The 505,553-nt window shown below is 62.3% G+C and overlaps 6 protein-coding genes across 12 annotated transcripts; 2 read left to right on the top strand and 4 right to left on the bottom strand.

The window, feature by feature from the left end:
* Positions 1–16,358: 16,358 nt before the first annotated feature.
* WRAP73 (WD repeat containing, antisense to TP73) lies at positions 16,359–34,899 on the top strand. 4 transcript variants are annotated; one of them, XM_081145632.1, is made up of 13 exons: positions 16,359–16,501; positions 19,947–20,099; positions 21,104–21,220; positions 25,609–25,681; positions 27,092–27,195; positions 27,874–27,960; positions 28,128–28,262; positions 28,347–28,424; positions 29,363–29,447; positions 30,395–30,520; positions 31,225–31,416; positions 31,580–31,750; positions 34,399–34,899. In XM_081145632.1, exons 1-12 carry the CDS (start codon positions 16,433–16,435, stop codon positions 31,717–31,719), a joined length of 1,359 nt encoding a protein of 452 aa, XP_081001758.1. In that variant the 5' UTR covers positions 16,359–16,432; the 3' UTR covers positions 31,720–31,750; positions 34,399–34,899. The 4 variants fall into 4 exon arrangements, with proteins under 4 accessions (XP_081001758.1, XP_081001757.1, XP_081001756.1 ...); XM_081145631.1 differs by lacking the exon at positions 34,399–34,899 and having other exon boundaries at positions 31,580–31,918; XM_081145630.1 differs by lacking the exon at positions 34,399–34,899 and having other exon boundaries at positions 16,361–16,501; positions 28,128–28,424; positions 31,580–31,918.
* On the bottom strand, positions 33,317–36,446 carry TPRG1L (tumor protein p63 regulated 1 like). Its single transcript, XM_081145634.1, has 5 exons — positions 36,158–36,446; positions 35,977–36,068; positions 35,717–35,893; positions 34,506–34,659; positions 33,317–33,839 (listed from the first exon to the last, which is right to left on the bottom strand). Exons 1-5 carry the CDS (start codon positions 36,338–36,340, stop codon positions 33,645–33,647), a joined length of 801 nt encoding a protein of 266 aa, XP_081001760.1. The 5' UTR covers positions 36,341–36,446; the 3' UTR covers positions 33,317–33,644.
* Positions 36,447–43,857: 7,411 nt separating this feature from the next.
* MEGF6 (multiple EGF like domains 6) lies at positions 43,858–116,577 on the top strand. 2 transcript variants are annotated; one of them, XM_081145611.1, is made up of 39 exons: positions 43,858–44,233; positions 49,632–49,766; positions 52,669–52,778; positions 62,597–62,701; positions 79,708–79,830; positions 93,086–93,208; positions 98,535–98,660; positions 99,376–99,498; positions 100,536–100,658; positions 100,936–101,073; positions 101,462–101,581; positions 101,890–102,012; positions 102,523–102,687; positions 103,052–103,183; positions 103,869–103,997; positions 104,507–104,635; positions 105,302–105,436; positions 105,514–105,648; positions 107,074–107,199; positions 107,726–107,857; positions 107,940–108,068; positions 108,220–108,351; positions 109,187–109,315; positions 109,416–109,544; positions 109,794–109,922; positions 110,265–110,393; positions 110,660–110,788; positions 110,922–111,050; positions 111,138–111,266; positions 111,454–111,585; positions 111,732–111,860; positions 112,379–112,507; positions 113,500–113,628; positions 113,776–113,904; positions 114,078–114,206; positions 114,298–114,426; positions 114,946–115,074; positions 115,738–115,785; positions 115,997–116,577. In XM_081145611.1, exons 1-39 carry the CDS (start codon positions 44,118–44,120, stop codon positions 116,059–116,061), a joined length of 4,860 nt encoding a protein of 1,619 aa, XP_081001737.1. In that variant the 5' UTR covers positions 43,858–44,117; the 3' UTR covers positions 116,062–116,577. The 2 variants fall into 2 exon arrangements, with proteins under 2 accessions (XP_081001737.1, XP_081001738.1); XM_081145612.1 differs by lacking the exons at positions 43,858–44,233; positions 49,632–49,766; positions 52,669–52,778; positions 62,597–62,701; positions 79,708–79,830 and adding an exon at positions 89,153–89,453.
* Positions 116,578–123,843: 7,266 nt separating this feature from the next.
* On the bottom strand, positions 123,844–143,585 carry ARHGEF16 (Rho guanine nucleotide exchange factor 16). The gene is made up of 15 exons (XM_081144639.1): positions 143,470–143,585; positions 136,781–137,384; positions 134,965–135,010; positions 133,717–133,886; positions 132,062–132,118; positions 131,420–131,580; positions 129,023–129,175; positions 128,749–128,878; positions 127,890–127,964; positions 127,556–127,648; positions 127,032–127,180; positions 126,401–126,589; positions 125,401–125,474; positions 124,770–124,871; positions 123,844–124,482 (listed from the first exon to the last, which is right to left on the bottom strand). Exons 2-15 carry the CDS (start codon positions 137,363–137,365, stop codon positions 124,343–124,345), a joined length of 2,124 nt encoding a protein of 707 aa, XP_081000765.1. The 5' UTR covers positions 137,366–137,384; positions 143,470–143,585; the 3' UTR covers positions 123,844–124,342.
* An 11,188-nt stretch (positions 143,586–154,773) lies between these two features.
* PRDM16 (PR/SET domain 16) lies at positions 154,774–421,297 on the bottom strand. Of its 3 annotated transcripts, none has more exons than XM_081145608.1 (17): positions 421,076–421,297; positions 334,035–334,384; positions 290,079–290,129; positions 196,042–196,176; positions 187,433–187,535; positions 180,944–181,157; positions 179,062–179,209; positions 178,520–178,673; positions 173,825–175,232; positions 171,426–171,513; positions 168,538–168,707; positions 167,833–167,910; positions 163,688–163,857; positions 162,732–162,906; positions 160,135–160,362; positions 158,822–158,999; positions 154,774–157,690 (listed from the first exon to the last, which is right to left on the bottom strand). In XM_081145608.1, the coding sequence occupies exons 1-17, from the start codon at positions 421,110–421,112 to the stop codon at positions 157,556–157,558; spliced, it is 3,822 nt and encodes a 1,273-aa protein (XP_081001734.1). In that variant the 5' UTR covers positions 421,113–421,297; the 3' UTR covers positions 154,774–157,555. The 3 variants fall into 3 exon arrangements, with proteins under 3 accessions (XP_081001734.1, XP_081001735.1, XP_081001736.1); XM_081145609.1 differs by having other exon boundaries at positions 171,426–171,510; XM_081145610.1 differs by lacking the exon at positions 158,822–158,999.
* A 33,019-nt stretch (positions 421,298–454,316) lies between these two features.
* ACTRT2 (actin related protein T2) lies at positions 454,317–455,668 on the bottom strand (the record flags this gene model as incomplete). The annotated part of the gene is made up of 1 exon (XM_081144572.1): positions 454,317–455,668. The coding sequence occupies exon 1, from the start codon at positions 455,448–455,450 to the stop codon at positions 454,317–454,319; it is 1,134 nt and encodes a 377-aa protein (XP_081000698.1). The 5' UTR covers positions 455,451–455,668.
* Positions 455,669–505,553: the final 49,885 nt, after the last annotated feature.

The raw sequence follows: 505,553 nt of genomic DNA, 5'->3' as shown, positions 1-505,553 counted from the left end.
CCCAGCCTCTTACCCCAGACCCCAGCCTCCCACCCTGGTACCCTGGGCTCCAGCCTCTCACCCCAGACTCCAGCTTCTTACCCCAGACCCCAGCCTCCCACCCTGGTACCCTGGGCTCCAGCCTCTCACCTCAGCCACAAGTCTCTTACCCCAGGCCCCAGCCTCTTACCCCAGACTCCAGCCTCAGACCCCAGACTCTAGCCTCTTGCCCCGGCCGCCGGTCTCTTACCCCTGGACTAGAGTCTTTTACCCCGACTCCTGCCTCCACGAGGCAAATGGCTTCCTCCTGCAGCCAGGCCAGGGTGGGCGGTTCCCCGCAGCACCTGGGTGGACCCCGCTAGAGGGCCCCGAGTTGCCATGTAGTTTCTGTTTTGGGGTAACAGTTGGCTAAGCGCCCCTGTGAGCGTCATGCCCTTCTAGAGAGAAACAGTGGTGAGCAAGCCTTCAGGGGCCACGGGGCCTCCGAGGGCCTTGCTGGGACAGGTGCTTGGCTGCGTGGAGTCCTGGGGGCCCACTGGAGACTGCCCGCTGCCCCATAGAACTGGCTGCCGCAGCCCAGCTCCCTGGCAGAGGAATGCACGTGAAACCAAGGCCCGCCACGGCATCGCCAACCAAGGCCCACCACGGCATCGCCAACCAAGGCCTGCCACGGCATCGCCAACCAAGGCCTGCCACAGCATCGCCGACCAAGGCCTGCCACGGCATCGCCGACCAAGGCCCGCCACGGCATCGCCAACCAAGGCCCGCCACGGCATCGCCAACCAAGGCCCGCCACGGCATCGCCAACCAAGGCCCGCCACGGCATCGCCAACCAAGGCCTGCCACAGCATCGCCGACCCCAGGTGGCCGGTGGCCCCATCCCAGCAGGTGAGCTGGAGGCGGGGAAGGGGGGTCAGAGGCACACAGCACCCGACGGAGGTAAACGTCCTCTAAGAAGGGAACGGTGGGGGTGCGCGGGGGCCTTGATTCTGGTTGGGGAGGGGTCTTAGGTCTAGGAAGGGAACAGGGCAGGGGTGGGTCAAGGGTGGGTGCCCAGTGCCCTGAGCCAAGCTGCACCTCTGTGGGGGCTTCCATGGCAGCCCTGAGCCACTGTTGGAGCAGAGGCTGGGGGCCCCAACCGGAGGGACGGTAGCAGCCGCGTGTGTGGGGGTGAGGGAGGTTCGGACCAGCATGGGGGCTGGGAGGAGGGCCGGGACCAGGGGCCTGTACGGAGCAGGGAGCGCGTGAGGCTGGAGATGAAGGGAAGCCGGTGGTCAGCGCGGCTGTTTGTGTTTGAGCTTCCCGCCCTGGCACATCCCTGGGGAGGGCCGGGGAGGGCCAAGGGTGGCCTGGAGTGTGGCAGAGGAGTGGACAGCAGCTGGCACTCCCTAGACTCCTCGGCCTCCCTGCCTTCATGCAACCCTACCCCCCACATAGCTTCCCCCCACAGGACCTCCCCAGGCCCAGCCCCTTACCCCCTCCCATGACTGCCCAGCCTCTTGGCCGACCTCCCTGCTTCCGCCTCACCTGATGTCCCCAGCACAGTGCCAGACTTGGCAGGATCGTGTCCCTAACCCTGGGGACCCTCTGGCTCTGATCCCAGCCAGCGTTGTATCGGGAAGTGTTTTCCTGACCCATGAAGCCCCCAGGGCCTGCCTCCCGCTCCCCCACACTGCTGGCTGTGGCTCTGCACTTGGATGCCCACTGGCTGGATGGGACCCAGCACACCGTGGCAAGAGAAATCCCCAGGGAGCCCTTGTCAGCCCTGGACAGACCCCTGCTTCCTGTCGTCTCCCTCCACTGAACATCAGCTCCCTGAGGGCTCGGTCACTGCCACATCCCCAGGGCCCAAGAGTAGCCAGCACATGGCAGGAGGGCAGGCGATGCCTGTGGGTGCAGGTAATGGGCACAGGCCCCTTGGGGAAAACAGTGGCCTCTCCTGGAAGAGTCTTGGGGACCACCTGGGAGGGATCCTGACCAGACACTACCTGCCTGCCAGGCACCCCTGCCCTCTCCTTCAGTCTCCTCCAATCCCCCGCCCGGGCCCTCTTTCTGTCCCAAGAGGTCACACTTCTACATGCCAGCGGCCACTATTGGAGCGCCTGGCTGCCTCTGGAACTGTCTGGTCCCCAGGTGTGCATGTGTGCTCCTCCGCCAAGCCCTGGATGGCCGCTCCTCAAACCTCTGTTCCAACCTGGCCGCCCTCCTGGGGACCCCTCACATCCCTGGGGACCCCTCGCATCCTCAGATGCGTCCCCACCCTGCACAGGCCCCTCAGCTCCCACACTCTGGCTCCTCGCCTTGGAGCCCAGGACTCACCGATTTCCTGAACTCCCCACTCCTCCCCACTCGCCCCTCCGTCCCCGCGCAGGCCCTGGAGGCCCCGACTGATCCAGCGCTCAGGCCAACTCCTGATTCACGATTCTTTCTCACTCTGGAGTCAGCTGACATCCGACATGTCTTTGTCCAGGCTGCCAGGACCTTGTCCATGTGACCCTCACTGGAGCATCCTTCAGTGGTCCAGAGAGCAGCCCCACCCTCTCCCTGGACCCTGCCACCAAGGGGACCAGCTCTGCCCCAGCCCGGGGATGGTCTTCCCGATAATGTCCCCCAGAATCTGCTGCCCCTTCTCTGTGACAGCCCCAGCCCAGCCCCTCTGAATTTATACATGTCAACCCTCCGAGGTGCCCGGGCAGGACTGCGCCCTACTCTCCAGACGTCCCTACTGAAGCACCAACACCCCTCAGCTGAGGGGGCAGCAGGGAGAGCGAGGGAGGCTGAGGAGGGGCCGGGGGCCGCCAAGGACTCAGCCAAGGTAGGGCTCTGAATCTGGGGCCACGGGGAGCCGGTCCGGAGGCTCAGCTCCCTGGGAGGTGCAGGGGGATTTCCGTGGAAGTCACCCTGGCGGGCACATCGTGGGCCTGGGGAGCCCAGAGTGAGGCCGGCCTCGGTGGGTCCAGGTGAGACAGGAACATGGGCCCAGGGGACGGGGCTGGGGATGCGGAGGGGTCAGGGGTGAGGGCGCGCGTCCTGTCCCAGGACCCCTAGCAGGCTGATTCACGTTGGGTGGCGCACGTTTGAGTTAAGGCCTCCAACCGGCCACGGCCTGGGCGCCGTCAGCCACCCTCCAGCCGGGCGCAGGCTGGGGCTCTTTCCTCTTGTCTATGAGTGAGGAAGGATAGCGACCGCACGGGACTGGCCTAGGCCAAAGCGCCCACAGCGTTGCTGGGCACCCCGGTGGCACAAAGCCTGGCTGCCCATGTGTCCACGGGGCCCGTGTGCGCATCTGCGGTCTAGTCACCTCTCGTCCATCCCTCACGCTCCATTCTCCTTGCGCGGGGTCAGCAGGAGCGCGTGCCGGGCACTCAACTTCCCCTCCGCCCCTCTCCCTGCAGTCCACGTGCGCGCACACGCATGCACACACGCACACCCCTCCGCCCTCACGTCAGGCCCCAGGCCAGCTCCGCCCCTTGGGAGCCCAGCCACGTCAGCGGGAAGGACAGCCACGGTGGGCGGGCCAAGCACAGGGCACGGACTCCTGATGTCCAGACCCAGGGGTGCCCTGCAGGCGGCCGGGGCAGCCTCCGGGGCCCCATGCCGGGGAGGGAGTCTGGGCAAGCAGGCTGGGTTGGCCCCGTGAGCCAGGAGTAGCCCCCCACCGGGCAAGCCCCAGGACCTGGGCAGGAAGTAGAGTTCCCAGTGGGCCCAAGGGTTGGAGACGATGGCATCAGAGCCTGCTCTGCCCCTGCCCGGTTGGCACCTGGCCCAGGACCCTGCAGGTTGCCCTTCAGCCCGTCTGGGGCAGATGATTCCCCAGAGTGCCATGAAGCAGGGGTTGGTCTTCCTCACCAAAGTCCCATCAGGGGGCTCACGGCACAGCCTCCCCACACTGGCCTGGTCACAAGTCTGCCACCCTGGCTCAGGGCACCCTCTAACAGGTACCAGGCGGCAGGCAGTGTGGAGCGGGCTCTGCACCCTGGGTGGCCCAGAGGAGGGCGGCCACAGGACCTCGAGCTTGCGCCTGAAAGAGGAGGGTCAGGCCGGACCCGAGCCTACCTTGGTGGAGCCGGGGCGGGAGGGTCTGTGCAGGGGGATGGTGGCCAGGAGGCCCGGTGGCCAGGAGGCCCGGCACCACTCACTGCGGAGGCAGGCAGGCAGCGTCCCGGTCACCTAGGTGATGACATTGGAGCCGTGTGGCCAGCCTGGAGTCTGGGGCAGGCCGGGGCGGAGCATGGCCCGGAGCCCTGGGCTGGCGGCTGACCGCGCTTGGCGCTCCCCTAAGCCGTGGCCCCCACATGGCGCGGCCCTGCCTGGGGAGCCCGAGCTGGGGGCAGGGGAGCTGGGACTGGAGCTGCCGCCCCCCCCCCCCCCCCCCCCCGTGTCTGCGCGCTTTTCTCCGGCCCTTCGCTCTAGAGATTTCCAAACACACAGGAACGAGAGAAGGGTACAGTGAACCTGTCCCAGGAACCTGTTCCCGGCCCCCACTCGTCTGTCGTCAGCCAAGTGCATCCTACAGGTTGTATCTGTTGTTCCACCCGTCAGGCGGCAGGAGGGCTTCTCACAAATGAGGCTCCGCCTGTTCAGCCGGGAAACTGCTGATATGCAACTGTTTTTGTCTTACCAACATGCACGCATGTACTCGAACATGCACACACATGCACACACGTGCACACACGCACTTGCACAGGCACATGCTTGCACACACATGTGCACATGCACACGCTTCTGGGCTCTGCTGGCAGATGCCCGGTGCTTTCATCCTCATGCCCTGGGGCAGCCAGGGGAGGTCAGCTTGTGGGGGTCACTGGGGAAAGTGGCTCTCACTCCGGGGCTTCTCCTGTGACAATGTCAGGTGGCAGCTGTGGGTGCCACGCAGACACGTCTGTGCAGAGGGGCTGTGTGCCTGCCTGGAAGGAGGCTGCACCGGGGGGGGGGACTGGCGACTCTAAAAAGGGCCCCCGCTGCCCATTCCAAGCTGAAGGGACGCACCCTGTGGGGGTGACCTCCGGGCGCGCTCCTCCCCGACCCTTCCCGCAGAGAGAGGGGGGCCGAGCGTGCAGAGGGCCTGGTGGTTGGCCCCGCGGCTGGGAGGGCAGAGGTGCAGCCCAAACACTCGGGGCTGACATTACTCCGCTCTCCTTCCGTACAGCTGCTGACTGGTGATCGCAGCTGCACCTCTGGCCAAAGAGCAGCCGACGCAAAGTGACAACAGCCACCACTCTGGGCCGGGCACCCGGCGGGAGGTCGAGTACCTTTCCACACCTCTCCCCACAGAACAGGGGCTGGAACGCTCCCCCAGACCCCCTTGCTCGAGGCCGGGACCCGAGGCGCAGCTGGGAGGTCCCAGCATGGCCTTCAGGTAAGACCTTGCTTATCTGAGGGGGTGAGAGCTGAAGGGGTGCCAGGCAGACACACACGTCGTCTAAGTCTCCTATTGCGATGGTAACCAATGACGGCATGGTCACCGGCTTCAAGACACACATTTATTCTCTGACATCTCTGGAAGTCAGAAGTCCAGAGTGAGTCTTCCAGGACTAAAATCAAGGTGTGGGCTACGGGACACCTATTTCCCTGCCTTTTCCAGCATCCCCCTGAATCCTTGGCTCCTGGACCCTTCTTCCGCCTTCCAAGTGTGTCCCTCCGCCCTCTGCTTCCGTTGTCCCAGCCCAGGCCCTGCCTCCCCTTTGACCTTCCTCTTATAAGAACCTCTGTGAAGACGCTGGGCCCCCAGACGCTCTCGGATCACCACCCATCTCAAGATCCTTGACTTCATCACAGTCCCTTTCTCCAGGTGAAACAGCATAGTCATGGATCCTGGTCATAGATTAGGACATGGATGTCTTCGGGGAGCCGTTATTCTGGGCCACCAGTGTCCTTCATTCAAAGACACGCCTTACGAGCCACCTGTTCAGGGTCGACCACAGATCCCTGGGCCTCTCAGCAGAGCCTCTGCCTCACGGTGGCCTGCAGACCGTGTGACGCTGCTGTGAGGCCCGGGGACGAGATTTACTGAGAGGCTGAAGGGCTCCTGAGCGGCCCCAGTCATGCCTTGGTGACCAGGTCTCGCCTCTCTGAGGTCAGAAGTCTTCCTGGCTCACAGCCAAGGAAAGTGAGGTGGGCAGGAGAGGTGGGGGGGCCATCCCACCCTCACTGTTACATCCCCCCGTCCTCTGCTCCCTCCACTCCTCAGTGTTTACCAGCAGCGTCCCCCCATTAACGACGAGTCCCTGACAACGTGCTTGCAAGTCAAACAGCAGACGTGTCTCCATGGACATGGTAAATGATTCATACACACCCCCCGCCCAACATACTGCTTATTGCCTGCCGGGCACTATTTTTAGCACTTTACATACACTAATCACGCAGCCATCACATCCACCCCACGAGAAAACTCTTGCCCCCATTTCACAGATGAGAAAGTTGAGGCATAGACACTAAGTTTCCCATCGCATGTGGTTACTAAACAGTGCAGCTGGGACTAAAAATCATGACCAAATGCCTCGCTAAACTGCCCACCGTAGGGCTATCAGGGCAATGCCAGCTGCCTTGCATCTCATGAGCACCAATCCGGCAAACGGTTTCGGTTTCCATTTTGCCCTCCCAGTTCCCCATGGCCCTGTCTTAGGCCCAAGCCCTGCCCATTCTGCTTGGTGGTTGTGACCCGGCCCCACCCCAGCCCTGAACAAAATATGCTGTTGGTGACCACTGCTCCCAGCCCTAGGAGGGGGGATTCATCCTCCGGCCGGCCCTGACCGCGGCCTCCAAGGTCTGGCCTCCCACTCGGGCTGCCTGGCCCTGAGGCAGCTACAGGCCAAGGATGACAGCCTCTGGCCCCCAGAACAGGGCCTAGGAGCTCCAGGTGCTCAGTAAGGAATGGTAAGTGGTCAAACCAAGTCCTAAGCGAAATACTCCCTAGCGCAGCGCCGCATCCGTCTTTGGAAATTTGAAATCCAAAAAGCTCAGGATGCCAAAAGCATTTCCTCACTCAAGGCTCCTTAGGGTCCTGTGGCCCGTTTCACGTTAAGATCCGGGTGCGGGGCCGCAGGCACACGGGCGAGCTGATTGTGGGGTGTTTCTATCAGCCCCCGTGGCAGTATTATAAAATACAGGGTTCGAAGCTATGTTATTTTTTAAAACTAAGTGTTTAAAATCTGAATTCCGAACCGCCAAGGCATGAGACAAGGTGAGTTTAGACCAGGAGGTGGGACAGGGCGCCCCAGTTCCAAAGGCCCCATCAACGCCCCAGGAGCCCTAAGAGAGCTGCAAGGCCCGGCTACGAGGCGCCCAGAGGATGCCTTGGGTGGCTGGGTGGCACTCCCTGGGACCGCACGTGCCTGGCTCTCCGCTGTCCTTCTACTTTCATCTGGGGAAGACACTTCCCCCTTATCTTTCAGAAGCCACGCTTCGCAAGGCCCCACGAATAAGTGGCAGGTGCAGGGTGGATTTGCGCCCACCTCTGGCTGGTTCTACAGTCGGCCACGCTCCCCACGACTCCTGTCTCCTCTCAGCGCCGTGGATTTGTGTCAATGGAATGTCACTGGCCTGCACACGTTTCAAAAGGTACAGAAGGTTCAGACAGAGCAAAGCAGGTGTCACCCCACCTGTTGTCCCCAGACCCCGGCTTCCTCCCCAGAGGGCCCCACTGTCCTCAAGTCCACCGAGGGCGGGTTTGTCAGGAGAGAAACACAATGGATGTTTTAACCACAACAGAAAGGGGGTTGGGGGCTCCGGGGTCTGTGGCTCCCTCCCAGCGACCTCAGGAGAATGTCCTGAACTCGGGGGAAGCAGCCGGTCAGGCCCTGGACAGTACACACACACGCACACACGCACACACACATGCACGTGCACACATACGTGCACACGCGTACACACACGCACGCACACGCACACACATGCACGCACACGTGCACACACACACCCGGCCTGCCCCCCAGCTTCCTATGCCCCTCCTGCTAGCGGGCCCGGCTCTTCCTCTGCCTCAGGCTTCAGAACCGCACGCTGGCCTCAGCCTCCCAGCCGCCCTCCCTCGCGCGGTTTTCACCAGGACTCATTATTTTCCCGTTAATCCAATTAGCGCCCGGTTTACCGATACCGGTTCTTTAATTTACAGCTTCTCCTCCGAGCTCGGGGACGCTTCACAACGGGGCTTCGCCTCCCTCATTACTGCCAAGTAATTAGACAGGGAGCGTCCCCGATCAAAAATTAAGAACCCGGGAGCAAGTTGGAACCTGCCTCCCTCAGAGGGGGCGGGGGGGGGGATAACAGAAGACTCCTAATTGCGGGTTTTGTTGGTCATCACTGACTGACCGGGGAGCGAAGCGGGGATGTGAAGGCCGCAGCCTCCTAATAACAGCCGCGGGTCCCGTCAGGGCGCCTTGGAGACCCCGGCGGTCCCCCTGCCATTTACATCTCCCTGAGCCCTGGGGAACGTGCACTGTAACCGCGTCAGTGTGACTTGTTTATTTAATGGGTGTCCTGCCTGGCACAGACCTGTCCCTCCTGGAGCCCCGAGGGCAGCTGGGGGGCTGCCGTAGTCTCTACAGAAGCGAGACCCCACCCTGTGGCCGCAGAGACCCCTGGGCACCCACTCCCACATCGCCGCAAGGAGGGCGGCCCGAGGGGCCGGCTGGAGCAGCCTGTCTGGCAGGTGGGCACCGCGCAGGTGGGCCCTGAGGCCAGGGGTCTACAAAAGAGAAACCCCCAGGTATTTCTCAGGTGTTTCAGCCCCACAGAGGCGGCCCAGGGTATCACCTCTCAAGCCCCAGGAAATGGGTGGAAGCCATGAGGGGCGCCTTCTCTTCCCACTCTGAAGGACACGGTGCACCCACGTGGCCCTGTCCCCAGGAGAAGCCACCTGTTCAATTAGCCAGAGGCTTCCCGAGATACCTACCCTCCACCCCCAGGGCCTGGCACCTCAGAGCAGCAGGTGAGCAATTAGCGCCCCAGCCCCCTCCCAGCCCCAGCCCCCAGTCTCTGGGGTGATTCACCAGCTGGCCCTGGGTGGGGACCTCAGGGCAGGTCCCTCCCATGAGCAGGGTCACAGTAGGGAGCATCTCAGGCTGCACGGTGCACCCGGCCCCGCCCGGTCAAGCCCTGCACCTTGGCCGGTGGGAGGGTGGTATTGGCAATGCCCACGCCCTTGGTTGCTGCCTGGAGGGAAAGGGGGGCTAGACCAGCGTTTCCTTGGCACCTTGGGTCTGCCTTCAGGTGTGTTCCCAAGGGCGATTCACAGAAGGGGAGGGCTGGGGCCTCCCCAGAGAAAGGCAGCAGGGGCTCCTACAACACAGGGAGGCAGGTCCAGGACCCCCACCCCCACCTACAGAGAAGGAGCCTGGGGACTCGACCATGGCCCTGGTGGAGTCAGGGTCTGGCCCACCAGCCCAGAGCCCCCGAGAGCTGCGTGCTCTGCCCCAGGTGTCGCAGGCAGGGGCGGCCTGACTGACACCTGCACCTGACCTTGGTCACATCATCGGCGTCCCTCTGTGAGTGGGAGTGAACTCCCAGACACACGGATCTACAACAGGTGCACCAGAGGAGGCAGGCATGAAAGCCTCTTGTCACTGCTGGGCCCGGCACCCCAAACGCGGAGGGCAGACGGCACTGGTGGGCAGGGCTGGGGGTGCCTCGCCCCCTCCCAGGCCTGTCCCGGGCAGATCCGCCTGCCTCCATCCCAGGCTCCGTCTTGGGGAAATCTGATTCCATCTCCAAGGGCCACGGGGTCTCCGACCGCTGACCCTGCAGTGACCACCCGCAACGTCCCCTCCACGGCCTGAGACCCGCCTTTGCTGTCTCCATCCATCTCTTCTCTCCTCTCTGTCCCTTCCTGCTACCTGGCCTCGCCCCAGTGCTGTCCTCTCTCTGTCCCACTCTCAGCCTCTCCTTCTATGGTCATTTGTCAGGGCAGCCCCAGGAAACTAACAGTCACCATAACATTGAAAAAGTGAATCTGTGCCCTGGCCCATGTGCTCAGTGGTTGGAGCGCTGGCCCGCACACCAAAGGGTCTCAGGTTCGATTCCTGGCCCAGGGCACATACCTGGGTGGCCGGCTCCATCCCCAGCCCGGTTGGATGTGTCTCACAAGGATGTTTCTCTCTCTCTTTCTCTCTCCCTCTCCCCTCCCTCCCTTCCACTCTCTAAAAATCATTGGGGGGGGGGAGTGAATTTGTGAGGTAGCACCCGCTTCTTGACTCACTCATCCAGCGAGAGGCCCCGCAGCAGGTCTAATGACTCACAGTTTCAGGTTGGCGACAGGCACAGATGAAGTTCTGAGGTCTCTGCAGCACCCGTCCCCCACCGTGAGTGCCCGAGATTCCTGCCGGAAGGGAAATCCCGGGGACTGCAGGCGCTACGGTGGTCTGTGGCCTACATTCATAACCGGAGGAAATGCCGAAATGTACTTCGACGTTAACACAAATAAAGATGGCATTTCCCCCCATTCACGTTCACAGCACCCCTGAATCCCATGCGTCTGGCTTAGAGGGTCTCGGAGGGGCCCGGGACTGCGTCTGGTGCTCACACAAGGCCCAGGGGTGGAGGTGGGGCGCCCAGCGGCTCCGAGCCCGGGCTGTGCCCCTTGCCCAGGTGTGTAAACTTGGACAAGGCGTATCGCCCGCTGAAGCCTCCGTCCTCAGTCTCCCCCTCTGTAAGTGGGTGCACTTGCAGTCTACCATAGGGGCCGCTGTGAGGACTGGGGTGGGGAAGGAGGCCTATTCCGCCGAGTAGCCGCTCAGAGCCACCACTGACCGTGACTGACCGTCGCAGCAGGTGCTCAATAAACAATCGTTTGGCTGACTCTTTCTCTCTTTGGGTCTCTGGTTTGGGGGAGCGTATCCAGGAAAAGAAACCTTGTCTTTTTGTTGGGTGACTCCTCACTCGAGGATATTTTTCCATTGATTTTTAGAGAGAGTGGGAGGGAGGGAAGGGGAGAGAGAGAGAGAGAAGCATCCACGTGAGAGAGACACATCCATGGGTTGCCTCCCGCACTCCTCGGGGCCGGGGATCGAACCTGCAACCGAGGTACGTGCCCTCGACCGGGAATCGAACCCGAGACCGTCCGGTGCAAGGGCCCAACACTGTAACCACTGAGCCACACCGGCCAGGGCGGAAGCAAGCACTTTAATGAGGAGACGTCTGCAGTGGAACACCGGCAGAGGGGGGGACAGACGGGCGGTTCATGACCACCCATGTCTCGGAGCTGGCTCCTGGGGTGCACTGTCCTTGGCTCGAACCTCAGGGAGCCCAGGGAGCTTTTCTATAAACCAGAATCTGTTTCCCTCTGCGTCACCCGCAAAGAAAGGGTTTCCCAGGTGCCCCAGGCGACCTACTCCAGAAGACAAACCACAGAAAAAGGCACCGTGCGTCTTGGTCGCACTCAGCTCGGCGCTGCTAGCTACGGGGGGGGTGTTCTGGGCAAACCCAACCCAGCCCAGCCCAGCCCAGCCCAGCCCAGCAGCAGCCTGCGGCAGGGAAGCTGCCCTCCCGTGTCCGGGATGGAACCGGGGCGCAGTAATAAGGTTTGTCTCATCCATATAGAGGCACCGTTAGGGGGACACGGGAGCGAGGCGTTACCGAGCCGCTCATCTCGGTTTATTTTTTCTTTTTTGCCGTATGAAGCGAAATCATCAGAAAATGGCTTTTCTTAAAATATTGACCTGGCTCTCGGGCAGAAACGCCCCAATTGGAAGAAAAGGCGTGCCGTCCCGGTTCGCGGGGGCTGGTTAGCAGAAACGTGCCTTTGGGGAACGTTTCTGGGGTTTTTCCGTTAACCCAAGTTCACGGTGTCCACCACGCCTTTCACAGAGGTACGTGGGTGGCGAATTCCCCTTGAACGTGGTGAGCAGGAGCCGCCCCCATCGAGGTGAACACGCGCTTCCTGGGCCCTCCAGGGAACCCTCCCTCTTGGGCGCTGGCAGCTCCATCTCCGGTGAATGCCACTCTCGCTGCGGGCAGGGCCTCCGCCGGGTTCTGGCGTGCTCCTCTCTCCCCCTAAGTCCTCGGTCTCTCTCTCTCTCTCTTTTTTTAAAGAGAGAACATGTGTTGGCTCTCTTTTTTTTTTTTTTAAATATGTTTTTATTGATTTCAGAGAGAGGAAGGGGGAGTGAGAGAGAGAGAAACGTCGATGTGAGAGAAACATCAACTGGTTGCTGCCCACACGCCCCAACTGGGGATCGAACTCGCAGCCTTTAGGTGTAGGAGACGGCGCTCCCACCAGCCGAGCCACCGCCCAGGGCCCCGGCCTACCTTTTAGTCACCTCCGGCAGCCCCCCCCCCCACGAGCAAATGAACAGGCGTCCTTACAGCTCCTGCTTCCCGACTTTTATCTTATTTTAAAAACGGTGCCCACCACCCATAAATCCATATGCTGCGAAATTTCAAGCACGCGGTCCTTTGTTCTCGATGCGGTGCTTTTTTATCTTTTATTGATTAAATCAAACGATGGGCGGCTGGACTTCTACAAACATCAAAGGGGCAGTGGGCTTTATTTAGGCTCACAGCCCGCATCTCCCCCCAAGGCTAATTATTAAGGCTAAACCCATCAACACCAGCGATGCCAGCAAACCCAACCCAACACAGCCCAACCCAGCCCAACCCAGCCCAACCCAACCCAACCCAGCCCAGCCCAACCGAACCCAGACCAGCCCAGCCCAACCCAGCCCAGCCCAACCCAACCCAACCCAGCCCAGCCCAGCCCAGCCCAGCCCAGCCCAGCCCAACCCAGCCCAGCCCAACCGAACCCAGACCAGCCCAGCCCAACCCAGCCCAGCCCAGCCCAACCCAACCCAGCCCAGCCCAGCCCAGCCCAGCCCAACCCAACCCAGCCCAACCCAACCCAACCGTTGTGTTGATGGTCTCCAAGCAGCCGGGTATTGCTCTGGCCAGTGTGGCTCAGTGGTTAGAGCGTCAGCATTGATGGGGTCTCGGTTCAAGCTCTGGTCAAGGGCAGGTGCTTGGGTTGCAGGTTCGGTCCCCAGCCCCAATCAGAGATTGTGCAGGAGGTAACTCATCAATGTGTCTCTTGCTCACATCAATGCTTCTCTCTCTCTCCCCCCCTTCACTCTCTCTAAAAATCAATGGAAAATTACCCTTGGGTGAGGGGTAATGAAAAAACAAAACAAATCTCCAGGTATTTAATAAACAGACCCTAGCACATGTGGACCCAGTGGCCTCCGCTCAGGTGATAACCCCGCACTGTTTCCCCCGCCCCTTGCTGGGCGACCATGGGCCGGCTACCTGTCGCCCATCTATTTCTGCAGACATGTGAACACTTTCTGCATTTCAGCTCTGGGACCAGATGAAAATACAGGCTGAGTAAGAAGGTAATAGTAGCCCCCCTGGGCATTAAGGCCAAGAGGACAATGGCTTGGGGGGGGCAGGAGGGCAGGGAGAGAAAGGAGCCAGGAACAAGGGGTGTCTGTCCCCTGCCAGGCGGCCTGGCCTGTCCTTTCTCCACCTGGAACAGACTCAGGACAGGCCGGGGTCCCCAGGCCAATTTAGAGCCGCTGGGAGATGCGCCTCCGGAACCCAGCTCTTTAGTAACAGACTCGAGGGCTCGGCTCAGCCGCCAGGCCCCCTCTCCTGGTCTGGGGAGCACTTGGGTCTCCTGAGCTTGGGGGGCGAGGGACCAAAGCCTCCCATTCATACATCCCTCAAGGAGGCAGAGGGAGTGGGCGCGGGCAGGGTGGAGCTTGTCAGCAACTGGCGCGCTCTCAACCCGCGCGGGGACCCAAGCGCCTCTCCCCGGAACACATTCCTGGGGTGACCGGGGGTTAGCAGGAGGAAGGCCCTCCGGGAACCCCCAAGAGGCCCCCGCACTGCGGGCAGCACCCCGCCTCTCCTCTCCGAGTCCACTCCAGCCCGCTCCCTGCCCCTGAGCCAAGTCCCGGGAGCCTGTCGGAGCCCTAGGGAGACCCCATGCCAGTCACCCTCTCTCCCAGCTCGTGCGCCCAGCTCCTGAGCCGCAGGCCCGCTGCCCGCGCTCCAGCCCCGCAGGCGGAGCCCAGCCTCGCCCGGTGCCTCCGGCGTCGGGCCCCCGCGCGGCCTACCTGGTGCCGTCGGAGCCCCGCGCACGGATTCCCGAGCCGGCCCCGCTTCGCCGCGAGACTCCTTCCTGGGCCCACCGGTCGCGGGCCGCGGGCCAGTCGAGGCGGGTTATATGCAGGCGCGAGGGGCGGGCGTTAGCACCTTCCTGGGCCCGCGGGGAAGCGCGGAGCGGCTGGACCAGGCCGGGGCCAAGGCTGCGCCGGGCGCTCCGCTCCCCGCCCCCCCAGCTGGCCGAGTCCGAGTCCGGGACCCGCGGCGCGCTCCGCCCCGCTTCCTTCCCGCCGCCTTTTGGCGCGTGTCACTCCCGCAGAGCCCGGGACTCCTGGCTAGACGGCGGTCGGGCGCGGGGTCCTCCTGCTGGAGAGACTGGACCGCGGCCCTCCGTCGGCTTGGGGGCGCGGGCAAGGGCGCGGGAGCCGGGGAGGAGGGGGTGCGGGGGCAGGTTTGCAGACTCCGCGTCCCGACGCCTTTCTTTCCCCAGACGCCGCATCTTCCCCGACACCCTGGTCTCTCCTGTCCACCCCCACGGGCGCTGGGCTCCTCCGCGCTCGGGGCGCTAGGAATCCACGGCGCGTAGGGTGGGGGGACACCGCCGCGATCAGCGGAGTATCCACACTGGCTGTGGCCTGCTGGGTACATGGGTGAGGGTCTGGGACCCAATGCTGGGGGTCGGATGGAGCCGTTTTCGTCCGGGTGGCTCCAGCGGGGCTCCTCCCCCAAGGAGGGCGCGCCACCCACTTCGCTCACCGAGTCCAGGTCACGACCGCGCCCCGGCCCCGCGCGGCTTTGGGGATCCGCCGGGACCCTCTGGGCGTGACTCTCTCCTCCCCAGCCCGCGCTCCTCCAGGGCGGAGGTTGGGTTCCATGGCACCTACGGCGCAACTCCGGACGCAAACGCTCCCGCGTCTGGTCCTGCACCCTGCTCCCTCCCGGGCCACCGCCTCCAGGCCTGGGGCGGCCGATTCTGTTGTGTTGACTCAGGTGCGCGCAGGTGTCCACGGCAACACGTGCGTCGTGCGCCGGGAATTGCTCGCTGCGCCCAGAGCCTGCCTCAGGCCACGGTTTCCCTGGGGCCTGCGACGCCCGCGGCTTCAAGTAGGACGAGTTTCGAGCGGCTTTCTGGTGCTCCTGCGACCGGTTATCTCCCTTTGAACCGATGCCCCCAGGCTAGGGTGACCCTCGCGTCAGTGTCGTCCGTGGAACTGCGCGCGAGCGGGGCTGGCGAAGACCGCGTTCCCTGGCCGCACGGGTCTGCACCTCACCTGGCGCTCGGCTAACTTCCACGCGCCTTTATTGTCCACCTACTGTTTGCGAGGCGGTGGGGAAACGGAGGAATCCCGCACAGGGGTTGATATGGCCGGGGACAGTAAAGGCCGGCACCAGGGAGCGGGGCGCGTGCAAGTACCCGTTACCCGTTCTTTCTGGGAAGGTGGGGGTGGGGGGCGTCCTCAGGGAGCAGCCCCTGGGCTGGGCGCGCGAGGTGCCAGGAGGACTCCGGCGGTCCAAGTTCTCAGGACGCAAGGTTGGGCGCGGGGGCAGGGTGCGCGCGATCTGGAGGGCTTCGGAGGTGCCGGGGGGGGGGGGGGGGCTGGAGGGGGTCGCCCTCGGCGGCGGAGTGGGGGAGATGGGGGGCTAGGAGTCCCGAGTGGCCGAGAGGACAAGGCGCGCGCGCCCAGGGGTGGGTAGCAAAGTCGGCAAAGCCAGCGCGCACCCAGGTGCTCGCTCCGTCGTCCCAGCGCACAGGTGTGCGTTCCATGGTTGGCCCGTGAGCGCGGTCCGCGCGCTCCCCCGGCAGAGTAAACGTCAGATTCGTTCACCCCGGATCCGAGCAGCCCCCGAGAGCGAGTGGGGAACTCGCTGCAGACCGGTAGCCGATTTCGCAAAACAAACAAACAAAACTACAAAGACAATCGAATGTTTATACACCATGTACAAAATATGTGTACATACGCTATTATATATTTACATGTTTGTATGTAAGTATATTTACGCATAAACGTATTTACGCATAAGTATAAATACCTAAATATAAATACGCAGCACATAGAACTCCCAGTTAAATTTAAATTTCAGATAAACGGGTAATATTTTAGTAGAAGTATGTCCCAGGCAGTGTTCGGGAACATACTTATACTAAAAAGGATTCGTTATTTATCTGGAATTCAAATGTAAGTGCGGGTCCTGCAGTGTATTTGGCAACCCTGGCTGGAGGGAGGCCCGGCGAAAATCCCGGATCGCAAGAAGCGTGGCGGCGCCTCGAGAGCGAACTACAAGCCCCACAATGCCACGCGGGGCGCCCGGGCCCTGATAGGCTGCGGCGCGCTTCCCGCCCTGCGTCACTTCCGGGCGCGGGACGGCGGTTGCGGCTGATGCCACGGGCTCCGCGGCGGGCCGGCGCTGCGGAGGGGCCGCTATGAACTTCTCCGAGGTGTTCAAGCTCTCGGGCCAGCTCTGCAAGTTCTCCCCGGACGGCAAGTACCTGGTGAGCGGCCGCGGGGCCTGGGCGAGGGCGCGCGCCCCGCGGGGGCCCGGAGAGGGGGGCGGGGGCGGCCGCGGGGCCGGGGTGGAGGCAGCTGGGGGCCCGCGGGGGCGGGGCGCGGGCCGGGGGCCGGAACAGGTGACCTGGGCACAGCACCTGGGCAGGGGCAGCAGACAGGTGACCTGGGCACAGCACCTGGGCAGGTGCCGCAGACTGGTGACCTGGGCACAGCACCTGGGCAGGTGCAGCAGACGGGGTACCTGGGCAGGGGCAGCAGACAGGTGACCTGGGCACAGCACCTGGGCAGGTGCCGCAGACAGGTGACCTGGGCACAGCACCTGGGCAGGTGCAGCAGACAGGTGACTTGGGCACAGCACCTGGGCAGGTGCAGCAGATGGGGTACCTGGGCACAGTACCTGGGCAGGTGCCGCAGACAGGTGACCTGGGCACAGCACCTGGGCAGGTGCCCCAGACGGGGTACCTGGGCAGGGGCAGCAGACAGGTGACCTGGGCACGGCATCTGGGCATCCACCCGTCGAAGGCAGATAAAAGCAGTGCTTTCTTTACACATTGGAGGACACAGGAGACAGCAGCTCGTTGTTGTTGTTTTGCCACAAAAAGGCAAATACACAATTTTGTCGGCTGTAAGGGGGCAGTGGGGCAGCCAGTTTTTGATGTCTTTTCCAGCCCTCTTTCCTGGCTCTACCACATGCCAAATACATGATTTAACCAACTGGCATCTGTGTCCAGATAAGGATAGTTGTCTGCGCCGCTGGGGTTCAAGCTTTTCATTCCAGGGGTAGCAGAATGGTGCCGAGGTCACAGAGCTGTCCCGTACACGAAACCTATGTTTCGAAAAATATACTAACGAGACCAGTGTATGTCCTCAGAATTGTGGGGTGGGGGTCGGGTGGTGGGTGGGAGGTAATTGTCACTGGAAAACCATTAAGAAAAAAAGAATCACACCTTATACAAAGTGTTCTTAGTTTCATTTATCCTCTGTTGACTAACACTTCATGGTTCTGTTTCCGTTTGAGCCGTTACCAACATTCCTTTTATTCTTGTCTAGGTCTTTGAAAACATGACATGATTGCCTTCTTTATGGAGGTATTATTCAAAGCCATATGAAATAGCATTCAGCTACAAAATGTAAAACGTTCTTTAGCTTAGATGGCACTCCAAAAACCTCAGTACATTTTTCAAAGTGACCCCCTCCCATAGATTAGTTTTTGAAAAACCATTTATGAAAATTCCAGCAAGTGATAAAAGACGAAAATTACATTTCTGCTTACTTTTGCTATTTCTTTGATTTTTACACTCTGTTGATCAACTTGATGGTCATGTTAGTGGAATCCTGTTTTTCAAAACTCTTATGTTAGCCCTGGCCAGTGTGGCTCAGTTGGTTGGGCATCTTCCCGTGCACCTAAAGGTTGCTGGTTCGATTCCCAGTCGGCACATGCTCTGGTTAAGGCCTGATCCCTGGTAAGGGGCGTGCAGGCTGCAGGTGATTGATATTCCGATCTCCCATCCATGTTTCTCTCTCTCCCTCTTCCTTCCTCTCTCTCTAAAAATCAACAAAAAGTCTTCAAACAAACAAACAAACAAACCAAAAAAATCCAACCCTCTGTCTTAAATACTGGAGAAGATAGGTCCATGTTGCCATTTTTAATATCTTGCAACAGATTTGATACTTTTTTCCCAAGAGTTGGTACAAATGTTCCATCTCATAGGCAATTCATTGTAACTGACACAGTATTCAAAGCTACAATGTGAAAAAATAAACATCCTGATACGTATTTGCTCTAAACGGCAACAGCCCTCCTTCCCTCGCTCCCTCTTTTATGGAAAACTCAGGTGGCTTTTTTTCTTAATGGAAGTTCATAAAACGCAAACCCATTACCTAGTTTGACGTTGGTAAGTACAAAAATGAAGTAATTAACGTTCAGAAACGGGCTCTTGACTTCTACACTGCCGTGTAATCTACAGTCAGCAGAGGAGTATTCTCAGACCGAAGTTACTTGCTTGGATACGGATACTAACATGGACATAGAGAAACTGTATCTTTCAGAAAACAGTATCGACACAAGCATTTTTATAGTCAGTACTGGAAATAAGTCAAGGTGTGTAAGAAAAACCTCGTATGCCCCCACCTCCTTGCCGTCACACGACTACCCACAGCACTTCTGGTCACCAAATGTGTGGGGGTCCCCCCCCCGACCAAGCAGTTCTGTGGCACCAGCCGGCTGTCCTACCTCTTCACTCAGTTCTGACACTGTCTACCTGGAGAGCATCCGATCCCACAGGTGAAGGGCTCAGTCCCACACGACTGCCCCCAGTCAGATGCCAGTTGCAAGTCCGACTCTGCTACACATGGGAGGTTCCCATGACCCCTTCCTCTGGTTCGATGTAATTCGCTAAAGCAGCTCGTAGGACTCGGAACCGCTAACTTGTGTCACCAGTTTATTAACGGATGTGATGAAGGATCCGTCCTTCATCTGGATGAACAGCCAGATGAAGAAAGACGTAGGGTGGGGTCGGGAGCGTCCCGAGTGCAGGAACTTCTGTCCCCCCGAAGTTGGGGTGGTCACCCTCCCTGTGTGGATGTGTCCCCCACCTGGAGGCTCTCTGAACCCTGTATTCCTGGGTTTTTTATGGTTTCTCACATTGGCACCATCCATCATTCACTCCACTTTCAGCCCTTTTCCCTTCCCAAGGGAATGAGGGATGCTGAAGTTCCAGACTTCTAGTGACCTGGTCTTTCTGGTGACCGGCCCCCATCCAGGAGCCACCCAGAGTCCCCTCGTTAGAACAAAAGATGCCCCGTCACCCAGGAGGTTACAAGGGTCTCAGGAGCACTGTGCTAGGACCTGGGGCAGAGGCCATATATATTTTCTTTTATCTCACAGAAGGCAAACGAGCACTTATGATGCGTCCTTACATTTGCAGGATTTGAAACACATGCATTGACTTTCTGTTGGTTTGGCTCAAGAGTTGGGCTTGTACAAAAGGGAGCTATCGTTTCTGTGGTCACTCGCCAACAGCCGTGAGGCCGTGACCCTGTGACCCTGTGACCCTGCGCCCTGCAGACTGTGTGCCGGTGACAAAGAGGAGAGGATTCAGCTCACAGCCGATTCTCCCGGAGCTTGTCCTGCTTACATTCAGCTTTGTCCTGTCAGTAAGGACGGAGCAGAAAATTACTTAAGTGGAGAGTTTTAAAATAGTACTTTATGCTGAAGTATAACAGTTTCAGCCCCTGGTTTGCATTTTTCAACTGTCTCTTTATTAACCCATTTTCCGAATGGGCTGCGTAATTGACGGTGGACATGGAACCATCTGGATAGAAGCCAGGTCAGACTGGAGAGGAGGAAGCGGGATTCCTGGCGCAGGGCGAGCCTCTTCCCAAAGCTCCTCTTGGGCTCCTCAGGGCTGCTTTTCTCTGTTTCTTTAGGCCTCCTGCGTCCAGTACCGCCTGGTGGTCCGGGAGGTGCGCAGCCTTCAGGTCCTCCACCTGTACACGTGCCTGGACCAGATCCAGCACGTCGAGTGGTCGGCTGACTCCCTCTTCATCCTGTGCGCCATGTACAAGCGGGGGCTGGTGCAGGTACGCCTGGGGGGGGTGCAGGTATGCTGGGGGGGGCTGGTGCAGATATGTGGGAGGGCTGGTGCAGGTATGCGGGGGGGCTGGTGCAGATATGTGGGAGGGCTGGTGCAGGTATGCGGGGGGGCTGGTGCAGGTATGTGGGGGGGCTGGTGCAGGTATGCGGGGGGGCTGGTGCAGGTATGGGGGGGCTGGTGCAGGTATGTGGGGGGGCTGGTGCAGGTATGCCTGGGGGGGGTGAAGGTATGCGGGGGGGGCTGGTGCAGATATGTGGGGGGGGCTGGTGCAGGTATGCAGGGGGGCTGGTGCAGGTATGCAGGGGGGCTGGTGCAGGTATGCGGGAGGGCTGGTGCAGGTATGCGGGGGGGCTGGTGCAGATATGCGGGAGGGCTGGTGCAGGTATGCGGGGGGGCTGGTGCAGGTATGCGGGGGGGCTGGTGCAGGTATGTGGGGGGGGGCTAGTGCAGGTATGCCTGGGGGCTGAGGGGCTGGTGCAGGTACGCTGAGGGGTGGGGGGTGCCGGCCCAGAGGCCATCCCCAGGAGTGAGTCGGACGGGATGACTGTTCCCTACCCTTCTGGTTTGGAAAGTTTAGGGCAGTGACCCTCAAAGCCAGCTGGGGTTTGAAAATTGTAGTAGTTCTGTAGTTCGAGTACTTTCAGAATGAGAAAACACTTAACTGTTCTGCATCTGTCACCAAATGTAATTCAGCGACAGGAAGGGCTTGCAGACCAAGCCCGGCGTCCTGGACACGGTGCATTTGGGAAGCTCTAAGGCACGGTGTTCCGTCTCAGGGCCTAACTAGGTGAGGCTTAGGGAGGTGAAGGAAGACACCTTTAAAACCACAGCAAAATGAACCCCCGAGAAGCGTGGTGACTTGGGGTGCGGCCTGGCACTGCCCAGCGTAGTGAGAGATGGGTAACACTGTCCTGTTTGACTCTGCCGTTGTTTTAAGCCGTGTTGCTGCCCTGGCTCACCTGGGCCTGTGTGTCTCTCTCGTGAGCCCAGGTGTGGTCGCTGGAGCAGCCCGAGTGGCACTGCAGGATCGACGAGGGCTCCGCGGGGCTGGTGGCTTCCTGCTGGAGCCCCGATGGGCGCCACATCCTCAACACCACCGAGTTCCACGTGAGTGGCCCCTGCCCCCGCCCCCTGCACAAGGACGCGACTCCTGCCCCTGACCCCGGAGGCGGGCTGGGCGCCTGAGCGCGGGCGACCTGCGGAGAGGGACTTATTTACATTCAGGTTGCCAGAGCCCCTGAGTGGTGTTATGTCATCTTTCTATCGGTTTTAAAGAGAAATGGACAGATTTTTTAAAATAAACCTTAAATTACATTTTAAGGATTTAAATGGCTCCTGTAAGTTAGCCCTAGAGGTGCTTTAGTGTGAACTGACTCACGTCTTCCGTGGGCGTCTGGCCTGGGGTGTCTGTAAGCGGGTTGTTGGTTTGTCCCTCCAACACCTTCTCTGCTCTGCGGGGCCCGGCCGGGGCTCTGAGCGGGGGGCGGATGTGCGAGGTCCCACAGCAAACCCTCGGAGCTCGGGCGGTGCGTCCCTCTCACAACGTACCAAGTGAGGGACCGGCGTGTGCGAGGTGCTTGGTGTCTGCAGCATGTTTTTGAAACACGGAAACATGCGCGAAGCTCCTGTGCTATTTCGAGGCGGCACTCGGGCCCCCGGCATTGGGCCCTAAACCCAGATTGCCGTTGGCTGTCTCGGGCTGCTGGCTGCGTGGACGCCCCTGACTCTAGGCTCTGCTGGGCACAGGCTCGCACGTGGGTGGGGCCACATTAATTCCCAGAGTGACCTCGGGGTCACTCGGCTTTTCAGGGGGCACCCCCTGGGGTAAGTTCTCTGTCCAGCTGGGAGGGGTCAGCTGGGTGAACCGCCTCAGGCAGCTGTGTGGCTTCTTGTATTTTGTTTCATTTTTCAGACTCCTGAAATCTAGTGCCTGCTGATGTGTTGTCGGTGAAATTGGGGCGTCCCCTTCCCTACTGGGCACTGGGGATGGGGCCCTTATGATATCTCAAGAAAAAGAATTTTCTGAGACTCTCACAGGAGGATGAGTGGTTTTTATTTGTGTGGAATTATATGCCTGGTTTCCAAAGTCCCATTCTAGTCCTAGAGGTGTATCTGGGGCTTCAGTAGAGCTGGAAGCAAAGCCAGTGTCCAGAGTTTCTGTTCCTCGTTGCAGCCAGGTCCCGTTTCCTGGAAAGCTGCCCAGGTGACATTCCTATGGTATTGGGCCTTCCCTTCGCTCCTCTCCAGTTATTACTAACTAGGTTAGTGACGGCAGTGCCACTGATCCGGGCGGTCGGAGGCTGAGGCAGCAAGCGAAGGGCTCCTGGCCTCTGCCCCGGCCACGCCGACGTGTTAAAGGTGCTCCCGACGCGGGTTCTCAGAGACGCCTGGAGCTTTCCCTGGAGCCCCGTGGAACAGTCCCGGTACCCAGGATTCGCGGGCCACAGTCCCGCCTCGAGCTGGCACGCGGCGTGGGCCTCTGCCTCCTACAGGGCAGCGTGAGGGGAACTGTGCCCGGGGACAACGTGAGGGAGAAATGTTGTGGTCGTTGGACAAGGCTCAGTGAGCCAAGACAGGAAGCGCGTGGGCGCAGTCGGCGGGGAACAGGAAGCCCAGGCCCCAGGCCTCGGCCCCTCCTGCAGCCAGTGTCCCCAGGGCCTGCGTGCGGCCGCATTTCGTGTCAGCGCCCAGGGTGCTGAGGATACACTGTGTCTCCTACAACCCGCGGGGGGCGTCCTCTCCGGATGTGACCTGGGGCTTTGCCTGGCGTTGGGGTGGTTCGGAGCGATCGCCAGCCCAGGGCAGCCGCGGTGGGGCTGCATTGGGTTTAGTTTTCATTTCTCTGCTGGTCACGAGGAGAGCTTTCCTGCCTTGTTTACACATGTGCGCACACGCACACACAGCTTACACGTGTGCCTCAGGATCACACGGTTACAGCGGTGGGTTTTTTTTATGGTTTGTGTAGTTTGTGTCTAAAGAAACCCCCGGCCAGCCTGTGTTCTCCTGCGAGTCGTGGTCTGGCTCCTTAGCGTCGCTGTGAGGCCGGCGTGGGATCATATCCATCCCCGCCCCGCGCCTGGCTGTGCGGGTCTGTGTTGGATCCTGTCTTGTCCCTCCGTCTGTCTGTCTGTCTCTGTGCCAGCACCACGCTCTCCTGACCACTCGGCTCTGTCGTAAGTCTGGAATCCGGAGCCGGTGGGAGTGTCCCAGTTTCGTCTTTTCTGAGTCGTTTCGGCCGTGCCAGGTCCTTTGTGTTTCCATGTCTGTCTGAGAAGGAATTTGTCAGTCTCTGTGAAAACACCGCCAGGGTTCCCGGCTGAGGTCGCACTGACCCAGAGACCACTTTGGGGGACTGCAGTCTGGGCAGTACTGAGTCTCGGGCCCACAAGCGTGGGTCCCTTCCCGCTGCAGTCTCCGCCTTCTTCCGAAACCATGTTTTCAGGCGTAGATCTTGCACGTGTCTTATAAAGCTCGGGGCTGTCTGCCTGTGGAAAGCCCGCTCAGCATCTGACCTCAGCGTGTCCACTTGCAGCAAAACGGAGAATCGAGAATCACGTTTCCCACTGAGGGGCCCCAGCTGCTCTCGGGGCCGTGTTGGCATCAGCTTTCCAGACACTGCCTTAAAGTGGGAAACGTCACTTTGAGTATTTTGCTTAAGTCCTGGAGTTTTCCCATTTTCCAGCAGCCACAATGAGGTAATCGAGACAAACTTTTTACGGCAGAAAACTTGAGAGTATTATGGAAAAAGGGGTGAGGAAATTAACTTTTTTAAAAGCTGAAGTTGTCTCTCAATAAAATGTGGAGATGCTCAAAAGTGCGCGGGCCCAGGAGCCTGTGGTGCAGTCCCTGGGCCGGGTCGGAATCGGGGCCGGGAGGCTGTGGCCACCTTCACGCTCCGTGAGCAGCGCAGCCTGTTTTGCATCCTGTCCCCCTTTGAGTCAGGGCTGTGGGAGGGCCCCGAGGCCCTGCGGCGAGTGCGGTGGGAGCCCCGCTACGTCCCAGTCGTATCTGGTGTGTAGCGAGCCCGCCTTTGTGGGAACTGCTTCTCCTCTTGTGTTGCCGGAGTTCATAGAACTTATGCCTCTTTCACGTTAGATTTGTTAAAGTTACAGTCGTCTTTTTAAACTTTTTTGATGGGGGTGGGAGGGTAGAAATCAGGCTGGCAGTGTGTGTGCCAGCTCAGTCAGGGGTGCTCTGTGGCAACGCCCGAGTCCCGCTGCTGAGAGCCCCGTGTCTCGGGAAGTGAGTTTTCTAGGCATTCTGCCCGCCCTGGGGTGCAGGAGGGGGTCAGCTTCCAGGTGGCGCTGGGCCTGGGTGTCACAGGTGGATCCTTAGTGCCCGACCTGTCCCCTCGCCTCAGCTGCACCTGGCAGCCTCCGTGAGCCCCGCTCCTGGTGGGTCTGCTCTCGGCAGCAGTGTTTCCAGACCTTCCCTCCTGGTGCCAGGTGAGCCCGCAGAGGCAGTGAGGACACCAGGGACCCTTCCAAGAAGGAAGATGGAATCAGCTCCTCCCGCCTCCCACACGGGAACCAGGGCGCCGCAGTGCCCTGCACGTCACTTTTTAGGAGGTCCTGCGTTTTCTTAGCTACACTCATCTGACCAAAAGCGGCTCTTGGGCCCATTCCTCGCTCACTGCAGGCCTGTGACACAGACGTCACTGTTCACCACGGTGCTGTCCGGGGCGTCCTGCGGGGCAGCTGTGGGCGTCTCAGCTCTCACCAGGCGGAAGGGCACGGAGAGAGTTTCCAGAAACAGAAGTTCAGGTCAAGGGTGATCGTGTGCGTTCAGGCTCCACGGGGAGACTGGGGGAGAGGGGCTAGGAGGCCCTTAATCTCAGTGTGGAAGTAGCAGGCGTTTTGAGTTAAAGGGCAATAGTTAAAGGCCACGACTCACGCCCCCACTTCAGGTGCGTCTTCCTAAGCACGGGGTCCACCCCACCGACAGGCTTGCTCCGTCCCCTTGACCTGCCTGCGGCGGGGAGGGGGCGGGAAGACGGACGTGTGCCCACAGCGGTGCCTCCCGAGATCCTTGGAGGGAGTGGCGGTCGGCATCCCTCAGTGGTTTCGGGGTGCACCTCTTGCCTTGGGTGGGGCCACCGCTCACGGCCTCCCAGGGGCACGGAGCCAGGCAGGCTCCACAGCGAGAGGAGACAGTGCCCCACGTGCTCCCGGCTGACGATGTTCCTCAGAACAGGGACCACGTCCGTCTGTCACTGTGTGCCAGCCGATCGCTCAGAAACTGAGCTAAACGGCATCTACATTGTAACTCTGTGTATTGATTTAACTTTGTGTCACTCAAATGATATTGTTACAAAGTGACAGCAACACGGAGGGCGCTGAGCCGACCGTGAGGACAGTGAGGGGTGAGCCCGGTGCCCTCGAGGGAGAGCCCCTGGCACCGGCGACCCCGTTTCCTCTGCGGCTGGGCTGGGCTCTGTCCGCTTCCCCTTGGAAAGTGTAACCGTGCCCGTCGCCTCTCTCCCCTTCTCCCCACAGCTGCGGATCACCGTCTGGTCCTTGTGCACGAAATCCGTCTCTTACATCAAGTACCCGAAGGCCTGCCAGCAGGGTGAGCCCCGCAGAGAACTCGAGCCCGGCCCCTGGTGCTCGGTTCAGGCTCTTTGATCTTCTATCGGGGGGATTTCAGGCGCGGCCGCAGGGGCCTCAGCAGCCGTGCGTCAGCTCACGGCGTCTTCCTCCTCTGTGCCCCTGAACCCCGGGTTATTTTATCTCCTTCCTCGACCCCCCCAGATTACTTTATATCTCCCTCAAACCCCCGGATTATTTCATCTCCCCTGAACCCCCGGATTATTTTATCTCCCCCCTGGATTATTTTATCTCCCCTGAACCCTCAGATTATTTTATCTCCCCCGAGCCCCAGGATTATTTTATCTCCCCTGAACCCCTGTATTATTTTATCTCCCCTGAACCCCTGTATTATTTTATCTCCCCTGGATTATTTTAAAGCATGTCCCCGACCTCCTAGTGCCCCTCTGTAAATATTCCCACGTGTCTCTGGAAGACGAGACCCCCTTTAAAACAGGCCACAGGGATTGGAGAGGGACATGAGGGACGGGGTTGACGTGTGATTCCCTTTCCGTCACAGGGCTGAGTTCAGGCCCCGCCAGCTCCTGTCTGTCAGGGGGCCCCCCTCACGCCTCGAATGCTGAACCTGAAATCTCCCCATCTCCTGTTGACTGATCTGATCTCTGTCGAGGGAGGTGGTGGCCTGTCCCGTCTGGACATCCCAGAGGGGGGCAAGTGGCAGGTGTCCTCTGAGCCGTCGGGGGGATGGGCAGCTCCGACGCAGCTGGTCCCCGGGGTGCTGCTGGACCACCGAGGGCTCGTCATGACACTGCATCAAGTGTCTTGGTTTAGGAAACGGAAGCGTCACGTGGCTTCAACGGCTTCGCTTTTCCTCTGCTGCCGTCAGCAGCGTCGAGCCTGCGTCTGGCTGAGGGGCTGTGTGCATTTGTCGTCTGCTCCTGGGGTTCGAGGGCGGGTCTCTCCGGGCGGCGGGGGCGTTTCCGTGTGGGGACCTCAGGTGTCCTTCCCGCGCGGGGGGGGTGCCCCTGGGCTCTGCCAGCTGAGACCTGGGAAATACAGTGTAACATCTCCAGGCTCTTATCCTAAGTCCTCTCCTTCCAAATAGTTAGATTGAGACGTAAAAATAGAAATGTAGCAACCGGCTGGCTTCCAGCTAGCCCAGCGCCCGGTGATTTGTCCTCTAAAAACGGGACAGCCGACGGGGGCTGCGCCTTGCGGTGACGTGTGGGTCATCGGGCAGGTCACTGCGTCTCGCAGGTTCCGGCGGCTGTGGGCCCGTGGGAGCTCGGCCACGCTGCCGGGGTGACGCCGGGCCGCCGCCCTCTCCCCCGGGCCGCTGTGCCCGCCTGGGCTGCCCACCTTCTTCCTTGGAAACAGCCCCGGCCTGTCTCCGGTTCGGCTCCCCGGCTCCAGGCCCTCCTCTTCCCCGCAGGAATCGCCTTCTCACGGGATGGCCGCTACCTGGCCGTGGCCGAGCGGCGGGACTGCAAGGACTACGTCAGCATCTTCGTCTGCAGCAACTGGCAGCTGCTGCGGGTGAGCCGCACCCCCGCCGGGGACTGTCCTGCGCCCAGCGGTCAGGGAGCCGGCCTGTCCTTCGGGGTCGTGTGGGAAACGTGACCTCGGGTCTCTGAGGGCGGCGAGCCACCGGTGACCCTGGGTGACACCCGCTGGCGAAGCGTCTGCGGGACGTGGTGGGGATGGTGGGGCCTGGGTGTGTTCAGGGTTAATGGGCCAGCACACGGGGCCCTTTTGTTCTGCGTTAGTTTGATGGCACGTGCGGCTTTGCCAGGAAGAGCCGTGGACTTGACTCTGACACGGAGCTTCCACGTGGTGAGGCTCCTCCGGGGGCTGAGGACCCGGGGCTCTGAGCCCTGCTCGCAGGTGCTCACGCTGCAGGCAGGGCCGCGGCAGGGAGACCCCGGGAGCGATGTCAGGGCACAGGGAGGCCTCACGGCTGTGCCCAGGGGAGGAGAGTCCAGGGCAGCGGTGGGCGGGCAGGAGCCCCACCACAGGCAGGCAGCGCCCCCGGCCGGCCCTGGCACCCCCGGCACTGCGGTGCGTATCGGCCAGGAAGGGCACCGTGGCCTTTCCTGCCCATTTCTGGAAAAGGAAGTTGTGTCTGGACGAGTTAAAAACATCAACTACGCAGTAACCGTGCGTCTGTGCCGGACAGAACTTCCGACCTAACCGGCTCTCCCTCTTCCGCGGCAGCACTTTGACACGGACACGCAGGACCTCGCCGGCATCGAGTGGGCGCCCAACGGCTGCGTGCTGGCCGCGTGGGACACCTGTCTGGAGGTACGCGAGGCGCTCCTCCCGTGCTCGCCCGCCGCCTTCTCGGTGCTTCGGCGCCATCACCACCGATCGCCCCGTCCCCGAGACACGGAGGGCGGTGCCCGCAGGCTTCCCCCGCCGCAGCTGTCTGCCAGGCCGCATTCACCAGCGGCCGCCCGTCTCGCCTGCAGTATAAGGTCCTGCTCTACTCCCTGGATGGCCGGCTGCTGGCCGCGTACTGTGCTTACGAGTGGTCCCTGGGCATCAAGTCGGTGGCCTGGAGCCCCAGCAGTCAGTTCCTGGCCGTCGGGAGCTACGACGGGAAGGTGGGAAAGGGCACCCGGTGCGGTCAACCCCAGGACAGGGCAGGCGTCCCCACGCGGTGTGTCTCATGCGCAGTCCTCCCCCAGGTGCGCATCCTCAATCACGTGACCTGGAAGATGCTCACGGAGTTCGGGCACCCTGCAGCCGTCGGCGACCCCAGAGTGGTACGTGGGCGCCCGTCTGTGTGAGCAGCACCGGGGAGGGGGGGCGAGCGCTTCTCACCTGACGCCGTGGGTGGTGAGGCAGGCGCTTCCGTCACTGAGGCCAGAGTGAGCGGAGGGCCTCCCAGCGTACGTGCGGCCAGTGCCCTGCTGCTCCTGCCTGCATTCCCACTGGACACCAAGCGGTGTCCTTGCCCTGTCGCCACCCCGGACGGCTCGTCTCAGATCTGCTCCTGCACAGTCCTGGGCCTCCTGCCCCCCAGCGCTGAGCAGTCTGCAGACAGCGCCCTGCCCTGCGGAGCAAGGGCTGGGGGAGCTGGTATCTCCGCAGGGCGGGCAGGGTGCTGCCTGCCGGGGACGGACAGGGCAGACACCGGAGGACTGTGCAGTGGGGGGAGCGTGTCAGGCAGCGGGGACAGGAGGTGCAAAGGTCCTGAGGTGAGGGTGTGCGTCTGCTCATTCAGCACGTGCTGGGGGGACGGCTGGGGACACAGATAGAAGCCCTGGCCTTGGGCGTTTGCCCACCGATGGGAGACCTGAGAGAGACAGGGCAGCTGTGGTGAGCAGGAAATGAGCCCGTGGGGCTGCAGGGACAGTGTGAGGCCGGGTGGCCCGGGAGCCCAGGCAGTTCAGTGGAGAGGGAGGAGGGAGCAGGGGCTGTGGTGGCACCTTGAGGCACCTACAGGCCCCAGGGACGTGAGCCTGGGTGCGGCCCTTGGCCTGTCAGTTTCAGGTCCCAGGTTCCCCTCGTTCCCTGAGCCTCTCTCCCCACTGAGGTGCCTGTTTGCTCACCGGCCGACTGAACATGCAGCGGCCACCATCACCACCTCCGTTCTTAGTGGGCTTGCGGGGAGCCCACCCTGAGAACCCACGAGGGAGTGATGTCCCGTGTCCCCGTGTCCCGTGCCGGCAGTGGCAACGCCTGCCCCCCTGTCTTCCAGGTGGTGTATAAGGAAGCCGAGAAGAGCCCAAGGGGGTTGCTGGGCCGCCCCACCTGCCCGCCACCCAGGGCTGCCGAGAGCAAGTGTGAGCCCCTTTCCTGTTCTGTGAAAAAGAAGCCTCTGTCCGCGCACGTTTCAGAGGTCCTCTCTCCTTTCCCAGGACACCTCATGCCAGCGTCGCCACAGGGACCCCGTCGGCACCTGGGCATGGCGTTTGTTGTCAGCTCTGGAAATCCAAACTTGACAGCTGGCACTCTGAGGGCTTAGTTTAAGAACAATCCCCTCGGGTGAGCCAGACAGTCGGCAGGCAACAGCAGTGCAGGGCTGGCCAGCCCCTCGTGCGTGGGTCTCACCTGTGACGTGGGGTCAGACACGCTTTAAGTGGAGGCCCAGAGCATGGGCACAGCCCCAGCAGTGAGCGCCCATGGGGGGTTAGGGAGGGGACGGGGCGGCCGGAGGCAGTGAGTTCACACATCGGGCCATGATGTCTGCGGCCTCTTCTGGTTTCCTGATGCTGTTTCTCTCTGGGCAGCCTTTTCAGAAAGCTTTCGGTTTACATCAAAACAGGGTGGCACAGATTCTCCTGCCCCCACATGCACGGCTACCTCGCAGGGGGCATTTGTCACAGTGGGTGAACCTGTATTGACATGAAAAATAGCAGAGTACAGTCACTTCCCTAAAAGTTCTCTAACACGCTTTTTCTGCGTCTGAATGGTCCAGGCCCGAATGTTAGGGCGAGAAGCAGCCTGCTGTAAACAGATGCTGGGGGTGGGACCATGACAGGAAACACCGAGGCGTTGCAGCTGCGGAGATGGGGGGCAGAGGTGCTTCCCCGGTGGCCTCCTGACACCACAGCCAGCTCCCCGCCAGGCCCCTATGTCCCTGATGCTTTCAAGGTCACGTAACCTCTTCCTGCACCTGGACCTAGCAGACGGGGTCGGTCAGAGGCTCTGCCCCCATCAGGGTCAGGACCGCAGGCCACACAGTGTCTCAGGTGTGTGCGGCTGTGCTGAGATGCAATGTGTGTTCCAGATGAGATCGCCGCGGTGCCAGCGACCCTGCAGACTCTGAAACCCGCTGCCGACAGAGCAAACCCGAAGATCGGCATAGGTGCGCTGGCCTTCAGCCCCGACAGCTACTTCCTGGCCACGAGGAACGGTGAGTGTGCGGACACGCTGTGTCCTGTCCACGCAGCGTTCCCTTTGGTGCCCAGGACACTGACAGTTTGAAAAGAACATCAGCCGACAGGCTCCCTGCCCCCCTTTCTGCTGAAACGGCCCACGTTCCTCTACAGAAGCTTCCGGGGAGCCGGCTTTTGGGCCACTCTGCCCAGTGCCCGCTTCCTCTCCACTCATTCCGCCCTCCTGGTGAAGGACGGGTCCAGGCCCTGCTACAGCCGTGGCCTCTCTATGTGAGGATTGTCAGGCCTGACCAGTGTGCTCAGTGGTTAGAACATCGGCCCACAGGCCTAAGGGTCACAGGTTCAATCCCTGTCGAGGGCAGGTCCCTGAGCTGCAGGAGGCAGCTAGTCGATGTGTCTCTCACATTGGTGCTTCTCTCTTGCCCCCCCCCCCCTTCCACTTTCTCTGAAAAGCAAGGGAAAAACATCCTCAGGTGAGAATTAACAACAAAAGGTTTTTACATTTTTAAAAGTTTTAAAAAACAAACAAACATGCCCATGTGGCCAGTAAGCCTGAGGGAGTGACTATGGGCCCCGGTGCAGACTTGGGAGCACGAGTCGGCCCAGGGCCCCGCGTCCACTGCCACCGCCACGAGTTCGTGTTGCCGTAAGGTGTGTCAGAGCCTGGCAGGGCTGAGGCAGGAGCTCGGGGTGACGGCTGTGGCCTGTCCCCTGTCCTCAGACAACGTCCCGAACGCTGTGTGGGTCTGGGACATACAGAAGCTGCGGCTGTTCGTGGTGCTCGAGCAGCTGTTCCCCGTGCGCTCCTTCCAGTGGGACCCACAGCAGCCCCGGCTGGCCATCTGCTCAGGAGGCAGCAAGGTGTACCTGTGGTCGCCGGCGGGCTGCGTGTCCGTGCAGGTGCCTGGGGAAGGTGAGCCTGGGCCTCGGTGGGCGGGGAGAGGCCCGCGAGTGGAGGCGGTTTGGGGCTCTAGCTGGGTCACCCCGCCCTGTCCCTGCACCCACAGGACCTGGGCTGTGCTCACGCTGGGACCCTGGCCTCCCACCCTAACCCTCCTGCCGCCCGCCCTCCCCAGGTGACTTCCAGGTGCTCTCTCTCTGCTGGCATTTACGTGGGGACTCGCTGGCCCTCCTCGGCAAGGACCACTTCTGCCTGTGCTTCCTGGAGACGGAGGATGGGGACACCGCCCGTGGGAAGCTGGGCAGCCACACATAGGACTGCGCACGGGCGGCCACGGGAAGTGGAGGCAGGTGCAGGCGTGCCGGCCGTGGGAAAGGAGCTTCTCCGGGGCAGCTCCAACCACGGTGGTCCACGTGAGACAATTTGCTATTCCTTTTCTATAGCAAGACGTTCTTGTAAATATGTATGGTATAAAACTGTAATTTTTGTTATTTAAATATTCACTAATTCATAGAAAGGCTGGTGCTGGTTTTCTTGGAGGGCTGGGTCACAAGGAGTTTTCTAGGTCAGCTTTAAGATTTTGCTTCACTGTGTTAGGGGGAAGAACTGAACCCCAAGCAGCCTGTCCCCGAGACAGACGCCCTGTTTTGGCTTTGAGCTGCCATCCTGTCCCTGCAGGTTTGGGGACAGCGTGTGCTGGAATGCGGGGAGGGAGCCCATGCACCGAGGGTGTGCCACAAAGCGGGGCTGGTCAAGGCCAGTCCCCACCTGCGGAGTGGATTCCGCAGGGAGTCTGCACCCCGCTGTGGACCCAAACCCACCCGCCAGCTCCGATTCAGGTGCGTCTGACAGGCCACCAGGGGGAGGGAGGAGCACGACAGGTGCGTTAGGGTTCCAACCAGGAGTCCTTGTCTGGTAGAGGTGACTGCACAGGCTGTCGTGTCCTGTAGAGTGGCCAGGCGAGGATCCCCGAGAACCCTCGTCACTACCTGACAGCAGGTGGCAGGCTCGCAAAGCGGGGACAGACACGGTCAAGCTTCAAAATGCAGTCCTGGGAGGGGTGACTTTCTTGGTGGTTGCGCTTCTTATAATAAGAACTTCGAAAGACGACCAACACCCAGTGGTTCTAAGTGTATTTACTACAAGACTGAAAGCAGGGCTCAGGGCCAGCGAGCGCACAGGCCGCCTTCCGAGCGCACAGGTGGCTACGCTGGGTCCTGTCCACCCCATACGGCCACCCCGGGGCTGGACACGAGGAAACTGGGGAGCCAGCACTCTTTCAACAGGTGTATCAGCAAACACTCCAGTCGCAGCAGCAAGCAGGGGCGGCGGGCAGCGGTCCCCACGGTGACAGGCTCCCTGGTGCAAGGCCCAGGCGTGGGTGAGACAAGCCCCCCGAGGAAGCCTGTGTCTGTGTAGGAGCGGCTTTGTGAGAACCTGGTTCCTTTGTTTTTAAAGTGCTTTCTTTAAAAGCAAAGGAAGCGATTTCCTGTTTAACCACCACTGACTGTAACAATACAAACTCTGAATATAGCAGCTGTCAAAACTGGGGGCAAAGAACTATTCAGGTGACTTTCTCAAATCAATGACTTTTCTGCAAATGACTTTCAGCAGTTTCTAGGCCTGAGAAAGACACCATAGATAGTAATACAGATCAACTTTAAGAGAAAGTGTCACTTTTGACCAGACACCTGTTTACACCAGAGCAGCTGTCTGTGTGGGAGCTGACAGGCACTGCCCCCTGCTGGCCTCACTAGGCTGCTGCTGCTTCAGTATTTAGCATTAAAAACGGATTCCATTTCCAAATACACTCTTGGACACCAGATGTAGACTTATTTGTGACTAGGGGCACTGCTGTGAGGTGCCTCCAGGTGACGACCCACACAGCTAAGGGCCAGTGGGGACACTCTAGTCAATCACAGGACGTTTATTAATAGGCCCAAGGGTGGTGGGAGGACGGGAGAAGCCCAGGGGAGACTCCAGGAGAAGCGCAGAAACAAATTCCTGGAGGTAAAGAGCAGCCCGCACAGTGACAGCTGCATGCCGCCTGCATCAGTCTGCAGCTCGTGCCCACATGTCCATACCCACCTAAAGTATACAAGTCATGTGACTATATTCTAATTGTGCTCAGACCCCTAGAGAGAAGCGGCCTGACCTTGGCAGCGGTGGCAGCGGGCCCAAGGCCTGCCACCTGAGCCCCTCGTCCACCTGGCTCTCCAGAGGCTCCCCATGTGCGGCCTCTAGAAGCCGATCTTGCCCCTAGTCATGGAATAGCCCAACTTCGCCTCGTTGTTAATGAAGGACATCAGCCCCACGTAGGTCTCGATGAGGAGAGGCTGCTCCAAGACCAGCACGCTGTTGGCCTGTCCCGGCAAAGGACTCTCTTTTTGGGCTTTTTTGACAGCCTGGATCAGCAGAGATTTGAAGCTTTCCAGCTTTCGAGAGAGAGAAAACAGAACTGATCAGAGTGAACCACAAAAGGAAAGACCCTTCCCAGGCCGCGGGGTCTGTGCCAGGCCCCCCATCCTGCTTTCCAGCCACATCCTGGTGGCCCTCGGCTTACCACCTCAGTGGGGCTCTGGAAGCATCAGGTCTCACCCCTATGCCGACCTGTGCTGGACGACAGCCAGTGCTCTCGGAACCCTGCTCCCTGCAGGTCTGAGAGGTTTTGCCAGAGAACTGCCCAATCCTTACACAGCCAGGCAGGAAGCAGGCCAGGCGCCCAGTGGGCCGGTGGGGGGCCTGCGCCGGGCTAGACTCTGCCCTCAGCACTGGCCCAGGCCTCCTCTCCCAGGGAGCACACAAACTGCGTGGCTCCAGCCCAGGCTGGGCCAGTGTCCTGCCCCAAAGCCCTCCCGGCCCTTCTCCAAATCACGGCTACAAGGGCCACATTATGAAGCTATGCTGACCAGTGGCCACTAGCCACATGAAGCCATTTAAACATAAGTCAACTAAGATTATTAAAAACTAAGAGTGTATTTCCTGTTTTACTAGCCACTCGCCAAGTGCCTGGCAGTGCCACGCTGCCACTGTACCGGGCAGTGCAGGCCTAGGACCCCTCCATCACCACTGGGCGGCGCTGCGACCACGGGCTGTCTTACTTGGCACAGAGAGGCTGTCTTCTCGTCTGCACCGGCCATTGGATGTTCGATGAATGTGGTGTAGGGCACGGTGGTGGACCAGGGGTTCCACCTGTGTATGAAGGACGGGCGGCTCTGCTTGTCCCACTGAATCCGAATCCCCAAGCCTTCTCGCCTGTGGGGTTAGAAAAAAAACGAATCGGACTTCACTCAGCAGGCCCCGGCCCCCCACAGCAGCCTGCTCAGTGACAGGGCGTGGGATTAAAAAGCTGGTCTGGCAGGGCCTGCGTGGCTCCGTGGCTGAGCATCAACCCATGAACCAAGAGGTCCCTGGTTCGATTCACTAAGGGGCGTGCAGGTGGCAGCCGATCCATGTCTTTCTCATTGACGTTTCTATTTCCCTCTCTCCCTCTCTAAAATCAATAAAAACATATTAAAAAAAAAAAAAAAAAAAGCTTGTCCATGGTGAAAGACAAGACCTATGATGTCTCACAACAGAAAAGGACCCGTGGGCTCGGGGAGCAACAGCAGTCTCTAGTAGGAAGACTATTTTAGGTACTTTTAAATACGAGAGACTGGCTGTGTTGTTTTGGTTAAGGTAAACTTAACCTTTACACAATTCCTAACGTTCAGTAGGCAATGGGACCGCAGAGAGGGGCTTCCCGAACGAACGACACTCAGACACGTCAAGTCCTTCTTCCCGGACGCCTCATTACTGGCTCATGTCCGCTCCCCGAGCTCCCTCTCCAAATCTCCACATCTCAACTCTGACGGACACTGTTCCATTCAATGGACTACACTAGCGTCCAGGCTGCTCACGTTTTAGGAAAACCCTGTAGCATGAGGGTCAGCTCTTGGACGTAGGTCACTAACCGTTTCCAAATGTACCTAACCCTCCGTAGCATCTAAGTTAAAGGGTGTACAGCTGTTGTCTTCTAAAAGTTGGGCGGGGCAGGCTGGACAATAGGCTCCTGGCCCGAGGTCAAATGCTGCTGGTCCACTTCCCCGCAGGCCTGGGAGCGGTTTCCAGCCAGACTTCCCCTAATGCGCCAGCTGCCCAGAAGCCACAGCTCCTCCGGGAAACTATTGATTCTGGAGCTGAGGCTTCTGCGTTTCCACAGAGCGGCAGACACAAGACCGCGGGGGGTGGGGGGGGCGCTGGCTTGCGGGGCGCCGGCTGCAGGGCCCCAAGGCCCCGGCGCTGGGCACCGGGCCGGCCGCGCAGCACTTACTTGTTGAGCGACATGGGCGGGAACTGGAACTGCCCGCAGGAGACGGTGTCCACGGCGCGCAGGGCCACGCGCACCACCTGCTGGCACTGCAGGCTGATGAAGTCGTACTTGCAGATGAGCAGCGACTGGTCGGTGACCAGCACCAGCCGCTCCTTCTCCTTGTTCCAGTGGTCGACCCTGCGCCACGGGACGGGTCACCTCGGCGCGCGGGCGCCGCCGGCGGGGTCTCCCCCCCCCGCCCCCGGGCGCGCCCCGCTTACTCGGTCAGCAGCCACACGCCCTGGATGTCGCCGTCCTCCACGGGCCGGACCACCACGCGGATCTCGTCCACCGCCTGCTCGATGGTGCCGGGCTGCGCGGGCACAGGGGGGCTCAGCCTGGGCGCCCGGGGGCCCCCCGCGCCCGCCCCCCGGCCCGGCCCCGCCCCCGCCCCGGCCTCACCCGGAACACGAAGTACTCCTTGACGCGGGCGCGGCGCGTGGGGTCGTGGACTCGGAGCGGCCACAGCGTCTGCCGCAGCGGCGTCTCCGGCCGCCCCCCGCCCGCGCCCGCGCCCGCGCCCTCCTCGCCGGCCGCCAGCACCGCCGTGGGGCTCGTGTCCACCGAGTCCCGCAGCTGCAGCATCGCCTCGCCCGCCGCCCGCCCGGACCCGGGCCCGCTCAGGACGCCGTCGCCGCCGCCCGTCTGCCCGTCCGCCCGGCCCCGGCCCCGGCCCGGGCCCGCGCCTGCCCCACCCAGCCCCGCCCAGCCCCGCCGGCCGCCGCGATTGGCTGCGCCTCGCCCGCCCCGCCTCGGACTCCGCCCACGCGCGCCCTCGCGATTGGCTCTCCGCCAGCCGTCTTCCGCGATTGGCTCGGCCCGCCGCTGTTCACAATCGCTCCCGCCTCCTCGCGCGCCGGAAGCGCACGCCAACTTCCTGTTGACGGACGGGGAGGGGCGGGTCGAGGCCGGCTGCCGGGGGGACTGGGAGCGGGCGCCGGGACCCCGACCTCCCGCGGCCCCCGCCTTCCAGGGCCCGGCCGCGGCCTCCGTGCGAGGAGCGGCGCCTGCGCGCGGCCGCGGTCCTGCGTCCGGGGCCCGACGGGGCTGCGTTCTGGGCGGGGTGGGCGGGGAGACACTGGAGTCGCCAGTGGGGTCCCGGGAGCGAGGGGCGCCCGGGCGCCCGCCGTCCCCGCCGGGGCCTCGCCCTCGCCGTCTGGGGCGCCCCCCCGTGGCTGCGCGAGGGGCCGCTCCCCGCCCCGCCCGCCTGCGCGCCCGCGACCCGCCCGCGGCTGGCCCCTGTGCACGTCTGTCGCCTCTGCGCGGCCCCCTGTCCCGCCCCCATCGCCACCGCGTCCGTCCGGCAGCACCGGGTGTCAGGCCCCGGTCCCCAGGGCACGTCGCGGTTCACCCCGAGCCACTGCTTTGTTCTTTGCTCTTTCGTATAATAACCTGCGCCCCGCGCGGGGTCGCTGCTGCCGTGCGCGCGCCTCGCGCGCTCGGTTAGGAAAGTCGGTGGAACTGTTTCCTCGCGTGGGGGCGGCGCCGCGGGGCTCCTCCCACGGCCACAGTTCTCTAAATCTCACAGCAGCCGGGGGTGTGAGCGCGCACCGTGTACCTGCTGCAGCCGACGGGGCAGGTTTGGGTGGTTCTGGTGACACGCCCGAGCCCGCGCGGCTGGCACAGCTGCGGGTCCCGCCTGTTTGTGCGGACTCGGGTGCCACCAGGGTCCGAGCCGCAGGCAAGGGCTGTGCCTCCCACGCCGCAGGCCCTGGGCAGCCACAGCCCCCTCTACCCGGACGTCAGCATTGACCAGCGGGGAAGGGGAGATGGCTGTGACCGTCTCTCGTGGGGTCCCCTGAGCCGGGCCCCTGCCTTTTCCTTTTTTTTAAAAAAAAGAATAGTCTATTGATTTTTAGAGAGAGAGAGGGGAAAGGAGAAGAGAGAAACATTGCCGAGAGCGCAGCACCCACGGGCCGCCTTCCCGCACACCTCCCGCAGGCTTCGCACCGGGATGGAGCCCGCAACCCGCGCGTGCGCGCCGTCGGGGAGCCAGACCAGCCACCTCTCCGCGCGCAGGACGACGCCCCCCAGCTGAGCCTCAGCGGGCTGGGCGGCGCGGGCCCTCTAGGCGCTTCTCTCGTGGGGCTTTTGAAAGGCGGTTCCCACTCCAGTCGGCAGGTGGCAGAGTCGTCCGCACGGGGCGGGGGTGGACATCAGTGTGAGATGAGGTCACTGTCATCACCTCTTCCCGAGGGAGGCGGAGTCTCAGCGGGAAGTGAGCCTTTTACAAAACCGGTGGGTCCCACCTTTGGCACCTGTCTCTGATGGAAATGGGGTGGGGTGGGGTCGGGGGGGCACAGCGGGGCCAGGCACGAGCCAAACAGGAGCCCCAGGGTGGGACCTCAGAGCTGCTGGGGGCCTGGGTGCTGGGGAGCTCTGGGTGCCTGCAGCTCCCAGGTGGGAGGCTAACGGGCAGCCTGGAGATTATTCCCGTGGGCAGGGCCTGCGGGCGGAGCTCACTTTGCAGAGAAGCTGCATCCCAGACGAGGCCTCTCCCTCCTCGAAGGAACCAGGCGGCCCCAGGGCTGCGTCTGAGGCTGGACAGTGCCTTGCGCATCCAGAGGTTTTCCTCGGCTGTGACTCAGCCAGAAAGATGCTGGCTTTGCGGTCACCTCCTGTGGGGCCCGTCTGTGGAAGTTGGCGGCGGCTCCCCGATATCTGGACAGAACAGAGCCCCGGGGATGCTCTGCATTCAGAGGCCTCGGGTCTGCGGACCTGAAAACGTCTCGTTAATTAACTCTCCTGCTCTGGGGTCAGGAGGGTGTTTGTGAAAATCCAGACAGGACTAGGTTTGGATTGTCCATGGTGTCAGTTCAGGGAGATTTCGGGGGCTGTGCCGACCTCGCCGTGGGACCCTCTGCAGCTCTCCAGGGTTAGAGCAGGACCCCGGGGCGGAGCAGCTGCCTCGGCTCTGGAAAAGCGGAGGCTTTGGAAAGGAGCAGCCACTCTAGTGGTTCCTCCACCCCACCTGAGTTTTCCCCGGGCCAAGGCTACTTTTATTATTTCCAGCAGGGGATGAGACAACATTGAAAAGCAGTCTTTCAAAAATGCTTTTCACGGCACGCTAGAGTGGCGGTTGGCCAGATGCGAAAGGGGACCGTGTTCTCTCCCCACACCTGCCCGAGTGAGGCTCCAAACCAAGCCTGACTCTGTGTGCGATCCGTCAGTGGCCACCTGGGTGCCACCAGCGGGCTAGTGAGCTAATGAGCGTCCCTCCTGGCCCAGGGCAGGCTTTGGACTTGGTGGGACAAAGGGGGAGGCCGAGGGAGCTGAGTGGTGGCACCCGGCCAGGCCACTGTCAACTTCTGGCTTCCACGTGTGGTGTCTGCTGCTCAGGGCTCTCTTCCTGGCCTGAGTGGGGTGAGCGTAATGTTGACGGTAAAAATAAAACAGCCAGTTATTTTTATCAGCTCAAATGGGCTTATTCGGGAATAGCAGAGAATCGCAACCGGGGACAAGCAAGCTGTGGCAAAAACTGTAGGCAAGTGCAGCAAACAGAAGGGAGGAACGTCACTTTACAGAGAGTCGGGAGGGGTGCTGTGGGGGGAAGCCCTTTGCAGGAACGTGAGAGGTCGGGGTGCTATCGCTTCTCAGTCCTGAGTGGTGACAGTTCTCATTGGCTGGGCTTGTTGCTGGGCAAGGAGAAAATCTGCCTCCTGCTGGGGTAGGAAAGGCACGTCCTGTAAGGAATGCAAGTCACGGCTCTCTTCCCTCGGGGTGCGTAGTTGGCACAGCGGGGTGGTGGGTGAGGACTCTTCTTCTGGCCTCTCGCCTCCACCTTAAATGAGGTGTCTGTGACTCAGCTGCACCCTTCTCCGTGGTGTCCCACACCCCACAAACACTCGGGGTCGTGATAACCAAGCCTCCTCTGTACCTTGTAAGTCGCGTCAACGAATCCCCAGGTGGAATGGGCATTCTTGCCACAGTCTGGCCGAAGGCTTCCAGGACGGGGATTTGCGCAGGGACCTGAGACCTGAGGTGGGCCAGCACCCCGTCCCGAGCTCCAGCTTTGACTTCACGGGCGCCGGAAGCCTTGGATCTGTGGAAGGCCCTGGGAGCAGCGCGGGGCCTGCAGGCTTCCAGTCCACCATCCTACACCAGGGGCAGTGCCCACGGCGCGGGCGCCCCCTCCGAGCGCAGCTTCCCCCACGATCCGGACCTTCCCAAAGCTGGATTAGTGCGCAGAGGCTAGTTCTTCAGGAATTAATGAATTTTAATGCAGTTCCATTAACAAGTCCAGTGTGCCCGGCAGCATGGCTCAGAGGCTGAGCATCGACCCGTGAACCAGGAGGTAAGGGTTGGATGCTGGGGTTTCGGGCTCCATCCCCAGTGGGGGGCATGCGGGAGGCAGGCGATCAATGACGCTCTCTCATCATTGATGTTTCTCTCTCTCCCTCTCGCTTCCTCTCTCTGAAATTAATAAAAACATTAAAAAAAAAAAGTCCAATTCAACTTTGAAGGAACTGGATAAAGCGACTCCAAAGTCCACTTGGGAGCATGGTGGGCGAGACTGACCCGTGTGGTTTGTAGGGGAAACGAGAGTAAGGAGAGGTGCCCCCTGTTGGCCCAAGTCTGCCATCGGTAAGCTCCCCGAGAGAGGGCGCGGCGCCCCTCTGCCCCCTTCAGGCAGCGTGGGGCGCGGCAAAGCCAAGTGGGCTCGGAGCAGGAATCCGCAGAAACACCCACAGCCGGAGCCTGCGGTTCCTCCAGGTTGAAGAGGTGAATCACGGCGGGCTGCCAGCAGGCGGCCCTGGAACCACCGGCCCGTTAGCGTCTCCCGCTCCAGCACACGGCAGGGTGGATCCCGCTTGAAGCCCTGGCCGGTCTGCCGAGTGGTTAGAGCGGCTGAAGGGGCCCCGGTTCAATTCCGGCCGAGGGCACGGACCTGGGTTGTAGGCTCGACCCCCGTCGGGGCCGTGCGGGAGGCGACCAGTCGACGTCTCTCTCTCTCACACTGATGTCTCTCTGAAAAGCAATGGGGAAGATATCCTTGAGTGAGGATTTAAATAAGTAAATAAATGATGCAAAAAAGGCAATAAAGGGAGAAAACGCATTCGCCATTCCCCCAGCCAGCGCTCCTTTCTAAGCAAGGCAGGGAAGAAAATGAGAATCTCGCGTGGCCCAGAAGCACTGTCAGCGCCTCACCCCTGACACGGGCCCAGGGGCGCGTGTGCGACGTCCCAAAGAGAATGGGCACAGGTCGGTGACCCCAGGGACTCGGTCCCGTTCTCTGCGCGGGTGGGGTGCTGTGAATGAAAGCTTGTCTGCGTTCAGTCTGTCCCCGAAGGTGCTGACCCCCTCGCGTGCCCCCGATCACTCATTTCAAATACAGAGGCAGGGCGCCCGCCTGGCGGCACGTGGGCGTCTGTGCGGGAAGGCGCGGCGAGCATTTCCATGGGTCCAGGCGGGGCGGAGGAGACCGTGCGGGTGTCCGGCGGGCACCGGGGATGCCGGGCAGCCTTTGGAGCTCTGCGCTAGGGGCTCATTCTCAGACCTGTGCTCTGCCTGGGCGGCCGGAAGGCCACAGACCTACCGAGTGAGGGAGCGCGGGGTGGGCGGGTGTCCCAGCCACAGGGCCCTGCAGCGGGAGCTACTGCCCTCTGCCTGCCCACCTGGCACCTGGCGGCTGAACCTGGTGCCCAGGACAGCGGGGTGGGTAGAGGTGGGTTACTGTGATGCCAATACAGCTTATGCTTCAGGGGGCTTCCAACTTGGGGGCGGGAGGGGGGCTGGAAAGTGTACACAGGTCTTGTATTTTTATAAATTAGCAAAGTAACTGATTTTTTGCATTACTTTTCTTAAAGAGGGTCCCCCAATTTTATATGTTCCGGGCCCCACCAACCCTGGATCCCCCTGCTCAGTGGACTCCATTTTAACCCCAGGTTCACCCAAATTCTTCCCTGGAGAAGCTGGCGAATTTTCGGAGCGGATGAGTCGCCCCCACCCCGGGGCTGGCGGGGCTGGCGGGGCTGGCGGGATGGGGTTCAGTGGAGAAGCTGGTGACCATTTGAACGGTGTCCGCTCATTCATTCAACACACGCCTCTCGAGCAGCAGGCGGGGCTCTGGCAGAGGAGGCGGGGCTCACACGTGCCCGCTCGCACCCAGTCCTGGCCGGCTCTAACGTGGGGCACTCGGAGGCTTCCTCAGAGCAGGTTCTCGGAAGATGGAGCCCCAGGGAGCCCACGAGCGTGCGAGCCTGGAACCCGCCGTGCCAGCCCTGCTGCTGTGATCCCAGCCAGGGGCCAAGGAGCCAGACAGAGCAGGAGAGTCGCACAAGCTCATGCTGGGCATCAGCAAGTAAGGGCGCTGACCTGTACCTGGGGCTTCAGAAGACAGTGACACCACCTGCTGTGGACTGAACTGTGTCTCCCCAAAGCCATATGTTGAGGCCCTAACTCCCAATGCGACTGTATTTGGAGACTGGGCCTTTAAGGAGGTGATTTAGGTTACATGAGGTCGTAAGGGTGGGGCCCTGATCCTACAGGGCTGGTGCCCAGTAAGAGGGGGAAGAGACACCAGGCTGCGTCTGTCTGTCTCTGCCTCTCTGTCTCCATCACGCGAGCACACAGCAAGAAGGCAGCCGTCTGGCCCTCGCCAGTGTGGCTCAATGGTTAGTGTTGGCCTGCAGACCGAAGGGTCCCGAGTTCGATTCCAGCCAAGGGCACATACCTTGGTTGCAGGTTCGATCCCTGGCCCTGGTCGGGGTGCGTGCCAGAGGCAACCAATTGATGTGTCCCTCTCACATAATTATTTCTCTCTCTCTCTCCCTCCCACTCTCTCTGGGAAGCAATGGGGAAAATATCCTCAGGTGAGGATTAAAATAACAACAACAACAATAAAGAAGGCAGTTCTCAGGAAGAGAGCCCTCACCTGGAGGGACCCACATTGGCCTGCACCTGACCTGGGACTTCGGGCCTCGGGGAAGGTGAGACAGCTGCCTGCGGTGGCATTTTGTGGCATTTAGTCCGGCAGCCTGAGCTGCCCACGACCCAGCCCCGACCCGGGCGGTCAGACTTGCTGGACGTCTGTCTGCTGCTCACACCTTCCTGATTTTCTTATATTTAAAGGCAGCAGAGTAGGGGTTTTAGGGAAGGTCCAGGGGTCCAGACCCCTGTGTTCAGTTCCCAGATCTGCAGTTTACTAGCTGGGCAACTTGGGGGTGTTGTCCCCCCGGCCCCCTGTCCTGACCTGAGGTTCCAGTCTGTACAGCAGGGTGACAGCAGCCCCCTGACAGCCCCCCCTTTAAGGTGACCCTAACCCTCCCTCAGTCTGATAGTGGGGGGCCCTGCTATCTCCTCTGCTTCTGGACAGCTGGAGGTCCTCACCCCCCAGCCTGGCCGGCCAGGGGCTCCAGGCTGTGAGGGTGGGGGTTCCGGTCACGGGGCCCCCTGAAGCGCTGGGGGAGCGGAGCCCGGCCCGCTGGGCAGCCGGGCTGCCCGTCGCGGGTTCTGCGCCTGGGCCCGGGGGGCTCGCGCTCCTCTAGGGGCGTGTGACTCGGGTGCCCGCCTCCCGGCCACCTGCCTGGCCCCACGCAGACTGCGTCTCCCTCTGCCCTTCAAAAGCCTTCCGAGGGGACCGTCCCGCCCGGGGGGCCGGAATCCCAAAGAACCGGGGCGCAGGGAGAAACCTGGGGAGCAGGGCGCCCGCGGCCCCAGACTGCAGGCGACGGGGGGGGGGGGGGGGGGGGCGCGGTGCCAGCGGGGACGGTGCACGGAGCCGTCGGGGAAGGCGAGCCAAGGCCGGTTCCTCCTGGGGCGTAAGAGGCAGGGAGGGCTGAGCTGCCCGAGGACGGGGCCCGGGCCCGGGGCGGGGGGGTGCCCCCTGGCGCCCCGCCCACCGGGTCGGCCACAGCGATCGCGGGGGACCTGGGGCTCAGAGCCCGAGAGCCGGGGGCGGGAAGGGCCCGGGCTGGCCCCGCCGGGGGTCGGGGATGGGCACGGAGCGCGCAGGGGGCGGGCGGGGCGGCATAGAGGGGCCTGGGCGTGTCCGTGGGCGTGTCCGTGGGCGTGGCGGGGCTGGAAGGGGTCTGTCCGGACGGGCTGTGGGCGGGGTCGGGTCTGGGGTCCAGCCGAGCGGGCGGGGCGGAGGCGGGTGGGCCTGCGGCGCGCGGGGCTGGGCGCGCACTGGCCTCACCGCGTCCGCCGGACCCAGGCGCGCAGGTCTCCGCTGAAGCCGGACGCTCCGCACCTGCGGCGGCCTCGGGCTCCGAGGATCCGGCGCGGGCACCTGCGGCTGCGCCCCTTGTCCCCGGGCCCCGCTGGGCCATGGCGCACGTGGAGGCGGTGGCTCCGAGGGCGCGCCGGGGTCGCCTGTGAGCTGGGGACCGAAGGAGGGACCCGGCGCGGGGCCGCGGGCACGATGCCTGCTTTTCCGGAGGCGAAGGAGGCGAGAGGCGCTGTGGCCCTGGCCCTGGCCCTGGCGCTGCTGCTGCCCGCCGTGCCAGCCGGCGCCCAGCTCCGCCTGCAGCCCGGCATGTGAGTAGCGGGGAGCGGGAGCGCTGGGCGCGACGTCGGGGGACCCGGGCCCCTGGGAGGCTGTCCCGGGGCGCTGAGGACAGGGGGCTCTTTGCCATAACTGGGGTGGGGGAGGTTGAGACCAGGTTCCGGGGCTGGGGGCCCCCGCGCGGCCTCTCCCCTTCCCCTCGCTCGCCCCCCTCCTCTGTGCAAAGGGGGGTGCGCGCCAGGCGGATGCTGCGCTCCAGGCCCGAGGTGAGGGAATCTGGGTCCCCGCCAGGCAGGGTCCGCCCAGGGAGCCCGGCTTGGAGACGGCAGAAAGGAAGCAGCCAGTGTTCACTTCCTTCCAAAGCCTGTCTCCCGGGGCCGGGGGCCTGCGCAGGGGCGGGCTTTGCCCAGACGGGGGCCACGCAGGATCGGTTTATGTGTTCAACACGTGCGCTCCGGGGCTGAGAGACAGGGGGAGGAATTCAGCCGGAATGGGCAGGAAGAGAGGGTCAGGGAGCCCACTGAGCGGGACTCAGGTCTGAAAGCCGACTCCGGCCGGCGGGGTGGCGGTCTCTCTGAAAGGCAAGGCGATCCTCCCCTTGGCCTCCGAGGGAAGCTGGTGCCAGACCCCGTCCGCGTGGAGGAGGCCGGGGGAGCCAGCCGAAGCCCCCACCCCGCGCTCCCCCAGGGTGCGGGGCCTGCGAGCTCGGAGAGGGTGCCCAGGGGCTGCAGAGGGGTGGGTGAGTGGCCCAGGCCTCCTGTCCAGCCCTCCCCGGCCGGCCTGGTGCACCTGGTCATGCAGGACGGACTGGACAGGCTTCCAGGCGGAGCAGGGGCTGGGCAAGTTCACGCTCCCCCAGGACCCCCTCCCCTGGGCCGGAGGCGGAAGATTCCTGTGGCCTTTCAAAGCACCGTCTCTGGGTTGGGGGCCTTTGCAACCAGAAATGTGAGCAGCCTGAGTCCCCTCGCTGCACGTGGCTTCTGCCGGACACCTCTCTTTCCTGTGACCCCAGGGAATTTAGTCTGTCAGAGGGAAGCTGCGGCCTCAGAGGGATTATCACGGTGGCACTGGCCGCTCAGCCGGCCGGCTCTGTGTGGCTGGCCGGGGACTTCCAGTGACCTAGCTCCTGGGAATCCCAGGGTGTGGGGAGGGGTGGGCAGGCTCAGAGGGCTCCGTTCTCCCCAGGGCACATGTGGGGACTGCTAGTCGCCCTTCCTGCGCCCCTTTTCCTGAGCCCCAGGGGATGTTTTGTGAGGTCACCTGCTCACCTAGGGCCCTGGGAAGCCTCGGGCATCTGGGAAAGCCTGTGCCGCCAGGGCTGACGGACTGCGGGAGGCACCGGTGTCTTTTTGCTTTACACTTTCCCCAGGACCTCTCCCCCACTCTCTCCTGTGCTTTAAATCCCGGGCTCCTGCTCCTTGGGGGGCCTTCCACCGGCCAGGCAGTGGTGCCCACCACCCCCTGCTCTGGAGCATGGCCACTCGGGGCTTCTGTGCTCAGATCGCCGCGCGCATGTTGAGTTCTGTGATACTTTCGGGCACACCTGCCGTGGCCCTTCTGTCTCCTGAACACCTGACTTGTCTGACCTGCAGCGGGCTGGGGGGGACCTGCAATGGGGCCTCGGTGGGCGTGGCTGGTGGCTGTAGGAGGAGAGTGTCCTTCTGCCCCACCCCAGGGAGGTCTCCATGCTGAGAGCTGTTCTGCTGAGCAGAAGGTTGGTGGGAGCGGATGGGCTCCTGGAGGTGCCCAGAGGGGCAGGGGAGGGGACTGCAAGGGTCCCAGAAAGTGCTTTGTCCTAGGAGGTCCATGCCCGCCCTGCCACCCTGACCAGCACAGGCAGCCCTGCCTCCTCTGGCCAGCTTCCTGACCCTCCGTGGTGGCCTTTGCGGGGAGGCCAAGTGGGGAGGGTGCTGTGGGGGGGGCATGTGGGACTGTGGGAGGGATGTGTCTGGTACTTTGGCTCCTGCTGTCCAGGCGGTGGGAGCAGGGATGAAGTCCCCACGCACCGGACCTCTGACCAGCCGTGGTCTGAGGCTGCAGGGTTCAGAGGAGGCTCTACATCGCCTCTGGCAGCCGTGCTGGGAAAGTGGCCAATCAGCTGGTTATTGACCTCGCCTGACCAGGGCGAGACGGGCCCTCCAGGCTCAAGTCCGGTCTTGCAAGTAGCTCTGGCCGTGACCCTCTCGGAGCCTCCCAGCCCCAGGGCTAGACCTGGGCCCGCCCAACCCCAGAGGGACAGGCATTGTGCCCACCCTTACCCCTGACTCTGGGCGAAGGCCACCAGCCTCCAGGAGCCCCATGCTGCCTGGAGGAACCCCTTCCCACGGAGCTGGGCTTACTGTGGGCTTTGGGACAGCCTCCCCTGCCCCAGGTGGGAAGCAGGACCCACCTGCCAGGCCTGTGCTCTTACCGACCAGACACCAGATGTCTACCAGGGGCCCCTCCCACCTGACCTGTTCTCTCCGCCCTGCCTCCACCCACTTCCTCCATCCCCCCAAATGGGAAAGCCACTAACTTGTGCTTCTGAGGTGCCAGGAACTTCCTGGAGGAGAGAGTAACCCCAGGGCTCACCTCTCCTCCCTTTAAAGGGATCGGGACCCACCCAGGCCTGGGGCTCCCCGTTTTCAGGGACATGGAGAGATGCAGCCTCCCTGCATGTAGAGGAGCTGGCTAGGTCCTTCAAGCCCGGGGAGGAGCCAGGCAGGTGCCTCAGGGGGGCGGGGACAGGGGGGCAGGGGATGGAGAGTGACCAGGGTGGATGTGCCGGAAGGGCGGCTGTGCGGCCGTTGGCTCACCATCTCGCTGACTGGTAGCTGCCCACTGGCTGGGGTTTGAGGAGGGCCGGGAAGGAAGGGAGGGAGGCCCTGCAGAGGGCAGCACCCAGCTCCCCCGGATTCCTGCCCCACCCCTATGGGGCATTTCCCCTCCGGGTGGCCCACTAGCCAGACCACTGCCCCAGCTCCTCCTGCACCCCCCCCACTCCCCCCCCAGCCGAAAACCTGTGCTCTGTGGTGTCACCTCCCCGAGGCCTCGATGCTGGCATCCTGTGTGCTGAGCTGGGGTCCGCATGAGGGAACGGTGGTGACATCCCAGGGGATGTGGGGCCCTGGGACCCAGACACACAGGCCTTTCTCTGAGCAGGGCCTGGGCCGGGCCTCATTTGAGGCCCTCAGGAGGGTCAGCGACTCAGGCTATGTGGCAGCCCCAGGCCTGGGCTGTCGGTTCCGAGCCCCCCGCTCGTAACCACCCTCCTCACGCCATCCTGTCCTCAGAGGATGCTGGAGCCCCTCACAGGTGTCCACAGCGCGGGGCCCTTCTGGGTCAGGGCTGGGCTGCAGCAGGAAGCTGGGGGGGGCTAAGCCCCACCCCTGTGGTCCTCTCCCCCCTCCTGCTGTTCCCCAGGGAAGCTGGGAGTTGGTACCTGTTGCCAGGCACAGGTGTGGGCACAGGCATTTGGAGCAGAAACGATGCCACACCTGCAGTGGCTCATTCGGGTGATTGTAGTTGTACAGGTGGCTCTGTGGTGCCCGGGCCCCTCCCGCTGTGGGTGCCCAGCCTGACAGTGCCACCAGCTGCACCCACAGCACTGCCCGGAGCCGTCTCTGTGCTGGCTTGTTTCTCCCTCACAGCCCGGGCACGGCCAGGGCTGGGTCCTCGCCCTCCCGGCGGCGGCGGGGCCAGGCACAGGGAAGGTCGGTGCCTGTGGGAATGGGGGCTGAGACCCAAACACAGGCCTCGGGGCACTGGGCCAGCGCTTCTCAAACATGAGTCTACATCTGCGTCCCCCGAATGCCCAGCTTCTGGTTCTGCGGGTCTGGTTGGGGCCCAAGATTTGCATTTCTGACCAGTTCCCAGGAGAGGCTGCTGGTGTTGTCCGGGCACAGGGCAGGGTGAGGGGCACCACCCGGTATGCCAACCATGGGGGAGGCAATTCTACCCCTGGGGTGAAGGGCACAGAGGGCCTGTTACCTGGAACCTAGAGAGAGCCACAGCTGGAGGCAGGTGCCCAAGGGTGCTGGGGCCCGAGGTGAGGGTCACAGCCCCCCCAAACTGCCCAGCAGGAAGGGATGAGGAAAGACAAGTACCCCACTGTTTTTCTTCCCTGCGATCCCCCCTTGCCCTTTAGGATCCTGCTGGTCCTCCCCTTGGCCAAACCTACTTGGAGCCAGAGGGCAAGGATGTGAGGGCCCATGCATGTGTGTGCACGTGTGCTTGTGCTTGTGAATGCATGTGTATTTATGTGTGTGTGTGTGAGCGTGCAAGGCTGGCCTTGGGTCAGGACAGCTGGACAGGGTGGGCCAGAGTCTCCAAGGGTGGCCCCCGGGAGGGCAGGGCAGCCAGCAGACAGGCTGTGGGGTGGGAGGGTGGTGATGTGGCCAGGTGGCTGTAGGTCAGGAGGGCGGGGGACTCAGGTGGGAGCTGGCAGGGGCGCTGTGCCTGGTTGCTGGCCTGTGGTTCCCCAGTTTGGATCGCAGCCTCCTCCTGGGGTGAGCCCAGAGCTTGGCTGTACGCAGGAGGAGGCGTCTTCCTCGGAGGCCCCTGGAGCCCACTGGCTTTGCGAGCTTCAAGGAGCAGCGCGGACTTGCGGTCTCTCCCCAAATCTGCCCCGGTGGGGACCATGCCTGTCTCTGAGTCAGGGCACCCTGCTTGGCCCCTCTCCGGGACCCGGTCCCATCCCCTTTGGAGCAGGCGGGTGTCCCCATCTCAGTCACCCCCACCTCCGTCCTGAGCAGGCGCCTTCGTTGTCCTAACAGTCAGGGGTTCTGGGAAGCCACCAACTGCAGGAGACCGTGGTCGCTGGAAGCTGGCCGCACCCCTGCCCTGGGAGCCCTCACGCCCTGCTCCCTGCTGCTCTGCTCTTGCCCATGCCGCGCGTGCTCAGCCGCCTGCCCGGTGTGACCGGCTCTGGGGACAGGATGGCTGGGCTGGAGGGAACCTAAGGTTGAGTCAGACGGACTCAAAGTCAACATTGTCGCTGTTCCTGCTGACCCCAGTTCGGGAGACCAGTGATGTCCATGTTTTGAGGCCTTGGCAGGATTGGGGCGATGTGGACAGTGTAGCCTGGGGGTGGGGGTGCTCAGACAGGGCCCTGCGGTCATTGTTCCTTTCCCCTCAAGCTGGACACCTGTGTGGGGCCTGGGTGGGCACAGAGCTGGACATCTGTGTGGGGCCTGGGTGGGCACAGAGCTGGGCACCTGTGTGGGGCCTGGGTGGGCACAGAGCTGGGCACCTGTGTGGGGCCTGGGTGGGCACAGAGCTGGGCACCTGTGTGGGGCCTGGGTGGGCACAGAGCTGGGCACCTGTGTGGGGCCGGGCCTGGGGTCTGGAGCCCGCTGTGTCTGGCTGGGCGCCCGAGGGTGGGTATGCAGCAGGGTCGGTGCCCGCCAGCTGTGGGTGGCCAGGGCGCTGACCGACTGTCCTCTGTCACAGGCCCCATGTGTGTGCCGAGCAGGAGCTGACCCTGGTGGGCCGCCACCAGCCCTGTGTGCGGGCCTTCAGCCGGACGGTGCCCGTGTGGAAGCCAGGCTGCGGGCACCAGGCGTGGTGCGTAAGCCATGAGCGCAGGTACGCGGGTCCCGTGCAGGGGTGGGGGCCGTGCTCACACCGAGAACAGCACCGGCCACCCAGGAGCAGGGAGCCCAGGCCGGGGGACCATCCTGGTGTCAGGGCCACCTGTACCCCTGGCTCAAAGCCCCTAGTCTGACTGAGGTCAGGGTCCCTCACACCCCCTGGGGTGAGGCTGCCACTGAGGTTCCAACAGCAGCCGTCCTGCGTGGCTGTCCCTGGTGGGGATGGAGAGGAGGGGACCCTGTGGGGAGACCCCTGGGGAGGCAGGGACCCTATGGGGGAGGGCTGCTGGCCCAGGAGAGGGTGAGCATAGGGCGCCCAGCCTGCACGTTCCTGGCTGGAGCTGGCCGCTGCCTGACCCCTGGGCTCGTGCCCAAGCCCGTGTGAAACCTTTTATTGCTCAAGATTTTATTTCAAAACCAAGCGTGGGGAGCGCCTGTGCACTTCTCTTCCACCCACGTCCTGGAACGGCCGGTTGCAAGGCTGGGGCGGGGGTGGGGGGTCCCCACTTGGGCAACTCCCTGGCCTGGAAGCTGGCGGCTGCCCCGGGCCAGGTGGAGGGAAGGTGGTTCTGAGTCCTGGGGGGGGGGGGGTGCCCAGCTTCTCAGCGAGGTTTGGGGGAGCTGCCTGCCTGGTGCGAACCTGCCGTGCCTGCTCCGGGGGCTCCCGGCGCCCACCTTCAGCCCTCGGGAGGTGCAGCTCTTATTTTACATGTTGGTCTGCTGTACGGTTGTGTGTTCAGAGGAGAGTGAAGCTCCACAGTGGTCCTCAGCAGGGGGAGCCACTGCCCCTCACAGCACCCACTCCGGGTGAACGAGAGTCATCTGGCCACCGCTGTGCCCCCCACCATCGGGTGTCCTGTGGGGTTTCCTCGTACCAGCGCCATGTGTTTTTCGGGGCCCAGCCTCGCCCCCCTTTTGGAGGCTCCTGGCGTGTTAGTGTGTCAGGTCCCCTCCCACGACTCCTGTGGCTGAGGTCACTGTGCCCACGTGGGAGGTTTCCCCACGCGATGTCCCTCCTGCAGCCTCGAGGCTGTGGCCGGCCCCGGGAGGCCTCTGTGGCTGGCTCACCCCATCCATCCTTCAGGACCCCACAGGGACTCTGGGTTCCTGGGAAGCTCGCCTGAGTCCCCTGCTTCCTGTCACCCCATCAGCCCCGACTAGGTCCAGGCCTCCTGTCCAGGCCTCCTGTCCAGGCCCCCTTCTCCATGTCACTTCTAGTGCATCAGGAGTGTTTCCTGACGAACCTGCCAGCCAACACAGGCCGCCCAGGCTCGGGGAGCCCCCCAGGCTGAGGAAAGGCCCCCCCTCTGTAGGGGTGCAGGAAGGAAGGAAAGAAAAGAAAAGAGGGAAGGAAGGGAGGGAGGGAGGGAGGGAGGGAGGGAGGGAGGGAGGGAGGGAGGGAGGGAGGGAGGGAAAGGGAGTGCTTGGAGCTCAGAGCCCACGTGTGCCAGCCACCAGGCCTTTCCCCAGATCCTGCTGCGCTGTGGCCAGGGCTCCCCGGTGGCTGCAGATAGAGGCCTGGGCACCCACCTGGCAGTCACGCCTTCCTGTGACAGTGGCCCTGCTATGAACCAGCACCCAGCTGGTGGCTGGAGCCCCTTGGAGGTGTCCAGTGTGAGCTGCAGGGGAGTGAGGGGTCTGCTCTTGGGGCCCCTGGGGGCTGCAGGCTGATCGGCTGTCTCCAAGGATCTCCTACTTTTGGGGACCTAGGAGAGGGTGGCAGATGGGCCAGGTCACCCGGGCTTCCCAGTGACCGCGAGGACCTGCACGTAGCCCCGGGAGAGAGATAAATATTTACGGTGGAAGGGCCCAAATACTCCGCTCTGCCAAATATTGTCCCGCTGTGGCTGGGGCGGTCGCTCTGCGGGAGGCGGTTTCATGTCCTGCCAGGGCCGTGTTTGCAGAGCCCCGACCGCCGTGGGCCGCGCACGCACCGCGTTTCCCAGACGCGGCCCTGATTGTTTGTGGGGTCCGGGTCCCCAGGGCAGCCACCAGCTCTCAGGCTCTCCCAGGCTCCTGAGGCCGAGCCCAGCACCCCTGGAGGGGGTTTTGTTTCCTGGAGACAGACGGCAGTTCAGGCTCTCCAGCCGCTCTCCAGGGCTCAAGGGCCCTTGACCCCGTGGCTGTTGGCTGGGCCTGGGCCTGGGTCTGGGTCACTGATGGCGTTGGGTGCCAGAAAGGTGTCCCTGTGCCTGAGGCTGCAGGGTGGCCGGCCAGTCCCCTTCCTCCCCGGTTACTCCACCATCTTGTCCTTCCTTCGCCCCTCCAGTCCCTCCTGCCCCCCACATCCACATGCCAGTCTTGTCACCATAAACATAGGACCTCACAGCCAGGGGACCCAGGGCATGTGCTGAGCCCTGAGTCCTGTATTAGTTTATTTTTATTTTATTATTTTAAAAATATATCTTTATTGATTTCAGAGAGAGGAAGGGAGAGGGAGAGAGAGAAACATCAATGATGAGAGTCATTGATGGGCTGCCTCCTGCACCCCCCCCCCCCACTGGGGATCGAGCCCGCAACCCGGGCATGTGCCCTGACCGGGAATCGAACCTCGATCTCCTGGATCCCAGGCCGATGCTCAACTGCTGAGCCACGCTGCCCGGGCCCTGCTCACGTCTGTGCCCAGCTGGGGCTGCCGTGGGGGAGGAGGGGGTGGGGTACTGCGATCCCGGGCCGAGCGAGCTGCAGGAAGCCTGTTGCTGGGTCCAGGGCACGTGCACCCCGGGCCAGCCTCTGGACACAGGCCTTCCACCCACCTCCGAGCCTCACCCACTCAGCTGTGAGGTGGGGACATTCAGAGGATCAGCTTGGGGGACAGCCTGGGGGAGGGGGTGCGGCCAGAGTCAACCGCAGGGGGTGAGATGCCACCGGCCCTTCCCTTCTCCTTCCTTTTCCAGAACCGTCTACTACACAGGCTACCGGCAAGTGTACACCATGGAGGCCCAGACCGTGCTCAGGTGCTGCCCCGGGTGGAGCCAGCAGCCTGGTGACCAGGGCTGCCTCTCAGGTGAGTGGCCCACCCACCTGTGCCACCTACAGATGCTAGATCTGCCTCTGAAGGGACCCTGTCTCCTGGGGACTGTCCCTCCCAGCTGCCAAGGGTGAGATGCAGCCCCGCCCCATTGTCTGCACTTGGCAAGACTGTCGCAGTCAGTGAGAGACGTCCAGGGCCACTCCTTCAGCCAGTGCGCTCACCAAAGGCTTTTATAACTAAGTATGAGAGGAGGAGCCGCGACAACCCCTGTGCCGATGCTGGCCCTGGAGACAGGGCTGGGCGGGCGGAGGCCGTCTGCAGGCCCCAGTGCCTGGCACCATCGGGAGGGGCTCTCGGGCACCCCTGAGCCTGGTTTGGGGTCAGTGTCACAGAGGCTGACCCCTTGCCCACCTGTCCCGCCATGCCCACGTCCTGGTCTCCGGGCCCTCTTTGTCCCAGAAGGGCCGGCCTGGGCACTGGGACCCGGCCTCGGTGGGCTTTCAGGGGAACCGCTCCCATCCTGCCTCCCACCGCTGCCCCCTGCGCCTCAGCCCCCCCTTCTCTGCTGAATGGAGTCGCTGCCCCCCTCTGAGAGCAAGTCCTGGTGGACGCAGCAGGGAGGGGAGCCCCGCATCCAGGTGCCGACAGACATGGAGATGGAGGCTCCGGGAAGCGTGGCTGGGCTGGAATCGGGGTGTCAGGGCCCAGCGGGTGGCTGGGGAGCCTCTGCTTCGTGGAAGGGTGGGGCTCAGTGCTGCCGTGTGGGCAGGTGAGGCTGCCTGGCCCAGAGGAGCCAGCGTCCCTCCCCTGGACAGGTCGGCCCAGAGGTCTTGTGTCCCCTGAAACAGTGACGTGGCGTCCGGTGCTGTGAGGGGGGACTGGGGTCCCCGCTTCCCACGTCCAGGGGTTGGCGGTGGGTGGCTGGGACAGGAACCTGACGCAGGGGTCCTGTCATAGCCTGTCTTTGGGGCCCCTGGGCCCCTCCTCACGCAGAAAACGTGGGGGCTGAAGACTGCCTCACGTGAACTCTGGGGGCAAAGGGGACAGGAGAGGATGCTGCGATGTTTCCTTGGGAGAGGAAATGAATAATTCTCTCCGGAAGGGAGTGGAGGGTAGAGAAGGAAGCCGCTCAGGGGGCCGCGGGCAGGAGGGACGGTGGGGGGGGCGTGGATGCCGGCCAGCTGCCCGTGGGGGGGGCGTCCGCCCCTGCAGCCGCCCTCGGTCCCTGATCTGCGTCTGCAGCTCTCTGGGCTGGCGGCTCTGGGCTGGCGTCGGGAACAAAGGGGTCTGTTGAGTGGGTGCAGGGTGGACATCAAAGCCAGGCCCCCGTTTCCGCTCCGCTGGGGGCTCCTCAGCCTGCCAAAGGTGGCTCTAGCAACCCTGACACAGTAACGGGGGCTGGGGAGGAAGCGGGCCAGGCCTGTGTCCCTGAGTTGAGTGGGGGAGGCAGGGCCTGTCCACCCAGGAAGGGACGTGGGTGCAGGACGTGTGGCTGGGCTCCTGGGCTGGGGGAGGGGAGTGGCCGCAGGTCCCGGCTTGTCCAGCAGCAGCGGACCCAGGATGTGTCTGCTCTGCACCCCTGAGCTGGGCCTCCCAGGCCCTTGGTTTCTCCCGGGTCTTAGAGTGACCAGCCCAGGGTTGGGCGGAAGGAGCAGCTGGGCCAGGGGCCGGCCAGACCCCAGAAGGCCAGGCGGGCCTCTCCCCCTGTGCAGATGAGCCCCCGAGTGCTGGGTTTTCAGGGACTCGAGGCCAAGGTTGGGACGATCTGTAGGGTCAGGGGCTGTGACGGTCCCTCCTCCCCAGTCTGGCTGAACCCGAGCTCTAGCTGTGCTGGGTGCTGTGGCTCTGTCTGCCTGGGAGGACAAGGCGGCAGGAGTGGGGATGCAGGAGTGGGGTGCAGGACTGGGGGTGCAGGAGTGGGGATGCAGGAGAGGGGATGCAGGAGTGGGGTGCAGGACTGGGGGTGCAGGAGTGGGGATGCAGGAGAGGGGATGCAGGAGTGGGGTGCAGGAGTGGGGGTATAGGAGTGGGGTGCAGGAGTGGGGATGTAGAAGTGGGGTACAGGAATTGGAGTGCAGGAGTGGGAATGCGGTATGTGGGGTCCGAACCCACCCAGGGCAGCAGAACCCGAGGAGTTCCCTAGCACAAGGTGAGTCTCAGCCGGCACCCTCCCCAGGGGAGCCTGGGCCTTACAGAGGTGAAGGAGCTGGGCTGGGGGCAGGGCTGGGTGGTGGAGAGATGGGGAGTGTCTCAGTCACTGGGCCTGGCCTTGGGGGCCCAGGTTGTCACATCTTCCAGGAGACACGGGACAGGGTCCCCATGGGACAGGATCTCCATGGGACAGGGTCAGAACGTGTATCCGGAACTTGAAGCTTTGCCTTTCTTGGTTGTTTGTTTTCGAAAATTCTTTTTTTAGGGCAGGATTTGCTTATTTATGTATTTGGCTTTCATGTGTTCGTCTCAGGGATCCGGGAACAGCCCGTGGCTGGCCTTTCGGGACACTCATGTCCTCCGTGTCTGGGGAGGGAGTGGGGGCCCCAGTGGGGGGCTGGGTGCTGGGAGCTGGGTGCTGGGTGCTGGGTGCTGGGAGCTGGGTGCTGGGAGCTGGGTGCTGGGGACTGGGTGCTGGGTGCTGGGGACTGGGAGCTGGAGGCTGGGAGCTGGGTGCTGGGAGCTGGGTGCTGGGGACTGGGAGCTGGAGGCTGGGAGCTGGGGGCTGGGAGCTGGGTGCTGGGAGCTGGAGGCTGGGAGCTGGGTGCTGGGGACTGGGAGCTGGAGGCTGGGAGCTGGGGGCTGGGAGCTGGGTGCTGGGAGCTGGAGGCTGGGAGCTGGGTGCTGGGGACTGGGAGCTGGAGGCTGGGAGCTGGGGGCTGGGAGCTGGGTGCTGGGAGCTGGAGGCTGGAGGCTGGGAGCTGGAGGCTGGAGGCTGGAGGCTGGGGGCGATGCCAGTGCACCCTCAGCTCGCCATCTCGGATGGACGGCGTAATGACAACGACGAGAATGTTTCAAGAATAAAGAAGGTAGAGGACGCTGTGAGATTCTCGGTGAACAGCTGGTTTACCGGAGCGGAGGCGAGGAAGAGCCGGCTCCTCCCACTTTCACTGGAGGGCGGTTCAGGCTCGTCGGGATAATCGCCCAATGAGCCGGCTCCCTGAGCGACAGCTACGCCGGCCAATGAACCGGCGCCCTGAGAGAGAGCTACGCCGGCGGCGCTCTGAGCGACAGCTACGCCGGCCAATGAACCGGCGCCCTGAGTGACAGCTATGACAGCCAACGAACCGGCGCCCTGAGTGACAGCTACGCCGGCCAATGAGACGGCGCCCGAGCGGCAGCCGAGCCCGGCCACCTGCGCCTCAGGTGGACCTAGTTGAGGTTCCCTAGAAGGACGGCTGGGGGCCCGGCGCCGCGGGCGGGCTCTTCGGTTCTGTAACTCGCCAGGAGAGGGTGAGGCGCCGCCGCCGCGTGGGTCACTCCGCGTCCTCCGTGGGACGAGCTTCAGACGCCGAGCCCCCCCCCCCCATCCCCAGGGACACGACGGGACTCGGGCAGCAAGCCCACGCGGGGGCACCTGTCTGCGCCCGCGCTGCTGAGAGGGGGTGCGGGTCGGCGGGAGGAACCCCTTCTCCTATTCGGGGTTTGGAGGCCCGCCCTGCCGCGCGGCCTCTAGGACCGTCCCCACGGACACGTGCGTGGGTGACATCGACGGCGGAGGCCGCCTTGGCTTCTAGACGGAGATGCGCCGACGGCTGATTCTTTCACCGTCTTGCTGGGAGCAGCTCAGTTCCCCCGAGCATCTGTTCGCTCGTTCGTTCACTCACTAATTCATTTCGTCAGTTTTTAAGAAATATGTTTTTTATTGATTTCAGAGAGAGGAAGGGAGAGGGAGAGAGAAACATCAATGATGAGAGTCATTGATCAGCTGCCTCCTGCAGGCCCCCTGCTGGGGGTGGAGCCCACAACCCGGGCATGTGCCCGATGGGGAATCGAACTGCAACCTCCTGGATCCTAGGTCGATGCTCAGCTGCTGAGCCACGCTGGCCGGGCTCATTCGGTCAGTTTTTGCTCCACTGCCACCAAGCACTGGGCACTCAGAGGGACCTGGTGGGGTAGCCACGGCCGTGCGGAGCTCAGGTCCCGTGGGGAGGCTGGCTGCTAACAGACACTGAGGTTGTGACCAGAAGCCTAGGGCTACCTGGGGCGTCTGTGTGAGGATGGCCCGGGAGGCCAGGAGCGGGGACCTGGAGAGTTCAGGGAGCAGACCGGAGCCCGGGGCAGGAGGAACTGGGGGCGGAGCGGTCGGTGCTTGATGCTGGCCAGCTGGCTGGAGAAGGTGGGCAGCACACGGGGCCTCTCTCAAGCTGCCCCTCTGCTTGGAGTGGGCTTCTCCCTGGGAGCCAGCCCTCTGCCTCCCTCCCTCCAGCTCAAATCCCCCCCGTCCCTAGTGAGCAGGTGTGGGAGCCCCTGGCTACTGGGAACCCCTGCCTCTGTGGGCCAGGTGAGTCTGGGGTGGCTGCCTTGGTCCCCTCCCGGCTGGTGTGACCACAGGCGTCAGTGCTGCAGGCTGGGTCTGGGTCCTCCGAGCCCCCGAGCCTGGCAGAGAGGACACAGGTGGGGGCCCCCACATGGGAAAGGCACTGCCACCTGCCGAGGGGCCCCTGGGTCAGGTTCGCTGGCTCTGCCTCCACCCTCCCCAGTTCTTACCCTCCGCCCCTCCAGTCATTTCTCCACTGTCCCTCCAGCCCTCCCAGGGCCTTCTCTCTACCCCAGACCCAGCTGTCTGCAGTGGTCAGGCTGGGGCAGGGCAGGGGTGGGCCACAAGCAGCCGACACCGCCGCCCCATCCCATGGCACCTGCTGTGGCGGAGCTTCTGCTTCGTGGTGACCTGGAGACATGGGCGAGTGCAGGACAGTGTCAGAGCCTGTGGTTTTTGTGTAGGAACAAGGAGAAGGCGTCGTGCCGGTGGAGAGAATGGCAGGAAGCTTCTAATGGTGTTGGGATTCCTCCGAGACCGCTTAGCAGCGTGGTGACCGGGAGGTGACCCCAGAGGAAGAGTGCTGGCCGGGAGGGGCAGTGGTACCTAGTGACCAGGGCTTCCCCCGTCCATGTGGCCTCACCGCCCACATACGCTGGGAGGCGGCTGGGCTCCAACCCTTTGCTGCTGGGGTGCAAGTTTTTCTGCTGAGTGGATCTCTGAATTCCACCTCTATCCCAGTTGGGTGACAGATTTTGCCTGGACCCTCACGATGTTTCAGCCACAGTAGCCCTGGGCCCCGGCTTCCCCTCATGGAAGGATAAGGTGCCTGGTCTGGAGCAGCTGTAACCCCCAGGTCCCCGTATGCAGACCCTGGGATTGACACAGCGAGGAAAAATGCCTGCCTTACCTCTCCACGTGGGCTGGGCTCAGTCCATCTGAGGAGGCCACAGGGTGGAGAGGCAGAGCCTGAGGAGGTGCCAGGAGCCAGCCCCGTGGGGTGTGAAGAGGTCCGGGAAAGGGGTTCTGCAGTCCAGGAAGCTCTGCCTACAGCACAGTGAAGCAGGTTCCCTTTGCAGGACTTCTCAGAGCCTTTATTTTGCTAATGAGCACTGTGGATTCCCGAGACAGACTATGTAGTGTTTTCCAAACGAATTCTTTAAAAAGAAAGGAGGAAAAGTAACAGCAAAGTCAAAACAATAAAACAGTGACCCTAAAGCATGTGCCGAGAAATACTGCCCCAGGTGATACATTGTACAAATGTTCAGCGAGGGCCTGCGTGCCATCTGTGCCCGGGTGCTGCGCTCAGGCCAGGGAGGCGTCAGGGAGCAGAGGCTGGTACCAGCCCTATCCTCATGGAGCTCATGTCCTACAGTGGGGGGTGGGGGGAGAGGAGGGGAGGGAGGGATAAATGATGTTAGTCAGTGGGAAATGCTACAGAGAAAAATGAGTGACGAGGCACAGGTGGTGCTGGCTTCGATGGGGCTCGGGGAAGGCCTCTCTCTCTGTCCAGGGCATGGGTGGCCTGTGCGACATGGCCTGAGCAGTGGGCCTTGCACGTGCCTGGGGAAGGTGTGAGGCCACAGGAACCTGGAAAGGGCTGTGCCAGAGCCCCACCCATAGGAGCCCCTGGACGCAGCCCACCCTCTGGGCCTGCTACCCCAGCACCTGCGGTCAGGGCTGCGGTGAGCTCCGGGCTGCGCGCCCCTGCGTCCGGCTCTGGTTCTCCAGGCAGGCGGACCCGCAGGCGCAGGTCTCTTCCCTGCTCTGGCCTGGCTGCCCTGGGTCCCGTGGCTCTGGCCTGGCTGCCCTGGGTCCCGTGGCTCTGGCCTGGCTGCCCTGGGTCCCGTGGCTCTGGCCTGGCTGCCCTGGGTCCTGTGGCTCTGGCCTGGCTGCCCTGGGTCCCGTGGCTCTGGCCTGGCTGCCCGGGCCTGATGGAAGGAGCTGCTGGGAGGCCGCCCTCTGCTTTCCTGCCTCTGCGCCTCACTTTCCCTTTCCGTTCTGGACTCGGTTGGCCCTGCGCCCAGTGTGAGAATATGCAGAACTAGCACCCACACGCATGTGCTCACACTCACGCTAGCAGCCCCCTGCCCTTACACCTGGCCCAGTGCCCCTCCCCTGTGTCCCACACCCCTGGCACTGGACTGCCTGGAGGCACAGGGAGCTGGAGCACAAGCCTGGAGTGCTCAGGACGCCTGGGGCTGGGCCAGGGAGGTGGCTCACAGCCTGCCCAGTGCGCCCCAGGGCTGAGACCTGCACGGGGGTCTGTGTCCTGGGACTTACTCTGTGATCTTAGCAGCAGGTGAGAGGCTCATTCATAGATTCCACCAGGAGGTACTGAGGTCAGCTGGGTTCAGGTCCCTGGGTGGCCCCTGGTGATCTGTGGTGATAGGACCCCAGTCCAGAGCCATCCAGGTACCAGGTGGGGCTCAGTCCAGGACCAGCCCTTCTGTAAGGTTCCAGGTGCATGGCCTGTGCCCTACCGACCAGCTTTGGGGAGGTGGGTGTGGTGCAGCGGCGGGGGGGGGAGGGGGGGCCAGGCAGGGACCTACTGCTCTGCTCAGATCTGCATTCTGGGGCTCAGTCTCGGGGGTTGGATGCCAGGGCCTGGAAGGGCGGAGGGTTTAGTCACTGGGGTCTGTGGCCTCGACCTCTCACCTCTCCCACTGACAGGATGGCCTCTCAAACTTGGTGTGGCCACCTGTGTGGTGGGCAGTGGTCTAGGCGCGGAGCCTGGAGAGTCAGCCTGGGGGCTTGGTTCTTCCTCGGGAGCTTGGAGCCTCATGCCCAGCGTGGCGCTGGGCTCCCTCCCTGCAGCAAGGGTCTCGGCAGGGGAGAGGGTTGGAGTGGGGCACGCGATCCAGGCCCCTAGTCTCCAGCCAGCGTTGGTGGAAGGCCAGGTTTGAGTGGCAGATACAGGGACAGAGGGACAAAGCAAAGGGGCTCAGGGCCTGCTCTGTCCCTGGGCTCCCAGGGAGGTGGCCTCCCTTAGCTACTGCCAGGCACTGGGAAGTGGGCACTGCAGTTCCCACGCCTCCCACTCACAGCTCTAATCAGCTGCTTGGGCGAGGTTTGGGAAATGCCACCCAAACCTCGGCTAATAGGATGGGAGCCCAATAATCGCATCGTGGGCCGTGAGGCTGGCAGGGTCCCGGACGCAGTGTCATCCTCACCATCACCCCCTCTGTCTGTGCTTTCTGACGCCCAGTGTTGCTGAACCCTAAACGCTTCCCACGGTGGTGCACATGGTGCTCCTCACCAGGTGGAGGGAGGTGCCACCGTTGTTTGCTGGCTTGGGTGACAGTGGAAAGGCTCTGCTGCAGAGTGTCCCTGACCACTGCCCCGCCCTCCTGATCCAGGGGCCGGTGGACCCACCCGGTGTCTGGGTGGTGGACCCCCCCTCTGCACCGGGTGCCTGTCCTGCCACACGTGGAGCCTGCCCAGTGTCACTCCATGCCAGCCAAGCTTCCCTCTGTCCCAGGCTCTGTGGTCCCCCATGTTCCCAGCATCCCACCAGCCTCAGGGCCTCCAGGAGCCCCTCCCTGGTTCGGGACATAGCGCTGTGCGTCTGTTTGCCTTTTCCTTGGTCTCTGTGGGCCCACTGCCCTGAGGGAGCGTCCTCTGTGGGGCTCCTGCCCTCCCCGAGGCTTCCTGACAAATCACTGTCACCTGCAGCTTTGCCTGCTGTTTAGTTGTTCACTCACTCGCTCACCCACCCACTCACTCACTCATTCACTCATTCACTCTTCACTCATTCATTCATTCTTCATTCACTCACTCATTCACTCATTCACTCTTCACTCATTCATTCATTCTTCATTCACTCACTCATTCACTCATTCACTCATTCATTCACTCACTCATTCATTCACTCACTCACCCACTCACTCCTTCACTCACTCACTCCTTCACTCACTTACTCACTCATTCATTCACTCACTCATTCATTCACTCACTTACTCACTCATTCATTCACTCACTCATTCATTCACTCACTTACTCCTTCACTCACTCATTCATTCATTCTTCATTCACTCACTCATTCACTCATTCACTCTTCACTCATTCATTCATTCTTCATTCACTCACTCATTCACTCATTCACTCTTCACTCATTCATTCATTCTTCATTCACTCACTCATTCACTCATTCACTCATTCATTCACTCACTCATTCATTCACTCACTCACCCACTCACTCCTTCACTCACTCATTCATTCACTCACTTACTCACTCATTCATTCACTCACTCATTCATTCACTCACTTACTCCTTCACTCACTCATTCATTCACTCACTCATTCATTCACTCACTCACCCACTCACTCCTTCACTCACTCATTCATTCACTCACTTACTCATTCATTCACTCACTCATTCATTCACTCACTTACTCACTCCTTCACTCACTCATTCATTCACTCACTTACTCACTCACCCACTCACTCACTCATTCATTCATTCACTCACTCACTCATTCACTCATTCACTCACCCACTCACTCACTCACTCACTCCTTCACTCACTCACTCATTCATTCACTCACTCATTCATTCATTCACTCACTCACCCACTCACTCACTCACTCATTCACTCACCCACTCACTCCTTCACTCCTCACTCACTCATTCACTCATTCATTCATTCACTCATTCATTCATTCACTCACTCACCCACTCACTCACTCCTTCACTCCTCACTCACTCATTCACTCATTCACTCACTCACTCATTCATTCATTCACTCACTCACTCATTCACTCACCCACTCACTCACTCCTTCACTCCTCACTCACTCATTCACTCATTCATTCATTCACTCATTCATTCACTCACTCATTCAACAAAATTTATCCCACACCTTCTCTGTGTCCCTGAGGAACGTGATGGTGGGGTAGGTGGCTGCTCTCAGAGAGCCTGTGGCTTGTGGGGGGAGATGAGCTGCCACCCCCATAAGTGCCTAGGTTGGTCGAGAGGTGCTATGCTGGGAAATAGCAAGGTGCTGTGCGTTGGGGTTTTTTCCCCACCCAGAGGGGTTCCGCTAGACCACATGTGGCCATGGGGGGTGGCAGTGTGTGACCCAGGACAGCAAAGCTGGGGCCAGTGACCTGACAGCAGGGCTAGGCTGCCTGCCTGGGAGACTCTCCCAGGTCCCAGGTTCCGGGGCTCAGCTCCCAGGTGTGGTCCAGGCTGTGGTGCGGGGAGGACTTTCCTTTCCATGGGGAGGGTCTGGGTCTTGTCCAGGCCCGAGGCCTCTCTTTATGGGTCAACTTCGTGGTGGGGAGGGTCCCCCGCAGGGACTCTGTGTCCTGGCAGGTGGGCTGGGGGCTGCCCCCAGGCTCCTGCCCCTGCTCACGGGCCTTCTCTCCTCTCTCCACAGCCGAATGCAGCGCTGGCCTCTGTTTTAACGGCGGCAGCTGCGTTCCCGGCTCAGCCCAGCTGTGCCACTGTCCCCAAGGCTTCCAGGGTCCCCGCTGTCAGTACGGTGAGTAGAGCCCCCGTCAGGCACCGAGGCTCTGACCGTGGGCAGGGGGCACAGTGTTCAAGGGAGACCCTGGACGGCTGTCCCTCTCCAATACCCTCACCCTGTGCCCTGCAGCCCAGCTGAGGTTGTGGGAGGAGGGGGTGACTCTGAGGCTCCTTCCTCAATGGGTGCCTCTGTACCCCATAATCTTGGAGCCCCCCCATTCAACCATGCCCTCTGTGGATGGGAATGCAGGTGCAGAGACGGGCGTGGACTGGTGGGGTTGCTGGGCAGCGCAGGAAGTGGCTTGTCCCAGGCGTCTCCGAGCTGCCTGCCCGCCAGCTGGAGTCTCCCATGTCCTTAATGTTGGAAGGTGGGGGACACCCAGGGGTCCTACCTGCGGTGGTCGGTTGAGAAAATGGTGGCACACTGGGCACTGAAGCCTGACACCCCATGGGGCACTGTCCCTGGGGGAAATGTTGGCGGGGTGCTCAGGGCGAGGATGGCTAGCGTGTGGGGGCGATAGGACTTTTGTCAGGTGCACACACGTGCGTGAACATGGTCAGAAGTATGCCCCGAAAGTCTCTGATTGGTGGGAGGCAGGAGGCGCCTCTGGTTCCCGCTCCCCGCGGCGCGTGGGCTGGCCCGCGGGGTCCTGCTGGGACAGGGCGCAGAGCCACGCCGGCCGCCCGCACAGGCCAAACGCTCCCAGCGGCTTCCCGGGCTTTGAACTCGCCTCCGCTGAGCGGCTGGGGCTCCTTCCGGTGGACACCAGGGCAGACATCCTGAGATGCCCCCCCAAGGTCCAGACGCCCAGCAGGCGACCGGAGGGAGAGCAGGAAATTGTGGGGAGTGGGAGGCCCCCTGCTTGCAGAGGGGAGCCCTCCCTGTCACTGTTCCCTGTGTGTGCACATGTGGTGCCCACTCCTAGTGCCTGGCTGAGGGCCGGGGGCCCAGGGAGGGGTGCTGCTGGCCATTGGAGAGGCTGGCTGGTCGAGGGCCCCCTGCTCGCCGAAGGCTGTGTGCTGGGCTCTGGGTATCTGGGGCGGGGGCTGCTGCCTCGCACAGGTGGGAGAAGGGCCCCTCCAGGTGCCAAGGGTCCTCGCTTTGTGCCCGCACCAACCAGGCTCCTCCAAGCCTCCGCCAGGCCTCCCGCTGGGTCAGGCTTCTTCCCCTCTGTGGGCTGGCCAGGGGCGACCCAGCCCACCCCGATGCAGGCAGGGGTCCAGGCCAGGAATGGGGGGCCCCTCTCCTCCTCTCGGGGTCTGTAATTAGGGTGATAGGTGGTGTGGAGAAAAGCTCTGAGGACCTTGGGGCTCATTCCTGCTGCTTGACTTGGATTTCTCTGGGAAATACCAGGGCCTTGGGTGGGGGGCTTGGGGGGCAGGGGGAGGGCTGTGGTGGGACAGTCAGCAACACGAACGCTGCTGTGGTCCCCGTGCGGGAGAAGGGCGGGGAGGAGGTGACTCTGGAGGGTGGCCTGTCCTTAGTCATGTCCTCTGAGAAGCGGCAGTGACACAGGGCCAGACCTTTACCTGTCCCCTCCTCCCCACCTGCCTGTCCAGGAGCCCAGCCCTGAGCCCCCAGGGCCAGAGTGCCGTCTGAGTCTGAGCCTCCTGTCCCCTATGAGTCCCCCGAACTTGGCCTCCTGGGCACCAGAGGGACTGAGGGCTGGGGTGAGGGCTGGGGTGGGGACTGGGGTGGAGCTGGGGTGGGGGCTGGGGTGAGGGCTGGGGTGAGGGTTGGGGTGAGGGTTGGGGTGAGGGCTGGGGTGAAGGCTGGGGTGGGGACTGGGATGAGGGCTGGGGTGGGGACTGGGGTGGAGCTGGGGTGGGGGCTGGGGTGAAGGCTGGGGTGGGGGCTGGGGTGGGGGCTGGGATGAGGGCTGGGGTGAAGGCTGGGGTGGGGGCTGGGATGAGGGCTGGGGTGAGGGCTGGGGTGGGGGCTGGGATGAGGGCTGGGGTGAAGGCTGGGGTGGGGGCTGGGGTGGGGGCTGGGATGAGGGCTGGGGTGAAGGCTGGGGTGGGGGCTGGGGTGAAGGCTGGGGTGGGGGCTGGGGTGAAGGCTGGGGTGGGGGCTGGGATGAGGGCTGGGGTGAGGGCTGGGGTGAAGGCTGGGGTGGGGGCTGGGATGAGGGCTGGGGTGAGGGCTGGGGTGGGGGCTGGGATGAGGGCTGGGGTGAAGGCTGGGGTGGGGGCTGGGGTGAAGGCTGGGGTGGGGGCTGGGATGAGGGCTGGGGTGAGGGCTGGGGTGAAGGCTGGGGTGGGGGCTGGGGTGAAGGCTGGGGTGGGGGCTGGGATGAGGGCTGGGGTGAGGGCTGGGGTGAAGGCTGGGGTGGGGGCTGGGATGAGGGCTGGGGTGAGGGCTGGGGTGGGGGCTGGGATGAGGGCTGGGGTGAAGGCTGGGGTGGGGGCTGGGGTGAAGGCTGGGGTGAAGGCTGGGGTGAAGGCTGGGGTGAGGGCTGGGGTGAGGGCTGGGGTGGGGGCTGGGATGAGGGCTGGGGTGAAGGCTGGGGTGGGGGCTGGGGTGAAGGCTGGGGTGGGGGCTGGGATGAGGGCTGGGGTGAGGGCTGGGGTGAAGGCTGGGGTGGGGACTGGGATGAGGGCTGGGGTGAGGGCTGGGGTGGGGCTGGGGTGGGGCTGGGGTGGGGTCATGCCTTGGCAGGGCAGCCCCTTCCTCTCCTCAGTGCCCTGGCCCACACCCCCAGCAGTGCCTCCCGGCCCCTCCTCTGTGCAGGCTCGCAGACCTGCTCTCCAGAACTAACCCCCAATTATAATTGATTCCAGTTTTGAAAATAAAAACCATATTTCTTCTTGTTCCCCCAATTCTTTCATTTGAACAAAAGAGAGGGGGAGGGGGAGAGGGACTCTGCTGGCCGAGGGTGGTGAGCAGAGGCGGGAGCCCAGGAAGAGCCGGCCGGCGCCCCCCCTCCCCGCCTGCCCGCTGGGGCTCCGGGCTCAGGGCTTCGTTCCACCTCCCAGCGGAAGGCTTCCTGCAGGAGCACAAAGGGGCCTGTGTGGGCGGCTTGAGGGCGGAGGTGCCCTGGGTGAGCCCACTGCCCAGCCCTGCACCCCACCCAGCCCGGTGCCAGCCAGGCGCAGGCAGCTCTGGTCCAGGGTGGGCTTCGGGTCTTCCAGATGCGCCTGTGGGGCCCAGGGTGACGGCTGCACCCCTGTTGCCCGTTAGGTGGGGTGACATAGCGGTTTTGTGCAGGTTCCAGGCGTCTGGCGGGGGAGGGGGGCCTGCTTTCCCCAAGGACCTGGGCTGGGTATGGACTGTCAGGAGGGATGGTGGCTGGCGACCTGCCTTTGTTCTGGGGTAACCGCGGGCACAGCCTGCCTGAGCCTCCGCCCGTGCAGCTCCCATGTGGCCTCTCCCTCGGGTGGCCGGGGCCTGGACACCCAGGACTGCTGGCCTCTCTGCCCTGGGGGTCGGCGGAGGAGGGAGGTGGACCCCGGGGACCCTGTCCTGTGGTGGCTCTAGGGTCTTGTTGGAGCATATGTTTCATCAGACCGATGAGGAAAGGTTTCCACAGGCCGAAAACGTGGCTTCATCCTACGGGTGCGCTAGGTCACCTGCGTGCTGCGCGAGGGAGCTTGGCAGGTGCCCCCCCGACCCCCCCAATCTGCTGGGGCGAGTGCTCTTCCTGGCCGAGGGCGGAGGCTTTAAGGAAAAAACAGGCACAGAAAGCTTATGCTTGGGAGCACATAGGCTCTCTCCTGTGCGATGAATCCTGGCACAGCTGCCCCTGGCCATCTCTCGTGACTTGGCCTGGCCTGACCTCGTGGGGCAAGGGCAGACAGAACTGAGGCCTGGGTTGCCTCTGGGTACCTTCTTGGTCTGGGAAGCTTTGGTTCTGGCTCCCCTCTGGGCCTCAGTTTCCTCACCCATGACATGGGCAGGTTGGGTGGGTCTCTGAGGCAGTTCCGGGACTCTGGCTCCCGGGACCAGTGAGTGATCAGGGCCAACAGTCTGGAGGGCTTCCTGGAGGAGGTGTGCTTGTGGGCTGGGGCAGGTTTGGGGAGAGGCTGGTGGGTTGGAGGAGGTGTGCTTGTGGGCTGGGGCAGGTTTGGGGAGAGGCTGGTGGGTTGGAGGAGGTGTGCTTGTGGGCTGGGGCAGGTTTGGGGAGAGGCTGGTGGGTTGGAGGAGGTGTGCTTGTGGGCTGGGGCAGGTTTGGGGAGAGGCTGGTGGGTTGGAGTGGCGTTCCAGATGGGAGACAGGGGATCGAGGAGCCGAGAGGAGTGGGGGAGCCAGGTTGGCCCTGGGGGCGAGGCGGGGAGGCAGAAGGTTCAGCTGGAATCCCAGGACCTTTAGCCTCCTCTCAGAGGGTCGAAAAGACCTGGACGCAGGAGGGCTGCTCTGGGGCTGGCCTGGCAGGTGCCCTTGGGGACCGGGTGTGGCCTGCCCCCCAGGCCCGCCCCACACTGGCAAGGAGAGGCGTGGGTGATCCTACCCGGAGCCTAAACACCGAGGCCACTTGCGCCCTGGTGGGTCCTGCCTTTTGAAGGAGCCTCGGTTCCCCACCTGAGCAGGAAGCCGGTGGGTGGGGGTCCCTGGGAGTGGGAGCAGTGAAGGCAGGAGGTGGCCAGGCCTGGCCGGAGCCCCCGGCCTCGGCTCAAGGGTGACTGTTTCTAAAGGGGAATATTGATTAGCGGAGAGGAAGCAGTGGCCCAGGCCCTCCTCGCTGCCCGCGCCCCTGAGGGTGGGAGCCTGACCCGGGCTGGAGGAGGGCTGCTCTTGGCCACTCTCCAGGGCAGGCCTGGTGACTGCTGCTTGCCTGGGGCCTGGTTCTCCCCTCCCCGGGGGGAGCCTCGCCAGGCCCTTGATCCACTCTGCTCTGTTCCCCGCCCAAGTGGACTGAGTGGCCATGGGCTCCTGCACACACCCCATTAGCTGCACTAGATCCCTCCTTTGAGGATGGCCCCCAAATCTCCAGAGAACCAGCCTCTGGGTGGATCTGGCCTGGTGGGTTGAATGGAGGGAGTGGGTGGCTTTGACTATAATGACAGATGCCCTACTATCAGGACAGGACCCCACTGACCCTCTGACCTTGGTTCCCACTGGCCATGACAGGTCTGGGACACCGAGGCTGCTCCGGGCCAGGTTCCTGCGGGGCGGAGGGCAGGGTGGGAGGGGCGTTGGTAGGGATGAGTGTGGGTTGCAGACCCGTCTGCTCCCCGAACTGCCCAGGGATGGCCCCAGCGGAGGCCCAGCTGCCTTTCTAGCGGCTGGCTCAGGGAGGGGCATTCATATTCCTTCAGTGAGTCCTTTAATTACCAGGTCTGTCCCCCCTCCCACCATAAAGGCTCCTCTGTCCTCTAAGATGACTTGTCCCCAGGCCTGGGCCTGGTCTGAGCACAGTGGGGCCATGGCCTCTCTCCAGGCTTAAGAGTCTTGGTCTTTTAATGACATAATTACAGCCGGAGACACTGAGGGGCAGACCCTCCTGGCGTGGAGGTCTGTGGGCTCACCCTACCTGCCCCCGTGCCACCCCGCTGGGCTTTTGGTGAGTGGGTATCTCTGGTGCCCCCTGCCCACTCCTGCTTGCTGTCCAGGCAGGACTGAGGCTGGGGTTCAGAGGACAAGGCCCTCTGCCTTCCCCGGCTGCCCTGGGCTAGAGGCCCCACCCTCCTGGGTGGTTTCCTGAGATGATCTGGTGACCCTGCCCCTTGGCCACACTGTCCTGTCCTGTCCCCCCCTTCCCAAGAAACCATCCCAGACTCTGGGTGAAGGCCCTTCTCTGCACTGCACCAGCTCTCCTGGGTGGTCCAGGAGCTTGTTCCGTTTTACATATGGGGATCCTGAGCTGCTGAGTCACAGGGGTCAGCGATGGCTCAGTGTAGGCAGGCAGCCCCCTGGCCCCCCCCAGGGCAGAGCTGGGTGCTCTGTGATGCCTCCGCTGGGGTGGGGGAGCCTGGATGGTGTCTGGGGGATCCATGCTGCTCAGGTTCCCTGTGTGGGTCCTCAGACTGTCGCCACCACGGGGGTGGATGGATGGACAGGCACTCACGCATGTCCTCCGGGCCTGAGGGGCTGTGCCCGGGCCCCTGGCAGACCTTTTCCTGGCAGCCCGCTGGGCTGAGTGGAGCCAGGCAGCTGCCCACTTGCCAAGAGGCTGCGGTGCCCAAATCCACAGCCCGCGCCGACCACGGTCGATGGCTTGGAGGCTTCTATTCTGGGCAGAGGAAAGGCTGGGCCAAGCCGAGTGGGACAGGCTGCCTGGCCTGTGGCCGGACCTCACACTGCACCGGGCGCCCTCCTCGCCCCCCCGCCCCCCTCGCCCCCCTCACTCCTTGTCCTCTATCTGTACCCTCGCCTGCCCAGGCTTTCGCTGCCCGGGGAGGGGGCAGAGGGCAAAGCCCCCTCCCGGAGGCCTCCCTGTGTCAGACCCTGTGTCAGTACTCCAGGAATCCGTGCCCCCTCCCTGTGGGACCCTCTGTGCCTGGTGCACCCCTTGCCCCCGCCGGGGCAGCAGGAGTGTTCATGATTTAGTGTAGCAGCCAGGGCGGAGCTGTGGGGAGGCTGCCCTCTGAATTCCTGGGGAATTCCTGCCTGGGGCGACCCTGTGCCCAGGAGCCAGTTCTGGGGGGGTCTGCCTCCACAGCCGGTTCTGGGGGGGGTCTGCCTCCACAGCAGTCGGCCCCTCCTGTCCCCGCCCTGTCTGCTGTGCCCACCTGCCCGAGCCTGGCCACCCAGAGCCTTCGCTGCTCTGGAGCAGATTCCAGGAAATGTGCTGATTGCCTGTTTTTAGGGTTCCTGGGGCTGAGCCTGTCTCCCCTCCCAGCAGGGTAATTAAGGAGGGTCTGTGGGGAGGGAGCTGCTGGCCCTGGCCCTGGCCCTCGGGGCGGGCATTCCAGAGCAGGGGCCCTCCCGGGCCAGGCGGGTCTGGGCAGCCTCAGGAGCCCGGCCAGCTGATAACAGGGCAGCCCCGCCCTCCCGGGAGGAGGGTCAGCGAGGGTGTGACTGGGGCGGAGGGCGGGAGGGGGCTGGGGATCCGGGCTGGCTCTGGGCTGGGTCCAGGGCAGACCACCTCCTAGGGCGGGTGGGCTGAGCCAGAGGTGACTGAGCTGCTCACCCCTGTGGGGGCATCTCTGGGTGCTCCTGGGTGACTAGGGCCACGGGAGGCTGGGAGGTTGTCCTGGAGGGAGGTGGCACAGACGAAGCACATTGATGCCAATGCTCCAGACCCATCTGAGGGCCTTTCTCTCCAGCCCCTGCTGGGGGAGGTCATCACAAGTGGCTGGTGCTTCAGGAGCTTACACAGCTGGTCCCTGCTGGGAGCTGTGCGCCTGGTCCCTGCCCCGTGAGAGCTATGGGGCTGGGGGGCCTTGGGGCACGTAGTGCTCTGCTGGGCACTCCCACTCCCCTGTGAGTCCTCCAACACCTTCGTGAAGGGGACACAGGTTTTTGAGGGTCCCTGTTCAGGGCTGAGTGGCCATCCTATCCCCTGCAAGGTCAGGTCAGGGCGCTGGTGTCCCCTGGTGGTGGTGAGAAGCCAGAGCAGGTGCAGGGGACTGCCTGGGATTTAATGCCAACTGTGACCTCCAGGGACAGAGTGCCAGGCTCCCTGCATCTCCTCACCCACCCCTGACACCAGCCCAGCAGGTGTGATGCCTGGTGTCACAGCCGAGGCCTGAGGGACACAGGTGGGAACAAGGTGAGAACCTGATAGGGTCCCAGGGCAAGAATGGGGAAGCGGTGGCCTGGGTGCGCACTGTGCTCGCTCCCTCGCTCATTCAGCGGCCCATCACGGAGCCCTCACTGTGGGCCATGGAGGGGGGACGTGGAACCTGGGCCTGGCCTGGTCCGAGCTGGGGCAGCCACTCCATGCGGTCGCTCTGTGCACCCCCACATTCACCCAAATCTGTCCATGAAGCTGCATCTCCAAGATGCCTTCATGGACCTGCCCTTGTGGCTTTAAGTGATTGAGAGAGAGACAGAGAGAGAGAGACAGAGAGAGAGAGACAGAGAGAGAGAGAGAGAGGTGTGGATGAGCGTTTGGGCAGGCGGGACAGGCCTGGGGAGGTGCAGGGAAAGTTTGTGTTTGCCAAGGCTTGCTGTGCACTGCGCAGGGGCCCTGGCTGGGCCCTCTTCCCAGCTGGGCAGGGAGCTGAGCTGGTCAGCAGAGCGGAAGGCCTCTGGGAAGTGACCTTTGGGTGGGCTAAGAAGGGGTGTAGGTGAGCGCCAGACCAGAGAAGGGCAGAAGTCCTGGGTGGGCATCGGGATGTTTCTTTGGAGAGAGCTAGTCACCTCCTGGGAGCTCTTGGGGAAAACATGCCGCTCACCCCTGGGCAAGTCCTGGAGGGGACAGCTCCTCTCCTCGCCTGTGACCTTGCCCACTCAGGAGCCAGCCCAGGGGAGCCTGCTGCCCTGGCCTCATGTCCTAGGCAGGGCAAGTCTGGCCAAGGGGCTCCTGGCAGGTCAGAGGCTTAGCTGGCCAGAGGGACCAGTGTGTCCAGTCCTGGGTTTCCTACCAGTGAGGTGTGAGGACCAGCAGGGCACTGAGCAAGGTGTTGGAACTCAGCCGAGAGCTCTCACTCTAGGGCACAGACAGATGCAGACTTGAACATACACACATGCATGTACGTATACACACACACTTGCACACAATGCACACATGCATACAGATGTGTACATTCTTGTGCACATGCACTCATGCACACATATGCTCATGTACTTATGTGCACAATGCATGCACACACACTCATGTGCACACATGCACAATACACTCATGCACATAGTGTACATGCATACACACATACACTTGTGTGCACACATGCACAATGCACTCACACACACACGTGTGCACACAGGCACATAAACACACCAACATATGCATACACTTGTACACACATGCACATACACATGCATGTACACGGTGCTCATGCGCACACATGCGCACACACATACACTTGAGCACACTCATGCACACATATGCACATGTATACATTTGCATGCACACATACACACCTATGCAGGCACACACACATATGCATACATACACATGCACACGCAGAGGAGATGGGCTCAGTGTCTAAGCCCTTCTGTAGCTTCACCCCCGGGGTGGGGCACTCAGAAGTGGGGCGCTAGCTCCCAGCTGCAGCCCGTCTGCTGAGCCAGAGAGCTGAAATGTCCCAGGAACTTGGCCTCGGAGGGGGAGTGGAGACCTGGACATTTGGGGAACCAAGGAATGTTCTTGGCTCCCTTCTGGGCCTTTTACATTTTGTCTTGTTTTCTGGGAAACACATGGAAAAAAGCGCCCCATTTCCACATTTTTGGAGGCTGATTTGTATAAACAGACCGAACCTGATAACTTGCAGAGTAAACAGAAACTCCGTCCGAAGGCAGGAAAGCGTCAGCCTTGGCATGGCGGAGACGCACTTGCCCGGTGTCTCCCTCGCTCCCTCGATTTCCTCCTGCCGCGCCCACTTTCCGAGGAGGCTGTTCCGCGGGTGCACACTTGGCATAGGGCAGCCACAGTGCGTTTTCATGGGATCTGGCTCCCATGGGCTGCTGGCCTTGGACACGCCCCCAGGGTCTCTGGGCCCAGGGCCTTCCTCTCTAAATGGGCAGTGGGTCACCTGGTGGCAGTCAGGCGTCTGTCTGAAGGCCTTGAGTCCTTGGTACTCAGTAGATTTTAGCCCTGAGGGTGGCTGTCACGTGACAAGGGACTGGGGGCCTTGATCCTAGGCTGATGGCAGAGGTGACGGGGCTCTTCTGGGCCTGCCCTGGGCGGTTCCACTTCCTTAAACCCTCTAATGATACCTTCATGCCCACTGCCTGCTGGGGTTCCGCTCAGGAACCTGCAGGGCCCCTCATCTCCAACCTGCCTGAACGTCCCATGATGCCAGGTCCCCCATGGCCCTGGGCTTTGGCAGCGCAGGCGGCACCCCCACCCCAGTCCCCAGAGCCCTGCTCAAGGCCCGACTCTCTGCCTTTCTCCGGCCACAGCCCTGGCAGCCTCTGCCCGTGGATGTGAACACATCTTCTGAAGGCTGTCTCTTGCTGGGGCCTTTTCTTCATGGCCCCCTCCTGCTGGCCAGAGACAAGGGGGATTTGGCAGGTGCTTCCTGAAAACCTGAAACTTCACTTGACCCCCTGCCACCTCCGTGCCTGTCCCTGGGGAGCAGAGGGGCCGTGACCTGCCCCCTGCCCCTGGAGTCCCTGGATGTTGGCCTGCCCCGTGACCTTATCCTGGAGGGGAGAGCCTGGTGACCTTGGAAATTCAGAGTGGGTGAGGCCTGTCTGACCATTTCTAGGCGACTCACTCTTGGTTTCCATGGTTGCCCTGGAAACCAGAGATGGGGAGGGGGTGCTGGGGCACAGCCTCTCCTGGCCTGGGAAGGAACCTGGGAAAAGCATGGGAACGCTTGGCCCCCTTAAATGCATGCTGTTGAGTGAAAGAAGCCCGTTCGTAAAGGCTGCGTGTGGCGTGACTCCTACTACAGAACTTTCTGGAAAAGGCAGAACCCTGGGGGCGGTAGAGAGATGGGTGGTGGCCCAGGGGCTGGGCGGGGGGATGCACAGGCGGGGCACAGAGGGTTGTGAGGGCAGTGACATTATTCGATATGATGCCACAGCGGTGGAGATGGTCACTGTCCATGTTTGGGTCTCCCAGGAGGTCCACCGCCCAGGGACGCTGGGCTGCGGTGGAAACCACGTGTCAGTGCTGCCTGTCGGGGTGACCACGCAGCCCATGTGGCGCGTGTGGGGAGGGGGTTACGTGGGACTCCGCACTTTCTGTTCAGTTTTCCATAAACCCGAAACTGCTCTAAGAAATAAAATGTATGGATTCCAAACAAGACAAAATAAGACTTAGCCTTGTGGCCTTCGGGCTGGCGCGGCCTGACCTCGTCCTGAGGGCGCCTCCCTGACCCGCGTCAGGCGCGGCCTCCCTGCTCTCTTGCGTTTTCTTGGCGCGTGGCTCACGGTGCTTTCAGCCTCGTTTTCTTTGCCTCCCAAGGACGGCTCCGTGGTCTCCGTCTCTCTGCCTCTCACCCTCACGCCCCCAGATCTCCACGTGGTTTCTAACTGTCCATTACAAACGTCTGGAAGTTGATGTTGAATGGTCAGGCCGCGAGGTTCCCGGGGTGGTCCTGGCAAAGCCCCTGAGTGTGTGGCCCGAGGGCTCCCTTCTGTGGCAAAGGCACTAACTGTACCCGACTAGGAGAACCACCGCCTGGGGGTGCGGCCTCTGAAGGTGATTCTCCAGGCCGGGGTCCAGGGGGCTCCGGCAGCTGCCTTCCTTCACCTCCGCGGGGTCCCAGGCAGCCACCCAGCCGGTTCCTGGAGCTGCCACCAGGGGGTGACATTGGACCAGCACAGCCCGGTGCCGTCCAGGTGCAGATGGACAGGAAGGCGTGTCCCTGACAGCTCTGAGGGGCCCAACGAGAAGGGCTCCCTTTAGAAGCTGGACGGCAAACCCTGAGCGTCTGGAGCCAGTGCCCACGGGCACACTGCAAAGGGCCCACGGGCTCCTGCAGACGGCCAGCCGTGGGGGCGCTCAGCACGGCTGGGCCCTCAGAGCAGTGGGGGGCAGGGCCGGTGCAGTCTGCACCCCTGCCGGGGCCGCACCCCTGGGGAGACAGAGGGTGTCCTCCGAGCCTGTCTGAGCAGACTCAGCCCCTCGATGCTTCTTCCAGGAGGCCTCCCTGATGCACCTTCTGTGCGTCTTTCCTTGACCGCCCACCTCCGCTTGGGCTTCTCAGGCTCCCTCTCCCCCACCCCATGGGGCTTCCCCTCCTTGTCTGACGCCTGGGGCCCTCGCGGGTGCTTGTTGGGGGCGTGAGAGATGGGGGGGCCTTCATCCAGCTCCCTCCTCCGGCGCTGGGGTGGGGCGGGGTCCGGCGGGGATTGCACTGGAATGTGCCGGCTGCCGGGGCGGAGGGACTGCTGAGCTGCAGAGGAGATAACCACCCGAGGGGAGCCTGGGCCTGGCAGCCCAGCTCGCTCAGAGTGGCTCCCCTCCATGCGGGGCCCCTCCTGGGCCTGGAGGCCAGGGACGCGGGGCAGCCAGGAGGAGTGAGAACTGTTCTCGAAAGAAGTGTGTTTTTCTTTCCAGTTTTTTTTTTTTTTAAATAAATCTTTCAGCCAATGGATTACAACATTGAAGTTTTCATTGATCTTTTTTTTTAAAAAATATGTTTTTATTTTTTAACATGTCTTTATTGATTTCAGAGAGAGGGAGAGGGAGAGATAGAAACGTCAGTGATGAGAGAGAGCCATTGATCGGCTGCCCCCGGGGATCGAGCCTGTGACCTGGGCAAGTGCCCTGACGGGGAATAGAACTGTGACCTCCTGGTTCATGACACTCAACCACTGGGCCACACCGACCGGCTTTTCTTTCCAGTGTTTAAGGTACTGCATACCTAGTAACTGCATTCATTTTCCTCTGCTGCCAGGAGAAATCGCCACCAGCTTAGCGCCTTCAAGCAGCGTACATTTATCCCTTCGTGGTTCTGGAGGTCCCGCATCCAACACGGGTCTCCCGGGGCTAAAGTGCAGCTTCAGGCGGGACCGGTTCCTTCTGGAGGCCCCCAGGGAGCATCCGGTTCCTTCCGGGGCCCAGAGGCGCCCGCCTCCCTTGGCTCGTGGCCCCATCCTCATGTTCAAAGCCTGCCTCGTGGCATCTCTGACCCCGCTCTGCGGGTCGTCGCTTCTATTTCTTGGGCTTCGCCTCTCCCGCTTCCGGTGCCCTCCTGTGATTACACCTGGCCCACCCGCTCCGCCCAGGACGCTCTCCCTCCGGCGAGCTCAGCCGGTCTGCAAACACTTGGCCCTGGAGTGACAGTCACAGGGTCCGGGGGTTAGGCTGGGGGCATCTCCGGGGCCACTGTTCTGCCTGCCACAGTAACTAAATATGGGGAAGCAGGAAAAAGGCCTGCAGCCTTGCCCCCAAGCCCAGCAGGACGGCAGGCCGCCCCTGACCCGCCCCGCTGCACAGGGAGCTGTGGGGGCCCAGGGCGCGAGCCCCGACCGAGGCAGCGGGCGCCTCCTTTGTGGGGCCCTCTCCCACCCCTGCTCGCTCGGGCCCCTGCAGGAGGTAACCGCACATTTAATCCCATCCGGCAAACAGCCTCGGACCTGCCAGTTGCCATGGCAACCTCCTAAAAGGCCCTTGACGTTTTCTACCCTAAGGAGCTCCCGGTGGTCTCTTTGGGCCACGGTCGAGGAGTCCAGTCTGGGAGCCGGTCAGCTGGCTTCACACGCGGCTCCCAGGTGGCGTGGTCCCGCGGCCCCACTGCCTGTCCTGGGTACTGCGGGTGTGGAGGGCCACGCACGGCCCTGCGGGATGTCCCATTGGCACAGGGGAGATCATGTAGCGCCCGGGGCGGGGCAGGCTGAGCCCACTGGGAAGAGGGGCTCCGCGGGCCCCAGAGCCTGCTCAGCAGGATTGGGGAACCTGGGATCCCGTCATCTGTAGGCGAGTAAAGCGGAGACGAGGCCGTTTCAGTGGGTCCCACGGGGCCCGGGCCGCCCCCAGCCGCGCCCCCCCCCCGGGCGATGGTGGGACAGCTTTTTAGCGGGGGGGCTGTTTCAGGCGCTTTCCCTTTGAAGGCTGCTCAGAGGCAGATCCTCCTTGAGCCCTGTGTCCCCAGCCAGGGGCAGGGCCGGGTCCCTGGCTGCCAGCCTGGTCCCTGCCCCACCTGGCAGGCGCTCCCCCGGTAGCTGGGAAGCTCCGCGTTGGCCTGAGAGCCGGGAGGCTTCTGGGACAAGCCGAGGCGGGTGCCCGGCCTGGCAGCATCGTGAAGGAGAGCGGGGTGAATGCAGGGAGGACTCTGTGCCCTGGCGTCCCAGCGGTTCCCTGAGAGGAGCAGGGCCTCGGTTCTGGTGTCGAGGGCCTGAGGCCCAGCTGCGAGTTTTCATTTCTGCCCCGAGTGGGATTAGGTGCCGATGGGCGCAGTGCTCGCCTCTGAGCCCCGCGGGCCCGGCGGTCCTCGTGGCTGCGTTCCTCTCGGTCTCAGAGATGGGGAAACCGAGGCCCAACAGCCCAGGGGCTGAGCAGCTGGGCCCGTGCCAGCTTTCGGGTGCTGCCTCGCCTGGTGGGGCAGAGTGGAGGTGCCGGGGGGCCTCCGAACCCCGGCTCTGGCGGGACCTGCCCCAGCAGCAGCAGGAGTTCGTGCTGGGACCTCCCTCCTGCCCCGCCGGCCAGGCCTGGGCGTAGGGCTGGCTCCACGTGGCCGTGACCCAGGAACACTGGCCCCTGGAGGAGGCAGGGGAAGTGCTCCTGGAGCTCAGGACCAGCGGCCCTGCCCGCACCTGGGCTTAGCCTGGGGCCACGGATTTTGAATTCTGGCCTCCAGAACTGTGAGAGGGTACAATTCTGTTGTTTAAGCCCCAGGCCTGAGGTGCTTTGTCACAGCAGCCCTGGGACACTGTACTGTCACCTCTCGCTGTGGCCAGGTCACCCTGGGGCCCCCGCCTGACTCCAGGTGAATTTCTGACTCTCCTGGGTCAAAGCCAAGGTTGTCTGCACCTCTGCCCCGACCTGGCCAGGAGCCCGGGGACCTCCCCCGTGCTGGGACCGCCCCTGCCAGGCCTTCCCAATGCCCCCACCTTTGCAGCCTGGTCACCTTGGAGCCACCTTCCCTCCCATGGCTGACTCTCAGTGCCCCCAGCCCAGCATCTCTTGTGTTTCTCTGTCTGACCCCTAGGGCGTCTGTCCCCCAAGGCTGGCTCGGAGCCCCCACAAGGGCCTGGTGTTACCTGTCAGGACTGGAACCCCTGCCCATGACGTGCAGCAGGGTGTGTGGGAAGGGGGTGACTCAGGTGGGGCCTGGCAGGCTCAGAAGCAGGCCCCGACCTGCTCTGGCTGGGATGCCGAGCGGGCACGTCGGCCTGCGGAGCTCGCTCACACGGGCCCCCGTGTCCCGCTGCCCCCGAGGGGAGGAGGGGAGGCAGGCTTCTGGGGTGGAACATTCTTGGGGAGATATACAGGCATCCCCCCACTTCCTGCCCAGGGAAGGGGTTCCCCACACCGGTGCCCTTTGATGTGTGGCTCATGGGATGCTTCCAGCACTGCTCTTCCCAGATCTTGGCCCTCCTGCCCTTCAGCTGGGCACAGCGGGATGTGGGGCTGTCCCCTTCTTTGGGGAGACCCCTTTCAGGCCCCTGAAAACTCAGGGCCTTTTGTGAAGCCCTTACATGAGGTCTGCCCCTCCACACCTGCAGCTCCCACATGTCCGTCTACAGAGGCCCGTGTGGGACTCCAGCCAGCTGGCCCACAGCCCTCTGCTGGGACTTGGTGCAGCCCTGCCTGTCTAGGTGACACCTGGCTGCAGGAGGAGAATTCCTGGCTTCCTCACAGGCAGGGCCTTATAAATCCGGGCTCCTGACAGGTGGCCCGCAGCCTGGGAGGGTGGCAGGGATGGGGTGACTGTCTCCACAGGCCTGGTGAGCCAAGGCCCAGCCATCCCCCTGCCCACCAGGCTTGGCGACCTCCCTGGGTGGTTGCAGCCTCCATTCCGCAGGTGGGCCTTCCCCACCCTCATGGGCTCTTCCTCACTGACAGGTGGGGGACCCCTGGCCATGCCCTGTGCCCCCCCATGCTCTACCTACAGACTCCCAGGCGGTGACGTGATGTGGTTGGGGACACAGGAGAGATGGCCTGAGTTGTGGGCTCTCAGAGGGCTGGTCACCTGCCTCCACTGCTTCTCTCCTGATGTTTGTTCAGACCAGTGGGCCGAGTACCCACCCCAAACTGGCACAGCCCAGCTGCGGGGGGACATAGGTGTTGGTGGCTCGCCCAGTGCAGATCCAGCAGGGCTCAGCCTAGCAGGGCGTGGAGGGGCTGTTGGGGGTGCCGTGGCCGTCTCCACCCTGGTGTTGGGGGTCAGGGCGAGGTGCTGTGTTATATGGTTGGCAGCCTCCATGCCCGGGCAGCTGTGGGAGCTCACGGGGTCTGAAGGCTCGCCCACCAGGCAGCCTGCCCTCCTGGCTGCCCAGCAGAGGGGCCCGAACAGGAGGCAGCTTCTGGGTGCAGCTCGCACCCAGCCACACCCAGTCACGCCTTGTTAGGGGCCTGGCCTCTGCGCCATCTCCCCAGCTGGGCCTCGAAGGGAACCCCTGGGCCCTGATCCTGGACTCTGACCCCTGTGCTGGGCCGACCTCCGTCTGGCCCTATGTAACTAGCTAGGAATTCCCGGAAAATTCCCGAAGTTCGCCTTGGCAGGCCCGGATGAAGTTTGCATTCCAGCGGTCCCGAGGGGATTCCGGCCACGGCCGTTCCCGTGGGACCGTGGCCCCCTGCACCCTGAGCCTGCCTTGGGGTCTTCTAGAGACCCTCCCAAAGAGCCACAGAGATGAGTGCCGGAGCCCTTGGGGGCCTTGGAGGCTGAGAGGGCGGGAGACAGCCCCTCCCGGACCTGGGGTGGGCGGCCGGGCCCGGGCTGGAGGCGGGGGCGCTTGGTCGCCCCACAGGCGCAGGCGGCCACCTAGGAAGCAAGCAGCAGCCTGCCTGCCTGTGGGCAGCCTCAGTCTCAGGCCCCGGCATAGGGGCAGCTGTGGGGGGCGCGACGCACCCAGCCCCGGGAAGCCCTTCAACCCCGTCTGGCCAGATGCCCAGCCCCAGGGGCCACACCTACGTTCCTGCGCCCATAGGGCAGGACGCAGGAAGGGGAGCTGTTTGGGGTCTCCGTCCTGCTTGACCCTCCATGCCAGCCCACGGTGGGGCAGCTGCGAGGGTGACGGTGGGCCTTGTCCTGCCTCAGCACTGGGCGAAGCCTGGCGTCCCTGCAGACCGACAGCTGGACTCACACAGGGCCACTCCTGTGCTAACAAGGGGCACTCGAATGCCGTGGGGTGGCCGCTTGTCCTGGGTGCGTGAGGGGCCTGGGGACAGCATGGCTCTGCTGCCGCCAGGTTTGCGCATGATTGTCCCCCTCGTGGGGCCTGTCTGGAGGGACGGGGCTTGCCTGTCTCTGCCAGGCGATGTCCTCTTGTGGCGGGGGGGCGGGGGTGTCCGAGGCCTCGAGTGGCCGTGGCTGCGAGGTCCCCTTAGGGTGGCTCACGGCTTCTCCTCCTTGCAGATGTGGATGAGTGCGCCACGGGCAACGGGGGCTGCGAGGGCCAGTGCTGCAACAGCGTGGGGGGCTTCCACTGCCGCTGCCCCCCCGGCCGCCAGCTGCAGGGAGACGGCAGGACCTGCAGAGGTAGGTCTTGGGCCCGGCCACCACCCTGCCTACCACAGCCACTGCCCACAGCCTCTGCCCACAGCCTCTGCCCATAGCCTCTGCCCACAGCCTCTGCCCACAGCCTCTGCCCATAGCCTCTGCCCACAGCCTCTGCCCACACCCACTGCCCACAGCCACTGCCCACAGCCTCTGCCCACAGCCTCTGCCCACACCCACTGCCCACACCCACTGCCCACAGCCACTGCCCACAGCCTCTGCCCACAGCCTCTGCCCACAGCCACTGCCCACAGCCTCTGCCCACAGCCTCTGCCCACAGCCACTGCCCACAGCCACCACCTTGCCTGGTTGGTCCTGCAGGCCACCTCTTCGCCCCCACCCTGGGTTCCTCTGAGGGGGACCACTCAGGGTCCTGGGTCATGCTCAGTCCTCGGGGTCCTCGCTGCCTGACCCACGCCCCACACTCGTAGGGGTCTACGTGTCTCTCCTGAAATGAGGTTGGGAAACTCAGAAACCTGATGTGGGTGGGAGCACCCTGGGGGCTGTGCAGGGGTGGGTGGCTGCTCTGTCCCTGGGGAGATGCAGGTGGAGAAGGTGGGTGGGCGGCCAGCTGGCCAAGCGCAGGCCCTGTGAGGGAGGGAGGGTGGCTGTGTGCCGGGCGTGCATGAGGGCACCGGTGGGCACCGTGCCCCGGTGAGGGCTCACTGAGGCCCTGGCAGGGGTCTGGAAGCGTTCACCAGCTCCAGGCACACCCTGTACCCAGCTCTGCACCCAGCCCTGCCATCTCTGGTGGGCTGTCAGCAAATCAAGAACAGACAGAAAGAGAGGGAGGGGGAGAGAGGTTAAGGCTGAGGTGGGAAGAGGGTGGGGTGGCGAGGTGGGGAGGTGGGGTCTCCCACGCACCCCCCTTCACCTGCTCCAGCCCCTGCCTGGCCTGACCACCGGAGGGCTGGGTTCCGTCCTGCGGGCATCTGCTTTCCCTCAGACAGGCTCTGTCATCCCCTCTCCCAGCGCTTCCTTTCCCGAAAAAGCACTGTCTCCAGCTGCCGGCACCAGCTGTGAGCCGTCTGTCTGAGGTCGGGCAGGGGAGAGCCTGCAGGAACTGGTCTGGGGTCCCGGAGGGCAGCCTGCTCTACAGGGCCTGGGGTCTGAGGGGCAGCCTGCTGGATTGGGGCTGGGGCTGGGGGCTGCCCACTGGCTGGGGTCCGGGGCTGGGGGGCTGCCTGCTGGACGGGGTTTGGGTTCTGGGAGACAGCCTGCTGGACCGTCCAGGGACCTGGGGGCTCCCTGTCCAAGCTGCTCCGCAAACACTGTTCGCAGGCTCGAGGTCTCAGTGGCAACAGGAGGTGTGGGGGGTGGGGACAGCAGAGAGGCCCCCGTGACCCCTTGTTTATGCCCAGGACCTGGGGACCCTGTGCCGCTGGGGGGGGGGGGTGCAGGAGCCAGGGCTCCGTGAGAAGGGAGATGCCTCCACATCACCCACTGAGTTAGGCTTTCGCTTGATCTCCCTTCTGTGAACCAAGCCCATTGGGATGGCAGAGCCCGCTGAGGCCCGTACCCAACCCCAGGGCACTAGCACAGGGGAGGTGGGCGGAGGGGAGGAGTGCCTCCCTCTAGATCCCTGGTAAGGAGGGGCTTCCAGCGGCCAGCCCTCCCTCCCGGTCTCCTGCCAGTGCCTCTGAAGTAAGGTGACCTCTCTGGAGTAAGGAATGACCCAAGGGGCCTAGGATGTGCCAGGCCCGGGGCAGGCTCCCCGTGAGTGTGAGGCCCCCTCACCCTGGCCCAGGGTGCCCACAGGTGAGACAGGACAGCCCATGACACAGCTTCTCCCTCCGAGGTTCTCCTGGGCTCCGGCACCCCTGAGGTGCCCTAGGAGGATTCTGGCTGCACCCCGCCTTCCTCAGGCACACTGCCCAAGCTCAGGGGCCTGGCCTCTGCAGGCCTTTACTTCTGCATCTGGATTCCTGCCAGGGGCTCCCCCGCCCAGGGGTCTCCCAGCTTGGGACTGGGCCTCGGGCTTCCCATCCCCTCACCCTTTTGTTCTTCAGCCCCCAGAGCCTGCTCAGAACCTGTGGGGTACGCACCCCACCCGTTGTTGGTGTCTGGGACCCCTGCTCTCCCATGAGGGCTTGTGCCAGGCTCTGGGGGTGTGCTAGGCTGCCTTACAGGGGTCTTCTGATGTGTGCCTGGGTTCCCAGTGCTGGCTGAGCCCAGCGCCAGGCAGAGCCGGCAGCGTGTCTGCAGGTCCCGAACTCGGCCCCTGGCACAGGTGGGCAGCTGGCCTAGACTGTGTCCTTAGCAGGCGTTGGAGCCCCTTAACCCAGGAGGTCCCTGAGACAGGCAGGCCAGGCTGTCGCCACCCAGCAGAGCTGGCTGAAGGTGGGATGGGGTTGAGATGACCCCGGGGGCAGGGGGAACCAGACGGGAGGGAAGGCCTCAGGCCTGCATCCCGCTGCGAGCCTGGCCCGTCCCAGCCCCGGCCCCTGGGAGCTGGCTGACCCCGGCCCTGCATGTTTGGAATGGCTGGGGCTCTAGTCACCGCGTGGCCTGCAGGGCCCTGCTGAGAGCCAAGCGCCTGCAGTGTTTTCTGTCTCCCTGCAAGGCTGGCCTCCCCCGAAACCGAGCAGAGCTCGCAGGGCGGCTGCTGGCCATGTGCGAGCAGAGCCAAAAGGAAATCAAGATGTTACCTCGGGGAAGAAGGTGCTGCTGGCTGGCGGTGGGAGGGCGGTGCGCCGAGTTGATGGCGGGGTGAGCCCAGAACCCGCACGGACCTACGCGTCGGCTCTGTAAACCCTGCGCTGGCAGGGGGCCTGGCCAAGGGCGCCGGGCCTGCGCTCCGGGAGCGTCGCCAGGCCGGTGTGTGTGACATGTTCTGGGAGACCGTCCTGGAGCAGGAGCCGTGTGCTCACTCGCTCGCTCTGCCGGGCAGCAGAGGCCGGAGCGACAGTGTCTCCCAGGCCAGGCTGCTGCTCCCCACCAGGGCGTGGCTCAGCCGGGTGCCAGCTGCCCCCAGGCCAGAGACAGGTTCAGTCTTGTGGGTCACAGAAGGGGGATCCTGGGGAGAAAAGTCAGGTCCACTGCAAAGCTCGTCCTGGCCTCCCAGCTTTCCACGTTGGCCCCTCTGGGGAAGCCGCTCTAGGGCCAGACTCTGGGTCAGTGAGCCCCTTGGATGAGACTCCGAACCTCAGTCTCTTCTTCTGGAAAGTGGAACTAATAACGTTCTTGCCTCAGGGCCCTTAGGGGACTCAAGGGAAAGCCCGAGGCCCACGGCCCAGCGCCTGTAGCAGGCTCCCAGCCCTGGGCCAGCACAGGATGCAGGGAGGGGCTGCATCCTGAGGGGGACCCACTCCCCGCCTGGGCCTTGGGGTACTGCTCTCACCTCCACCCTCACTGTATTCTCTTGACCGAGGTCCACAGGGACCAGGCCCAGGGGCTGGGGGCTACGTCCAGGCCTGAGGGTGAGGGGGACACTAGGACCCTAATCAGGCCCAGGAAGGGAGACCTACATCCAGCCCACAAGGGGGAACGGGGCCTCCATCAGGCTAGGGGACCCTGACAGGTTCTGGTACCTCCCCAAGGTCCCCTGTCCCCTCCCCTCACTTCCCCAGTCTGCAATGGGACCCTCTGTCCTGTGAAAGCCCGTCTGTGAGATGGGCCTGTCCTCACACCGACTGGGTGGTTTGGCCTGCGGACAACGCTGCCATTGGAGTGGGCGGGGGATGGATTTCCAGTCCCCTCCGAGGGAGAAACGCTGTCGTCTGGAGAAAGTCAGGGGCCTCTCTCCATGCGGGAGGCTCAGGCTTGGGGGGGGACTCCCTGTCCAGGCCTGCCTTCCCACACCAGGGGTGGGATTCTGCGAGACCCTGCTGACCACCTCCTTCTGGGAGATAAGCGGGGGCTAGAGGAAGCTGGCGGCTGGACTGGGGGGGGCATCCCCCAGCGAAGGCCTTCTCAGCCCAGCTCGAGGGGGCTCGGGGCCTTGAGGCAGCAGTGGTGTCCCCGGACCCCAGCCCACGGCCCGGCTTTGACAACTGCTCTGAGCCTCTGGGCGCACTGCCCCTGTCCTGGGACCTCCGTTTCCAGAGTGAGAGACCCTGTCTGAGGTGTGTGAGCTCAGGGTCGCAGGAGCAGGCGGCCTCTCGCTGCCGCCGGCCTGCCCCGCCTGCCTCCACTGACGTGGCCCCCGTCTCCCCAGTCCTGTCCCCCTCCGGGAAAGCAGCCCAGCCGGGAGGGAGACTGACAGGGCTCCTCTCACACCCCCTCTGCCTGGCCGCGAGGAGGGAGCCGCCGGGGTCTCACCGTCCCCAGGGGGAAGCAAGAATGTGGGAAGTGATAGGTCCTGATAAGGACGCCTCAGGGCTCCCCTGGGTCAGGAGGGCCGAGGGCTGACCCCGGCCAGCTGTGCTGTCCTGCAACGCGGGGCTGGGGCTGGCGGGAGGGGCCGGGGAGCTGCTAGGAGCCGCCTCCGACGGAGGCTGGAGGGCTGGCAGGGCAGGCTGGTCAAGGGCCCGTGGAGCCCAGCGTGAACTCGGGCCTCTCGGGGGCAAACCCCGCCTTGTTCCTAAGAGGGTCAGACTCTGGGCCTCCCCAGGCCAGATCCCCTGGCTGGCTGTCCCCCACAGTCCGTGCAGGCAGGACAGCGACTTTTCCGACGCTGCGTCTGCGGCAAGGGCCCCCCATCGGAGGCGCTGAGCGGAGAGCCTCCGTTTCCTGCCTCAGGCGGAGCCGTCCCTCTGGTGAGCGGGTCCTGGCAGGTGCGTCCTTGGTTACGGCCAAGGCAGCAGCAGTAGTAGCCTTCGAGGTCCGTGCTCAGAGCCAGCGGTGACAGGACAAGGGGCCTGCCCACAGCCTGCCCCGACCCCTCAGACCCAGCCAGCCTGCAGGCGTCTAAATTCCGGGCGCCCGTGGCCGGTTGCCGAACCCCGAGCTTCAGGCGAAGGTGTGGGCGGAGCAGCCAGACGCGGGCGTCAGCGCGGGCGGCCCCCACCCCTGAGCCCGACCTGGCGCCTTCCCCCGGGCGCCCGGCCTCCTCGCTGGACTCTCCTGCTGCCGTCTCTTGGCTGCATCTTATCTCTGTCCCTCCCATCCTGAATGACGGCCACACCTTCCCCGCCACGCCCGTGACCCCGAGAAGTGGGTCTGGGCTGGGCCTCGGCTTCCACCCTCTCACCCCTTCCCTGCCCCTGACCATGCCGGGCGCTGGGCTGCTGATCCCACCCGGCTCGGCCAAACCCCAGGACTTTGTTGTCAGATCCTCATTGCTCCCCGCTTCCCAAGGTCTGGCCAGAGCAGCTCTGGGGAGGGGTGGGGTGGGGTGAAGGTGGGGTGGGGCACGGAGTTGCAGAAGGAAGAGCGGGAGGAAAGGAGATGCCTGTGATAGTAAGGCCACGGGGCCCAGTGCATCTTGGGTTCCGGGGAGGGCTGGACACTTGGCAGGGACCTGGCTGAGTTGGGTTAGAGCCGGGAGGTCCTGTGGTCTTAGATATTGCCTCTCTGCATTTTACGTGGATGGCAGCTGTCCCTGAGCTCAGTCTGTGCAGTGGGTGGCATGGATGGCCAGCCCTGCTGGCTCCAGGCTTGGGCACCGTGGACGCAGCGTAAGTGCTGGCTGGCCCTGGGTCCGGCTGACGCCAGTTACCTCCCCTGTGACCAGTTTCCTGTGATCAGGTCCGGCCTCCAGGTTGGAAGGGGGCAGGAGGGTGGTCAAGGACTCCAGCAGGCCCTGTGGGTTGCAGGGAGCAGCCTGGTTGTGTGCCTGGGGTTTGATTTACTAGTTCCTTCTGTCGGGTTGGGTGCCTGCCGTGGGCCAGGGCCAGGGCCAGGGCCAGGGCCAGGGCCAGGCACATGGTGTCGTCCAGACGCCCCACCTGGCATTCAGTCCTCACTGGCCTTTCCTGCCTCTGCATGAGCAACCCCACACTGGCCCCAAATGTCCTCTGACAAGCCAGTCCTTGCTTCCTTCTACTCATCCAAAGGCCAGCTCAGGCCCACCTCCTCCAGGAAGTCTGCCATCGCTCAGCTTTCACCCTCTCCTCTTCTCTGAGTGCAGCGTGAGCCCCGGGGCTGGGGGTGAGCCCCTTCTGTGGTCACTGCTGCCCGGCAGCTCAGATGTCCCCAGTGAGAGCCAGGTCTTGGCGGCTGTGTCTGTGGCCGTGTCCATGGTGGGACCGTGTCAGTGTTCCAGGGCTTGGGCTCTCTAAGCTGGACCCAGCCTCCCCCAGCCTTTTCATGGCTACAAGAGGCTGGGCGACAGAGAGCCATGGAGGGGGCCTTGTCACGTGCTTACACATGTGCACACATGTTCGGAGGCCTCCAGCCAGGCTCTGGGTCTGGCTCGGGACAGTGCCTCCCCAGGCAGACCAGGCCGTGGGCTTTCTGGCGCGGGGCTGGCTCTGGTGCCCCAAGCCGTCTTCTCCAGGGAAGAGAGTGTCACGGAGACTGCCCCCTTTGTCCCTCCCAGGGGGGCCGTGTGTGTAAGAGGGGGGCTCCCCTGTTTCCGCCCGGCCCAGCCAGGGCAGCGGCAGGCAGGAGTGGCAGCTGGGCTCTCGGAAACGGCGTGGTTTTAATTTTCCTTCCTTGACTTGGTGAGGAGCTGAGGCGGGTAATGGGTTTACCATGAGGCTGACTCGGAACAGCGGGAGGCCGGGCCCCCGCGCGCTGCTCCTGAAATGCGTCCGAGGCGGCGGCCCCGGGCGAGGCGCTGGGGAGACACTCTGCAGGCTGGTCTTCTTGGTCTCCGTGGAGGCAGGGTAGGCCACATGTGACCCCAGACCAAAAACTGACCCCTGCTCTGGGCTGGACTCTGGGCATCAAGGGTGAAAACTGCCAGGCAGGGTGTTTGTCACCTGGGGACCAGAGGTGGCAAGGAGGGCTTTGGGCTGAGAGGCCTTGGGGCCCCGAGAGCAGCCTGGAGAGAAGCCTGGTAGACTGACACTTCCTTCCAGCACTTCCAGGCCCCTCTCCTGCCACTGGGCAGCCTGTCCTGCTTACAGCCCTGCCCCTGAAGCTCCCAGATGGCACCCGCACTGCTTTCTCCTCCTTCAAGGCCCACCAACCTGCCCCAAACAAGCCATGTGACCCACCCAACTTCAATGGGAGGGGGAGGAGGGAGACATCCCTGCACCTGCATGGAGGAGGTGTCTGTGAGCACCAAGGGCAGAAGCCATGGTGTGGGGGGGAGGTGGCACGTCTCTGCCAAGTTCCTCTTCCTGGCCCCAGTTGGCCCCTGGACATGGCAGCTCTACCCCAGAGCTCCAGTCAGGGGCCTGTGGTGGGATGGAGGCCTGGCATTTGGGGGCAACATGGGCCCTCTCCCAGCCCGGGTCCTGGCAGCAGAGCCTGTGGCCCCCCAGCTGGAAGAGGAAGGCGGGGCCGCCCGGCGGGCAAGGGAACAGCCCTGCTGCTGACACAGACATTCCCTGTGTGTCCGCATCCGGAAGGCATTTCCCAAACTGCTTCCAGACCTCCAGCCGCGGCCAATGCGCTCGCCATCAAGGGGCGCCGTGGGCACCGTCTGGGCTGCCGTGGCATTCCGTACTCTGTGGGCTCCTGCCCCTCACGGCCATGCTGGAGTCCCCACACCCTTCCTAATGGGGACGGGGGCCCAGAGCCGCCCGCACCTCCGGTCCTGAACGTAGCCCTCAACTAGGTGGGGAGACATCACCTGTCCAGCCCGGTGTGGACACACTTGGTCACTGCTGAATGAAAGGCTTGAATGAGTGAATGAGTGGGTCAGTGTAGAGGGATGGGCCAGGTGTGGGGGAGCAGAGGCGGCCCCAGCTGGGTCAGGGGGTGAGCGGCTGGGGGTGTTTCGCAGAGACCGTGAACTCTGAGTGGCCACCCCGGTGCATAGGAAGATGGGCATCTCGGCCACAGTGGAAGCTGGGGCTCCTGAGGGCCAGGCCACCCAGAGGAGGGAAGAGCCAAGATTTGAAGCCAGAACCTCCTAGGACCCTTTGCCCAGGTCCAGCTATGGCACCAAGGGCCCTTTGGTGGCCAGGCCTGATGAGTCCCAGCACTGGGTTCTGGCCCACAGTCCGGGGATGCCTTGGCCGGGGACAGTGGGTGAGCGGGAGGAACTGTGTCCTACACAGCACCCCTCCTCCTGCAGGTCCTCTGCCCCCACCCACTCGGAGCCGGCCGGGTGCCTGCCCACAGGGAGACACCAGGTACTCAAGAAGCCTAAAGGAGGTGGTCCAGTGAGGAAGGGTGTGGGTGAGTCAGGCCTGGCCCCCTCGGCTGCCCCCTTGGCCTGGGTGACCTGGGGAAGGTCATTTCTCCTCCGGAAAAGGACCACCAGAGAACGTCCTGGGTCCCTATGTGCGAAGTGCGGGTCCAGGGCACCCTACTTCTGGGTTCCCTTCTGGGCAGAATGAGGGTTGATTATGGGCCTGTCTGTGAGGGGCAGAGAGGGGGGTGGGGTGCAGGGCAGGAAGGAAGGAGGGAGGCCTGAGGGGCCAGGCGAGCAGGCGATGGACAGCCTGGGGCCCTGGAGGTGCTGGGTGCTGAGGGTGGCACAGGGGTGGGACATCACGTGGACTCGGGGCTCTTGAGGACTTCCAGGGCAGAAAAGATGGGATCCCCTGCCCAGACTTGTTAGAGAGCCTCGCTGTGCTCCAGGAGCCAGCCCTGCGCACGCACTCGGATCACTTCTTTCATTGGCGGGTTTCTTCCTCCCTGGACCCAGTAGGCACGGGGGCAGGGGACACACTTGATCCTGTTTCTCTTTTTCAAGTCATGGCTTCAGGCTGTGGGCCCCTTAGCTGGTCTAACCTGGCCCCCTGCCCACTGTGCCTTTGAGGAAGCTGAGGCCCATCTCCCCCAGCCCTGCCCTGAGCTGGGTGCTGGGGACAGAGGCCCCCAGCAGCCCCCCCCCCCCCCCCCCCCCCCCCCCCCCCCCGGCCCTGGGAAGCCTGGGAAGGCGGTGGGACTGAATGACCCCTGCTCAGGCCGGGCTTTGCTAGGGTGGCCTCGTGCCTGCGTCGGGAGCGCGCGCCTGTGCGATGGGCCTGGAGGTGCCCGTCGGGGGGGTTCTGTGCGCGTCTCCTGCGCACGTTTGCACACGCGGGGGCTGTGTTTGCGCGCGCGTCTGAGTTGTGCGCGGGGCTGCCTCCGGGTGCGGGAGGCTCAGCGGAGGAATGCGCGGGGCGCGGGGCGCGCTGCGCGCGGGGGGTGGGACCAGCGCGGCTGCGGGGGGCGGCGGGGCGGGGCGGGGCGGGGCGGGGCGGGGCGAGGGCGGGAAGGGGCGGGTCCCCCAGCTCCCGGGATTTGGCTTTTACCTGCGGGGGGCGGAGGGAAAGCTGAGAACTTAAAGGCGAGGGGCGGGGAGGCCGGGCGCGAGCGGCGGCTGCTTGCGCGCCTGGTGCCTGCGGGAGCGGGAGCCGGAGCCGGAGCCGGAGCCGAGCCGCACGGACCGGGAGCCGGACCGGGAGCCGGAACCGGAGCCGGGTCGGCTGAGCGTAGCGGCCCATCCGCCATGGGGGTGCCCCGGGGCCTCGGCCGTCTGGCTGCGCTCTGGTGCCTCGGGCTGCTGGGGGGCCTGGCGCGCGTGGCGGGCACGCACTACCGCTACCTCTGGAGGGGCTGTTACCCGTGCCACCTGGGCCAGGTCGGCTACCCCCTGAGCGCCGCTGAGCCGAGACCAGGTGGGTGCGGGTTGGGCGCTGCGCGGGGCGGTGGACCCGGTGCCCCCGGGGGCCCTGAACCGCCTGCGTGCCCTTTGTTTCCTCTTTTTAAAGTTTGCGCGGGGTGCTGACAGCCCGAACGGGGCGGGCAGACATTCCTGCCCCCTCCTGGGCTGGTTGCCGGGGCTGCTGACAGCAGGGTGGTCGCCCGGCCAGAGGGAAGGAAAGCATCCTCCGGCCTCTGCCCATGGGCCCGGCATTGGTAGCCCTGGGGCTCAAGAGAGAGGCCCTGGGTCCCAGAGCAGGGTGTCCCCTTCCAGGGTCCTCAGAGCCTAGGCCCCTTGGGCGTCGTGTGTGGGTGTGGCAGGTGCCCTTCTTTATCCCTTCCACCACCCCAAGCCTTGGGTGCGGTCAGCCCAGGGGGCTGCAGGGTCAGCTGAGCGGACTCCAGCTGCCTATGGGAAGTGGGTGCACCCTGCCCTCTCCCTGCAGTTCAGATCTGGTACCCACGCCGGGCCAGCCGCCCTGCAGGAGGCTCCCGGGAGCTTGGAGCCAGGAATTGGAGTCAGGTGTGGTGCTGGGCTCCCAGAGTCTTCACCTGGATCCCTGGGGCAGCAGGCCCGCCAGGTCCCTCGTGTAGCTCTGTGCAGTGCACCTGGTCTCTTTAGAGACATCGGCCCTGCTCAGCTGTCCCCTGGACCAGTCCCTGCCACTCTCCAAACCGGAAGGCACACAGTGTCTCTGAGCTGCAGGCCCTCAGCTGTGGCAAACTTCTGCCTCTCCAGGCTTTGTCCCTCAGCCAGCTGGGGGACAGGGTTGGTTCCCACGAGGTCCCCAAGGCAAGGCCAGTGCTGTCACAACCCCATGGGTGGCACTGAGTGCCACGAGACTGTGTAGCATCCAAATTCTGGGGTGGGGCAGGCTGGGCTTAGGGAGCCAGGAGGCCCTGCTTTGGGGCCTGCTTGGGCTTGTGGAGGGAAAAGGGGATGGGCCCTGGATAGTGGGGTGCACTCTCTGGGGGTGAGAACTTGTGGCATATTTAGGGGGGGTGGCAGGACTTGATGACCACTGGGTGGAGCTCTGGCAGGATCCCAGAGGCCTCCGTTTTCCTGTAAGTACAGGAGGCTTTGGAACGGGCTTCATTTTGGGTGGTTCCTGTCGGGGCAGCTGACTTGACCCTGGCTGTGTGTTCCTGGCCCAAGAGCTGGTGTGACTAGGTGACGGTTGGGAGAGACCCCATGGGCCCCCAGCAGCCTCGTGACGGGCTCCCCGAGGCACCACGGTTCCCCAGCTCAGCAGACACTGTAGGGCCAGACGGGATCCCCGGGGACCAGCCCAGTGCCACACAGTGATGTCACCCTGCTCCAGTGTGCAGAGCGTGTCTGGGGGCTGCCAAAGTCCCCAGTCATGCCTGTCAGCCAAGGGCAGCAAGGGGACAGAGGGGACTTTCCCGCAGAGCTCTGGCCCAGCTGTTCCTTAAAATCACCTAGCTCAGGACTCCCAGCTGCTGCCAGCTCCATGGCTGCCGCCCAGGTGCCATCCCAGGTTTCAGGAGCAGGGGTGTGGCGGTGGGCGTGAAGGTGGGCCCGCGGCTGGAGGGCAGAGCGGCCTTGCCCGGGGCCTACCTGGGCCAACCCTGGCCGGGGTGGGATTTCTGACAGGCCGGGTGTGAGGGTGGGCTACTAGAGCCTAAACTTGCCTCTAAGCAGCTGGAGCGCTGGGAGAGCTGTCCCTGGGCAGTAGGTGTGAGCACAGAGGGAGGCCGGCTCCTAGGGACTGAAGGGCTGTCCCCTGTCCCCGCATCTCCCACCTGCTTCTTCCCAGACTGTTGTTTGGTGTCCTTGCAGCCTGTGGGGCTGCTGGGCTGGCCCGACGGGCAGCTGCTCCTCCTGGGCTCCCTGTGCCTCCTGGACGGGCCGTGCAGACCTGCCCTGGAGCTGCTTGCAGACACGGCCCCCAGGGCAGGCTCAGCCCCCCAGGCGTCCTCAGGGCACAGGAGGGTCTCCGTTCCGGGACAAGTGTAATGCCACCCAGGTCAGCCTCTCGTTGGCTGAGTGTCTGGAGTGAGCTCAGGGTGAACATGAAGTCGCCACCTTCCCACCAGCCTAATGGCTCTGTGCCTGCCTCTGGGGTCACATCTGGGGCACATCGGTGCCCTCTCCCCGATCCACCTGCCTGTCCACCCTTCAGATGACATCAAGGCTCCTCTTTCCCCAAAGCTTCCTGAGCACCCCCTGTGCGCCCAGTGCTACCCCTGCCCTGCCCTGCCCTGCCCTGCCCTGCCCAGCGGCTATGGGTCAGCCCTTCTGCCCGCTGCTCCCAGCTGACTTTCCCACAGAGAGCCCTGGGCCCTGAGGCCGCCTGCCATGCTCTGGCTTCTTGTCCCCCGAGCCTCTCTAGGGCTCTTTTGGGGGCTGTTAACATTTTGCCTTCCTGCTCCTTCCTCTGAACATCCTGGCTTTGTCCCGAGGACATCTGCAGGTCCCTTGGTGCAGGCGGAGCGGCTGCGGGCCTCACCTGCCTCTCCTCTGAGGCGGTCTCCCCAGGGTGGACATGGTTTGTGCATGGAGAGGGTCCTGGAGGTCCCAGCAGAGTCACTGGGGGAGCCCCAGGCATGTTCTCAGAGCGCGGGCCGGGGGCAGGCTTTCCTCGTGGGAGGCGCGGCCTGGCGGGAGGCTTGGGGACGGGATCCCCGGGCAGCATTTCCTGGGGCGGTAATGGAGGGCGGATGGCTTGGACCCGGGGGTCATGGGGCAGAATTAGGGGGAACCTCAGCTCTGCAGCCTCTGGGAGCGAGTTGTCCATCAGCCCGGGTTTCCACACAGCTGAGCACTTGCCCCCGAAGTCAGTGCTTCTCCCGGTGGAGCCACGCAGCTGACGTGGCTTCCCTGTGAGTCTTGGTCCGTGGTCGGGGCCTCTGCTGTCCCACCGGGGTGCCCAGGCTGGTCACCTGATTGCCCCAGACTCTTGGTCAGTAGACCCTCACGAGTGAGGAGCATCCGTGTGCCTGTCCCCCTGCGACGGTGCCCCCTGGCAGCCCTCCCGCTCTGGTGCCTGGGGAGCAGGTGGCCCTCACTCCAGGGCCTCTGAGCAGAGGCCTCGCTCCTCCCTCTCTCCGTGTCTCCCTGGCAGGAGGGTCCCTCCAGGGTTCAGCCTCACCCCCGGTGCCTGGGCAGCCTGGTGCCTCCCCCCTTCCTTCTGCCTCTGTTGCTGCCTGGCCTCCCCTGGGGCCCAGCTTGGCAGGAGTGGGCTTGGAGGGAGGGTGAGGCGAGGCCAGTGGAACCTTCTCCACACCTCTGCATTCCTGCAGAAAGGGGACAGGTGCGGCCCCTGGGCCCCCAGCCCTGGGGAGGGTCTTTCCACCCCCGCTGCTCCCCTCTACAGCCACCTTCTGGCTGACCCCACAGGTTGGGGTCCTGCTCTTCCTGCCAGGCGCGGGGCTCGGGCCCCACCCTCCCTCCTCCTTGCCTGGCAAGTGCGGGCTCGTGGCTCGTTGCACAGAAGGAGGGTTTCGGGATCGGGTCCTGGCACCTGGGCCTGATGCGGTGTCCTCAGTGAGGGGGCCTGGTCTGGGGACCCCAGGGCCAGTGCAGCGTGGGTGGGCAGCCTGGTGGGTACTGGCTGTTAACCCTGGACCCCATGTCCCCACTCAGATGTGGACGAGTGCCAGCTGCGCAACGGCGGCTGCCATCACAGGTGTGTGAACACGCCGGGCTCCTACCTGTGCGAGTGCAGACCCGGCTTCCGGCTCCACGTGGATGGCAGGACCTGCCTGGGTAAGCGCCTCCTGGGCCTGGGCCACCTCTCTGCCCGGGCCCCTGGCCTTGGCTGTCCCCCACACCCTTGGGTATGCCCAGGTCTGGGACAGGGCCAGAGTCCCCGCGCTCCTGGGCTGAGAGGCCCAACGGGGCCAGGCTCAGCGACGTGCTGTTACAATGGCCCGTCCAGCCGCGTGTGGGAGGCCGCGGGGCCCCTGGCCGGGCTGTCATAGGCCTTCCAGCCCCACTCCCAGGAGAGAGCTGAGGCTCAGGCAGGTGAAAGAACAGGTCTGAGGGCCCAGCTCCCCCATGCCCAGGCTGTACTCTGTGACCCTGCACACCCCCCCCCCCCCCGTTCCCTATCTGTAGCCATACCTGAGTCGGGTTGGGATGCCCAGGTAATCTCCCATGGATGGGGGCATGGCTCTCGTGACGTGGGGAGGAGCCCTGGGCTGCCGTCCTATGCAGAGTCGTCTGCAGTGAAAGCCACAGTCGCCAGTCAGCGGGGATCAAGGCTGACTATGCTCCCCCCAAACTCGAGGGAGACTCAGATGCCCTCTGGGCAGTGGGAAGGCTGGCCTGGGGCAGGGCAGTGTGAGGTCACTCTGGGTCTGCAGAGCTGGGCTGCCTGGGCCCCCAGGAGCCTGGGGGATGGGAGATGGCAGGGGGAGACGACTGAGCAGTGGGATCCTGACCCTCGGTTCCTCTGCTGGCTCTTTGTGCCACGGGCAACGGGCCCGATGGAGGTGCTGTGCCTCAGACTGTGGCCCCTGGTGGTTCGGGAGGGTTATAAGGGAGAGAAGGGGTGAAAAGGGGAGAGAGAGCACCAGGCACCCTCGGAGGTAGGGGGTGGAGGGGCTGGAGGCCAGGAGCAGTCAGGGCCCATCCCCCCCTCCCTCTCCCCGCTGGCTCTGGACATAAGTGCTGTGGCACAGGGCTGACCCCTCCCTGCTGGCTACTGCCTTCGAGGCCCCATGGGGGTCATTCTCTGGGGGGCTGGGGGCGGGATGCCCCTTCTTTCCACCTGGGAGACCCGGAGTGCTGCGGCGGGCTCCGAGGGCCTCCTTCCTGCAGGCCTGGCTGCTATGTGGCAGGCAGCCTGCCAGCCCTGGGGGGCCCCCCCAGCACACACTCACATGTCCAGGCTGCTGCTGGGGGAGCGAGGCAGCTGCCCCATAAAGTTTCTCTGGGTCGGAAAGTGGAAACAGATGCAGGAATGCTGTGGTGTGCTTCAGACAAAATGACAGGGCGGGGGGGGGGGGTGCGGCCCCAGCTGCTGCCCACTGGGGCGGGAAGGGGCTTCGGGGAGCCCACCACCACGGGCTCTGTCCTCGGGGCCCCAGGTCTCCCACACCCTTCCTCGGGGCAGGCTCTCCTTGGAGCAGGGCATCCACGGGGGCTGGGCCTGGTGGACACCCACAGGCCCCTCCCTCCCGTGGCTGCCCGGCGAGGGGCCTGGGGCTGGGATACACCCTCCGGTCTCCCTCTTCTCCCCATCTGCGCTGACGGTGGCCTTCCTGGAGACACTGACAGGGCGTGATGAGTAGGCGTCATGAAAAGGGAGAGTGCCATTTGGAACTTTGGAGGGACCCGTTGTGGCCTCTCTGAGTGCCTCGTGCTGCTGGCTTCGGGAAGGGTGGCCCTCGGCCTTGTGGCCTCCAAAGGGCCTGCCTCTGGTGCTGTCTCTCAGGGACCGAGGAGCAGGGCCCGTTGGCAGCGTGCAGTCTGTGATGTTGGGGCTGGTGCCACCCACGCTCATGTCCCTGGAATGTGGCACGGTGGACGTGTGCACGGCTACAAGTGAATTATGTCCCCGTGTAATGCCGAGGCCCCATCCAGTGGTGGGGGACAGGGCAGGACACACAAGGCTGAGCATGAGGTGACACCTGAGCTGCCCGGGGTGAAAGAGGGGTGGGCAGAGACCAGGTTGATTTTTCTCTTCCTGGCCGAGCCGGCAGGCCGCCCCTTCCTGTCCTGCTGTCCAGCCCTGGCCCCAGAGAGGGCTTCCTAGAGGGAAGGGCTATGGATAGCCGCTGACCACATGGGGGGTGAGGCTCTTGGGATTAGAAACCAAGCCAGTCTGAGGTCAGGAATTACAGAACCTATGAAGCCAGCCCTGAACCTGCCAGCTGGTGGGAGCCTGGAGTGGAAGGCTGGACCCGCAGTTGACAGGCCTGTCCCCCACCCTCCAGCCTGCCACAGCACAGCCCCTTAGCTGACCAGCTCGGGCTGGCCCATGTGCCAGGCCTGGGGGCCAGGGCCTTGCCAGCGGAGCCGCACCCACAGCCCCCACCTGCCATTTCTTCCATGCCACTCAAGTGCACCTGACCCTGGGCTTCAGCCTGAATCTGTGTTCAGGCCTCAGGTGCTGCCACTAGCACCTCCAAACACGGAGAACCGCTGGCAGAGGCAGAGTGAGCCCCCCACTTTATAGGACACTTGTCTTCTAGATGTCCAGTTCTTGCTCAGGTGAGGTCCTGTTCCCTTGCTGATCTCCCGGCCTCCTACCTGAGGCTCCTGAGTAGGGCGGCCCCTGCTGGCAGGAGGCAGAGTTGCTGCCCAGCTCTATTAGACCCTGCAATCCCCTGGCCCAAGCCCCGTGTCCTGGAATTTGCAAACTAGGGAATGAGGGTGTATCAGTCAGCTCAGGAGGCTGTAACAAATACCACAGACTGGGGGTCTTAAACAACAGACGTTAATTTTCTCACCATTCTGGAGGCTGGAAGTTCCAATTCAGTCCTAGTGAGAGCTGGCTTCCTGGCTGCCTCCTTGCTGTGTCCTCATATGGCAGAGAGAGGAAGACAGAGAGAGATCCCATCTCCTCTTATAAGGACACAAATCCTGTTGGATCAGGGCCCTGCCGTTATGACCTCATTTAACCTTAATTACCTCCATGAAAAGCCTACCTCCAAATACAGTCACATTGGGGGTTGAATTTTAGGGGGATATAAGCATTCAGCCTATTAGGGGTGGTGGAGCCCCCTCACCTCCCATCTTCTTTTTAAAAATATATATATTTTTGTTGATTTTAGAGAGAGAAAAAGAGGGGGAGAGAGGAACATTGATGTGAGAGAGAAACAGTGATTGGTTGCATCCCATACACAACCCTGACCGGGACTTAACCTGCAACCTGGGCATGTGTCCTGACCGGGAATTGAACCGGTGACCTTTCAGTGCACTGAACAATGCTCATCCAACTGAGCCACACCGGCCAGGGCACCTCCCGCCTTCCAATGGGCTCTCAGCTTTGCTTCAGGTCTGAGTGTGGTCTTAATTGGCAGGAATGTCCAGGCAGGGGTCACTGGGACATGGGTGACTCAAAGGGCTTGGAAATGTCACCTCCAGCTCTGGACACTGGTCACATAGGGGCTGGCCCTTCCCTGAGCTGTGCAGCCCAGCGCCTGAGAAAAACATCCCTGGCTCAGCTTCCTGGGCTCCCGGCACAGGCCGTACAAGTGGCACTAGGCTGGGCTGCCTCCTGCGCGCAGCCTGGGAGTCTCTGGAATGTCAGAATGGGGAGCAGGATGGGGACAGGCAGGCCCAAGAGGCTGCGCGGGGAGCCTGGACCCCGCCACCTGCACCCACCTGCCTGTTATTCCTCCCCTGCTGGGCTCAGTGCCCGCTGCTTCTGGGCTCCTCCCGGGGCACTGTCCGTCTGCGGGGGCTCCTCTCCAGCCCTGCCACCGCTGGCCCCTTGCCCTAGGCTCCCGGCGCCCGTCTCCGTGAGCCTGCCTGCCCTGCCAGGGACGAGCTCTGGTTCCTATTACGAGTCCTGAGCGGGGCTGGTGCTGTGAACACAGACAGAGTCCCAGGAGTGGGGCTGGCTCAGGCCACACTCAGAAGCCTCCGGGGTGAGGGAGGGGCTTAAGCAGAGCTGGCTCAGGTGAGGCAGTTGGGTCTTGAGGGGTCAGGGCAGAGTTGGGGGGTAAGTGGGTGGAAAGGAGGCTCAGGGGTGACAGGAACGTGAGGTGGTGGCTGCCCTGCTTGCCTTGCTCTGCCCAGGCCTCGAGTCTCCGCTGCTGCTCCCCCCACATGTGCCAGGCCAGGTATGGGCAGGAGGTACCCCTGGGTGCCCTCCTCTCCCCCCGGGGCTGGCTTGGCCCCAGGAGGGGAGCCTCAGTGCAGGCTCCCCACCCACACACCCCACGTGGAGAAACGGCAGGATCCTGAGTGTTGTGTTTGGCTTTTTTCAAACACGCTAGCTTTGAAGGAAGCTTTGCTTCTGGCCGACAGCGTGGCTGCCGCCTCCTCCAAGCCCCGAGGCCACTCACGTGCTCCGCGGGTGCAGAGCACACCGCACGGCACCCAGCTCCCCTGGCCGCAGAGCTCCGCCCCCCAGGGTGCCAGGTGCGTGCTCCTGGCTCCCAGACTCACAGGGGGCACCTCGGGGTTCGGCCCTGCCTCCCATGGCCCCCAGGTTTCAGTGACAGGACTCAGGTCTGCTTCAGGTCCCGCCTGCTGGGACACAATAGCGCATTCTTGTGGTTTTGCTCGCGTTCTGGGCCAACGCCCTCCCTAACCACGAGGCCACTGCCAGAGCCTTGACCGAGCTGCCAGAGGCTCGGTGCCCACCCTGGGCACCCAGCCTCACCCAGCACCTCCTCCCAGGCACAGCCCAGCCCGGCCACCTAGTATACAGGCTCTGCTCGGCCATCTGACCCGGTGGAGCCATACCCTGTAGGAACCCGAGAGTGAAGGCCTGACCGCTGTGGTCCCGGGGCTGGGACTTGGGTCCCTGGCTCTGTGGCCTTACCTAGTGCTGTCCCCACAGCCGCTGGAGGAGTGGAGGCTGTGTGAGCTCAGGTTTTGTGTGGGGCCCAGTCTGGATGGGCAGAGGTGTGCAGGGATCAGGCACCAGGGGCTAGGCCTGTGGCCACAGCAGCTGTCCACGGCAACCCATACCTGCCTCTTTGTCCTGACCTGACGACCAAGATAGTGGAATGTCTGGGCCTCCACCACCTCTTGCTGGCCTGCCACCTCCTCCAGGGAGCCTCCCAGCCTGCTTTGCCTCTGAGCCCTGGACACCCTGGCTCTCAGTGGGGTGCTGGGTGGCACTGGGCTTCTCCTGAGAGGCTGTCTGCCCTGCAGTGTCTCTACGCCCAGGGCTTGGGCAGGCTGGGGTCAGAGGACCCAGAGTCAGACTACAGTCCTGCGTCCCCTGTGTGGGGGCCGAGAAGCAGGGCCAGACGGGCCCGGGGCCAGATAGGAGCAGTGTTGCCCTCCTGAAGCCCCTACTCTGGGGTGGAGGAGGGGCTCCTGAGCTAGCGTGTCGCCACCTGCTCCACGGGGCCCCTCAGTCTTGCTGTCCTCCTGGGCTGATCTGGGCCCCTCTCTGTGTCCCCAGCCATCAACTCCTGCTCCGTGGGCAACGGTGGCTGCCAGCACGACTGTGTCCAGCTCACGGTGACCCAGCACCGCTGCCGGTGCCGGCCCGAGTTCCAGCTCCAGGAGGACGGCAAGCGCTGTGTCCGTGAGTGCACCAGCCCAGGGGAGGGCAGGGCACAGCCGGAACCCCCGCAGACCCCTGTCCCACATGCACCCACAGACCCGCCCAGGAGCCCTGCGGTCTGAGCCCAGGCAGAAGCAGCAAACACCTCCCTGCTGGGCTTCTGGGCTGGACAGGCCATTGCCCAGCTCCCATGCGCTCTGGGATCAAATGTCTGTGGGGGCAGGAAGCTTAGGATGGGGGCATCTTGTGTGGCGCTTGGTTCTGGACCCACCCAGGGCTCAGCAAGGCATGTGGGTCCCAGGCCCCACCTTTGGGGTGGAGGAGACAGGCCACACCCCATCTGGCACCTAGTCCTGGGGTCTCGGGCTGCCTGTCAAGGAAACAGGGGGCTTCCCTGATGGAGAAGGTGGAGTGGGCTCAGGGGTGCCTCTGAGATGTGGAAATGGGAGGCAGGCTGGAGCAGGTGCTGAGACAGTGCCCCTTGGGTCCCGGGCCAGGAGTGAGGGTGGGTGGGCCCGAGGTCCAAGCCAGCAGTGGGTGCAGAGTGGCAGGGTCACGGGACTGGGGAGCTGCTGGGCACGCTGGTTTTAACAAAGAGAGGAGGCACGCTGTCTTCTCGGGGGTGTCTAGGGGGCCCCCCACATCGATGTGGGAGGAGGGACACCCACTGGCCTAACCCACACCTCCCATCCTAATCCTTTCCTTTTGCCCCTGTTCCTCCTGGCGGTGACCACAGGCAGAAACCCGTGTGCAAATCGGAACGGCGGCTGCATGCACACGTGCCAGGTGCTCCGGGGCCTTGCCCACTGCGAGTGCCACACGGGGTACCGCCTGGCAGCGGACCGCAAGGCCTGTGAAGGTGAGACGCCCTCCCCGGGGGGCGGCCCCGCCCGAGGTCCCATTGGGCCTGTCCCCCTGCAGCCGGCCTGGGGGCAGGACAGGCCTGGGGTGATAGGCGGGCTCCTCTCGGCTGCCGAGAGTGTGGGGGGGGCAGGGGGGGCAGGAACACACCCAAGGGGCTGCTTCCGACCTGGGCCTCATTTGGGCAGCAATTGTCCGACCTCAGGCTGTGTTTTGTGTGTAAACATTTCTGGTGTCACCAAGCGAGACCTGCTCCTTAGAGAGTTAGAAGAGGAAGGGAAAAGGGGAAGCCCCGGCCTGAACCCGGGTGGCGGCTCACCCGCTGGTCTCCTGCGGTCTTGGTTTCACTGGGTGCCCCTCTCTAGAACGCGCCCCACCCCAGGCTGCAGGGGCCCCCGGGGGTGCTGCACTTTGTTGGTCAGTTAGTTGCCCCTCCCTGGACTTTCGGGTGTCCCCCCTCCTTCCTGTGACACGCGCCTGCAGGGCAGCCTTGGGGAGGGGCAGCAGGTGGAGCCCTGGGAAGGAGGGTTCAGGCGTCTGTCAATGTCGCGGGCTCAGTGGGAGACAGGGATGAGTGTCACCTTCATCCTGAGGAATTATGGGGCGTGACCAAGGCAGTGGCTGGGGACCCTGGGGCTCTGGTCCTGATGGGCAGTCAGCAGGTGGGCGTTTTCTCCTGCTGGCCCCAGAGGCGGGAGTGTGCAGGCCCCTCCCGGGCCGGACCCTGGCTTGGTGAGAGTGGGGAGGGCACAGCTGAGAGACTGACCCCATGCAGCTGGCAGGGCCTGAGCTCGGCGGTGGGGCCCCGGGGTGCAGACTTTCAACCACACCCTCCCTGCCCCGGGAGAGGCTGAGGGGCCAGCCTGGCCTGGGGCCACGGAATGGGAAGGCGGGAAAGGGCATGGGGTGGCACCCTCCTGGCACAAGGACCCTGAGCCCTACCCGTGGCAGGTGTCCTCCACGTGAAGGCACCACCCCTGGGGGTATGTCTCCCAGGCCAGCACCCAGAGCCCCCCACCCATCTCTCTCATCCAGACGTGGATGAATGTGCCGCGGGGCTGGCCCAGTGCTCCCACGGATGCCTCAACACTCGAGGGTCCTTTAAGTGTGTGTGCCACGCAGGCTACGAGCTGGGGGCCGATGGTCGGCAGTGCTACCGTGAGTGGGCACCGCGGAGTGCTTTGGCCAAGCCTCCTTGTCAGTCAAGGACAGTGCTGGGTGTGGGGGATGTGGGTGGGCCCTGGGGGGCAGGGGGAGGGTGGGGCGGGGGGGTCCAGAGCCCAACCTGCCCAGGGGCTCCATGCGGCCTGTTTCCCAGCAGAGCGGACCCGGGGGTCCCCGGCTGGCTGCTTGGTCAGGGCAGACCGGGATCGGTGGTGGGGGTGGGGTGTCACCCAGACCCCGTCCCAGGTCCCCGGGGTGGGTGTCCTCTCAGGAATCGACATGGAGATCGTGAACAGCTGCGAGGCCAACAACGGCGGCTGCTCCCACGGCTGCAGCCACAGCAGCGCGGGGCCCCTGTGCACCTGCCCCCGCGGCTACGAGCTGGACAAGGACCAGAAGACCTGCATCGGTGCGAACCGGGCCCCCGGATGCCCGCGCCCCAAACTGACATGGAAGTCCCCTCCCGTCACACCCGAAGCTCGCTCGGCCCCAGGCCTGTGGGCCAGGCCACGGGTGGGCTCCTCCAGTCCCTGGGAGTAGCACCCAAAACGCTGCAGCGTGTGAGGGTCCCCTCCCCCCTGGGAGACCCTGCCCCCGAGAGGGACTCCCCACCCACCCACCCACCCACCCAGCCCACCGTCTGGCCCCCGCAACAGGGGGTGGCCCGGTGGCTGTGATGTCTGTCCTGTGGGTGTCTGTGGGTGCAGGACAGGAACGCCCATGGGGTGCCTGCAGGCGTGGGAAGGGTGTGCCCGCTGGGGGCCTGGGTGCCAGCGGGCTCCCATGTGTCCCCGCAGATGTCGACGACTGCGCCCACTCCCCATGCTGCCAGCAGGTCTGCACCAACAGCCCAGGCGGCTACGAGTGCAGCTGCTACGCCGGCTACCAGCTCAGCCCCGACGGCTGTGGGTGCGAGGGTGAGCGGGGCGGGCCCTGGAGTAAGAGCGTGGGGTGGGCCTGCGCTCTGCTTCAGGGCTGCAGGGGGCAGCCTGCGGGGTCCCGGCTGGTGGTCACTGGTCCCTCACATGAGGCAGGGCCAGCCCCCTGCCCCGGGGCAGGGCTTCCACAGTCATTCCGAGCCTGGGGAGGGGTGGGTGAGGCTGTGGCTGGGCATCACCCAGCAGGCATAACCTCTGGCCTCAGGCCAGCGGGCAGGGTGGGGCAGTGGGTGCCTCCTGAGACGCAGCCCCCGGAGGACAGCCCCGGCAGCCTGGTTTGCCCGCAGATGTGGACGAGTGCTCGTCTGGCCACGGTGGCTGTGAGCACCACTGCACCAACCTGGCCGGCTCCTTCCAGTGCTCCTGCGAGGCCGGCTTCCGGCTGGACGACGACCGCAGGGGCTGCACCCGTGAGTCCGAGCCTGTCACACGGACACCCCCCTTCCCGGAGCACCGTGCACCCTGGAGGGCAGGCCAGGGGCAGTGGCGGGAGGGGGCTGCTCAGAAAGGCGTCCACCGGGCGGGAGGCACTTAGGGCTCGGGTGGACCCGCCTCTGCTCTGCCAAGGAGACAGAAGGGACATGGTCCCCTGGACTGAGGGCGGCGTCCAGAGGGGCAGAGAGCTGCTCCCGCCCCACCCCTGCCTCCATGCTCAGGGTCCCTACATCCAGGGGGGAGCTGGGCCAGAGCTGGGGTCAGGTCCTCAGGGCCCAGGGCCTTGTCTGTCCTGAGAAGTAGGGTTAGGAGAGCAGCTGGGACCCGCAGTCCCCAGGACCAAGGTGAAGAGGGGTGTGGGGGCTGTGGGTAGGGGCCCTGGGGCGGGGCTCAGGCCCTGAGCTAGCTCTGGGCACCGAGGGGCAGGGAAGTGGTTCCAAGGACAGGCGGGCACAGGGGCTCAAGGGCCATTGTGTCCCCTGCAGCCCTGGAGCTGCCCGTGGTGGACCTGGATGGCCGGCTGCCCTTCGCGCGGCCCCTGCCCCACGTCTCGTTGCTGGAGGACACGCTGCCCCACCTCTTCCAGGACGACTCCGTGGGGGCCGAGGAGGCGGAGGCCCGGGGCGAGCACACACTAGAGGAAAAGTTCGGTGAATAGTGGGCCCTGCCCTGCCCTGCCCTGGGCTTCTGATCACTGGGAGGCAGCCAGTGCCCCTCAGCCACCCTGCGGTCCTGGGTGTGAGGAAGGCCCCTGCGATGGCCTCATTTGACCACTGCCGAGGGGTCCAGCCACCTGCTCAGCTTGCTCAGTGAGTCTGGAGCCGAGCCTGGGCTAGATGGGCCCTGCACTCCCGGGTCAGGGCCCTCCCAGGCCCCTGCATCTGCTCGCATATCCCACCTTGCCCATGGGGGGCTATCCTGGGCATGGACATCCCTGTGCCCTCTTCTCTGGCCCCTGTGCACTGGCGCTGGGCAGGATCTGAGGCCCCTCTGCCCTCTGCCCTCTGCCCCCAGTCTGCCTGGACGACGCCTTCGGCCCGGACTGCAGCCTGACCTGTGAGGACTGCAGGAATGGAGGGACCTGCCTCCCGGGCCTGCCTGGCTGCGACTGTCCTGCGGGCTGGACTGGGCTCATCTGCAATGAGAGTGAGGCTGCTGTCGGGGGCGAGGGGGCGGGGTGGTGGCAGCGGGCCTGTGAGCCCAGGACCTGCGGGCAGCCCATTCCGTTTGCTCTGTCCTGCTAGCCCTGGGTAGAGGTCCACGTCAGTCCACCCACTTCCATTCACTCACTCACTCATTCATTCAGTGTCTGCTGACCGCCCGCTCTGTGCCAGGCGTCTGCCCCTGGCAGACGTCGCAGTGGACAGGGGGTCCAGGATGCTGGAGGCTGTCTGCTGAAGGGGAGCTGGGGGGGCAGGCCTGCGGAATCCCGGTGGGAGCAGCAGCTTCCCCAGGCCACGCAGCCCGTTGGTGGCTGGAGCTCTTCCTCCTCTGTCCAGAGCCTGTGCCACTCCCCTGCCAACAACCCCAGACCAGGGACAGCCTGGAGGTTCGGTCTTGGGGCCTCAGTGACTTCCCGAGGGTCTGCCTGCTGAGAGTGCTGGCGGGGCAGGTGGATGTGCTGGTGTTCCAAGGGACGGCACGTGGCCGTCGATCAGTGGCCTCTGCTCTGCGTGGGGCGTCACGGGCACGAGCATCACACTTGTTGCTCTGGGCCGTTGCTTCTGAACCGGGTGGCTCAAGCCCCAGGAGGGTCTCTCAGTGTCTCTGGAGGGGCTGCTGGGCCGAGTCCTTTTGGGGCCTGTGACCCTGGCTTCCCTGCCCCCTGCAGCGTGTCCTCCAGACACCTTTGGGAAGAATTGCAGCTCCCCCTGCAGCTGTCAGAATGGCGGGACCTGCGACCCCGTGGCTGGGGCCTGCCGCTGCCCCCCGGGTGTCAGTGGAGCCCACTGTGAGGACGGTGGGTGCAGCCCCTCTGCGTCTGGGATTGTCCCTGGGTGCACAGGAGGGGAAGGCACCACCTCTCAGCCCTTTGAGGTCTAGAGGTCGGGCTGGGTGACCACTGAGGGAGAGGTCAGGTCACTGTAGATGTGGGTCGGACATGGGGGACCGGGATGTGGCCTTAGTCCACGTGCGTGCTGAGCCACGTGCCTAGTCTCCCACTCTGGCCACTGTCAAGGCCACAGATCCCGGGGCCGGGGGGAAAGGCCAGCCAGGGCAGGCAGCCACACCCTTGGGGTTCGTCTTGCGCCTGCCTTGCCCTCCTGGTGCCCTCACTCATTCTCCAGGCCCCTCGCTGTCTGGGATGCAGGGTCATCGGGCTGCTGGTGGCCCCAAAGCCCTCCGGCTGTGCCCCAGTGGCCCAGGCCACTCCTGGCTCTTGTGCTGGGGGCCCAGGGCCCTTGGAGCATCTCGTCGGCCACCGTGGGGCCCATTTCAAGTGGGCGCTCACAGGCCCGCCTCCCGCAGGCTGCCCCAAGGGTTTCTACGGCAAGCATTGCCGCAAGAAGTGCCACTGCGCCAACCGGGGCCGCTGCCACCGCCTCTATGGGGCCTGCCTCTGCGACCCAGGGCTCTACGGCCGCTTCTGCCACCTGGGTGAGTCCCCCTGCCCCCAGTCCCCGTGTCCGAGGGGGCAGTGCCACTGTGCCCTGCCGCCCACCATCGGGCCTGGGTTTGACTTCACCGTTTGCAGATTATGATGTGGGAACTCAGCAGGGTCCCCCAGCTGGGGTGTGGGGTCCGCCCCAGTCAGTGGACTGTAAGCCACAGGACTGCCTCCCTCCAGGGCGTCCGGGTGGGCAGTCCCGGCTCAGGTCTGGGGGTGCAGGCAGGCCTCCCTCGGAAGCTTCCGGGATACAGGGCTCCTCTTGGCTTGTAGAATTTGCTGGGGGTGAGAGGGAGGCCTAGGCCCCAGTGGGGTCCACAGACACCCCGAGGGGGGGCGAGGAACAGTGGGCTGGTGGAGAAAAGGCATGTGGCGATGAGCGGCTTAGTCCCGGCAGCTCCATACGGTGCTTTGTAAAAGGACAGTTCAGAAGGAACAACACCGGCACCCCAAGAGTTTCCCAGCTGGGAAGTGGGGTGACCCAGGGCAGGTTCCTGAACTTCACGGAGCCCCTGGGACACCAGAGGCTGGGGAGGACCCTGCTGGCTCTGCGCCAGGTCCCAGGGACACAGCCCAGCGAAGCGGGGTGGAGACCCGGGACCCGGGAGGGGCGGGTGCAGGCAGGCGGCAGGCCCCTCATGGTGCTGTGGGCACAGCCTGCCCGCCGTGGGCCTTCGGGCCGGGCTGCTCCGAGGAGTGCCAGTGCGAGCAGCGGAACACCCAGGCCTGCGACCGGCGGGACGGCAGCTGCTCCTGCAAGGCGGGCTTCTGGGGTGCACAGTGCCAGCACGGTGAGTGCGAGGCGTGGGGGGCGCTCCCCGGGCTGACTGGCTGAACCTGCAGGCCCCCTCTCTCCTCACCCCTGCAGAGTGCGAGCCCGGCTTCTTTGGGCCAGGGTGCCGGCAGGCATGTGCCTGTCCTCCGGGCATGGCCTGTGACTCTGTCAGTGGCCAGTGTGGGAAGCAGTGTCCTGCCGGCTACCGCGGGGAGGACTGTGACCAAGGTGAGCGGCTGGTCCCCGGAACCTAGGGTCTGGGTGGGGTGCGGGTCAGTTGGTCCACCAGCGCTGGGCACGGGAACGGTAGTGAGCTGGCCTGAGGCCCCGCAGCTGTACCCACTCTGTACCTTCCTCACCGTGTGCTCTGCCTGCCCCTGGGCCCCTGCGAGGCTGCTTGGGCAGGAGCTGGGGTGTGCCCAGGGCCTGGCCCAGAGGGGTGGATGCCTATCCAGAACCCCTCCTCTCCCTCCCCAAGTGTGTTTGTGCTGAAGCTGGGGTGCAGGAGCAACTCCCTGGTGGCCTGAACCAGACAGGCAGGCAGCTGCTCCTGGGGTGGTGGCTCGGAGCCGAGTCTGGGCCAGCGAAGCCTGCGTGGGCGTGGGCGGTGATGGACGGCCCTCCTGTGGATGCTGAGACCTGGGGCCCAGGGAATGGGCACAGAGCGGTGGGCGAGGCTGGAGGCCTAGACCCCTTTACCTGTCATGGGCAGGTGATGAAAGAGCCCTCAGTGTGAGTGGCATGACCATGGCCAGGGGGAAGCTGGCTTGAGTTTGCCCCAGCCACAGGCCTGTCCTCTCAATCAGAGCTGCCACCCAGCTTCCCATCTCTCTGGGGAGTAAGGATGGGCCTGGGGGCTCTGCCTGGCCTGAGACGAGGGGTCCATATCCCATCTTCACCCAGGCCAGGTCTCTCCTGTGTGGTGGTCCCAGGACCCCGTGATGACCCTGCCAAGGGCTCTTGGCCCCATTGGTACAGGAAGGGCATGTGGGAATCCAGGCAGAACCCCCTCCCAAGCCCAACCTTTCTCCGAGGAGCTCTGTGGTCTGTTTGGGCTGCCCCGAGCCTGCTTCCCTGAACCCACAGGCGGACACTCATCTCCTCCTGACCCCTCTCTGCCCCCCCCCATGCATGAGCAGGGCACACACTTGCAGCTCCCCGCCCCCCCCCCCCGCGCCCTCGCTCCAGCCCATCACCCCCAACGGCCTGTATGCTGAGACCGGGAGGCCTCGCCCAGCTCTCCCTGCTGGTTGTCTGACTCTTTCCCTTTTTTCTTTAAAAGCCCTCCGTGTCCCAAGGATGAGGCACCGGAAATGACACACATATTTTTATAGACACGATGCCCCCCACCCCCCACCTCCTGCCGTTGTTAGGTCTGGAAAGTATTACTGAGCCAAACACGCGTCTGCCCCCAATTAGTGGAGAGGAGATCCCAGGCCTGGCAGGACCACTTCAGACGGCTCCCCTGGGCCTCCCTGTCCATGGTCCACAGCGTGGTACCCGCGTGTGTGTGTGTGTGTGTGCACCCTGGTCACTCAGGGTACCCCGGCTACGTCCAGCAGCCCTGCTGGGCCAGGAGGCAGGTGCCAGGGGTGAGGGCCCCTGAGGGGAGGAGGGCAGATTCGCCTGAGGCCCTGCCTGTCTCCCCCACAGAGTGCCCAGAGGGGACGTTTGGCGTGAACTGCTCAGGCTCCTGCTCCTGTCGGGGGGCCCCCTGCGACAGGGTCACGGGGCAGTGCCTGTGCCCACCTGGGCGGACGGGGGATGACTGTGGGGCAGGTGAGTGGCAGGCATGTCCTGGGTCCTCTCACCTCCCTGTGCTGCACCACTCTGGGTGGGGCCCCAGCCCCAGGCCCTGTTTGCAGACCCCAGCCCTGGGCTGCGTGTGGGGAGCCCTGACCCCAGGCCCGTCCACAGGAGCTGCGGGTCCCCATGCTGGACCACCCTGGGGCCTGGGAGTGGGGTCTGTGCTCACAGAGGGGCCCTAGGAACCCTTGTCCTCCGGGAAGGTTGGCCAGCAGAGCCCAGCCCCCTCAGAGGGACCTGAGGTTTCCCCTCAAGGCTGCTTGTTCACTGCATGGGAGTGGCCTGACCTCTCTGATGGGCCCCTCGTGCCTGCTGAGCCATCCCGGGGCAGGGGCTCCTCTTGGGGCTATTGCATCCTGCAGCTTGCACCCCGAGGAGGGGCCAGGAGCTCCCCTGACCAGTTCTGCCCCTCCCCCTCCTGTGCACGGGATTCAGGGCTGTGCCAGATGCCCAGCAGCGCCCCAGGGAGACTGACTGCCATGGGTGGGGGGGAGACTAGATTGTCCCGAGGGCCACTGGGGGCTTGGCTGCCAGGAGATCTGCCCGGCGTGTGAGCATGGTGCCATCTGTGAGCCCGAGACTGGAGCCTGCCGGTGCCGCCCCGGCTACACGGGCATCCGCTGCCAGGATGGTGAGTGCCACACCGCCTGCCTCAGGCCCTGCCTGTGATCAGAGCTTCCCCACCCACTCACCCTCCCCCTTCCTCCCCCCAGTGTGCCCAGCAGGCTGGTTTGGGCCCGGCTGCCACTCGCGGTGCTCCTGTGCCAATGATGGGCACTGCCACCATGTGACCGGACATTGCAGCTGTGCCCCTGGGTGGACCGGCCTCAGCTGCCAGAGAGGTAGGTGCCTTTGCCCAGCATCCCTCCCCCTGGACAAGCCTCCACCCAGGACCTGGGGGTCTGGGGACCAGCAGGAAGCCCATCCCCCTGACCTGCTGTAGTGCCCGTGGGCTCTGCTGGGCCTGCGCAGGGTGACAGGGCTCTGTTGCAGCCTGTGACAGCGGGCACTGGGGACCCGACTGCAGCCACGCCTGCAACTGCAGCGCCGGTCACGGGAGCTGTGATGCCGTCACCGGCCTGTGTCTGTGCGAGGCCGGCTACGTGGGCCCCCGATGTGAGCAGCGTGAGTTGTGGCCCGACCCGCAGCCATGCTCTCTGTGTGCACACGCAGGGGCGCATGTACACACACACAGGTACACACGCAAACATGCACACACATATACACATGTATACCCACAATATACATACGCACACATGTGCACGTGTAATGCACACACATGTACACGCATACACGCATGTGCACATACACAGGTACACACGCGAACATGCACACACATATACACAGGTATACCCACAATATACATGAGCACACACGTGCATGGGCAATGCACACACCTGTACATGCACACACGCACATGTGCACATACACATGCACACACATACACACACTTGCAAGTGTTGGGGGCCCTAGCCCTGCCCTCTTGTCCCCAGACAAGCAGGGGTTCTACTCACCTGAACTCACCCAACTTCCCTCCCCAGCCTGGCCTCACCCTTCCACCTGCCTGGGCCCAACGTCAGGCTCACCTGGAGCAGCAGGCAGGGAGAGGAGGGGCCTGTCACACCCCTCAGGGCACCAGGAGGAGGGGGAAAGTGGCTGCTGAGAGCCCAGGGCCAGGCCTTCCAGTGCTGCGGCTTAAGCTGGCGGGTGGGAGCCATGCCTGGGGCAGGTCTTCCTACAAGTGGCCCGAAAGGTCACACCTGGGGCTCCTGCCTTTCCTGGGGCTCAGGTCCTACCTGGGCAGGGGAGGGGGGCAGAGGAACGTGAGCCCAGCACCCCTGGGGCAGGAGGGGCTTCTCCATGAACCCCTAAGTCCCTGCGGGGGTGGTGGAGTCCCAGGCAGGACTGGGTGGGCTCACTGTCCCCCCAGCTGATTGCTGGCCGGGGCTGTGTGTCTCAGGGTGTCCCCAGGGCCACTTTGGACCAGGCTGTGGGCGGCAGTGCCAGTGTGAGCATGGTGGGGCCTGTGACCATGTCAGTGGGGCCTGCACCTGCCCAGCCGGCTGGAGGGGAACCTTCTGTGAACGAGGTGAGCTGGGGCTGCGCTGGGGTCAGAGCTTGGATGGCCAGGAGTATGGGCAGGGTCTGGTGACCCCGGCCGTCTCCCCATCCCTGTCCCTCTCCTGCAGCCTGCCCGGCTGGCTTTTTTGGAGTGGACTGCCGTGAGGCCTGCAACTGCACCGCCGGGGCCACCTGCGACGCTGTGAGCGGCACCTGCCTCTGCCCTGCTGGCCAGCAGGGTCCCCGCTGCGCCCAGAGTGAGTGAGCCCTGCCAGCCGGGTGCTGCAGATGGGGGGGCGGGTTGCTGTGCCAGACTCGCTCCTGGAGCCCAGCTGTCCGGAGCTGCCTGGTGGCCACCTTGGAAATCCCTCTTTGCCCATAAAGGCCAGTGTGTTGTCCCTATTTGTGGTCACCCTGAGCGATGCCCAGGCCAGAGAGAAGAGTCTGCCCACCTGCCCCTCCCAGGGTCTGTCTCCCTGGACCCCTGACCACCCTCTCCCCTGCAGCCTGCCCAGCCCTCACCTATGGGCACAACTGTAGCCAGGCCTGCTCCTGCTTCAACGGGGCCTCCTGTGACCCGGTCCATGGGCAGTGCCGCTGTGGCCCTGGCTGGATGGGCCCCAGCTGCCTGCAGGGTAAGCCCTGTCCCAAAGTCTGGGGCCGGGGTTGTGCTCACCTGTCTCAGGTGGGTGTGAGGCTCACCTGGAGTGGTGGGCAGGGATGGCTGGGGCCCCTGGCACCTGGGGGAAGGAAGAAGGGTGGCTGCTTAGGACCCAGGGCCACACCCTTGGGTGCTGAGCTCCCCACAGCTGGTTGGTGAGCATGGGTGGCCTGGGGCAGGTTGTACTAGGGACAGTGGCGGGCAGGTCCCCACCCCTGATCTGAGGTTGGGCTGTGGGCCGGGCCTCCGGGGGAAGGAGGCCGGGGCCCCTGCGACCTGGCTGGCAGGTGCCGCACGTTGCTCCCTCTGCTTCCAGCCTGCCCCTCGGGCCTGTACGGCGAGAACTGCCAGCAGGCCTGCCTGTGCCGGAATGGAGGCACCTGTGACCCCGTCTCCGGCCACTGCGCCTGCATGGAGGGCTGGGCTGGCCCTGCCTGTGAGCAGGGTGAGCTCTGGGCGGGCAGAGGAAGGACGGGGGTTCCTGGGGCCCTGCGGGAGCCAGGGCTGGCACCCCATGGACCCCGGTGCAGCCCCCTTCCTCTGAGGCCAAAGCCAGCTTCCTGCTCAGGGCAAGGACAGCTTCCTGGGTGTAGCCTCAGGCCTGCGGGGCGACCAGCCCCCACCGCTCCTTCCCGGAGACGCAGAGGCATGGGGGTCCTCGGGTCAGAGCCCCGCCCCAGGAGGTGACCTCGCCCCATTCCCGCGCTGCAGAGTGCCTCCCAGGGCGCCTGGGAGCCCGGTGCCCGCGCAGCTGTGGGTGTCGCCACGGTGGCCGATGTGACCCGCAGACGGGCAGCTGCCTCTGCCCCGCCGGCTGGACTGGGGACGAGTGTCAGAGCTGTGAGTGGGATGGGCTGGGGGCCGGCGCGTGGAGGCCCTGGGGTCCTCAGCAAGGCGGGGTCCCCGTGAGAGGGTCTCGGCCCGGGAAGCGGGGCTGGAGGGGCGGCCCCAGCCCTTCCCGTCTGTCCTGTAGCCTGTGCCGAGGGCAGGTTCGGGGCTGACTGCGAGGAGCGCTGTGCCTGCCGGCGGGGAGCCACCTGCCACCACATCACTGGGGCCTGCCTCTGCCCCCCAGGATGGAGGGGCTCTCGGTGTGCCAGTGGTGAGCCCCCAGCCCTCCGGCACCCAGGGGGGAGCCCTCCAGGCCGGCGCCGGCCCCAGGCTCACCCCAGCCCGTGCCTTCCCGCAGCCTGCCCGCCTGGCTGGTTTGGAGAGGCCTGTGCCCTGCGCTGCCAGTGCCCGCCTGATGCTGCCTGCCACCACATCACCGGGGAGTGTCGCTGTCCCCCAGGCGTGACCGGGCCTGGCTGTGAGCAGGGTAAGTGACCAAGCTGGGTGGGCCTGGGCTGATGGGTGGCTCAGCCCCTCCTTATGTGACCTGAAGCTCGGTCCACATGTCCCCTGGGCTGTGCCTCAAAAATCTCATGCCAAGGGGAGGACGCGGGGTGGCCGGGAGGATGCCTGTCGCGGGGATGGGCCGGGACTAACCTTCCACCTGCACCCAGCCTGCCCACCTGGCACCTTTGGGGAGAACTGTGGGCAGCAATGCCAGTGTCCCGGCAAGAACCAGGCCTGCCACCCTGCCTCGGGGGCCTGCGTGTGCGCCGCTGGCTACCACGGCCCCGGCTGCCGGCAACGTGAGTGCTGCCTGGGCCGCCGCCGGGCCGGCCTCGGGAGGGCCCCCATTTCGGGTGGAGGGTAGGGACGCCAGGGGCTCTGTGTGGGGGGTGGGGGTGGGCAGCCCCAGCCCCTCGGCCCCTGGCCACTGGCCCCTCCCCTGCAGGGTGCCCTCCTGGGCGCTTTGGGTCCGGCTGTGAGCAGCTGTGTGGATGTCTCAATGGGGGCTCGTGTGACGCAGCCACGGGCGCCTGCCACTGCCCCGTGGGCTTCCTCGGGACCGACTGCGGCCTCAGTGAGTGGTGGGTGAGGATGGGGGGATCCTTCCTGTGCCTCAGTGGGTGGGGGCCCACACCCCAGTCTTCCGGGAGGACAGCCCCCCGGCCACCCACCCCCCTGGCTCTCCGGTGGGCCCCAGGCTGGGTGGAGCTAGGGGTGTCCCAGCAGGCTGTGCTGTGCCCCAGGCTGTGCTGTGCCCCAGGCTGTGCTGTGCCCTCCAGGGGTTGTGTGCCGCCTGCAGAGGCCAGCGGGCATCCTGCCGAGAGCAGGGCCTTTCCCTAAGTCACATGGGGACTTTCCACCGTCTGAGATGCTGGCGGGCAGGGGAGTGAGTCACTATAGCTGCAGAGCCAGCTGGGCCCCAGCAGGACCCTCGCGGGATGGGAGATGCCAGAACGGCAGGGGGCAGGGGAGTGGCAGTCTCGGCTCTGTTTGGGCCAGACACGGGAGATTCCTCCCTGCCGCCCTGTCCCCAAGCGGCACAGAGAAGGGGGTCCAGCCAGGGGCAGCCACCCTCCCACTTCCTCCCGGCAGCCTGTCCACAGGGCCGCTTTGGCCCTGGCTGTGCCCACGTATGCAGGTGTGGGCAGGGGGCAACCTGCGACCCTGTGACTGGCAGCTGCACCTGTCCCCCGGGGAGGACCGGCATCTACTGTGAGCATGGTGAGTGCCGCTTGCCTGCTGCCTGGGGCGCGTCCGGGTGTCACTCGGTCAGCCACGGGACGGAGCAGCAGGGCCCCGTGATATGTTCTGTAGACTCACTCCCCTGCCTGCCAAGTGCCCCAAGGGATAAGTGAGCTCCTTCTTGTGTTAACAGCAGTGTCCCACTCGGTCACTGGGCCACCCAGCACCACTCTACACCTTCCTTTGACCTTGGCCCCTGACCCAGGCCATCGAGTGACCTGTTCAGTCCACCGGGGGGGCTGAATAGGGTCCCTTTAGCCCCATAGCAGGAGGGGCCAGGTGGCTGTTTAGCCTGAGGATGGAGCCAGCCTCCTGGCTGATATCTCCTTGGAATGGGGACCTCCTGGCACTTTCTGCTGGGCCAGGGGCTGGGACCCCAGTAGAGGGAGGCCTGGAGCACGGGCCTTGGTGGAGAAATGGAATGGCCCAGGAACAGTCCTGGAGCTAATGCTCACTATGGCAAGCAGGTCCCCACGGCCACCCCACAGCCCGAGGGCCTGACCCCTTGGTAGGTCTGAAACCCTGCCACCCTCTGGTCCTCATAGAGGCGCTGGTGACACCCCCTGGTTCTCAGCCGGTGGCAGTGGGGGGTCAGAAGCCCAGAACCTGGCTCTAGCCAGTCCATGTCCTCACCCCCAGAGGATGGCAGCTGTGAGTCAATCAGATGTTGAGCAGAGTGCCGCCACCTTCAGGAAGGCTTCCCTGACCTCCTCCCATCAGCTGGGCAGGCGCTTGCAGCCCCTGGAGGGACCTGGCCCTTTTCTCCTGAATTACCCTCAGCCCTGGGTCAGGCCTGGCCTTTGCTGACTGAAAGGATGGATGAATGGGCAGGGCATGGCTGGTGCTACTCCCTGGCACACGTGTGCCCAGGGTGCAGAGACTGGCCCCCAGAGGTCCTGGGAAACATTTGTTGAATGAGTGTTGGACTCAGTGGGGATGTGTCCCAGAGAGTGTCCGGCTTCTGTCTCTAGACTGTCCCCCAAACCGGTTCGGAGCGAGCTGCGAGCACAAGTGCTCCTGCAGGAATGGGGGCCGATGCCACCTCGCCAACGGCAGCTGCTCCTGTGGCCTGGGCTGGATGGGTCCGCACTGTGAGCTGGGTGAGTGTCCAGGCCAGTTGCGCAGCTGAGTCCTGTGTGGCTGGAGGGATGGCTCCCTGGTCACCTGAATCAAGCTAGTGCCCAAGGGGCCGGCCCTGTGCTCCCCCCCACTCCCAAGGCAGGAGGCCGACCTGCCGCTCTCTCCAGCCTGCCCCCCTGGGTACTACGGTGCCGCCTGCCACCTGGAGTGCTCCTGCCTCAACAACGCCACCTGTGAGCCAGCCACAGGCACCTGCCGCTGCGGCCCTGGCTTCTACGGCCAGGCCTGTGAGCATCGTGAGTCGTGGGGGGACCCTGGCCCGACATCCACACCGCCTGCCCACGTGGGGGATCTGGGCTGACCTGGGCTCGTGGGGACCTATGAGACTGGGTCTGACCCCGGAGCTCTGAACTCAGTCATCTGCTCACTGGGGTAAACTGAGGCAAGAACTCTAACCGCTCTCCCTCAGCATGTCCCCCTGGCTTCCACGGGACTGGCTGCCAGGGTGTGTGTGAATGTCAGCACGGAGCCCCCTGCCACCCTGTCAGCGGCCAGTGTCTCTGCCCTGCTGGCTTCCACGGCCAGTTCTGCGAGAAGGGTGAGTGCTCCCAACCCAGCCCCCACCCTGGCCCTGCCCGGTCGGGGTATGGGACAGGAGGAGGTGCTGAGCCCACTGCCCCCCCCCCCAGGGTGTGAGCCAGGCTTATTCGGAGAGGGCTGCCGTCAGCGGTGTGACTGTGGGAGCGGGGTGATCTGCGACCCTGTCACCGGCCACTGCCTTTGCCCCCCAGGGCGCATGGGGGCCACCTGTGACCTCGGTGAGTCTGTGGTCCCACTGGTGGGGGCACAGGTGTGGGTTTCTGTCAGGGGTACCCATTGGTCCCGCCCTACCTGTGCCATTGCTGGTCTGGGCTCGGTGCCCTCCTGTTCCCAGCCTCCTGCAGGGGTCAGCTGCTCAGAGCTCTGCCTCTGGTTGTCAGGGCCACTCCTGGTCCTCAGGCCACCCACAGAGTTCCCTGGGTGACCTCTGCCCAGGGAGGTGGAAGGAGCCCTTTCTGATCTGCCATCAGGGGCGGGGATGGGGGGCCATCCTGCATGTGGTTTTGCTGTGGGGGCACATCCTTGACCATCAGGCCCCCGTTGCTGCCCGGGCTGGGCAGGACCTGGGGCTGTGATTCTGGGCAGGTGCCTGGTGCCGGGTGCTTTCCACGGGAGAGCTCACCCCGGGCAGGGAAACAGCTTGGGGTTTCCCCCTGCACCACCCTACCCAGAGGGCGGCCTGGCCGGGCGGTCAGGGGTGGCTCTCAGGCTCACCCCTCCTGCCTCCTCCCCTGCAGGCTGCAGAGGGGGCTTCTTCGGGCCCGGCTGCGCCCTGCGCTGTGACTGCGGGGGTGGGGCCGACTGCGACCCTGTGAGCGGCCAGTGTCACTGTGTGGATGGCTACGCAGGGCCCACGTGCCGACAAGGTGAGTCAGGCTCTTGGGGAGAGAGGACCCGGACACTGTGCCCCAGCCCCGCCACTGCCCAGACCGTCCCCCGCCCCACACCCAGAGCTGACCGTCCTGGTATGTTCCCGTGGCTTCTGATGGGCAAAGTGTAACCTTGCGGCCACTGGGCCTTGGAGCAGAGCGTGGCGGGCTGTCAGTCGGCGGCAGCCCCAAGGTCTCCAGCCCCAGGCCTCCCCAGGGCGGGCTCCCCCCACATAGGGCGGGCGGGGAGGGGGTGCCAACCTTGCCCGCTGGTGCCCAGGACTTAATGTTGGCTGTGGCGGCACCTGGTGGTCAGGTGTGGTACTGCACCACGGGCCCGCAGCCTTGGGCAGCCTTGCATTTGGGGGGGGCTGCTGCCTGCCTGAGGCCCCCCTGGGAAGGCAGGGCCTCACTGCCCTCTGCTTTGGAGCAGGCCTGGCTAGGTCAGTAGTGAGGTCCCCTCTCCCCCCACATCCAGCCCAAAGTCTTGCCTCCCAACCCTCCAAGCTGCCTGGACCGGGCAGGGCTGGGAGAGCTCATTTGGGGAAGGGAGGAGTCCCCACTTTTGCATAGGAGGGGGTCCCTGCAGGCGTGGGTTTCCGATCACCACTGTCCACCCGGGAGTGGGGCACTAACATGAGTGCTGTCTTCTGCCTCCAGGTGGGCCCTCCCAACACCCTGGGATCCTGTCCCCAGCCCTGAGCCCAGGTAAGGGGATTGGGTGGCATTAGGTGGTGTGACTGGCATGTCATCAGCAGATGAAGGGCAGGGGAGGGACGAGGTTTGGGCACTTAGGTAGAATCTGGCCCTCGGAGGATAGCCGGGGTGAAAGCTGGGAGGACAGGCCGGAGCTGGAGAGCAGGGGGCAGGGCGCGGTGTCCCCCGCTGGCGCCGACCCTCCTTCCTCCTGTATCCGCAGCGCCCTCACACGCAGCCCCTCGCAGACCGGCGCCCGGGCTCCGCGGCAGGACGGAGGGGCGCTAGCTCAGGGGCAGCGCGGCCCGGGGCTTCGGTGGCCTCTCAGGAAGGACGCGGCGGGCCTGGCCTGCGGCCGCTCTTGTTTGCGAGGGCCGTGGACAGCCGTGCAGCCTCTCCGCAAGGACCGCCTGGCCTCCAGGGGGGAGGCTGCGCCTGGCCGGCTCCTGGGGCCCGGCAGTGGCCCGGCCTGGCCGGGGAGGCCCCCCCGCCGCCCTGGGGCGGGACTGCGGGCCGGTGCGGTGCGGGTGCGGGTGCAGGCCTGGGGCCCCTGCCCTCCAAGCGGGCTCTTTGGTGCTAGGCCCTGGGACTGGTGCGCTCGGCCTGTCACCGGGAAGGGTCACCGCCATATTTATGTGATGGTATTTATGGGCAGGGACACGCCCGCTGCGCCCCTGGGGCTGGAAGGCTGCCTGCTTCCTGCGCCCGGGAGGCCTGACTCAGGACTGCGGGGCTCTGAGGGGCTTGGGGCGGCGGGCTCGGTACCTTGTGAAACCCAGTAAGTTAAGAAAGGAGCAGCCGCTACTGGAGGCCTGTGCGTGTGCGTGTGTGTGCGTGTGTGTGCGCACACGCGGCTCTGTGCGGGCCCCACGGGGCACCCCCCTGGGAGCACCTGCATGATTGTCCTCGGACAGGGGCCTCCCTTGACCAGGATACTCGATGGGTACCTGGCTCACTCGGCCCCTGCTCGTCCCTGGGGGTGCCAACTAGTAAAGCTGGGGTTCACCCTGGTTCTCAGGAGCTGCTCAGGCGGAGGGGAATGGACCTGCAAGGGGAGCTCACAGCCAGGGCGCCCGAGACCCAGGGGGCAGCTGGTCCCGGAGCCTGTGGGCTGAGGGGAGGGGCTGCCCTAGGGCGGGGGTGGCGTGGAGCAGCGTGGGGGCCCCCCACCCCTACTCCTGCCCCTCCTAACCTCCAGCCGGAAACAGTGTTGAGGAGAGAACGTCACAGGGTGGGGTGGCCAGTGGAGAGGGTTGGACCCAGATTGTCCCACCAGACACGGGGTCTGAGCTGTAGCCCCTGTCCCCTCCCCTCCAACAACCAGCCCAAGGGCAGAGGACCTCATGGGGCAAAGCACAGAAGGTTCTAGGAGGCCTGGCCCCCTAAACAGACGAGCAGTGAGCAAGGGACAGCAGAGGAGGCCCAGTGAATGAGCCACATGTTACGACTCGAGTAGGTGCAGTAAGTTTCGGGGGGGAAGTCAAGGAGGAACCGTCCTGGAGGCTGAGTCGGGGGCGGGCGCACAGGCCTGGCTGCCGCGGGTGTCCCGGCCCAGGACTGGCTCCCGGAGGCGGCAGGGAGGCCGAGAGAGGGAAATAGGAGAGAGGCTAATAGGAACGGGGGGGGGGAAGGGTTGACGGCCGTCTGATGGAAAGAAGGGAGAAAACCGTCCGCGGGCCGCCCGGTGAGCCGAGGGAGGCTGGCCTCAGACGGCAAGGGCCCAGCGTGCGACAGAACAAGTGAAACGGCCACGGCCCGAGGAGCGTGAGGGACGGCGGTGGCCAGAGATCCCAAATGCCCGGGAAAGAGGACCGTGGGTCAGCAGCACCTCCGGCCGAAGGGACACGGACGTGCTGTGTTCAGGGTTCGAGAGAAACATCTGAAACTGGGACTTGACGTCCCACCGGCCATGTTGTTCTTGGCCGGTCCCCACCTGGAAGCCGGCCCCGTGTGTACTCGGAGGGGCTCTCGGCAGGGAGGGGAAGCTGAGTGTGTGTGTGTCTGTGTGTGTTTGTGTCTCTGTGTTTGTGCGTATCTATATGTGTGTCTGTGTGTGTGTCTATGTATGTCTGTGTATCCGTGTGTCTGTGTCTTTGTGTGTCTGTGTGTGTCTGTGTATTTGTGTGTTTTTGTGTGTGTCTGTGTATCTGTGTGTATCTGTGTCTGTGTGCGTGCCTGTGAGCCTGTGTGTATATCTGTGTCTCTGTGTGTCTGTGTGTTTGTGTGTGTTTGTGTGTGTGTATCTGTGTGTGTGTGTGTCTGTGTGTGTCTGTGCATGTCTGTGTTTGTGTCTGTGAGTATCTGTGTGTGTGTCTAGGTATCTGTGTGTGTCTGTGTGTATCTGTTTGTGTGTGTGTCTGTATGTGTCTGTGTGTCTGTGTGTGTATCTGTGCCTGTGTTTGTGTGTATCTGTGTGTGTCTGTGTCTATGTGTGTCTGTGTGTGTGTGTTTGTGTGTCTATGTGTGTCTGTGTGTGTGTGTCCGTGTGTGTCTCTGTGTGTCTGTGTGTCTGTGTGTGTCCGTGTGTGTCTCTGTGTGTGTCTCTGTGTGTCTGTGTGTCCGTGTGTGTCTGTGTGTCCGTGTGTGTCTGTGTGTCCGTGTGTCTGTGTGTCTGTGTGTCCGTGTGTGTCTCTGTGTGTGTCTGTGTGTGTCTATGTCTGTCTGTGTGTGTGTCTGTGTGTCCGTGTGTGTCTCTGTGTGTCTGTGTGTCCGTGTGTGTCTGTGTGTCCGTGTGTGTCTGTGTGTGTCTGTGTGTCTGTGTGTCTGTGTCTGTGTGTCTATGTGTGTCCGTCTGTGTGTCTGTGTGTGTCTGTGTGTCCGTGTGTGTCTGTGTGTCCGTGTGTGTCCGTGTGTGTCTGTGTGTCCGTGTGTCTGTGTGTCTGTGTGTCCGTGTGTGTCTCTGTGTGTGTCTGTCTGTCTGTGTGTGTGTCTGTGTTTGTGTGTCTGTGTGTGTGTGTCTATGTGTGTCCGTCTGTGTGTCTGTGTGTGTCTGTGTGTCCGTGTGTGTCTGTGTGTCCGTGTGTGTCTGTGTCTGTGTGTCCGTGTGTGTCTCTGTGGGCACCAGGAGGGACCACACTGCCCACACACCCTGGTGAGTAAGAGAATCCAGGGTCACGCTCACCGACAGCTGGACTCCCGACAGTGCCCGGGAGGCCGTGGGCTCTGCTCCTCCAGCCGGGGGGCGTCGATGACAAATGCACGGGGTGTGGACAGGCCGCCGAGAGGCGCGGCGCCGGGAGCCCGGAGGACGCGGAACTTTCAAACCACCTGCAGGGAGTGTGTCCCCTCGGCCGGCCGCGGGAAGGCGGGAGGGGAAATGAAGCCAAGACGACGACGGACGGACAAAGCTAACGAGGAGGTTACAAGCGATCGGGGACAGATGCCTGGCCCAGCGAGCAGCGCCCGACAGCTGTCACTGCGGGGGCGCGAGGCCCACGGTGCAGACGCGGGCGCCGGGCGCCGGAGGGCGGGCCGCGGGCGCAGCAGCTCACGCCTGGAGCCCCGCAAGCGACGCACAGACACACGCGCTCGTGTGCGCGTCGCGGCCCCGGCTCGGGTTCGGCGGCAAGGACGGTGTAGCAGGTGGAAACAAGCGTGGCTGGCGGTTTTCCTTGTGAAAGCCGGGTGGTTAAGCAGAACGACACAGGCGGCGGTGAGGTCTGAATAAGCGTTGGCACGAGCTGTACTCACGCCCACGGTCACGTTCCGTTCGCGTGTGTACACTGTGCACACGCGTGTGCGTGTAACTACGCTCAGCCAGAGGAGAGCCATGAGACGCGTAACAGGACCAAGGTTTATTTGGAGACTAACGAGAAAAAAACTCGAGCAAGATTGATTTTTTAAAAACATAAAGCACGTAAAAAATGCAGGAAGAAAATGAATGGCAGGCATGGGAGAGTATGGTAATAAATAATATTATGGGACAACTGTGTGCCGATAGCGTGGGAAACAGGAAAATGGACACGTTTCGGGGAAAATACAAAATGCCAGGATCGGTGCAGGTAGAAAGAAAACACCGGACTAAACTGAGAACTTAAGAAAATGCCAACAGTGATCCAAGCTCCCCCCGCTCCCTGCACCCCCTGGTAAGGCGGGGACGCTGCTGGTGCAGGCGGTTGGCTCAGACTTTCAGGAGCGACACCGCGGACGCGTTTAATATGAAAATTCCAGAAGCATTCGAGGAAAACAGCCCAACTCACTTCGCTGGGCCGGTGTCCACTCGGCACCCAAGCCAGGCGTCGTGGGCAAGGCAGGGAAAGAGAGGCACAGGCTCCTCCTGTGTCCGCAAAACCCCCGATAAAATAGCTCCTCGCGCAAGAATTTGTCAAACGTTGAGCCAACCGGGACTGGCTCCACTCAAACGCCAGGGCGGCTTAGCCTCAGAGAGCGTGTCCGCGCCTCGGGGGAGAGGAGACGTCGGAGGCTTGTCGGGAAAGAAGTGGAAAGCGTGAGACAGCTTGGTGTCCACGTGGGATGGAAATCCTCGGAGAACAGGACAGAGGGGCTGCGACCGTGGTGACGCGTCAGGAGTCCCATTCGAGTTGGAGAACCCAGCGGGCTCGTCTCTTCTTGCGGCGCTTCCAGGGCCTTCCCTGCCCACCTCCCGCTCTGCGCCCTCCAGGGCCTTCCTTGCGCCCTCCAGGGCCTTCCCTGCCCGCCCCCCGCCCTGCCCCATCCAGGGACTTCCCTGCGGCTTCCAGGGCCTCCCTGCAGCATCCAGGGCCTTCCCTGTGGCCTCCAGGGCCTCCCTGCGCCCTCCAGGGCCTTCCTGCCCGCCTCCCGCCCTGCAGCTTCCAGGGCCTTCCTGCCTGCCTCCCGCTCTGTGGCCTCCAGGGCCTTCCTGCCTGCCTCCCGCTCTGTGGCCTCCAGGGCCTCCCTGCGCCCTCCAGGGCCTTCCTGCCCGCCTCCCGCCCTGCAGCTTCCAGGGCCTCCCTGCCTGCCTCCTGCTCTGTGGCCTCCAGGGCCTTCCCTGCCTGCCTCCCGCTCTGTGGCCTCCAGGGCCTCCCTGCCTGCCTCCTGCTCTGTGGCCTCCAGGGCCTTCCCTGCCTGCCTCCCGCTCTGTGGCCTCCAGGGCCTCCCTGCCCACCTTCTGCCCTGTGGTTCCCAGGGCCTTCCCTGCGGCTTCCAGGGCTTTCCCTGCCCGCCTCCCGCTCTGCACCCTCCAGGGCCTTCCCTGCAGCTTCCAGGGCCTCCCTGCCCGCCTCCCGCTCTGCACCCTCCAGGGCCTTCCCTGCAGCTTCCAGGGCCTCCCTGCCCGCCTCCCGCTCTGTGCCCTCCAGGGCCTTCCCTGCAGCTTCCAGGGCCTCCCTGCCCGCCTCCCGCTCTGTGCCCTCCAGGGCCTCCCTGCCCGCCTCCCGCTCTGTGCCCTCCAGGGCCTCCCTGCCCGCCTCTTGGATTCTCGCAGTTGCTCCGTGGCCCTGACTTGACCTCTGACCTCGCTAAGGGGCAGCACCCGGGAGGCGGGGGCTCTGTTTGCCTGCTGCGGGACCACGCAGACAGGGCCTGGCGAGGGCCCAGGAAACACTGTGGAACAGATGAACCGATTCCCTTCACAATCAAGAATCGACGTCCCTGTCGCTCCCCCTCCCCCCGCCCCAGCAGAGCTGGGGGGCCGGAAACAGGAGGGCTGAGGACCTGGGGGCGGAGGGATGGACACAGGCCTCCCTGGTTCTCGGGGATGGGCTGCTGCTGTATGAAAGTGCCAGCAGGCCAATCTGCAGGACCAGCGGGCACTCCGCAGAGGGGTCATCGCGTCCCACAGGTACAGAAAATGCATCCAGCCCACACAAACCAACCGTTCCTAACGCCGGCCGTACCGGCTAGAAAACAAAACAAGCCGCCGTTCCAGGTGGCAACAAAACCGCAAACATCGAGGCATTCCTCTGGCAAAGGGGCTGATGAAGCTTTCACCACGTCCAGGCGACCGCGAGGGGCCTGAACGTGCGGACGCCCCTCTCTCCAGCCAGCGTCCGTGTCGGGTGGATCCCAGGCTGTTCCGAGACCGAGCGACGGGCTAGACGGGTGACAGCTGGGGCAGTGACCTGGGATGTCCGACGTGGTCGAGGGTCTGCTATCGGGAATGGTGACAAATAGCACAGTGACGGGGGGTGAGGGGGATTCATGGAAACCCCACAGCCAACTAGGGTATGGAAGGAGGAGCGGACACCAGCAATCCAAGCTTTATTGGGTTTATTGGGAGCCGGAGGACTGTCACCCAGGGGTGGGGAGTGGGGACTCACAGGCACTGGTCCCACCGTGGACACCAGGGGGCTTCCATGCCCTGAACCCCGAGGGCTGGACTCAGTGTCCCTGCCAACCACCAGGGAGCAGTAGAGGGAGGTGGCCCCCTACCCCCAGCCTCCCCAAAAATGACAAGCCAGGGAGATGGAGGCCCTGATCCCAAGGGCTTGGTGGGCACAGAGGGGCACATAGGTCCTAAAACCGTGTTGGGACACGCAGCAAGGAGGTTACTGGAGCACACGGCCTCTAAGTAAGTCAGGCGTCCCCTGCCCTCAAGAGGACACGTGTTTACAAGGACAAGGGAAGGGGCTCAGCCACAGGCCCCAGTACCAGCTTCCGCTCCCCACTGCTCCGCAGACGCATCTCCGGGTGCCCCAGGCCGAGGCCCCAGCGGGTGGGCTGGGACACCTCGCCGGGTGCCCGAGGAAGCCGCAATGTCTCCCAGCAAACCCACCAACCCTGGCGGTGGGCAAAGGGTCTTCGGGCCTCAGTTTCCTCACCTGCAGCAGGAGGGCCGGTGAAGCTGGCTGGGCCTGGTTCCACCTGGAAGGGTTCTGTGTCCTGAGCCGGCCTGGTCTGGCCCTCCCCGGATGGACCCAGCTGCCCCCAACAGCCTCTGGGGGCCGCCCCTCCCCACGTCTTGGAACATCCCTCCTCTGGGCTAAGCAGCCCGACTCCTCCTTGCTTATGAGGCACAGGGGGGCTTTGACCACTTTCAAGACCCGACCCAGGTCACGGAAGTGAGGATGTGGCCTTGGGGCTTTCCAAAGCCACTCTGCTCCATTAACCGAAACTGTACTGGGTAGAGGAAGGGGAGCGGGCTGGCTGCCCTCCCGGGGTCAGCAGGGAACAAGCAGGTGGGCTACGGGCAGCTGGGCTCATACAGGATGCTGCCCACTAGCTCCTGTGTGGCACACACACCCCTGCGCCTGCACCCGCACCCACCCACTGGCACCCACGCAGCTGTGCACACACTGGCCCCAGCTTCCCTCACAGCATTCCAGGAAAAGCAGGGCGTTAACCCAGCTCACAGGCGGGAAAATCAAGGCCCCAAATTTCCACCTGCCCAGAAAGAGAGGGCGTGATCGCTGGTGACCCAGCCCCCCAGACCATGCTTCTCCCTGAGCCCTGGCTTTGCCCATCTCTCATCCCCCAACCCTGGGAAGCTCCTGCCCAGGATGGCGCTTTGACGTAGGCCTTCTGCCTTGGGCCGAGGCCATGGAGGTCACCTCAGTGGGGAGGAGTGGCCCCATCCTCCCGGGGTGAACCCCCTCCACCACCTGGTACGGGGGATGGGTAGGACCCCATGGCTGAGGGGCAGCGGTGGGCTCCCCAGCCACACACTCTGGGAGGAGGGGATCAGTCACAATCCTGGCTTTTACACAGAAGCTGGCGCCCAGTGGGATGCGGCACTCAACCTAAGGACAGTAGTGCCAGCTGAGAGCACAGGGTGGGCATCGGGAGGGCTGGCAGGGGCTTCTGGGAGAGTGGACTGGTCTTTGAGCCTGGTTAGGCGGCCAACAACCCCCTACCCCCTGGAAAAACCATTGTCCCCCGCCCAGCCCAGTGCCTCTCCCACTGCACGTCCCTCTAGGGTGTCTCCCCCAGGATCTGCTGTCTCCGAGCCCCCAGACCCACTGGCCTTGCCCATGACTCCAGCTGGAAAGACAGGCGAGGCCAAGAATGAGCCTGGAGTGACCACGAATGGGCACCCAGACAAGTGACTAACCCGGTGACCACACCCAGGGGCCAGTCCCCCTGGCCCATGGTACCCTGGTAATTTCTTGGGGACTTGCGTGGCCTTGGCGGGGCTCACATACGCTGTGGAATCCAGGGGCTATACGAGCACTTTAATGTCTCTGGGAACCTCCGTCACAAGTATAGTGCTGGGATCACGGGGTCACCTCCCTCTGGGCGGCCCGCCTCTCGGACGGCAGGGCAGCCTGGGGCTCAGGGCCCACCCTGTCCACGCGGGGCAGGAGCAGTGTAGGAGGTAGACAGCCCCATGCCAGTCCCACGGCTCCCGGGGCCATCCTCCATCATGCCACCCATGGCATAGTTGTGGGTGCTCGGGGCAGGGCGGGCGGTCAGGAGCTGGTATGGGGCCAGTGACCACAGCTGGCTGGGCTCCTCTCAGGAACTTGGCCAGGGGTCAGGGCTGGCACGGCCCCCTCGAGCTTGTCTGGAGCCATCACTGCAGCCACAGGTCCTTGGGGAGGCCCAGGATGGCTCGGCTCCCGGGACAAGCCCACAAGGCCCCCTGCGGGCTGCCACAGCCACCTGCTGGAGTTTGGACTGAAGCTGCCTGGCGAGGTGCCCACGGAGCGGGCTACACGTCAGTCTCCACCCGCAGCCGCTCCATCCTGCGCACGTTGCCCTCCACGGCCACACGGTTGGTGATGCACCGCGCAAAGTCCTCGGGGAACCAACCGGTCTCTCCGTCCCGCAGCCTCTCGCCATAGAGCCAGCCTGAACCCAGATACGGGCAGGTGAGGGCAGGGTGCTGGGCACCAGGGAGGGGCCCAGCCTTGGCACTCCCGGCCCTCTGAGCTGCTGTTTCGGAAGACGCTGGGGCCAGGCTTCCCACGGAGCTCACCACCATTGCCTCCCACCAAGGGGGTCTTGCTCAAGGTCACGTGGCTACAGTCAGCTCTGCCTACCCTGTGCCGGCACCCGCTGGGACCCCAGGAGCCAGCCTGCCCGGGCTCCTCCCACCCCACACGCCCCCCCATGCCCTCCCCGCCCTGAGCGCTCACCGTCCTCCTGCTGCAGGATCAGCACCACGTCCGCCTGCTGCAGTGAGATCTCATCCGCCTGCTTGGCGAAGTAGGCCTTGGTGACCTCCACCTGGGGAAGGTCTGGGGACAGAGGCAGGCGTCAGGGGCGGGACTGTCCTTCCAGCCCCGAGTCGAAGGGCTCCACCTCCTGACACAGCCCCCGCGCCGTTCCCGTGTCCCAGCACGTGGCCGTGGCCGCTTTCCTCTGGCTGAATCAGCCCCTCCGCAGGCAGCAGGATGGGCCTGCTTCTGGGTCAGTGCCCGGTGCGGGCAGAGGGTGCTCCCAGCTCCCAGCTCCCGGGGGCTGAGGGCCGGGGGCAGGGCTGGAGCTGGGAGAACAGATCTGTGGGCCACGCGCTCCAGCTCTCTAGTCTCAGTTTCCACCAGCCAGTGGGCACAGGGCAGCACTGTCTCCCCACCTCGCGGAGGGGAGGCCCCGAGACAGCTGGGTCTGCGTGGCGAGTGCCCCTCACCTGGGCAGGCCCACCCCAGGGTCAGGCTGCAGGACGGACAGAAATACGGAGGATACCTCCCCTTCCTGGCCAACACCCTCCCCGACCAGGGCCGGAGAAGGGGCTACGAGCCCTGCTCCTGTGGGGCGGGCGCTCACCTCCCTTGTTGGTGGTTCCCAGCCACTGCTGCTCCTTGTACGTGAGGGCGGTGATCCACCGGGCCCGGTCGCTCCTGGGGACAGAGCGTGAGCATGGCCCGAGGCCGCCCCTGCCAGTCCGGTGACTTTGGCATCAAGCACCCCACCCCCAGTGTGGCACAGTGAGAGGATGGGGGTCACGCGGGCTCCCACGGTGTCTCTGAGAGTCGCCCCACAGCCCTCGGGGTGGGACAGGCAGTGGTGACGCAGGCTCAGGTGCCAGGGCGCCCTTTCACGAGCCTGGCCGCGGACCGGAAGTTGTAAGCAGGCTTCCCCTCTGGGCCTCCCCAGCCCCGTCCTGGGGGCCGAGGCGTGAGAAGTCACAAAGCCTGAGAAGGACCAGCGCGCAGGCTGAGCCTGAGCCACACGTGCCTGGGGTCAGGGTCAGGTGGCAGCAGCACGCCCGGGACGCAGGCTGCCCCACTTCCTGGCACTGGCTCTGAGCCCCCTGCCTCTGGTCAGTTTGCTGTCTGCCATACAAGGCCTCAGTTTCCCACTCAGAAAGGGGGCCGTGCTGGAGGGAGTGCAAAGGCCATCTGCTGAGCTCCCTCAGGGCCTGCACCTTTCTGTGTGCTGAGCCCCTGGCCACCCGGGTCCCAGCCCCGCTGTCCTCTAGCTGCTCCGTGCCAGGTGCCTCCTGCCCCAGGGCCTTTGCTCGGCTGTGCCTCCTCTGGGGCCCTGCTCCTCACGCAGCCCCACAGATGAGGCTTCCTCCCCGGCCCTCACCCTGTGCTCCCTTTCCTGCCTGCTTTCCTCCTTGGTCCCTGCCCCTCAGACACACGGGAAGCTTCAGCTGCTGATTTTGTAGCTGGGGTGTCCCCCTCCCAGGAATGTGAACTTGGTGAGGACAACGTTGTCCCTAGCGCCTGGTACAGTGCTGGCACAGAGCAGTTGGTGATGGAAATTCTGTCCTCACAGTGCACACAGAGCCGCCCTCTCCGGGGAGCCCTCCCGGACTTACGCGGAGTCAGAGGACAGCAGGATCTTCTCCTGGCGGCCCTCACTGTTGTGCAGCAGGGTCACCTGGAAGGGGTGTGGCACGGACGAGCTACGGTTGCCGCCCCCTGGCAGAGAGAGCTCTGTGGCCTCCACCTTCTGGACCTGGATATGGTCCACGTGGGCGTAGTCCTGGACCACGAAGCTGTCCTCACTGCGGGAGACGGGAGGCAGGTCTGATGTGCAGCCGGGTCCCCCTCGGCCCTGTCCACCCAGGTCCCCAAAGCGGCGGGGGGCCAGGCAGCCAGAAGGATGCTCTAGAGTTGCTCTCCCATCCTCCCACCCGGGATAATAGAGGCCGCAAGCTTCCAGGTCCCGGTGGCTGGGCGGGCACGCCCAGGTCTGCAAGCGGGAGCCAGAGCCGCACAGCCAGAGACACGGCCGCCCTGGGTCCTGCGGGGGGTGGAAGCTGCCATGGGCAGACCAGGCTGGGTGGGGGCCCTGTTGTGCACCCCCCACCCTGAGGCCAGAGGAGGCGCAGGTCGGCTCCCCGGCGCCCTCCTGGCCTCCAGCCCTCATCCTGGCCCCAAGGCCGCTGCTGTCGCCCACTGCACAAGGCAGGGCCACTCAGACTGGCACCCACGGGTGGGGCTCACCTCTTCTTCTTGGTGACGACCAGGACGTCATTGAACAGGAAGAGGTAGCAGGTGGGCCGGCTGGCAAGCTTCCGGAAGAGCCCGGCCTCCACCACGAAGAGCTCGCCGCGCTTCAGCAGCCAGCGGGAGGCGGAGATCAGAGGGAGGGACTGGGGGACAGACAGACGGTCAAGCTCCGGGGGGGGTCAGGACATGCAGCTGCCGGTGGGGACGGATTCCTGTCTTTGAGGACTGGGGACTGACCATCCCCAGGGCCGCACAGGGTGTGAGGCGTCCCGATCTCCACAAGAGGCCATTCAGTCAGCCAAGTGCTCGGTGTGGCAGCTCTGAGCCAGGCAGGGCCCAGATCCCACCCAGGGACCGGGGCCAGGCTGCCCCGCTTCCACCAGGCCCAGGAGCTGGCTGTCCACCTACTGAGCGCTCCCACGGGAAGCCCGAAGAGCAGAGGTGCTAAGGGTGGTCTAAGAGCCTGGGACGGCCAGGGAGGGTGGGGTAGGACACGGCGGTGCTGACGGACCCCCTACCTTGACCTTGCCGAAGTCCAGCTGTGTGTGCAGTGTGTACATCTGCTCTGTGCGCTCCATCTTGTGGGCTCCCTCATTGCACTGCCTCACCAGCTGCAGAATGGGCACCGGACGTGGGCTAGGCTGAGGGCCCCACCTGCCCAGCCGGCCCGGACGCCTGCCCTCGCAGCCGTCCTAGTCCCCGCGTTGCCATGGGCTCACGGGTTGTGTGCAAACTGCACTCGCTCTAAGCCTGTTTCCCCACTGGTACCATGGAAAGCTTGGGATGGACAGTTTGGAAACTCTCGGCGGGGTGGGGGGTTCAGGGGCAGCGGGGGACTAGGTCCCAGCTCACCTTGCTGATGGCCTTCAGCGCACGGCTGGCGGCCTTGTACCTCTCGGGGTGCCCCTGGGTCTTGAGGCAGAGCGTCTGCAGGGAAGACACCAGACGTGAGAAGGCACCAGGTACCTGCCTGAACCTCAGGCTGAGAGGCCTGCATGGGGCGGAGACCCAGGTGGGGGCTACAGGGAGGTCCAGGGCCCCTGCCAGGCCCCAGTGGAGAACGCAGCCCCCAAACAGCTCTGCCAGGTCAGGCTGGTTGGGTGGGAACCTGAAGTGAGCATTCCCAGGACCTGGCCCCTCCCCGCCCTGGCATCACCGTCCAGCCAGGGGAGGCCCCCCCACCATGGCCTCTACTTCTACTCTTCCCAGAAGGCCCAGGAGTGGCCAACGTCCCATCTGGCTTGGATAGCTGACCTGCCTGGCACAGGGCCACACGCTGCCTCCGGGAGCTTAGCTGGGCTCCTGCCACGTGTATGTTCGTGTGTGCATGTGTGGACACTTGTGCCTTTCACCCTCTGCCCCGTGAGCCAGCACCTCAGAGACACAAGCTACTCCAGGGAGCCCTCTGAGCTGCTCTCCCCACGCCTGGGACAAGGGTGCTAGGAGGCAGCGGCCCAGGACCAACGCTCGGCAGGGGCCTGGGTGACGTGGGTTAAGACACATCCACATGGCCATCGAGTAGGTGAAGGACCATAAAGTGCAGGGCCAGGTCCCGGCAGAGGGAGTTCTATGAGCAGCGGGGACGATGCTGGGACCACGTCACCACGGCGATTAAACCATCTTATCACGGTCCTCGTAATTATCATATAACAGGCAAAGGGTGGATGAAGATCTGAGGGTGGGGTCTGAGGGTGGGACCGGGTGCGCTCACGTCGGTCAGGAGGGGCAGCCGGGTCACCCTCTGCATGGGTAGGATCAGGAAGGAGATCATGGGGAGGCCGCCGCACGCCGGCCGCTTCTCGATCTCCCTGAGCACGTCTCGGAAGGCGGTGTTGCTGCTTCTGCAGGAGAACGGGGCGGAGGTGGGGTGGCCGCGCAGAAATCAGGCAGGACCCCCGAAGCCAGGCCGAGAGCAGGGACGCGCTCCCGGCCGAGGTGCAGGACCGTCCCCAGCCCGGCCCTCCAGGCGCCACAGCCCCGCTCACGTCAGCTTCTGCAGGGCCCGCTGCTGGTAGACCTCGTTGGAGCAGTAGGCCACGTAGGGGTGGAAGTGGCTCTCGGCGTGCTCCTCCAGGATGTCGCTGATGTCCTCCACGCACACCTGCGCCTTGTGCCGCCGCTCCAGGTCCTCGAAGAACCTGCGGGGGGAGGACGGCGGCCTGAGTGCCCACTGCTGGGCGTGTGAGCACATGGACACACACGTGCACACACACACATGCCCAGCTCAGCTCCCAGGGCGGCACATAGCATGCATGTGTGAATACACACACGCACATACACACGCGCACACACGCACGAGCACACACAGCTCAGCTCTCGGGCAGCACACAGCATGTACATGTGAGCACACACACACACACACACATGTTCACACACCCAGCTCAGCTCCAGGGCAGCACAAAGCACACACACACGCCCGCCCACATATGCATGCACGCACACACATGCACACACGCTCGCCCACAAACGCCCAGCTCAGCTCCAGGGGCCGCACACAGCACGCACGCGGCAGGACTGGGCCAGCACTCCTGTGAGCCACAGCCCCCTCCAGGAAAGCCCCAGGACAGATCAGCTCCTGGGATCTGAAATAACTGGCACAGACCCATGGCCACATCCAAGGCCACTTCCCTCGAGGTTCTGGCAAGACTGGTGGGCATCATGGGACGCTGATGGTAGGACAGAACTTGTCCCTCTGACTCGATTCCCTGGGACTCAGGCGAGAGGTGCCAGGACCTGCCTTGAGCCCCGGCACCCTTCCCCCGCTCAGCTGAGTGGGGCCTCTGGGCAGGCTCCCTGGAGGTGACCGCCAGAGCCCCGATTCCTGGGGGTCCCCTTCTGAGGCTCAGCGTACCCAGGCCTGGGCCGGGAGATGACGGTGAAGTGAGCCAACCTTCGGCTGGTGCTGGCCCAGGGCTCTGCTCCCACGGGCAGCTGCTGCTGCTGCGGCCGGGTGAGTGGGCCCACGTGGGGCCACGTGGTGTACACGGCTCTGGCTGCGGCCTCCAGCACATCCTAATAGCTGGAAAGTGCCGGATCCCAAGGCCCCATCACCTCTCCAGGCCCTGGCCAAGGCAGTGGGAGGTCCTCCTACCCCAAGGGCTCTGTCCCCAAGAAGTCCCTCCCCAGTGCTGGGCTCTTGGCTACGCCCATGCCAGCATCTCTTTCAAAGTCCTGCTGAGCTGGGCTCCTGGACAGCCTGGGACAGCCCTACCTGGAGATAAGATGCTGGCTGACTCCCGAGGACAGAGGGCAGAGTCCCAGAGCACATACCCGCCCCGCAGGGGGAACTCCGGTGGCCCACACCCTCATCAAGGAGTGACCAGCTGAGGGCTGCCAGCCCTTGCCACTCACCCACCCGGGTGGAAGCCGGTAGAGAGACAGCGAGAAGGGGGCGAGTCAGCCCCACCCAGGACTTGTGGCCAGGGCACTACCTGGGAGGAAAGTAGGCCACCCACCTATCTGTGGGACCGCCTGGAAGATGGGCGCTTCACTCTGGTTATCCTGGCGAGACCAGTGAGGGTGGCAGGGAGGGGAAATGAGGCCTCCACCCGGAGGTGGGCAGGGGTCCCTCAGGCTTCTGCTCATAGGCCCCCTGCCTGATCTTTTGCCCACAGGGGACCAGGATTCCTTTAAGTGGGGACATTCTTACAGCCACGGCTGATGGGCAGCCTGGACAAATGGGGACAGTGTGTCAGGGACAGATGAGGACCCCACCCCCATCCCCAGGAGGGTGCGGGAGGCCCTGGCTGCCCAGATGCAGGGCCACAGGCACGTGCACACACACCCCTACTGTCCCACATATGTGCACACACACAATGTGCATTCACACGCATGCATGCAAACACCTGCTGCCCTACATGTGTTATCATATATGTACACGTGCACACACACGGCCCCATGCAGACCTGCAGCTGCATGTCCAGCCCCTCCTCCACCTCCCGCCTTGCAACCAGAGCCCTGCGCCTGGCACCAGACACCTCTGGGAGGAACATGACCCAGGTGCAACTAGAGGCCACCTCCCACCCGCTCTGCCTGCGGGTACCTCAGGCCTTGCCATTCAGCCCTCTGGGCCTGGGTTCCTGGTGGGAATGTGCCTGTGGGCAGGGCCATGTCCCAGGGGAGGTGATCCACCTTTCAAATGTCAGGGGACAGGGTGCAGGAGGTACCAGGCATCCACTGTCCCGGTGCTCAGCTCTCCCCCGGCTACTCCCGGAGGCCTCAGGGCCTGGGGAGGCCCTCACACTCCCTCCCAGCAAACCGCTGCTCCACACCTCCCACCAGCAGACTTAGACCAGGGGGCTCCCAGAGTCTGCCTTTCAGCCATCCTGTGCCAGTGGGCGAGGCAGCCTCCTGGGCACGCGGAGGGCGGGCACGGGCCTCACCGCTGGCTGGCACTCTGGACGTCCAGGATGTTGGAGAAGAGATGGTGGTGCTCCGTCTGGGTCATGGTCGCCCGCAGCTCCCTGGACTGCAGGAACTCGGCCACCAGGATGCCCAGGCTGTGCTGGTAGGAGAACTCGGACGTGAGGATCTCGAAGATGGCCTGGGCGAGAGGAGAGCGGTGCTGGGGGCCCCCGCACATACCGGGGCCCCACGCACACTGGGACTCCACGTGCCGGGAAGGTGGTCTGGACGATTCGTCGCCGCACAGGGGCCTGGCACAGGGCGTGTTTGTGATGAGTGCTCAGTGGGGATACGAGCCGGGTGAGGGGACAGGTGGGGATTCGAGCCCCCTGGATATGCCCTGGGTAGGACGAGAGGGCAGCCATGGGGATGTGAGCCTGACTCCTGGGTTCGCTCGGCCAATTATGAGCTGTGACACTGAGCAAGGACACCCACCCTCGTTCGAGAAGTAACAGTGGCCACCCCCGCCCCACCGGACCAAGGATGTCGGCCATCACCCTTGTGTCTGCCCTGGGAGGTGGCCCGTGGGTGGGCGGGCAGGTGGGCAGCATCACTGTGGCCACTGTCCCCCCGCAGGACAAGGCTGGGACGCAGGGCTGCCGCCCCCCCCCCCCCCTTACCTCCTGCCTCTTGCGCTCCTCAGCCGGCAGTGTGTCCAGGATGCCAGACTCCACCACCTGCAGGGGCACAGGCCTGGGAGTCAGGGGTCGTGTGTCCTGGGAGCCCTCCCTGCTGGGCCAGGGCCAACGTGGATGGCAGAGAAGCCTGGAGGGGGCAGAAGCCAGGCTGGCTGGGGGCAGCCCCACCCTTCCCATGGCTCAGTGCAGTGGGACGGCTGAGCTGGCCCGTCACCCACATCCCTCCTCTCCACGGAAACATCCCCTGGGTGGGCGCATCCCTGGCAAGGAGCCCTGGGGCAGCTGGGGAAGAGAGTGGGGGTCCAGAGGGGAAGGCCCGGAGGCACCAGAGCAGGGGAGGGGGTGGAGAGGGCAGGGCTGCCTGGGAAAGCTGAGGGGGTGCCTGGGTCAGGTGAGTCAGCGTCCTGCCCAGGAGGCTCGGGGTGACACTGTTCCAGCAGGGTGCCCTGCCCCAGCTCCCCGCCCTATCAGGGCTGTGGCCTCCAGGCTGCCCTGGGTGGAGCGTGGCTCTCAGCCACTGCATGCCTGCCGTGTCCCTACAGAGCCTGCCAGGACAGGCTGGCTGTTCCCCTGCCTGGGGGCACCCCCTCTGTAGGACCCAGGGCCACCCCATTCTTGCCCCCTTCCTCAGCTGGCTGGGCAGAGGCCACGTCCAGCGCCTACGCCGGGGAGGCCAAACCCCATGCCTCTTCCTCCAGCCCAGGCTGGGCCAACACCCCCCCAGTGCAGGGGGCTGGGGTCAGAAACTCTGGCAGTGTGCGGAGGGTGCAGAGTCCTGAACCCCTCCCTGACCCAGGGGGTCATGCACACCCAGCTCCTGGCATGCATCTGGGACCTGGCCGGGGGGAATACATTTCCTGACCCCAACCTGGGGTCCCACAGCCTAGAGCAACACAGCCACTCAGCCCCTCAGCTCCTCACCCCCCAGGGTGCAAACAAGGAGCCCGCTGTGCTGCAGACAGAGGAAAACCCAGTGCCCACCCTCCCCGACCGCCCACCAAGCCCACAGCCAACAGCCCAGCTTGTCCCTGGGCTCTCAGGGGGTGGGGTCAGGAGTCTGCCACGTGGCTGACCATGCCCTCCTGGGGTGGTGACATCTGCTTTTCCTGCACTTGCTCAGAGCCCCAGGGACTCATTCCCTGCTCTCTATCAAGTCCCCCACATCCCTGTAGGGCGGGACCAGCCCCATTTCCAGGTGTGGAGAGTGAGGGTGGCTTGGCAGTGGCACAGAGCTGTGTGGAAGCCCAGGCCCGGCCCAGCCTCCCCCTCCTGCCTCCTCCTGAGGACTCTCCTGCACTTTCCTGGGTGCGGGGCCCTGGGAGGGTCCTCTGTGTCCAGGGCTACCCGCAGGCCAGTCTAAGCAGGACGCAGGGAGCTCTGAGTTCACCTGTGGGACGCCCATCACTGGAGCAAATGGCACCTGCCTCTATCTGACACCCGTCCCCCCGCCAGGGACCACCAACAGGTGCCAAGCAGGGCAGGGCCGCTCTGAGGGCACCAGGAGGCAGCCCTCTGCTGTAGCTGGGGCAGCTGGGGGCCTGGAGGGTGCTCCCCCCCCCGGGAGGACCTGGGACAGCTGCTCTGGGCTGACCACCCGCAGCCTAGGGGAAGGACCTCACCCAGCAGCCTGGCCCTACCTCCGGGAGCTGGCTCCAGGTGACCTGGGGGGGCCGGAAGTTCTTGACTACGATGGGAGTGCCCCCCTTCCGTGTCCCCTCGGGGCTGCAGGGCTCGTCAAGCAGGTCGTCATCGGACTCCTGGCTGGTGTTCAGGCCCCGCTCCCGAATCTCTTGATAGAACCGGGGGTCTGGGAAGAGGGGCCGCATCACCTGGGGGCCTGGGGGCTTGGAGAGGGCCTGGCGTCCCCAGACCCCACAGGCCGAGGCCTCCCAAGGAGGAGTCCCTGAGAGCATCAGCGTCGCCAGAGCAGGCTCCCCGTGGGCCGGCTGGCCACTGGCCGCTCAGGATGGGCCCAGGACAAGGTGGCACCCCAGTGCAGAATGTGGCACCTTCAGACCAGCTGAACGGACCAATCAGAGCACATGGAGGCCCACAGGGGCTTGGGGTGGGGACTGTCCCCAGGCTGGACCTCAAGCACTGAGACTAGAGGCTCAGTCTCCTGCTCCCACACTGCAGGCCACCTGGACGGGCTGGTCCACGGCTCAGGGCACCTCTGAGCCCTCACAGCAACCTCTCCACACCTCACACCGAGACCTGGGCAGGAGACCTGGGTCCTGAGGCCTCCCAGCTCCAGCCTGTGGCTGTCCACAGAGGTCCGGGCTGGCAGGGAGGGAGGGCCCACCCCAGCTGGGGTCCCTGTGTCCTCAGAAGCCCAGGCCTCGCCCAAGCCCGATCCCTCATGCCCAGTGGGTGCTCCATCCTGGCAGGGCAGGCACCCCCCCCATCGGGTCCTGTTGGCACCCCAGCTCTCAGCAGGCTGACTGCGCTGCTCTGGGCAGCCAAGGCCCAGGGCCACCCATGCTCTCCGGAGCCCCATTCCCACGGGCTCCCTGTGAATGAGACAATCCCAGGAGGAGGCTGCAATCAGGCAGGACTGTGCCTGTGGGGCCTTGTTCCCCGGCATGGCCACCACAGGCCCCGCACACACACGAGGTGCTTGACAACTGACGCCTGGGCGTGAGTGTGGGGGCCCTGTCTCCTGCCCCCCAGGATAGCACAGAAGAGAAACTTCTAGACCTTCCTAGGCCCATCAGAGCTCCATGGCCAGATGACTAACAGGACCTCGGGTCCCCAGAGGAATCCCCTTCAGTACATGCTCTGTGCCACCGCACCCAGGCCCTCCCCTCCCCCTCCTCCAGGAGACCAGCCTCCCCGAGGCCTGGCCCAGCCCGCAGCCACCTCCCGAGGCCACGCTCCACACTCACCATCCTTGAAGGAGCCCTTGTGCGCACGTTTCCGCCCCAGCGTCTTCTGTGCAAACGAGACAAACAGTGGTCAGCAGGGAGGGGTGTGGGTGTGGGTCTAGAGCTGTTTTTCTACCCAGGGGCTCAGAGACCAAACAGCCCTGTGTGTGACACTGTGCCCAGAAGTAGGCTCTGCTGAGCACACAGAAGGCGCTCAATAAATGCTGGCTCCCCGAGGAAGGCAGGGCCACCAAGGGAGGCCAGGGCAAGGTGGGATGCCCCCAGAGGAGCCAAGGCAGGTGGCTGATGGCTGGGCAGATCCAGGAGGGCTGCCTGAAGGAAGAGGCAGGACTGCACTAGTTAAGAGGGGCTGCTCAGGAAAGCGGGGTGTTCCCACTTGAGGAGGCCCAAGGCAGAACAGGTGTGGTTAGGAGAGAGCCAAGAAGGGACACTGGGGTGGGAGTTGGGGCTGCACGCAGGACCCCACGGAAGGGGTGCCCCGAGGCAGCAAGGAGAGGGTGAGTGTCCAGCCCCACAGAGGTCTGGAGGCCTGGCAGCTGATGGCAGGGCTGCGGAGGTGAGTGGGGGCCCACACCCTGGCGCACCAGGTGCCTGCTCAGAGCCTGCCTTCTTGGCTGGGACACACCATTGTCCCTGAAATCACAGGTGCCCGGTTCCAGGAAAGTGGGAGCTGTTTTCTCTTAACGAGTTGGGGCCTGAAAACTCCCCATGCTGGTCTGGACCGTGTGTGCTGCCAGCTGCACCTGGCCCTGCCGCCCCCCCCAGTGCCCTCACCCCTCCCACCCCCAGGTCTGGGCGCAGGCTGCTGCCTCGGCCCCTCCTCCACCTGGCACCAGCCCTTTGTCCCTGCCTCTGCTTTAACTCTCCCCTCTGGGACCCCCAGGCCCTGTGCACCTGGGGAGCCCTTCCTCTGTGCTTTCCCAGTTCCCTGAGCACCCCAGGCATCGCCCTCCGCACCCCCAATGCCTGGGAGCTCTCCTGGGGCCTGGCCACTGGGACCACCCCCACACCCCAGCACCGAGCGCTCAGGAGACTCTGAATCGGCAGAAGGAAGGACCAGACCCCGCAGGTCTGGCCCTGGCTGGGTGGGGGGAGCACTGGGGTCCTGAGGCAGTTTCTGGGGTCCGGGCATCTCAGGTAGGCATCACAGTGAGCACTGCCCACCTCTCAGGCGTCTTTAAACTCGGGACAGTGGCTGTGGTCCTCCCCACCCTGGCCCATCTGCACACTGGGTGCAGCTTTCCCACGGGTCCAGGCAGGAGCCCTAAGCAGAGGGGGCCGTCGGGATGGCAACCATGGGCACAGAGGGTCCTGGGTGAGGCGCCCATCTTGCCGGCCCTGTGCCTGTTGCATTCTCTCTAAAACATAGAGGCAGGGAAGGGGCTGTACGTGCAGAGGGCGCCAGATTGCCCCTGAGCTACAGGCAGCCAGAGCTGCCACCGCCCCTCCTGAGCCCCTGGCAGGAGCCCCTGCAAAGCCATCACTGAAACCTGTCCTGAGATGGGCCAACCCCCCTCAGGGCTGGTCCCTCCCCAGGCTGTGTCTGAGAGTAAGACTCACAGTACGGGGTCCTGGGTAAAACCTTGGACCTTTCTGGCCTCTGCTGCCTCATCTATAAAATGGGGACATTCACAGTCGGCTCACAGCCTGGCTGATGGGTCTAATGGAATAACTGTCAGGAGCCTGCACACAGTAGGTGCTCACTGAACAACAGCTGTGGGATGGTGATGTGATGGTCACGCCCCTCTCTGCTTACCCACTCCCAGGGCCCCTGAGGCATACCCCCTCCTGTAGTCCAGGTGCATGGGCGCCCTACCTTATTTTTGGCCACATGCCGACCAGGAGGCTGGGTGGACTCCTCGGCCAGAGCGTGGAGCTTCGGGCTCAGAGGGATGGGGGGCACCTCGCCACCCAGTGCCCCCAGGCCCTTCATGGCTGCGCGGTAAGACTGGCTGCGCAGGTTCCGCGCCAGTGTCCCTCCGGGGCCCATGTCCATGTCCATGTCATCCAGGGAGAAGCTGGGGGCTGCGAGGAGCCGGGGGTCCCTCCGGGCGGCCTCCTTGCTGAGTATGGCTGCCCCAAAGCTCTGGTGGCGGGCTGGGGTCTTGGCCTTGCTGGACACGGCCAGGCTCCGAGGGATCAGCTGCTCGGTGCCCATCTTGAGGGCCACAGGGCTCTGCGTGCTCAAGATGACAGTCCGTGGCTCCTTGTTTGCAGGGGGCGAAAGCGGAGGTCCCACGGGGTCCTGCTGGACGATGGCATTGCTCCTACCCTGCAGGGGGCTCCGGACCAGCGGGAGTCTGGACTCGGGGTTACCCTGGGCATCCAGCCGCAGCTCCGCGTGGAAGCGACCTTCCAGCAGCTTTTCTTCCAGGGAGCTGTCCGAGCGCCGCTGGGCCATGCTGGGCGGCCGGGGAGTCCTGTGGGGACAGGGCATGGGGGAGGGCCTGGAGCAGAGTTGCCGGGCACATGGCCATGGTCATCGGGGCTGCCTAGGGAGGTCAGAGGCAGCCAGCTGGGTGTGCAGGGAGGGGCCCTACAGTCTCGGGCCTGCAGGACCCGGCAGACGACAGGGGGCTGGTTTTCTAAGCTCAACGACCCAGGTGGGAGCAGCCTGCAGTCCAGGCTGCCCTGCGAGGCCACCAGGCTCCCTCTGCTGGGCTGCACATGCTGAGGGCAGATTCCTGAGCTGAGGGTGTCAGTGTGGGCGGTGAGGGGTTCCTGGGCCCCTGGCCCCACAGGCCTGGGATGGAATCAGCCACTCTGCCTGTTGGCAGCATTTCCACCAGTGGGTCCCAGCCTGAGCCCATCTCACACACTTCCTGCCCAGGATGGGTCTGGGGGCTCCCCTGGGATGTTCTCTGCTTTCTCCCAGGAATCTTCCCTGAGGGGAGGCAGGGCAGAGCCAGCCACACGGGGTCAGGAATCAGCCACACGGGACTAAAACCGGCCACAAGGGGCAGAACAGGTTGCACGGGACAGAGCTGTCCACACAGGGCAGAACCAGCCACAGGGCACAGAGCCGGCCACACGGGGCTGGCCTAACCCACAGCACAGCCAGACTGCCTGTGGGCACCGGGAGCCTGGTTCTCTGTCCTGCTCAGCACACAGGTTCTCCACTAAATCACCCAGGAAGAAGGCAGGGCTGTGCCTCCCAGGCCCCAGGAAGCCCTGGCCACCCCCACGCTGGGAGGCCCACCCACACATTCCTGGGGACATTCTGAGTCAGCCAGCAGGGATGGCAGCTGCCACACTGGGCCTCCTCCAGGCCAGGCAGATGGGCACCTCCCGGATCCCCATCCCATGTCAACTCGTCTGTCTTTACCCAGGCCTGGGGTAAAGTGGGGTTCAGACTTCAACCTGGAAGCATGCCCCTCGGGCAAAATGCACCCGGGTGGGCAGCCAGGGCCTCTGACGCGTGAGTCCTCTCATTCTAACCGTGACACGTCGGCATTGTTACCAAGAGCAGGCACTGAGGCTGTGCCCCCCGAGTGCCCACACAGAGCCCGGTCGGCCCCGTCCCCTCCTCCCCCCTCCCGTCTTCCTGTCTCCTGCAAGGGCCTGACTCTGCCAGACTCCTTCCCCGAGGCCAGACCTCACGGCCTCTCCCAGGAGAGGGCAAAGTCTGCTCCGGAGGAAGTGCCCGGATGGAACCAGTCCCGCGAGCCACTGCAGGGCGTGACCTGGGTGCCCAGCAAGGCGGCCCCACCCACAGGCCTGGGCGCCTCCAGTGGGAGCCTGGACCCAGGGTCTGCAGGAGCTCCAGGCGTGGGCTGCAGCCACCACAGGCATCAGTGCCTCCTTTCTACTGCCTGGTTTACCCCAGAACCACCTGGGCACCGGTTTAAAAGTCAGATACACAGCAGCAAAAGGCTCATCCTCACAGACAGGCGCCCCTTCCTCCACCACGCTGTCCCCCGCAGGCCACCACCCCGCAGGCGCAGCCCTAGGTGGGCACCCTCCGGATCCCCACCCCCATGTTAACTTGTCTGTCTTTACCCAGGCCTGGCCGGGAAGCGGGGTTCAGACGTGCATTCACTGGAGGGGTCGCCCGCCCTCTCCCAGCCCCGAGGGCGGGGCCGGCCTCCCACGGCGACCCCCAGGGGGTCTGTGGCCGTGAGCAACTGAGCAGCACAGCAGCACTTGGGCTTCGCCTCCGTCGGTTAATCATTCCCTCTAGTTTTACGAGCGAGCGGCTTTCCTCCTAATTTCCCCCCAGGCCTTCCAGCGCCCCTGCGTGTGCTGGATCTTACACGGTCGGGGCAGCTGCCCCGGGGTCCCCCGAGACCCTGTCCTCTCCCGGCCTCCGTCGGCTTCCAGGGCTGGAGCTTGCGGGTCTGATTCGCCTCCCTCCAGCCGCCCTCGGGCACTGTGTCCCCCGGTCCCGCTCCACCAGAGGCAGCATCCCCCGGAGTCCCATCGGAGGCTCCCTTCCCAAGTGGAGAACCCCATTTCGCCTCCTTGGATTAGGACCCGAGTGGGGCTCTAACCGCCAACTTTACCCCGGGCTCCGAGGCTCACGGGGACACGCTCCACGGACGAAGCCACGTTCCCTCCCGAGCCGCGTGCCTGTGAGTCCTGGGGCCGTCCCCGTGGCCAGCCGCCTTCCAGGGCTCTTTCTTTCTCTGCATGTTCTCTGGTCTCCGTGTCTGGAAAAGCCCGCTGACGGGCAGGGACCTCCGAGGTTATCTCTGAAGTCAGAGCTCTTTCTCCTCTGTCTCCCTCTGTGGGGACTCCCTCAGTGTCACCTCCCGCCACACGCGCGGGCGTTCTCAAGTCCCGCTCGCGCCCTCTCCCCTCCAGCTCTGCACCCTCCCACCCTGCTCTCGTTCCGTGGACCCCCGTCTCCTGCTCACGTCGGACTCATCTCCTTCTGCCCGCAGCCCGACCCCTCTCAGCTCAGCCAGCCCCGCTCCCGGGCACCAGGCTTCCCGCAGCCTGCTGGTCCTGGTTGGCTGGCTGCTTCTTTTTAGGCGACGGGCGTTGCGCTGGTGGGAGGCCCACGTGCCCACGCACACACATGTGAGTATGCGCACACATGTGACTACATGCTTTCACCCGGCAGGCTCTTTGGGACCCTCTGCTCCCAGGGTGTTCCCACCTGGGAGCCTTCCCTTGGCAGGTGAGACCTACAGACTGTCCCCTCAGTGTCCCACTGGATGCCCGCCCTGACCTGGTGTCCAGGAGCCAGCACAGCGCAGGGGCTGAAGACAATCTTTCAGCTGCCCTCAGGGCAAATGCCAGCCACGCTGTCTGGGCAGCAGCTGCTGAGAGGCCGGAGCCCTGCAGCAACCACTGGGGCCACCGTGGCGGGTCCTGTCCTGCGAAGGCGGCCCCCGAGAGCTCCTCCAGGGGCCACAGCAGCAAGGACTGAGCTGTGTCCCCGACAAGTCCATGGGTCCTTCGGGAGCAGGGACAACTTCCTGTTCACGTCCCACAGTCGGACTCAATGACCAAACCGAGTGCACACAGGTCCCACGGACCCTTGCTGTGTTCTGGTCCCTCACCTGGGGTCCGTGCCCTCCCTGAGGCCCTTGGTGCCCACGCAGAGAACTAGCCCACCGGGCCGGGCACCTGGCTTCAAGCAGCGGCTAAGGTCACCTGTGCCCCCTTGTGGGTGACTTTTGGGTGACTTCCTGTTTCTGCTTAGGGTGGGCAGGAGAGGGTCCCCAATAATTGAGCCCCCAGAACCCACAACACTTGGTTTTCCCTTTGCCACTCACCAGCCTGCCGTGCACCGCCCCCCCACATTCAGGCCAGGGTAAGGGACAGTAGGGGCTTGGGAGGGAGGAGCTGGGGGTTGCTGGGGGCAGCAGGTGGAGTCGGGGAGGTCCCTGGGCAGCCTACCCTCAGCCTCAGGGCCCCTCCTTAGCCTGGCCAAGCCTAAGCTGTACTGGCCCCTCCCTGGCCTGGTGGGCCCCTGGCTCCCTGTCCCTGAAGATGGGCCTCCCAGGACCCCAGAAGCCACAGCCGTACCCTCTCACTCTCCTGAGAAGCACAATATTCCTGGCCTGGGCCTGGGGCTCGGCTCACAGCTGCTCTCACAGCCACCAGGACCCATGTCACACCGAGGTTGGCACCTGCTACCCCTTGGATCAGTACACCACATGACTTCCATCCTTGTGACACCTCCATCCCCTCTGCCCCGACCCCCAGGTCCTGGTGGGGCTTGGCCTCTCCGGCACCGTCTGTCCGACCCAGGTCTGTGCTCAGGCAGACTCGGCCACAATGATGGCCTTGTGTCGGGTAATTCTGCCTGGCCAAGCTCGAGACTAGGAGTCACACGGAATTTGGGGGCAGGATTTGGCTCTGTAAACCACGAAGCTCGTAGCAAACAGTTCCACTTGCAAGGTGGCCAGGGGTGGCTTGGAAGCTCAATAGTGGGACAGCTTTGCTCCCCAGGGGACATTCCTGGTGGTGACAACCAGGGACCAGCTACTGGGCTCATGGAGATGGGGGCTGGGGACACTGCTGAATGGTCTGCAGTGCACAGGACGCCCAACATCAGGAATTGTTTGGAGCAAATGTCCACAGTGCTGAGGTGGGGAGACCAGAGCTTAGCGGACTGGAGTCACCCTTCATGGTGGGGGTTAGGGGAGCCCCACCTGGCCACGCCCAGCCTCGGACATCACCTGGCAGCTCCTCCCACCTCAAGCACAAGCCTCTTGCTGCCTCCTTCCTGGGACACCTGCAGGCCAGCAATGGTCACAGACACTGCTGACCGTCCTGGCTCCCGGCTCCCATCTCTGAGTCCAGACATCCCATAAACCTGGCTCCTGTCCTGGGCCCGGCTGGCACACACTGTTTCTCCAAAGGAGCCACAGGCAGGAAAGCAGAGCCTGACTCTGGCAGGAGCCTGGACAGGTGACCAGCAGGTGTCCTCCAAGTGCCTTCTCGCTCACTTTTCTTCAGCCCCCCACCAACCTTCCGGAAGGTGGGTCCTGTCCCGCTCTGACGGGTGAGAGGACCGGGTGCAGGGAAAACGTGGCCCGTGTGGGTCAAGGTGCCGGTCCGCAGAGCTGCGAGGAGGAGGCCTGTGCCGGCTGCCCTGACAGGCGCGTGGGGAGACGAGCAGCTGACAGCCATGTGGAAACGCAAACCAAAATCCTGGGACCCAGGCCCACGGTGAGCATCCGTGCCCATCGGACCCTGCACACAGACTGCTGTCCTCGGGGCAGGGACTGTGGGGATCCACCCCAGCAAGGCCCCGTCACCTCCGTGCCTCAGTTTCCCCATGGGTAGGTGAAGGGCACTTCCCATATGGGGTCAGAGATGACCCCGGGAACCAGGGATGTTGGGGTGGGGGGGTCACTCCACCTTAGTTTCCAGGTGACCTTTGTCCAAGCGACTTAGGACCTTACTTCTTCCAGGAAGCCCCCAAGCCCCCCTCCTCCCAACACTCCCTCCCTCAGGACTCAGGGGAAGCCCTGCCTTCGGCCTCTGGCCCGTGCCCGGGCAGTGCCCACGGCCCACCTCTCACAGGTGGGCCTCGTCTTCTCGGGGCCATGGGCATCGGAAGGGCAGCGAGCAGACACAGCTCAGCCAATACCTGAGCGGGCACGCCTGCGATTCCCGTTACAGGTAAGGAAACCGAGGCCCAGGGGGCTTAAGTAACCTGCCTCCGTTCACAGGGAGCCAGGATTTGAACTCGGGGTCCCCACTGAGCACTAGGCCACCGGGGTGTCAGGGTAGCCAGGTGTGTGGGGTCTCAGCCAGGGCCGCAGGTGCCATGAACTGCAGGGCCTTGGGTGAGCCCCCTGCTCTGTGGATTCAGGCTGTTCACCCCAGGACAGGGGACAGATTCAGGCCCTGCCCAGCTCTGGGGCTCTGGGCCGGATGCCGAGGTTGACACACACTCCCACCTGCCACTCACTCAGTCATCACCGGCCCACCCGCGCCCAGGCGCTGGGCTGAGGTCCACTCCAATCTCAGGAAGACCCTGCAGACCCGAGGCTGGCTATGTCTGAGGCCACCGCCCCCAGCCACGCCTGGTCCAGTCTCAGCCGCAGGGCAGGACCCCTCCCTGTGCCAGGTCTGCCCGCCAGTTGCCCCAGGGAGGGGAGGGGAGGGGAGGGGAGGGGAGGGGAGGGGTCGTCATTCCGGGGGCTGCTAACTCCTGGGGCCGAGCGGGGCTGGGCAGCAGATTCTCAGAATTGTTGAGAAGGTCGTTCCGTCCCCGCTCCGGCCACCGTTCAAAGGCCCTGGGGCCTCCTTCCTGAGACTACGGGCTCTGCGGTCCGCCTGGCTCCGGCCGCGGGAGCGCTCCCGCCCGGGGCTCCAGGGGCCAGGCAGCCGGCCGCCCGGGCCCGGGCTCCGCCTCCTCCCGCAGCCCCGCCGGCCCCAGCCCGCGGGGGGCGCAGAGCTCCGCGCACCCGACCCGGCTCGCGGGGACCGCGACGGGGAGGAAAGGCGCCCCAGGGGGACTGCCTCCCCCTCCCGAGGCTCACTCCCCGCCCCTTCCAGGCTCGCCTGTCCCCCCAGGCCCACCTGTCCCCCCAGGCTCACCTGCGCCACGGGGCGGGGGCAGGAGCGGGGACCGCGGGCGGCGGAGGCGGGGCCGGTCCGGCCGGCAGGCTCCGCGCCCGGGCCGGGCAGCTGCTCCAGTTCCAGCCGCTCCTCGGGCGCTCGGGCCCCTCCCCGTCCCCGCCCCCCCACTTCCTGGGCGGCCCCGGGAGGCGGGGGCGCGCTCGGCGCCGCGGGGTGGGCGGCAGGTGGGCGGCAGGTGGGCGCGCGGCGGGCGGGGCGGGGCGGGCGGGGCGCACCTGGCCGCGCCGCCGCGTCACCTCCGCACCTGGCGGCCGGCGTCACGTGACCGCGGCCGGGCGGGCTCGGGCCTCGGAGTTCGGGCGCCTCTGGATTAGGGCCGGAGTCCGCCACCGGCGCCAGAGGCCCGCGCGCCCTGGGACCGTCCACCCCGCCCTCCGGCTCCGGCCCGCCCCTCGCGGGACCGGGCGCCAGGCTTCCCTCCCTGCAACCTGGAACCGCTCCCTTCTCCGGATAGGCCCGCCTGCTGCCCCCTCCTCCAGGAAGCCCCCCGGGAGCCAACCCGCCCCGCCCGAATCTGACCTTTGCCAGATCTCCGCGCTGCAGAAATGGCTCCACCTGCTGGGTTCTCTGAAGAGTGGCCGCCGCAGGGCGGCCAGAGGGCAGCCCAGGCCACCAGCCCTCTCATGCCTCAGGGCTGCTGTCAACTTACCGTCACCCCTGTTTTACGCTGAGGATCCTGAGGCCTGGACAGGAAGGCGCCAGCCTGCTCAGGGCCCAGCCTGACTCGGGCCTGGCCTTTCAGGGACTTATCCCGGGAGGTCCCCTGCACAGAGGCTCCGACAGCCCGCAGCTGGGGGTTCAGGAATCGGGCTCCCCTGGAGCTGCAGGAGCGGCTGGGGCCTGGGTCAGGTTGGCTCCACCTGAGCTTGGGCCCACCTGCCAGTGCACCAGGCGGGGGCCCTCTCACCAGCCTCCCTGCCCTGTGTCGCCCACCCCACCCAAGTCCCAGCCCCACACCTGCCCAGGTGGCAGCAGGGGAGTGTGCTCACAGCAGAGTGTGCCTCTGCTCAGGAGGGGCCCACGGCTCCCAGTGGCCTCCTCCGTCAAGGGCAGAGGCCTCAACTTCCCCATGAAGCCCACCCCCCTTGCCCTCACTCAGCCTGTGCAGCCTGCCCCACGCCCCCCAGGGAAAGCCCTTCTGTTTCCCCAAATGAGAGGCACAGGGAACGGGCCACCATCACTTGGAAAGCCCCTGACCCGGGGGGTGGTTGTTATGGCAGCACAGCCCGGGAAAGCCGAATAATGTCCCCTCCCCTTGCTGACGCCCAGCCCTTCGTCAGGGGTCACCAAGGTTCATCTCCAGCAAGCCTCCTCCTGCCTGCCTGCCTGCCTGCTCCTTTTACTCTTAGGTATTTATTGAGCCCCTACTGTGTTCTGACTACCGTGCAGGGCATTAGAGATACAGCCCTGAGCACAACTGACATGGTCTCTGTCCTCATGGAGCTCACTGCAGCGAGGACATGAACAGATGTAAACCTACAGCCGAGGTAGTCCCGCAAGTGAGGGGCTGCGCTCCACAAGCTGTCACAGTGTGTGCAGTCTGGGGTGGGGTGGGGAGCCAGCGGCACTGCCCCTAAAAGGGGCCTCTAATCCTGAGACCTGGGGATGAGCAGGAGTTAGATTGGTGGAAAGGAACAGAGAGGGTTTCAGGCAGGGTCATGTGCAAAGGCCCTGTGGTGGGCGTGAGCATGGCCAGATAAAAGGCTGTAAGGCTGGGAGCAGAGGGAGCAGGATGGTGGGGGGGAGTTGGGGAGACTGGACAGGGCCTTGCCAGCTGGGGGCAGGGAGTCTATGCTTTATCCTGAGAGCAGCAAGGAGCCTCTCAGGGCTCAAGCAAAGGGATGGAGTGATCAGGTCGGTGGGAAGAACCCTCTGGCAGCTGGAGAGAGGGCAGGTGGAGCGGCTAACGCAGACACCCTGACTCCACCCAGACCGAGGAAGCTCATATCCTGCCTCTGCTTGACCGCTCCCTGGAGAGACTCTTACTTTGTCCCGGTGATGACATTCATTAGTCAATCTTGATAGGACACAGAGTTCAGGCTGCTCATCCTCTCGGTGTGTTCCCCCAAGTCACTTCGAAATGTGCCCAAATCCCCCTCAAGATGTGGTCATCAGAACAGAACCCAGTACCACGCCAGGAGAAGAGGAGGGGGGACACTCACCTTCTTCCTTCTGGATACTATACCTCTGTTAATACAGCCTCTTCCTGCTGCAGCTCTTACATGTGTCCATCTCACAGCACAGAGCCCAGGGCCCTGTATACAGCTGGTGCTCAGGAAGTCCCTGGTGACTCACTGATGTGACCTAAGGTCCCGGGACACAGCCCCAGAGGTGCTGGATATTCCAGCCTGCCCCCCCCCCCAACCTGTCTCCAGTGTCTGCCCTGCCCCTGGGGCCCAGCTGCCTGTGAGTCAGGTAGTGCAGAACCCAGACTGGCTGGCCACAGGGAGGGGCCTAATAAGCCGTCAGTCTCCTCTGTGTGTGTCAGGTGTGGGGCTAAGGGCTGACACCTGTGGGTGGCGGCCTGGGCCCTGCTGCCACCTGCATGGACTGGCCGCTTTCAGGCAGCTCCCTGGAAAGGCGGGCTGCTGCTGCCCTCCAGAGACCATTGTGGGTATTGCACCCACAAGGCCCAGCCTGTGGGGGGAAGCAGCTGGGGGCGTCCTGGGGCACCTTGGACTTTGGGGAGACGGAAGCCCGGTGGGTTCCCAACTCCCACTCAGTACTTTCCTGTAAAGCCCTCTCTCAGAACCTGGCTTGGTCACTGCAGGGTCAATCCCCACCCCACCCCCTTCTGCCCTGGAGTCCAGCACCTGTACCACCAGCTGGGAGGCTTTGGGGGCCAGCTCCCCATATCCGGCTGGGGACAGGTGACCCAGAGCAGGTGGCTTAGCCTCTGGGCCTCCATTGTCTCTGCAGTAGGTGGGGGTTTGGTGGTGACACCTGAGGTCGCCCAGAGTCAGGGGGTGGTGGCCGGAAGGAAATAGGTCAAGAGTCTTAGTGACTGGCTGGAGAGAGGGACCTGGGGCTGGCTGCATGGCCCTCCTCTCACTGGCCGGCCAGCAGGGCCAGGTCTCTGGAAGCCTTGGCACCCATGTGGGCCAGGAGCACCAGGGCCAGGTCTCTGGAGGCCGCGGCACCCCCATGGGCCCAGGAGCACCAGGGCCAGGTCTCTGGAAGCCGCGGCACCCCCGTGGGCCCAGGAGCACCAGGGCCAGGTCTCTGGAGGCCGCGGCACCCCCATGGGCCCAGGAGCACCAGGGCCAGGTCTCTGGAAGCCGCGGCACCCCCGTGGGCCAGGAGCACCAGGGCCAGGTCTCTGGAGGCCGCGGCACCCCCGTGGGCCCAGGAGCACCAGGGCCAGGTCTCTGGAAGCCGCAGCACCCCCATGGGCCCAGGAGCACCAGGGCCAGGTCTCTGGAAGCCTTGGCACCCATGTGGGCCAGGAGCACCAGGGCCAGGTCTCTGGAGGCCGCGGCACCCCCGTGGGCCCAGGAGCACCAGGGCCAGGTCTCTGGAAGCCTTGGCACCCATGTGGGCCAGGAGCACCAGGGCCAGGTCTCTGGAGGCCGCGGCACCCCCGTGGGCCAGGAGCACCAGGGCCAGGTCTCCCTGAGCTCCCATGGAGCAGAAGCCTTGGAGCCCCCTGCGAAGGCTTTAACGCGTAGTTGCCGGAATTGTCCCACCACCCCGGAGGGGTTTTCAGCCTCGAGAAATGAAAGGCAGGAGTGGCTGCCACATGGCCCCTGGGTCCTCCCCCCTCCCTCTCCCTCATGACAGCCTAGGAGGTGACACAGCTGTCCCATCCCTGGGTTCCTGGGGCCTGCACACCATGGTCACCTTTGTAAGGTGACGTGGGTCAGCCACTTGCCTGGCCTGCTTGACACTCACTAAATGAGGGGCCTTCCCCTCTGGGGTCCCCGGCAGGGAGAGGGTATTGAACCCCCAGTCCCACGGCTACTGGGATTTCCTGAAAGAAATCAATGCTTTTCATCTGCAGGAGTCTCTTTCCTGCGGCTCACGGGTGTCCTGTGCACCTGGAGGTTTTGCTTCCAGTCTTTGAAAAGTGAGATGTGAAAGCAAACTTTTGCTCAGCCCCTGGGGCCGCAGCCCAGAGAGGGCTTGAGGCCAGCAGCCCTCCAGGGGACCTTTGGCCTGACCACCCCTGGTGCCCAGGGCTGACTTGTGAGGCTGCAAGGGGTGTCCGTTTCCCGGGCCAAGGCTGAGTGAGCAGCGCCCACTGCCCTCCCTCCCCGGGGGCCACAGGGAACGTGCGGGGTGGAGGTCACGGGCACAACAGTCCACTTTTCTTCTCTTGCCCTGGCACTGGGCTGACCTATCCCTCACTGCAGGGTCCCACGGGTGCCCTGTCCAGCCTGAGGGCAGCTGGGAAAGGTCTCATTGACCTCAGATGACACGGCCACTGTGAGTGGGCCTGAGGACAGAGGCTCCTCTGTGCTGGGTGGGTGGAGGCCCAGGCCGGGTGGGGTTTGCAGATGCCCGAGGGGGTTGGTGGAGGGGGGCTGCTGCCTCTCTGGCCACCAGGGTGGCCTTGCTGAGCAGGAGCACAGGGTCACTCACTCCTCCTGCACCCAAACAGCAAGTGATCGTCACTCCTCTGTGTGCCAGGCCTCGTGTCAGCTATCGAATCTTCCGGAAACCCCTCAAGGTGTTTGCCTGTTGTCACCTGGCCCGTGAGTGGCCCCCCAAGGTTGAGACGCCAGGTGTGTCTGGCTCTGAAGCCCAGGCCCCGTCGTAATAATTAGGGACTATTTCAGGTTTCCAAAGAAGTGAAACAACAACAACTTAAATGCACTTATCTGCTTCCAACTGAAAATTTAAAACGTCGCAGGCAATTTGGCCATGACAAAGCAGCTTGACCTGCTCCCCACTTCTAGTCAGCCTTGGTCCTGTCCTGCGCCAGGAGGTGAGAAGAAGCCACAGGACCTGAATGTGCGTTTAAATGAGCCATCGCAGAGAAGACCAGAGCCCCCCAGCCTCGCCCGCCCCCTGCCCCCGCCTCCGCCGCTTCCCCGGGTCCCCTATTTATCCGCCTACACGGGTTCCCCACACAGATGCCGCCGCAGCCGGCCTGCGCTTTTAAACCCCGTGTCAATGTGCTGTGCTCCTCAGCTCCCCACTGGGACGAAGGGGGCCCACCCCAAATGCCTGGGGCGAGGCAGGGCTGGGAGCCCCCAAGCCGGCCCGGCTGAGCCGCAGTCCCCACGCTCTGCCACACCTCCTGTGGACACACGTCTTCAGCTCTCGGCACGTTGGAAGCTGGCTGCTGCTCGGCACTAGCTTGAGGAGCCTCCTGGTGGCCAGAGCCACACGCTGGGTCCCAGGGTAGCAGGACCTCCGGAGGTGTCCGTCCTTCCCTGCCCCGGAACTCCAGGGGCAAACTCCACTGTCCCCTCCGTGCGGGAGACGTTGCCGCTGGGAGCACCCGGCACTTTCCTTCCCAGGGGTTGACATCCAGGCTCCTGGCTGGCGGCTGCCTTGCACCCCAGACCCCAGACCCCCACTCCAACCTTGAGCAAACGTATGCTGTGGACGCCTCTCTCAGGTCCCTCTGCCCCGTGAAAGCCCCCTGGGCCTGGTCCTTTTGCTCAGAATGAGGAGACATCTCAGTTTTGGGAAGACTCTTGCTGCCATGAGAAACAAGGCTCACGAATATCAAAATAGCTTCTCCGCAAATAACTGAAAGGCCCCCTCGGCCCCACAGGAATCTTAAGGGCGATTCAAAAGCATCGCTTTCCCCAGAAAACAGGTTCCGCATTGACACATTTCTCCCGTCGGTTTTTCCCCCGTTTCCAAAATGCGGCCTTTTTCCTCGGTCCTTTATGTGAGGAGCAGGGCCTGAGAAAGACAAAGTCCCCTTGTCAGCAATATTCGTGCCTGTTCTCCTATCCCCGGGGCCCCCACAATGGCGCTATTATCCAATGGCCTCTTACTCCTCGTGTTTTCCTCTCCCCTCGGGCTAATGAGGAGGAAGGTTGCCAGGCCGGACAAAGACAGGAGGGTTTGCACTGGAGGGAGCCCCAGTGTGCAGATCCAAGGGCCGTGATGGGCGTGGTGGAGACGGTCTTCAAGCCTTGGAAGGACTTCTGGAAGGGGGCCATTCGTGGGCTCTGTGATTCACATCACTTGTCCTCTGAGAATGGAAATTTATTTCCCAGAGAGAGGCCTGGTGAGCTGGAGAGCTCCTGGCGCTTCCAGCAAACCCGTCAGACCATCGGGGCCTAAGGTCTCTCCAGTGCTTGTCAGTGACATCAGAGAAAATGACCCAAAATAGTCAGACGCCTTCCCAACCAACCCTGCCCCTGGAAAACGCACTTCAATAAGAAGGCTCAGCACACAGATTCTGGCCCAGGGACCTTGTTCCAAGATAACTTCTGTTTCTTGCCTTTGGAGGCTCTCAGGAGCTGCTATTTGGGGGACCCCAGGCCTCACCCCCATTACTCTGCCAGAGCATGTTCAGGCCCCTTTGGAGGCACTGGAGCTCCCAGAATCCATGTTGAGTAAGGGCGTTTATAGAAAAACACTCATCCATCCATCCACCCACCCACCCACTCATCCATCCATCCAACCACCCACTCATCCATCCATCCATCCATCCATCCATCCATCCATCCATCCACCCACCCACTCACCCACCCACCTATCCACTCACTCACTCATCCATCCATCCAACCACCCACTCATCCATCCATCCATCCACCCACCCACCCACTCACCCACCCACCTATCCACTCATCCATCCATCCATCCATCCATCCATCCATCCATCCATCCATCCACCCACCCACTCATCCATCCATTTATCCATCCAACCACCCACTCATCCATCCATCCATCCATCCATCCATCCATCCACCCACCCACTCACCCACCCACCTATCCACTCACTCACTCATCCATCCATCCAACCACCCACTCATCCATCCATCCATCCATCCATCCATCCATCCATCCACCCACCCACCCACCCACTCACCCACCCACTCACCCACCCACCTATCCACTCACTCATCCATCCATCCATCCATCCATCCATCCACCCACCCACTCACCCACCCACCTATCCACTCACTCACTCATCCATCCATCCAACCACCCACTCATCCATCCATCCATTCACCCACCCACCCACTCACCCACCCACCTATCCACTCACTCATCCATCCATCCATCCATCCATCCATCCATCCATCCATCCACCCACCCACTCATCCATCCATCCATCCATCCATCCATCCATCCATCCATCCATCCATCCATCCATCCTTCCACCCACTCACTCATCCATCCATCCATCCATCCATCCATCCACCCACCCACTCATCCATCCATCCATCCATCCATCCATCCATCCATCCATCCATCCATCCATCCATCCATCCATCCATCCTTCTACCCACTCATCCATCCATTCATCCATCCATCCACCCACCCACTCACTCATCCATCCATCCACCATCCATCTACCCACTCACCCACCCACTCACTCATCCATCCATCCACCATCCATCTACCCACTCACCCACCCACTCACTCATCCATCCATTCATCCACCATCCACCCACCTACCCACCTACCCACTCACTCATCCATCCACCATCCATCTACCCACTCACTCATCCATCCATCCCTCCACTCACCCACCCACCCACTCATCCAACCATCTACCCACCCACCCACTCATTCATTCATTCATTCATGCAACCTACCCTCTGCTCAGAGTGTGTCCAAGCCAGGCTTTGGGGACCAAGAGCTCCATTGGGACTCTCATCTTTGCAGCCCCAATCCTCTGGGTGACAGTTTTTGACTCAGAGAACAGAGGTTCTGGGACCCTCCATGTCCTGGGCCCTGAGATGGTCTGTGGGGGCGGTTGGACCAGCCAAGAGGTCCCTCCTGTCAACACCGTTGATATTGTTTCCCTCCTGCCTTACAAAGGAAACAGAAAAGACAAAGGTCCCCTCAGCCTTCTTGGGCAGCAAGCTATCTCCCTGAGCATGGAGACGCTGCTCCTGGCACACCTGGGGAAGGGAGGGCCATAGGCCACCTGGCGTGGGAGGGGCTGCTTTGTCAGGCAGACACCTGGGTGTGGGAGGCAAGCTGCCACCTCACCTCCGGGCCTGGTGGCCAGGAGTGGCCTCAGGGAGGGTCAGCTGCTGTCGTGAGTCTGTGAATTGGGGAGCTATCTCTGTGGCTTGAGTGGTTGAAGGTGGGTGGCAGGCCAAGGGGTTGTGGGGGCGTCGGGCGGGTAAGAAGTTACCTGTGGGAGTAGTCAAGCTGGTCAGCGATGGGTGTTGTGCCACGTAGAAGCTTCCTGGATGCTGACACCTCCTATGGAAGATGCTGCTCGGAGAAGATAAAGGGCCACCCACCTGACTACGGGCGGCCTCTGGGAGGGATGGACCCCACCACCCACAACTCCCCGCCAAGGGTGCTCCAGGCATATCTCCTCCAGGTGTGTCCCCTCCAGGTATGGCATGCCCCTGCACGTGCCCCATATGTGAGGAGCCAGGGGCATAGGAGAAGTTTAGGAACCCTGCACCGGGTGGGGGCTACTTGTAGGTGGCAGGCAAGGCTGGCTTCGTGGGCTGCAGGCCTAAGGGTCACCCATGTGACACCCGCTGGCTCTGTGTCAGCAGAAGGCAGAATGGAAACACTGGGTGACAGGGCTGGGGGAACTCCCTGTGGATGGATGATCAGGACCATCATTTGTTTTTGGTGGTTCAACCATCCAAGGCCTGTGGGTCAGAGAAGAATCAGGTGGGGGGCCCGGCTCCCGCTGAGGCAGGTGGGTCTCGGAAAGGTACTCAGGAGGAGGGGTGCCCTGGGGGAGGCTGGGCCTGCTCCCCCTGCAGCCCTCGGCATAACCCTTGTCCACCTGTCCGTCTGTCTGTCACCTGTGGGGCAGGCTCAGCCCTGGCTGGGGGTGGTGAGAGGGGACTGGGCCTGTGGGGAGAGCTGGCCGGTGGGCCTCCACCCTAAGGAAGGGGCGGTGAGGATGGCTCCCTCACCACTTCTGGGAGGGGACACTGTCACCGAGAGGGAGACACTACATCTGGAGGGAGACGCACCTGAGGCTGAAATGCGTAGAGGCAGATGGTGCCACGCCTGGAGATAAACGCACCCGGAGGAGGGCGTACCTGAAGGCCATTGCACCTGGAGGCCACTGTGCCTGGGGGTGGGCACGCCCGGGGGCCGCTATGCCTGTAGGTGAACACTCCCAGACGAGGCTACACCCGGGGTGGTCAGACCCGGAGGCCACAACACCTGGAGGACACACCTGGAGGCCACTGGGCCTGGACGTAGATGCGCCTGGAGGCGGCCACACCTGGAGGCGAACTACTACGGCTGCTGCAGGACTGCCGGGGTCCTGGGCGCCCTCCCCGCCCTGGCGGCGGTGCTGGGAGGGTGGCCTCGCGTCCCCTGGAGCGCCCGGTGAAGGCCGCGGGCCTGAGCACCGCCCAGCCCCGCCGCCCCAGGGCTTTCTCCGCCTCTGCTCTCCCCCAGTGAAGCTCGCTGGCACGGAGGTTAGAAAAGCACACGGATTTATTGCATATCAATCTCATGTATAAATTCATTGTAGCATCGGGAAGGTTACATTTGGTATACAGTCCTATCCTACAGCATCGCCTCGGACCCAGCGCCGCCCGGCGTCCTCGCACGCACGGGGACCTCCCTACGCAAGTGCTCGTCTTTGTCTCCAGCCGGCGGGAAGCCTGCAGGCCCGCCCTCGACGGCCTCCCCGCCTCCGCCTCCGCTTCCGCCTCCCCGGCCGCCCCTGGCTGCCCCGCGCCCCTCCCTGGCCCCGGGCCCTCGGGCCCCCGCGCGGATTGAATAAGTGCATCTACGGAATTCTCCCTTCCATCAAAACGTCACGACCACACAGGACAACGACGGCTGCACGCCGGCCATGCACACTTCACTGGCGACGGAAGCAATTTACAGTCGGGGACAGACGCACCGGCCTCCTTCCCAACGGTCGCGTGTTTTTGAACAGCATACGAAACCCCGACATTTACATTTTCCCCCCAACGCTATACAGCCCTACGAGGAAACAGAGACGAACGCGAAAACGGAACCGGGCCGGTAAGGTAACAGTGGGACAGACGACGTGGACGCCGCAGCGGGCGCGTGGACGCCGGGCTCAGCTCCCCCCCGGCCGCGAAGGGGACGGTGGCCCCGGGAACTCTACGCGGGAGGACGACCGTCAGGGCCACTTGGCTCGCCGGTGAATTGCACGTTTGGAAACTCAAGCTGCCTTTTCAGTTTTTTCTTTCTTTTCCCCCCAAAAGTGGCGCCACGGATCAGTGACAGAAAGGACACAAAGAGCCTGGGATGGAGAGAAGCGGGCTCAGCCGCCTTGGAGCAGCTAGGACGCCTTCGTCACAGTATCGCTCGTTGTTGCTACAGGGACACAGTTAGTTACATGGCTTTTGATCCCCGGCTGAGGTCCACCGGCCGGAGCAGCAGCGTCCTGGGCCCGTCCCCTGACCGCAGCTCTACGGGCGGCACTGCCCCCTCCCCTCCCTCAGGGCAGCACAGTGAATACAGCTCAGTAGATTTCAGTCACTTGGGCGGGGGGACGGGGTGGGGGACAGGGGTGGGGACAGGGGTGAGGACAGGGGCCACAATCCAGTGCTTCGAGGCTAACACACCTGATATGTATTTCGGCAAGTGCTTTGCGGACGCTCACTGAGGGAGCAGTGAGGACGGAGGAGGCCAGGGGCCCCGAGTGTCCGGGGCCAGGCTCGGGGGCCACCGGGCTGCGGGGCCGGTCAGGTCTGGGCGGGCTGGCTGGGCGCCTGGCCTTGTCCAGGGAGGCCACACGTCCGGGCGGTCTCTCACCAGGTTGGTCTACAGACCCACACGGCAGGGTGCCGGGCTGGCTGCAGAACCAGGTGCCCCTGGGTTTGAATTTGGGGGCCCCCTGTGCCTGGTCAAAGGGCCGGCAGGCCGTGTGTCCTGCCCCATGGTCCCAGGAATGAGCACAGCAGGGGTAGGAGGGGAGTGTGGGCCGCTGGGGACTGGGGGCCGGGGGACCGCGGAAGGAAGGGCGAGGAGGGTCCCCCTTCCGAACTTCGCCTTGGGGGTCAGTCAACCGTCCACACGAGGGAAGCAGTTGAGGCTGGACTGGGGAGCCCCGGCCCTGGGCAAACCCACGGGCACAGCGTTCGTCCTGCCAGCCTGGTGCCTTCCTGCTCTGAGGCTGGGATCGCCCAACTGCCTGGCTCGGCCAGGCTCCCCGGGCCCAGGGCTCCCCTGGCACAGGGACCCGGGGCCCAGGAGCACAGGGAAGGGGCCACCGTGGTCTGGGACGCGCGGGGCTGTGAGGCGATGCTTCATGGATGCACTGGGCACAGGAAATAAGTGCTCTCTGACACGGGGTCCAAGGACGGACCCCCAAACCTGCAGAGTGCTCGGGCCCGAGGGGCTGAGTTCAGGATCGGCTGGCCTCGCCCTCATTGTCAGGGGGAGAAAACACAGGCCTTAAAATGTGCAACGGGGGTTCTTGGGGAGGAAAGGAGCCATGATGCTTAGGAGGACTGGCTGGTAGTGACAGAATGTGACAGTCAACAGAGACCTTGGTGGACGGCAGGGCAGCCCTTGTGTGCCGGGGCCGCCGAGGACGGACTCTCAGGTGTCCACCCGTCCAAACCGCCTACTTCAGACAGAGTCAAATGGCAAAAGGAAGCTCGCGCCTTACTCTTTAGCGCGTGATCTGGGTTTACGGACGTGGGGTGTCTCTATCTGAGGGGTCCCATCCAGACCAAGGGGATGGTGGCATTTCCGAGCCATGCCTGGCAGCTCCGGCCCAGGGGAGGTCGCCGATGCCCGTGGGAAGGTATGAGCGGTTGTGTTTGCAAATCCTCGCTGCCAAGGACACAGCCATCTCCCCCCCGGGGTCCCCGGGGGGCCATGTTCGGGCCGGCACACGTGTGTAAGTGGCCTCGGCACACGCTCAGTCTTACTACCTCGTGTAGGTTTGAGAAAGGGGGTGAAGCCCTTTCTCTGGGACTGGAGGGCGGGTGGCACCTCAGGGGACTCCCCACCAGGGCCTCCAGGACAGAGCTGCCCTTCCCCCCAACGCCCACAGGGATGACCGTCTGTGGCCCGGAGCCGCCACGACGTGGACACGTCCCGCCATCCCGGGGCCAGCACTGAGGATGCATCCACGGTTGAGGCCACGTCCGCCGCGACCCACGACCCACACTGTCCGCCTTCACACGTTTTTAAGGGCAACGCGGGCGACTTCTTTCCCTCTCTTGTTGGGACTATTACTCTTTTTTTCTGCCAAACGATAAAAGAAATAAATAGAACACTCGTCTTCAACGCAAATGCAACTGAAACGCAAATTTAACAAAAACACGTGATTGTCTGGAAGCGGCAGCCGCAGCGGCAGGATCCGGGGGGACGCGGGTATTTGGCACAGTGGACACCGCCCACTCCCTGGCTCTCGGTCACACACACACAACCTATTACACGGTTTTGGTCCTTCACTGGGTACTTATATTAACATTATTTCTTCACAATAAGAATGTCTAATGCCAAAAATACTGTTAAGGAAGAAATAAAATAAGAAAAGAAACAAATTAGAAAAAAATTACAAGTTATATACAGATTAAGGTCAATTCCATCAGGGAAAAAAAAAATTATTATTTGAACTTGGCCCCTATGGGAATAATTTAAAGCCCATGAGTGGGGAAGGAGACTGGTCCCCAGGGAGGGAGGCGCGGCCCCGGCCGGCCGCGCTCTCTGTGCTCTTTGCTGCAGGTCTCCAGGTCCTATCAGGACGTCCTTCGGTTCCAGAGCAGGGTCCACCTGCCAAGGGCCCACGCAGAGAGCGGGCGCGGCCGCTATGTCCTGGGTCCCGGGTCTCAGGCGCACGTGGAGCTTGGCCGCCTGCTCGGGGGGCTGTGAGCGTCCCCCGTGGCGGCCACGGGTGGGCCCGCCTCCTTCCCTTGTCCGTTTGACGGGGTGGGTGAGGTGGGGGCTGCAGGCCCTGCCTTCGGAGGAGCAGCGGTGGGGGGCTGGCCCAGGGGTGGCCAGGGACGGACCCAGGGAAGGAACGTAAGCTGCCCGGCCCACCTCTCTGACCTTCCCATATAATTGGGGGGGTCTTGGGAGGAGCCACTTGGGGGCCACGGGCACGAATCACATGTCACACAATGACAGGCACATGTCCCAGTCCCAGCCTCGGGCCGGCCCTGGACAGCATATCTAGGAATCCTTGGTACAGTCTGAAATGGCTCACAGGAGCGGCCGACGCCTGGGCCCGCCACGAGGTCACGGAACCACCGGGGCCACGGGACCACCTTGGCTTTACAAACAGGGTCGGGGATAGAAAACTCCGTTATCTACCGTATAAAGACCACGCCCACGGTGTGGGGTCCCAGGCGGGCTTGGCTTTGCAAATAAGCTCAGGTTCCCAAGCAATGCAAAATTACTTTAAAAAAACAATTTGCAAGTCCTTTTCAATTTCTTTTTTTTAAAAAATACTGTCTATTATTAAAACCACATGCTTAAATAGACTCTGTCGTCGATAAGATTACCAAAAGGGCTGTTCTGGTCATTTTCACTATAAAAATCGCGTGGGCCGCGTCCCTCTGCGGAGCACGCCCGCGTCTGTCTTCCTTCGGCTCCTGGAAGCTGCCCGGCTTCAGTTTGGGATGAAAGTCCCGCCCTTGCCCACAGGGTTGATCCCATGAGTCTGTCCCCGAGAGCTGCGCCCACGGCCGGCCGTGCGCCAGGCAGTTCCCGAACGGTGCTCTCGAGACCAATTCTTAGAGACGTGGACTCGACGGCTGCTTCGGGGACTTCGGTTTCTGAGTTTTCATTGGAAACGTTGAGTTAAACCAAGGTGGGGGGAGCAGACACCGAGGAGTGGTCAAAGGCAGGCGACAGGGGGGTCTCCCTGGCTCCAGGCCACGCTGGTTCCCCGAGGCCCTTGCCTCCGCCTTCTGCAGCTGGGATTTCTGTCGGGACTTGGGGCCCGAGGTTGCGTCGTGGACCCCAGTCCCCCGGCCGATCAGAGGTGGTTGATGGGGTTAAAGGCTCCGGACTCGGGTGTGGCTCCCGCGATGTTCAGCCAAGCGTCCAGGGGGCTCTGGGCGGAGGTGCGGAGAGGAGCGTCCTCAGAAAGGGACAGCATCATTGCATACGCCTGAGGGGGAGAGGACACGACACGGGGCAGGCAGGTGAGCAGTGTGCGTCCGGGTCCCGCAGGCCCCAGGCTGGCTCCGTGCTCACCCCTCCCTGGCCCCCCACTGCCCTCAGCCCGCTCAGGTCCACACCGGAGGGGAGAGCGGAGGTGCCAGCGGCCAGGCCATAGAGGCCAGACCCCCCAGCCCGTCCTGGAAGAGGGAGACAGGGCAGAGAGGGGGGCTAAGACGCCACGGCCCGAGCATAGGGGCTCCTCCCTCGGCCTCTTGGGGTGCTCCCCTGCAGCCCCACCCCCCACTTCTCTGCCTGGTGATCAGCAAACAGTTTGGGCAAGTATGCCTCCTGGGAGGGCCCTGGGAATTGCAGGTGGTCACTGCTCAGACCTCGTCTCCCCCGCCTGTGTGGACGACCGTGGTGACACCACAGATCTGCTTCGGGGAGACGAATGCAGCTGGGTTTGCTGGCCCGGAGTATGGCTCAGACAGCCCACAGGCCACGGGCACGAGGCCACGGGCCACTGCAGCAGGGCGGGGCCGGTGGGGAAGCCCAACCCTCGTCCCGCCTGAGATAACACTCTGGACAGAATTAGTAAAAAGACAAAGACAGACATACAGACGGTTTTGCTGAGACTCGGGGTGGGCCACAGAGAGCTGACTGAGACCCTGCCCCCTCCAGATGGACCAGGAGGCCACCTACACTTGGGAACAGAATGCCTGGGGCCAAACCTGGTGCCTCCCTGACCCCATCACAGCTCCAGTTTGGAACCAGTGCCCTCCTGAGGGGCAGCTTCCTGCGAGGAAACCTGGGCTACTGGTCACTCTGGCAGGATCACAGAGGGGGGGAAGCCAGGGCAGCCTCATGCTGAAAACCTGCTCACGGGCGCCTCCTTCTGGGGACGAGAGGACAGTGACCTCTGTGCCCCTGAGCACTCTGGCTCGGGTCCTCCTGCTCTCAACCTCTCCCTCCCCACTCCTGCTGGCAGGGAGGTGGCAGTCACTGGGGTGTCTCTCTAGCTGATGCAAAGGGCATGGGAGGGCCAGTGGGTCCCGGGTGCCCCCCAGGCAGGCATGGGGTGGCTCCCCTGCCGTTCAGCCAGGGGCAGGCGGGAGGGGCGGGCTCTGCGGGTACCTACCTGGTTCTTAGCCTGCCTGTACAGGGTCTGTTTTAAAGCCTCAGAGTCTAGGGTGGAATTAAGGACATCTTTAACTTCAAACGCTTCCTCAGCTGCTCTGCGCAGATCCAGCCCCTTCCCAAAAGTCGGCATCGGCTCCAAAGCTAACAGGCCGCCCGCCGGCTGCTGCTCAACACACCTGCACCAATGACCGGAGAGGGGCCTGCCGTTAGCCTGGCTGGCCTGCGGCCGCCTCTTTGACACCCCACGGCCTGCTCCGTGCCTGCATGCATGCCACGGTGCCTCCACGAGCCACATGCACAAGGAGATAGACACAGACACATGGACACCAGGATGGAAGCCACACGAATGCAGGAAATGGACGGACAGAGGACCACGAGGGGGTGAGTATGTGCACACATGTCGCAAGCAGCAGGCGGGGCGCCCAGGTTTCCGGGTACAAGGACAGAGCGGGAAGCCTTGGTTCCCAGGATTCTGGGCAGCTCTGAGGAGCCCAGGACCTCCAGTCCCAGTGCCCAGGGGTGGGAAGAAACGCTGTCTCTGAGGGTCCCCCAGGGGCTCTTGGAAGCCACACTATCACTGTTGCCGAGGTAGGTGGCCAGCACTAGGATGTGGGGGAAGTGGCTGTGGTCAGCACAACTTCAAAACTGGGGGGTTAGCCCTGGCCCCACAGCTTCTGCGGGAGGCTGGATGTCAAGCCCCAGGCTGACAGACACTGTGTGGCTCTGTGGCTGGACCAGAGACGCCCACGGGTCCAGGACCAGCTTGCTCTGTCTTCCCTCCCATACTCTGCTCCCTGGTCTCGGATGTGCATGTGTGCAGATGTGCATGTTTGCATGCATGTGCAACTGTGCGCACACAGGCACACATATGATCACGAACACACAGTTGCACACTTGCTCACATGCGCGCAAGCACACACACGTTCATACATGCATACACACGTGCCATGCACACATGGTTGCACGCTCTCACACATGTGCAATGTGCTCGCATGTGCGCAAGTGCATTTTTGCATGTGTGCATGTGTATACATGTGTGCGTGTGCATGTGCATGCGTGCATGTGTGTGCACGTGTGTGTGCGCGTGTGTGTGTGTAGTGAGCGGCTGAGCCCCAGCCCCCTCCCCCAGGGCCGGGCCTCACCCTGGCCATAGGCACAGGCCCTGCGGTAGAGACGCCTGCAGGGAGGTGACCAGCAGGGAGCGTGGAGGGCTCCCTGCTGCGGGGGGCCAGCTACCCTCCCGGCCCCCTCCCCAGCTGGGCCCCCAGCCCCCAGCCGCCCCGCCTGCGGCCCACAGAGCCCAGCACGTACCTTCGGGGGCGGTCGAAGCCCACGGCCAGGGTGGTGGGCGGCTCGTCCTCCTCCTCATCCTCATAGGGGCCCTGGGGCTCGGGCGTGGGGGACGCAGTGTCCTCCTGGGACTTCCCCGCCAGGCTGTCATCGTCTTCCTCCAGCTCCTCCTCCTCTTCGCCTTCCTCGGGCTTCCCACCGGCTCGGCCAGGGCACTGCGGGGCGCCGTCCGGGTCCTGGGCCTCTGGCCTGGGTGACAAGGGAGGGGATTGGCCGCAGGCCCCGAGGCCGGCAACTGGCTGCTGCCCCCTCCTCCCCAGGCCCCTGCTCCCCTGGGGGAGCCACCCTGTGGTCACAGAGACCCGGAGCTGTGGTCTTGGGCTGCCCCTGCCCTCGGCCCCAGCCCGGCCCTGCGGGGGGAGTGATTCGAGGAGGGGAGGTGGCTGGGGACAGACCAGGGCCACTCATTGCAGGGCTCCTGTTAGGCCACAGTGGACACCTGGCCGTTCAGGGCATGTGGTGCCAGGGCCGGGCACTGCCCAAGGCACATCCTCAAGGAGATGCGTGGCCCAGCCCCGATGGACGCGGCTGCTCCTGCCACCCTCGAGGACAGGAGGACGCGGGGATGGCCAGGGCGAATGGCCCCTCGGCAGACGCAGCGCCTGGGTCCAGGGTCCTGCAGAGCGAGGGCTGGGCTGCGGTTGGCAGTGGACCCGCCGGGACGGGTTTGCTTCAGAGACGAGTTCCCTGGCTGTAGACCCCCGGGGACATTCCAGCCCAGGCAAGACCTCCACTCAGGGGCCTCGTTATTAAAAGGCAAAAAAAGTGCCCCGGGTGAGTGTGAGAGTCCTCACTGCCTCCAGACAGCGCCGCCGGTGTGGGTTTAGTTCATCAGCAAGCCTGTGACTGGAGGGCTGGGCGTGAGGGCCACCCGGGCAGGCGTCCAACACGTGGGCAGGGAGCTGGGGCGGGCAAGGCGCACGCTCGCTGGGCTCACGTCAGACCCGAGTCCCAAGCCCCCAGTCCCCAGGCCCCGTTCCTCCTGGACCCCACGTGGCTGCGGGAATCTGTCCACGGCAGCCACAGGACACAGTCCTCCTCTCAGCGTCCTCAGGGAGGCGTCCTTCCCAATGACCACTGCTGGCCTCCAAATGGGGGATCTGTCCTGGGCTTGTCCTTGTGCAGAGGGACTGGGCTGGGGACCCCGACCCCTAGGCTCCTGGCCTGCCCGTCTTCAGTTCTTGTCTTTCCACAAGGAAGTGTGTAGATTCTCACACCCGACCTGCCTCAGGATGGGCCCAACCCAGCGCGTTTCCCTGTGTCACTGGTCGCTGGCGCGGGGCACTGGGCCCTCGCCCATCACCACCAGCAAGGGGCACTCTGGAGCCAGGTGACATGGGCCAAGACCAGTCTGGTCTCCTTCTCTGGCTCTCTGCGGGTGACCTTGGCCTCTTGGTGACGTGAGGACACCCTGTGCTGAGGCACGTCCCTGTCGGTTCTTCTTCGTGTGGCTTTGCCTGGACATCAGGAGCCACGGTCAGGGGACTGTCTCTAACAGCCAGACGTGCCTTAGGCCCCAACTGCGGGGCTGTGATAAGACCGTGACTTTCTCTGAAGGCGGAGACCACGACGCTTGAGCCACAGGCGGCTCTCAAACGGGGGCTGGAGTGCTGTCTTCGGGTGCCCGCCTGGGCCCTGCGAGTACCCAGCCACCGGAGGGCAGACAGGCTCCTGGGACCCCGTCTCCTGGGGGGCTCCCCTCACTTGCTGAAGGTGAATGGGGAGGGCCCTGGGCCCTGGGGGCCGTACAGCCGCAGCCCACCTGTGTCCAGCACGTGGGCCGATGCTCTGGGCCGGGCTCTGTGGCTGGAGCAAGGTGCCCCACTTCTCTGGGCCTCAGGTCCCCTCTGCAGAATTAGGGGATCGCACCCGAGGCCTCTTGGAGTTGGGAGTGTCTCTGGTTCCCTGACTCCGGGTCTGGCACCAGCTTCCCCCAAAGAGAACCTCTTCCTGGGGTCAGAGTGTCCTTCCTGGGTGGGGCCGCACGCCGGGGCGGAGCAGACACCCTCCTTCTCGAATCAGAATCCTGCCATTTGCTGCTGCTGCTGGGTGTGTGTGCACGCGTGTGCGTGCATGTGTGCGCACGTCTCTGTGTGTGCACGTGTGCACTTGTGTGTGCACGTCTGTGTGTGTGTTTAAGGAGGCAGCATTCTTGTTTGGAAACCTTCAGCACCCGGCACTGAACAGTGTCCCCGAGTCTCAGAGGCTGGGGGGATCTGGGCAGCAGCCCTCGCTGGGCAGACACTTGGCTGCACACAAGTGAATGTCGAGGCCCCGCTGCGCCAGCTGCCGGCGAGGCCTGCACACCGGGCGCTGCTCTGGGTGCAAACCTGCGTCAGCATCCTGTCCAGGTGGAGAAACTGAGGCAGAGGTGGAGCCCTTGCTGACACTCCCCCAGCTTCCAGGTGGCAGAGCTGGTACAGAGCGGGCGTCAGCGGCAGAGCTCGTGGGCCTCCCCTGGGGGCAGGTGCTGGGGCGGGGGTGCCCTGCTCTGGGCCCAGCCACACAGGGGAGCTGCAGCGTCCTCACAGTCCCATGGCCCAGCGTGGGTTTCTTACCGTGTGTCTGTTCGCGTGGACGCTTGGTTCATCTCGCTGTTGGCAATGAAGTTTCTGATTTCAGAGAAATAGGAGTCCTCTTTCTCATCTAAAAGTGCGTGGGTGTCCGACTCGGAAGTGGGGGAGGAGGCGCTGGTCCCCAGGTGGTTCGAGAGGACCCCGGAGTGCTGGCTCACTGCGGGAGGGGGCATCAGAGGGGCCCTCAGCCAAACCGATCTTCTCCACTGCCCTCCCCTCTCCATCCCATTCCCCCCTCACATCTCTTCCCATTGCCCCATCTTTCAAGTCCTCTCCTGCTCCTGAGCTCACCCCCCAGCTCCTGAGCTCACCCCCCAGCTCCTGAGCTCAGCCCCAGCTCCTGAGCTCACCCCCCAGCTCCTGAGCTCACCCCCCAGCTCCTGAGCTCACCCCCCAGCTCCTGAGCTCAGCCCCAGCTCCTGAGCTCAGCCCCCACCTCCCGAGCTCACCCCCCAGCTCCTGAGCTCACCCCCACCTCCCGAGCTCACCCCCCAGCTCCTGAGCTCAGCCCCCACCTCCCGAGCTCACCCCCCAGCTCCCGAGCTCAGCCCCCACCTCCCGAGCTCACCCCCCAGCTCCCGAGCTCACCCCCCAGCTCCTGAGCTCAGCCCCCAGCTCCCGAGCTGCCCCCCCAGCTCCTGAGCTCACCCCCCAGCTCCTGAGCTCACCCCCCAGCTCCTGAGCTCAGCCCCAGCTCCTGAGCTCAGCCCCCACCTCCCGAGCTCACCCCCCAGCTCCTGAGCTCAGCCCCCACCTCCCGAGCTCACCCCCCAGCTCCTGAGCTTGCCCCCAGCCTGGCGGAGCGGTCCCGGGGTGTGGCGGGCCCCCAGGGTTGGCGGGCTGTCCCGGGGTGTGGCGGGCCCCCAGGGTTGGCGGGCTGTCCGGGGTGCGGTGGGGCTGCCCCTCGGTGTGGCGGGGGTCTCCGGGGCGTGGCCCACCTGGCGCGTGCTCGTGTTCGTGCTTCTTGAGGTGCCGGTCCAGGTTGGTCTGCTGCCCGAAGCAGCGGCTGCACAGGTGGCACTTGAAGGGCTTCTCCTTGTTGTGGATGTTGCGGACGTGCCGCTGCAGGTTGGAGGAGATGCTGAAGGACCGGTCGCAGTACTTACACCTGCAAGGCACGCGTGTCTCAGCGGGGCCCCCCCACAGCCGCAGGACCCCGAGCCCCGTGGGTCCCGAGGCCACGGGCCACCCAACCCCAAGGCGGTCGCACAAGGCTGTGCCCAGGGGCAGGTATTCGACCCGGACCCCTGGGCGAGGGATCATGTTGGGCTGTGCCTCCAGCGGGGGAGGGGACCCGGGGCCTGTGCCCTGGGGTGTGCAGTGCCCAGAACTCTCCAGTGCCTCCGCCCGCCCTGCTGTCAGGTCACCCAGCTCGGTGGCCCCAGGCCGGGCAGGTCCACGCGGAGGGTGACATGCTCCCAGCAGCCTCAAGGGGGCAGCACATCACCGCAGAAAGATGCTCAGGCCTTTCCCGGGAAGGAGGGGCCCACGGCCACCTCCCTGGAACTGTCCTCCCCACAGGGACCCCCAGCAGGCCTGGGAGGGTGAGGAGAGCCGGGTCGCAGCGGGTCCCTGGGCCAGTCCCATCCTGCTGGGGCCTCAGCTTGCGAATCCATCAAGGGGGGCGTGGGAGCTGCCCCGAGCTTCTTTAGTGTCCTAACCACCCTGAAGGGGGGCTCCCAGCCTTGCTGCTGTCAGGGCACGTCCTCTACAGGGACCACAATGACCACACTGTCCCTTTCCGATCTGGGGCAGCTCAAACACTCAGTTCATCTGTGTGCCCCTCTGGGTGGGCACCGCCTGCCAGCCTGCCCCATGCACTCCCTCCTATAGCAGCCAGCCTCAGTCGCACCTGCTGGAATATTCTGCTGACATCCAAGTTTATCCAAACAAAGCGCTTACTGCCAGGAAATAGCTGTGATGAGCCATCTGAGACGCCCGGGTGTGACATGGCCCCTGTACGTGGGGGGCCCCCGGGTAGGGTGTGGCTTTCAAGACAATTCTCTCGGACCCTCATACAGAGGGTGAAACGAGCCGGGGCCGAGCGATACGCGTGTGGAGAAGACACGCCAGCCAGGAACAGGGAGAGCCAGGGCCAGAGAGCAGTGATGGGGAAGGGGCCTGCGACCACGGGCTCTGCAGCCAGCGCACTGCCCCCTCCTGGTGGCAGAAGTCCAAGCAAGGCCGGTAACCGCTGGCTGACAGGCGCTTCCACCGCCCTGTGCGCCCAGCAGGAGTCGCACACTTGGGTATGTGCATGTGTGCACGAATGCATGTACACAGTGTACACGTTAGTGTGCATACATGTGCACATGTATGCTCACACACACTGTGCACATATAGGCCCGTGCACGTGTGCTAGTGTGCACAGGCATGCACACAGTACGCACACGTGTACACACATGTGCGCCCGTGTGCTTGTGTACGCTGTACACATGGGTATGTGCAGTGTGGGTGCGTGCGCACAGGCGGTGCAAGTGCACATGGGCACACAGAAGTGCCCCTGGCTCCAGAGCTCCTCAGAGACACTATGAGCCTCCGCTCTGTCCGATGGTGTCAGCATCCTGGGCTGCAGGCCTGCTCCTTGGGGCAGCCGCTCAGGAGGGACCGGGTGCAAGGCCAAGCTGGCCCCAGCCCAGGTCTGGGCACTCACCCCCTGCCCACCCACAGGCGTGCCCGGCTGAGCTGCGCCCGCCCTCAGTCTATACCGTGCTCACATGCACAGTGTCTCTTCCCTTGCTCCTTTCAACACGTGCCCCCTGAGGGCAGCGGTGGGAACCTGGAGCAGCGGGATCCTGAGTGCAAAATGGGGCTGCATCGGAGCTGGTTCCCAGACACGGAGAGCAGGGGTGGGGGGCCACAGAGAGTCCTGAGTGGCCATCCTGAGTGGCCCTCCTGAGGTCTAATCTAAATAAATGGCCCAGACAAACAAGTCTGTTTGGAATTTAGGGGAGCAGTGAGCCCAGGGCTCAGGGAGCAGGGCTCTGCAAGCAGCTGGGATTTGCATTGTAAATAAGCTGACAAGTGGCGACTGAAATTTATGGCCGAGCTGTGTAGAGTAACGGCCGGAGCTCCACCAGGAACGGGTGCGCAGATGGGCGGCCGCAGCAGCGGGCAGCTGAGGGCCCGGGGGTCCTCGCTGTGACCACGTCTGCTGCCACCCCAGGGAAGCCAGCCACGGTGGGCACGGCACGGGCGGGGAAGGGTGAAAGGCTCAGGGCAGCGTCCTCCCTGGGACCCGCAGGACACACCACGGGGGGGAGAAATGCTGTTGGTAACTGTAACGCAAAGAAGGAAAAGATACCCAGCCCTAGAAATAAAACTAGCAGAGGAGACCCACACGGGCCAGGCTCGGGCGTTTGGCTTAGCGCAGGTGGCAGGACGGGAGCCCAGGAGGAGCCGGGCTGAAGATGGAGAGGGTGTGTCCCTGGGCGGAATCCCAGGTCCCACCAGGAGCCCATGGGCCAGCCACGGAGCCTCGCATCCACAGAGTGACTCAAGGCCCCAGTGGGCACGCTCTGGAGGGACCCCGAGCCGTCCCCCTCAATCCCAATTCAGTCTTTATCTCCCTCCAACCGTGTCTCAACAAGGCCTGCAGGCTGGAGCTGTGAGCAGTGAGTGTCTAATGGCTCCTGCCTCCCAACCTCTCCCTCAGCCAGAAGCTGCCAGACGACACGGGGCTGGGCCAGCGGGTGGTCTGGTCTTCCCTCCAGGAAGAGTACCAGTCACACTCAAGTGCCCTTCCTTCCCCACGGCCAGGCTCTGAAACACTCTCGGAGTGATTTTAGATGCCCTGGGGCGCAGACTCCGAAGGAAGCGCGTTCCAGTGTTGTCTAGTTTGATTACCGGTCACCCTGGGCAGCTGGCGAGGGGGATGTTAGCTGGCCTCCCTGGTGCACACGCAGGGACGCATATGGGAGCTGGCCCGGGGCTGGGGGTGGCTCTGGCAGGGCAGTTGGTGGGCGGGCAGTTTAATCAGCCTCCAGGGGCTGGGGTCCCTCTCTGACGGGTCTGAGGATGAATGTGCGCAGTTCCCTTTTCCAACGTAAATCTTCCCAATGATCAAAGTCAGCCAGAAACCCCCGTGATGTCACAGGGAGGCCCCACCCCCGGACTGCTCCTCACAGGGCCGCCTCGAGCCAGAGGAAGTCAAGATTTGCAAAGAAAACTTTCCAAGCAATTACTGCTATGTAAGTTGAGCCTCGCAGATCGGAGAAGACAAAAGAAATCGATGACAATCAGGTTTCTCTACAAACACAAGCTGACCGCCAGGGGTCTCGCACAGGGACCGCCGCCCAGAAGTCGGCTCTCGTTACAAAAAAACGCGGGGCGGCGGGGGACAGACAGATCTGTTGCCAGCCTTTGATACGTTATAATTCACTTTTAGGGGGACAGGGGCCTGTGTGTTGGGGTGTTGGCCACATAAGTGGTTAAGTAGTGGGGGCTGTCATTTATGCAGCCAGGAGACAGGAGGGACCGTGGCACCTGCAGGGGCCCCATGTGGCCACCGCCCTAGGGATGGACACACACACAGCCTCCAGGGCCAGCGGGTGACTCAAGCTCAGTGTGGCCAGACACGGGGACCTGATGTTACCAGCTTAAAACCGTGCAGACTCCGCATTCCCAACGGCTGTTATTCCTAGACACATCCCAGACTGACACGTTGGCATCTAAGCCAGCGTCTCCCCAATGTGCCCCTCGGTCACCATCACTTGTGGCTCTTCTCTAACATGCCAACTCCTAGGCCCTGCCCTTGGCAGGTTCCTGGAAGCCGGAGGTCACCCTCAGCCCTGGCTTCTGGCTGGTTCCTGCTCTGGGTCCATGCCCAGTGGACACCCCTGAGGAGGCAGGAGGGCTGCTCCCAGCATCGTCCTCTGTGGGCAGGAGGGAGCTTTCCAGAAGCCTGCTGGGCATGGGCCCCTCCTGCCTAAACTTTACAACATCCCAGGGCATAGGGTGGAGGTGGGGTCAAGAGGGAGGGGCCCAGGCACTGACAGGGAGCCGCCCCCTGGCTCCCACCAGCTGCCTTTCCCGTGGTCAGGAGCCTCCCCCCCCGCCCCCCCCGGGCCAGGTGGGCTCCCACCTGTATGGCTGCTCCCCGGTGTGCGTCCTCAGGTGTCTCGTGAGGTTTGCGGATCGGGGGAAGATCTTCCCGCAGTACCTGGGTGGGGGTGGGAGACTGTCAGGCAGGGCCAGGCTGGCACAGACTCAGGCGCCAGGTGCTTTCCTGGCACAGCCCCCCTCAAACTGGGCATCTAGTCCCGGAGGTCCTATACCTGGGGGAGATGGGTTTTAACTCCCCTGCAGCCCTGGGGCCCAGCTGAGCTTTACAGAAAAGCCACCGACAGACTGTCCTGCTCGGGCCCTCAGGCCGTGCCCCTCCTCAAGTGTCATCTCAGCCCTGGAGCCCGGAGGTGCTGGGCCTGCTGGGATGGGCTTGGACAGGCGGGTGCAGCTGGGGACAGACACAGGGGTCTCTTCCCAAAGCCAGGACTCCAGTCCCTTCCCAGAGCTGCAGTTAGACACTGAGCAGCACACCCTGGTCCAGGCCTTTTGAACTCCTACTGGCCAGGCCAAGGGGGTTATTTTTTGAGCTCACGAAGTTTAGTGGGAGGCAGGGGGAAGCCCACCCCAGACACACAGACTTGAGGGCAATGGGCCATTTGCTGCTGCTATGCTGTGAGTCGTGACTGGGTTTCTGCTGGAAGCGCAAGGTCACGGGCTTGGGCACATCGCCTGCTGCCACCTTACCAGGCCCCCCCCCGCCCCAGGGGCTCCCCGGGCTCACCTGCACGTGTACCGCTCCTTGCCCTTCCTGAGGATGGGGTCTGAGAGCGTCGGGGGCGGGGACCGGAAGTTGAAGGGGTGGTGGGGGAGGGGCTGCAGGGAGCCGCCGGAGTCCGCCTTCATGGCCGCGAAGCTCTCCAGCTTCTCCGTCATGGTCTCAATGGCTGACATCTGTCGGCACGAGAACGGGAGAGGCTGGGGACCAGTCCCGTGGGGTCCTCGGCGACAGAGCACACGGGTGGGCCAGGCCAGGGCAAGAAGGCCACGCGGGCCCTCGGGCCGGCCTCGGAGCCAGACATCCTGGCGTCTTCTCGGCCCCTGGGCTGGACTCTTCCACCGGCTGCGGCCAGCCCCGTTCCTGTCCTTCCCCGGGACCCCCGTTTCAGTCTTGGGCCCAGGCTGTGGGGCCCGGATCTGACCACAGCAGCCAGCCCTTCTGCCTGGTGTCGGGGACACAGCGAGGCAGACTGTGGACACGTGCGATTACGCATCAGCTATGCAGAAACAAGCCAGCAACGCCCACCGGTGCGGCCCTGGGCCAGCACCCCTGAATGTCCAGATTGGGTTAAAGACATAAATATATCGATTTTTTTCTGAGTCCTGAAAAATTAAGAAGTTACCCGAATCTCAGGCTTTAACAGGGATCACGGCCTGAGGCACCACCGCCACCCCCTAGTGGCAACAGGTCATAATTGCAGGCAAAGCACCAACAGGCATTCAGCAGCCTGGGACCAGACCCTACCAGCTACGCGGCCAAGGCCACAGTGCCAGCGTCACACGGCACAGGACGCGACGATACGGACAAAGGGAGCTGCCTCTCTGCTCCTTGGGGATGCCAAGAGCCAGCTCAGGGAGGAGAAGGAGGCGGGCATTGGTCCTTCCCACGTGGTGGGCTGAGTTATGACCAGACTGTGCCTGTCCTGAGTCCTGGGGGCTTGGGGACAGGAGGTGGGGCTGATGGAGCGGCACAGACCTCGCAGCACCTCCCCTAGATGGAGGGGCTGTCCCGAGACCACCTGCCGCGAGCCAGGCCCTGTGGGAGGCTGGGTGGGGCCTGAACAGGAAGGGCATTCATCACGCCAGAGCCCCTTGGGTGTTAGTTGGGGAACCACCGACTTGTTACAATAAAACACCCAGGAAGGGGTTAATGAATAGAAAACGGTGTCTCCCCTTAATGGCCCAGGCCACCTGTGATCCCGGGCTGCCACCTTGCCCCCACGCCAGCTGTGCCCAGGTGGCAGGCCTTTGGGCTTCCCCATTCCTGTGGGGCAGGGAAGCCCTGCTCTGGGCTGCCCTCCCCTGGCCCCTGATGGACATACGGGAACTGCCCCCTCAGTTGTTAACCAGCCTCTCACTGGGCGCTCCATGGACAATAGGACCCCTGGGACACAGACAGCTGCCCACCTGCCTGCGGGGCTCAGGCATAGCCATAGTCTTGAAAGGCTCTGGAGCCCTCCACCACCCAGATTTCCCAGGACCCCCCAGAGGTGGTGAGGGGACCACGGCCTGGCAGGACTTCCTCTCCCTGTACTCTGGGGGCTGCCCACCTGCACGTCGGGCCTCAAAAACAGAAGGCCCTGGCCACGTCCTGCCTGGATCTGCCCAGCACAGGCTGACGTCACCCAGATAGTGGCTCAGACCATTTAATTAGGTGACTTACTGGTCATCTCCCATCACTCCACCCACCCAGCTCTGGGCACACAGGCTGGCAGGGGGGCGGCAGGGCCCAGCTGACAGGAGGGACGAGCCCCCCCGGCCCCTCTTCCTCGGGCCAGGATGGGTCTCTGGGGGGCCGCAGCAGGTCCCGCCTGCCCAGCCCGATCAGATATCCCTGCCCAGCTCCCCCACAAACAAACACAGGATGCGCCTGCTGGCTTGTCGGCTTTTCCCAGCCCGTCCCAGAGAAAATCGCGGGAAGTTATTAACCAAACTCCTCGGCCCAGCAAACAATGGGGACTCTAAGTTTAGCTGTGAACCCGGGCAGGGCGCAGGTTTCACAACCTGGGGTGTTTGTCCAAGGCGGGGGCTCTGAGAAAGCAGATGATGCCCCAGAGTCTGGGTTCGGCCCAGGACCCTCCGGGCCGGGGGTGGGGGGCTGTGGCTCTGCGGGGCACATGGGCAAGGAGTCGGGAGACTCTGCCCAGCCCTGCTGCTCAGCCAGCTCACCAGCTCTCTGTGTCCACCCCTTGGGAGGCCAAGGCCCAAGGGGCAGACTGAGTGCCTGCAGGCCTGGCAGGGTCTGCGGTCGCTGCCCGAACTTGGGTATCTCCTTCCCAGACCCAAACTCCAGTCTGGTGGGTAGTCTCCACCCTCTCCAGCCCCTGGGGGGGCACTCCTCCTGCCCCCACGCCCCGGGACCCTCTGCATGTCTCCTGCTCCTGGCTCCTCAAGCCTGCTTTGCACCCTGGGGGCCACCCACCAGCACGTGGCATCTCAGAGGAGTCTACACACAGGTAGCCCATTCCTGGCCTCTCCACGGAAGCCCCCGGAAAGGCCTGCTTATGTCCCCATGGCCTGCTTATGTCCCCATGGCCTGCTGCGTCTGTATTTTTCACTCAAGTTTCTTAGATTCACCCCCTCTGAGCTCTGCCCACCACCCACTGAAGTTCATCCCACCTCCCACCGCCCAGTCTCGGCTGGGTGGGCTCCCTTTGGGCCGGGGTCCTTGGCCACTTCTGAGGGACCCATGGGGCTGCCCCCACCAGGCACCAGCCTCCTTCCTTGCTGTCCTGGCCCTTCCCACCCAGGCCAGCCTCACGGTGACGCGTGGAACCTGCAGGGAGAGCCCTGGGCAGGTGGGGAAGCCCAGGCCGCCGCAGGTGTGGCTCGGCCTCGAGTGGCCTCGAAGCTCCAAACCAGCCCGGAGCCCGCCCGGAGCCTGGGTCTCACCTGAGGGTGGAAGAGCAGCGGGGGCGGCCGCAGGAACTTCTCCTTTAGGACTCCCACGGGGTCCGGCACCTTCCGCTTCTCCACCCTGCTGGACAGCAAACAGAGGGTTACGTACACCCCCCAGGGGCCCCGCCGACTCCTGCCTGTGTCCTCGGTCTGTGTGGGGCCCTCGTCACGGCGGCTCTGCTTCCCTGGCCCCAGGTTACCCAGTCTCACCCGACTTGTGGGGACGTCCGTGACCTGGCCAACCCCTGCCTGCTGAGCCTCCTGGCCCGCCGCCCGCTGCCCACTGGGCCCCGGTTCCCTGCCCCCACTCGCTCCCCATCACCACGCCCAGCTCCGGGCCCTCCGACCTCCCAGGGTCCCTCCACCCACCCCAGCTGGGGCTTCCGCGCACGTGCAGATGCTGAGTCTGGAGCCTGGGACCTTCTCTGAAGCTCCCCCTGCACCCACCCGCCTGGGGTCAGCCTGCCTGGGCCCCTGGGCTTGTCACAGAGAAGGTGGAGCCCACGGGAGGCGGAGGCTGACGCTGACCCCCAGCTTCCCTGTCCCTGCCGGCCCTCGGCGTGGGGCGTGCTGCCTGACTGGTGAGTGACCAGTGGGCTTCATCCTGGGGAAGCCACCAGGGCCTCCTCACACAGCCAGGTAGGCTGGAAACTTGTGGCCAAACGCCGGGGACAATCTGGATAATCACAGGACACGTGGGGGAGGTGGACAGGGCGGCTTCCAGCGCCCCCCCTCACCCGAGGTCCTCTCCCACCTCTTCCCAACAGCGCGCCTGCCTCAGTCTCCCCTGTGGGGCTGAGATTTAATCTCAACTCTGGGAAACCTCTCCACACACAGGCATAGCCCTCTGGACAAACCCCGGACCAGTGCCTCCTGCAAGGGCCACGCTCATGTCACTTTTACTTGTGACCATGTCTTCCCAGGAACGAGCGGGGACACTGACTGCAGCAGGACAGGGGACAGCACAGGAGAGGACCCGAGTGCAGGAGGACTGCAGAGCCACCCCAGGGGCTCAGGGGCAGGAGCACCTCGCAGGTCCCCCCCCCCCCCGAGACCCCAGCCCGGTCCAGGAGGCGGACAGCGGGAGCCGCAGGACGTGCTTTGGGCAGGTTCCCCACCCGGAGGCATAAAATAAACCTGTGGGAGCTGCCGAGAGGGGTGGAGACCAGCTCGGAGGCGTGACCGAGGCCTCGGGGCTGGGCTGTGTCCGGTTCCGCCTTCCAAGGGGACACTGTGCGGTTGGTGGCGTGGGCTGAGAGGATGGGGACCACATGGGGGGGGGGAAGGTTTGTGTCCATCTCTTCTGCCCTTTCCTGGTTTGGGTCACATGGTGGCCCCACCAGGCTGAGGAAGAGGGGACCCACTGGGCGCGCAGGAGGGCAGAGCGGGAGACGCCCACCGTCCCCTCACGGGCACCTCTACCTGACTCTGACCTCACTTCTCCCACGTGTCCTTCGGCAGGCGTGACCTCACCCGAACGCCAATCCCAGGCCCTGCTGGCCCCTCGGGTGCAAACAGCAGGCACCTGGGCCCTCCGGGCACCACACACGCCCTTGCTCCCCGAAGACCAGTGTGTGCACGCACATGCATTTGCACACAGGACCTCAGGGTCCCCGAACACCAGCGCATGCACGCACACGCGTGTGCACACGGGCCTCTCTCACAGGCCCTGCACCAGCTCCCACTGCCGGTGCCTGCTGCCCACACCTCAGGGCACAGCTGCCCAGCTCCCCCAGATAGACGTGTTGGGGTCACGTCTAACCCCCCTGACCAAAGCTTGCCCAGAAACGGGACAGGATTAAGTCGGCCCCTCGCTGGCAGGGCTGGCAGGGACACTGATTTTTTGCAAACCCTCCAACGCTCCCTCCTTCCTTCCCCCACCTCCTCCCCTCTGGGGGCAGGGGCTCCTCTCTGACCTCCCCGGGCCACCAGGAACCCCCAGCCTTGGCTCTGCAGAGCAGCCTACGGGAAGCAGGGACTCGGAGCGGAGGAAAGAGTGCGGGTCTGAGTTGTGTGGGAGGCAGAGCTGTTCCAGAGACGACAGCTGGAGACAGCAGGGGTCCCGGGGTGGGGTCGGAGGGGAGGCTCGGAGGAGCTCAGGAAGCACAGCGGCCGGTCCAGTGGCTGTCGGCAAAAGGGAACCGCAAGGGTCCAGGAGACCCTGGCCTGGCCTCCCAAACACGCCCTGGCCGGGCACCCACCTCAGGCACGGGCCGAGGCAGCTGTGGGCTCCGGCACAGACCCCGAGCTCAGGCAGCCCCCGAAGCCAGCAAAGGCGGAGGAGCGAGCCTTGGGGGAAGACGTGAGGGCCGCGCCCGGCACGCAGACCCCCCCAGATGCCCAGCTGGGCGGCGCCCCTCTGGGAGAGCAGGTGAGGCAGGGCATGTGAGTACCTGTAGATGGGGTCCATGAAAAACGGCGAGGGTTTGGCGTAGTGCAGGGAGGGCTGCTGGGCCAGCTGCGCCGCGCAGGCCTTGGGCAGCCCCTCGCCGGCCCCCGGCTTGCGCTCCCCGTAGACGTGGTTCTTGCGCGGCTCCCGGCCGCCGCCGTTCTGACTGGCCCGGGCGCGGCTGCCGATGCTCAGGTCCAGCGGCTGCTCCTCGCCCGCCGAGGCGGCCTTGGGCGCCAGCAGGATGGGCTTCGCCTCTTTGGGTTTGGTGGTGAGGTCGAAGGGGGACTCGGCACTGGGGCCGCCACCCTTGAGGGCGTCCCTGGGCGACTTTGGCTCGGCCTTGACCAGCAGGCTGTGGGCGAGGGTGCGGTCGGCGAGGGGGTAGAGCGCGTGCGGGAAGTCGGGCAGGAACTGGAAGGGGAACACCGAGTGGTAGGGCAGAGCGCCCAGCCTCTTCTCCTGCGCGCCCATGAAGCCCGGCCCGAAGTACTTCTCGGCGATGGAGGCGATCGCCTTGATGGAGTCCCCCGTGGCGCCCGACGCCGCCAGCAGCTGCTCGTCGGGCGGCGGGAAGAAGGAGCGCTGGGCGTAGAAGACAGGCACGTCGTTCACGCTATTGGGGGCCCCCGGGGGCACCGCGCCCCCCCCGAACTCGGGCTTGCCCTCTGCTGCCTGGCTCTTGTCCTTGGCCTTGTCGCGGTCGCTTTCCACATCGCTGTCCAGGTCGGAGCCTGTGCCTGTGGTCGTGTCCAGGTCCGTCCCGGTCGTGGTGTTGATGTCCTCGAAGTCGCTGCCGTCCGACAGGTCGCTGCTGCGGGTCTTGAGCTTCTCGGGGTACGCGTCCTCCAGGCGGCCCTCGAACTTCTCCTCGGGCCCCGTGGCGGCCGCGGTGCCCTGGCCGCTGCTGCCCACGGCGGAGACGAGGGGCAGCGCCGGGTTCCCCAGGGGGCTGGGCAGCTTGGCGTCCTGGGTGTGGTTCAGGGGGCTCTTGAGCAACGGAGTGGGAGGTAGCAAAGGTGGCCGGGGGTAGAGGGACGGCGGGAAGATGCTGGGGAAGCCGGGGGTGAGTGCGGGGAAGGCGGGCGGGGCTGCCGAGAAGGGCAGGCTCCCCGGGTGCGGCCTGGAGGGGAAGTACTCGCTGAAGCCCAGGCCGGCGTGGTTGAGGCTGGGGGGCGGCTTCGCCTTGTCCAGCAGGGGGCTGGGGGTCAAGGGCAGGCCCGGAGAGAAGATGCCGCCGGGCGCGTAGTGGTTCTTGCCCTCGCAGAAGCGCCGGTGCTTGTTGAGGGAGGAGGTAGTGCTGAACATCTGCCCGCAGTCCTTGCACTTGATCTGCGTGCGGCAGTCCGCGTGCATGCGCTTGTGGCGGCACAGGTTGGAGAACTGCGTGTAGGACTTGTGGCAGACCTCACCTAAAGCACCAGCAGAAAGCAGGCGAACACGCTATGAAATTACCGGGAAACCTCGGGGTGGGGGGGAGGGGTGCTTCTGGCCCTGGTGATTGGAGCAGCCTGCGCTTGTGTCGTGTGAGCATGTGTGTGTGTGTGCATGTGTGTCCCTATGTGTGCACGCCTGCATGTGTGTGCAAACGTGTGGTTGTGCACATGTTCATGTGAGAATGTGTACATGTAGGCACATGTGTGCATATAAGTACACACGCATGTGCCCATGTGCATAGACATGCACGTGTCATGCATGTGCATGACTGTATGTGCAACTGTGTCTTCATGTGAGAACATGTGCAGGCATGTACGCGCACACATGCACACGTGTGCACATAGACACATGCATGTCACGAATGTGTGCATGGTGTGTGCTATTCACATGCACATAAGTGTATATGTGCGCACACACGTATACACATACATACACCTTTCACATGCATGTGAGTGCATACCTGTCGCACATGCATGTGCCACATGTGTTCATGTGTACACTGTTTTGCATGTGTATATGTGTGCACATGCCTGAGTGTGCCTACCTATATGTGCACATATACACATGTACATACTATTCTAGGGCTGGCCTCTGGTCACCAGCATGAACTGACAAGACCACTTGTGCCTTCCTCTTGGCCCCCGTGCAGCTCGGAGAGGCCTCAGCTGGCTCTTTGGAAAATGGGGGACCACTGCTCACACTCCCTTCCTGGGAGTGTCTGTAATGTGTGGGCTGAGGTCTTCTGAATCGCTCAGGTGGGCAAAGTCATGCAGGCGGCCGTGTCTGCCACCACATGGGCTTGCCCAGGACACCCACCCCTTCCTGTCCATGTCAGTGTCCTGCCCCACAGTGTAGGAGGAACCCTGACCACCAACCACATCAGATCTCCTATTTCTAAAGCTTAAAATGTCCCCAGTGTCCCTGTCCTCTCCTCCGCCCCAGGCCCTGGGATCTGCACCAGGAGAGGGCGGCCCAGGTGGTCACCCCGCTCAGGAGTTCTTGGTTGGGGAGTCTGGGCTGTGTGGTCACTGTTTGGGGGTGGCCTGAAGGTGGGGGTGAATCCCTAGCAGGGCCGTACAGAGAGGGGCTGGGTCCATGTCAGAGGAAAGCGGAACCTCCCCAAATTGGGATACAGAGGCAGATGCCAGTCTGTGTTCTTAACAGGAGAGGGCAGTGCCAGCCAGCACCAGGACCCAGAGGCCCAGGGGACCCCGACTCAGCCATTTCCCGATGGCCTGTGAGCTGAGGGTCAGCGAATCACCAGCTTTTCTTTCTCCTGTTTTTCTAGCAGCGGGAGGGACACACACACACACACACACACACACACGCCCACACATACACACACGCACCCCCCCCCCCCCCCCCCGCATGTGGCTCTCTCTGCAGGACAATTTTCGTCCTCAATGCAGCCCTGGTGGAAACAATGATTTCCGCGTGTTTCTCGCTCCCCATCAGTCCTCGCCGGCCTGATGTCATGCTATTCTAGCGGGAGCTTCGGCCCTGAGATTACCGTGTCCTTTAATCATGGTATCTATTTATATTAGCCGCTCGGCCTTCCCGGTCGCCTGGCATGGCGAGGCATTTTCAAGGCTGAGGGGGGAGAGTGCTGCCTCATTGAATCAAATCAGCCCCTCTGGGAGGCACGGGACCGTCTATAAATATCCTCAGGTCCCCCGCCCGGCCCTCGTGGGAGGGAGAGAGAGGCTGCTCTCAGCTCAGGCTTGGCTGGACAAAACAAGCGACACGTCACCGTGTCCCTGACCCTGGAGGGGTTCTGTCAGTGCCTCCTTAGTGGCTGCTGTCACTCTGAGGTTGGAAAGGTGCCTGGGCTTGGGAGCCTGGCCTGCTCGGCCCCACCACCTGTTCCCACGGTGGAGGGGCCTGAATAGATGTTGGGGCTGTAGAAAGGTCTCTAGGAGACTGAGGTCCTGGATTCAGGTCCTGGACCTGGGATGGCCAGCAGCTGTCACAGCCGGCAAAGGGGGGGTGGCTGCCTGCAGGGGCTGAGAGAGGCCCTGGATATGGGCACCAGCACCTTATGGGGGGTGACCCTGGGCCCTGCCAGGAGGCAGAGGGGCCTGGCCCATCCTCACCTGTCAGCAGTTTCTTTTCCTTGAGTGTGTGGATATGTTCACTCACACCCATGTGCACCCTCCCACACCCATATACACCACCCACTCCCACACCTGCATACGCTCACACCCTCCCCCGACACCCACACATGCACTCGCGCACACACACATTCACCCCCCACCTCCCCACTGAACAACCCCCACACTGGCGAGAACACCCTGACCCCAACTCCCCGCGCTCCCAGAGTCACCCCTCCTGGCAGTGATCTAACGGAGCCTGAGAAGTTCCAGGCCACCCAGCCTGGGGTCAGGAGCCAGACCCCTTGAACTGGAATCAGGGTTTGGCAGTGGTGCCTTGAGCACCTGACCCCTTAATGTCTTAAAGCCTCGGTTTCCTTCTCAGTCATTAGAGAGAGTACAGGCCCTGCAACCTAGGATTTTATAAGGATCCGGTGAGATAATGGGTGTGAATGGTGACTCGGCACAATGCTGGTGTGAATAGTGACTCAGCACAATGCTGGTGTGAATAGTGACTCAGCATAATGCTGGTGTGAATGGTGACTCAGCACAATGCTGGTGTGAATGGTGATGTCAGCACAATACTGTGTGAATGGTGACTCAGCACTATTTGGTGGGAATGGTGACTCAGCACAATCTGCCAGTGTGAATGGTGACTCAGCACAATGTCAGCGTGAAAGGTGAGTCAGCACAATCTGGTGTGAATGGTGACTCAGCTCAATCTGGTGTGATGGTGACTCAGCACTATGTTGTGTGCAATGATTGTTCACTGTACTGTTAGGCAGAGAGGATCCTTTAGGGTCACTTCCCTGGGACCTGGCCCTTTGTGACCTCTGACTCCTCTCCTATCAAACCCCCATCACTCGCTACCCAACACTCCTGCCCTCAAGGCCTCTGCTAGAGTTGCTGTCCCCACCTCTCCGCAGTTGTCCCCTCTGCTCACTCCCTCTGCTAGAGTGACTCTCCCACAGGCTGTCGTGGGCTCCTGCTGCACTGACAGGAGCAGTGCCCACCTGGGTGCCCTCCTGGCACTTCGGAGCCTCCTAATCCTGCACTCTTCTGGACAAAAGGGGGTTTGGCCCATGGGGGAGCACCTGGGGACCTCCTGCCATGGCCTGGTCCTCAAAGCCCCCAAAGGTCCCCCTGTGCGGCCCGGCAGGGGGACGACTCACATATGAAAGGTTTGACGGTGCTGTGGATGTGTTTGTGCTGCTTGAGGCCGGAGGACGTGGCGAACGTCTTCCCGCAGTCCGGGCAGGCGTGAGCCCGCGCGCCCACGTGCTGGGAGCGGATGTGCCGCTGCAGGTTGCTGGGGTCCGTGAACACCTGGGGAGACAGATGCTGTCGCTAGAGCCCCGTCCACCCCATTCTGGCTGCTGGATGGGTCTCCCTTACAACTCTGTCCCCTGCACCGAGCCCACTGGGACCTCTGCTGTAGTGGTGACCCCCGGGTGCCTGGGGAGAGCTGTTCAGGCGTCCCTGGCTTCTGTCTCCTTAATAATTCCAGAGAGTTCTGTGGTCATGAGGATGTGCAAAGAGGAACTCAGAGGGGACACATGCAGGCCCAGGGTTGGGAGGCTTGCCCGCCAGCCCCTCCTTCCACATTGAGAGACCGGGTCTGTCTCCCTTGGCTCTGTCTCCTCCTAGCCACGTCACCAGCCTTCCCGGAGATTTGCTCTCAGGTGGGGGCGGTGGGCGCCCACGGGCATGTTACCTTCACGCAGTTTTCACATTCGAAGCGCTTGCCGCTGTCGTGGGACATCTGGTGGCGAATGAGGTTGGACTTCCAGTTGAAGGCCTTGGGACACTGGTCACACTTGTACTCTCGCTCCTCTGTGTGGACGACCATGTGCTGTTCCAAGCTGTGCCGAGAGGATAGAGGTCACTGCAAGGCCCGCCTGCCACCCACTGCCTAGCGGGGGATGTCCCTCCACCCTGCCTGGCTTCTCTCGTCCCCCGCTCCCTGCTCAGCGATCAGAGTGAGGCGTGGCGCACTGCTGTCCACCCTGCTCTGGACAGCGCAACAGATGAAGGGCAGAGATGGCCCTTATCCAAAACCACCCTCCGGGGGCCCCAGCCCACACTTCCTGGCCTCTCTTCTGGACAATCTTAACCTTGAGGTTAACCCTGGGCCTGAGAAAAAGGAGTCCAGAGCTGTCAACACTGCCATGAGCCCCAGCGTGGGAGAGGGGCACAGGAGAGCCAAGGCCACCCTCCGAGTGGCCTGAGGGTGCTTGCCCGCCTGCCATGCACACACGGGCGGTGGCCGGCAGGGCTGGGTCTCCCCGGGACGGGGAGGGTGGCGCACAGCTGCTCCGAGGGCCGGGCCCGGATGAGCAAGCGGCTCCACGCCCTCTCGGGGGACGCCCTGCCTCTCCTGTCCCAGGTACGCCCGTTAATCTTCATGAGCGAAGCAGCAATACATCACAGCCCGTTAATTACGGGGCCAGCCATCCGTTCCGACCAGAAATGCCTGGGCTCGGCACCCGGCAGACTGTATTCCTTTCCCTGTTGCTAATTGTGATTTATGTGTTTATGTAAAGGAAACACGGACCCTCTCCAGCACGCTGACCGCCCAGGGCCTCAGCCGGGATTTGCCCAAATGCTCATTTTCTGTCATCTGCTCAGGGTGGAGGGTTTCCCACCCCTGGGGAGCCGGGGAGGGATGGGCGGGCGGTCCCCCGCAATTCCACAGCCAGTTAGTGGCCTGATGGGGCTGCTCTGACTTTGCGAGTCCGTCCGGGGGGAAATTCTCCTAGGTGAGAGCAGAGGCCCGTGCTGGAAAAGGCCTCTTGGTTCCCTGGAGCATGGGGACCACATGACCCGGCTTGCCCTTCGCGGGACCCCAGGAGGCCCATCTTTCCCAGGGGTCCTCAGGGCCCCTTGCCTGACTCTTGCGTGGCTCGGGGCAGGGGATGGCCAGGTTGATGGTGTCCAGTGTCATGGGCTGGCCCGGTGCCCTGTGTCCTTTCCTGTGATGTCCCTGGGACAGTGGGTGCTGCCCGTGGGGAGCAGAAGCTGGCACCTGGGGTGGGGGATGGGAACCCCTGGGCAGCTTCTTCTCACTCCTGGCCACTGTCTAAGAAGTCGTGTGTGTGTCCAGATGGTCAGGCCCCTCCACCAGGCCCTGGGCAGTGGGGCCTGGCTGTCTACACTTTGGTCTTGGGCATTTCTACAGAAGCGGCCCTGGAGCCTGACCCCCGCATGTCCTGGGGCCTGGCCCGCGTGTCTTAGCTTCCTTCACACCTGTCTGCACAGCTCAGCCCTGATTCAGAGCGACGGGGCCAGCGCTGTCTCAACTGGGCTACAAGGGACTCTTCCAGAGGTGGGGGGGGACTCGGACCACAGACCTGGCCTTCACGTCAGAGCCGGGAACACCGGTGGCCTCCAACTGCCAGCTCGTGGGCTGCTCTGTCTCAATGTCAGATGCCTGGGCCAGGGTACCTGCCCTGGCTGTGCCAGGAGGGGACCCTCATCTGCACCTGTCTCTGCAGCCCTTGAACTGTCAGGGCCCCCTCTGTGCTCCAAGGGCCACTGACCCCGCTGCCCTTGACTGGCTCCTGGGGGGGTGGGGAGGGAGGGGGGGGTGGCAGCACCTGTATTTGTTGGGGAACAGCCGCTCGCAGTCCTTGCACTCGTGGGCCTGCCCGTCGCTGCCCCCGCTGCCCAGGCCCTTGGGCTTGAGCGCGTCGCCCAGGCCCTCGTAGAGGGCGGCCCCCACCGAGCCGCACGCGTATTTCTTGTGTCGCCGCAGGTCCAGCTTAGACGGGAAGAGTTCGTCGCACACGTCACAGCGGAATGTGGGCTCCTCTGCAAGAGAGAGGGGTCAGGAGTTGGGGGGGGGCCCAAGACCTGCCCCAGGGCCTGCCAGGAGGGCGCAGGAAGGCTGCGAGCCTGTCCCACGCTCACTGTTCCCGCTCCTGCTTCCTTCCTGCCCTCACCCCGGACCTGGGAGTGGCTGCCCCGGGGACCTGGAGATCACAGGGACCTGTGTCTGCATCTGGGAAGCACTGAGAGGCGCTGGGCCCCGAGCCTCAGGAGGCCCCTGTGGGCTTGAGAAGCCCGTGCTCGGGAGCGAAGAAGGAAGCAGGCCAAGTGCTTTGTTTATGAATTAGGAGAAAAAAGATGACAGAGCTCTAATGCATGTCATAAATTATCGTCGTCAAGGTCAAACAAATTAAAAGAGGGGCAGCTATTATGAAGTTTACGAGGCGGCATCCTGACCGGCGTGCCAAGCCAAACAATCAGCCCAGAGCTGTCAATTTCCTGGGGGGGGCGACCTCCGGTTCATCCAGCCCCTCCCCCTCTACCCAGCGGCCGCCTGACAGCAGCTTCTGCACAGCGCGGGTCCCCTCCCAACCCGAGGCGGACCCGCGTCCCACACAGGGCTGGAGGGAGAGCTCGAGCAGTAAGCGCTCTGCACAGATGCATCGCGTGGGTGTGCTTGTGAGCCAGTGTGTGCATGCACGTGGCTCCCTGTGCAGGGTGTGTGGCCGTGTGTGTGTGATGTGTGCACAGGCATGCGGCTGTGTGAGAATGCAGGGGCACAGGTGTGAATGTTCACGCTTATGGGCATCCATCCACATCTCCGCATTTTTGTGCATCTCCACTCATGTTTGTGCTGGTGTACAGCTGCATTCATGTGCATGTGTGCACAGGTGTGAGTGTGCACATGTGCTTTTGTGTGTGGTTGCGTGTGTGAAGATTTGTGTGTCTGCATATCTTCGCCCTGCATGCATGTGCGTGTGTGTGCCTGGGCATGAGTATGTTTCTATGCACATGTGTATACTGCGTTGTGTGTGCATGTTAAGTGTGCACATTTGTGTGCATGGTTGACTGTGTGCTGTGTGTTGAGTGTGTGTTTCTGTGCATGTGTAAATGTGAATGTGTGCACATCTGTGTGAGAATATGTATATATGTGCATTTGTGTGTCTGTGTAAATGTGTGCAGTTGTGTATGGGCATGTGCACATGTATTGATGTGTGAATGTGCCTTTGTGTGCAGGCATGCACATGTTTGAGTGTGTATGCACATGCACAAGGACCCCAGGGCTGGCACCAGAGCCTTATCACCTTGCTGGGTGCTGCCCAAAGGGCCTGACCTTCAGGGGTGCAGAAGTCAAGGAGGCAGGGACATGGGGGCCAGCAGAAGGGGGGCCCTCCTTCCCCCTCCTAGTGTCAGGGAGACCACTAGAGGCATCTCTGAGTGTGAGGAGAGGTGAGCAGCTGTGCAGCCTGGGCAATGTGGATGGGGGTGGCCTGGGGAGAGGGTGGGCCACCTCCTCGTGACCAAACGCTTTTGAGCGTAGGGTGGAGGCACTGGAGGGCATCCCCACTGGTGGGCACTTGGACCCTCCCCTGCTGATGTCCAAGGGAAGACGCCTGCAGGAGCTGGCTCTGAGATGCCCCTCTGAGCCCTGGCACTGGCAAACACCCTCGGAACCCCAGGCACCACCTTGCCCCATGTGACTTCTGTTCACGTTGTCACACAGAGGCAGGTACCTGGGTGACAGGGGAAGGGCTGCCTGCTGAGAGGAGCCCTGGGAACTACGGGATGCAGGATGCATGCGTCTGGGGCAGGCCAGGCAGCCCTACTGCCAGGAATCGCGTTACAACAGCCGGCCCGCTCTGGGCTGTGGGGGCAGGGGCCTTGGGAGTCTCTGGCCCAAATGTCTCCGGACCAACCGCCCTGGAACTTATCCCAGACACACGCTGAGCTGTCAAGTAGACTGGGAGGAGGCAAGCAGGCCAGTGGTCCACACAGAGACCTGGATGGAGGAGACAGGGAGGGTGGCTGTGCCTGTGACCTAGGAGCAAGCGTCTGCAAACACAGTGGCCAAAAGGACAGACGTGATACTCCCACGGACAGCAGAGCAGCTACCTGGGCAGAGGGACTGGGGTGGTGGGGCCCGTGGCTGACTGGAATCAAGAGAAGGGTCTAAAGCAAAGCCCCTCTAGGCCCGGGGCTGGTCCTCGGGTGCCAGGTGGAAGCCCAACCACGGAACACAGGGGAGGAGATGGGCAGGATGAGGCCCATTTACAAAGGGGTCACCCTGAGAGTCTATGAAGTGCCGCTTTTAAAGCAGAATTCTGGCCTGGCTGGTGTGGCTCGGTGGTTGAGCACTGACCCATGAGCCAAGAGGTCTCGGCTCGATTCCTGGTCAGGGCACATGCCCAGGTTTAGGGCTTGAGCCGCAGGCGGGGGCGTGCGGGAGGCAGCCGATAAATGATTCTCTCATCAATGTCTTTATCTCTCTCTTTCCCCCTTCCTCTCTGCCTAAACCCCAATACAAACATATTTAAAAAAACCCCAGAATTCCGGCGTGCCGGTTATTTTCAGGAAAAACATCTGTGAAAATAACACAAATAACATCACCGACGCTGAGGGGTGGGCGCCTCCACGTGGCAGCACAGGCCCAAGGACGTTCGACGTTCACGCATCTGAACCTCAGATCCGTCCACAAGCACCCTCCTGGGGACTATACTTGTGCCTGCTTTCCAACGGGTAGACTGAGGCTGAGAGAGACTAGCTTACCCAGGGACCCAGCAAAGTGACAGAGCCATGTAACTGCGGCCTTTGCCATGTTCAGCACCCCGAAAGCGGGGGGCGGAGTCCCCACTTCCCACGAGGCCGTGGGACACACACAGCACGTGGCGTGCGAGTCTGGGGCACACTGTCACCCCCGCAGCCTCCCTTCCTTTAGAACTATCAGCTCCTGCGCATCTGAGCACCGAGGCACCGGTTCAGGACCGAGCGGGAAGCTCAGGCCCACAAAGCTGCTCTGCGGGTTCCCTCGGGCATCCTGGCTGGGTGGGGCGGCGACTGGCCCTCCCACCAGCGTCACCACGCTGCTGGAAATGCCCGCTTGCCTTTGACTCACTGCACTGGGCTAAGAGCAATCACTGAAGTTACCATTTGAAAACAAAGAAGGAACGTCAGCCCCACCCACCCAACTTGGACCAACTGCTTTTCCCACGTTTGATCCGAAATTTGGATTTAACATGAAAACTCGGCCTGATTCTCCGTCTGACGGCATTGGAGGGAGCCTGGAGGTGATGGGCCCAGCGACGGCCGTGACAGTCACCCTCCTTCGCCGCTTCCCAGCCCACTGTGGACCCGAGCTTGTCCCGATCGAAAGACAGCAGGGAAGGGGACACATCTAAGCCTCGCCCACCGGCGCTGCGTGTGGACAGGGTCCCACTGCCTCCCATGCAGGTAAGGCTGGCGTCGGGGGCACGCCTGGGCTGCGCTGGCCAGGGGCGGGGTGTGCCCACAGCCCACGTGGCTTTCGCTTTCCCAGCACAAGCAACTGTTTCACTGAAATACTAAGTGCGTTGTTACATCGCGCCCTGTCATACTGTATTGTTGCACTGCATTGTTCTACGCTGTATTTGTTACATTGTATCTCATCGCCTTGCACTGTGTCAGTCTCATACCTTACAAACAATACACTGCATCCTCTTGCCCTTTCTTTGGAGAGAGAGGGGAAAGAGTTAATAACGTCGAGCCTTTCTCAAAAGAAAAGCATGTTTGAATGGAAATAATTTTCTTTATTTTCTTCCAAGAGCAAGTTCTCCTGAAAGAGAAACCTTTCCCCTCTCCATTGAAAGAGTAAACACAAAATAAAAATTCGCTGGGACCCAGGACCTGAAGGGGCTCTGTCTGCTCACACTCACTGGGAGGAAAATTAGACTCTCACGTCTACGGAGCTGCGGCCTAGACAGGGGGCGTCCAGCCCCAGGCCAGCCGGCCAGAGCTCGGGTGCCCAGTGGGGTGGCCCACTGGGGCCTGTTTCTTCCATGTGACCCGGCCCGTGTGGCTCTGCGGTGAGAGTGTCGTCCATGCACCAAAGGGTCTCGGGTTTGATTCCTGGTCAGGGTATTTACCCAGGTTGCTGGTTCCATCCCCCGTCAGGCACGTACGGGAGGCAACTGGTCAATGTTTCTCTCACACATTGATGCTTCTCTCTCTCTCTCTCTCTCCCTCTCCCCTCTTCTCTCTCTCAAATCAATTTTTTAAAAAATCCCTGCAGTTTCCTCTTTTAAGCTGGGTAGGGGGCCTGGGGAACCGTGGCCGGGGCAGAAGCTCCGTCTTCCACCCAAACTGAGCTCAGCCAGCGGCGTGTGTCAGATCCACGCCCTGCTTGTCCATCTGAAGTTCCATCAGCAACTTCTCCGGGTGGAGCAGGAATATAACAGAAAGGGAAGCCAGTGCCTAATGGCCTCGCAGAACCGAGGGGGACGCAATTATGTGGCATCTACATGCTAATCTACCAGCCTGGAGGCTCGAGGCGCTCAAGAGCCCACTCCAAATTCCCGCCGCGATAAGGGGCTGCCGCATTTAGCCGGCCCGGGATAAAAGATTTTTTATGATAATTATCTTAGTGAGGAACGTTTTTGCATTTTCTTTTTTGTGCAATTCAGAGTCTAACTGGGGGGAGAGGGGTTGGCTGTTGGGGGGCGAAAGAGTGGCCTCGCCAGCAAAGAGTCTGAAAAGTCAAATGTTTGGCGTCGGGCGATTATGTGTGGAAAGCAATTAGCCCACAAATGTCTGATAAATTATTAGGTAAAAGGAGAGCTAGGTTATTCAAGATCAGGGGCCGGAGGGGGAGTGGGAATCGAGGTTTTTAAACCTTGGGAGAAAAGAAATTTCATTACACAAATAAGCTCCGTCTCCAAGCATGCTCCGGGCTAAGTGGCTTCACCTCGCAGGCTCGCGTTTACTCGAGATCCACAGGTCTTTTCAACAATTGTTTTAAGGGAAATGAGACTGTCCCCTTGCAACCCAGGTCTTGGCCATTTATTTTTCTTTGCTCGATGGCCTAATGAAAACCAAACATCAGAGCAGAGGACAGATGGCATCCGGCTCATGAAACTGTCCCTCTGCAGTGACTGCCTTCGGAGTAGCTCGGGGCCGCGGTCGGTGCTGCCCACAGGAAGGCTGGCTCCTGACCGCCGGCCAGGCTCGGGGGCGAGCGGAGGAATCGAGGCAGAGAGCTCTGGGTGGGCTCTCAGAGGCCTCCTGGTAGCTCCAGGGCCCAACTCCCTGCCCAGCCAGTGCCACCCCCAGTCATGCCACGGGAGGGGCTCCTTGGACAGACTTGCTGTTAATGTGTTTGTGGGGGAGAGAAATAAAGACAGAAAGGACCCCCTTCCTCTAGCCTGAGGGGTCAGTAGCCCCGAGGACGCCTAGGCTAGAGGGGACGCTGCTTTTCTGTTCACCGGTGGGGCTCGTGCGAAGCAAAGCCTCCGTCTGCTCAGAGGCGGCGCTCAGGGAGTAAGCGGACCCGCGCCCGTGCCAGGCAGCCTTCCCCCACCCACTGCTCCCACTTCTCTGTGACTTAGGCCGGCCGCAGCACCCCAAGGTGGCTGGGGAAAGCGACTCTGCTCAGAAATCCTGGTCGGTCTGCGACCGGGACTTTCTCCAGCTTCCCCTGAGACACGCTTGGGCGGATGGACGGGGAAGGGAAGCGGGCCTACGGGGCAGTGACTGAGCAACGGCGCGAGAGGCGGCGCTCGGAGCAGCCGCAGCGTTAACGCAGGACGCGCTGAGCCCGCACCCCAGGGCCCGCCCGGCCCGCGTCGCCCTCTTCCCAAACACACTGGCCCTGAGCTTCTCTTTCCGACGGGTCGGCCTCCTTTTAGCTACGGATGGGCGCTAGTTTCAAAGACAGAGCTGTGTCACCATCCTCCCCTAAGCAAGGCGGGAACTCCTCCCGTGGCGCAGAGCTCTGGAGGCAAGCGGGCCCAGGCCACAGAACGGCCTTGTTTTTGTTTTTTAAGTACTGAGGAGAGCAGACGCTGCTGCTGTTAATAATCATACAGTTTAAAAACATCCCCGGGACTCTACCAGAGAGACATAATATGACCAAACACCAGCACCCACATCGGCGCAAGTCCCAAGTTGAACCCAGGGCGGGGCTCCCAGCACCTGAGGAAGGAGCGAGCCAGGGGCTGAGGCGGGGAGGCTGCGGAGAGGAGGCTGTTGTGTTTGCCTGGATCAGAGTGGGGGGCTGTGGGCAGCGGCTGGGGGTGCCCGGCCCTCATCGCGGATGAAGTGACCGGCCACCTCGGGAGCTCACTTACCATCCAGGCTGGAGGGGACGGTCCCCAGGGAGTAGGCGCCTTCCTTCACGTGCACCAGCAGCTCTTCCCCTGGCCCAATGTCCTTGATGACTTTATAGTAAATCTGGGAAGGAGAAAACAGAGAGAGCGTGTCAGTGTCAGTGTCACCGTTCCCGGTAGTCTGGAAAGGCGCGGAGAGGGCACCCGGCCCTCGCCCTCAGGGGCCGCGTGCTGGGCAGGGGTTGGTCTGCCTTCTGAGAGCCCCCGAGAGGCTCCCCTTGGGAACTCTGCAGAATATGCTCAAAAATCCCACAGCCCCTTTTAATTTGTTTATCACTTCTGCATGCCGATATGGGGGTGGGGGAACTAAATCCACAAGGATCTGTCCCAAAGTTTGGAGCAAGGAGTGGCCCAGCAGGAGGCATTAAGGGAGGATGCCTCTCAGCCTCAGCCACAGGGCCTGGGGTGATTCCTTTGGTCAGTGTGTGTAAGTCAGGGGGACATCCTTTGCCCTGATGCAGGCGCCCAGGTCAGGAACGAATGTGGGTGTCCACAAAAGTGGCCATGAGCTCAGACAGGGGCCCCGTAGGCCAGGACCCTGCGCGTCTCCCATGAGCGTGGACACCGTCCTGAAGGGGGGTGGAGGGCGGGGGCGCCTGCAGCAAGCCCGGTTTCCAGTGGCCGTTGGGGACCTGCGATCGGGGACATCCCTGAAACGGGGAGGCGGGGGCGGGGGGCTGGGGGTGGACTCTGCAGCTGAGTCTCGGGATGTTCAGGCTCAGTGCTCCGGGCAGCCCCGCAGCTGGTCAACGTGTCTCCTGAAAAGGACCGATCACCCTGGAGGTGGTGGCCGTGGTCTGGAAAACTCCAGCATGGCGGGGCCGCTCCGGGGGGAGAACCAGGCCGCCTGTCTCTGCCAGGCCCTGCCAGGAGCCCCTGTCCTCTGCAGAGACCGGGGACATGCAACATGTGGGCAGGGGGCCCCCACTCCTCACAGGAGCAAGCTGATGTTGTCCCCGGGACACCGGACACCAGGACAGCGGGACTGCACACAGCGAAAGCAATCGCCCAGGCGCGCACGTCCCACCGCCGGTCCCGTTCCCTTCCCGGGGCTCATCAGTTATTTTATTTGGCAACTATTTTCAGGGACGTCAGTAAAATAAAGGCAAGATTTTCAAACGAAGGTAGTAACTGGGCCATCTTGACTTAGAAATTCAACCAACTGTTATTAGCATCCCAGTTGCGTCTCATTTTATCCAAAACATTGCACAGAGGCTGAACCATGGTTTTTTAAATAATCAGACTTGAGCTTCTGTCTCTCAGGTCGGGGCAGCGAGTCAGGGGGTTGTCAACACGCAGGGAGGGTTGGTCGCGCTTTGATCCCGGTGAGCGCGCACTCCCAGCAAGGGCAGGTTTCCTGCCTTCCCGCCCCGCTCGCGTCCTGGCGCGCAGGCTGGGGAGGCCCGGCCAGAACCGCGGCTTCCGCAGGTCCCCGTTAGAGGGCAATGTGGACCCGCCCGCAGCGTCCCTCCCGCCGGTGCCCCCCACTCCCGCTCCCAGCCCCGCGCGGGACGCGAGGCAGCCGGGCGCTCTGACCTGGACTCCTGGCTCGGCGCGCGCGGCTCCAGGGCGGCCGCGTCCTCCGTGGGCCGGGCTGCGGGGCTCCTGCTCCAGCAGGGCTGGCGGGGCTGGGCGCCGAGCCTCGCTCCTCTGCCTCCCCACTTTGACCCCCTGGGAGGGCCAAGTGGCCTCCCAGGACCCCCACCCCCGCCTTACCCCCGCTTGGAGGGCCACCGGCTCCCCCAGGCCCCACACCCCAGCTCCTAGGGCGGCAGGACTTCCTCCCCGACCCCCTCGGAGGGCCCTAGGACCTCCTGGGACCAATCCCCACCCGCACTGCACTCCAGGGTCGCCCAGGTTCCCGCCCCCCACAGCGCTCCCTGCTCGGAGGGCTGCCCGACCGCCTAGGACCCTTCCCGCACCCCCAGTCCGAGGGCCAGGGACTCCCTCCTCCGCTGCCCTCCAAGGCCTCCTGGTCTCCCAGGGGCCCGACCCTCCCCTGGAGCTGCCCGCGGGAGGGTCTAGCGCGCTGGGGCTCAGGGAGCAGTTTGCGCGCAGCGGCCGCCCCGTCCCTGGCTCGGGACCCCACAGGACCGCCACCCGCGCGCCCGGTGGGGGCGCAAGCTCAGGACGCGAGGGCGGCGGGCCCGGTAGCCGTGGCCGCCTGGACTTTGAGCTGCAGACGGAATTAATCGCTATTAGTGTTAATCGCAGGGCCCGGGCGGGGCGGGTGGGGGTGGGGTGGGGGACACTGTCCGGATCTGCCTCCACCTGGGGGAACAGGGCAGGAGGCGAAGAAAATCTGTGAAAACTTTTCCCAGCTCCGCGGGTTCTCCCTGCGCTTGCGGCAGCGGGGGGGAGGTTGCACAGAAGCCGCGGGCGTTTTTACGACCTGTCCCCAGTGGCACAAAGGCCGCATGAGCCAGACGCGCCGACAAAGCCGAGGTTCCTGGTGCGCGGGGTCGGGCGACTTCCCGGGACAAAGGCCGGGCTTAGGTGGGACTGCGCGCGGCCTGGCGCTCCTGGCTGGCAGGGCTGGCGAAGGCGAACTGCGCCTCGGCTGTCCCGAGCCCTGAGCCAGCCCTGCCCCCCGGGGCCTGTAATATATTATTGCAGCCCCTTAAAAATTCCTGAAGTCGGTTTATCGCCTTCCTTTCATTGTCTGCCTGTCAGTCCATCACACCCAGACCCGAGACCAAGCCAACACCCCGGACGGGCTGAGCCGGGGAGTTTTCAGGAGAGGGGAGGGAAAAGTCTGCCTCTCAAGAAGCGCCGTCCTCTCCAAAGCCCTGTCACTCGGCTCAGCCGCAAGAAGGAAACACCGAGGTTTGTTGTATTTTGTTCCAGCGGCAGCATCGAAGTCCCTCTGCCTTTTTCCGAGCAGCCAGTTGCCGCCCCGCTCAAACCTGCCCGGGGCCCTGGGTCCCGCGCCCGCCCGGCCGGCCCGGGCTGCGGCCCTTCTCTGGTTTCAGATCCCGGGGCTCCGCTGGCTGCTGCCACAGCTGCGTTTACTAGCGCCAATAAATGTCGGCTCTGGACGCTTTTAAAATAACCGTGCCAAGCAGACCTGATCGGAAGTCAGTCCTCGCTGCAGCGGCCCAGGCTCTCTTTCTCGACAAGGACTCTATTGAGCGCGGCAAACAACACCCAAACCAGGCCCTGGGCGCGGTGACAGCCCTGCCTGTCTCCCTCCCGTCACCCTCCAGAGGCGCGCCTTGGAGCCCGGGGGATGCAGGACACGCGGGTGGCCACGGCCTGGACAAAAGGCAGAGAAACTGCCCGGGAAGCGTTGGATTCAGCACGGGCCACGTTCATTTCCACTGGGCCTTTCACGAAAATGAACATCGTTTCCATCCCAACAACGTTCTTTAAGACAAAGAAACATTTCAAATTGATCGCAGCCAGTTTGGATACTTTCTCCTTACGGTTCTTTAAGTGTTATTTTTTTACAATATCAAATCCATTCACAAGGATACATAGTATCTTCTAATAAGCATGCCTAAGTCCCCCAGTGTTGATGTCTACTTAATCTTAGAATCCTTAAATGCAAATCGATGAAAAACCGCGTGCACGCTGCCCTGGGCGGGAGGGACGGGACGCAGACTCGGGGCCAGCACAGGACACAGGCTGCTGGTGGCGCCCGCCCCTCCCGGGAACAAATGGTTTTCTCAAAGAAATCCTGAAAATGCTCAGGCGAACCCGACGGCTCTTCTCCCTCGTTTGGGAAACTTTAAAGAGGCCTTTGAATAACTCAGTTGAAATTGCCTGCCGCTTATCTTTAAACAGATCAACCTCTCAGGGCCCTGGATTTGGGAATTAGACGGCGCTCGAATTCGCGGAGGCTTCGGTGTGGTGCCCGGGGGCTTTTCCGCAGAAGCCGGGCGGCCAGGGGAATCTGAACTCCTCTGAGGAAACTGCCGAGAGCAAGTTCATCCAGGGCCCGCCCGCCTCTCCCGGCCTTCGGAGCCTGACGTTGGTCTGAGGGTTATGCCTGGGCTTTTTTTTTTTTTTTTTGTCTCTTGGGGACTGAAGAGGCTCGGTGGGTGCCCGGGCTGCCTCATTGCTTCAAGGACTTTGGAAGTGTCACTGTGTGTCCTCACTGTTTGCTGGCCCCGCACCCTGGGCCACCTCTCTGGGAAAGGCTGTGGACCCCGGGGCCCTGCGGCTGGCCCGGGGCTGAGCATCGCAGGTTAGAAAACAGCCCCTGCGATGCTCCAGGACCCGCCGGGGCGGCGCGGGGGGGCCCCTCTCTCTCTCCGCCCTTGTCTGGGCCTCGGCTGTCAGAGCTTCCTCTGCCCGGTCTGCTGGCCGGCTTTTCAGGGCCCAGAGGGGACAGCAGCTCCGGGTTCTGCTCCATCCGCAGGCTCCAGGGGTCTCAGACAATTCTTTCTTCTGGCCAAGGGCGGAGCAGGCTTGTTATCTGGGCTAAAGCCGTTTGCGCCTAAATCTTCACATTCGACCGTAGATATTCTGCCCCCTCCCAGCGGCTCAAACATTAAAAAATCTCTACACGTATCTCTTAGGTGTACAGTTCGCACCTGGGCATTATTTCTCTCTCTCCATAAATTTTCGGCCCCAGTTAAATTGTCTTCCTGATTCTGAAACGGCTTCTTGCTATAAAATACTCCGTTGATTACGAGGAACAGACTATGCGCCGACCGGCGCTCCCAGCCGGCGGGGGCCGCGACAGGGCTGCTGGCTGAATTTCTATCTCGGTTCTTGCCACGAAGAGGGTCCGCTTGCTCTGAGGACGGCGCCGTAGAATCGAACAGCTTCCCGACAACTCGGACATGTGTTTTCAGTCTTTTGTAAACTGGCCAGGAAATGCTAAAACGAATCCCCTGCCCTTCTCACTAAGAGACAAGCGTGTCTCTTCGGAAGCTGCCAATTCACCGGCAGTTTTTACTTTATAAAACCGCGGGGAACAAATGCAGGGGTGGAGGGGACCATCCGGGTGACGGGGTGGAGCAGGGTGGTGGATGTCAGAGGCCCGTCCTTTAAAATCCCAGCCTGGCAGACAGAGGGGTCCACGTCGGGCGACAGAAACGAAAGCGAAAGAGAAGCGCCCGGCACCAGCGGGCGGCGAGCGGCCGGGAAGCAGCGGGTTCGCGTTAGGAACAGCGCTGGCTCGGGCGCGGCCGCGTGTTATCAGTCGGCTAATCTGCTAATGAAATGCTTTTGTTCCACACGAGAAAGGGGCTCAGCCCCGTCTGCTTTCACTTTGGGGAGGCCGCCCCCTGCTCAGCCGGAGCCCCCCACTTGGCCCCGGAATGTGCTGCTGATGTGGGTTTTCCTGCCGCCCGGCCAGCCCTGGGGAGGGGGCGGCGGGGGCCTCACCGGGGGTTTGGAGCCCCGAGCCCTGCTCCCCAACACATGTGTGGCCCCGGCTCCACGTCCTCAGCCCCACCGCCACTTGCCACCTGGCCACCAACCTCCCTGCCCCGTGGAGGCGACGTGGGAGCCGCCTCCCGCCTGCCTGCCCCTGTGGGCACCCTGTTGACAAGCCCTTGTTTTCTCTCAACATTAGAATGGAGCCGGGAACAGAGCCCGCCTGTCTCTCCCGAAACGTTTCAAGCCAACTCGTTTGCTCCTAATTGTGGGAGCATGAGCCACGCGGCGGGGGGGTGGAGGTGCCGTGGCTCTCCTGGGCCCTCCGTTCCCGCTGAGCTGCCGGGGGGGCCCGAAGCTCCCGGCGCTCTGCCAGCAGCCCAGCCACCCCCAACGATCCCAGAGGAACCCGGTCTCCCCAGCTCGGGACCGTCTGTGGGCCCCATGTGGGTAGCAAACCACATCACCTCCTAGGTGATGGGATCATGTCCAGGAGGAAATCCGTGGCCCAGTGTGGCCCGAGCTGCCCTGGGCTCCCCCATCCAGGGCCACGGAGAGGAGGGCCGAGCCGGTGCCGGAGGAGCAGTGGGCCTCTCGGAGCCACGGAGGACCGAGGGGAGGGTCTCGTGGCCAAGATGAGAACCCAGAGGTGGGGCCGGGAGCACTGCCTGCAGCCCCCCAACCACGGGGACCACGCGGTCCGTGCAGAAGACGGCCAACCTGGAACCGGAGGCCGGCGCTGTGCGGGAGGGAGGCGTCGGGGCCTCCGTGACGGCGCCTCCCGTGGCAGGCAGGTCGCACGAACGCTGGAGTTCTCAGGGAACCTCTGGACGGGCGCCGAGTTCTTCCAAGCCCCGGTCACTCTGTCTCCCACGCCCTTTCCCCTGCCGGGCCCCCGAGTGGGAGCTCAGGGCCGGGGCCTGGGTGCGCCGGGCGGCTGCGGGCGGGCGGCGGGAGTGGGCAACAGTCCCTGGAGGCTCCAGGGAGGGCGAGGCCTGGCCCATGGACACCGTGCCTGTGGCTGCTGTCCTGTCGCCGCCTGGGCTCCCGGAGCTCCCGTGACGTGAGCTGAAAAATCACTCGCCGCTCACAGTCCGGACACGCGAGGCCGGGCTGCCCACAGAGGCCCTGCGGGCGGAGGGGAGCCTCGGTGGCCCGGTGACGCGGCGAATCTCCGCGTGGCCCGAGGAGGTGCCCGCAGGCAGAGGGCTCCTCGCTCTCTCGGGGGGCTGAGGGCTTGACAAGCTCCGGGCGCAGAAGTTGCTCAGCTTTGGCCTTTGCAGGGCTGCGTATGCTTCAGTGCGCACCCCGCGGCTCCCCCGGCCTGTGCACTAAGGCGGGACGACTCTCCCCGGGGGCCTGCTGTAGAGAAACACCCAGCCGGCGGGAGCAAGGGAACGTGACACTCCGCCGCCGGGCGTCCGTCACAGAGCCCGGCCGTTTCCGACTGGGGGACAGAGCTTCCGAGCAGATAGGCGCCGGGATGAGCGCGGGGTGGCAGAATCGGTAGGAGCCCAGGTCTGTTACTCCGGCCCCATCCCCGTGGAAAGCCTTTCTCCCGCCGGTCCTGGTGCGGTGCAGATTGGGCGAGCGGTCAGCCCCGTTTAGACCCGATGCTGAGCTGGAATGAACGCTCCCCGGAGACAGGTAACAGTGAAACAAAGATGCTGGGAGACAGGCTGCTCCCCGAGGACTGAGCGCCTGTTCGCTTTCTCGGAAGCTCGAGGCAAGAAGACACCCGCGTTCCCGCGTCGCGCAGGGGCCGGCGTGCTCGCGCCGTTTCCCCGAACGGAAAATCGCGATGCTCCATGGGCCCCTTCAGCGTGTCAGGAAAGTGCGGCCCCGGCCCCGGCCCCGGCCCTGTGCTGTGCCCTCCGCAGCCGAGGACACAGGCTCTGCTCCCCCAAAACAAAGGGCAAGAGGCCAGGGGCTCCCTGTGCCCCTTCCGTCTAATCCTTCACCTGAAATTCACAGCCACCCAGAAAGAAAAGTTCTCTTCAAGGTCTGTTCTCATTTTTATGTGGACTTTTTTGCTTTATATCTGTTTTTTAATTTTTCTGCAATTGAAATAGGAGTTATTTTCAAAATGTTGAGTTCTCAGTAAAAGCCGCAGACGTCCAGGGAGCAGAGGCGGATTCGAGCCTCAGGGCCGTCCGGCACCAGCTGTGTCCCAAGGAGCCCCCGCCACTGCGCCGGGGACACTGCCGCGGGGGAGTCGCCCGCCCCTGGGGGTCCCGGGGACCGCCCTGGTTGTGCGCCCTTCGATTATTAACGCCAAACCGTTTCCCCAACGTCAAGGGCCTGGAGCCCCGTGCTAATGGTTTGCACCGGCGATGCGAGAATGCGCCCTTGTTATGTGGTCTCCGCACACATTTCGGAAAGCAATGGAATCCTTCTTGCAAATGAAATCGCATGTGTGACCCCAAGATGTTACAGGCAGAAGCAAAAGGCTCTGATGGAAGGGGCTGCCCACCCCCCACCGCCCGCGCCCCAGGAGCCAGTCCTCTGGGAACGTAAGGAGGGGCCTGGCTTGGGAGCGGAGAGCAAAGAAGCTGCGGGGCCGGTGCACACTTATGAGAAAACCATCGGCGCTGGGGACACGCCGCCTTCTTGGTCCAAAGAAATTCCACGCAGCATCCACCCTCCTGGTCAGCTCGGGGCCTGGATGCCTGCCACACGGGCGGGTCAGAGCCAGCGACGCCCGCAGCCCAGGGGCGGACCGGACACCCACGGGGAGCGAGTCAGCTGCCCTGGCTGCCCTGTCGGGTCTCGGGCTGTGGGCGGCTGGGGCCGCGTCAGCCTCCCAGCTGGTCAGTGCTGACCCGTCCCGAGGGCTGGGCCAAACCGCGCCATTTAGACACAGCTCTCAGCAGACAGCTCCGGGCTCTGCTTCCCGGGTGCCTCCTGGTGGTGGCACCCGCGGGGAGCGTGGCCCTCGAAGCTGCGGCCCGTCTGCCCTGGCTGGTTTCCTTCACGCACACCATTGCCTGTCGGCTCCCGGGCCTGTCAGCCTCGGGGGGGCCACCGACTAAGGGCCCCCGATGGAGCCCTTGTAGGGTCTCGCTGAGCACCCGGAAACCCTGCTCTGACCGAGCGTCCGACAGCCACCCCACAGCAGGACAGGGCTTGGTGGCAGAGGTGAGCGGGCCTTCGCCTTGGCCCCCCCAGGCCCCCAAATCTCGGTGCCCAGGTCCCCAGGCTGACGGAAGGGACCGAGCCTGAGTGCACGCGGCCCCACTTACCTGCTCGTTGATCTGACACATGGTGAGGTTCTGGTCCTCGCAGGAGCACGCCACACGGATGTACTTGAGCCAGCTTCCCGCCCCAGCCGGGCTGGTGTCCACGCAGAACTTCTCGCCACCCAGGTCTTCGGAGACCTGCCGGGGAAGAGAGGACACCGAGCAGGTCAGAGGCATCGTCTGTGCAAGAGCCGGCCGCTGGGCTCAGAGGCGCAGGCGGCTCGGCACCTGGGCGTCGCGAGGCGCCGGGCCCACCCCGCCCGCCTGGACGCCCGGAGCCCAGGGGAGGGAAGGGGCCTTTTCTGTCTCACCGGGCGGGTCACCGGCCCAGCGTCGAATGTGCCGCCAGCCCCGCAAAGTCTCCCCAGCAGAGGGGCTGCCCCGCGTGAGAGAGCGGAGCCCCCCGCGCCTCAGAGCAGGGCCCTCTGCCGAGGGGAGAGGGCGCCGGGCGCAGAAAACCGCTCTCAAGGTAAAGGTGTCGGGCCTGTGGCTGCACAGGAGCGGGGGGGGGGGGGGGGGGGCGTGCGCAGCTCACACCCAGGCCCCCATCATCCTGAGAGGCAGAAAAACATCTTGTTTTCTGAAAAGCGGAAAATTTCACCTGACACCGTGGCTGCCGCCACTCAGCCTCTCTCGCGCCTGCGAGGCCACGGGCTCCTCCTGACAGGCGGAGGGAGGGTGGCGGCTCCTCGGGCCACCTCCAAGCGGCCCCTGTGTGAGAAGACCCGGCTGCTGTCCTAGCTCAGAGAGGGACACCCCCGAAGCGGTGGACCCCAGGGGAGGCCGCGGGCCGGGTCCCACCCCCACCCCCACTCCCACCCCCACCCGCTCTGTCCAGCGCCCCCGGGGGTCCCATCTCAGCCATGGGAACAGCAGCATCTGGGGGAACATCTGGGGCAGCCCCACCCAGCACAGGGACAGTGGGAGGGGCCAAGGCCACCTCCTCACTGAGGTCCTGGTGGGCAGGTGTTTCCAGCTGAGCAGGTGATGGGAGCAGAGCCTTAGGTGGGCCCAGTGAAGTTGGGACAGGGGGTAAGTGACCTGCCCCAGGGCAGACAGCGGAGGCCGGCTCTGGGTACCACGGCGTCTACTCCCCGGAGGTTCCCCCACTTTCCCTGTTATGAACAGTAAGGACCCGGGGAGGGAAGGAGGCTGTTCCCCGAGGCCTGGAAAGGACACCTCTGGCCAGAGAACCAGGGCACTTTGTAAATAGTTCATGTGGCCCCCAAATATCCACAGACACTTTCTCAATGGCCGAGGGCCCCACGAAGTTTTGGGGAGGCGGCTGCTTTGCTGGGGGAGACACAGAACCTGCCTCTCCACGGCCCCCGGTGGAGCCTGCGGCAGCCCCTCTTCTAAATGACAAGTGTCTGAGGGACCCGTGGGGGCCCTGCTGGGCTGGCACCTCCACAGGCTGCTCTGGAAACGGGCTGTGAGCCCAGGGGCCCCCGTTCTGAGAATTCTCCGTTTTAAGGGAACTTTAACCAAACGGGCCGAATTCTGAAAGGAAGGATTCAGAGGGTCTGGGCAGGATGGAGACAAGAGACGGCAGGTGGGGACAGGTGGGGACTGGGAGGGAGGCGAGCTCCCCATCTTTGTCCCGGCCCCCCGGCCCTCACCGCTGCAGCCCAGGCCCTGGGAGGCGGGGGCGCGGGCGTGGCCGCTGTGCCATGTCAGCAGGCCCCTGTGGGCTGGCTGGTGGGGGGCACGCAGACCACGTGGGAGGGGTCCCTCCACTGCATGAAGGCCTCTCGGGGCCCCTGCTCTCACCTCCCACCCCAACTGCAGGAAACCTGCCGAAAACACCCAGCACACAAAGCCTGTGGTTAGTGGCACCTCCGCTGGGTGAGGCAGCCCCACCACCTTCCTCTGTCACAGGAGGAAGCGGGCTCACTGGTGGGGGCTGGAGTCCCCTGTGGTCCCCAGGCCACAGCATGGGCCACACAGGGCCTGGCAGGGACAGGGCATCTCTCTCACCCTGTGCCTGTCCCTGCCATCTCCGTGTGTGTGTCCCTCTGTCACCACATCCCCAGCCCCCGTCTGTGGCTCAGAGCCTGGGCTGCAGTGCTTCTGGGGTCTAGCTGGCTCAAGGGTGTCACCTCACCCTGACCTCCCAGGACTTGGGGCCTGTCTCCCCCAGAAACCCCTGGAAGATGTAACTAACGTTCTAACTGCTTGGAAGCTTCTCTCCACCCAGTCTGCACTGCGTGTGCGTGCGTGTGTGTCAGGGTGCCAGTAGGGTGGTTGTGGGGGACAGTCCGTGTGTTTTGGGAAAAGACTAATGAGCTGCGATGAGGAAATGGCCCTTAGCAGCCCCCACGAGCCACCTTCCCCGCCTTCCAGGGCCCCGCCCTCCGCCGCCTCTACTCACACGTCCCCAGTGGGACCAGGGCCTGCGCCATCCCTGGGCTGGGATGTGGGCGTCACAGGCAGACTTGAAGGCCCCCGGCCCTTGGGCATGTGCCCTGCGCCCCGGACTCTGCATTCGGCCCTGCAGACTTGCTCCCCGTGGGCCTCCATCCACTGCGGTGAGAGGAACTCTGAGCAGGACCGGGGTCCTCTGCTGTCCCCTCTCCCTCCGTCACCCGCAGAGCGTGACTCACCCTTTAGGTTCTCACTGGACTTGCTCTGGGGGGAGGTGAGGAAAAGCCCAGGCAGCTGGAAGGTTCCAGGCTCATCCCATCCTGCCCATCCCACACCTTCCTTAGTGTCTGTGGGCGAGTCCACACCCCGCACGGGGACCCGCCGCGTGCACCCAGACAGCCCTGTCTACCGTTGGCCCCAGTGCAACACCAGGAACAGAACAGACCCTGCCTTCCAGAAACTTCCGCTCCCCGCCCTGCAGAACAAGCCTCTTTCCCACTGGACGGCCTCGCAGGTCAGCGTCCCTGACTCGTGTCCCCCAGCCCTTCCCTGTGCCTCGGCTCACACCTCCGGGCCTCTCCGGAGTGTCTGAAACCAGGCCCGGCTGGCCGCTCGCCAGCTGGGGACGCTGGGCTGGGCCTCAGTCTGTCCTTGCCCCTCGGGGCACACGCATGAGCTCAGAGGCCACAATCTTCTGGGGGCCCCCCCACCCGGCTCCCCGTGTGCCCCCCTCTCTGGCCAGCAGCCTCCCTTTCTTGATCACTCATGTAAGCGTCCCTCCCGCTCAGTCCAGAAGACCTGGGCCCCGGCCACCGGCCCTTTGAATGGTCACCGGGTGGCAGTTACTTCCTGGGGGCCCCTGAAGGGCAGAGGAGGTCTTGGTTAACCCCTTCCTTCCAGAGACAAAACTCTACCTTTGAGGGGTGCCAGGTGGAGCTGGCCCGTCCCCCAGTCTCTCTCCAAACATAGCACCGGCTCTCCTGCCTGATCTGAGTCCAAATCCTGGCTCGGGCTGTGAGGCCGAGCCCCGGAGTCCGGGAGCCTCCCGAGGAAGCTGCCCCGCTCCCCGCGCCCCCCACCCCGGTCCCTCACCAGCGCCCCCGGCTCATAAATCCCCCACCAGAAATGCTGTTATGAGCAAAGGAATGGAAAAATTCTCGACCTTGACAATTTTTTTGCACATAATTTGAGGTTTTCCTGCACTGCTAATTTGTGGGCTCTGCTGGGCCGGTTCTCTCCTGTTTCGGGGGCATGGCCAGCGGCTGGCCCGTCCGGGGTGACCGCACAGGTAGGGACACGAGGCTTCTGTCATCGGCCCGCCCAGTGCACTCGGGCGAGTGGACAGAGCGCCCAGGCTGCCCTTGGTCCCCGGGTCCCACTGCCGTATTGGGGCTCCCCCGGCACAGTGTCCACCTCCACCAGCTGGGCGGGCGCCCGGGAGGGGCTCCTCCTCCCCTCCGACTTCCTTTTTGTTTTCATTAACCTTCACCCAAGGATATTTTTTTTCATTGATTTTTAGAGAGCGTGGAAGGGAGGGAGGGAGAGAGAGAGGGAGAGAAACATCGATGTGAGGGAGACATCGAGGGGCTGCCTCCCGCATGCAGCCCGACCGGCGGGCCGGGGGTCACACCTGCAACCCAGGTACATGCCCTTGGCCCGGAATCGAACCCGAGACCCTTTGGTGTGCGGGTGGACGCTCTAACCGCTGAGCCACACGGGCCACGGCAGACGCCTCCTTTAAGGACCAACAGGCTGTTTCAGCGCCACAGGCCCTGGCCGCAAAGCCGCGTGGGCCTCTGTCCGTGGGCACGCACGCACCTGCACACACCTGGTGCCGATTTACGGCGCCCGCGGGGCTGGAACAGAGAGGCCATTCTGTGGTGGAAGGAGGGGGGAAGGCGTCCTGGAAACACCTCCACGGGGTGCAGACAGCGCCCGGACGAGCCCATAAATCCCGTCCCGACTTTCATTAGGGGGCTCCGTGATGAGATGACCACGCGTTGCCGCCAAATGTGGCTGGCGGGAGGGGCGCGCCCAGGCGGGTGGGTGAGGGACCTGGGCCCCACCTCCTATGGGTGGGAGGGAGGGGAGAGAAGGGGGAACGGGGCAGACAGCAAGGGGGAAAGCAGGTAACTCAGGGGAGCGGCTCCTCCAGGATGGACCCAGCTGCCCCCTGAGCGCACGAAGACAGAGAGGGACAGAGAGCCAGCGTTTTCTGGGGCGCGTGTCTGGGGGAAGCTGGGTAGGGCTCCTAGGACGCCCAGGCCGGGCCAGGTCTCCAGAGAACAGCTCCAGGCCAGGGGCGCGTGTGTTTTGGGAAGTAAAGGCCAGGGTCCGCTGGTCTGAGAGACCCAAGAGCGCAGCTGAGACGGGGAAGCCGCTGGCGCCTGACGGCCTCGCTCAGCGTCAGCGACGCGTGGAGCCTCCCTGCCAGAGCCGGGGCCCGAAACCACACTCGGCTCTGTTTTGGGGCCACTGATGCCTTCGAGGATCGGACGAAAGTCACGGACCACAAATTGTCCAGATAAAATGTCATGTGAATGCCTGAGGGTCGCCCACAAATACTCAGACACATGGGGGCCATGGAGCTTCTCAGTGCTCACAGGCCATCTCCCCGAAATACCCCGACATTCGCCTCTAAGCCCTGCTGGGGAGCACGGCCCTGGGCGCCCGCCCGCAGCCTGGGTCCCTGGCCCAGCCCAGCACCGCCGGCCGTCCTCTCGACTCTGCCGCCTTCCCTGCCTCCTCCCTTCTACCTGGCCCTTGTTTTAATGCCCCCTCGTGTCCTTTCCCTCCTTGGTCCAGGGGCTGAGCCCGAGAGGGCAACTCCACCAGCAGCGCCTACACCTTTGGCAGAAACCGGAGGCTGAGACGGTGGCCAAGCCCAGCTTCCGCTGACATCCCGTCGCCCCCGTGCACCCTGCCAGGTCCCCTGGAGTGGGGCTCACACACCACGATTACGTAAACGGCACATGGGGGCAAGAAGAGGGGCCACGTAAACCCGGGCGCGGTGGCTGTCCCTCACTGTCTGCTGCGGAACCGGGTCCCCAACGTTTATGGTCTGATTGGGGTGTTAGGCGCTGGGCCTCCTGCCAAGCCCGGGTCTCCTCCACCGCTCGAGTCTGCAGTTTGTCTCGCGGGCCGGGAGCTGCAGCCCCGAGCCGTCGGGAGTAACAGGCGGAGATTCACACTAGTTCCTCCCTCGACAGGGAAACTAACGAATCAATACAGACCTGCGCAGGCACAGGACCCCCAGATACAGGCTCCCTCGGGCGATCGGCAGTGAGAAGGTGACCGGCAGCAGGGGTCTGCTGAGACCTTAGGACCAGTGGCTGAGTGGTTTCTACAGGCAGCCGGTCTGAGGGTGGGCAGCCTCGCAAAGCGGTGAGAGCCCCGTCACCATGAGGATTCAAGGAAGGCCGCGTGGCCATGCCTCCAGGGCGCTCTGAGGGGAGGCCAGACTGTGTGAACCACGTGTGCCTTCCCAGCCCTGACGTGTCAAATTCCTAATCTGATGACATGGGGGTGGTCCGGGTCCTGCCTCTGTTTCCCCTTTGGAGCTAGACAGCCTCCTTCCTGCTTTTGGGCTGTGTGGAGGCCTGTGGCTAAGGGAAGGTTCAACTGGCCTCAGCAGAGCCCCCACCCATGCCTTGCCTGGCACTGGGAGCCCTGTGCTGATGGCTGTGGGTGCTGCTGCTTCAAGCTGGCCGCACCGGCTGGTCAGAGGCCGGCCCTCCTGGGTGGGCACAAGAGTGGACTCCTGGCTGGTCGAGAATGTTCAGTGGCTGGCCCAGGGCCCCAGAGGGAGAGACCAGCTCTCCAGGGAGCAGGGAGGGTTCTGTACGCTTCCCCTCCACCCACCTGTGAGCTCAGAATGTGCACACGTCCCCAGCGAGAAGCCGGGTCCCTGCGGAGCCTCCCCCAGCACCAAGACGGGATCTCAGCCGCCGGCTGGGTGACAGGGTCAAAGCAAGGATTTGGGGCTGGACTTGAACCCCCCGAGAAAGTCAAGATACTGCAGGCCTGGGCCCTTCCCTCTGACCCTCTGAGGAGAGGGCTGGTGTCGCAGGGGCAGCTACTTGCTAGTGGGTCCTGCAGAGGGCTGAGCTAAGGTAGTCCAAGTATAATCTGGGTGCAAATGCTCTGACTTTTTGTGCCCCCCGACCCGGCACCACAGTGGGGGGGCCCACGTGTGCAAGCACGGTCCCTCAGGGGCTCGGCCCTGCCCCAGCCTCACCGGGCTTCTGCTCCTTGGGTGGGGGCAGACAGCCACAGCCAGTCCTGCACTCCTGGGTGGACCTGGAGGCCAACCAGAGCTTGGTGCCCAGGGGAGGGCAGTTGTGAAAGGCCACTGATGTGCTAACATTGGGGACAGTTTGGACAGGTAAAGGCAGGGTGCAGAGAAGCCCCCCCAAATCCTGGCCTGGTGTATATAGTCCTCCAGCTTTCAGGTTCCACCCCAGCTCCCGGCCCCCCCAAGCAGGCCCCAGGCCGCCCCGGCTCCTGGGGCTGATGTGGTTAAAATGCTCGCAGCCCTAACACTTGCCAAACCCCAGTTTGCTGTGAGGTTGGGCCGGGACCAGGAGCTCTGAGCCCGCGGGTTGCACGCCACCACAGACCCCGCTGTGACATTATCAAGTGACACTCTCTTGCTTTTTTTTGCTGCTGTTGTTCATGGAAAAGACTGAAAAAAAAAAAAGCCCAAACAACCCAAACCAAACGCATGTGGTGGTATCTTTGCCCTGGGGTCAAGTTGGAGCCAGAGTCTGCCCACAGGAAGCCACTGAGTCGATGTGAGGCCCCTGCGAGGTGTCACACACATAACCTTTCTCTGGCCACATAGATGGTGACAAACTGCAGAGCCTGTGAGCGGGCACTGTCCCCAGCAGGTGCAGAGGAGTTTCCACAGTGGCTAAGCTGCTGCAAATTGGGGGATGGGGGCTTCCAGGCCCAGCCAGCACGTCCCCCAGGGCCTGGGGCCAGCTGCCCAGACTTTCTCTCTGCTGGACAAAAGCCCCAGGTGTAGAAACAAAATGCCAGGTCGAGATGGCCCCCAAGGACCTGAGGTCTCCTCCCCCGACTCCATCCCCCTGGGCTGGGACTCATGCGCCTTCCAGCCTTGGGAGGAGCTGCTCTGAGGCCCAGGGCCTGATTACCCTCAGACCCTCTGCAGTGTCCCCATCACTGTGGACAATGCCGACTGCGCCCAGAGTGACTAACACATGCACCTCTCAGAGAACCAGAGAGGCTCAGAGTCCCTCACCCTTCCTCCTCCGATATCCTCTCCCCCACCCTACAGACTGCTTGCTGCTCCAGCCGCTGGTCACTGCTGAGCCTCACCACTGAGTCTCTAGTAGCCACATGTGTAGATGAGGAAACTAAGGTACAGAGGAGTTAGGTAACTGATCCGATGTAGCACAGCAAGACAAGGCAGACTGGCTGGATGCTGGGCACTGGTCTCACCTCTTTAATGATCTGTGGGGACCAGCTCTAAGCATTCTGGCTAGTCTTGCCCTTCTCACCCCTCCTGTACTTGACCATGGTGGCCAAGGGTGACTACAGCTTCCCCAGAGCCTTGCCAAGGACTATGGTTCAGTCAGGGCTCACTGAGTGTCTCCATGGGTGGGTGGATAAATGGATGGATGGATAGATGGATGATGGGTGGATGGATGGATGGATGGATGGGTGGATGATGGATGGATGGATGGATGGATGGATGATGGATGGATGGATGATGGATGGATGGATGATGAATGGATGGATGGATGGATGATGGATGGATGGATGGATGGATGAGTGGATGATGGATGGATGGTGGATGGATGGATGGATGATGAATGGATGGATGGATGGATGATGGATGGATGGATGGATGGATGATGGATGGATGGATGGATGAGTGGGTGATGGATGGATGGTGGATGGATGGATGGATGGATGGATGGATGATGGATGGATGGATGGGTGATGGATGGATGGATGGATGATGGATGGATGGATGGATGATGAATGGATGGATGGATGGATGATGGATGGATGGATGGATGAGTGGATGATGGATGGATGATGGATGGATGGATGGATGATGAATGGATGGATGGATGGATGATGGATGGATGGATGGATGATGGATGGATGGATGGATGAGTGGATGATGGATGGATGGTGGATGGATGGATGGATGGATGGATGATGGATGGATGGATGGGTGATGGATGGATGGATGGATGATGGATGGATAGATGGATGATGGATGGATGGATGGATGGGTGGATGATGGATGGATGGATGGATGATGGATGGATGGATGGGTGGATGATGGATGGATGGGTGAATGGATGAGTGGATGGATGGATGGATGGATGGATGATGGATGGATGGATGGATGGATGATGGATGGATGATGGATAGATGGTGGATGGATGGATGATGGATGGATGGATGGATGATGGATGGATGGTGGATGGATGGATCATGGATGGATTGTTGAATTGAATAATGAATGAGACACAGAGTCCCCCATCCTTCCCAGACACCTTTGGCTTCCTCCACTTCCCAAGGTGAGGTATAAGAGAGCATCCTGCCAGGAGTTATAAAGGTGGAAGAACACATGGACACCCCTCCCAGGAAGCCTGCCCTGATCCCACACACCAGAGCGTCTCTCACAGCCCCTGCACCATCACAGGGCGATTACAGTGAACTTCATTTGGCTGGTCCCCAGAGCCAGGCAGACAGTGGTGCCCCATCACTGTTTGGGGGACAGAGGGGTAAGGTGCTTCAGGACAACTGAGACTGGCCTTTGCTCCCTGAGTCTTTCTTTCCTCACCCCCCTGCGTCACCTGGACCCCTCTCCTTGTTTTTCTGTGGGTTTCTCCTCTTTGTCACTGTTTCTCTGGAATCAGGGCTGCGGTTTTCCCTGTGTCCAATGTCACAGTGTCATTGTCCTGTGTTCATGGTTACAGTGGAATTTCCCCTGGGTCGAAGGGGCAGTGCCCTATGTCCCAGGGCGGAGGCCATGCTGACCTGTCCACCTCAGCACCCCGAGGGACCTGGCACACAGTAGGTGTTCAGGGACAGTCTGGCGTGCAGCCAGGATGGACCCGGCCAGGTTATATTTAGCGCCTTCCCCGAGGCTGACTCAGTCTCTCCGAGCCCATCCAGTCTTCCTCCTCCAGGGGACACGTCGGTCTAGAGAAGCTCCGTGACTCATCGCCTCCCGTATCAGGCCTCGTGGTCTGAGATCAGCTCCCACAAATAGCTCCGATCTCAACAGGCCAAATCTAAGCAAATACCTTGCCAATCCCACAGCGAGCACTCCGACAGACAAACATGGGCATTGGCAGAGGGCTCCTGGTGCGGAGCGTGTTGTCTTTGGACGCTCCTTCGAACAGCCAGCTCGCGGGGCCCCGCGCGGGCCCAGGCACACCTGCGCGGCAATGCGGCCTGGCCGCGCCTTCGCCTGGGCTTCACGGAGACAGGAGCCGCTTTGCCTCCAGATGCTTTGCCGTCGCGATCCCACCTCCTAGAATTTGTTTTTTGTGGTGTTTGTTTTTTTTTTGCAGGGGGGCCCAGAGCTCAGCCATCGTCTAGCTGAGCGGGGAGGGGCCCAGGGTCCTGTAACTGTAACTCAACGGGCCCGTCTTTCCCGACCCTCCCGGCACATCGGACGCGGAGTGACTGAGATGCTGGGCCTGAGGTGCCGGGTTCCGGATCCCCCCGGTTCCATCCGGATTCCCAGGTCTCCCCTGCTGCCCGCCTCAGGGGTGGACCTCGCGAGCTGCGCCAGGCCGGCCGTGGGATGTCAGCTCAGCCCGAGCCATCCCCCTGGGAACCCACAGCCGGCTTCCTTCCCAGGCTGTGGGCATGCTGGGCAAGATCCACGGGTTTGGGAATGATTCATAGGCCGAGGTGCGGCGGAGTCAGGCCGGGATGACAAATGGAACCGATTAAATGCAGTAGGTCTCCCTCTTCCTCCGTGTCCAGCCGGTTCGGTCACCTCTCACGAAACATATTCAAGGAATTAAAAGGGTCCCCCGCCCCGCATCACGATAGTACCTGGATTCCTTTCAAGTCCTCACTGACCAAGTTCAAACATCTCTTCGGCTCAGGAAATAGAACCTAGATGGCTTATTAAAATCTAACGAGAAGGGTTTGCAGGGCACCATGTCTGTGAGGGGCCCCTGGGAGCCCCACAGTCTCCCCGGGCAGCTGAGAGCAGCCGCGTTCGGCGTGTGCCTGGGTGAGAGCCTCGGGGCCTCGTCAGCGGGACCTTTCTTTGTGGATTCTGTTGCATTTTTTAATTTGAAAAGAGGCGAAGGGTGGGAGGGCTATGCTTTTTGAGGAAGCCTCGCGTCTGACCTACTCCGGCCGCTGGCTTTCCGCGCTGTTCTCAGGATCAGGATAAAAGCCCAGGGAACCGGGGCTCTGCCGCAGTGACAGGCTCGGCGTGGCGGAGGGTGGCTCCCCTGTCCGCTGTCCTGAGGTGGACACACCCCCAGGGGGCCTTCAAGAAGAGCTGTACAAACTCAGTCCTCTGTCCTCAGGGTGGGAGTGGAAGAGGGGCTGGAGGGCGGCTAGTCCTCGCCGTGTGAGTTTGGCTCTCGGGGTATCTGGCCCGTCCCCCGACAGTGACAAACGATGTGGGTGCAGAAGCTCCCTTTGACGTCTTCCTAGTCAGTGGTGGCCTCCCAGGGGGTGATCATGTTGCCCCTCTCAGGTGGCAGAGGCCCCCCCCCAAGCTTCCCCCAGATGGAAGCCTGGTCTTCGGTGTGGCTCCCGAGCTGGGGTCTCTGTCCTGGAGACTCTTGGCCAGAGCGGTCCCGTCTGGTGACTTCCCCACGGGTGCTGGATCCAGCCCCACACAGCGAGGTCTGGGCCAGGCAGGGGGCCGTGGTGGTGGAGACGCACCCCCAGGTGGCTGCTCGCTCTGCCCCCGGCCACTGTCAGGGCCTGGCCACAGCAGGGACGTGACTCTGCAGAGACTCTGCCTCCAGGACCCCGAGCGGCCCTGGGGCCACAGCCAATGAGAAAGCCACTGTCCTCGGGTGTCTGCCGAGGCTGGTGGAGAAACGCCTGGATGCGCACGAGTTCAGGTCCCGGGATGCTTAGCTCGCTTGCAGAGAGTGAATCGAGTTCATTCGGGGGGAGGGAGGCAACTCCAAGTAAAAATGTGCCCAGCTTTGCCCCATCCCTCTCACCTGCCATGGGCTCGGCGTCCCCGCCAGCGACGGGCGAGAGGGTCTCCTTTTCATGTGTTTGGTGGGACAGGGTTCAGATTAGGTTTGAGATTCCCAGCACCTTGTGGCTTCCCGAGGCCTGTCCTTTTATGGCAATCTTAGGGGTAACCAATCTCTTGGGGGAGCGAATATGTTGAGACGTGGCATAAAATTGGGGACCCTGGGGCTGCTCGTATTCCTGGACAACAGACACTCAGGGGGGTCCTGGGCTGGCAGCCCCATCGCGTCCCAGTGTCCCCCCAAAAGCCATGTGGCTACCGGTGCGTCGGGCTTGGGGATCAGCCGACACCCAGACAGTGCCTTCGAGCACCCTCTCTGCCAGGGGGACCCCCCCAACCTGCCTGCACGTGAGCCACAGGCACAGCCTCCTGTCATTGGAAACGGACAGGGGACCCCTGCCCGTGACCGCCGGGCCCCCAGGCTGCAGGGTGAGAAGATGCTCCTTCCTTAAAGGGGGGACGCCTTGAAAAGGAGGCAGAGCAACCGGGGCGCGCCCCCCGAGCCACAGAGCACCCTTTGTGCGCCGGAGCCGGGGCAGCGGGCTCGGCGCTCGCACACGCAGCTACGGCCCGATATTACGCAATAGGATGTTAACCACACGTTCTAATAAAAAAATAAAATAAATAATAATAAACATTTGACCCGGAGTAAAGATCTTTCACGAGACGCCCTAATCACTTTTCTGCTCCGACCTCCGTTTTTTCTGGACCGGCTCCAGGGAGCCCGGGTGGTGCCACAGCCTTTTTCTCCGAGGGAACAAAAGGTCTTTTTCAGTCCTAAGGGCTGTCAAGTTTATCCAAATATTCTCAGCTTACTACTAGCCCCTTTCTGAATTGATATTTCCAATAAAAGGACACTTTGTATCTTTAAGCCACGCTGGGCCCCCCGAGCGAGGATGCGGAGGGTCGGCCACTTCCTCGGGGACGGGTGGAGAGGAGGCGTCCCCGGCGTGGCCGGGAGGGACCGGGCAGCCCAGGGCCGGGCGGCGGTCAAGGCCGGGCGCTGCGGGGAGGAGGGGCCGGGGCCCGCGGCGGGCGCCCACCCCCCACCCCACGTCAGGGCATTGCCGCGGCACCTCCTCCCGGCCTCGCTTCTAATTTTGGCCGAGCCTGTCCAGCCCGCCAGCAGCTGCCAAGCACATTAAGTCATGAGAGCGATTGGTGGCGGCCGAGGGAATTCATTCCAGCCGGGCTGAGCCGCGCGAAGCCTGTGTTCTCCCTCGGCTGTCGGCGTGCGGGGCAGGGGCGGCCTCCCGGGACCCGCCCTTCCCGAGGGGCCAGGGCGACTTCCTAGCGTCGGCCCCTCCCCATCTGCCCAGATGTCTCCCACCGCCCAGCCTGAGAGCCCTGTCCTGTGCGCGTGCGTGCGTGTGCACGTGTGTATGTGCACATGTGCACATGTGAGTGCACGTGTGTGCGTGTATGCATGTGTGTGCGTGAGTGCACGTGTGTGCAGGTATGCATGTGTGTGCGTGAGTGCACGGGTGCATGTGCAGCCGCGCGTGTGTCCCCCAAGCGTGCACACAGAGGCATCCAACACCTTCCTGAGGGGTCCCTGCAGCCCCACAGAGGGCATTTCCTTCCACCGGCCTCCTCCAAACGGCTCTGATTAGCGTTAATGATAATTCTCATTAATCACCCTCGGCGGCTGCGGAATGGAAACGCGGCCACGGCCGAGTGACAGGGCCACTTAGGCGGTATTTATGACTTGCGTGTGCAGCAGCAGCTCCGGGCCCTGACACCTCTGGCCTGTGGCTGACATCAGGGCTGACACTCGGGGCCGCCGGCTGCCCGGCACAGAGGCCCTGTGTTCGTCTCTTTGCCCGACCCCAGGGCCGCCGCCACCCCGGCCCCTCCAGGTGCAGAGCAGAGCGGGGCGGGCGGAGGCTCCCTGTCGGGGCCGTGGCAGAGGAGGGGGCTGCGGGGAGCAGGCAGCCTGCCCCCAGGCGGGGGGAAGGGCAGGAGGGGCTCTGGTTGCCAGGAAGCCCTGCCTGCTTCCCAAGCAGAGCCACACACCTTCCTGTCCCTGACCGCGTGCGTGTGTGCGTGTGCGTGTGCGTGTGGGGGGGGCGGGGGTGACTGTTCCTGCCCCTGCCCCGTGGAGCCCGGCACGGAATCCTCCACTCCTGGTGGGACTGTCCGATCTCCCGCAGACCCTCAGCCACGCACACACCAGCCGCTCAGGCGTGTTTGTGGCTCGGGGCTGGTCTAAGTGTGCGGGGTGGGGGGGGGCAGAGTCAGGGGTACGTCAGGCAGCTGTGCACACAGAAGCCCCCCCCGAGTCCCCCCGAGCCACCATCCAAGGTCTTCAGGTCATTGCCCAGCCCGGGGACCCTGCAACCCGACTCCCACGTTCGGACTGAACCACATCGAACCCGCAGCCACTGAGACCCGTCGCTTCCAGGAGACCCCTCCTCGCCCACCCGCGGCTGCTCCCTGGCTGAGAGGACGGGTGTGCTGGGGGGGCCCCCACACTCCCCCTCCCTCTTATCTTTCCTTGCAGCCCAGCCCGGAGACCCTTGGTGCGGGTTCGTGAAGCCCGGGGCCCTGAAACACGCTGCTTCCCGAAGAAGCAGTAAGCGTCTTTCTCGGGGTTCGGGGGGGTGGACCCGCACGCCCGGCCTCTGGTCCCCCGGCAGGCTGTGATCGTTAGGGCTGTGTCCTGGCTCTAGTGTCCACAAGGCCCGCCTGTCCCCCTGGGCCGCAGGGGGAGGAAGTGATTGCCGGGGCAGCGAGTAAATATGCTTCCCTCCGCCGGTTTAATTTTGCTCTGGCACCGGGGTGCCACGTGCAGGGGCGCAGGTCGTCGCTAGGCTGTTGCCGGGAGAGGGGGGCCGGGCGCGGCCCGGGGTGGATACTCGGATGGCGGCGGCTCCGCTGCCCGGGGCTGAGACGGAGGGAGCAGCTGCGGAGGCCGCCCAGGAGCCGCCCTGGACACCTGGGGGCTCCCTGCGTCCACCGGGCCGGCTCCCCCCCACTGTGCTGACCTCCCGGCGTCTAAGGGACCGCAGCTCACCCTCAGGCCCTCCCGTGCCCCTAAATTACAAGGTCAGAGTGGAGTCTGTGGAGGCTGCTACACAGGACAATTTGGGGTCCACTAAACGGCAAACCAGGAGCCCCTAAGAAGCACTGAGCCACCTCCCCCGAAACCCCACACCGGGCAGATGAGCTTCTCAGGCACACGAACCCCCACCCACAGCGAGGGCAGGTGGGCGGGGGTCCGGCTGGCTCGGCGTCCGCGGGAAGCCCACCTGAAGCCCTCGGAGCGCCGAGCCCCACGGGGCAGCTGGGGAGCAGCACCCCGATTTCACTAGGGAGTCTCTGTGCTCAGGGCCCCGCGCGGCCGGGATCGCAGCCCCTCCCCCAGCTCGTGGGAAAGATGAAGGAGCCCAGTCCTGTTCGAACTCCAGGGCCCATGCAGGTGGGGGTGTCACTTGCGCCCCTCGGTTCCCTCATCGGGGTGCGTCCGCTTTCCGTGAGTGGCTTTACCGGGGGCTTTTTATTTTGTTTGGGTTCTTTCTACCCCTTCTCCTCCCACCGTTTCCTCCAAAGCTGCCCCGTGGAGGCGACAGTTGGGCAGTGGTTCGTGGCTGCACCCCCGAGGCAGGGGGAGCCTGTGGGACGGGGGCCTCTGGGGGTCCGGGAGCGTCTTAGGAAGTTTATGCTCATAAGATCGAGGCCGGATCCCGCTCCCAGGAATGAAGACATCAGTGACACGCAGGCGCCCTGGCAAATCCGACAGCTCCGTCTCGGGCGGCCTCCGGGGCTCCCGCCCCGAGCCCGCCAGCCGCCCCCCAGGGCCTCCCTCCACGCCGGGGGCTTCCCCGGAAATGGCCCCCTTCCCCGGGATGTTTAATTACAGCGATGCGGGCGCGTCCATGCCACGGTGGTGGGAAAACCAACTATCAAAGGAAAGTGACGGGTCGCCAGCCCCCAGGGTGGGCGGCGCCTCAGACACAGCCGCCGGGAGAGGCCGGAGCTCTGCGCACCTGCCTCGGGCACCTGGCCCCGGGAAGGTCCTGTGAGCGCCAACTTGGACTTGCTGGGTCAGAAAGCCCCCACCCGCCGCCCAAGTCACCATGGGGCGGGGACAGCGGCCTCCTGGGGGAGGGGGCATGAGGGGGCCCTTCCCCGGCTTCTGGCTAACGAGGCTCCAGCTCCCGCTGGGCGCGGGGTGCAGGTGAGGAGGAAAGAGGGGGGCCCCGGGGAAGGAGCCCCACAGGCCGAGACGGTAAAAGCAGACCCGAGGCTCAAAGCCAGGAGCCTCTGAGCCGGCGGCTGCGGCTCCGTCCCCGAGAACCGCCCCCCACGTCAAAACGGCCCTCCAGCCGCTCCGCCCGGTGGCCCCTGTTCTGCGGACACCAGGGTGATTGTGAGGTCGGTGTCCTCGCTCGGTCACACAGAAGCGGCCCCGCCGGAGAAGACGAAAGGGCCCAGAACCCCGGCCTTTCTCCCTTCCCAGCGGGAGGGGCACCTGCTCCCCTCGCACCGCCTTCGACTTTCCAGGGCAGGAGGCTCCACAGGGGAGGAACGGAGGGGCTCTGTCCAAACGGGACCTGGAGGGCCCGGGTGCTGGGCAGCACAGCCCGGTGGCTCCTGTGGCCACCCGGGCAGTGTCCCCATGTAGCTCTTGATCTGGCGGTTCCCCGCCCCCCAGCACATCCCACGGCCCCCCTGAGTCTTCCTTCCCGCAGAACGCAGGGAGGACGCCCAACAGCACCCAGCTCCGCAGGCCGCCGACCCCTCCTCCCAGTCAGTTTCCCCCACGGCGCCCTCTCTGGTCACTGGTGCCTGACCCCCCCGCCCCCCGCCACTGGCTTATCTGCAACCCGGGTGCCCAAGGACAAGAACATGGGGGCCCCCGCCACTGAGATGAATGCAAGTCACCCGCAACTGGAAGTCCCGTCAAGCACATTAGGGTCTCAGCAGGAAACACCGCCCAGGACAGATGTCCCCGCCCAGGACACGCGAGTTCTGCACATATGGTCCCCATTATAGCACCGTGTCCCGGAATACGCGATAAAAGATGTGTTAGATTTGTTTACCGGAGCTTTCAAATAGGTGACAATTAGGGACAGGGGACTGTGGTCCCGCCAACAGGGATGCACGGAGTTAATTCCTCTTTCAAAAAAAAATATTTTTAGTGATTTTAGAGAGAGAGGAAGGGGGAGGGAGAGGGGGAGAGAAACATCCACGATGAGAGTCATCGATCGGCCGCCTCCTGCACGCCCCCCGCTGGGGATGGAGCCCGCAACCCGGGCACGGGCCCTGACCGGGGAATCAGACCACGACCTCCTGGTTCATGGGCTGACGCCCAACCGCTGAGCCACGCGGGCTGGACATGAAGTTAATGCCTTTGCCTGTGGCTTCCGGCTGTCCACGGGGCAGGTGTGGCTCCGAGCTCCGTGTCCAAGCCCAGAAGCCTGCGCCCCCACGTGGCTCCCGCTCTCTGAGGGGCCTGGCCCAGCAGCACGCGGGGCCCCGCCCGCGCAGCTTCCCCAGAAACGCGGGGCAGCCGGGCCTCGGGCTGAGCGCTGAGCGGGGCTCAGTTCCAGGCTCCCGGCCTGCCTGCCGCCCGTCTCCGCTGCACAGAGGACGTGTTTTTTTGGTGTGTTTTTTTCTTCCAGGGGAAAGAAGTGAAGATTGCCAGCAATTTTCCAAAGGCCTTCAGAAGAGGGCCCGAGGATGGAGCTGTGAGCGCCGAGCAGCGTAAACAGCGGTGACAGGTGGGAGGGGCGTGAAACCCAACCCGGAGCAGCCGGGCGGCGAGATCTCTTGCAGATGGCGCGGACAGGGCCCCGCCGGAGCTGCCGCTGCGCCTCGCTCGCTGCCCGAGCCTCTTCCCCGAACCCTGGCCTCGAGCCCCGGACGGTGGGAGGTCCCCTCGGGCGCGAGGTGGACGGTCCTGAGTGGCTGTTTTCATGGACCGGGCCCGGGAGAAAGGGAGTCACCCCATCCAGGAGCGCTGGCCGGCCCCTGCTGCGTCCCACGGGTTTAATGTGCCCTCCCGGCCTCGCCCCGCTGGTGTGGCTCAGCGGTTGAGCGTGGACCCATGAACCTGGAGGTCGCGGTTCGATTCCCGGTCGGGGCCCAGGCCCGGGTTGCGGGCTCCATCCCCAGCAGGGGGCGCGCAGGAGGCGGCCGATCCATGACTCTCATCATCGATGTTTCTCTCTCCCTCTCCCTTCCTCTCTCTGAAATCAATAAAGACATATTTTTAAAAAAATTTGTGCTCCTGATTTTCTGAATTTAGAAAAAAATTCTGGGTTTTTTTTTTTTAAAGAGTCCAGTGGGCACGTGGAGGCTGTGCGTCAGGCACCTGAGAGCCGACCCGGGTGGCAGTCTTAGCTGTGACGTGTCACAGGGGTGCCGGCCACTGTGCCGGTCGCCATAATTTCCTGCCTTCCCCGTGCACTGAGGAGCGTCTGTTCCCCTCGAAATGGGCTGAGTCAGGGGCGAGCTCCCCTCCCTTGTGGCACGAGTGTCGCACACGGTGACCACATGCAGACTCGGAACAGACGGAGCGCAAGTCACCTAATTTCGGACTGCGACGTAGATTTTCTTCAGCGCTGCGTGGACGCACAGGTGACGGTGGTTTCTGGGTGTCCACCTGGGTGGGGACACGTGGACGGTGGGCGCCCGCAAAGAGACCTGCCTGCCAGGTGTCCGGCGTTCCTCCTGGGCCCAGGGCGCTTTATGGAGCGGAAGCCGGTTGTCTGTGCCCGGCTCTCGCTGGGCCGGGGTGAGGGGCTCCGGGGTCCCCATCGGGTCTGTGTGGACAAGCCGCAGTGCAGGCACGGGCTCTGCGTCTGGGCTAGGCGTTGGCTGGACCATGTCCACCACGGCCCAAGGAGTGGAAGCAAAGCTATCGCCCCTTGTCTAGAGACCCAGCATCCCAGAGGCCCAGCCCGAGGGTGGCTGGCATCACTTTGGTTCCCTGAGCGTCCCCACCATTTGGGAACTTTCTCAGCATCGAGGGCCTGGTTCCTGAGTCTGGGCACCAGGGACAGTGCCCGGTCCAGCTCCTGGCACCAACCATCTCCATGCTCAACCTGCTTACGGACTTTGCTTTCCTTGGCCTCAGCCTGCTCATCTGTAAGATGGGTGTGAGGGGAGGGCCTCCTTCCAGGGCTGCTCTGAGTCCTCACCAAGGCCACAGAGGGTGCCACAGAGGGTGCCACAGAGGGTGCCCAGATGTAGCTGGCGTTCCAAACCGGCTCAGCTGTGGCTATTTTTATTTTCAAAGCTTTGCAAACAGGCAAGGGAGGGGGGCCATGGCAGGGGGTGCTGTAGATGGAGGGCTTCAGACTCGCCTCCCCTCCTGCCTCCTCCTAGGGGTTCGGTGTGAGCCTGACTAGGGCTGATCAGAAGGCGGCCCCGCGTCACAAAGCAGAGGCCGTGTCTGCCCAGAGCTGCTCCCTCCAGCACGGGCTTCCCCTCCTTTATCTCCTTGGCTGAGATGATGGCTGGGTGGATGGGGCCCGGGGGGCTTGGGGACAGAGCTCACGCTGGGCCTGGGGGGCCTGCTCTGAGAGTGGCCGTCCCTCTCCTCGCCGAACACCGATATGGGCAGGGAGGTTATTTGCTTAAGATTAGGGCAGTTTTGCTAACTCATCATGGGAATCGTGGGAAAAGCAAATGGCCCCGTTTCCAGAATGTGGGGGGTCCTGGGCCCTGAACACCGGCTTGATTCAAGGTGCAGGTGGCAGCTGTCCCCTTGTCCCTGACAGGCCGAATCTCCCTGTCAGGAGGGGCCTGGAGGAGACGGTGCTGAGGGCCCTCGCCCATGTTCACACTGATTGCGTGGCTGGGGGCATTTTAGGGATGGGGAACAGTGTCTGGATCACTGGGGTGCCCTCATTTCCAGAGACAGCCTGTGGCATGAGTGGGCAGAGGCCTGGGGGGCCGGAGGTGAGCCCTGGCACCCCGTCCAGCTGTCTCACTGGGCGGTGGCTCAGCCTCCTCCTGCTCTAGCTTGCCCTTCCCGACACCCTGACTTTTTGTCATCCTGGCCCCAGAGAATGTAGCATCAGGGTCCCATGGGGCAGGGGCCGGGCTGCTCAGGGCTCCGGGCACCACAGGGGCCCAGCACTCAGACCCCCGCGCACACTCAGCCCTCATCACACCCTTGGAAAACCCTACTAGACTGTTCAGTTCACCCCATTTGCTAGACAGGGAAACTGAGGCCAAGCTCCCGCCCACCCTACTGGGGAAATGGGAAAAAGGTGTGTGTGGGGGGGATGAGCCCGGCTCCTTAATCCGATTGGAGGACTCCAGAGTGAGACAAGGGGCAGAGCTGGCCGAGGAGAGGGAGGGGTTCAGAGAGAAGCCCCATGTGCGCTGTCTCCTTGGGGTACAGTCGGATCGCACCTGCTCGTCTCCCACCTGCAGCCCCTCCCCTGCTTCAGCCCCTCTGGACGCAGGTGCATTTGCAAAGCCCAGACCTCACCTACCTGCAGGTCTGGGTGACCCGTGACCCTCCATCCAACACCCCCATCTGGCCTCTGAGGCCCCTGTGCCCTCTGCTGCTGGTCACGCTTCCCCAGGCCCTGGGATCACCCCCCCCGGCGGGTCCAGACCACAGTGCAGGCCAGGCCATTGCTTCCAGCCCCCTCCCTGAACCCGCCTGCAGTTTGCACGCACAGCCTTCGCCATGGAGATACCCTGTCCTGTCTGCACATCTGAGTATCCACCGGGTCCCTTGCCCTCTCTACCCTGAACAGCACCTGCTGCGAGGCGGGTCAGATGCCTGGGTCCCAGCTCCCCGTGTGACGCTCTGGAGCCCGTGTTCACTCCACCAGTTCAGAAGGGAGAGGAGATGGTTCTCTCACCCCATGTAAACGGTGCCTCTGCAAACACCCAGCCACACGGCCACTCTTCTCCAGGGACACTCCGCACCCAGGCGCTGGGAGGTGGCTCTGGGCTCCTGCAGCCCTGAAGCCCCCAGGGCCCTGTGTCTCTCTCCTCTGGCGATTGCTCCCGAGGTGGCCCACAGGCCTGGGCACCGCCAGGCAAGGAATGAGGTGGGGAGTCACACACCCAGGCCAGGCGAGGGCTCTATAAAGAGTCCTTAGAGTCCTCCAACATCACGGATGTCAGAGTACCTGTCCCCTGGTTTCTCACTGAGTTTTAGCCTTTGAATGGATTCCATCGCTGCCTTCTTGGAGACAGGAGCCTCCACTAGGAGCCAGTCCCATAGCAGAGATGTCTTGGAAGAGTCACAGTGGCGTCCTTCCCTTGGGACCTGGGGACCTGAGTGGGCTGAGCAGCCTGGGCCTCACCTGTGTGTAGGTCCCCCAGCCTCCTCTTGGCCTTCAACAGAGCCCTCTGGGCTCCCAGAGCCGCTCCTGGTTGCTCCTCTGGGTGCTGCTGGCTCAGCTGGGGAGGGCGGGGCGGCAGGTCAGGTGGCACCGGGGGAGGCGGCACCGGGGGCGGGAGGCCCGGCCTCGAGGGCCAGCAGCTCAGCCACTCTCTATATGTCCGGCCGTCCCCAGACTCCCACCAGCCTGAGCTCTGATTATCTAGTCTCTGCAGGGTTCTTGGGAGGCGGCACCCATGGGTGGTGATGGAGGGTGAAAAGCTTTGTCAACTCAACACTTACACGGAGCAAAGTGGCCCATGGGCACCATCCTGGAGGATGGCATTTTTGTAGAGGGCTGTTGGACGGCCTCACCACAGACCCCAAGGGCCAGGCCCACCTCCAGGGTGAGCCCAGCAGGGCCAGGCCCCACTCGCTGCTGTGTGCTTGGCGAGGCCCCGACAGCTGCTCGGGGTCCCTGGACCCGCCGTGCAGGTGAGCGGGGAGGCCCGGCTCTGAGCAGATCACAGGCAGATTACCCGCCGTCGTAAACTTTTACCGCGGCCCACGCAACACGCATTTCACACCCGGTTAACTTTTATGACAGACTCCAGGAGCAAGGAGCAGAGGGAAGCAGGCAGATCCTAGCTACGGGGGGCCGCCCGGGCGCAGCATCTGGCTGGGGCGGGTTTGCGAGCTCCGGGGGGTGCACAGCAGCCACCTCCCTCCCGGCTCCTGTGGCGGGGACCACGACCCGTGACCGGCACCATGACCCGTGACCGGCACCACGACCTGTGGCCAGCACCACACTCAGGTTCCACCTTGAGGCGCTGCCTGGAAACAGCCCTGAGCCAGGCCCTGCATGACCCCAAAGGAGCCCCCTGATACCCTTTGGGACAAGCCTTCGGGGCGCGTGCCCGAAGCTCACCCCAGGCTCGCACCCGGGCCCGGCGGCGGAGGATGCCGATGCTCCTGCCTCGGCGTCACTTTTGCGCACGACGTGGGACTTTGACGGGTACCGACCCGTGGTCTGACCTACACCCGAGCTGTCTGTCCCTGAATTGGGCAGGGGCGCCAGTGGGGGCCCGGGGTGAGGGGCGAGGGGGGCGGGGGCTGTCCAGTGTCTGTTTTCAATATGCGGCCAATCGCGGCCTTCCCCCCTGTTTGGTATAATTTTGTGCCGGGGACGCATTTAGGGCCTGCGCGCTTGACAGTGATGATTAATACGGTGCATTAGGAGATTCCAGCGCGGCCGGGCTCGCTGCGCGCCCTTCGCCTCAGACGGCCGGGCCGCAGGCCTATTAAAAGCAGCGGGAGTCCTGGAGGCTTAATCACGGAGGCGGCCTCGGGGAGAAAGGGAAAGGGGACGAGACAGAGTCAGGAGACCGGAGAGGGGCGAGGGGCGAGGGCGGAAATGCTCCTGGAACCCCGGCCCCCCAGCGAGCAGGCGGGGGCGACGCAGTGGAGGGGGAGCATTTGGAAAGAAAAACAATTAAAACATGAGGCCACCGCTGGAGACCTGCAGCTCTGATGGGAAGTCTGCCAAGGGAGGGGCATACGGCCCGGGCTGGGGAGGCAGCCGAGGGCCCGGGGTGGCCTCGGGCCCCAGCACTGTCACGGGGGCATCGGGGGAGATGCCCCCCCAAGAGGATGGTCTCTCCCAAGAGTGTCCCCTTTGGAGTAAAGTATGTGGCCATCCTGCTCTTTGAGGGGCCTCAGGGTCTGGGGAAGGGGGAACCAGGCCCAGCTGGGCCACCTTCTGACCTCTGCCCCTCCTGCCCCAGGAGGCTCCACATCAAGTCACGGCACTGCGGGGGCTCCTGGGAGGGCAGAGTGAGGGCCTGAGGTCCCCCTGTGGGCTGGAACCCCATAAAGTGGGCTGGAGAGTAGGGGGCAATGGAAAGAGAGAGAGGGGAAGAGACACAGAGAGGGAGGTGGCTCAGGCCTAGAGCTGCGGGTGCAGACACCAGTGGGGGCGGGTGAGGGTCTCGGTGGGGGTTCCGAGTGGGAGGTCTGAGCGTGACGGGAGAGGCAGAGGCCTCGTCCTGGCCCCTGTGGACCCCGCCCCGGGCAGCTGGCCCCGCTGAGGGCCCCGCGGCGATTTAGAGACAGCAGCCCGCTGCTGATGGAAAGGTGAAATTCAAGGGCAGGAGGCCGAGTTTGTCTGAAAGTGAGGCTGAGGCCCGGGGGCAGTTTTCAGAGCACCTGCCTGGGAGCCAGCGGTGCTCCACCCGCAGGGACTGACCTCATGCCTCCCACCACGTGCGGCTGACAGCCGGGGCCAGCCAGGCAGAGAAACTGAGGACATGACAGAAACATCCCTCTGAATTTCCACATGAAGACAAGGATCGCCCGGCCTGCCTCGCAGAGGTCGCGCTGAGTCTTGGTCCCTGGCCCCAGGGCTCCCCGGCTGTTGCTACCCAGAGGGTTGGGCAGCCTGGGTCTGAGCCTCTGCAGCCCTGGGCACCAGCTGCAGGACCCAGAAGATGGGGAGCCCTCACAGGAGGAAACCGCCTGCTTCGGGGAGTCCCGTCGCCCACTGCCTGGCATTGCTTTGTCTCCTTCCTATAGAGATGGGTCTCCAGAGCCTCTGGGACTCCAAGGAGGCCCTAGGACGCAGCTTTCTCCCCAAACACAGCCCAGCGAAGGTGTACTCCAAGTCAGAAACCCCCAGGTGGGTCCTCAGAACACCTGTCCCCAGCAGGGGCCTTTCCACCTGAAAGTCTGGGAGGGCCACTCCGTGCCAAGCCCTGTCTGGGATGCCTGTGACCGCCCGCTGTCCGGTGGGCAGGGAGGCCAGTAGGCGCCATCAGGGCCCCGGTAGACCCTGGGAGACAGGGGCACTCTGCTCAGATATCCCCAGGAGGCTGGGTCCGGGGGGGCTGCTTGCCGAGCCCTGTCTGTCTGGCCTGGGAGACAGCTCCTGGCAGCTCCGTGGTCCCCAGGGGGCCAGCCCGCGCTCCCACCCAGGGGGCTGTGCAGACTCGCATGGGCCCAGACAGTTCCCACTCTCCGCGGGCTATTTTTGGAAGCAGCGTTCTGATTTGTTTTTCCTCCCAGGCTCCAGAATGAAAAGGGTTGAAGTGGAGGCCGACACCTCCTTTAAGGGGGCTCTGCAGGGACCGTGGATTTCGCGTCCCGGGCGCCAGCCACCTGGGCGTGAGAATGTGTTAGAGGCCGGGAAAGAGGACAGTGCTGGGCTGCACCAAGGAGCCGCCTCGGACCCAGAGCTGTCCCCGGGGAAGGGAGCGGTGTGCCTGGGCCACCCGGCCGGGCCTGTGAGCTGGGTGCCCTCTGGGAAGCTGCCTGTGACATGGGCCCTGCCTGCTGCTGGGCGCTCCATCCCGAGGCCCTGGACAAAGCCACGCTGTGTCCGAGAGCCACCAGGGAGTGGCTGCCACCCCTCTCCCTCTGCCTGCCCCATCTCCCTGCTGCAGCTCAGCCCACCCACACTGCCCAGTGTGAGGGGGGCCTGCTGGTGTCCTGGGGGCCACACAGGCCCAGGAACCTCTATATTTGCACTGACACATCCTGCCTGGGCTGGAGCGTCACAGCTGCAAGCTCCCACCCCCAGGCCAGCCCCAGGCCCCAGCCCTGGGCCACACACACGTGGCGGAGACCTGGACCGGGGGTGGGAGCTGCTGCCGGGGCACCCAGCTCCGAGGTGGCAGAGCTGGGCACCCCTCCTCCTTAGAGGACCGGCGGCCTGGTGGGGGGGATGCCGGTCGGTGCCTGACTTCAGTTCTAACCTCCAGCACTCAGGGCTCAGAGCTGGGCCGCCAGAGAGGGACAGTCCTGGGCTGCGCTGACCAGAGGGAGACGGAGCGAACCCAGTCAGGCCACAAGCCAGGCGAGCTGCAGGCAGCTCACCCCATGCCCAGCACCGCGCCTGGCAGGGCCCGGCCTGGAGCGCACAGGACACGCAGGGCCCGCAGCACACTCAGCCCGGAGCTTCCCAGAGACGGGAGCTGACCCTTGACCTGGGGGGAGGAGAAGGGGCAGCTGAGCTCTGACCAATACCCCGAGCTCCTGGGGAGGGGGTCAGCTGCCCTGCGCCACCCCCCAGCCGCTAGGAGGTCCCCTCCTGTCCTGGGACGGGCAGGCCTGCTGGGCTCAGGATGACGGCCTGAAGCGAGCGGGCGCTGGGCCCCCGCGGGCGGCGACAGCCAGGCCCTCTTCCCGCGGCCGCGCTTGCCAGGCGCCTGACCCGGGGTTATCAGGCCAGCGGCTCCGGCGATGACCTCATTAAGCCCCATGGCCACGTCAGCACCTTTCTGAAGCCCCTTTTCTCACTCACAGTGTGCTGGGGCGGCCCCGTCGGCACCTCCTCCCGGACACCCGCTCTATCTTATCTGCCTGGGGCGGGACCCTTGCTGGGAGCCAGGGAGCGGGTCTGGGAATGCGGGCCAGACAGCGGCCACCGTGCTGACGGCCGGGGGCCGGGGGCCGGGCGGGCGGGGACGGAGGATTCTTGCTGACAAAACTGTGCAGAAAGACACTGACTCTGGCTCCCTCCTTCAATGATCCCTGTGAGTGCGCGTTCAGAGCCCCAGGCCTCTCCCACCTCCATTCCGCAGGTGCTGCCCAGCCCCCACCACCCCCAAAGGCAGGAGCCAAGAGCCACGCTGGGGTGGTCACGTGTCCCCGTGGTCTTCTCTTCTCCACCTCCCAGAGCAGGAGGCCCTTCACGAGACTCCCACCGTGGGCTCCAGGACAGGCCACTTTCTCACTGGGCTGAGCTCTGGGCCCTTTGGACGGCGGGTGGGGAGGCTGAGGCCCCCGTGCGTGCTCTGCCCCCCCCCCGGGTCTCTGTAGTCAGGTCCCCAGGGGTGGCGAGGAGGATGACTGTCCTCGTGAAGAACCCAATGCCACTGTTAGGGGCCCTGCATGTGACTGGTGGCACCCGACACTCAAGGTCACCTCTCAGGACAGGCTCTGGAACTCAAAAGCCCAGCAGCCCGGTGGGGAGAGGGTTTAAGCCCTGAGCCACTCGCCCACCCCGCCCCGCACACTCAGACCATCTCTGTGAGTGGCAGGGCTGTGCCCACTCTCTGATGAAGCCGGATCTCTGTCCCTGTGCCCTTGGCCGGCGGGCTCCACGGTGGTGCTGAGTGGCTGCCCCTCCTGCGCGTTTCTCGTCACTCTGCCAGGATTCCCCCAAGGCCGACACATGGATACTAAAGAGGAGCCACCAGGCGGCCAGCATGTGCTCCCGAAGCTTGGCCAGGGCTCAGTGTTGGACGGTGCTGGGGCCAGAGCTCGGCCCTGGGTGCAGGAGGCAGGAGGCAGACCTTCCAGAAGCAGGTGGACAGCACTTGTCAGTAGGAGCTACGTCTGCCCCGTGACTGGGTCCAGGTGCTCTGCCTCCTCCCAGGGCTAATGCTGGAGCGCTGGCGACTGTGCACAGCGAGCAGAAGCCAAGGGGTCTCCCCTCCCCACGGGGAAGGGTCTGGTTCCCCCTCACGGGGCCTGGTCCCTGCCCCCCCCCGGCCTTGTACCCCGCCTGGAACAAGACCGAGCTCCCCTCCCAGGCTCGCTCTTGGCTGCCCTGGTGCCGCCCTGTGTGTCCGCCTGGTGCAGAACCTCAGTAAGATCATAATTCTAGGACGAGTGGCCAGGAGGCATCCCCGCAGCCCCCAATCCTGCCCTGTGTTCGGGGCCACACACCGTCTTGGACTCCCTCCCAGGACATGACTCGGGAGCCGGGTTTCCTGAGCATCCTCTGAAGTCCTCAGGGAGCTCACAGGGGGGCTGGAGATGTTTCCTGGGCTTTGCTGTGCCCAGGGGCCCCACGGCCGTGCTGAGGACGTCTGGGGGAGGGTCAGGTCGCAACGCAAACCCGAGACGGATGTCACAGTCCATTCACAGCCATCTCAGATGAGAACACGACCCTCGGGGAGAGAGGCTGGTAAAACCACACGGAAGCAATGAGCGGGACTTGCTCCGGAGCCAGCTCGATGGACGGATCGAACATCCAGTACGTTCAACCCCCCCCAGTGGGTGCCCGTTGCCGGCCCGGCCCCGGGACGGGTGCGCACTGAGGAAGGCCTCCCGTCAGAGCCACTGACCCATGCTCAGAGCCCAGTGGGTTCCCTCTGGGCGCCAGAAGTGAGCCCCAGCCTGGACCACAGCAGGGGAAAGACCGGCTGGAATCTGAGTCCCACCGACTCAGGGAGGTCGTGAACATCTCTGGTTTTCCATTAAAAGCCTACAAGGGCTGCACCTTAAGAGCAAAGTCCGTGTCCTGAGACTAAGAGCAAAACTGTGACCGACTCACCCCTCACCGAGCGTGGAGGCGGGAGGACAGGACGCCACGCTCAGAGGACAGAGGGAGTGAACCCGGTTGGCCACGGAGAAGATCTGGAGTAGGTAGAATCCTCCTGGCCCCAGGGAGACTGAGGTGGGCTCAGGTGAGACAGGGAGACCCCAGGACAGAACAGGGTGGGGAGAGTGAAGTGGACACCTTGGTGTCCTGGGGGAGCACAGGGCACCCGACGAGGAATGGTGAGCGATTGACCTGGGGTCACGCAGGGAACCGCGGCACATCCAGACGGTCAACTCGCGCATTTAGACGACACCACCTCCAGGTAGCCAGCTGGGCCTCCCGCCCCAGACCCCGGGCTCTCCGTGGCCTCTTGCCACAGCAGCCACGTCGGCATCCTGAGGCTCATCCGCTGGACCACTGAGTCCCCCGCCCGATGTGTGCAGGGCTCCCGCCGACGCGCGAGGGGGGGGGGGGCACTGCCGCCAGCCACCGCGGGCACGGCCAACGGGAGAAACAAAAAAGGAAACCTGATAAACAGTTTCCATCTCCAACATTTTCCACATTCAATTATTTTTAAATTAAATAATCTCTCCCGAGGAGAAGAGGGAAAGTTCCCGTTCGGCTCAGCCCCACCGGCCTCACAAAGCCCACATTGTGGGGCCCTGGTGGAGAGCGTCTCCGTGGAGCCCGCCCCTCAATGCCCCCTTTTATATTCGCACTCCCCGCAGCCCCTCTGACCGCCCCTGTGCGGTGGAGACCCTGGCCCACCGCCCACAAGGCCTCTGTGGGGCTCTTGTCGGCTCCCGGGAGCCCGGGTAGGGGCACCGAGCAGCCGGGGTGGAGTCGAAATCCCGCCAAGGGAAACAGCTACAGAGGCGGCGAGTGGGGACCTGCGGGGCGGCCGGGATGAGGGTCCCGCCGTGCCCGTGCGACACCTTCAGAACCAGCGGCTGGAGGAGTGTGGGGCTTGCAATCGGCCACACCCTCCTACCAGTGGGGTGTGCTCGGAAGAGGCATCAGGCAGTGGGAACCTCGGCATTGCCGGCCGTGGTGGCCACTTCCCCAGACTGAGGGGAGGGTGACAGAAAGAGGCCATGTGGTCGTGCATGTGGGAGACAAAGAGCGGGGGCTCTGGGGGCTCCGGTCCTAGGAACAGTAGAGTAGCTTGAGTGGGACTCACCCTCCTGCTGGACAGAATATTTAAAAAACAATTTAAGGCATCAGAGTGTGACAAAAAGCAGGACACAGAAGGGGTGTGACTCTTGAGAGAAGGAGCTGCCCTGGCGAAGTCCGCAATTATCTGGCTATCCCCCTGAAGTCACCACCTAGTCCACGGGGCACGGGGCACCCACATTCCAGCAGAGAGCCACAGACATATTGGGCCGAGGTGGCCGAGCATGGGGTTGGAGGCTATGAATCCTGGAGGGGAAGGGGCCACAGACAGGTGAACCCCAGGGTACATAGGAAACACCCCAATCTTGGGCTCTTCCGCATTGCCCATGCTTGAGAGAGGCAGCAAGGAGCCCAGCAAAAGTTAGCAGCTGGGAGGTGGAGAGCTGAGCGAAGCCCGTGGCTACTGCCCACCACAGCAGGAGAGAGAGGATCTGGAATGTGAGTCCAGTGAATTCAGAGGGGAGTGGTGAGCATCTCTGATTTTCCATTAAAAGCCTACAAGGGGCTTTGCCTTAAGAGCAAAGACTGGGGTCAAAACCGAAACAGACACACCCCAACCAAGCGTGTGGTCAAGCTTCCGCAAGGTGACCTTAGGGTGAGCCGCTGGCGACTGAAATTCTGCCGGAGTGAAAACCAACACTCTTCAGAGGAAGTTCACAAAATCTAGAGTTTCTACAACATGCCATAGACAATGTCCAGTACAATGTAATAAAAAAACGACTAAATGTACAAAGACACAGGAAAATGTGACCCCCAGTCAAGAAAAAAAAAAATTACCCAAGACAAACCGACTCCGATATGACCCAGATGTTAGCAATTAACAGACACAATCTTTAAAGCAGCGATTGCCTATCTGTCCAAAGAGTTAAAGGAAAGTGTAATCACAAGGACTGCACAGATAGGAGATGCCAGCGGAGGAACGGAAAAACGCAAGAAAGAACCTGATTCTAGAACTGAAAACTACGATGCATGAAAGGAACACACCCTGGGGCAGGCTTTTAATGACAAGTCAGAGACAGCAGAGAAAGGGTAAGATCCACAGAAATAAGCTAATCTAAATAATAGAGAAAATACTGAAACAAAATGAGCAGAGCCACAGTGACCTGGGGGACAATGTTTGGCGTAGGTGTAACTAGAGCCCACAAGAAAAAGAGAAGACAGGAAATGGAGCAGAAAAATTTTGAAGAAAAAAGAAAAAGGCTGAAAAAGCATTAAACATACACAAAAAATTAAAAACACCCACTTATTAAAAAAACAAACAAACTCTGTTAAGGAAAGAAAAGGGCAAACCATGCACGGGGAGAACACATTTGCAGTGGGTCAGGGAAGTGCGTACGGAAACAGAGACACTATTTCGCATCTGCTAGAACGGTTCCAGTTATGAGACCGGCAGTGGGACTCAACGTCAGAGGGGGTCCGAGCCACGGAAACACGCGACCCCCCGCTGGCGGGGACGCGCACTCGTGCGTCGCCTCCAGAAACAGCTCGGCGACGTCTCACAGCCCGAGAAAAACACGTATCCCCCGGCCCAGCCAGTCTACTCCCAGACCGTGCGCAGGGGAAGTGAAAACTCAGGCCACACGGCGGCCAGACACGAGTGTTCATAGGAACCAGAGTCACAACAGCCCCCAGCTGGACCGGCCCCCAACGCCCGTGCGCAGCCTGTGATGTGTTCCCACCACCGAGGCTGCGCTGTCCTCCCGGCAAGGAAACCACTGCAGCATCCACAGGGCTCAGCACGGGGGACGGTGATCGTCGCCCTGTCAAGAGAGAAGCCACAAGAGCACAGACCCTAGGAGTCTCTTCCTACGAAGCTCGGGGGCACAGCCTCCCCGCAGAAAGCAGGTGGTGGCGCCCATCGGCCACGGAGAACGCTGGCCGGGCGGGGCGGGGGTGACGGAAACACCCGGGGTCTTGGTTCTGGTGGCGGTGACGTTTGTCAATAGTTGTCCAAGGGCCAGGCTGCCGGGTCGAGTCCCGGCGCCACCGTGGGCAGGAGGGTGGACTGTGTGTGTCTTATGTCCTTTCCAGTCGACGATTTGCAACATGGGGACGCCGACCGTGTGGACCGTGGCGACAGCTGGCTGAGATACGCAGGTCCGCCCCTGGCCCAGGGCGGCACAGAGGAGGACGCTGGACCCTCGTCAGGGCTGTGGTCTGTCTGATGTGGGCTGAAGCCCATCGGCACCGCAGAACTGTCGCTCTGGGCAGCAGGTCGCCTTCCCCGCAGGCAGGCGCGGACGTGGGGGAGGTACCGCGAGCGAGAGGGGGCGCCGGGCGGCTGCCCCAGGTGCGGGTGGTTCGCTTGCCTCTCCTGGAGCCCCCCAGGGAGAATTCCATGTTGTTCAGGAGAGGGGAGGGGCTCTTCTTTGGAAACCCCCCCCCCAAGGCCCTGGTGTGTACTGTGGATGCCAAGGTTATTTCTGGGGCCTGCAGGGGAGAGTGGCAGGGGCCCCGGGGGAGCCTGCTGGCCCCCAGGTGCCCTCAGAGCCCCCTGGCTGGGCATCCCCGCTGCCTCCTGCCACCGCCAAGCACAGCAGGCCCGAGAAAATGGCCTTAACTGCCCCGAGGCGGCCTTGCTCCGGTCTGGAGGCAGGTGTCTGGGATTCTGGAAGCTTCCTCATTTGTCGGCTCCTCACAGCGGAGACCAGGTGGGCAGCCCTGGCCAGGCTCTGATGGAGGCTATGGGCCATCCCTGGTCCCACGTTTCAGGTGATGTTACCTGCAGGCCCCTCAGCTGCCACTTTGCATCATCGGAGAAATGCAAGCTCCCCGGGGAGCGGCTGGGTCCGCTTGCTCCACCTGGGACTCCAGCCGTGGGCACGTGGCCTGGCCTCTGCTGGGCACGAAGGAGGCCAGTGAGTCCCTGTCACTGCGTCAGTGTTTTTCCTTAAACTCCACCGGGCGTCTGTCGGTCACTGCCCGAGCCCTTTGCACTGGGGAGCGCCCACAATATCCTCGGGCCTGTGGGTGATGGTCACAGGGCACAGGGGAAGCCACCCGGCAACAAACTTGGCACCTCTGGCACCACACTGCCTGGCGTGAGGGCGCCCTGGCCGGGTCTCACTGTGCGTGTGCTCTGCCTCCTCCAGGAAGGCCCCCAGGCTCTGACCTGCCGCACCGCCCAGTGCTCCGCTGTGCTCCTGTCCCCCTACCCGCAGGGCGGGGGCGCCTTCCTTTGGCCGCTCCACGACTTCTGCTCCGTCCCCCACCCCTTTGGCTGTTAATTTCATAAGGAGGCCATTGTTCCTCTAGATGCTCTTTACAGAAACGTGTCCCCAGCGAGTGGAAACATTTGGTTAATAATTTAACACTGTGCTGTCTGCTGAGTCTTCAGGCCCCCAAATAGGATCGATGGAGCTAACAATTGGCTTATTGAGTTTGCGGCTGTTTCCCCGAAGACACAGGAGCGAGGAGGGGACGGCCAGGGCCTGGGGGAGGGGAGCCCGCGCCAGAAAAAAATGTAGATGGTATTGACTCCAGTTGTCAGAAATAATTGTCTTATTTTCCCTGGGACTGATCCGGACACCCCCGGACGCGCCGATCCGTGGCGCGCTCCCCGGGAGCGGGAGTCTGGCATTTCTTGGCATTTCGCTGCCCCCTCCTGAGAGGTGCCTCAGGTAAATGCCTGTGTCTCATTAGGTCACCGTCTATCCCCAAACTGTTTCGAGCGGAAGGGGGAGGGACCAGGGTCCTTCCCTCCCTTCTGCTGGCCATTCAAGGGGCAGGAGGAGCCTGGGGGACATGACCCAAGAGGGGCAGCAACAGCGCAGGGGCAGCTCCCGGGCCGTACCCTCTGCCGCTGGTCCTTGCGGGCCCTGTGTGCCCTGGTGACTCGGTCTCACCCAGGGCGTCGCGCTCAGAGCGTGCGGTGGAATGTCCTGCCCAGAGAGGGCCTCACTGTCCATGCCCAGGGACCACCTGTCCGGGTGGCATCGGGAGCCCCAGGAGGGCACAGGGGCCATGACCCCTGGGTTCCAGGTGCCTCCCCGGCCCAGTGTCAGAGCCCAGGGGATGTTCATCAACCACCCTCCCTGGGAAGACGGATGGGCGGACGGACGGACGGACGGGGCAGTGCTCTCGGCCCCCCACTTTGAAAAAAGCCTGAAATCAAGAAGTCTGGTTGGGGGCCCCGGGGCCTCTTAGGTTCTTGCCTCTTGGTTTGTGGCTGAGATAACGGGGCTAATGGGGCATCCTGGTCTGACAGGGCCTCCGATGGCGCCACTCGCCCCAGGCCACGGAGAGTTTCTTCTGAAAACCTTCCCGTCGTGGGAAGGGGGAATGTTCTCACCCTCCCTCACCATCAGGCCCCCCGCCCCAGGTGCAGTCGCCCTGCGAAAAGCCAGGGAAGGGCGTTCGCAGCCCCCAAAAGGAATTTGGTTTGTTTGTTTCTCTAGAAGAGTCAGAATGGAAACAACCGGGGCTGGACCCTCACCAAGCTGGAGGTGTCTGCATGTGCACACATGTGTGTCTGTGTGCACGTGCATATGCATGTGTGCCTCTGGGTGTGTGCATGGTGTCTACAGACACATGAATATGCATGTGCACATTTGCATACGTGTCTGGCACGAGCATATGCACTTGTATCTGCACGTGCACATGTGTACGTGCACACATGTATCACCTCTGTGCACACATGTGTCTTGTGTGTGCATGTTTATGTATATGCATCCCTGCATGTGTACCTGTGTCTGCGTGTGCACGTGAGTCTGCCCTGTGGGCAATGCCTCAGGAACCCAGCATTGTCTTGGGGGCTCACTCCACCCTCAGGACTGCAGCTTCAGAAGTTGGGGTTCTCAGATTCAGCCAGGGGCTGCTCTGCGGAGAGGGGGGCAGGCTGTTGGCTCAGGGGTAGCGAGTAGGCACTGCCAGTGAGGAGGCAGTGGGAACGCTCAAAGCTTCCAGGAGAAAACACGCCCACTCTCCCGCAGCCCCCTCCTCTCTTTCCTCCCGAATTAGACTTCCAGTGGGGTGTGCACACACACACACACACGTGCACAGACACACCAGCACACACACAACCTACGCGTGCATATATGCAGAACACACGTACACACACCAACACATGTGCACACACATGCACACCCCAAGTGCACAGATGCAACACACACATACACACATGCACACACACCAACACACGTGCGTGCACAAACACCCCCCCCACCCTCTGGCTGTGTCCCGTGTGCAGGGGCCAGGCCTCTAGGCAGGCTCCCCAGTCTCCCTGTCCCTCCCAGTCCTCCCAGGCACGGCTGTGGGGACTGGCTGACCTGTAATTGGTTTAGAAATATTTGGGGTGTCCATCAATAGAGACGTCACACCCCCCTGTCTGCTGCCCCACAAGATCCGAATCAGAATTCCAGCCGGGCCAGGTCACCAAGCACTGCCCACGCCCCCCCCCCCCCACCGGGCACGTGCAGCCTGGCTTCGCGGCTCCCGTGAGCCCGAGAACCAGCGGGGGCTGCGGGGGCGCTCTGGGCGGGGGGCCCTCACATGTGCCCGGGGGGCACTCCTGCCAGGACACGGGACAGAACACAGAGCAAGGGCAGGCTCAAAGAAGCAAATGTTTTCCCTCGGAAAGTTTATTTGGAGATTTATGTCCGAGGGCGTGTTTTGCTAAACCTCAGCCGGAGGTTAGATCTCAGATGTCCCCCGCCGCGCCCGCCGCTTTGAAGTGCTGTTTATTTGTTTGGATTGGCCGGTCCAGAGCTAAAACACACAAACTCGCCCTGCTCGGGGTCTCGCCGGGCACAGGTTCGGACACGCGCCGTGCCGGCCGGGTCCGGGCGGAGCAGGCGCTCTGCGGGGCCCTCGGGGCGGGGGGGGCTCTCCCGTGTCCTCCCGAGTCCCACCCCAACCCCCGCCCTCTGTCAATAACTTCCTTCCATTCACTTTCCAAAGTGGCAGGTCCGAGAAGAGCAGCCGGTAAGAGCCTCCCCATTGGGACCTGGCCCGAGCGGCTGGCCCGCTTCGCAGCAAGACGCTGGCTCCGGACACCACCTCCAGTCAGGCCTCCGCACAGAACGCTTGCATTGTCACCTGCCGCATCTCCTTCCGGGTCAGGCTGGAGCCTGGAGCCAGTCCAGCGTCCCCTCTGGGCGCCTACCTGGTCCCCACCGCTCCTGCCGGGGCCTCTCTCACCTTGGGCTGGGGTCTGTGACATCCTGGCACGGTGCTGGCACCGTGGTGGGGCCACATCTTCTGCCCACACCTGTGAAGCGGGTCCGGTCGCTCGAGCTGGCTGAGAGCAAGAGCAGCCAGGCCGCTTCCTGGCAGTGGCTCCTGGACTGTTGTCACAGGCAGAGTCGACAGCCACTTCGGAGAGTTTGGGGGAAGCTGGAAGTGGCCCCGGGGATGACAGAACCGTCAGGGGATCAGAGCCCAGGTGGTCTCTGGGTGGGAGCCCCTGGCCGGCGTGCGGCATCTCCTCCAGGCTGGGGCGCGGTGGTCTTGGTGTCACGGCATCGCGGGCTCCTCCTGGGTCTTGCTTTATTTCTCAGTGACGGGAGGGGACGACGGCTCTGGCAAGCTCGAGTGTCAAGGACGGATGGGCTAACCTTTGCTGGTGAGGCCTGGGACCTCAGAGACACCGTGGTGACCAGAACTGGAGGACCTGGCCCTGCTCGGACACACTCGACCCGCGTGGCATCGAGGGTGCCCTCAGAGGACAGGGGGACAGGATTTCGGGCTTGCTCATGCCCTCGGCATCTCGCTCAGGCTCTGGCCTTAGAGACCTGAGCCCCGGCCCTGGGCTGGGTCCGGGCCTGTGGCTCCGCACGTGGGGGGGTTCTGGGCCGGGCCACGCTCCACGTGTTGGCTGTCTTTGCTGTTTCCTGTTCACAACATGTCACTCGTGGGCCAAGCAGACTCCCGTCCTCGGGTGCAGGCTGGCTTCGCGAGCCCGGCTCATCTGAGAGGTGAGGAGACAGACACCCCGGGGACCGCGACTGCCTCCGGCCATTCAGCGTGTCAACAACAGGCGGGCCTCATACGGTGACAGGCGCCGAGCAGCGGGCTCCGAGTCTGCCGTCCGGACCTCAGGGCGCTGGCAGGATAATTCCAGAAGCTTTCAGAGGAAGATGCGTTCACCCCGGGAGCACGCCTGCCCTGCGCATTCCCGGGCAGGCCCCGCATCCCTAATCCGGTCGCTGCAGGAGTCAGGAGACTCTCTGGAGTTGGGTTCTGGAGTCCACAGGCTCCGAGCCCTCTGTCCGTGGGGACCGGCCCCTCTGCCGAAGCCACCGAGCTCACAGGGCCCCCGCTTCCTGAGCCCGAGCCCTGCCCTGCCGAGGGCTCTGCCCCTGCTGCCCACCACCCGAAGGTCCCCCAGCACCCCAGAGGGACAGGCACCCACTTCCGCAGGACACCTTGGCCTTCCTTCCTGCCATGTCTGCTACCGTAGCGATGACACTTTGTCACTGTGACACTAGTAGGTCAACCATATAACCCAGCAGTTCAACTCCCGGATATGCACCCGAAAGAGCTAAAAATGGTTGCTCGCACCGAGACTCGAACACCAATGTCCACGGCGACACCACTCAATCACCAAAGAGCAGAACAACCCAGATGCCCACCGACGGGTGAACTGATACGATGTGGCCATGCGCACAGTGGAATATTACTCAGCCCTGAAAAGGACCGACGCTCGGACACAGGCTGCTACGAGGCTGAACCTGAAAACACCCTGCTAAGCGAGCGTGAGCCGGTCACAAATGGCCGCGAACCATGTGATCCGTGTGCGGGAACCTTCGGAACAGGCGAGTCCACGGAGACAGCGCAGACCTGGTTGCCGGGCCCGAGGAGGGGGGCGGGGAGTGATGCTAAGGGCTGTGGGGTCTCCTTTTCTGGGGGTGAAATGTTCTGGATCTGGGCAGACGTAATAGTCACACAACTTGTAAATGTGCTCAATGCCGCTGAAGTGCCTACTTTTAAATGGTTAAAACCATAAACTTATGTGTATTTTACTGTAATGAGAAAAACCACCCCTAACACTAAAGGCTGATTTAGAAGAAACACAGAAAAGGACTGATCGAGCCGAGCCCACAGCAGCCACAGGGCCGCCCGGCCAGGCTCCCAGCCGCTCCCGTGGGCATCTCCTGGGCTGGGCCTCCCGGCCCAGGGTGAGGGCCTTGGGCAGCGAGTCTCAGCCCTCCTAGGACAGGCAGGTGCCCTGAGCCCCAGGCCACCGTCCCCGCCTGCAGTGGAGGCGGGAGGCCCTGAGGAAGGGCTCCAGGATCCACGGGGGGCTCGGGCCTGGCTCCCCCGCAGCCCCGCCATTTGAGGCTGGAGGACGGCTCCTCTAACGCAGGGCTCCTGCCTGTAACCAGAGGGTCGCCTAATTGAAACGCATGAGAAACAATTAAGAGTAATTGGAATCAATTAATAGATGATTTTCTCGGGAACCAGTACACAATGCGAGGCAGAATCTAATTACAATTGCCAAGTGCCGCCCCCCCACCCCCAATCAAGTCACGAGTTGGGGACGAGCGGGCGCGATTCCAGCACCGTGGCCACCGGCGGGTGAGCAGGGATGGCTGAGGCCACGGGCCGGCTGGCGGGGCTCACAGAGGGTGGGGGCCCAGTCTGTCACCTACCCAGGGTGCCACTCAGCTCTAAGGTCAGCTTATATTTCAGGGACGTGGTTGAGCCACTGCCAGGGCATGGGGGTCACCCTTCCCTCTCCTTTGAGACTTGGAGACATCTGTGTCACATGAAAAAAAGGACCCCAAGCCGAGACCCAGAACCCCTCCAGGGCTGTGCCCAGAGTAGCTGAAAGGGGGTCCAGGGGACAGCTCAGTGCCCTGCCACTCGAGGTGGGGGACTGCTGATGAAGGGACAATAACAGGGGATCCGGGGTGACAGCTCCTCAGCCTCCTGCCAACGGCTTGGCCCAGGGTGCCCAGCAGCAGAGAGAAAGGTCATCTCTGCCCATTCCCACAGCAAGGGCTGCCCACGTCCCGGGACCAGGATCTTGCTTGGCCACAAGTTAGGCGACTTGAATGAACGTGTTTTCCTCCAGGATTCGGCTCACGTCCTAAAGGACAAGCCTGGAGAAGTCCCCCCCCCTACACCACTGTCCCCAGTCGGTGCCACGGGCCAGTAGCTGCTCAGCCTGAAAACAGAGCCTGGAACATTCGTCCGTTCATCACCAAAGGGGCGTGGGCCACCCAGGGTGGGGCCCCTGGTCTGGGGGTTCCTGACGGGCCCTGTCCTCTGAGGAAGTGGCCGTGCCTGTTAATCCATAGACCCTGACGCAGGCTGTCGGCTCGGCCGCTGGCAGCCTTGTCCTGTGAGGGGAGCAGCAGCAGCCTGCCCCCAGACTTTGGGGGTGCTGCCAGGAAGGTGTCCCATCAGGCCAGCAGGGGGGAAGGGACAGTAGAGGCGGAGGTGCTGTCCGGGGGTCCTCTGCAAGCCCACCCTGCAGGTAAGGGGGTGGCGGCCGGCAGATCCCCAGGACCCTGCCCAGGCTGGGGCCGCTCCGGACCCTGCAGCCTACGGAAGGAGGGGGTGTCAGTGGGGTTTAGTGTCCCTCCTTATCAGATGCAGGTCCCCACCACCAGGGAGCCTATTCTCCGCAGAGGGGCCCACTTCCTGCGAGCTGAAAGCCGAGCTCCCCACACAAAGGGCCGGCTCTTATCTGCTCACCCCCTGACCCGGCAGGCACGCGAGGCGGGCTCGGGTTTCTGCCCCGGGCGGCAGGTGAGAAAGTGTCTGGCTGGGGCGCTGCGCAGGGGGCCGGGCGGCTGCGCCCAGCGGCTCCCTCCTCGGCGGTGAGCAGGGGCCTGGCTGCTCCCGAGGAGCTTCTGCAACCCCAGCCCACCCAGGCTGTCACCTCCCACTGGACGCAGGGCCCCGTGCGGCCAGCTGAGGCTCTACCTGATCCGGTCCCGAAGGCAGGGTCCTGGGGGCCCCCTGACTTGGGGTTTGGAGCTGGCGGCTGGCTGGGGGACAGGAGCACGACCAAGGCCCAGGGGCCAGGACGGTGACGCTGTGAGGGTGGATGGAGGCAGGAGGGAAGCCGCCCGCTTTCGTCCGGGCAGGTGGACGGTGCTCAGGGAACCGGAAGCAGATGGAGGGAGGCAGGGGAGGGAAAGGGGCTGATGGAGACCGGGGCAGGGCCCTGGGGTGGGAGGTGTGCTTTCCGCTCAAGGTCGCCATCATTGCGTTCAAGGGCACGGGTCTGTGGACCTCCCGCTCGGCGGCCTGCCACTCAGCCAGGCACCAGTTAAAGGCGGCCGTGACTTGACAGGTCCAAGGTGAACTGGTGGCCAGAGCCTCAAAGTCCCCCCTAGCCCCTCTCGGCTGAGAATTCCAGCTCTGTCCGGGGACAGCGTCTCCCATCACCTGTCCCGGGAACCCGAGGCCACAGCCAAGACGGCCTTGATTCTTAGAGGAACAGCGAGTCCACAGCCGCCGTCCTGGCGGAGCATCCGCAGTCCCCCCTCGTCAGCTCCTGGGTGGGCTTCTGTCCAGCTGGAGGAGCTCAGCTCAGCCCAGGCAAACCCCAAGGAGCACCTGCTGGGGGGCGAGGCCGCGGAGTCGGAGCAGAAAGGACGGGACTGCAGCCCCCGTAACAGGGCAGCCTCCCCAGGAACCTACGCAGACCGGAGGGGTTTCCTCCCCGTGGCTGCTTCTTTCCCTGCAGCCAGAAAACTCCCCACCCGGGGGCCCGGCAGCTGGGAAGGGTGGGGCTGGCCTGGGAGGGGGTCCCTCTCTGCTTCGCTTCAGCCCCAGGCCCCAGGCAGGACACTGCCCCTGTAGCCCTTTGAACCAGAGGGTCCCTGTGTGTTTCCTACCCACCTTTGTAGGAGCCCCAGCTACAGGGGGTGACGGAAACTCCCTCCCTCCCCAGGAAGGCCACCTCCCCCCCCAGCAGTACCTGCAACAGTTCTAGTTGTCACGTCACCTGGGTGGAAGCTGAGGTGCTGTGGACACCCTGCACCGACCAGGACGGCCCCAGGACAGGACAATCAGACCCAAATATCAGGCTGAGAAACCCTGACAAGGAGACACTCGGGCCCCATGGCCACAGCAGCTGTGGGGACACAGGAGGGGAGGGGCACCTCGGAGCTTCTCTACCACCAGCCAGCTCATTGCTCAGCTCAGCCAGGCCTCGCCTCCTGGGTTTCCTACGATATGGTCCAGAAACTCAGACCCCAGGCATGAGATATGGACCTGGAGAGGCATCCGACAGCATGAGCACCAAGACAGCCCCCCAGCTGGAGACGTCCCCGTCCGCAGAGACCCCTGCTCTGTTCCCAAGGAGTGTGGGAAACCCCAGTGCTTCCAGTTTGCTTCCATGAAATGGTTTTTCTGCTCAGGGGAGAGGCGATCCCCAGCCTTGGGTGCTCCGGGCCTCCAAGGCCCCCTCTGGTACAGTGAGGAGATGGGACACCTGTCGCCGGGAAGGTCTGCCCCGAAGCGGGGTTTCCTCCTGAGGCTCTGAGACACCCACACAGGGCTACGGTGACCCTCTCCGGTCCCTCCCTCCTGGGCAGGCGGCTATGATGCCAAGGCCCCACCTCCAGGGCCCGCCTGTCCTGCTGCCACCTTGATGTGGCTCCTGAACGAGGCCGGACGCCCGGCCCGGACGTCTGTGAGTGACAGTGTGCACGGTGCAGGTGGGGCCGACATGCTCCGGATCAGTAACCGGCTCAGCGCCCAGGTCAAATGACTTTCTGTCCATAAACGGAGCTCCTGCCTGGTAGGCGCATTTGTCGGACCCGACCGTGTAGACGGGGCGTTGAAAGATGACTCTGCGAATCGGGAAGGTGGGGTGAGGGGACCGAGGGGACACGTGTCCGTGGAGACAGGGAGGCAGACAGGTGGCACGGCAGCCTGGGCGGAGGCTGTTGGCCGAGCTCCTGTCCAGGACCCCAGGTTTCTCCTGGGAACCGGCCTCCCACCAGCCTCCTCCCCGAGCAAAGATCTCAGACGCTGAGTGTAGGGGGTGAAGTGACACCCCAATTTGGACTATTGTGTCCCTGAAATATCACCGGGCTATGCAGGTGGCTTTGAGGGGACTCTGCCTAAAGAAAATTCAGAAAGAAAAGAAAGATTGAAACACACAAGGCTTCGGACCCCTCCTGAGAGCAGGGCGGCCTGGGGGCAGGCGTCTTTCTGCGGGTCCCACTCCGTGGGCTCCTCACCGTGGGCGGCCCAGCCTCCCAGGGCCCGCAGCCACACAGGGAGGCGCGGGTGTGCGGGGCCAGGACATCGGAGGCTCTCTGAGCTGGAGGCCTCTCTGCCGGCCATCATAAGCTATCACACTGTCACATGCCACGCCAGGGGCAGGGCGCAGACACTCGGGAAAAGGCGTCTTTGTTGACGAGGCTCTGGGATGCGGGGCAATGAGGCCCGGAAGGCGGCGGCCCAGGGACCTCTGCACCCTTGCCGGTGCCTTTTATGACGTGCATTTGGTTTCCAGCCCTGTGAGGGTGGGGGGACAGGGATTCCCTGACCTGGGCTCATGGGTGCCTGCCAGTGGCAGGTGGGGCCCCCCGGTCTACACAAGTCCTTTCTTCCTCCATTGGTCAGGCTCCCTGGGTCCCCTGAAGGTCCCAAGAGGCCCTCCCGAGAGGGGGCCTGATGCCTTCCCAGGTTGGCAGGACGGTCCGGCCTCTGTCAGCTCAGAGAGCGGTTACGCCACCCAGGGCCTGAGGTCGAAACTCTACAAACTGAAGCCTGAGCAGCCTGATTTTTTTGAATTCTCGCAAGCCCAGGGGTCTAACTTTCTCAGTTGCCTTGGGAGTGGCAGGTGGCCCCTTGCCCCCAGCCTCACAGCTGCTGCACCGATACCAGCGAGGACGGCTACTCGCGGTCCGGCTGTGACGTTCCCGAGCGCCAAGAGCGAGACCTCCCCGGAATCCCGTCTGAAAAGGCGACCGGAGCGTCTGTCCCCCACCTCACACCCACGTGCTCTGAGAGGCTCCTGGACACCACGACCGGTTCCCGGGTGAGGCTGAGTTGCCCCGAAGCCAACGCAGGAGTCGTCCCCGCTGGCCACACAGGAGCCAGAGTCCAGTCACAGCAAATTCCCCGATGACCGGTGGCTGCCCAGCGAGGACACCCCACCCCCATGGCCTGGCAGCCCTGCCACAGCCCAGAGCAGGAAACAGAGACGTTATCGGAACCACAGCCAGAGAGCAGGAAACCCAGAACACCGCGGGCCCCACTCTAAGATAAAGGAGAATTTCCTTCATGTCTCCCCAGGGACTTAGCCGGGGCGGCAGGTCCCCAGCAGCACGCGGGTTCCGATGGGAAGAGGGAAGATGGACGGACCGAGTGCCAATGGACTGATTTCCGGGTGACAAGATGCTCGTCCCATCCAAGAGCTCCGTCTGGGGAGAAGCTCTGGCCCGGGCCCCGACCTCTGGAGCTGGTGGCCACAGGGTGCCTGCCTGGGGGTTCCGGGCTCACCCAGGTCTGGGAGGACCCTGGGCAGCAGGCAGGAGCCCCAAATGGCAACAGCTCCCCTGCGGCTGGTCTCAGGGTAGGGGAAGGGTGGGGGCCGCGGTCCAGGGACAGAGGGGGAGGGAGGACCCCCCACGAGAGCACAGGCTGGAGCAGGTGGGCCCAGAACTCCCGATTGTTTTTAAATTCTGTTTTTACAAGAAGCATGAGATTTATAGGCTCTTGAGGGGAAGGGAATGATGTAACTGGAGTCAATCAACAGGCCGTTTATTCCGGGCCTGTTTCCTCTCAGGCTGTGGGCTCCCAGGCGGCTCGGGGAGCGGCGGCCGTCACAGAAAACCAGGCACCACACACACTCCCACACTCACACCCACCCCAGCCTCGCTCACACACACGCGCCCTGACACGCGTGCACACACACACACATAAGCATATATACATACACACACGCACACACACATATAAGCATATATACATACACACACATGCACACATATAAGCACATATACATACACATACACACACACATGCACTCGTGCACACACACATGCACACATATAAGCATATATACATACATGCACTCGTGCACACGCACATACACTCTCATACACACATACACATATACACAGTCATGACCACACACTCACGAGCACACACACGCGCATGCACACACCCATGCCCGCACACTCACACATGTGCACAAACACGCACAGAGCGTCGCTGCTCAGGCCGGCCTGACCACAGGCACCATGAGGGGCGGGTGCTTCCTCAGGCCTCCCTGGGCTTCAGCCCCCCACGATTTCCCTAATTTTCTTCCTCTGTGAGACCCCGGCTGCACCCGTGGTATGACATGGACAAAGCCCAGTGTCTGCCTCCACGCCTCTTGGAGCTGTGACAAAGCGCACACAGAGGAGTGCGGCAGGCTCCCCTCTAAACCCTGCCCCCCCCCCCCCCCCCCCCGGGCCTGGCAGAGCCAAGACCAAAGGTGTAGCTCGAAGCTCTTCTGGTCACCAGCAGCCAAGGTGGGTGGGCAGGGCGCCTGAGTCACCAGGGCGGGGAGGAGCCTTTGGAGGGATCAGTGGAGATCAAAGGACCTGTCCTATCTTTGCAGCGGGAGGACCTTTGCTCGGGAGGATGGCTCCAGGGAAGGGCAGCCGGCTTCCCCGGCGGGAGCTCTGCCTTCAGCAGGCAGGAGTCATTATCGATTCCTTGTCTCTTCCCCGCTCAGAACCGAGGTGGACAGACGCAGACTTTGTGCCCGGAGAGGACACAACCGCCGCCTGGGAACCAGCCAGGGTGTGCAGCCAGCCCGCAGGCCCCGCACCCACCTGGCTCCCCCAGGCGGGGCCCCGGAGGCAGCCCCAGCCCAGGCCTGTGCAGAACCACCCCCACTCACACTCACACTCACCTCCCAGAGACACACACCTTCCCAAACGCACACACATCCCCCTCTACCTTTCGGCTGACCCTGCAGAGGCCACTGCCTCACGTTTGAGCTCCCAGGGGCCTTCGGGGTCTGGTCCTCAGGAGATGGCCGTCGATTTTCCTGTGTTGTCCCAACTCATGTTTCTTTTTGTTTGGCACGTGTGCGCATTTTATGAGGGCGCTGCGGGGCAGAACCAACGGCAGAGGGCGCGGGTCTACACTCGCAGAGCTCTGCTTCCAGGAAAAGGGAAGTAGGCCTCTCCAGAGGTCGTACCAGGCTGTCGTGGCCGCCAGCCCTAACAGACAACCTTGCTACTCGCCCGCTCCACTGTCACCTGCCACACTGACGGGAAGACGGCTGCCCTGGGGCACTCAGCTTCCCAGGGGCTGAAGGCCCATCAGCCTAACCTGGCCCAGGTCCTGCCTTGTCTTCCTGCAGGTGTGGCAGCAAAGGCCACATCTCTTCTGTGGAGCCATCGAAAGCCATGGGAGAAGCACGTACCTGCTCACAGACAATGACATGACATCTAGTGTCACGTGGGTGGGCTGTGGTGACACAGAAGAAAGACACCCAGCCCAGGAGCCAGCAGAACTCGGTTCCGTCCCAGGTGTGGGAAGGTCAGTATTACCCCTGGGCCTCAATTTCTCCGATTGGGCATCCAGGCAGGAGATCAGACAAGTGTTCAGAGCCCCCCCCCAGCCTCCTCTGTCCGTCCCCGGAGCCAGGGGCCAGCCAGCAAGATGTCCCCCCACCCCCCACCCTGGGAGTGCCTCTTTTCTGGCTGCCCACACTTGCCTCGGGCCTGGTTCCACGGCTTCAAACGTCTCCCATGACTCTGTGAGAACCAGGAGGCATGTCACAGTCCCCATCACCCCACATCATCCACCCCCTGCCTCAAAGGCCAACGCCCCCCAGCCCGAGAAAGGAATAAATGCGGTTGGAATAAATGTGCAAACCCATCAGAGGAGAACGGCGGCGGGTGACTCACTCTGCAAATGTGGAGCCTCCTTCCCGGTCCTATCTCTCCACGACCAAGCCTCACACCCCAGTCCTCCCCACTGCCTCCCACACCCCCATTCCTGCCGGGCAGCAGAGCAGACAAGCTGGTGGCTTTGGAGCCCGTCCTCTTGCACCCTGGGCGCCCCTGGGAGCGGTTCTGCTTCCCGGCTCCCGAGGAACATTCCGCTCCGACTTCCCCCAAAGACGGTCGGCGGAAGCGGGACGCCACGGGGGAAATTCCCGGGTGTCACTCCCAATGTCACGCCATGTTTGTAGCCATGTGTGGCATTAGCGATGTAAATGAATTAATTACAGAGCGCGGGGCCCTCATTTTTAGTTCCCAGTTGCATTTTTCCGAAAGTGGGGAGAGCGCTGGCAGCCTGCACCACTCCCTCGGCGTTTTTATTACTTTTTATTGTTACAAATCTTTCAACGAGCAGGGGGGAAACACCCTCCGTCGCTTTTTGGCATGCCTGAAACATCCAGAGGATGCTCGGAATTTATGAATTTACTTTTGTGACTTGCAATTTGGAAATGCGGTTATTGAGGTTCCCCCGCCCAACAGGGAAGTTCAAGGCCACGAGGGTTTGTCTGGCGAGGGTGGAGCAAAGAATTCCAAGTTGGGAAGCATTATATATGTGTGTGTGTGTTGTAATATATATGTTACATACACGCTATATATTATATATACTGTATACATATATATATGATGGGTCGAAGCTTCCTTTCCCACATTTTCTGGTTTAAATTGTAGAAAAATAAGAAGAAAAAGCAGATTTGAACCAGATCATTTTCTTTAAAAGACAAACATAATACCCAAACTTCTCAGGGACAGGGACGAGCCCGAGAAAGCCGTGAGCGAGCAACCCAATGGGACGGAGCAGGACGGGGCTTGAGAGGCGCTCTTAATGCAGTTATTAAAAGTCCTATACGTGTCTTCCCTTGTAATTGAATTTCACCGCATAATTTAAGAAAAGCCACACAAAAAAAAACTTGTAGTAAAAATCTGGGGTATAATTTTCTTCAATCAACTCCGGCTCATGACTGCAATTACCCCGAACCCTTTGCGTGCCTCGCCGCGATGCTCCGGGGACGGGCCCTGGAGCCGCTGTGGGTGGCGGCTTTTCATGTGCCGCTCAAACCCGCCTTTATTGTAAGGTTTCAAATTAGCGCTAGCAGCAATGAGCAAATTTGATAATTCGATCTCAAATTAGTTAATGTGATGTGCCAGCAACCACTAACGAGTGCATTACAAAGAGGAAAATGCATCTTCTTGGAGTTGGGATATAAAGTTAACCAGCCTGTCATTTTGCCATTGGAAACTTTTTTGGGTCTTTATTAAAAGAAAATAATCCTATAAGCAATGTGTACTCCTAACGGCACTGGTGGTGTCCGGAGGAAGCGGCTGTGGTGCGTGGGCAAGCCCCGAGCCCAGGATGCTCACACCACCTACTGGCAGCCCTCAGAGGGCTTCCCGGCGCCCAGGTCTGCAGGCCAGGTGGTCCCAGGTCCCAGGGAGAGCTGAGAGGCAGGAGGGATCGTCCCCAGGGTGGCTCTGCCACAAGGGAAAGCCATATCCGGACAGAAGCAGGATGCCGTGGGGAGCCAATGACACCCAGCCCTGCACCTACCTCAGTCCCAGGGTGTCGTGTGCTCGTGCCCTCACCCTGCTTAGTAACGGAGCCAACAACAAGAAAAGGCAGCCAGAGAGGATGTGCACCCAGCCAGAGCTCCCCACAGGGTCCGTGAGGGTCTGGCTAGAAGTGTAAGTGTCCTTGTCACTCCATCTCATCCCTGTCCCTCCCCAGGTAAGTGTCCTAAATGTCCCCTGGAATGCCCGCGTATGCTATAGGAGCAGGCAGCCAAGAAGGTGAGTATCCCTCGCGCCAAATGGCGAGAGACAGTCCTCACAGTCGGTGCCAAACCGTAGGGATCACGAGCTTCCTTCCCTGCTTTCCGTGCGTCAGGCTGCGAAGTCTGTGCCTGTTTCTGAGTCATCACAGGTGTCGCTCCTTCCCTGTAGTGCTGTATCCCTGCTTCCAGCCACACTGTTTCCCTGTTTCCTGCTACATTGTATCCCTGCTTCCAGCCACACTGTTTCCCTGTTTCCTGTTACACTGTTTTCCTGAGTCCTGCTACATTGTATCCCTGCTTCCTGTGACACTGTGTCCCTGTGGCCTGCTACAACATACCCCTGCTTCCCTGCTTCCTGTGACACTGCATCCCTGTTTCCCACTACAATGTATCCTGCTTCCTGCTACATTGTATCCTTGCTTCCTGTTACACTGTATCCCTGATTCCCACACTGTCAGCTCCCTTCTAAGTTACTCACCTTCCTGTTTCTCTGCCAGTACTTGGTGCACATCACTGGCATTTAATAAGTACCCATTTTTTTCTGAAAGCTGAAGCATGTGCAATTGAGACCCGAAGCTCTTAACTTTGAAGAGTTTCCTTTGGAAAGCAAGGCTAGCTGCCCACCCCCCCCCACACACACACACCCCACCCCCATATGGGGTAAACCAGGCAGCAAAGCAGAAGGAAGTACCGGGAAGGCTTTCCAAAGCTCCACTGTGGCCCTGAACTTGCTACTTTAATCAGAACTGAAAGGTCCCTCCCTGCCCCCACGTGCCCTCAGTCAGTGACAGATGACTCCTGCCTGAAAAGGTTTGAGAGGAACAGGAGACGCTCTTTATCTGTGTGGCCCGAGCCCATTTACTGCGGGAGAAAGCCCGAGCCCGTCCCACTGAAAGCCACGGCTTGTTCTCTCATCTGATGGATGAAAGGAATTTGGAAGCCTGATACTGTCCCCTGAGATGTCATTCAAATCCTCAGATACCTTCTCCAGGCAGGGCCACCTCCACTGGACCCATCTCTGCCCCCCCCCCCCATTCATTGTGGCCCTCCCTCACCTCAGAGCCCTGCTCTAATCAATAGAAACCTGGGGGGGGGGTCTCAGACTGGTAGGCCGGCAAAGTAAAAACATGATTAGAGATGAAGTCGCTGGGGATGCTCTAAATTGGAGCTCTTTGAAACCAGCCGGGGCAGATCGGCTTTCCTTCATGGGGGCGTGGGGGGGTTGTTGTCAGTCTTCATGTAGAGGGAAAAGATGAAAAATGCAAAAGACAAAGCTTGCAGCCCCCCCCTCCTCCAGGCCCGGTGGACAGCAGCAGTGTCCTCTGGCTCATTAAAGAAAATACAACAATGGACAACAACTTGTTAAGTGTTTCCTTAAACAGAACAAAGAGAAGCCGCAGGTCCTAATGGTTCCCATTGATGGCTCATAAATGTGCCCCTGTCCTCCAGCTAGAGGCTCTTCCCGGCCAGTCCTCTCTGCTTTTATTCCAAACGCCCCCTTCACCGCAGCGGCCACCCCCCCCCCCCCATAGTAAGTCAAGCAAACTTTAAAATCTATGGATGCAGCATTCCTGGGTGATGGATTTGCCCCCTTCCTGAAATTCGAATATAAATCCCAGCCTCTGCAGAGGAGCCCTGGCAGCTTGATTTATTTGGGCTGTTGCAGGGTTGCCCTGTAGACTTTCAAAAACTTGGAAAGGCGAAGAATGCAGGGAGAGGGAGGGAGGGGAGGAGGGAGAGGGAGAGAGAGGGGAGAAAAAAGGGAGAGGGGGAGCGGCCGCCGAGGGCTCCCTCCCGGGCCGGGGTCCCGCCTCCCGCCCCGCGCCCGGCCTCGGGGAGGGGGCTTTCCCTGCGCAGGGAGGGCGGGGGTCCGTGTTCCGAGCGAGCCCGCGCGCTCGGTCAATCCATCTTCCCCCGGATATCGCTAATCTGCACATTTCTCTTCTCGTGTGATGTTACCATCGCTTCATCATAAATGGGCTATGAAGACGTTTGGTGCTGCTACTGTTGTAATCTATCCAAGATGAAGAGGGGCGAAGGCTGACGCGCACCCCGCTTCCTGTCCCATCTGCCTGCCAGACTGCGCAGGTCAGGGGCATCCTCCCTCCAGGCTGGTAATTGCAAAAAAACGGAGCAACTGAACCGAACCAGAAGATCAAAGAGCTGGGGGGCGGTGCGGGCGGGCGGCGGGCTTTTCTGAGAACAAACTGGCTACAGGGGCGGGGGGGGGGGGGGGGGGCGAGGCGGCGATTAGGGGAAAACAACAACAAAACCCGACCTTCGCTCGGTAACGGGATGGGGAAGGGCAGCCGGCAGGTGGGCTCCGGGCTGGGGCTGAGGGACATGGGGGCCCCGGTGGCAGGGCCAGCACCAGGCTGGGGTTCAGGCCCCCTCCTGGTTCTTGTCCTGCCTTCTCCGACCTGCAGGCCCCCTCGGTCAGCCACTTGATCGGCCGCACATGCAATCGAGTCCTTCAGCTCCCTGGGCAGGCTCTCTCCCCGTCTCTCTCCCAGCCCCTTCTGTGTGTGTCTGTCTCTCTCTCTGTGTCTCTCTGTGTCTCGGTTTCTATCTCTCTCTCCTGCCTCCCCCCATGTGTCTCTCTGTCTCTGTCTGTCTGTCTCTCTCTCTCAATCCCCACCCCCTCTCCCTCTGCCAACTTGAAAGCAGTCTCGTGCACGACCGGGCGGGGAAGAGCCAGGAAGAGCGTTGCCGAGTGTCGGCGGAGTGGCCAAGCCCACACCAACCGCAGCCAAGACGCACCATCCCCGTCCCCAGCATCCTTCCTCTCCCACCGCACAGGGCACCCTTGTTACTCCCCAGCGAACCGCAGCACCCACAGCCTCCTGGGCCCAGGAGATTTTTTTCTTTAGATGTGACGGCGAGCGGCTGGGTCTGGGTCGTGACCCCAGCCCCCCGTGGGGAGGAGGCCTGCTCCTGGCAGGCGGCCGCAGGCTCGCCCCTGTGAACGGCTGCTGGTGGGCCTGTTTCCTGGGTCCCACACTCAGCAGCTCATCAGTGCATCTTATATTCACGTGGCCAAAACGCCCCAAGGCGGAGATGTTTCCCCACCAGGGCCGTAAATCGTGGCCGGGAGTGCTAACAGTGCTCACATTTCCCCCTGTTAATTCTTCCTGCGCCGAGCCTGGGCCGGCTCCAGGCCGCTCTCCAAGCCTTCCCGCCGCGAGCGCCCCGGCGGCCGGCCAGGCCCGCCAGCTGCCACCTTCACACATTCGCGGGCCGCGCCGCGCGGGGACCTCCGGGCTCGCCCCGGGCGGCGGGAGGCGCGGCTCCAGGGCCGCCCACAGCCTCCTGGGACCCCAGGCAGGACGGCGGGGCAGCAGGCCCACGGGGCCCCCCGCTAGTTTTGGAAAAACTATTTCCGTGCGTGCTTAGGTTTTTCTTCCCGGTTCCTCGCTCACCTGGACACAGGTGGGGGCGGGACCGGCAGGGCGCCCGCCAGGCGCGCGTTTCACCACTGAGACGCCCCTGCCCTTTTCCCGACTGACCCAGGGCCCTTTACAGTTTCCAAGCAGCTCTTTCATCACACAGGTTTCTGGGAAACCAGGCTCCGGGTGCGAGGATGCTGCGCCGTCACTTTCTGACTCAGGGCTCCTGTGACAGCGATGACTGGACGTCAGGGCGAGCGCGGAGACGGTGAGCGGTTAAATTCCTTTCCCGGCTGCTTCGCCCCCCTGTCTAACCCGCCGCGGGCAGAAGGCCACGGGGGAGGCGGCAGAAACCACATCCTCCCCATCACCGGCTCCGGGATGGGCATCCTGCAGCGGGCCCGGCGTCACGCGTCGGCTGGCTCACCGATGAGACTGCGCGGCCCCCGGCTCCCGGCCCACGCCGCCCCTGCCGCCCGTGAACACGGCCCCTTAGCACAAAAGCTCAGCCCCCCCCCCAGACGCGGCCCTGCTCTGTGAGGCGCACCCCCGAGGTGCGTGGGGGTGCTCGTGGGTACCCGCGTGTGCGTGCGGGTTTGGAACGCCTTTCTCCAGGCATGTCAGGATCACACGCGTTCCAGATCCAGGCGCGCTTTTCAGAGGTTATTTCTGGAAAAATGTTGACTCTCATAACAGCAGTGAAAGGGAAACAGTGCCTCCGCCAACGTAAATGTCTGTTTGGAACGCGCTTGAAAAGCAGGGGAAATGTGTGTGAGTTTGGAATTCCAGCCTCGGAGTGGAGCGGCCTGGCCGTTGGCAGGCCCGGGGACAGACCGAGGGTCCATTTCTGAAAGGCCCCCCCCCCCCCAGCGTGTCCATTCGGTGGCCTCGGCCTGCTGGCCCAAGCTCCCGGATGGGCACACACAGCCGCCCACTGAGACAGCAACGGTGATGTCACCCACGGCCAGCTGGGGAAGCGGGGTTCTCGGCGCCATTGGCAAGGTGGTGGCCAGCCTCCGGGACGAGCCTCAGAAGAGGGCTGGTGGCAGCTCTGGACCTGCGGGGCCCTGTGGCCCTGCACCCGGGGCCTGTCCTCCCGCCCATCGCTCTGCCCGATCAGTGATGTGCCCGCCACTTCCAACCCGCCAGGCCGCGGGCCGCGGCACCATGTCCGCGCTGGGACCCTGACCGGACCTCAGGACGAGCAGAGAAGCCCCCTAGGGAGGCGAGGGCTCCGCCGGCACCACTGCCACCAATGAGCACCCAACCCGAGACGGGCTGGCTTGACGTGGCCCCCCTCGCACCACCTCATGCACTCCTGACCACAACAGGGCTCCCGACTGCCCTCGGGTTCTCAGGAGGGAGACAGAAGTCAGGGTCGGAGCCCAGGCATCTCTCTGGGGACAGCCGCCCTGGGACTGGAGCCCGCGACCAGCCTCCAAGGCCCGGTCATTGCCGGCAGGAGCCGACCTGGGCTCTGGGCTCGCCGGGAACGGTGCAGCAGGGCCTGGCAGCCACTCAGGCCGGGACACGGGGAGTCGAAGGCATCGGCCTCTGGTTCCGTGTGTGAGGCGGGCTCTCTGAGACCTGAGGCTCGGGAGAAAGCTGTGGGACCCGCGCTGCCCTGGCTGGGACAGGAATGGAACTGGGACCCTTCTCCCGGTGACAGGCCAGCGTCGGCTGCCCGGAGATCTGGCAGACCCAGCCTCCTGCGACAGCCTCTCCTGGCTCTGGCATCCGGACAAATTCAGGACCTCTCCCTGCCTCAGTTTACCCATGGCTTAGAAGGCCAGGGTGAGGATTAAATGAAGACGGATCTGCGCCATGCCTGACTGGTCTCTGACTTTTAAGTGACCCTCGGTCAATTCATCCTCTGATTATCCAGAGACCTGCCCCTGGGCCTGGGGCACGGGGCCCAGAAGGTCTCCCCGAGGAGTGGGGATCGTGCCTTGGAGCGATGGGCACCGGGCAGAGCTCGGCGGCACCAGCAGAGGGGCAGGTTTCCAGGCAATTTGGGGAAGAAATAAAGAACCTCTCTCTGGACTTGGCTCCGCCTGTTTGTTTCCAAAAGTGAAAGAGAGGGAGGCGGGAAACGCAGGCCCCCAGCCCACTCCTTGGGAACAAAAACCAAGACGCTTCGCCCCACGAGCGGCCCAACACTGTGCGATTGTTGTCGGGTCTGGTTTGCATTAGCGGAAGTGACGGCCAGGCCCGGGCAGGGACCTGGCCCGGTTAACCCCTTCCCCGCCTTGCCGCCCTCCCCGCTCGCCACGCGTCCCGGGCTGGGCGTCCTGGGCCAGGGTCAGGAGGACCATCTGCACCCACCGCCAACGACACCGCCTGCTGGCGCTCGCACACGCCGGCGAACACGTGTGCACACGCATGCACGCGCAGGGACTCTCCCCCCGGCCCTCTCATCTCAGGTTCTGCAAAGAGCTGCGGGGACACTTGAAGGTCCAGAGCCTGGGCCAGAGGAGGGGGCCCGAGGGAGCCTGGGGCAGGGATGGGGTCAGGGCCCGGTCCCCTGGGGTGAGAAGGGCTTGCTGGCTGGGCCTGTGGAGGAGGGGCAGCTGTGGGCGTTGGGGACAAGTGACCCACTGGTTTGTGGCTCTGTCCCTGGACAGCGGGATCTCGCCCTGCGCTGGGCACGGCTGGGACCCCTCCGCAGCTCAGAGGTCTCTGGACCTGAGATGCCAGAAATGGAGCCACTGCTCCCCTAGGCTGATGTCACCTTCCCTAGCTCGGGGGTCATCCCGAGTGACAGGCAGTGGGACAGGTGCACCAAGGGCCGAGCAACAAGCGGACGCCCTAACTCCCTGCGGGTTTCCTGCCTTCGGGTCCACATCTGCGTGGTCAGCTCTGGTGTGTTATCTCAATTAACCACCCCTGAGACCACCACTCTACAGATGAGGGAACTGAGGCACAGAGAGTGTGACGGGTCCCAGGGCCCTCAGCCGGGCAGAGGGAGGCGCAGAGCCCCAGCCTGTGGCCCGGCACCTGTCGCCAACTCTCAGACCAACGCGGACGTGCAGACGTGACTGTGCCCGGGCTTCAGGCTCTAAAACGCGCCTTCCGTGTGGCTACTGATGAAAATAAACCGCACTCGGGCAGACCCTCGGAGGGTGGGGCCGGCGGACCTCTGGCGGGCGTCAGGCTGCTACACCTGAGGCCAGGGATGAGCCGACAGCGGGTTCACGGGGACGGTCTCCACCTAGGACATTCACGCGTCGCCCTGTGGCCGTGTCCAGGTGTGAAGGGAGCGGAGCCTCCCGGAGCCTGTCAGCGCCCCGGCCGCTCTGGGCCCCCCGGTTTTCCCGGGAGAAGAGGCTGAGAGTCTTTCAACCTCTCTGCTCTCTTACGTGGAAAACCTCTAGAACACGCGTCCAGCTTCCCGGCCTCCTGACCAGGAAGCGCACCTGCCCCGTGGCCGTCCTGGTTACTCTATATTGTGACAACGAGCCACCCTGCCCGGAACGGCCCCGAGGTCCCCGGCATCGCTGCGCATGCGGTTTGGGGTCTCCCTGCAGCTGGGGGCCGCTGGCTCCGCTCTTGCTGGGGTCTGACTGTCGGTGGCAAGTGCCTCCTGCTTCCGATTTGCTGGAGGCACAGAAGGTGGAAACTCAAGCCGGGTAGAAGCGTGGGAACCGAGAGAAACCAGCTCAGAGCGGGGCCCTTCCCGAGGGAAAGGGGTGCCGCCTGCGCCAAGGGCGCCTCGGCCGGGGCCCTGACGCCCCGCGCAGCCCTGAGCAGCCTGAGCCTCGCCACGTGAACGCCAAGAGGACCGGTGTGCGTGTGGGGTCTCCCGGTGCTGACCCGGGCGGGGCACAGGGAGGGGCACAGGCCTGCGAGGGGTGAATAATCCTCGGAAAAGCCAACGCCAGGCTGCGCGCGCTCTGTCACCCAGACGCCTTTCTCCTCCCGTCTTGGGTCTCAGCTGCGTCCCGAGTTCTGCACACGAGGCACACGTGTACCGTGGACCCGGGACACGCACCAGGCACGTGGCTCCCTCCCCAGTCTCGGCTGGGCTCCGGCGCCTGGCGTGGAAGCCGTTTCACGGTCACGACGACTGGCCACAAAAAGGATCACCCAGGCTGACGAACTGCCGCCCAAATCATTAACTGCACGTAAGAGGCTGCGAGTAAATAAGCAAATAAATGGGGGGGGGCGCGTTTATAGCTAATTACATGGCTGGACGGCTGCCACCGATCGGGCCCTGACGCTGGGAAGCAGAATCCAGCCAGAGGCAGCTCCGGGGAGGCAGGACCAGCCGTCCGGCCCCCATCTCCGGGGGGACCCAGCACCGCGCTCACGGCCGGGACCCTCGCAGGCAGGGCGGGCTCTGCACGCAGCCCGGCCGCCCCCGCAGCCCCCCCGCTGGACTCCCGCCCTCAGTGTCTGTGGGAACTGCTCCCAGGGTGCGGCCTTCGTGAGTGTGAGTGGACAGGTTCCCACAAAAAAAGTCCAAAAATGCTTAACTGCTGCCCGGATGCAAGCGGCGCTCCCCCATTTCTCGCTCTGGACGACAGCATCTTTCACGGGTGTTCACTCACCGTCCAGTGACGTGGGTCTGGACGGCCCTTTCTCAATGCTGTCCATCCTGTGGGTGCAGAGGTGGCCCCGTCCTGCTTGGCCAGGCCACTGGGAACCGGGGGCCACAGCCACCTCCCGGGCTCTCTGCACAGCCTCGGGGCAGGTCTGGGGGGGAGCCTTAGGGGTGACCCTGAGCTCTGGGGCACTCCCTGCCCTCTCTGGAGGATTCCAGGCCTTGGGGACAGCCAGAGGGGGAAGGGGACAGTGAGTGTGTGCTGGGTGCCATCGGACCAGCTCCCTGGGTCCCCGGCTGACTCAGGCAGCCCGACCGCCCTCAGCAGACCACCCCCGAGGTGTCGCAGGTAACGGCCGCCTCTCCTGCCCCTCGCTTGGCCAGTGAGCCGAGCCCGCTGGCCCTCAGCGTGCGGGGCGGCGGGAATACAAGGCCTTCTTTGTTTGCACAGATGGGGTGGGCCTTTGTCCTGGGCTACAAACTTGGTTTCCATAGACTAAGACTTGTCCCGAGAAAGTTCCATGGAAACCGCTTGCTTCTCCCTCCGCTACGTCAGGGGCAGTGTTACTCACACCGATGTGACCTCCAAGCCCCTGCTGGGCTCCTGCCTCACTGTCCCCGAGCATCCAAGAGCTGGTCTCCTCCTGGGCTCCCCGGGGCTCCCCAGGGCACACACATGAGATGCACCCCACCCGCACCAGGATGCTACAGACAGGAAAACAACGGGTGTGTCAGGAGGACTTGGGGAAGCCCCCTGTGGGAAGGGCCGCGGTTGGGCCTCTGTGAACACAGCTGACAGTCCCTCTGAAAGGTAAGCAGGGTCCCCACGTGGCCCAGCAGTTCTACTCCTAGGTGGGCACCCGGGATAAACGAAAACACAGGTTCGCACAAAAATGTGAACACACACGTTCACAGCAGCTCTGCTCACGAAGGCGGGAAAGGGGGAAACAGCCCGCACGCACGTGGACAGGCGCGTGGACACACAGAGCGTGGCCCATCCCCACCGTGGCGCCGTCTCCAACCACAGCAGGAGGCAGGGTCCTGAACCCGCTCCAGTGTAGCCGGGCCTCAGAAACGTGCCAGCGCCTGACAGAGGCCGGCCGCACACGTGCGACTCCGTTTCTGGGAGCGCCCAGAGCAGGCGGGGCCACAGAGGCGGAGGGTAGATCAGGGGTTTCCGGGGACGCAGGCTGCGCGGTGGTCACGGGGCCACCGTTCTGTGGGTAAAAACCGCCAAACCGTGTACGTCCAAAGGGCAGAGTTCACGGGGTGTGGGTTACGTCCCGACGAAACCGGCCTCTGCCGTGAAGCCGGGGCGCACGTGCTTGCGAGCTCATGTTTGCGCAGCTGACCCCCACGCGCGGTTCCAGGCCTGCGAGCGCCCCTGCTCGCCAGGGTGCGTTTGTAACCGCGCATCAGCCGCTGCGGTTCACTCGCCGTCGCTCTAAACGCGCGGAGGGCGAGGTGAGGGTCGCCCGCGGTGCCCGCGACCAGCTGAGGACCGGGGGGTAAAGGGTGGGGGGCTGGGGGGGGTCCGGGGGGGGTGATGCACCGCCTCCCGGTCTCCTTCTGATCTCAGCTTTCCGCTGTTACCAGGCTCCCTTTGCTCTTTTTTCACCCTCACCTGCGGATATTTTTTCCATTGATTTTCAGAGAGTGGAAGGGAGGGAGGGAGAGGAACCGGCTGGCTGCCTCCCGCACCTGCCCCCTGGGGCGTGAGCCTGCAACCCAGGTGCGTGCCCTCGACTGGGACCGAACCCGGACCCTCCGGTCTGTGGGCCGACGGTCCCAGTTGTTCACTGGCTGACGGCTGTTCCCTGACCCGTGAGGGGTCGGGCTCCGCGCTGGGCCCGCAGCCTCACCCCGAGAAAGTCGGGGGCAGGGGGCCGGGGCGGGAAAAGGCAGCAGGAGGCAGGACAGGAGCCGAGAGCGGACAGGCGCCGCGGGAGGGGTCCTCTGCCGCGGTCCCCCCAGGCCGTGCTGGGGGTGGCGGAGGCCTGGGTGGGAGCTTTAGGCGCTGGAGGGAGGCGCGATGAACCCGTTTCACACGCTCGAGGGGAGGCTCCCGTCGGAAAGACCAGCAGGGCCAAGCAGGGATGGCGGAGACGCTCGGGGTCACGCGGGGGAGGGGGACGACCTCGCACAGTAGGGCCGCATTCGAGACCCCAGCGAGCCAGTCCTCTCGGGGACAGGAAACACGCTAGCAAAGCCGGACAGGGATGGGAGGGCCGGGGACACAGGGCGCCCAGTCCGGTGTCTTCCCCGAGGCAGGTTCGAGGCCGGGCGGCGGTGCAGGCCCCAGACTTCCAGAGGACGCGTGCGGGGCCTTCACCCGGCGTGGCCTCAACTGCCCCCCGAGGGTTGATGACGGGGGTCCCTGGGCCCCGAACACCGAGCCCAGCGCCGGGAGAGTCACAAAGAAGAGCCAGACCCAGTCCCGAGGTCCCCGTGGAGAGTGCGGGGGGGACGCCACGCCAGGGAAGAGAGCCTGAGAGCGGGCGCCCCCCCCCCAGCACAGCCGCTGGGCAGAGGGGGCAGGGGGGCGGCACCGGGTGGGGTGAGCCTCAGGGCAGGTGTGCGGGGCAGCCCCAAAGCTGGGCCACCCGGCTGCTCTTTCCTTTTCTTATGCTTAAAACAGCGCATTCGGGATACGCAAGAAAACCCCAAGGCCTGTCCCCCCTCCCAGTCCAGCACCTCGACCACCCAACCTCACCAGCCCCAGGGAGCCTCCCCGCCCCGCAGACCGGCCTCCTCCCGGCTCATGGAACAAGACGGGGCGCTAAGCCTCCGTTCCTGTCCCCCCGTCTCTGTCCCCACACTGTGGCCCGCACACATCTGCCCTCTTCCCCCCAGGGCCCAGTGCTCTGCACCCGGGGGGGACCCGAGTGTTTGTCGGGTGACTGGGTGGACGTACCCCGTCTCTCAGGGGCTGTGCCAGGAAGTGGGGCCGCTGCCTCGGAGACCGTAGGAGGGAAACGGGGGCTCCATGGCCCTTCCTGGGGGGGTGGCATCTCAACGGGGGCATCGAGCAAGAACCTTAAAACTGCCGGGAGCCAGTCAACCCGCCGAGGACTGTACGGGGACGGATGCTTCCGCGGGGCACGGACTTAAGGGAGGGAGCCTGGGACCGAGTGGCCGGCTGGGACTGTGGTCGAGGACAGCTCGCCAGCCTGGGGACAATCCCGAGGCCGGGATGGAAGCAGAGCTGCCGGAGCCCCTCCCACCCGGAGCCCCTCCTGCCCCCGCCTGCTTCTGTCTGGATGGGGGGACGGGCTCGCGGCCTTCCTGCGGGAGCCCGGCTGTCATGCCCCAGTGCCCCCTGGTTCCCTGGCCCGCCGTCGCCCGGGGGGGGGGACACAGGAACTTCTCCACTAAGGAGCGTTATTTACTCTCCCCTTGGGCTGCGGGGTGGTGTCACCGTCCTACAGAATTTGGAAGTCTTTGGAGACAAAAAGAGCCCAACACCCAGAAACCCAGACTAAACAAAGGCTGCGGTGGGCGAGCTGTGCCGTGGGGGCCGCGGGGCCGGACGGTGCAGGGCGAGCGGGGCCGGCCGCTCATCAGTTACAGGCGGGCCAGCGTCTGGCCCCCCGGGTGGTGACCGTGAAGGGGCCCTTTGTTCCTGGGACACACGTGCGCGGCCACCGTTCCGGAGAGGGGGGCTGTGCACCTGCATCGGAGGATCTATCTTCCCATCCCCCCCGGGGGGATGCTCCCGGGGTCAGGGCTGGGGGACCGAGAAGAGAGTGTCACCTCCACGGGCTGGTCGCGGGAAGTCTAGGGGGACGGTCGATGCAAAGGGTCCGAGAGGGGCCCTTGAGGCCGTCCCCATCACCGCGGGACCAGCCTGTCTTCATGGAAGGAGGGGAAACGGAGGCCAGGAGGGGTGAAGCCCGAAACCCAGCCCTCTCGCCCACTGTCTGGTGTCTGTCCTGGGACCCGTCCTGGGACTGTCTCACCCTCAGCACCCTGGCCTCTCCTCCCACGTGTGACAACGCCCAAGGCCTCCCCGGAGAGCACGAGGCTGCTGGTGGGGTCGGTTGGAAGCTGGGCTCCCTCAGGAAGGGGCCCCACCGGCGGGACAGCGTCTCAGGTATGCCCAGCGACACTGGGGCACGGGGCTGGACCTGGCGCTGGGGTTTCCCAGGTGGGACGACATCCCTTCAATGTTTCCGACGCTGCTCCTGCATCCCCGGACCTTTGATTCTTAGAACAGGTGGGGCTGGCTCTGTGCGTGGATGAGAAGTTATGTTTTTTCATGGAGAGCCCACCTAAGAACAAAACACTGGCCTGCGTGTGACAGGGACGCTGGTTTGGTTTGTCTGATTCTGCGCAAGTCCTGGCTCTGACTGTCCTGTGGGCGTCCCTCCCAGGACCATGAGGTCACAGTCCTCGATAATTCAGAGCTAAATACTTCCCAGCAAGGTGGGGCTGGGGGACAGGGGACAGCTGCTCTGCCAGGGTGACGCAGAGTCCCTTCCCCCAGGCTCCTCGTGATCTGCTCTTTGTGGGGTGCTGGGGGTGGGAAGAGAGGGGACACTCGGGAGCCCCAGGTGGACAGAAGCCTCAGACAGGGAGAGCTGTGCCCACTGACGTCAGCAGAGGCACTAGGTCGGCTGTATGGGGGTAACGCAGAGGCCTCTGGGCCCCGTCTGCCATGACCCTGCAGGAACACTGGGAGGGGGGCCCCAGGAGCAGGGTGGAGGCCTCCAAAAGTGCTTTCCCACAGCTGGTCAGAGGATGAACACAGGGGGACCAAGAGAGGGGTCCAAACTGTCACCTGCTTCCCCCACATGGTCAAAAGCCTTTGGGGGCCTCCTGGGGAGCACAGGCCTCCCCACCCTGGGCACACCCCCAGGCCGCAATGCCTCTGAGCCAGGCTCTGCCAGAACAACGCCTCACACGTTCACCTGGATCGCATCATGCCTGCCGCCTCCCTCAGGTGGGCACAGCAGGGATGCCCAGGCCCCAGGGAAGCAGGGAGAGGGCCCAGCTGGGGCTCCTGTAGCCAGAAAACCCAGATCCCACACATGTGCACACACATGAATGCACAGCCACACACATACACCCCGAACTCACACAATCACATGTGCACACAGATGCACACACACGCATGCACACACACTCAAACACCTGTGCCCACTCACACACACGCACACACTCAAACACAAGCACACACATGTGCACACACACAAATGCACACATGCTCACACACACCCATACACACATGGACACTCAATCCCACACACGTATGCACATGCACATGCATGCACACATCCAAACATGCACATGTGTACTCACACACAAGCACATTTGCTCACATGCACACACACGTATGCGCATGCACATGCATGCACACACCCAAGCATGCACATGTGTACTCACACACAAGCACATTTGCTCACACACACACACACACACACACACACGTGCCTTTGGAGTGCCCGCTAGGAGCTGTGCTGTGGGCCGTGCCCATGAGATACTCCAGCACCCGCAGGGGCGACACTCACTGGGAGATGGTGAGGGACCCACTAGAGCCGGAGCTGCGTTGGCGCCGGCGCCCCCCGCCCAGCGACCGCCGAGCATCCTGCACAAACAGCCGCGCAGGATTCTTCCATAAATCCCGTTGAACAAGCTCTTAGCCATGAAATACCCTGCTATTAGCCGAGACAACCACTTACTCAAAACAAATGCTCGTCGCGAGTTCATCTCACACGCACTCCCTCCCTCGGATTGTCGCCCGGCCCCGCACTTCAATCTCTCTGTTTATGAAACAATCACCGAATCCTATTTAACAGCCGCCGAGTTCGCGCCTCTGATGAGCTGCGTTCCAACTCTGCCCCTGGCGATCGGCTCCTTCCCATTACCGCCTGTCCTGCTTCCCAGACGGATGGGTCCCGGCTCAGACAGCAGGGCAGCCTGTCCCCACGCGTCCTCCTCAGACGCGGCGCCCACAGCCATTTCCAGGGGGCTCCTTCCCACAGCGACGCGCCGGGGTGGACGCCGGGGTGCGTCCTGATCATCACGGCTCCGTCCCGGACGCGGGGACCGTGACCTGCGCTTCTCAGGTGGAGGGGGGGCCTCCTGGGCTGCCTGGCTTTCTGGTGGGCTTCCCTGAGGACCCCTCCCCAGACAAACTCCCCCCTCCCCTCTCCTCTGGGGAGCGAGGAAGTCGTATGTTCAAACGCCTTTGAGTTGTGGCCACGTGCCCGGGACGCGAGTGGAACGTGGGCCCATAGGATCTGGTCCCCATTTTCTTGGGGCCAACAGTGCTTGTGAAAGGCAGACGTAGACAGGTCCCCCTGTCCTGGAGATGAACTGCAGGGAGACGGGGAACTCAGGCTGCGCCAGAGCCCAGCTCCATGTGACAGCCGAACGCCGCCTTCCGGGCAATTCTACCAAATGGGCGGGAACCTCAGTGCCTCCCCCTGTGCCGCCCTCCCCGCCGCCCGAGACCCGCTGGGCCGTCCTGAACATACTCGGGGTGCGGGGATTTCATGGCCCCCCCGGCCAGTGCTGGAGGAAGATGGTCATCGTTGCCTCCGCGCCAGTTCCCCGATCCTGCCTCCCGGGTGCCCCAGCCCCACAGGGAGCCTGGCAGCCTCCCACCCCTCGGGGCCTGTCTCTTCCAGGGGAGCGGGGAGATTGGCCATCCTTCCCCTTCCCTCCTCGACACCCCCAGCTCCTTATCTGCTGCCAGACAGCGCGGTCAAGGGTGAAGGTTACGTTTGTGCTCCTCTGCTCCTCGCCCGGAGAGCGCCTTTCAACACCCGGGGGAGCAGATAGCGAGCGGCCGGGGCGAGTGTGAGCCGCTCAAGTGCGGTTATCTTTCTGTGGCCCCCGTTCCTCCAAAGGCGGGGACGCCGCGGCCCAGGGCGGGGTGATCAAAGGCCCTGGGACGAGCCGGACGCTCCTTTGATTTGAAGGGGCTAAAAATGCACAGGTTTGGAGAGGCCCCGCACCCCCGCGGCGTTATCGCCTCCGAGCTCTCATCTGGCTTCGCGGGTAATAAGGCGAGTGTTGAGTAACAGGCCCGCGGCCCGGCCGCGGGAGATTCCTGCCGGCGATGTCATTGGACAAAACAGGTCAACATGTTTTCCCCTCAATAAATCTATCATGTGCTGAAGGTCGTGTGCACGACCTTGAAAAGCGAGAGTCCTGCCAAGGCCTCTTCGGCCCGGAGACTTTGGCCTCTAAACCGGCCTTTCTGGGCTCCCGCCGCCGTGTCAGACATGGGGTGATCCTGGAAGTACCGGTCCCACGGGAGCCCCTGTTGGAAGGTGCCCACTGCGGGGAGGGGGAGCCCGGGAGGAGCACCAGCGGTGGGAGGCCTCCGAGACCTTCCAAGAACCGCGAACAGGAGCTGGAGCTCGGCTCGCCCTCTGTGCCCGACCCAGCGGGTCTCTCCCCGGAACTGCGATCTCCCTGCAGACTCGTTCACAGAGCACCGGCCGCACCCACAGCGCTCACTCGGGTTTGGGCTGGGCCCAAGAATCTGCATTTGTGACAGGTTTCTGGGAGATGCTGAGCACTGTGGCCTTGACCTTATTTAATGGGATTCGAGTGGCAGTCAGGCTGTGGCAGGGGAGGGCCTGTCCCACGCTGGCTGCTTAAGGAGATGGGCACTCAGGGAGGCTCCGGGCCCAGGAGGCCTGGGGGCCTGGGGCTGGCCCTTGCGTGTTCTGGCTGCTGGCGTAATAACAACAGCGTGTGCCGTTGATTGGGGACCTGCCCACCAGCGAGATAAGAAACCAAGGCTCAGGGAGGTGGGGTCCCAGCGGGACCGGGTGAGCGTGACTCCAGGCCTCTCCCGGGCTCCCTGTGGCCTTCACTTTGCCCTTTCGAGGGGACCACTGACTACAGGAGCGATTTCCATCCAGGGTCCTCCAATCTCGGATGCTGTGTTTCCGCTGCCCCCGAACAAGGCCAGGTGGGTCACGCCCTCCTGCCAACCCTCGTCATCCATGACTTCTGTCGCAGGCGTGATGTTGCTCCGGGCCGGCGAGGGCCTGGGAATCGCAGTGGCCGGCGGGCATTTCCAGGAGGTTCCTCCCGCACCTCGCCTCCCAGCTGAGGACCAGGACAGCTGTCCCAGGCCCCCGGAGTCAGGAGGCCAGGCTGCTCCGGTCACCCCGTAGGACAGTTAATAAGCCCCCTGATGAATGATGGGGATGGATTTCTGCACCACTAATTTCCGTAACTATCGCCCTTTGAAAGACAGCCCGGGGCCCCAGTGCTCCCGGCCCGGCCCAGACAGAGCTGCATTATGTGGCCAAGTTCAGGTTGCGGATCCCGTTTCAGGGCCCTAACAGGGCCTGCCTTGGAAAAGCCTGCGATACTTTGAGATCCACGGTCCCTGTCTTGAGTTTCTTCCTCTGTTGCAAGTCCTCTTGGAGCTTAATTCTTTCCTGTGACGGTGGGGACGGTGTCCCAGGTGGGGACAGTGGTTCACGTGGGGAGAGTGCTCCAGGTGGGGACAGTGCTCCAGGTGGGGGTGGTGTCCCAGGTGGGGACAGTGCTCCAGGTGGGGACAATGCTCCAGGTGGGGACAGTGCTCCAGGCAGGGACAGTGCTCCAGGTGGGGACGGTGCTCCAGGTGGGGACGGTGCTCCAGGTAGGGGACAGTGCTCCAGGTGGGGACGGTGCTCCAGGTGGGGACGGTGCTCCAGGTAGGGGACAGTGCTCCAGGTGGGGACGGTGCTCCAGGTGGGGACAATGCTCCAGGTGGGGACAGTGCTCCAGGCAGGGACAGTGCTCCAGGTGGGGACGGTGCTCCAGGTGGGGACGGTGCTCCAGGTAGGGGACAGTGCTCCAGGTGGGGACGGTGCTCCAGGTGGGGACGGTGCTCCAGGTAGGGCTGCTGTTACAGGTGGGGATGGTGCTCCTTTCACCCAGCACTGAGTGGACTGGGACCCAGGGATTTGCTACTGGAAGGGACAGCATTTAGGGAAAGTTTCTGGGAGCCACACGTCTTCGTTAGTGACAGTTGCCCAGGGCCGTCCGGAGCATGAACCTCCGTCCGCGTCATGGGAGCAGCTGCCAGACTCAGTCGGGTTTGAGGTCAGAAATGGTGTTAAGAGCTGGAGGGAGGGACGGCTGACCTCGGGGAACACTGGGCTTCTAGCTGTCTGCCTTCCATCCTGACCTTGGGGAAACCCGGGCAAGTCCCAGCCTCGCTGTGCCTCAGTTTCCTCGTCTGTGAACGGGAGATGCTGAGACACGCCCCCCGTTGGGCCACGACGCGGGTGAGAGCAGCCAGCACACGCGGGAGCCGGGGTTGAGCCTGGCCGGCAGGCTCGATGTTTCACTTTCTGTTCCCATTTTCCACTCCCGCAGGTCGGAGCCCTGCCCAGGGGTGCAGCATCCTGGCCCGTCAGGTCCCAGCGCTGACCGTGGGCACGGGGACAGGCTTCCTCCAGGTCCAGCCCCCGCCCCAAGGCCTCAGGGAGTTAAGTGCCAGCACCTGGAAGTTCGCCAGCAGACCAGGCAGCGGGCATGGGCATTGCTTACGTGGGAGGAACTGGGGGTGCGGAGGTGTAAGCGCCGTCTCCGGCCCCCCCGGCCCCTGAGTCCTGAGTGCCGAGCGTCCCCTCGAGGTGCGGCCGCGATCCGCGCTCTCCCCTCCTGACCCCATGGCAGCCGGTCATCCTCTCAGCGGCCGGAGCAGCCAGGGTGCCGACCAGGACAAAGGCGCACAGCCGGGGCTGGTGGGAAACGGCACCATCTCCGGAACTTTCCGGAAGGCCCATGTGTCCCCAGGCCTGGGTCCCTTCCACACGGGGACACGGCCAGGCCGGGGAGGCGGGCCTCCCGAGGGGTAACCTGCAGTCACCGGTGGGCCCCCTCAACCCACAGGCACCGCCGCTTGGTCAGCACCAGGTCGCCGTCGCCCACACGGCTCGCGGTGTGTTTGGCGCCGGGCGTCGGCATCAGCCTGATTCAATCACGGGCGCCGCAGAGGGGTGTCCCCTGCAGGGGCCCGCGAACGCTCCAGTGCCTGCGGATGCAGGGGGAGCCGTGGGCTGAGAATGCTGACTCCATCCCTTTGAGATCCTGTAATTGACTTTTTAAAAAATGACATTAGCATTTAAATGGTCCCGTCGTTATGAGGGTGAAGGTTCACGGAACGCGGTCAATGTATCGAGCTCCTCAAATGTTCTCGGATATTATTTTTGCTGTGTCAAGCCGCAGGGCTCGGCTGGCGAGGGCTTTGATTAGGCTCCGGAGTCTGCGGCGGTGCGTCTGCCCCCTCCCCGTGGACGTGGACATGGACGTGGGCCTGTCTGCGGCCACGGCAGCTCCCCTTCTCCAGGGCCCGTGGGCGCACCTTCCGCGGCCTGCGTGCCGGCCGCCCCCAGGGCCCTCAGGAGGCGGGTCGGGCGTGTGCTGGGCTTGGGGCTGGGACCACATCCGATGCTGACATCAGGGGGGGTGGGAGAGGGGTCCGGGCACACGTGCCTGTCCCATCCCAGTGGCTACAGACCTGCCCGTGCCGGGGCCGGGGCCGGAGGAAGGGCATTTCTGTCCAGAGCCCTGTGCGCGGGGACGAGACACCAGCTGCACGGGGCCTGGGAATGTTTTGCAGAATTACAGGGATCAGGTGAAAGTGTAAAATGACCTAAAAAAAGAGCCCGTGGAACAATGGGGTGCAGGCAGGAAGGAGAGCGGCTTCCCAGCGACACCTGGATGGGTAATAGGCACGTCCAGGTGGCCAGCCGGAGGGGCGAGGCTCCGACCCTCCGTGGGGCTGGCGACAGAGGGGCAGGGTCCTGAGGCAGACTACGCATCCACCCGGGGAGCCTGCGTCCACCCTGCAAAGCTCAAGATCCACCCAGGGCTGGGTCCCCCTGGGGCTCCCGCCTGGGGCAGTGGCCCGTGAGGCCAGGGGCACGTGCCACCTGGCGCCCTGAGCCCGGAACTTCCCGCCGTGGCAGCAGGCTGGCACACACGTGCGGCCTGGTCCATCTTTTCCCATTTCGCCCCAACCCTGGGGGGCCCTTTGCGCTTTGAGGCTCGTTGGCCCCCCGCTCACGTGGTCTCTGAAGCCCTCTAGGCGAAAGGCCCTTTCGGGGGTCCCATCCCAGACCCAGGGCCCAGCCTGCGACGCGCCCTCCTGGCCCAGGACAGACCCTCTGACTGCCCATCGACAGGCCTGAGCTCTGTCTACAGAGGTCTGTCTGGATGGAGACGGTGTCCAACTGAGCCCGGGACGCGGGTCCCACGTGCCTGCTGGTGTCTCTGGGGCGTCAGAAATCCCGCAGTCTGGGCGGGGTGGTGCCGCTGACGGTCGCCCAAGGGCTCCTTCCACGGTGGCCGGAGTTGAGCAGCAACCGCACGGTTGTGAAATGGGGCCTGGGCCGCCCAGGGGTGACCACCTGTGCGGAACCTGCCCGCCAGCATCCCGGGTCCTGGGGAGCTGGGGCCCCCGCCAGCCTCCTCAGGACCCGTCTAGAATTTCAGGCCAGGGCCAGGTGGGTTTCCTTCCTCGCTGCCCCCCTCCCCTCGCTGCCATCCAACCTCTCCCTCCCACCCTGTCCTGCTGGGGAGGGACCTCAGTGTCACCCACCCTCGGGAGGAATTGTGAATACTGCTGGCCCGGGGCCTCGGCCTCGGATCCCCGGAGCTGCCTGCTCGGCCTGTCTGCCCGGCGAGCCCCACGTGCCCGGCCGGGAAACCCGGACAGACGCTCCAGGGCATAACTGTCCCCACAGCCGGTCACCAGAGCAATAAACAAATGGCCTCCAAGGGGGGGAAAAAAAATCACACATCTGCTTCCAGGTGGAACACAAACATTTAGACACCGAAACGTAACCCACCAACAGAATAAATAATAGACCAGAAAGCCCCCGAGCGAAACCCTCTGCAAATGTCTAAGAGGCTTATGAAACACGATGTCTGAGCACACGAAGGCGGCCGTGGACCTGGAGGGAGGTGTCTCCCCGCCCGGGGAGGCCCCGTGTCAGGAAGGCCCGTCCCTGTCTGCTCCACCCAAGGGCGACTGTGCCACCTCGGGAAGAGCCCCAGGACCCAGCCCCGCTCCCGCACAGGAAACCGGGGCAGGGCACAGAGAAGCCTGCCCCGGGAGGTGTTCGGAGATTTCCGACGTGCTTCTGCTCTCGACAGAATTCTAGGCCACGGGGGAAGCTAACTCGCCGTTTGGGCCGTATCCTCAATTGCTTTTCCACAAAAACTGACTGAATGGGAGCCGTTTTCGTGCTTAAAAAACAAACTCGCGCTCCAAGGACCACACGGTTCATATTAAAAGTCAGCCCGGAGCTGGGAACGCGTGACTCTTCGTTTTAAAGGTTCCCCAAAGGCAGATAACGTCTGGGGAGACCGGGCATTGGCTGTGGGTTGGCAGAGGCTTCCTGGGCAGCCGGCTGCTGCAGGAAAGACGTCCCCGAGCAGGCGATAGAGGGCGCCTGTGCCCCAGCTTCAGGGCGCTGGGTGGCAGCCCCACCCGCAGGCCTCGGGAGGCAGCCTACCAGCAACTCGGGGCCCCAGGGGCCACTGGCCGCCTGCGGCATGAAGCCAGCGGCCAGGCCCTGCCAGCTCCCTGTCTTGAGGTGCAGCCGTGTCCGCCCAGCAGGAGGCCGGTGTCACGCTCCGTGTGGCCCCTCGGATCTCGAGTGGTTTGTCTTGCACACCAGTCTCGTCTCCAGCCTGGGTGTGGCCTTGGGGCCCTCACTCCTTGGCCCCTCCCTTGTAGGGGAAGGTCCCCCTGGAAGCATTGAGGGGCTAACGGGGCAGCCGAGCCCCGGCCACTGGGCCAGGTCCCTCCAACATACAGCGTGCGACTGACACCTTCCCTAGGCCTTTGGGGAAAGAGGCTCGCGGGGTCACCGGGAGCGGACCTCTTAGCCCGGTGCCCCCACCTCAGGGCACCCGACCCTGTGGCCTACTTCTCCCTCGGTTTCCCAAGGATAAAAATCTGTCCCCGCGCGGAGTGAATGTGTCCCCTCCCCAGGAGGGGAGAGCGCAGGTTTCCAGAGAATTACACCTGCAGCAACCACAGCAGGGACCCGGCCGCATGCTGCCCGGCGCACACGGCCGACAGGCTTCTGAGAACCTGTTTCCAAGGCACCAAGCGGAGGCCAGGGTGACCTCCGCGACCTTGGCCATTACCAGGCTTCGTGGCCGCTCAGTTAGAGGACACTCCCCCATCTCATCAGAAGACAGCCTGCCTCACGGTGGGCAGGACACTGGGACCCTCAGGGTGGAGGTTCCCGGAGGGGCTTCCCGAACCAGAGTCCCCCAAACTGGAGCCCCCGGAAGAGCGGCCGGCCCACCAGGCACCCCAGGGCCCAGGCTCCTGGGGGTGGCCAGTCCGCAGGCCCGAGTGCCAGAGCTGGGGGCAAGGTCTCTGGGTCAAGGGAGTGTAAGGGCCGAGACAGGAGCCCAGAGCCTCGGCCGGACTCACAGACAGCCGAGCTGCCCGGCCGGCGGGGCCAGCCTGCATTTCCAGGGCGCCTGCCAGGGCCTGGCACTCACCGGCCTCTCCCTGGAAATGAGCGCCTGCCAACGCCAGCCCCGGGCACATTCCTCTTCTAGAACACACTGAGAACTCACGGACCGGGCCTGTTTACGAGCGGAGTGCAGAGCCAAGCTGGAGACCAGCTTCAGATGCTTCACGTTTGCGAGTCCAGCAGGGCTTCCTCGGGAGAGGAAGGAGCTGGCGTCGCCACCCTCGGGCTGGACGGCGACCCGGGCGCAGCGTATGGGACGGCTGTTAGGAAACAGCCCCTCTGCTCGAGCAGGGCTCTTGGTCACCTGCGAGGGACCCTGACCACACGGAAGGCACAAGACATGCGTGGCCCCGTGGGAGCCCAGGTGTGGGTCCCGAGGGGCCGTGGGGCCGTGGGGATGCGCTGCTGTGGTCCCTGCCCCAGCATCACTTTCCCAGGATGTCCCCCCGCTCCTGGCTCCACACAGCAGTCAGATGCCCGGCATCTGGTGGGCAGGCCGTGCCCTGGGGCCAGGGGTCAGCAGCTGGCAGCCCTACCCAAGGGGCTGTGGCTGACTGGGCTGCAGCCCAGACCACCTCCATCTGCACCCGCCGGTCCCTCCTCCCGGGTCACCATGCCCACAGGCCTGTCCTCCGGTGGAGGTGGGTGGGTGGGGAGCCCGCAGGACATGGGGCAGAATTCATAGTTGAAGAGGATGCCTGGGTCCCTGCAGCACCCGTTCCCTGCCGAACGCCTAACCCGCCCGATGTTGCAGGACCCCAGCAGCCTGGGCCCAGAGCTCCAGGTCACCATTTACTCCTGGCAGCCTTGGGGGACAGTCCGGCAGCGGAGCCCCCAGCCCAAGGCCGGGCCCCCCGCTCTGTTCTCTGAGGCCCCTTCGGTCTCCGCAGCCAGAGTTTTGGAAGAAACCACCTGTGGAGATTTGAGCTGATCCTCCGACTCTGCTCTCTTCCTGACCCATTTCCCCAGTTTCCCGAGTCCCCGGGCGGATCTCTGCCTGTCCCCAACCCCGAGCACCCAGGGAGCCCGGCCCTGACGCCTCACGGGCTCGCTGCTCGAGGCGGCTGCTGGGCCCTGGACGGCGGCCACCTGCTTCCTACTTACCCAGGAGCCGGGCTTCCCTTTCATGGGTATTTACTTTTTTTCAAAGCTGAACACCTGTCTCCAGACCTCAGCGAAGGTTTTAGTGTGTATTTCTTAAGCCCTGGCCCTTGGTGGGGCTCCCCCAGCCGCCCACAGCCCGAAAACGGGGGGGGGGGATGCTGGCAGCCCCAAGGCCCGAGCGCGGACGTTCTGACAGGGGGCTGGACGCCCACAGCAAGGGGGGGCTGGGGCGACCGAGGGGCCATTCTGAACCAGATCCACCTGCCGGGTGAGCCAGGGAGCCCCGGGAGAGATGTGAGGTCCCCCGCCAGGCCACTGACCCGCCAGCTGTCCAGCGATGCCACCCCACTGCCCCCGACGACAGTGTCCGACTCAAACCACTGTGTGGAACAGGCCATGCCGCACGGGGGCTCCCTGTGAGAAAGTGAATGGAAGGGGCGAGGTCACCGCGGCTGTGCCGGGTCCCGAGCGTGGCAAGTACACCTGTGGGGGCACACCTGCCCGGCCCTCCCACACGCGTGCGCCCCCCCACCCGCGCCCACGGAGGCCACGGCCGAGCACGGACTCGCCCCGCGGCGGCCACGCGGGGCTCACGGGTCTGCTCGGCGGCGGAAGCGCCTCCCTGCCGCTCCCGGGTTCGTTCTGCGAATCAGCGGAGCGATCACGGGGAGTCCACGTTTTCTTAGTGCACAGCCTTGTCCTCCCCCCACGAACTTTTCACAAAGAACACGTATTCCTGTCATGACGGGAAGACAAATCGGGGTTTCCCCGAGGCCCTCGGGGCCCTACAGGGCTCTGTCCCGACGGCGCGCGTGCTTTCCCGGTGGCCTGAGGGCGGGAAGGCGCACCGTCGGGTGGGCGCCGGGCGGGGGGCGGGAGGGGCCGCCTGGAACGTGTCCCGTGTGACACTGCTCGGGGGGCACCAGGGCACAGGCTGGCTTCCCTGTCACTTTCCCTGGGGGCCCCCATGCCTGAGCTCCAGGCTGTGCCCGGGTCTCCGGGTGGGCTTCTCTCTGTGGGTGCCTAGGCTGGGGGCAGGGGGCAGAGGCCCCTTTGTCCAGCCCTCCCTCCTGTCCCTGCCTCCCTCCCTCTGCAGGCCCCATTCAGTGTCCCCAGCCCTCCTGCAGCACCCACCCTCCCCAGCTGCCCCATCGAAGCGCATGGCCCCCGGCAGCCACCTCCTCTCTCACCCCGGTTCACTCCCTCCAGCGGGACGGGCGGAGCCTCTTGCTCAGGGGTTTTAACTGGTGTCTTTTCCCTTTGATTGGCCAGAGAGAAAGAGTCCTGAACAGAAGGGGCTCTGCAGCCGGGCCTGTGTTCGAGGATGGGGTTCAGGGGGTGCCTGGCCCAAGGCTGTTCTCATCTCTGCTCCCTTCGCTTTGCCCCTGGGACCCAGGCCGGCAGGAGACACCCTGACTCCCTCTGCTGAGATGCCCCCGTCCTTCCGGGCAGATGGGCAGGGCTGTGGGGCCCCTGGTGACCATCCGCCCTTTGGTAAGGGGAGGTCCCCACTGCACCCCAAGCCTCAGGGGCTCCGAGCGGCTCCGGCGGCCACGGGGGCAGCTTCCACAGCCGCTTTCTTTGCGAAGGCAGCTCAGAGAAGACATAGCCGGATGGCCCCTGGGGCCGGCAGGGTGGAGGGAGAGGTCGATGACAGACAGAAAGCACACGATGTCCTGTGTCCCCGAGGACGGACGGGCAGGCCCCTTCCCTCCAAGACAGGCGGCAGCTCCAGCTGCGGGGCAGGAAATACGGGGGGACTGGAGAGGCGGCGGGGGGCGGGCTGTTGGGTAATTATTGCCCACGGACTTGGGGGAGCCTGGCCATCGTGAGAGGGGGCGCCCATGATGGGCTGTGAGCTCCGCCGGCCCCTCCATCTCTGTTTCCAGACAACGGAAGGTTTTCCGAATTTAGATCCATCTCTCAAAGTTCATCATCAGTCAGTTTGTCAGCACGATCGGAAAGGCTCTTGGCGGTCAGTCCTCTGTCTGTGAACCTTAAGGGTGGGCCTTGCAAGGGGATGCCCCGGCCACGACCCCCACAAGCTCCACAGCCTGGTGGCCGGTCACCGCTGGGCGTCCTGGCTCGCCGTGGGTACCCGAGGGGATCCCGAGGTTTGAGGCTGGTGTTTCTGCCCAGCACAGGGACTCCCAGGCACGTGGCATTTGCTGACCCACGTATGTGACATGGGCGCTGGCAAGGGTCCCCCAGCTCCAGCTGGGCTGGTGCGGCCAGTAAGAGGCAGCTGTCGGAAAGGTCCCACAGGACTGTTCCCCGCGTTCGGGCCACTGAGGGGGTCTTGACTGCGGCAGTTGTTTATTTTCTCTTCCATATGTCACCCAGATAGCATTAGGCTTAGGGTGCTGGTCCAGGGGCAGGGCCAGGCCACCCCGGGGAGGGACATCTTTGGAAAGCATCCGGGGTCAAGGACACCCGGGGACCTTGGGGATTTTCTATGCCCCAGGCGGGCAGAACTGAGAACCGGGCAAAACCCACGAGGATGGAGAGGCCGCCGTACTGGGTTCAAGGGGCATTGGATGGGGCGAAGGAAATGCCGTGGCGACCAGAGCACTGCACACCCCTGCTCTGCTGCTGCGGTGACGGCTCATGCACAGAATTCATCCAGCAGCACAGCATTCGTGGTCTCAGGATGGTTGCACATGTGTGTGCACACATGTGCACGTGTGTGCATGTGCATGCGTGTGTGCGCACTTGTGTGGTGCCCGCATGTGTGAAGGGGCGCGCAGCACACAAGGACTCCTGGCCTGCTCTAGGCACCTTGTGGGTTCCTTTGGGGTCGATGCCCCGTTGTACCCAGGCCCCCATGTCTGAGACGTTTGCACGGCACTGTCCTTGGGCCACATTCCGGGGCGGGGGGGGCCATCAGCAGACTCACCCCATAAACCACTGTTTTCTCCCCAGGGAAGAAGGGCTGGGCCGTCAGGGGCTTCCCGCCACTGCTCCTTTGTCTCTGCAGATGTGTCAGGAAGTGTCCACACAGCCTTCCTGGCCACTGTGCCCACCGGCCTCCAAGCTCCCCTCCAGGTGGGCAGGGTGGGCATCTGTGTGCCTCTGGTGCTTGGTGACATCCCCAGGTGGAACCTGGCCCAGGGGAACTGGCTGGTGGCTGGAGGCCCACCCCCACCTTCCGCGGGGTCCGCCAGCAGGCAGGCACGACCATGTGCCCCACGCCATCCCCACGGCGGGCCGGCCCCTCCCCAGGCCTCCTCTGGGCCTGGTTCCTGTCTGTCTGCTGGTCATCGCACGGGGCGACCACAGGCAGCAGGTAACGGATGGCCGGTGTCAAGTCCTGTCATGCCAACAGGGTCCTGGGGGAAATGAGAGGCTCTCAAAATGGCTTTATTACCAACCTATGGCTGCAGAGATGATCAATCACACTGACCGGGGGTGGCAAACACGGGCGAGACGAGAGGCAGATGCCGGCCTCCGAGGCTGGGGGTCAGCGACGGGGCGGGCGGGGGAAACCCGGGAAGGGTGGCGGGTTCAACGCTGAACTTGACCTCAGCCCAGGACCCTCAGTGTCCATGCTGTGCCCCGTTGCCAGCCTGGCTTTGGAGGCACTGGCGGGGGCACAGGGCTGGTTCCTTCTCAGGGACAGGAGACGGGGTCTCTCTCTGCACTGGCTTTGTCCCCAGGCGTGGAGCCGGGGCCAAGTCGCCGACCCCCCGAGGGGGCTCTGCAGCTGCCCAGGGACCCAGCCCCAGTTCCCCATAGGCGGAGGCTGGAGGCAGCCTCCACGCTTGCTGTCCAGGGCAGGATGAATCAGACCTTTCTTGGGGGGGTGCCTCCCGCACAAGGACGTTTCAGTCGGACATAATTACAAGGAAAAATAAACCTGCCTTAACAGAAAACAGCTTCCCGCTTGTTTGTCCCTCGGCGGAGCCTTTTCAGCTGCAGGCCTTGGCAAGGCCTGGCTGTGGGTAATTGTCAACACCGCCCGGTGTCCAGAGACCAAAGCCAGCAGAACGGAAATGGCACCCGCAGCGAGAGGGACCCGGGACGCGGCCCCGCAGGCACGCGTGCGCGCCTACGCCCTCCGAGGGCACCGCCCGACCACAGGCAAAGGGGACTTTGTCTTGGCTGCCACGGAGAGGGCTCCGCAGGCCTCGCAGGCTCCGCGCCCCGGGCACGGGAGGCGGCCGGGCCTCACTGGGAGCGGCCCGAGCTGGGGCTCCGGCTGCACGGGGCTCCCCCAGGCTGGGGCGAGGCCCCTCCTCCCTCCTGGCACAGCCTCCCTCCCAGGTCTCATGTCACCCCCATGGAAGGTCACCCAGAGTGCTGGGGGAGGCCTTTTGGTGCCCTGGCACTGTCCTTCCTCAAGGGGACCGGGTGGAGTGGCCGAAGGAATTGGAGACAGGGCCGGGCGGGATGACAGGAGGCCCACGGCCCACATCAGGGGTACACCCACTGGCCCCGTGTTGGATGACAGGCCCAGCCAGGCCCTCTTCTTCCCTCCGTCCCTGCTTCTCTGGGCCTCCTGCCAGGGGGCCGCGGGGATGGGCAGGCTGCGTGAGAGGGGCGTGGGGACGGGACGGGCGCCCACCGGTCCTTCATCACCGACGTCCTGCTGTTCGTGCTCAGGAACTTGTTACGGGGTCTGTCGAGCCCGCGGCTGACAGGCCGATGTTACTCACTTGGCTGGGTCCCCGGAAACGCGGGCTCATTTGCCAGGCAAAATTAATGAGAAAAGAAAGACTTCAACGAGATAGTAATTTATGACTTCCACCGGCCTGCCTCCCGTCCCCACGCGGCTCTCTCCGCGCGTCTCATCGGCCACGACGCTCCGCCCGAGGGAGCCGAGGCCGGGCCGCCCCCCGGCCCTGCGCCCGGACGCTGGGTCTGCCCCGCTCCGCCGCTTGTACACGGGGCTCTTGGAGTCTCCGGGGTTCAGAACCCCCATCTCCAAACCTCAAGCCCCTTGACAGGGAGCCTCTTGACAGCGTTTGCCCCACAGCTGGCTCCCCGAGGCGCCGGGACCCAGGCCCTGATCTGCCTTTCTGGCCTCGCCGCCCTCGCCGCCACCCACCCCCCAAACACAAAGGAGTAGAAAGCAGTGGAAAAGCCAGCAATTCGGCAGAAAAATAAACCTTTCCTAATGGCCACTGACTTGCTGAGTGTCAGCTCTCGTCCCTCCGTGCGGCGTGTCGGTGAGGATCACGCAGCTCGGAGACAAGGCCTCTCTCCGGCGGGAGCGCGGTGACGGCCCGGAAGGCAGGTGTTACTGTAATTAGCTATTGTTTGACTATCAAAAGTCAGGGCTGATTAAAGCCACTGAGCACAAGTGCGCGATTTTATTTCAAAGAATATTATGAACTGCACGCTGGGCCCTTTCAGACGGGGCCTCCCTTCCGCAGCCGGCGCGGGGCCCGTGCCAGCGGTAATCAAACGCGAAATCTGCATAAACCTTCGGGGTTTCATTCAAGCAGAGACCTTTCATTAGAAATATGTTACTTTATGAAATCTGGTCGCCGGCAAGGGGAGGAAAATACGATTTCTTAAGGAAAGTGAATGGCACCTCTTTAGTGATTAGCCCGGGATTAATGGGGGGCCCCACTGCTCGCCTAAGTCCGTTTTATTGCTAATTCATTTAGGTACCATTTCAGATCCGCCTGATGAAGGTTACCTGCCGGGGCGCCGGGTTTTGGCAGGCGAGGCCAGCCATTAAGGTCAAGCCCCAAATACACTTTTTATTAAAGACGCTTTGAGAAGTGTCTGGTATTAGCCTTTTTCCTCCCCTTCTCTTTTAGGGACTTTCCATTGAATGTATTCCATTAGTTAAAAATCGGGGTCCTAATTCCTCATTAGAGAGCGATGGGAGAGCTTCACTCTTCAGGGCTCCTTTGTGACTCCTGCACGCCGAGTCCACGCGAGGGGCTGCCTCGGGACCCACACCCACAGGCCCACGCCCACGGGCATGTGTCACACGGGCACACGCGCACACGCCTGCCCAGACACACTCACATGTGCATGCACCCGCCTGTGTGCACACGCACACATACGCACCACCACGTGCACACGTACGTGCACACACACACATTACATGGGCACACACGCACACATACGCACCACCACGTGCACACGTACGTGCACACACACACATTACACGGGCACACACACACACACTTGCCCAGTACACCCACATGTGCATGCATCGCATGTGCATGTGCACACACAAGCACACACGTACCACACACACATGTACATATTCATGCATGTGCACACACGTGTGTCACACGGGCACCCCCACAGTCATGCACACCTGAGCAGAGGGCATTACGAACAGAACCACAACAGCCCTTGTCAGTGTTGCTCAGTGGTTAGAGCGTCGGCCTGTGCCCCGAAGGGCAGTGGGTTCGATTCCCGGCCCCAGTCAGGCATGTGCTAGAGGCAACCGATTGATGTGTCTCTCACATCGATGTTTCTCTCCCTCTCTCTCCTCCTTCCTCCCTCCCTTACACTCTAAAAAGCAATGGAAAAAATATCCTGGGGTGAAGATTTAAAAAAAGGGGAACAGAATCACAACAGACGTGGGGGGGGCACCCATTCGCCACCTCTGCCCCAAAGGCCCCTCCCGCTGCCCCTTCACTGGCACACGCCAGGAGGCTACCGCCCGAGAGGCACAGGAGGAGGGGGGGCCACTCCTCACCCTTGGGGGCCACAGGGCGGGGAGGGTGCTGCCACCCTGCCCACTGTGTACCCAGCTGGGTCACCGCCCCTCACCCCCACGTTAAGGTAGTGCTGCCACCTTGGCGCCTCCCACAGATCCGGGCACCACACCAGGAGCTTTAAATCTACCTCGACCAATGCAAAGCCAGGGGCGTGCAGCCAATATAGCGGTTATTCCAACACCTGCACCCATGTCCCAGGGTGGCGCGTGTCTGTCGATGGGCGGCAGGGAATTGAGCCCTGGTAGGTGGCATCCCAAGCACCTGCTTCGAGCCCAGCACCCTACCAGCCCCACCCTGGGGCCAGACCCAGGGTGGACGGAACTGGAGCTGCATGACCTGGCTTGTGAGCTCAGCGGAGAGCCCAGCGCTGTGTCTTCTGGGCCCTGAGGACTATCTCAGAGACAGTGTCACCTGATGGAGCTGCCACCTCCACAGTGGAGTCTGCCTTGCGTCCACTCAGACCCTCCTGCCTGCTCCCAGCCTGGCCCTGCAGAGGCTGTCGACACGGAGTGACAACAGGGTCCCGGCCCTTGGCCTTCCTCAGGCCTGTCCACCCAGGCCCCCCACCCTCTGCCTTCTCTGCTCCGCGAGTCCGAAGAGTCTAGATTCCCAGTGGCCATCACTGGCCGCTCTGTCCCCGTGAGCCTGCAAAAACCTGCCGAAACCCTTACCTAGTGCGTGTTCTGTGCCCGCCTGGGAATCAGGAAACATGCCCAAGACACCCCCTGTTGCCTCTGCGACCCCGTCGGGCCTGCTGGCCGAGCCTGGCCGAGCCTGGTTGCAGGAACAGCGTGCTGGCAGGTGGGAACCTTGGGCAGGGCGGCCCCGGTCACGGGCCTGAAGAATATCAATCCTCTGCCTCTCTCAGGGCAGGTCCCCAGCCTCAGGGGCTTGTGCCCCCAGGGGGAGGTCCACGGATGGGGGGCTTTCCCTGTGGAGGAAGCAATGCCCCCCACCCAGCCCTTGAGGGGCACCCGGTGGAACCTGAGTTGAAGCCGAGCAGCTGGGCCGGACAGGCTGGGGGGGCGTCAGCCCCCAGCTCCTCTCTGCTGCGCGGGAGGGAAGCAGGGCCCTGGGCCAGGTCAGCGCTGACCACCTGCCCCTCCCACAGTCTAGGAACATTAACATTTTCTAGAGGCCCCAGTGGCCTCCCGGGCTGGCGTGGGAGTGGGGAAGGCCCACTTGGAGGCCCCTCCAGTGTCCCACGTCCCCCGTCTACCCCGTCCCTTGTCCTTAGGCAGGCGGGCCCCCCGTGGAGGCCGTGGTCCCCGCTGGGGACTATGGATTTTCCTTTCCTCAAAGCTGACCTGGAAACGAGGGGCAGCCTTCTCTGACCTGCCCGTCGCGGGGGTCAGCGGATGAGCCGGCCCGGCGGGGCCGTCCCCCAGGAGCCACGTGTCCCTAGCCGGCTCCTTCACCTCGCGGCCTACCCCGCATAGCCTGGCGCCCTGTCCCGACGCCCGTCTGACGTCCCTTTTAGATGCATGTGTTAATTATCTCGCTGCCGCTGTCATTTCCCCCGGTCGCCCGTTAATTGAGGGGTCACCACCCGAGAGCATGTTTACCCAATACGCTTTCTTTTTTAATTATCCTAATTGCTTGGAGACTGACAAAGACTCTACTTTCCTCCTTCCCTCGGTGGATTAGCCGATGACAAACGCACTCGCACGCGCGCACTCGCCGAGGGGCTGGGCCGCGTCCACGGTCGGGCGCAGGGCCCTTGCTCGGGTCAGGTGGGTGCACACGGGCCGCGAGCTGGGGCCCTGGGGCCGCTTGCCACATGCTCACACGTGTGCCAGTGTGACCCTTCCCTGGTTACGGTTTGGGGACCTGGGGCCCAGGCTGGCAGGGGTGTGGATCCCGAGGTCAGGGCCCAGGCAGCTCGTTTTCACGGATGTGGCCCACGAGGTTCAGGAAAACCCGGCCCTGTTCCAAGCAGAACCAAAAATGATCGCTAGGCTCCGACTTGGCTTAGAATCGGCCTCAAGGTCCTTAGTCCTGCAAACACATGGGGCTCCCGTGGGCTTGGCCTCTGCACCGATGGAGCTGGGTGCTGTCCTTGACCCCAATCTACAGAAGGAGCTCTACAGAAGAGGTCCTGGGAGCCGACCCTTGAGTCACTCTGAGGAGCCCATTCTTGATTTTGAGCAAGTTGGAGTAAAAAAACACACCCAGGAGTGTAAAATGGGGCAGCCACTGCCAAAAACAGCCCGGCGCTTTCCCAAACAGTTAAACGTAGAGTCACCCTAGGGCCTGGCACGTCCACTGCCAGGTACATGCCCAAGAGAACTGAAAACAGGATGCAGTCAGACACGTGACCACGTACATCCACAGCAGCGAACGGCGGAAACCATGCCAATGTCCACCAGTGGGAGGGTGGATCAACAGGCGTGGCCTGTCCACGCCGTGGAATATTACGTGACCATGTAAAGGAACGGAACAGGGACACTTGGCGCACTGTGGATGGTCCTCCAAACACTATGCTCATTGGAAACATTCAGACACAAAAGGCCACGTACTGTGGTTCCACTTACATCAAATGTCCAGAACAGCTACATCTACGGATGGAGGCGGAGTGTGGATTAGTGGCTGTCAGGCGAGGTTACTGTTGGTGGGCACAGGGTCTCCCTGAGGCTCAGGAAAGTGCCAGAGCCACACATCCCAAATGCACTAAATGCCACTGAATCGTTCACTGCAAAACGGTTAATTTGTATGTTTTATCAACCTCGGCTCAGTGAACAAGAAAGCGGGGGGGAGGGGTGGAACAGGACGCAGCCCTTCGGGCCCGGCTGACGCGGGTGGCGACGCGGGTACTTGCTTCGTCCCAGACGCGGCAGGTCTGCTCGCGCCGGCCTCACGGGGCTCCGGAGGGGGAGGGGGGATTAATTCAGGTCTGCTGAGGTCAGCAGCAGTGGCGAGGGGAAGAGCGGGTCCAGCTACATTGTTCTGGGGGGATTAGGGGGTGCTGTCGCTCCTCGGCCACCCCGCCGGCTCCCCAGGCGCCCGGCTGTGCCGGGCAGGCCCGCCCGCTCTGTGCGAGTTTCCGTCTCTTTAATAAAGATTAAGATGTCAGAGGGCCAGCGTTGCACAAAATCCCACTTTTATTAACTTCTCATTACCAGCTGAAGGCGAGGCCGTTGCCGAGCTTCGGAAGCAGCGACGAGAAAATAGTTATTAAGTGTGCGTTCGCGAGGACGGCTCCCGGGGCCCTGCTGACTCAGCGACCGGCGCACGCGGCCGGCGGGCCCGAGACAATGGGACCCAATGAGGAGGGGCTGCCGGCCCGGCCCGGGGGGGACCCAGGCAGCGAGCGTCCCGGGCCCACCGGGAAATGGGGTCCTCCGGGCACCGGCCCTGAGCCTGTCCCCAGGTTTACTGTAATCTCCCTGTTAGCCGCCCGGAGCTCCCAGGGTGAACCCCACTTTCCACCTTCTCGGGCGGCCCCCAGAGCTGCCGTTGTGGCTGTAGGTCCAGGGCCCCCACCCCTGGACCAGAAAGGGCCTCTCCAGTGAAACTTCGTTCCCTCTCCAAGGCGACCGTTCACCCCTCTCTCCATCCCAGGAACCTCAGGCAGTTCCCCTGAATCACAGGCCACGGCCCAGGGAGACCAGGCAGGGGAGGCTCACCTCCATCCCCACCCCACGGACCATTCCCGCTCCATCCCAGGGCGAACTCTCCACCGGGACCACCCTCACGCTTCTCACCTGACAGTGGCCAGCAGCTCCAGGCTCCCCTCGCCTGCACCCCTTCCTTCCAGCTCGGGCCCAGCTGCCACCCACCCCCGCTGTGCCACTCCTGTACCTGACACCCACATCCCAGCCCACGTGGAGCTCTGCCCCAGTCCACGGAAAAATGCCCTCATCCAGGCTGGCGATCACAGGGTCCCGGCCCTTTCTGTCCAGTTTCCCGGTCACTCCAAGTAATCCACATGCTCGGTGCTCCCCGCCTCTCCCTCCACTGGTCCCGGATGCTGGAGCTGCTCAGGGTGCCTCCTGGCCCTTCTGTGTTTCTATCCCAGGTGTCCCGAGCTCATCGGTCCACAGCCACTGCCCACCTGACGGCCTTCTGGGATGTCCAACGGGATCTGACATCTAAGACCTACCAGGCTGACATGTCCACCACCAACAGGTCCAGGCTTTCCCCCTGCTAATGGTGCACCGCCCCCAGCTGTCCTGGGCCCTTGCATCATTGTCCATACACTGATACTTCTCCCTCCAAAATATCCCCAATATGTCCACTTTTGTCACCTCCCTACCCCCACCCTTGCCCAACCACTTCCACCCCTCCTCTGGCACCCAGTGACTCCAGGACCCCCACCCAGATGGCCCCTCCTGGGCCTCTCTCCTTGCACGTCAGGGCCTTCCAGCTGCTGGCCCCTCTGCCTGGATGCTCTCAGCTCTGCCCTCCCAGGTCTGACTTCCCCTCGGTCTCAGGGGCCTCCTCCTATCCCCCCTCCAGGGGCCTGTCACAGCCCCCACTTCCTGCAGTTTTGGTCACTTACAACTGTTCACTTATTTATTGCTTTGTGTTTGCATTTTATTTCCCTCTTCAACAGCATTAGGGGCTGAATGTTTCTGTCCCCCAAATCCATACGCTGACACCCTAACGCCCAATGTTATGGCATCTGGAGATGGGATCTTTGGGATGTGATTACGCCACGAGGGTGGGGCCTTTTCACCGGAATTAGTGGCCTTATAGGGAGAGACCCGCGAACTCGCTCATCCCTCCAGCACGTGAGGACACAGGGAGAAGACAGCCGTCTGCAAACCAAGAGGAGAGGCCACACCAGACGTGGATACGGCCGGGGCCTTGACCTCAGACCTCCAGCCTCCAGACAGTGAGAGATAAACTTCTGTGGCATTTTTATAAAACACCCTGAGCAGACTGAGACAGACCAGAGGGGATGGGGCTCCGTGGGAAGGGCCTGACAGCTCCCAGCTGCAGGCTCAGAGCCCAGCGCAGGCCAGCAGGTCGTATGTGCTCCATAAACAGGTGCAGAGGGGCAGCTGAGGGGCGGTGAAGATGGGTGGGCTACGTGCCTGCTCAGCCACCTGGAGCTTTAGGCAAAGTCATTTTCCTCCCCGTGCCCCAGAACCCTGGTCCTTAAAGGGGGATCAGCCGCCCTTTCGGGGGGAAGGGGGTTACGACGAGAGCAGGAACAGTGTCCGCACAGGGGACAGTGTCCGCACAGGGGAGGCCCCACGGGTTCTGTCCAAGGAACAGTGAACGAACGAATGAATGGATACTGCTATCCCACCGGCCTCTGCCATCTGAACATTGGTTGCTTTTCCAAAGGATGCCCAAGGCTTCTCCCTGCCTCTTATGTAAATTATTTAGGGAGACCGGTCCTTTGTTATCAGGCTTGTCCAGATGGGCCCTCCCTGGAGTGAGACCAAGGTTTGCCTGTGAAAAGGCTGCTGCGGCCTAGAGGAAGCCGACCTGAGCCAGTGTCCGGAGCACGTGAGCCAGAGAGCAGCCCGCGTCGCCCGCTGTGTGCCTTGGGGGTCAGGGTGCGCTTGGGGACCCACTGTTGGCTGGTTACTTCTGGGGGTTCACTGGTGGGAGCCGGGGGAGGCCAGCTCAGGTCCACCAGCCCGAGGGACAGAGGCCCAGGGACCAGGCGATGCCCAGCATCGCCGGAGCAGCATTCCCACCGCCCGCCAGGTAGATCTGCCTGGACTGGCCTGGGAGGGGCCAGCAGGACAGGGCATTCTCCACATACTTGGGATTGCCCCAGAATTCCGGCCAGGACCGCGCTGTCCTGTGCCTGGGGCAAGGCCAGCAAGGCCCGGTGGGAGTGAGGACAGGCCTCAGATACAGTCTGACTGCCAGGCTGTCTCCTGTTAACAAACCCGTCCTCGGGCCTTTGAAGCGGGTGAAACCTGACAAAAAGAGCCCCCAAGGTGACACTGGGCAGCTACTTAACCTCTCTATGCCTCGCTTCCCCACCCGTGGAGTAGGCACCGACTGATCTCGGGTGTTGGCCCCATAGCCAGCCTTTCGTCGTAAGCGTTTTAAGGGCCAGAAGAAACGCCAGCCAAACAGGCCAGCAGAGTTTGTGCTCAGTCTGCCCCTCAGAGAACACCCTGCTCTGGAGCCTTCCGCTCAGCTTTGGGGCAGCCAGGGTAGCGGCTGGGAAAGGAAGGGGGACAGAGGGGGCCCATCCTGCCACCTCATGGCCCAGAATGGCAGCTGGACAGGTTCCCTTTGGCCAAGGGGCCGAGCAGGCCGCAGCTCCGAGCCACCATCAGCTGACCACACCCGACCCACGGGGGACAACTCTGGGCTGAGGTCAGCGTGGAGGGTCAGACAGGCTGCAGCAGAAACACTGGCTCTCCCAGACTCTGCCTCGGTGAGCTGGGCAGGCCGCACGGTCACCGACCAGGGTCCTCGGCATGTCACTGGAGGGACAGACTCCTCACCTGGGCGCCTGGTTCCAGGGGCGCCCAGGCAGGTCCACCTGAGGGCCCGGCTGGGTGCGGAGTGTGGGTGGGTGGGCGGCCGTCATGTGTACCTGCCCCTACCCGGCCCCCGGTGCTCAATAGCCCTCGCTCCAGCCCTGTTTACTGGAGGGAGGGGGCAGACGGGCCTCTCCCCACTGTGTCAACACACTTTCCAAAGGCCCCTGCTTTCTCACCCGCTTCAGCTTTCCAAACCCACATTATGAATTGGCGGGCTTATCGGAAGGGCCGTCTGGCAGTTAAAAGATGTTTCCACGCATTGTGCGGCTGCATGGAAACCAAGTCATGTCAGCTCCAAGGACAAAGGAACTCAAGTGTTTGAAATGCAAAAATATTTTGACCCAACTACATCATTTTTCAAAGGGAAAAAGTAATTCACGGCTCACAATTCGCTTGCTATCTCGCAGGAAGTCCTGTATTTCTTATTAACTCCCCAGGGCCTGCTTCTCCGTGTGAGAGGTCACCTCAGAGGGCCAGCGTGGGGGGACGTTTATGAGTTTTCTTTCCGTCTCTTCCTGTTGTTTTTTACTGTGAGTGCCGCCTCAAATTTGCGAGGTGCTCACTCCAGGCTGCTCCCGGCCTTGTCTCCAGGTTTTCCCAGACCAGGAACTTGAGTGGGGTACAGACCATCTGCCCTGTGCTGCCAAGTCAGGAATCAAGTCTCCAAGAGGTTAGGTGACTTGCCCCAGATCACATCAGGTGATGGTAGAGCCAGAACGGGAGCTCCTTTGGTCTAAGCCTCTGGGTGTCCTCCCCTGAGCTCTTTCCAGATGATGGTGTCTGGATGGGACCTCAAGGGCTCACCACCGTCATTATCATCATTGTCAACATTGGCACCATCATCACCATCACCATCACCACCATCATCACCATCACCATCATCACCATCATCACCACCATCACCATCATCACCATCATCACCATCACCACCATCACCATCACCATCATCACATCACCATCATCACCATCACCATCACCACCATCACCATCATCACCATCATCACCATCATCACCACCATCACCATCATCACCACCATCACCATCATCACCATCATCACCATCACCACCATCACCATCACCATCATCACATCACCATCATCACCATCACCATCACCACCATCACCATCATCACCATCATCACCATCATCATCACCATCACCATCACCATCATCACCATCATCACCATCACCACCATCACCATCACCATCATCACCATCATCACCATCATCACCATCATCATCACCATCACCACCATCACCATCATCACCATCACCATCATCACCATCATCATCACCGTCATCACCGTCATCACCGTCATCACCGTCATCACCATCATCACCATCATCACCATCACCTTGCCCCTCTCTGAGCCCTAAGCCTGTGCCAGGTGCTTTACACACAGTAACCCATGTCATCAGCAACCACAACTCTGAGGCAGGAGCTACAACCATCTTCCTTTTACAGCTGAGGAAATCGAGATGCCAGAGGAGAGAGAAGTCCTCAGACAGAGTCTTAGGCCTTCTGAGAAGGGTTTTCTACTAAATCTTGAAGCTCACAGAAAGTGCTATGGCCTGGTCTTCAGAGGGGCTGCTGGAGCCGCTTTGAGGAGGCGGCGCAGCCTGTGGGGTTGGAGCTGAGCGAGCCCCAAATGCCTCTAATGCTGTGTGTGGGATCTGGGCCCCGGGAGCACAGGAATCAGGCTGCTCAGGACGCACTCCTGCTGTGGGCCACTTGGCAAAAGGGCAGAGTTTGTCCTGCCAGAGGAGCAGAGTTTCCCCGGACAGAGGGTGTGGGTGCAGAAGTGGGGCCTGGAGGTAAAGGGGGCAGGAGAGATGCACTGTGGGGAGGGGGCTCCTGAGCAGGTGGGTGACATGTTATGTTGGGAAAGCAGGGGCCCAAAGAGGGGCAAGGGCTTTGAGGAGAATTTCAGTGATACGTTGGGGGTCAGAATGTGATTATGGAAAAAAACATCCTGGGTGTTTAGTGAGGGACACAGGAGTAGCATCTGCTGCCCTAACTGGATGGCGACCAGGATGTGGCAGGATGACCGGTGAAACCAACCAGGGAAGGAGGTGGGCGCTGGCCCAGGCCGAGGGGAGGCGGGCTCTCTCTGGCCCTGCACTCGGCTCCTGGCCCCAGGGACACATGCTTCCCACCAGACGTCCAGGACAGTGGGTGACCCTGGAGGGCGAGGGCCTGCTGGCCATCCTGCAGAATGCCTTGTGGGTGCCTCTGGGCATTGCCTCATGTTTACGAGTCTGGGTTTGGGAGCGTTTGGTGGAGGCCGAGTTTGCCGCTTACTGTCTGCGCAAACTCAGGTGAGTGAGTTCACCTGAGCCCTAGGCTTGGGGACATGGCAGTGGGCATGCAGACGTGGCCTGACTTTGCACACAGGCAATCACTAGCCTGGGCACAGGGACTGTCATCCCCCACCTGGCACCTGCCTGGACCTTCCTCCTGGGTGAGCCGGGAGAGACACGGGTTTCCCCTCCACCAGTTCTGCCCCCTGAAGGCCTGCACATGGGTACACGCTGGTGAGGACGCCCCTCGTCCCCCGGCCCCACCCCTGGGCAGCTGCCACTCCCGGCCTTCTGAGGGCGAGCGGGGTCGTCTCGGCCTCTGCACTTGTCGTCCAAGGCGGAAACACAAAGGGAGAAAAGCTATTCAAAATCCCTCCTCCTCACTTTATTTTTGCGCTCTCTGGGGTGCTTCAGATTCTCTTCTGATAATTAGGTTTGGGGGGTAAGAAGCAAGGGCTGGGCTGGCCGAGGCCTGCGGGACGTCCTCCTGCGAACGCTGGGTACGCGGCGTCTCGGGCCCCTTTCCCACAGGGCGAGTGTGGGGAGGCGGATGTTTATGATTTTTTCCCCTGTCTTTGAATATCTCTCCTTTCTCTCAGCTGATCCATGATAAATGCCACATCACACCCCTTTTATGTGATAATTTTCTGTCCCCGGCAGCGCACACATTTCTGAGGCTAATACTCCGAGTCTTGGCGGTCGCGCAGAAATAACAGAGGCAAGGTTCCCACACGAAATAATACGTCTCGCCTTTTATGACTTAATTTATCAGCGCTCCACCGAAGAGACGTCTCGCTAACCGGGTGAGCAGCAGCCGTCCGCCACGATGGCCGGGCTGATGGAGGTGGCGTCGGGGGGAATGATGGGCCCGTTAGCGCGGAGAGGACGGATTATTCTGAGAAGGAAATACTGCGCGCAGCGTCTGCGAAACATCGAGAGTCCTGCCCTCCCCAGCCCAGTCCGTCTGTCATCCTCACAGTGTTCCCCTAGACAGAGTAGGGATGCAAAGGACTCCCCCAGAAAAACATCTCCTTAGACCGGGGGTGGGGAATGTCCGGCCCGCGGGCCATGTGCAGCCCACGAAACGCAAAATCATTTGGTCTGGCCCTGCCAAGGCCTCACCAAAGAGAAGCAGTTCCAGCCATCACGTTAGGGGTGAGTGAATTAAACGTTTGACCAAATCGAGCAGGCTGATTTTTAAGTTGATCATTTCGTACGGCCCCTGAATGATGTTATCAATACCCAAATGGCCCTCGGCAGAAAGAAGGTTCCCCACCCCTGCCTTAGACTCACCCCTGCAGGGACAGGGCCACACCCACAGGGCAGGATGGGCATTTCTGCTGTAAAGGAGAGGCTGCTGGACGCTTGCCCACCCGGAGGAGGAGTGTCTGGTCTGGAATGTTGCTGCTGGGAGTCCTCGGGGATGGGGGGGCACCGAGAACTACAGCTGGGAGGCCCAAGGCGCAGACGACAGGGGCTCGGAAAATGAACTAACTGCAGGAGGGCAGAGAGTGGGGGCTCCAGTACCTGGGACAGAGTCCCGCACACAGTAGGTGCTTGGCAACCGTGTGCTGAGCGGGCAGGTGAATGAATGAAGGCAGGGCTGAGACTGCAGAGCTGGGCAAAGCACAGCGAACCCCTAAGTCAGTGAGTTGGGGGGTGAGGTTGGGCCTCTAAAGCAAACAGCCGCCGAGGTCAGAGGCCGAACAAAAGTCATGTTTCCCCTGCATGTCCGCTGTGGCTCACAGGGTGGCTCTGCTTATGGCCACCCCTCGGCAGCTTCCGGAAGTTTCCGGCTGCAGGTTTGGAGAACAGAGAGCTCCAGGGGGTGTCCCACAGCAACTGGCGGCTCAGCCATGATGTTGGCCTCAGCTGACGTGAGCCTAGGCCAGGTGATTATGAGTGTCTGCTATCACCATGAGAACATGGCCCAGGGTGCCCACTGTGCAAGGAGGGCGAGGCATTCAGAGAAAACTGGACTGACCGTCGGCTGGGAACCAAACCCCACCCACTGAGCCCAGCCTGGATCAGCCAACTCACGCACGTGTAAGTGAAAACCAATGAGCAGTAAGAGTTTGGGGCTGTTTGTTACGCGGCATTATTGGGGCAGTCGCTTACTTCAAACTACTCCAGCCCCACCCAGGCTCACCTTTCTCTGCACTGTACCCAGAGCTCAGTGGGCTCAGCTCCTGGAGGGTCCAGGCTGCTCTGACTATATGTCTGGAGAGCAATCCTGGAGGCGCATGTATCACTCGATACTTAGAAGACTTGCTTCGGGCCTTGTCAGCTGCCATTAGAAAATTCCCGGCTTTGCCACTGAGTGGTGTGGCCTTGGTGAGCGACTCACACTCTGTACCTCAGTTTCCCACGCGTTGATGTGGGGGTGACGGGGCCTGTGTGGGATGGGGGCAGACGAGTCCATCACAGAGCTGTCTGGGCAGGGCCGGCACTAACACGGCAAAAATGAAAAGAGGCATCAGCAGCGGGTCACAGTGCCTGGCCCGGGGCTCGTGAGGGTGGAGATGGGCCTCAGTGGGGCAGGCGGGTGGATTCCACTCCCCACCGGCCCCCATCTGTCTGCTCTCCTCCCTCCCTCCAGGCTCCGTGCGGCCGAGCACGTGGTCAGCCAGCGGCAACGTGAGCCTGGAAGCTGCCGTGGGAGTGAGGACAGAGACCACGGAGCCCCCCGCCCCCCACCGCCCGCCGATGTCAGTCTCTGGGGCAGGACGCTGGGCCTCACTGCGGAGAAGCCGGGGAACAGAAGCTGGGATGCAGGTGGAGGTTCCTGTCCCCAAGCTGGGCAGATACCTGCTCCCTCGCAAGGCAGCAGGTGGCTTCTCGGGTGGGACAGGGCGAACACAGCCTTCCCCGAGGGCCCTGCCTCCCCCAAGAGCTTCTGCAGGCCTCCAAGAGCCCTGGATGCAGCCCCCCTGGGAGGACGTGGCCTCCGCATCCCAGGAACAAGAAAGGAGGCTCCCAGATCCAGCAAAGTCCTGGGCCCAGAGAAGTGACAAAGGTCCCGCCCCCTTGTCCCAGGACAGGGGTCCTGCCTGGAGCTGTGTGCCCGCGGCCTGGAGGACCTGGGACTACAAGGAGGGATCACTGCACAGCCTGGCCCCCAACACCTTCAAGGACACCATCTGGGGCACCAGGTGCCTCAGGAGGCAATGCTTCCTTGGGGCCTGGGGTGCTCACCGGCGCCCATGAGAGAAGCGGGCACAGCACCCACTTGTGCTTCCATCTTTACCCGAGGGACCGGCCACCTCGATGCCCAGCCTGTGTAGCACCAGGAGTGGCCTTTTACGCAGAATGACACAACCACACGGGGAGAGGACAGCGGGCTCCCCGCGTGGAGGCGGCCGCTGCTCTGGAGGAGGCCGGGCCCACCCGGCCCGCCCGCCTCGCGTCTACGCCCGAAAGCTGAGGATGCGGCCGAGCCCAGAGCCGGCGTGTTTTCTCTCCTAACAGTGCAGCGCGATTTAATTAACTCGCTGTTGCCCCACCCGAAGGCTGCGGCGTTTATTGACACCACCATCTGGTTCCTGGGAAGCCGGGAGTGTAGATAGTAAATCTGGTTCATTACTCGCTGCCTGGGAGAGGCATCCTTCTCCGCTCCCTCCCGGCCCCCTCCTGCCAGCGAGGTGGGCCCAGGCCCGCGTGGCACCTGCGGCTGTGAACTCTGACCCATGGCAGGTGCCACGGCACCACCGAGGAGACAGGTGTCCTCGAAGAGGCCTGACACCCTCGGGAACGGCCGCCGTGCACCCAGGGTCTCGCTGGCCCGCTTGGCCCCACGCCAGCAACAGCGGCCGCACCCCTAACGCCCATCCAGCCGGCCTGGTGCCCGGGGCTGTGCCCACTCACTGCCTTGTTACCAACTTAATGCCTGGACCACGCGGTGCTGGAGGCTGCGGTAGCTCCCTGACCGCCGGGGGAACAGCAAACCTGCAGCGGTCCCAGCTCAGCGAGGGCCACAGGTCAGGGCAGAGCCAGGCCCAGAGGGCAGTGGGGCTGGGAGGGCGAAGACCCGGCTCCGCTTCCCTGGGCCTCCGGGGAAAGTGGGGTCCTTCCTGTCGTCCCTGAAGGTCGATGTTCTGTCTGTGGCTGAGATCTCAGTTGGGGCCGAAAGTCTCCACAGGTAGGAGAAGGGGCCTGACCGCAAAGAGGGGTCCCCTGTCTCCTGCCCTCTCACACTGCGAGGGGCTGCTGTAGGGCCCCAGGGGACACCCCCACTCTCCCTCCTCCAGGGCCTCTGCCCTGAGCTGCAGCCTCAGGCCTTTCAGAAGCATTTCGGCTGCTGCAGGCCCAGAGAGACCCTGCTCATGGCTTTCCCAAAAGGGGAAAAATTAAACTGTCATTCCTTCCCCCCCGCCCCCCCAGCAATCAGGTCCTGCCCCCTCCAGGCCTGCTCTGAGCCCTGCACCCCGAGGTGGGCCGTCCGGGCCGTCCCCCCACGGCCCAGCCTCAGCAGGTAATGAATTACTACGAAGGAAATTAATCACCTGCGGCTCTCCCGGCCTAATCTGGTGGTTTAAGCTGATTCCAGGAATCCTTCCGTTGGGGCGGGGGCGGGGGGGGGGGTGGGATCAACGCATTTGGGGGGCAGGAAACAAAACGCAAAAAGGCTGAATTTATAATGTCATCACCCCGCCGGGAGCTGCCGTAACTCACCCCGGACACACTTTGGGCCCATTAATCACCCTTATCTGCTCAGGAAGGGGCCACCGAGCCACCGCCCTGGGGCAAGTTCAGGTACCTGGAGGTGGCTGCAGGTCAGAGTCCGTCCAGGGGCCTGATTTTCTGCCCCAGGCACCAGAGCCACCAAAGTCAGGCCTCTTCAGATAAGCGCCAACAGTTGTGAAAACAGAGGCCTCCGGGGTGGGGGTGGGGGGCCAGGAGCAGGACTTGGGGCTGTTCCTGGGCCCGGGACGGAGGGTCCCCAGGGCCCCGGCTCCGGAACAGGGGCGGGTAGGGACAGGCGGAGGCCCCACCGCCCGACTTTCTGTGTCTTGGCCCCTGTACACCTCTGGGCTCCGGGGCCTTTGATTCAGCAAAACCAAGGATGGAAACTTCTTAGGAGTACTTAGTTTCCATGGCAACCGAAGCTGACCCCAACATTACTGTTCTCAAGAGGGGACTGACTTTCCTATATGTTCATTCACTGAATTAATGGACTCCCGGTTCTTTCATCAGAGGCCCCGGAACAAAGGGGCGAGAGACGTGTCGTCAAAGGGCTTTCAGCCTGTGTCCAGCCTTTTGTCCGGGGCTTACCGCGACGAGGCGCGTCCATTCAGCCCCAGATTATCAAAATCAACTCGGGGCCGGCTCTGTGGCAGCTAAACACACTTTGATTTCATAAAGACATAACCGACCCCGCATGCAAATTCATAATTGCGGTCGCGGGGTTCCGGGGCGCGGGGCTCGGGGGGTGTTTCTTGGTCCCAGGGCGCGTCGGTAGGTGACCCGTGGCGGAGTTACAGCCTCGCTGGCGGGGACGCCAAGAGGGGATTTGGGGAGGGCTTTCTAAGCCTCACCTCGCTGGCACGGGCTACACGGCTCGCACGGCCCAGGGGACCGAGCCTCCCGGAGTCCCGGCGAGGGCAGCCGAACCCTGGGCACTCCGCTCAGGGGGTGTGGCATCCGCAGTCTCCCCGTTTCCCAGTCCAGCCACATCCCTTCCCCTCCGCCCTCCCCCTGCAGCCACCTGGAAAATAGCTCTGCTTCCTCAGGGAAACGATGCGAAAGGAATAAACCCCGGGACGCAGCGCTGAGCAGAGACGCGTGGCTACGAGGTGCGGCCCGGCCTGGCCGGGAGCGGAGCGGAGCGGAGACAGCCCGGGAGCCCGGACCCCAGGACCCTCGAGCCCTGAGCCGCGGCTGGCGCAGGCGGGCTCAGCCCGCAGGGCGTGGGGCCTGTTCGAGGAACTGGGGTCTCCACCGCCACCATCCCGGGGCTCGCTCAGCTCAGCGCTCATTCCCGGCTCCCCCTCACCCTTCATCAGCCCCTCCGCCGCCACCACGGGGGGACACAGGAGACCTCCGGGCTGCCCATCACCGGAGGCATTTTGCCCGGGTCAGACGCTAGAAAAAACCATCCTCACACAAGAGCCCAGTGGGACAGGCCACGGTCCTAACACCCACACAATCATTTCACAAATTATCATAATTATCAATCCATCACCCTGTGCGGACAATGCCAGCTGGGCTATCGGATGACTTTTATGACCTGTAGCATTTTGTACGTAATAACAGGGAGAGATTTATGGACCCATCACGTCCCCTCTTCCAGCAGTAGGACTTTATTAGCTCGATTTATTTTTGACTCTCCGAAGCCCCTGCCTCCCCGTGCGCGCCGGCCGGGGCGGCCACAGCCCCCCAAGCTTCCGAAGAGACATCTTCCCGGGTCACCCCGGTCCCAGCCCTACGGATGCCACTTCCCGATTTATTTATTTGTGGGGAGGGGGGGGCTGGTGGAGACGGGAAAGAGGGAAAATACATCTATAAAAATAAAGAAAAAGGCCGCTTTCCTTTGTGTGCGTTTGCTCCCGGTTGTGCCGTATTAACGCGCCCGCCCTTCCTTTTCAAGGCAGCCCCAGAAAACAAGACAGAGCGGCGCAGACCCAAGGCTGCCGGGCCGCGCGTCCCCGTCTCATATCTCCGAAGAGATTGAATCAGAATTCCTTTAGCTGATACCATCTCCCCGGGTGGACTACGCTCTCGTTAAGGGATAAATTCAAGCCCTCCGGAAAGTAAAGAATAAATTTAAGCCTTTTGCCAAATGTCTATCCTATTGGATTTTGATAAGACGGCCATTGAGCCTTAATAATGTCTTCCATCCATTTTCAGTGGGCCCTTAACACGGCTCTTTATTTGTCCCCAAAGCCTCTTCGCCCGGCCTTTTTATTACCGGCTCCGGCGGGCTCTCCAGGGAGTGGGGCGACCCGAGTGATGGATGGACCACTGGTTAGATTATCTCCCGCAGATGTTTGCTCTCCCGGAGCCCGGGGCTTTCCCTCTGAGTAAACAGAGACTAAATAGAGTCGTTGGAGGGACAGTCCCAGAGGTCCTGGCACCTCGGCGAGAAAAGGCGTCGCAGCCGGACCTGCAGCCAACGTGACTTCAGGGGGCAGCTTCAGGGCCATACGCCCTGGGGGGGTTGGGGGCGGAGAGGGCACAGGGACGGGCAAGCACGGGTCCGAGTCTCATCAGCACCAAAGCTCCCGGCTGCTGGGGTTGCAGAGGGGACATGGGGACAGGGGCTGTGGGGGGGCTGAGAAACATGCAAGAATTCGGGGGCCAAGATTAGAGGGATGGAGAAGGGGCTGGGGGTAGGGGGGTGCAGGGGACACAGGGGGAGGGAGGGCACTGGGGGGTGGGAGACCCAGCTCAGCCAGGCGGTGGCCCCACACTTTCTGGAGGCGGGGCCAAGCCTGCAGCATCTGTCACTCCAACGGGAGCCCCGCCCCACTCCGCAGGCCCAGCTGCATCCCGAGTTCAAATCCCTCCACCCCTGGGGGTGTGGGCGACGCCAACCATCCTGGGCCTGGGTTGTTTCACTGGTAAACTCCGAACAAACCGATTCTCCAGCCCCTTCAGCCGCCAGGATAATACTTAGAATTTATTACTGTGACTTCCCTACAGAAGACCCCATTTTCTGCAGCTCCCATGTCAAGCCCTGATTGAATTAATTGACGTTGGTTATATTTCACTGGCGCACCTAAGGGACAGGAAGTGAAATCTTCCTCAAGTCGAAACAGATGAAGCTCAGAGATGTCAAGGGGCCAACCCAAGGACACACAGCCCCCCAGTGCAGCCCCATCCCGATTTCAAGACTCCCAAACCCACGTCTTTGGGGAAGGAGAGGCCCTGCTCGGCCAGACACGGAAATCCCAGACCGCAGAACAGGTAGGCGGGAGTCTATGTCCATTACCAAGGAATTCACCTAATTACCCTTTAAAATAGCACACTGACATCTTTCAACAGTAAAGATAAACTTTAAAAAATAAAATAAACCAGCACACGAAGGCACAAGCAGTTACATGTGAAATACGCACACTCCTCTCGGTCGCTGTGACATCCATTCGTCAGGTGGGACTTGCTTTTTGGAAAGAAAGTCACATGAATGCTACCTTTTTCACCTCTTTGGTCCCACGTACGAACCACTTTGCCTTTGCTCTCACCTCTCTCGGTGCCGTCCCCCCTCTCCCCTCTGGAGCACGTGGGGACATGGCCCAGCGGCCCCACATCTCAGCACCACACTTAGGTTTCCATCGTCTCACCAGTGTGGCCGTCGGCACCCACATCATCACTCAGATGCCCCACATGCTGATGACATCTACGCTTAGTGGGAGAACGGGACAGTCCTGGGTTCAGGGGGCGGCGGGGCTGGGAGAACACTGGAGGAGGTGGGCAGAGCCCCCCAGGGAGCCTGTTCCCAAACAGACGGCAGCCACGGCGCCCCGCGCCCCAGGTGCCCAGCGCCGGCTCCCTGGCGCGCGGGCGGCTGTGGGGTTGGGTCCGTCCTGATTTTGTGCGGAGAAAGGCCCCGGGCCGCCCGGGCAGTGGGCCTGGGGGTGGACACCTGTGGCGGTGTTGGCTCAGACAAAAGGATCCCAAGGGCCAGACGAGAGAGGTAAAAAGGTCACCCTGCCAGAGGTCCCTCAGGAGGTCACCGCGGGGTCGGAAAACGTCTCCCATTGCAAGGTTTTCTCCAAAAATCAATGTCTCCGGGGCTGAGCCTGGTGAGAAGGGCTGGGTCCTTGTCCCTCACACGTACGTCTGACCAGATGGCAGGTCTCCATGTCCCCACCCCCACGAGAACTCCGTCGAGGTGTCTCAGCTCCAGCCCCTGAACCAGGTGCCCAGAGAACCTGGGACGGTTTGGCCGGACGGTGTGTCGGGAGCGAGGGCGGGGCCTGGGCCGCGACTCAAAAACTCAGCTCGCAGCCCGACAGGCCACGGTGGCTCATCGCTGCCACGGCGGTGCCTGCGCCTGACAGAGTCGGGGCGTCACAAAGGGGCCGCGTCCCCGCTAGGCCTGGGCGGGGGGGGTCTTTGCAGCAAAGGCGTGGGAGGAGGGAATGAGCCTTTAACCCCACCAGAGGCCAGGGTGCTGGGCCAGGGTGCAAGTGTGGGTGTCTGCGTATCACGTGTGTGCACCGTGTGCATGAGCATACATGTATGTCGCGTGCATGTGTGTGTCATGTGTGCGCACAGTGGGCACGTGTGCCACATGTGTCTGTGTGTACCATGTGCACGCACCACATGCATGCGTGCACATGTATGCCACATGTGTGTTGGTGTGTCATGTGTGAGCGCAGCGGGTATGTGTGCCGTGTGTTTGTGTGTATCATGCATGTAGCATGTGCACATGTCGTGGTTTGTGTGCACCATATGCATGTGTGTGCACGTGCGTCACGTGTCACGTGTGTGTGTGTGCATGCTCGGGGACAGCCCGCCGGGTGAAGGCCGAGCTCTGTCTGGCGAGCAGCCTCGGGTCCGGAGACGATTTCAGGGTGCGGTGCCTCTGCCGCTGGGCAGCCTGCCGCGTGCCGACGCAGGTGCGTACCTGCCTGTGTGTGTACTTTCCTCCGGGGGGGGTGTGCATTTTTCTGGCCTTGTTCACTCTCTGGATAATGTCACCCAGCTATCATCCGTCACCAGCCGGCAGAGCACAGACGACGGCCGTGCTGACACTTTCTCTCGCCTAACGGGCGGTGTGTTTACTGCCACCTGGAGCCCTTTCGGAATCTGAGTCCCGACCGCAAAGGCTTGGTGACTGCGGCCAACTGTGCTCCTCCCCCCACAGTCTCCTCACGTGGGGACCCAGTGACAACAGTGAGACCAGCGTTTACTCAGCTTCGCGCGTCCCCTGGCCGGGAGCATTCCCGCAGGTACAGGGCTCTGCTTGTTCTTGGGAGCTCAGCGATCCCCACCCGCCCACACGGCAAAAGCAAACCCCGTCCCGATGACAGGGAACCGCCGTCTGGGACCCGCGCAGGCCACAGGCACCGACCGCTCAGGGACGCCCTCGGCGAGGCCAGCGGAGGCCGGAGCAGCTCTCCTACCTTTTGGACGCAGCCCTCCTGCGACGACACCTCCGCCTCAGTCAGCATTTGCTGCAAAACAATGTTGAAAGGGGATGTTAGTTTCTTGTTTAAAAAATATGTTTTTCTTGATTTTTAGAGGGAGAGGAGAGGGAGAGAGAGAGAAACATCAATGATGAGAGTCATCGATCAGCTGCCTCCTGCACGCCCCCTTCTGGGGATCGAGCCTGTTACCCTGGGCATGTGCCCTGACCGGGAATCGAACCAGTGACCTCCTGGTGCACAGGTTGGTGCTCAACCACTGAGCCACACTGTCCTGTCAAGAGGGTGTTAGTTTCTGACAAGGTGCAGCTCCCCGGCCACCGCGGGCTGTGAATCAGGGGCTCATTATCTGAAATAATGAGCGTGGGACACAGCGGCTTCTCCATCACAGGAGAAAAGGGCCCTGTGAGGAGCTGGGGTCCTCCGTTCCCCAGCAGTGTCTCCCCCATTTGTTGTAAGGACCCCCCAGGGACTTTGCCTCCCTGGAAAGGCAGCTGGGTCCCTATAAGGAGGGAGCCACCCTGTGCAGCTCACCCTGGTCCCTTAGTAACTGGGCGGAGACCGGCACATGTTATTAGAAACCGTTCACGAAGACGTTTCGAGACATGTCGGGGACTCTCTCCTGTTCCCTCCGAGTTCCACCAGCAATGTCAGTGGCCCGCGACTGGGGATGACTTTGCCGAGCGCGGAGCCAGCCTGGGGGGAGCAGGAGGGTCCCCTCCGGCCACACAGACGCAGGCCTGGGGTGGTGCAGGGAGGAAGTGCGGCCGGCCTGGGCTTTCCTCCGCAGCCCGGACGCGGAGCTGTCCCCGGCGAGGCTGGGACAGCTGCAGCATCTGGCCTGGCAGCGTCCCCTCTTTGAAACCACAAGGTCCCACGGCAGGAGGCGGCATTTCAGGGACGGTCCCGAGTGCTTTCTAAGCTAAGCAAACCGACAAATTAGCTGCATAAACGCGCTTCTCCCTGCTGGATCGAAGCGCTGCGCGGAGACGCATATAGAAATTGGAACGTCGTTTCCAGAAGAATGGAAACCAAGATTGAAACTAATATTTGGGGGGGAAAAAATCAAACGAGAAATGGTGTCAAATCCCGGGGTTTCGTCTCCCCTCCCCTTAAAAATCGCACCGTTGCCTTTTCAAACCCCGAGCGTGGAGGGGCGTGCCCGCCAGCGCCCCCACGGGCAGGTGAGCGTCCCGGGATGCCGCCGTCCAAAACGCGGGCGCATTTGCCCGGGCACAGCTGTAATAACAATACGTCATCGTTTTAAATGTTGAGAATTCTAACCAGTTGGGGATTTTATGTTTCTTTTAATAGATTCTGAAACTGTGGTTTGGAAGGTAACTGTAGAGAGTAAAGAAAAGAGACAGAAGAAGGTGAGTGGTGCAGCGGGGATGCCGGGATGGTCCCCGGGGCATCCGCAGAGACCGGGTCACCTGGTGCCCCGTCCCTGCCAGGCCTGGGGCTGGACAGGCCCATGGAGATCAGCCCAGCGGCTGGGCTGAGTTCAGCCAGCGGGCAGGCTGGTCTTTCTGTCCTCTCGTCTGTCTGGTTTTCACTCCGAATCCAGTGTCAGGAGGAGAGAGGGAGGCTAGTCTCAGACAAGCCGGCAACTTCAGGAAAGAGATGAGCTCACCAATGTCCAAGGCCAGAGAGGGCCGTCCAGGGCCACTGAGGAGAGGCGGACGACTGTCTTACCGCAGGCTGTCCAAGCCTGGCCCCTGGACCCGGTCACCTGGCTGGGACAAGGACCTTCATCACTGTTGCCCAGAACTGACGGCTTCTTACTGGGTCACAGGGTCTCCTGACGCAGGCCAAGGTCTGGGGTTTACCAACCTGCCCCACATGGATCAGAGGTAGAAAAACTGTGTTTTAACTTTTCTAAGGTCCCAAGGGCCCAGGGCTTGACCACGGGAGGGGTGTCCAGTCCTGATCCTGGTGACTGAGGCACCGGGAAGCAGCCCCTGTGGCCCTTGGCGGCCACCACCCAACACCACCCCTGGGGGGGCCTGAGCCACGTCCAGTCGCCCTGCAGCTGCCGGAACCATTTCCAGGGAAGGGGCTTCAGGGACCCTCGTGCATGGACATGTGGTTGCCTTGCAAAGCTGGAGAGGCGCTGAGTGGGTCAGGGGTACCAGGTGACCTCCCCCAGCTGCAGCCAGGCCACTCGGTCACATGCCCACCAGGGCCAAGCACTGACTCCCGGCACCCAGAGAAGCCGCCTCTGAGAGAGGAGAGAGCGCTCAGGGTGCGACCTGCCCAGGTTCCACCGGCTCAGCGATGGCTCCCATCTACCCAGGAGCTTGTGCTCATGTAGGGACAGGGAGACGGGTGTTCAAACCACACTGTCCCCTAACAGGTCAAAACACATGACATACCAGGCAAGCAAAGCCAGATAGAGCTGTGCACATCCGGGTGGAGTGGGACCAGGAAGGGCCAGGTGGGTTCAGGAGGGTCTGGGGGGGACCAGGGGGGGCCAGAGAGGACCAGGAAGGACCAGGAGCTCCTGGGTTGTCTCCACTGCTCCCCCAAGCCTGGTCCTCAGCTCCTTCAGGCTGTGGGGTGTGGATGGTTGAGCAGTGTGGCTGCCTGAAGCACAGCTGTAGGTAGGACCCCAGCTGACTAGGGAAGACCCCACCCAACCATGTGATGCAGAGAGAGGTGGGCATTAGGCCTAGCCTGCCCGATGCCCTCCCCAGAGGAGGCTGGACCAGGCTTTGAAGTGTCCTCCTGCAAAGGGAGGGTCTGAGCGGGTCCAGAACCCCCTGTTCCGGAAGCTTCTCTCTGCCTCCCTATTTACCAGCCTCCTTGGCACCTATGCATATCACTACCTCTGCTCTCACCCACCGCTGACCTCGGGCAGACCCCCGCTGGACGCGCCCCTCCTGGAGCCTCGGAGCCCCGGCCTCCCCCGCCAGGGCCGTGCGCCGCTGAAACAGCCCTTTATTCGGCGAGCTGAGCCCTCAGCACGGCCTCGCTGGCCGGCCCGCCTGGCAGAGGCTGTGGCCGCTCTCAGCCCCATCTCCACACCCCGCACAAGGATTAGGTGTGTTTTGATTAAGCATTTTAGCCAAAAAGGCGAGGTTTGACCTCCGGCATTCCGCTTCCCTTGAGGGTCTCGGTGCCAGGACTGAACTAAGTGGGGTTGGTCCGAATATCGTCTTTGACTCTTAAAAATAAATACCGTCTGTTCTCCAAGAGCGCGCCCGAGCAGACAGACACAGACATCTCGTATGCTCACAGCTCCGCAGCTCTGGCGGGTACCCCGAGGGGGCTAAGCTTTCTGGTCGGTGTCACAAATGGATCCCAGAAGGTTTCTCTCCCTTCAACATAATCTGTTATTAAAGTATCTGGAAACACAGCTACAGGAGGAAACCAGACGGAGCCCGGCCTCTCCGATTCCAAACCCAGAAGCGGATGAGCTCCCCCAACCCCAGTCCAGTCTGTCCTGTGGCTCCAGAAGCCACCAAACGCCGGCGTTTACCGACCCCTTACCCTTGGCCTTGGAGCCCAGACCTCTTCCTCACCCGCTTCTCCCTCACTCCCCACTGAAGTCACCTCTCCAGGCCCAAAGCCGAGAGTCTGTGTCTAGAAGCAGCTGAAAGCTGTCCATGCTGAGGCCCTGGCTGTCGAAGAAGCCGCCGTGGTTGGGGGTGAGAGCTATCCGTGCAGGTCACTTGGGGCTGTCAGGAGAGGAGGGCTGGGTCCCCGGAGCTGTCTCTGAACCTCACCCTGCTGACCTCTGGAGGATTGGGGTCTGCAGAGGGGTCAAACCCGGGCCCCACTGGCAGCTGCTCTGAACCCCACATGGCCTGTCCTCTAAGGACGGTTTTACACCCACGAGCAACGCCTGCAAATGGGCCTTGTGAGCTGACGATTGAACTCAAGGAACCTCGAGGTTCAGGCTCCTTTCAGTCTCGGCAAAGGGGGCCCACCGCCCCACGCGTGCCTCCTCTGTTTCTTTTTAAAGAGCCATTCTCATCCTTAATGCTGTGTCCAGATGAAAGTCCTGCCGTGACTGCCACTTTCCCTGGTGTAAATGCTGCACTTACATTGTGACGGCAACAGTAGCCGCCGTGACTTGATGATGACAACAGGGGCACTCGTTCTGGGGCCCATCCCAAGCACCTGGCAGGTGGCTCTTATCCTTTACTTCTCACAAGAACCCTATCAGGGCAGGCGTTGTTATTGCCCCACCTTATAGATAGGAGACTGAGGCTCGGGGAGTTGGAGACACAGGGCAAAGGTCAAGGAGCTGCTAAGTGGAAAAGCCTGAGTTCAAATCCAGGCTCCTGACTCCGGGCTTCTGCTTGGGAGGAACACGAGGCCGCTGGGCATGTTGGCGGAAACACGCCACATGGTGCCCCTTCCGACCGGGACTCACACCTGAACCCAGGCCAGGACCCTCCCGGGCGAGGGCGCTCCCCACGGCCAGGCCGCGGCCCCATGAGCTCGGGCCGAGCTGGGTGTCCTCCCGCTGGCAGCCGGGACAGGAACCATGAGAGGCATTAGTCACCGCCGGCCGCTCTGGCTGCACAGCTAAGGCTCCCGTGGTGTTGACACAAACTCTTGTGCTCTCGACTGGGAGCGGGTGATATTTATTTATTTTTTGCATTAAAAAAAAAACACAAAAAAAAACACCCCGCTTGGCCGTGTTTGAGCTACAGAACTGATTTTTTTCGAAAGGCGCCTTGGACACTGTTTTTAGCTTTTAGGCCTAAACAGACACTTCTCAGTTCTTTCAAGTGAGACCTGCCCAATGAATGGAGGCTCTCTCTTTACGCCTAAGAAAAATATTTACACAGCCAAGTATGGCACGAAAAGGACCCGCGCTCCTCAGAGAGCCCATCCCCGGATCGCAGATGGGTCTCCCCACTGTTTACATTCCCAGCCCAGCCCCTCCCCTCCCCCTCGGGCTCTCCTCACTCATTTCTCAAGCCTCCCGCCCTGGACCCCGGACCCCTGAGCCCGGGGTGTGCACGCCGGTTCCTCCCCGAGAGCCCACACTGCTCCCACGTGAGGACACCGCCCTGTGCGAGTGACGGCAAAGTCCTCCCCCACCCACCCCACCCCCACCCCAACAAGAACACCCAGGCCACTCTTCCTGGGGGACCCGTGCAAAGAGCTGTGATGTGGACACCCCCGGGCCTGCTTCCCCGATGCAGCAGGCCCCCAGCCCTCCCTTTCCAGACCCGCCTGGAGCACCAGGGCCCACCGCCCCGCCCTGGCAGCAAGGACTATGGTGGGGCGGACGATGTTTCCTGGCCAGCGCGGCCTTGCTCAGACCCAGAACCTCTGGGCACAGTTTGTCCACTGTCAGAAGCGCCCAGAACACTCTGTCTGCCGGCGGTCTCCTTCCGTCCAGCTCCGGGGCCCCTCTGCCTACACGCCCTGCCCCGCCCGCGGCCGCGTGGTGCCTGCAGCTCCCGTCTGCAGCTGGAAGGGCTGAGTGGCTGAATGAATGACCTCCCCGGCCCTGCCCAGTCTCTCCTCCCCGGGTTAGATGGTCCAGCCGGTCCCAGGTCCCCTGAGGGCAGGGTGGCAACATCCTTCACACCTCCTTTCCACGCAGCCCCTGAAGGCCTGGTGTCTGGCCCTCAGAAGTTTAAAAAAGCGTCTCAGGATAGCACTGACTCCAGTATCAACTCCGTGGGGGCAGGGGCCGCGGAGCAACACCTTCCTCCATCGAACGACTTGAACTTGGGCACACGGAGCCCCAGGGAGCGAGGGGGCCGTGAGCGCCGGTGCTTCTGGAGCAGAAATCCTGAAGCGGGGGTGTGGGGTGGGGAGGGGCCGTGATGGGGGAAGGGGGCGTGTGCCCTGGGCAGTGGCAAATGCACACACAGAGGACCGGAGGGGCCGCGGGGTTCGGAAAGGCCCTGGGACTCCGCATGGGCGTCCTCAGGCAGGCTGGGGTCCGTTTGCCTCTGTGGGCAGACGCGGATGCAGGTGCTGGTGGGACAGGGCAATGGGTGCCGGGCGGGGCAGGGGGAGGAGGTCTGCAGGGGGGGGGCAGCCTCGACGGGGCGGTTCCAGTCCACGTGGCTACTCCCCGGAGCACGTGGGGCGTGTCCCCTGTTCACAGGCTGCTGCTGCCTCCCCCCTCCCCCCTGCTCCCCCATCAGCTGGGGACCCTGCTGGAAGCTGCCCAACACGCCGCAGTGGGATGGAGGAGGGTCCCGGGCAGGCCAGGCGCCGTAACCGGTCAAAACTTAGCACCAGCCTCTGGGAAGGGCTGTCGCCGCCCTCTCCTGACAGATGAGGTAGAGGCTCAGAGAGGGAGGGTGACCTTCTGCGGGCGCACAGCTGGTGGGGCGGACACGGGAGCCAAGGCGAGGCCACAGGCGGCACAGGTGCTGAGGCCAGGATGGAGGCCAGGTGCGGAGGCCTGCGCAGCCCTGACCTCGCTTTGCCCCCTGCGTGTAATGCCCCCAGGTGGTATCAGGGCAGGACTCGGGCTGACCACTTGCCTGGGGCTGCAGTTGTCAGGGTTGGTGGCAAGGATTCCCACTCTCTCTGGACTCCCCCCAAAGCTGCCCTGCCGGAGAGGAGAGAGTGCAGGTTGCCCCTAGTTCAGACATCAACCTCCGAGGGCCTGTACCTTTCCAGCCGAGGCTTCGAATCCTCCATGGACCCAAAGACGGCTCTTCCCTGTCCTGGGCAGCCCGGGTCTCCGAGCCCCACATGTAGGTGCTGCTCAGCCCTTCCTGTCACCCCTGAGTGGGGTGGCCTGACCCAACCCCGGGCCCCCTGCCCTCTCGCCCTGGCCTCACTGGCACGTGGTTCCTGGGGGCTCTGCACTGAGCTGCACCCCTGGGCGGAGGAACATGCTGGTGGCCAGGCCGGCGAGGGGCACTGACAGGGGCCCTGAGCTGGCAGGAGAAGGCCACCAGTTTCACGCTGACGTCAGCAGCCGTGGTCAGGCTCCTGCCTCCTTCCTCTGCCAGGCAGTGCGCTAAGGCCGAGCCCAGGACGGCCCCCGCGGGCCCCGTCCCGAGAGCTGCGTGTCCAGCCCCGCGCCTGCTGGGTGGACAGAGTCTTCCCCGGCTTCCGGAAGATTGATGGCCTCGGGGGAAGTGGGTGTAAATCACAGGAGGTGTCGCTTCCAATCGATGACTCATGACAAGCCATAACTTTCAGCCGTGGAAAGGGAAGCATGGGCGCATCAGGGCCTCGCCGGCGCCGGGAACCGCCACCCGCGCCCGGAAACGAGGAGCACCGTCCGCGGGCCTGTTTGCTCCTGGACCTGGTGCCAGAGCTTCCTCCCGGGGCTTCAGTCCGAGAGGAGACAAGTGCGGGGCGACCGTGGGGCCCCGGGCGGCCCCGGACCCTGCAGAAGGGGTCATGGCGGGGAGGGCGGTGCCGAACCAGAGGAAGCCCACGCTCCCTGTGCACAGAACGGGGGCTGAAAGGTGGCGGCTCCAGGTGACACTGCTCGGTGGCCTTGCCCAGGGTCCCCTCCCTCCTCCCTCCCTCGCTCCCTGTCTCTGTGAACTGGCTTCGGGTGGAAGCAAATGTGTCCCTTCAAAGCCCTCCTAACCTGGGAGCCTCTGCCTGCCCAGCGACTCAGACGCCGCCCGAGGCACCTCGCCCGAGGCTCCAGGACACGCCGTGGAGCCTGCTCGGCACTGACCGAACGAAAGGCTGGGAGTAAACGAGTGGGTAAGGGATCCACCCAGCCACTGTCCCCACGGCCACACCCAGCGGACCCCTTGGAGACAGCCCCCCGGAGGCTGCCCGGCAACCCCGCCCGGCCCCGATGGACTTTGCACCTCGCCGCCTCCCGCGGGGAAATAAATCCCAGGGTCAGTTACTGGTCCTACGCACAGATCCGTCTTTTATCACGACCCTTCTTGGTTACAGAAATAACCTGGGTATTGACAGACTGTTACTAATGTGCTTGCCCTTGACCTGGCTTATCGATAACACGTCTGTTAGGATGACTCTTAATAATCATAAGTGGACGGGGGGTGGGAGTGGGGACAGATCTCCTGGTAGTGGCCGCTCGGACCCGCACGCGGTCATACGGTCCCGGGATGTTGGCTGGACAGGCGCTGAGATGCCAGCCTCCCCAGGGCATCCCGCAGGACCCGGCTCTTCCGGGCTGTGAGTTCCCACCCCGCTCACTGGGACTTGGGGTCGCCTTTGATTAGCTGAAGGGGGAGGGTCAGAGGCCATCACCCCACATTTCAAAGCAGAATTAATATTAATCCCGTTACAAATGGCAGGCACCTCAGTACCTTCTGGGGATAGAAAAACAACGAATCGTGGAAAAGCGGCCACCTGTCCTCGGGGTCCCCCTTGGGGCCACAACCTGGGGGGACAGAGGCCTTTCCCGGTCAAGTTCGGGCCTGTCTCACCCTCGTCTTTATCATCCCCCTCATTCGCTGGGCAGCTGTGTGTGGACTCTTCCGCCAACCTGCCCACAGGAAGGCAGAAGCGCCACCGCTCGGTTCCCATCCCGCTCGCACCAACAGCCAGGGCGGGCTCTGCAAAATCGCCCTGGAGCCCACTTATTTAATGCTCACCCTCCGGTGAACCCCCCCTTGCCCCGGGAAGGCGGAGCTCAGAGAGGTTGAGTGACCCGCCCGGGCCGCACAGCTGGGAAGCCGCAGCGCGGGGGCTCCCACCAGCCGCGTTGGGGGCCATCCGGCTCTGTGGCCAACGCACAACCGGCTGCATTTGGAGAAGGGGGGTCGGGGGCGGAGGGAGAGGCGATGAACAGGGGGAAGGGGGCTGGGCTTTCTCTCCCACCAGGAAAGTTTCCAACCCGTGGGGAGGAGACAGGGAAGGGCCCCGAGGGCCCGGGGTTTCGGTCACAGCTGCTGCGTTAACCGGAGACCACCGTGCGCGGGGCGGTGGGAGGCAGGGAGCCCCCAAAGGAGGCCGCGCGCCCGCCCAACGCCGCCCGGTTACAGCAGCAGCTGCGGGGAGGAATCCGCGCTGATCCGCCGTGGGAACGGCAGCCGTGGGACCCGCGGCCTCCAGGACGCTGCACGGCAGCCAGGAGCACCCCCTCCCCACGCCAGGTCTGCTCTGAGGAATTCTGGGGGCCGTCCCAGACCGGGCAAACCCGGGGCGCAGCCCGCGTGTCCTTGAGGACGCCTTGCTGGCTAGGATGGGGTGTCAGTCCCACCGTCCTTCCTCCGGGAGTCGGGCGAGGCCGCAGGGGCAGCGGGGGAAGCTGAATCCAGAGCCTGCCGTGCGCCCTGGGCGCCGGGGGCGCACCCACCTCGGTCCCCTGTGCACCTTGCTAACCGCACAGCCTCAACTCCTGCATCCAGGCAACGGGCCGCTGGGCACTGGACACACCTCCCACTCTGTCCACACCACCCACGCTGTCCACGCCGCCCACGCTGTCCACACCACCCACGCTGTCCACGCCGCCCACGCCGCCCACGCTTTCCACGCCGCCCACGCAGCCCACGCCGCCGCCGAGACGTAACCACCATTTTTGAGACGCCCAGGCTCAGCCCACGATCCTCTTTGGGGGTGACCTCCAGCCAGGGTGCTCGACAGACAGCCGCAGAGGGACAGAGGGGCCCCCGGGCTGCCTGGCCCGTGGCGGGGTTGGTGGGCCGCATCCAGCCCATGGCCCATTTGGGTCCGGCCTGCAAGCCAGGGGCTGTAAAAATAAACTGAGGACGTGGGACAGAGACCGCGCGGGGCACAGAAGCCCAACTCATTCACTATCTGCTCCTTCGAGGGGCAGCGTGTGGACCCTGGCCCGTGGCAGACACAGTGGCCCAGAGGACGGAGGGAGGTCCAGCTGCGAGGCCTCCTGGACCGGGGCTCGATGGGCAGAGCTGGCTCGTCTGTCCTCGGGGGGCTTGGCTCACGCTGTCCGCCGACCCCCGTGGCACAGGCAGAGCCCGGAGCAGAAGCAGCGTGGTAAGGTTGCCCCTTCCAGCCCCTCAGGTCTGCGCCCCGGGGAGGTCACCTTCCAGCAGGTGGGCCGGCCTGGGCGGCGAGCAGGCCAGCGCTCGGGGCAGAGGGGTCCCCAAGAACACCTGACCCTGCGGGGCACATGCTCAGCTGCAGCGGCACTGGGGGGGGGGCCTGTGAAACTGGGAGCGCCCTGCATCGCCCCGTTCCTTCTCCTTTCTGCACTTTCTCCGGCCTGCTTGTTTTCCAACAAGGAAAGCGCTCAACACGGTCAGGAAGGAAACCTCAAAACGCTCCTTGGAATTTGTACCTCGAGCTCCTCGACGTCCCTGGAGGTTTGGCCTCCCCCGGAGATGGGAGGGGTCCCTTCCTGGGGCAGGTCCGGTGGCCGAGAGCGGGGTCTGTGCTCAGAGCTGCGGAGGGGGGTGGCCTGGAATTCAATGGACTTGCCCCAGGCCCACCGGAGGGCCCATCGAGGGCGGTCGGGGGTGCACCGTCGTGACGCTCGGGGACACGGAATACCTGGATGTGGCTGCCGGAGAGTCAGGCGCCCGAGACTGTCCCCTAGCGATTTCATCTTACGGTGATGACGCCGAGGTGGGGGCAGGGGACCCAGGCAGCTGGGGAAGGACATGCGGGTCCTGCCCCCGGCCACCGCGACCCCTTCAGACGTACAGAGAACGTGACCATCAACGGAACACAGATGCCGGCGGCCCGCTTACTGTCCTGACTCCCGCGCAGAGCGTGGTTTCATTCCGTCACCTCCCCTGGCTGTCGCAGTGGGTGTGAGGGTCACATCGCTGCTCTCAGGACAGGAACAGATCCCTGTCCCCCCCGCCCGCGCTCTGAGAGCCCCGCTCTGGACCCCGCTGCTCCCCTGGTGCTGGGAGACATGCCCAACCTGCCGGCCACCGCTCTCCATAGTCCTGAGAGTAGTGGGGGGGGGGGCTTCAGTTCTCCCCTGGACGGGCCACCGGGTGCACAGACCCTGGAGGTGGAAGTAAGGAAAACACGCCCCCGAGCCCTGGGACGGCAGCAGGAGGGTCCCGGGCATGGCAGCCTTGGCGGGCGGGGGGGTGGCCCTCTGGAGCTCGTCTGCCCTGTGGTTGGTGTGCCCGTCAGTGTAACAAGACAAGGTCACCGTCCGTCTGCGGGACAGACTCAGGAAAGTGGCCCCCATTAGCGCAGGAGGAAAGGAGGGGCCGGCAGTGACTGAGCTTCCCCGGGGCCGTCGGGGGACACACCGGGAGGCCCGGGCACCCGCAGGTCGTGTGCGTCGCGTGTGGGGCCCCCAGGTCCTCCCCAGACCCCAGCTGGCCTGCAGGCCGTCGGCACGTCCAGGGGAGCTTGTCTGCTGGGCCCACGTCGGGCCAAGGTGATCTCGGGGAGGCGCAGGCCGGGCTTTCAGATATTCTTGGACACAGCGGGATTCTGAAAACTCTATTCTTGGAGCTGGGAAGGTTGGGCGGCAGCGTCATTTATTTGCTCTTTCCAGAGACTGAGACGAGAGCTGAGGTTTTCCCGGCTGCACAAGTGCTGCCTGGGGGCGGGGGGCAGTGTGTCCTGGGCCGAGAGAGCCAGAGGGGTGGGGGAGAGGGAGACAGACAGACAGACAGAGGGGTGGGGGAGAGGGAGACAGACAGACAGACAGAGGGGTGGGGGAGAGGGAGACAGACAGACAGACAGAGGGGTGGGGGACAGGGAGACAGACAGACAGAGGGGTGGGGGACAGGGAGACAGACAGACAGAGGGGTGGGGGACAGGGAGACAGACAGACAGACAGACAGAGGGGTGGGGGACAGGGAGACAGACAGAGGGGTGGGGGACAGGGAGACAGACAGACAGAGGGGTGGGGGACAGGGAGACAGACAGACAGACAGACAGAGGGGTGGGGGAGAGGGAGACAGACAGAGGGGTGGGGGACAGGGAGACAGACAGACAGAGGGGTGGGGGAGAGGGAGACAGACAGACAGAGGGGTGGGGGAGAGGGAGACAGACAGACAGACAGAGGGGTGGGGGAGAGGGAGACAGACAGACAGACAGAGGGGTGGGGGACAGGGAGACAGACAGACAGAGGGGTGGGGGACAGGGAGACAGACAGACAGAGGGGTGGGGGACAGGGAGACAGACAGACAGACAGACAGAGGGGTGGGGGACAGGGAGACAGACAGAGGGGTGGGGGACAGGGAGACAGACAGACAGACAGAGGGGTGGGGGACAGGGAGACAGACAGACAGACAGACAGAGGGGTGGGGGAGAGGGAGACAGACAGAGGGGTGGGGGACAGGGAGACAGACAGACAGAGGGGTGGGGGAGAGGGAGACAGACAGACAGACAGAGGGGTGGGGGAGAGGGAGACAGACAGACAGAGGGGTGGGGGAGAGGGAGACAGACAGACAGAGGGGTTGGGGAGAGGGAGACAGACAGACAGACAGAGGGGTAGGGGAGAGGGAGACAGACAGACAGACAGACAGAGGGGTAGGGGAGAGGGAGACAGACAGATAGACAGAGGGGTGGGGGAGAGGGAGACAGACAGACAGACAGAGGGATGGGGGAGAGGGAGACAGACAGACAGAGGGATGGGGGAGAGGGAGACAGACAGACAGACAGACAGAGGGGTAGGGGAGAGGGAGACAGACAGACAGACAGGTGGGGGAGAGGGAGACAGACAGACAGAGGGGTGGGGGAGAGGGAGACAGACAGACAGACAGGTGGGGGAGAGGGAGACAGACAGACAGACAGAGGGAGGGAGGAGAGAGGCACAGGGAGAGGTGGGAGGGGTGGGAAGGGAGACAGTGAACACAGGCACCCCCAGGAGACCCCACTTGGCAGGGGCTCCGGAGAACTGGGGCCACCTGAGGGCGGGTGGGTGAAGGGACAGAGACACGGCCTGACCAGTAGGTGGTGGGCACTGTGCCGCAGGTGGGGGGCTCCTGGGAAAGGCCACCCCGAGTTCACTAAGGGCAGGTTCACGCTCTGACGCAGGCCGCCTCTGCTTGGCCGTGGAAGCGACGGGGGACTCGGGTGTGAGAGCAGCTGTCCTTCCTCCCGGTGGCCTCCGGCTGCGGCTGTTTCACTGGGGCCAACGGTCCTGATGACGGGCACCTAACACTGCTCTCCGCGGGGGCGGCGGGGTTGGCGGTCACTGTGCAGATTAAAGCCGGAAACCCTCGGGGTCACCTCCGCTCCCCAACGTCGCCTTTACGAACACACACCCACGAGCCGCCACCGGGTTTCTGCCCTTCCCCAGGAAACGCTGCTTTTCTGGGCGTCTGTCCCCGGTTGGCGCGGGAATGTGGACAGACCCCCCTGGATTCCCTCCGAAGGGCAGCAGCCGGATCATGAAATCCACGGGGCCGGCCCACACGGGCGGCCTCGGGACGGTGCCTTTCTGCCTCGGTCTCCCCACAGGGAAAGCGGTTTAGTTGGATAAAACAGTAAATCTTGGGGTGCAGCGAAGAGGCCACGTCTCGAAACAGAGGAGCAGGCGAGGGGTGAAGCTGCCCCCCTGGGTTGTGCAGCTCAGGAGGGGAGCCTGTCCGAGCCGGGGGGGGGGGAGGTGCCATGTCCCCTATAGACCAGCCCCGTCCCTGCGGCCAGTCCGCTCGGACACAGCGCCCCGAGGACGCTTTCCACGGCTGGCCCCACGGGAACCCGGCTTTTGCATTTTCCACAGCAGGCCCCAAAGCTGGGCCCTGAATCCTGGGTCGCGGGGTCCAGCTGGGGCCCACGGGTCCGATTTCCTTTCGTTGCTGGCTGGCCGTGAGCGTGCGAGGCGGCCCCCCGGCCGCGGTCCGGCCCCTGCGCGCTCGGCTGTCACAGTGCCACCGCCCGGAGCACCTCCAGTCAGCCGCTCGTGGCCGAGACACCACAATCTTTTTACCCAATTTTCCAGCTCAGTTGGCCGAGGCCTGCGGGGTCACTGAGTAAAACAGCTAAGCCCCTGGCCTGGGGACAGGACGCGGGACTCGGGCTCCCTGTTCCTAATCGCTTAGCCACAGGCTCTTTCATAAATAACAGGAGCAACAGGGCCGTGCTTTCCTTTAGAGGACGAGCTCCCCAAACGGCCACCAGGGTTGCCATCCGAGTGCTGCCAAACCCTGGAGGGCAGCGGGGACAGAGCCGAGGGGGACAGGGGCGCACGGCCCCGCCAGCCCCACGAAGGCAGTAATCTGTCCCAGATGTCACCCGAGGGCCTGGAGAGAGAGCCTGAGGGCCGGTTCATACCATGATGCCGACGGTCATAAGCCTATTACTATTATTATTATTAATAATAATATTCTCGCCCGGCCGGGCGTGGCTCAGCGGTTGAGCGTCAACCTGGGATCCAGGCGATCGGGGTTCGATTCCCGGTCAGGGCACATGCCTGGGTTGTGGGCTCGATCAATGACTCTCTCATCATTGATGTTTTTATCTCTCTCCCTCTCCTTTCCTCTCTCTGAAATCAATAAAGATGTATTTAAAATAAAAACAATAATAATATTCTCACCCAAGGATTATTTTTCCCATTGATTTTTTAGAGCAGGAAGGGAAAAGACAGAGGAAGACAGAGAGAGAAACATCGATGTGAGAGGGACATCAAATGGTTGCCGCCTACACACGTCCCGACTGGGGCCAGGGGTTGAACCTGCAACCCAGGTCCGTGCCTTTGGCTGGGAATCGGCCCCTTGACCGCGTGGCCTGCAGGCCGTCGCTCTAACCCTGGGCCACGCCGGCCGCGGCTATTCGCCTGCTATTAGATGAGCTCCTCCTTCCTACCCCGCGCCTGCCCTTAAACGCTTCGTGAACTGACATTAACGAATCCAATTAGCGCAGGACCCAGGATCTGTGTCCGCGGTGATCCGAGGCTTTGTCCGTCTCCGTCTGAAAGAGCAAAGGCCTTGGACGTCGGCTGGAGCCACTCGTACAATCAAGAGAATTCCGCCGGGAGGGCAGCCGAGACTCGACCCCGGGGCTCAGGGTGAGGGACCCGGCCTCCCGGCCGGCGGGCAGAGCGTGTTTGCGGCGGGCGAGCGTGTCCCCGGCTTCCTCCCGCATCCAAGCTCCCGTCTGCACTTGGCCGCCCCGTCCGCATCGGGGAGGGGAAATATTTATTTTTATTACGAGTTGCGAGGCCGCGCGGCGAGGAACCTTGTTATTAAACTCTCCCAGCCCAACTCTGCCGAAAATCTCGACATCCAAGTTGGAGTATTGATTGCGAGTTGTTTTTCTAATCAGATGCCAAGAGGAACATTGTGGGGAAGGATGTCTCAGGCCGGCCTCCGCCGGGCAGCATCTCTGTTTACGTGTCGGGGCCAGCAGCTGGGCTCAGAGGCTCGGAGATGGCGGGACGGGGCCCGAGGTCCCGGGGAAGAGCTCAGGACGCACGGCGCACGCAGCTGAGGCCCGGGCTGGGGTCCGCCGGGAGTGCCCGTGGGGGACGCTACCGAGGGGCAACGGGCCTGGCCCGCCCCACGCTCCGCGGAAGCCCCGAGTTTTATTCCTGTGAAGCTGCAGAGCGAGCTCTGAGAATCTGAGCGGCTTCCCGGCTTGCTCGTGTTTAAGTGGCTTTCACTTCATGTATCGGGGAGCCCAGCAAACCCATAACCAGGGGTTCCCTCGCTGGCCGCCCCGTATCGCTGGACAGCAGGGGGGGTGGCCCCGCCGGACTGCCCACCTCCTGAGCCACCCGAAGAAGGGAGCGGCCGTTTCCCCCAAGTGTCCCGACCCTGTCAACCTGCTGGCCGTGCCCGCCCTCCCTCGGAGAGCCCCGTCCCGCCGAGGCCCCGCCGCGCAGGTGAAGGAAGGTCGCCGCCCAGAATTTGTTCCTGCAGAGGCGAGCCTCGCCCTTCCGCGCGGGGGCCCGGGGTCCTGGCCGTTCTGTGCGGCGCCCACACGTCTGGCTGCCCGGCTCCTCCCCCGGCCGCTCCGGCTGTGGGATCACGAATTTCTAGGGGGCAGAGCTGGGCTTCCCGCTCAGGACCCAGATGTCCCGGCAGCGGCAGGCCCCCGGCTTCACCCCAGCGTCCGACGTAGACGGAGCCTCTTTCCAGCTCCTTCAAAAGGAGGAAGCAAGGTGCTCGTTCCCCCCCCCCCTTCGTGTCAAAATAAAGTCAGAATTCTTTCAGTCCCAAAGCCTAATCGCTTTTGAGATCTTCCCTGCGTGCGTTCTCCCCTGTGGGCTCGCGTGAGTGCGTGCGCACACGCGACACGCACACGTGAGCACGCACGGCACACACGTGCCCGTGCATGTGCACACGCGTGAATGCGCGCAGGCACAGGCGGCCCGCCCGGCGGGCGGGTGGGGAGGGGCCCCTGGGTGCTCGCGCAAGGTCGGGCGGACGAAGAGACCTGGGTGCAAACATTTCAGAAACCTCTTCAAAATATTTGCATTTGTCAAGATCCCAAACCGCCGTTTGCCAGGCACTTTTCCCGCTAGTGCTTGAGCCCGCGGGTATTTTAAAGGAAATGAAATCCGTGTGTTTCTGATTTATTTATACTTAACTCATCAAAATGCTGTTTTAAGGAGCTGTTTTGTGTCCAAATGCGCTTTATGCCGTTTTTCCTTCCAAACTAAGAGCCGCGCTCCGCCAAGTGCAGATGACCTTAAACGCGAACGTTCCCAAGGCCCTTTCGCAAACCGAGCTCGTGGCGTCCAAACGGACCTGAACCGGAACTAACGGTGCCGCCTGCACCCCCCTCCCCGCACCCCGAAACCTGTGGCCCCCCCAGCATTGTGCTCCGAGGCTCTGACCCAAGCAGGGTGACACCCGACCCCATGACGGGAGCCCCGCATCCCTGCGCCCGATGGGAACGAGCCAATTTTCCCAAGACCGGAATCCCCGGATCTGGGATTTGAGTCTCTCCCGGGGCTCCTGCTGGACCGGCCCAGGGGCTCCCTGGTCCTGTGCGGCCCACGGCACCTTTCCTCCCTCCTCGGCCTGACCCTCAGCCTCGGGGTGCCTGGGACGCCCCGCGCAGACGGCCACGGCGCGCCCGCAGCTCTCACGCGTGTTCTAGAGGATCCCCGCCGGGAAGAGGCTTTCTCCCCGCGCCGAGAGGGGGCTGTGGCCTCTGCTGCTCTGAGCGCTGCAGGGCCGGAGGGGGCCCGAGTCCCTTCTGAGGCTGGGTCCCTCGGGAACACGGTCGCCTGGCCCGTAACGTGGGGACCCAGGGCTCTGGGTGGGATATTTATTTCTGGCCGATTCCATGCAGCGGCGCTCAATTATGAAGTTGATTGCTTTTTGTGTGTGCGTGATATAAAGTCCCCTGTCCCCTCGCGTTTAACTGCGCTTCCTGGGAGATTTGGTATTCATCACCACCCCGCTGTCCCCAGCCCCTCAGATAAACCACCGGGGCAATAAACGTCCGGCCGGTTATTGATGCTCTCGGGGAAATTGATTATCTATTTGAGGGTGCGGAGCGCTGACGCGTGCCGCCTCCTCCCCGGAGACGGGTCGCTTGACGGGAGCGATGGATTTCCTATTATATCTAACAGTTTCCAAAGTGACACCCTTTTATCTTAATATTTGAGGGAGGCGTTCAGGCCTCCGACGCAGGTGGGAATCGGCCGTCTCTTAGGTCCGTTCACGGGATTTCGAGCGGAGAAAATCAGGGAGATGACGGACCGCGGCCAGGTGGGGGCCGGCGCCCCCCGCAGCCAGTCGCCGCGGCCGAGCGCAGAGCGAGCTGGGCGCCGGGGCCGAGATTTACCGAGACATCTGCTCCTGGGGCTGTGATATTAACGTGTGGTCCGAACATTCACATTTATGGGGTATTTCCCTGAAGCCCAAGAGAGGAAAATGGGCTTTGGGTGAGCTTAAGCGAAAGAAAAACCGAATCCAAGCCATTTTATTCTAGACTGACCACCAAAGACTCGGGTGCCCGAAACGCCCTTCTCCGTTTTTCAGTTAAAACGATGCTTGTGCACGGCGTGCTAGCACATGTGCGGGGTGCGGGGCCCCCGGGCTGTGGAAGGAGCTGAGACAAAAGATGAACTTCGGCTCATCAGGTTCCGTCTATTAGTCAGGAGATAACAGGTGTTGTAAACTCAAGAAACGTTTGCTCCCGAGAAAAATCGATCCCAACCCCACAATGCACGCTGCAGAGCTGCGCCCTGGCTACAGCCGGCGGGGTCCCTTCATGCGGTCACTTCCCAGCAGCGGAGGTGGGGAGGGGCCTTCCGGCTTCCTCCGGGCGGTGGCAGATGCGGCGGGTTCCGCGGCCGATCTGAACGCCCCTTAAGCTGCCCTTGGCCCCTGTTGAGAGCCAGGAGCCACGGGCCGTGGTGGCGGGTGGGCAAGCTGCACCCTGCCTCCAGTCCCCCTTGGATGCAAAACGCTCAAACGTCAGCGAGGGACCCGCAGGTGGGGTCAGTGGAGACCCGGAACAGCGCTGGGCGGGGGCTCTGGTTCTCATTCCACACGCCAGCCATCCTCCGCCCTGGGCCCCGCTGGAAACACCCAGGGGCTTTGCAAAATGCCGGTGCCCATGTCCCCACCCCGGTCTCACGTCACAGGGGTGAGCCAGGAGGGCCTGGGCACACCCCAGGGACCCTGGAGCTCAGCCAGGCTGCAGAGCAGGCCCCACCCTGTGGGGCAGCAGGAGAGCTAGGCCTGCCCCGCTGGGTCCAGAAGGTGCCAGCACCGTCCGCAGGCAGGGCCAGGAGTTTCCGCCACCTGAAGCCACCAAGCAAAGAGGGGTGGTTGAAGATGGGCTGAGGCCCCCCTCATGGTGGAAGGAAGGAGAGGCCTTCCCCGGGAAAGGGGCCCCCAGCTCACGGCTGCGTGGGGCCTGGGGAATGTACTGCAGGGCCGGGGCCTTCGGAGCAGGTGGACAGGCCAGGGCAGCCGCCTCTTGCGGGCAGTGAGCTCTTTGCCATCAGCTCTTTCCCACTGGGCTGTTTGCTCCATGGAGGGATGGGTCGGATGGGACCGGAGCTCAAGGTCATGGCACCCGACACTGAGGCCAGCCCTGTGGGTGCCCCTGTGACAGCCCTTCCTTGCTCTCCTATGGCTCCAGCACTGGGTGCAAAGGCCTCTGCCGGGCGTCCTGGGAGCAGAGACGTGATGAGCCAGCTTCCTGAGGCTTCCTGTCCATGCTCCGCCTTCTCGGGTTTTCCTGCAAACCCTCCAGACCAGGGAACTCGGAGGTTCTGGGCTTCAGAAGGAGAAGAGAATGACTTCTCCAGGTTTCTGTGTGCACGTGTGTGCATGTATGTGCGCGCGTGAGTTTGTCTCCATACTGGCATGCATGCGTGTGCATGTGTATGTGTACAGGCATGCATTCTCTCTGCATATGTGTGTGTGTGTGTGTGCATGTGAGCACGTGTGTGTCACCTGGTGCCCAGGCTCCGGGTAGCATGGGGCTGAGTAGGAAGGGACCGGATGCAAAATGCCCGTCCTGCCCCTGCTCCTTGGGAACAGTACTGCGTGCATTGTACCTCGGGGGCCAGGCTCTTCCATGATTGATGGCCTGGGCAGTAACTCTTTATTTTTACTGAAGGAAATACAGTGCTTATAGACTGGGCCCACTTGGGACAAAGGACTCCCCACAAAGCAGGCCCGGGCATTCTTCCCTTGTTTGCACAAAGACAACACGTCCAGGCAGCTCTTCGAATCCTGCAGAAAAAGTCCCACATACATTATCCAGCTTGGTCGTCTCCCTTGCTCTGTGAGGCTCAGAGAGGTTAAGTGACTCGTCCAAGGCCACACAGCTGTAGACTGCGCACCAACACCTGGAGCGTCCGTGTCCAGGCCTCTGCTTCCTCAGTCTGGAGGCTGTTTCCTTAAAGATCAGAGAGACACAGAGGCAGCAGGGCCCTGCCGGACGTCCCTCATCTCCCTCCATGCCAGTGTTGCTGGGGTTGCTGGGGTTTGTCCCAGGGCTGGGCCCCCTGAGCGAGCTGTCCCTTCCTGCCCAGGCGCCTCACCCTAAGAGGTCACAGGCAGGACCTTCTCCACCCAGGGCAGCATGTGGGCCTCTGAGTGGCCAAGACCAGCTTCATCTGTGCTTTCCTGTTCGCCTGGCTGCTGCGGGACTCCATCCCTCAGAACTGCTGCCCTGGGTCCTTCTGGACCATTCCAGAAAGCACAAGAACACGTGTCCAGCTGTGCACACTGCATTCTCCGTGTGTGTGCATGTGCAGGTGTGCACAGGAACACGTCGCGACCTCTGGCCTTTCAGGCAGAGGAGAGCTGGGTGGACAGCAGGACCCCAGGACGGTGCAGCCGGGTTCTCCCGGGGGCCCCGCACCCGCAGCAGGTCCCAGCTAGCACGGCCCCACCGGCCAGTGCCGCTCGCTGAGCTGCTGGGCCCTGCGTGGGCTGGGCCACCACCCACCGAGGATGGGCAGGGTCTAGAACCCTGGACACAGGGAGGAAGCCCGCAGAGGGACATCCGCGTGGGCTGAGCGTGGGGACGGGGCGCTTTCTTCCGGCTCCCGTGGGCGCGTAATGAACGTCTGCTGGGGAGGAGGCTCCCGTCTGGAGAGGGAGGTGTCCGCCCTCCAGGGCGCAGCCCGGGGCCTTTACCGTCTGAGGTTACGTGGTCAATGGTTTTCAGGGGAGGCTCATTACTACCTCAGCGCCAAACATCTGTGGCCAGCGTGGCCGCCTGCTTCCCAGAGGAGCCCCCATCCATGTCCCGCTCTAGGCCGGCTCCGCAGGCCGGGGCCCTCGAGGCCAGAGCCCATCCTGCTTTTCTGGGAGACCCGCTGAAGGCTCGCTCATGCTGGGGACACAGTGCCCCAGATTCCAGGAGGAACCCCACACCCCCTCCCCCATCAGCTGCTCAGGGCGCAGTGGGTGGGGGCAGCCGGGGGCGGGCGGCCCCAGTCTCCTTGCCCGGCAGAGTCAGGCAGCCCCCGGCCGGGCCAGTTCAGTTATTAACTCCCGTGGGACATTATCGGGCCCGAATCTGCTGGGTGCAGAGGGGCGGCCGGGCTCCGGGCCTGTTTTATCGGCCTGTTCCCGATGGGCGCAGACAGGCCCCGGCAATCATTAACCCGGCTCCTGCCGCTCTCCCCTCCGAGGACGGTCCTGCCCCGACAAAGGCGCGCCAGCCCCCGCGCTCGCCTCCCACGCTCGGACCCTTCCCCCGCCCGCTCCCTCCCTGCGCGGGGGAGAATGGGAAGGCAGGTCCTCCGGGAGCTGGCACGGCAGACAATGTGTGTCTTGTGTGAGCGATTCAGCGCCTGGCCAGTCAATCTGGTTTCTGGGCCGGCTGCCCTGACCCTCTTTAGAGAGCCTCGCTCTGCAGCCCAGTGTGAAACGGCTCCTTTCAAGGCCCTGACACTCCGCAGATTGAGACGTCAGCCGGGTCCAACTGCAGCAAATTAGCAATTTTTCTCTTGCTAATTGGAAATAAAAATGTTTGCCGAGGGAGCCGTTTGTCGGCATGTGGTTTTCGGTTTCTGTGCATCCGAGGGCTGCGTGGAAAACGCTTCCTGGGGCGCTGTGCACCCTGGGGTGCCCCTCAGCGCACGTTCTAAGGGGCCTCCTGGTGGCTGTGTGCCGGACCTGCCTCCCCCCGTGCCCCCCCCACCCCTCCGCATTTCCCCGGGGACCTGGGCATCCCTCCTGTCCCCAGCCCCCTTCTCTGCAAGAGCTGGGCCTGGGGCCACTGTGCACCTTCAGGAAACCATCCGGCAGCAGCCCTGCCAGGGGGGCACCTGGGGAGAAGGCCCTTTGAGGAAAAGAGGGAAGCAGAACGTCAGGGGTTAACGGCCAAGGGCAGCCCACACCGTCCCCAGCTCAGAACAGTCTGCAAAAGCCAGCTGCGTTATCTGATTTCCGAATCCCTGCCCGCCCCTGCCCAGCGTGCACAGGGGGAGGAATGTCCTCGGGCCTCCAGGGGACTTCCAGTGTCAGCCACCTCTCAGTCCCAAGGAGGAAAAGACCCCCGTGCCCGGGCGAGGGGCAGAGGCCCCTGCGGGGATGGGGGCGGAAACGAAACCTCCCTGCTGATTGGAGCAAAGAAAGAAAGAGCCACGCGGACAGACGTCCCAGTCCCTTGCCGAGGAAAGTGGCGCAGGACCCTCGGGTTAAGTGCAGCAATTTGGAAATCTGCTTATACACAGACCCAGGCGCACGCCCGCCCGCGCACTGACCCGCGCGCGCCCTCGCTTGCGCGTGTGAGCGGGCGCGGGCCGGCCTGCGGTGCCGCCCGGCGGCCCGGCCCCCTCCCCGCGCCCAGGGTCTCTCAGGCACCAGGCCTGTCGTCGGGCCAGCGCCTAAAGGGTTACCCTGCTCCCCCTCCCTGTTTCCCTGATAAAGCATTTGACAGCCATGCCTAATAATTCCTTCTGCGGGGTTGTTTTTTTTTTTTCTTGATGTCTTTATGTGAATATGAAGCCGGAATGAAAGGCTTTGGGGGACCCCCACGAGAGAGGAAAAGTGTGAACCCTGGAGGAAGAAAGAGCGTGCCCCGGCTCCCCGCCGCGCCAGCATCTCCGCCGGCAGCCCACGACTTGGCTCCCGAGGCCCTTTGTGAGTGGGAACGAATCTTCTTTCCTCGGCCACGACAATAGGTGTTTTGTCAGAGGGGGCCGGGGTGGGGGGTCAGCAGCGGCGATGGGCTGCCCCGGGGCCTGCAGATGTTGGACGAGAGATGATTTATTGCTGCAGTGTCCTCGGTGGCATTTGGCTACCTTCCCAGAGCCCAACATCGGTGGCGGAGGAGAGGGAAGGCGAGGGGAGGAGGGACAGGGGGGCACGGTCCGGGGGCCCCCACACCTTGCTTGGGGGGACGGTGTTGGGGAACAAGGCGGCGGGCGGGCTGCCTCCCCGGGACTTCTGGGCAGAAGAGTGGGCATCTCAGCCGCTCCCAGTTGGAACTTCCAAGAACTCGAGGAAACCGGGCCGAGTCCCTCAAGAACCGCCCGCGTTAGGGGGAAAAAGAAAGAAGCGTCGGGATGAGCCGCCCGGGGGACCTGGAGGCCGAGGAGGGTGACATCGGTGACGACGGCTTTTGGAAGCCGTCAGCGGGCAGGCAGCGAGGCTGGAGCCTGCAGTCCTCTCCCTGAACGGAACGCGTGCCCTCGGCGCCCGGGCCCAGCTCCCGCGTGGCCTGTCTGTGTGGCGGCCACGGGGGGTCCACGGTCACCCCAGCTCAGGAGCAGAAGGAGATGCTCTCCTCGGGCTCCGACCTGGCCTCAACCAGCGAGGCCATAAATCCAAGCAGGAGGGCTGCTCCCGTGGGCGCGGCGCCCACTCCAGACCGAGCAAGCCTGGGGGCGGCCGGGGCAGCCCAGCAGCCTCCGCAGGGTGTTCTGGACCGAGAGAGCCTCCAGCCGCCACACCCGCCGCGTCCCCCACGCGGAGCCCGAGCCGGGAGCCGTGCGCTCAGACTGTGGAACCAAAGCGGGGCTGGGTCACTTCCAGCGACAAGAGACGGCTGCCCGACGGCTCTCCCACACCCCAAAACCACAGCGCAGTCCCGCGTGGGGGTGAGGTCCACTTTGGGACACTTTGTCCAGTTTTAGACTAAGCTTTGAAAATAACAACCCTTGGCCCCGGGAGCCCTGGACGGAGAACACTCTTTAAAAACGACTTTCCTGGCTCGGGGCTGGGAGCTCCTTCCTCCGTCCTCACGGCACTCCAGCCGGGAACAGAGCTGGACCCGGGTTCAACGGCACCGAGGAACCCAGCACGATCCTAGGCGGGGGCTTCGGGCGCCGGGCGGGGACAGCGGTGGCCTGGGGAGAAGACTGGCAGGTGCTGGGAGGAATGGGGGGCAACGTTGGGCGCACAGCCCTGGACCGATCCTGAGCAATCTGTGGGCTCTGGTTCGCTGCTGCTGATGGCCACTGGCCTCAGCCCCTCCCAGTGTGACATCCAGGGTCACTGCAGTGTCTTTGGCCTCAGGTTTAGGCCCAAGCCTTCTTTCATTTTATTTATTTTATTTTATTTTTGTTAATCTTCCCCTGAGGATATTTTTCCCCTTGATTTTTAGAAAGAGTGGAAGGAAGGGAGGGAGGGAAGGAGAGAGAGAGAGAGAGAAACATCGATGTGAGAGGGACACGTCCATTGGTTGCCTCCAGCGCCCCAACCGGGGTCAGGAATCGAATCTGCAACCCAGACCGGGAATCGAACCCTTGACCTCATGGTGGGTGGGCTGGTGCTCTAACCACTGAGCAACACCGACCAGGGCCTGAGGCCAGTCAGGGCCTCGGTACACCAGGTCCTGGCTCCACCTCCGGGTCTGGGCAGATGCACAGATGTCCACTTAGACGGTACAGGACGGGCACAGGGCCTGCCCCATCCAGCAGGCCACAGCCACCCGCACGCCCCGCCGGGCTGCGCAAGCCCCTGGAACACACGGGACCGCGGGACGGAGCTCGGGGAGGGGGCCCTCCCAGGCGCGGTCACGTGGGAGACGCTGCGAGACTCGCTGGGCGGCGGGGCCGGGGCCCTGGCATCGGCACGCATGCTCCCTGCGGCTCCCCAGGCCCTCCGCGCCACTGTGTCACCATCCTGACGCGGACGTGAGAACCGCTCTGGGCTTTTTGTTCCTCGGACACTATTTGGACGTGGCCCGTCCAGCGCCCGGAGGGCCTGGCAACTGCCACATCAGCACAATCCCCCCGACTCTTCCCGGGATGTGCCGGGACATTTTTCCCAGGGAAAGAGAGCGTGGCCTTTGTGAGGGGGCCTGGCCGGCCCGGGTTACAGTAAAGATTAATCCCAAACAAGAGACAAGAAGGACAGACAAAGAACATCATACAGTCCGCTTTTCAATGGATGTTTTCATAAATGTATGAATAATTTAAATTATCATTGCCGGGTATTTATTCGAGTGTTTCAGGGGGAAAATGCCTCGTCTCTTGCTCCCTCGATTCTTTTCATTTTTGTCTCATCTCTTTTATGTGCTGCATGGGCTGTTTCCCTGCCATCTGAATCGGCCGGGACAATGGGATGTGGAGGCTGCGGGGGCGCGGAAGAATGCTGCCCTTGTTGGGATGTCGTGCTTGACGTTGATTAATGAGGGTGCGGACACGGGCAGAATCTGTGAGAGCCGCGGGGGGACCGCAGGCCCGAGGGCACCGAGGCGGAGGGCAGGGGCTGGCAGGGAGAAGGCCACGGCCATCTCTCCACGCCCAGTGGGAAAGGGCAAAGGGGGAACTGGGAGCCTGGAGCCACCAGCGCCAGGGATGGGCACCGGACGGGTCCTCCGGGGACGGGCACGGGGAGGGGGTCCAGGTCCCCGGCACCCGCTGGGCGGAGGGATAGCGAGTGGCGGCCACTGAGCTGGGCGCACGGGCGTGTGGCCCACCTGCCCACCCCTGCCCGCTGCCAGCCTCTCAGATACCCTGTCCCCGGTCAAGGGAGGAGGGGTCCGGCCCAGCGATGCTCCTTAAGGTACGCAGCCTCCTTCCTATCCCCGGGGCCTCGCCACACGTCCACGAGGCAGACGCTGTCTTTCAGATGTCCCTTTGGCTGCCACTGAAACCTCAGGACGGACCGTCGAGACGAGTGGCAGCCACAGGTCAGCACACGAGACCGTGGCTTTAAGCGGCCCCGTGCTGGCAGCCAAATCAGCTGAAATGAACACGCTCAACCAGCGAGCACACAATTGTCTACCCAGGCCCCCCTCTCAGGCCTGCTCCTGCCACCCATCTCCAAGGTCAGGGGCCTGAAGGGAAGGTTTGGGGGGTGGACGCCCAGAGCCTCACGCCAGGGCCTCAGGACCCGCCTGTGAAAGGGCCCGCGTCCACCAGCAGAGCCCGCTGGGGCTAAGGCTCCCCTCGGCCAAGGCCACGGTCGTCCCCATCTCCCCGTCTGTGGGCATCGCCTATCTGATGTGGGACATGCCAGCCCAGGGCCAGGCACCCGGCGGAGCACGGAGGGGGCATCACCCCCGAAGATGCCGACACTTTAGGTGAAGCCCCTCTCGCCACACAGGGTGGCCCTGTGTTCGCTCCTGCCGGGGGCCGGGAATCTGGGACCCTGGGGTCTGACCAGCACTCGCCCCTGGACACTGGCTCTGAGGAGCTGCCGTCCCTCTGAGCTCCCTGCGCCCTGTGGACTGCGCCCTGTGGGGCGGGCACTGGAAGCTTCCAGGTGTGCCAGGCCCACCAGGTCTGGAAGTTTCCGGTTTAGGTCTAACAGGAGGATGAACCTGTGTGAACAGGGAAACCCACTTGCCTCTTTATTATTTTTCCCCCTTTTGAAATAAACTGTTTACAGAAATGCACCTTCTCGGGTCAGTGCCGAACCCTTGGGTGGATCGTGCGTTCTCCAGACCAGGGTGGCAGTGGCATGAGGACAGTGGGTTCCTGATGAGTTGCCCAGGCGACCACACCAGCCTGGGGCACGACACGGGTCAGGGGCAGTTCCCAGCCGTCCGGTTGGGTTCACCGGCCACTCCCTCCACTCTGCCTGCTTCTGAGTTAATGTCCCGGGAGGAGTGGCCCCGATAGTGATCTGGAATTGCAGGATTAATGGGGGGCAGTGAGGCTGCATGGGAGGGCGCCCCCACGGCCCGGCGGGTCCTCTGTCTGCAGCCTTGGCTCTGACCTTGACTGTGACCTTGACTGTGGGTGACCTCAGTGGACCTGGTGTTCCAGAAACTCTGCTTCCTGTGCTGGAGAGCGGGTCCTGTCGGTGCCGCTCAGCCTCCGACGTCCTGGTGCTCGGAGCATCTCACGAGCAAACTGCCACCTGTCAATCGCCGCTTGGACTGGGGGCCTTTCTGCAGGACAGGGGACCATGGCTGGACACGTTCAGATGCCTGCGCCCTGAGGGACATGGACACAGACTCCCCGGTGGAACAGGATGCACACAGCCAGCCCCCAAAACGGAGACACCGCGCACCACCCGGCCCGGCACTTGTGGCTTCCCAGCCCGTGACAAGCTTGAGTGGCAAATTACAGTCATCACAATTTTATAATTACAGCAGCCGAGCAGACAACTGGGGTCCCATCGCCCGCCCCTCGAGGCCCTCTCCCCAACAGAATAGGTGGAGTTGTTTGTGTCAGCAAATTAAGCAAAAATGGGTGTATCCATGGCTTGATGGACTTGCCATGTTTAATTCATAAAGATTTGGGAAGGGGCTGCTTTCCTCCCGATCGCGGGAAGAGCCGTGTTTATTGGCTTGTTTGGAGGCCCACAAATCTGTGTTTGGCGGGTGTTTCCTTTCTGGCAAACGAGGGGCTGCCACGGTGCGTGGGATGTGATCTCCGCGACCTGGGCAAGAGAGGTCTCCCAAGGAAGCAGGTGGCAAGTGAGTGAGGGGACGGTCTTTCTTCCCCAGGGGACACCCATCCTTTTGCAGGCAGGTCCCTCCAAGTTCCCTGCACAGGGCTCGGTGGGTGGTGTGCTTTTGAAATAGTGCCGGGGGGTGGGGAGTCCCTGAGAAACGCAATGCAGCAAATGCTTGGGGCCCTGTCCCAGGAGTGACAGCCAGGTCGCCTACCCAAGGGGACACTTGGAAACTGCCCCTTCGATGCTGAGCTTCAGGGAAAGGACAGAGCTGGAGATGGTGGGCAGGGCGCAGGTACAGGGAGCCAAAGAGACCGGCCTGGTGACTTTTAATTGGTGCCGAACACATACATTGCGGCAAGTAAGGCAGCCTGAGTGGGGCCAGGGGACACTGGAAATGTCACTTGGCCTTAAGGACTCCGGAAGCCCAGAGCTCCCGGGTCCAGCCCCGCCCCGGCCAGGCCAGGCTCTCAGAATTCCCGCAGGGGCCCCACCCCAGGCAGCCCTGCCCCCACCTCCCCCCGGCCCGGCCAGGGGGCGTCCAGATCACCTGAAAAGGCAGCCCCGAGGGTGACCCAGGCCCTGAGCCCCCAGCGGGGACAAATGAGGAGCTTAACTAGTGCAGCGCATGAAAGGGGCAGGGGACGGGACGAACAAAGCTGCCGCCAATTTGCTCTTTTGGGCTTTGTGCGAGCTGGCCCCTTTCCCAGCGTCCCCCCCATTGAACGGGCCGCGCGGCCCTTCCGCAGCACGGAGGGGTTTTCACGGGGCGGTGAATGGAGGGCAAATTAGCGGAGCCCAGGGAGGCTTGTTACTGTCACTCCCGCGCTGACGGCCAAAGGCGACGCGAGGATTAATCCATCTAAAGCGCGGCCATTCTCAGAGCAAGGTAGGAAACTGTTTATTGTCCCCGCTTTCACGTTTCGGCCGTGCTGCCCGCTGGGGAGGCGGCTGGGGACCGGGCGGACGCACAGCCGCCCCTCCACGCGGAGCTCAGGCCGGAGGCCGCGGGGCCAACCGCACGTGCAAGACGCCCCTGCACGCCCCCGCGAGGCGCCCCCGCGTGCAACACGTAAGGTGCCCCAGGGCACACACGTCAAGGTGCCCTTGCATGCACATGTATGACCCGTGTGCACGCATGTATGAACCTTTGCTGTACATGTATGACCCTTTTGCGCACACATGCATGACCCGTGCTTGCACATGTATGACCCTTGTGTGCACATGTATGACCCCCGTGTGCGCATGTATGAACCCTTGCGCACACATGTACGAACCCTTGTGCGTACGTGTATGGCCCTTGCACGCACATGTACAAACCCTTGCACACACATGTACAAACCCTTGCACGAACATGTATGACCCCGTGCATGCACATGTATGACCCCCTTGCACACACATGTGCTCCCCTTGAGCGGTGCCGGCACCTTGAGCCGTTTCCTGCGCATTTTGGCTCTTCTTCAGGAAGCAGGCCTGGCTGGTGGCTGAAATGCCGAGGGACAGGCCAGGTGCAGGCAGTGGGCACAGAGGGCGGCCAGTGCCGCTCCCACGGATGTGGCCAATGAACGGCCTCATCGCTCCCCGAAAGACCAAGGACAAGGCTGGGCCCTCGGGGGACAATGTCTCCCAAATCAAGGAGCAGGAGGACAAGCGGAGCCAAATGCAACTTGTCTCCAGGATGCGAACCCACAGAGGCCCCACTGCGACCAGAGACATGGCTCTCGGCCAATCGGCCTGCTGGCAGGGGCCCGCCTGCGACCCGCGTCCTCACAGAGCAAGTCCACGCTTCTCACCGGGAGCTGCGCCCGTGGAAGAGATGCCCCGCCGAGCCCCTCCTTCATTCATCTCCGACCCGCGGGCACAGCGCCCCGAGGAAGCGGCTCCCACTCCTCTGCTCAGAAAAGGCGAGCAGCGCTGACAGCTGGCCCGCCGGCCCGGGGACCAGCCCGGGCCTGGTCTGTACAACGCAGACCTAAGGAACGAGGGAGTGAGCAGGTCTGGGTGCAATGGAGGCGTGGACGGGTTGGCATCTGAGTAAATAAATAATCCAATGAATCCACAAAGATACCTCTAATAACTTAATAAAAACGCATATTCCCCAAGTGAATCTATAAGCATATATCTCATGAGGGAGCAAATACATATCTAAGTTAATAAAGTTAAGTGGATAAATAAAATACGTGTGCAACGAGCGATCAAATAAATACCTAACGAGTGAATGAATAAATAGCTATCCCATGGGCGGATGAACATCTGATGAATGAGTAATAAATATGCAGCGAGCGACTAAATAAGCAAACACGTGTGTCCAGCGGCTGGGAATGCACCCTCTGCAGCCCTGTCGGGCAGGACAGACACCCCGCAGCCACCTCCCCTCCATTCTGGTCCCTTCCTGTGGGATGTGGTATCTGCTCGTCTTGGGGATATTTCATCAACCTCTACGTGTGGCTGAAGCGACTGGGGCTGGAACTGAAAGTCACACACACGCACACACGTCTCTGAATCTTCCAAAACGCCCAGGGCCAGGCCACCTGCTGTCCGGGTGCTGCTCCGGGGCCTGGATTCGGAGCCCGCCACGGCCCCCGCCTGAGTCCGCGGACGCACAGCCTTCCTGGGCCTCAGTTTCCCCACCTGCACAGCTCGGCTCTGCCGGGGTCACGTAGATGACGCCTGCCCCTCGGAGGGTTGCCGAAAGCAGGCTCGCCTGGCGGTTAGGGGCGTCTCCCCCTCCCTCCCCACGCTCACAACAGGATCCGCTGCGGGAACATACACGGGACACACAGAAAACTGTTTCCCGGTAGAGAACTTGACACGCAGGTATTTACTCCGTATGCTCCTGTTCTAGGTGTGCACACCTGAGCTACTTTTTAAAACAAGGTTGTGTTGACAGTCACCGGTTTTCCTGTAGCTGAGAGAAAAGAGAGGCCTCGGAGTGTCCCAGGTCCTCTTGCAAACGTCCCTAGAAAGTGCCACAATGTTTCTCCACGAGAACTCTGCCAACAGCCTGGCGTGGGAGCCCACGCTGAGCACCTTCGGAAGGACGTCTTCTTGGACACTCAGAAGGCACCTGTTGCAGCCACTTCTCTAGAATATCGCCCTCGGCAGAGCCTCCGATGCGCCCGGTTTGGGAAATTCTGAAGGCGGGGGCCCCGAGACACACCCTCGGCCCAGAGCTTGGGGCCGGCAGACGAGGTGGGGCCGACCCGAGGCTCCAGGTGTCCGTCGCCGGTCACGCCTCCCAAGCAGGAGGCACACTGTTTGCGCTAAATCAGTCTCGACGAAGCTCCTGGCCGGGAGTTCCGGAACATTCCACCTGCCCCTACAGGCTTCCGCCGAGATGCGCAGGCGGGAACCAAGGCTGCGAGCAGAGCCACCCCCACGCCCCGCTCTGGCTGCCTGCCTGGCTCTCCAAGGGGACGTAAAAGTGACCTTCAGAAACCTGCCCAGGAAAGGGCCCGGCCGTCTCCGGTCCGTCTGCAAGCAGCCGGGGCAGGCGTGGAGGCTGGGACAGCCTTGTCAGGGCCAGGCCAGGCCAGGCCAGGGTGGAGCCGCGACACCCGGGACGTTCTCTGGACTCCGTGGTTTCCCAGGGTGACCGTGCTGGGTAAACCCAGTCGAAGGCTCGCTTCAGGTCCTTATCGCCTGTCCCTTTTCTGCTCAGGCATGAGCCCTCGCCTGGTCAATGATTAATTTTTCTTGCCACTGGAGCCAACCTTTCCCAGATTTTTGTCTAAGACATTCAGATGCTGCCCCCCCCCCCCGCCCTGCCGCGCCCCGCGGAGCAGCCGCCTCTGAGTCCGTTCAGAACCCCGGGCCCCTGCTGGAGCGGGCTCCCCGGGGGTCGCGTCCACAGTTGCTCCCCACCCAGGCAGGTGGGGGTGCGGGGGGTGGGATAAGTCACCACGTGGGCCGTGGAAATGATGACCTTGACATTCAATAAGAAAATAAAAGCCAGTTCACGTGACCAGAAATCCAGTCCCAGGAAGAGGCGCCAGGGCCCCTCTGGCTCACCAAGACCCTTTGCCCCCGAGTGGGGTCCTGGGGGCGAAGCTACCACCTGTTCAGCCCACGTAGGCCAGCCATGATCCCCCGTGCTACCTGAGACCCCCCCACACACACCTCTGGCCTTGTCACGGAGCCCAGGTTTGGACAGGGGCCAAGCTTGGTCACAAGTGCCAGGGACCAGCTCAGCCGCCAGTGGGTGGATCACACGCTCGTCCCCCTTCAGAGTGGGACAGAGGCTGCAGAGGAGGGCAGGAAGGGGTCAGTGTGGCAGGACAGTCCCTCACCCACTCTCTCCGTGTCTCTCCTGGGATCTTCTGGACACTGGCCTTGAAGGCTCAGGACAAACCTGGGGGTTTCTAGGTGAGGGCTCAGGCCAGACCTTCTGAATAAAGAAGGGGTGATGCCCAGGCTGGGGGCTGTGCAAATATTATCAGAGGCCTGGCCCCAGATCCTCCCACAAAGGGACGGGCCACTCAGCGTATGACCCCCTCCTGGTGCTGGGATGGGCAGGGAACATGCACACAGCAGGAGACCTCCAGACGGCCGGGGGCGGGACAGGGCAGAGCCAGACACAGCCAGCACCTGGGCATGTGGGAGTCCGCAGGCCACACAGGCTCCTGGGGGGCACCTGAGAGCAAAAATACCTAAGGGAGCCCTGGCTGGTGCGGCTAAGTGATTAGAGCATCAGCCCACGGACTGAAGGGTCCTGGGTTCGATTCCCAGTCAGGGGCACCTACCTGGGTTACAGGTTCAATCCCTGGCCCCAGTTGGGGCGCATGTGGGAGGCAACCAACTGATGGGTCTCTCTCACATCGATGTTTCTGTCTCTCTTCCCCCCCTTCTACTCTCTCTAAAAAGCAATGGGGGGGAAATACATCTGAGGAACCCAGAGGAAGGAGTTCCAAAGGAAGAAGAGGAAAGGGGGTCATCAGGCAACGTCTGAGCCACACTGGGCTGTCACAGCTCGGGGTGGGGAGCCACAGCACCCATCACGCCAGCATCCCCAAAGCCTAGCACAGCATCCACATCAGAGTCCGGGCCCTGCCTGTAAACCGAGCCAGAGATGCCTTTGTTGGGGTCACACCATTGTCCTCCTGCCACCTTTCCAGGGTGACACCTGGGGGCAGACACCCTGACTTTCACTGTGAGGTTCGCTCACCACCGACTGCAGACGGACCAGCTGTCTGAATATGGACCCCACTGGGCAGGCCCTGGGCTGGCGGGTCTGGGTCAGTCTCCCTCAGTCACCCCACAGCCCGAGGGGCCGGACCTTTAGGGACAGGCACTGTGGGACACAGCAGGGTGGGGGTCGCCGCTTCAGGGCCACCTGGCAGACAGAGGGCAGAGCCAGGTTCCCAGTCCAGGGCCACGGAAACAGGCCTGGGGACCATCCTGCCTTAGGGCCAGAGGATTGCGCGAGGGGCTTCCAGTCGCTGCTGCTCACTTGCTGCACTGGAACTAAATCTATGGGAACGACCTCCCGGCTCCTGCCTGCGTCGGGGTCAGCGCTGGCCCGGCTCTGAATTACAGACGCAGGTGGCCTCCTCCGGGAAGCCCTCAGTGGACGTGCACCGGCCTCCCCGGAGGCAGAGCATCCGCGTCTCTGCCGCGAGTGGACACGAAAGCCGCCGAGACGGTAGAGGTTGCTGTGAGAAAGGGACCCGGCGGGGCCCAGGCGTCCAGGAGACGCGCACAGTAGGGCCCAGGGAGCGGAGGAATTAATTAAGTCACCTCACACTTGGTGGTTGCGAATTTCTTTCCAAGTCATAAAAAGGGGATCAAGAGCTTTGGGCTGGAACTCTTTCTGGGATGGTGAGCCGGCGGACCTGGCGCACTGGCCCATGTGGACGTGCCCTCCTGCCCCGATGGCTCCTCCGCCTAGACACCGCCCTTGAAGGCCTGGCTCCGCCTCGGCCAGTCCCGCCCCTCTGCGTCCCGCTGGCCGGGCGGCTGGCACGCAGCGGGACAGGCAGGCGGCGTGGACGTTCTCCGGGTGCCCTGTGTGCCTGGCTCCCCCAGCAGAGGTGACTGGGGGTGGGTGAGACCACAGCGTGTCTCAGATTCACTCCCCAAGCACGGTTTCTGGAGACCTCTGTAAACGCCTGTTCCTCTAGCCAGGCGCCGGGACCGCATCCCTGACTCCCATCCCTTCACCCGCCCTCGAGCAATTTCCCGGCTGCTGCTCGGGAAGCAGATTTACAGTCCACAGAAAAAGCAAATGGCCCACCTGCCCCTTCATAAAACATCCAGGTCTCCACCCCGTGGGCCCTGATGTCCCCTCTGGGGGTCAGGAGCCTGCCAGCTGGGAGATGGACTGTGCTGGCTGCCCCATCAGGAGGTCATTCGCTCCCCCTTGCCAGCCACGCTATGGGGCCCCGAGGGCCCGGAAAGGGACCCCTCGTTGAAAATACATGTGTGCTGGTCATCCCCAAGGACACAGATCCGCGCCCACCCAGCGGCATTCTCTGGAAAAGCCCTCGCTCTGCCCGGGGTGCGCGCTTGGCGGTTCTCTCTCCAATGTCCGGATAAATCTACACGGTAAAATCAGAGACCACCGAAGACGCTCAGAGCTCTGCCACCTTTTGGGGCGAGGAGCTCATGAAGGTTCCAGAACAGGGGATGTGACACTCGACCTCATGACATCTTGCAACTGCTCGGGGCATGCCACCTACACAGGCTGTCCTCCTGCAGGCACCCGGCAGCCTGGGCCCTGGCCCTCGTGGACAGGAGAGGCAGGCGGCCCCAGAGGGCAGTGGCAGAGCCAGACTCCCCAGGGACACCCCGAAACAAAACCACAGCATCAGAAAGGCACGCTTCCATTCCCAGGTGCTCACACAGGGCGGGGTGCACACCTGGACCTCCTCCCATCCTCACCACAGCCCTACGGGGCCCTCAGAGGTGCCAGGGAGGCCTGGGTCTGTGCCAGTGTGGGTCAGCGGGCTCGTGACGGCCACCCCACTCCAGACAAGGGCCCTCGCTAAGGAAACGGGGACAGCAACGCCTGGCTGCTTCCCTCCGAGAAGTGCTGGAGTCCAGGCCCCACGAATCCCTTTGGAACTTGGATGCAAACGGGAGGGCTCACTGGGTGGGGTCCCGAGATTTTGGCGGTGAACCCCAGCACCACAGGATGGGTTCGGAGCGACACAGCGGACGCAGGGGTGGCCGGTGCCCCCTGTGATGGACTCCAAATAGCAAATCAGCCCCTCCACGGGGCAATGACTGGGGGCGGAGGGCCAGCCAGGAAAGCCCGTCCCGGGCGCCCCAGGAGCGGCCTGCCCGCCACCGCCCTCCCCAGGCTCCTCTACATGGCTGCCAGGCCCGCCGTTCCTAATCCTGATTTTCTTTTAAAAATGGATTAGGGAAATCTCATCTGGAAAATTAATTAATGTGTGAATTCACTGAGCATAGCACTTTGTTAAGTATTTATTTTTTTACGTAACCTGTATCCCCTCCCCCTTTTTTTCTGTCCAGGCAGGTTCCTGGCTGGCCCGTTTCTGAATTTTATGGGTTTTTATTGCTATTTCCAGTAATATTCTCTAATTCAGCTGCTAGGATATATCTCTTGCCTACACAATCGGCCACCTAAGCAGGTATGAAATCTCTGAGTTTTAAGTGGAAATGAAGCGATCTGACGACCGGACGGGAGGTCAGGGGTCAGCCGGTGACACAGCCCAGGTCTCCGCGGACCTGTGGGAGCGGAAGGAGCTCTTCGGAGCCCTTGATGTGCGCTGGCGATTGTGTCTGCTGTCACCCACGGCTGGCCCCGGGATTGTCAGGGCCCCTCCCGGCCGCCGCACGGTAGGTAAGCCCGTCCTCCCAGAGCAGCCCGCCCCCCGCCGAACAAAATGAGGCCCCGAGACAGGAAGCCGGAGCTTTTCACGCAGTGAATGGGGCCCCGGCTTAGGCCGCATTACGCCCCGGCTGCTCTTCCCCTTCCTCTTTCCCCCAGTCAGGGGGCTCTGACTTCAGCTAATTCGATAACAATCCCGCCGCCTGCCCAGCTCCCAGCCCCTGAGCACATTGTCCGGGCGCCCGGCCTGCCCCCCACGCCCAGCCGCACTCAATTAGCCCACCGCTGGGCCTCCTGTCCCCCCCACTCCTTTTCTGTCACCGCCCATTTGTAACCATTTCCTCTGGGGCCGGACTCCAGGGGCCTTCGGGACAGCGTGCCCCCGACGCCGGGGTCAGCGGACCTGGGTCGGACGGTGACGACTGAGGCGCTCACAGCTCAGGGGCTCTGGTCCACACGGCCTTTCGGCACCTGCCCCACTCGGGCAAGTGATGGGACGTGCAGGTGGAACCTCCGTCTCCTTTGGGGACCTTCCTTCTGAGCCTGGTGGGTTCCGAGGGCAGGACAAGCACCCCAGCCTCGACGGCCTGTCCGGGAGACCAGAGCTCGACCCTCAGACCACACAGATGAAGGCCAGGGGAGGGGGCTTGGTCACCTCTCCCAGGCTCAGCCACCCTCGGGCCCCTGTCCTCCTGGGCCAACATCTGGCTGAATCTCCCGGGAGAGCCCCTTCCCTTCCCTTGGCCGCGTGCAGCCCCCTGGACCCCCCGGTGCTGCGGACCAGAAGCAGCGGCCAGGCTGAGTCCCCCGCCCACCGCCCTTGGCAGCGGCGGGGCCTCGCCAGTGAAAGGAAGGCTGATAAATGAGTCTGGAGGGAGACAAGGCGCTTCGACTTGTAAGAGGTCACCGCGACTTTGTTCTGGGTGAGGGTTTATCGCGGCTGCCGCGGGGACAGACAATGCCCGGGGCCTGAACGCCAGAAACCTTAGCTGGGCTCACGGACCGACGGCGCTGATAAGCCAGAACGGGCTTCAGAGAGATCTAAATGGGAAAGGAGTGGATGGCGGTGTCGGACACGGCTGAGCCGGGCTCACACAATGGGACGTGCAATTACCCTGGGCCGCGGCCAGAGGAGGAAACGCCGCCTCCGAGCCGGGCGGAGGTGGTCCCCGCGCCCGCCGGCCAGCGGGCCCTGCCAGGCCCTGGCCTGTGGGCCGGGGCACAGTGGGGACAGAGGACCACAAGCCCGGGCCCACAGAGGTCCCTGGGCACAGCGGAGGGAGGCCAGCCCTGTTCCTCAAGCCAGGGCCTCCCTGGGACACGCAAGCGTGTCACCGGTAGCAGGACCAGGCAGGCAGGTGAGCTGGGACTGGTGCTCTGGCTCCGTGACGGCACACACGGCCACCCCGTCTCAGCATCATGCCTTCCGGGGGAGGAAACCCCGCTCGACACACCAGGGAGCACCCTGTACACTGGCGTAAGAGTCACCCCCAGGCCATACGATTCATTGCGTCCCACACAGTGTGCCCGGGGTCACGAGGAGCACCCTGGACGCCAAGGACACTGCTTCCACCCCGACCCTCCGGAGGGGCCTGCTGAGCAGCCACCTGGTGGATCCGGCCCCGGCTCACGCAAATCCAGCCGCCCGCAGCCGCCCGTGGGCCGGCCGAGCAGGAGAGGCCTGAGGGTTTGGGCTGAGGCCGCGGTGGCCTGTGAAGGGCTGAGAACACATTCCTCTCTGGGGGGTGACCAGCCCTCAAAATTCCCAACTCGAGAGAAGCCCTGATAAGCAGACAAGGCCTGGCGGGAGGGGCACGCCCTTGTCCCATGACCCAGGGAGACCTTTTATGGCCTGCCACCCCTGGGACTCTCGTCCGGCCCCGCGGAGGGAGGCCCACGCAGGGGCTGGACGACGGGACGGCTCAGGCCCTGCTGGGCATCCCCAGGGAGCTGCCTGGCCAGTAGCTGCCATCCTCAGGAGGGGCCGCCCTCCCGGCCCGGGCTGTTCCCGGCGAGGCTGCTGCTGGGAAAGTTCTAGAAATAGAAATACTTCTGTGTAAGTGACAGACACTGCAGATACTTCGGTCTTAGCAGGTGGGTCCCCGGAGACGGGGTCAGCACAGAGGGGGCTGCCCGGTGGCAGTTCAGGTGGACCTGAGAGGTAGCCTCACTCCAAGGGCAGAGCGGGCGCAAGCAGAGGCCAAGGTCACGCCTGTGTCATACCCCACCTTTCCGGTCTCCGTTCCCCTCGAGAGCCAAGGGCCGGGTCATCGCCCACGGGACGAGGTGGGGGGGCTGCTCTGACTGCGGGGACACCGGGCAGTGGGCCGGCCACGCCCTGCTCTCCCCAAGCTTTATGAGCTTCGCGGGGAAAAGGCAGAGAGATGCTGCTGGGGGTCCTGAGTCTGCTCCCTCGCCCCTGTGCCCACCTATCGTGGGATCCTGCGTGACCTTGCATGACCCTGCGTGACCCCTCCCCTCTCCTGGGCTCAGGGGAGAAATGGCAATGACCTCAGGCGTTTCCAGGCGTGACAGGGACAACTGGTGCCTGGGATCCCCACTGGCCATCACTGCCATGCCCTCGGGGAGGGGGCCTTGTCACTGGTCAGCCCCACCCCAGGAGGACAGCAGAGCTGAGCACCCCCTGATGGGGTGAGGGTGACAGTCCTCAGGGGCCCTTGCTGGCCTCCCTAGTCCTGCTCGGCACGGGGACACCAGGTGTCTTTGTTATCTCCCCTGATATGTAATCCCTCCTGTTCTTAGGAAAAAGAGAGAAAGGAGGGATGGTGGGAGCGAAGTGCCCCTTCTCCAGGCAGCCCTCGGGGGTCCACAGGAGGGGCTGAGCTGCCCAGCTGTCCCCTCTGTCCCCACCCCCATCTTTCTGACAGCCTGGTGCGATTTTCCAGGTCTCGGGTTCACAGTGGCCGGTGCAGACCGAGGGTTGGTCTGGCTGTCACTGGTGTGTGTGTGAGAGACGGGAAGGGTGAAATGCCATTTAAGAAGCTGGTATTCAGGGACGTCTCTAGAATATGAAGAGAAAATATTTATTTCCTTTTTCGCTTGTGAATCAGATGCTCTATTTAAAGCAAGTCCCCTCGCTGGACCGCGGCTGAGTTATTGCCCCTTAAGGAAGTAAAGGAGCCGTCCCGGGGGTAGTCTTAGTCAGTCTATCTCCTTTTTTCTAAAATTCCTTATATACCCGCGCCTCGAGCCGGGCCTGAGAGAGTGCAGCGTTTTGGGGCATTCCTGGGCTAAAAACGTCTGGACCTGATGTCACGGTGCCCGGGAGGGGCGGGCACGGGCTGGCAATGTGGTCCTTTTCCTGCGCAGTAAGTGGCTCCTGGGGAGGGAGGTCGCCCGCCGGGGTATCTGCACTCCGGACCCCCGACACGCACACCCGGGCCCTGGGTGCACACACACCCGGACCCCCGACACGCACACCCGGGCCCTGGGTGCACACACACCCGGACCCCCGACGCGCACACCCGGGCCCTGGGTGCGCACACACCCGGACCCCCGACGCGCACACCCGGGCCCTGGGTGCGCACACACCCGGACCCCCGACGCGCACACCCGGGCCCTGGGTGCGCACACACCCGGACCCCCGACGCGCACACCCGGGCCCTGGGTGCGCACACACCCGGACCCCCGACACGCACACCCGGGCCCTGGGTGCACAAACACCCAGCTGTGTCCCAATGGGCTCGAATCCAATTCCCGCTGGACGTCCTGGGAACAGGTCCCCAAACGCCCGCCGTCCAGGTGCCGTTTCCAGGGGTGCCAACGCTCACAGGCGGCGTACTTGCGGCCTGGACACTTTCTGAATGTGTGTTTTGCCTCCTAAGTAATAAGATGATTATCGCGGGAAAAACAGAAAAACAACCCCCCGCAGTGTTTCCAGGCCTCAAATAAAACCCAAGCAACACGGACGGAGGGGCAGCATCCAGCGGGGCAAGTCCAGCGCCCGGTGGAGGAGGCGCCGCACGGAGGATTCTGGGGGTCTCCCCTGGGGGTGGGGGGCTATGGGGTAGTCCCAAGAGTGGGTCCTGGAGCCTCTGAGAAGAAGAACAGTCGAGATCTGGGACCGAGGGCACTAAGCCGGGGCTCGCGTGGCCATCCGACCCGCAGGAAGCCCCGAAATAAGGTGTTTATAGTTCAGACGGCCCCTGCCCCCTGTCCCCTGCCCCACCCCCTGCACCCGGCACTTGGAATGACCAGGAAAAAAGGTTTTCTAAGGAAATGACGAGCTGAACAAAAGAGCAGGGAGCCCCTCCCCAGCACACCAGCCGGGGCGCAGCCGGGATGCCCAGGGCAGAGAGGGAGTGAGGGGCACAGAGCAGGGCACACGCAGTGCCATCCGCCGAGCGACCGGACACCCGCCTGGCGGCCATCCGGCCATCCCCGCTCGTCCCCGGATCCCACGCGGGCGGGGCTCCTGGAAACGTCCGCTCGCGCCCGGCCTCTGTCCTTCGGGCCCGAGCAGGTGCGGGAGGCCTGGCCGGTCCTCCCTCCTCCCTAGATCTGCTGTCCGACCGCGACTGCTCCTGGCACTTCCCGGGCGCTTTCACCAACCCGGGACTGTTTCCCCGTGACCCTGGAGCCTCCCACGGGCCTGGCCCAGACGCAGCGTGTCTGTTGACTGAACAAGTGAACACGAATATTAATACTCAGGAGCTAAAGCCACGGACACGGATGAGGCAGGAGACGGAGTGAATGGTTCAGACGACAGAAGGCCCCTCATTCGCGTTGACGTTTCCACCAGCTCCTTACACAGAGGCCTCAGCGTCGTTCAGTCGCTGAGGTATCAGCCCCAGGCCCAGGCCCAGGCTGGGCGACGCTCTAGGCACCCGCAGTCCCCGGCGTCCACTTTATGGGGGGAGACGGGCACTCAACCAAGACCCAAGCAGGACACAGGCAGGTTTGGTTTGGGACTCACTCCTGTGGGCTCCCAGGGGGTTGGGTGTGGGGGTCCCCACCCGCCAGGCCCCAGAGCTGGGGGAGGTGGGCAGTCACAGCTGCAGGGCCCGGCCCTGGGGCAGGTGGCACGTCCAAGGAGCCTGCTTCCTCAGCCCGAATCCCTCTGGGCTGTCACTGGCAGCCATCTCTTAATTAGCAAAATAAACAGCACAATGATAAATGTCATGATTTACTCAACAAATGATCAAAATCATTGTTTTTTCAGACCTCGGGGCAATGAAATGCAATCTCAGGGTGATTTATTCAGGCAGGGTGAGTGGTGGCAGGCAGGCCGCCCATAGGGGGGAGGAAGGTCATGTCAGGCGTCACCTGGGCCGGGGACAGACCACCTCCCTTTGAGATGGAGCCCAGGGGCCGCCTGCACTCACCCCAACTCCCGTCTGTCCCACAGACATTCCTGGCCAGGTCAGGGTGCAGGGCAGATACACCTGACATGGGGTATGTCTCCTTCCAAAATGACAGAATCTCCAGGTGTCCGCAAAGCACCCAGGGGACGGGACGTTCGGAGACCCTGAGCGTTCTCGATACACGTGGGAGGGGGGCTCAGCTGCCAGGCCGCCACCCCCGTTACTGTTTTGCTGAAGAAAACTCCTGCATGGAGCAAGGGTGGCCCCAGACCTTGAACCTGGAGGTTGGAGGTCGCCCGTCAAGCCCGGCAGGGGAGAGGAGCGGTGTGTGCCCGAGGGGAGGGCGACCCCCGGGGCCTCACGCGGGCCAGGCAGCTCGTCAGTTACCCGCAGACAAAAGCAACCAGCCGTTCGATTTGATTTCAATGGAATGTCCAGAGAAACAATTTTGTTCTCAGAGTAGAAAGAGAATTGTTTCCATGGTGTCCCCAGATGAGGGTAAGAATAATCCAGTTGACCTTGATTTTAATCCAGTCCTCGGGGACACCTTCCTGTGACTGTGGGGGACCCCTTTGTGCGTCCAGCCGACAGGAGGAACCCCACTGAGAGCTTGGACCTTGCACGGATCGGCTCCCAGCCACCCCCCAGGGGAGTCCACAACGATACCGGGCCCTCCTTAGGTTTCTTTTGACATCTTTGCTAAAAATGTGCCTACCTCTCCTCTTTCAGTCAATGAGTAGAACGTAAACTGTAGCAAAATCAAAGCACCCCAATTTATAGAACAATCACCAGCATGAGACTGACATTACACACACAAAATTGGGGGCCGGGTTGAGGTTACAGCCTTCGTGCCTCGTCCCCGGGACCTGGGCTGATGGCCGGGCCTGTCCCCGCCTCGCCCGCTCACCTGCCGCTTGCGCGCTAACAGCTGTCTGGTTATCTGCCCCGTCCAGCTGCCTGCTGGGCAGAGGTCCCGGGGGGCCCAGGGAGCGCATCTTTGCAGGAGCTCGCGCTGGACGGGTCACACGGTCAGGCCGCCCGGTTTACGTTAGGGACTCGGGGACTCACAGAAAGATCCAGCCTGTGGAGCCTGGGTTTTCCGCTCCGGTCCGGGGCCTGTTTGCAGGCCGGGCCCACAGTCAACGCCTAACTGGGAAGGGGCACCCAGGAGGCGCGTCTCTCTCCCGAGCCACCCGTTCTCCTCGAGGAAGGCGCGAGAACAGAGCGAAACGGCCGTGACCTGTTTTGGGAGACCCCTGGAAAATCCCATAAAGCTGCTGACGAGGGAAGACGGTGGATTTCCCCCCAAAGGCCCAAACGGAGGCCGGTGAAGCTAGAAGGAATCCTCCTTGGCCTCGTGATCTAGTTCAGGGGAAAGTGGGCTCGCCCTGAGTTTTCGGGGGACCCGCTTCCTCCCTCCCTCCGTCCCTGGGGAGGTGGTGGCTTCCCATCCAGTCCTCCCTTAGGCCCTCCTCTCAGTTGCCACACTGACGCAAACAGCCGCCCGCCCCGCTCGCCGGGGGCCGTGAGGCCCAAAGACGGGCCACAGCGCAGCTAATCTGGCTGCTCGCGCCTGCAAAACAAGGCCAGAGCAGACCACGCGGTGCGGCGCGGCCCGAGCGCCGGCGGAGGGCGTTGGGTGGAGGGCAAACACTCCTAAGCGCTGGCACGAAAGGCAGCTGGCAGGTCATGACCCAGCGACAAAGCCCACTGGCGGGGGGGGGGGGGGGGCCGGGGAGATCGCTGCCTCACGTACGCAGAGAACAAACAACATGGCAAAGTCAACAGGCCCGGACAGATAACCGCACGGCCCGGACGGGCCTGGCACCCAGCACGCGGCGGCGATACGGGCCATTTCTTTAAAGAAGAGCAAACAGAAACCTGTAGCAGAGCAGACGAGAACAAGGTCGCCTCAAGGTCATCCAACGCCCTACCTGCAAGGTGTGTTTTCACTCCAGGGTCCAAAAGCCACCTGCTCGTTCAATAGCCCAGACCTCTCCGAGAGTGTCACCCAGACACCCTTAAATTTCTCTCCCAAACAGCCAGGCAGGAAGGACGAGACACAGGCAGAGTCAGAGAAATGCCACCTCACGGCCCGAACCACTTACCTGTCACACTGGCGGGAAATGCTCTCCTTGCTCCCAGAGGGGACGGCCCCACGAGCCACGGCAGGGCCCACAGTGTGGCCCCCGGGGTGGTGTTAGGGCTGCAATTCCAAACCCCCTTCACCTCCTGCCTCGCCTTGCTCCTAGGCTCCTGGGGATTTGTTCTGAAGGTGACCTTGAGCGGCACAGACCTGAGTCTGCCACCCAGGACGGTGGGGCCAGGCCAGGCCACCATCGTAGACTGTGCTGAATTCTGGGGCGCCCATTCCTTCGTCCATCTGGTCAACCCACCTCCCAGCTAAACCTTTTATAAAGCTGGCACTCGGGTGGGGAGCCTCTGCGCCCCCAATGTCCACACCCCCGGGCAGGGGCCACACTCCACCTGCCTGCTGGGAAGTCAGAGGCTCCCAGTGTCGAGGGCACAGCTGGCCCTGGCCCCTGTGAAGGAGGGAGGATCTGTGGGCTGTGGGCAGCCTCTACCACCGTGAGCATCAGCACATCCAGCCTCCCTGAAACCCTGAGAAAGGGTCTCAATGCTGATGGGCCCAGGGGAGGCGCCCCAGGGTGGCTGGGGCTCCGGGAGCCTGGAAACGAGCTGGGGAGAGGGCACTGCCGTCTCTAGGGAGAGGTCAGGCATGACAGGCAAGGATTAACCTCGTGAGAGAGCAGAGGGGGGCCTCCACACACACTACAGGACCCCTCAATCGGGGGGGGACCTTCCCGAAGCCACTGAGAGGCTGTGAGCACTGGCTCCCCTCCCCCTCACTGTCCTGGTCCCTGCCACACCGGTCCCCTCCCTAGAGCTGACCTCATCCTAGGAATCTGGGTGCCGACCTGCATCTTCCGCCCAGGCAGGGTCCCAGCCCAAACAGCACCGGAGACACTGCAGGGCCGGAGCAAAGTCAGGACACCTGAGACCACCTTAAAGCCTCCAGACCGGGTCCAGCATCCTTGGTGGCCTGAGCAGGACACCTCTGAGGGAGGGACGCCTTCAGGGACCTCCGCACCCCTCAGCTAATGTGCCTCCACTCTCCTGACCACACACAGGCTCAGAACCATCACGGCAGACCCAGGCTGTTAGGGAACCTAACCCACAGAATCCCCTCCCTGGCAGGACGGGACTGTACCCCACTAACACGAGAAGTGAGGCTCCTCTTAGGGAGCCGGGTGACAGGGAGTGGTGGCGGGAGGCCCTGGCGTTGATGAGCTCGGGGCGCCTGGGGACAGCACGGCCACCGGGCTTATTCTCTGAGTGCTCACCCGGCGTCCGGCCCCCCGGGGCGGGAGGTCTCCCTGGAGTAGCGACTCCTGATCTGGGACATCCCATTCATCTGCTGCCCCCCCGAGCTCGCAGCCTCAGCACCTAAGGCCCAGACGGGAAGCCCGGGCGGTTTAAGACATGAGCTCATTATAGACACATTTCCGGGAGAGCGCGGAGCGGGCACAGCCGGGCCGCCGGGCGCCCGCGAGGACCTCGATCTCTCTGGGTCCCGTCACGCGAGCCGCGGGATAAAATAAGCCTGGGAAATGTGACATCCGAACGCTCCCTCCGACCGCGCCTCCCGCCCGGGGCGGCGGCCCGGCCGGCTTTATAAATAGACGGAGCGCAAGATAAATGGGCGCCATCAATCTCCCGGCGCGACGCTCACCTCCCATCCGAAGTCGGCCTCCTTCAGCGTGGCCCGGGGCGCCACCATGTAGGGGCCGAAGCGCTCCCCGACCTCCATCCGCTTCTTGGCCCAGATGCCCAGGCCGGCGCCCGGGATCGAGGACTCCCGGAGCTCGAAGTCCGGCGGGATGGGGATGTCCTCGGGGATGTAGACGGGGGCCTCGTAGGGCGAGCCCTCCTTGGGGGTGAAGTCCTCGCTGGTGGGGAAGGGGGAGGCGGGCCCCATGGGGATGGGGGACATGATGCTGTCCTCGGTCTCGTCCTCGGCGCTCTCGCCCGCCAGCAGGTCGGGGTCCGGGTCGTACATGTTATTTACAATGTCACCGTCACCTGCGGGGAACAAGGCAGTGTCAGGCTGGGCGGCACCCCTGCCCCAGTGCGAGGGGCTCAGGGGCCCCCCGGGACAGGGACGGGATGGCGGCCCGGGGTACCAGGAGGCCAGGACGTGCCCGGCCACCACCCCTCCTCCCCCCGTGACCTCGCCGCCGCTCCTCCTGACCCAGCAGCCCTCCCCCACGTTAGAGCCGCCCCCCCCCCCACGGCGAGTCCACCAGCTCCCTCAGGAGCCGGCGTCCTCCGTGTCCCCCGCGGCCACACGCGGGACCAAGAACCTGTCACCCGCTCCGCTTCAGAAGAGCGGGGACAGGAGCCGCCCACGGCCCACAGGTGTGGGGACGGCGGGGGGGTCGACACACTGGGCACCCCACCTGGGGCTGGTGGGAAAGCCACGTTCTAGAACCATCCGACCTGTGTCTGCAGCTGGATGGACACACGTCCCGCCTTCTCGGGAGGACTCAGAATTTGGGTTCCTGGGGCATCTGTCCTACTCTGGACAGTCGAGTGGGGCCAACAGGGCCCCGGACGTTCCCGACGGCCTCTCGGCAGGTTAGGGCAGAGGCCTGCTGGGGTCACGAACACGGGGCTCATGCGACCGCAGGTCACAGGCTGAGAGAAAGGGCAGGAGGGTCCCCGGTTTATCTGTCCGGGGTTCTTCCTAAGATAGCCTTGGTGCCAAGATAGTGCCACCCGGACATATGCCAGCCCCTAAACTGTGGGCTGGGGAGCGATAGTGAGAGCAAGGGGCGGGTCACTCGGGGGAAAGGGCCCCCTCCAGGTATCGACCCGAAGAACCGAAAGGACCGGTGAACACTCACAGCACCGTAGCCATGTTCCCCTAAAGGCAGGCACACCGGGTGCCCCTCGGCAGGTGAAGGGCGGGCGCACGTGGCCCGTCCACACGGCGGAGCACCACCCAGCCACGAAACGGACCGACCGCCGACAGGCTGCCCCGCGGGCGGGCCTGCAAACGCCACGCTGAGCGAGAGAACCGGCCGCGAGGGGCCACGCGCCGCACGAGCCCGTGTCTGCGGAACGCCCAGAGCGCGAGCCCGGCGAGGTGGAGCTCACACGGCTGGGGCTGGGGCTGGGGGCCGGTCAGTGGGCGTGGGGTCTCCTCTGGGGGAAGAAAATGTTCGGAACTGGACAGAGGCGGCCGTTACACAACCTTGAGAATGTGCTAAACGTCACTGAACTTTCGCTTCAAAATGGCTAATTCGTAACGTTACTTGAATTTCACTATAATGAGATTTTTAAAGTCAGAGAAGGCGTGGGGAGCGCAGGGCGCCTCGCCCGCTGGAGCCTCCTGACCTCTGTCCAGACGCTTCCGCCCGAGTCTGGCCTTTTGAAAAACCTGCGAAAGTGACCCGGCCGCCGCGGTCACTCTGGCCCTTGGCCTCGGCCCCTCCCTGCTCCCTGAGTGACGTGGGCGGGAGAAGCTGAAGTCCCCATGGAGACGGGCCCCTCACGCTGGCTGCAAACAGGCCGGGCGGAGAAGGAACAAAATGTTTTCCTTCCAAAGAAACCAAAGTCTTTGAGGAAAAAACATCCTGGGGATACCACTTATTTAATTTAGCAGCATTCACAGAAGTAATTGTTATGTTTTTAATTGATCGGCAGGATCCTTTCAAAGGAGCTGCAGCTGAGGCCCGGCGCCCTAAGGATCCCGGCTGCTTCGGTTGGAGCCTCCCCCATATACCTTCCCTGCCCGCGGGGCGCAGAGGCCGGTCCCAAGGGGGTGATTAAGGTGCCACCTCGTTACTGGGAACTGGGGACTGTGCAGAGCTCGCAAACAGGCCCCCCACACGCGCCCCTAACTCCCGGGGGGTGGGGTGGCTGAGCTCCAGGGCAGTGAGCAATCGGCGAGGCTACCGTGTGGGTCCCTGCGCGATGTCCCCCCCACGCATCTCAGGGCTCTTTTTTGTTTGGGGGGGGGTGTTGTTTTCATTTTAATTTTCTGTTTGAATTCTACTTCCCCAAACGCCTCACCTGCTGGAGGGCAATCGACATTTGAGGGTGTGTTTAATGTACGGGCCGAGCAAACAGCTCAGGCGAGCTCGGTGGCCGTGGCGGTGGCCGTGTTTCCTGCTGATTAGAGGAGGCTGAGTGGGGCCTCCACCCCCAGCGGGCACGGGATTAAGTGACTGCCCCAAGCGCCAGGAAAACCCGTCTCCGTTCTGCTGGGGGACAGGTGGCCTAATTACCGTGCAGAAGCATTTGGAGAAAATGGGGTGTCAGGAGCAGCCCCAAGGCCCTGGAGGAAGCAGAGAGCTGCCCAGAGGCGCCGGAGCCACAGGGCAGGCCAAGCGCAAATTATCCTCTCCCCAGGGTCCTCGAGGAGCTGGAGAGACCATCTTCCTCAGCGGCCAGGGGACCCAGAGGGGGCCGGCCCAGGCAGGAGCTCCCTGCCCCCTTCCCTCTGCCCCCTGCCCTCTGCCCTGGGCTGGATACGCATTTCTCCGGCCCCGGCCCCGCCACCCGGGCCGGTGACCACTGGTGCATATCCAGCGCTCTCTCGAAGGTTGGAATGCAGAGCCGGGAACACGGGCTTTTTACGACTTTGGACACCGGCTGTGCGATGTGTGTTATTTACTGCCCGGGAGACCTCGGGTCCCTCATTTGGGTTTTGCGGTAGTTTCAGGAGAGGGGCTCATGACTGAGTCCATCAGTCCTAAAAATTTTTCTGGGACACCTATCAAGATCATAACATCAGGGAGGATTGGGGGGGGGGAGGTCAGCGGCTGTGATAGGAGGAGGGGAAGGGCGGCTGGAGTCTGGCAGCCAGCAGGCGATCCTGAGCCACGGCCACTCGACGGGCCACGGGGCACAGGCTGCCGGCGCCAGGGCCCGGCCCGACCACTGTGCTCCTGGTGAATTAGATGCCGGAGCCCGGTGTGGAGGCCTGTCGCGTACCCTTCAGGGCACGTGCTGTGGTCATCTGGTTTCCTAACACGGGTCAGGGAAGTGGAAACACCCAGCTGCTCCCCAGTTGGGGACCCAGTGGGCTGGAAGCCAACGAGTTCTCAGCCCCTATCCTGCCCCCGAGTCCCTAGGCCCTTAGTTTAGGGCTGGGTCTTTTCCAGCCTCAGAGTGGGAGCCTTCTGCGCAGTCCCCCCCCCCCCGCCCATGCGCATGTTAATCAGCCCTGACCAGCGGGCGCCCCACCACCTCCTAGAGAGCCCCATCCATACATCGGGGTCTGGAGGGAGGGGCCCCGAGTAGGGACAGCTGGGCTCCAGGAGCCAGCGCAGGGTGTCCCTCCTGCACTGTCCCTACGAGGCTGGCGGCCGAGTGAGCAGTGTCCCTCCGGGAGGGTGGTTATAACCGGTAGAGAGACCACTGGCTCCTTCCCTGAGGCTGCAGCTCCAGCGGCTGGCTCCTGGGGAACCAGGCGGACTTAAGCCTTGTTCCTGGGCTGGGGACCGGGAAGGAATTTCTCAGAGTCAGTGCCTGCTTCCCCTTTGCTGTCTGGTGGCGTTTTCAGAACCACTAAACCAGCTGGCCCGTTTGGGTTGGGCCCGAGAGACAGAGCACGTGAGAGTGTGGGTGCTGCGTGTGTGTTAAGTGTGCCCGAGATCCGTGAGGAGGGTGCGAGGGGAGGCGATAGAGCCCTGAAAATACATCCATGTGGCCTCAGCCAGCCCCCTGCCTCCTGCAGCCCTTTGGGTGGGGAGGGCAAGGCTGTCCTCCACTTGGGGACCCCAAAAAGAAGGGAGAGGGAAAGCCCGTCTGTGGGACTTGGGCCACCTCCCCCTTCCTCCTCCAAGCAGGAGTCTGCAGGGCTGTGTCCGGCTGCCCTGGGTTGTGCCCCTCAATGGGCAGAAGGGATCCCACAGGGGCTTCCCAGTGCTGGCCGATGACACCCTCGTGGGGACGGTTTACACGGCCAACAGGCCCAGGGCACGGAGAGTGGAGAGCTCACCCTGCCCACACACCCTCTCCGCGGGGCCGGCTCCCTCCCAGGACGCCCCTGCTTGGCCATAGGGGATTCTGCCCTGGCTCTGGCCTCTGGACACCGGCCGCCCAGCCGGCCCACGATGGTGTACAGGGCCGTGGGGAGCGTTGCACCATCAGCCAACAAGCAGACGCTGGCCTCCCGGGGCCCTTCTGTCCCTCCTGCCTGGCCCAGGGAGCTGCCGGCCGGCCTCCGTGGGCCCCCCTTCCAGGCGCCGAGGGGAGAGGGGCTGGCTGACCACCGGCTCGGGCTTCACCTTTTTCGGGAGGCCTCTCCTGAAAGCAGCAAGGTGTGGGGGCGCTGGGGGGGGGGCTTCCCTAAATAGAGGAGCCGACTTTGTATTTGTAGCAACATCAGAGGAGGTAAAGGGGAGTGGTTGGGGGGCGGGCGCAGGGGGCCAGGAGGCCACAGGAGGACCAGCTGAGGCGTCCCAGGGGCTCCGCATCCTGCCCGTGGTGGCCGGTACAGATCTACCCAGACGCAGAGCTCAATGCACGCGGACGAGTCAGAGCCGCTCAGGAGGAGGATACATTGTATCCACGCCCTCGATTGTATCCCTGGATTGTATCCCTGTCAGCACCGCGCACACTGGAGCCCTGCAAACTGTTGGCATCAGGGAAACGGGAAACCGGCCAAGGGCACAGGGTCTCCCGCTCTCACAGGCCTACAACTGCGTGTGAATCTACAATGATTTCAGTTAAAGCTCTGATTAAGAGCACCTACCCTGAAAAACCCCAGGTCTTTATCCACCTGTGCACAGCGGGGTGCGATTCCTTCAGGTCCGAGTATATCAGAGAACACGTTTAATTAGTCTCGCTGGTCTCGGGGACCCCTCGTCCCGGCCAGGGTTCCCCCTGCCCTGGTCCAGCTCATCCTTAACTCTGGGCTTTAGGCAGAAAATCGCCTCGGGCCAATCACCCGTCATCTTCTTCAACACCCTCCGAGGATGGTGGTGCTGGGTGGGGCTGGGATGGGGGAGGCCAGCAGGGTGCCCAGTGCCCAGCTTGAGAGTGACCCCCTGAAATCTTCACCTTCTCCCGCCCCCCTCATCACAGCCCATCTGGTGGGGTCATAGGTCAAAAGCAAATTGTTCTCTGATGACCTGGTACTGACCATTGGGGGGGCCACCACCATCCCCCCAAATGGGGAGAACAGGTCATTGGAAGAGAGAGAAAAGGAGGGGCTGCCGTGACCCCCCACAAGCGAGCTGCTCAGAAACACACCCTGTGGGAGCCCTCTGCTGAAGGAGCTTGTGGCAAGGACAGTTCGAAGTCAACTCCACCCAGGCCCTGCAAGGTCAGCCATCGGCCACCCTCGGCCGTCGCCCACTCCCTGTGGAGCTGGGGATGCGCAGCCCTGCCCAGTGAGGACATGCGCACCGGCCACAGCCTATCCCGGTGGCCGCCCATCCCTGGCCGCCGCCGCCTGAAGTCCACCCTGCACACCGTCCTGGCCACCCTGTGGAACCAGCTCTGAAAGTCCCCCCCGCTTTCTTGGACCCAGAGCTGATGGACGTGCCTCCTGTATTCCTCCCTCACTCATTAACCGGTGACACTGAAGTGGCCAGGCCCCCAAAAGTCACATTTCCTCCCGACAAACACGACCTCCCTGGGTGGTGACAGTAACACCATGGTGGGGGAGGGGGGCTGATGCACAGGCCAGGGCTCAGCTGGCTCCCCCAAAGCCCTGGGCTGGACATCGTTACAGGCCTCCTCCCCAGTCAGGGACATCCGGGTCAGTCAGGGCCAATCTGGAAACTTCTAAAGCAACCCCCTTCTTGGAGCCCATGAGGCAGAGCAGTGGGCCCCAGGCCAGGAGTGCGCCCCTAGGAATCCTCACCCCATGACCTCTGAACCCAGAGATTCATGCCACACCTCTCAAACGGGTGGTGGTTTCTTGTGGGACACCCACTGGCCTGCTCGGCAAAGCTGTGTCCTCGAGTGCGACGGTGCTGGACGCAAGGATGCGTGGGGGCTGGGGGCCGAGGGACACTTCTCCAGTCAAAGGGCTCAGACCGATGTCACCTCATCTTGGGGGGGAAACTAACCTAAGGAACAGCCCCCTCACCTGAAGAAGCTCAGGTGTGCGCAGGAGGCAATGGCAGATCTAAAATGTCCCTGGAGGAAGGACCATACAGTGTGGGGTCCAGCTGTGGGTCAGGCCAAGGAGTCCAGGGACAGAGCCTGAGCCCACAGGCCACAGACATGCCGGCGATGGCCACAGAGCAGCTTGCTGAGGGACCGCGTGAGCCTGCAGCTTCCTGGGGAGTCACGTGCCCGGCGGGCTGAGCTGGTCAGGTGTCAGGAGCAAGGGACCCAGCTGTGTTGGATGTTTTAGGGACAGTTTGGCCCTCTAAAGCAGGGGTTCTCAGAGTGGGGTTCCCAGGCCCATGGCATCTGTGTCCCCTGGAACTTGTAGAAAGAGCTACAGTTCCCACCCCAGGTCCACTCCACCTGCAGCTGGGTGCAGGCAAGGTGATCTGTGCCCACACATGTCCTCTGGGATGTGGCAGCCACTGCTGTGGCTTCAAGAGGGGGGTGGGCAAGTAGCCTGCGTCAGAAATGCCGAAATGAGAGGCATGCACCCTGGAGGAATAGGGTTGGAAAGGGAGCCAGCCTCCTAAAAACAGCCAAAGGTCCCCTTGGAAGTCTGGGATGCTCCATCCATGCAGATCTGGTTCACTCACCCCAGCCTGCCACATGGAAGCCCACAAACTTGCCTCTTAGTGGGAGAAACACGCCCTGTGACTGACCCTCTCCAGTAACCCCATCTTGTCACCAAGGGACTTCCCTCGTTTTGTCCATCAGGGATGCTCAAGGCCACGCAGCTGGTCAGGACTATCTAGTCTTGATTCTGAAGTTCTTGGACGCCATACTGTGCAACCCCAGTGTTCTCACTCCAGTGGGACAACGGCTGGATAAGTGTCCCAGCACTTAGTGACGGCCTTCCTCTTGTCCCACAGGAGACTCAGGACATGGATGGATGAATGGATGAGGTGCATAAATGACTACATGGAAGAACAGATGGGTGTGTGAGTGGATAAACAGACAAATGGATGAGTAGATAGTGGACAGATGGGGGATGGATGGATGGATGATGGATGGTTGATGGTGGATGGATGATGGATGGATGGATGATGGACGGATAGATGATAGATGGATGGATGGATGGTGGGTGGATGGATGGATGATGGATGATGGATGATGGACGGATAGATGATGGATGGATGGATGGATGGATGGTGGATGGATGGATGGTGGATGGATGGATGATGGACGGATAGATGATAGATGGATGGATGGATGGATGGATGGATGGATGGATGGATGGATGGATGATGGATGATGGATGATGGACGGATAGATGATGGATGGATGGATGGATGGATGGATGGATGGATGGATGGATGATGGATGGATGGATGATGGGTAGATGGGTGGATGGGTGGATGAATGATGGATGGTTGATGGTGGATGGATGGTGGATGAATGATGGATGTGGATGATGGCTGGATGGATGATGGACAGATGATGGATGGATGGATGGATGGTGGGTGGATGGATGGATGGATAGATGGTTGATGGTGGGTGGATGGGTGGATGAATGATGGATGGTTGATGGATGAGTGATGATGGATAGATGGATGGATGGATGGAGTATGAATGATGGATGAGTGATGGTAGATGGATGATGGATGTGGATGGTGGATGGATGGATGCATGCATGGATGGATAGATGGAAGGACAATCTTGAGGGCAATTGTTAACAGAAAAGTTAAAGGCTGAAACCCTCACTTTCCATTCTTGACTTTCCTTTCCTGAGGATGAGCCCCATTAACATGACCCCCTTGCTCCTCTCACCCACCCAGACTCTGAGTGGTTCATCTGGGAGAGCATCTGGGCTTGGTTGGCCCTGTCCCCACCTCTGGGAGGGAGCCCATTTCTCTGCTGCTCCTCAGGGTTGACCCCCCTTCAGCCATGCAGAGTAGCCTGCCTGGCCCAGCACTCCAGGGCTGCGGTGGCACATCTGTGATCCTGGGGTTCAGCCATAGGCCCCAGCCCTCTGAGCTGGTGGGACTACGCTTCCCACCTTCTGACTGTTCTTTATTCTCTCGAACCAGGCGGCAAGGACTGCTGGGTACGGGGCCCCTCAGACACCACAACACATTCTCCCCGCCCCAGAGCTTGCAGTCCACCCAAGCTGTGACTGTCACGAAGACCATCTCATCTGTGCTCAGGGAAGGGGGTGGGGGCAGAGAGGAGCACTCAGTAAGCTGGGTCCACGGAGGCCACCGGATAAAATGGTGAAGTAAGACACTCTTGTTTCTAACAGGATTTCCCTGCTGTTAAGCTCCTGCCAAGAGCAGTCAGGCAAGGGGAGCCCCGTCCTCGATGGAGGGGTTCTTGGGCTGCAGGGAGCGTCCTGCAGACCCACCTCCAGAAAACGTTTGCTAGAAAGGGAACCGGGAATTGACGGCTCACATACTTCAATCACCCACAACAACCGTGATTGACTGTCCCCCAGCCATTGTCAACCCTGCCTGTAAGCCAAGAACCGAGCATCTTGGCTCCAGGACCGGCCCAGGGAGGCGCCCACGGTGCTCGGGGACCCACCGCCCCTGGAGCCGCCGAGGGCTGCGGCCGCCTCGGGCCGCGCTCATTGGCATTCCCCTCACCAAGTGGCCGCGGCTTCTGAGCCCGGAGCGCGGCTGCTATTAATGCAGCCAATTAATAGCTCTGAGAAAAGACGCCCCTGCAAACATGCTAAATATTAATAATAATCAGTTGCCGTTTAGATTCCCAGCCTGCACCCGGGACCTTGCTCACAGGGACCCGAGGGCGAGAAGCCCAGCTGCCGGGCCGATGGCACCAAATGTGATCAGGGTCTGGGGACGCCGGGGCGGCGCAGGGCTGGCGCTGGCCTCTGGTCTTGCTCGGGCCCAGTCCCAGCCTCTCCTGCCAGGGCCCCGGTGTGGGAGCCTTCCAGACAAAGAAGTTAGGCCTCCCTCCCTCCCCAACCCTGACAAGGTGCCACTGCTTGGCCTGGCCACTGTCACAGGCCTGTGACCTGTTCCCAAGATGGAGCTGGCTGGGGCAGCCCACAGCGTCGCCTCCTCTGGAGAGGAGGAAGGGAGGTCAGAACAACTGTGACCTGTCCAAGGCCCAGAGCAGGCGGTGGCCAGTCCTTCGGGTTCTGGGCCAGGTGCTCCACTGGCCTCCAGTGCCTCCTGTCACCTAGATGTCCCCAAGACCGTTGTGGGTGGAGCTGTGTTCCCCCACACGTTTTGCCCTGACCCTGGTTCCTGTGGATGAGACCCGAGTTGGAGACAGGTCACCGCAGAGGCGATCGGGTAGGTGAGGTCACTAGGGTGGGTGAGCTTTAATTCAACACAACTGTGTCCCTATAGGAAGAAGAGACAGACACACACAGAGACAAAGGGGGTGGGGGGACACAGGATGACGGAGGCCTCTGGGGCTGTGAGGGAATAAATGTTTTACGCCCCTAGATTATGGCGCTTTGTTACAGCAGCCTGGAGCAGACACAGAGCCGGGCTGGAGGGCCCCGACCCCTACAAATGCGGCCGGGGGTCCCCACTGGTCACAGGCCCCCCCTCCACAGCTGGGGTACCCCCACCTGCCCCTCGAATCTTAGTCTGCTTGCGGCGCTGTGAAGCAGGTCACCGGTCTACCCGTTTCACAGACGCAGAAACTGACGCACGAAATGGATTAAGGTTCCAGATGAGGCCTTTGCTGGGAGTGGAGCCCAAGCGGCACCTCCTCAGAGCCGGGGACACTGGACGCCCTGAGAATGAGTCCCCGCTGCTCGCTCGCCACGGCCCAGCTCAGCCTACTCAAGGTTGGGGCCACCTGCCCACCGACCAGCGGGGGCCGGGGGCACGCATCGCAGGCCACCACTTCCCGGGGACCCCTCTGCCCTCCTCAGCCCCGCCTGCAGCCGGCCCAGCTGCCAAGGGGAAGCAGACGGAGATGGGGGCCCGGGGGCGCTCCGGCCTCCGGGTCTCCATCCAGCGGAGCCGACGCGGGGTCGGGGGCACCGCAGGCGGCCCGCACCACCCGGCCCCTACCAGAAGCCCGCGCGTTATTCCAAGGCGGTCATTTACCCGCGCAGTGCTCGGGGGACCGCCGCGCCCCTCGCCCAGGCCGTCCCCATTTCATCTTCCATCGCCCCGGGCAGGCGACGCCACTGTAATTTTTATCAGGCTTGTTCCCGGTAAAAAGCCTCTTTGTTTCAGAGAGACGGGATTTGGCCTTTCTCTCCTCTCCTGCAGCCCGTGGTTAATACGCCACTTCCCCGAGCCCCGGGGCGGCGAGGTGGCCGCGGATCGCTCACATCTCCCTGTTTCTCTTCTAAATCACAGCCCACGCTCCCGGGCCCGTGCTGAGCGCCGCGCGAGCAGGCGGCGGGCGGGGTGTCCCCCGGGACCCTCTACCTCCCCCGCTGTGGATGCACCAGAGGGGCCCGGCCCCCCCCGACCTCCTCAATGTCAATGGGGGGCTGGCTCCAGACACCAGCTGCGGAACCTCACATTCGGCAACTCCACGGGGTGCTTTTTAAAAAAATTGTGGTAAAAGACACGTAACATAAAATGCAACAACCTGACCGTTGTGCAGCTCAGTGGCCTTAAACACGGTCACACGGACGTGCAGCCGTCACCACCGTCATCTCCAGAACGTCCCATCTTCCTGACCTGAGCCTCTGTCCCCGTTAAACGCTCACTCCCCACCCCGGGCCCCAGGCCCTGCACCCCCATCCCGCTCTCTGTCTCTGTGTGTTTGAATCCTCCAGAGACCTCATCTGAACAGCGTCCTAGCACTTGCCCTTCTGTGTCTGGCTTATTTCACTCCGCATGATGTCCCCAGGGTCCATCCACGCTGTAGCAGGCATCAGAGCTTCGTTCCTTTTCAGGGCTGAATAATACTCCATTGTCTGTACCTGCCGCACAGTCTATCGGTCCATCCACCCGGCCCTGACACTTGGACCGTTTCCATGTGTTCACTTTGTGGATAATGCCGCTCTGAACACTGGGGTGCAGGTATCTGTCTGAGTCCACAGTGTGCTTTTAGCATCACCAAAGCCGACAGGATCGGGGGGGGGGGTCTCCCCAAACTGTCCCACCACAGTGAAGCCAGGCTCTGTCCTCAGCCCAGGCCCCACCCCGGGCACTCTCTCCGCCACCGCCTCGGCTGACTCTCGGGTCCTCCTGCCGGTTCTCACACACCTGCCCCCCTTGTAAAAGAGGGGTGTATCCACCCTGGGAGACTGTCAGGAGGCTCCAAGCCACAGGCACATGCATGGGGGGACCCTGTTCCTGGCACTGTCATCACAGGACCGTCTGGCAGCCCCGACGCCCAACAAGGGCGGCAACGTTGGCCAGCAGCGCCCGTGGCTCTGGCCCCATCGAGCATCCCTCGCCCCCACCGTGCCCACAACAAGGACGCGCCCACCTGTTAGACGGGCCGGAGGGCCCAGGAAGAGCCCCAGGGACCGGGTGTCGGTCCCCGGGGCTGGGCACAGCTGCTAGATGTTGGATTTTCAGAGGCCCCCGTCGAAGCTGGGCTTCAGGAGGCTTTGCTGGGGGCGGGACCTGGTGGCCACAGTAACCACGCCGCCTCCTTTGGTCCAGGGGCCTCGGGCTCCTTCCCTGCTCAGCCCGGTGAGTTGAGGCCACAAGGCCGAGGGCACTGTGGGCCCTGGGTCCTCAGTGGGGGAAGAGAAGGGGGAACCCGGAGGGACATGGGTCTGCACAGGCCACAGGCAGCAGTCATTCAGCACGTGACCAGGTGGGTGTGGGGAAGGGACCCCAACACCCACAAACACACTGTTACTGCAAATTCAGAGGGTGGGTATGGGGAAGGGACCCCAACACCCACAAACACACTGTTACTGCAAATTCAGAGGGTGGGTGTGGGGAAGGGACCCCAACACCCACAAACACACTGTTACTGAAAATTCAGAGGGTGGGTGTGGGGAAGGGACCCCAACACCCACAAACACACTGTTACTGCAAATTCAGAGGCTTAAGTGGAGTGTGAGGGGAGGGACTGAGGTGGGACAGTCACACCTGCTTGCTGCGGGCCACCCACGGTGCAGAGGCTTTGGGGACAAGGCTGTGTCTGCCCCACCCACCTGGGGACAAAGTGTTTGGGGACGAAATGTGCTCGGCTGGGCCTTGCAGTGCCCCCGCCAGCGCTCCCTCCCTGTCCAGACAGCACGTGGAGGAATGGGTTAACACTGAGCAAACACCCTGACGGCCGCCACCCAACTATTTATAGACAAATTTATCGCTTCGGTTCCCACACGCTGGGCCTGTGGCTGCCGCTCGAGACGGGAGCGGGTCACACGCGTCAACAAAGGGGCCCCAAAATAAAAATCTGAAGAGGAAGAAAGCCGACCGAGTGCCTGCCCCACACCAGGGAGGCCTGGTTCTCCCCAGGGCCCTGGGGGGGCTGCGGTGCCCTTGGGGGCCGGGCTCTGGGCTGGGTGGACATAGGGAGAAACAGCCCCCTGTAGAGACCCCATCAGCCCGGCTTGGGGCGAGGCCCCTGCTCCTGGGCCTCCTGCTGTGTGGCCGCCGCCTGGGGCTCCGGCTTCTCAGAATGACAACTGGAGGCTCGCACCTGGGGCCTCAGAGCCTGGGGGTGGGACCGCCGGTGGTGGGGCAGGTCCTCTGCCCCTTCCCTCTGCCCGGAGCCGGCGGGCGCCCTGCCCCGCCCTGGCCTCCAACCAAAGCAGGGTGCGGAGTGGCCCAAGCCGAGCCCCTCTGCAGCCGGGGCTGGGGGCTCCGGTCCTCCAGACGCCTCGAGGAAAGGGGTGCCTTCTGCACCTCAGCTCTTGGGGGGCCGGGAAGCCCCCCCCCGTGATCCTGCCCAGGCACCTGCTCCCGATTCCCCTGCTCTCCTGTCCAGACGACAGGGCTGCGGGCAGGAGGGATGGGAGAAAGCCGGGGCACCCCCAGCCCCCTGGGCCAGACACCCAGGGGCAGCCTCGGCCCTGCAGCCCGGGGGTGCCCACCACGCACACGGCCGCCTGCCCGGCCGTAGCCGCGGCCCGCCAGTGCCGCCCTAATGAAGACGTTTATAGTTTGAACCATCAAATAAAGTGCTTGACTCGGCCCGGCCCGGCCCCGGCTCAGCCACGCCACAGCTTCATTTAGCAGGCCGGTGGCGAGAGAGAAAAAGAGAGAGAGAGAAAAAATTCATTAATTTTTATTAACAGGGAGAGCCATTTGTTCCCTGTGACAATATTTGACTTGTCGAAATGATTTTCACCTCTGCCATGAGGTGGGCGCTCCCCACATACATCACCCGATTACGCGGAGCGGGCCGGCCGCAGTCATTAGGCAGTGAATTAACGACAATCCCCAGCACTATTAATCACCCTGACACAGGCGTTAGCTCCGCGCTGACCCGCGCCCGCCGACCCCGCAGCCAGAGGGGCGCCCGCGGCTCCCGGAGGCGCCGGCGGCGGAGCGGACGCCCGGCCCTCCCCTTCCTGCCCCCGGATCCTGGCGCGGCCGGAGGGCGGGCGGCGGGCACCAAGGCCAGGGGTCTCCGCCCTGGCTGTTTTACTCCGACACTCTCCCTGTCCAGGTGGCAGCCGACATCCACGCGCCCGCCAGAAAGTTCACACCAATCGCCCTATTTGCTCCCCAACACACAACTCCAGGAGCGGGGCCCACTGTGACCCCATTTTATGGATCAGGAAACTGAGGCACAAAGGTGCCGGGACCTGTCCCAGGTGAGGATCAGGGAGGCAGGGCGGTGCCTGGGCTCCAACGGGGCCCAAAGAGCCGCCAGGTTCTGCCGTGGCGCTGCCCCCGTGACCCTGGGCCAACATCTCTCGACCCCGACGCCCCAGAAAGCTGCCGGGAATCAGTCAAGGTCACGGGGTTTCCTTCGGCCCCTGATCAGCTTCACAGGAATATAGTTGGCTCCTGAACCACACGGGTTCGGACTGCGTGGGCCCACTTACACGCAAAGTTTTTTCAGTAGATCTACCGTACGATTTTCTGGAGGTTTCCTCACTACGGGACACGGTCACGTCAATTATACGGGGTCCCACCCGCGATCATTAGCAAAGCAGGAAGCGCCATCCTGTGAATAAACGCGAGCGTCTTTCTCCCACGAGCCTCGCACTGTTGACGCCTAGTGTTGGCGGCAATACTGTAACATCCACGGCGCTTTGCGTCACGTAAGACAATATCCACGAGACACCGACCCACGGTGCGTCCGGTAAACAGACTCCGTGAGCTTGTGGCGCTGGTACATACGTCCGGTGGCGCAAACGTGTTTTCTCTCCGGTTTCCTGAGTCACGGTTTTTTCTCCGGCTGATTCTGTGGTAAGAACACAGAATAGAGCAGACAGACGCCCAGTGTGAGCCCACCGGCTGTCGGCGGCGTCGTGAGGCTTCTGGTCCACGGGAGGCTGTCGGTAGTTCCGTTTGGGGGGGGTCAAACATTACACACAGATTTTGGATTTCAGGGGCTCAGCACCCTGACCCTGGCATTGCTCAAGGGGCAGCTGACTTTCCAATCAAACGTGTTCAGAACAGTGAGGCTAAGTTGGCAGATCTTAGAAACCTGACTTTCACGGAGTTTACTTTCTCTTGAGGTCGCAGACCATGGGTTTTGTTGGTAAAAAACCAAAATGAGCAGAAAATTCTGTTGTGATGAGATGTCCCCACTCAGCATTAGGGACAACTGGGGCTCGGAGAGGAACATATCCAAAGGAAGGGCCTGGACAGGTAGAGCCGAAGCCCCAGCCGCCCAACACGGCGACCGGCTCTGGACAGCTTGTCTCTGTGACTGCAGACCCATGGACAGCGGCCTCGCCTTCCCCGACTGGCCCTGTTCCAGGCCCGTGACCCTGAGGGGCCGCCGCTGGGCAGAGGGAGTGAGCCACACCCGGGCTCCCTGCTGCTGGACGACACGCCGGCCACGCAGTTTCTCGGAGCCGGGTCTCTCCTGGGCGGCGGGTGACAGGGCCCACCTGCCGGGAGCCTGGTGGGACCCACGGCAGGCCATCTGCAGTGCTTGACACGGGGCCGGCAGGTGGCGGGTGGCCCCCCTCACTCCCGATGCCACTTTAACCATTTTTTGCACATTAATCCAATTAATCATCTCTACATTTTAAACCAATTTCTTCCCATTAGCCCAGTCGTCAGATCCGTGTTCCAGCCCGGTCTACACCCGAGCCTGAAGCAGGAGGACGCGGGCGGGGGAATCACCCCCGACCCATTTGTCTTCTTTCTCTGGACTTCTCATTTTTTATGCCTCAGCACATTCCCTAATTTTCCTCATTAGCGACTCATTTACAAGTCTCGACAATCTCCCCACCTGTTCCTAGAGTGGAAATCGCCACGCGGTCGCCGCTGTAGTTCCGGTTCAGGTTCCCAGCAGACCGGGCGCTGGGGGCCTCTGTCAGGGTTCATAGAGTGACCCCGTGGTGACAAGCACCCCGACCTCCTCCTGCCACCAGCCCCTGCTCCCGGGGCCCGTCCCTACACCCAGCACCAACCCACGTCCCAGGGCCCGACCTCCGGGAACTGGGGCCTCAGTTCGGCACTGTCCACCGGCGGGCGGGCGGGCAGGTCCTGGACGGGTCGTCTTCAGAAACTCCTCCTGCATCAAGGGCGACTGAGGCTCCCCTGCAGGATGGGGGCAGGGGTCTCCTGGTCTCTGCCTCCCCACTTTCTCCTGGTCCTACCCTCGGACCGGAGCCTTCTCGAACTCATGCTGGTGGGGGTCTCGTGTGGTACAGACCACCTGAGCCATGGCCTGGCTCTGCATCCCGAGGAGCCCTTCCAAGGGGGGAGGCCAGGGAGAGGTGCAGAGGACAGTGTTCACCCCTGTTCCACCGCGTCCTGCTGCGTGTGCTTGGGCAAGTGCCTTGCGGTCTCTGAGCTTCATGGCAGCATCTTTCCAGCAAGGGAGCAACGGGGCTGCCTCTCAGGGCCGCTGTGAGGATGAAGCGAGTAAACACCGGGCACACACTCAGTACCCAGACCTGTGGCCTGGTGATGGTCCACTACACAGAGGAGCCGAGGTGACTCCGGCCTGGGGGCACCTCCATTTCTACCAACTCACTGCAGGCCTGCAGGGAGGCTGTGGTCAGCGCCCGGCCATCAGCAGGGCCTCCTGTTCCTGGCAAAAAGCAGGGAGCTCTCACCCACAGCACTTTTTCTTTTAGGCGAAGGCCACGGGCCACGAGTGGAACAATCCCCAGGGCCGTCTCCCCGTAGAGGTCCCATTTCACCAGAGCCTGAGCCCAGTGGGCACCTGGCAGGGCTTTTCAACCATCCCCCCAGAGGCCTGGGGGGACTCAATCTCCTTTTGAGAATCATCAAAGGCCCTCTTAGAAAACTTCAGTGCGTCCCCACAGCCATTCACCTGGCCTGTGGCACCTGGCGTGGACACCTGGGGGCCTCTGCAAAGTAACTTGGGTGTAATGGCTCCGCCCCCACCCGGGAGCCGCCAGCCGGCTCCTGGGCGAGGCCTCCAGGCGTGGTCCCCGTTACCCGCTCACATCAACCTGATTTTCTCTGCTGAGGGGAAGGCTGTAGAGAAGCTGGGCTTGGAAATCCATGATTTCCTGGCAGTTAATGAATTTCAGGCCAACGGAAAGCAAGGTGAGGTTCCAATGTGGCCTCAGATCCAGACACAGGAAGAACCAGGGGCCAAGGGGGGGCTGCAGCCTGGGACTCCCCCCTGCCCCCACGGAAGCCCCTCTTCAAGGCCCTGCTCAATGTGCATTTTGCTAGCGTTTAACAACACGTGTGATATGGCCACAGGAGAGGAGGCCGGGTCCACATTCCTGAGCCCAGGTGGTCCCCATCCCTGAGCCCAGGTGAGCCCCATCCCTGAGCCCAAGTGAGCCCCATCCCTGAGCCCAGGTGAGCCCCATCCCTGAGCCCAGGTGAACCCCATCCCTGAGCCCAGGTGGGCATTCACACCAAGAGACTTCCTGCTTGTGAGACAAGCCCCCCCCCCAGAAAAGCTGAGCAGAGGAGGGACACTGGAGGCTCTGCCATGGACCCCACAGGCCTCCACCCACAGCTGAGTGCTTCCTCGTAGACGGGGCCACCTGGTACAGAGGATGGACTTCCCCACAGTGTCCCAGACACAACAGCCAATCAATGGAGCAAAGACTAAACAGGGGTGGAGGGAGGCCTCTGGAAGGCAGAGACCCACCCCACACCCCACACCCCCGGCATTGCTGGGGAGCAGGCACCCGGCCCAAAATAGCAGAGGGAGGGAGAAGGGGGCCTGTTTCGCTCCTGAGATGACAGATGACCAGGGCAGGGGGCCCCTGCCCACCCCCAAATGGCCCACTGAAGGACAAACGCACACCCATGACTCCGTGGTGCAGGCCCTCAGCCTGGTTCCCAGCCCCCCCAACGCAGCCCCTCGGAATTGCTTCCACGGGGTCTTATCCAGTCAACATGGCCAGGCCTGTGCCGACGCCTCGGAAACATGGCCATGACCTCATTTCTCTTGCAGGTCACCTCATGGCCCGTGCCCCTGTCGGGCCACCCGCCTGCCACCAGCATTTAGGCAGCAATTCCTCACACTTAAAATCCATCCCTGCCAGACGCGGAGCCGGCCACACAGGGACCGAGTCCTGTCCGACTGGCCAGGCGCGGGCTCCAGCTATAAGAACGGGGCCTGTCTCGCTCCACACAGCAGCCAAGGCCGTGCCACCCCAACCTGGGAGCCCCCGGCGGCCGTGTGGTGAGAAAATCCTTCTGGAAGCCATCAGCCCGACCCCACCGCCTGACATCGATCACGTTTCTAAAAATTAGAAACGAGGAAGGGAAATCCTTCCCTTAAAAACATCATCTTCTCGAGTTGCCGATCCCACCGTCTGCCAACCCAGGACAACCTAAAATTATTCTCAATCACTTTTCAAACCTTAGGAAACCGCGAAACGGAATGATCTCCTCTGTTTATCACACATTATACTTAAGCAGTTGGCCGGACGTCTGAGTGGCAGAGAACTCGTGGGCGGCGGCCTCTGAGGTCTGCGGAAGACACGGCAGCAGGGTACAGCGGGCAAGTGCCACAGCCACCGACAACCTGCAACCCCTGGCTGTTTTAGGGGGATGGTGAGGCCGGCTGGACAGAGGGCGGAATAGTGTCCAAGCACTCCCAGCACCTCAGGCCACAGGAGCCAATGGCCAGGTCGGCAGATCTGTCCCCAGAGGCCCCATAGCAAAGGCAATGCCATGTGGGAGGAACTGGGGCCACTCTCCATTGTTGTGGGCTGGACTGTGTCCCCCGACTTTCGTATGCTGAAGTCTTGACTCCCAGAGCTCCAGAATGTGGCCTCATTTGGAAATAGGGTCCTTGCAGATGAGCTAGTGAGGTGAGGCCATTAGAGTAGGTCCCTGATCCCATAGGACAGGTGACCTTGTCAAAGGGGAGCTTTGGACGCAGACACGGAGGACACCACATGGAGACGGAGCAGAGATGGGTGATGGGTCCACAAGCCGAGGATGCCGGCAGCCACCAGGAGCGGGGCCTGGGCTGGGTTCTCCCTCACGGCTTAGAGGAGCCAGCCCTGCAACACCCGGACCTGGGACCGCCAGCTCCAGGCCTGGGAGAGAAGCTTCCCGGTGTGATGCCCTGACCGCGGAGCTGGGTTATGACAGCCCCAGGACACTCACCCGTTAATTTAACCCACAGATCTCCCCTCACAACTTACTGAGCACCTACTAAGCGCAAGACTATGGAAGGGGCCCGGTGAGGCCATCCCAGTGGGCACAGTTTGGACACAGGGTTGTGCTGGTTACCGGCCAGATGGGTCAGGGCAGAGCTAGTGTCTCCAACAAACACCCGAGGGCACACGTGTCGGGGCTCCTACAAACACCCAAGGACATACGTGTCGGGGCTCCTACAAACACCCAAGGACATACGTGTCGGGGCTCCTACAAACACCCAAGGACATACGTGTCGGGGCTCCTACAAACACCCAAGGACACACGTGTCGGGGCTCCTACAAACACCCAAGGACATACGTGTCGGGGCTCCCACATGCACCCCCTGTGCCCAATTCCTTAAGTGTTCGATACCCTTGACCCTTGACCCCCTGCTGCCTGGGCATCTGAAACTGTGAAGCGGGGGCCGGCTAGTCTGTCCCTATCTCCTCAGATGCAGCTAGAGGTTAAAGGGCGCCAGGGCCCACCCCTGCCTGACCCGTAGCCAGGTCCCCTGAGCCCTCCTCGGGGGTCACTCCCTCCAGGGCAGGGGCGGGCAGGCATCCTCCTGTTGGGCAGACTCATCTCAAATTATTCCCTCCCCAGGGGCAGTGCCCACGGCCTCTCACAGAACCAGGCCGCATGGTGGTTAATAAATTCAGAGCCTGTGGCCCCGGGTGGTGGGGCTGCTCCAACGGCTCCCAAGTTCAGGTCACTTTTGCTTCCTGGGAAAAGCTGCTGCATCTTAAAAACATCGGCCGGCAAATCCACGCAGACAGAGGCCGGAGCCGGGGCGCCGGGGGCTGGGGTGACGGGGGTCAGTGTTTCGTGGGGGCGGAGCGTTTGGTGGAGATGGTGAGAAAGTTTCGGGTGTAGAAGGCAGCGACCAGCGACGGTTCCAGGGCGCGCGATGTCTTCGGTGCCGCCGAGCGGCCGGCCCTCGAGCCGGTACAGCGACAGGTGCGATCCGGCGCCCACTGTACCGCAGTGAAAAGAACAAGCCCGTTTTGGCGAAGAACCTTCGGCGAAGCGCGGCTGCCTCCTCCCGGCGCCCCCATCCGCCTTCACGGGAAGAAATCCTGCCTCTCCCCCAGGCCACACGTGTGTCGTCCCCCCCGGTCCAGACCCAGCGGCCCTTTCGTGCGGTGACGAATCCACGGCAACAGGACCTGGCCCGAGACAGGAGGGAGCTCAGCACCCACGAGCGCGCGGAGCCGGGGACAAGTCAGGGAGGCTCGGGGACTCCAGGCGGCTTTTCCGGAGCCCGATCCAGCAGCAGCGAAGCCGCCGGAACAGCCTCTGAATAGTCCCACCTGCGCGCCAGGCCCAGCGACCAAGTGCCCCCCCAGCGAGGGGACTGGGCCCCGTCACTCAGGCAGAACACGAAGGGCGGGCCCAGGAAGCGCTTTTAAACCTAATCGTCCCAGTTCCTTTTGTTCACTGGCCTGGGGGTTCCTGGGAGGCCTCACCCCGGATCCAGTGAAAGTCCGAAAGGGACCGACACGGGCCACCCGAGACAGGGCCGCCCCCCGACGGCGGTGGAAGGGGCAGCTCGCGGCGAAATCCGTCCGCACGTCTGATGCGTCCAGGACAGACATGCTGACGGTCGCTGCGCAGGCTGGGGCGCGAGCCATCTCTCCTGACCGGCCCCTCTGGCAGCCGGGCGGGCAGGGGACACTTAATTGTGGAGCCGGTTCGCTGGCAGGAAGCCCTGCCTCGTCCAGCGGGCAGCCAGCATGTTAATGAGACTGTTTCTATGGAAATGAGCTTATAACTATTCATTTTCTCCCCACTCCAGTCCCATCCACAAAGAGGTTTTTCCAAAATGACCCCCATTTTCCTACCCCCAACATGTCCTCACGCCATTGCCCGGCCCGCTAATCAGCCCGAGGAGAAAGGAGAGAGGAAACGCTGTCCTTTGACAAGATGTGGGAAAGCCCTGGGCTGGTGCTCCGTGCGGCTGTGACCAGCAAACAAAGCAGCCTGGCCGGCCCCGGGGGCCAAGTTTCCAGTCAACTCCCCCAGCGCCCTCCCAGGGGCCCTGCGAGTCCTGCCGTCTCCAGAGAAACTCTCAAACGCCCGTGTTCTGGAACATTCCAGCCGGCGGCCTGCTGCCCACCTCCCGCACCTGTCCGCGGGGAGCCCCTGTCCCCGCGCTGTGTTTTCTCTCCTTTTAGGGTCTCAGGACGTAGAGGGACGGCATCATCTCGGGGACGGAACAAAAGAAGAAAAGCCTGAGACGCGGCACAGAGGCCCCCGCCCGCCCGACCTCTTCCTGGCTGTGTGGCCTTGGGCTGGGCACCTGCCCTCTCTGAGCCTCCCACCCCTCAGGAAGTAGAGGAGGGAGGGTCAAACGGGGTCATTCATGCCGAGCGCTCAGCGGGGCACCTCCAGCGAGGGGTCTTTGTGGCAGTCCCCCGGGGTTCTGGCTCTGGGACCCTAACCAGGAGGGACGTCCCGATCCTGGCTATGTCAGGAGAGGCAGGCCCTGCTTCCTCCTTGGGATCCAGGCATCCTCTCCCCCTTTCCCCCGGGTGGGGGGCAAGGGCGCCCTTCAGGGGTCCTCGCCCCTTCATGTTTTCTGAGATGCCACGGGGAAGCCACTCGATCAATGCTCCCTGGGTTCACCAGCGAGGGAGGGAGGGACACGCGACGTGGCATCTAAGGACGACCCCTTCAGCCGATGACACTCACAGTGCACGGGGGACCCAGGATGCTGGGTCACTAGGTGCCTTCCCACCCGTCTCACCGGGGGCCCCGGGGGGCTGATCCCTGCAGGAGCTACCCATGGCCAGTTCCTTCCGTGGACACCACACAGCTTATCTCCAGCCTCCAGGGTGGGCTTAGCAGATGCAAACACAGGACACCCGTCAGCCTCGAATCCCAGATAAACATCGGGTACATTTTAGTAGCCGCACGTCCTGTCCTATTGGGACCCTCTCTCTCTTCCCCTCCCTGGGCTGAGCCTGGGGGCCTGGAACCCGGCTCCTCAGACCTGGGAGAACTTCTTCCAGCTTTTTATAGGAAAACCTTTAGCAAGGACCCCCCCCCCCCACTCCCAACAGGCCGGCTGTTTCCATCCGAGGTAAAGTCCCGGCGCTCTCCGGGCCGCAGGGGAGCGGAGGCACCTTCGTGCTCTTCAAGGAAACACCCGTTTTAAAATTTCACTGACTGAGCAAAAAACCTGAAAAATCAGGGGCTCAGGCACAGGTTTTAAAAATCCATGTTTTTAAAAAAAATTTTAAAGCTTCCCATTTCAATAATCACAGCATATTTTTGACAGCAGGCAAGTTTAAAAATCCAGATTAGATCTGGGCCCATCTTTTGGAAATTAACCCTCTTGAGGACAAGGCCTGGGTTTGACTACGGGTGGGGGTTTCGTCTCCGCCTCTCGGGAGTATTTATATAGGCAGAGACGTAAAAACTAAACACGCAAGGCTGGAAAATATACCTAATGTCACCTCTCGGTGATGGGACAGGAGATTTTAATTTTTAAGATGTTCCTGTATTTTCTATTGTGAACATTATGTTATCATTTTATAATGTGATTTATGCTAGAATTTTAGGCGGGAGAATGGGGCCTCAGCCGCGGAGACTGTGCGCCAGGGCCAGGTCTGGGTGAGCGTGTGCCTCTCAGACCCCTGAGCTGCCCCTCCTGCCCCCCATGGTTGCCCCAGAGACCCCTGCCCCATGCACAGCACCTCATGCAAACTCCGCAGCGTCAGGTCCCCGAGTCTCGTTGGCTCCCTCTAGACACTGGGAACCATGGGTCACCCCACCCCCCGGAGGCAGCTGCCCCAGAGCTCACACCCACGCCGGGGTTCCCAGAGGCCACATGCATAGTGCAGATGCTCCCACGGACGCCACTTTCCACCTGCTAAACCCGCACGTGACACGCAGGAAGGAGCAGGTCTGAGGCAACTGATCCCACCCACTCGGCTGTGGGGAGGACCCAGCTGTCAGTCGCCTTCCCGACAGCCGAGCACTGAGGCCCCTCTGGGTGGGTCCAACCCGTCTAGGGTGGAGATAACTCCCCAAAGCAGATCCTCCGCGCGTCCCAATTCCTGTCCGTTAGAAACCACCCAGAGAGGGAGCCAGAGACACCGGCAAACACCCGTCCTCCCCCAGAACCACGCTCCGCGCCTCTTTGGGGGAAATCAATTCGAATTCGGGCCAATTGTGCGTTTTTTTAAATAATGGTCATCCACCTGAACAAGCCTAGGCCCCGAAACAGAAGAAACGGCGACTTTTCCTTCTGCGGAGACAGATTCCCGAGGGTTCCGGGCAGAAACCACCCGGGGTCTTTTCCCCTCCAAGAACAATTTCCCTAGATCAGGGGTGGGGAACGTCCGGCCCGCGGGCCATATACGGCCCTGGGGAAATCATGTGGTCTGGCCCTGCCAAGGCAACTGCGGTTCCAGCCATCACATTAGGGGTGAGTTAATCAAACGTTCGAACAAATAGAGCAGGCTAATTTTTAAGTTGATAATTTTGTATGGCCCCCGAATGAAGTTATAAATACCCAAATGGCCCTTGGCAGAAAGAAGGTTCCCCACCCCTGCCCTAAAGTCACTGAAAATGAAACTGATAACAACTGGCACCCACACTGGTCCCCATCGAGTGCGTCACAACCGTCCTCAGAGGAGCCCGGGCGGCCGGGGCCCAGTCCATCCGTGGCCGGGCAGCCCCCGTTCTGTCAGGGCCCGGGCAGGTGATCCGAGTCCGTGGCAGAGGGACTCGGGGAGATATATTAGCGCCGGGGGACATTTGTCACCTCCTCTGTCTCTCCTTCTGCAGGAGTGCCGGTGATGAATTTGCACATGGCCCCGCATTATGACAGAGCTTTCCCCCTCTTCATTATTTATCCCTTCCCCGCGCCCCTCGATCAGAGGCCACGGGGACAAACGCACAAATAAAAGGCAGAGACAATATTTTAGCCACGTGCTGTAAATCTCCCCCTGCGCATTATTAATTTAAGGGAGTCCATTCCGCCAGCCGCTCCGGGAGGCAGGCAAGGGGACAAGGGATGGGGGGCGGGGAGGGGGACGGATCTGGCTCCTGAGGGTCACGGAGAGGAAAAAGCACCCGGCCTGCCGCTCACCCACCCACCCGCCCGCCCGGAGCCTTTCCCGGAGCCTTTCCCCAACCGAGGTTTTGTTTTAAGTAAAAGAGGGCAGAGCCGCTCCCCCAAACGCGGGCACATTGTGCAAAGTGAGAGCCGGGCCCTTTGCGATGGTCTCGTCCGTCAGGAGCTGGGAAAGGTGGGCGAGGCCCGCGCAGGGCTGGGGTGGCGGCGGCCGGGCGAGGCGGGAGGAGGGGAAGCAGGTGGGGTGCTCAGCTCGGGGCAATGCGCCCCTGAAACGATGGAGTGGGTCCCTTCCTTCTGGCCTGGAGAACACGGCTGTGACGATCCCGGAGAGCGAGGCACCACCACCCCGAAGCCACGGCCCCTTCTGGGCGGGTGCAAACCGCCAGCAGCCAGCCCGCAGCCTGGTTTTCTTTCCCTCATTTCATTTTCTCTTAAAAACCTCCAAGAAAGGCGCTCCGGGCGGCCGGTCCCACCACCCGCCTCGGCTGCCCGCTGGAGCCGGCTCTGGGTCCCCAGAGCACCCGCCTACAGGGACCTTCCTCGGGATTGTCGCAAGGACGGCGGCAGCCCCGGCGGAGGAGCCCGGGGCCGGGGCGCCACGAAGGCCACCGCCAGGCTCACGCGGGGTCTCTGCCCCCAGAGCTCTGCGCCCGGGGTGCGGGGCCTGCAGGAGCCCGACCTGGCTGTGGGGCTGTGGGGGGACCGGTTGTGGTGCGCGTGGGGTTTCTTAACGACTGAACTTGAGTTTCTTTCTCTGTGGCCTCCCCTGAATTCACAGCAGTTTGCGTAGCGCCCCCTGGCCCCGCCCGGCTGCTGCCCACACTCATCCCCCGGGGCCCCTGAAGTCGGAGGGTGACGGTGGCCCGCGGCTCGCCGCCTGGGCTGGGCTCCCGGCCTTCCTCCACCCCGGCCGCTCCACGGTCCCCCCGCACGGGCATAAGGAACACTTGGCAGGCCCCTGAGAACACGGGGGACCCAGCGGGGAGCTGAGAAGTGGGCAGGGGGAGAAAGCTTCTGTACGCTGCCTGAAACCGGGCCCCTGGGATCGCGGGATTTCGGGGTACGGGGGTTCCTGGCACTGGATGGGGCATCTGCCACCCTTTCTCTCAATGCCCCACGTGGCACCTCCGTCCCTGAAGGGCCGGGCGGTCCCGACAGGATGCACAGGCCCCGGAGGTCGCAGGCAGAGCTCCGTCCCCTCCCGCGGGCCCCCCTCGGCCCGTTTAGGGACCCGGTGGCGGATCGCCTAGGACCCCTCACACGCGGGCCTGGCGTCCCGTGACAGCGCTCGGAGCAGCGGGGGAGCAGGGCTCTGAGGTCAGGAGCTCGGACAAAAGGGCTCCGGCGGGGCCGGGGGTGGGAGAGCCGGGCGCCCGTCCTGCGAGGGGTGGGATCGCCTCATCTTGGTTTTGCTCCTCAGCCTAATTGCCTCAGAGCCTGACCTTCTCGGGCAGGAAGCCCCCGGGAACCGCACTCCCAGCCCCGCAGCCCGGCCTCCGGGCCGCGCACGGTTCACCTGCACTCGGGGAGACAAGTGCGCGCGTATCTCGTGTAATTGCCGGCGCAGGAGCGGCGCACTCAGCGCGCTCTCCGTCGGAGCGTGCGGGAGCCCCGCTCCTCTCCGTGTGCGAGGTTAATACTCAGCTGGTGTTTACCTCCCGTACGACTGTTAATCAGCCTAAATTAAACGCGTACTTGAAACCCCCACTTAAAGCCACGCTAATTATTTTTTTGATCCAAACAGGACGGGCTTTTCCGAGAGGAGGACTCAGGACTCTCCGGGGCCAAATACGAGCGGGAGAAACTTGCCAGCGCCGAGGATCGGCCTCCAGCACACGTGTGGCGGTTTCTCCGGCGCGGTTTCTCCCGTGGCGAGCGAGGGGCCGTGTCCGGGGGGGCCCCGCTCCGGTCCGGCAGGCAGCCACCCCCAGGCAGCGGCCCCGTGGTCCAGGAGAGCCGGCCGTCCGCTGGGTGGGTGACCGCTGAGCATTCTGTTCCCAGCGGCCCAGGAGACAGGGGGCCCCGCATCCGAGGACTTCAGGGGTGAACAAGGCAAGTGACCTTTGCCAAAGGACCGTTGTCTGACGTGTTCACGCCGGAGCGGCTGTGGGTCCAGGGTCTGCGCAGAGAACAGCTGCGGGGGCCGCAGGCACCGTCCACACTGGCTCCGCCCGATCCTGGCCGGGGTGCGGCTGAGACACGCCGCCTCGGAACCGGACAGAACGTCTCACCTGTTGGCTTTACTCGCACTGCGCAGGCGGCCATCCCGTCAGAACGCACCCCTCGGGGCCTCTTTCAGTAAAAGGAGAAAGGTTCCCAGGGACGGCCCAGGTGGGCCCGGCTCGGGGGAGCGGACGCCGGGATCGGGGGGGAGCAGCCTCCCTCTGTCCTGGCCTTGGTGGCAGAGGGGGGTCCAGCCCAGAAGGAAATGGTGCAGGGTGTCCTCTAATCACAGGACCCCCCCCATAGGCCCCTTCTGTGCGGACTCTGGGGAGGATCAGACCCTGCCTGTCACGTCTCCAGACCAGACAGGGGGACGGGGTGCCCTGTGCCCGGAGAGGGCGCAGATGCTGTGGCCCTAATGCTATGTCCAGAGACAAAGGCCGCTGGATGGCATCACAGGGGCATGAGCTGGGATGGTGTTGCCATGTCAACGAAGAGGTCAAGGGTCGACTCCCCTCCAGAGGAGTCACAGCTCCCACACCCCACACCCCACACCCCACACCGCACACGTCCCTGGTTAGAGAGGAAGTTCAGCTTTAGCTAAAGCATCACGACTGTGACTAGGGTTCCCCCAAAGTCTTTTTTCCTCTCATTTGTTGAAGTTCAGGCCCAGAGAGGGATGCCCGTTTCCTCGGGGAGAGGCCAGTGCACCCGCACGCGCTCCGGGCCCAGGGCTCGCATCTCGGCCAGCCCTGGGCCACGGGTCCAGATCCACGGACACAAGTTCCGGGCGGTTTCCTGTTCACCCTGAGCCCTTCGCCTAATCATCGGAGATGGATTCTGCCGATGGTGGAGGATCGTGTGTTCTGTCCTGGTTGTCTGTCTCTTTTCAGGAGCCAACTGATGGCCCACAAATGCCAGCCTGGCCTCCAGGGCTGGTGGAGGAAACCGTGGACAGCGTGGGACTCCCGCTGGCTGGGCGTGTCCAGGCTCCTTTCACAGCGGCCAAGGCCTTGGTGCCGGATGCGCCCCGAGACTAACATGCCCCCGCCGGAAACTGAAGTCACCCCTTCGGGCAGGCGTGGCAGGTTAGGCGGCAGTGTCCTGGTTGCCTTGGAGTGGCAATCGGGGTGTCTGCCTTCAGATGATATCCAGGTATTTTTCTATCTCAGGTGAGTCCTCTCTGGATACAGGGATACATAAGGCAGGTCAAGGGGTACAGACTCCAGGACCGACAGGAACTGAGGCCTCCAAATCCCCAGCCCCAGAGACAAATGCCCCCACCCACTGGCCAGCTGGGCTCACGGTGCCAAGAACCTGCCGGAATCACTCAGGTGTTCAGACTTGATGCAGAACAATCTCTCCCTGTGGCCCAGCCCCGACCACTGTCGCCTTTTCACCTCTGTGGCCCCTGATCCATAGGAACGGGGGGGAGCCCCCTTTCTCCCCGATCCCTCCTCGGGAGTCACCTCTTCCTGCTGCTGAGCCCGGGATCACTCTCGGATACCAACCCCCACGCTTGGCCAAGAAAGAAACGGAAGGTGGCTCCGGTTTTCCTTCCACAGACCAGACACAGACAAGGAATCTCTAAGCCACTCGGTGCTCCAATTCCACTGGACACAGGACTCTGGGGGACAGCTACCCGGGCTCTCCCAGAGGAAAGAATCTAGACAAGCCCGACAGCTGAGGTCGGGAAGCCAGGGTGGGACCTCGGCGGGGCCGAGCTGTGCCAGACCACCCGGGTGCCCTCCGGCCCTCACCACCCTTTGTCCGTAGCCGGGTCCGCTGGCCGTGGAGGGCGCCCTCGGGGCTCTCCTGGCAAAGTCCATCTCACGAGGGATGACTTTGACCAAGACAGAATGACCTTCCCACTGAGGCCTGGCCCTTTCAAGGTCATTCAAGGTCATCACACTCAGCAGCCCTGATCCCCACTCTGAGGATGGACTGAGGCCCCTGCTGCTTTCAGAGCTGCCTGGGCCACGTCTGGAAGCCAGAGGGGCTGCCGGGCCCTTGCAGGGACGGTGCTGTCCTCGCAAGCCCGTGGTCATCCCTGCGACCCTCAGGGGTCCTGCTTTTCCCACTGCCCAGCACACTGAACCCTCCAAAGCTATTTGTCAGATGAGAAAGCAGAGGGAAGATGAGCCCGGAGTTCACATGAAGACAACACACCACTTGAAGACTGTCCCGAAGACCTGGCATTTATGATGCTGTCCACGGGGTGGCCGAGGGCTGCGGACTGTCTGAGGACGCCGCCGCGAGGAGTGTGGCTGGATCGGGACATCCTGGGGAGGAGGCCTGAGGAGAAGGCCGGGACGGCCAGGCTGGGCAGCACGGGGTCCCCAGGGAAGCCGGCCGCCGGGTGGGACCAGCGTGGGGCCGCTCCCCGGGTGTCCCTGAGCACAGAGCCTCTAGCTTTCCCTCTCGAGACAAGGAGAGACCATTGTCATAGCACATCTTGGGGAGGCAGAGGAGGCTGCCCGGGTCTGGGGCTGAGTCCTTATCGAGGGCAGTACAGTGCCCAGGCCCCAGCACCCTCCTCTGTGGGCAGCAGCAGCCAGGGCACTCGACGTCTCTCCCACAGTGACAGGGCCCAGATGGCAGGAAGGGTCCATCCACCCAGGACTGTGGTCTGCAAAGCCGTCGAGGGGGCCCAGTCAGCCAGGAGAGGGTACCAAGCAAGACCCCTTAGTTCCTTCCCTCCTCCCCAAATATACTTGTGGGGTGTCCGCTACGATGAGCCTGGGCTGGAGTCTGCAGGGCCCGGAGCCGCCCTCCCTCCCACACAGGCACCACCTCAGCTCCCTCGGGCTGCAGGCGCGGGGCTGCCTGTGGGGCTTCAGACACGCGGGAGACACAGTCCTCCCCGGACCTCACTATTCGAAAAGAGAAATAAAAAGTTTCAAACAGCAGGGGTCCTGGAGCCCCCAGTCCCAACACTCCAACTGGGGGGCAGGGTCAGTCCCAAGTCCCCTGCCCAGACCGACAAGCACTCTGCCCAGCTGACCAGAGCTCACTGCGCCCCTCGCCCAAACAGCCGGTGAAACCAGAGCCCAGGAATTCAGGCCACGTGGGCCACGCTGACCCCACGTGAAAGAGGCCACGAGCCAGCCACGTCGCCCCCCGAGCCTCCTGTTACACCCACACTCTCCATTTTTATTTTTATTTAAAATGACAGGCGACCAAAAAGACCAAAAGCAGGCTTCCGTGTGCGTGTGTGTGTGTACGCGAACATATAGGTGCGTTCCCAGCCCCCATGACATCTAATGAGAAACACAGCAGCAGCCTGTGTCCCAGAGCTTTCAGGGTCCCCTGTCGGAAAAGCTGCTACCGATGGACCTGCACCCGGCCTGCAGGGGCGGCCGAGGCCTGGGAGCCGGCCGGGCCACCCGTCTGGGAAGCGCAGGCAGCTCCAGATGCGAAGGCCACTCGGGTGCCACGCCTGGGTCCGCCCTGGCCAGCACAGCCTGCCAGGTCCCCAGCTGGTGAAGCGATCTCCCCCGCCTTCCACCCGTCCCGCCCGTCACACAGCCTGCCTGGCACGGCACGGCCAGCAGACAACGACAGGCACGTCCCTGTCCCCCTTCCACAGCACGGTGTACGTCAAGGTGAACGTCCACCCCGGACGGAGCTGCGGCTCGGGGATCCCCGATGCTTCCGTGCTTGGGAGCCACACGTGGCTCTGCATCGGGCTGCGACAGCCGGCACCAGGAGACACCCCTGCCCCTGGGCATGCCCTGCACGTCCCGGAGACCCGCTCTGAAAGCAGGTTAGAGGCAGCAGGGCAGGGTGCAGGGCACCAGCCGGGAGCGTGGCCTGGAACCCTGGTGCCCGGGACCGTGCTCCCCACGTCTGCCGGGCAGCTGGTCGCTGGCGTGTTCACAGATGTTTTCACTCGGTTTTGCAAATGGGCTCCAGGTCTGAGACACGGCTGTTTGTTCTAGAAATCAGAAGGTCCTGCCTGGCTGTGAAAGATGCCCGACCACCCCCGCCCGCGTCGCTCCCCCTTCCCGGAGGACCAGACCCCAGGAACAGGCCCGGGGGAGGGGCAAGGACGCAGCTTTCGGTGTCTCGGGAGCTGAGCTCTGGCTCCCGCAGGCTGAGGGGCTGCACTGGGCTCCAGCCGCAGCATCTGCCCCAGTGGGTGGCACGTGCGCAGCGTGACCCCAAATTTTAAAGAAGCACATGTGTGACACGTGACCCTGCCCCAGGGGAGCTCAAGGGCTGCTGGCCCCAGAAGGCCAGAAAAATGCCCCTTCCGCGGTGGCACACGCCCCCGTCACTGTGCGATTCGGGCCAGGCTGGCTCTTGGCTGGGCAGCTGCATGACCAGTGTTCAAGGGTCACCATCACCCCCACGTTAAGGTGGTGAAAGCGGACCCCGTGCTCCAGGGAGGCCCTGACTCTGTCCCACCGCCTATCCTGTCTCTATTTCTCTGTCCCTTCTGGCTCTCAAAAAGGAGGCCCAGCCCAGCACATGGAACAAGGCCTTTATTCCACAGAATCTATCGTCCCCTCAACGCGGCCAGCGTGCTAGTCACAGGGCGTCGGGATGGACCCCGCACTCCGGACGCACCTCCCCGGCAGCCGGGAGGGCGAGGAGGGTCCAGGCGCAGGCCAGGCCCGGCTTTGATATCTCACTGATAACATATCGTACAATTAGATCAACTTGACAATTTCCATTATGGCTGATAAAATATTTATCGAGCCTCGGAGATGCTGTCTGATCTCCGCACCATTTGTTCTGCTAATGGGGGGCGGGGGGGTGCCTGCGGAGGCTGCAGACGGGCAGACAGAGCCCGGAGCCGGAGCCGAGGCTCCTCCCTGCCTCCCCATTAGGTTTGCAAATTGCCGGCACCAGCCATAAATTACCGCCCAGCCCAGCGAGATTGATGCCCGGCTGACAGGGCAGGTAGGTGACTTGTGATGACATTGTTTCGTGGAAGCATTAATCATGGCCGAAGGAGAAAATACCCTCAAATTGGCCCATAAGTCTAAATATTAAGGAGTGAGAAGCAGGCAGCCGGAGGATGGTTTCAGCAAGAGCCGGGAATCGGGAAATGAAAAACATTTTCTATTATTTAACAAATCATCTTCATAATTCCCAGGGTTTCTGCTCGGAGTTCCGGGGAGCCGGGACCGCAAGGGCTCTCTCGCCACCGGTGGCGTTTAATAAAGCGCGAGGGGCCCTGGCCCGTGTGGCTCACTGGTTAGAGCGTCGCCCTCGGACCTAAGGGTCACGGTTTTGAGTCCCGGGACCCGGGTTGCAGGGTCGAGCCCCTGCCCCGGTCAGGGCATGTGCAGGAGGCAAGCAGTCAATGTGTCTCTCTCTCCCTCTCCGCCCTCCCTTCCACTCTCTCTAAAGATCAATGGAAAAATATCCTCGGGTAAGGATTTTTTAAAAATAAAAGAAAGAAAAGAAAATAAAAATAGAGTGCTCAGAGACGGCCTCCTTTGTCATGGGGTTTCCCTGGCCAGGGAAACAGATGAAAACCGTGGCCAGAGCCCCATGTGGTGCCCACTCGGCCAGGGCACCCATGGCCCGCTCGGCTGCCCTCCTGCCCCGGAAACCGAGGTGAGGACCCGGTGGGCTGCAGGGCCTGGGTGCAGAGAGGGTCCGCTCGGCTGTGGTCCCCACCCACAGCCTGGCACTCGGGCAGCAAGTGTGCCCACAAGCGTCTCATTTCCGCAGCCCCGGGCCGGGCAGTGCGGGTAACATTTGGCTACAACAGATAAATGGCCCTTGATGAATTGCCCTTAAGTTAGGGAGCCAACCTGGTTTTCACAGCAAACAAAAAATAAACACGTCACTGAGTGAGTGAAAATCGAGGTCTGGAGCCCAGTTCTGAGCAGAGGCGAGCGGGGTCGGGGCGGGGGGAGGGTGGGGGTCGGAGCCCTGACCTCCGGCCTGTGCCCTCCCGAGGCTGCTGGGCTCGTCCGAGGCGGGGGCCCCGTGTGAGCCCTCGGTAGCCACGGGTCTACTCGGAAGGCCACAGCGCAGAGTAATTAAATTAAATTGGTGCTGTCCCTGCTTTGAGGCCACCCTTGATTTAAGGCCAGAAAAGGAAGCAATTAAATTTAATAAAAACCAGGTTCCTAAACAAAGATATATGGCCGAGCAGCCATCCGGAGCCGGCGTCCGCCCGAGAGGGACCGACCGCGCCGGGTGCCGCCAACGTCGGGTTCGAGGCTCTTCCCGACACGCGGCTTCAAGGCACGGGCCTCGCTAACGACTTTGTCAGAAAGCAGAGCAGACAGCCCCTTCTCAGGGGACCACGGCTCCTCACCGGGGCCACCCCGTCTAACTGGAGGCAGCCAGGCTGCTCTGGGGGCATCACCGGGGTCAGGGTGCGTGGTCCCCGGGACAGGGGTAGGGGACGGCCCGGAGGTCCCGGGGCGAGGAGTGGGAAGCGGCCAACGGCGTCCTGGCACGCCTCCCGCTGGGGCCACAGCAGCTGCCCCTGAGTCCACCCCGGGCCCCCAAACCCCGCTCGGCCCCAAAGCTCTGCGGAGCGGATCCCTTTCCAGTTAATGGAATTGGAATTGGTGTGTGTGCCTCGCCCCCGCGGTGGGTCCTCCGGTCCTAAAAGCTCTGTGCTCACAGCGACGAGGGGGGGGGGTCATCACAGCCCGGGCGGAGTGCGGGAACCTCAGGAACCAGGCGACAGTGCTGAGGGTTATTCGCGACGGCACTGCCAATACAGTGGGCAAGGCGTCCCCTCACTCACAGCACCACAGAGGCGTCAGGCGGGTCTGGAGCCCCAGCTGGACCCTGGCCACCCCAACAGCCGCTCTGTCCCCTTGCTCTCTGGCCGTGTGACGTTTATCCCTCTGCTGCCCCTATCCCCAGAGTCACCGGAGGAGGCCCCAGGGTGCTTCTTCCGGGTCCCCGTGGACATGTCCGGGGGTGGGGGTTAGGGCCCCAGCAAGAGGAAGGGAGCGTTCCTGCAAGTGGTTCCCTGCGGAGGGAAAGGACCCAGGAGGGGCAGCGACAGTGCCAGCCAGGCGTGCGTGTGGGACATCCTGTCCCCGGCCGCTCGGCCGCCGGCCCCGCCGAGACGATCAGCCACAGGCACGCTGGACCTCAGCACCGGCCCCTAAGCGCCTCCCGGGACAGAGGCCCCATTCTCTTATCCCAAAGGTCAGAGCTGAACGCCCCCAGCCCCGGGCATCCGCGCGGGGGTGGGAGAGGGCGGGGCAGGGAGCATCTTCTCTCTTCCTCCCGCCTTCGCACTAAAGATCATGGAACAGCAACAAAACCAGAGAAGCCACAAATTCTCCGGCCAGGCGCCCGGCTCACCCCCAAGGTCCTCCCGACCTCCTCCCAGCACAGGCAACCCGGTGACCACGCAGCCATGTGCCCCCAACGCGGCCGCAAGGTCTGTGTCCTGGCACCTGCTGGGCCAGGGCGGGAAAGCCTTCGGGAACTTTCGGGAACTTTCCAGGCCCTGATGGTAGCCTGAATGCTGCCCCCAACTCCCACGCATCTGAGCGCCGCTGGGCTGACGGCGGGGCGGCAGGGAGGTCCAGGCCCCAGGCCCCAGTGTGGCATCAGCTGGTTCCAATCAGGGCACCTTAAAGGGGTCCTGAGCAGTCTCAGCACTGGGGTCTCCAGCCTAGAAACCACCGACACTGGGGGGTCCCAGCGCTGGGGGCTGCAGCCCTGCTCCCCAGCAGGGAAATGAGAGAGACAGGACATTTCTTCTAGAGTCGGGGCTATTCTCACACCCCCTCCTCAGAGGAAACCCGACTCCCAGGTGCGCAGGGAGATGAGAAGGCAATTCGGGGTTTATGCACCTGACAAGGAAATCTTCTCGAGCCTTTCTTTGTTCATCACGGGAAATCTCCACCCTCCTCCACACACATACGTGAAGCTGCCTCCTCCAGGAAGACCCCCTGGATGGCCCTTCTGGACCCGACCCCATCTGGTGTGACTTGGAGCATCTCTCTGGCCAGCAGGCCCGGGAACGTTCTCAGACATGTAATAGAGACATGCCAAGGGCTGCCTGGGAGGCTTTGGGACGGCACTGGTGGCGTCCTCCTGGCGGCCACCACTGTCCCCAGAACTTATCTCACACACATGACGAGGCTTTGCAGGAAGGAGGAGGCCAGCTTTGCATTCCTTGCTCCCTGCGCGACAGGCTTGCCTCTAAATCTGCACCGTGTGACCACCTCACATGCTGGCTCTGCGGCCAGGCAGCTGTGGGGTCAGAGAGAGGGGAGAGGGGCCCTGGAGCCACCGGAGGGTGCTGCCAGAGAAAGGGCCCTGCTCTGGGTCCCCTGGGTGCCTGGGCTGGAAGCTGGATGGGGGGGGGGACAGCAGCAAGCAGCTGGGGTGTCCTAAGTCTGATTGGCACATCCCAGGCTGGGGTTGGACCCCTGGTGCCTGCACGGCAGGGTGGCCTCTCTCTTGACTCAGTTTCCCCATCTGTAAAATGGACTAAGACTCCTTCCACTGCCCACCCACCCCCCGTCCGTCCCATTTGTCTGATGACCCAACAGTGGGGCCGGCCCTGGAGGGCGGGACCTCCTTCTGCACCAGCCCCTCCCTGGGGCAAGAGGGGGAGGGGTGCCCTGAGCGTCCACTTATAAGCCAGAGCTCTCTGAGTGGACTGGGCAGCGTGAGGTGCCACCCGGGGAGCATTTCTCAGTGCCCCCAACCTGGTGGCCTCCCTCTCACTGTTGCTGCCACGGCCCAGCCTGGGGCAGGTAGCCTGGGGCAGTAGCAGCCTCTGCCTTCCCTAGGCTCCCAGTCGCAGGGCCCTTGCATCTGCTCTGGGGTTGGCATCAACCCTGCCTGGGCGCAAGGAGCTCCCTGGCCTCCGTGGGGGCAGCTCCTGGGCCCTAGCCCCCACCCCCACCCCGGTGTCCTGTGGCTCCCAGACAATGCAGGCTTGGCCATGTCCTCGCACCTGGGCGTCTCATGTTAGCTTCTGGAGAAGTAAAAGGAGACGCCCACGATCGCTCTCAGAGCTCCCCACCGGCACCCCAGAGGCGGCCCCGGCCCCTCCCCGCCCACCCTCTCTGGGCTGATGGGCACTGAGGCGGGTCCCTGGGGGGCAGCACAGGAGACCCGGCCCAAGAGCGCAGGGTAGAAGGGGGTTGGGGCGGCGGGTCCAGGGCTGAACAATGCCGGGACCTGTTTCTCGGGGTAACCTGACCCTGTAATTACACCTCCGCCTGGGGGTGCTCGGGCCACAATACCAGTGCTCAGGGGAAGCGGGTGAGGAGACCCTTTAATTGTCATTGCCGTGCGGGCGCATTGTGTCAGGCAGGTCCGGTTACCGGGCTCACAGCTGGCATGTCACCTGCCCCACCCCGCCTCGGGAGGGGGGCCCGCCAGCCTTGGCAGCGGCTGCTGGGGGCTCCCTCGCGGGATCCGCCGCGAAAGGCCCTTCCCAGGCCAGCGGCGGGCTCATTGTTTGCCCTCAGATAAGAAATATGGGCTCATGTGTTTTCTTTTCTTGAGAAAATGTCGGGCCCAAGGACAGCGTCTGCGGGACAGGAAGAGTCCGGCTCAGTGGAAGGCCTCGTGGGGCCCACCCTCCCCTCCCACTCTCCCCAGAGACCCCACCTGCTCTCTACCAGGCCCTGGGGACACAGGCACTGACCCCAGCCAGTTGGTGCCCAGGCAGTCAGGGTCCCCCAGGCCAATGTGAGGAGGACTGGGTCCACACGCTCCTTCCCAGGCTGGGCCAGAGCGGTGGGGGTTCATCCCCTGCTTTGGGGGCGCCCTGCAGGCCCCAAGTAAGTGGGCAACCCAGCTCTGCCCAGAGGACGCCCTTGCTCCCTATGGCCTCTGACCCCGTGGGTGGCCAGCGGCCCCCCTGCCACCTGGCATGCCGACGCCTAATCCCAGCTAATACCGCAGATCCCCCCACCTGCAGGGCTCCCCCGCCCCACGCTGGAGGTGGGTTCCGGGCACCCCACTCAGGCTCCGAGGCTAGGCCCTGCCACCGAACAAAAGGGGGTCTGTTCGCTGCCTTGCCTCGTCGCAGCTTAAAGGCATTTTTGTCATTTCTGACCAGCTAATGTCTTAAAAAAGAAAATCAGTTGTCTAATCGCTTTAGGTTTAATCTCCGCCGGTTTGAACACTCGAGGTGCCGGTGCTGACCTTCCTGGAGCAGCTAGGTCAGGGCCCCCGCTGGCCCCGGGTCCTGCCCAGCCCCTCTGCTCGGGGAGGCGGCTGCGCTGGGCCCCGGCGTCCCGCAGGTGGTCCCAGCCTTGGACGTGACCGCCCCATCCAGGAGCCCTGCCGCCCGAGGCCGCGCGGAGAGAGGAGGTCGCGTGGAGCGGGGGTGAGATGCATTAATGCCACGGTCTGGGTCCCGACCGGGGACCCTTCTCTGCCGCCTCTCAGCTGCCGCTCGGGCCCCGGCCTCTGCCCAGCCTCCCCTCCCTCAGCTGGCCAGCTCTTGTCTTTAAGAATCAAGATGCCCTGTTCCAGGGAAACTCCTGGACTCCCGCTTGACTCTCCAGCCTCCCCCACGTGGTCCCCATTATCTGGGAAGTTCCCAGGCACGGGCCCCCCTTCCCACCGGCCACTAGCTCCAAGGGGCCAGGCCCGGGACACACTCCTCTCGGGCCCCAGGCCATCCTGAGCCCAAGTCCTGGCTCACCCTCTGAGTGACCTCGGGGGAGCCATTCCCCTCTCTGCCAAATGGAGCAATGGCTCCATGCATTTCGGGATTTGGGGACGAGCAATGAGGCTGCACACAGCGTCTCGGAGCCCGCGGTGGGTTGGGACGACGGCCAGGGAAGGGCCCGGAGTCACTTCCATCAGTAATGGGTGCTGAGGGGCAGCAGCTGTGGCCAGTCCTGCCTTGTGTGACCCCCCCCCCCCCCAGGGCAGCCTCAGCAAAGCCTTGATCTCGGGAAGACCCGGCTGCTCCCACCCCAGGGCCAGGCTACCGAGAGGCCCTCAAGTCAGCCCTGCAAATAGCACGGGCGCTTCATCTCCAATGTCCAGTCAAGGACGTCCCTCTGGTCAGTGCCGGGAGGGAGCGAGTGTGGCCACCACACTGGGGCCTCATGGCCACCCGGCCACACACCCAGGTGACACAGGAGGGCCTCTGATCTCCGATGCAGGCGCACCCGCCCCAGGCCCAGTTTCTGCCAGTGTCCTCCGTGAGCACTCACCATGGGGGGGGGGGGGGGGAACGCTGGCTCAGTGTCCAGTACACCCCATTCGCCCACCGACTTGGGGCAGAAGGACAGTGTGTGTGTTTGCAAAAGGCGAGACCCTTGGCCGGCAGTCCTGCCACACCCGCCTGCACCAAGAGCTGTGTCTGTTCAAAATGAGCATCCTGTCTCTCTCAGGAGGCAGAAGTGTTGAGTCGTCGAGGCCATTGCTGGACAGGATGGTTCCGGAACGCTGGGAGGAAGGGGGGGGGGCAGGCGGAGGAACCCCCCTCCCATATTTACCCAGCGTCCGGGGTCCGAGGCCGCAAACTATGCCTGGCGCAGCCTATCTGCCTCCTGGGGCACATGTGCTCTTCTAGAAGGTTCTGGAAAGTTCCAAATGATTCTTTGAGGCCAAGACCCACAGGCACCCAAGATGGGGCTCTGACCAGGCCGAGTTTCCTGTCCACCCTCCACCCAGCAACCTCCCCTCCTCTCCTGCTGGCCGGAGAGCGATCTGGGCAGAGACCAGGGCCCGTGTCCAGGTTCCAACACTTTTGTAAACATCATTGAAATAATAAGACGATATAAGGACCAAACGTTTCTCACTCCGCAGCCACGTGGCCTTCACCCCGGGCGCCACCAGCGGGCGGCTCCCGTGGCGGAGACCCCACCCCAAACTCAGAGAAATAAGTTCGAACCTTTAAAAAGTGCCCTCAACACCCCATTGTGCCCCTGATTGCTCATTTCCCAGCTATATAATTAGCACATAAAGAACTCTCTCCTCCAAATTAAATGGCAGTAATTGGGTTTTTAAAAAACTAATTTAAATCCTAAATCGTTTGGGGAAAAATTGTCATTGTTTACATATTAAACGGACTAGCATTTTAAGTATTACGGGGCTAATTTAACAGGCTTATCTAGGCCGTGGGCCACGGGGGCAAGACCGGAGGGAGGGGGAGCCTTCTCCCCGCAGCGCTGCGCAGAGGAAAAGGCCACTCCCCGGACAGAGGACAGGAAGGGACAGCACCGGAGCCCCAGGGCAGCCCATCTCTCCAGACAAAGCTGAGGCCACGGCCACGGCCACGGCCACCCTGTGACATTCGTGGAGCTAGGAGCTGCTCCAGCCCCCCAGCCCCACCCACCACCCACAATGCTCCACGGGGACAGTCAGTCCCTTGTCCCCAGAGAGCAGGGCACAAAACCGACGGCCTGCAAGTGTGTGCTCGCTGGTTCTAGGACTGTCTCATTAAATGTATTTTCTGCATCGGAGGCAGAAGGAAACAGAAGCGTTTTAATTATTTCCACTTTGACTTTTTTTTTTTTCATGCTGTAAAATCCTTCGAAGTATCTGGCTGAGAAATGTGTGGGGGCCCCTACGCATGAAACTACAAAATAGTGGTGAGCATCATTGTTTTAAAAACCTTGACTAAGTGGGGAGACATACCACGTGCCTAAATACGCAGAATTAAGCCGCAAAGCCTGCCATCTTCCTAACGTTAACCTAGAAATGAAATAAGGTTACAGAATAAATCTTTTTTTATTGGAAAAAAAATAACTTCGAATTTTTTCTCGCAGGATATAAACCTCAACAATGACGAGAAACGTTTAGGGTGGAGGGACCTTGCTTTTCCGTGAGTAACGGGCAGAGATAATCCAAAGAAAGACACGGCAGCTGAGAACGGCGAGGCGAGGCACAGGCGGAGGAAGCGGGGACCCGAGCAGCCACCGCAACGAATGTCCCGTGAGAAAAGGGCCCGGCTCCGCCGCCCACAGGACCCGGAACCAGCTCCCTCTCCGGGAGCTGCGGCAGAAGCAGCGACCCTGGGGGCGAGGTCTCCGCACCCCCTGACCCGGGGAACGGCTGGGAAGACCCGAAAGTGAGCGTTTACAGAATTCCGCACGAGGGAAGGCCCGCGGGAGCTGCCTGCGGGGAAGGCGTGGAGGGAAAGACGGACCGCACAGTGAAACGGGATCTGCACTGCGCCCGAAAAACAAGCCAGGGCAGAGGAGTGGACAGCGACCACGGCGCCAAGCCCCCGACACGTGGATTCAATGAGCAGCAATGTGGCATCGATGAAGTGGGGGGCAGGGGCACCCTCAGTGCTGGGCCAGTCCAACTGTGGGTGTGTCTGTTTGGGGTTTGCAAAGGACACGCGGGGATGCGGGGCACAGATCCACACACGCACGCACGTGCATGCACACACACAAGCACATACATGCACACATGCACACACACACATGCACACACCCTAGCCTCCCTCTGGCTGACCCGTCAGGGTGCTCAGGTGGCCCTCACGCCCCTGGGGAGCCCACGGCAGTAATGATGACACCCCCACCAGCCTCTGTCTCGTGTCACACGCCCCTCCTACTTTCCAGACACGGACACCGGGCCTGGCGGCAACGGCAGGTGCCGTTCCCTTGAGGATACAAGCCAGAGAGGAGCAGGCCCCGGGTCACAGCGCGGCACCCGCTGGGCTGCAGACAGACAGGACATTCATCTGCTCAGGCCGCACCCACAGAGCCCAGAAAAGACCAGCTGACGGGTGGCATGGTCACTGACGGCAGGTGAAAGAGGCAGAGCAGCCCCCTCAGGCCAAAGATCATCCATCCTCGGTCAGGCTGGGTGGCCATTGTCAGCCGAGGGGCCAGGAGCACAGGGCGGGGACACTGCAACCTCAAATCTCTCAGCCGCCCAAGTGTCCTGGGGGGGGAGGGACACTCTCTAGGCCCTGTGAGCTAGGACAGGCCACAGGCCGCACATGGGAGGCCCTGTGCATCTGGGGACATGCACCAGTCCAGGCAGTTGCACCCAGAGGCGAGAGGTGCTAGGCTGGGGACCAGCTAATGATTCTGGGGTGCAGCCTGCCCACCTGTGCCCACACGGGTCCCCGTGCACAGATACATGCCTGCACACACATGTGATACCAGGTGTCTAACCACACCACACTTAATCCACGTATTTCAAAATGCAGTGGCCCCTCCATCTGCCAGGGAACCTCCTGTCCGAGCTCACCTGCCCCAAACTGTGTGGCCGGCTGCCTTTGGGTTCCTGAGCTGGGCTCCCCGGGCCTGAGCCTGCAGCCACCAAGGCGGGGCTCCTGCTCGATGCCAGCACCCTGTGGCTGTCATTCCCCAAAGCCACGCATGTGACCCGGGATCAGAAGAAAGAAATAGAGAAGCAGCCCCGTAAAACAGGAGCCAAGGTGGATGGAGGGCCCCAGGCCGGAGCAGGGAGCAGTCTCCGCCCATCACGCCCCATGGTTTCTTCCCTTTTTCTAAAGATCACTTGCTCAGCATAAGGCAGACTATTCATGGAAGACATATCGGATCTTCCTGTCCCTTTTAAACACTCAGAACTATCTCAAGTGGAACTGGGCGGGCCCCTCGGCCAAGGGGGCCGACGGGAGGGGGGCGGGTTTCGCTCAAGCACTGTCCAAAGTGAATGGAAACTGTCGGCCCTTTTCTCAGGAATTAGCCATTTAGGCAGGAAGCTGGGGCGGGGCTTGGGGGGAGGGGGTGTCAGATGCCAGCTGCCTCCTGGTAAAGGCCACAGCCAGTGCCTGACCCTCGGCTCAGAGCCCCCTTCCCCAGTGGCCATGCCGTCCAGCTTCCAGCTCCTGGGAGCCGGCTCCCGGGTGAGCGGCCAGGGCCCACGGGCCTCCCCGCACCAGGACGGCCGCTGACCCAGGTCCCACTGTCCCTGCCCTGCAGGGAAGGGGGGGGCCAGGAGTGTGGAGGGAGAGCACCGGCCAGGCCCGAGTGTCTGATTCGTTTTACAGGCCGAATGGACCCGCTCAGCCGCGAGTTTCCAAAATGAAACCAGAAACCAGGTTTCATCACTTGAGCTTGATAAAGATTTCCCCAAAGCGGCCGGGAAGCGGGGCCGCGCCACGCCGGTCACGGGCGGCCCTTCCCTCCAGAGGCAGGGATCCTGCTGGAAGAAGGGGAGAGGCATTGGCTGCACCCTCCGCGCCGAGGGTGGGGCGGCCTATCTCCGGGGGGCATCGTCTGCGTAAGATGATACCTGATGTAGCAAACAAGAAAAGCAAAGTTCACGAAACCAACAGAGATCGGCTCTTGGCAGGGCCCGCTCGCCGCTGTTACGCATTTTAAGCAGCTGGATGCCAAATCGTAGCGGCTCCCCCTGCCAGAAACCGGAGAGGTCAGGCCGGGACCGCGAGGAGCACGGATCTGTCTCTGAGAAGCCCGGTGCTGAAATCTATTTTGAGTTTTGCAAAACAAGAGGCCGTCTGGGCCTCCCTCTCTCCCTCTTCTCCCTTTGACCTTCCCCCTCCGTTGTAAAGTCAGTGTCCCAGCCTCACTCCCCCCACTGCCAGCCTCCAGCTCTGGGCCCTGGCCGGGCTGAGCCGAGGCGTCAGGGCAGGACCCAGCTGACGTGTTTGGGACAGATGGCTGTCCTGCCCGCTCCGGGGACCTCACAGGCCGTCCCCGGGGACTCCCAGCCCTCCCGTTTGTCAGAACATACGAGCAAGTGCCGGGCCTGACATGGGAAAGCCCAGGCCCCCCTCCGCCTTGTTCACCGGCCACATGTTACCAGGAGCTCTTCTGGAACATTCCTTGCACCTCGCTGCCTCTGTGCCTTTGCAGGGGCTGTTCCCATCATCCGATACGCCCTTCCCTCCCGCTGGAGCAGGGAGCCTCCCCTCTGTCTCCTTCCTCCAGAAGTGTCTTCCCTACAGTCCAAGGTCCTTACTGGAGCCAGGGCTGGAAACTCTGCTCCCCAACCCCCAACTTTCTGCCTCCCAAAGAGCTTGAGCACCCAAGGAGGACGTTGCCCAGCGTCTGATGTCATCCCTGGGCTTCCGGAGCCCACCTTGGGATTCCGAGGCCACACCAGGCGCTGGACGGACTTGTTTCTGAAGGGGCCGTGCAGACGTGACCTGACTGCCCTCCCCAAGGGTGAGGGAACCTGGAGGCTGCCTGCAGGGAGCTGGCCTGTCCCTCCCTGAGCAGATGCCATCAAACCCACAGGCCTCACCATGTCCATCTGTAAAATGGGTTCGCCTGTACCTGTCCCTAAAGCACAGGGACAGACTGAGCCACCGAGAGCTGAGACAGGCCTGCGGAGGAAGACACGCGGGGGCAGCTGGGGCCCGGCCGGGCAGACATCGTTCCCAGGCTGCCAGGCGAGGGCCCGGAACAGCGGCCGCCTCAGCCAACCCGCAGAGCTGCGCCGGGGAAGGGAGGCCACAATGGGCCCCTTTCTCCCCGTGCTGATTAAGACAGTTAGGTCTGGAATATTTAAGAGTGGATATTCACAGGCCGTGAGGAGGGGCCAGGATGACCTGAGGAGGCCGGCGGGCGATCAATGCGTAATCAGATAACCGCCCACTCTCTGCCCGGCTTTAGGAGAGGATCAGCCACTCACACACTAATTCCTCTGCTAATTAAGCAGCCTGTTAATTGCTCTCGGGGCTCTAATGGCTGTCATTATGCCTGTAACAGCCCGTGACAGCAATGGGCCTGGGGCTCGAGGCCACAAACGAGCCGGGCCCTTAATGAATCGGGCGGCGCTGGGACCGACCCGCGCCAGCGGCCTTGCCCAGCCAGCGCCATGCTCCTCGCCAGGGGCCTGGGTGGGCTCAGCGCCCCTCACGCCGGGACTTGCCCAACAGCAAAGGAGAAGCTGAGGAAGTTCCCCCTCTAAAGAAACCGCCTGGTCCAGGGACCCACATAACTGCTCCCTTAAAACTCACAGCTTCCCCAAAACCCTCCCAACCACCAGCCCCGGTCTGGGTCAGGCCGGCTTTTCCTACGTGCGATTCCTGCTGAGCCAGCACCTCCGCCTTGCAGAGCTGCTGGGCAGCGAGGCCTGGCCTGGAGCAAGTCTCCTGGCCTTTGGGGCCTCAGTTTCCCCTGGGTGACCTGGTGGGGACGGTGCATACCACAGGAGGCCCAGGAGACCTGTCCTGTCTTCCCTTCTCCTTGTCAGCGGGCACCAGGCCCTGCCTCCTGGTCCACGCAGCCCAGGCTGCGTGTGGGAATCTGGATGGGCCCCGGTGACCGGTCAGAGGGTGAAGTGCCCTCCCGACAAGGTGTCCTGTGGGTGAGCTCACCGCCGGCCTGTTGCCTTTGGCCCCAAGACACGTGAGAGCCGTTAGGACAAAGAGAAGTTCGGCGAGACAGTGCTGGCCCTGGAGCCGGCGTTTCTCCAGCACCGGGGAGTCTGGGCAAGGATGGGGTGGAGGGCGGGCGCTGGGGCCACCCTGCGCGGCCAAATCGCCAGGCCCTCGGGGACTCTTCAGCGGGTCCAGGTTCCCTGCAGGGTCTGTCTGGGGAGGGGCTGTGAATCGCGGTGTTTCTGGGCCCTCAGGCTGGGCACTGGCAGCCAGCAAGGGGAAGATGCCACCCTCCATTGCTGATGTCTCCCCTGAGGCGGAGGGTTGAGTCACGGTGCTGCCTCGGAGCCAGGCAGGGACGGAAGCCCAGGTCTGAAGGACAGGACAGGTCTCGCTGTCCTTCCCTGCCTGGGGCCTGGGGTGGGCGGGCTGGGATAGGCAGGTACAGCAAGCACTCACTCCGAGACAGAGGGCCCCACTGGGGCTGCGGCCTGTGTCCCACCCTGTGCACTGTCCGCTGTCCAGTAATGGGTCATACTTAGAGGTCACGCATGCAGACGACCCCCGGTGAAGGTCGCCACAGTCCCAGCCAGGCCAAGAGCAGGGCAGAGAAATCACACCTCCTCCCAGGCTCCTGTGGCCAGCTCCCAAGCTGGACTTCTCACAGGGCTGGGGCCACAGCTGACACCAGGAGACCCCTGCCCCTGCCTGGGCACAAAGTCCTAAGAGGGAGTCCGAGGGGACAGAGCCACGCCCGTCTTATGCAGATGGGGGTGGGCTCTACGGGCATCACATGTGTCCCGCTTCTAGATCGTAACGATGCCACCTCGGCTGTCACCATGCCAGAGTCACAGTGATGCCTCCTCCAGGAAGGTCTCCTGGGCTGCAGACACTCTGCACCCATCCCTGGGGAAAGCGTTGTATCTCAGCCTCCCCCCCTCACTTGGGGGGTTTGACAGATGCCTGGAGACACGCTGCTCTCAGCCCTCAAACAGGGCAGTTTTCCGGGGCTCCTGGAACGGGGCACCGTGACAGCCCTCGGCCCTGGAGCCCGCTGCTCCCTGGTCTGGACGTGGGGAGGGGGTCCTGGTTTGAATTTGCGAGGCAGGCCTGGTTTTCATTCCCGGCAGCTGCCTTCCCAGCGCCCTACAGGAAGATTCAACCTGTTCAAAGTTGAAATAAAATAAAATACAACGGCATCTCTCCGCCCCTTATTAGATTAAAAATCCTGGCCAGTCAGGGAAGCCCCTAAATTTGATTTCCTTTCCTGGGCAGATTTGGGTGGCGGGGGCTGCGTCTGGAAGAAGGCGGGATTGTGGTGTCCGTGGAGTCGAGACAGTTCACTTTTTTCACTCATATAATGATCCTTTCTTCCCCCGGCAGGCACCGGAGCCTTGTTTATTCTGCCCAAACCCGAAACCCCTCCGCACGCTGCTCAGAAGGGCCCAGGGGCCCCGTGCCTGTCAGGCAAGGCCTCTCGAGGTCGGGTTCGTGATAAACGTGAAGGCAGAGAGGCGGCTCCTCCGGTCAGACACCGGGCCCTCCGAGGGAACCTGCGGACTGTGATTCTCCGGGCCGGTCCCTCTGGGGGTCACCGACCCGTGGCCACGTCTCACAACCAGACAAAGAGGATTATTTGCTAAGAGAGCGTCAGGTCCCCGGGTGTCGCAGGGACTGTCGAGAAATAAATGGCGTGTTCCGTCTTCTCCACCCCGACTGGAGAGGCGGGCACGCGGCGGCGGGCAGGTGGGCCGCCCTGGCCAGGCCGCCCTCCCGCCATCCCACGGCCCAGGTTCGGCCCCGGCTCAGCCCCGGCCCCCCGACCTGCTCAGGCTCCGCGGGCAGGAAGGGGGGCTGCACGGCTCCCTAATAGGATCCATATTCTGCCGGGTGCGCTTTTAATATAAAAGATCTGGCGATACCCACCGCCCGCACTGCCCCGTCCCACTGAAAGGCCTTTGTTCGGGAGATTAGAGCGGATTCGCTTTCGTTTTTCATGAGGTTTCACTCACTACATCACCGGGGTTATTGACGTAGCTGCCTCCCCCCTTCCCTCTGCCTCCCACCCAGCCCTCGAGTGCCGGGGTCTCCAGCCCCCTCGGGGACAGGGTGCTGGCCGAAGGGAGGCCTGTCCAGGCCGTCTGAGTGGAGCCCGGCAGCAGCCGACCGTCCAGGCCCGGGCCACCGTTCCCCGAGGCTGGGTGGCCCCACCACGGTCCCGCCCCCGTCCCCTAATCAGCCCACGTGCTTCCCCGTCCTGTCCCAGGCTCACATCTGGTTCTCTGCATTGGGAGGCCCTGGTCATTTCTCACTGCCACCCTTTGTCCCCCACTGCCCGGCCCTGGCCGGCTGGGAGCCACGCGCAGCCGGGCGGCGGGGCCTGCGGGCCGGGGCCGCACCGCTCCTGCGGGTATCTACAGAATCGGTCTGTTCGCTGGGGCCTCCGGGCCGGGGCTTGGTCTCCCTGTGTTTTGTTTTAATTAAGACCTGATCTTTTTTGAGCCCCTTCCTGAAAACAGCTCCACGTTGCCTTCCTCCCGGACGCAGGGCTTTTAAAATAAAGGCCTTTTTTAAAAACAAGTCCTGTTGTTCTCCGCACTGTGCGCCCCCGGGGTCATTTTCCTGGGTGGACGCGGGCGCTGAGCGGTCATTGCCTGGGGCCTGGCTGGGAGGTGGGTTCCCGGGGCCCAAGCCAGCTGACCCCAGGCACCTGGAGGGCCAAGGCCGCCGAGGCCTGAGCCGGGCCCAGCACCCCGCTCCCCTCGCCCGCAGCCTCCGCCACCCCACCGCACCCCACCCGCCTCCAGAGCCAGGGCACTAATTGCGGCATTTTCCTGCACAACAGAAAGAAAACAGGAGAAAACACCCACTTACGTTGTCCCAGCACCAGATCCTGACATGTTAACAAGTTTATTATATCCTGTTTCTGATCTAAACGCAGAACAAGTTCTTCAGAAGTGGGAAGTCGGCCTTTAACGGTCCTCCCTGGGCCGGCCGGCTCCCTGTGCTCCTGGCTGCCCGGGCTCGGGTCACCCGCACAGGCCCGCTGCTCCTGGACACCTCTCAGCACCGACGGTGCAGGAGCATCAGCCCCGGGCCAGCGGGTGGGAGTCCCTGCCCGCCTGCCCCAGGGTCCGGGGCACAGGAGCCCCAGCTGACGTCAGAGGTGTCCCGGGCTCCACTCTGGCCGTCTGGGATGGCCGGCCCGTCCAGCTGACGGCCAGTTTCCCTTTCTTGGGCTTCAAGGGGGTGGTGGCTGACCTTCTGGGGTCACAAACACGAATGACCAGCATGCCTTTGGGATGATCCTCGTGGAGGTGACAACTGTGCCCCCCCCATCTCTAGCTCACGAGCAAAGCCCCCTCCCCACCCCACCTCCGCTTAAGTGCCCCCTCCTCCGGCCGCACCCTGGGCGGGGTGGTGCCCTTTACACGCCGTGGAACTTGACGTGGCTCCACCGCTCTCTTTACGCTTCGGCCGCGCTCTGGGAGTTGGGGTGAAAGGGAGCAGCGGCCCCAAGGAGGCCCGAGCGCAGGAGACGAACCCGGAATCTTCCAGCGCCTGGGGGTGGGTGGCCGCCAGGCTGCGAGAGGGGGGCGGGGGAGGGACACATGATATCTGTGGAACAACACGATACGGGCCAGTGCGGAGACATCCTACAGATTCAATCCGTCCCCTTAATTACTTGGATTTCAAGCTGCGAACTGATAACTCGGCCCGGCGGCAGGGACCGGCCCGTCCCCAGCTTCCCAGAGGCTCGGGAGCCACCTGTGGACCCCAGCCAAGAACGGGCGACGGGAGGCCTCCACCCAGCCGGGCAGGGAGCCCCACCTGCCTGCGGGAGGGGCCTCGTCCGGCCTCCCCGGGGCCCTCAGCCCTCAGCCTTGGGGAGGAACCCGCTGCACTGACTGCCCGTGGGGCTCAGATTCCCAGCAGCAGGCCGAGCTGGGAGGGGGGTCCCCTCCCGTCCCCAGAGTCAGGGCAGGAGCCTGGCCCCCGGGGCAGGATGATCTGGGGCCGCGGAGATCAGGGTGCTGCCCCTCACCCGGCCTCACCGCCCCCGCGGTCTGCAGACGGCCCGTCAGCTGCTAAGTGAGAGACAATCCGGCGTGACCAGAGGGCAGGCCTTTCTCAGCTTCTGGGACAATTTTCAAACACTTAACTCCACGGCTTACACTGAGAAAAGGGATCAGTCATCAAATTCCCGTTGTGAGGCACAAAGACAGGCGCCCCCCGCTCTCCCACGTTCCCAGCCGCGGGCCTCGGCTTCCTGTCCCCGTGACGTGGCCAGAACCCTCTCCGCAGGAACCGAGAGGGCACCTGAACCTATGCCCGCAGCCCCGGTGCCCATCCCAGGAGCCAGGCCTGGGGCCACTGAGGCTGCCCTGCGAGGACCGACCTGTCAGCTTCCCCCAGCCCAGCCCGACGCGGGGAGGCCCCGGCCGGACAGAGCCCCCTCCCCTCGCCCTTTCAGGGAAATGACTTTCCAAGCTGGGGTCCAGGGAAAAGTAATTAACCGGGCCCCAGAGGGCCGCGCGGCGTAGGTCACCCGCCTGGCCACACAAAGAGCCACCGTGGTGCCGGGCGGCCGTGGCGCTCCATGCGAGGACGAGAGGCGGCCGGGGCTCGCCCGCCTCCACCCGCGCCTGGGAGGGAAGCCGCTCAGTGGCAGAGAGAGGGGGCCGCTGCTGAGAGGGGAGCAGCAGGGCTGTGCGGGCAGGGGCTGTCCACGCGAGCACCGTGGATCGATGGTGTCCAGGCAGAAGGCACAAGGCCCTGCCTCTGGCCACAAATGCCAGGGCGTGAGGGAGACGCTGGGAGCCGGGTGGAGGGGTGCCCCGGGCCCAGGCTGCCCCCACTCTCCCAGGCCAACGGGGGAAGGTGAGCCTCTCTCAGGGGACTTGCTGGAAGACAGGGGCACCCTGGGGTTGGCCGAGAAGGTCCTGGCCGGGCATCCTCCTTGGCCATACCCCTGCCATGGAACCCAGGCTCCAGGGAGCTGCGGGTAGGGAGGGGGTTCGGGAAGGGGGGTCACAATGCCGCAGACCTGAAGCCCGGCCCCAGGGGAGGCGGGAGAAGAGCCAGGGGAGCTTCCTGGAAGCCACAGCCTGGAATGAGGCGTGACATCCGGGACCCCCTCCAGCAGGCTAACGGGTGGCCAGATAGCATCTGCGGCCCGGACTACAGGCCAAGGCCGGACACTGTGGCCAGGGGCAGCCTCGGGCAGCCTGCCTTCCCGCTCGGGGGTCCCGGTCCCCGCCTGCCTCTCGGGTCTGGGTGCGGGGCGCGGTGGTCAGCGTGCGCACGGGCCAGAGCCGCTCGCCCCTTTGTCCTCGGAGCGCCACTCACGAGGCCGGCCTGATAGAGTATTGATCCCGGGAGTGCAAAGTCCGCATGCCATTAGTCCAGCCTGCTCCTGAGCCGACACGGTCCCATCATTTGTCATCGGTCCTGTCCTGCTGGGTTTGTTCAGGAGCCGGGTGTTTGCTTTATCTGCCTCTTTCCTAGCCCGCAGCCCCCACACACGTTCCTTCCCGAGGGTGTCGCGGGCCTCCATGTTCCCACAGCCTCTGTCCCCATCACCCAGGACAGTCATCCCGGGTGCATCCAGAGAAGTCCCGTTAGCACGAGCCAGCGAGCGTCTTCGCACCCCCCAGTGAAGCCAGTCCTGTTGTCTCGACCCCGGGGCACTGGCGAGGCGCAGAGACGGGCAGCAACTGGCTCGGGCCACACAGCCGGGGAGGGCCCAGCTGGGGCCCAGAACCCAGTGTCCCAGAGTCCACGGGCACCACCGGATATGCTGCCACCTAGCAGGGGCCGGCCAGGGTCGGGTGTGAGCAGAGGAGGGTGGGGCGAGGACCAGCTGTGCAGAAGGGGGGCTCCTGCCCTCACACCTGGGGTCTGCCGTGTGCCACTATCTCAGCCTCAGCGTCCCGTCTCCCCGCCCCTGGTATTTGGGATTCTGCTGATTGCTCCCAATGATGCCTGGTCGGTGAGGCTCTGGGGACGACTGCAGTGGGGTCCCCATTGGGGTGCCCACACAGCCACTGACTGGCAGCAGGGGGCAGCTAGCTTTCTTTCCCTGAGTGTGTGAGCGTGTGTGTGAGCGTGTGTGAATGTGTGTGTGAACATGAGTGTGTGTGTGCATACATGTGTGAACATGTGTGTGGTGTGTGATCATGCGTGTGTGTGAGTGTGTGTGTGAGCGTGTGTGAGCGTGTGTGTGAATGTGTGTGTGAGCGTGTGTGTGTGAGCATGCGTGTGTGAACGTGTGCGTGTGTGTGTGTGTGAGCATGTGTCGAGGTAACCCCTGCAGTCGTAAAACTCCACCCCTGACATTTCAGTGGAACAGCTACATACAAATCGTCATTTTACAACCTGGCAACTCCGCCTAAGCCTCCATGTTACTGGTGGGTTTAAAAACAAATTCAAACAAAACACTGGCAGGCGAGGGAAACGACGCCGGGGTTTGCCCCTTTGCAATCTCAGTATTTAAAACAACAGAGGGAGAAATGGGAAATATTCTCACGTGAAACCGGCCCCTGAGACCCGGGGCCGCTGAGCTCGGACACTGTTGGGGGGCACAGAGCAGCAGCGCCAAGGCCTGGGGGGCATTGTGGGGTGCCAGCACTGCGGGGTGCTCCCTAGTGTGTAGAGGCAGAACGCTGCTCAACACCCCGAGAGGCCCAGGACAAGGAACTTTCCGGAACAGAGCAAACAGGAGGCGAAGCCCACGGTCACGGGGCCCCCTGGGCTGCTCCCTGCACCCCGCTTGCCTGCCTTGTTCCCGACGTGTCTACTCCAACCCGCCCCCCTCCTTCTCTCCTTGCTACCTGAACACCTTTACAGAGCACCTACTATGTGCAGCCCACCCCTCCCCAGCTGAGGTCCTGGTTCGGAGGGAGGGTTAAGCAGAACATCTCTTCTTTCCACGCCCCCGGCCCCAGTCTCTGCCCCCCCTCCCCCTCCCTCCAGCCACGGGGACGGACTGGGAGAAGGTCAGCCCCCTCTGCAGCGTCCGGAGACCCAGACCCTCCCCTGGGTCTCAGGCATCAGGTGGGAATGTGTCCGGCTGCTCCCGTGAACAACCCTGGAGGCTGTGCTGGTTCAGCCCTCAGGTGGGCTCGGGGTGCGGGTGGCCAGCGCTGGCACTGCCCAGCTCTGATAGGCCCGCCGGCCCTGGGGGTGCATCGGCCCCCTTAACCCTTTCCCGAGCGTGAAACCAGCAGCAGGCTCTGGGCTGAGCCCTCTGCACTCGTAACCTCATGGTCCCCAGGGTCCCTTCCCACCAGGAGTCCCTGCTGGGCATCCCGGTCCCAGAGGAGGGACAGGGGCCACAGGGCTGGCCCGCTGAGCCGTCCCGCCCTCACCTCCCTGGCCGTTCCAACGAGGGGCTTGGCACACGCGGGGCAGATTTGTCAATAAAGTGTGACTTCCTCCCGGGCAGGCAGAAGCCCTGGCCCCCGACCGGCTGCCCAGACACGGAGGGGTCAGCCGAGAGCAAAGGCCCTGCCTCCAAGAACGTGGCCAGGGGTCCGGGCCCTGTGGCCTGGGCTTCCAGATGCAGGTCTCCGAGGTCACCGGTAGCAAAAACAAACAGCCGGCAGCCCGTAAAAGACGGGGACGTGCGCCCTGGAGCACAAGGCCCAGGTTTACGAGCCCCGGGCCTCCTGGCCCTGTCCGCACGTGGGGGGTTGGCCTGGTTTTATTTGAGGAAAACTTTTACTGCAGCAAAGTAATGTTCCCGACCACAGACAAGCAGGGCCTGAGGCCTGAGGGCCACGACGCCCACCCCCGAACGCTCGGCGTTTCTCACGGACAGGCACGGATTTGGAGACAAAGGCGGCTACGTCCTGCTCCCTTTGTCACCAGAGGACACGGACACGGTGGCTCCTCCCAGGTCGGCTTAATCCCTTCGAGTGATGCCCGGGGTCCGACTTTTCCTTCGACCGAGACCTGCCTCACGTCCCTTCCGATCCACCCAAAAGACCAGATCGAAAAGGGGAACAAACTTCCGGGGGTCGGGGAGCGGGGACCCGCCGGAGTTTCATTCAAGTCCTCCCTATTTACTTCCCGCCTAGATAAGATCTTAATCGCGGCCCCCAAATTCTCCGCGCTGACATTTATCGCGGCCGCGCCCGCCGCCCGCCCCTCCGCCCGCCCGCCCTCAATGGAAGCTAATTTCGGGAACATGATTTATCGCGCCGGGCGCCGGGCGAGCGGGCCCACCTTTCAGGGGGCGGCGGGGAGTGAATTATCGCGGGCCGGCCGGTGATTGGGTTGCGGGAGGACGCAGAATAGGCCGCAGTGTGTCGCCTGACGTGGCGCTGGGCCTTTTCAGCCCGCGGAGAAAAAAGATTAGGCCTCTGACCGCGGGGCTGACAGGCGAGCTCAGGGCCGCAGACAAAAGGCCGGTACCTGAAAGCCGGACCGGGTCCCCGAGGGGGGTGCGCCCCGACCGACCGCGGCCTGCCCCTCTGCCCCTCGGGCCCTGTCTCCCTCCCTCCCTCCTGCTCCGCGGTGTCCCCCTCTTTCCCTCCTCCCCGGCCCCCTCCTCTAGCCCCGCAGCCCCAGGCCCTGCACTCAGGGCACCGCCTGCCTCTCTGCTCTGTGGCAGGAATCTGGCCTCCGTGTGCAGGTTCGTCCCCGGCAGGGGCCGCCTGAGAGGGAGGATCCTGTGCACCGTGCACCCCTCATCTCAGGGAACAGAGGTCTGTGCAGAACCCCCCACCGCTGAGGGCTCGAAGGGCAAAGCCCTTACCCTCCTGCCCGCCTGTCCCCCCGGGGATCAGTGATCATGGCTGCAGGGCTCCAGCTGGGCCAGTGCGGCCAGGGCTGGGGGTGGACATGGGCCTGGGCGGCCCCTCCAGAGGCCAGGACCCTGCCACACAGCCAGCATGGCCTCCTGTCCAGCTCACACAACAGCCTGGGCTCAGGGTCGGGGTCCCACAGTCGTCCACGCCACGTCCTGGCCAGCCCAGCGTCTGCCACCCACCCAGACACGGTCCCCCTCTGCCTCCTGTTATTCTGACAAGTCCCTCCCTCCCGGAAGCCTCAGTGGGGCAAGGGCCTGGCAGCCACTCTTGTCCATAGAGGGGCCCACGTGGGTCTCCTGGCCGGTGTCCCCTCGTGCGGCCCTCCCGAGAACCAAGGGCCCTAGACCGCCTTGCTTGGAGCCCTGGCTCCCGGGGGAAGCGACGCCAAGCCTGTCACATCCGGAACCGTCCCCTCAGGACGACAGAAGCCCGCAGCTCAGGGGCCACAGGAGAGCAAAGAAAATCCCCCCAAGCCAACCATGACATCCTAACCGGAGTGAGCCGTCTCCCCGGGTGTCAGTCTGCAGCACTTTTTGAGAAAAGGTCTATTTTAGGTCCAACTGTGGTCACTCAAATATGCTGATTTAAAGGTTAGGAGGACCGCCCGGCCGGCGTGGCTCAGCGGTTGAGCATCGACCTATGAACCAGGAGGTCACCGTTCAATTCCCCGTCAGGGCACAGGCCCGGGTGCGGGCTCGACCCCCAGGAGGGGGTGTGCAGGAGGCAGCCGATCGATGACTCTAATCATTGATGTTTCTCTCTCTCCCCCTCCCTTCCTCTCTCTGAAATCAATAAAAACTATTTTTAAAAAATAAATAAATGTTAGAAGGACAGAATTAAGTGGGGAAAAAAAGGGAAACTCCTGGAGGGTCCCCCAGGCCCCCCACTCCTGTGGGCACAGCCCTGGGCCGCGGGGAAGAGATGACATGGTGGGCGGGGCCGGGACCTTTGTGAGGCTGCTTCTTCCTTCCCACCCACCCCCCCAGCACCCAGCACCCAGCACAAAACCGTCCCTTGAGAGCACACAGGTGTGTCCCAGAGCTCCTGTCTCCCATCCCGCCGTCCCGAGGGACCTGGCCCAGGTGCTCTCTGGGAACCCAGGACCCAACAGACAGGCCCCGGGGGGGCTCCTCCCTGCCCATCCAGAGGGAGCTGCGGAGCCTGTTAGCACAGCCCCCGCTGCCACGAGAAAGAAGCCACGGTCCCCCAGGACCCAGTCTGCACATAGGCCTTGCCAGGACACCCCCAGGACAGCCTCCAGTCCTGGCACATCCACTCCGGGCCACACAGGGGGCACGTCCCGCGCCACGAAATGCCTCCTGGAGCCACGAGAGCCGACCTGGGGAGGGGGGATCACCAGGGATGGCTGGGTTCCTCAGGGTTCCCAGAACCTGGTCTGTGCTGCAAATTTGAGGTGTGGGACCCTCTTTCCTCTACTGAGCTAGGTTCTGGCTTCTCCTTTCCCCTGGGCTCCAGCTCTCGGTGGCTCCTGGGCACAGCAATGTCCAGACCGGATCAAAGGAGGAAAAAAAGCCTCAATGTCATGGGAATACCCCTGGGCTCCAGCTGGGTCCTGGGGCCCTGGAATCAGGGTAACGGAGCTCACAGCCTGACCTTGCCCCACCTGAACTGGGTGCCCAAGACCAGGTCAGCCACACCCACCCCAGCTGCACCTTCACCCTCCTGGTGATGGAGGATGGTGATGGAGGGGGGCTCCTGACACAACAATGCATGCAGATCCTCACCGTGTCCCCTGAATCAACAGCAAGGGGCGAAAGGCAGTGGTCCCAGGCACTGCACCCTCGCCCCCGTCCTGGGAAAGGTAGGCCGTGTCTGCGTCCTGAAGGGGGTGATGCCACGGTCCTGGGAACTGAGGCCAATTTCCAAGACAGATGCCCTTCCCCTGACAACACACTAGTCACCGGTCAAATCCTCGGGTGGTGTGTGAGGCAGCCGGACCCTAACTCAGGTGCCGGCTCCTTCGCTCAGACACTAAGACACCCCCACCCTCCCTCCGATGAATTCAATGCTGGTCATTGGCGATCACAGTTGCCTGCCCCACGCAAAGCTGCTTCCTAATTGCTGTTCAATTAGTCCCTGGCTGGCCGTAGCCCCTGGTCTAACGGGCCCCCGGGAACACTGAGCGTGAGACAGTTATTAAAAGACAGTCGGCTCCCGGGAGTGTCGTGGAGAAGACTCGTTTTAGCATCTGTTTAGGCAGCCACGCTGAGGGCTGGCCCCGAGGAGGCAGGAACCCACAGCGCCACGGCCCTGGGGGCAAGATAGATGTGGCTGCTCCCCAGATGGTGCCATCCCTTGGCGAACGGTAAAATAATAACAATAAAAAAATACAAGTCAGTACCTACAGGGTTCGATCTCCTCTAAGAGGCCAGCAGCCCACCCACCTGCAAAACACTGAGACAGCCTGGCCCGTGTGGTTGTTGGTTGAGCATCATCTCGTGCACCGAAAGGTCGCAAACCCAGGCTGCAGGTTCGAATAAAAATATTAAAAACAAAGCAAAACACACACCCCAAAAACTGCTGCAATAAATAAGCCCACAGCTTATCCACAGGAGAGGAGAACCTGCCAACCCAGACGGAACCTCCTTTCCGGACAGCACACAGCGCACACCGGTGTTTTCAACGCAGGCAACTTCGTTCTATTCTGCTTCTTAAATCTTCCCACCCCTTTTGGAATAACCTGTGGTCATCTTGGAGTGACAAGGGGTTGTTGCCTCAGACTTTTCTGTTCAAACTGTCCCCCTCTCCTGGAGAAGACAGCTGGCCCCTGGGGCCTGGTCCCTGGCTTCATGGCAGCTCCATCTGGCCCGGAGCAGCTGCATCGAAGGCCCCGAGGTCGCTAGACCTATGAGTACAGAGAGAGCTGCACAGACCACTCGGGGTTCAAGCCCCCCTGGGCTGCACCACTTGGCTGGGCCTCGCTCCCCCCACCTGCAGTGTCCGGCACTGTGTGGACTCCCGTGGATGTGCCTGTTGCTAGTTTCCCATGGTCACTGAGACATTTCCACCAGGGGCTGAGTGTCCGCCCAGGCGTGGACCAATGACCGACGGGAAGGGACAGGAGACCCAGAGACAGAGACTCCCACGTAGCACAGGGGTGACACCGCCGGTTACCGGGTGACATCTCAGATCACAGAAACCAACACTGCACCCCACACACCTGGCCGGGAGACCGGCTCCCCCCACAGGGTGCCTAAAATAACGTTCGATCCCTACCTCACACCATCCACACCGACTCGCCACAGAGGACTGCAGGGTTTATTCATGGAAACAGAACTTCCAGAATCCAAGAAGGGGGCAGAGGAGAATCGGACCCACAGGCGGGGAAGGGTTTATAATCACACACCCGCACCGAGGATGGAAGAAAAGACTGGTGGCTCCGAGCTCCACACGCGGCCGCCTTGCATCCTACAAGCGTCCCCACGCTGTACAATTGGTTTCTCCCTGAGCTTGGCAGGTGTGGAGCAGGATTCCTGACACAGACATCCACACTGGGGCTGGGGCCACTGCCTGCTAATTCTGTCCCCCTGTCCCCCTGCAGGCAGGAGCCACAGGCATTCTGCTCACAACCTCCCAGGAGACCCCAGCCCCAAGCTGGCCACATGCAGTGGTCATAGGGGGCTGGCACCTGGCTGATGGCTGGGGACAGAGGCAAGTGGAGACTCTGGGGCTGGGCCGGGATTACGTGTGTCACCAAGGAAGGTGGTCCTAGCGTTAGTCCAGCAGAGATGACAATGGGGGGTGGAAACCCACCCGGGCCCTTCTTATCCTGATCGTGATACCCGGGACTGACCCCAGCACCGGCCCTTCCAGTCTGGGAAATGGGCCCAGGCCAGCGGAGTTAACCGGCAGGTGCTGGGAGCAGTGGTGTCACGCTGATCTGCGGCTCCCTGTCGGGCGGTAAGTGATACATGCTTAAAGGATTGCTCTGTTTACATTAGAATTAGTGGAGCAGACTGACACCCAGGAACTGCGGGCTTCTCAATCCTGAGCCGGTAATCCCCTGTAAGCCTCCCGTCTCACCCACCTGGGCTCCCGGGCCAGCCAGCCCTGCCCAGGCCCCACGCCTCCGGGGCCAGAGCCACAGTGTCCACCAACCATGACCAGGTCTCAGCTGCCCACCCACAGCCACACTGCCAGCTTCACCCCAAGGCCAGTGCCCAGACCACAACGCCGACCAACCAGGGCAGGGACAGGAAGTTTCGCCACCCCTGCTTCCTGCTGGCCGGGCTCTACTGGCCCCAGGAACCAGCTCCCAGGGCCCCACCTCTGCCCTGTGGGTGGGCAGTGCTAGTTGGAGCCAGGGCCACCATATGGGACCTGCAGTCCTGGCCCTGCCCGTGTCCACTGGTGCCAGTTCCACGGTGGCTGTGCCTCTCATGAGGCCCAAAGGCTTGTAGGACCTGCTCCTCTGCATGGGCCCTGCTGCTCAGGACAGAAAGCTGGGGTGTCCTCCCTTCTGCCCCCCTGCACTCCATCAACTATTCCTGCCAGCTCTGCCTCCCCAACCCTCCAGAGCACACATGCCCACCTCCCCCACACAGGCCTGGCAGTAACCCCCTCATGACACCCACTTGGGCACCTCCGGAGTCTGCTTTCTGTACCGGGGCCTGGGTGACCTTTGACACACAGGACCGGCTCCCATTGCCCCCCAGAAATCCTTTCTGGTGGCCTCTCTGCACCCAGCAAATCCACTGGGCCCTCACCTACCCCACCCCCTCCAGCACCCAGGATGCTCCCAGTTCTCACAGACTCAGGGCCAAGCATTCGAGTCCCCTTTGGGCACCTTCCTCCCTCTCTGGGCCTGTGTCTCCTTCAGGTTCCATATGGGCTCTCACCCCAGCCCCACTTCACCCAGAGCCCAGGTGCCCTCTGCCCAGACCTGGTCACCCTCCACCCCAACATACATGTCACTGGGGTCCTGTCCACTGACAGCTGCTCATTGAGGCCGTGTACCCTGCACCCACACCCACCCCATGGGGAATCCACGTGCTACCGAGAAGGAGCTGGCCTGGGCCCCTCCAGATGGATGGGTCCCATCCCAGATCCTGGGCTAGGGGCTGGGCCGACCATGTAGGAACCCCCAGTGGGAGCAGAAGTGGACCCCCAGAGACAGGGGAGAGGCTTTCAGGGCCCTTTCCCGGGTCTCTGCCCCCCTCCGGGACCCTCTGCGGCAGCTTGGCCTGGCACCCGGGCACCTCAGCAGGGAGGCGGGGACAGGGTGGGCTGTGAGCAGGAGTGGCAGCTCGGCCCCTTCTCGGGGAGGGAACCACAGCCACCCGCCCTCGCCTCACGGGCTAATTAGCATGCTGCCTGTGGGCCGAGCTGGGAATGTAATTACTGGGGCGGCTGGGAGGCTGCGCCTGCCCAGGAATGCATTTTGAAGGTTACCATAGGAATCAGCAGGCCTATTCAGCTGGTCATGAGGAAGGGATTGGGGACAGGCTGTGGGTTACACTGACGAGCTGCCCTGACAAAGCCCCGCACTCGCTCCTTAACCCTTTGGGGTCCAGACCGGTGACCAGAGAGGGACAAGGACCCCGTCCCCCACTGTGCTTCCAGAAGAGTCCATGAGTGGCCACTCGGATGTGTCGCCCACCAGGGCTCCTGTCCTTGAACAGCGAGAGGGAGCAGGGGTGTTTAGGCCGGAGGTGAGCACCCGGGTCGAGCACTGGCTGGGCCACGGAGGGGGCAGGGTGGCCACGTGGCCCAGGACAAAATGAACATGAATGTGGCCTCCTGGCAGGGCAGGCCTGGAGGCCAGAGGCCAGGCCGGGGAGGCCAGCGGACGAGACAGTGGCCTCTCCAGGGTGGAGCCCCAAGGGCCCCGCACAGGGCCTCCCTCCAGGACACCGGCCCCTCCATCCTCGGTGGGCAGCCTGAGGCCCCCACTGGCCTCCGCCACTCAGTGCTGGGGGACTGGCCACCTGGGAGCCAAGCCGCCTGACTTCCTGCCCCACACTCCTGAGCCAACGCCTTCGGAGACGTGTTTCCAGAACAGTCTGTCCTGCCGTCCCCCTCTGCACTCCCAGAGCCTTCCCTGCGGATGGTCCTCCCACCCACGCCCGCCACCAGCGTTTAGTGAGCACCTGCTGGGCGCCAAGATTAAGGAAAACCATCCCTGCCCGGGGGCCAGGGTTCTGCAGGGCTGGGGACAGGGTGTCAGCCAGGGGAGGCTGCAGGCAGACTGCAGGGAGTGGAGGCAGCCTCAGCTCAGGAGCAGAGGGGAGAAAGGGGCAGGGGAGAGTGTGGGCGCCGCAAGGGCAGGAGGGGCGGCACGCTGGGCACTGCTCCGTGGCCTGGACTTGCCTGTCCCTGCATCCTGTTCCCCATCTGGGCTGAGGTTTCCTGGGGAAACAGCTTGGGCGCCCCACCCTCATGGACCCCTAAGAGGTGCACACACACAGGAAGCCCAGGCAGCTGGGCAGGCCCAGGAGCCAGGAGATTCTCCCGCCGGGCTGTCCTCGGGGCTGCGTCCCGGGCCCCCGCCTGGGGTCCTCTGCTGCTGGACGTAGCCACGCTGCCCTGGCACCCCAGCCCCTGCACAGCTGGGCCGGACTGCGGTCGCTCAAAGCACACGCGCGCTTCTACAACTAAAACCCCTGGTGCCCTCCTGCCTGCCAGCACCTTCCAGCACCTTCTGGAACCTTCCGGCAACTTCCAGCACCTCCCACGGCCCTCTTTTGCCTTCCTGGACCTTCCAGTGAGGACAGCTGCTCCCGGGGTGACCGCACAGCCTCGCTCGCTGGGAAGGCCCCCTCGCAGGCCCCCACCTGCCGCCCGTAGCTGGCCCTCCGAAAGGCTGGAAGGGGGAGAGTGCGCCCTCGGGCTCCGGAGCCCGCTGTTCTCCACAGACCCTGGGGGACCTGTCTCCGTGGGATCAGCCATTCAACAGTGACCCGAGGCGCCGCGTTTTGACAACGCGCCCTCCCCCGGGCCAAGGAGCGGCCCCGGGCGGAGGAAGGCAATTTGTTTGTGAATTTTGCCCTTTGTTATGGAAAGCTGTTGGGTTTTAAAAAATTGTAAAGGTTTGAACGGTTAGCTCCCAGGGTCGTCCCGCCCTGCGGATGGGGAAGTTTGAGGATGTGTTTATTTCTTTAAAAAAAAAAAAAAAAATACAGAATGGATGTTAAGTAGCCCTATGCAAATTTCCTGGGGCCTGTGGATTTTATTATCTTGAAATCTTTTTGAAAAGGCTCAGCCCCACAAAAATGAGAAAAATTGTGCTCTCCAGTCAAGCCCTGATTTCCATGGCTGAGTCTCAGGTTCAAGGCCGGTCTTTAAGCCCCTTGGCCTTTCAGGAGGCGCGTTTGGGCTAATTGCAGACTTCTCGCCCCTCCCAGCACATCTGCTCTCGGGCCCCAGAGGCCAGGTGCTTTCGGGGCTCAGTGTTCAGGGCACCCCACAGGAGGTGATTCTGCCCCACCCCTGGGGGACGGAATGTTCCTGGGAGCCCCCTTGCCATCCCGTTTCTGGGGGTACGTTAGAATATCGTCACAGACGATGCTCTGGGCCAAAATGAAATACAGCTGCAGGGCAACATGGACAGCGGCAACGGGCACTGTTTCCAGTTGAACTATTTCCCTAAATTTGTGTGTTTTAAGTTCTGGACACACACCACCACCACCACCACCACCACCACCACCACCCCCCGGCCCTCAGAATGGGACTGTATTTGGACACAGGGTTTGAACAGAGGTGAGGAAGGTAAAGTGAGGTCGCTGGGGTGGCCCTAATCCCCTAGGACTGGTGTCCTGATGAGACAAGGAGATTGGGACACAAACGCGCACAGAGGGGCAACCACGTGAGGCCACGGGGAGAAGACGGCGCCCACATGCCAGAGAGAGAGGCCTCAGGGGGAACCAACCTGCCACGCCCGGGTCTCAGCCCCCCCGGGGCCTCCAGGGCCGGGAGGAATGCATGTCCTCTGGGCAGCCTGGACACTGCGCCCTTTCTGGCCGCTGTTCCCCGTGTGTGCATCGGGCATCGGCTGGGGCTCCTCCCACCGCGGTCCCCTAGACTCTGGGGTCCTGAGCAGGAGCCTCCCGCTCCTCCCCAAACCGGCCGCTTCATAAACGAGGGTCCCGCACGAGGTTCAGTGGCAGGCGTCCCGCGGCTCCGTGTTGGGAAACTCCCCTGAGCCTGTCCTCCGGCCAGAGATGGAGGTGGAGGTAGAGGGGCAGCCACCCAGGGGGCTGTGCTTGGCAGATGGCAGCTACCTAGGGGACACGTCCCAGCCCCAGGCTCCACCCCGAGTCTGTCTAACCCAAGGAAGTGTGGCCTTGGAGGGGACAGGGGTCAATGGTTTCTCTGGAAGGTTCCGGATCCCCAGGATCAATTCCAGCTCGGCCTCGAACTGCCCGGGGGACTCCCCGCTGCTCCCCTCCTGCCCTGGCTCACCCTCTGCCCTGGCAACATAGGGAGCTCGAACCCTCCTTGGGCCCCTCCCTGCTTTGTCAGGGACGCCCACAGCTCATCCCACGGGGCACCTGGGACCTCAGGTGGGACCCACTCTCCTGCCAGGACGGATGCCACAGTGTCTGCTCCTGCTCAAGGTGCCCGGACAGCCACTCCCAGAGGCGTCCGGGGGCTGCGGTGTGACCGCCCATTCTGCACAGATAAGCCCCTTCAGAAACGAGGGGATTTAATTCAGCGTCTGACTGACAGCAGGAAGATTTATCCGGGGCCCAGACAATGCAGCTCCAGGGCTTTAATCTCCCCCAGACAATGCGCTGCCTCCGGCCCTCAGCTCGGGCCTTTCCCACGATGGCTGCTGATTAGCGGAGGAGCGTTGGACGGGAGCCACTATCTCTCACGAAGAGGTTTGCGCGTCGGGGTGAGGAGGAGGGGGAGAGAAAGCGGGGTCGTCTCCGCACAACCCCCGTCCCCCCGCCCGCAGGGGGGGCGCCCGCAGTCCTCCCGCCCGCGCCCCCAGGCTGGGTGGGCAGCGTCTAGCGGAGCAGCTTCCGCTCTGACCGCATCCGCCAGGGACGGGGCAGCGGGTCCAGCTCGGCGCGGCCCCCTCCCCGGCGGGACCCCCGTCTAGGTCCCGGACCTTTAAAGCCGCCCTAGGCCAACGCTCCCCACCCTCCCTCCTGGAGTCCCCAGGCCAGAATCTCAGCACGTGGCCAAGTGACAGAGGTCACCTTGAAGTGGCTCCTCCCCTTCGGACGGCCTGGGCTCCATCTGTACCTCCCGAAGGGGCTCAGGTCCAGCTGCCAGGGGCACCTGTGGCATCTCCCCTTCTGGACAACGTTTATTCACTCTCCCCCCCCCCCGAGCCCAGCACCAGGCAGGTCCACGGACCTCGGTCAGCCAAGGCCTCCCTCCCTCCCTCCCCGTCTGAACTGACCAAGGAGCCCTCACAGCCCAGGTTGGGGCGTCTCCCCCTCGAGGGAATGTGACAAGGATGTTTTCAGAGCACAGGGTTGAACAGGGGGTCCAGCCAGCAGCTGGGACCTCAGGACCCGCCCCAGAAGAGCTGCCCGATTCTCTTCCCCAGCTTGTGGACGCCCGCCGGGCAGGAGACGCCTGTGAGGCTCCCCAGCACCTGGAAGACGGTGCAGGTCTGCAGGGCACTGAGGGCCGCGGCGGGTCTGGCTGGCAGTCACCGCCCTGCATAACCAGCCCCTGAGGTGGAGCAGGCGCAGCGGGAGCAGACGCTTCCCTGGGTCGCTCGCTGCTCGAGTCCCGCCGGGTGCCAGGCGCCCAGGCACAGGTCTCCTGTAGATACAGGTCTCTTGTTGGCCCACGGACTCGGCTCCCCTCACCCATCAGCTGATCCACAGTCCCCAGGAACCAACAAGCCCCGGGGTCTTTCAGAACCAGGCCCTGGGGGGCCGCACGGGCCTTCTCCCTCCACCGTCCCATCCCCACAGCCTCCTTCCAGAAGGGACTCGTCCAGTCCAGACAGACCTGTCATACCCCAGGTGGCCTGGCTCACTGTCACCCCTCACCCCAGCTACCACGTCTGCCCTCGGTTCACTCGGCACACACAGGATGCTCCCACTCAGCCCTCCTCTGCCTCCTGGACACGCGTGGCCCCACCACGCACACCCCTGCGAGGGCTCGTTCAATGGCTGGGACTTTGGGGGTGGGCTGTCGCCGGCCCTGCGGTTACAGGGATCCCTGAGCTCAAAGCGTAGACCGAGGTCAGTCGTGACCGCAGCGAGCAAAACAGGAGAGGGCAACTGAGTCCCTTCCGTCTGCATCCGCCGGACCCCACCCGGCCACACCCGACCGTGGGGACCTGCTGGGAGTTTTAAGTCTAAACTGGAGAAACAGAGTCGGACTGTAGAGCTGGCAGGTTTGCCTGATGAGTGTAAACTTCAGTGAAGGTGCAAGTTTCCCCTTTGAAGGGTCATTTGTTTTAAAATTAAAGAAACAAATTCAGAAAACAATGATTATGATGGACGTTTACCTGGTTATGACTAAAAACAGTGTGTTGAGTAGAGGAAGGAGGCGTTAAAATGACCCCTGCGGGCATCAAACTCACGGGCACGTCCCCTGGCCCCTGCCCTGGTGTCCCTCTCCCGAAACCCTCCTGCCCCTCCAGGCTGAGGTTCAGGCCTCGCTTGTCTTTCCTGTCCAGGGGGCATCCTGGGTGTGCCCCGCACATGGTGAGCACCCGCAGATGCCAGCCAAGTGGTTGACTTTTAGTTCATCCGAAAACGGGAAGAAATGAGGCGTCGTCGGGCCCAGGGGGTGAGCTCGGCTATTCCCTGGGCAACCCCCTCCCACATACAGGGCTGGCCACACCTGCAGGGCCCCTGCCCAACCCAAGTCCCTCTGGGGGCCCCTCTGCCTTGCTTTGGGGAGGCGACAACTATGCGTGACTCAGCATCGCCATCTCAGCTGAGGTGCACCACTTTATGCACCGAAAGCGACCCTGAGCTTCAGGGGTGCCCCTGTCTGTGGGGTGGAAGCAGGTATGAAGGAGGCGTGAAGGAAACACAGGCATTTTCAAGATCATGTCAATTGTGCATGGACGACAATGGTGAGGTGGCTGGATCCTGCCAGCTCCTACCAAGTTGTAAACGCCATGGGGATACCAGGATGCCAAGATGCAGCCTTGCCACTTACTATTAATTATTTGTCATTATTATTATTATTTAGAGGTCGGTGTACTAGGCACCAGGAGGCGTGGAGATGCCTCTGCTCCCTGCTGGCGAGCACCCTCACACCCCCTGCAGATGAAGACACCACTCCAGAGAGGTCAGGAAACCACCTGAGGTCACACAGCCAACGAAGGGCCCATCAGAATCCAACCTTTGCCAAACCTCCCCCTTGGGCTCATCCAGAGGCTCAACCACCCTACCTTTGACCTTTCTCATGACCTTGGCAGTGCAGGCTGCTTCTCTGAACAGCTGGGTCCTCACTGGGAATGGGGGGTGGGGGGTCATCTCTGACCCTGGCCCAGCCTCACAGTCCCCAGAGACACCCACACCCCACATGCCCACGTGTGGCTCACGGCTGTTCCTCTCCCAGCAGGTGCCAAGGCCACAGTGAGGGACGGAGCGTGGGGTCAGGTGAGAGGAGGTCAGAGGAGAACGGCCCTGGCACCATTGAAAACTTAGCACCAGGTCATCAGCAAATGGCCCCAGTGATCCCAGAGATGACAGTGGGACCTCCCCGGGTGACTGCCGGGTGACCCTCAGTAGAGCTCCAAGGACAGGTGGGCAAGGGGAAACCGAGGAAGGCCAGACCCTGCGCACACCCGCCCCGTGCTCTCCCGGGGAAGGGACGGCCTACTCACCGCCACCCCCGCGCCAGGGCAAAGCCACCTGCTGCGGAAGCTCCAAGCTCACCAGCCCGGGCCGGCCACCTCCCAGCTTGCCCGCGCGGGACGGCCCAGCGTGATGGCAGCCGTGGGACTGCGGAGCCCGATCAGGCAGGGAAGGTGCCGAGGGGCGAAAGAGGAAGAGGCAGCCGAGGGGGCTGGGGCCGGGGCTGGGAAGTGGCTCTGGCCTCAGCCCTAAGGTGTGGGTTCTAAAAACAGGCCCTCTCCTTGTGGGGGCCCCCCTCCGATGACCTCATTCCTTCCCAGCTCCAGGTCCAACTTGGCCAGGGACAGGGACAGGGACAGGGACAGGGACAGGGACAGGGGCTTGGGCAGCCCCACAGGGTGGGAGATGACAGAAAGGACCCAAGGCCTGAGTGGTCCCAGGCTGGAGGCGCAGCAGGAATGAACCCCCCTGTGCAGACCCTCAGGAAGGTGGGGGGGGGAGGGTAGAAGGCCCTTCCCTGGCGGTGGCCCAGGCTGCGGTCCTCCCGGGGTCCAGGCTGTGTTACCAGGGGCTCCAAGCACACCAGCACCCCCAGGTGAGATGTCCCAGCCACCCAACCCAGGCTGAGCATCCGGCAGGCTCCCGGGGCTTTCAAGAGGGGAGGGAGGGAGATGTTCCCCCTGACCTGGGCTCCATGCTGACACAAGTCCCTGTCACAAAGCCCAATCTCCCAGGGGAAGGGACTTGGATTTTAAACCGTGGTCAGTAAAGCGGGGATAATATGAGGCTGCCCCAGCCCCCTAGCTCCCCAAAGAACACCCTAAGCACACAGCGCCGACCCTGCACACCCCCAACTGACGAATGCACTCCCAGGAGTCACCCCTAACACCGCGGAGACCCCCTGCACGGACCCAGCTTCCCTGGCCCAGCCCAAGGCTGCCCACAGCACCGGCAGGGCCCGTGGAGTCTCACACAGGCACAGGGGCCCGGAGGGCTGCCTGGACAAGGCGGCCGAACCCAGGCTTTGTCCCAAACCCACAGCTGCTGACCCAGAACCAAGATGCTTAGCAGCGGAGCGGCTGCAGGGCCACGGTCATCCTACCCCACAGAGCCCGGGCCTCTGCCCCCCACCCCGAGGCTCGGGCCAGCCTCAGGGCCTCACTTCATCTTCCAGAACTAACCAGGATACTTCCCAACGCCAGGTCCTCCTGCCTCTCCCCTCCCCGGCTGGGGGACAGTGAGCTCTCAGGCTCAGGGAGGCCCACCCCCTGCGACCCTGCAAGGGGCAGACAGTGTTGTCCCTGCATCAGTGACCAGGAAACTCAGGCCCAGCTTCCACACTTCGCTGCACCCCAAACCGCTGTAAACACACCGAAGCCTCAATTATTCTGTTCTTCCCTAGAGGGTGAGGAGGGTGAGCCCAGTGTCTTCTGAGCGGGACGCCCTCCTCGACAGCCGCAGGTATTCAGGCCAAGCTGACCCCCTGTGGGGCTCTGGGCCAAGGACCAGGACCGCATCCCAGGCAGGTAGACAGGCAGATGGGGACCCCTGACCACCCACAGCACTGGTCCCAGAACTCCTGCCAGCACCCACTGAGGACAAGCCTGGGGCCCCGGGGTCACCATCTCCTGGGCTGGCAGGAGAGCCACAGGACAGCCACCTGTGCATGGCAAAGCGGGGATGGGGGGGCTGGAGTGGCAGAGGGGTCCCGAGGCTGGCCCCAGCCCCCAGCCTTATCCCATCCTGGCTTAGTCCCGCCAGCATGGAAAATCCCCCAGGCCGCCCGAGACGGGCTCTGGTCACCAGCCCCACCCGCCAAGGGGAAGAGCCAGAGGGAAGCCCCCAGCCCCTCCTGGCCCACAGGATTCTCCCAGGGCACCAGGCCCATAACCTGGGCTCCCCACGGCAACCGCATTGGCAAGGCCCAGGCAGCCAACTCCAGGAAGCCGGAGCTTCCCCGGGGGCCCCGCTCCCTCCAGCAGGAAAAGCAGGGCCGCAGTGGCCCTGGGGGAGGTGCGGCCTCCCCCCCAGAGCAGAGCTCGGGACACACGGTGTTTTCCACTAAGCCAGCTGGTCACACTATAAGTGGAAAGCTCTCTTGGTCACCAATGTGAAAGTCACCTCCCCATCACTGCTCACAGGGCCCGGTGGGAGTGACGGCCACTCTCCAAAGGGTCCCCAACCTGGCAGTGAGCCCGCAAGGGGTCCTGCTTTCTCGCCACACTGCTCTGTGTGCCCAAACCTCCCTCTGCCCTCTGACCCACGGATTCTGACCCTGAGATGGGGGATTGGGAACCCACCATTTACTTAACGTGGATTTCTCTTTAAGTTGCTCCATTCTGAGAAGTCCACAGCCTCCCGAGAGACGCTTAAAAATCACAGGGAAGCAGAAAGTCAGGGGGGACCTTCAAGTATACACTGCCCTGGCCCCCCCACCGATCCAGGCCACCCACTCGCAGGTGCCACCAGCTACGTGCTCCATGGCTCCTGACCCTGGCGCTGTGACTTCCCTTCCCTGGCGCTCCATGGCGGCAGAGTGCCTGGCCTCCCACCCAGAGCACTCGGCTGTCGATTTCTAGGTCATCAACAGCCACAGACCACACTGGCTGAGGCCACTGTTTTCCCCAGACCAAGGTCACTGGCCAGAGTCACCACTTCTGTTTGGCACTTCCTGGAACACAGCGGCCTGACCACAGAATCACAGAAGTCCACATGCCCGCGGGCCTGGTAAAATCCTCAGCACTCGGGGGAATTCACCAGAGCTCTTTCCTCATCACACCTGCTCTCAGCTGGGGGCACGGGGGCCACAGGCAGGCCCTCAGGACTCATGCCCCTCCCTGCACTGTGGAGCCTGCCTGCACCCACAGTTCCTCGGCTGTGGTTCAGGCGGGAGCTGACATTTGCCTGTTGAATCTCAGAGCAAATGTCAGCTCCTGCCTGTCTGCCTGTGACACCGGGCTAGCCTGGGCCCTGCCCCTGACACACCGGGCTAGCCTGGGCCCTGCCCCTGACACACTGGGCTAGCCTGGGCCCTGCCCCTGACACACTGGGCTAGCCTGGGCCCTGCCCCTGACACCAGACTAGCCTAAGCCCTGTCTCTGACACTGGGCAAGCTTGGGCAGACTCAGAGACACTCCCTGAAGCCGCGCAGAGTGGGTGCCACAGCCCCCTGACCATATCTGGATGAACACAAGGCAAGGTCTCCCCTCTGGACTCCATCCAGAGCAGAGAGGCAGCTTCTAGGAACGTGGTGGCCACAGCCCCCGGCGTCACTCCACCCTACCCAAGTTGCCCCCGGACAGCCTGGATCTCCAATGTTCCCTCTGTGACAGTGACATTTTTGAGCTATTCCTAGAGGCCAGGACACTCATCTGCTTTCTCCTATCAGTTCCCTCAGGGGCTGGTGGGGTGGGCCTCTGATATCCCCATGGGAGGTGGCAGAGCTGGGATTTGAACCCAGGCCGTCTGGTCCAAGGTCTGGATTCCTGACTGTCTGCCCCACACAGGAGCAGCCTCTCCATTCTGAATTCCGGGTTTTAGTCTGCGGGACATTTCTGTCTCTCTTGCCCACTTGGCCCAAGAGCACATGGAGCCAAGATAGAGCTTCTCAGAACTTCAGAAGAGGCAGGTGGGCACCCTGTAACAGTCACTAACAAATGATGGATGATGGATGGATGGATGGATGGATGGATGGATGGATGGATGGATGGATGGATGGACGGTGGATGGATGGACGGTGGATGGATGGGTGGATGGATGGATGGTGGATGGATGGACGGTGGATGGATGGGTGGATGGGTGGATGGGTGGATGAATGGACAGGTGGGTAGATAGATGAATGGGTGATGGGTAAATGGATGGATGATGGATGGGTGGATGGATGGATGGATGGATGGGTGGATGGGTAGATGGTGGATGATGGATGGATGGATGGATGGATGGATGGATGGATGGGTGGATGGGTAGATGGTGGATGATGGATGGATGGATGGATGGATGGATGGATGGATGGATGGATGGATGGGTAGATGGATGCATGGATGGATGGATGGATAGGTGGATGGGTGGATGAGTGGATGGATGGTGGATGGATGGACGGTGGATGATGGATGGGTGGGTGGGTGAATGGCTGGAGTGGTTGGAGCCTGGGTCACAGTCACACAGGTTAGCCTGGTCCCCGTTTGACGGGATGGTGTGGCCAAGTCAACAGGCACCTGTTCCTATTTCACTAATTCAAAAGAGACTCCCATGGGAAGAGACTGGGGTTTGGGGGACAAGCATCTGATTAGGCTGGGCCTGGAGGAGACACAATAACATGGGGAACTGGCAAGTGCAGACATGCGGCTCCCTCAGATTTTCTCTGCGGTGGTGGCTGCCCTGGGAACACGCTGCTTGGGGAGCAAATGCACCCCAAGAAAGGGCATCTGCAAGGGCACTTCTGTCCCAATGAGGAAACTCCATCACATAAAAAGGCCAGTTGAACAGCCTGCATTTCATGGCCTGGGAACATTTGATTTTCCCTGGACCGGAGCAGGGACCAGCCGCTGTGCTCAGAGGGCTCCCGCCCACCCTACTGCCTCAAATGACGGCTCGCAGACCCCCTTCAGCTCCAAGTAGGTGAGCGGGCTCCACGGAGGACACAGGCCCAGGTGGAGGCAGCTTCGGTCCGCAGGGGCCGGGGCAGGATGGGGAGGCCCGGGGCCCCACGCCTCTCAGAGATCGATGAGCTCCCAGCCGATACCTCTGTGCAGGCAGCTGGGTGCAAAGAGCCACAGAGTCCACGCCTGTCTTCTCCAGGCAGGGGCGATGCTGGCCGAGGTGCCACCTCTGTCCACTCACGGTGGGGCCAGCCTGTGAAATTCCCGCAGGCCGGAGCCCTTGGGGGGAGTGGGGAAGGTGGGGAGGCTGCTCTATAAACGCATTTCACGCCCGCACAGCTCCCGCCCCGACCACGGGTCCACCTTTAAGTTTATTCAAACACATAAGAACACGCATGGGAAAGGCCTTCGGGGGTCGTGATTGTTCCTGGGTTGCTCTCGGTGACTCGGGCCCCCAGCTCCCTGACTCAAAGCGACGAAGCCTCCAGGGCTCCTCCCGCCCCCTCCACGCGGAGACTCAGCCGCGCCCTCCGCCTGGGCGGCGAGGCCGGGAGCCTGGGCGGCGAGGCCGGGAGCCTGGGCGGCGGGGGGATGCGCGAACGGGGGTCCTGCGGGGCGCTTAGACCGCATAAATCGCCGCCGCTGCTGGCTGGCCTCCGAAGGCGAGAGAAACAACCTTACGAGGCAGAAAGAGTGCAGCGTGAAGGCCAAAGAGCAGGGAGTCGCGGGGGACCGAGGAAACAGCGCGCCGCGAAATTCAGTCTAATCTGCCCTCGGCCGAGCGGGAGGCCCGACCCCGTGCCACCCACAGAAACGCGCTTCCTTTCCCGGAAAATTGATTTGTCAACAGCCAGAGCTCCGTCCAAAGGCATCTCAAGGTTGTTTTTTAAAAAAAAAAAAAAGGAGAAAAGAGGACTCCAGACAGAGGCGCACACAATCAGAAATGCTTCTCCAAAGGCGGCCCAGCGGCTGCCCAGCTCCGGCCCCTCTGGGCGATGGTCTGGAAATGCTGGATTCACAGCAGCCACGGGAAGGGGGGGCATGCTGGGCGTCCTCAACTAAGAATGGTTTGCAAAAAAAATCAAAGATGGTTTAAATCTGTCCCTATGATCTAAAAACTCCCTCCCATAAACCCAAAAAAATGTGAGTTTCCTCATTTGGGGTTGAGTTGCCTGCCAAGTACATGGAAGGACCCTTGACCTGACCCCGATGTGGACAGTGGTTCCCTGCCAGGGCTCCCGGGCGGCGGGAGTGGCAGACTAGCCTTGACGGTGGAGTGTGGGGGTCACACCCAGCTTTGGGGCCCTCCGACAACATAGGGTAGAGCAGAAGCCGGGATCTCAGTGTGCCTTTTTGCTGTAGGTTAGAGGCTTGGTCTTCTGTAGCCCAAAGACACCTGGCCTCCGACCCGGCCGCTGGGGCTGGCCAACCCCTTCCCCGTCCCCGGCAAAAGGAGCGGGGGGGCTTCCAGGAGAGGCCCGGCCACGTGCGGCCCCCAGGGGCAGGTCCCAGGCTCGCTGCAAACACTCGGCCCGAGAGTCCCCTGCACTCGGACTCTGCCTTTCCCTGTCTTCCTTTCATTTTCCCCGCTTTCACTGGAGGTGCCGGCACCATGTGTGGGTTGTGGGATCCCACGGCTCACTGCCCCACTCCTGGGGGTGTCAGGCAGCTTCCTGTTTCTCCCCCAAGTCTCCCATCCCGGGCACATTTCTGTAGATCTTTTGCCCCTTTAATATCATACTTCACAGAAATAAATAAAGATGGCAAGCCCCAGAGTGAGCCAAGCATCCTTCGTTATCTCCAAAAGGAAGCCTCCACAGCAGATAAAATCGCCCTGAAAGGTGGCAGCATGGCTGAGACCAGCTTCGGCCCCCATGGGAGGGTCTGCTCTGCCCGGGTCGGGCCCAGCACTCACAGGTGCCAGCCAACACTGCCAAGGCCCAGGGAGATGGGCCCCCAGAGTCCCCACCTGGTCCTCTTGCTCCCAAACAAAGGTGTCCATGAGAAAATGCAGAGTGAGGAGGGAGGTCAGGCAGCTGGCTGGCAGGGGGAAGCCAGGCTCAGAGGGGGGACAGGGGCAGAGGCAGGGGCCCTGGGGAGGCAGCCTGCTGGGTGTGGCCCCTCCACCCTGGACAGGAAGTGCAAGGCACCCCTCAACCCACGGCAATGACTCCCGACTGAAAGGACACTGAGCTCGGGGTTCAGCACTCGTGACCCTGGAGTCCAGGCTGGCCGCCCCGGCTCTGAGGCCCTATCCATGCACCTTGCCAGGCAAGCAACTTATACTTTATAAAGACTCCCGTGTGCACCAGCACACCCCGAGCGTGCCTCGGTTTCCCCACCTGTCCTCTCTGAAAGAAAGAGAGCTGAGGTGGGCAAAGAAAAAGGGACCCAGGGGCAGATGACTGTCCCACCACCCCAGGATGCCATGATCTTCAATGGGGCCCATAGAGGCCCCACTGAGCTAAGCTTAAGGAAGGTGCCGAGCCCGTGCCCAGACCAGCAGGTCTGTGGCCAGGCACAGGCCGCCTCAGAGCTCCAGAGAAGCTGACCGCCCGCCGTGAGTCAACCCTCGTGTACGGAGTGTCAGCTCTCAGAGCCAGACACTCTCCTGGGCCTGGGGAAGCTTGGGGACAGCAAGGCCTGGGCCAGGTCCCACAGCTGGGCCCTCCGGGGTCCCTGCAGGCCTAGGGGAGATCTTGACCTAGGGCCCCTGCTGTCTGCCCTGCAAACCAGGCAGTCACCCCAGGCACCCAGAGGACCCTGCCATGGCCCCTGCTTTGGCCCCACCGTGGCTCCAGGTGGTGAGGTAGAAGCGGAAACGGACACTGATTTCCAGGAGAGAAGGGCAGGCCTGTTCTTGATCCCATCACAGCCCAGTGTTATGGGTTTCCCGTTTCCTAGACACGAAGCTGGGCTCACAGAGGCTGAGCGTTGCCCGGGTCACAACCCTTGCGGATGACGGGATTTGGTAAGGGTCTGTCTGAATCCCAAACCTACGCTGCCCAATGCTAACAGTCACACAGGGTGCAGACGCCACCCCTGGACCCAGAGTCAGGACGCACTTGCGTCCCTGAAGGGGCCGTCCAGCTTCTGGTCTGGACCAGGTCTTCCTCCCTTCCCCCGCCCAGAGCAGTTTGGAGCTGAGCTCAGCCGCTTGAACCCCACACATTTGTGCTCCTCCCGGGCCCTGCTAGGTAGTAGGAAAGAGCTTCATCCTTGAGCTGCAGGATGACTCTGACCTAGAGAGGGGGAGACCCCTGTCACCCTTGGGTCCTCTGCAGAATCCCGCCAAGACTGGGTGACATCTGTCTCTTCAAGCCTGCAGTGCCTCCTGAGCGTACGGGGTTTGTGCTCAGGTGCCACCTGGAATTACATCTGAGAGGCTCAGAGGTAGGTCCTGGGCACCAGCCCCCAGAGCAGTAAGCTATGCCCATGTCCACTGGCCAATGTTCAAGTGAGCTGGGGATGGAGCAGGCAGGACAAAGGGCCTGGGTGCTCAGTGCAGTCCAATGCCCGCAGCTGGCATCAGCAGCGGGAGCTATGCGGGCCCACCTGGCGCCTCTAACCAGGGACCCCCAGCTCCCAAATGCAGCTCGAAAACAGCACCAGGAGCCACCAGCCTCTCCACCTCCCTCCCTGTGCCGTCGGGTCCACGGGGCCTGGCATCTGAGATTCACGGAGGATACCCCCGAGCAGCCCGGCCTGGGAAGCGAGAGGCTGCCCTTTGTGTCTGAGGCAGGCGGGAGCCCCAGGTAAGGCACCGGCGGACTCGGCCTGGACTCGAATTCCCACCGGCAAGGGCAGAAAGGACGGTGCCTCTCGGGCTCAGATGTCCTGGGCCAGTGGCCTCCACTCTGGGGCTGCACCTCAAATTTCGGCGACAGCCGGTGGTAGCAGAAAGCAGCCTGCTTTATCTGAGGCCCCGTGAGCTCTATACGGCGTGGCCCCTGGCCCCCGGAATTCCACGCCTCCCAGGGGGCAGATAATCCCACGGAGGGCCTCCTGCCAGGGCCCAGGACCGTGCAGAGTGCTTTCTCAGCGCCGAGCGCTTCTGATCCCGGGCAGCTCCACTCAGGAATCTCCTTACCGGGCCCCAGGGTTCAGATCGAATGTCCCTGTGAAAGGGCCAGACGGGACCCCGTGCCCGGCCCCTGGGTCTGCACGACACTAGATCCAGCCCGTCCTGCCTGTGCTTTCGGAGGCCACTGCCTGGCCCACCCCAGGAGGCTGGCTGACACCCAGGGCCCACTGGACCCTTCCTCCCTCAGGGAGCCCCTGGCCGGGCTTGGACTCTGCTGTCCCAGCTCCCTGCCCTCTCGCTCCACAGCCTGTGGGACCAGGAGACCCAGCAACAGCTCCCCAAACGTGGGCCCCCGTCCCCTTCACATGTGCTCCGGCCCTGTCTGTGCGTCCGTCTCCTCAGTCACCCAACACTAAAACCAGAGTGTGGTTCATGGCATCGTGGGTGTACACAGAGCACCCTGCACGTGTGTGTACATGTGTGTACATGTGTGTATGCATGTTACACATACACACTGCCCTGTGTATACGTGTGCACTATGTGTGTGTGTTGTGCACATGTGTGACTTTTACATGTGTGCATGTGTGGGCATGCATGTGTGTGCGTTGTGTGTGTGTGTGTGTGTGTGTGACACGTATACACATGTGTAAGAGTGTGCCCATGCATGTGCTCCTGTGTGGATGTGTGTGTCACATGCATATACTGGCTACAGAAGCCCCAGTATCCTGTAGTTCCCTGAGGGAGCCCTAAGATGTCCCCTGGGTGACATCAAGGACACTCAGAATGGCAGCTGGACAACCACAGGGCGAAGAGAAACAGCTTCCCTTTCAGCTGTGGGACCTGCCACTCGGCACCCCCAAGTCCCCTGAACAAAACTAAGCAAGACGCCCCAGAAGGGCCCACTGCCCAGGGCTGGCTCCGTTGCTGGTGCTTGTAGGGTGGGCTGGGCAGAAGCTCACCGGCCCCAGTGGGTGGAGCCCGAACCCAGTGCAGGTGCCGCCCAGGCCGCAGACCGCACACCGCCCAGGGCCCCCGGACAGCCACCGGCCCTCCATGCGCGGGCGCAGCCCCTCGGACGGGCACCTGTGCCCACGGCCAGTGCAGGCCTGAGAAGATGGACCCATGTTGCTCTGAATTGCTTGCTCTCTTCTCATCAAAATATTGTCCCCACGAGCTTTTAAATCTGGAGGCTACACAGCCACATGCAAATCTGCTTCAGCCAAGTCCCAGAAAATTCCAGAAACCCAAAACAGCTGCTCACAGTGACAGCCTCGGTCCTACAGACAGCAACAGCCATCACCACACCGCGGTCAAGCGCCCCCAGTACATCCCTCCAGCCACCACTTCTCCCTGAAGCCCAGCCTCTCCCCGTGTCCCATCCGAGCCCGTCAGAAATGGTGAGCAAGGGGCCAGGGTGAGCACCCTGTCCTGGAGCAGAGGGGAGAGAAAGCGGGGTCCGCGGACAACAGGTTACACGGGTGCTCGCCCCCACTGCACACAGATCTCATTGTATGTCCTGACCACCCCCGGGTGCCCTCAGGACAGGGGGGTGGAGGTGCCCGCCCCAGCTCCCATGGCTGGGAGGGAGCAGAGGCGGAGCTGGACGCACATGGGGATAAAGGCCCCCACCCTGCGGGCCAGCCTGAGGGTCCCTGGGAGGGAGCTCGTGACAGAGGCCAACAGCCCTGCTCTGTCCTGACCCAGCAGAGCCTGGGCGCTGGCGTGTGTCCCCCAACCTCTGCCCCGACAGGGGTGAAGGAGGCTTCCTGGGGGCCCCATCTCCACCCTCGGCCATGGGCCTCCTCAGCAAGATGAGGTCCTGCCCTCTCAGGTCCCCTGCTTATCTGCAGCTCTCCCTCTGTCTCAGCCTTGGCCAAGGGTGACCCCAGATTGAGGTGGGGCCATGGTCCCTCTGACACCAGTCGAGCTGGCCTTGAGATGCTCTGAGGGACCTGCAGGGGAACTGCCTGCTCCTGAAGATCTCGGGGAGCAGAAAATCTCCCCTTGGGGGCCCTAGGCTTCCACCCTGCTCCCCAACACTCCCTGGCCACCTTCCCTCTTTGTTAGGTGACACAGGAGCCCAAAGGCCAGCCGTCCACCTTGGGTGCCAACACTCACTGGGTAGGCGGGACCCATAGGTCCCTGTGGTTTGGTCCAAGGTTGGCTAAGGTGATGAAGCCACTCATCCCACTTGGAATTTGGGGAGTATGGACCAAGAGCCCATGGGTGCAGGCCAGCAGCCCGGGGGCTCGGCTCCATCACCTGCCACCCTGCCCGCCAACCCCGCACCCCGAGGGCCTCTGCCTGTGGGCCGGGAGAGAGGGAGGGTCTTGCTCGGTTTTGTTTTTATAAATTCTGTGAGCGTCAAAGGCTTCAAGGAGGGAAGTCAGGGTAACACTGGCCCTGAGGTGGCCTCCCACCGCAAGGGCCCTGTGGCCAGGCTGTGCCCGCTTGCTGGTGATCACGGCCCATGATGGGAGCCAGCCTGGGCTCACGTTTTCCCAGGAGGCCCCGATCCGTCCCGGAGGCCCCAACGCCCTTCAGAACCCCCTGCAGGCCTCGCTGAGCCGTCCGCCGGCCACGTCCCTGCGCCCCTCCACCGCCGGCCCGCAGGTGAGGCCAGGCATTATTCCACCCGGCCATCAAGAACCCGGAGCCCTTTGTCAGAAAACCCGAGGCCACATTCTTCCCCGCTCGCCTCTCCCTCCCTCTGCGCCAGAGTCTGTGGGTCAAAGAGGGGGACTCCTGAGGGGCCGCCGGGGCCCGGCCGCCGAATGGGCTTCTCGCCCTCGCCGTGGTCATCCGCGCCCCTCCCCTTTGAACGAGGGTAGTCTGTCAGGATTGCAGGCAACCTAAAACCCAGGGTAAAGAGAGAACTTGGAGCAAAGAAAGATTCCTTATCCGGGCTGCCAGCCTGGGGACCGGCGGGGCGGCCGAGATGGGCCCGCAGCAGCCCGGCCCTAATTAGCAGATGAGATTCAATAGCACACAGCAGCTTTGAGCTGCTTTATCTAACCTTTGGAAGGTAAGATTAACACCTCCGATGGAGGGAAAGTTAAGACCAGGGGCCCCCACGCTTTGCGATTCTGATTCTGAGCCGTGAAACGAGAGCCCCCCTTGGGCCGGCGATCTGCCCCCTGATTTCTGAGGGCTCTTTCTTTCCACTGGTTTTTTCCAGCCCTTTTGTTCCTAAGGACACTCGGCCAAACGTGCAGCCGCTAAAACTCCACCCCCTCCATGGCACACGTGCTCACACACACACACACACACACGCGTGCTCACACACCACGAGCTCCCTGAACACGGCGAGAGTCTGGGTACAGGGGGCCGGGACCCCCATCCCGCCACCCGGCTTCTCATCGGAGACGCCAGGGCTCCGTGGGCCCCGTGGAAGTCTCCCGCCGCCCCAGGGTGACTTGTTGCCGCTTGGGTTTCACGTGCCCCGGGAGGAGCCTCGGACCCCAATCCCCGGCCCAGTGACGGGCCACTCGGAAGGGGCGCTGGCCGGCCGAGCGAAGTCTGCCTTCGGTTGGGCCGCTTGGGGCAGGCAGGTGCCACAGCCACACGGGGCCAGCCGGCAGGGTCACGAAGTGAACGCTGACAGACGCGAGGACGCCACCCCACATATCTGAGCGGGTCTTGTTTTAAGAAATCAAGTCAAACCACTTCCGGGGGAAAAACGGACCTGTCCCCGACGGGTCTCCTCCCGCTAATGCGATAGATAAATAATCAGCTGCATAGTCGGGCTGTGTCGCGAAATAAAAGGACGGCCCAGTGGGCCGGGGGAGAGAAGCGAGGCAGACGAGGGACGGAGCCCGGCTGGCACCCCCGGCGTCCCCGGCAGCATTTGTGTTCTGTCCGTCACTAGCCCTACGCGCGGCCCCGGCGGGAACTGAATACCTCATTCAGAGAGGTACTCACAGGCGTGTTATTGCAATTTAATATTTTCGCACACAGTCACATCATTATCTCGCAACCTGACACCGGCCGCATAATTCCGTCATTTTTCAAGAGGGCCCGATTTTTCTAAATGTGAGCGCTGGGCCCAGGATTATCTAAACAGCCCCTCTCGTCTTTGTTTCTCCTCGGGGGTCACAAATGTGCAGAAAAGTGCTCGCGGGCCGCCCACCCTCCACCTTTGAACTCCAGTCTCTTCTCCCCGCAGGGCCAGCTGCAGACGGCCCGGGGCGGCGGGGCTCAGGCGCCGCGGGCCGCCCGGCGGTGTGGAGGGCGGCGAGGCCAAGGGGCTCCTTCGCAAAAAGCACCGGCGTTCAGGGACCGAGAATGTCACTGACGAAACGCAAAAGCCCGAGGGTCAGTCTCCGACGTAAGCCCCAAGCGTGCACGCACACACTCGTGAGAACAGGCAGAGCACATGCACACACGTGGACACGCCTGCACGCTCGCTGAAGCCATCCCGCCGCACTGACTGGGCGAAGGGCCGTGTTTCTCTCGAGCGGCGTAGGCTCCGGCCCACAGAACACTCCCCGTTTTCAAGCTGCTCAGGAATGCACCGGCGTCTCCGGGAGCGAGAGCCGAGCCGGGGTCCATCCGCAAGGAAAGCCAGGACTCCTGGGGGGGTCAAGCAGGTGGCATGGGACAGTGGCAGGCATGCCCCGAGCTGGCGCTGTGGCCTAAAGCAGCTCAGTGTTTCCAGAGCCAGAGACACCCTGTGGGTCATAAGCTCCTTCCTCCAGCCCCACGGTGGCTCCTCCACCCAGAAGCAGCCCCAGGACCACCCGGCATTGAACCCTGACGCCACCTGCATGCTCAGGACGGGGCCAGCGGGCAGCACGTGGGGTCAGGAGGGACCAGCAGCCCCTTCTGAATTTGGGGGCTGGAAATGGCTGTTGGCTCCACCCCAGAGAGATCGCTTTCCGGGGACTGAGGAAGGAACCGTCTGTGTGGGGACTTTCGGCCTCTGGGGCAGTGGCCTCATTCTGGACCCTCACGAGGAAGCGTCGCCTGAGGGCACAGAAGTGCCAGGAAGTGGGGGGCCCCTGAGCTACTGGGGGGGGATGAGGACTGACGCCCAGCACTGTGCCCAGAGCCCGGGGGGCCCCCCGGCGAGCCCCGTTCCCAGTCTGCGTTAAATTCTCTGAAGCGGGAGTAACAGCCCAGGGAGCCGATACGAAGGTCTGAGCGTGTGAAACGCAGGCCCTTCCCCTGGTCAGGAAGCGGGAGGGGCGGTGAAGTTATTAGGTAAATCCGCGGGTCCGCGGGGTAACGCCGCCAGCTTCAGAGCACGGACACGGCCTAGCCCGTGTCACAGGAAGGGGCGCCCGGCACGCCCAGTGCCAGTCCTCACGCGTCCACCCGGGCATCTTCTTCCTGGGCCGAAATGTTGGCGGTGCCCTGCCCGCCCGAGGGGCCGGGGGACGACTGCGTTTGAGCCACTGGATTTAAAGGGGGGGGGCTCATAGAAACTGAGACAGCGAGGGGCAGACCTCCTCTCCAGCTTCCTCCCGCCCGCCCCTGCCCATGGCCTTTCTCATTTGAGATAAAGCAGTTAGTTGAGGGTCTGGCGACGCCCCCACCAACATCAGGGCCAGGCCAGGGGTGCAGAGAGCTGGCTGTCCCCAAGGGGCTGAGGCTGAGGGGCCTGCTGGGCTGAGTCTGGCTTTGTTCCCTTCCCAACAGTTTGGACACGACACGGAGGCCCGGACTCCAGGAAAGGCATCTGCTGGTCAGTGAGGGTCAAAGGCTCTCTCGGGCATGTGCGAACCCCCAGACCCACCACACTGGCCATGTCTCAGGGCCCCACGCACAGTAGGCCCACGGATGACGCGCTGGGCTCCAGGGGCAGAGACGAAGGGACAGATGGACTCCATCCGCCCCAGCAACAGATGACCCCCAAGCCCTGCGGGAACAGGGAGGCCTCTGATAAGAAGGAGCTGGCAGATGCCAACAGCTGTTTAAACCCTGGAGACAGATGTCAGCATGGAAAAGGCCCCGCGGAGCTGATGGGCCAGGGAGGCGGCAGGAGGGAGCCACTGGCCTTTGAGCTCGGCGAGCACCTGGCTGCAGGTCGGAGGGGCCGAAACCAACCGGAGACCTGCCTCCCCAGTGTGAAAATGACATCCCGAGCTAAGGATTGTGTGAGCCATCCGGTAGGGATCCAGGGCCCTTTGCCGAGCTGGCACAGCGTGAGTGGCAGGGTTTTATGATGCTGAAGCCGGGCAGCTGCAGCCAGAACACGGCTGGTGGTCTGTGCCCCCCTCCTGGCCTGAACGGCCCTCGCAGGGCCCCCTGATGGCCCCCATGGAGGTCAAGTTCGGGAGGCTGAGGCCCACAAAGCAGGTTCCCACGAAGGCCAAGGACACAAAACTGAAACCCGGTTCCAAGTCCGGAGAAGCAGCGAGTCAGGTGAACGCCCTAAGCTGACTGGAGCCGAAGCACCTGCCATTCTGAGCCCCCGCCCCTGCCCCGGGCCCTCACCTTCTGGGCAAGACACTCAGCAAACACTATGCTGGACCTTCCAGACCCTTCACGTGGTCATCCCTGCGGGAGGTGGGCAGTGGAAGTGCACGAGACTCCAACACTCACGTGTTCACACGCGGCAACACGCCAACCGAGCTACAACTCACCCAGTCCTCCCAAACGCCTCCCTCTCCCTGGCTTCGCAGGGGCCGCTGGTGGCCGTGGCACGGGGGCCCAGCAGTGTGGCGCACAGGGGCAACGTCGGCGCAAAAGCGGTCCCACGTGAGGGCCACGGCAGGGGCCCACAGGAGGCCTGGAGAGCCGCGCCCAGGGCACCCAGGGCCAGGACATGATACCTGCACGAAGCGTTCAGCTTTGCTACTCCTTCTAAGGTAGGAAGGAGACAAGGTCGCGTCTTTCTCGACTCGGCAGCTCATCAAATGGAAAGCAAACCACAGGCCCAAGGACCCACCCTGGGCACGGGGAGGTCACGCCAGGAGGGCCTGGTCCTCAGAGCCAGGGAGCTCCCTGTCCGGCCACCCCCCTGGGAAGCAGGAGGGAGCTTCAGGCCCAAAGACAGTGAGCCACCCAGTGTCCCACCATCACCGAGCATTGAAATCCGTGGGTCAAAGGGAGAAACTCAGGTCCCACTGAAATCTATCCAGGTGAGTCAGGAGGCTGAGAGGCGGGGCAAAGGGATAGTCCTTCATTCGGCCACAAATGACCAAGGACATTTCTGGGAGTCCCCTAGGAAACCCCTGGGGAGAACTGCTGGTAAAACAGCAGCCCTGGTCCCAGGCCTCAGACCAAGCCATGGAGGGCTCTGCTTCCTGTTCGTGCCGTGGGCACTACCTGGGGGTGGAGATGGGGGTACAGCCCCTAGAAGCCCCCCAAGGTGCCTGCACTGGCACAGCGGCAGCAGGGACGGAGGCTGGGCCCCTTCACAGCAGAAGGGTTCCCTGTCCACCTCCACACTGGGGACAGGCCAGCAGCCTCCCTGCAGGGGCTTCAGCAGCACAACTGTGGTCTCCCCACGGCACGTCTCAGAACAAGGAGCCAGACTGCGCTATGCCCGGCACCCCCTCCCCGCGGGCCCCGCTACATCCCGGGGGGGTGAGGAGCCAGCACCTCCATCCCCTGCCTCACGGGCCACAGTCAGCTCAGGCTAGGCCGGGGCCTTGGCGGGTGACGCTGATCCCAACACACACGCAGGGGCACACCCTCCAAACCGCCCTCCCCGGCCTGCGGGCTGCAGGCTCACACCCACCCGAGGAGCAGCGTGTCTCGTGGGTTCCTAACCGGGGTGATCCTGCAGCATCCTCGGGGCGCACTCAGAAAGCAGGTGTCGGTCGCTGGCTCTCTGGCTTCCCCAAGCCGGGCCGGGGCAGCAGAGGTGAGCACAGCAAAGGAGGCTGCTCAGGTCCCCAGGCTGGGCCAGGGAACACCGTCTATGGGAGGTTCTGCCCCCAGGCTGGGAAGGCCCTGCGTGTTTACGGAGCCCCCTCCCACCTGAGGGCCAGAGGGAAAGCTGGGTGCACTCGGGGCCCCTCAGCACCAGCCTCTCGGGTCCCCGCCGACCCCAGGTGTATTTCAGACGCCTCGGACACTGCACCAGAGGGTCCAGCTCAAGGACAGAGTCGGGCCAGAGTGAAAATGGGACCCAGGCTCACCGGGGTTGTGTGAAGACAGCCTCCCCCGTGTCTGCCCTGAAAGATGGGGGTTCGGGGTTGGAACGGCACAGGCGTCAGGATGTGAAATGTGTGCGGATAACACGGAGCCTCCGTTAGAGGAGATGAAATATTCACCAGGACCCAGCCACGTTTTCAAATGATTATAAATTATTTTAACAGTGCATTTGCAAAGGGTTATAAAAACAGCCATAATATATTTTTTTCCTTAGATTCTAGAATTACCAGTGTGACAGCTAATGCAATAATGATTTGTTTCAAATGCCAGTGTTTAAGCTGCATAAAGCTGATTTTATACATTTTTCCAGTAGGCCGCATTGTAGTTAATGAAATTAAACACACCAATCGCATTTGTCCCCGGGGGACGAAGAACTGAACACACCACCGGTTTATTTTTTTATTAAAATAAATTGCAGCCGGCAAGATGGACTAATTGCACACAGAATTGAAAAAGAAACATTCCATTGATATAATTAAGCCAATTTTCATGGACATAAATAGTTATAGTGGATATAAAATAAGCAAAGCCTTCACCAGAATCTGACTTCCCTCCCTTTTTTTGCCCAGAATGTTAACTATTAAACAAATATGTATCTCGGGGCACGGTGCTCCTATCTGTGAGCTCCGGGGCATCAGCCCTCAGTCTCGGGAGAGGCCGACGAGGCGGGCAGCCAGGGCACCTCCAGACCACGGAGGACTTGACCGTGAAGCCCCGAGAGCACTGTGGTCAGAGCGGAGAAGAGGCCACGTCTCCACTGCCCTGGGCCCACAAGAGCGAGCCCGAAAGGCCGCCCTGGCCCTGGCTGTAGCCTAGGAGGTGCCTGGACTTGAGGATCAGCGGTGGGTCCAGGCTGGACGGGTGACCACAGCTCTAGTCCCCCCTCTTCCCCCTCTCAGGTCCATCTCTCTCTGACTGCCGAGGGCGGGCCAGCGGCCGGGATTACTTGCCTCCAGGTTTGGGTTGGGGGTGGGAGGGTGGGAGGGCGAGCAATCCATTCCTTCACCTCCTGCACTTGCTCAGGCAAAGGCACAGGAGGGGAGGGGTTTCGGGCAAGTGGTCAGCACTTCCCACTCCTCTGCACCTGTCCCTGGAAGAGGACAGGCAGAGCTAGGCCTGGAGAGGTGGTGGTGGCCCTGCCGAGGGGGGCAGGCCTCCAGGCAGCCCAGACCTGGGGGAAGGAAGAGCCCAGCCCGGGGGAGGCCGGGTGCCCAGGCGGTGAGCACACTGATGTCTTATCTGCTTTTTAAGAACAGACCTGTCACAAGCTGAGCGCCGGCCTCGGGAAAACGCTGGAAGCCGAACACATTAAAAATAAATCCCGCGGAAATACCTGCAGTCTGCCGCTGGGGGAGGGGGTGCTGACTAAGAAACCCAGGAGGGCTTTCTTTAAGTGACATCAGTTTCGGCTGTAACTGGCTGTGCGACCTGCGAGGGCTACCCGACCGCTCCATGTCTGTGCCTTGGGTCTCTTGGCACCTACAAGCGGTGCCAGCTACCCACACTGCGCCCTTCTCAGGGTCAGGGGACGGGGGGGAATGGGGGCCACGTCTCCCACGTGGGCCACCGAAGCCTCTAAAGCCACGGGCGAGGGGCAGGGGCAGGGGCTCAGGCTGCCTCTGGCTCTCGGCCTCCCCAGCAGACAGGTGTGCGGAGCGAAGGCGCAGGGCCCCCGGGAGCCACCTCCCAGAAGCTGTGCCAGCCGGGCTGGGGCCCAGGGAGGCGGGGCCGGTTCCGGAAAGCCTGAGCCCACCCTCCACCTCGGTCCCCCCACCCCGGAACCGTGCCCCCCTCCCTTCACTGCCCCCAATTTAGACTCAGGCTCCCCACCCGCGGGTCTCTCTGCACATGGGTCCCCGCAGTGACTGCAAATAGGCTCCGGGTCTGCCACCCGCGGAGTCTAGGCCGGGGTCAAGAGTTGGGGTTCAGGGGCGCAGAACCTGTCTGTCCAGGAAGTTAAGAGGCAAAGACCCTTGGGGGCCAGACCCGGGCCCAGGAGGAGGGCTCTGCGCTCCCGGGTCTCGGGTCAAGGGCGTCCGGGCGCAGCTGCCGCCGGGAACCTGCGGTGCCCACGGGCCTCGGCTCGCTCCGTAGTCGCGGTAACTTTGAGCGCGGGGAACCGGGGGCCGCTGCGCCCGCCGGGCCCGGGGCTCCTGGGCTCCCGGGCTCCCAGGCCCCGCGCCCACATGGAGCCCCCGCGCGCCCCGCACCCGCCGCGAGGCGCGGGGCTCCGTGCGCTGCGGGCAGCTTCTCTGTCACCGGGACGGCGCCCCGGCCGCCGGGCCCTTGTCCTTTCGCCCCGGCGACAGGAGCCGTCGCGCCCAAGACGTTCCCCGGGTTTGATTCACAACCTGATAAATTGTATTGAGCGCTCTTTGAAATTTTTAAACGAAATTCCTCCAAAGATTTTTAATCCTGGATAATTTTTGTTGAAACTCTAATTATGCGTCACCTTAATCACCAGCCCCAGCCCCCCGAGGATCTCTAATTGCCTCCTAATTGAATAAAACAGAGGGCTAATCGCGCCCAAAGTGGCCCAGAGAGCGGCCCCCCTCCCCTAGGGGCCCCGTGGGGGAGCCCCCACCCCGGCCCCACCGCCAGCACCTGGCCTCTCCCAGAAACCGGGACCAGGTCCCCCGCCCCACGCTCTGCCCCGAGGGGGACGCAGGGTGCACGGGGCCGGCCGCCGGGGCCCAGCCTGTACCTGCTCTGCCAGAGGAGCGGCGGGCGGCCGGCGGCTTCTGCGCCCGGGGACCCTGGGAAGCAGCGGTGCCCGTCCAGAGGGAGGCTGCCCGCGGCTCGCTCCACGGACTGGACTTGGCAGCCCCCGCCCTCCCCCTGCAGCCCTCCGGCCACGGCACACCCGCCAGCCCAGGGCGAAGGGGGAGCCTGCGGGCCTGTGCGCCCGCGGGGCACCTGGCCTTGGCCGCGGGCCCGGCACCCGCCCCTCCGCCTCGGCCTCCGCGTTTTCGCCCGAAGCGGGGTAGCCGCTCCACTCCCGCCGGTCGCTCGCTGGCGCCCTGGCCCTACCAGGCGGCCAAACAACAGGAGGCTGCCGCCGTCCTGGCTCCCGGGAGAGGACCGGTGGCCGGGCGGACCCACCGACCTACCCTGCCTGAGGGAGGGAGACGGGCAGGGCCGGCAGGGCGCAGCCAGGCCTGTTTCGGGCGGACGGGGAACAGGCTGGGACTCAGCCCCCGGCCCGGTCCCCCCAACGTGTCGCACACACATCACCTCGCACGCGGGAGACGCACCAAGTGCTCCTTTAGTGGGGGCAGCGGCCCCCACCCAGCCCAGGGGCTGGGCGGCCGCCACTCCGAGGACAGCATCCCCACAACTGCGTCTAGGATCCTGGCCTCCGTCACCTCCACGCGGACCAGGCCCTGGCTGGCACTGGCTCTGGCCATCCTTCCCTGCCCAGAGGTCGGGTGGGAGGCACTGGCTGTGCCGACCCCCCCCCACCTGCCCACTACAGAAGCGGAAACATAGAGCTTTCGTCGGGCATTTCGGTCTTAAAGGAGAGCGGGACAGTCCCATTTCCCTGGCCAACACCGCCCGGGTCTGCGAGGGAAGCCTGGACCCTTCCTGTCCTCGCTCTGCTCCCTGCCTCCAAGACGCAGATTGGGGGGGGGGGGGGGTTACCAGCAGCTGAACTGCAGCCCCAGCCTGGACACCCCATTCGCCTCTGCCCTTGGAAAGCTCAGCTCAGGGTCCCCAGTGGGGCCCCCCAAGGTGCTACCGGCTCAGCCAGCAGGCAGGCCCAGTGGGAGAGTCCCCCTGACCCCGGGTCCTGGAAAAACACAGACGCAGCCCCCCCGAAGCTCTGTGTCAGGGAGCACGCCCACTGACCTGGCCTGGCCGTCCTTCCCTGCCCAGCACATGGCTGCAGGCACAGCCCAGCCCCGCACACTGGCCTGGCAACCGTGACCTCTCCCCTCAGACCCAGCCCCTGACCCTGGCTGGGATGTGGCCTGAAGGGGGAGGTTCTCTCGGAGGCACCGCAGCTGCCCTCGGCCTCAGAGCCAGGTAATGGAGTCAGGTCCCCGGGGACGTCCACATCTGCTTAAAATATTGTCCACTGGAATTAAATTCCTCAGTGAGCCCTGTGCTCCGTGTCGGGGAGGGAGGAGCGGCCACATTTCTGTGCCCGCCTGGGCCACCTTCTTGGGGGTGGCTCGGGGCAGCTGTCCCAGCTACTGGAGCCCGAGAGGGAGGGTTTCCCAGTGCCGGCCCTGGCGCGGGCTCCAGCTGGGCCCAGGCCTGACAGATCTGCTCAGGGGCTTTTTCTCACCAAGGACTCCCACGTAAAGAGGAGCTGCGCACTGCCCAAGCCCTGGTCATGTTCCCGGGCCTCGGGCTAGGCTGGGGGACAGGGACAGGGTCAGGCCTTGCTAAGGACCTGAAGGGCAGCCTTCCCCACCTGCTGGGGTGGAGCAGGCCGAGCGCTGAGAACCAGAGCAGCGGCCAGACTGCCTGCCTGCCTGCCGGGGCTGGGAGGTTTCCGGGCGCCTCTCGCTTACAGCGAAGGCCAGGAAAAGGCGGCCACCTTCCACCTTCCCGCTCCAGCTGTGGGCCCTTCCTCGGAGAGAGCCTGACCCAGGTGGCCAGCAGCCTAGGGCTGAGCCTCTCGAGTGGGCCCGGGGCAGACGCACACAGACCCCAACACGCACAGGAACCGCACACCCCCCACGCCCACAGGGAGGCAGGTAGCCCCGTAACCGCGGAGCCAGCAGAGAAATGGGGGCCTTGTCCCCGCCAAGAGGGGCCAGAGGTCGAGGGAGGCCGGGCGGCCAGGGGAGGCGGAGGCCGGGAGCCGGGCCGAGGCGCCGGCTGGGAAGGGGCGCTTCCAGCAGGGCCCCGGCGGCAGCCTCGGGGTCCAGGGGCGCCCCGCACGAGCTGGGAGCTGCTTTTCCCTGGCAGCCGCTGCCCCGCCGAGCTGGGCCAGAACCGAACCCGAGCACGGAGCCGCTTCCGAAAACTGTCGCGAGTGCCGTGCCCGCCAGGCTCACACTGGGGGTCGGGCCGCGCGCGGCCGGAGAGGCCTGGCCGGGCGGGTCGGCGCGGAGAGCGCGCGGCGCGGGGCGGGGGCGCGCGGGGGGCCGGGGCAGCGGCCGGGCGGCCTTTCCGCCCGCGGGCGGCGCGGGGCGGCGGGGGCGGGAGGCGCGGGTCCCACCCCGCGCGCGGCGCTCGCCGCTTCGCTGCAGCCGGGCAGGGCCGGGGCTGCGGGAGCCGCGCTCTCCGGCCTCGCGGCGCCGCTGCCCCACCTGCCCGCCTCCCGGGCCCGGGGCCTGGCGGCCGGTGGCGCCCCGGCTGGGGCGCGGAGGGCGCACGGGCGGCCCCGGGCGGCGGCCACCCGGAGGCGAGGACCCGGAGGCGGCGGGGCCGAGCGCGCGGAGCCCGGGGCGCAGCCGGAGCCGGAGCGAAAGAGAAAGTAAGGCCCGGGCCGGGCGGTCTCGCCGGGGCAGCGCTGTCCCCTCCGGCCTCGCGGTGCACGGGCGCGGGGGGGGCCGCGGGCGCGGGCGCGGGCGGCGGGCGGCCCGGGGGGACCCTCCTGCCCCGCGCGGGGCACGGCGCGGGCGGCGCGGTCCGGGAGCAGCGCCCTGCGCCGCGCGGGGCGCCGGTCGGGAGTGAACTTCGCGGCCGCGGCTCCGAGCCCCGGGAAGCGTCTCCATTTTGCTCCCCAAGTGGCCGCGCCCCGGGAGCCGGGGGGCGCCGGCCCGCGCCCCCTCCTCCGCCCCCTCCCGGCCCGGGGTCCCCCGCTCCGGGCCGGCCGCGGGCGCCCACGGCGGTGCTCTAGCGCCCACTATTCCACGAGCCCGGGATAGGACCCGGGCGGGACCCGGAGCCCCTCGGGGAGGGAGCGCGGCGCGGGCGCGCGAGCCGCGAGGAAAAGTTGCCGTCCCCTGTCGTCAACTTTTCGTTAACTTTCGCTTTTTGCTCCCCGCCGCCGCCGGCCCTCCCCCCGCCCCCCTCCCCGGCCCCCACCGCGCGCCTCGGGTTCCCGGGCCCCAGCGCCGGGCGAGGGGGGGGAGGGGGTTCGGCGGGGAGGGGGCCGGCGCCTTCGGGGAGCGCGCGCCCCGGCGCCCCAGCCCCGCGCCCGGCCCGGCCGCCCCGGGGCGCGCGAGGCGGAGCAGCCCCAGCGCCGCGCCGCCGACTCGGGGGGCCGGGAGCCCCGGGCGCGCCGGCCGCGCCCCGACGCGCACCCCTGGCCCGGCCGCCGGGCCCCGCGCCCCGGGCCGGGGGCGCGGCGCGGCGGGGCCGGGAGACTTACTTTTGGCTAGCTTCCGCGCCCTCGCCTTGGATCGCATGGTGCCGGCGCGCGGAGCCCCGCTCCTGCTCCCTGAGTCCAGAAGCGGCCGCACACTATCTTCATCGCCCCAGCATTGTCAGTTTGGACACCTTCGCACATGCGCACAGAGCGCTCAATCTGACACCCCTCGCCGGGGCCAAAAAAACTTTGCCATGTATTCATCATCCTCATCGGCGCGGGATTGGGGGGCTCCCCGGCCGTCCCGGCCGCGCCGCGCGCCGCGCTCCCCCCGCCCCTTCCCCACCCCCTCGCGCGCCGCGCGGGCTGGCCCTTTAAGAGAACACCCCGGGCTCGCGCTCCCGCCCGGGGCCCGCACCCCGGACACTTTAAAAGGACCCAGGTGGCCCCGGAGGCGAGGCGACTCCCCCGCCCGCCCGCCCGCCCCGCGCGCGCGCCCCGCGCCTCGGCCCTCGCGGCTCCCTCGCGCCGGGGCCGCCGCGCGCCGGCCGTTCGGACGCGGGTCCGGCGGGCGTTTCTCGCATTTTTTTTGGTGCCGATTCCACAGCTTCGCGTCCGCCCGCTGCCCGCTCTCCTCCCGGCCTGTCCCCGGGGTCGCCGCCCCTGACCCCGCGATCGCCAAAAGGGGGTGTCCGCGCCCCGCGTGCGCGCGCGCCCCAACCCGGCTCCTCCGAAGCCGCCGCCCCCCTCGGGCCTCGCGGGGGCCCCCGCCCCTCCCCTTCGCCCCCACCCGACCGCGGCCGCTTCGGGCTTCGCGGCTCAAAAACAGCAGCGCCAGCGCCGCCGGCTCCGCGCTCGCCGCTGCCCCGGGCCGGCGGGCCAGACGCAGCCGGGTCACCGCGGTCCCGCGCGGAGCCGCGGGGACGGACGCCCGGCCCCGGGAGGCAGCGCCCGCGCCTCGGCGCCCCGGGGCAGCCCGTGCTCTCGGCCTCCGCGGCCCGCAGGTGAGTACCCGGCGCTCGGACCTGGACCATCTCCAGGGACCGGGGCCCCGGGGACACTCCCCCTCGCCCGGGCCCAGGTGTGTCGCGGCCCCAGCGCCCGCGGAGCAGGTGGAGAAGGGCCGGCGGACGCCCAGCGGGTGCTCCTGCCCGCGCCCTCGGCTCCGAGGCTGGGCAGTGGAGGGACGGGCCGGGTGCGGGCAGGGGGTCCGGGCGCGGGACCCGGTGGGGACTGAGAATTCCTCAGTCGTCCGTCTGGGGTTCAAGAATGAATTGGAAGTAGGGGGAGCACGGCCTCCGCGCCTTTTGGAGAACCAGGGTCTCCCAGGCTGCGGGACTTGGAGGTACCTCGGAGTCAACCTGAGCCTGGAAGGGGCCGTGCCATGCGGGGTCTCTGCCGCCTGGGGGGCCTCCTGGCCATGCCCTTCCCCCGTGTTGTGCAGTGAGACCAGCAGCCCTCTCCTGGGACCTACACTGGGACCCGCGCCCTGATCATAAAAGAAGTGAACCCACCGAGGAGCTAACCCGCGACCCCCCGGGGAGGGGGACCCCAACGGCGAGGGGGACCCCGACGGCGAGGGGCGCACGGCCTGCGCGGCCCCAGAGGAAAAACCGGGCAGAGCGGGGTTTGCACGAGCCCGCGGGTGGCGCGCTGGGCCTTCCGCCCTCCTGCCTCCTGAGCCCGCAGCGCTGCCCGGAATTCGAACCCCGACGGAGCTCCCAGTGCTCGGGGGTGTCCAGGCCTGCGCCCCGCCCCGCTCGCGCCCTGGAAAGAACGCGCTCCCCGCCTGGCTCTGGTTCTCACTGCCAGCTGCCTCCGCCGATCCTGGCCCTTAGGTGAGTGATGCCTGCGGAGGGGGCACTGCGCGCATAGGCGCCCAGCCCCGGTGCCCGGTCCTTCTGAGAGTCTGTCGCTCCCCCACCCACCCACCCACACACTGTGTCTCCCGCGGCGCTCAGAGGGCCCCAGGGCCTGGCTTCCCGTCTCTCCGTGCCCACTGGGGACTAGGACATTGCTGCAGACCGGCTCAGAGCCCACTCGCGCCCAGGGTGGGGAGGGTGGCTGCTGGCAGAGGCAGGGAGGAAGGCTGCTGGATCCCCAGAACTCTGGAGCCGCCCGCCCAGCCCAGCCAAGGCAGGCTCCAGCCAGTGGGCCCCAAGACCCCGGTGCAGGGAGCCACTCAGCAAGGTTAGTCGGAGACCTGGGAAAATACAGGGTGGCTGTGAGGAGCTCCCACCTGCAGAGGGTGCCTCCCACCCCCTGACTCCAGCCCAGCGCAGGTCCCCTGCCCTGGAAGCAGACCACTGACCACGAGGTGAGGAAGACCCCGACTTCCTCTGGGGGCGCCCGGCTCACTCAGGCCCTCTCCTACTCCCTCCCTCAGCTGAGGAGGCGATTATAATCCTCAGAGCACAACACCCTGAGACTCGGAGACCGCACCCTGGCCGGGGCCTAGGGAAGGAGGGCCCGCCCTAGACGGCACTCTCACCTCCTGCTAGGACCCTGCTGGGGTGGGGGTGGGACAGCCGCTCGGGCCGCCTGGAGGAGGGGAACCTAGAGGTGAGGGTGGCAGGGGTCGGGCATGGTGCCAGTCCACACACACACACACACACCCGCCCCCAGGTGCTGCAGCTCCTTCAGGGTCTCCTCCAATCGGCTCCGATCAGCTTAAACAGCCCTGGCAGGCCTTCTCCAAGGCCAAGGTCCTGGCGAGGCTGGGCCCTGGCCTGGCCAGGCCCTGCCCCCGCGTGGCCAGACTTAGAAGGAGAGCAGGTCAGGCCTTGTGGAGTCCCAGTGAGACAGCGGGGCGAGGGAGGGAAGCCGAGAGGCAGGTTGTCCTGGGTCCTCAGCTCTGCGTCCCGCCCGCAGACATTTGGGGACTTGGGGGGAACAGGTGTGGGCAAGTGGGGGCCAGTTTTCATTTCGTTGATACTAAAAGATTTAAGGGCCGTTTTCGAAGTGAGCACAGCTCTGAGGAGTGTGTGGCCCACAACTCCGGCCTCGCACTCCCCCACCCCCGCACCCTCCCCAGTGACCTCCTTGGCTTCAGGCTCCCTCAGATTGTGGAGGCTGATGAGCTGTGGGGTGGCTGCAGGGACACGCCTTACACTCTCTGTGGTTTGAAATCGACTTTGTTGCTGGGGTCAGGGGATTGGAGAGACTCCTGCACACCGGAGCCCGCGTGGGTCGGAGCTCTGCCCGCTCCCGCCTGCCTGGCAAGCAGGGAGGCACAGCTGGAGACCCCGGCCCAGGCATGCTCCTATGGGAAAGGGTCAGGTCGGGAGAGCCAGCCAAGCGGCCCCTCAGTGCTGCAGAAGCATGGTAGTGCCGACAAGTGTGGCGGGTCCCCCGCTCCGGGGAGAAGCCTGCGTGTGCTAACATCGCACTAGGGCCCACTGTGCACTCCGGAGTCCAGGAGTCCATGCACTGCGGGGCTAAAGCGGCCCTCTGCTTGGCCAGGACTGTGCCCCAGGCCAACCCCCCGAGGCCCAGCCTCTGGAGAGGCCGTCTGCACTGGGAGATCTGTGTGCCTGGAGGTGCAGGGTCCAAGCCGGCCCAGCCCAGCGGCCCATCCAGGCCCTCAGGCCCCAGGGAGCCCCCTGCAGACTGCACACTCAGGGACGTGGGACCCATCAGCTGCCTCAGGACAGATGCCCGGATCTGGCCGGGTTCCTGGCTCCCCTCCATGCTCTGTGCCCCCTAAGCTCTGCCCGGTGGTCAGGCGTGCAGTTTCGGGGATCTGTGGGGTTCCAGGTCAAGTTTGCTCGCCGTTTGGCTCCTGCTTAGCCAGAGGCTGAGTAGCTGACAGCGTGAAAGCCTTGCTCCCTCGTGTACCTGTGGACGGGCCTCCGAGGCTCCAGCTGCCCCAGGAGGGGTCCCGACCACCAGCCCTTGCCCCGCCTCCTACGAGATGCGGGTGTTCCTCTCTGGGCACCTTCTCCTGCCCTGCGCCAGGTGGAAACGGCTCCCAGATTTTAGCAACAGAAAAGACTGGAGCCCACGAGGGACACTTGGGGACCAGCCAGTTTGGTTCTCACTATGCAAAGGAGCCCACGAGGTGGCCTTGGCGCCCAGCAGGAGGCTCTTTGGGGACTGACGGCAGAGGCCTCGCAGCCTGGGGTGAATTGTTAGCTCGAGTGTTTGATAGAGAATGGGGGTGGGGTGGGGCACGGACCACCTGCAGGGCCATTTCCTCCCCCGGGGGGCTGCCACTGGGGCCCACAGCCCCGCTGCCCCCAGCACCCGCGCCTCCACTCCAGACTGGGGCCCCCGGAGGCCCCCGTTTTCCCCTTTCCTACCCCAGATCACTTTCAAGGACGGGACTCAGGTCCGGATCCCGTGGCCGTCCCAGTGAGTTCCGAAGCCGGGTGGCAAGGCTGTTCCCTGCGCTGCTCAGCCTTGAGGCCTCGCCCCATCCCTGGTTCTGGGACGGGTCCCGAGGGGGCCGGAGATGCTCCCAACCTGGACTTCCCCGGGAATGTGAGCCCTGTAGTCAGTTTCGAGCAAACCTACCCTATTCCCAGACTGAAGGACTCTGTCCCAGAAAGACGGGCAGCCTCCGGGGAGGGCTGGAGACTTCTCTGCAGGACCTGCCTGCTGGTGGCCTGGCTGGAGGGGTCCTCTCAGGCGCGCAGACGCCTCCCGCGCAGGCACCCCGGGTCTGCCACGCGCATCTGGGGCGGCACACCCGTCTTTTTGTTTTGAGTTTTAATTTAAGAGGTGGAGACGCACGTGGGCTTGAGCTCCCCGTCCGAGCACCGGAGGGAGCTGGCTCCTGCATGCGCCCCGGCCCCGCGGTCGGTCGGGAGAGGTGCAGGGGCCGCCCCTCCCCGGCGGAGCGCACCCGGGCGGACCGAGGCGCGGGGCTCGGGCAACGGCGCGCGGGGCGGCCGCGGGAGCCGTAAACGAAATCGCGCTCCCACGCTTCCCTGCTGCCTCGGAGAACCTGTAAAACCCCCACCACGAATCCCGTGGTTCGGTTCGCGCCGGTCGTGAGCCCCTGAGCTCCCCCGGCAACCCGAGACCCCGGCACCGCCTGGAGCGGGGACCCTCGCGCGCTCCGCCCCGCAGGCCGGGAGCAGCTGCGCTCCCGGGGCGCAGCCGAGCGCGGCGGGGTGTCCGCTCCGGGCAGGTGGCCGGGCCCCCCCCCAGGGTGTCCACTCGGGGCGGCCGCGTGGACGCAGAGCCCGCAGGGTGTCCGCTCCAGCGGCCGCGTGGACGCATCGCCTCCCGCGCCCGGGTCCGGCTGCGCGCGGGCGGCAACGAAAACGGCGAGCGCGTCCCCCCTGTGGACCGCAGAGTCCGGGGAGCCGCTGGGTGGGAGTCCCTTCTTCACGGCCCCAAATGCCCCGGAGCCGGGGACACCAGACGGGCCGCCTGGCTCCCGGGGAGACGCCCCAATGGGCTCCCGCCCGAATCCACAGGTCGGTTCCCAAAGGCCCTTTCTCCTCCCTCCTCTCCGCCGGGGTCTCTGCCCCCCACCCCCGACCTTCCTACTCTGGGACCGAAATCGCGCCTGCCGTCCTGAGGGCTAGACCCCCTGAGGGCAGACGCGACCCTGGACCAGGTCCTGCACGCCTCAGTTTCCCCATCTGTGAAATGGGGCCGGAGACGCCTGTGCCCCTCTCACAGGTTTATGTGGGTTAAAGGGGGAACCACAGAAACGAGGGGGGGGGAATGCAGGCCACCCTTTGGGGCCACGTTTAAGCCGAGTGGCCCCGAGGTGGTCCCGGAGGTGAAGGGGTGCGGGGTGGCTCTTAGCGACCCCTGCCCATCCCTGCTTCTGTGAGAACCGTTCCCAGGTCTCCTGTCTCCAGGGCTGGTGGAGGAGGGTGAGGGTCCCGCTCGCCCCTGGACGGGTTTGGCTTGCCCTGGGCTTCTCTCAGGGTCCTCTGGGGCCGGGATGCAGGGAGAGGTGACCCACCAGGTCCAGCTCTCGGAGTGGCCCACCCTGCACCCCGTATCTCACAGCGGGCAGGTGCTGGGGCTGCCAGGGAGGAAGGACAAGCCACAGAGGCCCCGGTGCCCCCCCAGCTCCTGGGAGGGACACACCCGTCTCCCTCACTCCCCTGCCTGCCTGCCCGCCTGCCAGGACTTGGGTGTTCCTGGTTTTGGGGGCCTGCGTGTCCGGGCAAGCCTGGGCGGGACCCTCAGGGCATGACCTTGGAAGCTTGGGCTCCTTTAGCTTCCCTTAAACTACGCCCCTGGGTGTTGACTTGCTGGGGGGGGGGGAGCAAGAGGAGGGAGCAGGACCAGAGCAAACCTGGCTGCCCACTGCTCCCAACCCACTGCTCCCAACCGGACCCTGGGGGGGCCAAGGGGGAGGAAGCTGCGGCAGACGGGAGAGCCCCAGCGGACACTCCCTCCCCCACCACGCTGTGCCCGCTACTGAACCTGTAACCTCTGGCTGGAGGTGGAGACTAGAAAAGGGCGGAGATCTGGACGGCCTCCCGCAGGGGAGAAAATCACCTCTGCTGAGTGGCCCAAGGTGAGGGAGCGAGTCCGAGTGTCCTCCAGGGGCAGGGCCTTTGGCTTCCGTGGAAGTGAGGCTCCCGCACCCAGGACCCAGGCTCTAGGGAGGGAGCCGGGTACAGGCAACTGGCTCCACTACCTCAGGTTTTGCCACCTGCAGGGGCCGGAGGGTGCCCCCCTGCCATCCTTGCCCCCTGCATCCCAGACCTAAGTCTTTCCACGAAGGAACAAGCGATGTTCAGAGAGGCAGAGACACACATACAAGGTCCCAAGGCCCCTGAAGCCCAGGCAGGTCAGAAAACTTCCTGAGGACCAACTGTGTGCCAGGCCCCGGGACTAGGGTAAGGACCGCATGATTCCGGCCCTGAGAAGCCCCCCACTAATGGGGACCCCCCTGATATCACTGGAATTATAATGGGAGTCTGTGCCCGGTGGGGGTCAGCAGAGAAATTGCCTGGGCGCTGTTCCCTGCACCCTGTCTTCCCTCGGGCCCCATGCATGTGGCTGTGCTGTGACCCCCTCCCAGGGCAAGCAGTCAACTGGGGGGAGTGAAGACCGAAGGAGCCTCAGCATAGTCAGAGCGAGCATCTTCCCCACTCCCTCCCCCTGGAACCCTGGGTCAACCGTCCAGCTTCCTGGGAGCCCCGGTTTCTTACGTGTACCTGTCTAGCCAGAGGGAGGGTTACAGGAATTGACGCGTGGGGGGGTCCTGGAGCTTCCTGGGAGCTCTGCGGGTTGTTGGAGCAGAGACTGCTGGTGGCAGGGGTTCCTGTGCCCTCTGACCCCTCCCCTCCCAGAACCAAGGCCTGTCCCAAAGGCTCTGAGTTGGAGTCACGGAGGGCAGCCACCTGGCTGGGCACAGAGGGCGAGTGTGGCAGGGACTGACTGCTCCTGGGAGCCCTCAGGCGGGTCTTAAGGGGCTTCCAGGGTCTGCCTCACCCTCGTGACCTTGGCCTGCCCCGGTGTTGCCTGGTCAGCGTGGAGACTGAGGGTCAGCTGGTCTTCCGGCACCTGCGATCCATGCTAAGGCTCTTGGATCAGGCTGCGGACCCAGCATTCGTTCGTTCATTCATTCATTCACTGGCACATGGCCGAGGCCTCAGCGAGGCTGTGGGCTGCTAGAGCTGATGGTCCCATGGTGAGGCTGGCCTTGGAGGGCGGGTCCTGCAGCAGACTTGGGGCTCCCGGGCATCCGGCTCCCCGGGAAGCCCCAGCCTGGAGCCAGCTGAGAGCTCAGTGAAGGGGCGAATGACTCAGGAATGAATGAGGGGTGCCGAGCAGTGGGAAGTGACCCTCGGACCCCCACAGCCTGGCTGCAGCCCAGGGAAAGACAGAAGGAGGCCAAGGGCAACACTACAGGACGTCGGAGTGGAGGCTGCAGCCCTGGGCTGAGTGGCCTGTCCTTCATCTTGGCCTGTCCCGGCTTGCAAAGGGCCACCTGCATTCAGCAGCCAGCACCAGTCCCACCGAGGGGACCAAGCAGTGAGCGAGGCACCCAGGGGCCCCGCTGCACGGGACACGTTGGCCAAGGAAGCCGACTTGCTTGGAGCCCTCCGTGGGACCATGAGGCCGGGACACCATCAGGAGGCTGTGTATCCACAGGGTTGCCTGGCCTGGAGCGATCGAGCCAGGTGGTGCTAGTCTCCTGTGCCCAGCAGGCTTGGCTCCTACCCCTGTGCCTTACAGGGCCATGGGACCCTCACGACAATCTCATGCCATAGGAGCTGCAATTGTCTGCTCCTTACCAATGGGGAAACTGAGGCTCGGAGGAGCGAGGCGTGCCTTGGGTGAAGGGGAGCGGGGCCCGCCACCTGACAAAGCCCTACTCCAAGTGACCCAGGCAGGTGACCGGATAACACCTAGGTAGGCGGGTGGGGTCTCTGCCCGGACCCTTTCCCGGGTGTGAGCTCCCCAGTGCTCTGGGCTGGCATCACCCACCCACGTGCTCCCAACAATAACTGAGACATTTATTTGCCTGTGTCCAGAAAGACAGCTCTTTAGGGTCACTGTACCCTGAGTCCAGCTCTCTCTGGGGAGTCGGCCCCCCTCAGGGTGGCCATCCCAGGACTGTTCTGGGAGCAGGTCCCACGACCCAGCCAGTGGCTTTGGGGGCCCACGGGGGAGGGGGGTCACGCACCACCCAGGTCATGCTCAGCATCTGGGCTCCTGGTGAGGTCTTTCCAATCATAAAACGTGTCGTTTAGAAGATGCGTCAGTGACATGTGCGCCAAGCCCGGCCCACTCGGGACGCGGCCGCTCTGATACACACGGACACGCCGTTCCCGCGTCGGAGAAGTCACAGTTTCCCGTGGGAACGCAGCGCCTTTCAGGGGGTTAATTAATGAACAGCAGGCGATTGTTCGGGGCGCGTGGTGGCGGAGGGTGGTTTCCATCCGAGGACAGACGCCGGGGCCGGCCCCTCCGTACTCAGCCTTTTTGTGTAATAATCACCTTGGCTTCACCTCCGCCTTTAATTTTTACAGCTGGAGCTGTTTATCCTACCCCAACTCTCACTGAAACGGGAAAACTGTCACTTAAACAAAGCCATTGAAAACTCGGCGTCGTATGTGGATTTCTTAACATAAATAAATCACACGCACCAAGATTTATGTTCTCCGAGTGATGTCATGCCCCGAGGTCGGCTTTCCCATCGGCACTGCCCTCGGCCGCTTTCCTCGGGAGCGTGTGTGCCTGAGTGTGTGTGTGCGTGAGTGCGTGTGTGTGCGTGCATGTGTGTGTGCATGTGTGTGCATGTGTGTGTGCATGTGTGTGAGTGCCTGAGTGTGTGAGTGCATGTGTATGTGTGTGTGCCTGTGTGCGCTTGTGTGCATGCATGTGTGTGCATGTGTGTGCATGTGTGTGCGCATGTGTGTGAGTGCCTGTGTGTGCACATGTGTGTGCCTGTGTGTGCGTGTGTGTGCATGTGTGTGAGTGCATGTGTGCATGACTGTGTGAGTGTGTGTGTGCATCTGTGTGTGAGTGAGCATGTGTGTGTGTGTGTGTGTGTGCGCTTTTTGCAAAACAAGAGAAGCCACCCTGGCATCCTTGCCATTCTTTTTTCTCCTCTCAGCCCAGGACATGAGAACTGTCTGTCCCCCGGGTCAGCCCAGCAGAACCGGATCTAAGTGGGGGAAACCGTTTCAACCCCACAGACTGCTTTTAAAGCCATGGGTTTTTTTTTTTTAAAAAAATGTTTTTATTGATTTCAGAGACAGGAAAGGACAGGGAGAGAGAGAGAGAGAAACATCAATGAGAGTCATTGATCGGCTGCCTCCTGCACGCCCCCGACTGGGGATCGAGTCTGCAACCCGGGCCTGTGCCCTGACCGGGAATCGAACCCTGACCTCCTGGCCCATAGGTCGCCGCTCAGCCACTGAGCCACCACGGCCGGGCTGAAGCCTTTGCTTTTGAAGTGTAAGTTCTGAGGCTGGAAGACGGTTAAAGCTGCCCAGAGAATTTGCGCAGACCCAGCAGAAGCAGACGGTCCCCTGGGTCCCCAGAGCCCACACCGCGGCTCGGGGCAGAGCACTCGCGTTGAAGTGAATGAGGGACATGAACACTGCCAGCGATGGGCGCATGAGACGTGGCCTGTCCGCACCATGCAGGGGATTGTGGGCCATAGACAGGACTGAAGACCTGACACGCCCACGACCTGAATGAACCTCGAGAACTTTGTTCTCAGTGAAAGAAGCCGGTCACAGAAGGCCACGCACTGGACGATTCCACTCGTGGGCAGTGTCCAGGACGGGAAATCCATAGAGACAGCAAAGAGACTTGTGGCGGCTGGCGGCTGTGACCAAGAAGTGGGAGTCACTGCTTAGGGGGGGCGGGTTTCCTTCTAGGAAGAAAAGAAGCTTCTGGAACTAGATGGTGGTGATGGTGGCACCACATTGTCAAGGTGTGAAGCGCCACGGAACTGTGCACCAACAACTGGCGAATGTCAGCAAATGTGAATTAAGTCACAATAAATCTATTATTTAAAAAACCGTTACTACGCCCTGGCCGGTGTAGCTCAGTTGGTCAGGCATCGTCCCAGGTACCAAGAGGTGGCCGGTTCCATTCCTGGTCAGGGCACATGCCCTGGTGGTGGGCTTGATGCCCAGTAGGGGACGTGCAGGAGACAGCCATTGATGTTTCTCTCTCATCGATGTTTCTCTCTCTCTCTCTTAAATCAATAAAAAACATTTTTTTAAAAAAATAAAACCCTGCTACTTGAGCATTCACATTTAAAGAACTTAATATTCATCTTTAAAACTTTTTTAAAAATGTAGTCTAGTGTGTGAGATGCACATGCACACCCTGACGGGCGCGGTGTGAGCCCCCTCCTCAAATTGCATCCCTTCCCACCAGCCGGGAAGCGGCCGCCACCCAGGTCGTTGTGTTAACCCTCTGTGTCTGATCGCCTGATGCGAGGCCTGAACTGTGAGTTTAGCTGTGAAAGTTTAATGAAGTTGAAATGCGTGAGGGACATTAAAACCGTCACTGTGAGTCAGTGAGTGTAGCACATCCACGCTGTGGAATGTTATTTGGCCACAAAAAAGCTTACAGCTCTGACAGAGGCTACGACACGGATGAGCCTTGCCAACATGCTACATGGAAGGAGCTGGACGTTAAATGCCACATACTGGACGACTCGTATTTATAGACGTGTCCAGAACAGGCCAGTCCCTGGGGACAGAACGCAGACTGGTGGTTGCCTAGCCATGGAAAGAAAGGTAGTGGTGTCTCCGGCAGGTGCCGGTTTTAGGAGGGCGTGAGCCAGACCACAGCCCGGCTCCAGCCCCAGGGCACCGATGGGAGACCCTTGATTGGGAGCCAGCAGGAAAACAGGGCTGACCAAGGCCGGGCATCCAGCCGATTGCAGTGTGGGCCGTGCATTCATCCGAGCGGCAGGCATTCACTGCACACCTACTACGTGCCAGCATGGCCACAGGCCTCAAGGATGCAGCCATGACTGAGGTGGACAAAAGCCCTGCCCCCACCTCCCCTGGAGCTCGCCTTCCATAAGACCCCTGCCCACACATTTGAAAGAGAAACTGGTGAGAAGAGGGGGAAGGAGCCAGGGGGAGGAGGGTCCAATTTTCAATCGAGAGGTGGGGGTTGCAATCAAGGTTGCAGATGGCATTAAGATGATTACTCAGCCGACCGGCGGGCAGGGAGTGTCCCTGGATTATACAGGTGGGCTCCATATTATCACAAGAGTCCTAAAATGTGGTAGATGGAAGCAGAAAGATTCAGCTGCCTTGCCGACTTTGACTATGAAAGGGGGACCATGAGCCAAGGAATGTGCAGCCTCCAGAAGCAGGAAAATGCATCCAGACCCCCTTCCCCAGAAAGGAAAGCAGCCCCACTGATACCTCAACATCTCCCGATACCGGTGAGACCCATTTTAAACAGACCTTAGTGCTGTTTTAAGCCACTAAATTTGTGGTAATTTGTTACAGCAGCCACAGGATACTCATACCCAGGGGTGAGGCAGGAACCTCAGCCATATGAGGTCAAGACAAGCCGGTGAAGGTAAAGGTCTGAGCCAGGCTGCTCCAAACTGAGAAAAAGAGAACCGTGACTGCAGGGATGTTGGCAACAGCAGCCCTCACATCTGGCCCTTAGTCGCTGTGCTCCAATGTGGCCCAGTCGCCCTGTCATCCTGCCCATGACCACCATCCTAGAACCTCCAGTTGTTTACCTCTGGGGAACTTCTTTGAATCTCTGGCTCCCTGGCACCTATATTTTCTTGGCTTACGTGTTCATTTTCGTAGAGTGAATCCTCTAATAACTTCTGATGAATCGGGAGGTAAGCTTCTTAGGACCTCGGCTGTCTGAAAATGCCTTTACACCCTCACAGAGTCATCGTTTGGCCAGGTATAGAATTCTTGATTGGAAAGGATTTTCATTGCAGAATTGTAAGAGCTTTGCCTTATGTCTTTTGCTTTCAGGGAAGCTGTTGAGAAGTCTTTAGAGAGTCCGTGTCCTTCTGCTCTGTGTGTGACCTGCTCTTTCGTCTTTGGAACCTTATGGAACCTTCTCCCTGTCCCAAGCGTTCCGCTCTTTCACAATGATGAGCCCTGCAGTGTGTCTGTTTGCATCCCACTGTGGGTCCTCTCACACCAGAAGCTTATGTCTTCAGCTCTGAGAAATCTGGAAACCTTTTGTTGCTGATATTCTACCCTCTGTTTCTTCTGGGATTTTTTTTTTTTTTTGGTTTGGTTTTTTTTTTTGTTTTCTTTTTGCTTTTGGAAACTGATAGTATGAAGTAGGCTGTGTGTCTTCCAAATGACTCTGTTGTATTTGTTTAAGTCTCTGTCTTCCTTCCAATATCTGTTTATCCTTGGCTGTCAGCCCATGATGTGAGCGGAGCACAGAGCTGGGTGGAAGACGTGAGAGTAAGGGGGGCTTGTTGCCTCTGAGATTCAGGAAGGGGGGGTCCTGGGAGCCCTTGATGTCAGCGTCTTTAGGGCATGCGCTGACTCCCAGGGAAGTTCCTAGGGAATGCGGGAGGGTCTGGCTGCCAGCCTTCTGGGAGCCGAGTTGGGGTCTCCGCAGTCAGCTTTCCATCGGGGCTGCCTATGGTCCAGAGAGTAGACCTTCGGCCTTTTGCTGACACGGGGGAGGGGCAGCTGGGGAGGGAGTAGATCTAGGAATCTAACTTCCTCAAGCCCCTGTCACTCTAGACTCCTGATCGTCCCCACTCCTGCACCCCTAGTTCCAGGGGCACTTCTGCGGCCAATCCGGAGTTTGGGGATCTTCTTGTATTAAATCTGGTAAAATATCACTGTCCCCACTCTCCACTCAGGGCTGCCTTTCTCTTGCCGGTGACCCATGACGGCAGGTCCATCTGTCATTCACCTTTCAGATGGTCATCGTTGCCCTGTCCGCCCCTCCCTCGTGGGCAAACGTCCATTCACGTCTCTTAGTCATGGTTGAAGTGGAGTTTGCAGAGGAAAAGCCACCAGATGTGTGTGACCTGCCATAGTAACCCGGAGGCCTCGGTGACTATTTTAGAAAGTCTGCATCCATCCATCAGTGCAGGCCTATCCCGCTCAGGTCTCCGGGGCCCTGATCCGTGACGTCCCCAGAGCGTCCCCCTGGCACATTCCGGAAACAGGACATGCTGACCATGACGTCTGTTAGTGCCACTCAATGGGCTGCTGTGTGGACAGTGGGCGTGGTGCCGTGGCTGCTGACCCACTGCTGTATTGACATGTCCCCAGCGTGATGCGACCTTCAGGAAGGTAGATTGAAGTGTTAACGGCGGTTCTCTCTGAGGGATGGTATTTCAGGACATTACAGCCTTTTCTTCCGTTACATGTGTCTGCATTTTTATGTTTCTCCAGTGACTGTATATTTGTTGTGCAATTGTTACAATATTTAAAATCAAAAACAAAACCGAGCTGACCTTCAAGAGCCAGCTCAGACGTCACTACCTTCCGGAAGCTTCTCCGGATCCCGCTGCAGGTAACGCTCCCCCCACCACATATGTGAGACGGGCTTTAAATAAAACTTCATTTTCTAAATATCAACTTAAAGCCTGGCCAGTGTGGCTCAGTGGTTGAGCGTCAACCTATGTACCTGGAGGTCACAGTTCGATTCCCAGTCAGGGCACATGCCCGGGTTGCGGGCTCCATCCCCAGTCGAGGGCGTGCAGGAGGCCGCCGATCGGTAATTTCTTCTGCCAGGGTCTGGGAGGCTGGGAACACACTCTGAGCTGGACTCAGTTTCCTCATTTGTTCAGATGGGGGAAGGGGCATCTGTCCCTGGACCCCAAACCGGAGGCCTGGGGTCACGTGCACCCCAGGGGCCCTGTGCACAGGACCTGAGCAGACCTGTTGGGCCCCAGTCTCCTCACCTGTAAACGTGAGAACACCCCCCCCCCGGCCTCTGCGGGGTGAAGGTCGGGGGTGCCTGTGGAGGGCTGAGAATTCCACACAGGAATGACCACCTGAGCCACTTCTAAGCACACCGTTCAGTGGCATTACGCACATTCACATTTTGTGCAGCCAGCACCACCACGATCTCCAGAACTTTCCATATTCCGGCCCCCAAAGTCCCTAAAAACAACTGACACTTGGAAAAACCCCCAATGAAATTCCCTCCAGGGACTAGGCCTGATGTTCAGAAGCAACAGCGTGACGTGAGCCCAAGGAGCTCCTGCTCAGCGCACATCCCCGCCTGAGATGCAGGTGCATGCTTGGCACACGCGGAGCCACGTGCACGCCCCGGGGATGGAGAAGGGCTGTGTAGAGTCACCCGTGCTGTGGAAGCCAGGACGAAGCCCAGGAGGCAGCCCAGGCTTTGAGGGCAGAGCTTAGCCATGGCGGGCCCACAGCCAGGTGGTCCCTCCGCAAACCCACCAGGTAAAGCTGGTCTCTCCCTCCACCAAGGGGCCTTCCCTGCACATAGACACAGCCCCTCGGGCCTGCAGGAGAGCGTGAGCTTACCAGAGCTACAAGGCCGTCTCCTCCAGGAAGCCCTCCTGACCCACGGCAGCCCAGTGGGACTCACTTCTCACTCCGTGGCCCCCAGAACCTGCACGGGCCACAGTTAGAAGCTTGCACACAGTGGATTCTCACGGGAGGCACCCGCAGCCCTGACTCCGCCCCTGTGGGCACACGGCGGTGCACCAGCAAACAGAGACCCCTGGGGCTAGATGGTCAGAAGAGAGCTGTCTGGACAAGTACACAGAGACCGGCTCCCTCCCACGGAGCCCCTGAAAGGGGGGCTGGCCTGCGGCGGCCGAGGGCTGAGGAGCTCTCTACACCCGGCCCCTCACGCTCCCCTGTGGGCTCACCCGGGAGCCGTGCACATGCCCCCTCCCTGCCCTCTGCATGCCGCTGCTCCGACACCTCCTGGGGGGGGGGGGCTAACACCTCCTGTCCCCGCCAGGGCTGGGGTGGCCAGAGCGACCACAGCCGCCTCCTGCTGCCCGACCCTGCTGCTGCCCCCAGCCTCCGCTTACGGGCACGTGAGCAGGGTCCACTCAGCAGGCCTTCCGCTCTGCCTGTGGCCAGCCAGGAAGGGTGGTGGCCATGACATGTGGGGCGGACTGGTGGGGCCCCAGACCTGGCCCGGGCACCGTCCCCGCTGCTCTCGTGTCCTCCGCTGCCAGCCTTCTCCAGGCTGCTCCATCTCTCAGCTGCCCTCCCGCTGCAAGAGCCTCCTGGCTGCTTCCCAAGCATCTGCCCCCATGCAACCCTCGAAGAGTCCCCCACAGTGTGGGCTTCTTGCCTCCGTTATTCCCCCTTATACTCTAGGCCAACAGAGACTGTGGCGCATCGGAGATGATCAGCAGGTTCGGATGCATATGGATAGAGGGAGGATGGGTGAATGGGTGGCGGGGCGAGTGGATGGATGGGTGGGTGGACGGGTGGGTGGTGAGTGGGTACATGGGTGGGTGGGTAGATAGGTAGATGGGTGGATGGTGGATGGATGGATGGATGGATGGATGGATGGATGAGTGGGTGGGTGGAAGGATGGATGGATGGTGGATGGGTGGATGGGTGGATGGATGGACGGACGGATGGATGGATGGATGATGGATGGATGGATGGATGGATGGACGGATGGTGGATGGGTGGATGGATGGATGGATGGATGATGGATGGATGGATGGATGGATGGATGGTGGATGGATGGATGGGTGGATGGGTGGATGGGTGGATGGATGGATGGATGGATGTCCCACTGAATTATCTGAGGAAACTGAGTTTAATAATGAAACTGGGAATGAACTGGGGAAACGGAAACCTATTGGGGAATGGAATTTGTTCAGGGTCACAGTGCACGTTGGCGACAGAGATAGCCCAGGACTCCAGACCTCTTCCTCCCTGCCCAGCTGTTTGCAGTAGTAAGTTTCGCCTTGACAGCCAGGCGAGACCCAGGCCGTATGTTTGTCGTTGGCCCCGGGGGGGGGGCCTGAGAGTCCAGGAGCTGCTCCTCCTCATCTCACCCATCTGCACCTGGAGGAGGCACAGTCCCCAATCTGTCACATCCTGGCCACGTTCCCCGGGCGCAGAACCCGGGAAAGAAAAGATGGGGTCCAGCTCTCAGGTTACTGCTCAGAACAAATGAAAGGATAGGCCTGAAGGGCCAGGTGAATGGTGGTTACATGACATCCGTGCCCCCCCAGCCGTCACTGCCCTCTGCGCCTCGTTCAGCCGAAACTGCTCTCCAGGGTCCCGAGAGGCACCTGGAGGCGCCTGCCCCCTCCCGTCTTCTCCAACGCCCCCGGTAGCATCGCACATGCCCATCCAGCTCACTCCTCAGAATGACACACACGCCCCCCGGGCCCTGCTGAGCCCCCTCCCTGCGGCGGGCGTCTGCCTAGGTCCCCGGTCCCAGCTGCCCAAGGCAGGCAGGAAGCCCTGGGGGAGGTGCCCAGAGCGTGGGGCTCGTCCACGTATCCGCCTTTTCTGCACACCCTCCCCTTCCTAACATGCCCACAGTCGAGCATTTCCTGCGGCCTTGGGCACCGCCGCAGCCCAGCTCTTCCCCGCCCCCCACCAGCGTGTCTTCCCTTGGGTGGGCCCCTGAAGCTGAGCCAGCAGGGCCTGGATGAGCCGCTGACCTTGCCCTGCAGAGGACTCGGCGATGAACCTGGCCAGGGTCCTTCCGGGGCCCTTCCTGGGTTGGGGTCCTGAGACCACCCCTGCGGCTCCCCAGGTGTCATCCCAGCCGGGTGTCACCAGGCCACCGTGCTGCGGGCCAGGCCTGGGCCGGGCTGTGGGCTCTGCTGGGTGCAGCGCAGCCTCCTCTAGGGCCTTTGGCCCCACAGGAGACTCTGATCCCCCGCCCCCCGAGATCCCTGCGGGGCTGCCCCAGGCTCTCTGTTGGACAAGCCGCTGCAGGAACGGCTCCAGGGTTTTTATGGGTTTGCCTTAAAGATTTTATTTCCAGAAAAAACCAAAGCAATTAATCCAAATTACAGAGTAGTCATTTACAATAATATTTGCTTTAAATATATATATTTTTAAAAACCCCTAAGCTGTGAGCCTCCAGTGGATTCGAGGTGAAGGACACCTTGAAATAATTATACGTTCTGCTTGTTTTATGTTGTGAAAATGGCCCGGCCGATTTGGGGAAGAATTGTAAAATGTTCGGCCGACTCCCTTATAAAGACGACGTTATTTTTTTTTCTGCAAATTCTGCCAGGAGAACCACACCGGTCGTTCACCCTCTCGCCTCGAAGGTGGATTCCTTCCAGAGGCGCCCCGAGCGTTGGTCCAGCTGCCTCTCCGCCCAGCCCAGGCCAACGAGGGGAGACCAGGGGGACAGGGTCCGGCATGGTGGGGGGTCCCTGCGCTGGCAGACATCCAGGTGGGCGAGGCGGACCCCGGTTCACCAGCCCCCTTTGTCCTGGTGACTTTGGGGACCTTGCCCACTGGTTTGAGCACAGCCCAGAGAGGGGCCAGGCAGCCCTGCCCACTAGGACCCTCCGGCCAAGAGCATGTCGGGTGAGAGAGTTGGATGCCTGGAAAACGGGAATTGAAAGGAGTCAGTGGTGCAGCATCAGGTGCCCAGCCACGCTGGTCAGGACGCCTGGCTTCGGGGCCAGTGCCGCCGCCGAGTGTCGGGGACCTCAGGCCGAGGCCTCCCTTCTGTTCCCCAGACGTGTGTCATCCAGCGTCCCCTCCCAGGCATATGATCGGAAAGGGGCTCTCCCCGGGTGGGTTTGCCTTTTCCTTTTCTTAACGCTGTCTTTCAAAGGACAAGATCTTTTAATTTTAACAAAAATTTAAAATTTTTTTAATTTTTGTTTTGCTGCTGTTGTTAATCCTTGACTGAGGATATTTTTTCCCTTCATTTTCAGAGTGTGGAAGGGAGGGGGAGAGAGAGAGAAACATCGATGTGAGAGAGACACATGGACGGGTCGCCTCCCGCACAATCCCCGGCCGGGGCCAGGGATGGAACCTGCACCCCAGGTACGTGCCCTTGACTGGGAATCGAACCCGAGACCCTTCGGTGCAGGGCCGACGCTCCAACCACTGAGCAAAACCAGCCAGGGCGTTAGCAACGTCTTTTTATTTTTTGTTTTCATTTGCAATTTCTGCTTTTGTTTCTGTCCTGTTGAAAACTCTTTGCCTCACCCGAGGTCACCAAGATGTCCTACTGTGTTTTCTCTGTTTCACCGTTTTCACTCTTATATTCGGATCGAAGATCAATTTTGAGGTTTGTTTTTTGGATGGTGTGAGACAAGGTCCACGTTCTTTTTTTTTTTTTCCAACGAGCGTCCAATTCTTCCCGCATGATTTGTTGAACAGTCTATCATTTCCCCATCGAAATGCCTTAGAAACCTGGTCGGAAATCAGCCAAGCAAACGCGTGTGGTCTGTGTGTGGACCGTCCCACGCTGCGCCGATGACTTGAGCTGCCGGATATAAGGTAAGTCTTCCAGCGCTTTTCTCCCTTTTCGAAATTGTCGGGGCTGCTTTAGGCCTTTGTTACACCACCCCACACACGTGCAAAACCCTCCGCTTCCCACCCTCTGTGCTCTGTGATCTTTTCATAAATTTTACTTTCTGATCGTATAAACCTTTTAATACATTGCTATCACTTTCCTTGAGAAGTTAATTATATTGTTTGAATTTTTTAAAAACTAGTTTTGCCCGGCCAGCGTGGCTCAGCAGTTGAGCGTTGACCTAGGATCCAGGAGATCGGGGTTCGATTCCCGGTCAGGGCACATGCCCGGGTTGCGGGCTCCATTCCCAGTCGGGGGCCTGCAGGAGGCAGCCGATCAATGACTCTCATTATTGATGTTTCTCTCTCTCTCCCCCTTCCCTTCCTCCCTCTGAAATCAATAAAGATATATTTTTTAAAATAAAATAAAATAATTAAAATTAATTTAAATGCTCTATATTTGCCCAGATAGTTATCATTTCCAGTAGCCTTCATTTTTTTTCTGTGCAGGTTCATGTCTCCACCTGGTACACTTTTCCTCCTGGGTGAAGCGTGTTATTTGACAGTGTTTGTCGTGCTGATCTGCTGACCATAGATTTGCTCAACTTTTATTTTGACTGAAAAATTATTTTATTTTGTTTATTTTGAAGGACGTTTTTGCTGGGTGTGGAATTCTTGGTTGACCAATTTCTTCCTTCAGTCCTTTATTATTATTATATTTTTAAATATGTCTTTATTGATTTCAGAGAGGGGAAGGGAGAGGGAGAGACAGAAACATCAATGATGAGAGTCATTGATCGGCCGCCTCCTGCTCGCCCCCTGCTGGGGATTGAGGAGCCCACAACCCGGGCCTGGGCCCTGACCGGGAATCGAACCCCGATCTCCTGGATCCCAGGTCGACGCTCAACCGCTGAGCCACGCCGGCCGGGCCTCATTCAGTACTTTAAAGAAGTCTCTCCACTGTCTTCTGGCTCAGGTGGTTCCGACAGTAAATTCACTTATATACTTAGCTTTGATCACTTGTCTTTTATTCTGTGGCTACTTCAAAGATTTTCTATTAACTTAGCAGTTCGATTACGATATACTTTGGTGTTTTTTCTCCCTACTTGAGATTCATTGAGATCCTTGGGTCAGCAAGTTTATAGAGTTTTCTTAAATCTCTACAAGAAAATTTAAATCTTTCGACTATTTTCAGCAGCTATGTCTTCAGATACAATTCTGTCCCTTGTCTCCTTTCTCCGCATTGGATATTCCAGTGACACGTGTGTCAGGCTGCTTCCTATCGATCACTGTTGTTATATTTGGGGGGGGGGTTCTATATATAATTTCAGATAATTCTTTTGTTCTCTTAAAATATCCGATTGTGTTGTTTTTTTTTAAATTCTATAGTAGCTAATCTGCTGCTAATCCCATTTGGTATATTTTCCCATCTCAGATTATTATGTATTTTTTTTACCTCTAGAAATTAATTTTGGGTCTTCGCTACATCTTCCATTTCTCCCCTCATCCCACTGATGTTTTTCCTGCCTTTTTGATAACATCGATTATACTTATATTAGGTGCCTTAACATTCATTTCTTGTATTTCTATCAGTTATGTCATTTGTGGGTCTATTTCTAATTATTAGTTTTTCTCTTGGTCATGGTGCATATACTCCTATATCCCTGCTTCTTTTAATGCCTGGGCATTTTAAAACACTATTTATTTTATATTTCACTCTTAGAGTTGCAAAAGAGCACACAGAGTTCCAGACTACCCTTTGCTCAACTTGTCCCGACGTCACCGTCTTACATAACCCTGGTCCGAGGATGCGAGCCAGGGGATCCGCGCTGATACAGCGCTGCTCAGACTTAACCAACTGTGAGCATCTGGGGGACTCTGAGCTCGTATTTCTTTAACTCCCAAGGACTCTGGGCTCAGTTAGACTCCCCTCCCTGCGCTGCAGCCTGGGGGCTCGCCCGGGACAGGGACCTGGGCCATCGTGGGGCAGGGGAGTAACACACAGACGACGTACTCTGACAGGCACGGTGTCTCGCACCTGTCTGGGCGGGTGCACCCGAGGGAGGGACCACGGCCCGCCTTGCCCTCACCACACACCCGAGGCCGGGACCACCACCCGCCTTGCCCTCGCCACACACCCGAGGCAGGTACCATAGTCCACCTTGTAAACGTAAGTGGTGTGAAATATTAGTGACTTTTATTAGTAATACATTCATCTAAACGTGGGCATATAGGACGTCGCTGTAACATTCAAATTTTTTGTACCTTTGAAAATTTTCATGTTGGAATGTTGGAAAAAGTAGATCCTAATCAAACGTGATTTATCCCAGGAATGCAAAGATGGTTTAAATTCAGAAAATCGATCAATTCACACGAATAGACCAAGGGAAAAATGAATCGGTGCAGAGAAAGTATTTGATAAACGTTAGCCCTTAATTATCTTTCTAACAACTGCCCGGTGCAGGCCCCCAGGGAAAGGCCAGGCTGGAGGAGCTGCTGCTGCTCAGGCGACTAGGTGGCTAACTCAGAACATGGACGGAAACGCTGCCCCTGAAAACTCAGAGGAGCGCGTCAGTGGCCGTGCTCCGCGGAGATGGTCGGGCTCAACAGGAACCCGAGGCAGGCAGAGTTAGAAGTTTCCACGTTTACACCCAGCTGATTTATAAAATTTGAAAGTGAAATGATAGCCAGTCTCGGGGGGGGGGGGGAGGCCCCTCATCCTCTGGGGAGAAGAGAGATGGGGAGTCTGGTGGACACGGAGCTCGGCGCGGCTAACCTGTGCTCCCTGTGTTAGCATCGCCCGCCCCCAGGAGCCCCCGGGCCCACGCAGGGCGCCAGGGCAATGCCTGTCTAAGGTGGGCAGCTGATGTCCAAGCCCCCCACTCCCGACCGGTACAACCAGGGCCTCAGACTGGCCTTCCCCTGGGGGGTTCCACCAGGGGAAACAGAACCAAGCCCCCCTTTGTTGGCAACAGGCTTCCACTCAGATCCCCGTTACCTGGCCCCTCTGCCCCTCAGCAAGTCCCCACCGTTTCTAGATTTTTCACGTTTTCTGCACTTCATGGGCGGGGACACTGATTCGCGGAGCGACCCAACAAGCTCCCCTGGTCGCAGACTGGTCACTGCTGGGGCTGAGCTCTGACCCCAGCTGCCCCACACCCAGTTTTAGCTGCTGTTCTCAGCCGCCTGGAGCCCGCGAGGAAAGTGGGGTTGGTGGGGACAGTGAGGGGAGCAGAGGTCCCAGGGAACAGGGTCGTCAGAGGACACCGGGAGGCAGGAGGCACTGACGTAGAGGCAGCCCGTGGTCGGGCTGGGCCAGGCTGCCGGGTGGGACGGGGAACGGGGCAAGTTCCCCGAATATTCCCATGTCCCCCAGCCGCAGGCCCTTTGCATGTGCTCTTTCCCCCCTCTCACCTTCTTACTCCCTGATGCCCCTTCCAGGCTCAGCCCAGTGGTCACTGCCTCGGGGAAGCCTTCCCTGATTGCTCTCTACCAGGGGGATTCGTGTTGAATCTTTTAAAGGGTAAAATCATGAGTTGGAAACAAGTATAAAGCGAGCGAGGGACAAGCTGCTCAGTTCGCTGATTTACGGGGCAGCCAATAAGGCGTACAAGCCGGTTCGAAGGACAGCCCAGAGCACAGGCGTCTTTAGAGGCAATGGGATGACCACAGCGGACGCGACACCAGTCCCTGTCCACAGGGAGGGTCAGGCACCGCCACCCGGTGACCTCCCTTCCCCTCTCTATGGGCAACTCCTCTGTCGTCTGCAGCGTCCGCCTCGCAGAACAGCTCAGAGGCCATGAGCAGCACAGACGCCGCGTCGGCCCAGCCAGGAGGGACGTCCAGTGAGTTTCCTGCAGCTTCAAAATTATCGTTTTTTGCTGATCCCCCCCCCATGCCTGTCCCCTGCAATACCTGTTGCTTCAGCCATCTCCCTGCCCTTGGTGGGTCCCCGCCCTCAACGGGCAGCGAGTCCCAGGGTCAGGGTCTGTTCCTGACCATCTCACCCTCAGGCTGGGGCGCGATGGTGACCGTGACGGTGGCAGGCAGCCCGTGTCCCACGAGGCGAGAGGGGCTCCCAGTGCGCCCACCGAGCTGACGAGGAGACCCCGACCCGAGAGCCCAGCCAGCCTCTCCACCCTCGTGCCACCCGGCAGGTGGCCTCGGATACTGGGCTCTGCACGGTGCCCAAGTGCCCCCTGCAAGTGAGGGAGAGAGGGAGGGGCCCATTCTAGCTGGATAAAGTCCCTGACAGGAGATAAGGCTGGTCCCCGGGGTGGGGGTGGGGTGGGGGTCCAACAGGCCCTGCGGCCTCTGGCAAGATGCTGACACCAGGCCCGGGTTTGGGAGCGTCACAGACATTGCTCGGGCCTGTGTCAGTGTGACCGGCTGGACTTAGGCTCCGCGATGGGGACACCAGCACAGAGCTGAGCTGGCCCGGAGCACAGCAGGGCAGCTGGGGACTCAGAGGCCACGGGTCGGGGACAGTGGACAGAAGCTAAGAAGAGGAACTTGGTGAAGGGTCAAGAGTGGGGGACTCTCGACAAAACCAGACAGGACAGGCCAGGGCCACAGCCGGCAGAGCCGGTCAGGGAGGGGGGCCCCAGTCAGGGGGTGGGGCCCCCTCTCTGCCCCGGACCCGGGTTCCCCCGGTGCCTGCCTTACTGGGAAGAGGCCCCGGAATTGGGCCTGCTGAGCCCCAGAGCTGCAGCATGCTGGTCACTGCGTCCTTCCACAGCCACGGGCACCTACGCAGGGTGGTCGTGTCCCTCCCGGGAGCCCCTGTGGATGGCAGGTGCCCAACACGCTGCCCAAGTGAGGGCCACCGGAGCCCACCGTCTTTGTGACGTTCTCTGGGAGCCTCTAAGCTCTCAGGCCAGCCCCACGTGCGCCCCCCCGCCCTGCCCTGGGCCTCCGCCATGCCTGGCTCCAGCGTGTGTGGTTTCCAATTGCTTCCTGTAAGCCTGCCTCCTGGACACGGCCAGAGTGTCCCAAAGCACCCATGGCAATTGGAACATGTCCTCTGTGGGGGACACACGTCCAACTCTCACAGCTTGTCAGCCAGCCGATAATCTCCCTCCCTCCCCGAGGTCCAGCCGAGCTTCCTGAGCTGGGCCTGCCTCCCAGCCCCCCGCAGGGCTCTGCGCCCGGAGGTGGGACCCTCATTTGGAGACCAGTCCTGGAGGGGACCCGGTGTCCCTCCATCTCCTTGGCTTCACCCGTGAGAACGGCTCGGTCCCCCCGCTGAAGGTTTGGAGCCAGCTTCCCGCCCGGTCCCCGGGACAGAGAGGAACGTTTAAAATAAAAGCGGTTGTGTAATGCTTGTGGAAAGAATGATTTGGGTTTCGTGTAATCCCAGCAGAAACGCTGGCGTCATTTCAGACCCTGGCCGCGCTCGAGCTTCCTCCGGGAGGGGCCCCGGCTGGGCCGGGGAGCGAGAGGATTCCACGTGACCCCGAAGACGGGCGCCCCGCGAAGGCTCACCTCGCCCCCGGGGTTTTCCACCCCCGTGGGCTCCTGGGGAGGAGGCTCCTGGTCGCTCCTGGACGGCGGGGCAGCGAGAACGGGAGGCCCGGCTCCGGCTCACCCACGTGGCTCTGGCGTGGGGAGCCCCTGCCTCCCCCCTCGGCCACGCTGGTGACCACGTGCCGGCCCCGCCGGACAGGACCCTCCGTGGAAGGGAGGAGGGGACCAAGGCTGCGGGCTCCTCCTCAGGTCCCCGGGCAGGAAGCCCAGCAGGGCACCCCGCGGTCATGGGGTCACGGGGTCAGGAGCAATAGTCACCCTGAGGCTCGAGCCCCCAGAGCTCATCGCGAGAAGAGACGCTGCGCAGGCACCTCTGGCCTGGAAAGTGGGTTCCAGAGAAGCAAAGCGAGGCCATTCCCCGTGTTCCTGCCGCAGGTCCGCCGGGCTCGGCCCCGGCTGGTCCTGACCAGGAGCAGGTCCCTCCAGGTGCTCCCGCAGCCCGGCCGCCCCTTTACCCTCAACGCGGGTCTTCCTTTCCCGAGCACCTCCTGCCCCGCCCACATCGTGGGCACTTCTGGCATCGGCACCCCCTCCCCCCACCCCCCACCCCCCCCACCCCCCACCCCCCGTGCCCACTGCTCCCAGCTCCGCCACACCTGGGGCAGAGTCTGGGCGGGAACACGCCAGGTCTGAAGGCTGACTCCCCACCCCTCGCCCATGGGGCCCCCCCAGGCCCAGGTGGGAGAGGACACGCGTCCATGTGCCTGGTGTGCCCCACATGCAGCCCCACGAAGCAGGGCCCACGGCCCACGGCTGGCTCTACAGGGCGGGTCAGGCTGAGGATTCCACGTGGTCACCGTCACTGAACTGCATGGTAGTCACTGTCACAACACCTTCCTGGCAAATCTCGGGCACTTGTCTGCACAGCAAGGAGTGGCCGTCACAGGGCCCGGGTGGAACCTGGGCCGACTTGGACAGAGCTGGTTGATGCTGAGGGACCTCACTCAGGGTGTGTGCATGGGGGGGGGGGCATGCATTCGTGTGCGTGTGTGTCTGTGTGCACCTGTGTGCACGCACATGTGTGCACCAGCATGTGTACACACATACGGACTCATCCCTGTGTGCCTTGCCTCCGCACACGTGTGCACGTATGTGTCCATGCAGGTGTGTGCACATGTGCATGTGTGTGTGCCCTGAGCAGAGCGTGGCCAGAGGAGTGGGCATGTCCCTGCGCAGAGGCCTAAGGGCAGCCACCTCTGTCATGGTGGCTGGACCTGGGGCCAGAGCTCTCAGTCAGGGACATGCCCTGGACACACAGGACCGCTGGCCACCAGTGTCCTGCTTGCACTCTCCCAGATCCATGGTCACCTCTGACGGCCTCCAGCCCGGGAGCCCTACCTCCTGCGAGGGAAGCTAAGGGCTGGCCGGGGGCATCGCGGCTGAAGGGTGAGCATCTGCCCTTTACTCAGCCGCTGGCCTGGGCTTTCCTGTGGCCCGGGCGCCCCTCTTCCTGCTAAAAAGGACAGAGGTTGCCTGGGTACTTGCCCCCTCTCTGCGCACAGGGAGTGAGGCCCGCAGGCTGCTCTGAGCACCGAGGTGGCACTAAGCACGGCTGTGAAGACATCGGGGGAAGCCGCTGGCTGGTCATTCCACTCCCTGTGGCCGGGCTTGGAGCGGAGATGCCAGGATAGGAGGTACAGGGTGCTGTCCCCCGTCTCCTGCACGGGCTCCCAGGGGCTCTCTGGTGAGCTCGGGGGGGGGGGGGGGTAGGGCACAGACAGGACCTCGTGGGCCAAGGTCTCTGCAGCCCCATCGTGGGTCCTCACCAGACCTGGAGCAGGGGCTGGTGGGCGTCTGGGCCGCGCTGCTCCCGGCTTCCCGGGGCCTTAGAAATGTCCTCACGAGCTCAGAGGCTTTCCTGCAAGATCTGCCTCCCACGTGCACAGCCCACGGCCCGTCATTCCGGCTCCTTGCAGGCCTGCGCCCACCTTCTGATGGACGGCCTGGGATGGGCTTCATGGGAGACACTCCCCAGCCCCTGTGAGATGAAAGGCCCGCCTCCCTTGAGCGGCAAGGAGTGACTCTCCGCCCTCACATGTCTTCCTAAAGCCCTCTTCCCGGCCCCGCGGCTTCCCACAGGGTGCAAGACAGGGCCACGCTCACCCACCAGAACCACCGCCCCTGACCTCCACCCCCCACCCCCGGGAACCCCTCCACCTCGACCTGAAGCTCCTACTGTACATCAGGGGCTCCAGAGAAGCATTTGCCAGAAAGGGGGATTCTGCACACAGATGAGGCCTTCGCCCAAGGGCAACAGGCCCCCATCTTCTCTGGCTCCAAGCCCCTCCCAGGGCAGCTGGGCAGACCCTCTACTTAGCCCTCCATTCTGTTCATCTTCGGGGCCCAGATTCTAGGGCATCCTGGTGAACAGGACGGCAGGGCCCCTGTCTTCCCTGAATTCCAGGTGACACCTGACACCCTGCACTGTGACTTTCTGGGGACATCCCAGCTGGGGCCCTGGAGTCGTGTGGGAAATTGCAGGACCCGCTCGCCTGGGTCACGTCGCTGTTGGGTGAGTCGTGTGAACAGCCCGGTCGAAGGCTCCTCAGGGGCAGAGCGAGGGCAGCGAGGACCTCCACCACCACCGGCACCCCCAAACACGCAGGCACAGTGTCCAGTGTAGCTGGGAGAAGGGACAGGGCTCTGGAAGCGGCCCCATCTCCCCCAGGGCGTCAGGGTGGCCCAGGGGCCAGGCTGGCCTTGGCGGAGCTCACGGCCCTTCCCACCGAGGCTGTCATCGGCGTCCAGCCCCCACCCCTCCCCGCGCCTCCCTTTAATTGGGCCCCGGGATTTCGCACTCCGGAGCCAGGAGGTGCTTGTTTTGGCTGCCCGGGCGGCCCATCCTCACCGACCCCGGTTGCATAACTGTGAGGTATCCGTTTACTCGGGCTGACGCCTCTCAGCCAGGCTAACGTGGCCCGTGGCTGGCGGACCAGCCCCCCACCTCCCTCCCTGCCAGGCTTCCGGCGGGGTCGCCGGGGCGGCCCCCGGCCCCGCAGCCAGGCTGGCAGTGGCGGACGGAGCCCCCAGCCCCCGGTGGGCCAGATGCGGCCACCCCTGGCCAGAGTTGGCCGGCCAGGCGGGCGGCCCACCGGGAGGCCTCCACCCTCTGATTGCATCTGTCTGCGTCACCGGCAGCCCTGCCAGCACTGCGGCCTCTGGGCCAGGGACACCGAGGACAGAGCAGCGCCCGGCACCCCGGCCGTGGCCGCTTTGGTCCCCGTGGGCCCTGGACGTGGCCCAGCTGCCCAGGTGTGAAGGGAGCCTGGGACCCCGAGCCTCGCGGCCCGGCCGCCCTCTCCCCCCACCGCGGCCGCCGAAAGGTGGGGCGAGACGGAGGAAACAGGAGATTTGAATAATGGGAGAAAATGATTATGTCTTCGTGCGAGCTGGAGCCCGGCCCCGTTCCCTGCGAGAGTGATAACAGGGACGCGGCATCTTATGTTTCCGCGCTCCCAGCCGGGGCCGGCCGTGACAGTGAGCACATTGTTCCCAGTGTCGGGCACTGTCACTCGGGGTCGGCACGCCTGGGGAAGCCAGGGCAGGGCACGGAGGCGCTGGGCCGCCCCGCCACCAGGAAGAGGGCGAGGCCGGGCCTGGAAGCCGGCGAGGAGGGACGCGGAGCCCACAGCTGACGGGGCGCACATGTGGCCTGGTGACCGCTCTGCCCGCAGCTGGGACAGGGGCCAGAGGGAGGGGTCCTGGGCGTCCCTGTGGGAGGCAGAGGTTTTCGTTTTTAGCAAAACTGCGAGTTTGGAACCGGCTCTGGCTTCTTGCATCAGAGCCGGTGAGAGGCCAGGAGTCTTGGACACGCCTTCAGAGGTCACCTCTCAGGGCGAGGAAGGCTCCACGCCAGGACCCGCATGAGGGAGCCATGAGCGACAGCCTCCCTGTGACTGGGTCCCTGCTGCAGAGTTAACTCGCTCCTCTCCCCCCAGGAGCATGCTGGCTCTCGCAGGCCCTGGGGCTGGGCAGGACGAGGCACCCTGGAGCCCACCGAAGCCCAGCCAGCCTGAGCGCACAGCTGCGGTTCCCTCTCTGGAGAGCCTGTCCTTCCATCCTTGCTGGACCCACCCTAAGCCACAGCCATTGTGCCCCCTCCCCCTTTGCATCTTCAGACATACCTGCTCATCCGAGGACAGGTGCCTGCTCTGCCCAGCGCCCCAGACAAGCCACCGAGAGAGCAGGGCCTGCGACAGACCCCAGGTCCTCGGAGCTCGGCCTCTCTGTGCCCGCAGCAGGCATGCAAACGGGGAGACTGAGCCCTGGCCAGCTAACGTGGGGCTCAACCAGGCTTTCGCCGGGTTCCTGGCTCCCGGCTCATGCCTGAACCCCTGGATCTCCTGGCCCCAGGCCCCAGGGCTCCTATGCGGCCTCCCCTCCCCACAATACCAGGCTTTGTGCAGCTCACACGGGTCTCCAAAACCTCAGGCTCCAGGAGGCATGTTGGCCCCCAGCACAGCCCCTCTGCTGCACACACACACACACACACACACACACACATGCACACATTTGGGCACCTCCAGGGTTGGTGCCACCCTGACACAGGTACACGTGTCAGAGGCTGGGGAACCTGGGACCACACCCATCCCTGTTCATGGGGCCTGCAAGCAGCTGCAGTCAGGCTTGCTCCCTGTGAGGGCCCAGACTCTGCCCACAGGTCCTGATCCACCCCCAGTCCCTCCAAGTACGGCCCCCCTCCTGTGCTTCCAGAGGACAGGGAAGTCCCCTCGGAGTCAGAATGGAGGGAGCAGGGCCAGGATGGGGCCACCTTGGGGGAGGGTCCTTGCTTTATGTGTTGTCCCCTGGACCCCCACCTGGTTGGCATCAGCCCCACCAGCCCTCCCGGTTCTCTTGTTATCTGTGTTGAGTTCCTAGAGCTCGAGTCTAGACTCTAAGCACCTGTAAATCCGGCACGTGTGAAAGTCAGCAAGCTGTGTGCTATTGAGACTATCATCAGAGGAAGGTAATTTGTTTATAGGTTTCTGTGCTGGCACAGGGGCCTCGGATCCTGCGTCAGGCTCCCCAACAACGCTGTGAGCCCAGCCCTGGGGCAGAAGAGCCGCTCCCCCACGTTGGAAAAGGTCAGAAGTGACAGGAGCATGGGGGGTGGATTCAGGGCCTGGAGATGTCCCCCCGCCCACTGACCCCAGGGGAACTGAGGCAAGGGAATCCGGGTGCCCTGATCCCAGCTGTGGACTATCTGGCAACCCTGTCCTGTCCTGATCTGCTCACCTCCATCCCGGGCAGGGAGCTGGCACCCCCACCCTAGCAAGCCCCTGTGCTGGAAGGTCCTGGGGAGGGTGTCCCACACAGGTCTTCAGACCTGGGGGCTGAGGGCAGGAGGGGCGCTGAGCAGGGGGGTTCTGGTCACCTGTGGCTCCAGTTCCCATAGATAACTGGAAGCCTCTCATCCATGCCCCCTGGTGTCCAGGGGCTGCTCAGTGGACACCCTCAGGGCTCTGGTGCATTCCCATTTTCTGGGGGTGTCGTCCAAGTGCAGAGCCTGAGCTGGTTGCACGACTTGGAACTCCCACCCTGCACTTCCTCGGGCCTCGGCTACCAGCATGAGAGATCCTTGGCCACACATGGGGGCCATTGGTTCAGTCCACGTACACACTTCCTTGCTCACTGCCACTTCCCATCCTTGGCAGCTGTGTCAACTCACGGGGACAGAACAGCGTCTTCTGCTCCCTTCAGGACCCACAGCACATGGAGCGGTGCCTGCAACATAGTGCGCCTCCCACCAGCACCTGTGAGGTGAGCGAGCGAGCGAGCGAGTGAGCGCTGTCATCGCAGCCACGCCGGGCTGTGGGGACCCAGCTTCCTAGACCTGGGAAGCGGTTTGAGAGTGAAGCTCCGTGTGGCAGAGGGTGTGTTCCTGGGAGAAAGTGTGACCAGGGGGGACAGTCTCCCCTTGTACTTCTGTGTGTCTGAGTCTCTCTGTCTTCACACGGCATCACAGGAAGACAGAATTAAAAGCCAGACTGGTTACAAAGCTCCCGCTATGGACTCTGTCAGGGATTTGGGAGCTACTTTCCTTCTCTGCACTTCAGCACCCCAGTGACATAGTGCTGAAGATGACCTAGAGGTCGGAAAATCACCATGATCACCACCATCACCACCATCATCATGACCATCATCATGACCATCATCATCACCATCATCACCATCATCATCATCATGACCATCATCATGACCATCATCACCATCATCATCACCATCATCATGACCATCATCATGACCATCATCACCATCATCACCATCATCATGACCATCATCATGACCATCATCACCATCATCATCACCACAGCCATAGCAGTAGACCAGTAGCCACCATAAGAAAAGCAGAATATCTTGAATAGAAAAAAAACAGCAACCTGTTAGTTGTTTTATTTGAGGTGCAGTTTGGGAACACGAGGGCAGTCTCGCATGGGGCAGGGTGTAAAGATGTGTTCAAAGGGAGTCTTGAGATATTCAAAATGTCCAGAGTACAATAGAAAACCAGAAACCTTGTGAACTAAATGAGGACAGACAATTCTCCGATGTGAGTTTTGGAGAGTGGACTGAGATGATTCAGATGTTGGGATTATCTGGGCAAGGATTTTAAAGCAGCCACCATAAAAATGTTTCAGCAAGCAATTACACTTTCCCTGAAACAAACGCAAAAATGAAAAACCTCAGCAAAGAATTCAAAGTTATGAAAAGAGAACCAAACAGAAATTACTAAACTGAAAAATGCAACAGAAATTTAAAACTAGGCTGGAGGGACACAAGAGTAGGGAGAGATGACAGAGAATAGACTCGATGGATTTCAGGGCAGCTGGACAGGTTTGACCCAACCTGAACAACAGGAAAAATAGGCTGAAAAAAGATTAACAACGTCTCAGGGTCCTGTGGGACGATTATAAGATTGCTAATTTCTGAGTCTTCAGAGACCCAGAAGAAGAGAGAAAGAGGGACTGAAAAAATGTTAGAAGAAACTATAGCACAAAACTTTCCCAATCTGGCCAAAGACATAAATCTACAGATTCAAGAGGCTGGATAAATCCCAAAGGGGATCAAAACAAAAACATCCACGCCAAGACACAAAATTAAAGTTCTGAATACTAAAGATGAGAAGAAGAAAAAAACCTTGAAAGTAGCCTGAGAGAAAAGACACGTTACCTGCAGGGGTTCACCTGTCAGATAACAGGTGCTTTCTGATCTGAAACCACAGAGACCGTGGAGAAGCACCTGACACAACATCCTCCAAGTGCTGAAAGCAAACAGTTAACCGTAAATGTTATTTCTAGCCAAAATAGCCTTGGGGATGAAGGGGAAATAAAGACATTCTCAGATGACCTGTTGCTTAGCAAACCTATTCCTTTATATATATATATATATATTTTTTTTTTTTAGTAAGAGAGAGATAGAAACATTGATGAGAGAGAAACATCATCGATCGGCTCCCTCCTGCATGCTCCCTACTGGGGGGAATGGATCCCACAACTCGGGCATGTACCCTGACTGGGAATCAGACCGTAACCTCCTGGTTCATAGGTTTACGTTCAACCACTGAGCCACGCCGGCCGGGCAGCAAACGTATTCTTAAAGAACAGCTCAAAGAAGTCCTCTAAACAGAAGGAAATAATAACACAACAGAAAAGGGCATGGGACTTCCGAAGAGCAAAAGAACTTGGGATTGGGTAAAAACAGGGGTAACCGTATTAAGACTGTTCTTCTCATGAGTTTCTTAAATCATTTGATGGTTGAAGGAAAAAACCTTAAGACCATCTGAGGTTGTGCTTGACATGCTCAGAGGAAATACAGAAGACAATTTTGTTTTACAAGTTGGGAGGGTAAAGGGACTTAAATAGAAGTCAGGCTCCTACATTTCACTCCAAGTCATGAAATGTCAGTACCGGTGGGCCATCGTGTTACCTGGGACAATCACTAAGAAATCATACAAAAACCGATAAATCAATCAATATAGAATCCTAAAAATTGCTTAAGTAACCCACGGGAATAAAAACAAGAAACAGGGGGCGGGGGAACAGAAAATAAAATGGCAGAGCTGAGACAGAACATATTACTTTAAACATAAACTGTCTAAACATACCAAGTAAAAAGACAGGGATTGGTACCATGAATCTGAAAATGACCCAACTATGTTGTCTTCAAATACTCTATATGCTCACTTCAAATATGACATAGATTGTTTCATGCTTATTCAGCCGTTACTTCACTGATGGCCATTATTAACTCTGTCTCCGGTATTTTGCCCCTAAACACTATCATATGTGCATTTGAATATAAAAACAAACAGAAAGACCACAATACACAAAGCAGAGGTGTTGAATCTCACACACTCCTGGGAACATACCCTGAGAGAGCCCTCAACAGATGGCAATTTCTGCTTCTGCCCATCCCCATCTGCCCAGGACAAGGGGTCCCTCCTGCTCAGCTGCCCAGCCCCATAAGAGCAGAGAGAGAGCCCTACTGTGCTAAACACCCACCCGGGTGAGGGCTTGTTGACCCTCAGAACAGGACAACATTCCTGTTTGTTCCTGCTGACCCCCCTTCTGGGCTCTGTCTCAGACCCACCTATGACCCATGTTTAAGATGCAGACTCCAGGGCCCTCCCGACTCGAGCTCCAAGCATGAGGCCTAGGCCTCACTTTTGGTCCCAACTGCAGATGGACACAGCCTCAACTCCTAACCCAGGGCTCTCCCAGGAGAGGGAGAGGGAATGGGGGACAGACCACTTAAATGAGAGTCACCACCAGGATCAGAAATTACTCTGGTGCCGCCAAGATTGAACCGAGCCCGATGTGACCAAAGACTGCACAGTTTTGCCTTTTATTGAACACCTTGCTGGTGTCGAGGGGTGAGCTCACCGCCTTCGGGGGCCACCCCCTGTGTGGGGCCCCTCAGAAGCATCGTCTCTGGACCACGGACGTCCCAAACTCCTTGAAGTCCACAGAGGTGACCCACATCTGCCTGAAGCTGCTCAGGGAGGTGACGATGGAGGCACCAATCCAGGTGGAGAACCACCTGTCAGGCGGTGCTGTGATCTTGATGGGGGTCCCCTTGGAGGCCAGCTGTTCCAGCTCCTTCAGCAGCCGGTCGTCCAGCCCCTGGAACAGGGTGGTGCCCCCGGACAGCACGATCTCCCCGTAGAGCATGTTCTGGATTTCGGCGTCGCATTTGGTGATGCTGTAGGAGACCATCTTGGAGAGGCCGGGGTTCTGTATGCCCAGCTGCTCGGGCGCAAACAGGGCCTCGGGCGCCTGGAACAGCTGGTCGCCGATCTGGATGACATTGCCGTCCGGCAGCTTGTACTCCCTCAGGACCTCCTCCGGCCGCCGGGACAGCTCCTTCCCCGGCTCCAGGGCCACGTAGCACAGTTTCTCCTTGATGTCTTCCACCAGGGCCTTGTTCAGCACGCAGGGGAAGGCCCGCCCGCTCGCCTGCAGCAGACGCGTGAGGTGCTCGGTGATGTCCCTTCCCGCCACGTACAGCTTGGTGACCGCGTGCGGCAGGGAGTACCCCTCGAAGATGGGCACGGTGCAGGTGACCCCGTCCCCGCTGTCCACCACCAGGCCCGTGACACAGGCGGAGGCGTAGAGGGCCAACACCGCCTGGTCCGACAGGTAGAAGGCGGGCACCTGGAACTTCTCGAACATCACCTCGGCCATCTTCTCCCGGGTCTCCCTGGGGTTCAGGGACGGCTCGGTCATGAGCACCGGCCGGTCGCTGGCCCTCACTCCCAGCTCCCACTCGAACAGGTGCCTCCAGAGGTGCTCCATGCTGTCCCAGCCAGAGACCAGGCCGCGCTCCACGGGGTGGTGCAGGTGCAGCACCCCCTTCTTATGCAGGGCCTCCTCCCCCACAAAGCACTTCTTCTGGTTGGCTCCCTCTGCGGCCGTCTTGAACTTCGGGTACCCGACGACGGAGCTGATGATGTGGCGAGGCCCGATCTCTCCGGACAGGCCTGCTTTGCAGAGCCCGGACCCATTGTCCACGATCACGGCCGGAGAATCTAGCACGTGTGGGTTAAACATGTCTGCGTCCCTCTCTGCGGTCACTGGAACATGGGCAGGACCCTCTCGGGCCTCTTTGTGACACCGGAGGCTCCTCTGGAAGCTTTGTGGGCTCAGGATTCCAGGGCTCTCAGGGCGTCCCCCGGGCAGGCTAGCAGACGGCGGGCCCCCAAGAGCCCTCCATCCACCCACTGGCCTGCTCCCCTTCAGGGGCCCGGGCGGCCGAGGCTTTTCCAGGGATGGTTGCATATGTCACAATGCAGCCAAGGCAACCACTGTGCCCAGCCAGCACTCCAGGGCCTCTAGCGGGTGGGGCTCAGAGCCCCTGGGCACCCCTCACCCGGTGAGACACCGAGCAGAGGAAGGCAGGCCGTACCCACAGGCGGTGTCATCACCAGCCTTAGGACTGGGTGAAGCAGCCTAGCCTGGACCTGCCCAGTGAACAGGCGTCTCCGGCCCACTGAGCTGCGGTTTGTGGAGTGGCAAAAACACACGTCCCTTGCTAAGGAGTGACAGAGCACCAGGCACAGGCCTAGGAGGGAGGCACAATGCCCACAGCCCCATCACGTCAGGAACTTACAATATTCTTTTTGAAATCAGCCTCCTCCAGGAAGCCCTTGGGGATTTCTCTTTCATTTACCCCAAGAGCCTTGGCTCTGTCCCACAGGGCAGATGCTAAGCAAAGCCCCCTGGGCCCACTGGCGCCCTCTCTAGGTACCCATGTCCCTGCTCCGGGTTGAGGTCAGGGCCCCTCCTTGCTATCTGCAGCCCCGGGAACTCTTACACAGAGCAACCTCCCGTGGTCTTTGGGGCTGGGATTGCAGTGAGGTTTCAAGAGGGTCACCCCAAATGGAGCAGGTCACACAGTCAGCCACACCCCCTGAAGCTCATTCGGAAACGACCGTGTCACCAAGGCCAAGGCCAAGGGCAAGGCCAGCCAGGTGGCCAGGCTGCAGGGCCAGGATGCACCCCAAGGGGCCGGGCAGAGGGGCTGCTCCAGCCTCCACAGCCCCCAGTCGGCAGCCCTGGCTCTCAGACCCGGGACTGGTCTTCAGCTCAGGGAGAAACCAGGGTCGGATCAGACCCGGGAACAGGGCTCGCTGTTCTTTGAGGAAGGTGGAGGTGGTCGTGGGGACCACGTCTCAAACTGCCCTCCGGCCCGGCTCCTCCCCACCCAGAGCTCCCCCGGAGGACACCTCCCAGGGTCGCGTCCCTTCCAGATCCCCTCGCCGCCTCCTGCCACCACTGGTCCTTACTGCAGGTCCTGCCAACCCACCAGCCAAACTTCACACGTGCTGGGCATGTGGTGCAGACGGGTGGCCGAGCCCTGGGCAGGAGTCAATAAAACTTGGGGTCACGGAGATTTTTCCCAAGGACACCTCTGGGTGGAAACTGAGTCTGTGGCCTCAGACCCTGGGTTTGCAGAGCCCAGACCGCCTTCAGCTTCCACTGTGGGGCTTCTAAGATTTGGGGTCTAGCATTTAAGGGAGCCTGTGTCCCCGGCAGGCTGCTGTAAGGGCGAGGCTGGCCAACAGGACGCTGTGACGGGTCCAGCCCGGTGACACCGCAAATGGCCTGTGTACCCCGTCCTCGGACTTTGCTGGAATGTTCTCGCTGCTGCCGACCCTCGGGGCTGAATCAGGAGACACATGCTCTTGAGGTCTCTGGATTTGGGCCCTAAAAGTGGCCCATGTGGGAGGTGATGCAACAGAGCTAGGGTGAGGGGACTGCCCGTGGGTCTGTCCCTTGGCCCGGGGCTGGCTGAGGCACTTGGCATTTGCAGGAGGGACAGAGAGGGAAGGAAAAACATTCATTCAGAGCTTAGACTGACCGGAGGGAACACTGAGGCTGCTGGCCACCCAGCTACCGAAACACACCGACCGCCAGCCGGCTCGGCAGAGCAGCCCTGGGGAGCAGTCCCCGCTCCCCCTTCTCTGTGCACTGGGACAGGCGACCCCATCAGGACAGCACCTCCTTCCCTGTCTCATGCTCCGGGCTCTGGGTCAGACTTCAGGCAGCCCCCAGCCCCTCTGCCCTCCTCCCTGGCTTGGCCCTCGGAGCCGGCCCCGGGCTTGTCAAGGCTCCTGTCCCCACCATGAAGTGTCTAATCCGGCCGACAGGTCGCCCCCCACCCCCATGGAGAGCAACAGGAGGGCTCTGAGACCCCACCACCAAGAACTGGGAGGCTCCCTGGGGGGGCGACACCACGTGGCCACTGAGAAATCCGAGTGGGTTTATGAGCCACGGCCTACGTGACATCGTGTTGGTTTCCAGCTCCCTGCGGGGCAGAAATCCCAGCCGTGGCTCTCAGGTGCCTGGGAACCTCCTCCTGGGCCCTCCGTGACATCCGCCGCAGAAATGCCTCCGTCCCAGGACCACCTGGGTCTGTGCAGCTTGGAAGGGTCATGTGGGCCATGCAGGTGTCCACGTCCACGGTGTCCTCGCCACTTAGGCGGATGCCACATGCAGCGCCACGGAAATATATCGTAGCCGAGCATTCGCCGCGGAGGCTGTCACCACAAGGATGCCGTCCCCTCTCCTGGCTCCAGCTAGAAAGCCGCTTGTCTGTGGCCGCCCTGCCCCCACCGTGCCGGCCAGGCCTCGTAAATCGCTTGAACAAGTTTATGGGCAAACTGGCTGTAACTCCATCTCCCTCCGCAGGGCAAGGCTCGCCACCGTGATTATTCTGGAGGGCACCCGTTTCCGTCCGGTACGGAAGGCTGGCTCTTATTTCTGCTCCAGCGGTCACGCCCGCCGCAGCCCCCACGTGGTCCCCCTCCTGTGCCCTTGGAGGAGCCCCAGCCCGTGACGGAGGTGGACAGTCCCTGGAAAAACTTGGGAGGCTGCCAGGCATTTACACTTGGGAGTGGGCAGCCTTGGGTGTGCTGGGCACCTCAGCTTCCCGCTATCCTGGGTCCATGTGACTGGGCCACCCAAGCCTGGGCCAGGGGCCGCCCTGTCACATCATCTCTGGTTCCATGTGTCACTGGCGCCCAGACCCTCAGCCAATTAGTGACCAGCAGACCGGGCTCATTAGCGCTGGCTGACATCTGGCGGCCAGATCCCTCTTGCTGCCAGCCTGGTCCAGTGACCTCCGGCCACCTGAAGCCACAGGCAACAGCAGATGGCAAGATGGGCACTGCTCATGCAGAGAGAGGGGTGAGCGTGCACCAGGGAGCTGTGCCAGTCCAGATCGCAGTGCCCGCAGCACCTTCCGCCTCTCTGCCCAGTCATTTCAGAGGAGCCCAAAGCCCTGAGGACTCCTGGTAGCCGGTCCCTTTATATCTCTAGGATGGAACTTGTATCACCTACCCACCCCTCCATTCTTCCACCCACCATCTGTCTACTCATCCATCATCCATCCACTCCCCATCCATCTATCTTCCATCATCCATCCACTCACCTACCCACCCACCCAGCCAGCCACCACCCATCCACCCACCTGTCCACCTATTCATTCATCCACCCATCCATCCATCCATCAATCCATCCATCCATCCATCCATCACCCACCCACCCGCCCCTTCCCTCACCCACTCACCCATCCACTTATCCACCTGCCCACCCACCTAACCATCCAATTTTCTGTTCAGTTATCATCTTCCTCCCCCTGTCCTCTCATCCACCTTCCTCTCTTCGCGGCTAAAGTGAGCTTCCTCTCTTTCAGACGGTCAACATACGTTATATTCAGATTTTCGACTTTGAGGGGGGTTGGCACCCCTCACCCTTTCGCCGTTTAAGGGTCAACTGTGTTATCTCATGTCTTTCAGACTGGAGGTTCCGGGTCAGGGCTGTGGGCCCCTGAAGGTGGCAGGGAAAGGTCCATCCCAGGTCCTCTCCAGCTCCTGGTGGTTCCTGGGCCTGTAGCCCTGCAGCTCCAGCCTTCACGTGGGGTTCTCCCTGGGTGTCCGTCTGTGGCCAGATCTCCCGTTTATAAGGACACCAGTCGTATGGGATCAGGGCCCATCCTCATGGCCTCATCTCAACTAGGTCATCTGCAAAGACCCTCCTTTCAAACAAGGCCACCTCCATGGGTACTGGGGATCAGGGCTTCAACCTAAGAATTTAGGGGACACAGTCAACCCACAACAACTGCCCGACGAGAACTGGCTGCTTTGGTGTGAAGAAAGTGGGTGAGAAGTGTGGGAGCCCAGTGACTTAGGTGTGGCTGCTCCGTGTGGCGTAAAAGGGCTGCATTCATTACTTGCTGCTGCGTAACAAGTTAACCCCAAACTGAACAGCCGAAAACAGCAAACATTTCTTAGTTCAGTTTCTGTGGGTCTGGAATCTGGGCCTGGCTCACCGGGCACCAGTGGCTCAGGTCTCTTACAAGGTTACAGCCGAGTCGTCATTGGGGCTGCGGTCTCACCTGAAGGCTCTACGGAGAGGTGAAGGGGGTTCTCCTTCCAACCTCACCCACTTGGCTGTTGGCCATGTGGCCTCAGCCCTTTGACACGGGGGGTGCTCCCACGTGGCTTCATGACGTGGCTGCATGAGGCAGAGAGAAAGAGAGGGAGAGAGAAACCCCAGGCGGAAGCCACAGCCATTTAATAACCTAACCTCAGAAACGCTGTCCCATGACTTCCGCTGTTTCTATTGGTCAGAAGCGAGTCAGCCCCGGCCCAGACCACAGGGAGAGGTAACGCGAAGATGCACGTGCCCACATCACTGAATGCCGCCTTGGAAGCTGCCCACATGGGGGCATCGACCAGAGTGCCAGGGTTGTGGGGAGGGTCACCTTCTGGCAGCTCTGACCAAGCCTGGCCGCTCCGGCCTCAGCTTCCCCAGCTGGCAGCAGGGATGCCGCCTTCTGCTGGCACCTCAGAGCACTGCTGGAATCTAAGGAGGAAAGCACGCTGTGGCCATTTGAGGAGGGTGGCCCCATAAGCAGGGGTGTCGGGGACGCGGGTCAGCAGGAGCACTCTGGCTGGGCCTCTCCTGGCTCTGTGACAGGTTAGTTGGGGACACTCTCATGGTCTCGTTTATTTAACCACTATTGCTGCCACTTCTTATTGCTTCAAAATGTTACGTCCTGACCGAAGTCACCCCAGACAAACTGGGGTTGTTCCCACCCCCACCCCCTTTCAGGTGCGCAGTCTCGGCCTCCCCCTCTGCTGAGTCTCTCAGCTGCTGGTCACCCCATCACGGGGCTGCCCCAGACCTGAGGCCAAGCCAGCAGGAGCACCCTTGGGGTGGCCCTCAAAAAAAGAGAGTCTCCTGCCCCCTGCTGGCGCCCGGTGGAAGTGCCACACGATGGGGGGGGTGGGCAGGGTGCTGGGCCCTGGAACAAAGGCGGCTTTTAGTTCGTTTCATGGTGAGTGTGACTCTGGGGGAGGGGGGAAATCAATGTTTGCTAAATAGGGAAGAAATCGGCCTGCCTCAGTGGGGAAAAGGGTTGTTTTCAAGTGTAGTAACGTGATTACCCAGAGGGAAGCCAGAGCGAATGAGCAGCGGGCCGAGCGGCCAGCGTCCGACGGGCAGAGGCACCGGGCTCCCGCCAGCCGCCGGGAGCAGCCCAGCGTCAGGTTTCCAATGGTTCCTAGCGGTTCCGGCGGCGTCAGCGCGGGCCGTCCCCGGGGTGCTCTGCAGCCCCGCACGGGCCGGTGATAAATGGCCGGGCGAGCACGAGGCCCGGAAGGATCCCAGATTTAATTCAAATAATTTAAAATCTAACGTTGAAAGAGCCCTTTGCATGCACGGGGCCTGCGCTTCCAGCCGGAGAAAGAAAAGGCTTTGTGCTCCGGCGGGGGCGGGGAGCAGCCGCGGCCCTCGCGGGGGCCCAACCTCTCCGCACGTGCGGCTCCCGGCCAGCTCCCCGGCGTTTTTCATGCCGTAAGTGGCAGGTCTCATTCCTGACCCAGACGTGGGGGAGATTTATCATCTCCGCGGAGTTCCGACTCCAGGTGAAAGGAGTTTTGTCCACGGCGAGGTCGCCTTTCACAGGCCCGTGGTGGGGAGTGGCGGGGACGCCCTCCCAGCGGGTGCCCACCGCACACGAGGCTCAGGGGGTCCCACTGAGCTTCCCAGACCCAGACGTCTCCGTGCAGAGGCCGTTGCCCCCCTCGGTGCATGGTCTGCTGGCTGTGTGGCCCGTCCCCATTGTGGTGGTGGGCGGGGGGGCTGGATGGCTGGCAATGCTGAGGCTCATTAGGGGAGAGCACCCCCAATCCGCCTCTCCCACCTCCTGCCTGGCCCACAGGTCAGGAAGGCAGCCACCAGGAGCTGAGTCCCCAGGACACTGGAATCAGGGCTGAGGATCCCAACTCTGGGCACCGGCAGCCCCAGGACACTTCTCAGCATCCTGAGCCCCCTCTTGGCTCCATGCAGACACTCAGAGACCCAGGCGCTGGGACGGCTCCAAGTGGTTCAGGCGCCATCTCAGTGAGAAAGACACTGGGGGTCACGCATGGGCTGTTCCCACCGCCTGGAACAGACGGGTCACTGCTGCTCGTGTTTCACTGGTCCCAGGGCCTCGGCTGCCTTTGAAGGAGCCAGGAGAAGCAGGAGGGGGGAGGGCCTGACGGGCTCACCCCGACCCCCCAACATAGCTAGTTAATGGGGTGCATGCGTGTGTGTGCACATCTGTGCGCATGTGCATATGTGTGCATATGTGTGTGCATGTGTGCGTGTGCGTGAACTTTCCAATGTTATCCTCGGTCGGTGCCCACGTAGGCTGCCAAACTCCACAGGACACACCTGTACCGAACGCATTGCCTTGTTTACCTGGGATTTGCATTTAACCAGGCATCCTGTCCTTGCGGTTGGAAACCTGGCCGCCCCACCCGTGTGCCCTGGGCTTCGGTGCCCTGAGCTCTGACAGGTACCCGCATGGCTGGTGTCGTCCACTTAGGAGCCTCAAGCACAGAAAACACTCGATCCAAGTCATCAGAACAGAGCCGTAAGTGTCCTCCAGTCCCCGGACTGAAGGAGGTGTCCAAGGAACGGACCGTGAGCCCGGAGTGCCCGCCGACTGGCCACAGAGTTCAGGCCCCTGGGGTGGAGCTCTGCCCCTCCGGGCATCTGTGCCAAAGACATGAGCTTTCCAACAGGGAATTCAGCCCAAAAATGGACACCGCTTTCTCCTCCCAACACCCCCGCCTGTCTGCCCAGACTCCCAGGAGAGGGGCCCCTGAGAACCCGCTGGCAGAGACTGAAACAGCCACCGGCGCTGGCCACTCTCACCAGAGCCCAGAGGTAACGGGCACCCACGCGCGGGTCTTATCCCCTTGTTCCCAAGATATCAGCAACCTGGGCCGAACCCGAGAGGAGCCTGGGTCGGGGTCCCCCACACGGCGGGGGGCCACTGTTCCATCTTCCCAGCGCGAGAGGGGGCACTCACCGCCACCGCCCTGCCTATCTCCTTGGGGGGCGGAATCTTTGCGGACGTTTAAAAGGTTTAGTGTGGACGGGGCCGAGGTCCCCCCTTGACACGAGCCCCCGCGCCCTGCCCCTGCTGCGTGCCCCTGAGAGCCACCATCCCCTCTGGCCCACGGGCTGCACTGCACCCCTGCCCCGCCCGGGCCTGGCCTCGCTGAGCTGCAGCCGGTGGGCAAGCGAGGCGGGGATGGGGCATCACAGACAGAGGTCGTCCGGGTGGCATCAGGACAGGACGTGCCCCGCGGAGAAAACGACTCAGGCTCGGGGATGGAGGGACAAGTCAAGTCAGGTGATCAGGGTGCCCCCACTGAGCTGGGACCCCAACGGCAGGCGGAGAGCCCCATGGGAGGCAGGAAGCATTGCAGTCCACCTGCCAGGGTGCGGATGGGCAAGCAAAGGCCCGGGGTCGGGAATGACGTCACTTTCCCTGGCTCTCTGCTCATCGAAAACTTCTGGTTTCCCGACCGGCCTTGACCTGGTACTAAAGGCGTCCCTGCCGGGGAAGCTCCACACCAACGCCACCTGCGGGTTGGATGCCAGGCTTGGCGTCCAGGGCCCGGGGTCGGGGCTGGGCTGAGCTGGGGGGACTCAGGTCCCCTCCTCTTCGGGGAGAGAGAGGGAGAGAGAGGAACATGGACGTCGATTGGTTGCCTCGGGCATGGGCTCCAACCGGGACAGGGGACCCAGCCCACAAGCGAGGTACGCGCCCTTGGCCAGGATCAAAGCCGGGCCCTTCAGTCCTCGGGCTGACGCTCTAACCACTGAGCCAAGCCGGCCGGGGCAGCCCCTTCTATTTAGGCAGCTGGGGTCCTCCCCCAGGAAGTGGCCCCGGGGCTGGGCTGTTGGAGATGGGGCGCCAGGGAAAATCCCCAGGCAGCGGCCAGAGGGCCCCACCTGTGAGGCCAGTGCTCTTGCAGCCTCGTCAAGGGCCCCACAGCCTGGTGGGGCCACACCTGCGGGCAGGGGCAGGGTCTGGGGATCTTCCGAAGCTGGGGATCAACCCCCCAGCCCAGAGTCAGGCTGAGCTGGAGGGGAGGGGCGGGCGTGACCCCCTGAGGAAGCTGGTCCCCCAGAGCCCAGGGGCCTCTCCACGCCCGGCACTGTGCCCGCACGTGGGCGAGCGCTCAGGGAACAGGGACCACCGGCGCCAAGGAGATGGCGGTAATGACAACGACAATAAGGACAAGACTTGGTTCTACCCCTCAAACTCCACCCTCCCACCAGTTTCTCTAACAATCGGGTTTGAGTGAAAGCAGGGCCCCGTCACCTCAGCGCCGGCGGCCTGATCCCAGCCACTCCGCTGCTTTCTAAATTTAGAGGTTATGAAATTGCTCAGCAGTCAGAAAGTGGAGTAAAAAAGAGAAAAGCGGGACTGTGTGACCGTATATGTACATACACCGGGGCGCCGGGAGCCAGGAGGACGGGGTATTTATATCCCGGTGACTGAGGGATCCCCAACACTTCTGCCAAGAAAACAGCAACACTCCAGCCGGCCGCCCACCCGGCCTCGGGCTGTGCGTCTCGCTGCCGGGTTTCAAAGCCAGGAAGGTAGACGGACTCTCCACGCAACACTAGGAGTCCTCGGACAATTGCCCCCCCATCGGCACCCCCATTCCCAGCCCAGGAAGGTCGCTTACACACGTAGATGAGCCTCCGGGAGCACCAGCACCATCCCGACCTCCCCCGGGCGCCCCGTCTGTCCTAGCGCCACCCACCCAGCGGACCCCGCGGACGGAGACCTTAAACAGCAGACGCCCACTTCTCACTGCGCTGGAGGCTGGACGCTCCAGGTGCTGGGGGCAGATTCGGTGGGTGGGGAGCACCCGCCACCCTACTCATAGACGGCCGTCTTCTCCGTGTGTCCTCGCAGGGTGGAAGGGGCAAGAGCTCTCCAGGGGGCATTTTCAAAGGACACTAATCCCACTCAGATGGGCTCTGCTCTCACCCCGGCTGGTGTTGCTCAGTGGTTAGAGCGCCGGCCAGCTCAACAAAGGGTCGGGAGTTCAATTCCCGGTCAAGGGCACGTACCTGGGTGGCAGGTTCGCTCCCCGACCCCAGTGGGCCACATGCGGGAGGCAACCGGTCAACGTGTCTCTCTCACATCGATGTGTGTGTGTCTCTCTCTCTCTCCCTTCCACTCTCCCCGAAAAGGGAATGGAAAAAATACCCCCAGGCGAGAATTAATATCTAAATAAATAAATAAAACGAGCTCTACTCTCGCGAACCAATCGCCTCCCAAAGGCCCCACCTCCTAACATCATCATCACATTGGGGTTAGGATTTCAAGGCTGGATTTTTGGGGGGAGCACAAACATTCAGTCCATCACGCCCTCCTTCTAAAATCTCCTGGCACCTGCGGCAGCGGGCAGGCAGTCTCTCCCTTGCTCTGCACAGCCGAGAGGCCCAACGGGCTCCCACAGAATAAACTCGAAGAGATCCGCACTTAGACGCATTATACTCAACCTATCAAAAGCCAAAGGCAAGACAATCTCAGAAGCAGCAAGAGAAAAGCAGCCCTCCCACATCGCAGTTTCTCTCTCTCTCCCCCTTCCTCTCTCTCTAAAATCAACAGAAACATATCCTCAAGTGAGGATTTAAAAAAGGGGAGGGGGGATTGGGGAAATATATACCATGCAAATATAAATCAAAAGAAAGCTGGAGCCCTGGCTGGTGCGGCTCAGTTGGTTAGAGCACGGTCCCATCTACCAAAAGGTGGCGGATTCGATTCCTGGTCAGGGCACATGCCCAGGTTGCGGGTTTGATCCCCGGTCAGGGCACATACAGGAGACAGCCAATCAATGTTTCTCTCTCTCTCTCCCTTCCTGTCTCTAAAATCAATATATATATATTAAAAGAAAGCTGGAGTGGCTATATTGTCAGATAAACTTTAAGACAAAAATTGTATAAGAAACAAAGGACATTTGCTAGTGATAAAAGGGCTAGTCTATCAGGAAGATATAACAATTATAAACACATATGTAGCTAAACACAGAGCCACAAGACGCGTGAAACACAGAAGGAATTGCAGATATAATTCCCAATAATAGTCGGTGACTTAAATACCCCACGTGTCCGTAGGGGACAGGAACACATTAATAATACCCAAAACGCGGCGCAGAGGAAGCCGGATGACACGGCCCAGTTGGCGTGATTCTGCTCGCTGGAAGTCCACAGTCACCACCTTGGGCAGAAGATGGGTTGGTGGCAGGAAGGACCCAAGGGGCCCCTGGGGTTCCAGAATATTCCATGTCCTGATCTGGGTGCTGACTACATGGTGTGCCCCTCGGTGAAAATTCACACGATTGCATGCACGCATATGACTTTTGCATTTTTTTCTGTATATTATGTTGTCTTTAAATAAAATGTTCATTTAAAAAAAATTAACTGCAACAAGAAAAAATAGACAAGATGAAACATTCCAACAGGAAAACCGATAAAGGCTATAGTGAAGCATCTGGCAGATGCAGCACCTCAAATTTCTAGATTCCTGGGCAGAGATGCTCAGAGTCACCTGTCCCAAGGGACATGCTCATTAAAGCAAGACTGACAGACATCAGGAGGGCAAAAATTAGAGGTCTGCCGACACCAAGCCTGGGTGACCTCACTTACACCCCCGGGGGCACCAAATTAGGGCAACATCTTCAACCCAAGTCACTCAGCAAGTATTGGGGAAGCTAGGCCCAGCCCAGCAATCCCACTCTAGGCAGAGTCCCCTAAAAAGCTCACCTATGCCAGTGTCGTCCACAATAGCAAACCCCAGGAGGCCCCTGAATGTCCATCACCAGGACAGTGGGTAAGCCCGAGGGTGGGGTGCTACACCTACGGAACAGCAGCTTCATGTCAGAACCATTTAAGGGAGATTCCAAGATGACGGCAGATTGAGTGGAAGCTACACTGACACTCTCCCGGGACCAAACTGAAATGACAACTAAAATATAGAAAAACCATCCTGAATAATCCACTGAAGATGAGCTGGAGAGCACCCTCATAACCAAGGACCTAAAGTGGGGGCCACATAGAGACTGGTAGGAAGTGCGGAAGCGCGAGAGGGCTGGCTGGGCTCCCACAGGCAGCAGCTGAAGGTCCGGAGGGAGATCTCAGCTGTGGGGGGTTCCACTGAGAACTCCGGGGCCTAAACCCCAAACTGGGCTCCCCAGCCCAGAGCACCAGAACTGAGAAAGGTACCCACACAACGCCTGGCTGTGAAAGGCAGCCAGGTTTCTGTCTGCCAGGGAGAGATGCAGGCACCCTCTTAAAAGGCCAATGCACAGTTTCCTGTGCAGCCACTCACCTTGGGCTCCGGTGGAGGGAGGGCAGAGTGGACTCGAGCTGTGTGAGGAGAATCCAGGGGAAATAGCTCTCAGAGGGCAGCCATCCTGGTGCTGAGTCATTTCCCCCATAGGGCAGAGGGCGTGTTTCTCAGGCAGACATTTACCTTCTGAGCAGCTTTTGCCTGAGGAGGAAGCAATTGCCCCACCCATTGAAAACCTCTCATCCAACCTCGTTGAGTTTCTACAGCCTGAGGCTCATTAAGAGACTGAATAACAATCAGCCTCAGGTGCTTTGAGTGTTTGCCTGATTTACTTCTGGATCCAGGGCTTGGAAAAGCAGACCTCGGTGGGCATCTTGGTCCTGTCCAAACATACCTAGCCCCAGCACAGGGAACCACAAACTGTGGAGTGAGGAAAGCTTCAAACAGGGTTCTCAAGGCCAGTCACAGACAGCGTCTGACATTGGCCTGCACCAGAGACCCTCCAAAAGTCTGAGAGTCCTAGCAGATCTACCCAATACATAGGAACAACCCCAAACAGGCAGCCACAATGGGGAGACAAAAAAAAAACACAAAACACAACAAGCCCCAAATGAAAGAACAAGAGAAGTCTCCAGAAAAAGAGCCAAATGAAATGTAGGTAAGCAACCTATCAGATATAGAGTTCAGAATACTGATTGTAAGGATGCTCAACAGAATGAGAAAAGATATGGAAACTGTGAAGGAAATGAAGAATGACGCAGCAGAAATAAAAAAAGCATTGGAAGGAATAAACAGCAGATTAGAGGAAGCTGAGGATCCAATCAGTGAATTAGAAGACAGGGTAGAAAAAATCAGTCAGAGAACCAAAAAGAAAAAACAATTAAAAAACAGGAGAACAGTTTAAGGGAGCTGTGGGGCAACATGAAACCTAATTATATTTGCATCATAGGAGTTCCAGAAAATGTAAAAAGTAAGCAAGAGTTAGAGAACCTGTTTGATGAAATAATGCCTGAAAACTTCCCTAACCTAGTCAAGGAAAAAGTCACACAAGTTCATGAGGCACAGAGAGTCCCAAGCAAGAAGAACCCAAAGAGGCCCATGCCCAGACACATCATAATTAAAATGCCAAAAATTCAAGACAAAGAGAGAATCTTAAAGGCAGCAAGAGAAAAGCAATCTGTTACCTACAAAGGAGCTCCCATAAGGCTGTCAGCTGGCTTCTGATCAGAAACCCTACAGGCTAGAAGGGAGTGGCATGAAATATTCAAGATAATGAAAAGCAAGGATCTCAAACCAAGACTACTCTACCCAGCAAGGTTATCATTCAAAATAGATGGTGAAATAAAGAGCTTCCTAGACAAAAAAAATGCTAAAGGCGTTTATCACCACCAAACCAGCACTGCAGGAAATGGGGCTGCTGTAATGAGAAGTAGAAATAAAGAGAATGAGAAAAATAGGCATAGAGAACTAAAATGGCAACAGATAAGTACCTATCAAGAATAACCTTAAATATAAATGGATTAAATGCTCCAATCAAAACATAGGGTAGTTGAATGGATAAGAAAACATGACCCAAATATATGCTGTCTACAAGAGACTCACCTCAGAACAAAAGACTCACACAGATGGAAAAAAAAAACACAACTTCTGGAGGACTTTAAGGGAGAGATCGACAGCAATACAGTCATAGTAGGGATTTTAACACCCCACTGACTTTACTGGATAGACCTTCCAGATAAAAAATCAACAAGGAAACAGTGACTCTAAATGACACACTAGATCAGATGGATTTAATTGACATTTACAGAATATTTCACCCCAAAGCTGCAGAATAGGCATTTTCCTCAAGTGCACATGGGACATTCTCAAAGATGGACCACATGTTAGGACACAAAACAAGTCTCTACAAGTTCAAGAAGACTGAAATCATATCAAGCATCTTCTCGGACATTTACACCATGGAATACTATGCAGCTGTAAAAAAAGAAGGACCCCTTACCCTCTGAGACAGCCTGGTGGGACCTGGAGAGTATTGTGCTAAGGGAAATAAGCCAGTCAGAGAAAGACAAGTGTTACATGATCTCACTCATATGTGGAACCTACTGAACAAAATATACTGATGAACAAAATAGATCCAGAGACATAGAAGCATGGAACAGACTGAGGGATCTCAGGGGGAAGGCGGGAGTAGGAGAGTGGAGAGAGATTAATCATAGAACTTATATGCTTATATGCATAACCCATGGGCACAGACAATAGTGTGGGGAAGGCCTGGGGGAGGGGTGCAGGGAGGAGGGGATCAAGGGGGGGGAAAGGGGAGACATATGTAGTACTTTCAACAATAAAAATAAATTAAGGGGAGTGAGTTCCAAAAAAAAACAACAGACAGAAAGAAATGATGATGTATCCTTGTATTGGAATACTATGCAGCTGTGCAAAGGAGTGGGGAAGTAAGTTATAAACAGGCAAGGAGAGATTTCCAAAACATGTTAAGTAAAAAAAATCAAAGTCACGCTTTCATGACAAAGGGAGAAATATAAGAACGTATATTTGCATTAGGTGCATAAACAATTCTGGAACTAGGTACATGTTGAGCAGAGTGGTCACGTTTGGAGGGTAGGACTTGGGTTAATGGAGACATGGGGTGGGGTGGGAGGAAACGTTTCACGATGGAACTTTTTATGCATTTTGGATTTGACCCATGAACATGTATTACCTATTCAAAAAACTAAATTTAAAAAGATTAAATGTGGGGGGGAAATTTTATGTATTTTTGAATCTACAGGCAAAGTAGAACTAAAGATGTGAGGCCTGGTGGAAGGAAGACCTCCAGCCAGGCCTGTGAGAGATTTGGGTGGAAACTGGGCAGGTGAAGGCCGCTGGACATGATAAATCTGACGACTGAAGGTTGAAGGGGGTGTTTCCCTATTAGTCTCTATTCATCTCTTTACCCTGGAAAGATTCCAGGATTCTGGAAAATCCTGCGCAGAAGCCCACAGAAATGGGAACTAAGGTGACCTACAAGCGCCCTGTGGCTCCCTTCTCCTGTGGCAGGCCCTCACTGCCCCAGCAGCCCCTGTCCTCATCTGATTTCACACCAAGGGCCACAGCCACAGCCAGCCTCCAGGGACACGATTTGCTCACATTCCCCCGTGGAGATGTGTGCAGTGGGTGTACCTTCCTAAGGGGCTGTCTGGGGTCCAGAGGGAACACTCTGGAGCTCTGACTGCACAAGGCAGCTGCTCCCCCGCCTCCAGCTGGCTCCCGAGCCCCTCTGGCCACCCACACCTGGAGGATACCATGCAGAGAAGCTTGCAGAACTCGAGTGGGCAGAAAGCCTCTTCCCAGGGCCTCTGATCCCACTCAGCTGCACTGAGGGTTGGGCCACCTGGGCCATGGTCACAGATGACACTGACCCTGGGCAAGTCCTCTCCACATGAAGGAGAGTCTGGCGGCAGAACCCTGAGGCTGTTGAATACTGAGTCCAGGCTCCAGTGGCAAGGACTTTGGGAGGGGTCACAGAAAGGCCACTGCCCCACTTGGCTTGCATTTCCTTGGCCCGGGGCTCTGGAGAGGGCAGGAGAGGAAGGGTGTGGAGCCCAGGCAACCCCCAGTTAATGGCCCCTGACTCTCACTACCCCAGGCAATAAGCTCCCCTCTTCTCTGTGTACTAATTACCTGGAGGTTTTCCAGAGCCCTGAGCCTGAACAGTGATGTCTTAGGGTTGGGTTGGGCAGGGAGAGCCTTTCCTGGTAGGAGGGCCTCCAGGTGCCAAGCCCTACTCCCAGGACAAGACCTGTTCTTCATCTGGCCTCTGTGTACATGCAAAGCTTATTCACTGACTTCCTGGTACTTCTGGCCTCCAGTGAACCACCAAACCACCAGTGCAGGCCCCCCACTGACCCCATAGCCCATCCGGCAGCTTGGGAGAGATGTGCGGTGCACATGCTGGAGGGAGGAAACCCAGGCACTGGCCAGACACTTAGAAGGAACCAAGTAGATATTTATTGGATGGATAGATGGATGGATAAATAGCTGGAAGAATGGATGACTTGATGGCAGGGAGGATGGATGGATGGATGGATGGATGGATGGATGGTGGATGGGAGGATGGATGGATGATGGATGGATGGATGGATGGATGGATGGATGGATGGATGGTGGATGGGTGGATGGATGGATGATGGATGGATGGATGGATGGATGGATGGATGGATGGATGGTGGATGGGTGGATGGATGGATGATGGATTGTGGGCTCTTCAGCTTTGGGCTCTACCTGAGCTGAAGTTACCTCCTTGTTTATTCAGATAAATCCTGCCAACAGCTCCCTTGGGGTCTCAAGAGTTCCCATGAGAGGGTCCTCAGTGACCAGGAAGCTGTTCCTATTTTAGCTTTTACGACGGAAACAATGTTGTAGGGAGCCTGCGGCAGTTTCCAGGCCTCAATAAGCCGGATCAGGCGGCGACAGCTTCGGTTGTCTGAATGGAAGCGTGCTTTGGATTGGGCCAGGTGGCTTCCGGGCCTCCTGGCTCAGGCTCACTCTTAGGAATATTCAGACATCCACCCTGGACAGAATGGGACAGACAGGGCCAGGGCCCCTTCAGGACACATAGAGACAGGCTTTTAAAACCTAAGTCCCCAGAAGAGGTGGAGGCTTTGGGATTTGCATTTTCTCTGTGAAAGTGGAGGCAAGATCCACACAGCCCATTCCACTCGACCATGTCCTGGAAGCTGTGTGTAAAACCACAGCCCCTGACTTCAGGAAGTTTCCTTCTAAACTGGAAGACTCCGCTAAGAGATTAAACACGGGAGACTCCGCTGAATAGCAACCGTTTTAGAGCAAAAATAGGAGTTTGCTTGCAGGGCAGGGGGCACCAGCTGGAGAGAGCTCAGTGGGTGTGGGGAGGGGGAGGGCTACCTAACAATGGGGGCCTCACCGGCATCCGCAGGACCGTCAGCCTCGAGCAGTCTGGACAGACCCAGGGACACTGAGGTCTAGGGCCCTGGAGGCTGCAGCAGAGATAAGAAGAGGCCAGCGTCCACCAGGACCCAGCTGGGCAAACGGCAGGGCATCTCCTTTGTAACCGAAACACTGGCAGCAGCTCTGCGGGCCTCTCTCCCGGGGAGGTTTCTAGGAGCCGTGGCTGGTCTGTTGTACAGAGTATTAGTGAGTTTTGTATATGCCAATAAAAAAAATAAAAGCCACTATTAAAATGAACCCCTGGCACATACCTGGTTTAGATCACACAGGAGCTGGCCTTTTGCACTGGAATCTGCAGCATCTGTTCCAATTAAGCCTGGCTTTTTAGCTTAAAGATATTAGGCGATCACTAGTGTTCTGTTCGGACATGAATAGCGCATTGTTCTGCCCTGAGCAGCCCTGCAGCCGCTCAGACACCATTAAACGGCTTTGCGGCCCAATTAGAAGTGGAGTTGGGCTGGTAGTGGGGGCGGGGACTGACCACCGGGGCCAGGCGCTTCATGGACACAAGTCAGGCAGGGGGACGGCTAACGTGGACCATGTGTGGGAGCGTGGCCCCCGGCATGCACGCACGCCTCCCTGACAAGCTAAGAGGCGTTCATCCATCTCGGCTCTGGATGGGCCTCACACTCAGGCAAGGTGGCCAGAGCAGGGGGCAGGCGGCTCCCCATGGGGCCTGACAAATGGGCGTCTGGGCCCATGGCAGGGCCGAGAGAGTTCGTATGGGAGGCCAGGCAGAGTTCAGGTCTGCGTGTGTCAGTGGCGGCTGTCAGGCCCCTTCCTCCCAGTGGTGGCCTACTCACACACTTGCACACGCTCGGACACTCACTCTCACACCCGCACGCACACCCCTCCTGTTACGAGTGCATTGTTTTATTATCTGCCTTTTTTTCTGCTTAAGTGTTGAACGTAGGAAGCATGTCTGGGCAAACTGAGGGGTCTGGTCAAGAAAAAAGAATGTGCGAATAGATGGATGGATGCATGGATGGACTGGTGGATGGACGGAGGAATGGTCGACGGTGCAGAGATGGATGAGTGGGTGGGTGGACAGATGGATGAATGGATGGATGGGTGAGTGGAGGGATGAATGGATGGATGAACAGATAGAATGGTAGATGGACAGATGGACACATAGATGGATTTGTGGATGGATGGATGGATGGATGAATGGATAGATGGATGAATTAGTTGATGGATGGATAGATGGTGAATGGTGGATGGATGGGTGAGTGGATAGGTGGATAGATGAATGAACAGATGGATAGTGAATAGAGTGGATGGATAGTGGGTAGAATGGGTGTATGGATTGGTGGATGGATGGATGGATGGATGGATGGATGGATGGATGGATGGTAAATGGATGGGTTGATGGGTAGGTGGATGGATGGATGGATGGATGGATGGATGGAGAATGGATGGATCGATGGATGGATGGGTGGGTGGATGGGTGGGTGGATGGATGGAGAATGGATGGATGGATGAGTGGGTAGGTGATGGATGAAGAAGTGGATGGTGGATGGAGAGTGGATAGAATGGATGGGTCATGCATGGATGAGTGGTAGGTAGGTAGGAAGGTAGAGCTTATGTGATAGAGAATATTAGGAGGTGATATAACGGAGTGGGATTCTGAGTATTTTCTCTTTCTCCCTCTTGCTTTTCTAGATTTTCCAAATTATCTGTAGTGAGCGTAGGTTTCTTCTTTAATCTGAAATAAGCAAACGTTCCAGCACCAGTCCTCTCAGTCCTGGAGCCAAGGGGCAAGGAGCTCAGATGCACCGAGACGCTGACCCCTCCTGGCCCTTGGGTTTGAAGCACAGGAGTCTCTTTCTGCCCCGGCTCCTGCTTCAGCCGCTGTGACACCATCCCTGTGGCGTGTCACTCGAGAACCGTGCTGAGCAGCGTCGGGGCTGACTGATCACACGTGCTGGTGTCCTGCCCCAGGAGGCCTGGGCCGGCCTGGCGGGCAGCTGGCTGCGTCTCTCAGCAGCGATTAGGTCGGGAGCCGCATCTTCATTCCACGGGGCCGGCTGGGCGGGAAGAGCCGGAGGGGATCGCGTTTCAGATGCGCACACTGGGCCCTGTCAGAACCGCACAGGGTCCCCTGCCGGGCTCCCCGCCGGCCCCTCCTCTCTTTTGAAGCCCTCGCCGCCCACCCCGGCTGGCTCCCTGGGTGGGCTCCAGTTGTCGCCCCTTCTCCTCCCGGGAGAAGACAGAGGGCGGAGAGGCCTGCGGAGGCTGCCGGGCATGACTGGAGCCATGCACCGTCCTCCAGGTTCTCCGGGGAGGGCTGAGCGCCCCTGTGAGCACTTTTGGGGGTCTCTGGGCAACATCCTAGATGGTGGACCCAAGTCCCCACACCTGGCCTGGGAGTAGGTGGGTCCACCCAGCAGAAGGGCCAGGCGTGGACTAGGTACAGCTTCTAACCTGACGACAAATCCATAGCCAGAGATTGTCCTTGACCTTCCCTGCATTTTACCAGGGCGCCTGGGCTCAGAGAGGTGAAGCAACCTGCCCCAAGGCACACAGCTTTTTAGCCCCAGATCTCGGATGGGAGCCACTGGGTCTCCAGCCACAAAGGCCCCGTGGTCTCCCCTGCACGCGCCCTTGCGGGTGTCAGACGGAAGGCAGGCGGGCACCCAGGCCACCCCGTTGGGGACAGCCTGCCTGCTCTGCACTAGCGAGTCGGCTCACAGAGGGATGTCAAAGAGAGACCTCTGTGGACAGCAAAACCAGCATCTATTTCAGGGCAAAACAACTACCTTTATGTTCAAGGGAAACAGGGAGCCTTAGTTCAATCGCTGTCTCATAACTACCCACGGAGCCATTTTCAGAGCCATTTAAATGCTTCTCCTCCTTCCCCTGCCCCGTGTGTGCGGAGCTCGGGCAGGAGGGCGCAGGTCCGCAGAGCCCCCTGGACCCCACCAGCACCTCTGTCCCCGCAGAAGCTCCTCCCGAGGCCCCCTCCCGAGGCCCGGGGTGAGCAGGGGTCCTGGGATGCCTTCCCGAGGCCGGTTAGGTGAAAAGGTGAATTTTGGAGGCTGTTGGAGGGCAGGTGGTCTCCTCTCCGTGGTGGGACAGGTCGGGCCCCCCTCACCCAGGGCAGCTAAAAACCAAGCACAGCCCCACATCACGTTAAATGTGTTAAGCAAACACGCGGCAGGCGGCGTGAATATTAGGTCATTTCTCATAAATATTAACAACGGAGTTTTCAACGGGCGAAATTAACAAAACAAAGATGCCCCTTCAGGTCAGTCGGCCCCACAGCCCCTGGAACAGGCCCGAGAGGGAGGGGAGTCCAGCAATTCAGCCCCAAAAAGACATCTCGGCTTGCGGGGGCTGCAGCCGAGGCTGGCGGGGGCTGGGGGGGCTGCCCTCTCTCGGACCCTGCAGCCCTTTGCCCAGGGAAGCGGTACACCAGCGGGGAGGGAGGAGACCACCATCTGGGCCCCGAGTACCCCCCAGCTCCACCTACAACTTGCTGCCACCTTGACCGGCTGCTCTGTGGAGAAACCCTGGTCCAGGGGACCCGTGTGGCCTCACTGCCCACTTTCTGTAGGGGACCTCCTCCCAGGTTCCTGGACCAGCCCTCGGGACTAGGACCCCGTGTGTGTCCCCGAGCCTGGGGCTCACCTGCCTGAAGCACCTGCTGGGGGAGTTCACGCCTTCACCTGTATTCCAGTAGCTTCCAGGACTCGGACGGCTTCTCTTCGGGGTCTGCTCCTGCTGTCCACCCGCATGGGCCCCAGGGGGGACAAGTGGGTGAGCCATCGGCCCCGAGCACAGTGAGGGCAGAGCTGGGCCGGCCTGACCACCCGGCTGCCCTGCTAGGGGAGGGACAGGGCGCTCAGCTCATCGCTCCAGCCAGCTGGCCCCAGGGAGGCTGGGCAGGGTCAGAGGCCACAGGAGCTGGCTCCAGATGCCAGGCTCTCTCTGATTTGGCTGTGATGGCGGCTATACCAGCAGCTTTTTTCTAACTCAGTCTGACCAGGTAGCAGAGAGGGAAAGACTTTTTAAAAAAAAAAAAGCCATTGTGAAAACTATCAGGTATCTAAACAGTATTTATTGCACAGAAGAAGGGGACCTCAGCAGGGCCCCTTGTCTGCAGATGGGACCACAGGAGCCAGGGCCAGCAGCCTTGCTGACCCCATAGTGGGAGGAACCGGGAGGCACCCACCTGGTCCTTCCCTCCAGCCCTCGGGTCCCGTCCACCTGCACACATTAGGCTGGGCCCAGGCCCCGGAACCAGGAGGACATGGCCCAGGTTCTGTCTGTGCCACTCGTCAGCCGGCCTCCTGACCCTGAAAAAGGCACCTCACATCCCTGTGTCTTTGTTTAACTTTTTTTTTTTTTATCTGAAAGGGTGGTTGTAACGTTCAACAATTTAACACAGATAAAGAGCCTGCCTTCTCTAACCCGTGACATGGGGACATCTCAAAAGCAGGCCAGAGGAAAAAGACCCTTTGCAAACACAAACACAGAAATAATAGCTGAGTGGATAGAAAAACTGTGGGACATTTACACCATGGAATACTACGCAGCTGTGAAAACGAAGGATCTTTTACCCTTTGGGACAGCATGGAGGGACCTGGAGAGTATTGTGCTAAGGGAAATAAGCCAGGCAGAGAAACACAAGTGTCACATGATCTCACTTATACGTGGAATCTAATGAACAAAATAAACTGATGCACAAAATAGATCCAGAGACATAGAAGCATGGAACAGACTGAGGGATCTCAGAGGGAAGGTGGGGGTGGGAGAGTGGGTGGGGAGAGATTAACCAAACGACTTACATGGTTACATGTATAACCCACGGACACAGACAGTAGTGTGGGGAAGGCCTGGGGAGGGGGGCGGGAGCGGGGAGGGGCTCCATGGGAGGAAGGAGGGGAGATCTGTAATACTTTCAACAATAAAGATAAAATTTTTTGCCCAGCTGGGCGTGGCTCAGCGGTTGAGCATCGACCTAGGATCCAGGCAATAGGGGTTCGATTCCCAGTCAGGGCACATGCCCGGTTGTGGGCTCGATCAATGACTCTCTCATCATTGATGTTTCTATCTCTCTCTCTCCCTCTCCTTTCCTCTCTCTGAAATCAATAAAGATATATTAAGAAAAAAAAAAAAAGATAAAATTTTTTTAAAACAATGCTGACGGCAGATTTCTCGTCGGAAACAATGCAGGTGAGAAGACTGTGGAAGGGCCCCTCCAAATTGAGGGGGAAAACAAGACAACACCCGAGAGCTCAGGGTTCTGCACCCACCCGGGAAAGCATCTCAAATGCAGAAGAGAAGCGGAGATGGGTTCGGACATGCAGGAGCTGAAGGAACCTGTCTCCGGCCCACTCGCCCTCAGAGGAATCGTGAGGGACAAACAGAACCTCGGACAAACCTCAGAGTGGTCCCTGTACTGGAGTGAAGACGAAGCGGGCCTCCCGAGCACTGCCTCTCGTACACCCTCTGGGAGATGCAAAGTCTCCTGGAGGGACAGGAAGCAGGGTCGGGGTCGCCCAGGGGGGCTGCTGAGAAGGGGAGGTGACAAAGGGACCGAGGGACTCTCGGGGGCGGTGAGTGTGTTCGCAGTCGAAACTGTGGTGACAGTTTCACAGGCATTCTCCCGAGTCAAACTTATCAAACGGCACCGCGAAAATAGTGCCGTTGCTCCTACGCCAGCTACACCCCAGCGAGGCCGCTATGACCGAACCAATGCGGGGCGGGGCCGCCATAGTGCGGCGCACAGCCAGTGAATAAATCTTAGTGTTGCAAAGCCCCCCGAGCGTGAGCAAACCCCCTGGGTGTGAGCAAACCCCCTGGGCCTGAGCAAACCCCCCGGGCCTGAGCAAACCCCCCGGGCGTGAGCAAACCCCCCGGGCGTGAGCAAACCCCCTGGGCCTGAGCAAACCCCCCGGGCATGAGCAAACCCCCCGGGCGTGAGCAAACCCCCCGGGCCTGAGCAAACCCCCTGGGCCTGAGCAAACCCCCCGGGTGTGAGCCACCCCATCAGGTCTCGTGCTGGCCACTTGGCAGAGGAAGCCCAGGTAGCTGAGGGACTCGTTGAAGCCTCGCAGGGCCCGGGACCCCGGCGGGTGCCCAGCCAGCCGAGCCCGCCGTGATCCACAAGAGGCGCTCCCCTTGTCCGAGCCCCACTGCCTGGAGGAGCCCCTGGGTATCTCACTCTCGCTGAGTTCTTTTCGGAGCCGTTAATGATTCTGTTTGCCTTTCGGTCCACTGCCCCAGGCCCGCTCCCTGCGCTGTGCGCCCGGCTCCCTCACCCGCCTGAGTGATGCCTCCAGTACCAGGGGACGGGCGACAGGGCCGTGCTGCCCAGGGGTGAGGGCGGCCCCCCTCAGCCAGCCTGGTCGACGCTCCCTGCCTCGGTTTACTCTCCCGCTCAGTGGGAGAACCAAGCTCCTGTTGCCATGGCGGCTGGTCATGGAACAGAAAACCATGTGGAGAGTGCGCCCGGGGCACTGGCGCTGTTAGGATTGTGGGTGTTGGGAGAGACGGGGAAGCCGAGCAGGTCTGCCACGTACACCCCACCCACCCCGCAGCATCGGTGCTGCCTGCCTGGGCGGGGCTCCAGGGCAGGGCCGGGGTTCCTGCTCCCCTGGATCCCAGGCCTGGGGTGTCGGGGCTCCAAGGACTTGTCAGCCGGCTTCCCCCACACTTGCGGGAAGACGACACAGCCTTTTATTAGCTCGAAGCCGCTTTTCCCCTTGATTTACAAACCCACACGCATTTATAAAGGAAATTCAATCCGGTTGTTTTTAACCCTCTCACACTTAACTCATCAAAATGCTATTTGGTGAGACCAAAGGTACCTCCGAAGTCTGCATTCCAAAGGGCTGCATGGGGCTCGCCCAGTGCAGCCAGGTCCACCCGGGACACGCGCACGGGGCCGGGACAGCGTCCACTCTGCAGCCAGGTCCATGTGGGATGGACACTCGGGGCCCGGACAGCGTCCACTCTGCAGCCAGGTCCATGTGGGATGGACACTCGGGGCCCCGACAGCGTCCACTCTGCAGGGGGCCTGCTCCCCTGCCAGCTGCCACATTCCCTTGGAGACAAGGACACCGGCCCCTCCAGCCAGGACAAGTCCCTCTTCCCCACGAGCACCTGGGGGTCTTAGAGCTCAGACCCTGCGCCCCATGTACAGCCCAGTTCTCGAGAGGAGATGGCCTGAGGACACTGAGGGTGGACCTGGAGGCTGGGCAGCCTGCCCGATGGCCCTGAGACCTCCTCCCTGAGCCAGGAAGGAGGGAGGCAGTGCCCACAGTGGCCAGCTGGGAGCATGGCACGGTGTTCAGCACACAGAGCCCCGAGGGTGGACGTGTCTGCCCCCCAACAGCCTTCACCGCCGAGTGGCCTGCTTCCCGCCTGCGCCCAGAGGCAGCGACTGCGCAGGGAACGCTCTCGGCACCTGGTGAGGATCCCGCCTGGCTGGACCTTCTTTCTGTCCGGAAAGGCCCGGCGGGTGGTGCCAGGGTGCACAGCAGGGAGCGGCATGTCCCCCATCATCCGGAGGGCAGGGGACCCAGGGAGTGACTGAGAGGGACCCGAGCCAGCCAGGCACCAGCACGCCCCAAAGTAGCTGCAAAGCTGCCGGAAATGGGGCGTGAAGCGTTTGCGAGCCCAGCGCAGGGCAGCCGGGCGCTGACCCGACACCCACCGTGTGTGGCATTGGCGGGGGGGCGGGGGGAGCCCCGGACCAGGGGTGGGAGGGTGGAGGCAGCTCCCTTGTCTCCTGGGCATGGCCCCATCCCTCCTCGCCCTGGCCTGCTGGACACCCCAAGACCCCAGTGGGGGCCGGGGTCAGTCAGGAGTGGACACTGCTGGGTTTTACACACACAGTCACACAGTCACACGCTCACTCATACACTCGCACGCACTCCCAGATGCACACAGAGCTGAAGTCTCGGGGTGCAGCCTCCCACCCTAACGGCCCGGCCAGGTGTACAGTGGGGGGGCACCATCTCTGGAAGCTGCCGGTCCCCTCCCCATCCCCAGAGCCTGTGGGTCTCTCTGTGTCCATCCTAGGCTGTCCTTCCTTCCTTCCACATCCTCTGTGCTAATGGGATGGGGAGACCCCCTCCCGAGGATGCAGGCCGTGGGGTGCCAGGTGGGGGGCCTGGCTTGTGCCTGGGGGCCCGAGGGCAACACGGTTTGGCCCTTCCTGGGGGGCGGGGGTCTCAGTCCAGTGGAGAGGTGACCAGTGCCCCCCTCCCGGCCATAGTCCAGTATGGCGGTGCTGTGATGGGGACACACAGGGCTTGGGAGACGAGGCAGGTCCTGCACCCCCCTTGGGCTGGGGCCTGGAGAGAAAGAGACCCTGGGAGGAACTGGCAGCTGAGCTGTCCCAGCCGTGAGCCCAGTCCAGCCAGGGCCGCGTGCATCGGGCCGAGGGGACAGGAGCACCAGAGGGGCTGGGAGACGCCACCTACGGCCAAACAGAACCGTCCTGGACCACAGATGTCCCCCTGAGCGCACTGGACGGCTCCTGGACTGTAGGTGGGGGCGGGGTGGGCAGCCAGAGCTGAGGGGTCCCTGAAGCCCCTCGGGAACCAAGCCCCCAGCACACACCCCCCGCGGGCTGGCCTCTGGGTCTGTCACCGTCTGATTTTCTCTGACTCGCTGGGGCCCTTGGGAAAGGAGACGCGCTGAGCGTTACTCCCAGCAGCCGGCCTGGCCGGGCCGCAGAGGCTCCATCCACCCAGAGGTCGTGGGTACGTGAGGAACCCGGGCAGAGCCCCAGCCCAGACCGCTGGCCCCACACAGGCCCCAGGAGCCTCCCAGCTCGGAGACCCCGAGGTGACCCCCAACCAAGGCAAGCGTCCTGCTTTGCCCCAAAAGTGGTCCCGCCTGGGCCGCCACTCAGCTGACCTCAGTCCAGCGTGTCCGGCCCCCGAGAGGGCGGGTGAGCAGCCCCGGCCCCGCCCCGGCCCCCCGGCCCCCGGGGGCTGCAGTCGGGGCCGCGTCCCGGGAGGAAGGTGCCCGAGACCCAGTCAATGGCCTTTTCATTCCTTGTGCTCTCGCCTCTCGGAGCGCTGCGCCCTCGCTCCCTAATAGAATCACTCTTATCTGCAGGTGATTTAAACTCTAAGGTTTACGGAAGATTTAAAGAGTGTGAACACAGTTGGAATGTTTTAAACTAACAGTACAAGTTGCATTTTAAGAAAATAATTAAGTCCCCGGGGAGGTGTGGGTTCTGGAGCAACAGCAGGCTTGCAAGGCCGCCTCCCCTACATGGAGTTTCCAAATAATAAAATATCTCTGATTCCCTGCTGATGTCAGACGAGAACCTGTTAGTGCGCCGGCAAACTGTCATTTTTTTTTTAAGAGGGCCCATTAGCGTCTTAAAGACGCAGGCCGAGCCTTCGCGGAGGGCAGGGGTCTGCTCGAACCAGGGCTCACCCACGGTCAGGGGCACCCCTCTCCCACAGGGTCCCAGGCCCTCCGTCGTCTGGGCACCCTGGCTCCCACATAGGGCCGTGTCCCCAGCCGTGCAGCCAGGTGTCCCCTGGTGAGTCTGGGGGCCCCGCCAGCCACCCCACCCTCTTCCCTAAGGGCAGCCCAGGGAGGGCCCAGCCCTGGGGAGCTACGCTGTGGGCTCTCGGGGGCAGCCCCTCGGCATCCACGCCCGGGTCTATGCTCAGCACGGGGCCCTGTAGAAAACCATGCCAGGTGCTTCGTTGCATTTAACCTGCGACTCACAAAACCCCAAGGGGGGCGCCTTCCCATCTCACAGATGGGAACAGCAAGGCTTAGTGAAGCTCAGAGCTGGCCGAAGGCCTGACGCGGCCCAGGAGCCCCGAAGCCCAGCCTGCGCCCCGTGGCCTCCAGCCCACCCCTCCTGGCGTCTGAGCTGGCACCGGGTCCTGGTCCCTTCCCCGGTCCAAGGCTCCCCTGAGGGTCGGAGTGGGGTACAGGCTTCGAGTCATGCAAGGAGACTCAGCTCTCAGGTCAAAGCCTCCGAACCCCTCTCTAAGCCTGGGCAGGAAGCCTTAACCTGGGGCGGCTGGGTCTGGAACAGGGGTGAGTGAGCAGCCGGGGAGGGGCTCCCCCGCCCCAGCCGCGGCCCCGCCAGGCTGATCCCCCCCTCTCTGTATGGCCCCCGTGGCAGCTCCCGCGTCCGCCCACCATCCTCGCCAGGGTCGTGGCGCCTGGAGTTGGTTCAGCGGATAGCCCTGCGCCAACTTTGTGTCCGGTCCCACGCAGGCCAGGAGTGTGGGGCACCGGGCAGGTGTGCGGGAGCCGTCACGGCTGGAAACAGAGGTCCTGCCACGCTGTCCCCTCAGGATGTGGACAGAGCCATGTCAACCACCTCCCGGGACTGGGTGGCCTGGGACCCTCAGAGACACGTGCTCTCCTTCCACAACTCCTAAGATGCCATCGGGGCCCACGTTGCGGACAGAACAGGCAACGCAGAGCCCCCGGCCATGCCTGGGCCCCCTCTGAGGGTCCAGAGCCCCCCACCCAGCTGTGCCCGGACCACCTCTGAGGGAAGCTGAGAGGGTGAGCTGGGCCCGGCACCCCCTGAGGAAGGGGTTTGAAGAGCCCGGGGCCCACCCTGCTCACTCGTCCCTCCCTCAGAAGCAGCGGCTCTGGGTGGGATGGGGTCTTTCTGGGGGATACATGACCCCCCCCCGCCCAGGCCTCAGAATCCGGGGCCTGGCCCTCGAGACAAGCGCTGGCCATCTGTCCGGTTTCTAACACCTTCCCACAAACCTCTGCCTCTCAGGAATAATTCTTTCTGGTAATTTACTTGCAAAACATTTGGCCGTTAACACCCAGCCAAGAGTGGATGGCAGGTCACACGCTATTAAAAGTCTCCGCACCTGGGTCCTTGGCAGCCTGTGCAACCGCTGTCCGGGGGGGGCGGGGGCGGCTGCCGGGGCGCGGTCAGCAGGCGGGAGGAAAGCGAGGGGACCCTGCCCCGGCTGCTCCCTGCTCACCCCCCACCGCCCTCCCCCTCGGCCACCGGCCTCGTCCTTTGGAGGGGCAGGGCCATGACCCTGTTCTTTGTGGGGGGTCCTCTAGGGTCCCGTGCTGAGGCACCGCACGGGTGGATCTTTCCGGAAGGACGCTGGACATGGACGCCGAAGGCCTTTGCAAAGGTTGGCTGGAAAGGCCTGTCCCCCGTGGGCCCCCCTTTAATAAGAACTGCACCTGCACCTTCGAACCCGGGTGCCTGCTTGCAGGTGAACCCATTTACTGCCCACCGCCGCCGGAGGATGGCACGCTTGCTCTCTAGGGAAGGAAACCGAGGCACGGAGAAGCGGGGTCCTGTGCCCGCCCTGGCCCCCGGGGTGCACAGGCCTTCTAGCTGCTCCAACGGGAGGGAGCCGCGTCCTGGGCTCACCCGTGGGACCACGAGCAGGATGCCTGCACTCAGTGGGGCTGTGGGACGTGGGAACCCATGATCTCAGCCCATTGTGCCCGCCCCTGGGTCCCGATGCCATCCCGACACCAGCAGAGACCCCCTTCCCTTTGGCTGGCCTGTGGGGTCCTTTGGGACTGACAGGCCTGGGCCCCGGGACCCCGTGGGCAGCCTCGGTCTCCAGGGGTCTGTGGGATGAGAAGGTGCTGGTGGGGCCGGGGAGGCTGTGCACCCCGGGGCCTGGGGGACACGTCACTTCTGTCCCAGCCCGAGGCCGTCCACGAGAGGCCCCCTGTCGCCAGGGACTGCGGAGTTCTGGTGGCCAGATACTCCAGGGCGGGGTCAGGCCGCGTGCCCGACGCCCAGCACGCGCAGGCACTCAGGGGGTGGCAGGGTGGCGGCCCAGGCAGCTCTGAGGACCACGGAGCACGTCTTTGCCCAGCTCAGGTCCGGCCTCCAGGGCAGGAGAGACCTGGCGGTGCGTCCGGGTCACCGCGGGACGGGATCAGGAATGAGACGGGGTGGGCTCCAGGGTCCGGGCCTCCAGGGAAGGCCCTTCCAGACGCCCCTGCCCCGGGCGCTCTGCCCTGCCCCCTCCCACCCCCAGCGCCCCCCACGCCACGCCGGAGGGGTCTGTAAAGGCGGGTGCGGAGCACCAGAGAGAACACCGCTATCATTAAGGGATTTAACGACAGCCTTGCCCAATATTGGGGATTTGCTGTGTCTCTCATTACACATTTTAACAAGCGCATTTCTCCGCGGTGCAGCTCCGCGTGGGGGCTGCCACTCCCGCCGCCGTGTGTGACTTTCATTAGAAGGCGGTTTATGAAGCCACCGGCCACAGATGCCGCTCAGCCCACAGCCTCAGCTCACCGGGCCGGTGTCGGGCGCTGGGTGGCCGGCGGTGCACGCGGCGGTCAGTCCCCCCAGTGCACACCCCTGCGCCTGGACCCCCGCCCTTCCCTGACGCCCTCAGCAGGGAGCGTGACTCAGGGACAGACCCCCGACGGGGCATCAGGGTCCCCTCTGCTGTGTGATCCCAGGGGAGCCTCAAGCCTCCTCTCTGGGCCTCAGTTTGTTTACGTGTGAGGGTCAGGCATCTGTGCCTCAGTTTCCCCAGACCTTATCTCAGCAGCGGGATTCCATTTGGCCACACGCACCACGTGGTATGAGACCACGTTGCAAGGGGCACAGAATTTGACCACCCCGTATGCGACCTCCCGGCGGCCCCAGGGCACCCCACACACTTGAGAGTCTTGCAACACAGCTGGGAAGCTGCTCGATGTCGGAGGCCTGTGAGCCCCCAGTTCTGTGACTTGAGCCTCTCACCCAGGCGACGGCGGCCCTGCCCTGAGAGCCGGAGGCCACCTGGGCACTGGGTCCTTCCAGCCCTCGGACCAGCCAGCTCAGCTCCCGGGCCCGGCAGCCTCAGACTGCAGGGTCTGAGCTGAGGTCTGAGATGCATGTCCCCCCGCCAGGCACCTCGTCTCCTGCGCCCCCTGCTCCAGGCGGCCACCTCCCTGGGGGGCAGTTGGAGACAAGCCCACTTGTAGCCAAGGACTAATTCCTGCCGAGAAACTTCCTGACAAGCACCATCAGTCGTGGCACAAATGGGCGCTTGGTGGACAGGGAGCCCCCGTCCCTCCTGCTCCACGGCCCAAGCCCCCCCGGGCACGGCCCGCAGGCTGGCAGCCACGCAGACCAGCCGCCGTAGCCCAGGGCGGCACAGCCTCCTGGGGCGCAGGGACCCCCGTGCGCGGCCAGAGCTCCTCGGCGGCCGCCACACCCGGATCCTGATCCCAGGACACCGCAGGCCCATCCACCCCCCGGCAACAAGGGCCGGGGCGGCTTTGCTGGTCTCCTCTCCCCGGACCCAGCTCGGGGCGGCTCTGAGGTTTGTAAACAGTTGTCTCTAAAGAATCTGAGAGAATCCAGGGGCATGGCCAGGCCAGGGCCGAGGCCCGTGTGCGAAGGGCAGGTGAGCAGACGCGAGGCAGAAGGTGCCTCCGCCTGGGTCCCCGACGCCTCGGGGTGCAGGGATGTGCAGAATACGGGGAGCCCACGGGACCCTCATTCTGGAAGCATCTCGGGCGTGAAATCCTTCCTGGGGTTGCCCATCCTCCTGGGTTCCCTGGGACGCACAGCCCAGCTGCGACCAGCCCCCCGCCCCCAGAGCCCACGCCGGGTAAATAAATACGAACGCCGCCCGGCGGGAGCACGCCCACAATGCCTCGCATTCATTACGCGCCGGGCCGGCCGCGCCGCGCCGCGTCTGGGAAGCAGGAAGCGGCCGCCAGTCTCCCGTGTAAAAGCCATCTGAGCCCGGGCAGGCATGTCCCCAATCAGGAAGCAGGCAGTAAATAAACATTTACGTCCCGGCCGCGCTCCCGCCTGCCCCGGGCCACAGAGGGGCACGGCGGGCGGAAATTTGTTTAGTCCTATAAAAGCTCAGGCCGTATATCAATAGATGATTAAAAATGGAAACAGGGCCGGCTAATGGACGGTATTGATTTTAATAAGCGTTAAGTACGTGGGGTTCGAGATAAGAGCCGCCCGGCCACCTCTCCACACTCCAAGCTCACAGAAAGCGACTCACGCGAAGGAAAAATAAAATCCTCCTTCCCAAATTGAGACTTTCACCGGGCGGATTAGGACCCAGGAGCGGCTTCCAAGCAGCATCGACTTTGCATTGTCCATGTGACGCCGGTGAAATATTAAATCGTCTCTGCGAAGGGGCCAAGCAACAAAAGCGCAGGGGCCACGGGACTTGGCCAGCACCAACCCCAGGCCCGAGGAGACGCTCCTGTCCACCAATGTCACCCCATTTTGCCTGGGAGCCTGTCGGGTCTGGGGACAAACACCGCTGGGACAGCCCAGGTCAGACACCACAGCGCCGGTCTGGGCTTTCGTCCTAAATCAGACAGCGACCCAGACGGTCCAGAGGCCCTAAAAGCTGCACGCATGCTGGGGTTGAGCGCAGTGGGGGTCTGGGCTCGGTTCGGACCGGAGTTGGAGGACAGCCCCACAGGAAGGCAAAGCTTCAAACCCGGAGACTGTCCCTCCAAGCCGTGGGACGCAGGCCCTGTGTGCTCCGGCCATCTCCCCTTCACAGCCGCTCACCTGAGGGACCACACCGCCCACAGGCCCGGCCAAGGACAGCCCAGCGGGGACCCCACTTCCTCCTGGAGATACGGCCATAGCTTCCCCCAAACTCAAGGCTCCCTGACTGCCCCGGAGGAGGGGGCCTCGCTCTGTTCCTACTGCCCAGTTCTTCCCGCCCTGTCACCCTGGCTCCCCCCTGCCAGGAGCTCACGGTTCACTGGGCTGGGGAGATGGGACCAGCCACCAGGTGTCTGCGCAGAAGCCATGCTCCAGGTGGCAGAGGAAGCGAGGGCTCTGCTGTCCACCCAGCCGCTCAGCCCTTCACCAAACCAGGACCAAGCAGCAGCCGGGTGGGTGGGACCAGGAAGGTGAGGCTACAAGAGCTGCCCCCACACCCCGTCCTTGGGCTTGGACAGGCCGACCGGACAGTGTCCTAGCCAGCACAGGTGGCCTCTTGGACCTTTCTGGTCACTATTTTGTCTACAGTCTGCTTTCCAGGTGACCTCTTTGGCCTCCAAACCTCTTATAAATCATTTCCCTTGAATGGAAGCAACCTCCCCCCAGGTCTCAGCTCCTGAGCGGGCAAGTCTCCTTGGCAGGAATTTGTCCTTGCAGGTGGTGCTGCCCAGCCCAGGGGACTGGTTGGGGGCCATGGTCAGGAGGTTGCAGAGTTTCTGAGAAAACTGGAAGGTGAGAGTGTAGATATTTTTATAATCAGTGAAGTAACCAAGTATAAATTATAAAGCACCTACTATGTGCCCCAGGCCAGCTGCTGGGCCTCCTCCCCCCCAGTTGAGATATAGCTCAAGCTTCCAGGGACTGCCACCTGCCCAGGGGGATGAAGGGACCAGACATCAGCCTCTGGGGGTGCTCCATCCTGGACAGGCAACGCCAGACACAAGTGTGGGAAAGTCTTGTGGCCTGTGTGGGGGGTGCATCTGTGTTTCAGCCACCACAACAAATTACCAGAAACTAGAAATTTATTCTCTCACAGTCTGGAGGCCAGAAGTCCAAAGTCAAGGTGTCAGCAGGGTCATTCGCCCTCTAAAGACACCATGATCCTGTCCTTGCAAAACATGGGCTCCACGAAGACACAGATTTATCTGTTCATTCAACACCACGTCCCTGAGCCAACATGGTGCTTGGTCAATGGCCACTTGGGAAATAACCATTGAATAAATGGATGGATGAGTGGATGATGGATGGATGGATGGATGGATGGATGGATGGATGGATGGATGGATGATGGATGGATGGATGGATGGATGACTGGATGGGTGGATGGATGGATGGATGATGGATGGATGGATGGATGGATAATGGATGGATGGATGGATGAATGGATGATGGATGGATGGATGGATGATGGATGGATGGATGGATCTGCAGATGAATAAGTTGGATGGATGAATGAGTGGATTATGGATGGTTGGATGGGTAGATGGGTTGGGCGGGTGAATGGGTGGATGAGTGAACACCTGCTGCCCTTTCAGGTCCAGAACAGGCCAGTGCACATGGGAGGTGTTCAGGGAATGAGTGAGGGATGGAGGGCGTGGAAGAAGTTGGAACAGTAGGTAAGTAGGAGGGGTTTGGACACTCAGGTCAAGGTTACAGAAATAAGCAGCGGATATCACGCTTTTGCTCCAGGAAGCACTGTTGTCAGGCAGGTGCCCAGCAGGCCGGAGGCCTCTGCTCACATCAGGTCACCTACATCCAGAGAAGCCACAGGGCCCAGCCCAAAGGTCACAGCACGGGATCCACTCCCACCCCACCCTGAAGAGGAAGGTGAGTGTTTGCTAAGCAACCATCCAAACCATCGCAGATGCTCTCATTAGCGTCTCTAAGTGGCTGTTAATTCCATTAATAGCCAGTGGTCTCCGCGAGGCTGGGCCCGGTTCACGCTGTTCACCTTAGAAAGGTCAGCAAATATTTGTTTGACAAGAGCGTGACACCCAGATATCTGTTGTCCCATTTGCACAACATTATCGCCCCCGTTTCCCCCCAACACCCTCCTAGCAGCGGAGCTGGAGGAGTGAGCAGGGACAGGCTCCAGCCTCAAAACACCCTCCCATCGCTCAGGCCCTGGCCGGCTGCTTCAGGCCCTCAGGCTCCCCTGAGAAAACACCCCGAGTGGGCAACTTCAACAGAAGACATGCATTCCTCCCCGTCCTGGAGGCTGGGGGCTGAGACCCAGGTGTGGGCAGGTTGGTTCCTCCCGAGGCCTCTCTCCTCGGCGTGTAGACACCATCTCCTCCCCGTGTCCTCCCATGGTCGTCCCTCTGTGTGTGCCTGTGTCCCGGTCTCCTCATCTTTAAGGACACCAGGCACGTTGGATCAGGCAGGGCCACCCCAGGGATCTCATTCTACCCCATCTCCCCATAAAGTCCCACTCTGTGAAAAATTAACTTTGGGCTTCATTTTCTTACCTTTCTTTTCTTTTTCATCAATCTCTTCTCTTTATTATTTTCTTTTTTACTTTATTTAGAGTTTTTTTAATTACTTGTTGAGATGACTTTATATCATTGATTTTCCAATTTTTATTTTATTTTTTTAATGCATTCGACACTATAAATTTAACTTGAAAGAAGACTTTACTTTCAAACCACTCACTTTGGTGTAATGTGTTTTCGTTGTCATTAAAGTGAAAATATTTTTATTTCCAAAGTGATTCTTTCCTTTGATTTATATGTTATTTTAAAATGTCCTTCTTAATTCCCAAACTTGAAATACTTTTCTTGTTACGTGTAGTTTGTTTTTTTGTTGGTTTTTTTTTTTCTTCTCATTTAGTTCTGCATGATTTCAATCCTCTGAGACTTTTTAGAACCTGGTTTATGGTCCTACGTGAACTTAATTTTCAAATACGTCATGTGTGATACGTAGGTTTGCCCCAAGGGATGCATTCTTTATCTATATCATTAGGTTCCATTGCTGATCATGTCATTTAAATCTTCTATAGTCTTCATGATAGCGTGTCTGTTTTTCTATCAGTTACTGAGAGATTTATATCAAAACCTTCCATGTCATTTGGGAATCTGTCAATTTCTTCTTTTAATTCTCTCCATTCTTGCTTTATTTATCTCAAGACTATGTTAGGCAGATATGCATTTAGCATCCACGTATCTTCACAGTGAATTGAGCATTTTACCAATGTAAATGTCCATCTTTCTCCCTGGTGATGCTTCCCGCCTTGAAGCCTCCTCTGTCTGATCTCAACGTAGCTACCCCAGCTTTTCAGTGTTAATCTTTGTGTGTGTGTTTAAGGGCAGGTTTTTAAAATTTATTAGTGCTGTGTCTAATGTTCACCTTTCACAGAACTCTTTTCAACTTTTTAATTCAACCTGTCCTTATCACTATATTTAAACTGTAGCTTTTATTTATACTTGGGTTTGGTTTGTGTAGATTTTATGATCAAAATGTATTTGGATTTTGTTTTTGTTGAGTATGACAACCATTGTCTTTTAATAAGGACATTTAATCTATTTGTATGTAATGGAATTAATGGTATATTGGGGCTTAAATACAACTTTCCATCTGCTTTCTATTTGCTCTGAATTGTCTATGGCTCTTTTTTCTCCTTTCTTGCTGCTTTCAGATTGACTCAACTTTTTTATTACTCCATCCCCCATTATCTCATAAAAAAATACACACACACACATATTCATTTAGTGGTTACTCTAGAGACTACAGCATTCATCCTTGACTTGTCAAACTGTAATGTTGCTGAGTAGTTACTTTTACTCTCTTCTAAGGCAATAGGCAGATATTAGAATAATTTAATTCTACTTGACTTCCCCCAACTTATATGTCTTGATATTATGTGTCTCAATCATATATATGTAATATGGATGGATGGATAGATGATGGATGGATGGATAGATAGATAGATAGATAGATAGATAGATAGATAGATGATAGAGATAGAGATAGATAGATAGATAGATAGATAGATAGATAGATAGATAGATAGATATAGATGATAGATAGATATCAGAGAAGTGTTAATTTTTGTTTAACCTGTCAATATTCATATAAACTGGACCATGTGCTCACCATTTATGCTTCTAATTCCTCCCTGCGTCTCTGACCTTCCGCATGAGTCTTTCTCCTTCTCTAGCACCTTTCGATGTCTCCTTTAGTGAGCATCTGCTGCTGGCAACTTCTCAGACTTTGTCTAGAAATGTCTGTATTTGCTTTCTTTCTTGAGATACGCATTTTATGTGTGTAGACTTCTAGAGAGACAGTCATGTTGTTTCCAACTGTGAAGACTATTCCATGGTCTTCTGGCTTCCACTGTGTCTGTTGGCTCGAGGTAGGTCTTATTGTGGCTCTTTTGGAAGTAATAGTTTTATTTTCTGCTTGGTTTGAGGGTTTCTCTTGTTCTTTGATTTTCAGCAGGTGACTAAGACGGCCTGAGAAAGACAGACATAGAGCAAACGGGAGGGACAGAGAGATGGAGAAAGGCAACATTTGCCCAATGAACGTGGACAGGAGAAGGCCCCTCACTATGATGACCATCCACACCCTTTCCATGGCCCACCTCACATTTGTAACCCCGACTTTCATAAACCAGTTCAGGGTTTGTAAGATTTCTTGAATCTGGGGTTGAGTGTATTTTGTAAATTTTAGAAAATTTTCAGTCATTATCTTGCAAATACTGCATCGTCTCTGTTCTCTCTCATCTCCTCCTATGATCCAATTAGAAATCTGTAGAACTATTCACTTTATCTCTTCTGAGTCTTAAGTTCTCATCTGTATTTTCTGCAGTTTACTTTCTCTGTGACGCATCTGGATTTTTCCCTCCTTATCTATCTTCCAGTTCTTTAATTCTCTCTCCATCTGTGTCTAATTCCTTGTTCAATATGCCCACGAAGTTCTTAATTTTGATTATGTTTTTCAGTTCCTGATTTTTTCATTGGGTTCTTTTCTGTCGTTTTCAGTTTTCTGATAAAATTCTAGCCCATTTGTTGTACCTCCTAGACTCCAGTAAGTATAGATATGTTTACGTCTGTGTCTGATGACTCCAATAATTGGAGCTCCTGTGGGTCTGTTTATATCTCCTGTTGCTTTCTTGGTTTTTACTTATATTGTCTTATTTCCACACATACGTGGTTATTTTTGTTGAATGTCAGAAATTATACATTTTTAAAATATACATCTAAAAACAATCTGAGGCTTAAAATTATGCTCTCTTCCTCCAGAGAGGGTGTACGTCCTTTCAAGCAGAAAGAGACTTAGTGATCCAGGACCACCTTAGTCCAATTTCTGGCACTGAGATGGTTTAAAGATTCCCATCCTCCCAGCCACATCTTCCAGAATCAGCAGACGCCCCTAGTGGAGAAGCACCCCCAAATGCTAAGCGCCCTTTGACCCTCTTCTGCATCATGTTTCTCTAATTCCTCACCGCCTTCCTGATTCTGACTCAAACTGGTTTTGTTTGCATTCCGTGGGAGGGTCGGTCTGAATTATCTACCTGCCATTTCTGTGCACGGGAACCTTTCCCTTCCTAACATTTCACTTTCCCAGACGCAGGCAAAAAGCCGTGAAGCTCAGGACAGTGACTGAGGCCAGAGAGACCCTCCCGCTAGGTCGAGGCATCATGAGCACCCCTGGAAGCGCAAGGGTGGCCAGGGGACCACGGCAGTGTGGGATTCAGCTCTGAGTTTGGGTGCAAGGATTCCCACGACAAGGAACAGTAAACAGAATAACCCCCCTTGTCTGTCCCTCAGCAGCTCCCGCTCCAGCCCCCTGGCCTGTCACAGCTGCAGTGCTGCTGGCTGACTGGGGCCACCTGCTCGTGGTCCCAAACCTCTGAGCCCTGCAGCAAAGGGGAGAGAGAAAGAGAGGATGAGAGGGAGGGAACTGGCAGAGTGGAGGGTGAAGGGGAGATGGTGGGTCAGGGGTGCAGAGCGAGGAGGCAGAGAGCAGAGAGGGGAGCCCTGTGGTCAGAGAGAGGGGAGCTGGAGGAAGAGGGGCCAGGAGAGGAAGAAAGGCCACGTGTGCCCACGCACTGGACAGGGCCAGCTCGCCACCTCCATGCTCCCCCATTTTTGAACCCCTCTCCTCTCTCTCTGTTCCTGTCCCCCCAGCTTCGCGGGCCGGCCTCGCAGCCTGGGGCACAGAATGGAAACCCTCTCGTGGAGCCGGCTCTCTGCCCAGGCTTTGTTGGGGCTGCGGAGCAGCCTCGCCATTTCCTGCAGCAACCCTCCCCCACCCGTCCCCCACACCCGTGGCGGCACAGGCTGTCACCTTGGACACTCGAGCCCCAAACAAGCTTCTCCGGGGCCAGTAATGAGCTCCATATGGGGTCTGACACGGCTGCCATCTCGCCTGCGACTCGCCCCCACCTCTCAGCTACTTTTGACATTCCTGACTGTGGTGCACACTGTGGATGCCGGGGAGGGGGTGGGGGAGCGGGGGGTCCTGGGAGCTGGGGGGGGGCAGGGGCTCTTCCTCCTGGTCGGTGTCTGCAGCCTCCACTCAGACCCTCACGCCCTGCCCTGCGTTTCCAAGTCTCCCACGTCTGGGAGGCCCGGCTGCCTCCCGGCCCACCTCCCCTCCTGCCCCGCGGGGTTGATCTTGGCAGAGGTGGGCAGCAGGCAGCTTTGAGGAGCAAGCGAGCGAGAGCCAGCCAAGCACACTTTTTCCACGACTGCCCTGCCCGCGATTTCCTCGGCAAGTCTCTAATCCCGGGCGACACTTCTGGGCCCTGGGGCTCTGGGCGCTGGAATTCCAGCCGTGCAGTTGTTGGGATCGATCTCCCTCTCTCCTTGCTGAGGGCCCGCGATGGCACCGGCTTCGCTCCTCCCGCCACGCCGTCCAGGGTCACGGATCCTGTTTCCATCCCAAGTCCGCCTTTGAAGACGGCCCTCAGTGCATCGCTGGGAGGCTTGTATCATTCCACAAGTATGTTTCGGCCCAGAGGTTACCCAAAATAGACCGGGGAAGGCTCCATTTAGCTCCGAGTGAGGATGGGGGACTGGTTCCAGGGAAATCGAAACCAACATTGCCCAAACAAAGCAAAGCATTTACTGAGATTTGAGGGCATGCGGGGGCCGGGGGCGTGTATGCCCGGCAGTGAGGAGGTAAGGGGCAGGGCTCTGCCTCACGGGAGCCCTCTCAGTGGCCCTGATGGCCAGAGCTGCCTCATGCCATGTGGGAGAGGGGCACCCCTGGCAGGCGGGGTGCTGTGAGCCCAGCAGGAAGCCGGGAACCCAGAGACAGCCCCCTTTGTCCCCTGGCACCAGCTGCCGCCCCACTCCACTCTCCGCACCCTGCAGATATCCCCCCAGGCCCTCGACACCACTCTTCCTCCCTGCCCCCAGCACCATCCATTTCTTCCCCCAGGACAAGCCCACACTCATCCGGCCCAAATGAGCCTCCGTCTCAAAACCCCGAGGCCCCATGGGCCGCAGAGCGCAGTGGGACCGCGTCGTCTCAAGGGCGCCCCTCGGCCCCTCCCCAGCCCCTCCCCCACCCCCCACAGCACCCAGTGAGAACAGAAGTCACCTACGCGGGGCTTGGGGCCAATGGAACCGCTCAGGTCTCTCCTCGTTGCCTCCTCTCTAAAAATGACAGCCAGGCCCTGGCCAGTTTGGTTCAGTGGTTAGACATCAGTCCACGGACTGAAGGGTCCTGGGTTTGATTCCGGCCAAGGGCGCGCACCTCAGCTGCAGGCTCGATCCCCGGTCCAGGAGCGTGTTTGGGAGGTAACCAATCGGGGTGTCTCTCTCACATCGATGTTTCTCTCTCTCCACTTTCCACTCTCTCTGAAAAACATCCTTGGGTTAGGATTTTTTTTTTTTTTTATTAAAAAACGACAGCCAGGGCTTCCTGGGCATGCATGGTGCTCCCCACGGCCTGAGGGCAGTGACCCCTCAGGAGGCCTGGGAGGGCACAGGCTCTGCCCAAGGCCACGTGGGTCAGGACCATCATCCGAGCCTGGCCAGGCCAGCAGCAGGGCCTGCTGGTCACCACTCCCCCCAGGCCAGGGCCACCCTGAGCTCTGGGGGATGGGCCAGGGCAGGAGCCCATCACGGGAAAGATGGAACAGTGGTCGGGGGGCCGCTGCCCTCTTGCAATAAAATAGGTGTGAGCTGGTAGATTTCAAAAGCCGTGAGAACATGTGCGATCGGAGGGGAACCTGTCGAGTCTGTTAGGAGCTGGGACAAAGGGCCACAGAAATGTGTTCTCACCGTCCAAGGCCAGAGCCGCAGACGGAGGCGCGGGCAGGGCTGCGCTCCCTCTGCAGGCTTGGGGTGGGTGCCTCCTGCCGCTCCCCGTCTTTCGTGGCTTCCTAGACTTAATGGAAGTGTCATCGCCCCAATATCTGCCTCTGTCGTCACGCACCCTCCCCGTGTCCCTGTGCCCTTCCCCTTCATTACAAGGACATGGCTCATGGTTAGGGACCTCACTGGTCCAATATGACCCCATCTTAAGTAATTACATCTGCAAAGGCCCAGTGTCCGCATAAAATGAGGTCACCTTCTGAGATTCTGGGTGGACATGAATTTTGTGGGGGACCCTGTTCACCGCTAGATGGGAGCCCAGCCCCACGCCCTGCCTGGGCCTTCTGGGGAGCAGAGCCCGGTTTATCACCATGAGACTCCTTCCTGAGTGGGGACATCCTAGCTCTGGGTGCAGGGGGACAGGGCTGTGGGCTTGCAGGCAACGGGGTCACTGGCTGAGGGTGCCCGACAGGCACGTGGAACCAGGGCATCCCTCCTTTCTCTGGGCTCCTAGCACCCTGGCTGGCCAGGCAGAGCGGCAACAGTGGCCGCAAAGCCAGCCTTTCATGGACAGAGCTCCTGGAATGTCCCCCGATGACGCGCCAGCCCCAGGTGGAGTCGGCCCCGCCTGGCAGCCTGACCAGGCCCCAGCGAGGTCGCACCCTGTCGCACAGCCAGCCGCCTCTGAGCAGGCCTGGCGAGAGTCCAATAAAACTGCGGAGAGATTCGAGGGGCCCTTTCAGCTCAAAAGATTGATATTTGCTCAGATTCCTGAATGCCCACAAACTCGCTGACTCCGCGCGGCGCACTGGCAGGCGTGCAGCCGGTCGCCAGAATTGATGACGCTGGTTTCCTTTTTAATTGCCAGCCCTCAGGCGAGTGGGGTGGCATCCCTGTGCCCACCCCAGCGCCCAGCAACTGTGGAGAGCAAGCCAATGCTGTCCAGGGCATCAGCCTGCAACCAAGGATGCCTGTGCCATGAGGGACCTGGCTGGGACGAGGCCCCTGTTACCTGGGACACCTGCCCTAGAGGTGCTCCTGCTGCCCCTGAGGGGAGCTGGGCCTGGGATCCCCAAGAAAGATCCTAACCCAGCTCCTTGCACGGCCCCCACCTCTCACCCGCACCGTGCACCGATCTCCCGGGCCCGCTGACACCTGCCTCCCGGCCCTTGTGCCTCCAGTTCTTCGTGCTTGATGTGTCCTGCCTGGGCCAACCTTTGGGGTCTCAGCAGAAATGCCAGCTCATCGGAGGTGTCCCCGGCCTCCAGGTCAAGGGCTCCCCTCTCGCTGCCCTGTCTACTGTCCTCACCACAGGCTGTAAGTATTGTCCTTTGGTCCAGCCCACAAGGTCAGGAGCTTGTCCTGTCCGCACCCCAGCCCGCCCTCGACGCCGAGCCGGCGGCTGCTGGGGGGCGGCAGGAGCTCTGGATGTCCCCACTTGCGCCTGCACTGCCCGGACAAATGACGCAGCTCCACCCTCCAAGGGCTGCTGGCTCCCCAGGACCGAGCCCCCACACCCCAAGCTGTGCCCTCAGCCTTCCTGCTCCCTCCCGAACACCCCGGGATCTCCACAGGGCCGGCATCTCCGTGGGAGACGCGAGGGGCCCAGGCTCCGAGGGGCCGTGCGTGGGGCTCTGCGGTCACCGTCTCACATGGAAATGAAACGGTTACAGGCCGTCGTCGAATTTGTGCCGAATTAGCGATTTCCAACAGGGGACCGTGGGGCGCATCTGGGAGGCTCCCCACGCTCCCCAGGAGTCTGGGCCCGCACCCACCCCTCTCTCCACCTCCACGGAGGAATTTCACCACGCTCGGCTCGGCTCTCCTGAGCCAGCACACAGTAGGGGCTGCTAGCACACAGTAGGAGCTGCTGGCACACAGTAGGGGCTGCTGGCACACAGTAGGAGCTGCTAGCACACAGTAGGGGCTGCTGGCACACAGTAGGAGCTGCTAGCACACAGTAGGGGCCCTGCAGACGAGGCTGGTCCCCAGAGGACACAGCGGCGCCCTGTGGGGCTGCAGCCGAGGACGTGGGCTGGGCAGGCGGCGGCCCCCGGGAGGCTGAGGAGCCCGCCCCTGGGTGGGGGGCCTCGGGGGACCGGGGGGCACAGGCCTGTGTGGTCATCCTCGGGGTCTGGTTTCAGGGCCCCGAGAGCATGCCTGGGATCTCGCCGGGCACAGTTCATTTCTCTGTGTCCATAAAGTCACTTAAGCGCCAACTGGCCTTGAAATTGATCCCTGATTGGAGCCAGGCCGGGAGCCATGTTGAAGCCGTGATGCAGCTGCGCCCGCTCGCAGCCGGTTGTTAGCAGAGGTGCGGCGGGCGGGGCGGGGGTGCGGCGGGCGCGGGGGCGGGGGGAGGGGCGGAAGGGGCGACTTCAAATAAAAGAGGTTTGGGTCCACGTTATGTTTTGCTAATATTCGAATTTTACCTGAGATTACTATTTCTCCCCTGTTTAATATATTGTTTTAAATAAAAATTCCTAGTAAATCTTGAGAGAAATATGTCATAGCGGAGCTTAAAAACCGGAGTGCAACATATAACAGTTCATAAAACGTCCTACCCCAACGCCCGGCGCGGGGCGCTCGGACCAGAAGTAGTTAACTCCGGGAACGGCATTTTATTAGCTACTAAAATTAAGAAAGGGTAGTGCTGTTTCACAGCCAGATAATTAAGTGCCGTTTTCTCTTTTTTAATTCTATAAAATTAAACTTCCTGCTTTAAAGGTCTGGAGGGGCCTCGGGCGCGGGGTCCGCGGATGAGCCCTGAGGGCAAAATCCGGGGAACAACAAAGGCCCTATGTGCCCGAGACTTTAAAACGAGGGCCTCGGAGAAAACACGCCGCAGTCAGCAAAAAATTGCAGGTCGTAAATCAGAGATCCATTTTTTCACATCATTTTAACTAATCCATTAAACCGAGGTGCCCAGGGCTCCGTCAGAAACAGGAGCTGCGGCTGGCCGGCCACACCTCCGCCTCCCGTGGGCTCAGACCCGGGGCGGTGACCCAAGTCAAGCAAAGCCAGCCCGGGGGGTGGCCGGGCCCTGGGCCCCCCTCCTTGCCCACTGGTGGTTTGGGGTTCAGGCAAAGACACCCCCACCAGCTGTCCTGCCTGGTGCCACTCACTTTAAATCCCCAATGGTGAGGGAGCCGGAGGGGACAGAGGTGTCCAGAGGCCCCGTCCCCAGCAGGAGCTGACAGGTGCCCAGGTCCGGGGACTTTCTCTCTCATGGGAGGAAGTAGGCCTGAGGTCACACCTGGTACCCAGAGAAGCGGGGTCCCTGGGACACTGTCCCGGCAGGTGGGTCCAGGCTGCCGACCTGCATGCTCACAGCTGGGGTCCCCCCCGGGCAGGGCCGGCCGCCGGCAGCCCGTGGAGGCTGCTTTGTGCCTGTGCTCGCGGTTTTCTCGTTTAATTTTATATCATTTTGGTTGGTTGGGGCCTTTTGGCTTCTACCTATAGACGAATTTTTAATGAATTCAGTTTTTTTTTAATTTCAACAACACAGCCAGGTGGACGGCTCTGTGGTCACAGACCAACCAGTGAGGCAACTCGGGGAATTCTCGCCGAGGGAGTGACCCCCGCCTGCCACCCTGCTGTGAGTGGGCCTCGCTCCCGGGTCCACAGCAGGGCTCTCTCCAGGAACGTGGGCTCCACGGCCCAGTCACACTTGTGAATCTCCGCTTGTCCCCGAGCCCTCTGCCTGCTTCTGGCCCTGCGGAGCCACCTTCGCTGTGACCACATGGGTGATGGTCTGGAATGAGGTGCCTCCTCCTCGAGGGCCAGTGGGACAAGCCGGCCACCCCCCAACCTGAGCTGGGCCGCAGGGCTGAGGGTCTAGAAGTTAGTGTGAAACCTGGAAGTTCCTGCCCACAGGAGGCTGACGGCACAACACGGGAGGAACACCAGCTGCGGCCTGCGAGGGGTGCAGGCCGAGGTCCTGCCCGGCCAGCCCAAGAGGGAGACTCGGCCAGTGATCGCCACCATTGCCAGCTGCCTGCTTTCTGGAGATGGGAGCACACGTCTGAGATGAACGGACAGTTTCCAGCAGGCCTGGGGCCCCCTTCACACCCGATGCCAGTCAGGGGCCCAAACCAGGGCAGACTCCTCCGTGAGCCATGTGGGCCAGTCACTCGCTGTGCAGGCTGGTGGCCAGTAGCCCCCCAGCCAGCCAGCTCTGACCACAGCCTCCAGGGGCTGCCGGCCCACAGCCGTCCTGGCCAGACCTCTCTGTGCATTTACAGAAACGCACAAGCAGTCAGCAGAGAGGGTCCTCAGGGCAAGTAGGACCCACACACTGACACACACGTTTCCCCACACACCTGACACTGGAGCACACAGGTCAACACACACCGACATGCACACACACCGCTGATGGCATTTTCTGTCCAGAGTCACAATCCTGGCACCAAGCTGAAGTCAGTGACTCCCACCACTGGTGTCCTGAGCCAGTGGAAGCAGCACCAGGGTGGGCCGCGGGGCCATCGGAAGCTGCACTCAGGCCAGTGAGCCCCTCTGGCAGTGGACACTGGCTGTGGACCACTGAGCCTTCCTTCTAGGGCCTGGGCCATTCCATCCATGGCTCCCTGGAGGCAGACAGTCCCACTGACAGGCCCTGCGGCTCAGCGTCCCAGGGAGCCCCTGCAGGACTCACCCAAACCCCCAGGAGGGAGGCTGGGGGGCCAAGAGGGCCAGTGCCCTCCACACTTTAATTGGCAACAGCCAGCAGACGTGGCCACATCTGCGGGTCGTTTCTAAGACAATAAATCAGGAGGAACTTTCCAGACTGGCTCCCTGCCAGGGTAGAGAGCGGTCCGGGGACAACAGGAGGCGCGGCCCCGCGCCCAGGGTGGCTGGGGAGCTGCTGGTGCTGGGATGGGGAGACATAGATTAGATTTGTCTAGGACAAGCACTTGTGGTGAGCTCAGGGCTGGAAGTTATGAGGAAGGAATGTGCCCTCGGTGACAGGGACATCTACATTGAGGGGCTGCTGAGTTTGGGGGTCCTTGGTCTGTGAACACGGCCCAAAGGGCAGCTAATCCCGAGGGCAGAAGTAAGAGGGCCCTCAGGGGTCAGCAAGGCCATGAATGGGGGAAATTGAGGCCACCGGGAGGCGACTTGCCCACAGTCACTGAGGCGGGCCCAGGTTTAGGACTCTGTCCCACCTTGACTCTGCCTAAGACAGGTGGGCACAGGTTCCCTCCTGGGGACCCCGGGCAGAGACATGCCCAGGAGTGAGACTTGGACATATGAGGCCCTCGGCCCCAAAGCTGATCTAAGGCCATGTGGCTGAGGGGCATCCTGGAAACGGGAACAAGACTGGACGGCCGCGGGAGTCCAGGTGGCCCCAGGGCTGGCACACTGCAGTGACACAGTAACCCCTGAGAGCACAGCCCACTGGCCTTCCCGGAGCGTGCCTCCCTTGGGGTCTTCTTAAAACCAAGTGCCTCTGAGGCGTCTGCTTTAAAGTAGATATGGGCTTATTGTTTGTTTGTTTCATTGGGGTTTTTTATTGATTTCAGAGAGAGGAAGGAAAAGAAAGTGGGAGAGAGAGAAACGTCCCCCACTGGGGATTGAACCCGCAACCCAGGCATGTGCCCTGACCAGGAATCGAACCACGATCTCCTGGTTCATGACGCTCGACCGCTGAGCCACGCCAGCTGGGGCTAAAGGAGACTTTTTAAATCATCACCATTATGAGTAAGCTCCATGGTACCCCGAGAACCTGGGAGAAGGGGGATGGGATTTTAGTTGGTCCATCAACCCAGGAGTCCAGCTGCTGACCCGAAAGAGAGAAAAAGAAACTGAGAAAGTGCCAGGAAGGAGGGCTTATTTGCACAAAGACATAGAAGCATGAGTCATAATGCGGGGGGAAGAGACGTACTTTAAAGCTTCCAGCAGGGGGAAGAAAGCAGATTATGTACAAAGGGTCAGGAGTAAAATGGGGTCAGACCTGGGAGCCACGGGAAGCTGGGGGACAACAGAGCAATGCTGTAAAAATTCTAAAGGGACATCATCTCCAGCCCAGAATCCAGTTTTCAGACAAACACACAATCAAGAGCATTGGTAGAATACAGACAATTTCAAAGATTGAAGGGCTTCAAATTTTTACTTTCCACGAACCCTTTCTGAGAAAGCTACTTGAGGATGCACTCCAGGAAATCAAGGGCATAAACCAAAAAAAAAAAAAAAAATAGATGAAGTGGGATCTAGGAAACAGAGAATCCAAACTCCAAGAAGAGAAGAAGAATTTCCAGAGTAATGGTGACAGCAAGTCCCAAGATAGCCCAAGGGGGGACGGGGGGGACTTGGGTCCTGGTTCTAAGACTGTCCTGACCAATGCCTGTCTCCCAGTAGAATTATTAGTAGTACCTTTTTCACTCCCAAATGTGTCCTGAGTAAGATAACTAATGAGCCACCAAAACAGCATGGAGTGGGGGCGGGGGCGGGGGGAGAGAAATCCAAGAAAAATAAATGGAAAAAACAGCCTCACCACCAACCTCCTTCTCCTGGTTGAAAGCTGAGACGTCTGTCCCCCAACATGGCTCAAGACGGCTCTCCCAAGGCAGTGAATCATAGGAGATGCTCCACCCGCACAAAATTCACAAAAGATCAATTGACAGTCCTCATCAGAGCCTTCAACCAAGAACCTTACCCAAGTTACAATATCAGGCAAAGCTTGCTTTGGAAATGAACCTTGAAGGGCCCATAATCCAGACTTGGTTTCAGAATCAAAGAGCTAAGCACGGATTCCAGAGAAGACCAGAGCCTGAGGACTTAGCAGCCAGCCAAGCCCAAGATCAGCCTGTGAAGAGTCCACGTAGACGGCGGCCTCATACCATCTACACCTCCTCCCGATTACACACCCTCAACACGGCATTTAAGAACGACCCGTATCCTGGGGTTGATTCCAGAGAGCAACTTGCTAAGGAAGTTGGGGTTCCAGAGCCAAGAGTCCACGTTTGGTTTCAAAATCGAAGATCTAAATTCTTTGTCCAGAGGAAAAAAGAAGCTGATGAGCCTTCAGAACAGGAACAAGACGGCTGACCCGAGAGAACTCAAGGTGCCAAAACCACACACGATGGCACCAACCTCCTCAGCAGCTGTCGTCTTTCTCCAAAGCCAGCACCGGATAGACCAAGAGACAAATCAGTGTGTCTTGTGTCACCAGCCTGGGCTCCGAAGCTCCCGCTCTTCCCGGGAACAGCCGCTCTAATCACACCTTCGGCTGCTCCAGAGGCCAAGCCTTCCTTCTGGAGACGGCAAACGGGACTTCAGGAGGTGGACAGACACCAGGCACCACGCAGCCCCACGGGCGAGCAGAGCCGGGCCCACAGCTCAGCAGGTGTCCAGGGCCAAGAAAATAAACGTATCCATGTCATTCCTCCACACACACCCTGATATTCTATTCTTTATTTATAACTAAATCTCAATAAAATCTATTTTACATTAAAAAAATTTAATTTAATTTAAAAATAAATGAATGAAACTAACAGAAAGCCGAGGCATTTGGCCATGTTTTAGAGACACGTTCTAGCTTTTTTTTTTCTTTTTTTTTTTTATCTTTATTGCTTTCAGAGAGAGGAAAGGAGAGGGAGAGAGAGAGACAGAAACATCAATGATGAGAGAGTCATTGATCGAGCCCGCAACCCAGGCATGTGCCCTGACCGGGAATCGAACCCTGATCGCCTGGATCCCAGGTCGACGCTCAACCGCTGAGCCACGCCCGGCTGGGCCGTTCTAGCTTTTTAAGATAGTTTAAGGATGAATTAGTGACGGCCACACAGACACGGGTGCTAATGAAGATACGAGGCAGTCTGAGAAGGTTCTCCACTTGCCCGTGAAGAAAGTGAACCTGAGAACCGGTGTCACGAAAAACCGTGGCGTGGCGGCTCCATTGATAGGGGGCTGTGAGGAAGTTAAATTTCCAACCTCCAGCCCTGGCTGGTGTGGCTCAGTGGTTGGAGCATTGGCCCTGGGACCAAAGGGTTTCGGGGTTTGATTCCCGGCCAAGGGCGTGTACCTGGGTTTCGGGTTCAATCCCCTGCCCTGACTGGGGTGCGTGCAGGAGGCAACCACTCTATGTGCCTCTCTCACATCAATGTCTCTCTCTCTCTCTCCCTTCCACTCTCTCTGAAAAGCAATGGAAAAAATATCCTCGGGTGAAGATTTAAAAAAAGAGAGAGTGTGTGCATGTGTGTGCACGTGCGTGTATACCCGTGTGCATGCCATACACATGTGTGTGCATGTGCGAGAGTGTGTTCAGCTTCCCAAAGGTGCTGATAGTCTGGAAACGGCCGAAAGTGAAGTGAGGTACAGAGAAGTGATGTATTTCTCACCTTCAATCAGACTCTGTCAACAGAACAGTCAGCCCCTGACGTCAGAGCCAAGCCCGGCCTTCCTGAGCCCACGTGGCCCCTCGCAGGTCCCTGTGCGGACCCGGTGCCTCCCCAGAGGCCGAGGCCCTCCGCCCCGTCCACACGTTGGCATCGAGCAAACTGGGCCCCTTCCTCTCCACTCCTCGCGCTGGCGGGAATCCTGACCTCCTTACGCCAAAAACAACAGGACCCATCAAACCCAGAGGCCGCGAGAGAAGCCCCGGAGACGCCCGTCCCGTGGCCGTGGCTGCCGTGGCTGTGGCCGCAAGAGCCAGGATGGTGATGTCTCTCACCCGGATTCGGGGCCAGCGTGGCCGAGGGCAGCGGGCGGGCGGGAGCCGGCGGGGTCTCAGGAGGCCTCCCCTCCCTGGCGCCACCTCCGCCCAGGCTGTCCCCATGCGGCGGGCTGGGAGGGGACCCACACTGCAGCCCAGCCCCGGAGAAGGGCAGAGGGGGTTTTCTCCCCTCGGTCCTCCTGGCCACAGAGCGTCTCTGGGCAGCCCTGCATTCCTGCGCCGCCGGCCGGGCCTGGTGTTGAAAGACAGCACGAATGATAAATTAAATGAGAAGGAAACGGCTGAGGGCCCCCATTCATAACCCAGCATCGCGGGGCGCCGGCCCCCAATCCCCCAGGCGAGCGCCGCGCTCATAAAGGTCCGATTCAGGCCGAAGCCGCCCGCGGACCCGCCGCTCGCTCGGGACTCACCCCGGGGCTGGGGACTGAGGCTGCGGACACGGGGGGCTTCGCCTTCGGCCTGTCGTTCCCGCCATCCCCCCTTTCTTACCCAAACAGGAGGTGCGTGGTCGCCCACAGGACCCCCCCTTCCCGCCACCCAGCCCCCGCCCCCCTGGAATCCTGGCCGGTGCGCGGAATGGCTAATTGTAAAAACGTGTGATCCGGGCCGGCCCCTCCCGCGTGGCACGTTTCCTGGGTAATGAATTCAAGCCCGGGAGATGCCAGCACGGAGCAGCGGCCGGAAAGGGGGGCGCCGACCCCTCCCAAACACGCTCCCGGCCACTTAATCTTCCACCCGGGTTAATGCCGCGATTCACGGCCCTGCTCAGACACCGAGCCCGAGGTGCCCCCGCCCGCCCGCCCCCACCGGCGTGTACAGGATCCCTGGGTACAAGTGAGGTGGGCGAGGCCGCGCCGGGCCTCTGCGGTAACTTAATCTCTGTCTCATCTCTGCCGGCTCTGCGAGGACTCGGCCGCTTCGGGGTGAGGGCGAGTCGGCTCAGGCTCCCCTCTCCCTCCCACGCCCCGGGGACATCTGGAGCCCCGGGTGGCACCTGTGGGTGTCTTAGTTCCCACAGATTCCTCGGCGGCCGGGTCCCCCCCGGCCGGCAGCAGTTGTCCCTGCAGTCTGCTGGCCTGGCCCCGATTTGCTTCAAGCTGCACCTGCACCTCCTCACTTCGGGCGTCCAGGACTCGGGGAGCGGCCCCCGGGCACGCTCAGCTCTTATCTGCCTCCCCCTGCCCTGCCTGCCCCGTGGCAGAGGTGACCCCTCCAAGACCACGGTGCAAAGTCCGGAGTGAGACCCCCCCCATAAAAACCCGTGCTGGGGGCCGGGGTTTGCACCGGAGGCTGGAGATTGGGGTGCTGGGGGGTGACAGAGCAGGGCACCCTGCACGAGGCGAGGGTCCAGCAGGCTGCTGGCAGCTTGCTCTGTGGGGCGAGTGGAGAAAGGCCAGCCAAGGGTCATGTACGAGATGTGGGGTGCAGTGCTTGCACCCCCAGGGCTCTTCACCGTGGGTGCCAGCAGGCGGGGGCAGCTGGTGGTCCCTGGACCTGGCCAGGAACGGGGACGGTACACAGCCCCCCGAGAGGGTCCCGCGGGAGGCGCTGCGACTGGCAGTGACTTCTGTTGGCCAAACCCGAGCCCAGGCGGAGTCGGCTCCCGGCCTCCCCTGCCCACGGCCTCGGCCTGGGGCTCGGAGCCGGTGCAGGTGGAAGGGGCAGGTCTGGGTCCTAGATGTCCACCCACCAGCCTCTTCAACAGCAGTTCTCGCTCCGCCAGGGTGGGCAGCCACGAAGAGGGGCGCTTAGCCGTCGGCCGTGTGATCGGAAGCCTCGGCCGGACCTCGGGGTTAGGACACGTCACCCCGCTGGAGCCGGGCGCCCGCTGGACAAGGCGCAGCTGTGAGTCACACGGCAAAGGCTCCGAGCAGAGAGCCCTCACCCCCCCGGGCACTCCCACTCCCCGAGTGGGGGCATTCCCCCCAACGCAGGGCCTAACTAAGCAAACCCCAGACGTCCGCTGGGCTGGGAGGACTTGTCAGACCTCGTCCAGAAGCTCCAAAGAGTGACCACAGCCACGGCGTCAATGGGCCGCGCCCGGCTCTGAGCACCGGGCCTCTGCGCGGGTGCGAGGGCGTCCCTGGGTGGCCGTAACAGCTCCACGCTGGCCACAGCGTCAATACCCGGAGCCTTCTCT

This window comes from Miniopterus schreibersii (assembly GCF_964146895.1).
Source record: "Miniopterus schreibersii genome assembly, chromosome: 8".
Taxonomy (NCBI): domain Eukaryota; kingdom Metazoa; phylum Chordata; class Mammalia; order Chiroptera; family Miniopteridae; genus Miniopterus; species Miniopterus schreibersii.
The sequence above is the reverse complement of the archived record's forward strand: the minus strand, read 5'-3'. Positions and strand labels throughout refer to the sequence as shown.

What these genes read in the sequence shown, in the direction of transcription:
- PRDM16 (XM_081145608.1), bottom strand. Translation starts at nt 421,112, where the DNA reads ATGCGATCCAAGGCGAGGGCGCGGAAGCTAGCCAAAA. An exon ending in AGGAGGGCTGCGTCCAAAAG is followed by an intron (nt 196,177 to 290,078) that starts GTAGGAGAGCTG and finishes CTTCCCCGGCAG; the next exon opens with GTCTCCGAAGACCTGGGTGG. An exon ending in CGAACACGAGCACGCGCCAG is followed by an intron (nt 162,907 to 163,687) that starts GTGGGCCACGCC and finishes CCCCTCCCGCAG; the next exon opens with TGAGCCAGCACTCCGGGGTC.
- TPRG1L (XM_081145634.1), bottom strand. Translation starts at nt 36,340, where the DNA reads ATGCTGCAGCTGCGGGACTCGGTGGACACGAGCCCCACGGCGGTGCTG. An exon ending in AGGAGTACTTCGTGTTCCGG is followed by an intron (nt 36,069 to 36,157) that starts GTGAGGCCGGGG and finishes GTGCCCGCGCAG; the next exon opens with CCCGGCACCATCGAGCAGGC. An exon ending in AGACAGCCTCTCTGTGCCAA is followed by an intron (nt 33,840 to 34,505) that starts GTAAGACAGCCC and finishes CTCTCTCGAAAG; the next exon opens with CTGGAAAGCTTCAAATCTCT.
- WRAP73 (XM_081145630.1), top strand. Translation starts at nt 16,433, where the DNA reads ATGAACTTCTCCGAGGTGTTCAAGCTCTCGGGCCAGCTCTGCAAGTTC. An exon ending in ACAAGCGGGGGCTGGTGCAG is followed by an intron (nt 20,100 to 21,103) that starts GTACGCCTGGGG and finishes TCGTGAGCCCAG; the next exon opens with GTGTGGTCGCTGGAGCAGCC. An exon ending in CGTGCAGGTGCCTGGGGAAG is followed by an intron (nt 31,417 to 31,579) that starts GTGAGCCTGGGC and finishes CGCCCTCCCCAG; the next exon opens with GTGACTTCCAGGTGCTCTCT.
- ARHGEF16 (XM_081144639.1), bottom strand. Translation starts at nt 137,365, where the DNA reads ATGGCCCAGCGGCGCTCGGACAGCTCCCTGGAAGAAAAGCTGCTGGAA. An exon ending in TGGACTTCGGCAAGGTCAAG is followed by an intron (nt 127,181 to 127,555) that starts GTAGGGGGTCCG and finishes TCTGTCCCCCAG; the next exon opens with TCCCTCCCTCTGATCTCCGC. An exon ending in CTGCTGTCCTCTGACTCCGC is followed by an intron (nt 125,475 to 126,400) that starts GTAAGTCCGGGA and finishes CTCTGTCCCCAG; the next exon opens with GAGCGACCGGGCCCGGTGGA.
- MEGF6 (XM_081145611.1), top strand. Translation starts at nt 44,118, where the DNA reads ATGCCTGCTTTTCCGGAGGCGAAGGAGGCGAGAGGCGCTGTGGCCCTG. An exon ending in CACACTAGAGGAAAAGTTCG is followed by an intron (nt 102,688 to 103,051) that starts GTGAATAGTGGG and finishes CTCTGCCCCCAG; the next exon opens with TCTGCCTGGACGACGCCTTC. An exon ending in CGGGCCTGGCTGTGAGCAGG is followed by an intron (nt 111,267 to 111,453) that starts GTAAGTGACCAA and finishes ACCTGCACCCAG; the next exon opens with CCTGCCCACCTGGCACCTTT.